The 576716-nt window shown below is 41.5% G+C and overlaps 1 protein-coding gene across 2 annotated transcripts; it reads right to left on the bottom strand.

Annotated features, from left to right (window-relative positions):
• Window positions 1–93407: 93407 nt before the first annotated feature.
• On the bottom strand, window positions 93408–488275 carry LOC124723114 (membrane-associated guanylate kinase, WW and PDZ domain-containing protein 1). Of its 2 annotated transcripts, none has more exons than XM_047248296.1 (17): window positions 487612–488275; window positions 216566–216799; window positions 216122–216346; window positions 213819–213969; window positions 206183–206394; window positions 186014–186130; window positions 183139–183330; window positions 182452–182640; window positions 167794–169294; window positions 165368–165524; window positions 158050–158242; window positions 153285–153407; window positions 142374–142541; window positions 132275–132309; window positions 118974–119144; window positions 104939–105086; window positions 93408–96051 (listed from the first exon to the last, which is right to left on the bottom strand). In XM_047248296.1, the coding sequence occupies exons 1-17, from the start codon at window positions 487967–487969 to the stop codon at window positions 95810–95812; spliced, it is 4416 nt and encodes a 1471-aa protein (XP_047104252.1). In that variant the 5' UTR covers window positions 487970–488275; the 3' UTR covers window positions 93408–95809. The 2 variants fall into 2 exon arrangements, with proteins under 2 accessions (XP_047104252.1, XP_047104254.1); XM_047248298.1 differs by lacking the exon at window positions 487612–488275 and adding an exon at window positions 336904–337072.
• Between the last annotated feature and the right edge of the window lie 88441 nt (window positions 488276–576716).

Below are 576716 nucleotides of genomic sequence, written 5' to 3'. Positions count from 1 at the left end.
AGAGGAATCTCTAGTAGCTGTAGATGTAGGAAGTATGCAGCAGACGTCAGCAGCTACGGTGGCTAGGACAGTTCCAAAGTCTAAGAGAAAGAAGAAGGTTCTGCTGTTAGGTAGTTCTCATGGTAGAGGTGTAGGCCAGCAGTTGCAGGAAGTTTTGGGGAGTGAGTACCAGGTCACCAGCATTGTGAAGCTTAATGCAGGATTGGCTCAGGTGACTTTTAAGATAGGGGGGTTATGTAGGGATTTTACTAAAGAGGATCAGGTAGTGATTGTGGGTGGGGCTGGTAATAGTATTGATAGGGATGGAGAGTATGACATAGATGTTGACCTGGAAAAGATAGCCACTCAGACTGGCAACACGAATGTGCATTTCGTGGAACTGTTTCAGCGTCACGATCGGCCTCATCTTAATACAGCCGTCAGGCGTAATAACATGAGACTTGGGGGTGCGCTGATGACAGAAGGCATGAGTCACATTTCAGTGGTGTCGGTGGAGTCTATCAGTAGGATGGGTTTCACTAGACATGGCCTGCACCTCAACAGGTATGGGAAGGGGAGGTTGGCAAAACTTATAGGTGAAAGCATAGGTGGGGGTGGTGGGATCACTCATGGGAAAATTCCGGTAGTTGTGGGTGTTAGAGCTGTACCTTTTTTAGATTGAAGTCAGCTGATAGGTATTCCTGCTTAAGGGAAGTCTCTCTAACAAAGAAACCACTTTCTACAAAGCTTGGGTATCCGATTAATGAGGGAATTAGTATATTTCATCAAAATATACAAGGTATTAGAGATAAAGTTAGTGAACTGCTTATAGATGTTGACTCTGAAATTATTGGTATATCTGAACACTTCTTAAATAAGGAGATAATTCAGAGGCTTCCTTTACCAGGATACAGGTTGGCTGGCAGCTTTTCTAGGAGCTCTTTGCGGTGTGGGGGAGTAGCCATGTATGTGAAAAACGGTATCCCATTTGAGTCAACTGATGTTTCAAAGTACTGCACTGAAAAGGTGTTTGAATGTTGTGCAGGTGTGGTTAAATTTAGTGGAGCTAAACTTCTTACTGTTGTTATTTATAGATCCCCAGACTCCGATTTCACAACATTTTTGCTAAAGCTAGAGGAGGTTCTTGGTTCACTTTATAGGAAATACAAAAAGTTAGTTATATGTGGTGACTTCAATATTAATTGTATAAGTGATTGTGCAAGGAAAAGGATGCTGGTAGACCTCCTTAATTCATATAATCTTATGCAAACCGTATTCTTTCCAACGAGAGTGCAAGGGAACAGTAGAACAACCATAGACAATATTTTTGTTCATTCGTCATTATTAGAAGGGCATTCTGTTAGCAAAAAGGTGAATGGCCTTTCAGATCATGGTGCACAAATTTTAATTCTAAAAGATTTTTGTGCTGCAACACATGTTAAATATAGTTACCAACTTTTTAGGAAAGCTGATCCAGTTGCTGTACAGACTTTTGTAAACCTTATCAAGGAACAAGAGTGGCAAGATGTTTATAGTGCTGATACAGTAGACGATAAATATAATGCCTTCCTCAAGACTTTTCTCGTGCTCTTTGAAAGTTGCTTTCCGTTAGAACGTTCAAAACAGGGTACTAGCACAAACAGGCAGCCTGGGTGGCTGACTAAAGGGATAAGAATATCTTGTAGAACAAAGTGGCAATTATATCAAAACGTTAGAAACAGTCAAAATCTAAATGCAGCAGCCCATTACAAACAGTATTGTAAGGTGCTTAAAAAAGTTATTAGGAAGGCAAAAAGTATGTGGTATGCAGATAGAATAGCTAAGTCTCAGGATAAAATTAAAACCATATGGTCAGTCGTAAAGGAAGTGGCTGGTCTGCAGAGACGGGTCAAGAATATAGAATCAGTGCGTAGTGGGGATGTCCGTGTTACTGATAAGTCGCATATATGTACAGTACTTAATAATCACTTTCTGAATATAGCAGGTAAACTAAATAGAAACCTAGTCCCAACAGGGAATCATATAGCGCTCTTAGAAAAAAGTGTTCCGAGACTGTTACCTGAAATGCTCCTCCATGATACTGACAAGAGGGGGATTGAGTTAATAATTAAATCACTAAAGACCAAGAACTCTCATGGATATGATGGGGTATCTAGCAGAATACTGAAGTATTGTTCCACGTATGTTAGCTCAGTACTTAGCCATATCTGTAACTTTTCCTTTAGGAGTGGTCTGTTTCCTGACCGATTAAAGTACTCGGTAGTGAAGCCACTTTATAAAAAGGGAGACAGGGATAATGTTGACAATTATAGACCTATTTCTATGCCATTGGTGTTTGTTAAAGTTATCGAGAGGGTTGTATATACAAGGTTACTGCACCATTTAAATTCACATAATTTGCTGTCAAATGTACAGTTTGGTTTTAGAAATGGCTTAACAACTGAAAATGCTATAGTCTCTTTTCTCTGTGAGGTTTTGGACAGATTAAATAAAAGGTTGCGAACGTTAGGTGTTTTCTTTGATTTAACGAAGGCTTTTGACTGTGTTGACCACAAAATATTACTGCAGAAGTTGGAACATTATGGAGTAAGGGGAGTAGCTTACAATTGGTTCGCCTCCTACTTTAAGAACAGAAAGCAGAAGGTAATCCTCCGCAATATTGAGAGTGGTAATGATGTTCAGTCCCAATGGGGCACTGTTAAATGGGGCGTTCCCCAAGGGTCGGTGCTGGGGCCACTGCTGTTTCTTATTTATGTAAATGATATGCCTTCTAGTATTACAGGTGATTCAAAAATATTTCTGTTTGCTGATGACACCACCTTGGTAGTGAAGGATCTTGTGTGTAAAATTGAAACATTATCAAATAATGTAGTTCATGATATAAGTTCGTGGTTTGTGGAAAATAATTTGATGCTAAATCACAGTAAGACTCAGTTTTTACAGTTTCTAACCCACAATTCAACAAGAACTGACATTTTAATCAGACAGAATGGGCATGTTATAAGCGAGACGGAACAGTTCAAGTTCCTAGGCGTACGGATAGATAGTAAGCTGTTGTGGAAAGCTCATGTTCAGGATCTTGTTCAGAAACTAAATGCCGCTTTATTTACCACTGGAACAGTATCTGAAATAAGTGACATTTCAACACGAAAAGTAGTATACTTCGCATATTTTCATACGCTTATGTCATATGGTATTATTTTTTGGGGTAATTCTTCTGATTCAAAAAGGGTATTTTTGGCTCAAAAACGGGCCGTTCGAGCTATGTATGGTGTAAGTTCGAAAACCTCTTGTCGACCCCTATTCAATAGTCTGGGAATTTTGACATTGCCCTCACAGTACGTATTTTCTTTAATGTCGTTTGTTGTTAGCAATATTAGCTTATTCCCAAGAGTTAGCAGCTTTCACTCAGTTAATACTAGGCAGAAATCAAATCTGCATGTGGAATGCACTTCCTTGACTCTTGTGCAGAAAGGAGTGCAGTATTCTGCTGCATCCATTTTTAATAAGCTACCACAAGAACTCAAAAATCTTAGCAGTAGCCCAAAGACTTTTAAGTCTAAACTGAAGAGTTTCCTCATGGCTCACTCCTTCTATTCTGTCGAGGAGCTCCTGGAAGAGCTGAAAAATTAAGCAAATTCCAGTGTTACATTCTTGATTTTCTTTATTTAAACTAACGACTTGTCGCCTGAATATGTTTCTTATATTTTATTTTATCTGTTTCTATAATCTTGTTATAATTTCATGTATTGACTCGTTCCATGACCATGGAGACTTCTCCTAAATGTGGTCCCACGGAACAATAATAAAAAAAAATAAAAAATAAAAAAAATAAAAGAGTAGATGAGGTACCAATAACACTAGTAAAGAAAACAGCAAATCAAATAGCGAAACCATTGGCACACATATCCAACTTGTCAATGGCTGAGGGTGTGTTTCCACAGAAACTGAAAATTTCTAAAGTCGTACCCCTGTTGAAAAAGGGTGATAAGCTTAAAATAGAAAACTACAGAACTGTCTTACTTCTCCCAACATTCTCTGAGATTTTAGAGATACTAATGAAATACAGAGTGACACATTATCTTAATATCCACAATCTGATAAACAGTAATCAGCATGGATTTCAAGCTGGGAGAAGTATCAAAACAGCTGTACTGGAATACACAAAAGAAATAATCAGTAAATTGGAAGTGGGAAAAAGTGTATTGGGGGTAAATCTAGATCTGTCAAAAGCCTTTTACACTGTTGACCACAGCATACTTTTGCAAAAGCTTGAAGCTATAGGTATCAGAGGACCGGTAAAAAAGTGGCTTGAGTCATATCTGGAAAAGAGGATGCAGGTGGTTGTAATTACAGCACTAAATATTAACTGAAAAGTAAAACGAAGATCAGATCCAAGGGAGGTCACAGTAGGAGTACCCCAAGGAAGTGTATTAGGCCCCTTGCTGTTCCTCATTTACATTAATGATATTCAGGTGTCAGAGAGAAAAGCTAGAATCACGCTATTTGCTGATGATACTAGTTTAATAGTTATTGATATGAAGCAGTCATTGCACAGTACTGTGGACCATGTCCTACAAGATATACAAAAATCGTTTAGTGCAAACAAGCTAACACTGAATGCAAAAAAAAAAAAACTAATTATGTGCAATATGGAAAAATAAGTGAACATGACGATCTAAATCCCACCATGGAGGGCAAACAACTTTAAAGAGTACAGTGTGCAAAATTCCTGGGTATGCACATTGATGAGAAGATAAACTGGAAGGACCATGTGGTGAGCTTAGCACTAAAACTAAATTCAGCATGTTTTGTACTTAGAATAATTTAAAGAGTTTGTAGTAATGACTGTATCAGATTAGTATATTTTGGCCATTTTCAGTCCATTGCATCCTATGGAATAGTATTCTGGGGAAAAACAAATTGTTGTCTAAATGAGATTTTCAAATTACAAAAACGAGCTATTCGGCTAATGACCCAGAGCCCACCTCAAACACATTGTAGGCCCCTTTTTAAAGCATTGAAAATTTTAAAAATTCCATCATTATACATTCTGAAATGTCTGTTGGTGATCAAAAGAAATCAGCACAAAATGAAAACCAATACAGACTACCATAATTACGATACATGGCAATGTAAAGATCTCCACTTAGAAGCTTTAACAAGCACCTGAAGTCAGAAACACGTAAGTAATCAAGGCATCAAACTTTTTAATGCACAACAAAAACATATAAAAGAGCTGGAAAATGAGGATAAATTTAAAACTGTTATAAAGAATCACATGCTTGATAAATGTTATTAGTGTGTAAGTGAATTTCTATGTTCAATTGTATTAGAATATGAAGAACCAGATGCTTGACAAATGTTATTACAGCATAAGTGAATATCTCTGCGCAACTGTAGAAGAATGTATGTTTAAATTAATGTAACAAATGAAATTACATCAATGAATATGTCTGTCAAGCACATAAGAAGATTAAGAACCACACGCTTAACAAATGTCACTACAGTATAAGTGAATAGCTCTGCACAAATGTATAAGAATATATGATATCACAAATGTGACAAATGAAATCACAACATCAAGGAATAGGTCTCTCAAGCACATAAGAAAATATGTTATAAAAACACTTATTAAGATGTGATCATTTGGATGATAATAAATAAATAAAACTGCAAGGAATACCTGGCAAAAGGACACCTCCACCTGTCAGATGCATCCACCTTCAAACCTTGGCACAATGATCCCATTCAAGAAGTCCAGGAGGATCTTCTCCAGTCACTCCTCAAATCCTTAGGCTCATCCCAGAAACTCTCACCAGAATCCGTCTCTCTGCTCACCCCTACCATTCTCCGCACTCCTACCTTCTACATGCTTTCTTAAGTCCATAAACCCAACCACCCAGGATGTCCCTTGTGGCTGGGTACTGTACCCCCACTGAGACAATCTCTGTCCTCAAAGACCAACACCTTCAAACTATTACCTGGAACCTACCCCCCTATATAAAAGATAACAACCATTTCTTCCACCTTTGCAACTTCTTAGTCCATTAAATTTCAGGCATGCAGCTGTGCAAATATAATTTCCCCCACTGATATTTCAGCTGTGCATTGCCTGACCATCCTCAGAGTGAGTCACAAGAGCCTTGTGACTCACTCGGAGGATGGCCGGATGATACGCGGGTGAAATATCAGTGAAGGAAATTTTATTTGCGCAGCTGCATGCACGAAATTTAATGGACTATTTCCTCCAACGACCCTCCACAATTCCTGTCCCTTTACCACACCATGCCCTGCTCATCACTACTGAAGCCACCTGCCTTTACACTAACATCCCTAATACCCATGGCCTTACCACTAATGAACACTACCTTTCCCAATGCCTGATGGATTCCAAACCAACAACCTCCTTCCTAGTCACCATGACCAACTATATCCTCACCCACAATTACTTCTCCTTTGAAGGCATTACCTACAAACAAATTCAGGGTACTGCTATGGGCACCTGTATGGCACCGTCCTGTACCAACCTCAAGGACCATCTAGAGGAATCCTTCCTAAACACTCAGAATCCTATATCCCTCACCTGGTTCAGATTCACTGATGACATCTTTGCAATCTGGATCGAGGTTGAGGACACGCTACCCACATTCCTCCAGAACCTCAACAGCTTCTCCCCCATTTGCTGCACATGGTCCTACTCAACCCAACGAGCCACCTTCCTAGATGTTGGCCTCCACCTCAAAGATGGCTACATCAGTACCTCTGTCCATATCAAACCTACTAACGACCAGCACTACCTCTAATCAACAGCTGTCACCGGTTCCATACCAAGAAGTCTCCCCTCATATCTCAGTACCACCCAGGACTGGAGCACTGAATTAAATTCTCCACCATGATTTTCATTACCTGTCGTTGTGCCCTGAAATGAGAACTATCCTCCCCACTATCCTTCCCACCCCTCCCGCAGTGGTATTCCGCCATCCACTGAACCTACAAAATATACTCGTCCATCCCTACACAACCCCTGTTCCCGACCCCTTACCTTGTGGCTCATATCCCTGTAAGACCTAGATGCAAGATCTGTCCCATACATCCTCCCACCACCACCTACTACAGCCTGGTCACAAACATCGCCTATTCCATCAAAGGCATGACTACCTGTGAAACCAGTTATGTGATCTACGAGCTAAGCTGCAACCATTGAGTTGCATTGTATGTGGGCATGACAACCAACAAGCTGTCTGTCCGCATGAATGGCCTCCGACAAGCTATGGCCAAGAAACAAGTGGACCACCCTGTTGCCCAACATGACAGCTTCCATTTCAATGACTGCTTCACAAACTGTGGCATGTGGATCCTTCCCACCAACACCAGCATTCCTGAATTGCGCAGGTGGGAACTTTCCCTGCAGTATATCCTACATTACCATAACCCTCCTGACCTCAACCTACATTAGTCATTTTCCTCACCCATCCAGCCCTTTCCCTGTTCCCTCAGCCTTCATCCCACCATCACACCCAGTCTTTTTACTTCTCTCCTTTTCTGCTACCCCCCCCCCCCCCCCCCCATCTCCCCTCCACCGCCACCTTTCCCCTGCCCTCTATCTAACCTCCTGACTGCACATAGCTGCCCTACCCTCTCTCCACCTCATCCCTGCGTGCTCCCCAGCAGCACTTCACTGTCCCCCACCCCTACCCTACTATCCCTCCTCCTCCCCAACCAAGCCTCCTCCTTACCCCCACCCAGTCGCCACTTCCATCATCCACTGGTGCAGCTGCTCGCAGTGTGGCTTCAGTTGCCAGAGACTGCAGTCATGTGTGTGAGTTGTGTTTGCATGAGTTTGTGTGTCTGTCATCTATTTTTGACGAAGGACTTGCTGGACGAAAGCTTATTTGTGACAGTCTTTTTGTTGTGCCTATCTGCGACTCAGCATCTTCGCTATATGATGAGTAGCAAATTCCCTTTTCATAATATTTTTACATTCCATCCTGGATTTTTCTTATGTTTTTGTTTTATTTTTATGCTGGTAACTTGTTAATAGTTATCTCATCTAGTCAAGTTCAATTTCATAATCTCTAAGTGATTTCTGAGTTCCAGTAAGTCCCTCTAGACCATCTCAGTTTTGATATCACTTGAAATTTCTACATAGTTATCATAATGTAAACTTGATGTCTTTTTATAATAAAAAATACCTGCTCAGACATTTGTCATAACTAGCTTTTGAAGAGTACTGTTTTGGAAATCATTCTTCTTTTTTGTTTTAACTGATTTTGTGTTAGTGGTCACAAATGCTTGAACTTCTCCATTGAGAGGTTTTATTCTCAGTAATAGATGCCATGATGTTTCTGTGAGTGGTAAGACTGCTCAGATTTCATCTTAGAGAAAAGACTCTTCAGCTGCTCCTTGCTTATTGCTGGGTTTTTGGTTTGCATTGCTCCTGTAGCCTTAAAAAAATAATTTATCATTTGGAATTGATTATTAAGAAGTAGGAGTGACGTGATCATGATGGTTTCAGTATTTTTGTAGAACTACATATTCCAATTTTCAAAGTGCTCATATTTTGAATCCAATCGCACTTTGTGGAGGCAATCTATGACCTCATAAAAGGTAGCAGTTAGAGCCTATTTCCCTCCCTTTCTAGAAGGATTTTGAAGTTACTCAGCTTGAAATCCATAAGTCAAGTTAATCATGAGGGTATTAATTTGGCAACAGGTACTTTCCAAATGAGCCTTGGACCTGCCATTTATGTTAAATCACTGTGGCAGCAGATCCTCACAGAGCATCATATGTACAGAGTGATATCTTCACACAGGCACTGCACCATTTCTCGGTCAGCAAATGGGTGAAGTTTTGTAATTCATATATGAGCAATGAGGCCATTTTGAATATAGCTGAAGCAGAATATAATAAAATAGTATGATCTTGTCTTTTCTTGTGGTTTGAACTAATGCAAAGTTCCGGGGTTTCCATCATAGTGAGTCCACTGAAATGGTACAATGTTCCAAGGTGACCATTAATATACATTTTCATCTAAAAATGACCTGCATTGGTACTCTTGAGTTCTCAGCTGTCTTTCATGAATACCCCCGCAAAACATTTAACAAATATATCTACCATTGGTTAACCTAGATTTTTATTCTTTCTCAAAGCGCTGAAGAAAGGTAAGGAACATCAGTGTATGACATGCCACTGATATTGTAGTAACTTGAAATGAAGAACTAGCTTACCTAGAAAAGGATAGTTGAGGTGATGTCAAAGCCCTGCTTAAGGAATTAGCTTGGCATTTCCCAGAAATGATTTACACTACAGTGGGGTCCAAAAAAATGTATCCACTGTTTAAAAGTCCATAACTCGCAAACTAATTGACGGAGTTGTCTAAGTTTTGGTGAAAGTGTAGCTTAATGTCCAACTTAAAGACATCACTGTAGGTGTTTTAAATGGTCACCATTAACATCCACACACAAACGATGCAGCCGAACTGCAGCACGAACTACTGACTGCAATGTGTTCAGTTGGATATTTGCACATGAGTGTATGATGGGTTCTCGAAGTTCATCCAATGTGCGTGGCTTTTGTTGATAAACAATGTCCTTTAGTGTTCTCCACAGGTAAAAGTCCGGAGGAGTTAGGTATGGGGAATGTGGTGGATACTCCACAGCAACTCTATGGCCTATCCATCTTCCTGGTAGATTTTCGTCGAGATACGCCCTAACATGATTTTGGTAGTGGGCTGGGGCACCATCTTGTTGAAAGTAAACTATTCCATCTCCATACAAGTCTCAGATGGCAGGTAAAATGGATGTCTGAAGCTTCTGAAGGTAAACCTCACCGGTAACTGTGCTGTCAAAGAAGAATGGCCCAATCAAGCCCCGGTAAGACAACCCACACCACACATTTACTCCTGCCAAATTCATGACTTTGTCTACATGGACGTTTGGATTTTCAGCGGCCCAGTAGATGCAATTGTGGCTATTTACTGTACCACTCAGTTTGAACTGTGCCTCATCAGACCACACAATCATCTCTGCAAACTCTTCATTGTTGCGCACCATGTTAGTAAACCACTTGCAGTACTCCATTCAATGATCTGGGTCGTCCTCGTTCATTGCGTGTAGCAATCATGGGATGTAGCACATCCACTTTGCTGTCTGCAAAATTCGCTGAACAATTGAGCAACTCACTCAAGTTTCACAGGCACACTGTTTCACAGACTTCTGTGGTGAGCGAGTGAATTGTTGTAACACACGATGGGAATTAGCTGGACTTGTTCCTGTTACAGGTTGTCCAGATCATTGTTTGTGTACATCTATAACACAGCCTTCAGCTTCAAATTTGTCTCAGATGCAACAAATCTTTAAACGTGTCAGTGGCTGTGTTTGATACTCATTTCGCCATTGCTGTTGGACCTCATTAATGTTTTCTTACTTAAAATACCACTTCAAAACTGACTTCCTTTCATCAAATGTAAGCCTTGCGCCAGCCATGTGTACTCGAGTAACTAGGTGCAACCAAGAACAAAACACTATCTGGCGACTGTCATCTGACAAAACAAAACAACGCAATACAACGCTTGTGTGGCGATTGCCAGAACTATAAACTATTACACTACCAAAGATGAGACAACTCCGACAATTAGTTTGCCAGTTATGGACTTTTAAACAGTGGATACATTTTTTTGGACCCCTCTGTATATCAGGATGCTTGCAGTGAGTTTTTGAACACATTACTCCAGAGTATAACCCTATTGATTAAACTCTCCAGTTCTCCACTGTATTAAAAATGTAATGATACTGACAGTGCAAGGTACTGATGAGCCCATCGAAGAATAGGGAAGTCAGTAGTAGACTTGTCAGGGCAACCGGTATGGCATTCTGAGCCAGGAATATGGATTTTCTGGGGGGAACATGAGCAAATCCAGTCACACACAGGCTGGAAGCGATTGATTTATTTCTTACTTTCAGCCTACAATGGAGATCCAGTGCCCATGTCCAGTAAGCACACAGTGGGTGTTGAACCCACAGTCTTTCAGCAGAAATGTGTTCTTGTATTGTTGTCTGCACCCACCACAGCTCAGTGTGGCACAGGAGTGGAACAGCCTGGTGAGGTAGACACTCCCAGCTTGTGGCAAAGCTGCTTAATTCGTTGGTATTGCAGACTGGGACGCCTGTGCAGTAAGTAGGGCTTGCTGGTGACCTGCCCTAGAAGCAGTGGATAACAGAGGTGATGAGAGCTGGGGAGGGAACCCAGGGTCCATGGTGTCTAGCTGGCCCTCCCTTGCTCCTTGGCCCACACAGTGAGCAGTCCCACAGGATGATGAATGATGTTCACTGCACAAGTTATGTTATGGTTTTAGGGTGCAAAACTGCTACGGTCATTAGTGACTGCACTAGCACATGGTGGTAAAGCAACAATGCTGCTCACAGCAGTAACCCGCTCCACAGCAGTTGCTGATTAGTTGCCTCTTACCAGCTGGGTGACCTGGCCACCATTTATATGTACTAGAGTCAGAGACATAGGCATGCTGATGCCCAGGAATCATATAGCTCCACTGTCGCAACACTGCTGGAGTGCCGGATTTTGGTAACACTGCTGTTCACCTACTGAATGGTTGTACCAACAGACCAATGGCAGCCATGTAGACAGAATGCTGTTCCAGCTGTTTACAGTAAGCAGCGTGATTACAGCAACAACTGCTTGCACTAGCCAATGTCGCTACATTCTTTCCCTGTTTGAAGAATTTGGTCTCTCAAATTGCACATTGTGTTTGGACCTGTATCTGTCTGGACAATGACTGTTTACTTTACACACATTCCTATTGTCCGCACTTTCACTTTTTATCAAGTTTTTGGATCCATATTTACAATGAGCACAGTTCACATTCTAGTCTGCACAATCTCCTAGGTTTGAAAGTACTGGTGAATTAGTTATTGTCTGTATACTGGTCAAATTATTAAATAGTTGCAGAGACTCTGATGGCAGTTTTTTTTCAGTTATCATGTCATTTCTTCATGAGGGCGAACATTGTTGATACAAACCTGTAGGTTGAAGGGTAGTGAAGGTGGAATTTGGGTCACCCTATACTTGTGGTAGCAAGAGGCAACATCTATCACAATAAAGATTAAGAGAATGGCTGAAGTAGAAGTCCCTAACATAAGGAGTCCATGCTGATACTCCTTATTGCCTCACCTATTCTAGTAGCTATTGTGTTGAAATTCAATTATTTTGAGCTGCTGTCATTTAGTTGGGTAAATGGACATGGGGAGTGTTGAATCCAATGTGGAATTTAAGTATTTTAGGTTTTCATTGGCCATGATCTTGAAAGGGAGATTGGGTAGGTAAATCAGGGTAGTGTTCAGTGTTGTGGTTCCCAGTATGGCTTAAATTTACAGACAGTACCTTCCCACATCTATGATGGTCTACCTCATTAGCTCACTGCATATAGAAGAGCATGGGTAGCTGCAGGTGGAATTTGCACATCTTGCTGTGTCAAATTTTTCCTCTCTACTACTTTCCTCTTTACCTTTGAGGAAGCTGCTGGAAACTGGATTGGAGCTCTTGGCACATCTTGGAACAGATGGACTCACACCACATGCATGGTATTGCACATCAGGAGCTGTAATTTCACATTGATTGGGGATGTCATCTTTGAACACGTGATACCACATAATGATTTTTTTTTTGTTTTATCCTTAGGAATGTAAAGAGTGGGTAGCATCACCCATTATCTGATGTGGAATTTAGGCAGTTTGATTTTCCTTTTTGTGTGCTTTCTTGTTGTTCCTCAGCTTTGTTATTTGCCTTCTGTGCCTGATGCCACTGGCATTTTAACCTTTTTTGCAAAACTATGGACTGTTGACACATCTTCCGCAGGAATGATTTACATAAGTTGAAAGTGGAAAGCATTTACCATTTATAGACAACTCTCATGTAACTTACAGTAGCAAAATGTTGTGGGCACTATGGTGGCTGTTTACACAGTAACTTGCAAAGAAGCAAGATTGAGGCCAGTTAGGCAGAATGAATCAGCCAATACCACTTTTACTTCTGATGCCATTTCAGTCTTAAGATACATGATCCATGTTTTAAAGGAAGTCTGTTATACAATGGATCATTTTCTTCTTTTGTATTTTCCTCATTTGTTTGTGAGAATGTAAACATAAGATCCCACAAAGACCATTATCCTATCACTTTAAAACAGAGAAAAATAAATAGGAACATAATTCTGAAGAGAAATAGTATCTAAAAATACTGTAATTTGCCATCATTTGAGTCACTCAAATAATTATAAATACCACATGTACCTAACAAAAATCTTAAAATTTTATTTAACTTGTGCCAGACTGTAATTTACTTGTCAGTAGATAAATAGCCATAAAATAAATTACAAAATGTAGTTAACTTCACAAAAAGCAATTTCATTTGATACAAAATCATGATATTATATCCATAACTTAACATGTCTACTATTTACACTCAAAATACACCCACTTTCATTCTTATCATCTTACCTATTGTTTATTTCTACACAGAAAAGAAAAAGGGTATGTATACTTAATCAAGAACGTAGGACATATGGCACCCACAAGGGTCTAAGGTTCACACAAGCTTCTACTTGCTCACCAGGGCATTGGCATTGGTAATACCTCCACCAGTCCCACCACTGCTAACCAATGTAGTGGCCAGGTTACCTTTCTGGCATAAGATGGATATAGTGCAGTAAAACTCTTCATTACTCACCAAGTTAGAGCAAGAGCAGATACAGTTTCCCATCCCTCATCCAGCGGACACAGCCTAGCATCTATCCACAGTGTCTTCATATTGGTTCAGTGGAGGTGGACATCTGTGAGAAGAAATGTACTGTCAAGGTGTTGGGTATTACTGGCAGTGGCCCTAGGTAAAGGCTTTACTGGGTTGCACGGGCAGCTCAACAGTGTTGAACCTCAGACACGGAAGAGCAAGTTTGGCAATTGTCTGGAAGAGGCCATCTGACAGAGGTTCATTGTGCTTTGTTGCCAAACTCTCTGCCGACCCCTTCACTGATGGTAGGCAGCTGTTTGCAGAACCCTCTCGCCAAGGTAGTTTCCTGTCTGACATGCACAGATGATTGATGCAATGCTGCATCGACACGTCATAACTAGAGTCTGCCAATGCATCGACACAACATGTGTTTGTGGATTAGCTGTGTCATCAGCCATCAGGATGGTTGGTAAGTGTCCTGAAGTTTCTTAGCTTCATGGTCCACACTGTGACATAGGGCACAGAGGCTGAAGGGAAATGATCATGTAGTGTAATTGCTTTTCTACTCTGCCAGAGTCAGTCAAGCAGTTCAACATTTGTGTCCAGCAGAGATTTTTAGAACAGATCAACCAGGGCTCTGTTCTTCAGTTTACCATGCTATCACAGATGGCATACATAAACTACTAATGATATCCTGAAGAACTCAAAATTCGAATTAAATGTGAGATAATTTTTCATCTAGTGTATTAGGTTCTGATTAATTTCTAGTATATGAACAAAATTCAGCAATAGAAATGAAATTAGATAACTTTTGCAAAGAACCTCTGAGATGGTTTTGTCACAAAAATGGCTCTGAGCACTATGGGAGGTTTTGTCACATTACACATTAAACATTGAAATATTAAACAGGAATGCTGTCAATGTGTTACAGGTATATGCAGTATCTGTGCATAGGTTTCTGCAAGGATGAGAAGGGAGGAAGGGGCACTTGCCCCTTCCTCAATTCTGGGGTAGTTGTTGTTGTTGTTGTTGGTGTTGCTGTTGTGACCTTCAGTCCTAAGATTGTTTGATGCGCAAGCCTCTTTATCTCTGAATAACCACTGCAATTTACATCCACCTGAACCTGCTTGCAGTAGTCGAGCTTTGGTCTCCACATTTCTATTCAATACCTCCTTATTCGCTACATGATCTACCCAGCTAATCTTCAGTATTCTTTTGAAGCACCACTTTTCAAAATTTTATATTCTCTTCTTGTCCATGTTTCACTTCCATACGAGGCTACACTCCATACAAACACCTGCTGAAAAGTCTGTCTAACACATAAATTTATATTTAACGTTAGCAAATTTCTCTTTCTCAGAAACACTTTGCTTTCTTGCTACTGCCAGCCTGCATTTTACGAGGTGGAATCCAAAATTTTCGGGACTTGTGCTGGAAAATAGGAGTAGTAGATCTTTGCACTGTTAGGTGGCAAGAGCTGCATATCTTATGAGTCAGTGTGCGGAGTGGCATTCAGCTGGGAGGACATGTTGCGTGTCCACAGTGATTTATGTAATGCTCTGTGTTTGGTGTGTGGCGATTTTACAATGGATCCACGAACAGAGCAGCGCATGTGTATCAAATTCTGTGCAAATCCCGGGAAAAGTGGCGCGGAGACCCTTGCAATGATTCAGCAAATGTTTGGGGGACAGAGCATGAGCTGTATGGGTTTGTTTGAGTGGCATGCTGGGTTCAGGGCTGGCCGTACAAATGTTGAAGATGACGCTCACACTGGAAAGCCCGTTAACCGCACAAAACCAGACATTGTTACCAACTTCAACAACTGGTTCATGCGGATCGACGTCGAACCATTCAGGACTTTGCGAATGAAGTGGGTACTGGTTATGGGACATGACAACGAATGTTGACTGATGAATTGGGCATGCGTTGTGTCACTGCAAAATTTGTGCTAAAGATCTTGACTGCCGATCAGAAGGCACAGTGTGTTGAAGTGTGCACGGATCTTCGTCCGACCACATCTGATGATTCAACCTTCTTGCCATGTGTTATCACCAGCAACGAGAGCTGGATTTACAGTTATGATCCCGAGACAAAGCAACAATCATCCCAGTGGAAGAGTCCAGGCTGTCCAAGACCCAAAAAAGCGAGACAGGTGAAGAGCAAAGTGAAGAGAATGATCATCATTTCTTTAGTACCAAGGGAATTGTGCACAAAGAATTCATCCCACCCAACCAAACAGTGAGTTCTGTGTACTACTGTGACATTTTGTGATGGCTCCATGAAAACATGCAGTGACAACAGCCCAAACTTTGGCATCTAGCGAACTGGCTGCTGCGTCATGCCATATGCCTTGTCACACATCCTTGCTCACCAGGACCTTTTTGGCAAAAAAACAACATGGCGGTTGTACCCCACCCACCTTACTCACTAGATCTGGCACCTCGGAACTTCATAGTATTCCCAAAACTGAAACTCAAGTTGAAAGGCTGTCGGTTCGATACTATAGAGAGGATTCAAGAGGCATCAGTGGCGGTGATAAACCCCCTCAAAAAACAGGACTTCCAGAAAACGTTTGACCAGTGGCAGAAGCACTGGGACCAATGTGTATGTACGGATGGCAACTACTTCAAGGGTGATGGTGACCAGTAGTCCAAACCTAAGGTTTTCAACAGATGGCAGCACCAGGCCTGAAATTTTGGACAGCACCTCGTATATTCTCTCTACTACACCCATCACATTTCCTTTGCTGCCCAAATAGCAAAATTCATTGGCCGCATTTAGAGTTGCATTTCTAACCTAATTCTATCACCATTGCCAATTTAATTTGATGTCATTCCATTTCCCTTGTTTTACCTTTCCCAATCTTCATCTTATAACTTCTTTTCACCACATTATCCATGACATTCAACTGATGTTTCAAGTTCTTTGACATCTCTGACTGAATAACAGTGTCACTGGCAAACCTCAAGGTTTTTATTTCTTCTCCCTGAGCTTTAATCCAAAGTTCTCCTTGGTTTCCTTTACTTCTTGCTCAATGTACAGATTAAATAACAGTAGGGAGAGGCTACAATACTATCTCTCTCCCTTCTCATCTACTGCTTCCTTTTCACATCCACCAACTCTTATAACTGCAGTCTGGGTCCTATACATATTGAAGAGATCTTTGCTGTCTGTATTTTATTCCTGCTGTCTTCAGAATTTTAAAGAGTGTGTTCCACTCAACATTGTCAAAAGCTTGTTTCTAATCTACAAATGCCACAAATTTAGGTTTGCCTCTCTTCAGTCTATATTCTAAGATAAGCCATGAAATCAGTTTTGCCCCAAACGTCTCTACATTTCTTCACAACTCAAACTGAACTTCCCTGAGGTCAGCTTCTACGTCTTTCCATTCTTGATTCCTGAGTAGTGACTTTTAATTCACTGCAGAATTTCACATATTGTGAAAAATTATTTCTGCTATTCTAATAAACAGTAGATTTAGAGTATCCAGGTGCAACAGGAAGTCCTATGACTTAAGAAATCACAGAATAACTTGAGTTTGTTTGTTTGTTAAGCTGTCAACAAGAAAGTATGCTGTCATTTTGGCATCTCATCAGTTTCTGCAGTAAAGGCAGGTTTGTCTCTTTACAGGTGTTGAGATGGAACACCAATTCATTTCTATAATGTTTCCACATATCTGCCCTTACCCAGCTGCAGAAAGAGAATCAATCCAACACCCTGGCACTCAGATACTGTAGTAGTTTACCATTTCTGCAAGCACAAATAAGACCTGTTGTGGCTTGCTAAGAGAACATTCAGTTTTACACAGCAGAGCAGGCTCTGAAGAATATGGGCATGCTGTACTGTAGGTGTGTTCACTTATGGACCTAATATGAGGTAAAAAAACACATTTTCTGTGCTAAAGTAGGGGGGGGGGAGGGGGGTGAAACAGGTCAGATTTCAAGGATTAAAAATGCCCTTTCTTGACTGTGCCTTCTTCTCGATTATTACAGTGTGCAACATGTTGCACATTCAGTCATTTACTTATTAATTCTGCAACCCATTTAGCATGGCTGCACAATAAAGTGTCTGACTGTGGAGATGAGAATCATGCTGGTTTGTTCCATGGCTGCTGAGAGCTAGTTCTTCTGGCCAATTTGAGAGAATTTTTAGGGTTTTCCAGTTGCATAAGTAGTTGAATGCTGAGCCGAAACTTTTTAGGGTTTCGCACATGCATATGTAGTTGAGTGCTGCGCCTGTGTTTCACTCCACACCAAAATAAGTAACTTTCAAAATACACTCCTGGAAATTGAAATAAGAACACCGTGAATTCATTGTCCCAGGAAGGGGAAACTTTATTGACACATTCCCGGAGTCAGATACATCACATGATCACACTGACAGAACCACAGGCACATAGACACAGGCAACAGAGCATGCACAATGTCGGCACTAGTACAGTGTATATCCACCTTTCGCAGCAATGCAGGCTGCTATTCTCCCATGGAGACGATCGTAGAGATGCTGGATGTAGTCCTGTGGAACGGCTTGCCATGCCATTTCCACCTGGCGCCTCAGTTGAACCAGCGTTCGTGCTGGACGTGCAGACCGCGTGAGACGACGCTTCATCCAGTCCCAAACATGCTCAATGGGGGACAGATCCGGAGATCTTGCTGGCCAGGGTAGTTGACTTACACCTTCTAGAGCACGTTGGGTGGCACGGGATACATGCAGACGTGCATTGTCCTGTTGGAACAGCAAGTTCCCTTGCCGGTCTAGGAATGGTAGAACGATGGGTTCGATGACGGTTTGGATGTACCGTGCACTATTCAGTGTCCCCTCAACGATCACCAGTGGTGTACGGCCAGTATAGGAGATCGCTCCCCACACCATGATGCCGGGTGTTGGCCCTGTGTGCCTCGGTCGTATGCAGTCCTGATTGTGGCGCTCACCTGCACGGCGCCAAACACGCATACGACCATCATTGGCACCAAGGCAGAAGCGACTCTCATCGCTGAAGACGACACGTCTACATTCGTCCCTCCATTCACGCCTGTCGCGACACCACTGGAGGCGGGCTGTACGATGTTGGGGCGTGAGCGGAAGACGGCCTAACAGTGTGCGGGACCGTAGCCCAGCTTCATGGAGACGGTTGCGAATGGTCCTCGCCGATACCCCAGGAGCAACAGTGTCCCTAATTTGCTGGGAAGTGGCAGTGCGGTCCCCTACGGCACTGCGTAGGATCCTACGGTCTTGGCGTGCATCCGTGCGTCACTGCGGTCCGGTCCCAGGTCGACGGGCACGTGCACCTTCCGCCGACCACTGGCGACAACATCGATGTACTGTGGAGACCTCACGCCCCACGTGTTGAGCAATTCGGCGGTACGTCCACCCGGCCTCCCGCATGCCCACTATACGCCCTCGCTCAAAGTCCGTCAACTGCACATACGGTTCACGTCCACACTGTCGCGGCATGCTACCAGTGTTAAAGACTGCGATGGAGCTCCATATGCCACGGCAAACTGGCTGACACTGACGGCGGCGGTGCACAAATGCTGCGCAGCTAGCGCCATTCGACGGCCAACACCGCGGTTCCTGGTGTGTCCGCTGTGCCGTGCGTGTGATCATTGCTTGTACAGCCCTCTCGCAGTGTCCGGAGCAAGTATGGTGGGTCTGACACACCGGTGTCAATGTGTTCTTTTTTCCATTTCCAGGAGTGTATATTTGTGTAATCTTGATTGCTACAGTCCATGTTAAGAAACAGAAGAGATGAATATATAGTGTAACAACATTTAACATTATCAGATTTGAAGTTTAGTAAGTCAACAGAGTTTGGCAGGAGAGTCGAAAAAATGTTTCTTTAAATCTTACTTTATGTTTAATTGGCTTGTAGGAGTGTTAGTGAATGCAAGATTTCATTGACTCTTTTTGATATTATGTATCAGGATTTTCTCAGGTGTTTCTTATTTTCCCTACTTTTGAGAGCAATTTTGTGTATGAATAAAATTATCTTCAGGAATATTTCCAATTTTATTTCCTCACTTCTTCTGAATTTAAAATGTGAGGGTATAATTTCAGATCTCTAACTCAAGCAAGTGGCTTCCATAGTCATATTTATAATATAAAATAGCACTTTGGATAATTTAATGAATTATATTTTTCTTTGTTGTCATTTCAATGCCCTACTAAGGGAAGTCCTGGCTGTGGATAGAACCTCTCTTCAGCTAAAGGTTTTGCATATTTAGAAAACGTTTAATTTTATATAAAAAGCAAATGTATATAAATTATACTTTTGTGGGCAATTTTTATTATTTTTAAAACCTTTTAGACAATTTTATATTACTATTAGAATATAATCACTAATGACAATTATGCTGCTAAGGCATAATGGTGATGCTAGTGGTGCACGAAAATAATCACGTTCTTGTTGGAAGTAGAATGATGAGTATGGCCATAGGTCTTATGGAATTGCAGGTAGCAGCTGAAAGTCATTGAGGAGGAGGGAGGATAGTGGAAGGATGGTGTAAGGTGAGACATTGCGATTGGGGCTGGAATAAAGGGTATATCTTGGGGCAGGTTTTATTGTTGGGAACTGGGGGTTGACTGAAGCTCCGGAGGGACAGGATGGGTAAGGCATGAAGGTGCATAGAAAGTGATGTTTGGATATAGTGGTGCTGCAGGGTACCTAGATTGGAGACTAGTGGATGGATACTGGAACTGGGTTTTGGGATTAATTCATTGGATCTGAAGGTACTCCAAGAAGAGAAGAAGGTGTGAGAAGTGGATAACTTGGTACAGGATGCAAGTTGGGGAAGGTAGGCAAATTTGGAAAGTGAGGCAGAGTGCATGTCTTTTCAGAATTTTAAGGAATTTGTAGAACATATGGGAGCCAGCTATCCAGGAAATATAGGCATACGTTAGGATGGAACAGGTGAGGAATTTATAGCTAGTGATATTGATAGAAGGTTGTAAACCCTAGGTGTGGTCTGTTAGTGGAAGTCAATTTTGGGCTTTATGTTATATGGTAAGGAGGTATGCGTTCCATCTTAGTTTTCTTTCGAGGATTAGTCCTAAATACTTTACTACATTAGTCAGAAGGGAGGGTTGGTCATAGATAAAGAAGTGGAAATTTGGCTGATGGAAAAGCCAAGTTGTGTGAGTGAAGATGGTTTCTTGGATTTTCTTTGGATTTACTTCATGTTTTCATGTATTACAGAACTCTACCAGCAGATTCAAATGGCACTGGATGTAGGTGTGGGAGAGCTGGAGGGTGCAGTGGGTTAATGAAATGTTCTTACCTCTTAGCTGTTACAGTAATCTACCTTTGAAGATGTATCACTATCAGTCTGTTGAGATACAATACATTTTGTGTACCTCCTATCAAACTTAGTTCTTCCATCATGACACAGCCTCAAATTCACTGAATCGTTATAGGAAAAATGACCACTGCAGAATGTTGGCCCATCTTGAATAAATTTCTGTGGACACCCATGTACCTGTGGAGGTAATTAATAAATCTAATATGGCTGCTTCAATTAAAAGTTAATAGCAGTCAAGAAATCTGATTATTTAAATAGTGTAACATTGTTGCTACTTTGATACAACTCTCATTATATCTTTATTATGTAGAACTGGTTAAATATTTCTGTGGTACATTCTGATAATAACACTATTATGACTAAAGTGTACAAAGTGTCAAATGGCACTTCTCAGTACAGATATATTACATCTCACAATACATATTTTTATTACTGTACCATCATGCAAATAGAAATTATACAGGGTGAAGAAAAAATATCACACTTGGAAGTTGGCATACGATTCTTCATCCACATTCAAGACAAAAGTTTATTTAGCAAAAATGGGGTGCATTTTGGAAATACATCTATGAAAATGAGGAGCTGCCAACACTATCACATCATGCAGCACATCAGAATATACAGGGGAATGTGTATCACACTGCACTATCATAACACCCACCTTAGCTCACTGAGTAGACTGCTGGGACACCAAATCCACATTCAGCATGGAGCTATGGTTCAGGTTCATTTTGTATTTTTTAGATATCCATTTCATAGTTCTCAGCATTTATAAACAGGACATCATTTTGTCACACAGCAATAGTCTATCACATCGCAGTGGGATCCATGTGTCTATTAACAGTGCGGTGCACAACAATAACTAGTCCTGTCAAATTAATATAGGACCACTTCCTGCTGGAGCACACAAACAGTGAATATGTCAATATACGTTTGGTGCTGAGAACATCTGATTTCCAAGCTGCTGCTGCTGCTGTTTGTGTGTATGCTGCACAGTACCCTCAAAGGCACCATCCTGGTAAGAATTTTTTTGTCATCTGGAGCAGTGCCTTCAGGAAACCAATAATCTTTGCCCACAAATGATGGACAGAGATTGTCCAAGGACTAGATGTACTCCACAAACAGAGGACATGATTCTTGAAACGAGTCACCAATCACCTTGGCAAAGTACCCATGATATTGCAAGGCTGTTCCATATATCTCAAAGACTGGTTGTTGAAGTGTTGCATGATCAAGAACTGCAGCCATACCATCATATGTTAACTCAACATCAGCAGCCAGAAGACCACATTTGATGAGTATAGTTTTGTGAATAGCTTTTGGGCCAAGTGGAAGATAATGATCTTTTTTATAAATAATGTGATATGGACTGATGAATCTAGCTTCACTCTTGAAGATATTTTCAACCTTCACAACAGCGTTATTGGTCAGAACACAACCCACATGTCATCCATGAATGTGGCTTTCAGGCATGCTGTGGCATAAAGCTGTGGGCTGGAATAATGGGAGGAGTGCTCCTGGGCCCTTACCTATTGCTGAGCAAGTTGAATGTGCCTCTATTCCACACGTTTCTCTGCAATACTTTGCCTGATGCACTATAAAATGTTCCACTTGGTGTCCAGCATCAGCTACAGTATCAGCATGATGATACACCACCACACTTTGGAGTAAATGGAAATGAGCATTTGGCATCATTGGCCGGGAGGCCTCTGACGGGGCAGGTCCGGTCACCTGGGTGCAGGTCTTATTACATTCGACGCCACATTGGGCAACCTGCACGCTGGATGGGGATGAAATGATGATGAAGACAACACAACACCCAGTACCTGAGTGGAGAAAATCCCCAACCCAGCCGGAAGTCAAACCCGGGCCCCTTAGGATGGCGGGCTGTCACGCTGACCATTCAGCTATCAGGCTGGACACACTTTGGAGTGAATGTGTGTAACTTTTTAAATGAAGCATTTCTGGGGAAATGGATTGGTTGTGGATGTAAAATGTTCTGGCCTTCACCTTCCATGGATCTTAATCCACTAGCTTTTATTTGTCAGAACACTTAAAGGAACAAGTTTATAGTTCTCTGCCCATGGATGTACACAACCTAACAGCTCATGTGCCTTCTGCTTCATCAATGGTGGATGCAAGTGTGTTGTGTAGGATCCAGTGAATGGTGACGTGTTTTTAAATGCAAGGTGGTTGCTTTGAACATCTCTAAAGTGGATATTGCTCGTACATGTATGTAATGGCTCTGTGAAGATAAGCCTGGATGTCAGACTAACACAATGGAATTATTATGCACAGCATAATGTACAATCTAGTGTAGCCTATCTATTGCATTTTTTGTGAATTATTGGAGACAGATGATGTTACTGTACCCACTATTATTTTCTATTGGTTTTATTTGTGGCATGGACAAAACACAGTGGTTATTTACCTCTGTAAGAAGTTCATATTATACCTTAATCTTTAAATAAAGACAGCAGTAAGAGAAACAAACACACAAGATACTACATTCTTTAGTTGTAAATTGGATACAATTACCTGAAAAAAAAAACTGTGCAAATGTGAATCGCACATCAGTGAGTCTGCATATCCATTCCTCATAGCATTGGCTCATCTCACTGAGCTAATGGGACAACTCCAGCACAGCACAGACCCTTGCTACATGTGCTTTGCCCCACTGCACACAGTTACAGCATTGTCAGTCTTGTTTTTTAAATCATATTTCTATTAAACCTATTCACAGGATTAGGTTTCCCTAGATACACTTTTGTCTTTAATTGGGATGAGTAATTGCTAACCAGCAAGTGCACCTATTGTTTTCAGCCTTTATGTCAATATGTCCAAGGAACTGAAGTGTATGTGCAATCCTTTTCAGGTTAATATGGTAACCAGTCAGAGGACGTCTTGTTGAATGAAGATATCATCTTGCTGATGAGACAGTGGACTTGTTAAATGTCTACCTGTTTTTTAATTGACTTATAACTAATACCTTGAAGGCAAATTGCATGATCCTTTGGTATTACTACAGAATTTTCAGTGGATGCATTTTCATAATTGTATTTGAAAAATAGTTCACTAGTAAACAAGCACTCAGATTCAATTCTGCCACTTCCTTTGAATAGTGAAGTTGGTTTTATTACTGTCAGAATGTCTCTCATGGAATTTGCTATTATATATATTGTAACATTGTGTTATGCCCTCTTTGTATACTGGATTTCAACATTAGTTCGTCCCATCATGAACTTCTTTTCAAAACATTCTGAGCATTAAATAAACATAATTCCAGAAGTGTTTTAATTTTAGTACTGTCCTGAAAACAAATATTGTGGGAAGATTTGTAAGCAATGATTCATATAATAATTCATTTATTCAAAATCTGATGATCAGAATTTTGTAATAAAGCTGGTAAGAGATTTTGCCTGCACTTGATTATATATCATTTTGTCTGAAGTATCACACTGCATGTGAGAAACTCTGTACAAATATTTTAATACATGGTAAACAATATGTATCTTCATATTCTTAATCTGCAATTAAATAGGATACCAGCTTATATATTACAGTAGTATTTGAACAGAACATGAGACATTTACAAAGCAACTGTCCTTTTCAGTCAGTGACTACCCTAAGATTTAGCAGCATTTCTGAAAAATTATATACATGGATACTTTTCATTTCCTTTTGTGATTGACAAAACTTACAACATGTCTGCATATGACTGAGTTTTCTTCTCACCTTACAAAATTTTGTCGTATGATTCATGTGTGGTTTATTGAAATACAAGATAGAATTATTTTGTGTACTTTTCTCTAGATTCTGAGGGCGCCAACAAAATTTGTGAAATTACTCAAATGTAACGTGAAAATACTGTTTGTACTATTTCCTAGAATTGGAGTAAACCAATAAAATTTAAGAAACTACTGCAACAACTTCTTTTTTGTCCTTAATATTTTCTCAGTTGATGGGATATCGAATTCTAAATATTTTCTAGAATTGGAGGAAACTAATAAAATTCATCAAACTATTAAAACTATATCACTTTTATTGATATTATCTCACAGTTGCAAGGGTGTCAAATTCTGACCATAAGGGAGAGTATAAAAAATGTGGTTGAAATGACTGTGGCAGAAATTGCAAACAGTGGCAGAGAGTTGGAAGAATTTTGGTAGACATGACCTAGGTTTGTGGCTAAATATATGAAACAAATGAAGTATAATTGCAACTTCCTTTCTTTGATGATATTCACAGTTGCTCAGAACCACACACAATGACAGAAAACAGGTGGAGATGCTAGGGAGTTAAGAAAGTGTTATTGACTGAGAGAGTGGAGTCTGAAGCAGGGGACTGATAGTGATGGTGGTTATGCACCACTGCACTGAGAACTCAGTTTGATGAGTGTATAAAAAGGCAGTAAAAACCAGCACACTTACTAATCATACCACAAGACTTAAATTGCAGCAATCATGTACACTTGTTTTGGGGAGAATAAGTTTTTTTGCAACTCTCAGAGACACTGCGTCACTGAAAGGGTAACAGATTTGATCCCCAGAACTACCATCTTATATTGACCACCTCCATTTGTAGCACAATATGACAATCTTTCCTCATATTCTAGATTCAAGCATAATGACTTGCCTGGAAAAAATGAATTTGATATTTTTGACTTTCACAACACTTTTTATTCAGTACCATACAATTAGAGAAGATATATTCCTACAGATTGTCTAACCAGTTCTGTGATTAGACTGTACATTTCTTGACAGGCAGAAAGCAGCATATTATCCAAATGTGGAGTCGTCCTCTGTAATGGAAGTAATATCTGGTGCATCCTAAGGAAGTGTAATAGAGTGATAATGATCATGCTATATGTTAATGAGATAGCAGATAGTATTTACTGCAATCTTAGGCTTTCTGTAGATGATTTGGTGAACAATAAGGAATTATTATATGATAAAAACAATTCAGGGAATATCCAATAGGATCTACACTGGTCGTTGAACTAATGATATGTTGATTTTTGTATTTCATGAAACATAAAGTAATGTCATTCTTCTTGACTAGAAGAGTAATGGAATTAATAAACTTTATATAAGAAATTTTGTTTGGAACCTACATATGAAGATTTTGGGTTATACTTGGGTAAATGGAGAACCCATAGCTAGTCCACCAACTTGGCAGTATTTTATATTTCAGAAAAATAAGGAATTTTGCTTTGAATACAGCTTCACAGCATCTATAAAATTTACATGCTCATCTGGCTTAATATTCTGTTTTTTGGACATAATATTAGTGCATCACTTCAATATTTATCATGGATTCTAAGAAAAAGATTCCATTCATCAAATAAAAACCAACTTAACATTAGTGTTGTTGTTATACTGATCTGGTTTATGAACTAAAGCAATACTATTGTCAATACTAAATTAAGCTTTGAAGTAAAATTTCTTTTTGATCACAACTTATTTTTCCTTCCTATATTGTTCATTGGATCATCAACTGCCATATAAACCTTCAAAATTGAAAAATTATCTTTGTAGAGTTTAATTAGACTGTACAATGTGTGTACAATTACCTGTACATGGCACATGTGCTAGAAAATCCAGTTACAGTGTTCAGAATTTCTTCTCAGTAAGATATGAAAATGTTTCTGAGCTTCTGGATGTCACTCAGATCTAATAACAAAAACACACATACATATACGAAAAGATGTTCAACTTCAATAACTACTTCACAACAAGTTCCTTTTGAACCTGTATCTCGTCCTCATTCCAGCTTCTCTGAATTATGCAGATATGAATTGTCCTTACAATGGGTACTTAAGTCTTGTCCTGCAATCCTGGCCTCAATTTCTGTTAGTCCCTTTCCACTCCGACTTCCATCCCTGTCCCTATGCCTTCCACTTGGTTTCCTTTCTTTCTGTCGTTTTCTTGTTCCTTTGTTCTGTCTCCATCCTTGCCACCCTAATCTTTCACTTCATCACGTGCCACACACTACTTCCCTTGCCTGCACCAGAGATAGTTCACAGGTGTCAGTTCTACAAATTTGCTGGAGTTCTACAAATTTATGGCTACAAAGTATATGGTGTGATAAATTACTGTTTATCCAGGGTACCTTAATGACACAAATCAATATAATTAACAGATCCAGTAAACTCAAATAGCCTCCATTGTGTGATATAAATGATGTACTAGATTCAGGCAGAAAGCTGTCCTTAGGATCCTAGCCTGCAGCCCACATATTCACCATGTATCAAACATCATTTGCAGAACAAGCACCACATCTTGCTGTTAACAGTCGTGAATATCACTTAACAAAAGCTATTTAGTAGTTATAGGAATAATTATATGAAACTGAAACAAAAGTTCTTATATCTTTACAATATTTTTGTTCCTTTTTTTGCTTCTTTTTTACTGTCTATAGCAATACTTTCACAGCTTTTAGAATGCACACAAATACAGTGTCAACAAATGTGAAAATCACTAATGTGGAAAAACTTCAGAATGCAATGTCAGTTGTTTGTAGTCATATTGTGCGTAATCACTACAAGAAACTGTGAGTTATTTTGTTAATAACAGTCATATTAAAGATAATTACACCAACCTGCAGCTAATTTGTTTACATAAAATAATCTCAGTGAACAACGCATACAAACTGTGATGAAAATTTAGTTTAAGTACCCAAAGATGAGCCCTCCAGGTCTCAAACTGAAATATTCATTTTCCATAAATTCACAATTTGAGAGTGAATAAAGGCTTTTATTTGATATTTTACATGGTTCATAATTACAGTTTCAATATTAATTAAAGCACTCTGTCTTCAGGCCACAAGTGGCCCATTGGGACTGTATGACCACCGTGTCATCCTCAGATGAGGATGCAGATAGGAGGGGCGTGTGGTCATCACACTGCTCCCCTGGTTGTTACGATGGTTTTCTGTGACCGGAGCCACTATTATTCAGTTGAGTAGCTGCTCAATTGACATCACAAGGCTGAGTGCACCCCGAAAATATTGATTAGAATGGGTCAAAATCATGCTGAAAATAAAAGGCTTTATATTATATTACACACTTTGCACTCAAGCAGGTTAACTACATTTATGTGTAGAATCTATGAGACTTGAGACGTGCCATCAGATTTTTACAGAAATATCATCCACACAATTCCAAAAATAACATGGTCAGATTGGTATGAGAACTATCACACAGTCAGCTTGACAGCTCATGCACGCAAGTTGCTGACAAGAATAGTATACAGAAGAATGGAAAATAAAACTGAGGATCTGTTATATGATGATCAGTTTGGTTTTTGGAAAGGTAAAAGCAGTCAAAAAGCAGTTTTGATATTGTGCTTGATAATGGAAGCAAGTTTTAAGAAAAATCTAGATACATTTATATGATTTGTCAACCTAGATAAGGCATTTGACAATGTAGAATGGTGCAAGATGTTCAAAATACTTAGAGAAATTTGAGTAAACTATAGGGAAAGATGAGTGGCGTAACAAATGTACCAGAAGCAAGAGGGAACAATAAGAATGCTAGATCAAGAATGAAGTGCTCAGATTAGAGAGGATGTCAGACAGGAATGAAGTCTTTTACTCCTACTGTTCATTCCATACATGAAAAAAGCAATGATGGAAGTAAAAGAAAGATTCAAGTATGTGATTAAAATTCCAGGTGAAAGGATGTCAATGATAAGATTTGCTGAAGATATTGCCATTCTCAGTGAAAGTGAAAAAGAATTACAGGAACTGTTGAGTGGAATGAACAATGAAATGAGCATACACTATGGATTGAGAGTAAATTGAATAAAGACAAAAGTCTTGAGGATTAGCAGAAATAAGGTTAGCAATAACGTTAACATCAAACTTGGTGATCACAAAGTTAAGGAATTCTGCTACCTTAGAAGGAAAATAACACATGATGAACAAAGCAAGGGTGATATGAAAAGCAGTCTAGCACAAGCAAATAGGGAATTCTTGGTCAAAAGAAGTCTACTACTGTCAAGCATACACCGTAATTGAAGGAAATAATATCTGAGAATGTACATTTGGAGCACAGCATTGTATGGTAGCGAATGATGGATTGAAGGAATGAGTGGAAAACCCTGACAAGAAGAAGAGACAAAGTCAAGGTCATGTGTTAACACATTTTAGACTACCACAAGCTAATCTGTTAACACACAGTTGGGAAACAAACAACTTGTATATTTAGATTGTGTGAAACTCAACTTCCACCTGTGAACAGTTTTACGTTTACAACTCTGTGACGGAGAGTTCATGTGTATAAGATTGGGGACATGAAGACACCATGGAAAGCATGCTCTCCTTGCCCTCCAACCTCTCCACCAGTCAAACACACACACACACACACACACACACACACACACACACACACACACACACACACACACACACACACACACACATCAAAACCATGAAATATTTTGCTACTAAAATGCAAAATAAATAAACTAAGGATACAGTTCAAGAGGTAAAAAAATTATGTGAAATTCATTTGGCTGGTCATGGGCACCTCCTATCCAGACACAGATGCCTCCTGCACCTATGCGAGTTCCTGACTTGGGTGCCTCCGACTGAGGTGCAAGCAACTCCTGCGCCTTTGTGGACACCTCCAAGTGCCTCCAGCACCAATATGGGCTCTTCCTACCCTGCTGCAAGCGCCTCCTGCGCCAATGCAGGGACCTCTCACATTGATGTGGGCACCTCCTGCACTGGTGCAGGTGCCTCCAACAGTGATGCGGGCACCTCCTGCTGCTTCCTACAGGTGCTGCTTACCTTTCCACCAGAAACCACAGCTCCTCAGTTTACAGCACCTAGCGATGACTCAAATGTCAGCCAGTCCCTGTCTCCAGGGTGCCAGGGCCATCTGCTGGCCTTTCCTGGAGGGAGAGGAAGGGGCAAGACCGCATTCCCTCCATTGCCATCCCTGCTCACAGACCTGTGCAGACCTGGAAGTGTGCATGCCCAGGACAATTGCTTCTGACACTATGGGTGTGTCACCCTCCAGCACGGTTATCTGGCCACTCTTCCCTTCAAGGAAGGCGGGGTGTAGTAACCAGTATGTTACTACACCTTTTTAGCCCCTACCATGGTGTGCACCATGCTGTTTGGGTAGTGCACCATTTGGCTGCTCCAGGCCCCCACCAGAGGTCATTGATCATGGTCCAGTCTTGCCTGCAGTCAAGAGCCAGTAGCCCCTGGCAGGCAAATGCTCTTTATGTTGCCATGCCACAACGGTTGACAGTCTGTACTCTTCCTTAGTCTGCACACATCAACAAATCTGTACACATCACGAGTCGTGTACGTGTCACTAAACTGTATTGCATCACCTATGTTTATGCTGACACACCATGACCTAATAAATAGTTGTTGGTTCCTAACAACCATGACTTTTATCATGTCCTGCACAACACATAATGTGAATGCTGTTATTTCAACTTCTGTAACAGGGCTGGCTGGAGGTGAAAGTCTGTAAAGTGTTCCAATGTGCAAGACTGTCACCTATATGCCTGACTGACTGATTAACTAAATAACACTGGAATGCTACTGACATATGCTGAAATACAGCTCTTTGACTGATATAGATATAAGGGAATGCCTGATAGATTGTTAGCTGCCACTGTCAATAACCCACACTCACAAATGCTACCTCAAAGCCTGCTGTTGTTGCATCTAAATAGATCGGTACTAAACAAATTGCCTTCACTAAATCTACACATAGCTTAGTCTCACTTCTGCTCTTGCCATGACTCAATTCCACACACTCATACATGCAAGTACAAATACAAAACCACAATAACATGTATAGAACTATTTAGATGTATAGGTTACTTCAGCATTTTGACTGAATGAGGATGCCTCAGTGTAACTAAAGTGAATTTACTTGTCTCAAATTAAGAATGTGTAGCGTTTTATCTTATATTATGCCTCAGTTATGACCTGTATTGATGTACACCACACACTATCTGATCACTCTGCAGCACTGACCCCATACTTAGCTTGCATTTATCGTGAATCACTCACCTGGTGCAAAGTCCCAAGTGACTGGAAAAATGTGTAGGTGACTCCTATATATAACAAGGGTAAAAGAATGAAGCCACAAAATTGTGGACCAATATCTTTAAAATTGGCTTGCTGCAGAATCCTTGAAAGTATGCTCAGTTGAAATATAATAAATTTCCTTGAGAGGGAAATGCCTCTGTCCACATATCAGTAAAGTTTTAGAAAGCATCACTTGTGTGAAACTTAGCATGCCTTTTTTGACATAACGTCCTGCGAACCACAGATGAAGGGCAAAAGACAGATTCCATATTCCTAGATTTCCATAAAGCATTTAACACTGTGACACACTGCCAACTGTTACCAAAGGTACAAGCGTACAGAATAGGTTCTGAGATATGTGAGTGGCTCAAAGACTTCTCAAGTAACAAAACCCAGTATGTTGTCCTCAGTGGTGAGTGTTCATCAGTGACAAGGGTATTGTCACGATGTGGTAGGACTGCTGTTAGTTCCTGTATACATAAATGATCTGGTGGACAGTGTAAGCAGGAGTCTGCAGCTGTTTGCTGATGATGCTGTGGTGTATGGGAAGGTGTCATCTTTGAGTAACTTTAGAAGGATACAAGATGACTTAGACAAAATTTATACTTGATGTGATGAATGGCAACTAGCTCTAAATGTAGAAAAATGTAAGTTAATGGAGATTAGTTGGAAAAACAAACCAATAACATTTGACTACAGCATTATTAGTCTGCTGCTTGACAGAGTCATATCAAAAAAATATGAGGGACATTTCATAAATAATGCATAGGTTGGTATTACTGTGGATTGTTTGATGCAACAATAATGAAAATCTCATCAGTTGCAGTTGTGAGCTTGAGGAAGAAGCATGTGTTTTTGTGTTTTTGGTGTGTACTCTAACATAAAACTGATAAGAATTAAAAATGGACCCTGCAGGTGTCACAGGTACCGTGACTGTTGGTGACCAAAGGTCATACATCAAGATTAAAACTTTATGTGGCAAAAACTAGACAGAAATCCACAGTGCATTAACTGAAGTTTGTGATGAGTTTACAGTGGGCTATAGTACAGTTTCATGTTTGGTTAATCATATTTGTGATGGTCATATAAGCATACATGATAACCCAAGACCTGGAAGGCCACAAAGATCAACAGATGAATGAAGTGTGAAACTTGTGGCAGATGCTCTTGAGGAAAGTTGCAGCACAATTTGTGAGAAACTCTCTGAAGCCACAGGAATTCCTCCAACATCAGTATTCCATATTCTGACTAATGATTTGAAGAAGAGAAAAATTTCTGTGAGATGGATCGCACACTGTTTGACTCCTGAAGAGAAGCAGAAACGCCTGGACACTGCAACCCTGCTCAAACAATGATTTGACTGTAAAGGTCAAGCATTCTTGGGTAAAATTGTTGCTATTGATGAAACATAGGTTAGAGACTTTGAAGCAGATTTGAAATCATAGTCCAATAAGTGGAGAGCTTCAGATTCTCTATGTCCAAAAAAATTTTGACACACTCAACCAAAGCTGAAGCAGATGATGATTTTTGCTTATGATCACCAAGGAATAATCTTGGCAGATAGAGTCCCATATGGAACAAGTGTCAAAGCAATGTATTATTGTAACTTCATTCAAAACCTGCACATAAAAATGCACAAAGCCTGACCTAGGCCATTCATTCCCCATGACAATGCTCACCTGCATATAGGTAATATAATATAGCCCAACAACAGCCCAAATACAGATGGGAGATGTTGCCCCATCATCTCTAGAGCCAGGAAATGAGTCCACCGGACTTCAGCTTGTCCCGAAGCTGAAAAAGCTATTTGTGGACGTTACAATTTTTCTTTGGAAGAGTTTTCTATCACCATTATCTGAGCCATTCGACAGATAAACAAAAGTGGTGTCCTAGATGGAATGCTTCTGAGATGTTGGGATTCAGTGATAGAGAAGCAGGGAGACTATAATGAACAAATGTAAAGCAATATTAAAAAATCAATAAATAAATGTGTAAGTAAAAAAACTAGTGTGCATTATTTATGAAATGTCCCTTGTATCTATGTGTAGTGTTGCAAAGCTATATGAAATGAAATGAGCATGTAAAGATTGTAGTAGGGAAGGGGAATGGTCACTTTCAGTTTATTGGGAGAATTTAATTAAAATGAGCTTTATCTGTAACTTTTGAATACTGTTTGAGTGCACCGGGTCAGTTTAAGGAAGACATTTAAGCATTCAGAAGTGGGTTGCTAGATTTGTTATTGGTAGGTTTGAACAACATCCAAGTATTATGGTGATGTTTCAGAAACATGCACGGGTCTAGAATGAAGGCAATGTTCTAACTCCACCAAAATGTGTTCCACTGCATTCAGGTCAGGTCTCTGGACAGGCCAGACCATTTCAGGAATGTTACTGTCCACAAATCATTGCATCAAAGACGCTGTTTTATGACAGGATGCTTTGTCATGCTGACACAGACAATCATCATCTCCAAACTGTTCCTCTACTATACCACAATACATAATAGTGTAAAAATGTGTTTATCTCCTTATGCATTTAGCATTTTACTTAGCTCAATAAAGGGTCCACAAAAACACCCCATACCATAAAACCACCTCCTCCACACTTCACTGTTGGGACTACACACGATGGCAGGTAACGTTCTCCAGGCGTTCACCAAACCCAAACCCCTCCATCAGATTGAAGCAGGTATAGCAATATTCATCACTCCAAATCACTTGCTTCCCGTCATCTACTGTCCATTGACATTGCTCTTTACACACCTCTCGCATAGCATAATAGTGACTACAGAAATGTGTAGCTTATGAGGAGCCGCTTGACTGTTGTACCCCATTCTTTTTAGCTCCTTACTGTAACTATACCTATTCAATTGTACATATGCAGTGTCTTGGCCTCAGTCAGGACATTAGTCTTTATTGTGAAGTGAGAGGCATTAAAGGGCATATCCACTTACTAAAATATAAAGTTCGTACTTAGCTGATTGTCTTGATGTTGGCTTTGTTGTCCTCTTTAGAGACATGGTAATAGTCTGCAGGTTGGGCTAGTACATAGAAAATTAACTGATGAATTGATTGTGAATATCTGGTAAATCTCAAGTTATGTAATAATGTATAAAGTATCAGAACATTAAAATATTTGTATTTTGAAACTTTTCATATATTACAGTAACAAGCTGAACTAATAATTCAAACAATATGTCTCCTTGAAACTTCCTGGCAGATTAAAACTGTGTGCCCAACCGAGTTCGAGTCTCGGTCAGGCACACAGTTTTAATCTGCCAGGAAGTTTCATATCAGCACGCACTCCGCTGCAGAGTGAAAATCTCATTCTGGAATGTCTCCTTCCTGCAGCCTCACAAAATGACTTGACCACCATTCATGACCACTTCCCACCAGTTCTGTGCACAATGAAGAAGTTCAAAGATATCACACAAAGCAACGAGTTTATATCTTTGTCTGAGGCAATAGCTGGTACATACTTAACAAAATATTCAAGAATTGTATTTACAAAATTTCATGTGAAAACTTCAACATTGTTCTAAGGACATGGAATGAAAACTTAAGCATGAAATAATTAATTTTAACTGATACTGTTTTCATATGAACTTATCTTTTCCAAACGATAAGATCAATACCCACTGGTGTTACAGGGTTCACAATGTATCTTGGGACTGATTAAATTACACTACACATAGTCACTGTGCTAGCTGTACTGTTGATAGCACTTTGGAAATCACAAATGACTCTTTCTGCTGATTACACATGATTTTTTACAGTCAACCTCTGCAGTACATAAAGATCCATGTCCACCAGTACATGAGATCTACCTGGTATTGGTTTAGTGATGGTTGTTTCTTCTCATTTCCACTTCACAATCACATCATTAACAATTACTTTGGACAGCTTTAGAAAAGTTGAAATGTTCCTGATGTAGTTGTTATTCAGGTGACATCAATGTTCAAACTCACTGAACTCTCCTGACCTACCCATTCAGCTGTTACTGATTCTCAAACGACAACACAATGTTCTCTGGCTTCTTTTACACTAGCAGGTCCACCTCTCATGACATCTAGTGGTCAATTCCACATTACATAACAGTGTCTGAGTATTTTTCATCAGATGGTATACTTCCATGATGGAAAGTTTTCTGGTAGAGTGTCAGGGTTGTTCATTTTAAATTTGGAATAATTTACAACTCACATAAGTGTATATAAATGATTAGGGATTGCAGTAGAAATTGCACAATTAACGTATTATAATATTATAACAAACTGGTCTCAGCTTACGTGTGTACAGAGTGTACGCACTAGGAGTGTGGGCAATGGGATAGGCTGTGGATTTAGGAGTAATAAGATAAAGTCATAATTTACACCAAAGTGATTTATTGGAAAGAAGGGATACACAAGTCCTACACAGGCAGGGTTGCGGGTGGGAGGGGAGGCATGACGGAAAACATCAGTCTCTCCAAGATCGATCTGATGCATACCAAAGCCAGTAGCAGAGATAGTGAGCTACCTCCCATGTCCGCTGTAGCCAAAACTCACTTGATCTGTTTGGGGAAAGCTAATTGGTCACATGGGAAGTGCTGTACCATCAGCCTTGACATCACAGCATCAACACTTGTGGTACGGCATGTAGGCTGCCGCCTCCCTCCTACAGGAAAGAAGAATTGAACATTATGAGGCTGTTACAGTACTTAATAATAAATATTATACATTCATGCCCCTTCATGAAAGTCCATGTTATAGTTGCCCCCAACTTTAACATATTTCAAAAGGCTAATAAACATTGCTTATACTGGCTGATGCCTACATCTACACACACGAAAAAAAGTTTTGCATCACCCCAGTTCCCAGAACTCCTGAAGATAGGCGTTGACTGTGGATGTTGTATCACATACACATTCCCTTTGACTGTTCAGAGATGTCACTAAACCCGCCCAAAGATGTAAAAAACCATGCATGGGCAACGCCTATTAGATGGAGGGGGTCTGACAGCCCTTCAGTTCCTGTCATTCCACCAGGAAGGAGGTACATGGCTCATGTTGTCTGAAGTTCAACCATGTCTAGACAGTCAATACTGTGGACTGATTGTGTCTGCATTGTTACTTTGTGCCAGGAAGGGTTCTTAACAAGAGAAGCACCCAGGTGTCTCGGAATAAACCAAAGTGATGTTGTTCAGACATGGAGGAGATACAGAAAGACAAGAACCATCGATGACATGCCTCGCTCAGGCCTCAGGGCTATTACTGCAGTTGATGACCGCTACCTACAGATTATGGCTCGGAAGAACTCTAACAGCAACGTCACCATATTGAATAATGCTTTTCATGCAGCCACAGAACGTCATGTTATCACTCAAACTGTGCACAACTGGCTGCATGATGCGCAACTTCACTCCCAACGTCCATGGCTAGGTACGTCTTTGCAACCACGATACCATGCAGTGCAGTACAGATGGGTCGAACAACATGCCGTGGCAACCCAATCAGGCTGAACATCTTAGACACACTGTCCAGTGAGTGCAGCAAGGTGGATGTTCCCCAATGTTTTGGGGTAGTATTATGTGGGGCTGACGTAAGCTTCTGGTGGTCATGCAAGGTGCCGTAATGGCTGAACGATATGTGAATGCCATCCTCCGACCAATAGTGCTACCATATCCTCAGCATATTGGCAAGACATTTGTCATCATGGATGACAATTCACGCCCCATCATGCACGTCTTATTAATGACTTCCTTCAGGATAATTACATCGCTCAACTACAGTGGCCATCATGTTCTCCAGACATGAACCCTATCAAACATGCCTGGGATAGATTGAAAAGTGCTGTTTATGGACGACATGACCCATCAATCTGTGGGACAATCTGGACTAACAGTACCTTGATGAACTTTTGGGTAGTGTGCCATGATGAATACAGGCACGCATCAATGCAAAAGGACGTGCTACTGGGTATTAGAGGTACCAGTGTGTACAGCAATCTGGACCCCCACCTCTGAAGGTCTCTCTGTATGGTGGTACAACATGCAATGTGTGGTTTTCATGAGCAATGAAAAGGGCAGAAATGATGTTTATGTTGTTCTCTATTCCAATTTTCCGTACAGGTTCCTTAACTCTTGGAACCGAGGTGATGCAAAACTATTTTCGTTGTGTGTATAATGCCCTGCCTTTAATATTCCACAGTTTCACTGCTGATAAGTATTCTTCATAATGATGTTGCTAAGTAATGTTCATCATTATGTAAGCAGTGATTTCGTAGGTTAAAGACAGGCAACATTAAAAATCAACTTGGAAACTGTACTTAGCTTTTCAAGATGGCTTCAGCATGTGGGCACATATTACGACATAATATTCAATCCCAAAGTCCAGGGTCCTTTTAAATGAACAGGCTGAGAGATTAATAGCTTTTTTGTAACATCTGTGGTTTATTAATCCTTTCACATGACATTCACATGACGACATATCGATATAAAAACAATAAAAACATATTTACAGAAAGATTGTATCTCACAATCAGAAAACTCTGTGAACATTCACAGGTAATAAAATATATAATTTACGTATGAAAATCAGCTCAAGTCTGGCTAAATTTTATGTGCTATCATACAATTCATTAATTGAGCAGATGTTCCGATGGGGTTAGATTCACGTATGTAATTATATATTTATCTAGTAAATCTTAACTATTGTATAAATTATGTAATGATTATCTGTACTTAATTTAATTTTAAATGTATCCACAAATCTCAATTAGGCCTTGTTGACCTTAATTTTGAACATCTTGTGAATATGCTAGTACTATATCCTGTAGTCTATTACTATCATACAATTGTGTAGGTCTAGGTATATTTAATTTGGTGTTAAGTATTTTTTAAATGTTTAACAAGTATAATGACTTGTCCAATATCATGTAATACTCTCTGTACACAAAATGATTCAGCGGATCAATAAAGAATGAGTAAGTATCCCCCTCAAGCAATATTGGACACAGAATTTGTACAATATTTTGTGGCTTTAGGTATCGCATACAGAAGTTAGTTGTCCAAATAAATTCTTTTATGGAAGTTGAAGGTTCTTGAAGCCTTTGAAATACAAGAAGTTTTGTTATAGAACCAATGCTATGCTACTCAGAAATACATAAAGTGAAATTATAACAATGTTTCGAATGAGACTGTAAAACAAATTGTACAGAAAATCTATAGATCCCTCATAACTACATTTTGGTTAAGTTAATTATCTAAATAGCCATGAAATAGTAATAAAATTTACAAAACTCTGCCACGAGAAATGTGACAGAAGTGTGAATAAAAATAAAAGTATAGTAAAGGAAATTACAATAGTTTTAAATCTTGAAGGAAATTGTAAAGTTGCTTAAGTGTTTCATTGATAATGAGTACCTCTTTAGTGAACAAATATGATTATTCTTCAGAAAAGTCATGGTTACAAAAATTAAATTTTAAAAATGCATGAAAAGCTATAGAGTCAGTTTCACACAAATTACATAAATATAATATAATCTTAGTACTCATCACTACAATTTGTGTTTTGGTCTTTTCATGAGTGATGTGCATTACTTCATTTCTGACTTTTTCATACAGTTTTATTGGTGTTCTCATACATGTTGTCCTTATATCTGGGTTTTATACATAGATGGTTTTTCTCTGAAAGTCGATTACAGTTGGTCTAATTTGAAGACTGGAATGACTTTTCATGTACAGTATGCTTTTTTTTATTCTATCTACCATCTGGCATGGATATTCAAGTTAAGAAAGCATAGATAAAGTTACTAATATGTCACATTCAAAAAGATCAAAGTAAAATATGTAGCACATGTAACAAAGAACTTTACATAAGCATATGATAAAATATTACTAAAAGGTTTACATAGCAAAGTTTGTGTGGTTCAGTTTCTTTTACTGAACTGTGTACTGACCAGCGGCGCAAGTGTAGTTTCATATAAACACAAGGAAAACACATTATCAGTTGAATTCAAGAATAGTTGTAACAATTGATTTGATACCTCAGTTTACACTGGATACAAATGTTGCACAAAAAATAACAGAAGAACAGTCAGTTTCTTAAAGAACATTTCCATGAGAAATACAGTAAAATGTAATTAGGTTTTACTGGTGAGAACCTCGAATACTTACAAAGTTCGTAGAAAATATTTCAACCAAATATTTTCAGTAATTTTAATAAGACTTATTTGTGTTGATTTAAGAGCAGAACAACTAAAGAAAAATAAAGTTACCCAGCTAGGGTATGAACACAAAACCATAGTGATCTTTCTATCCATTTCACATAATGATAAATATTTTCTGAACTATCTAGGTCTTTTTTTAAAAAAGAAAAACAAAGAATTAAAAAAATTCATTATGCCCAGTATTGGTACTGAAAAATATGGATTTGTAAGACAAAGTTTCAGAAACTTGAGAAATCTTTAGATATAATGGAAAATATTTCAGATTTAAGCAACAAAAGAGTAAATATTTTAATAACAATACATGAGAATTCAGTTCTTTTCAATACTATTAGTGCAGTTTTGATATAATAGTTTTCTATAATCATGGAGGTAGAAACATCAAATTATTAAACCGGAGTGTAACATTAGATAAAGTAGTAAGAATAAAAGAATTAAGATCATTAAGCTCAAATAATTTTTTAATATTGCACACAGTAATAATTCTCAGGAATCATGAACATATCTATATTTTTTTCTCATACATGTTTGGACAAAATAATATCACACTTCAGTAAAATAAGTAATACACTGTACTTAGTTTCATTATTTATACTCTTTTTCACAATAATAATCCCACATTTTGTTTTATGCTTTACAGTTGCCCACTTTTTAAGTATTTGCCATTGTGTCCTTAAAATGTCACACAGTTTTAGAGATTTTCTTAAGATGTTAACACTTTATAGTCAGGAATAGTAATATATTTAGCACTTCATACAAGACATTTCATACAAATACCTACTCATCACAAACTTGTTAACTGCAATTCAGATGCTACCCATATGTCAGATCCATTTCACAAACTTCATAAAACTCATCAACAGCACCACAGCAGACCAAAACTATATATCAACATTTCTGCAGTAGGCAAACACAAGCAGTTATAAAGCCCACTCCTTTAATGATTGCAAACATGTACAATACTATTTCTCCACATAGTACAAATGGCACATTAGACAATACAAAGAAAACTATGTAAAAACATATCACACTTCACTGTTGTGGTCCCTTGTTGTTCATAAATCACTAGCTACTGTAAGTGCTATCAACAGGGAATCTCAAACTGATTCAATATTTCTAGATTTCCAGAAGAAGTTTGTCACAGTTCCCCACAAGAGGCTTTTAATCAAATTGCTTGCCTATGGAGGATCACTTCAATTGTGTGACTGGATTTGTGATTTCCTGTAGAAAGGCCACAGCACATAGTAACTGATAGAAAATCATAGAGTAAAACAAAAGTGATATCCAGCATTCCCCAAGAAAGTGTTAGAGACCCTCCGCCATTCCTAACTTATACAAATGATTTAGGGGACAATCTGAGGAGCCCTCTTAGTTTGTTTCCAGATGCTGCTATTTACCATCTAGTAAACTCATCAGAAGATCAAAACCAATTTTAAAATAGCATAGACATGATATATGTATGGTGCAAAAACTGGCAGTTGTCTCTGAATAAGGAAAACAATGAAGTTATCAACATCAGTACACAAATAAATCCATTAAATATCAGTTACACAATAAATCACACAAATTTTAAGACTGGCAATTCAGTTAAATACCTACAAATTACAGCTACAAATAACTTAAATTAGAACACTCACAGAGATAATGTTGTGGGGAAGGCAAACCAAAAACTTCATTTTATTGGCAGAGCACTCAGAAAATGCAAGTCTACTAAAGTGACTGTATATTCTATGCTTTTCTGTCATTTGCTATTTTTGATTGTGAAAATATTTTATTGTTACCAACCTACATAGGAAGAAATGATGATCACAATGCAATAAGAAAAATCAGAGCTTTTACAAAACGATTTAAGTATTCATTTTTCCAACACGCTGTTAGAAAGAGGTATGGTAGAGAAAGAGTCTGAAGGTGCTTCAAAGAGCCCTCTGCCAAGCACTTACAGGCCCATATCATTAACATCGATATGCGGCAGGATTTTGGAACATATATCGTCTGTGATCAGAATGAACTACCTCAAAGAGAACAGTCCATTGGTGCACAGTCTACACGGATTTAGAAAACATTTTTGTGAAAGGTAACTAGCTCTTTAATAACACAAAGTGCTGAATGCTGTTTACAAGGGGTTTCAAATTGATTCCACATTTTTGGATTTCCACAAGGCTTTTGACCCTGTGCCGCACAAGCAACTTGTAGTGAAACTGCATGCTTATGGAATAGTGTCTCAGTTACATGATTGGATTCATGATACTCTGTCTGAAAAGTCACCGTTCATAGTTCTTCAGTTTCACAGTAACTGACGGAGCGTCATCTAGTAAAACAGAAGTGTTATAGTCCCTCTGCTGTTCCTCATCTATGTATACAATTTAGGAGACAATCTGAGTAGCTGTCTTTGGTTGTTTGCAGATGATGCTGTCATATATCATCTACTAAAGTCATCAAAAGATGAAAAAAATGCAAAACAATTTAGAAAAGATATTTGAATGGTGTGAAAATTGGCAATTGACACTAAATAATGAAAAGTATGATATCATCCACATGAATGCTAAAAGGAATCCATTAAATCAGTCAAACCCAGAGGCCATAAATTCAACTAAATTTGTAGGAATTATAACTATGAACAACTAAAATCAGAAATAACACATAGAAAATGTTGTATGGAAGGCAAACCAAAGACTGCATTTTATAGGCAGAACACACAGAAAATGTAAAAAATCTACTAAAGAGACTGCCTACACTACAACTGTTCATCCTCTTTTGGAGTACTGCTGTACAGTCTGGGACCCTTACCAGATAGAATTAACAGAGTAATCAAGAAAGTCCTCTTTTGAAGTACTGCTGTGTCACCTGGGATCCTTACCAGATAGAATTAACAGAGTACACTCAGAAAGTTCAAAGAAGAGCAGCATGTTTTGTATTATCGAGAAATATGGGAGAGACTGTCACTGATATGATACAGGATTTGGGGTGGACATCATTAAAACAAAGGTGTTTTTCATTGTAGTGTAATCTTCTCACAAAATTTCAGTCACTAACTTTCTCCTCTGAGAGCAAGAATATTTTGTTGTTGCTGACATACATAGGGAGAAATAATCATCATAATAAAATTAGAGAAATCAGAGCTCACACAGAAAGATATAGGTGTTTGTTTTTTCTGCATACTGTTTGAGATTTGACTCATAGAGAATTATAGTGAAGGTGGTTTGATGAACCCTCTGCTAGTCACTTAAGTGTGATTTGCAGAGTATCCATGTGGATGTAGATTTATTGCAGAGTAATCATGGAGATGTATATGTATGATTATCTGTGTTAAGGAACAGATTGGGCTGCATTACCTTGATGTACACTGCATCGTTTCGCCGATGTACCCCTTTGAGAGATTGGTATACTTAAAACAACAGACATTGTACACAAGAAGTCTAAGCTAACATTATCTTCTATTTTCTCCCCATCTTCCCTCACTAATGAAAGTTATTGTGTTTCTTGTACAAACATGAAAAAAAGTTTTGCATCACTGTGGTTCTCAGAACTCTTGAAGATAGCCATTGACTGTGGATATTGTATCACAGACACAGTCCCTTTGACTGTTCAGATGCCACTAAACCCACCCATAGATGTAAACAATCATGCATGAGCAGCACCTATTACATGGAGGGGGTCCGAAAGCCCATCAGTTCGTCATTCCACCAGGAAGGTGGTACACGGCTTGTGTTGTCTGTAGTTCAGCCATGCCTAGATGGTCAATACCACAGTTCGATCACATCTGCATTGATACTTTGTGCCAGGAGGGACTCTCAACAAGGGAAGCATCCAGGCATCTCAGAGTGAACCAAAGTGATGTTTTTTGGACATGGAGGAGATACAGAGAGACAGGAACTATCAGTGACATTCCTCTCTTCACTGATGAGTGTTGCATATGCCTTCAACCAGACAATTGTCAGAGACATGTTTGGAGGCAACCTAGTCAGGCTGAACACCTTAGACACACTGTCCAGTGAGTACAGCAAGGTGGAGGTTCCATGATGTTTAAGGGTGACATTACGTGGGGCCGACGTATGCCGCTGGTGGTCATGGAAGGTACCCTAACAACTGTACAATACGTGAATGCCATCCTCCTACCAATAGTGCAACCATACCGGCCGCATATTGGTAAGGCATTCGTCTTCATAGATGACAATTCACACCCCCATCGTGCACATCTTGTGAATGCCTGCCTTCCGGATAATGACATCGCTTGACTAGAGTGGCCAGCATGTTCTCCAGACATGAACTCTATCAAACATGCCCGGGATAGATTGAAAAGTGCTGTTTATGGATGACGTGACCCACCAACCACTCTGAGGGATCTACGCTGAATCGCCATTGAGGAGAGGGACAGTCTGGACCTACAGTGCTTTGATGAACTTGTGGATAGTATGGCACGACAAATACAGGCATGCATCAATGCAAGAGGTCATGCTACTGGGTATTAGAGGTACCAGTGTGTACAGCTATCTGGACCCCCACCTCTGAATGTCTCCCCGTATGGTGGTACAACATGCAATGTGTGGTTTTCATGAGCAATAAAAAGGGCGGAAATGATGTTTATGTTGATCTCTATTTCAATTTTCTTTACAGGTTCCGGAACTCTTGGAACCGAGGTGATTCAAAACTTTTTTGATGTGTGTATATTAATTTACTTAATGGGATGTTAAGCGCAAGTAATACTTACATACAGGCGCCTGGGAATATTCGACTTTCATATTCATATTCATGTTAATATTGATCTAGCTGAAGACTTTATTTCTGCATCTGTATGCTTTTGTACAATGCCTCATTGCTGAAGAGATCCATTCTATGTAGCTCTCATTTTGTCTCATGACTGATTTTTGTTAGCATGAGTCACTGGAGGAGGATATTATGGCTGCTATGATATCTATAGTAGGAAACCTCTCACCTCTTTGTCAGTTAAATCCTGAAGATAAGATTCATCATTTTGCTATACTTAATTTATTCCATCCATTGCAAAAGAGGCCATTCTAATGCCCTCTTGTTTCCTTGGTCTAGTTTAAAGTAGTCAACTCAGAGTCTACTGAAGCACTTGGAATGTGTAGCTATTTAGGTGATTTAATTTGCCACATTATGATGAATCAAGAAGATGCAGCTTATGCCAGTTTTTCACATTTCACAATTCCCAAAGAGACATATGAAATACTTAACTTTGATTTCGAGATTGCTATTTGTAACACAATAATATGCTGTATTTTATTCTCAAAGCAAAAAAGTTAAATCCAGAGTAATCACTGCTAACTTCTAACATTTCCCAGTCACTATGCTCATATGAATTGCATGAGTTTCAGCTGATTTTCGTGTACCCACCAGCATGGGTATCACCACTGGGGAGAACGGGGAAGGGGGGGGGGGAGGGGGGGAAGAGAGGGAGGGGGCAATGTGTCCCTCCCTCCCCCCCCCCCCCAATACTTTTTTAAAAGCAATTAAGCAATTAGTTTTTTTTTAGTCTTAGTTGACAAAAAATGACACTGTTGAATGGACATACCCAAGCTTAACTAAGTACACATACTAAAAAGTAAGAATTAATGGTTTCAGGATTTGCTAATGTGCTGGTTAATCAAATCCACTAACATTTTCACTAAAAATACAATATTCTAAGTCTTATTGCATTGTGTTGGTACAGTTATGAGTGATGAAGGAGTGGTGTAGACAAGCACAAATCTGCTTGGTTTAGTTATAAACCTGTAGGAGAGGTGGCTAGGAGGCAGACAGCTAACAATTGAATGCCACATGACAATCACTTACAGTCTAGTGTTGTTATAATAATTAAGTAATAGTCAGTGTATGTGTCAAGAGGAATTTCTACGATGGGCATTCAAGACAGTTAATCAATATTGTCTTTTTTTAAGGCAAAGGAATGATGGTTAGTAAATGTTTCTTACAAAATGTATTCCAATTTACTCAGTTTTGCCACTACAATGTACTATAATGCCTAGGTTATAAGAATTTATGAACTGTTTTTTAAACTTCTCTAACTGTAGCATATAGCCTGTTATGTCTATACCTACAGAATCGTTTAGGACATTGAAATGGACACTCCATTAAAGTCTTTAGGCCATTTGAGCAGGTTGGTCAGGTGGCAGGATGCCTTTGGTGAATATTGCCGAACCATCTCTCAAGATATTAGATTTATTAACACAGCCTTTATTACAATAAAGCTTTCATTCCTTGGTACTTAAGATACAAATTAGTAAGACTTCAGTTTAGTAATGACATTCATTTAAAGAAAACACACTAAACCAAATCCCACTAATATCAACAATGATGTAAAAGGCAATAAAATAACCAAAGAAAACTATTAGCCTGCAGCTACCTTTTCCTCTTTTCTTAATAAAAAAAGGACAATTTCTTTTAATTGATTGTACATCATACCACATAAGACATGTTAACATTAAGCAACCATCATGGTACCTCTGATCATAATTTGAAATTACTGCTAGAAGTTCAAGCCATTCTCCTAAAATCTTTATCACCAACAAACATCCACAGACCATCTTGTGAGACAAGCATCAATCATCTTTTAAGTAATATCTTACTTAAGAGTTTAGAAAACACATAAATATCAGTCTAAAAAGTATATACTAGCATTAATCAAAACTTCTGATCACTAACAAATAGTTCAAATAACATTAAAGAAATATGAAGCAAAAAAAAGTCTTTCAAGAAATTTTAATGCTGGGGAATTTGGGCCCCCCATTATGGAACTGCAGCCAGAAAATGCACCATTCTATTGCCTGCACAAGAGTGATCAAATCCACCCCAGGCTGATCCAATGCACAGAGTATAATCAGGCTTCTACAACAAACAGAAAAGTGAAATTAGTTAACTGAAATGACATACACTTCCATACCTGCCCTTATTATCAACTGCAGTGTGCCCAGTGGACAATAACACAGGAAACAAGAACAGTCTTATAACTATTTTTACAAATTTAAACTTGGTAGCTAAATATATCCATGCTTCCACAACCCTTGACTACTTCAACCAGGCATGAGGTGAGATTAACACTAAATTCAAAATTCAATAGCTGCAGCAAAGGTACTGTATAAAATCTAAACTGAAGCACCAAAGAAGCTAGTATAGGAATGCATATGAATATACAGAGATACGTAAATAGGCAGAATACAGCACTACGGTCGGCAGTGCCTGTATATGACAACAAGTGTCTGGCACAGTTGTTGACTGGTTACTGCTGCTATAATGGCGGGTTATCAAGATTTAAGTGAGTTTGAATATGGTGTTACAGTTGGCTCACGAGTGATGGGACACAGCATCTCCAAGGTAGCAATGAAGTGGGGATTTTCCCGTACGTCCATTTTACAAGTGTACCGTGAATATCAGGAGTCCGGTAAAACATCAAATCTATGACACCGCTATAGCCAGAAAAAGATCCTACAAGAATGGGACCAATGACAACTGAAGAGAATCACTCAACATGACAGAAGCGCAACCCTTCTGCAAATTACTGCAGATTTCAATGCTCGGCCATCAACAAGTGTCAGTGTGCAAATGTTTCAACAAAACATCATCAATAATGGCTTGTAGAGCCCTTAATGACTGCACGACACAAAGCTTTACACCTTGCCTGGGCCTGTCAACACCGACACTGGACTGTTGATGACTGGAAACATGTTGCGGGGTCGGACGAGTCACGTTTCAAATTGTATCAAGTGGATGGGCATGTATGGGTAAAGAGATAGCCTTATGAATCCATGGACCCTGCATGTCAGCAGGGGACTGTTCAAGCTGGTGGAGGCTCTGAAATGGTGTGGGGTGTGACGTGTGACATGTACGTAAGCATCCTGTCTGATCACCTGCATCCATTCATGTCCATTGTTCATTATGATGGACTTGGGCAATTCCAGCAGGACAATGTGACACCTCACACATCCAGAATTGCTACAGAGTGGCTCAAGGAACATTTTTCTGCGTTCAAACACTTCTGCTAGCCACTAAACTCCCCAGACATCAACACAATTGAGCATATCTGGGATGCTTTGCAATGTGCTATTCAGAAGAGATCTCCAACCCCTCACACTATTACGGATTTATGGACAACCCTGCAAGGTTCATGGTGTCAGTTCCCTCCAGCATTACTTTAGACGTTTGTCAAGTCCATGCCATGTTGTGTTGTGGCACGTCTGTGCACTCGTGGGGGCCCTACATGATATTAGGCAGGTGTACCAGTTTCTTAGGCTCTCCAGTGCATTATGAGCTGCAACCCCAATACAGTCCCCCACAGTTCGGTGTTCTAACTCACCACATTAACTTTCATCCAAAGGTGTTGCCAAATGTCCCTCATCTCACATGCATGTCTGCACACTCCATTTCATTAAAATGAGGGTTCTCAATTGGTGCACATTGCTTGCTTAGTGGTTGTATGTTGCACTTACTCCACACTGCCGCAGAGAGGTTGTCAGCACCACAGTCTCCCGTGTCACCTAGCACCTCATTTGCCAACTTCTCCCACATTCTCTGTAGCACACTGCATAAGAAAACTCCACCATGGGGCATCTGTACTCAAGTCACTTACAGTAATGTCGCTGGAATCAATCATGGTCAAGGAAAATCAATTGGGATGCATCAGACATAATATAATATGCACACACTGTTGGTAAACTTAAATGTTAATATTATATAACTTTTTTCAACTTGGTAATCACAACATACATTTTAATTGGTGTGATGTAGAAGTGATATGTGCAATTGAAATACACATATCAAAAAAAGTTTTGCATCACCCCAGTTCCCAGAGCTCCTGAAGATTGATGTTGACTGTGGATATTTTATCACAGACACAGTCCCTTTGACGGTTCAGAGATGTCACTAAACCTGCTGAAAGATGTAAGCAACCATGTGTGACCAGCACCTATTAGACGGAGGGGGTCTGACAGCCCATCAGTTCCAGTCATTCCACCACGAAGGAGGTACACGGCCCATGTTTTCTGTAGTTCAACCATTCCTAGATGGTCAATACCACGATTCAATTGCGTGTGCATTGTTACTCTGTGCCAGGAAGGGCTCTTAACAAGGGAAGTATCCAGGTGTCTCGGAGTTAACCAAAGCGATGTTGTTCGTACACGGAGGAGATGCAGAGAGACAGGAACTGTTGATGACGTGCCTCGCTCAGGCCACACGAGGGCTACTACTGCAGTCGATGATTGCTACCTACGGATTATGCCTCAGAGGAGCCCTGACAGCAACGCCACCATGTTGAATAATGCTTTCCATGCAGCCACAGTACATCATGTTACAACTCAAACCGTGCACAATAGACTGCATGAAGCGCAACTTCACTCCCAACGTCCATGTTGAGCTCCGTCTTTGCAACCACAACACCATGCAGTGCAGTACAGCTGGGCCCAACAACATCCCGAATGGACCACTCAGGATTGCCATTACATTCTCTTCACATATGAGTGCCACATATACCTTCAACCAGACAATTGTCGGAGACATGTTTGGAGGCAACTCAGTCAGGCTAAACGACTTAGGCACACTGTCCAGCGAGTACAGCAAGGTGGAGGTTCCCTGATGTTTTGGGGTGGCATTATGTGGGGCCGAAGTATGCCGCATGAAGGCGCCGTAATGACTGAATGATACATGAATGCCATCCTCCAGCTGATAGTGCAACCATCAGCATATTGGTGAGGCATTCGTCTTTATGGATGACAATTCACACCCCCATTGTGCACATCTTGTGAATGACTTCCTGCAGGATAATAACATCGTTTGACTAGAGTGGCCAGCATGTTCTCCAGACATGAACCCTATCAAACATACCTGGGATAGATTGATTATGGATGACGTGACCCACCAACCACTCTGAGGGATGTACGTCAAATCGCCATTGAGGAGTAGGACAATCTGGACCAACAGTGCCTTGATGAGCTTGTGAATAGTACGCCATGATGAATACAGGCATGCATCAATGCAAGTGGATTTGCTACTGGGTATTAGAGGTACCATTGTGTACAGCAATCCGGACCCCCACCTCTGAAGGTCTCTCTGTATGGTGGTACAACATGCAATGTGCAGTTTCCATGAGCAATAAAAAGAGCAGAAATGATGTTTATGTTGATCTCTATTCCAATTTTCTGTACAGGTTCCGGAACTCTTGGAACCAAGGTGATGCAAAACTTTTTTTGATGTGTGTATGTGGTCTGAGATACCCAGAATCCTCCAAGTGATTTTAGCTCCTAATTTTTTTCAAGGTGATCTCCCATTTAGACCCGCCCCCCTCCTCCAATAATTTAGTGCTTGTGATGCTGGTGCATACCAGTACAGCCTAGCAGCTAGTCTATCATGTCTACTGCCTGTGTCGTATCAACACATCACAACCACTACTTGTCAGAAGGCCAGTCGCATAAATGATATTGTTATTGTTTTCATGACCTTCAAGAATATCATGAATGTAACACCATTAAAAAACTTTTCTTTTTCTTTAATCATCCCTCCATTAATAATAAGCCCAATCAGAGCAAACTCACCACGTCACATTGTAACGAATCTAGTCCCATCAGAACTTCTGTTCAGTTAATGAATTGTATGTTAGCATTTAAAATTTAGCCAGACTTGAGTTGATTTTCTTGTGAAAATTGTATATTTCTTATCTGTGGACATCATAGAGTTTTCTGATTGTCAGATACACTTTTTTGATAAACATATTTTTATTATTAATATATCGATATCCTGCATCAATTATACATCACAAAAATTAGTGGACATTATTAACAACACTTGCTCTGAAAGTAAATCTTTTTCATTTACAGTATTTTTGCTTTTCAGTTTTATACAAAAGCAAACTATCTGTTTCCACTTATATTTTTATTTATTTTAGTAGTGATATGAAATTGATATTTTTAAGTAACAGAAAGTGTGTAATTTTATATTTATAAATTTTGCAACCTTTGTCATTTGATATTACCACTAAAAATCTTTATATAAATATAAATGTAGAGAAAAAATGTGTAATTTAAATCTGTTTGACAGTCTAAAGAATGTAAGTTGTCTGAACAATATTTTGACTTACGGTATGTTGTCAAAGCTTCTGAAACATCTATACATTCTATATTATACTGCTTATGGCACCAAGTGCATCAGATTGTTTTGAGACTTACTTCAGTTCAGGTCAGTTTTGTGACAGATCGTTTACAGACCATTTCAATCAAGAAAATGTCTTTGGAATTCTCATTGGGTTTGGAAGTGTTATGTATGGTGCTTTGGAAAAACTGTGAATGTCCATGAAGGGATTAATAAACTGCAGATGTTACTACAAAGCTATTAATCTCTCAGCCTGTTCATTTAAAAGATGCCTGCACCCTGTAATTGAATGTTATAATGTAATATGTACCCAGACAATGAAGCCATCTTGGAAAGCTGATTACAGTTTCTAAGTTGATATGTAAAGTTGTCTGCCTTTAATGTAGGAAATCATTGCTTACATAATGATGAACATTATTTAACAGAGTTATTATATAGAATACTTATCAGCAGTGAAATCATGGAATATTAAAGACAGGGGCATTATAGCTGTGGTCATTAGCTGGGATAAGCAATATTTATTAGCCATGGGAAATGCATTAAAGGAGGGGCATTACATGTGAGGTCTGATGCTGGGATTAGAGATTGTGTTGGCGTGAGTATTAATAGTCTTTCTGTTACACAAAAGTGCCATGCAAAACCAAAATCCCAAAAATATTGACTCTGGACTATGAAGGAATATTGATTGGAATTTGAAAGAGGAAAAAGGAACCTCACATATTTGAAGGCCATGAAACGAAAATCAAGGAACAAGCACCAGGAATGAATGGTAATTGCATCAACCAATAATTAATTAGCAAGTTTGACTTACGTGTAAGGTCACATTGTGTTAGTCCAAGAACAACACTTATTTCCGAAATAACACTGTGGCAGGGAGGAGGAGGGGGGGGAGGGGGGGGGGGAATTCATAGATACAACTCAAGATACTATTTACTTAGGATATAATGGCAACCTTGGCTCTAACAATCTGTTAAGAATAACTTACAATCTATTATTAGAAGTGAAATCAAAAGTAAATGGTTCCAGACTAGACACTAAAAGTTCATTAGTATCACCAATTAATTCCAGTTGTGAGCATTTAAATGAACAAATTAGTGACACATTAACAGTAACAAAACATTGTTTTGTTAATATGGTAAAAAGAATCACTTCTAAAGTCCAACCAGTTGTTAATTAAGTGTCTTTAACTGAGACAGACAGTGAGTTCTCTGTGGTGTGGGAAACGCATGTGGAGCTAATTTGTGGTCTTACCTGCGGCAGTAAGCAACGCAAGTTTGAACATATTTACAGATATTTTAGAACTAAAAGCAGATGCTTTCATAGAAAGTGTGTACATGGAAAGCAATAGATATAACTTTATGTTGACAATCACCAATAACAACAAACTTGTGACTACAACAAGTCATTGGGAGAACTATGATCAATGAGTGTTCAAGGTATTTTGCAAACTGAAATGTGGGGAAACATGTGTTGGAAGAATTATTAGCAGCACATCATGGTACAGGGCACAAACAGTCCTCAGGGAAGGAAGCTTAAATGATGTTACAGTTGACGGGAACACTAGTCAGAGTGATGACAAAGTTAAATTTTGCAACTGACATCATCTGTGAAAAAACTGGAATCCAAAAAAGTAAACCATGATAATAGTGTTCTCATTGGGTCACAATTACATTTTGTGACATAGGCTTAGCTAACACAGAACCATGTGCTCTTGCAGTATTTCTTCTCAATTTCCAATTTGTGCACTACATGTTTTCTCCTTCCCACTTTTTTTATCTTTTTGTAACTAATTCTTACTATCAAAGTATCTTCTTCTTTTTACTAGTCCAATAAATATGATGCAGTCATATTATGTTCAAATGATCTCACTAAAGCCATTAAATACACTCTAAAGAGAAAGGAAAAAAGATGCACCATGAAGGAATTATACTAATGGGACAGAAATAAGTAAATGTGATGTACAAGTACAGACAAAAAAATGATCAGAATTTCATAAAAACTGGGTGATTTATTCAAGAGAAAGAGCTTCACAAATTGAGTAAGTCAGTAACACATTAGTCTACCCGTGGCCCTTATGCAAGCAGTTATTTAGCTTGTCATTGACTGATAGAGTTGATGTCCTCCTGAGGGATATCATGCCAATTTCTGTCCAATTGAAGTGTTAGATCATCAAAACACTGAGTTGGTTGGTGGGCCCTGCCCAGAATGCTCCAAACATTCTCAACTGGGGAGAGACCCGATGACCTTGCTGGCCTAGATAGGGTTTGGCAAACAAAGAGACAAGCAGCAGAAATTTTCGCCATATGGGGGCAGGTGTTATCTTTCAGAAATGTAAGTCCAGGATGGCTTACCATGATGGTCAACAAAATGGGATGTAGAATATAGTTGACATACTGCTGTGCTGTAATGGCTCCACAGATAACAACCAAAGGGATCCTCTTATGGAATGAAATGGCACATCAGACAATCACTCCTGGCTATTGGGCCATACGGTGTCTCCAGACAGATTTTCACTGGTTATCAGGGCTCAGTTTGAAGTGGAATTTATCACTGAAGAGAATTCTACTGCAGTCAATGAGACTCCAGGCTGAAGACATATCTGGAGATGGCCAGGACAGTGGTGGGATACCAACCTGACTGTCACCAGACATATGGCCTGCTGTTTTGTTGCCCTTTATGGCTTACTTTTCAGCAAGATAATGCCCACACAACATGGCAAGAGTTTCTACTGCTTCTCTCTGTGCTTGGCAAACCCTAACTTGGCCAGATAGGTTGGCAGATCTCTCTCCAATTCAGAACATTCGGAGCATCATGGGCAGAGCCCTACAACCAGTTCAGGATTTTGATGATCCAACACTGCAGTTGGACTGAATTTAGTATGATATCTCTCAGGAGGACATCCAACAACTCTGTCAGTCAATGACAAGCCAAATAATTGCTTGCGTAATGGGCAGAGGGGGACTAATGTGTTACTGACTTGCTCAATTTGTGAATCTCTTTCTCTTGAGTAAATTTTTATAAAAATGTAATCATTTGTTTCTGTACATGTACGTCACATGTACCAATTTCCATCCTGTTTGGATAATTCCCTCATGCTGCATCATTTTTTATGTCTTAGAGTGTATAATGAATGGAAAATGTATAAGAGGAATTGAAACAAATATTAGATTTATCAGGTTTACTGTTTACGTTAGGAAACTTCTTACATATGAAGAATTATTTGTGCTAAAAGTATCTTCAAAGAGAGAACAACATTACTTCCAAGTAATTTAAAAATATCTGTTGTATTTGATTTTCATTATGTTCATGTAAAAGTATGTTGGGAATATCTTAGCAGATTCGGATTCATTAATTTTACGATGATTTCTGGTCTTGAGAATGAACGGCATCGCAGAGAGGTAATACGATTTATCCATAACTCTGTTGTAGACCTCTGTGATATGAAATGTCCAATAAGCAATGATATCCTGGCTGTTAAAACTTTCTGGACATGGAACTTTATCGAGTTTTGGTCCATGGACGAGGGCCATGGTTATCCAGCCATTACCCTGCTGCAGGGTATCATTGTTGCTAATGGTAAAGTTAGGTACTCCACCACAGAAAACTGTTGGACCATGCAGAACGACTTGTGCACCTACATAGTTAGAAGTATTAATAGCAATATTGTCTATTGCTTTATGGACTGTAAGGCGGGTATGCCTTGTCCTCATATAATATCTTAGCATGTTCTGTGTGAGCGATCCAATGCTGTTACTCACGCGGCTGCACGAAGACTGACGCCTTCTTCCCAGATTCATTACTTATATAGACAAAGCTGTTGCCTCCTTGAGCCCCCGGTTCTCGATGTAAACTTAGCAGTTCTCAGCTGATGCTGTGAATGAGAAATTTTCTAAGTCCTTATCCTGTACGAATGGATCGGCGTTATCCCGTACGTGCACACTAATAGTTTTGTGTGTGCACGTTGCTGGCGCAGTTGCGTAATGAATAAGGTCAACGCTCACACAGAGTATCTCGCATGTGGCTAACACAATAGGCTAATTAATTATTTTTATTTGTTTAATGTCATATTTTTCTTAAGGATAAAGGAAAGGAAAGAATTTATTTACTTTCTATAATAGCGGGTGAGGTCGCCAATGAGTTTAATATCTTTATAATTGTCAGCACCTTTAACCCACACTAACAAGATTCGGATTCATTAATTTTACGATGATTTCTGGTCCTGAGAATGAATGGCATTGCAGAGAGGTAATATGATTTACCCATATCTCTGTTGTAGACCTCTGCAATATGAAATGTCCAATAAACAATGATGTCTGGGCTGTTAAAACTTTCTAGACCTCGAACTATATCGACTTTTGCTCCATAGACAAGGGCCACGGTTATCCAGCCATTATCCTGCTGCAGGGTATCATTGTTGCTATATTGCTTAATGCTTTAAGCACAATTTACTTTTGGTCTGGTTTACTTAAACCATGATATGCTTTATTGAATTACTGCTGTTTTGACTGTTTTGACTTAGTTGAAGATAAACAGATTGAAATTACTGTAATGTTGGACAACTTATGTGCATTTTGAAAAGAAATTTAAACGTCTACATAAAGGAAAGTCAGACTGAGAAAATTTTACTGTTTATTTGATTATAGTCAGATGGTATTAGTGACAACAAACCATCTAGTGTCTTAGATAGTTGAAAATTGTTTAAAAGAAATGAAAATGTTATACAACATGTCAGTTCAGTCATTACTGTGGTGTATTTGTGAGAGGAAGGTATAATGGAGATTGGCGTTTCTCAAACTAACGTAAAGTTAATGGTTATATGAAGTACATAAAAGATCACTTATAATGCAATATATTTTTTTCTTTGTTTCAAACATATGCTGTACTACACACATCAAAAAAAGTTTTGAATCACCTCGGTTCCAAGAGTTCTGGAACCTGTACAGAAAATTAGAATAGAGATCAACACGAACATCATTTCCGCCCTTTTTATTGCTCATGAAAACCACACATTGCATGTTGTACCACCATACAGAGAGACCTACAGAGGTGGTGGTTCAGATTGCTGAACACACAGGTACCTCTAATACCCAGTAGCATGTCCTCTTGCATTGATGCATGCCTCGATTCATCATGGCATACTACCCACAAGTTCATCACGGCACTGTTGGTCCAGATTGTCCCACTCCTCAACAGCAATTTGGCGTAGATCCCTCAGAGTGGTTGTTGGGTCACGTCATCCATAAGCAGCCCCTTTCAATCCATCCCAGGCATATTTGATAGGGTTCATGTCTGGAGAAATTACTGGCCACTCTGGTTGAGTGATGTCATTATCCTGAAGGAAGTCATTTACAAGATGTGCATGATGGGGGCGAGAATTGTCATCCATGAAGCCGAATGCTTCACCAATATGGTTGCACTATCGGTCAGAATATGGCATCCACATATCATACAGCCCTTACGGCACCTTCCATGACCACCAGTGGCATACGTCGGCCCCACATAATGCCACCGCAAAACAGCAGGGAATCTCCTCCTTGCTGCACTTGCTGGACAGTGTGTCTAAGGCATTCAGCCTGACCGGGTTGCCTCCAAACACGTTTCTGACAGTTGTCTGGTTGAAGGCATATGCTACAGTCATTGGTGAAGAGAATGTGATGCCAATCCTGAACAGTCCATTCAGCATGTTGTTGGGCCCAGATGTACCTCCCTGCATGGTGTCATGGTTGCAAAGATGGACCTCGCCCTGGAAGTTGGGAGTGAACTTGTGCATCATGCAGCCTATCGTGCAAAATTTCAGTTGTAACATAATTTCCTATGGATGCACGACAAGCATTATTCAACTTGGAGGCATTGCTGTCAGGGTTCCTCCGAGCCATAACCCATAGGTAGCAGTCATCCACTGCAGTAGCAGCGCTCGGGCGGCCTGAGTGAGGCATGCCATCAACAGTTCCTGTCTCTCTGGATCTCCTCCAGGCCCAAACAACATTGCTTTCATTCACTCCAAGACACCTGGGCACTTCCCTTGCTGAGAGCCCTTCTTGGCAGAAAGTAACAATGCAGGTGTGATTGAACTGTGGTATTGACCCTCTAGGCATGGTTGAACTACAGACAACATGGGCTGTGTACCTCCATCCTGGTGGAATGACTGGAACTGATCAGATGTTGGACCCCCTCCATCTAATAGGTGCTGCTCATGCATGGTTGTTTACATCTTTGAGTGGGTTTAGTGACATCTCTGAACAGTCAGAGGGACTGTGTCTGTAATACAATATCCAAAGTCAATGTCTATCTTCAGGAGTTCTGGGAACCAAGGTGAGGCAAACCTTTTTTTGATGTGTGTATTATGATTGGAATATAATGACTATATTCAGAGTATTTTTTTCCTTGGGGGTAAACTAGTGAGATTTATGACATTGTGATGATATTATGAAGATGTTTATGGAGATTCTGTGAGACCAATGAAGTTTATGTTGAGATGAAATTTTGTGAAGTATTTTTATCATCGTGTGTATGACAACGACGATGATGATGATGATGATGATGAAGTATCTGTAGTTATGATGATGTCAGGAAAATGATGTGTTAGGGACTTCTTATGCTCTGTTCTGTAAGTTATTGTACTCTTGTTTATGATGACATGATGTGCAAGACTCTGAGGAATAACTAAGGGAAATGACTACAAATGGATGCATAATTTTGGTCTGTTGTGTTGTAGTTGATGAGTTTTATGTAGTTTGCAAACTGGATCTCACATATGGGTAGTGCCTCAATTGCAGTAAACAAGTTTGTGATGAGATAGTCAGAGTATCAAATGACTTAATATGAAATACTACATATATTACTGTTGCTGACTATAAAATGATAATATATTATGAACATTTTTAAAATTCCAGAATGAGATTTTCACTCTGCAGCGGATGTGCACTGATATGAAACTTCCTGGCAGATTAAAACTGTGTGCCCGACCGAGACTCGAACTCGGGACCTTTGCCTTTCGCGGGCAAGTGCTCTACCATCTGAGCTACTGAAGCACAACTCATGCCCAGCACTCACAGCTTTACTTCTGCCAGTATCTCGACTCCTACCTTCCAAACTTTACAGAAGCTCTCCTGCGAACCTTGCAGAACTAGCACTCCTGAAAGAAAGGATATAGCGGAGACATGGCTTAGCCACAGCCTGGGGGATGTTTCCGGAATGAGATTTTCACTCTGCAGCTGGAAAATTTGGAAGGTAGGAGTCGAGATACTGGCAGAAGTAAAGCTGTGAGTACCGGGCGTGAGTTGTGCTTTGGTAGCTCAGATGGTAGAGCACTTGCCCGCGAAAGGCAAAGGTCCCGACTTCGAGTCTCAGTCGGGCACACAGTTTTAATCTGCCAGGAAGTTTCATATCAGCGCACACTCCGCTGCAGAGTGAAAATCTTATTCTGGAAACATCCCCCAGGCTGTGGCTAAGCCATGTCTCCGCTATATCCTTTCTTTCAGGAGTGCTAGTTCTGCAAGGTTCGCAGGAGAGCTTCTGTAAAGTTTGGAAGGTAGGAGTCGAGATAATACTGGCAGAAGTAAAGCTGTGAGTACCGGGCGTGAGTCGTGGTTAGGTAGCTCAGATGGTAGAGCACTTGCCCGCAAAAGGCAAAGGTCCCGAGTTCGAGTCTCGGTCGGGCACAAAGTTTTAATCTGCCAGGATGTTTCATTTTTAAAATTGTCTGATGTTTTAAGGGCATAGCTGCAAATAATTAAAATATGGGGGATTGTATTATGTAAGATAAAACTGTTGGATTACTATTGTGAATAAGGGTATAAATAATGTAACTAAGTCCTACATATTACTGAATTTACCGAAGTGTGAGTGTTTTCCAAGGAGCATTTCTACAGTGGTGACCAAGCTTTGAACAGAAAATGACTCCACAAAGCAACAGCTGGGTAAAACAGGAGAACAATGATAATGCTCAGCTCCAACTCTTAGCAGCTGGATCAGGTACATCCGACGGCCTAAAACTGCAACTACAACAGTCTAGAGCACAAGGTAGGATCGCACATCACATCAAATTGCTGTTTGGACATCCAGACCTCAACTTTGGTCCTTGTATGCAGAGAGCACTTTTCAACCAGTAGGACATTTACAGTGACATGGTACAGTTCCACTGCATCATAACACACCTCAGCAAATCAAAAATTATTCTCAGAGAGGAAGTTCTGAACTCTTGTAGTTACGTAGCACTTAATAGCTGCTTAATTAACCATTTCACCCCAACATCCAAAAACAGACTAAAGAGGTTATCACTTGGTGAAGATTTAAGTAGCAAACTACCCTGTCACCTTATGCTTTGGCTTAAAAGACTACCAGAAAATATGAGAAAAATTTTAGCTGCAGACAAAGACATTCCCCTTCAAGTGTTGGTAGAAAACACTGAGGTTATGGTGGCATTCTTAGAATTAAAAGATGGCAGCTCTGTCGAGTGCATCACTTCAGCTGATGGCCCTGAAATGAGCATTTCAGAGACAGACACATGCAACAGTCCCAGAGCAAGCATCAACATGGAAGCACCGGTTCCTACTACTGAGCAGCTACCAGAAACATTCATGTTCTGGCCGCACATGTGACAGTCCTGCAAAACAAGCAGTGTGCATCACATCCAAAATCCAGCAGTTGACAACAGAAAGGGAACAGACAGTATGACAACAGGCTTTTAAAGGATAAAAGTTACTGGTGCCACTTCCATCAAATGTTCAGACATATGGCATCAAATTGCATGGCTCCATGTTGGTACCCAATTTCGTCAATGACCTCTGAAGGGTGCAGCAGGATATTGGACAAGATTTCTCAGTTGTTCTCCAGTACTGTGGCTACTGTGCTGAATTCAAAGGTGTCATTTGCAAATGATATTTTCTGCAGTGCATGTCTGGACATGCAATGCAAGAAGATCCCCATAGCAGAGATGTCAAATCATCATTCTTCATTCACCCACAACTGTTCAAATGGGTATATGTCCTTGAAGTCAGTGACAATAACACCAGTGGAGAATACCGAATATTGGAGTACATTTAATATGCAGGCTACAACACACCGGCTGTGATTCTGTGGTCACAATCCAAAAAAGAATAACTTCAAGCCTGAGGAACAACATCTGAGAGTCAGATTGACAAACATCACAGACCATTCCAAATGACAGTTCATGAGAGATAGGCAGTCAGAAAAAAGGACTTTTTGGTCAACACAGTATTGGATATTAGTGTTTTACTGAGAGACTTAATTCAGTCAGGTGGTACGGCAGCAACAGAAGTGTATTGTAAAATGAAGAGCATGTTAGATCTCCATTTACAAGGGCACTTATCATGGAATTTTTTGGTTGTGAACATCACTGGGCCCAACCTGGGAGCAGATTTTTTGCGTTGTTTTGTCCTTGTCATGGACATCAGGAGAGGTCTACTACAAAAGGCAACAGTAGCGACAACTAGTCACAAAGAAGAATGGTATGACATTCTCAATGAATTCCTAGGCATTTCTTATATGGTAGAGTCTAAAGCAATTATTCAGCGTAACACGCAGCATATCATATGCACCACTCCAGGAACTCTGTTGGAAGCTAAGCTGTGCTGCCTCACCCCCAAGAAGTTTGCAACAGCAAAAAAGGCATAAACAGACAGATGAATGAGGGAGTGACTACGCCTTCACAAAGCCAGTGGGCTTCACCATTGCACATGATACAGAAATGCAACAGCACATGGAGAGTGTGTCAAGATCACTGGGTATTAAATTCAAGGATGACCACAGACTGGTATTCTATACAACATGTGATAGATGTAAAGAATTCAGTGGCAGGTGCTACAATCTTCTCTGTTACTGGTTGAACACATGCACACACTTAAATTCAGGTAGCAGCATATGATGTAGATAAGATGACAATCACCACATCCTTAGGGTTACTTAAATATTGTTACATGCCACTTGGTTTAAAAGCGTTGCCCAAAAATGCGGCATTTGATTCACCTGATTCACCTGCTTATTCTGTTATATGGATTGTGAATTGTGTTTTATTCATCTCATGACGTACATTTGCAATCCATTTGGTTTGTGTACAGGAGACATGTCAAAAATTTATAAAACAATTACAATGATTTTTACATGAATAAATAATAGCACTATAATAAATAATGACACTATAAGGAGAACGCATTGTACCCAGGTCAAATTTCCAGTTTGTCCCGCATGAATTCATCCACGGAGTAATAACACTTCAGTGCCAGTACCTCATATAGCTTTCTTTTAAGTGAACCTAAATTCATCTGCATCAACTTTTTCCCTTTTAATTTATTGCAAATTTTCATTCCCATGTATTGAGGTCCCTGGGCATACAGTCTGAGGCAGTGGGTGGAGAGCATAAAATTTCCTTTGTTGCTGGTATCATGTGAATGGACAAAATGGTTAAAATAATTCATGTCTGGTGTACAAAAATATAATAATCTCATATATGTATAAGGGTGGCAGAGTTAATATTCTAAGTTTTCTAAATAATGGTTGACATGGTTCTTTGAGATTTGCAGTGCACATATTTTGTATGATGGACAACATCATAGTCTCTTCGCTGTCAAGAGAACAGCACAAAAAACACCTTTGGGGAATTTTTACAAGCCATTGTCATGGTCATCAAAGACAAACTTGTTTTGCCAACGTGAAATTCCTAGCTTTTTAAGTGTCACCAGAAGGAATCACACCTCTTGTGGAATGAGTAAAAGACATTCAGAATGTTCCCAGGCCTAAAATATTCAAAGACCTGGGAAGATTCCTAGGTATGTTGAATTACTATTGCTGGCACTGACCCCAGGCTGCAATATTGTTGGCACTACCAACAAATCTGATCAAAGGTAAAGACACAGTGGGATCAAAAAAATGTACCTTTGAATCTGGAACAGGTGACAATGTTTGAGAAAGCGAAGGTATGTGCTGTGGGATCAGTTCTGCTGGCACATCTATGTTTCAGGCACTGTTGGCTGTTATAGTTGATGCATGTCAGGTGGCTGTGGGGGTGGTACTCCAGCACTTTTTTGAAGGCATCTGGCAACCTTTAGCCTTTTTTTTTCCACCTACTCATAGACATGCCGAGTTCTTGGAGTGCTACTGACAGGGAGCTGTAGGCAGCAGTTTGGCACTTCAGGGGTTCAATTGAAGGAACAGCCTTCATGATTTCTAAAGACCTCATGCTGATCACAGTTCTATTCAAGAAAGGATAGCCTAGCAGCTCATTCAGGGTGATTATAGATGTGATCTTCACATCAAAATCCACAACAGATGTGCATTACATAAGCAGCAGCAAGAACATAGCCACCGACTGCCTGTCAAGATGTCGCACAACCATGAAGACTGTACATGTCGCACACGACATGACACACGTTTTTGTACCCAAGTTTTTTCAGCATGGCGTTTTTGAAGCATTCCATAACCTGGCACAACCAAGAGTACGGGCTACCACACAGCTGCTGACTAAAAAGTTGGTGTAGCCCAGAATCAACAAGTATTCTGTAAATGGGCACAGCAGTACGACTGCTGCCAGAGATGCAAAGTGGGAAGGCACATGTCTGCTCCAGCAGGACCCACAATGCCAACAGTACAGTTCAGACACATCCACAGGGATCTGATCGGGCCGCTATCATATTCCAGCTGCTTCACAGGATGACCAGAGGCTTTCCCATTTGCTGACATCACCACTAAAATCATGGCGAGGACACCACTCAGTGGGTAGATCGCAAGGTTTGGCACACTCTAAGCAATAACTACCAACAAGGGCTGACAATCTGAGGCCCCATTATTCCAGGAGTTGCCTCAATTGTGCAGCTGCAACCACATTCATACAATGAGTTACCACCCATCCAGCAACAGGATAGTGGAAAGATACTACCACACCCTGAAGGTGGTGTTGATATATAAGGAAGTTACATGGACAGAGGCTTTACCAATGGTATCATTAGCAATGCTGTCAGTCTTCCAAGAAAACGTGGAGCATTCACTGGCACAGTTGGTTTATGGTAAAGCATTAGGCCTTCCTGCTGAATTAATCGCAGACAAGTCTGTAGATATCCCGTTGATGCAGTCAGTCTTGGGGTTTGGCAGACAGTTCTGCAATACTGTGGGCCTCCTTTGACCATCTGCTCCCAAACCTTGTGGAGACCAACCCATCTGCGTCAACAAGGGCCTGTTCAGCTCATTGTATGTGTGGTACTGGATGACTCTGTTCAACTCTCACTATCGTCTCCTTACATAGGACCATTGGACGTGGTGGAAAGGGGGCCACACACACATCTAAGATTCGCTGGAATGGACAAGAGGAAGTCGTGTCTATTGAGTGATTTAAACTGACTCGTCTGGATATGAAGACAGGGGACAGGGCGACTGCCAACCCTTCACCTCAGGTGTGAGTTCTTCTGGGGGTGAGCACACAGCCAAATGTCGATCCACCCGACAGCAGCACATCAGACTCGAGGCTCTGCAGCCAAATAAATAGGGATTTCCACCAATGAAAACATGAGCCAGATGCATGATCAAACATCAGTACCCTGACATTCCTAGAGCTCCAGGATTTTTGTTAAAGAAAAGGGGGGGGGGGGGTTCAGGTGTAGCGGCTATCGATCACCAAATGACAAGTGACTGCCAGTGGCGGATTTACATAAAGGCCCACTAGGCACGGGCCGAGGGGCGGCACCTTAAGGGGGGCGGGGCCGCATTTTTTGCTCTGTACTCGTTTTAACCTTTTACGTTTTAAAATAACTGCACTTACAGACGACAACCATTTTTAATATTGTTAAACAACTTGCTAGTTTAAATAAGCCTTAAGAACGAAATTCAACAATACAAGCTTGGAAATATACATAGTTTACTTGGTGACTGAATGGAAATTTAACATTGGGTTTCTGTCTGATATCATCTTCATGATAGTTCAAAATATTTTGAAGTAAACTGTCAGGACAGTAATCTACAGCACAATGTGTGAAACATTATTATTGCGAGAATGTTGTCGGTTTCTGCTTAACCCTACCGTATTTTCCCCGTGAAAATACCGGGACCCCTGAGAAGCTGTGATAAACTAATCAGCAGTTTCTTAAATACTGTAACATGTGTGGGCCTCAGTATGTAAAACCCGACTCTACTTCAATTTCCTGTACAAATTATGGGGAAGTATCAAGTCAACTCTACATGACAGTAATTAATGTGAAAGCTCTGTGGTCTTCAATATCTGAGCTTTGATTTAATGACACCTGTTTAACAAAACGTGTTGATACTGGGAATGTTTTACATTTTTAAACACATGTATATACGAAAAGAACATAAGCAGAATATGTAATAATATGTTAAATACACTTCACAACAGTCTAAAAATTTTATTTATTTATTTACTTAGTTACTTTTTTTTTTACGTAAAAAGAAGAAGAAACCAACTTTCGTTTGTCTCATTTGTGCTGCAGCCTGCACGATATCAAACTTCCCACTCTGTGCAGTCGATTAGTACGTGGCACTGCAAATTTTATATTAAACTTCTTAACTAAGCTTTTTTTCTTCGAGGAAAGCTTATTTTTATTTTATGTTGGAACAAAAGGTGGATTTGCGTGTAGACATAACAGCAGCGTTCACACAAATAACAACACAGCACATTAACTGCCAACAAGACTACTTAGGCTTGTAGTCTGTCTTCTCTGCCCACACAAACCGCTAAAATGTTATAAGAATAAGTGGGATAAGAGTCGATCCAGCACACCTCACTGCAAGAAATTGCAAAAATTATTTGATTTTGAAATTAGAAAGACAGTGACAAGAATATTCAGAACATATTTGCGCCCCAGCTAAAATTCCGGCGACACGGGAAACAAAAGCTAAAAAACAGACTGTCCTTTTCTTTACGAGACGAATTCTGGCAGGCAGATGTGCTTCTACTGTTCACTGACAACAGAGATAAAACCGACAATCAAATTAAATTATTCTGAATTGTCGTTCTTTCGTAGCACAGTTATGTCGAGTAATCCGAGTTGGTCAGTTCATCGCTCAGTGTTTAAAGGAAAAATCTTTGTGCTCGTGTGCCGTGTTTAAAGTAAAAAGATTTGTGCTCATGTGCGGTGTAGTACGACTGGAACTGGATGCAAGCTTTCTTTCTTTCCTTTTACATTTTTTCTTTTGTTTTGACTGTTGGTTGACAATTTTGTAAGTAAAATTGAAATCTGTGGTAAGGTCTTATGGGACCAAACTGCTGAGGTCATCGGACCCTAACCTTACGCACTACTTAATCTAACTTACGCTAAAGGCAACACACACATCCATGCCCGAGGGAGGACTCCTGTGACGGGTGGTGTCGCGCGGACCGTGCAAGGGGCCTGAGACGACGCGGCTACCGCGCGCGCCTTTTCAAGTGCCTTAACATGAATAACAGTGAAAAAAACAAACATGCAAAATTAAGTGGGGCGGTATTTCGGAAATTATCGAAGGAAAGGCGAGAACAAGAAGCCAACGTTTTAAAGACGCTTGACAGAGAAGATAAATTTCTCGCAAGAAATGTTGCTGGTTCGACTTCGAGTTCAAGTAGTACGGATGATATTTCTGGCACTGCAGCTGTTGTAAAAGAAGTAAATACAGACGAAACAAAAGTGAAAAACGATGAAAAGCAAATTATTCCTGATTTCGAGTTTCACAAAAAACTAAGTGTCGAGTCAGACATTACAAACAGAAATAACCTCGTTAGTGATGATCCTGCAGAATGGTGTGACAGTGATTCAACAATCGACATTCTCTTACAACGTGGCATTAATCAAAATGATTTTTCTAACTCAAGATCAACAGGCGATGAAACCAGATATTTGAACAAAAACGTATTTTACCGTAAACTTTTAAATGGTGAATCAACTTTGCGTGATTTTCTAGTATACTCCTGTAGCACCGATGGTGCTTTTTGTGCATCGTTTAAATTGTTCGGAGTTAACGACGCGATTGCTACTAACGGTATTGCAGATTGGAAAAATATCATCACGAGAATTCACTTGAACACAAAAATTCTGAGTTATCACTCTTACCAAGAAAAAAGTCACTTGGAACAATAGGTAGCCGTTTCGAGTCATATGTTGAGACAGAAAAAATGTACTGGCGCAGTTTGTTGAAAAGGGTGTTTGCAGTAGTGAAGAAGCTAACAAGTCGTGGACTTCCCCTACGTGTACACGTTGAAAGATTTCTTTCATTACATAATGGTCAATTTATGATGTCTCTTGAACTTATAGCCGAGTTTGATCCTTTTCTCGCAGAGCACATTGAACGATATGGAAATCCATGGCAGAGACACACAAGTTATCTTTCCTCAAAAATCTGTGATGGAATAATAGGGCTTCTTTCTGAACGAATAAAAAGAACTATCATAAGTGAAATAAAAGAGGCCAAGTATTTCTTCATAATAGTAGATTCTACTGTGGACATTTCACATATTGATCAATTATCTTTCATATTAAGATATGTTAACGAGATTGGTGAACCTGATAAACGTTTCCTTCTGTTTTTACCAAGCCCGGGAAACAAGTCGGAAAACTTAGCCGAGGCCGTACTTAAAGTCATGTCTACAAATTCCATTGATATTACTGACTGTAGAGGCCAGTTATATGAGAACGCAAGCAATATGTCAGGAACCTACATTGGTTTCCAGGCATGCATTGAAGGACGAAATCCGAAAGCGCATTATGTGCCTAGTGCAGCACATACTTTGAATTTAGTCGGCACTAGTGCTGCAAGCTGTTCTCGGGAAGCATGTTCATTTTTCAATGTAGTGCAAAACCTTTATAGTTTTTTCTCTGTTTATACAAAGCGCTGGGATAAACTTCTTTCTTTCTTTCATGAAACCAGGAAGCAAAACGGTAAAAAGTTTATCAAAAACACGTTGGTCAGAAAGAGAGGAAGCCTGTATAAGTGCTGGGAGGGCGTTATCAATTCCCTAACACATACTACCAATAATACGCTTGAAAAACCACTTGTGCGAAATGAGGCTTCAGGTTTATTGAATCAACTCAGCAGAGTAGAAACAGTATTCATGATGACGGTTTGGAAGGACATACTCCAGAGATTTAATAGTGTAAATCTGAAATTGAAAAGTGTAAATATTGATAGTACATGAATTATATGAATCACTTGTAGGATTTATTGCATCTATTTGTGGCATGCTCGACTGTTATGAAAATAAATTCATGGAGATTGCGGCTGATATAGACTATGAATGCATTTATAAAAGATCACGAAAAAGCAAACATCATGATGACGAAGAAGCGGACTCTGTAGACGTTTTTCTGACTGGGAGGGAAAAATTTAGAGTCGAAACATTTGTTGCAGTACTCGGCAACTTGTACGCTGAATTAGTGAGGAGGAAGGATAGCTATGGAACACTGTTGGACTCCTTCACAGTTTCCAGTAACCTTAAGAACAGTTCACCTGACGATATTTCTGAACGTGCAGCAAAACTCCAAGAGTCGTATGACACAGATTAAGAGCCTACCTCCCCTAGTGAATATGTACATTTTGTGGAACTTTTGAAATCTTCTGGGATTAGTGATATATCAGTAGAAATGAATTTTTACGAAAAGAGAGGTTACAGTCCGTGTTTCCGAGTGTTGACATTGCTCTTGGAATATTTCTATGTATGGCAATTACAAATTGTTCAGCAGAACGCTCGTTTTAGGCTCTTAAAAGACTGAAATCGTACCTACGTTCTACGTTGTCTGAGGAGAGATTGAACGCCTTGTCCATTCTTCACATCGAAGCTGACCTAACTGGTAACCGTCTGAACTATGAAGATATGATCAACGAGTTTTCTGCCGTCAAAGCCAGACGCAAACTTTGCTCACTGGTGAGTCTGTTTATTTATTCATACTAGTTTTAAAAATTTAAGATTATAATGTGATTTTCATTATAAATTAGAGCACATTCATTGGATTTAGGAACTGAGTATTAGGTACTGTAGTATATTACAACTGATGCTTATTCTTGGCGTCTGCGGAAATATACGTTGTCGGAGAGTATGCTCAGATGAAAAAGTGTTAATAAGTAACGTAGTTCAGTTCTGTCGATAAATACGTAAAAGCTTTTCGAATACGGTTAGAAAGAGCTAGAAAGAGCTACAGTGAGAGCAGTAGCTGCACTACAAAACCGTTTAGCCCTTACATGGATTAAAGGTATTGTGTAAACTTATTATGCAGCATCTAGCTACACAGACTCTAATGATTTACACGTAACTATTAGAGTATAAAACAAATTTGATTTTTCCACACTAGTCTGGAAAATGATGTAATAGCAAATCCAGTTCTGTGTTTGTTCGTCTGTATTTAGTTATTAGTTCGTGCACCGAAATCTCTGTTTCAATTTAATTTCTTACGCTTTCCTATTGATTCACGTATCAATACCGAATGTGTTTTTATAGCTGCTACACATTCAAGTTATTAGATCGGAAAACCGACAGTTTAATTTTAATTTTGAACGCATCTCTGTAAAGTACATAGGCCTATTAACTTAACTTCTAATGTATGATACGTTCGCTTCAATTTTTAGATCGTAAAAAAACTTTTTTATTTTAATTTTCAACGGTTTCGTGTAAAAAGGACATATTAAAAGTGAATGTATAACAAAAATCCGTTACCTCCTAGACGCTCTGCTGATTTTTTAGGCCGTAAAAGAAAAGTTATTTTCCTTGTGTTCGTTTCTGTTGTCCTTCGACAGACGAATGTGTTAACACAATTCAGTTTTAAGTTTGTTTTATACGCTGCCGTACACCAAGTACAGTGCAGGAACCATATTACACTTTGATTGAGAGCGACTAGACCGCTGACGCGTCGTTCAGAACGACGAATAGCAGAGTACGCAAACAGCTCACAGCGTTCCCACCCAAAACGGCAATTGCGAAGTGGTAATTATTTAAAACATGTCTTTTTTTGTGGAGGGGGGGGGGAGGAGGAGGGGGCAAAATTTTTAAATCCGCCACTGGTGACGGCAACAGTGGAATGTTTACATAGTTTTCTTTGTATTGTTTTGTTGCGCCTTTTGTACTGTGTGGTGGATTCATATTTTATGTGTCTGTGATCATTAAAAGAGTGTGCTTTATAACTGCTTGTGTGCGCCCACAGCATCTACATTCCCAGGGATCATGCCTCCAGCCGCGCGGAGTGGTCGCGTGGTTTTAGGCGCCATGTCATGGACTGCGCTGCCCCTCCCGCCGGAGGTTCGAGTCCTCCCTCGGGTATGTATGTGTGTGTGTGTGTGTGTGTGTGTGTGTGTGTGTGTTTTATTCTTAGCATAAGTTAGTTTAAGTAGTGCGTAAGTTCTAGGGCCCCATGACCTCAGCAGTTTGGGCCCTTAGGAATTTACACACACATTTGAGCATGCCTTCGACTCCCACTGTCGCTTCCTTAGACAGGACCACTTGAAGTGGTGTAAAGGAGGTCACACTCATTTAAGATTCACTGGAACGGAAGAGAGCAGGCAGTGTCTATCAAACGACTTAAACTGGCTCATCTGGACATGGAGACAGAAGACACAGCGACCGCCACTCCCTCATCTCGGGGACAAGTTCTTTCATAGGTATGCACAACGCCGAAAGTCGGCGTCTTGTGAATCAAGACCTAGACGTGTTTCACAAGAACGATATTTTTTTGAATCCACGTTGGGTAGTTGGCTATTTGTCAATAAATCGTTTCCTTCAAGGTAATTCATAATTTTCTAACACAGTATACCTTCCAAAATCCTACTGCACATTGATGTTAGTGATGCGGGACTGTAATTCAGAGGATTACTGATATTTTCTTTCTTAAATATTGGTGTGAGTTGTGTGACTTTCCGGTCTTTACGTTCAGGTCTTTCAACAAGCGAATGGTTGTATATGATTGCTGAGTATTGTATCAGCATACTCTGAAACGAACCTAACTAGTATGCAATCTGGAACAGAGACCTTGCCATTAGTAGGTGATTTCAGCTGCTTTGCTATATCGAGGATATCTACGTTTAAGTTACTCGCTGACGGTTGTTCTTGATTAAAATTCTGAAATATTTACTTCATCTTCTTTGGTCAAAGGATTTGGCAAAATGTGTTTAGCAATTCTGCTTTAGTGGGACTGTCATCAGTAATATTGCCATTGCTATCACAATGTGAGAGTATTGACTGCAGCCGGCCGAAGTGGCCGTGCGGTTAAAGGCGCTGCAGTCTGGAACCGCAAGACAGCTACGGTCGCAGGTTCGAATCCTGCCTCGGGCATGGATGTTTGTGATGTCCTTAGGTTAGTTAGGTTTAACTAGTTCTAAGTTCTAGGGGACTAATGACCTCAGCAGTTGAGTCCCATAGTGCTCAGAGCCATTTTTATTGACTGCATCTTGCCGCTTGTGTACTTTGCATATGATCAGAATCTCTTTGGATTCTCTGTTAGATTTCGAGGTAGATTTTTATTGTGGAAGCTATTAAAGGCACCTAGCATTCAAGTTTGTGTTAGGTTTCGAACTTCAGTAAAACATTGTCAGTCTTGGAGATTTTGTGTTCTTTTAAATTTGGCGTGCATTTTTCGTTGCTTCTGCAATACTTTTCTGGCCTGCTTTGTGTACAATGGGGAGTCAGTGCCATCTTTTATTAACCTATTGTTGCAGTGGCGAGTCTCCCTACAACGACAATGTGCTCACTAATCCCTGTATCCATCATGATGCTCCTTATTTACTAAGTATTATTTGTTGCTGAGAGGCCAAGTATTTTTTCACAACCACTTACACTTCGAGTGGACTCCTGATCTAATTGCTCAAAATAATTTGTGGAGAAGGCATTTAGTACCATTACTGATGATGTTTTATACCTATTACCGGCCTCAAATATGTACACTCCTGGAAATGGAAAAAAGAACACATTGACACCGGTGTGTCGGACCCACCATACTTGCTCCGGACACTGCAAGAGGGCTGTACAAGCAATGATCACACGCACGGCACAGCGGACACACCAGGAACCGCGGTGTTGGCCGTCGAATGGCGTTAGCTGCGCAGCATTTGTGCACCGCCGCTGTCAGTGTCAGCCAGTTTGCCGTGGCATACGGAGCTCCATCGCAGTCTTTAACACTGGTAGCATGCCGCGACAGCGTGGACGTGAGCCGTATGTGCAGTTGACGGACTTTGAGCGAGGGCATATAGTGGGCATGCGGGAGGCCGGGTGGACGTACCGCCGAATTGCTCAACACGTGGGGCGTGAGGTCTCCACAGTACATCGATGTTGTCGCCAGTGGTCGGCGGAAGGTGCACGTGCCCGTCGACCTGGGACCGGACCACAGCGACGCACGGATGCACGCCAAGACCGTAGGATCCTACGCAGTGCCGTAGGGGACCGCACCGCCACTTCCCAGCAAATTAGGGACACTGTTGCTCCTGGGGTATCGGCGAGGACCATTCGCAACCGTCTCCATGAAGCTGGGCTACGGTCCCGCACACCGTTAGGCCGTCTTCCGCTCACGCCCCAATGTCGTGCAGCCCGCCTCCAGTGGTGTTGCGACAGGCGTGAATGGAGGGACGAATGGAGACGTGTCGTCTTCAGCGATGAGAGTCGCTTCTGCCTTGGTGCCAATGATGGTCGTATGCGTGTTTGGCGCCGTGCAGGTGAGCGCCACAATCAGGACTGCATACGACCGAGGCACACAGGGCCAACACCCGGCATCATGGTGTGGGGAGCGATCTCCTACACTGGCCGTACACCACTGGTGATCGTCGAGGGGACACTGAATAGTGCACGGTACATCCAAACCATCATCGAACCCATCGTTCTACCATTCCTAGACCGGCAAGGGAACTTGCTGTTCCAACAGGACAATGCACGTCCGCATGTATCCCGTGCCACCCAATGTGCTCTAGAAGGTGTAAGTCAACTACCCTGGCCAGCAAGATCTCCGGATCTGTCCCCCATTGAGCATGTTTGGGACTGGATGAAGCGTCGTCTCACGCGGTCTGCACGTCCAGCACGAACGCTGGTCCAACTGAGGCGCCAGGTGGAAATGGCATGGCAAGCCATTCCACAGGACTACATCCAGCATCTCTACGATCGTCTCCATGGGAGAATAGCAGCCTGCATTGCTGCGAAAGGTGGATATACACTGTACTAGTGCCGACATTGTGCATGCTCTGTTGCCTGTGTCTATGTGCCTGTGGTTCTGTCAGTGTGATCATGTGATGTATCTGACCCCAGGAATGTGTCAATAAAGTTTCCCCTTCCTGGGACAATGAATTCACGGTGTTCTTATTTCAATTTCCAGGAGTGTATTTTCGCTGGCCGGGGTGGCCGAGCGGTTCTAGGTGCTTCAGTCCGGAACCGCGTTTCCTGTATGACCATTTCTTGAGTGTACCGTGAATATCAGGAATCCGGTAAAACTGACTGCACAATAAAAAACCTAACGCCTCGCCTGGGACCATCAACACAGACATGGGACTGTTGATGGCTGGAAACATGTTGCCTGGTCGGACGAGTCTCGTTTCAGATTGTACCGAGTGGATGGATGTGTACGAGTAAGGAGACAACATACTGAATCCATGGACCCTACACGTCAGCAGGGGCTGTTCAAGCTGGTGGAGGCTCTGTAATGGTGTGGGGCATGTGCAGTTGGTGTGATATGGGACCCCTAATACGTCTAGATAAGATTTGGACAAGTGACACGTATGTAAGCATCCTGTCTGGTCAGCAGCATCCATTCATGTCTATTGCGCATAACGATGGACTTAGGCAATTTCAGTAGGACAGTGCAACACCTCACTATAACTGCTCCAGAGTGGCTCCAGGAACATTCTTCTGAGTTTAAACACTTCCACTGGCCAACAAACTCCCCAGACATGAACATTATTGAGCACATCTAGGATGCCTTGCAATGTGCTGTTCAGAAAAGATATCCACCCCGCCGTACTCTGGGGGATTTACGGACAGCCCTGCAGGATTCATGGTGTCAATTCCCTCCAGCACTATTTCAGACATTAGTCGAGTCCATGCCACGTCATGTTGCAGCACTTCTACGTGCTCATAGGGGCCTTACACAGTATTAGGCAGGTGTACCAGTTTCTTTGGCTCTTCAGTGTATGACATGTTATACTGAGTGAAATTTCAGCATTTATCTTAAATAAATTTTCTGCACAAGTCTGGTGCATAACACTTCCTTCATTTATGTTTATCACAGCACTGGCATCCTCATACTTGGGTTGTATATTCTGCTTTGCAAGCAGGTCAATAAGAAATCATCAGACTGAATGTGAACCATAATAATGGGGAACAAAATCTGAAAACCACACACACACACACACACACACACACATTCAGCTGCCCTTTTTGGAATAACCTTCATGTTATTATGTGTACCACTTGATTAACAGGCATAAAATATTAGTATCTAAGACGCCATCAAACTCTGTCATGTGTCATTGTCCACTTGCCTTCATGCTGTTACGCAGTCTATGCCTCAACAGATGACACTGTGAAGCTAAAATAAATGTTATGGAGGCAACAGTATTGTAAGTTCATGCAGCCTTCAGTGTGTTTGAGAGAGGGGGAAGAGAGGAGAGTGAAATGTGTGATATATATTGTTAGTATTTGGGATGCATATGGCTTTGTAGCACATTTAACCAGTGATCCGATTTTTTTTTTTTTTTTAGTTCTACTTAGACTGTAATGTAGTGGGATTATTTACATGAAATGCACTTAATAAATACGTCAAAGTGTAACCAGTAAGCAAAACTGCTCCCTAGCCAACAGGAGTATTTTACTTTTTTTATTTGCATCCTGATATCTTTGAGGTACATATATTATACCCTAGATGTTGGCCAAAGTTGCACAAATGTAAATATTGTTGCAAGGAAAATAAACATAAAAAAGATGGAAAAAAAGAACAAGGAAGCTAGTGGTATAACCTCTAACGTGCGGCAAGTTCAGTATTTTTTGGGACACTTTCAAATGTGCTGGTTTTCTACTAAGCCGTTTTGAAATGCTGTCACAGGAAAAATTTTCCACAATAGACTTGGCAAAATGATAAAGTTCCGTATAAAATCCAAAGATAGCGGTGGCTGTCCCAGATATCAAAAAATTAGTACTTATTGGCTGTGAGACTTGCCGTAAAGAAGGAAAACTGATTCTTTATTTTCTCTTCAAAGATGAAGAGTCCGGTTTATTTGAGGTATATCAAATGCAAACGTTTATGATGTGTCTATACCAAATCCATGACACCTATGAACAGAATCTGAGTATACTAGCAATGTAATGACATTGTAAATGTACAAGGCACTTTACAGACAAAGCTATGGTGTCCCGAGATCAGGTCACCAGGGTGGCTTTGTATTCTGGCAACACAGAATCTGTTTTGTGCATCAGGGCACTGTGACAAAGACCGTGTAATAATTCTGCTGGCGACTTTCTGTCACGTGGCAACAAGGAGTAGGAGAAAAGAAAAATCTTTAAGGCTTGCTCCCGTGTGTGAGAAGAATGGCCTTTCTACATGTGCGTTTCGAACGAACCGTTCAGCTTCACTGTTAGATTGAGGATGAAAAGGAGCAGTAGTTACATGGTGTATGCCATTATCAGCATAAAACTGGTGAAAATTGGCTGATGTAAACCGTGGTTCATCGTCTGAGACAAGGACCTCAGGAAGACCTTTGACACAAAAAATAAAGGACAAAGCTGATATTGCACTAGTAGTAGTGGTGGATGTCATGGGGGCAAGAAATGGAAATTTACTGTATGCGTCTACCACTAACAACCGTTGTGTGTTCCAGAATGGAGCCACGAAATCAGTTTGTATGCGTTGAGACGGTCTGGACGGACAGAGTCGGGTGAGTTGCTTTGTTCGAACTACCCCCCAGTGACCTTGGAGCAATAAAGACAAAACTTCCTCAGATGATCAAGTGCTGTGGCCGTACCGTCTGCTTACCAAAACATCAAGTCAGCGTTTGAATGTTAAACGGTGAGCCTGTACAACATCTCGTACTGATAACTACTAACAGAGCCCAATGTTGCAATTTTTGCACTTTCCATGGAGGGACAGCTTCGAAGGATTGAACAAAGCCATTAATGGCTGATGATCTGTAATCATATAGAAATGTCTGTGTACAAGTATTGGTGGAACCTGGTAACACCATAGACAATGGCAAGCGCCTCTTTTTCAAGTTGGCTATAATTGCACTGTTGTTGAAAGATTACGGTGGAAATGCAATCGCCCAATCGGATGAGCCAATTCTATTGGAGAACGCAGCCCTAATCCCATAAGAAGATGCATCCACAGCTAACACAAGAGGCTTAGCTGGATCAAAATGAATCAGACAATGACAACGTTGACAACGCGTCCTTCAACTCCTGAAATCCCTCCTGACATTCTTAAGGCCACACAGAGGGTATAGGCCTACCTTTCTTGTGCATCCAATTCAGAGGAACAACTATTTGTGCAGCGTTAGCAATAAACTTAAATGTAAAAAGAAACAGCTTTGCAATTTATTGTAAATAAAACCAATGTATGTATATGACAATGGGAATATTTATAAAAATGACTTTGAAATTTACTGTAAATAGGTCATTAGAAAAAAATTTATTGTACATTACATTTGTAATTAAAGCCATAAAAATTGTTGATAGACAACAAGAAATTATTGTAATACAATTGTACTGCAAAAAATTGTTATTAATAGACCATACATAAATTTGTTATGTCATTGTTATTATTTCCTGATCCTTTCACTATTGAACCACAGAAAAAATTATTGCTGGTAACAATTTGTTTAAAACAAACCTGATTCTCTCCCTAGCATGCACAGACATTGAATGAGGAGCCCTATGCTGTTACTTAGTTATAAAGAATGGGGAGGAAGAGGGGCAGCTTGAATCTTATTGGACTAGGATGCGAGCTCCATTTTCCCAATTTCATGTCACACAAGTGCCCAGAGACCATATGACTGGTATCGGATTACATCATGACGTTTAATGTACTACATAGAGTAGGGTATTTGACTCTTCTCTAGAAATCATCTTAGATAGTTAATTACGTCATTTTATGCTCGTAACATGCTTTCTTCGTTCTTGAACATCAGTATTCTTTTATAAAAACGGAAATGAAATTCAAGTAATATGAAAGCCAGCTAAAATGCTCCATTCGAGTCATTTGATGCCTGTGACCTCAACGGCCAGATTACTCCTCCTATTGTCATAAGGCAAATTCACAGTGATGTCTTGTTTTGGAACTTACATCTCGTAAAATGGATTACAAATTGTGTGTAGTACCACACTGTACAAATACATCCACTAAAAACTCTTGAAAAATTGTTTTTGTGTGTTGCCGAGAAGGTGCGTAAAAATTGGCTGCACTGTACTGGCAAAATGCCACCACATCGATTTCCAAGTTCCCTTACTCACTTAATTAAAAATGTGTTCTACTATGAAGTTAACATTAATTTACCTCCAAGATACACTTTCCCACTGTTAAGCCCATTCTACATGGGATGTATGAGCTTGCAAGATGATGCACCATTTCCGCCAGCGCATACCTTGTAGATGAGGCCACTTGCACAATATTCACGTGTATGATCACTGGATGGTGGAACAGGAATGATCTTATTCCCACATGTATGTAGGCGCTTCATGCATATGCAGACGACCAATTGGGGAGCACACCTGACAAACATCATCAATTTCTACATGAACTGTGTACCTTGCTCCTGCTCAGCGAAACGCAATACAACAAGTTGTTCATCTCACAAAAGTTAACGTGTGAAATATCTGCAATTTTCAGTAGGTATTATTTGAAGCTTATATCAGTTACGCAATTCATCAAAAGTTGCTACTGTTCTAAACCATTCCTCTTCAGCTGTTGGAACCTGTATGAAAGTAGAAGTTCTCACTTTTTTTTATTCAGTAATACAGGAAACAAATACCTTCAAATACTTACACCTCAAAGAGTTACGGATTTCACACCATGCATCTAATATTGGTAATCTGTCATCATTTATTATAAATTTTAACAAAAGAAGTAACAAAAACAAACAATTTATAGCAAATAATGAACAACAATCAGCTGATATCAACCACAAAAACTACGATGAAACAAAATATGGAGATCTGCCCATGGCCGTGTATTGGGAGGAAATGAGCTTGTGGGTCATGTGATCAGCAATGGATGGATGGCATCGGCCATCAGAACTTTCCTCCAGAGAAACCTTGAAGTGATGTGATGTGGCGTGACGGGATGGGATGACCAGTGTGGATGTTGCCACTTGAAATGCATTGCAGAACGTTTTGACAGGATGGGGCATGACGTGACATGATGGCCATTGTGAATTGGCCTTAATTAGGGCTAAGGCTATGTTAACAATGGCATAGGCAATGTTTGTTAGATTCCATTGCTACAGGTCACCCAATGACACTGGACAATGGATTGGTCACAGTGCGTCTGATCTCATTAGCAAACTTTTGACGGAGCTGACCAGGTTAGGTTAGGTTAGGTTAGAATGTAGTCTGAAGTAGGTTGGATTTTAACCTCCATGCATGAGATGGATAATACCATGATGCCTCTGTGCTCGGAGACAAGTTCTGCAATGCAGCGTTTGCTATGAAATAGATGCCAAATGAGCTCGAAAAGAACTGATCAAATACTGCACAGACTGTCTTCAGTTATTGGAATTATCAGACAAGTTTTACAAAATACCCATGTATTATGAAAATATGTAGCTTCAGTGATACACTGCACTAAGGATCTCTCCAAAACACATTGTTCAGAGTATGGTTTATTACACTACATTGGTGACTATGGTGTATAAAGGTTTTGCAAGTAGTTATGAGCACATAACAGTTAATTTATGTGGTGAAAGTAGATGTTTCTATTATGTGATAAATGGATAAAATTTGTGTGGAGGAAGCAGGTATTATTTAATTAATGAAAAATATATTTGTGGTTTCACAACAGCTCACTTTATTCTAAAAATGGTGTATATGCATGCAATACTGGCAATAGGTATATTCAGATAATCAGATTCTAGTACTGAAAGCTTGACTGTTCTTTGTACACTTCCCCAAGTGGATTTGAGAAAGGATGTAACAAGATTTCTGGAGGCAGTACTATTTCAGATTCAGTGTAGCTCTTAACAAAGAAAATCAACTATTTTACAGTGTATTTTAGGACACTTTCACTAAGCATAGCTCCAAAATTCAACATAGAATAAATTAAAAATTTCATAGAACTTGTGGTGCAAGAGTGAAAATATTAGCTTTTAAATTATGCTGACACTATATCGTGGCAGTTTTTCATGGGGAGTGTTTAGAACTATGGTTGTGTAAGTTACCGGTAGAGGTCGGGCGTGAACTACTTCTGCTAACTGCAGTAAACAGTGTCGCTGTAGCCAATACTAAATGCTTTGTGTTCTCCAATTTGCATTGTGCATGCGACTCTCATCACATCAAAAGGAATCAACGATCCTGTTGACCATTATGTCAGTTTTGTTTCTGTGGAAGCACGGAATGCAGACATAGGATGGCAGCCCTTCCAGAGGGAGGCAAAGCTTATTCCCTCGCACCACTCCTGTACCCTCAGGCAGTTTGTTTATGTTTTGTTTATGGTTGCGGCCGACTGCCATGATACAGAGTCCACATTTAATAGTATTTAGGGCATGGTAAATAAAATCCAACATATCACACATAAACTTTTAAACCGTAATTTTCAGAACACGGTATAGGCCTAATCATTGGAAAGATGTCATCACTAGATGTCAAAGTGTCACTTCTCATTTTACTTGAGCCAGAATTGCATCTTTAAATGAGTACAGTATCAATTTTTTAACAGATCTCAAACCACGCCTCTAGACAAGCAGCAGAAATCTGTTTGGCTGAATTTATTTGAAGTTATGCAGACATATGTCAGTTAACCTTCAATTACTGTCATTCAGCATTCGTGTGAAAGACAAACACTTAGTCTGGAATAGGATACTCTGACAGCGAAAGTACTGTAAAGTGGAAAAGCATACATGCACCACATTTGCAAACCGCTTCATGGAACAGAATAACCATCCTAATAGCATAAAAATGCTAGTAAGCGGTAACAGAAATTTGTAGACAACTAATGTCCACCTACCACAACCCAAAAAGATCCACTACAGTAACTTTAATCGTGTGACTATAATCTACACCTAAAATTTTCAATAAAGATTTTGCTACTTGTGGTTTCCAATAAACCAGTGGTTTCAGTTCACAGATTCCGAGCTATATCCTGATTATATTTTTCATCCTCAGGATGCCACGAACTACTCCTTTGACTAAAGTTATCAGTTTCCCACAGTCCATATTTCTTGCCGTGTCGGCCACTATGACTGAAAAAAACTGATTTGAATTTCACCGACTGTCATCCCAAATCTGTCCGTTGGGGTATCAGCTACATTGTGACTGCACATGTAGTGGCGTACTAATTTGAAAAGACTGGATGATGTTGGTTGTTGGTGGAATTCACAGATACCTGTGCCACTGTGACCACTGCCTAGCCGGCCGTGGTGGTCAAGCGGTTCTAGGAGCTGCAGTCTGGAACCGCGCGACCGCTATGGTCGCAGGTTCGAATCCTGCCTCGGGCATGGATGTGTGTGATGTCCTTAGGTTAGTTCTAAGTTCTAGGGGACTGATGACCTCAGATGTTAAGTCCCATAGTGCTCAGAGCCATTTGAACCACTGCCTAAAGACAAATACTATCTGATGAAAGAAATGCACTAATTCCTTTTATATTTTTCAAAAAAAAAAAAAAATCTGTGTCATGCAATAAGTGCTTAATAGTCTGATAAATGGCTTTTACAGCCATTTACAGTAAGCGTTCAAAATAAGCATCTGACATCCGCGAAATTAAAAATAAACACAAAACCAAAGTATAGCACTTCCCTGCGCTATTTCTCATTGCTCCTCTTTTGAAGTTACTTATTTCTGCCATATATTTTTATAAACACATTAGTTTGTGCACCAAGAGAACATTGGTGGAGCTACTGTCTAAATCAGAACGACCACTGTACTTCACGATGCTCAGAAGCAATCTAATCATTTCAGTACCCTTCTCTACATCTACATCTACATTGATACTCCGCAAGCCACCCAACGGTGTGTGGCGGAGGGCACTTTACGTGCCACTGTCATTACCTCCCTTTCCTGTTCCAGTCGCGTATGGTTCGCGGGAAGAACGACTGTCTGAAAGCCTCCGTGCGCGCTCTAATCTCTCTAATTTTACATTCGTGATCTCCTCGGGAAGTATAAGTAGGGGGAAGCAATATATTCGATACCTCATCCAGAAACGCACCCTCTCGAAACCTGGCGAGCAAGCTACACCGCGATGCAGAGCGCCTCTCTCGCAGAGTCTGCCACTTGAGTTTATTAAACATCTCCGTAACGCTATCACGGTTACCAAATAACCCAGTGACGAAACGCGCCGCTCTTCTTTGGATCTTCTCTATCTCCTCCGTCAACCCGACCTGGTACGGATCCCACACTGATGAGCAATACTCAAGTATAGTCCCATTTGGGACTGCAGTGTTTCCAAAAGCATGGCAGTGGCTACACCAGTATGTTAGGTTAGTATTGCCAAAAACTAGGAGATAACTCACACTTTGACACAAGTACATTATTGCAACTGTAGTTAGCACATCTGCTCCGCAAAGGTCATCTCAGTGCAAACATATTCCCTCAAATCCATTGTGGGTAAAATACTCATTACGAAATTTTTGATTGGGTGCAACTACACACTATACTCATACTAACAGCTGCCCCTGCAAGCAGATACAACACTAACACCTTGAGGAGAAGACAATACTTCCTCCAGACACTTACGCATCCGACAGTATTGCAAGAGGCGAGGAGATGACCAGACTTAAAATTCTTTGGGGAGACCAGTTTTATTGGCACTTTAACTGAACAACTCTGGCTTAGCCTCTGCAGTGGCTAGGTTTTATGTCTCAAGCTGTGCCTCTCCAACTTCCAAACGCCTGTGTGTAAACGCATGTGTGTACACAAAAGATGTATAATTTAAATGGGCCTGATAAGTATTGTGCTAAAAGACGTTTTAAAGCAAGCCATTAATTCTTGACCAATTAACCTATGAAATAAAGTCCCTAGAAATTAAATTCATCTATCCCATGAAGTAATTATTTAAGATCTCATTGTCATAGAAAGTGACACATTCTTTGCTACCTCCGCTTACTTACAGGGATTCCATGGGTCCACGTACTTGTACTGTTTTACTCTTTGTAATAAAACTCAAATTTACGTATGTGTGTAAGAAATGCATAGGTTTCAAGGGTTTTATACAGTTTTCCATAGCAGTTACAGTGTTTCATATTATTAGAAGAGTTTTGGTGGTTACACCCAGGATGCACTATTTTAATTAATATTAATTTGTTAATTTATCAGTAGTGGGCAAGGCCCAGAACTACTTTTTGTAACCGTTGTAGATGTAATTGTAAGAAGAAAGACTCTACTAATGGTAAAAGTAAGGAATGAAGATTTTTCTCTTCTCATAACGGTGTTTTCCTGATCTCCAGGTGCACACAGGCACACAAATACCATAGGATTTATCAATGTCTTATTGTGGGGTGGCGGGTGGAAAATTATAATTATTATTTTCTTTTGTATTTCTGTTCTCAACACAGACTCTCTAACTACAATGCTGGCAACCAGAAAGTGATTAGCAAAATTGTGAAGCCTGCAATTAAAGTTCACTGTGCCCACTCTGATGGAGGATAAAAGTTACTGATTATTGAAGTTCATTACTCTCAGGATTTAGGATGATGTCTGGGATTCATAGAAAATGCAGTTTACTATAACAATTTTCGCTATATTCTAAAAACTATAAGCATAAAATTCCAGACAAATGATTACCCATATCAGCTACTGTGCTATCAGAGCTGTCCAGAGTCTATTGGGCAGATCCTGTTATCCCTAGATAACGAAACTGTTCAATAATCATTATCGATGTAAATGTTCAAAGTGAATGCTCGACAAAATTTGATGTTAATACTCATCAAACGGCATGCTAGTAATGGTAGAAAGTCTGTCCTGCAGCAACATGTGAAAATACGACATATGCAAACTGTGACTAAATCACTGGAGTCGTTCCATAATTAACACTTTACCCCAATGCGAACTCATTGTTAAGTGCATATCGAGTTACGTAATATGGCATCCAAGGCTGTTCCTGGCAACTGCTTAAACGTGATGTGGCTTCTGACACAGAGTGCACGCTGATATTAATCTAGAAGAGAACTGGGGCCTTACTCTAGCTCCCACGCTTCTATTTACGAGGGCAGTTCAATAAGTAATGCAACACATTTTTTTTCTCGGCCAATTTTGGTTGAAAAAACCTGAAATTTCTTGTGGAATATTTTCAAACATTCCCGCTTCGTCTCGTATAGTTTCATTGACTTCCGACAGGTGGCAGTGCTGTACGGAGCTGTTAAAATGGCGTCTGTAACGGATGTGCGTTGCAAACAACGGGCAGTGATCGAGTTTTTTTGGCGGAAAACCAGGGCATCTCAGATATTCATAGGCGCTTGCAGAATGTCTACGGTGATCTGGCAGTGGACAAAAGCACGGTGAGTCGTTGGGCAAAGCGTGTGTCATCATCGCCGCAAGGTCAAGCAAGACTGTCTGATCTCCCGCGTGCGGGCCGGCCGTGCACAGCTGTGACTCCTGCAATGGCGGAGCGTGCGAACACACTCGTTCGAGATGATCGACGGATCACCATCAAACAACTCAGTGCTCAACTTGACATCTCTCTTGGTAGTGCTGTCACAATTGTTCACCAGTTGGGATATTCAAAGGTTTGTTCCCGCTGGGTCCCTCGTTGTCTAACCATAAAGAGCAAAGGAGAACCATCTATGCGGAATTGCTTGCTCGTCATGTGGCTGAGGGTGACAATTTCTTGTCAAAGATTGTTACAGGCGATGAAACATGGGTTCATCACTTCGAACCTGAAACAAAACGGCAATCAATGGAGTGGCGCCACACCCACTCCCCTACCAAGAAAAAGTTTAAAGCCATACCCTCAGCCGGTAAAGTCATGGTTACAGTCTTCTGGGACGCTGAAGGGGTTATTCTGTTCGATGTCCTTCCCCATGGTCAAACGATCAACTCTGAAGTGTATTGTGCTACTCTTCAGAAATTGAAGAAACGACTTCAGCGTGTTCGTAGGCACAAAAATCAGAACAAACTTCTCCTTCTTCATGACAACGCAAGACCTCACACAAGTCTTCGCACCCGAGAGGAGCTCACAAAACTTCAGTGGACTGTTCTTCCTCATGCACCCTACAGCCTCGATCTCGCACCGTCGGATTTCCATATGTTTGGCCCTATGAAGGACGCAATCCGTGGGACGCACTACGCGGATGATGAAGAAGTTATTGATGCAGTACGACGTTGGCTCCGACATCGACCAGTGGAATGGTACCGTGCAGGCATACAGGCCCTCATTTCAAGGTGGCGTAAGGCCGTAGCATTGAATGGAGATTACGTTGAAAAATAGTGTTGTGTAGCTAAAAGATTGGGGAATAACCTGGTGTATTTCAATGCTGAATAAAACAACCCCTGTTTCAGAAAAAAACTGTGTTGCATTACTTATTGAACTGCCCTCGTATATAGCCACGGTGCGGACCACCGAAGCCGCTGGGGTAGCAAAGCACCACTTCAATTTACTATATAATTAATTGCTTCATTTGCTGAAGGCCAGTGAAGCTCTCAATTTAATTGTGCAATAATCACACAGGTAAGTATTTGTAATAAAATTCTAATGTGGGTGGGTTAAATACTTTTAGCGAGAGAATTATTTTAGTTGCACTGCATGCAATAGATGAGCTCTGAACTTGCCCTTTGGAGTGATGCTGCGGCTATAGTTTTATAGCTGCCTTTTTGAAACTTCTCACATCTTTGTTATTATAGTGTATCTCCATTCTACCTAAATCTAAACATCCTAGCTTTATCTAATCACTTACTTAATCTATCTTGCTTCTGAACTTTTAGGACACAAAAACAGATAATCATGAATTTCAACCAAAATATTACTTTGTGAGATCCAGCATGCTGTTCCCATTAAATTACAATGAAAAAGGAATCTGAATATAAATTTTGAAGTTTCTAGCTCCATTCTGTTGTGCCGATGATTTTTACATAAAATGTCCAAATTTTGAAAACTGTTGAAGTTACTAAACTGAAACTTAACACATCATCATTTTAGCATAACTCCTGACATGCTATTAACTTTTCAGATTATTTACTTTATTTTTAAGGTATTGCACAACATTCGTGATGTCATAGCTAGTTACAGCGGACTAGGCTAGCACACAATGGAAAGCATATGAATTTTATATGGCATGAGTAGGTTGCTTCCCTACATTTTGTAGCAAAAAAATCATTCACAAAATTAGGCAAGTTACAATGTGATATGTTGGCACTGTAACAGAATAAAATTTTAGATTAGACTACCCTCATCATTTTGATAATTCTTGCAATATATTTGACATTACAAAACATCTCTTCCTACTTTTAAGTCTCCAAAAGGGGTAACCCCTAATGAACATGGGACTCACAAAAGGGAAAGGTTTGTGCGGGATGACTAGCTATTCTGGGTTACTTATTTTAATAATTTATTGACGATCTAAAATTTTCTTTCAGATTTGAAGCTGTGACCAGCTATCAGCGTAAGTTCCCACAGTGCCTACTACATGCCTTGTAGAACTGTGGCATTAGTATCATACCACTTTCTCTGGTACTCTGCTGACAAAACCAGCTACATGCACCACAATGGCTAGTTAATAGGAGGCATGAAAAAGGAGTCACATGGCAATTTCTGGCTGCGTTTTGAACTGCGGAATACAAGGTGGTCGATTTCTTGTACTTCAGCTATGATACAGAGCAGGTGGGTTTATACCATCTGCCTCTGTCTCTCTTCTCCGTTAGCTTTTCTACTGAGTGGATTGCTTAGGACACCTGTCTCTGATTTTGTTCCTCTTGGCCAGCCAACAGTTAACTCAAAACTTTACAGCATTCTCTTCCTCTTCCTGTTACCCTATTCTACAACCACCTAGACTGGCTGACACCCTTACAGTCCAGCCTAGACATGCCCACAAGTATCCCGAATACCCAAAGTATATTCATACTGCGCTTTATTTCTCTCATTTCAAAAAACTCCATCCTGATGTTTATCCTCCTCCATGCAGATCAAGCTCCACTTCTGCACCTGTGAAAAACAACCCAGCTTTGTGGGAGCTATTGCATGGTGATATTCTCAAAATTCTCCATGAACAAATTAGCTATGGTTGACGATAAAGGGCACCCTGTCACAACATCACTCGTTTGATCAGAATTGTCTTATTTATTTGTATGGTGGAGACTATGTTAGGGTTTCATTGAACAGCTCCACCACTGTGTTATCCAAGAGTTGGGATAGAAGAGATGAGTGATTCACTGATGGGAACAGACGTAAGTAATAAGACCACATTAAAGGTGACCATCGTATTACTTTTTCCAAGATGCAGAGCCTCAGTTTGGCTGGCAAAGTCTTCCATATTACATGTGTGATGTGTGCAGCACTACACCTGCATAGCCATTCTCATTAGTAAGAAGACACATGCTGGATGTGATATTCATCATATGTGTTCCAGGTATTATGATGACAGACTGTGTCCAGATATAATGAATATAAGCACTTGATAATGGGGATATGAGCTTGAAACTGGCTGAGACTACATAAATAAATAAAATATAACTGTAGAACAGTTATTTTCAGAGACCCCACAACTTAGCTAAAACACCATTGACATTGTTTATATCAAATATGGAGCTGACCAGTGATAACAGTTATTTGTATCAGGAACAATAAGATATTCTCATGTAGCAAGCCAAATGGAAATGGTTTCAAGTTTGCAAGGATTTAACATTAAATTTATCCTCGTAAAAAAAAAAAAAAACTGAACAATACCTTTGAGCCATATCTGTGATAAATATGCTACTTTGATCGTGATTTGCTTGTGTGTGTGTGTGTGTGTGTGTGTGTGTGTGTGTGTGTGTGGTGAAAGGGGGGGGGGGGGGGGGGATATATTTATTGGTGGCATGGAAAATACTGTCGGGATAGATTAAATATCACTCCCAAATCATACACTAAACTGAAATGCTGCTTCAATCATTTCACATTGACGTTGCTATTGACTATCATAATTTGTGTGTAAGAATACTTATTATGGAGTTATTTAATAAGTTCACCACTCAATGAACTATGAACTGTTCAACATTAATAGCCACAAGTTTAAATACAGATCAATATTAAAAGGACTGTTGCCCTACTACACATGCTTGCTTAAATAATGATATTTTTATTCATCTGAAAAATGTAGATTTACGTAGTTCATTTATATGTACAGAGGAATTAACCTTTCATTTGCTCACAACACAAACATTACTACAACCTCTCCTATAATAAGAGAAAATGATACACAGGAGTAAAAATTCCAACAATGTCCTTTAAGAAATTCGTTGAAATTAGATGTATATTTCATGGATGATGTTAATGACAGTCACAATATAATTACATGTTGGTTAAGTTTATAGACTGTCTTATGGCTGACATTCATAAATATACAAATGATGAACAGTAAATATTATATATACTCTACAAACTTCCTTCTATGAAGTTGTAAAAGGTACATTCTGTTGTCAAGGAAAAATGACTTCAATCTGTTTCAAACTTTTTTTTCCTCTTAAGGCTGCATTCCCAAAGTACAAATACAACTGAATCTCAGTAGTGGTGTGCGTATAAACAGTCTTGTGGAAGAATTCTCGTCACACATCCTACAAATGATTTTATTTTTAAGTACTTTAAAATTTTGCATAAAACATTACTTACATCCACACATTAAATTTATACCTACACATATTTCTGTGGATCTACATTATTTTTTAAATGCAGGTATACTTAGAATAAAAAAAATCCTGTAATTTCTGAAATAATACAAAATCCAAGTCAACACCATGCCCCTGTGTGTGTGTTTCCAGACAGTCCGTTATTGCAGCTAATAAGTCAGCATGTCTAAAACCATACGGAGTATCTGTATTCTGTTCCTACTATTACTAAGTAATTTTCCTCACTAGGAGGAGTGGAACACAATTTACTCACAAAAACAATTGAGGAACTATCTGAAACAGAAACAGCATTTCTTGTGTCAAAAGCCGACATTAACAGCCAGAAGGATGGCACACTTAATACGTAAGTCTGAAATATTGTCATCAAGGAAAAAAGAGTAGGCCTTTTGAAAGAAATGTATAAAGCAGGGAAGAATTCTAGAAACCAACACTGTACGTGACTGCCAAAAAAATGTTGTTTCTATTATGTTCGTTATTGCCTTCTGTGGTATATCTATTATTTTACATGTATTTTGTGATTTTTCTTTCGAGAAATATGAGTACATAGCATACAAACTGCCATTGACTGAAACAATTTTCTTCCTCTTGTCGTCCATACTTTTTTACATATAAACTAATTTTGAAGTGCTAAAATGTACTAGAACAAATAAAATGTCTATAAAACAACACACTGTAGAATGTACTTGTGGTGAGACAGTCGCAATTCCTGATATCCATCGCCCATCACCTCTGGCCTGCTGAGGAGCACCACAGTCCTGAGTCCATGGATAAACCATGAAAATCCACTGCATTACGCTACACACAGACAGACCCACCTGCAGGCAGGTCGATGAAACTAGATCCGATGGGCAAGGCCTGCACTTTAGTGCCTGCTAGGCTAGTGGCAAAAAGTGGTGGCAGCACTGACTGCAAGCTGAGGAGAGTGGTAGGAAGGAGAGAAGCAGAAGTAATGAGTGAGTAAGGAAGCAGTCCATGTACTCAGCTGCATTTTTTTTTCCAAATTTCCCTGATGTGTTTGAAATTCCCTGATTTCCAGAACCTGTGGCAACCCTGTTCATGTTATGAAAGTGCAAGTACAACTTCTACCGACACAGAATACGATGTAGTTTCATAAATAACCAAACACTGAACCTATTGTTCTGAATGAAAGTCTATGCGAACTACATTTTATTAGGAGATTCTCCAGCACTGTTCTCTTTCCACCTTCGACATAACAAGAGTTATGTCTCATATGTACTCACAAAATGCGTGACTTCCAAATCTTCCCACATCATCAGCAGAACCTATTTGAAACTGATTTTGGTATGTGGCCAGACCAGAATTTTAAGACACATTGGTGGTATTCACCACTGATATTCTGTAGCTGAAAACATTCAGATGACATGGACAAATAACAGCACCAATGTTTCTAAACTTTATTCTGCAAGTCCATAATATAGCACTTCAAGTATTAACACAACAGGAAATACTGTTAGCTAGATGAGAGAAGTCTGTGACTCAGTAACAGACAACCACTGAATTCTTTGTGCATGCAGACAAAAAAAATTGTAAAACAAGTTTGGAAATACGGAACACATGGTGCATTTGACTTACTGCACACTGTTGTAGAATGGGGTTTGTAAAATTGCAAATGAGTGAAATAATCATTTAGTAATGAGAAGCATAAAAAATTAATGTTGATTATTCAAAATGAGGAACACAAAATATCGGATCTCTTCATCAAGAAACTTAACACAATGTATTCATACATTGCCGGGAGGACAGAGGAATAGTAGTACATCTGAAAAGACAAGGGCAATTTTGATACGTTGATGGCCTATAGCGTAGTGGCATAACTACCAGAGTGTCATCCGTGTCTACCCATTGATAGGGAATGCTCATAACCAGAAGGCTCAGTGTGGCGCAAACGTGTGAAGCAAGCACACAAACATGCTATGGAGATGCACTTGTGGTCACGTGAACATTCTCACACCTGCCGACGAACTTCTGGCTGTCGATACATCACAGATGCCCGCCCAGATTGGCATATTGTAAGGGCAGCAGTAGCGGATTGTACAGCTAACACAGCACAGATAAGAAGGCTTGTAAGCCCAGACACATCAACACAAACTGTTGCAAGCTGGTTATTAGCCATGGGACTAAAGGCATGCACATCTCTAGCCCCTCTTCCAGTCACGCCACAGCATCAAAATGCACAGTGCCGAAAGAGGCTCACCTGGAAGATGGAATGGTGCACTGCAGTTTTCAGTGATGAAACGACATATACCTGGTGAGCACTGTCTCGTAGAGTGCATTCGGCCAAGACACACTGGCCACACCTCAGGTAACCACTCTCATTCACCTTTGTGTGTTTCTGGGGGTGGAGGGAGGGTGAGGGGATACTAACCAGCACTCAGTACGTGCAGTATGTTGTTACACCTGTTCTTTTGTGATTCTTGCAACAGGAAGGGGATGTGTTGTTTCAACACGATATTGCTCACCGACACACTGCCCATGAAACTCAACATGTTCTGCAAGATGTGCAGCAACTTCCCTGGGCAGCGCAATCTGCAGACTTGTCTCTAATTGAGCATGTGTGGGATATGATAGGACGATGATGAAGATGTTTGGTTTGTGGGGTGCTCAACTGCGCGGTTATCAGTGCCCGTACAAATTCCCAACCTTTGCTCAGTCCAATCTTTCATGAATGATGATGAAATGATGAGGACAATACCCAGTCATCTCAAGGCAGGTGAAAATCCCCAACCCCACCAGAAATTGAACCCAGGAGCCCGTGCTCAGGAAGCGAGAATGCAACCACGAGCTGCGGACGTGACGGGACGAGAAATCACTCGTGCAACTTGTCAACCGACAACTCTTACAGAACTACGTGATCAGGTCGAGCAGGTGTGGCATAATGTATCCCCATCTGTATAGTTGACTGGACACCAGAGGCAGCACTTGAATTGCTGCCCATGAAGGCTACAACACATGCTAAACTAATATGGGTTTTTCAGAATCGGTCGACACCCGGTACCAGACTGCTTGTGCTATTGATCTGTATATGTAATCATTTCACATACTCCATCTGCACTGTTGCAACAATAAATCTTGAGTGAATTGGAAACCTCTACAATGATGTACTTATTTCTTTTCTGGTAGTGTATGTAATGGAGAAAACAATTAGTTATTAATGTTACAGTCTAGTTACCAGACACATTTGTAAAAGAATGTGTAGTAGTAAACTACTTTTTCTTCTAGACTGTGAAAGATGCCACCCTGACCTGCCATTATGGTTCACACGCTACAGTGAATACATTAGCAATGTTCTATAATGTATATGGCACACATCATTAATACAGGATGAAAAGTATTTAAACTGACAAACTCTGGGAGGCTGTAGGGTACATCAAAATAAATATTTTTCCCTAATGTTATTTTTTCCTATGAGGAGTATTTAAACCGGTAGAGGAAGATTTCTCTGGCAGCAAATTAATTAAACCAACAAACACTTTTCCATTTTTTATGAGCAATAGGCAACACATTAACACAACCCAATTTCAATTTTCAAAAATGCCTCCATTGACACGTAAACAAAGGTTACACCGTCGGATCATGTTCTGTCTGACACGGGCGAAAACCCCAGGAGTATCCTGAATTGCTCCTGCTGCTGCTACTATCCGGGCAACCAGATCCTCTTCTGATGCAACAGGAGTTGCTGAAATAAGGTTGCGCATCTCTCCCCACATAAAAAAGTCGAGAGGAGACACCTCTGGGGATCGAGCAAGCCATGGTACAGGACAACCTCTGCCAGTCCATGTTTCTGGGAACTGTCAGTCCAGGAATCGACGCACACGACGACTGAAATGTGCCAGCGTCCTGTCGTGTTGGAACCACATGCGTTGTCTTGTAGGGAGCAGGACATCTTCCAGCAATTCTGGCAATGCTGTGGCAAGAAAATTGTAATAGTGCCTGCCATTTAATGGCCTAGGTAGCAGATATGGCCCAATTAAACAGTCCCCACTAACACCGACCCACACATTAATGAAGAACTGCACTTGAGCGCTAGTAACTGTGGCATGGGTTATCCTCACTCCAAACATGCGAATTGTGCTTATTGAAAACTCCATCACACCCGAACGTTGCTTCATCGATAAACAACACAGAGGATGGAAATGTAGGATGCATTCCACACTGTTCCAGGTACCACTGCGAAAACTGTGCTCTGGATGGATAATCAACTGGTTCCAGGTCGTGGACACACTCTAAGTGAAATGGACATAACAATTCCTCTCAAAGGACTGTTCTTACATTTGTCTGATTCATCCCCATGTTACGTGCAATTGCACGAGTGCTGATTTAAGGATCCCGCTCCACATGCTGCAAGACAGCTTCCTCAAATTGCAGCGTTCTTACCATGCGACGGTGTCCCTGTCCAGATAATCTGCTACATGACCCGGTCTCACGCAGACGTTGGTACACAGCAGCAAAGGTCGTATCATGTGGGATACGGCGATTAGGATATTGTTGTTAATAAACCCGCTGTGCAGCTCGTCCGTTGTGGTGTGCTATGTAGTACGCACCAACCATATCAGTGTACTCACTCCAGATGTATCGTTCCATTAATAAACAGAGACAATGCACCTCTACGCTGGTGGACAGCAGTTGCCTACAATTGAAGAGCGTAATATGCCCTCTAACAATGAAGACCGTAATACGGCCTCCACTGGTTTAAATAATCCTCATAGGAAAAAATGACATTAGGGAAAAATATTTATTTTGATGTCACCTACAACCTCCCAGAGTTTGTCAGTTTAAATACTTTTCACCCTGTATATACAAACACCAGTAGAGCTTTTTCTCTGTGCAACCTAAAGTCACATATTGGATAGTTTCTTTTTAACAGACTAAATTAAAACATTGGTGTGTCTTTCATAGTTGTCACACACACACACACACACACACACACACACACACACACACTCTCTCTCTCTCTCTCTCTCTCTCTCTCTCTCTCTCTCTCTCTCTCTCTCTCTCTCTGCAATGTTTACTCTCTCTTGTCATCTGGTTTTTGTGTAAGTGCATGACTGAAGACATTTGCCAAACTGATAATTACTAAAATATAAAATAATTATCTGAAAATCTTACAATAACTCCTGATTATATGCTGAAATAAACTTTATTTTGCCTGAAAGAATACATAAATGGAGCAAATTTAAACAAAATAATGGCTCACTACAAACAGTTATCATTAACACACACAATATTCAGTGGCACTTACTTATTGTCTTTACTCATGTAACAAGATGAAATTAATGTGTCTTCACAACTAAGATGACTCCTTTATGATAGTGTGTGAGGTTATACTTCGTTTACTATACCTATACTATCCAATCTGCTTATTCAATTTTTTTAGTGTTTCTCGTTGTATAGTCCCTACATTTTGCAGGCAATAGCAGGATACTGTCTAAACAAATTGTAAGGTGAATCAGTACTTCACTGTATTTAAAAAATGGTAGAATGGTAATATACACTTTTAACTGCAATTCTCATTTGTTGTCTAAATGAAATGATTAAGATACACACAAACAATTTGATGATAATCATTAAGTTTCATGATGCACAGCTGAGTGTGGCTGTTGTTTAAAGAAAGAAATGCCAATGTGAAGTCTCCATGACACCACACAACAGAACACATCAGCATTTTCCTGAAAATGTCCAGTCATTCTTGTAATATCACGAAAGGACAAAATTCTAACAGCATAATTAACAGTATACCTATCTCGCAATGTTACAGGAGCTTACATTGAAATAGTATTACAGACGGGGATAACCAAACATATACTTTTTCGATTTCATTCACTATGTGAAAATTTCAAGAATTAGAAGGGAAAGATAAGCTTCATTGGAGATTTTTTTTATAATAATGTATTACCATAACTGACTGCAAAATTTACTTTTTTCCTTTTCTTTCTTTTTCTGACATTAAAATGTATCTGGCAAAAAAGAAAACTTTCAAGAGTAATAATATGGAATCCAAAGGGAACTACTACATATGCCATATTATTGAATAGAGAAGGCACATTTACTCAAGGATGTCTACAATTCACATTTTTTTTTAAAAATATAGCTCTCCATTTAATACTGGAGGATCTCTAACAATTTTAAAGGCACTTCAACTTACTCAAGAATTAATGAATTCTTTCATTTTATTTCAATGACTGAAAAAGACATTTTTAAACACACTTAGCTTCACAGCTCAACACCAACACAATCTCTAACAATGTCAAGTACATCATCAAATCAGTACATTTCAGAACTGCATTGTACCAGACATATGATACAAAACAAATATAAATTATACTTTCAAATTTTCATAGGCAACATCAGTACTGCAATGTCACAGCATCTTTTCTGAAATAAAGCACTCGTGCAAGAAACTTGGTGTTTTGTTTTGTATATTCTGTCAAAACTTAGTGTATCGAATAGCAGGATTTTCAAATTTCATGAGAACCGTATATAGAAATACTAAAAGCCTTTAGGGAAAAAAATCATGTGCCATGTTACACACAATTCACCCAAATATATTTATAAAAGCCTCCTCATCTGGAAGTCAAGTACTTTGAAATTAATGCCCCACGGACTTTAACTCTTATAGAAGATGGGCTTTAAAGAAGTAAACAATGTTTTGAATTTTGCTCAAGGAGCAAAATATGGTGTTTTAAATATGATAGGTGAAACATTCATTTTCATAATCAGAACTTTCATAAAGAGACAAACTCTTATGCAGTGCAAAAAAAGTTATGAAATAATTCTTTATGCAAGTATCTCCAATGAATGTTAAAGCACAGAAATATTTTAGGATTAAAAGAGACACTTCACCAAATAGCAGAACGCTGAGTTGTCAACAGGCACACGCAGAGGAGGAGGATGGGGAGGAAAAAAAAACTCACTAGCTTTCAGAACAAATCCCCATATTTTATTCCAAAAGCTAGCATGTTTTCTTTCTCTTTTGTGTGTGCCTGTCAATGAATCAACATTTCTGCTATTCTTCAAGAGGTTTCCTTTAGTCCTAAATTATTTATATTCTGCCATAACTTTCCTTATAACATTTAAAGCGTATAAATATTCACAGACACAGTACAAGTAGAAACAAAAAGTACACTTCATGTTTTATTTATTAATACCTGATGCTTGATTAACAGCCTCAAAGTGAGTCCGGCAAACATAGCCATAACATCATACTCAGTTATGCAATATTCACTCCACCTGTGAATTTAACAAACAATCTGGAGCTCAAATTATCTTTATCATCAGTAAAGGCTACAATACAATGATTGTTACAGTAGCTGTGGTAGCACATGTGCTCGCCTACAAAATGAATAGTAGTGGGAGGGTGCAGGGGTAACACCTCAAGCTTCCCATTCACTTCAGTGTTTCTGCTCCAAATCATACAGACAGATCCACTCCTCAAACTTTCATAAAATGTACTTATAGATGTAGAATGCAAGAGCATAACGCAAATATGCAGTTATTTGTTCCAAGTCATGGGAATGATTATTGCAATGTTTTTCTGCATTTAAAAAATTGTAACACGTCTACACAAAATACCATTTTAATCCATCATTGAAAACTGTGTGTCACAAACATAATTTGATGTTACCACTAATGTGATGCCTGAACATAAAATGATTCTCCAAATGGTTCCCCACAATGATTAAAGATCTAAGATTGGAAAATAACATAGAAATGCAATGTTCTCTCAGTCTTTCACATGACCCACTTGATTACAACAGAGTCTATAAAATGCAAATAAAGTACTATCCCACAATGTTTAATTTAGAAAATTCAGTATACAGCAGTTAGCACCTACATTATTTGGATTTTGCAGAATCAGATGAAGCAGTCTAGAGGTTTTTAACTGCAATCAAATAAAATTATTTTCACAAACTGGAAAGGAAATGTAGATACTAACAGCAAATCTTTGGAAAATATTTATATGAAAGAGGAGGGAAAATACTCTAAAAACAACTGTAATAATATTTTCTCATAGTGCTGAATTCAAAAATTTTTTGGAACTGTCAAGGGCCACTGTGTGCAAGTGTCATTAAATATCATGGTCCATGAATGACAATCTCAAAGTCCTGCGCAGACTTTGACTGATCTGTGTCAAAAAATACAATATTTTTTTAAATAACTAAGGATACATGAAGGAAAAACTAAGATTTTTTGTAATGACATTTCAACAGTATGTCTTCCCACAGCAAAAAACTAAAAATACAATGAATTGCTTTAACAAATGTGAATGATAAAAGACTAGAATATTCTCTCAGTTATGGCAGTCAGCAAACTAATTACTCGCATTTACCATCATTTAAAATGCTATAAAACTCAATAATAACAATGTCACTATGCACCAAACAAAAAATCTGAAGAACATAATGCAAAGATTTCACTGTATAAGAAGTAACCTGAACATTAACTAAGTACAACTTACATTTAATGGATTACAACAGACACAAATCACACAATATTTTCAGCATCATTCAGTATAAATTCATAATAATAAAAACCACACAACTTTCACTGGCACCCATCAACCATTCTGTGTACAAAAAGCAGGCAGGCAACTTTTCTGCCCATTGTACTGCAGCTAGTAACTCTATACATGATTGTACAACAAAGATATTAAATTAAAATTTTGAATGTTGGATATACATTAACAGTAGCAGTTTTAATATGTACACATATTTACAGATAACAGTCACAGAGAAATGAAATTGACATACACAGAATTCTCTACTAAATTTTTAAACACTCTGAATAAAAAATAAAAAAAAACAAAATCTACAGAAAGCATTTTTCTTACAAACAACAACTTGAGTAAAATTGTAACAAAGTTCACAGAACAAATATACTTAAATTTATTGTAAGTGCTCTTTGAAAAGCCTGGTTCTTTGCCTTACAGGACTTCTTATTCTTTATTACGGTATAATTAGAGTGTACAGCTAAGGCACAGATCTCTAAACAAAAAGAACTGAAATTCCTTTTGAACTTCAGGTACATCCTTTAACACACATCCTCTGCAGATTATTTGATATTTCACAGGCTGCTCTGCTCATTTCTGTAGTAGTCTTACAACCTTTTTACAGCTTCTCTCTTGGTGATATCAGCACAAACAGTACAGTCTGTTTCTTTTGACGCTGCCAGAGAGAGAGAGAGTAGCAAAGCACCGAAAGCAGCAGCAGCATGTTTATACAAACTACAGCTACAAAGGCAAACAGCAGATCCTGTCTGCGAACATTTTACGGGCAGAGTATGCTCCTGTTTATTTTAAGAGGAATCTTCTTCTCTCCACAGTCACATGTGAGATTCGACAGCATAAAAATGTGTCCCATCTTAGCATACATGAGATCAACGTGGACAAAAAAAAAAAGCATCCACAGCTAAGGAAAACATTCACATCTGTAGGTGATCCCTCTTTCAAGGACAAAGAGAAACATAAATGAACTGAATTAGGCACCAAAGCAAAGCAGCTGGCAGTGACATGATCGAATTACTGTCAGCTCTGGTTGTAACGGTGGTCCCAGTAAACTGGGTCCCCATTGCGGCCCCCATTTTGCTGTTGTTGTGGCTGCTGTTGCTGTTGCTGCTGCTGAGAAGGTGGCTGAGATGCTGGTTGTGCTGGTTGTTGTTGCTGCGCCAGTACACTACTTGGCCTCAGACCGGCAGGCTGCCCATGGGTGGGTGGGCATCCAGATGGGGGTGACGCAGCAGCTCCACTACCCAGACCACCTGAAGGCTCTGCACAACACATAAAAGGGCAAATTTGAGTCCTAAGACCACAAATATTTTGCAGCTTTCAGACAGGTAAAATGACTTCACAATGTGAAATTAAAATGCAGCTCTAGTTTATACATGAAAATTACATGTGTATATTACCAGAAATAACCCATCTGGTATCTGATTAAATTATCTCAATGTACAGGAAAACTGTTAAGATCAAATATACTACTTAGTTTCTACAATGTGCACAGATTTTTGGCCACACCTCATTAAATTAATGATATTGTTGATTTACATAAGCCATCTGTACATAAAGATACCTTTCTCCTTAAAGTGGAGGATATTCAAGCTCATGTGAGCTGTTTCTCTCACACTATGATGTAAACAATATCAGTAGCACCTGATGAAAAAGTCAAAAAATCTATATAAAAAGCTTTCAACTGAAAGGCATAGGCAATACTATACTGGACCTGATGAAAATGATTACATGAGCACATCCACACAGTAAATCGAAGTATAAATTACATTTTGTTAAAGTAAACAATGAGAGTTTTAGATCTGACACAACTTATTTGATTGTTCACAGAAACATTGCTGGGAAAACATCCAGAAATTCTAGAAATGTGAGGTTCCCTTCAAATAAACTGCTGTTTTCACAACAAACACACAAAATCAGTATGAATTTGTATGAAACTGAATCGCATCAAATACAGAATGCACATTCAACTGTTTCTTGACAGAAAAATTCAAGTCTATGTGCAAAATGAAGAGGCCATTAGAAAGTGCATAATGACAGCCACAAAATTTATGGGATATGAGAAACAGCTTGGTATCACATTATAAAATTTATTCTCAACACAAAGGAGGACAGCTAGAAGAAAAGGCAACCAAACATTTAATTGCACTGTATGGCAATAATGACATGGGTATTGGTTCATGTTTGTTACTGATATACAATTCCAAAAGCAAAACTTCATACAGACACACTAAAATTTTAGCAAATATGTATAGACATAAGTTATTTCAGGAATGATAATCTGGAACTGTAAACCTTTCTAGAGATCTTGAGAAACTGGTGCTCTGCAGTTTCCAAATACTATTTGTTAACTGACAACTTTGAAACACCATGGGCTGCACATAAAATGCTTAGTGTCTAAACTGGTATTTGGGTGTACAGCCCATCATCAGTGGCACATATGCAAAGGACAACAAATAACTGCATGACGTCAATCTCTACAACATAACAGTTGTATTCCTAACAGTAGAAATGTAAGTCTACTTAGATTATGCATCTCTATACTAATGAGATTTGTGTCAATTATAAATTATTTGTATGTACAGCTCTATGTTAATCTAGAAAGCAAAACACCAGGTGGATACCTAGAATACCTAGAATCCAATTATAACCATGTCTGTGTTAATATAATAAGGTATGAAATCTGTCCTACCTCACTGTATACAATTTTATGCATCTCTATACTAATGAGATTTGTGTCAATTATAAATTATTTGTATGTACAGCTCTATGTTCTTCTAGAAAGCAAAACACCACGTGGATACCTAGAATCCAATTATAACCATGTCTGTGTTAATATAATAAGGTATGAAATCTGTCCTACCTCACTGTATACAATTGTCACTTACGTTACAGCTGTCCAATATTAAACAATGACATTTCTTGGCCTCACTGGACACAACTGTTATAAAATGTAAATTCGGAACTGACAGATTGGCCAAAGAGTCTGTATTACACATCTCTTGTTACTTCTGAGATCATATAAATATGCACTGTGACACGCATTCATACATGTAAAATTACCATGTTTGGACAGTAAGTATAAAAATGCAAAATGCACTCTAAGACATAATGACGTGCACCACGGATGAATTATCCAAATGGCATGGAAATCCGTAGATGTGATGCATTATGTACAGATGAACAAATGATTACATTTCCAGAAAAAATTGATGATTTATTCAAGAGCAATCATCAAAATCTCAATCTGATTGGAAAGCCCTGCCCACAATGTACCAAACATTCTCGACTGGGGAGATATTGGGTGGCCTTCCTGGCCGAGGTAAGATTCGGCAAGCCTGAAGACGAGCAGTAGAAACTCTCACCATCTGCAGTCAGGCTCAGTTCACAGAGGGACTCACCACTGAACAGAATTCTACTCTGGTCAATAAGATTCCAGGGTGAAGATGTGTCTGGAGACATACTGGACAGTGGTGGGATTCGGAAGCTCACCATACAGCCCAACTAACCAGAAGTGATGTTCTGGAGTACCATTTCATTTCACAGCAGCAGCCCTTTTGTCATTCACGCCATCCTTACAGCACAGTGGTATGTCGACAGTATTCTTCATCCCATTTTGTTGCCTTTGATGACAAGCCATCTGGGGCTTACATTTCAGCAAAATAATGCCCCTACATGTCACAAGTTGCTACAGCTTGTCTTCAATGCTTGCCAAACCTTCTTGTGGCCAGCAAGGCTGCCAGATCTTTCCCCAATTGAGAATATCTGGAACGTTTATGGGAAAGGCCCTCAAAACCAGCTTGCAATTTTGATGATCAAATGCGCGAAATGGAAAGAATTTGGCATGATATCCCTCAGGAGGACATCTAATGACTATCAACCAGTGCCAAGCTGAATAAGTGCTTGTATAAAGGTCAGAGGTGGAGCAAGATATCACTGAATTGCTCAATTTGTGAAGCTCTTTCTCTTGAATAAGCCAGCCGTTGTGGCCGAGCGGTTCTAGGCATTTCAGTCCGGAACCACACTGCTGCTACGGTCGCAGGTCTGAATCCTGCCTCGGGCATGGATGTGTGTGATGTCTTTAGGTTAGTTAGGTTTAAGTAGTTCTAAGTCTAGGTGACTGATGACCTCAGATGTTAAGTCCCATAGTGCTCAGAGCAATTTGAACCATCTCTTGAATAACTCATCATATTTGTCTGAGATTGTAATCATTTGTTTGTCTGTACATGAGCATCAAATCTACCGATTCCCATCCCAGTTGGATAATTTATTCACGGTGCATTTTTTGTAGTACAGGCTCTTTGGCCCTTCTGTTGGCTCCATATATATATGTTAAATGACAATTGTGTCCAACGTGACCAAGAAATGGTACCATTTAAGATTTGACAGCTGCAACACACACAACTTGTGCACTGTGAGGTAGTATAGATTTCATATTCTATCATAAAACACAGATATGGTTGTAAATGGATTCTAGGTATCTACGTTGTTGTTTGCTTTCTAGGTGAACATTGAACTGAACTACACAAATAATTTACAATTGACATGAATATCACTGATATATGGTTTCATAATGTACATAGACTTATGTTTCAGCTGTTATGTGTACAACTGTTACATTGTAGAGACCGGTGTACAAACAACTGTTTGTTATCATTTGTATCAGTTGCTGCTGACAATGGGTTATATGCCTGAATGCCAGTTTAGCTAGTAAACATTTTAACTGAAGCTCTGGTGTATAGAAGATGCCCTTTAACAATTAGTCCTCTTTGATAGTACTCCACATGTGTATGAGCAGTAGAATAAATCTCACTGCCCCATTTCCATGGACATGTGAAACACACTGCTGACTTGGCAGTATTCACATGTACTATGTGACAGTGTTATGGAAATCTGAACTTTAGATATTAGGTAATGAGTATCTGCTTTCCCCTGTATATTCAATAGATAAAATGTTGCAAGAAAGTGGAATGTTGCACGTCAGTTAATGTCTTGTGAGCCACCTCTTGACATTGTATAACTTATCTAAAATGTTGCACAGAATTAAACTCAATGTTCAAAACCTCTTAATACTTTCCATTTCACTGCTGAAAATAATAATGTTTGGTGTTTTTGATGCTGTGACATTAGACAGTGTAAAAAGTAGCATATCATTTTACAGAAGTGAGAGATGATTACTCAACAAGAGATGCTCTGATCAATAAAGAAATTTAAATTAAGAATAACAGTTATCAATATTTTATCACAATGGATTTTTCGGCAGAGTCGGACAGCTGGGTCTTTAATAACGATATTGAAATGTGACAGACAAGGTTAAAATACATAAAACAGTTTGAGTAACCTTCCTCAATTCCACAGAGGCATTATCTTACTAAACAGTGACACGTCATTATGCAGGAGAATATCAAATTGTTTGGATCTGTAACCTAAGTAGGCCTTCTTAACTGCTGTAACAATTTGCTTCTTTACCTGAATTCCAACATACCCTTAATCCAGCAGCATGATACCTCTTTCCCCTTCATTTGTGCAAAACAAAGAATTCCTGTATGTTTCAAACCATTTTAACTACTAAGTATACTTCCTGAAGGGCTTTGTGAATAGCAGAAAAGAAACTTCTCAGTTACACCTCATCTGTTCCACTGGCTTCAGAACTGCATATACCTTTGAACTGAGAACTGTATATGCATTAAGAGAAGAATTCTGAAGACAATGTCAAAGGCAGTTAACTTTTTTTCGATCTCTTGGCACATACAAAGTTACACATGCAGATCTAAATGACTTATAAAACACTTATTTAAGAAGTGTACTATTCACTAAATTAGTTAATTACATTAATAATGGACATTCTTTGCCTGGAATGAATGGATGAAAAGGTCTTGTTGCTAACAGACTGTTGTTGAGAATTCATTCCATTTGAATGCAGGCAGCAGTATTGTATTCTGGTGTCTGAGGTACAGTATACATTTTGCATGCTTGTCACACCATGACCAGCTAATGTTTAATGTAATATGGTGGATAACTTGTCTCAGTACAAAGCTTACAAATAGTACCAGTCCTAAAAGCTGTCATGGTCAGCCTTGTTACCTCGTGCTGGAATGCATCCAGTACCTTCACATATGACAGTCTATTAGATTTGTGCACTGCCAATTTATAATGAAGGTGCTCAGGTACAAAGGCACACTACAGCTGGAAGTCAGCTCATCATCATTCACAGATGACAAATTTTAAAATGCTGAATACTTTTGAGTAAATGTCTTTTATGTCTTTCAGATGTGGCAAACACATATGTTCAAGATTGAAAATGAGGCCCATAAACCTCACGGACACCTTAAAATTGAGAACAGCAGACTTCATTCTAACTTCTGGAAAGCCAGAAGAAAGTTCTCAATGTTTTGAATACTTCCCAGGTATTCAGCTGGGTGGTGTCATCCAGAAGTTGCAATATTTTGTCAAGCCGACTACTTGCCATCTTCAGGCATTAATGATGTCTTGATTGTTTTCTGTTGGTGCCACCTCTATAACCAGTCCCCCACCTCCTCTCGCCGGCAGCCTCTGCACATGAACGTGGCAGACTGTGTGTGGTGGTGCAGGAGGTGCGACGTCAGGACTCGACCCAGGTTTCTAGTTGCCTCACGGCCAGCACCAGACACTGGCCTCTGTTGGCATGACAAAACACATTCTTGTCTTTTTCAGTTACCGTGAAGGGAGCAGATTTCCACATAGCTTGCCACTGTGCTTTGATCATGTTCAAGCCTCAGTCCCTGGCTTTGCTTACTTAAAAGCCATTACTTTACTTATTAGTTTGTCATGTAGTTGGATCTCTACAGTCTCATCGAGAATACACTTCCTGAAGGTTTTCAGTTGCTGTACCAACTTGGTGCCATTGTAATTCATGGCAAGTCCATAGAAGATGCAGTGTCTACTACAGAAGACTTTGTCAGTTGTTTGTTGTCTATGCAGTGTTAAAGCTCAAGTACATCTCTCGTGTCCTGTCTGGATACTTGGGCCTACATAAATTTTCCTGCACTGGAAGGGATGTGGCAGACTCCTTATATCTGAAGTCCTAGGTCATCCTCGACTGTTCCCAACAGTGCTTTCATCTTGAGTAGTGGGCGGCACAAGAACTTGACATTACTTTCCCGGAGTATCCTTCCGAATTTTGCTGATACGTTCCAGACATATGGGACGATTGCCGTCAGAACTGGTTTCTCTTCATCCTCAGCAGGCTGTGTTTTCGGCTTCTTACTGCATGCCTCCTGCTGTCATACCCATTCACAACAAGATGTCCTAAGCACACTAACCCACAGAGAACACAAAATTTCATAACATGGAAGTCTAGCAGCCAAATCGCAGCATCTAGAGGCCATGTTCCTTACAGCAGTCACCACCTACAACAAGCCTTAAGAGCAAAGAAGCCAATCGTCAAAAACAATAAACCAGTTCGCATTGCTGGGTACTCTCCTCACTACATGTCGTTTAATCTCGTGAGTGACAACTCTTAAGGTACCCACAAAGCAGGCTACACAGTAAACATGTGAAGCCTCGGAAATATCTGTGGCTGGATGACATCTGGCCCCTACTACTCCTCTATTTGAAATACCTATCACAAATTTATTTTAATCAAAATACACCCATTTTTACCATTTTAATTTTCTGTGTTATTTTTAACTTATTCTACAGAGAATTTGAAGGTTTCTGATGGTATGTAAGATTTCGAAAGATGCACACATTTTTGCATGTATATGAAAAGCGAGCCCAATTCGGTATGGAATAAAGCTGTTTATTGTTTGTAATGCTGTGATTTGGCATATACCCAGGAAGAAAATTTGTACATGACAATAGCCCCAAAAACCACATGTTACGAAATTTTTGAACAGATTTCTAGAAAATTATTCTGAAAGATGTTGCATGGTATACATGCATCACCATCGTGCATCACATTTTGTATTTGACTACTTATTGGAGTGCAAAATACCAACAATAGGTGTTTGCATGGCTAACAGAAAATATCTTCCTTAACGTACATTTGTCAAACTGAGAATGAGAAAAGAAAAGATGATTTTTGAGAGAAGGGAATATCTGGTCTACATGCTCTCAAAATATGTATTTTGGATTATAATAATCAAAAACTAGAAGTGTATAACTTGAGATCAAATGATTGCTTGCAACAGAAAGCAATTCAAATAGTGGAACAAATTTTACTTTCCATGTTTGTGATGCCTATTACTATTTGTACCTCATAAGGAAACATATTGATGGAAGAATCAAGTATGCCCCCTATGTGGTTTCTTATAGAATACGGGAACTCTTTTGTAACACAAAGGTATGAACATCAATAAATTATTTCTCCTCCATGTCATGGCTTGTTAACAGACTTAGTACCAGCAATTTTGATGGAAAGATACTACCTACTGAGAAAAAATTGCACTTGTCATACATCCAAAAAGTGTGTGCTGATGTATGAGGGTAATCCCAGAAGTAAGGCCTCCCATTTTTTTTTATAAGTACATAGACCTGTTTATTTCTACAATGGTTTACATCAGTTTACAGCTTGAGCATTTAACTATTTTTTGACATAATCACCATTTTCGTTGATGCATTTTTGTAGACGATGTGTCAGTTTTTGTGTGCCTATGTCATACCAGCTCACCGCCAGGCTGTTCAGAAAGTTATGAACCTCTTTTTTCACCTCGCCGTCGGAGCTGAATCGCTTTCCAACCAAATGTTCTTTTAACCTAGGGAACAGGTGATAGTTACTGTATGCCAAGTCAGGACTATAGGGCGGGTGGGTGATTATGTTCCACTGAAACTGTTGCAGGAGAGCAACGGTGTGCCGAGCAATGTGTGGGCGAGCATTTTCATGGAGAATGTGTACGTCCTTGCTCAACATTCCTCTTCTCCAGTTCTGAATTGCCCGTTTGAGTTTTTCAGAGTCTCATAGTACCTGTCAGCGTAAATTGTGGTCCCAGTGGGCATAAAGTCGACCAACAGTACCCCTTTCTGATCCCAAAAAACAGCTGTCATGACTTTACTGGCAGACTGTGTTTGTTTGAATTACCGTGGCTTTGGCAAATAAGGATGCCGCCACTGGCGTGATTGTTGAATGGTCTCAGGTGTAAAGTGGTATGCCCAGGTTTCGACACCTGTGACAATTGAGTCCAGAAAGTTGTCCTGTTCTGCTGAAAGGTGGTGAAGAAATGCGCGGGAAGCATCAACTCATTGCTGCATGTGGTCCTCAGTCCACATGCGTGGCAACCATCTTGCGCACACCTTCCGGTAGTTCAATGTTTCCGTTAAAATTCTGTGAGCAGTGGTTCGGGAAACCTCAGGAACCAACATGCAGAGATCATCCAGGGTGATCCGCTGATCTTCACACATGCTTTGCTCAACATGACAGTCTCCCACTCCTTTGTTCATTGTGAATTTCGGTCCAACCAGCTGCAAACTCTCTGCACCACTTACAAACATTTTTGACATCCATGCATGACTCACAATACACTTCCGTCAATTGGCAATGGATTTCAATCGGCGCAGTGCCCTTTGCGTTAAAGAACCGAATAACTGCACGCAATTCGCACTTGGCAGTAACATCCAACAGGAGCTCCATTCTCAATGGCTGCCAAGCCAAGACTGAGCACCTCAGCGCAGTGTGTGCATGTTTACAAACATCGCGTGAAGCACTCTTCACAACAGTGCGACCAACTGCCACACAGAGTTCTGTACTTATAATAAAATAGGAGACCTTACTTTTGGGATTATCCTCATATGTAAGAGTCTGAAAGGAAAAGTATTAAAAAATACACATCTTGGCAGTGTCTAAATTGTGAAGCTGTTTTTGTATGCTTGATTGTTTCAGTACATACCACACTAAAGCAAATTATGTACAAAAATAAATTGCACAAGACTTCCTTTCGAATTAAAACATGACTTGGTAAAACATATCTTTGTATGCCTGCTATTTTAACTTATTATTACAATACCCTGATGAACAAGTAGACAATATTTGCATCTTTCACAGGATATCACATACAAATTTACTGAATTCACTGTCACAAAGCTATCATTTTCAAAAAATATGATAAAATCAGCAGCCCAGGTGTATCTGTCCCAAGTGTTTCAGGTCAATGTTTTAATAGGATAGCAATTTACCTCCAACAGGTGGTGGCGGTGGCACCTTGCCACCACGCCTCACCAGCAGTCTCACTGAAGGTCCTCCATTTCGAATAATTTCTATAGCCTCAGCATGTGTCATATTCTTTGTGTTGATTCCATTGATTTCTATTATTTGATCTCCAATCTGAAACAGAACAAAACAAATATGAAATTTCATTTCACTTCTCCTCTCCATCCCCCCCCCCCCCCCCGCTCTCTCTCTCTCTCTCTCTCTCTCTCTCTCTCTCTCACACACACACACACACACACACACACACACACACACACACACACACACACACACACACATTCACTTTACTGAATACTCATACGGCCTCGTGCAATGCAGACAGAGGACTTAACTATGGGTACACTTTCTATATTAAATGAGGAATACTCAGCGGGTCTGAGCAGATAAAAATTTCACAATATGTATAAATCTGATAGATTTAGTCCCCTCGAGGATGCACACAGCCCTGCAGCAAATATAAATGATTTTAATACAAACAAAGTAGGTAGCTATTGTTCCAAAAGCTAGGAGTGCTCAACGTCATCTGTATGTGGTGAACAGTTGCCTTTCCACACACCAATCGTATATTTTCCATCACATTACTGTATCCACTAATATTTATAAACGTTGGTCTGGACCGGAAGAATAACTGTTAATAAACTGCCATATGAGCTCTAATTTCTTTGAATTCTCTGATTTTCTTGTAGACATTTCACAAGACATATGTAAGAGGAAGTAACATGTAGCCTGACTCTTCCCAGGATAACCACTCTCAGAACTTCAGCCGTAAACTTCTACATGATGCACAAAGCTTCTATTACAGCATTTGCCATTGGGGTTTGTCGAGAACCTCTGTAATGCTCCCCTCCTTATGAAACAGTACCAATATGAAATGTACCACTCTTCACTGCATCTCCTCTACATCTTCTATTAAAGAAACCTGGTAAAGATTCCAGACTGAGGAGCAATACTCAAGAATTGGTGTTGCAAGTGTCTTGTAAGCCACTTCTTTTATGGATTAATTACATCCCCTTACGATTCCTCCAATGAATCTCCACCTAGCATATGATTTTCCTGTGATTAGTTTTATGTGGTGATTGCACTTAGATAACTCCAGATCATTATTTATAGATACTTCACGGTTGTTAGTGCTTTCAGCAAATTATCATCAATAGTATTACCGAAAAGTAGTGGATCTCGTTCTCTATTTATGTGCAATACATTGCATATACATATGAGATGAACATCAACAACAGCAAAATGAAGATAATTGAATGTAGTTGAATTATATCAGGTGATGTTGAGGGAATCAGATTAGGTAATGAGACACTTAAAGTACTAGATGAGTTTTGCTATTTGGGCAGCAAAATAACTGATTATGGTTTAAATAGAGAGGATATAAAATGTAGACTGACAATGGCAAGAAAAGCATTACTAAAGAAGCGAAATTTGTTAACAGTAGTGCAGATTTAAGCATCAGAAAGTCTTTTCTGAAAGTATTTGAATGGAGTGTAGCTATGTATGGAAGTGAAACATGGACTATAAACAGTTTACACAAGAAGAGAACGGAAGATTCTGAAATGTGGTGCTACAGAAGAATGCTGAAGATTAGATGGGTATATCGTGTAACTAATGAAGAGGTACTTAATAGAATTCAGAAGAAAAGAAATTTGTGGCATAACCTGACTAGAAGAATGATTTTCGACTGTACAACAAAGCACGGAAGTTGACACACATGATGTATAGTGGGCCTGATATTATACCATTTTTAGGTTGAAGAAAAAATATGGAATTGTTTCTTATGTGTCTTATCAATCAATCTGAAAAGATCCGATATATTAATATACTGGACAAAATTAAATAGTTATATGGTGACTGCACTTAATGAACAATGGCTATGGAAGTGAAAGACATCCTAGTTTCACAACCAAATACTGAGAGATATATCTCTGTGAAGTATGAGGTTGTAACGCACTTGTTGCAGTCAGAAGTCAAAAGACTCCAAAAATTGCTTCACAATGAAGAATTTGTGACCACAAACTATCTCCATTACTTTATCTTTGCACAATGGCAGGTTATGAAATTAATGGCTATATTTCATGCAATATATGGCTGATATGGTTTCCTGAGGATGCACAGAAAATACATTTTGCACTGGTGACCTCAAAGCTCTCACTCAAACTGCTGACCAAATAGACAAGATGTATCCACATAAGGGTACCACAACCATTTCCATCAGGACAGAGAATCCTCTGGAAGTGCTGCAGATAAGTAGCTAAACTGTCTAAGCAATTTATGGCCTTAAAAATATGGCGCTCCACCTGTGTGTCACAACATGAATGCTTTTCCAGCAAAATCAAATGTCTGTCCAACAGGGAGAGTATCTGCTGGTATCAAAGAAAACTTTGAGCTGCAGCCGATCAGTATTAACCACTTTGCATCAAGAAAAATGCTGCCAGAAATCAAGTGGTGGTGGTGACCAATTTTAAACTGGGCAGTTACCGACTGTTCATAAGGGAGCACTCTACCAAGCTATAATTCCCTATTGGTACAGGTGCTGAAGTCTCAATTTACCCTTATTCTCATCTTCTCCATGAAACGCTGATGGTAGTTACCTGTACACTGCAAATGGATATTTCATAAAATCCAACAAACACATAAATTTTCATCTCAACTTCAATCTTCAACATGAATTCATGTGGAGGTTCACTGTAGCTGACATGTTATACCCAATTGGGGGGCAGATATGTTAACATTTTACCGCCTCTTGCCTCTTCCCAGATCTTCATCAATCATCACTGTCTGCTTGACTCTACAACATCTTTTTCTATTTGTGGACACCTAAGCCATGCCAACCATGCTGACATCACAGGGACTCCAGGTGATTCACTATATTATGGCTTACTTTGCTGGTTCCCTGAAGTCAAACATTCATCACCTACTCTAGCAGTAGTAAAAATCTCAACAGTATATCACACTGTCAGCAAACCAGAAACACCTGCCCATGCAAGGCCGCATCGTCTACCTCCATACAAACTCAAGATTGCAAAGCACGAGTTACCTTTCATGTTAGCACAGTGGATCTGTTGTGCTTCGGATGGTAGCTAGGCCTCGTAACTCCGTATTGTCCCTTATGAGATCAACAGGTGGCATCCTTGTGGCAAAAATCATCAGGTTAACACCAGAACAATACCCAGTCACTAGCCTTTGCCACAAATCAAAGTTTGCTACACACATTCATGGCAAGACAGTTTTCTCCACGATCAACATGTCATCTGTGCTTTCAGTCAGATACCCATTGCACTAGAAGATATACCCAAAACCACTGATTACATGCCTTACGGACTCTCAGAATTACAGCAAATGCCATTTGGATTGTGTAATGCTGGCCAGGCTTGCCAGCACTTCAAGGACGAAATAAGTAGAGACTTAAGAGTTCTGTTACATCTACACTGATGAAATGCTTGTCGTTCGGCAAGGCAAACCATCTAGCCCATCTACAACCATTACCACTAGATCACAAAAACACAGCTCAGTGATTAACCCCTCAAAATGTGTCATTTTTGGAGCAACACAGTAAAATTCTTAGGGCATCTTATCAATGCACAAGGAATCTGCCACCTCAAATCAAAATGGAAGCTACTTCTCAGTTTGCACAGATCACGACAACACGTGAATTACACTGTTTCTTGGACTGGACCAATTTTTATTAACATTTTGTACACAATGATGCATTGTCGGCAGCTCCTCTCTAGGAATTTCTAAAATATTCATTGAAACCTCGCGACATACTGCAGTACACTGATGAAAAGAAAGCATCCATTACCAAAGTGTAAACTGTATTAGCTCATCCTCAGCCTGATGTGCCTTTCGCTGCTATAGTGATGCATCAACAACTATCACTGGAGGTGTATTACAACATGAGTGGCAACTTCTAGCTTCCTTCAACACCAAATTACCACCACTACAAGCAAACTGATTAACTTACATCTGTACCCTCCACATCAATCAAAAAGTTTACGCACAAGCTTGAAGGTAAACCATGAACCACCTGCAGTCACTTTCTGAAAGAAGTCACACAATGCACTAACACACCAGTTGGAATATTTTGGCATTGTAGGACAATTTACTATGGGTATTCAACATTTTGGTGGTTAGCAGAAAGGATCAACAGATGCTCTCTCTCTGCACTGATGCCATTGTGAAGGAACTTGATTCCATAACACTTGTCAGTCCTATACTGCAACATATCAACATCACAAGTGCTAGTGTTTGTTAATGTGAGACAAGAGATAAAAAGCAATCTGAGATAAAATCACACTCACTCTCAGCCAGTGTCACCCATGATCACATGCACAATCACACTAGCCCATACCACAGAAAAAAGCGTTAAAATTGTTCAGATGTTGTGAAACTATTAAGTAAAACTAAGTAAGACAAGAGGGGAATGAAAATAAATTCATAGCAATGTGTGACTGGCTGATCAGTTGCCAAAAACCCCCTGATAAGACATTAAAAACGTAACCCTAAAATTTTAGGGAACAAGTTGGACACATCACTAAATTTTAAAAGTCATACCCAATTCATTTGATAGTCAATTAAAATTGAAGACAAATCTTTCAACAGACGAGCTGCTGCCCTTTGGTCTGAAAATAAAACATAGTCTAGTAAAATGTGGCGCAATGTGATCTGTATGCCACAAGCACCACAAACTGCAGGGTCCTCCTGCAAGAGCAAGAAGTCATGCATCATAGCACTGTGGCCTATACAAAGACAAATGAGGAGGACCTCGTCCTATCCGTGTGGCTGGGCGAAGGTATGTCACAGCTGTGTTTTAGACTTTACTAGACATAGCTTATTGTCTGTCACTTCCAGTCACTTTTCTACCCATCCGTGCATGACTTCATACCTCAACTGTGATGCGATAGCAGGCAGGGGGATGGCACAGTGAACGAACTGAGGATCGTAACATGTCTCCTTGGCTCTTACATCCACCCTTTCATTCCTCACAATACTCATGTCCCCTGGCATTCAGCACAATGACACCTCCTTCCCCAGCCTTTGTAGGTGGAGGTGGGCATCCTGGACAACTTTATCTACTGGGTACAGGCATTGTACGGAGTCAAGAGCACTCAGGGAATTGGGGAATACAAGGAATTTCGCATTTTAAACATGTCTCATCTGCTCCAATGTCCACTAGATTGCATATAATTCTGCGTCAAAGATGGTAAAGTCTTGAGGCAGGCAGATCTTGAGGACACAATCAGGGAGCACAACAGAGTAAACAGTGTTCCCCTGTTTACCTATAAATACAGCTAGAGTTGTGGTGCTTAGTTAAAATGTCATAAAATAATATATTAAAAATATAAGTATATGCAGGAGTGCAATCTCTCCTACACTGCACTAGTTCTAAAATTACTGGAGTAACCAAGGTGGCAGGCAGTTAAAACTGTGGATTTGGAATTGCACTTGCTCCATGGCAAGTGACTCTAGCACATGCAGCACACAGATCCCGAACAGCCTTGTTGCTCAGGGACGATTGGAGAAAAGGCATTCCAGAGACAGACAAGCAACAGTATGGCGTGCTGATAAATTTTGAGCAGCGAGGAACTTACACACCTGATGCACCATGAGGAACTGCTGCCAGATGGTGAGTGGCGGTTCCTCACCCTCAGCACAGAGACTAGGTATGGGGCTGGTCCTATATGCACCAGTGGCCAGCCTAACCCCTCGTGGTAGATAGTGTCAATCATCTTCAGATGAGAAGTTCTCATTGATGCATGCACTGTGCACCCATAGTCTAGCCGCGGTCCCACAAAATCCCTATAAAACTGAAGCAGACGTGCCCTGTCTGCTTTCCAAGACCTGTGGCTAATACACTTTAGGATGATTCAATGCCTTCTGGCATTCAGATCTCTCAGGTGTGGTAAGCACAATAGTTTGGAAAACAAAATGAGGCCCAGAAACCACAAAGTCTTTAAAATGTTGAATGGTGTCCCTCATATGCAAGTCAGGTAAATTGAAAATACGACAAATAAGAAGCACTGTATGGGACTTCTTACAACAGACTTAATATTGTTTATGGCTATGGCAAAGACATTAACACTTAAAACACTGCTGCTCAAAATGATCCAACAGCACATCATCAACTCGGGATAAAAAAAAGTGCTTGGGCAGGAAGGTCTGTATGATGATTAGGAGGAGGCTATGAAAGCCCCATTGGTTGAACAGCTCTAAAATACTGTAGTCTCCATGTAGTGTAATATGTCTTACTCATGTCAAAGAAAATTCTGATACAGTGATGCTTACATAGGAAATCCTGCTTAATACCCGCCTCCAGCAGGGTCAAGTTGTTGACAGTGGATCGAACTGTCCTGAATCCACACTGAGAGCAACTTAGGAGTCACCATTCATTTCAGTTCAAATGGCTCTGAGCACTATGGGACTCAACTTCTGAGGTCATTAGTCCCCTAGAACTTAGAACTAGTTAAACGTAACTAACCTAAGGACATCGCACACATCCATGCCCGAGGCAGGATTTGAACCTGCGACCGTAGCGGTCTTGCGGTTCCAGACTGCAGCACCTAGAACAGCACGGCCACTTCGGCAGGCTTCATTTCAGTCTTTTCTACACAACTTGTTAAGGTAACACTCCAATAACTACTGGGACATGTTTGGTCCTTTCCCGGTTTGAATTGTCACTCACCACAAATTGGGAAAGTAACCTGTCAGCTATATCAAATTAAGACATTTGAGGAGGACTTCCTTAGACAGCTGCTTGTAAATGCTGAAGCATATTGTGCTGGATTTGGTCATGACTGGGTGCAGTATCACGAGGTTCAGAAAGCACAGAATCTAGCTCCCACGTAGAAAATTGGCAGGAATTTTTGTATCTGAAACCCAGCTGGTCCTTCTCTGCAGTCTCATGGTAGTGGCAGAAATCCAGATTCTGACTTGCATTGGCACTAGAAACTGCAAAATGCTCTGCCATCACATGGGCGATGTCCCCAGGTTTTGTTTAAACATGTCCCTATTTTAGCACTGCTGCTATTGGTGAATGACAGTATTTACCAGAAATCATCCTGACAGTTTCCCATACTTTTGCAGAACAAGTGGAATGGTTGATTGAGTCCAAGAATGCTTGCCTTGACCTTTTCTTTTTCTCCTTACTTAATCATTGACCTTTGGCTCTCATGACTCAAAAGGCTGCCAGTTTATCTGCTGTTGGCCATCGTAGAGCTGCGCACCTGTACGGATTGCTGAGCTGCACTTATTGGTCCACCAAGGTACACAATGTCTCCTAAGATGACCAGAGGACTTTGGGATGGATATGTCAGCAACAAGGTGGATCACTCATGTGAAATGGTCCACCCATTCCTGAACACTGCCTCAGTGATCAAACACAGCCAGATGGTTCATGCAGTTCGCTCTGCTAACCATCCATTTCAGTGGCTTCCTATCTAGTAATGCTCCACAGTGAGAATTGGTCACTAGAATGAAGATCATTGGTCGCTTCCCTCTGAGCTGAGTCTGCAATGGCTGGAGAGCAGAAACAGAAGTTGATGGCTGAGGACACAACCCGTTAACAGTCAAGTAATGAGGGGGATTGCCTCTGTTGAAGGTACACATCTCTCGAGACATCACAAGGCTCTCCAAAACTTGACCCCTAGAGTTTGAGCCCCATAATAAATTACGAGACTGAAGTCACTAAATAGGAGAAATGGGTGGAAGAGTTGTTCTATAAGGCCTGTAAGAGCCTCAGAGGCTATCGCATCCTGTGGAGGCAAATACAGTGAGCAGACAGTGATCTTCTGACCCATATGAACTTCAATGGCTACTGCCTGTAGATCAGTAACCAAGGAGAGAGCAGAGGAGTGGTGTGTATCACTGACAAATACTGCAATCTTTCCATTGGCTCTTTTCCCAGTCAGGTCATCCTTGTGGTGGAGGGTATAGCCCCACAGCACAGGGATATCAGTGGCCTTAAAATGTGTTTCTTGTAAACAAAAGGACAAGGGGTGCACCTATGCTAGGAGTTTCAGTTCCTCAACAAGAGACCTAAACCCATTCATGATCCACTGTAGTATGGTCGCTATTTACTGTGGGATGTTGCACTTTCGCCCTGTCTCTCCACTGGGTGCGGAGCCTGAAATGGGTGGCAGTTAAGTCTTGGGGCGATATAATTGACCCTGGCAGACTTAGCATTCCACTGGCTCTGAAGCAGACTCACGATAACCATCAGGCCAAATGATGTCAACGTTATCTGACAGTTTGTTACCTCTTTTTGCCCGAGTTTGAAGCTTCTTGTTTGCTTTTTTTGGTAGGGAAGGCTTTGTAGAAACTTCCACAGCAGCAGTAGAGGCAGTGCTGGACAGTTTACTGGACTCTGCCCTGGCTCTGAAATTACTACAGCTTTACAAGTGCATTGACAAATGCAGGGAGTAGTGCTGACACTAGCAACTTTCATTTGTGTAGAGGTATCAGCTGTTGGAAGAGGCTTCTGAAGAGCTGAAGTGAAATATGTAGTGAATATGGGAGGCTGCATGGCCTTATACAAGTTTTTGGCATCACCATATGGGTGTGCTTTCTCACTTTAAGCTCCTGTATCTTCCTCTCTTTAAGGTAGATGCTGCAGTCTCAACTCCAGGCAGGGTGATGCCCAGAGCAATATACAGACTTGGGAGTAGATGAACAAATGACATCTTCGTTGGCAGCCTTACCACATTTGCCACAAGTGGTTTCTCCCTTACATCCTAGAATGGTGTCCTCAAAGTGCTGGCATTTAAAACAGAGCATTAGGTTGGGAACACAGGGCCGCATACTTACGCAAAGCAAACCTGCCTTGATATGCTCTGGGAGTTTTGTGCTATTAAAGGTAAGGGTAAAGGAGTTGAATTTTATCAGATCCCCATTTACACTTTTCACAATATTCTTCATGTTGACAGTACCTTCTTGAGCCCTTCATCTTTCAGTTCTTCTTTGAGAATATCATCAAGCTATCTACATGACACAATACCTTTGCTGTAGTTCATGGTATTGTGGAGGTCCATTTTGATAGCATATTCCACGAGACATTTAGCTTTCCAGAGGTTCGGCACTTGTTGGGAACTAGAAGTTTCAACCACCAGTGTTCCATTTCACAATCACTTGACTGATTTTAAATTGCCAGCAATGCCCTCTAAATCTTTATGAATATAGAAATGTTAAACTTTCACAACGCTGCCTTTCTTTCCTTTTAACAATCGAAAACACATTCTGACCAGAAGCATGCATTCTGTTATAATAAACTGAAGAACTCTGAATAATCCTTGAGTCAGGAAGACTGGCTACACGAGATCACTGGTCAAATTGAGTACTGACACCCACCAGTGGTACACTCATTCCTCTGGAAGTTACGAAGTTTAATTTAGAGGGTTCCATTTTGGTCCCACAAGCAGCTAGGAAAATAAGGGTCCACTCAGAGAGAGCCCCGTTTGCCTTAGTGAGCCTTATGCAAGTGAAGTGCTGTAGGTTTTTCAGAGGTTGCCCGCTAATGACTGTTCCACCTCAACAGCCATCTGTCCAACTGGCACAAACAGAGATTCTGATCATCTTCAAGATCCAGGAAGATAAGCCAAGATCCCCAGCCCCTGTGACACACAAAAGTCCCTGCTGCACCATATGGTGGTCTCTGAAGCATGCTTCAGAGCTTAATGAATGATTCAAGCATGTCTAGATTAACATCAATGGACTTTTACTACTGCCAAAATAATACCAATATTGCCAGACAGCAACTGACCATTTCTCTCATTGACCTGTAGCCAACCTAATGAAGGATGCAACAGATATGGGCCAACAAAGTTTGAATAGTTTGCACTGGAGATGGTCACACAGTGACTGACATCGATCTGTAAAATAAAGGATTTCAACCTTTATGACCAATGCTACCACAGCAGCAACTGTAGCAACAACCCTCTTTCGTGAGTGGATTCCCTGCTTCAGCATACCCCTATGCATTGCTGCTGACCAGGGCAAACAGTTCAAGTCATACTTCTTTCAGGTACTTTCAACATTGCTTGACACACCAAATTCATACTGCGACTACTAACCTGCCCCCAATAGCCTCGTAGAACGTCTCCGTCGACAATTTAATACCTCTCTCAGATGTCATGCCATAGAACACTGGACTGAGCTTTCCTATGTCCTACTAGGCCTCTAAATGGGTTTGAAAGAAGATCTCAATGTGACAATGGCTCAATTAGTGTATCAACAAAGACTATGTTTGGAGAATTCTTCACTGATACATCAAATAATATTACTGAAGCCTCAGAATTTGCACTAAATCTGCACTCACAAATCTGTAGGCTTCACATGGCTATTACAAAGTAATGTAATATGCTGTGGCTATTCATTTTCTACAAACTGCATTCCTGCAAACAGATTTTTATCTGAAACAATGCCACTCTAAAACCTCTCCAACCAGTGTATGACAGTCTATATATGCTACTGGCATACTGTGACAGAACAGTTGATGCTGTCATCAGTGGCTCTTCCATCACAATATCCATCAACAGATTTAAGCCAGTCTTTACCCTAGATGAGACTTGCAGCAGTTCAAAGTCAGCAGCTAACACCAAGATGCTACCTACATGTGATTTCAAGAGGTCACTGGATTACCCCACTCTTCTACTGCAACAGCCTGTGCCTCTGAGTGAAGTTCTAGTCATCATTCATTCTGTTACATTTTATGTACAGTGTAGAGTCTGAGTTTTTATGTTGTCTCTGGACTCAGAACAAACTAATGCTATATAGATGTTCTTTGCAGTTTACGATTATGCAATGTAATTAACTATTATATTTTGTGTTGAACAAACTGTATTTCCACATGACAGACACCAAGAGAATCCAGTGAGCCTCTATTGCCCAACTCCAGTATGTTACCTACAAGACGTGACCCTATTTATTTGTGGAATCCAGTTTATGGTTTGGTAACTTCCATAGAAAGCTAAGATGTGGAGATATTCCAAACACTTTCTACAAAACATCTAGAAGGACCACATAAGTCATCAACAGAAGGAATATCAAATAAACACTAAATGTCACAGTATTACTGCCTCTGATAAAAGATAATTTCACTCTACTCTCTACTCAAAAAGTGTAGAGGTGACAATTACACCAAGTCTAGATTCCCACAACACAAAGAAGCATAGCTGAAAGACAACAGCTTTAACATGATCTTAAGTAAGGTATCATCCGGAGTTCACAGTGCCAACCAAAGTTGGCAATGCAAACCAGTCCCACAGACATTGGCAAGTGCTAGCTACAATCTGCAAAAATCTATCAGGACCATCACAAATTTAAGAGGTAATATAACAGAGATATAATTGTTGAGATGGGGAAAGGATTCCTATGGAATAAAATTCTTAAATTTTTGATAAGTTTCTACTCAGACTTGACTCTTTACATTAGAGGAGGGGATGGGAAAATGTGACAGTGAAGTGAAGATTGCACAACAACCTTTGCAAAGTACTTCAACACACGAGGTAGAAGGAGCACAGGAAAAATTTCATTTCCACTCCAACAATGTCACTAACTTTGACTCTATCCCATGTGTCTAGTGCAATATCAAGCAAATCTTCTCCAGGTCAAGTCAGCAACACAGAATTGTGGAATATACATACGAGGGGCGTTTGAAAAGTCCGTGCAAAAATAAAAACTACTTACGTGTTTGGGGTAAACCTTTTTTATTTTTTGACATACTCTCCTTTTAGACTTATACACTTTGCCCAACGCTGTTCTAATTTGTTGATCCATTCTGAATAATAGGAATTGTCAAAGTCTGCAAAATAGCTATTAGTTGCTGCAATCACCTCCTCATTTGAATAAAATCTTTGTCCCGCCAGCCATTTCTTCAAATTGGGGAACAAATAGTAGTCTGAGGGGGCCAAGTCTGGAGAATAGGGGGGATGTGAAACAAGTTGGAATCCTATTTCCATTAATTTTGCGACCACAAGTGCTGAGGTGTGTGCTGGTGCACTGTCGTGATGGAAAAGGACTTTTTTACTGTCCAGTCGCCGGCATTTTTCTTGCAGCTCGGTTTTCAAATGGTCCAATAACGATGAATAATATTCATCCATAATAGTTTTACCCTTTTCCAGATAGTCGATGAGGATTATACCTTCAGAATCCCAAAAGACAGTTGCCATAACCTTTCCGACCAAAGGAATGGTCTTCGCCTATTTTGGTGCAGATTCTCCCTTGGTAACTCATTGTTTAGCTTGTTGTTTGGTCTCAAGAGTATAGCAATGTATCCATGTTTCATCCACAGTGACGAAACGATGCTTAAAGTCCTGCGGATTCTTCCTGAATAGCTGCAAACCATCCTTGCAATACTTCACACGATTCCATTTTTGGTCAAGCGTGAGCAATCGCGGAACCCATCTTGTGGATAGCTTCCATATGTCCCAATGTTTATACATATTATTTATACATTCATTTAAGATGCCCACAGCATTAGCAGTCATCCATAACTATACCATGGATTTTACCAATGATTTCTGGAGTCGTAACCTCTACAGCGTGTCCAGAACGTTCAGCATCACTTGCGCCCATATGGCTTCTCCGAAAATTTTGAAACCACTTATAAACTGTTCTAATCAAAGGTGTAGAGTCACCGTAATGTTTATCAAGCTTCTCTTTAATCTCCTGAGGCATTTTGCCTTTCATAAAGTGCTGTTTAATCACAACACGAAATTCTTTTTCGTCCATTTTTTGACAATCACTCACCTTCCTTGATATACACGAATGCCAAACACAAAGAAATAGACAAATATGGCTGAAACTTGGTGTGCGTTCTTTCCAAAGATGCTACTAACTAAACATGACCTCTATACGTGCTGGTGGTGCCATCTCTCGGACTTTGCACGGACTTTTCAAACGCCCCTTGTAAAAAGAGTTAATCTGCAAGATAATATCAAACAGCAGGTTGCAGAAACACTATAACATGATTAGCATGAGCTATCGTTAACACACTACACAACAAAGAAGAAAAATCAGCCCTTAACACCTAAAAAGATCTCCCTGCTATTGATAAGACACATGTTTTCTAAGGGATTACTCAAGAGAGTAGAAGCATAATAGGACCAATGCACAGGAGAATAGCAAACTGGATTTACGAAGTCAGGGTCGTACGCATAACAAACGGCAATGCTCAGAAGCATTCTTATGAAGGTAACCTTAACATTTCACTCTACATTGTAATTTTCATAGGCTTCCAGAACAGCTATGATTCTGTAAACAAGCAACCAGTTCTCAAGATACTCACTGAACTGGTACTTGATAACAAAACACTGAATCATGTGTGAAACCACTGTAAATAACACCATAGCCAGTACTAATTCCAGGAAGGACTGAAACAGAGCTTTTGGATTATAGCTGATGTTTGATGAGGGGACAGCTTGATTTATCTGGATCATTTTCTTTGCCCTCACATAAAGCAGAGTTTCTGCCAAAACGCCAGTAAATGAAGCATTTAATCTCACATATTTTGCAAGAAGCTGATAAAGCTGAATACTTTATGTTGTATGAAACTATTAAATCTTTCCCGAGAACTTGTAATTTGCATGGAGAAGCCAAAGTAGTAACACCCATTCTTCATTTTTTAAACTGTGTTTTAAACTGCCAAAGTTAAAAGTAACATTATTACTTTATTTACAAAACCATCCTCCATGCCTTACTAGATCCCTTTGGGAGGTGGGGGATAAGGGAAGGGGGTTTCTAACATGCATAAATGACAGAAATCTTAAGATAATCAGCACTCACTTCTAATTTTGCATGCAGTGGAAAAAAGTATCTAACAAGAAATCCAGCTAACGACAGAGATTTTAAAATACTACATCACTTTCCTGAAATTAGTACTGTGACAGGAAATGCAGGACATTACATAAATATGGTCACATTTTCATAACTCAATATTATGATAAAAATAATGCAATGGTAGATATCATGAACACTGTACCATTCACTATAACACTCACTACTTACTTTTAGTCTATTGTCCAATGCTGCAGGCCCATTTTCAGCAATCTGTAGTACAAACAATGGCATATTCTGGAATTCACGGCCACCTCTGATACTAAAGCCAAACCCTCTAGTTCCTCGGCTGAGCTCCACAGCATGATATTGTTCATCTTCGCCTCCTAGTACATCATCATCCTGCAGCAGTAATAGAACAATAAAAACTAAGTTATCCTTTAAATATTCTGGCAGTTTTGCATTACACAGGAATAAACCAAACAGAAATGAGAAAATGAGAACTGTGAATATTTCTATAAACAGCTGACCATTTTTCCTGGTCCTTACAATGTCCATGTATCATATATTGACTGTACCCATTATCCAAAGGCATGCAGAGGTCTGTAGCTCTCTAGTATACGAACGTCACCCGTGGTAAAGGGCTGAGGAGATTGGAACTTTCACTTACTTCTCACTCCAGTAGATTGAGGTATGTACACACCACTTTACTACCCATGAAAGAGGGTACTTTGTACCAATGTTCACAATATCTTGTATTATTTAAATCAGCTACAAAGGGCCAAAATTATGATTGTTGTTTATATGTAACAATATTCATCCTGATTTCTTCCATTATTCTCATTATTGCTATGTGAGATATGCGATAGGGCCAAAAGAATTGTCATCCAGACTTCCATGAACATCAGTTCTTCGAATTTACAAAGCAGAAACCTATAAAAATGACAGCACCTTTCTTTTAAGGATTCCCATTTACGAGTGTACTGAATATTACTGGTTTATTTCTGTGTTTTATGGTATTTGTGTTACATTTCTCCACTGAAGAACCAAAGAAACTGGTTCACTTGCCTAATATCTCGTAAGGCACCCGCGAGCATGCAGAAGTGCCACAACATGATGTGGCATGGACTTGAATAATCTCTGACGTAGTGCTGGAGGGAATTGACACCATGAATCCCCCCAGGGTTGTCCATAAATCCGTAAGAGTACGAGGGGGTGGAGATCTCTTCTGAAGAGCAAATTCCAAGGCATCCAGACATGCTCAATAATGTTCATGTCTGGAGAGTTTGGTGACCAATGGAAGTGTTTAAACTCAGAAGAGTGTTCCTGGAGCCGCACTGTAGCAATTCTGGACGTGTGGGGTGTCACATTGTCCTGCTGGAATTGCCCAAGTTCGTCGGAATGCACAATGGACATGAATGGATGCTGGTGATCAGACAGAATGCTTATGTTTGTGTCACCTGTCAGAATCATATCTAGATGTATCAGGGGTCCCATATCACTCCAACTGCACACCTCCCACACCATTACAGAGCCTCCACCAGCTTGGACCGTCCCCCGCTGGCATACAGGGTCCATGTATTCATGAGATTGTCTCCATACCCGCAAATGTCCATCCACTTGATACAATTTGAAACTAGACTCATCTGACTAGGCAACATGTTTCCAGCTATCAACAGTCCAACATCAGTGTTGACAGTCCCAGGCAAGGCATAATGCATTTTGTTGTGCAGTCATCAAGGGTACATGAGTGGGCCTTCAGCTCTGAAAGCCCATATTGATGATGTTTTGTTGAATGGTTCACACATTGACACTTGTTGAAAGCCCAGCATTGAACTCTGCAGCAATTTGTGGATGGGTGGCATTTCTGTCATGTTGAACGATTCTCTTTTCGTTGTTGATCCCGTTCTTGCAGTATCTTTTACTAGCCACAGTGTTGTCTGAGATCTGATGTTTTGCAGGATTCCTGATATTCATGGTACACTTGTCAAATGGTCTTACAAGAAAACCCCCACTTCATCACTACCTCGGAGATGTTGTGTCCCATTGTTTGTACACTGACTATAACACCACATTCAAACTCACCTAAATCTTGATAACCTGCCATTGTAGCAGTAATAATTGATCTAAACACTCCGTGAGACACTTGTTGTCTTATATAGGCACTGCTGACCGTGGTGCCGTATTCTGTTTGTTTACATATATCTGTATTTGAACACGCATGCCTATACCAGTTTCTTTGGTGCTCCAGTGCATACCTTTACAAAGAGTTACCATACATTACACAAAGGGGGAACTTTGTCAAAGTTATTCTGTATTTCCGTATCATCTAGCATGATTCTTTTCTAAAAATGAGAGCACTGTCAGGCAATCATTTGCTAACGTTATGGACCCAATTCAATGAATTAAACAGCTGCTCAAAAATTTTTGTTGCTATTGTTGTTGTTGTTGTTGTTGTTGTTGCTAGTGCTATTGGTTGTGGTCAGTGCTCTTGTTGAATATTAATGTATGCTTTTTGTGAACTGAATAACAAATTCTTTCACTGGAAGCCATGTTACTGTATGGTGTCACATGGAAATATAAGCACACCAGACAAGAGAAGATTAGTCACTTTAGAAGACATGAGGCTAATACCAGCTGCCACTGCCTTTAGCCTTGACAGTGGCCTGAATTTCCATACCCAGCTGAAGCCAGTTGTTGTTGACCAGATCCTGTACAGCTACCAGACTGTGGAGATGTTCATTGCTACATTTCATTTCACCAATTATTCCAAACTATCCGGGCATTTTTTACAAGCTTCACATCAGGTGATTCAGTGGACCAGTTGAGGTGCAACATAGCAGCTGAGTGTTCATCAAACTATAAATGTTCACATTCAGCCCTGTAAACATGACTGATGTAACATTGAAAGCCTGGAGTATCCGAGAGCATGTTTATCATAAAGATATAGAAAAAAGGGCAACACTTAGTCACTGAGAATTCTGAAATAAACATCTTGGTTCATGATTACAGTGACCTGAATGAGTGGATCCAAGTAATGGTAAAAAATACACCCCCAAAACATCAGTGAATCACCTCCACCCTGAAGTACACGTTCATTAACTGCAGGTTCATTGCCTCATAAAACCAGTGGTGCACTCAGAGCATTGCAGGATTTGGAATGAGGCACAATTTCTACTCGTCAGACCACATTAAAAGCCTCCAGCTAACTATGTCCAGTTTCTGTGTTGTTTGGCACACTGGAGAGGTGCAGCTTTATGTGCAGTTGCAAGCAACAGCATTTTGCAACCTACGTTCACTCAGAAACTGGTTGAAAGGGGCTTGAATTCAATGACAGCAACAATTTCAGTTAGGTTTGAAACTGCTTCCCATTGACAAGGCACGACACGTGTCTCTAGAATATACCAATTAAGACCTTTTCACAATCACTGTTCTTATGCTGTGTTACATAACTGCAAGTAGTACACCATTCCTTGTAGACATGCTGGATAGTATGTGATTATGCACCACAAAATTGTGTAATTTCATTCATAGTGTGGTCATGGCACATTCAAAACTGATAGTTACTTTCTGCCATTCTATCACATCTCCTGATGGTTTTAGCTTACTGTGCTGATGTCATACAACACATTGGTATGTTCTTAGTGTACCAGGCATTAGAAGTTTTCAAAAGTATTTACTGCAGATACTGGCAAAGTGCCTTTTTTCTGTGCAAGAAGCCTGAGCTCCTTCATGTAAAATCTGAATCTTTTTATGTTACATTAAACTGTGGGAGCCATTGATCAGTGAGTGTTTCCTTTTTTCCCCTTCCTTTCTGGATTCATGATGCGCAGCAAGTGATGAGGAAAACAGCATTTGGGTTACTTGACTCTTCCGAGGGGAGAATGGTGGACAAAGTATTGCCTTCACCATCAGACAGTGACAGTGCTCAATAAAGCAAAGGTCTTTATCTGATTTCCCCCTCCTTCATTTGGTGACTTTTGGCTGAACATTTGTCTCTTCTTCAGGGACAGCCAAGAACTCCAGAAGTATGTAGAGCTCTCACATGCATGCCGATCTCTCTTGCCTGACTCAACACTTCCTGCCCCCCTCCCACCACTATCACACCACACCGTGATACCTGGGCAGGTAGATGGGGAAACTATGAACATACTGCATAAGATGACAATGCAGTCACACACAAAACACTGAACAGCTTGTACAAGGGTTGTTTCCATATTTCTCAACAACAATGATCACAAATAAAACAGATTTTCAGCACTATTTAATTACTTTTGGCTCACTGAAGACATAATAAACTTGATACCTTGTACAAACTGTTGGCATAAGGACAGATGCAGACAGTTTTGCAGATTTTTGTCACTGAAGTTAGCACATAATCATGAGACTTATCTAGTTTTGTAATCAAGAAATGCCTTTCATACACATATGTTGATCGAAATATTGATATCACATTTGCTGTTACTGGGACATGGAAACTCTTCCTGAGGAAAACTTTATAGAACTCCTGGAGAGTTTACACTGGAATTACAATGCAGTGATCAATTCCATCTGAAAATCCATAGAGTCACTTAATGATGAAACAGCAAATGATCTCGAAACCACCTCAAAAACAGATGTGAGACTGGCAATATCATGAAAACATTTAGAAAACTGTTCTTATAGTTTATTCACCACTACAATGAAGTTTTCAAGATTGTCACTAATGAGTCATGTGAGATACTGAGAGTGAGCAGTCAGAATTGTTATGATGTACAATGTGCATGCACAGAAGGTCAACTTAATGTTAGCAGAGCCACTAAGGAGCAGGAGACTATGTGACTGGTTGCAGAGAAGCTCCTGGAAGAAACAGAGGTCAGGAAGACAGTCTGTGATTGCATGGGAGGCACACCAAATGAGCCTTTCTAACCAGCAGTGCCAGTGCTTCTAGAGATCCCAAACTCATGTCTCCCTCAGATGTTGGATCCACATTACTCAGACCCTAGGATGGGATGTAGTTTCTCATGGCACTTAGCTGCACATGTCACATACAGGATTGCACAATATAGGCAGTGTGTAAGAATCTTGTAGGATTCAATAGTAGTTTCCTACCCTACACACTCAATGAGTCTCAGTTATTTATCAGAGTTCCTTGTTCTTTTCCCTGTGAGTTTCCTTTCCTGAAAATATTTTCAAATTGTATTCTCAGGCACCACATCTATGAGTTAGATGAGCCACTTTACAACTGGAAATAGCATCAGCTCCTATCCTGATCCACTCGCAGAACACTACAAGGTTCACCTTGTCTTTAACTCCTATGAGCTTAGGAAAATGGATGACGCTCTATGTACATCATAAATTGTCCCTTCGACATTGTTATTTTCTCTTTAAATGCATCCACTTTCCCTATCAAATCAGAAGAAAGTTGGTTATCACCTTGCAACACCTTACTGAGGGCAATGTTCAGTCAAGATCACTTAAAATGAAAGGTCAGCAATTCCTTCCAGATCTTCTAATTTTGGTTCTAGCTTTTGTTTTTCCTTTGAAAATTCAATAATAGTGGGTCTTAAAGTAAAAAATAGTTCCAGGCAAACCTCTTCAGTTAACCAACGTACTTTGCAGAAATACATAATGATTCCATATTCTTCATGCAGTTCCATCAAAAACTAGAAACTGAAAGAGCAGCAATGCGTGCAACTTCAGAAAATTTGTATCACCAATTTCATCATGCTCCATGCCTGCGAATTTAGCACAATGTGCATTTTAATGTAGAGAACAAGGAATCCTCCACAAATCATTTGTTGATCATTGCAACTTTTTGCTCTTTCATTGTAAATATTTTGTGCATCATGTTTGCCTATAGCAGATCTGTAGCAATCATCGATTATTCAATTGCGTAATAGACTCTGAGAATTCTCACCCTTATCTTCGAAACAGAACTGTGGTTCCCATTAATTTTTAAAGGCTTGGGATGATAGATCATTAGACAGTCACTGGATCTGTGAACTTCCTTTATTCCAAGAGCAAATAGCAAAGGATAGACAGCACTGCCACTACGTTTCTGCCAAACAAAGTCATTCCAAATGAAAAATGCAGCATCAAATGACAGAAGAAACAGAGCTACATCAGATTGCTAAATGAAATGTCATGTTGGCCCGAGTGTTTCTGAAAATGACCAAGGAAATCAAAAACTTAGCAAATAACGGCACACACTGCACGTTGTGGTCGACTCTGCTTTACTTGAATTTGGTGGTGGTGGTGGCGACATTTTAAGAATGTCCTTATTTGAAGATCTACTGGCTTTGGAATATTTAAGGGTTCTGAGGAGTTGTTCTTTTGGAGGTACACCTGTAGCTGCAGGTACATGTACTCACATCTAACCAGTTTACATTGAGAAGCTGTATTTGACAACATGATTTTTATGTATTCTTGCAAAAGATTTAGCAAATGCTGGAAACTGCTTCACTCTGAAGGTGAATTAGCCTCAATATATGGGATTTTTCTTACCATCTCCAGTTCCTGAATCCACCTCATGGCATTAACATGGCAATCCCTGCTCTACAACTAATGACCACTTCAGTAATTTATGCACGTCCACAGAGGTGTGTGCGATTAATTTGCTTCATATGTCTCTGATGTACATCTGTCACACACAGCTTCATCGTTACAAGCAATACTCATATGTCCAAACTTGTAGCATTAAAAATGTCTTCTAGGGTTTTGTATATGGGGTTTAACTTTTGGGTCAGTGCAGCCATCTGTGTTGTATTTTGGTGATATGTCAAATATTAAAATAAATGACACAGTTTCTTCTACTGACCCATTTATGTTCTTCATAACACTCTTTATAGCTGTGATGTTCACACTTTTCAACTCTTCCTCTGGTTCTTCAGGGGGAATTTCAATCTTATTATGGCAGATAACTAGTCCCTAGCTGAAATTATGGGTGTTATATATTTAATTTACTACAGGGTGGTTGCCTGGACCCAAAAGCTCAGACAGGTGTTGTGACATAGTTATCTCTATCAGCAGAGTATTGTTTCAAAGTCAATTTACTCCTCTGTGAGGTCCAGCTACTGGTTCGAAACCCTTGTGACAATAGAATGGTGAAATTATCTTACAAGATCTCTCCTCTCTTTTGATTACCAAAAATGAATTTTGGCAAACTTATGTACAATCATTCCCTTTAATATAAATCTTACACTGTGCTTCATCAGAGTGACTATCCACCCAAGCTCTCTTTGCTGACTGGGTGTTTCTGCTCCCTGATGGTCCACCCTTTCCACTGGGAACTTGAGCAATTAGAACCATTCTGTTCACATCAGGCACTTGTACAAAAATGCCTAACCAGACAGAGCCCTCCTTACCTGGATAAATCTAATAAAAGTGGGGTGTGGTACGATCCCAAGTGATTGCGTACTCGAGTCTTTTTTTCCCCAACAGTCATCCACGCCACCAATACACAGCTAACTTAAAGCTCAGGGTTATATTATTTTCTATATCACAGTCTGGGCAGTTAAATGAAGAAAGGTGGTACAAAAGACAGCAAACTTGATATTTATTCAGGACACTGTTTCAGATTCCTGTCCATCTGTGTAGGCTTAGGTTTGCCATTGTTTCCCTAAATGTCAATCTGGGTATGATTCCTTCCAAAACAAACTGACTAGTTTCCTTCCTCACCGCTCCCCATTTGTTCTCTGACCAATGTACTTCCCCATCACTCCCCATTTGTTTTCTATCTCTGAAGACTTCATTGTCAATAGGACATTAAGTCTCAATTTTCCTTCCTTTCTCCCTTGTTCCCACTGGGCAATTAAATCAAGATCACCACTCTCCAGAACACACAATGTTCCACTGCCACAAATGAGGATGGCTGTTGGCATACACCCTGAGTTTCAATAAAGGAAAATTGGTGGTCATGATCAGCCCATGGCTCAGAACCTCTGGATCTGTTAACTTGTACTCCAAAACCTATGGCTTGGCTCCCATGTATGGAGGGGGAGGGGGAATATATAGCACAGGTAGAGGTTAGACTTGGAAAATGGATAGGATAATAGCACTGCAAAAGTTGTGGGGAGAGGGGGGGGCTGTGTGTAATAATTACATGCTCACAAAAAGTGTTGTGTGCCCAAGTAGTTGCACCAAAGTGTTTCACCAAGGCAGTAGCAGGTTTCAGCTGGACTGAGCTAGTTTTGTTTTAATCATGAAAGAGTCCAGTCCCTGCACACCTACACCTGCAACTATGTCTACATTTACATTTACATCTACATGGATACTCAGCAAATCACACTTAAGTGCCTAGCAGAGGCTTCATCGAAGCACCTTCATAATAATTCTCTGTTATTCCAATCTCAAACAGCACACAGAAAAAACCAACACCTATATCTTTCCACATGAGCTCTGATTTCCCTTATTTTATTACGATGATCATTTCTCCCCGTGTATTTTTGCATTCGGAGGAGAAAGTTCGTGATCGAAATTTTGTGAAAGGATTCCACCACAATGAAAAATGCCTGTTTTTTAATGATGTTCACCTGAAAGACTGTATCATGTCCATGACATTCTCTCCCCTATTTCAGGATAATACAAAACATGCTGCTCTTCTTTGAACTTTCTCAGTGTACCCCTATCTGGTAAGGATGCCAGACAATGTGGCAGAAGTCCAAAAGAGGAGTGTCCAGCATAGTGTAGGCAGCCTCTTTAGTAGATCTGTTACATTTTCAAAGTGTTCTGCCAATAAAATTCAATCTTGGGTTTGCCTTCCTTGCTACATCTTCAATGTGTTCTTTCCAATTTAACTTGTTCGTAATTGTAATTCCTAGATATTTAGTTGAATTTACGGCCTTTAGATTTGACTGATTTACCATGTAACCAAAGTTTAATGGATTCCTTTCAGCACACTGATGTGGATGACCTCACACTTTTCATTATTTAGTGTCAATTGCCAATGTTCACACCAAACAGATATCTTAACTAAACCATTTTGCAATTTCTTCTGATCTTCAGATGACTTTACTAGATGATAAACAATAGCATCATCTGCAAACAAGCTAAGACAGCTCTCAGATTGTCTCCTAAATCATTTATATAGATAAGAAACAGCAGAGGGACTATAATACTGCCTTGAGGAACACCACAAATCACTTCTGTTTTACTTGATGACTTTCTGTCAGTTACCACACACTGTGACCTCTCTGACAGGAAATCATGAATCCAGTCACATAACTGAGATGATATTCCATAGGCACGCAATTTCACTACAAGCTGCTTGAGTGGTACAGTGTCAAAAGCTTTTTGGAAATCTAGAAATATGGAATCAATTTGAAATCTCTTGTCAATAGCACTCAACATTTTGTATAAGTAAAGGGCTAGTTGTGTTTCACAAGAATTATGTTTTCTAAATTTGTGTTGACTAATTGTCAACATACTGTTCTCTTTGAGGTAATTCACAATATATATTAAAAAATCCTGCTGCACATTGACATTAACAATATGGGTCTGTAATTTAGTGGCTTAATCTTATTGCTTTTCTTGAATACTGTTGTGACCTGTGCAACTTCCCAGTGTTCGGGCACGGATCTTTCATTCAGTTATATGTGATTGTTAAGTAGGGAGCTATTGCATCAGCATATTCTGCAAGGAACCTAATTGGTATACAGTGTGGGCCAGAAGACTTGCTTTTATTAAGTGATTTAAGCTGCTTCACTACTCTGAGGATATCTACTTCTAAGTTACTCACATTGGCAGCTGTTCTCGATTCAAATTCTGGAATATTTACTTTGTCTTATTTGGTGAAGGATTTTTGGAAGGCTGTGTTTAGTAATTCTGCTTTAGCGGCACTGTCATCAATAGTATTTCCATTGCTATCGCAGAGAGAAAGCATTGATTGTGTCTTGCTGCTAGAATACCTTACATGTGATCAGAATCTCTTTGGATTTTATGCCAGGTTTACTGAAAGTTTCATTATGGAAACTACTACAAGCATCTCACATTGAAATCTGCATTAAATTTTGAGCTCCTGCAAAAGATCACCAACCTTTCACATTTCGTGTTCATATAAATCTGGCATGCTTTTACTGTTGTTTCTGCAACAGTGTTCTGACCCGTTTTGTGTACCAAGGGGGATCAGCTCAGTCATTTGTTAATTTATTTGGTGTACATATCTCTATTGCTGGTGATACTATTTCTTGAACTGAAGCAACAGCTGGTCCACACTTACATTGTTAATTTGGAAGGATGGAGATTGACTATCAGGTTGGCGTCAAGTGAATTTTTATCTGTTTTTTTTGAATAGGTGTATCTTTCATTTATTCTTGGATTCTGCAGTTTCCCTAAACAAATCTGTCACTGAGCAGTTCATTTCTGAACACGATACCATGTGATGTCTCTGGTACTAACAAATTCTGTTCCTTTATGCATTATTTCCTCACAGTATTTCCAAACGCAAAATTTAATTTGTGGGTCTGTAAATGGTCAAGAATTTTTCCATGGAAATAACAGTTCCACAGCTAAAATTTTTATTTCTTTGATTGCTACTATTTTCAGGGTCACAAGCCTGTTCTCACTCAAAACAGCCAAATGCTGCAACCTGGCATCAAAGCACTTTCATCCAAATAGATCACATTTGTGTAAGTGAAAATTCCAAAGGCATTACACTGACATGCTCTCCACCATCTGCATTATATCAGAGAGCTTTCTAGTTATGCTTATATGAACATTTTTATCTATATTTCTACCAATATTTCCTCTTCAGATTAACAACAACCAAAAGAATGCCCAACATTGCTGAAGATATACATGGTGCTTGCCCTTCATTATCAACAATTAAGAAATGGACAACTGCATTCAAATGTGACTATACCTCTCTGTAAGATGAGCCCCGCAAGAGATGCCCCAAACATGCAAGTACAGTTAAAACATCAAGAAAGTGAACAACATGGTATTGGGTAATCAGGGCTTAAAGATGTATGAAATAGCTAACACTACAGGAACATCAAAATATAAAGTACAGTACATATTACACAAAAAATTAACTATGAGGAAGCTTTGGGATGAATGGGTGCTGTGTTTGTTAAATTCTGAACAAAAGGAAATTTTAGAACTTATTTTTCAGCTATGTCTAGACCAGAAACACTGACCTAAGACAAAACTAATTTGAAAAGGAAGTGCATTTTTTGCCATAATGAGAAGTTTTCACTTTGTCCTAGGTTATCAATCAAAGACCTACCAAATCATGATAGAAAAAAATTGAGAACATTTAAGAACAACTATTGATTCCTGGTGTTTTACCTGTACATAAAAAGAACACTATAACGAGGCTCAACAAACTTCAGTAACAGGCTGTACAACAAAGGCATTACACATCACCTTATGAGTCATCTGTATAACTTCAAAATCCTGTGTTTACACACCTTGCCACTTGAAAAATTTATCTTCATGTGACACCTGTTAAACACACAATGAAGCTATGCCTTAAAGTTGTCTCTGATATCATGCACCAGAAATTGTCTTTTATTCCTCATATTTTACAATGCTGATACAGGAAGAAGTTATTCCTCATCTGAATAAGTCATTTCCATATATATTTCTACCTTACAATACTAAATAGCAATGAAATCACACTATAAGAAAATTAGCACATCCTTTATAGAAAAGCAACCAGACAGGATTGCTCCTACAAAGATACACACTCTATTTGATGTTGCCAAATCATATACTGCCATAACATTCACACTATGATCGTGTATTGCTACCGACTGTAGTTTTGGCCACTTTCACAGCTTTAACATTGTGACAGATAATAAAGCAACAGCACCCACTATCCCTTATAACTCATTTTATCAGTTCCTTATAACTCATTTTATCACATGTAATGAAAATACACTTCCTGAAGAAAAAAATGAAGTTTCCAGAAGACACTGTCGAAACTCTGTGTAATTTTGTACACATAAAGATTATGGGCTGGTATGTAAATCATCAGAGCTGCATTTCTCTGCGACAAGTAGAACGGCCACCAGAGTGCATTACTTTTGTTCATGTTTAGTTTTGTTAGAAAGCCTGGCAGGATATATAAGGAGTACGAACAGTGCCACAAACGGAGCAATCTCTGTGAAGGACACAGAAATGCTGAGTAATTGTGTGTGACAGCATTATCACCACTTGCAGAGATTGAAAGGGGCCCCATTGTGATTCTCCATTTGGCTGGCTGGTTGAATCATGCAAAATCCAGATGTGTGTGTAACTCTGGTCTGATGGTGGTCTGCACGACAATATGAGGGCAGAAGTAAAGCTGTGAGTACCGGGCGTGAGTCGTGCTTCGGTAGCTCAGATGGTAGAGCACTTGCCCGCGAAAGGCAAAGGTCCCAAGTTCGAGTCTCGGTCGGGCACACAGTTTTAATCTGCCAGGAAGTTTCAATATGAGGGCAGGTATATTTGTTGTTCTGGTCAACTACATCTGGCTGGCACACGGGAGGACCACTGTCTTGTGCATCGAGTACGATGTAGCCCCATCACAGCTGTGCCTGCTATGCGAGAAAAAGTAATAGACTCCTTGCAATGTTTTTTGTTATCCCTCACGATTCATCAGAGACCATCAGCAGCCAGACTAGGGAATTATCACACCATGTGTAGGCTGCCGTTAATACAAAACAAACAGCTGCATTTCGAGTGCTGCCATGACTAGGAAGCATGGACTGCTGACAAATGGCATATCATTGTCTTCAGCAACGAATCGTGATTCTATTCTACTCCTTATGACTATCGTCAGCAAATACGGTGGCAACCTGGGGAGGGGTCTCATTCTTCCAATGTTTTGGAGTGGCACAGCAAGCGTTACTCCTAGTGTCACAGTTTGTGAAGCCATCAGGTGTCACTTTGGGTCGTGACTGTAACTTCCATTCGAGAACAAGTAATGGACAGTACGCAACAATCGTGTCATCCCACACCATTGGCCCCTGATAGAACACGTGTGGCAGCAGTTGGACAGCAAATCCATCCCAGTACCTACATCCAGGATATCATGGACCATTTACAACAGTTGTAGGCCAGCTTGCCTCAGAAAAGGATAGAACAGCTCTATGAAAACCTTCTCAACTGAATCGCTGCATGCATCGTGGCCAGAGAGGGCACAACATCATAGCGATAAGTGGGCTCACACTGCCAAGTTCTTTTTAATTTTGACTCCATTTTGTAATCACTGAAATAAGATCACATACTGTCTCTCAAAACATTAAGTTTCATTTTGTTTCCTCCTCCCCTTCTGGGTGCTCTGCTGTTCTCTGTCAGGCAGTGTATCTGATTTAGGTAGTTTAAAATTACTATCCTGAAGTTACCTGTGCAAATGTAATTGTTGATGTATGGAAGGTCTATTTTGCTATTGTAGCTTAGATACAAAGTATTGTCATATCACCTATACAATATATTAACTTCATAAAAAGAGAAAATGACACAATTTAAACTGCAAATAACTTTACTTTCAAACACACTTTAATGCTTTTTCAAGTAGCTAAATGTTAAAACATTTCCATTATGTAATAATGAACATATTTACTTACTCTTTGTGAAACTGAGGCTGTGCTTGAGGTATCATCTGAAACAAACAAAATATCTACATAAATTCGGTTTTCCCAAAGTAAAAGATATTAACTGAATACTGTTCTCATTATAATTGACTCTGTGACTAAATAGAATAAAAATGTACTGTCTTCTGACTAATTTGGGAAACTTTTTATTACAGATTTCTAAGAAAGAGAAAGATTCAATACATATTTTAAGTCACAGTATTACACAGTATGAGAAGTACCAACAATATTGTTGGATACAGAAAATGTACCACCTTTTTTCAATATCTAAAAATTTGTTAAACAGTTAAAGGTTTAAAGATAATTTATATATAAGAAGTGATTTGCCACTCAGGTATAACTTAAACTGTGCCAAAAACCACAAACCAAGTGTTAAATATACACTTCACAGTCATAGATGAACAAGGGGTTGCATTAAAGATGTTACAAATGGTATTCACAAATCTACTCCCAATTCTTCTTGCAAAGCTAAGTAGATATATCACTGTGAAGTGGTTAAATTATTGGATTCACATTCAATAGGAATAAGATTCAAATTCCTGTCCAGACATCTGCATAATTTTACTAAAACAATTAAAGTAAGTGGCACGATGGTATCTTACAATCATCCAAGGGGTAATCCATCTGGAGTTAGTGACATCAGCCAGAAATTGATCAGAACTCCAATAGTATGTAGGAGTGATAAAACTGAAGCAATTTCTCAAAAAATAATTGGTATGTTGGATGTCTAGGAATCGTATGGAGATTGTGCAAGTGAGGAGGAGTTGGTACTATTGGAACTGAAGAGGTAAGATCCCCACTTCAGCGAGGAGACTGTCTACGAGGCTATTCCGAAAGTTGTCAGTGGCCTGCTTAACTCCACAATGATGTACTGGGTCCAATAATTTCAAAACTGAAGGTGCCAATGAGCCATAAACATGGCAACCATAATCCAATCGGGATGACATCAGGGCACGCTAAAGAGGGAGTAGAGTAGCGTGACCCACATCCCATGAGGTGTTGGGAAGCAGGGAGCATTTTTTGCATGTAGCTAGTCTTCAGTTGAGATATATGGGAAAACCATGTCAACTTTTTATCAGAACTGTCCCAAAAAATTGTGACTGTGCAACATGATCCAATAGCTATTAGGACAGTGCAACAATATCTAAGTACTGGGTAACTGATTAGAGTTCCGGGTCAGGATGGACAATGGTACAGTGACAGAAATGGACAAGTCGCACTCTTGCAGGAAAAAATTGGAAAACAAGAGAAGAGGCCCAACTGGAGGCCCTCTGTTTGTCTCCTTGGAGCTGGTGTTCAGCCAAGGGTACAAATCAGGAGCTATACTGCATGCAAAAGTTGTCAACATATAACATGGGCATATTCACTGGTCTGACAGAGGTCACCAGCTCATTGATAGTAGTGAAGAATACAATAACACTCAGCACAGAGCCCTGAGAGATGCTGTTCTATTGGATTTTCAGGGAGCTGTGCAGCTTGCCAACTAAGCCGACATGATTGGGAGGAGTGGGGAGGGGAGGGGTGAGGGTGGGGGTGGGGTGGGGAATAAAAACTGACAAAAATCGGTATGGAGCCTTGAAAGGCACCAAGTCATGGAGGGTAATTAAAATGTGATGGCACCAAATGAAACTGTATGCAGTATGTAGGTAAAAAATGGCTGCAATGAAATGTTGGCATTAGAAAAAGCACACTGCCATTTCCAACCTGAACAGATGGTCAGCTGTGGATCCTCCCTTCCAGAAACCACAATGATAGGGGGACAAAAGGTTCCATAATTTAAGAACTAAGCATAAGCACTGAATTACTATCCTTTCAAGCAGTTTGAAGAGCATGTTAGTGAGTCTAACTGGTTGGTAGCTGATGACGAATGTTGGGTTTTTGCCCAGTTTATGGACTGGAATGATGACACTACCTTTCCAATGTAAAGGAAAAACACCTTCTAGCCAAGTCCATTTGGAGACCCTGAGTAGATGGAGTTTACGAGCTGCTATCAGATCATTTGATCATGTAATTATGAATCAAATCAGCTCTTGGGGCCATACTGGGAGATAAGTCAAGAGCCCGAAGCAGTTCCCAGTCAATGAAAGGGTCATTATATAATTCATGGTTTGGAGGATAGGGGGATGAAATTAGCTTTTGTGTGTTCCAACAATCATGAGGTGTTCAGCAAGAACCAATGTACTGGTAAAAATATCAGCATGAAGGAGGAGATACTGATCTTTGGCAACCCAGTAGGTTATGGAGCTTACCTCACACCTACGATGAAGAGGTATATGTTCTCAAAGAGGACACATAGTACTCCCACTATTCCTTTCCTTGCATTTATTTAGGTAGTGAGCCTTTTCAAGGAGCCAATAACATTGATGAGGGCGGTCTGTGAAGGATGTCAGTTGAGGCACTGCATGGCCCTTCAACAGCCCTGAATAGCTGTTGCAATGTCATGAGTTAACTGAGATAGATTGTTTGAAATAAAAATGTGGAAAATGGTGTTATCAATGTCCAGTGAGCAAGCTAGATTGTCAATAGATATTCTGTCCTAGAGACCAAATCTGAAAAGAGATACAGTTGGAGAGTAAAACTGCATCACAGGAAAGGAAGACGTACTGCAATAGCTTAGATCCTCATGTTCGCCGTACAAGTACTCACAAAATAGTGGAGGCCTTTGCGAACACTGATTTGGGCGGACACCTCAGACCATTTCACTTAAGTGTTTTACATAGGGCAAATTCAGTTACCGAATATATCAAAGAAAGGCAATTAGTTTTACCGGAGTCTGTTGACTTTTCCATGGTGTCACTTAACATATCTTTGATTTTACGCCCATATAGCAGACAATGAAACACACTTGTGACTTCTGCACTTTTAAACCACAGAATGTGGCAATTGTCTATGGAGTATGAATGATGATAAAAATAGTTTCTCAGTATTAATGTACTGAAAATGGAGAACATTCTTCTTGCAGATACTTCATATGTTTTCCAAAACTCATGTAAAGGATGTAAAGGAAAATTTCTTACATATATTGAGGATGCATGATGAACTGAGGCAGTCAAGAGCATTATTGAGGGTCATTTGAATCTGTGGAAAGGTCATACTCTCCGAAAATGTGTTAAGCCAGCAGAGCAGACTCCACAGTGGAAATCATAAAATCAACCAATTGCCTCTTTGCATGTACTAAGAAACTAATATACCCTGCATTGAAGTTGAAAAAAATATATGATTTTATTTATTTATATTTTTTGTAATGCAACTGCTAGAAGAGAGCACGGCAAAGCTGTTGAAAGTTAAAATGCATTATACAAAGGGGTGAACCAGAAAAATAATAATATGGCACAAGGAAATAATTATATTAAAATACTGATTTGCTAAACAGATGCAAATATAGCACTGTCAGATATCTTACACAGAGAACAACTGTCATATGAAGTGAATTACTGATTGCTTGTGTGAGGAGAAAATCTACTAAATTTTTATGAAAATTTGCTTATGATTATAGTAAAATGGGTGTAGCTGATACAGTGATAAAATAAAGATATAGTACATTAATACAGATAAAAAACTTCTGTAGGTTTAAATAATTCATTACAATTGTTTATAACTTACTGTGATGTCTGAATATTTCAGTATGACGTATTAGGTGAACCATTGTTTTCGAGGTTGAAAATTATGTAGTAATTAGATGTCATGGAAATGTTGTGTATTACAGAAAAATTATGCAGTTTTCTGTAATAACACCCTTATATTTTCTTATTGATTTTACTGGAACTAAATTCATAAGGCAGATAAATTTAATAAGAGTTTGTGGACAGGACTTCAGTTAGGCAACTCTTCCTACAGAGACAGACACTGGTGTTGCAGTACACAGTGGCATCTGTGCGCTGGGGGAAAACAGGCACACAGTATGCGGAGAATCTGAAGTTTAATAGCCAAAATATTAGACTGTTGTTATGAAACATTAAGCACAAATAATAATGATCACTCACAATGAACAAAGGGAAAGTATAACATTCAATCACTCATGTTGTACTACAATGTAATTGCAGTAAACTTGTTTTTTGAACAACTGCCATTATATCATAACTCAATACCAAGAAACAGCTTCCAAGTGTGTGCAAATACAGACTAAATATTTTTCAGTGTGCCCCCAAGAGTCTGTCGGCACTAAAATCATTTTTAGGTTGAACAATAGAACAATAAGAGCTAACTGTATGATCAGAAATGATAATTCTTTGTTCAAGTATATAATATGGAAATATTTGGGTGATTTGTTTATTTCATCATTTTTTCCACCAGTTCCAGTGAAATTTGCTGCTTCAAATAAACAACATAATACGACATCCTAAATTACTTATTCCATAGTTAGCTATACCTGCACTCCATCAGAATGCCACCTATCTAAAACTAGTTAATTTGCACATTAATTATAAGATAACTAGACTCCGTATATTTGACTATCAAGAGATCTGTTATCATTACAAAGTGATCTGTTACAGTAAAACTGAGTGACAATTACACATCTGAAGATGGTCATATTGACTTAAACCAGTTATCTTGTAACTGACATGCAACTGTGATGACAAACTGTTGTCACTGTTGTTGTGGTCTTCAGTCCAGAGACTGGTTTGATGCAGCTCTCCATGCCACTCTATCCTGTGCAATTCTATTCAGTACCTCCTCATTAGTCACGTGATCTACCTATCTAATCTTCAGCATTCTTCTGTCACACCACATTTCGAAAGCTTCTGTTCTCTTCTTGTCTCAACTATTTATCGCCCATGTTTCACTTCCATACATGGCTATACTCCATACAAATACTTTCACATAAGTCTTCCTGACATTTAAATCTATACTCGATCTTAACAAATTCCTCTTCTTCAGAAACACTTTCCTTGCCATTTCCAGTCTACATTTTATATCCTCTCTACTTCGACCATCATCAGCTATTTTGTTCCCCAAATAGCAAAACTCATCTACTACTTTAAGTGTCGCTTCCCAATCTAATTCCCTCAGCATCATCTGATTTAATTCGACTACATTCAATTATACTCGTTTTGCTTTTGTTGGTGTTCATCTTATATCCTCCTTTCAAGACACTGTCCATTCTGTTCAACTGCTCTTCCAGGCCCTTTGCTGTCTCTGACAGAATTACAATGTCACTGGCAAACCTCAATGTTTTTATTTCTTATCCATGGATTTTAATTCCTACTCCATATTTTTCTTTTGTTTCCTTTACTGCTTGCTCAATACACAGATTGAATAACAACGGAGACAGGCTACAACCCTGTCTCACTCCCTTCTCAACCACTGCCTCCCTTTCATGCCCCTCGACTCTTATAACCACCATCTGGTTTCTGTACAAATTGTAAATAGCCTTTCGCTCCCTGTATTTGTCCCCTATCACCTTCAGAATTTGAAAGAGAGTATTCCAGTCAACATTTGTCAAAAGCTTTCTCTAAGTCTACAAATGCCGGAAACGAAGGTTTGTCTTTCCTTAATCCATCTTCTAAAAGAAGTTGTAGGGTCAGTATTGCCTCATGTGTTCCAACATTTCTACGAAATCCAAACTGATCTTCCCCGAGATCGGCTTCTACCAGTTTTTCCATTTGTCTATAAAAATTTGTGTTACTATTTTGCAGCCATGACTAATTAACTGATCATTTGGTCATTTTCACACCTGTCAACACTTGCTTTCTTTGGGATTGGAATTATTGTATTCTTCTTGAAGTCGGAGGGTATTTTGCCTGTCTCATACGTATTGCTCACCAGATGGTAGAGTTTTGTCAGGGCTGGCTCTCCCAAGGATATCAGTAGTTCTAATGGAATACTGTCTACTACCGGGGCCTTGTTTTGACTTAGGACTTTCAGTGCTCTGTCAAAATCTTCATGCAGTATCATATCTCCCATTTCATCTTCATCTACATCTTCTTCCATTTCCATAATATTGCCCTCAACTACATCACCCTTGTATAGACCCTCTATATATTCCTTCCACCTTTCTGCCTTCCCTTCTTTGCTTAGAACTTGTTTCCCATCTGAGCTCTTGATATTCATACAAGTGGTTCTCTTTCCTCCAAAGGTCTACTTAATTTTCCTGTAGACAGTAACTATCTGACCCCTAGTGATATACGCCTCTACATTGTTACATTTGTCATGTATGCATCCCTGCTTAGCCATTTTGCACTTCCAGTCAATCTCATTTTTGAGATGTTTGTATTCCTTTTTGCCTGCTTCATTTCTGCATTTATATATTTTCTCCTTTCATCAATTAAATTCAATATCTCTTCTTTTACCCAAGGATTTTTTTTTACCTATTTCATCCTCTGCTGCCTCCATTATTTCATCTCTCACAGCTACCCATTCTTCTTCTACTGTATTTCTTTCCCCCATTATTGTCAATTGTTCCCTAATGCTCTCTTTTAAACTCTCTACAACCTCTGGTTCTTTCAGTTTATCCAGGTCCCATCTCCTTAAATTCCCTCCTTTTTGCAGTTTCTTCAGTTTTAATTTACAGCTCATAACCAACAGATTGTGGTCAGAGTCGACATCTGCCCCTGGAAATATCTTACAATTTAAAACCTGGTACCTAAATCTTTGTCTTACCATTATATAATCTACCTGAAACCTTCCAGCGTCTCCAGGCCTCTTCCACATATATAACCTTCTTCCATGATTCTTGAACAAAGTGTTAGCTATGATTAAGTTATGCTCTGTGCAAAATTCTATCAGGCAGCTTCCTGTTTCATTCCTTACCTCCATTCCTTATTCACCTACTAATTTTCCTTCTCTTCCTTTTCCTACTATCAAATTCCAGTCCTGCATGACTATTAAATTATCATCTCCCTTCAATATCTGAATAATTTCTTTTATTTCATCATAAATTTCTTCAATCTCTTCGTCATCTGCAGAGCTAGTTGGCATATAAACTTGTACTACTGTGGTAAGCGTGGGCTCCATGTCTACCTTTGCTTCAATAATGCGTTCACTATGTTGAACATAGTAGCTTACCAATGCTCTTATTTTTTTTTGTTCATTATTAAACCTACTCCTGCATTACCCATATTTGAGTTCGTATTTATAACCCTGTATTCACCTGACCAAAAGTCTTGTTCCTCCTGCCACTGAACTTCACTAATCCCCACTGCATCTAGCTTTAACCTATCCATATCCCTTTTTAAATTTTCTAACCTACCTGCCTGATGAAGGGCTCTGACATTCCACATTCCGATCCCTAGAACACCAGCTTGCTTTCTCCTGATAACGACGTCCTCCTGAGCAGTTCTCACCTGGAGATCTGATTGGGCAGGGGGGGGGGGGGCTACTTTACCTCCAGAATATTTTGTCCAAGAGGATACCATGATCATTTAACCATACAGTAAAGCTGCATGCCCTCGGGAAAAATTACGGCTGCGGTTTCCCATTGCTTTCAGCCATTTGCAATACCAGCACAGCAAGGCCATTTTGGTTGATGTTACAAGGCCAGATCAGTCAATCATCCAGGCTGTTTCCCCTGCAACTACTGAAAAGGCTGCTGCCCCTCTTCAGGAACCACACGTGTGTCTGGCCTTTCAACAGATACCCCTCCATTGTGGTTGCACCTACGGTACGGCTATCTGTATCCCACCAATGGCAAGGTCCATGGTTCATGAGAGGAGGGACTAACTGTTACGGGACACAAAAGTATATGGCCACTCCGGACAATGTGTGTTCCTTAATAAAACCTACTTCCACCTTATACTTTGATCACTGCATCCATCTACAGGGACAGGAAAAGAAGAAAGTAATCATCAAGATCACCGAGTCCTGTTTAACACACATTTTAGTGTTGCACACAGCACCCCGTGATGCGTCAGTCACATACAAATTACAACAGTTTAAGCATGGCCTACAGGTATGTGATGGTGTCAAATTTATATCAGCATGGATGGAGTTAGAAAGTATAACTGGATGCTCTCAAACTTCAGCCTGTTATTCTCCCACTGACACATGGTCTTTCTGGTCCAGTTAGTGTATGCAGACAGAGCACTAGTTTGGACAGGGCAGGAAATCAGCCATCTTATTTTCAGAGAAACCATTGTGACATTTGCCACTGTATGGAAGAAATTAGCACAAAGTTGCAAATTATGTTTTCTACTCAATTTCTAGGCTGTCCAATCATTAAGATTGCAGCTTTGACTCCGGTTTATTGGATCCTCTTAACACAGATTTAGTGTTGTAGATATAATGAATCACTCCACCTGGCAGGTATGTTTCTTGGATGGCATTAAAGCATTGTATAATGTATGAAATTTTACAGCACAATGACATATGCACTATAGCACCCTCACATCATTTACAACTGTGCATTGAAAGCATTTGCAATACACATATGAAGATTAACAATTTGAAAAATAGATGGGGCAATAAATTGCCCCCCCCCCCCCCCCACCCACTCTAACACACGAAGAAGCAAACACTGAGAAAATGTAGTGTAAAGTTCATATTTGTTGATGTGGTTTAATGTCTTTGGCACAAATATTACCTGTAAAGCAAGTCTGGTGATACCATGTGGCAAATACATGAGGTGCTACTCAAAATGTCTGAGGATTTCATTCTACCGGTAAAACTAGTAGCAGTATGATGTTCCACTGCTAGATGCCTCGAGATACGCATCCAAGCTACTGTGGCACAAAGTTGTGTCATCTTTGGTGCACACAGTCAAGAGTTGTAATGGTGCAAGTCAGGTTTGTGAAACTGATAATGTGAAAGAGCAACACATTTGCATCAAATTCTATTTGAAGGTGAAGAGAGCTGCAGCTGAAACCCACCACATGCTGCCAGAGGCATTTGGTGAAAGTGCATTGAGTTATGCAAGAACTTCTGAGTGGTTCAAGCTCTTCAAGGAAGGCCAAAAATCTGTGAAAGATGACAATCAATCTCGTTGACCGTAAGTGTGTGACATGCTTCACAAAGACTGAAGGCAGACAACTAATGATGTTTGTACGAACTCAGGCCATTGTACGGTACATGTCAATGAATTCTAGCAGATGAACTGAACATGAGATGAATAGCAGTGAAGTTTCTCCCTTGCCTTCCCAGCATCGACCAATGCCACTTCAGCTTCAGACGTGCACTGATCTACAGCAAAGAGTTCAAGAGTGTCAAAAATTCTTATCTACAGTAATAACAAGTGATAAATCTTTTGGTTATGACCCTGAAATGAAGCAGCAATCATTACAATGGAAATCATCATCTTCTCTAGGGCCAAAAAAAGCTCGACAAGTTCGCTGCAGCACGAAGTCAATGCTGATAATTTTGTTTCACATTCGGGGAATAGTGCATATGGTGTTTGTTACATCTGGTCAGACTGTCAGCAAGTAGTTTTACTGCGAGGTTTTGATGTGACTGAGGGAAAATGTTCTGAGCAAATGCCCAGAGTTGTGAAAGAAGGAAGACTGGTTGGTGCCCATGACAAGGTACCTGTGCACACCTCACTTATTGTGAAGGAATTCCTGGCTGAAAACAGCATGGCAACAGTCCCGCACCCTCCCTACTCACAAAACCCATCTCTGTGCAACTTCTACCTGTTCCCAAAGATGAAAATCGTTTTGTAAGGGTGACATTTTGACTCAAATGAAGACAACAAGTGGAATGGCAATGGGTCCTGAACACCCTTCACCCTGCAGATTCCCAGGAGTGCTTCCAAAAATGGGAAAAACACTGGGATCGTACATGCCCCAAGTGACTACTCTGAAAGAGACAGAGAACATTGTGACGTAAGTATAGTTTTATGATTTTTACAGTGAAATTCTCAGATATTTTGGGTATCATGTCATGAGCTGAATTATAAATATGTCTCATCTTAATCAGTGTACAGCACAAATGGACACCACTAAAACTGTTTTGCTTAGTAATAGACTAAATGGCAGTGTAACAAGTAAATGAAGTTTCAGGAAACTACGTCACCAACATGTGCCCTAATGAGCATCCCACAAATATTTAATTTCTTCCTAAAAAATTCAAGACAAACTTGATATCATAAAATTCTACTTTTCTGTCAGTACTTGCAAAACAGTAACACACAAAAGTTGCTCACCAACTGGTGGTCCAATAGTTAAGGTGACAGTATAACCAGAATCCTTTATCAGATTTACAATGTCTCCATGATGCATATTCATTATATCAATATGATTCACAGCCAGAATACGATCACCAACGTGTAGTTGTCCACATCTCTCTGCTGGACTGCCTTCAATGATTCGACCTTTAAAGAAAACACACTTCTGTAAATACAACACTTTTACCACATGTTAGACTACAAGACAGTTACAACATAACAGTAAGCATAATAATAGAACAAACTTGACAAAAATTTATAAAGGTGCCAGAAAATGATGGAATTTTAGCAGCTGAGTGCGTATCACTAGCAATTAGCTTCTGCAGTCACAATCTGGGTGTTATAAATATGGTTTAAACTTGCAAATGCAGAAATGCATATGTGATTCCTGTTAGGAATTATCATTCATTTCATATAATGTGAGCAATTTATTTAATGTTAAGTTTTTGTTAGCAATGTAAGTAATTAAAATGTGCCAAGCCATTTACTGAAAGCTCACAGATTCAAACTGTTAATGCAGTCACAAATAAAAATATGAAGAAAAAAATTTAGAGAGGCTCAACACTATTTTGAGGATTTTGCTTTCTACATCAAACACCTTTTTCTTGCTGCAAGAGTAATATTTAATTTTAAGATGTGGTTTTTTCATGTTAAAGACATCTTGACTTTTCTGTAATAACAGACATTTTTGTTTTTACCCATGTTACTTCTAGATTTGAAACAGTCATCCGATAATTTTTACATCAATAAAAACAAATTGTTAGGCTGGTGACAAACCTGTAAACAAACGAGACAGGTTAAGAAAAGGTCCATTCAGAAGAAATTGTAATGGTTCTTGGGTTACCAGTCGGAAGTACTGCCAGATCATCAGTAAAAGTTTCACGTCATATAATGCATGCAAAACAAAGGTGAAAAACAAGAAATTGGAAAATGTTGACGCAAGCATGTAAATATTTTTTTATCCGAAGTGAAAATGCATCTGTTATCTTATGAACACATGAGAGAAAATACTGATACTCTCATGTCAATCCAAAAGTAACTGTAAGAAAGATTTTATATACATAAAAATTATTGAATGAACTGTTTTAAATGTAAAAGCAACATGTGTAAACAAAACTGTATACTATACCAGAAAAATCCATTGAAAATGGCCTTAATATAAAAGGCAGAACATGTCTGATAGTTATACAGGGTGATTCTTATTAACATTTAAAAATCCCCAAAGTGACATAGATGACACTGAGACAAGTAATTTAATACAAGACACATGGGAGTGAAAATGTTGAGAAATACCCCAAAAGCGGACGAGAAATGCTGAATACATGTCATCAAGCGACATACCTTGCCACAAGCGGAGCGATTAGGCTTGGACATGAAGGGATGATTCAGCGAAGCAATACTTGCATTCGAGCAAATGGTGCAAATTTTGAACACTTTTGCAATTGTTTTCTGTTGTAAACACAAAAGTTCCAAAATAATTGCCCTTACTGTAATCAAGGAAAAACTGTTATTATTTTATGTGTCTTTTCTTTTGTCCCTTTTTTTTGTTTATAGACATTATTTTGTAAAGAAAACATAGGTCATTTACTAGTAAAGACGCAATTAGGAAGCTTACACTCATTTACTTGTGATGCAATATGGCAGGTTTTTGCAATAAATCAGTGAAGACCGTGAGACCAGTGAATAAAATAATAAATCTTACCTCAATGTAAACACACAACTATCTAGCTGAATGGAAAAAAATACTGCCTGTCAGATACAAAACTCAAACCCTGAGCCCCATCCGCTGAAGTTGTGCATGTGGGGCTGGAGCCACAATGGCATTAATACTCGACTAGTGTCGAGATGATAAGGTGCGACATACCGATGGATCCAACACTTGCTGGTGCACTGAGGTACATTATCTGGTGACATCACATGTTTGATATTTCTCATCAATTTTTGGTATATTTCCCCTACATCTGTGGCCTCATGTGTCTTATATTGTCTCAGTGTCATCTATATTACTTTAAAGGTTTTTAAATGTTAATAGGAATCACCCCGTATATTACTGATACAGCAAGAAAAGACATGTAATTTATAAAACTAATATTTATACGACTGCTGCAGAAAATGGCCACACTGACAAACTTACCATACGAGGAATATATGGTCGATTGATCAGTTACTAATAAGCTGAGGTGGTCATATGACTTATACTACATTTCCCTTTGGAAATCAGTTTGCTGCCTTCTAGTCACAAAATGACACTCAGTTAAAATACAGCATCTAGATATTACAAGCAATTTACATTGGCGGGTCCTGAACCCACACCCTATCTGCAGATGTGAGATAAACTTTATATTATTTCAACTGTTAGAAGGCGAAATACTATGCTTGCATCATTGGCCTAAGTGAGCACTGTTTATTTCTCACAATCTTAACCAATTATTCTTCCCACTCGCATATTTTCCTATGCCTCAACAGTGAGGTGGTAACATTGAGGACAGTGAACTGTGTGACAGTGGATCTCATGGACACATCATTAACTGTTCCATCTGCAGCCTCACACCCTTAAATTTCCACATACTCTAGTGTACATCAGAATGACAAACTTTCTTGTTTCTGCAGGCAGAAAATGGAGCACTGCATGGTATAAAATTATCTGCAGCGTAGATGCCCTAGATAGTTTGGACACTTACAGAATCCAAATTAATGAGAGATTTCGTAGACTAAATTAGCCTTGTCTGCTCCACGGATCAGGATGCCATATAACTCTGCGTTCACTTTGTAAGCATTTCATTCACACCTCCTGTGTGCCTCTGTGTGAGCTGTTATTTGCCTGATTTTATTTACATGAACTCTGTAGCATGGTGTTCCAACTCCGTTAAATGGGAGCACAGGTGCTCACAGATCAGCCATTGGGCAGGGGCAGTTATTAAACACGGTCAAGTAATTTGTTTTCGAGAAGCGCTCATATGGCAGGTGGTGCAGGTGATTGTGTATCTGTCAAGTTGGCCTACCGCAAAGCATACACACCTTGTTATGTCACAAGCACACAGCCTCTCCCATTGGTATTATGAGACATTCAAATAACTTAAATATGACAATTCAACAGGACACTTCAAGTGAAGGGTCAACCATTCATTAACATGTTCAATAAACTAATGCATTGTATGACAAAATGTGTGTATTTAGACAGCAGCTACATATAGGAAACACAACTCTTTCACAATTCTTTCGTTGCTATAGTTGCCTCAGGACACACATTCCATGGTTTATTAGGACATGGTGCAACTTTGTCAGAATTGAGAGACAAAGATTTAGGATCTCCATAGTTTAGAAAATTAATTGAAATTATTTAGCACACTGTTTTCTGTTTCTCTATACAGGGGGTAGACAAAAATATGGAAACACCACAAGAAATGTGCGCTTGAACATACATGCCAATGATAGCCACATCCGCTGGTCCCAACGTTGTAGTTAACCACGAACAGCACCTGTGCAATGTCCTCAATAGGTTGCAAGTGTCAGTCATGGTCAGAAGAGTGTTCTGTGTAGTTGTGAGTGCATTATGTTGGAACTCAGAGCATATGAAAGTGGGTAAACTGTTGGCGCTCTTATGGTGAGTGCTTCCGTAACCAAGGGAGATGAAGTGTTATGTGTTTCAAAGAGGCATTGTATTGAAGATTTATATCGAGTACATGGAAAGCTGAAAAACATGATCCGCTAAATCACATTGCAGATGAAAGTGTATTTTGAGAGATCGTGGTGGGCAGACATTGAAAAGGATTGTGATGAAAAACAAGAGTACAATGGCTGCAAAAGTCACTGCAGAACTGAATGTCGCACTTGCAAACCCTGTCATTAACAAAAACACGAAAGGAACTCCAGAATCAGAAAACTGCCAAGTGAGCTGGAATTCCAAAACCACTCATCAGTGATGCAAATGCCCATAAACAGAAAACCTGATGTCAAAGCCATAACTTGGACTATGGAGCAATGGAAGAAAGTCACTTGGTCAGATGAGTCTTGTTTCACATTATTTCAAACTTCTGGTCATGTTTACATCCCAAGAATGAAATACAGCGGTGGTTCAGCGATGATCAGGGCAGCGGTAATGTGGTATTCCTTGGTTACTTTACAAGGTCATGTTGCTGCTAAGGATTATGGGACCTTTGGCTGATCAGATCCATCCCATGGTACAGTGTTTGCTCCCCAGTGGTGATGCTGTGTTCCAAGATGACATGGCCCTTGTTCACACTGCTCACATTGTCCAGGACTGGTTTTGTGAGCACAGGGATGAATTGTCACATCTCCCCTAGTCACCACAGTCACCAGATCTCAGTATTATTGAGTCTTTGTGATCTACTTTGGATAGGGGAGAGTGTGATAGGTATCCATCTCCATTACCTTTACCTGACCTTGCTACTATTTTGCACAAAGACTGGCGTAAGATTTGACTGAAAAACATACAGGACATATATTTTACCCTGAGAAATGTAATTACAAGTAATTTATCTACAACACTGCACCCTGCTAAAGTACAACATGAATTTTTTGAGACAGTATCATGATGTAGATTTAGAAGAATTTCTCAAGCTACACAGAAATGTATTGGACACAAAGTCTATGAGTCAACATTTTATTGTTAATAGATTTTTCTCTCATGAAAATTGTAAGAACTGCAGACTGCTCCTAACTTCACAGTCCAGCACTGACAAGTATTCTGTCTCCTGTGACAATACATGGTCTGAGATCAGAAATGTCAAACACCACATACTTAATAAAAGTTGTGGTCAACTGACTAGCTGGCTCTGATATGTGCAAGGTATTGACCAACTGCACGCAAGCCATTTGCCCACCTTTGCGCATGGATGCTCGTCTCTCTCTCATTGCTCACACATTAGCATTTTCCCCCAACCCTGCCCCCATCTTTCTCTTGGGTACCCAGTTGCCAGTGAGTAGTAACTCCAGCTTAAACAGCTTGCTTTGTGAGGTAGATACATAGGGAGCTGAAGCATAATATTACCATCTGCCCTGAAAGACAGTTCTTGAAGTTTTCTATGCAGGATCTTATAATATATCCATTTCTTTGTTTGAGAGTCAGAAATTTCAAATTTTTCACCATTTCTGTTTTACACTCTCTCTCTCTCTCTCTCTCTCTCTCTCTCTCTCTCTCTCAACAGTGAAACAAACTTGTGACCATTTAGACCGCCCTCCTTTGCATTTGCTCGATGACCCCTTTTCAGAACAACATGATATGGAACCCATATACTTGAACCATATTTAAGTATGGGCTGTACAACTTTCTCCATGCAACCTCTTTTGTAGACAAACTGAATTTTCTCAGTGACCTACCGACGAGTCATGGTCTTCTATTTGCTTTACCTACAATGTACCTATGTGTCCACTGCACTACATATATCTATACATTGCTACTCCCTAATATTTCTATGGCATGAATGACTAGTTGTGACTCACTAATCCTGTAGCCAAATGATACCACACTTTTACATTTTGTGAAGTGTGCAACTTTACATATCCCTATACTAAGAGCTAGTTTGTAGACCTTGAACCAGCCTGATACTTTGTCAGGTTCTAAATTGATTTTACTGCAGTTTTTACATAATAGAATTTTCTCATAAACAGCAGCATCTGTAAAAACCCTGAGGCTGCAACTAATATGATCTGCTGCATTAGCATGTAACGTGAACAGCTATAGTTCCTATTACACTCCCCTGAAGCACAACAGATGTAACTTCAGTGTCTATTGATGACTCACCATTTAGGATAATGTACTGTCCTGAATGTTACAAAATTTTCAGTCTAGTCACAAATCTGCATAGCTATGCAATGGCAACGTATTTTGTCTTTTTTTGGGGGGAAAATTATGTAGTACTGTACCAGACGCTTGTCAGGAGTCTAAGAACACAATATCACCGTGGTTTTGTCTCTCTAAGGCACAGAGAATATTGGTATGATGGCTGATCTGAGTCAATAGTTGAACATCCTCAAAGACATTGCATCTCTCTGTAGCTAGAAAGTTTAGAATATTTCTATCATAGGTAAGAAGCCAGACCACTTGTTCTACATTATTTTCTCAGAAATCTTTTATAATTATGTTATGGGAAGTTCTCACTTATCTGTTATTTATGAACTAATTTTCTAAATCAATAATGGAGTGATTAAAACCTTCTCTAACTATTATAACATGACTTGGAAACATCTTTAAGTTTCTGTTATTTTTGCAGCTCAGTAAGATGGCCAATAGAAGGATCCAAGTACAATTTTTATCCCATTCGTGATTGTTCGTGTTCAAATAACTTTGCATTTTATATCTCAGATGATTTAAGATTCTTGTTTGCTGATACAAAAGAATAAACTCGCATCACTTTCAGTAAATGTTCAAATTTCTTTTTGAAGACTTTGCTACTATCTGTTTCAGCCTTTAACTAACTCTTAGTGCCAAGTATTATGCCAGCCACACTAGTTGTTAATAGCCCTTTAAGCTTCAGCAGTTTTGCAAATACTTCAAAAACTTACCACTATCATCTTGATATTTAGATTATTTGGGGCATTTCTTAATGTCCAAGACAAGTTTTTGGACCCCTCTACAACAATGTTTACCTTCACTGAATGCAGAGTTGCCTTTTCTTAAAAACCGTTGTACGCATTTCACGCACAGGATCTAGATAGCTTTCTGATAATAAAAAATGTATTAAAGTTTCAGACAGAACTTCACATGCTTTTTGGTTAAGGGGGTTGAGAATTTTAGCTCAGAGTCTCTGATTGCACCATTTCACCTATATATAGAGTCTGACATGCCATTTACAGTCAAGTGGGACAGGCAAACTGAACACTTGTCTCTTCTTAAGAGGAAACAGCATCCGGAGGAAGCAGATATGGTCACAATAAGAGTGCTAAAGCCGCAAGCTACCTCCTAGATGGACGTGGGTGCACACGTCGAATGCTGCTGTGCTCAGTCATGTTGGAAACGAGAAATGGAGGCTTCAAAAGAAGAGATACCAGAAGGCGTGCATGGAATGGATTTTCATCAAAGAATGACACAAGCATACACAAAGCAACACATCTATTTCAAAGGTCAAGGCACGGCACAAGCGATTCAAGGAATGACGGCTGTCGCTGACCAATGACGCAATCTGCAATGCCAGACAGCATTACTGATACCCCTGTCTGGCACATGGGTGTTCTCATTATTGAAGAGCAGCAAGTTACGGTGGCAGCCATTTCCCCAGGGGTCTGATTGAGTGTTGGAACTGCAATAAACATTCAGTGCTCTCTGTGTGCTTGTGCCATTCTTTATAGAATTTCTGTTCCCTGTACATTTTGCTGTAAGGAAATGCACTACACTCAACTTCTCTGTTTCCAGCATTACTGAGTGCGTAGGACAGTCGGCGTGTGCACATGCTCACTCTGTTATCAAATTAGTGTACACCCATGTCTATCTAACAGTGAGTCTGGGGTCTCAGTGTCAGTGCTCCTATAGGGACCACACATTCTTCCATAGGCAATGGCATTATGATACACACACTTGTAGCAGCTTTCAGCTGTTCAATGGAAAACAAAGCAGCTTTCTACTGTGCATGAATTTCAACCAATTCATTCCAAACCTGGAAACAATATTCACAATGCAGTTTCCCCTCTAGTTTAGATCAACTAAGATATAGTCCATAGTTATACCCATAAAGGAGATTTAAGAGCACACACTGACAAGTGAAATTTTAGGTCTGTGACAACAGCAAATAAAAGTGAAACATTATGACACAAAGTATAATAAAATGCAGATTTTTTAAAGAATGCTTTAGCTATGGTTTATCCCATTAATAAAAATAAAAAAACTAAAAAGGAGCAAATCCTCAGTTAATATATAAATAATGCACTGATTTCAGAATGCAGTTTTGATTACAGAACTTTCTGTCACTCAGTGATTCACAATTATTCTGGGCCTCTTCAGAGGCCAGTGCAGCAAACTGCTTGCAAATCTGTGGTGAGGTGAACCACTAAGCTATGATTTCCATCACTAACAAATACAGCTATGCACCCTGTAAGGCTGGAGAGGTGGGAGGGCAGCATTCTGACTGTAGTGTCACAAAGTTGGGACACAAGTTAGAGATTTTCCTTCCAACAGATACATCTAATTGCAAGAAGATGACCTTCACAACAGATTCTGAGCAATGAACACCCAACACATAAGGTCTGTTCAAAAAATTCTGGAATTTTGTCCACATAATTTTTCTATGCCTTCCTTTTACTTATTGTGCATGGTCTCCTTAAAATACTCTTCTCCACAATTTATACACTGCTCCCAACACCGTTTTCATTTCACTGGCTGAAAATTTTCTTTTACCAAGACTATTGTTGCAAATTGTCATCTTTTCAATGGGCTTTTCAACTTTTGCAAATAAAAAAAAATCCGCAGGGGCTAGGTCTGGAGAGTACAGAGACTGAGGCAGCACAGTGATTTTGTTTTTCGTGCAATAGACATGCACCAACAGGGATGAATGTGCGGGTGCATTATCATGATGCAAGAGCCATGAACTGTCTCGCCACATTTCAAGCCATTTCCTTCTGACGTTTTCTCGCAGGCGTCGCAACACATCCCCAATAATACCATCGATTAACAGTTTGTCCCTGTGGCACAAATTCACAATGAACTAATCCCTCTCAGCCAAAGAAAATTATCAACATAGCTTTGACATTTGACCTGACCTGATGAGCTTTTTTTGCTCTTGAAGAACCTTTTCTGACCCACTGTGAAGACTGAAGCTTGGTCTCAACATCATAACAGTAGACACAAGTCTCATCAACAGTTATGATTTTCTTAAGGAACATTTCGTTCTCATTTGCATGATCCAAAAGCTCTTCACAAATTGTGAGGAGACAGTATTTCTGGTCTTGAATCATGAGCTGTGGGACGAACTTGGTAGCAAATACATGCATTCCAAGATGCTATGTCAGATTTTCATGACCTGATCCAACTGAAATGTTACTTTCTTCTGCAATCTCCTGGACAGACAGTCTTTGACTGGCACACACAATTTCGTTGACGTTCCTGACATGAGCATCATCAGTACACGTCGAAGGGCGTCCTGAACGAGGGTAATCTTTAACGTCCGTAGAGCAATTTTTAAACTGTGTTAACCATTCCTAACACTGAGTCGGCTTAAACACTCATCACTGTAGGCTTTCTGCATCATTTGTTGTGTCTCTGTAAAGTTCTTATTGAGTTTCACGTAAAATTTAATGCAGACATGTCGCTTCTCTAACTCTGCCATCTCAAAATTCACAAACTGTGAGACAACTTTCTACTCAACACAGCACTGAACAATAACTAATAGACATGCAACAATGAAACTTCTGGCAGTTACACATTAAACACAGCGAATGTTCTGGAATTTTCTGAACAGACCTCATATAATCCAAATCCAACTAATCCCTCTTGAAAGTCAAAGTGTTAAGACATCCGTGGTCACTTTCGCTTTACTATAACCCTACTGTAGTACACCATGACATGATATATTAATATGGATTGGTCTTAGGGGAAAATCAGTGAGTGCAGTGGAGAAAAATGGAACACTGTAAAGGTGAGGGCATAAAGACTGAAACTGAAGGATGCAAATGAGTATGTGTCATTTGTAAGGTGTACTCAAAAATTAAAAATGAAGATGCATGTAACAGTTTGTAATCCATTAGACAGAAAGAACTGCTATATCCTCCTTAAAAAAACTGATCATGATGCAAATTGGTACAACAAAGTCTCAGAGAAGTAAAAATAATATTATAATTAGTAGTTATTACTACAGATAGTTACAGGTCATTTATTTGAATACATAACGTATTGGTGTACAGTACTTTCACCTTTGCCTTATAGTGGTATCCCATATCTGGTCTGAACTGTTATATTGGCTATTCCATGGTTTCCCTAAGTCATTATGAGTGACTGCTGGCATGCCAACTTTGAAAAGGCAACAGCTCACTTCCTGTATCATATCTATTGAATCTTCACAGGGAGTCCCACAATCACAGGAAATGATTTTTACCAGGGTAAATAAGCAAAGGCTGCACACCAGGAAAAAATTAAGGTGGTGCAAGGAAGTGGCAGCAATTGCCAGGGCTCTTGTTTACAGTGTATAGTGCTGATCTAAACACATTTTGACCCTCCTGAAGATGGATGTTAAATACCCTTTAGTGGTAAAGGATAATAAAGTTGAATTTCATAACTCAAGTGATGACTGGTTGCTATAAATATTTATATCTGAAACTATCAGAAGTGAATTTCTTAGTTTATCTCTCTGGATGCCTTTCTGCCATCCTAATTTCACAAGCTGACAATACAGTCAAGTTGTACTGATATCTCAACCTGCCTGATGGGACTGAGCAATTTTTAGTAACAATTTCACAATGTGCTAATGAGCAATAACCATCCAGAATACCCAGACCAGTAACAGTGCTTTCTCTGTAAAATGCCAAATAATTCACAAAGACTGGCTGAAAAGCAGTTTTATACATGGACTCCCCCTGTCCCCAAGAGTATGATCACACATAGTAGGGTCTTTACAAAATGCATGTGGAATGTTAACAGCTATTTGTGTCCAGTCAGCTATCTGTTTTTGAGTGTTTGATGTTGCTATCTGTATCTCATGAAAACTAGCTTAGAAAACATGTACAGTAGTTCCTGAATTCATTCCTTGTAAACACACAAAAGGAATGAAGTTTAATAAAAGACAATAGACTTCTCCAACTGTAGAAGACCTGCCCTGAGTCATTAACAACTACACCATATGAGCAATATATCATACGGTGCTTCTCTCAGAAGTTAGAGGACTAATGAGCTGAAAAAGACAGAAAGCAGCAAAATAACTATTATATCATTTGCAAATGGTTTACCTATAGTTGAACCAGCTTTATTCACTGATGAAATTATAACAAAACCAAAGCCTTCATTTTCTCGTCTTGTAACAGTGACATCGTATGGGTACCCAGCTTCCGGCCTGGAATGAGCAGCAACATCTGAAATTGGAAATAAACTGAATCATGAGTACACTATGAAGAAGTAATCCATCAGACAGAGATTAACTGTTTACTAAATTAAAATGACAAAAAGAAAGGAGGAAAGAAGATTAGAGTTTAATGTCCCATTGACATTGAGGTCATTAAAGAAGAAGCACAAACTCAAACTGTGTCAAGACTGGGGAAGGAAATTGATCATGCCCTTTCAAAGGAACCATCTCCGCATTTGCCTGGAGCAACTTGCCTAAATAACGGAAAACATAAATCCACATGGCTGGACACAGATTTGAACTGTCATCCTCCTGAATGCAATTCCACTGTGCCACCTTGAGGTGTAGCGACTTGGAGGCAGTCAAGTGGGAGATGTGTCTCAGAGATGGATAGTGACAGATAGTGACGCGAGACTGGATGCGCACGTAGTTTATGTATCAGCCAATAGAGGACAGAATTGGATAGGAGACTGTGATTTAGTTTCAATTGTGCCCACTAGAGTGCACTAAAGTAATAGAATGTTTTTCATAAACTATTCTAATATCTTCATAAAGTGTTATTTTGTCTTTTTGTGTATGTAAAATGTTATAAATGTGTTTTAGCAGTATGAATGATGTGCGAGTGTGGTTTAAGATTAATATGAAGATAATTGTTTAACGAGTTATGTAGTGGGATTTAGTGTGGGAACATTTTGAAGAAGTATGGATGTGGACAAAGGGGATTTTTGTAGAACAGATTTGTCAAGTAAGTTTATGGTAAAGGGAAAGTTAATTCAGGTATAAATAACAACAGTAAATAACTTTATGGATAAACAAAACTTCAGCATATTAGGTAATTACGTCGGTAAAAAGTGCATTCATTAGGTTTACTATTTTGCGAATGCTTATTGATGAAAAGCGTGGACTGACGCGGGAGAATGTTGTTTTGCTATTGGCTGTTGAGTAAACTGACCAATGGTAAAGCAATATTCTTCGTGCGCCTTTCTCTGCTGGCAGAGAAGACTTAAAGTATTCTAGAGAAGAGTCGGAGCCTAACCATGAAACAGTTTGGACGTGTGTAGTAGTAGTTCCAATGGAAATGATAAGCTGCCAGATCTAGCAGTGTTTCATACATCAAAAGTGTTGTAAAGTGACGGCATAATTATTCCAATGAGTGTATAGAAATTTAAGAATTTTTAAGTGAATTTTGTGATGAGAAAAGACATAAATTCTGCATGACGTATAGAGCAGGTCGGTGACTAAAAACTGTGACTGCATTAGGTACTGACAGACTTAATATTTGGCGAGCATTCTCAATCAAAAACAATCCGTATTTTTGTAGCTATTACGTTTTCGGGAAATGCAACACCATAAACTTGCTAACGTGAGTGAAAGGGATTGTGAGTGACTGTGTTAAGACTAGCACGGGCTTGGCAGTGATACTTGTTCACCTAAGTTTCAGAGTATATTAATTAAGGACAAAATTTCCAACCTTTCATTTCGTGTGAAAACTTTCTCCCGAAATGTAGATTAGTGACTTTAATTGCAGCCTGGTTCATGTCAAAGTACAGTAGGTTTCACTCGGCTTCCCTACTGATGATCTGCTGAGACAATGTTCACAGGTAGGTGCAGGTTCGTCGTAAAGGAACAGAAGAAACCGCACCGCCGCAACCTCACTTGGTAAAATGACAAAAACACCTCATAACCAGTCACTAAGAGGTGACTGTTTTTGGAATGCTATTGCCACTTTAAGAGTTTAACATAGTCATGGACTTATCCATCAGACATTACTGATGTGTAAAATAAATTGTTTATAACAAAACTTTGAAACATGTTTTTAAAATTTACAATGATTTACAGTTTGTTTTAGTGTGTGAAACTCCATTAATCAATACTGAATATGTAGTAAATGAATATATAATATTAAAGAACAATTAAAGTACACACTTTGGAAATCCTCTAACACTTATATTTTTAGTTTTTGTGCAAAAAGGAAAACAATGGACTACTCTGAAGCTTCTTACACTGCATATTCCCACTCTCAAAAATGTACTTGTGTATAGCATATGTACAGTAGTATACAAATATTCTCCCATCATAACCACAAGCAAGTTCACATTCAACAGCAGGGTCTTCACTGAAGTACAAACCTTAGGAATGACAGCATTTCTATTATGGACACCAATGTACAGACATGTCTGTACCCTCCTGGATGGAGGGTCCTGCTATTTATAAGAATACTGAATATTCCAGAATATGCAAATATTACAAACACAAGAAGTTTGAGAACCTTCCAGAAATGATAAATATTAAATAAGAAATATTTGCTAGTGATTGGATTTGAACTGGGTACCCACAGTACAGCACCCAGCAACATTAACTGCTACTCTAACATTACATACAGCACAGCTCACAGCAAAATATTTTTTAATTTAAATTTAGTACATAATTCAGTCAGCTGTTTAAAAATATTGACATTCTAGTAATTCATTCTTAGAAGTAGAAAAATTTTTGGAGATTCTACTCTATTGAAGCATGTGTCAAAAGAGATTTGCTTGAAGATTGTAACAGCTTCCAGTCACACTGAAGGGGTGAAAAAATTAAAAACTTTGAAAAGCAGACTTTACTTCAAAAATCAAGACTTTCTGTTCACATTTTTGTTACTTTTTTGATGACAACACACACACACACACACACACACACACACACACACACACACACGATGACAACAGCAACTTACACTTCTAGGTGGAAATAGACACGTAGTCCACGATGAAACTCCTGTTAAAACTCCTGTTGGGTTTAATATTGAACACAATGCACATTCATGGGGAAACCTTTCATTTAGCAAACAATGGTTTGTGAATGAAGGGTAATTAGGGTTTAGGATGCCACCAGTGGCAGTAAATGCAGTCCTTACACACAGCTCAGTGATGTAAACATTGATTATTCGCATCTTAATGCGGCTTCAAAATTATGGATGTGATGTAAGAGACTACTTTGATGTATAATTTGGGTAACAACTGATTGGTTGATATGGTCCTGTTCCATGGACAGCTCAGTCACCTGATACAATACCAGTGGATTGCTACTTCTGTGACCATGTTAAGATTTTAGGTTGTGGGCCTAAAGTCAGCACTCACATGAAGGTAGTTTTTAGGACTGCAACAAGTGGTACACCAATCTACTGAGACACTAGAGTACCTGTGTCAGCCCATGATGTGTCACCCAACAGTTTGTTGCGATTATGGCAATCAACAATTTGAACAGGTACTTTAAAGTAGGCCTGTTCACCATGTGACCGTGCAAGCTGGCTCACGCTCACACTTTGGGAGAGAGTAACTGGCTGGCTCACAGTGAGTAATGGTAGTGGAAGGGCAGGGGAGAGGAGGGGAAAAGGAATTGGAACAAGGCAGCTCAACATGAGAAACTCTTTTCAAAATATCTACTCTAGGACTGCTAATGTTGGTTGAATAGAAATGTATTGCTGTACTGTGGCTAATTAATTACCTTTGTGGCAAATTGATTGCCTAAGACTGTTGCATTGATGAGAAATGACAATGGAATGAAACTTACATTTCTTTTAATTGATGAGCCAAAGAACATGGGGCAACTAAGTAAAAGACATGATACTTTGTACGACTGATGCAGCCTTAGCATGAACATAATTTTTAGACACAGTTTAATTGACTTCAACTCGTGTGACTATTTTACTCGCATGTTAAATATAAAAACACTGCATGTCAATGAATTCTACTTATTTTGCTTTGCACTAAAGCATTAGTATCTGGTACCACTTTGTGAGTACGGCTAATTCAAAGATGAGCTTTTAAGTTGTTGCCTATGAGTAAGCTTCTGTGGGTAGATTTCGTTCTCTTCATTGTTAAAAAAAGTTGCTCGCACAAGTATGTATGTCCAAACATCGACATAACTGTAGCTGCAGACTAAGTCATAGAAATTTATGAGAGTAAAATATTTATACAAGGCTACAGGACATGTTTTATTATGGAATTTATCATGCAACTTCCTGTCACATTGTAGGTCTTTAAGTTATAACTGTAGCTAGCCATCCTGCATTGACCTTCACGAAGTTCCTAACCCAGTCACAATGCAGATTTAGCTAAGGCTATGGCGGACATAACATATGATCATTCCTGTGAAAACAGGGCACAGTTTGAAACTTCCTGGCACATTAAAACTGTGTGCCAGACTGAGACTCAAACTTGGGACCTTTGCCTTTTGTGGGCAAGTGCTCTTGGAGAGCACATGCCCACAAAAGACAAAAGTCCTGAGTTCGAGTCTCGGTCCGGCATTCAATTTTAATCTGCCAGGAAGTTTCATATCAGTACACACTCCACTGCAGAGTGAAAATTTCATTCAGTACACAGTTTGCACTTCCCCTGCACTACATAGTGACAGTTGACCAGTGCATTACACCACGAGTGCTCACTACCCAAGCAGTAAGTGAGCATGAGCACTTGTACTCATCTAGCCACCTCTGGAACAGGTCTGCTTTAACGAAACTATGAGTTCTATGTTAGAAAAGTGATCAGACTGGCAACACTGTGCATGAATGACAATGCTGTTTGCCTCCCCACAAACAGGGCAGTTAAGTAAAATTGAACCTTTGACTCGGTACCAGTTTTAACATCCTTACTGCAAGCTTTACCCACCTTGTGAAGGTATTCTCCTGCGTATCCCCAAAACAACTCTGCCATTTGCAGCTGCCTTCCCCATAAGCTGTACAACATGATGATGTGATGTACTCAACACAGACTGTGAATCGACACTCACTATCTCATCTCCAGTACACAGCCGTCCGTCAAGATCAGCTGCACCACCAGGAACTATGTGGCCTATAGACACCTGCAAAATTGTCAAAAACTCTTGCAATTATTAATATACAGAATTTAACACATTTCTAATCAACACAAATATCAGAATTCAATCTAATATTTTTCATTGACAAACTGTTATTAAGATGTAATGATACCTTTCACTTTCAGTCTTCAGGAACTATTTTTTATCATTCGTATTATTTTTAAAGTAAAAAAACATAAAGAAGTAACAAACTCCTCAGAGGCCTTACTAGTATTAAGAATGCAGCCTGCCACATGAGTTACTAACATTCAATCAGTTCAGAAATAGAGATAACTGCAACTTTAACTTAAAATTTAAGAATATGATGAATTGCTGGGAGGGTATAACTAAAATTCCTCTATATAAAAACTTTTGCACATACATTGAAGAGCATCTGACCAAGATATTTCCCATGTTATAAAAACAGTGCTCGTTGCTTTGATGTTTGATAGTTTCATGTTCCATTGATCATTTGCACGATAACATCACAAGCTTTACCCACCTTGTGAAGGTATTCTCCTGCGTATCCCCAAAACAACTCTGCCATTTGCAGCTGCCTTCCCCATAAATTGTAAACATGGCTACATGCTGAACATTTATAAGGATTTTTTTCATTTTTAAAAAATTTATACAGATGTGAATAAGTAATTTCTGCCCACCACTTTTTACACATTATAATAATAGAAATTCTTCAACAGAATAGAAGGAATTGTCAAAGAGAAAATTTTTCACTTTTTTTTTTCAAATTTTGTTTTGCTGTCTGTTTTACTCTGGGCAGGTCAGTATATTTCAGGAACATTATTGCTCACAGAGCATTGCCTCATAACTGCTGCTGCTATGACAGGTGCACTGTCATACTGATATAATCAATAATCATCTCCAAACTGTTCCTCTACTGTGTACAGTACAAAACACTGTAAAATGTGTTTATATTCTTGCATACTTAGTGTTCTCTTAATTTCAATAGGAGGACCACACACTAATCACAAAAAACATCCCCTTACTGTAACACCACCCCTTCCATATTTCATCCCCTATTTCACTGTTGGCACTACACATGATGTCATGTAACATTCTGTAGCCATCTGGAAAATCCTAACCTTTCCATCGGATTGCCAGAGGGTATAGAGTGATTCATCACTCCAAATTACTCATTTCCAGTCATCCACTGTCCAGTGGTGTTGCTCTTTACATCACCTCAAATGTCGCTTAGCATACAGAAATGTGTGGTTTATGACGAAATGCTTGGCCACTGTAACTCATTCTTTTTAACATCCTACGCACAGTCAATGTGCTAGCTGGACTCCTGGTAGCACTTTGGAACTTATGAGTGATTACTGCAGCTGATTTCATGTGAATTTTTACAACCATCCTCCACATGCTTAACAGCTTCTGTCTGTCAGTACATGAGGTCTGATTGGTCTTAGTTTGGGTGTGGCTGTTCCTTCACACTTCCATTTCATGATCAGGTCACCAATAGTCAACCTGGGCAGTTTTGGAACTAAAATTACTTTGCGAGTGACATTTCGGTGCGCTGAGTGGTTGGGGCAAGGCATCAGCCAATCACAGCTGTTTCTCAAGTTCCAGGTGCTTGCTGTTTTGCCTCCTCTGTCTGCACAAGCCTTTCCAGGTGATGTGGACGTGCTTGCAAGTTTGGGAGAAGGCAAAGTATGGCTGGCAGCAAGGGTGAGAGGTGTGGGGAAGCAGTGCCCAGTATGCAGTGATATTCATGTTGTGCCACTATAAAAATATTTTTATGCAGATAAGGCAGAAGTATGTCTGCTGCTGAGGTTAGTCTTTGGTAAAGTTTTAGTTTCTGCACAAAACATTGAAAAGCACGATGTCAGGTCAACAAAACTTTATTACATGAACATGCATAAACTATTTGGTTATAACATTGGAGTCTTTCGCACCTTATAGTCTGACATTGTAGCTTTAGTGGACATAGTTGTTATGGTGTTTTGAAATTAAGAAACCTGCAGCACTTAAGTAAGAGAGGTTGCAGTAAGAAATGTGGTTGCTTTACATTCAGTATATTTTTAGGTCATATATTACTATATATGTAATGCAGTCATCAAACCGAAATTGTTTTCAACAGTGGAAGGAGAGCCATATCTCACTGCACTGTGGGGTAAATACAGTTTTTATACTCACTGTACACCACTGCACACCACATCAGAGTTGTCCCTGTACACTACGCTGAATTCATGTTTTGTGTTTCTATTTCTTATGCAATTTATAACATCAGTCACATTCAAAATCTAAGTTGACATTACAGCTTAAGTGTACTTTAACAAGATTAAACGAAACAAAATTGTCTATTTGACACATTAGTATAAAAGCAAAGGACTGGTCTATCAATGGAAATGTTTTGAGTTCAAAGACACAGTCAACCTTATTTTAAGCTTACTGTTATTTTTTGCTATGAAAACAATATTCTCATTGTTATGTGGTCATAAAATTAATAGCTCTTATTTTAGTTAGTACAGTACTTTTATCATTGTACTAAAATGTTTTGTTATTTTATTTTTACACCCATGAATGCAAAAAGTTGGGAATTTACATAAATCATAATTCCTAAGTTTTAGTTGTTGATCGATGCATTAGAATGCATGAAGATTTGTCTCGTACTAAATACATACAGAACTGGAATCTGTAAATTTTTCTGTACTTCCTTTTGACATCAAAAAACCATAAAAAACAACTTGAGCAAACCTTCAGTAATAGTCATCATTTAACTATCCTTGGGGGAGGGCAAACAAAAACATTACCATACCAGACGACAGTAGAAAGGGTGAATTAATGAACATTGTGGCTCAGAATAAACCCCTTTACATCATATCACTGCCATTTCAATTCCATTAAACTCATATGGGCTCAACTTAAGGGTAACGTAGCAAGGACCAACAAAAAATGGGTGCTGGTAAAAGTGGAAAGATTGACAAAGGATGTTACAAACCAAACTTTGTCATCAGATTGGCTTAATGTTGTGAGAGAGACGAAAAAAGTAATAATGAAAGCATGGGATAATGAATGCGTCATGGAAAGTAACATAGAACAACTCATTACTTCATTAAATTCTGACAGTAGCTGTAATGACTACACAGAAGATAGTGAAAGCAATTCAGGTATAACTAGAGTGCATCCGTTAGTAGTATGGCATGTTACCAAACATTCAATTGTGTTCAGCTCTTAAAATTTTCTCTGCTTTTTAGATAATTTGTTGCTTTGCAACAAGTGTGTGGCTGAATACTCATCTTATTGCTGTAACTCGACTATGGTTACAGTATCGTAGTGCATCGCTGTTCCTACAGAAGCAGTGGTCTCCACTACTGCCCTTCCTGCTATCCACCGAGAGGTTATAAGTTAAGTACAGCTACTCACGGAGGTGGACTGTAATTATCATATGGCAGCGACACTTGGTAGATATGCTAATGTATTAATGCAAACCAATTTACCCTGGAAAACAGTTTTGTCCCATAGGAACTTACCACCACCCCGGAAAAAATAAGTTCCAATTTTGGCCACCAGGTGCAAATCTGGTGCTGTACAGCATCTCGTCAACATCTCCAGAGTTCATATTGAACAAACTGTGTAAGCAGTGGTTTATAATAAAATCATTATGCCCTTCCCACTTGTTTGACCATTTCTGCCTATATATATATATATATATATATATATATATATATATATATATATATATATATTTCTTGGATTCACAGCACCAGATTTGCATCTAGTGGCCAAAATTGGAACTAATTTTTTTGAGCTTAAATTACTTACACATTAACACATTACAATATCTAACAAGTTATCCTGCCATACGTTAATCACAGCCGACACTGGACCTCTGTGAGTTGTTGCACTTTAATTATAACAATCCAGTAGAAAGACATACGCAACAGTCGATAAGACGGCAACTTGTTTCTTTTTTGGTGTGCACTCAGTTATTGACCACATGGGCATGTGGCATGTTGTGTACAAGACAGCAACTGTGCCCCACCTCTGCTGCCATCTGTCAATCACAAAGTAATTTTAATCAGAATATACCTTCTATGTGTGGACCGTAACATCAGACAGACAGAAGTGCAGCAGTCATTCAGAAATTCAATGGTGGGCAACGATAGCATATGACAGGCCATACTACTCACAACAGACACATGATAATGGAATGCTGAAGCCACAACCTTATGCTAGGTCTACTAATCCATATCAAGATAACCATCATCACTGGATGATCATGAAACACCAAGAGGATGCCTAAGAGGGTTAAATCACATTAAACGTTAATAAAAACCAAAACCAAAGATCAGATACACAAGGCTATATTTCTTCTTGTTAAAAGGAGACAATCCAGACTGGTGGTATTACAATGGATCAGTAACATTCTGTTACAAATCTGTATGTAATGCAGGACAATATTCCTCTCACAACCTTGCTTCCAAATTGTGTGACAGTAGAGCAGTTAAAACTCCACATTTCCTTGGCCTTCTATTTCACATGACCACAATGCTATGATGCATTTCTGGAAATATATCAAAAAGGATGCAAAAATTTTTGACCCACCTTCAATTTCCATGCCTTGTATGCAGTGACGGTGTGACCATGAATCAGCATAGCTTCCCAAAACACCTTTGATGTTATTCAAGTTGATGCCACAGTAGGGTCCACCATAAACATGCCAGATATTTTCAGACATACTGAACAATACAATTGTCAAACCTCTTTACACAGAAGGTAGTAAGACAGATGTTAATAATTACTGACCAATTTCCCTACTTATCTCCTTCTCAAAGGTACTGAAAAAACTATGTATGCAAGAACTGTAACAAACCTTTCTCAAAATAAAATGCTTAGTCAGTCTCACTTTGGATTTCAAAAGCATCTCTTCACAGAACATGCTATTTTTCAAGTCACATACCAGATTACACAAAATCTGAATGAAAAAATATTGTCAACTGGTGTCTTCTGAAACTTGTCAAAAGTACCAGACCGTGCAGTTCACAGTATTCACCTACAGATGCTCTTAAAAGATCTTGTTAGTAACAGGTTTTAATCATGTCTGACTAAACTGATGCAGAGTGCTACATTAAGAAGCTCAAAGACTTCACACAATGAAACATCATCTTCAAATGGGGAATAAGCAGTACCGGTTTAGCCTAGGGATTGATTAGGGTCAACTCTGGTTCTTATTATAATAAATCATCTACCATTGTGTATCCAAGATGCAGAAACAGTTCTCTTTGCTGATAATGTAAGTATTATAATGAAGCCTAAAACAGTAGTTTCAACACTTGAAAATCTATAGCACACTGGACTCGCATTCGGGAGGACGACGGTTCAATCCCGTCTCCAGCCATCCTGATTTCGGTTTTCCGTGATTTCCCTAAATCGTTTCAGGCAAATGCCAGAATGGTTCCTTTGAAAGGGCACGGCCGATTTCCTTCCCAATCCTTCCCTACCCCGAGCTTGCGCTCCATCTCTAATGACCTCATTGTCGACGGGACGTTAAACACTAACCTAACCTAACCTAACCTAACCTAACCTAACCTAACCTTGAAAATCTAAATAATATTGTTTCAAAAATGAATAACTGGTTCACTGCAAATTGACTGTCATGGAATTTAATTAAAACATAGAACATGTAATTCAGTACTGAACAAGGCCTGACCACACCATTATAAATAAAGCATGAGGGTAAATAAATAAATGAAACACAATATTCTGAATTATTGTGGATTTATATTGATAAAAACCGAACTGAGAGTCACATGTTACAGATCATTGTAAATGTTTTAGCTCTGCACGTTTTGTGTTACGGACAGTATCAGATTTTGTAGACGAAAATGTAAAATAGTTGATTTACTTTTCCTATTTTCATTCACTAATGTCTTACGGCATCATATTCTGGAGTAGCTTGTCATTGGGGAGAGAGTATTTCTTGCACAGAAGCATGCAATAAAAATAATGTGTAGTGTCCACTCTAAAACCTCTAGAACATAGCTCTTTGGACAGTTGGGCATACAGGCAATAGCCTCACAGAACATTTACTCCCTAGGGTCGAAAAATTTCTGCTACCAGTCACAATAAAAGATTATTTATTTGTCACACAACCGGTTTCGGGCTTGCGCCCATCCTCAGGCGTTTACACATTCATGTACACGTTTATATTGCTGGAGATCAATACAGACGAAGCATTATTATTGTAATTACACTGTGGTGGCATTTTTTCCATTTAGTTGCACACTTGTAATCATATTCACATTCATGTTCCAGTTTTATAAAATTTTGCAGCATATTTCACTCTTGCGACCTGCACTCATGACATACACTGCATATAAACACAGTGTATATCATGAGTGCACATTGCAACAGTGAAATATGCTGCTAAATTTTATAAAACTGGAACATGGATGTGAATATGATAACAAATCTGCAACTAAATGGAAAAAGTGTCGAAATTATAATAATAATGTTTCACCTTTATTGATCTCCAGCAATATAAACACGCACATGAATGTATAAACACCTGAGGATGGGCACAAGCCCGAAACCGGTCATGTGACGAATAAATAATCTTTTATTTAGACTGGTAGTGGAAATTTTTCCACACATTATAAAGGAACAGCTACAGAGTTCGACATCATCCACTATGGATAAAATCCACTTTATATTTACTCCCTTATTAAGTTTTCTGTCAACAATCAATCACAGTTTGAAAACAGTAGCATTCATAAATATAATTCTAGTTGAAGAGATGATTTACACTATCAATCACTCAGCCTTTGTGTGGCATAGGAAGGAGTAAGGTACTTGGCCATAAAAATCTTTGACCACCTAGCAGTGATACAAAAGACTTCATGGTCACTTAGTCGCTTAAGAAACCAGGGAAATGGTCAGTAAGTTGCTACATACTCCTTTAAGAACATGTGCTATAAGTGTAAAACTGATTCATTCCATATCAGGTAGTTAAAATTATCCATACAACACGAAAATAACTAATAGGGTGCTATAGCGTGTTACATGTTACTACAAAGGTATGGGTAATTCAGTTGCACACCAGCATATATTAGCAATATGGGAAAGCAGCCAACTTGCTTAACTGTTGCACATTACACTATATATTTATACCTGAGAGCCTTCTTCTGTACCACCAACAATTCTGAATCCAAAACCAGTTTCTTGGCGAACTAAAGTCACCAGTGTTTCCACCCATTCCATATCTGGACCAGCTGGATAGATTCGAACTCCTTGTCCTAAACCTACCCATCTTAAGTCTCTTGGGTATCTAAAGAAGAAAATAAAGAAAATTATCCTAATAACAGCACATGTGGCCTTTGAATGTAACAATGCATTTATGTTTACTGTCTAATGCAATTTTGCAAAATTTTAGTGAAAAATGTATAAAACATATGAAACACTTAAACAAGTCCAGGAACTGTGTTTGCTTTCTTTAAAAATTTAAAATAATTCTGAAAACACAACACTGAGTTTGGCAAGGTATACACACCAAAGATACATAAATAATATAATTATTTTAACATTCATAATCTTCCTCTTCAAATAAATTAAATGTATTCGTAGTTGCAAAATGAACAAATGTCAGCTGTAGAATAGAATGACGCCAATGAAAATTCATACTGGACCGGGACTTGAACCCGGATTTCCCGCTTATTGTGACTGGTGGCCTTACTATTTCGCTATCCATGCATGACTCGTGGCCAGATCCAAATTTCTGTATGTTGTCAATCATGCATCTACAACCTGTACTCCTACATTCATTGTGTATATTCCCACACAGGTGAGACATTTTACTTGAAAGTCACTTAACCTGTGCAGCAGATAAATACAATATTTCAGTGCCTGTGTTATTCTCAATTAGGATACAAAGTTCCTTTGGACATGTCATCATTCCATTCTACAGCTGAGGGTTTTTCATATTCGCAATTGCGAATACATTTAATATTTTTCATAAAGGCTATAGTCACCACCTTGCATCATAATTCAGAATAACATAGGCACTGCACATTCGTCTTCAGACTTATAGAAAAATAAAAAACCAGTAAATGTACAAAATTTAGATCAGAAATAGTGTCACTATAAATTTTAAATACCTACATAAACAGTGTAAGCTAGAGAAATGGTCATCTTTTCCATATTCTGTTACTCAAATCTCAGTCACACAGGTGGCTACAGCCATTCTATTGACCTATGTGCAAGCACCTCCACACTTGTCATGAAAACAAATCTGCTAATGATACAGTTCAAGAAAATGTTGTTGTGAGGAATACATTCAAAAGCAGCTACATGTAAAGATGTGAAAAAAGCAAGAGATGTCAACATTTTACTGTAAATTATATCTATGTTCTGGGTAAAGTGAATGTAGATGCTAAGACAAGTCCACGAATACTACCGAGCGAGGTGGCGCAGTGGTTAGACACTGGACTCTCATTCGGGAGTACGACGGTTCAATCCCGCGTCCGGCCATCCTGATTTAGGTTTTCCGTGATTTCCCTAAATCACTCCAGGCAAATGCCGGGATGGTTCCTCTGAAAGGACACGGCCGACTTCCTTCCCCATCCTTCCCTAATCCGATGAGACCGATGACCTCGCTGTCTGGTCTGCTTCCCCAAACAACCAAGCAACCAACCACGAATACTCTATAAATTAACATGCAGACACAAGGCCAGGGAAAAACTGTCTGGATCTCCCACATGGTAATATTCACCTTTCAGTAATGAATACTGCTGTAATTAACATTTATCAATATCTAGAAAAGCACATTCCCTGCCCACAAATTAAATACACTGTAATGGAAATCATAATAGTACTTGTAATTATGTTACGTCATTTAGAAAACTAAAAAATAACTAAGAAATTAAACACACACACAACATTTTACATTAAGTAAGATTATGTCGTGAGGGACGAGGTCTATTTTGGTGAAAGGGTTTAGGTTGGGCTTAGTGTCCTGACACTAAGTCTTGTAGGTCAAAGTACCAAGAAGCTGGTAGATACATGCTGCCAGAAAATCAGTTAAGTCACTGTGCTTCATTACAGCACTGTGGGAACTACAGCAGGAAGAAATGTCAGTTCTGAGACTGCAAACAGCTGTTTTTCATCCACCGTTAGATTGACACAATGTGAAAGGACCCAGGGAAGGAAAGCAACGTCAAGTTGGTTGCGCAGATAGGACATTGTGAATAAACAACGGCAGTACCTTGCTGAGCAGAGGTGGTCCACAGACCTTCTGTGCTACGATTATCTGTTTCTGAGAGACTTTGTTAGTGAACAGGGATTAGCAGAATTTGAAAACTTGAAAGTCTTTGTGCCAGCGACAGCAGTAAGAGCAACAGCAACAGTGTAAAAAATAAGATACAATTTACAAGTTTTTATTTACATGGCTATACAGCTTTCAGTGCCTTTCCTATATGGTATGCAGTTAACTTTACTTTTTAAACCAATGAAACAACACTTCTGCGTGCAGACATTTTGTTGGGAACATTATGAACTTTACACAACAAGAACATTAATTACAAAGACTAATTGTCAATTACCTTGTAACATTGCTAGGATGTGGCTGTTCATGCTCGAAACTGGTGCTCTCCTTTCTCTTGTTGGCAGGGTCAGATGTGTAAAATGCTGGATGGTGTATGGAAGTCCCAGGTATCAGATGCGACTGCGAACTGTAGCCAGACATTTGCTGAGAATATGCAAAGTCTTTGTGTTGAAGGTACGCACTTGTTGTCTGCACTTCCCCATAACCATAACTGTATCCCTGATCGTATTGTCCTCCACTGTACCCGTTGTAATATGGGTGTGAAACATAATGTCTCAAGTAGTCAGAAGAGGGCGAGCAGTCGTTCTGTACATCACCGACACTAGAACTAAATACCCCTGGAGAGTGAGGTGAATTCTCTGAATAAGAATCCCCACTGTTTTTGTAATCATAATGTCCATGCAGTTTAGCCCACACCTCTCTCTGCTGAATCTGATCAACATCAATTTCATTCCCAGGACTCCTACTTCGAGAATAATCTCCAGGACGAATTGATCCCGATTCCTGTAGTGTTGTTGAAATGAGGTGATCACTTAAGTTTGTTAAAGGACTCCTAGCAGCTTCATGACGTGGGTCATAATGTTCAGGATATGGGAAAGCAGTTTTATAGTTCTCCTGGAGATAAGGTGTGAGAGGAGATGATGGGCTTTGCACTGAACTGGATAAGTCCACACCATTTTCATCACACTTCCTTTCATTTGTAAACCTGGAATCGTCTACATTGTTGGCACTTGGGTCCACAGCACTTCCGTCAGTCTCTGATGGTGACCACGGTCTTCTATCAGTTGGAGTCTTAGGACGGTTCCTTGTGTCAACAAGAGGCGTTTTTGGTCTGTTTGGAATAACTTCTTTTTGCTGAGTACTGTATAATTCAGCTGTTGGAGTCTTGCTACGGTACATACCTCCTACCGTGTCTTTATATACATTTTTCCTGTTGCCTACAGCATCATCTTTTTTCCTGGACTTGTTTTTTGTTGGAGATCCAGGTCCCCCTCTCTGTACAGTCACTGTTGCCTCTTGATTACGAGCACAGTCTTTAAGAACCTGCACCACTTCTCCGTGGCTCATGTTGCGAAGATTAATACCATTAATATCCACTAAGATATCCCCTTCCATAAGATTTTTACATCTTTGCCTATCGAGAATCTTTTTCACTTTCTGACCATACGCACTATCTGCAATTGTAAAACCAAATCCCATAGCACCTTTTACAATCATTATAGTAATGTATTCTGGTTTTGTAGAGTTCTCATCAAAATCAGCAACACCATCACCAGACATATCACTCAGGAGCACATCTGTACTGCTTGGTCTCTGGATATTTTTTATTTTTTCAGAGGAACATAAATCTGGCACAGACTTCACAGAACTATTCACAAGGTCTTCAGAACCATTATGGGTATGAGTTATATCTGAAGAAACATCTAAAAAATTGTAACCTTCATTCTTCAAATTGCCATCTTGATCCATATACACACTGGCGTCAACAGCAAATGTATCTGTAAAATACAAAAACCACTCATATTCATTTAACAGCAACTTCCTTGCATGATCATAACATGAATGAAATCTCTCTTACTTTCCCTTCCCCTCAGCATTCTCTTAAACCCCTGTTTACTTAAAACAGAAATGAACTAAAAGTACACAGTATAACCAACTATAAAGTCACAACAAAAGACTTTTTTTCTCTTAGTATAATGACTAGTTTTTGAACATCATATGTATGAATTTTTTCCTTGTATCTGTCAACTTCAGGCACAGTTAGCTTTCACTGAAATCTTCATAATTGTTAAAGAGATACAACAGAAATAAAAACTGAATAATAACAGTAAAACCAGAGAGCAGAACAAGAGGTAGCATGAAAATTTTCTTCACTTTTTTATTATATAACAATACATCAATGTTTAAATTAGAATTCTCATTAATAGTGTCACAACAGATGTCATAATATTCATGTGTTATAGCAGCTCAAGGACTGTCAGTAGTACCTTTTGAGTAAATTAGGTGGTTCTTGTGGACAAGAACATTCTACATTCGATAACCTACTCTCTCACACACTAGTTCGAAGAACTGTTACTGCAAAGTAGTAGTGACATATTGGCTGAACGGAGTGAACAGAACAAGCTCCCTTGCAGAACTGCTACTGTTTGAAGCCTAAAATGTGGTATCTTTTTTGTGTATCTGTGCTGGTAATGACAAGAATTGCCTATAAAAAACAATCTTAATATGGAGAAAAAATGAACATAAAATTAATACATAAAATGATCCTTTATGTAACACTATGAACAAAAAATGAAGCAATATAAAATAAGAATAAAGAGGAAACAAGAATTTTTATAACTCTCATAAGTCACATGACACCACAGCTGTGGAACTACAATAAAACAAATATAACCACATCTCATACCTGTTCACAATAGCGAGACGAAGTAATGTAACACTGGAAAATATTGACCATCACCAATCATTTTGTACCAGTCAACACTAAAGGGGACAGGCTCAAAGTCAAAGCAACAAAGACATCACCAGGGGTATCTATGGTCCTATCACTCACAGTGCTTCTGGCTGGACAGGATCATGTGGTCCAATCAATAAGCAAACACCTAGGATAAGCCTGTCCACTTTGTAAAGCTCTAACACATACTTGCATTTACTGGCACGTACTTCGTGTCTATGCTACCTGGCAGATTTTTTATTATGGCTACTACTATTGAAGTGAACCTGATTGGATGTCATGGTTCAGTCCGTGTTAAACCAGTACACTGCAGCAGTTTTGCAAATCTTAATTGTATGCACTGCTTTTTGTGCTTGTGGTTGTCTTGTTATTCATAAATTCTCTTATGGTTACTGCTGTTTCTTCTGAACAGAAGCCTTTCACAACAATTGGTGACAAGATTCTACGAACTTGTATTTTCAGAGACTGCAGCAATACTTCCAAGCTTTCAAAGCAAAGTGTCCTTCCATGCAGCATGCATTATTTTTGTCATGGTCAACCCAGAAAGCAATACAATTGTATTGCATTCACCAGGGCTCTACCTCCAAGCAATACATGTATGTACTGGGGGCTGCCGCCTCTTGGCACTGGTTACACCATCACGAAAGATGCAGGAAACAGCCCGACAAAAACATAACCACTCCGAGTTGTCAACTGCACCTCCTGCAGCCATTATGGTTACTTATGGCATCAGCTTTGTGACTAGCAACTCAAGTAAGAACTCTACCAGTGCAATGTCAGTGACTGTTGGTGGACTGGAGCCCAGTAGTACTTGGTTATGTCCAAATTACTGTTTTGTTGCATCTGTTTATGAGAGTAAATGAAGTTAATTTATTCTTGCTGGGGAACATTAATTGGCAGAGTTCTCTCTTCCACAACACAAAAAATTGCTTACAAACTTGTGCCCACTAGAGAATCTGGATAAGCTGTGATTTTCATATATGGGTGAAGTGTTGGCTGAAAATTGAAGTCAGAAAATTATTTAGTAACATCTAGTTTAGAAACTGTCCAACATCAGAAGACACACAAGTAGGCCATCATTGGAAGAGATGCAAGAAATCATATCAATAATAGATTACTGATATTTCAAACTAAATTGTCATTGCTAATTTCAGTGGGAAAATCTGCAGGGCCAGCAATCCTATGCAGAATTTCTAATCTTGGATGTAATGATTAGATCAGTGCTGGAAAAAGAGGTTAGATCATAAGTGCTATGTCAACATGATTCTTCACAAGCAGATGTGTTAAGGATAGCTTATAGTTTTGCAGAAAAGCTTCTGGCGAACAGGAAGTATCCACACTGCACACACTGTCATGTCATGTGGGTAAACCCTGACTGCCAATGGGCACAGCAAAGCCAAATATACCGAAAAGTTTCGTCATATTAAGAGGCAGCTATTTTCACAAGACTAGAGTGATGAGCAGCAAGAAAACTTGGTGTTTACAAACTGGCAGCATTCAATAAAAGGAAAGTTGTCTGATTCTTCCTTCTCAGCCCACTTCACAAAGGAACGCAGCAAGATTATGCTCCTGTCCTCAATTTGTGCCAAATATCCACATTTACAAATACAATTTGTTTTCAATGTGAAGTACACAAATACGTCAAAATTTTTTGCATAGATAAAAAGGTAAAGACACAAAAAGGTAAAGACACAGAAGTGTCAGCATGTAAACAGAGTCAGAGCCTAGTAGAACTGAGTTGTAGGCTTTCCACAAAAGCTGTTATGACAGCAAATGACAGGTAAAAATTGAATGTCGTAAGGCAATGTTGGCTGGGATATCCCACAGGATAGGTTCTGCTGTCTGTCGGAAAGGGTGTTCTTCCCCCGTGCACATTGGCCCTTTTCCTTGTGGATATATGAGAGTTGTTTCACGTGTGTATTTGCTGAGTGTAGGTGAATGTAGTGGATGCACGTTTAGTGAGGTGTTACGTTTGTGTTGTATGGTGATGATAGAAGGGAGAGAGTGAAACCTGTTGATGGAACATAGCTTACTCCTGTAGAATAGCACTAAGGGGGCCATCGAGCTTAACATCGCCATCCAATGGATTTATCACTGTCAGCAGTGTCATGTATCCTCACTTCATGAGACACTGAAGGGGTCTGGAATTTAATCCAGGATAATGGTGGAAAGATTGTTGATCAGGAACTTTATGCCACCACCTCTTCTCCCCTTGTTCGTCAAATACTGACAGTGAAAGTTTCATCCACCACCACGATTCCCACAGGCTCCGCGTTGAGTGACACTACACAGGCATGCGTTAGTGACCTCGGCTGTGGTGGTGGGTAACTAATAGGTCATTGCAAGATGTTTTATGAAGTTGATATAGGTAACTCAGGATCATAGCTTAATTGGAATACATATCTGTCATTAGCATCACAGTCATTACCAGCAAATAACTGAGAAATTATGTTCTATGGTGGTAACACAATTCCAGAAGCAGGTCAGCTCAGAAATTACGTTTCTGAGAAATAATATTACCGGTTGTTGAGGCAGCAAGTCTAGAAAATACATTTGGGGCGTAAACGTTCAAGGCATTTGACTTCACCATACGAGAATCACTGAACACACTATCATCAGAAATCCATTACCAAGCTGAGGAAAATCTGTGGGACTCGTTAACAAAATTGTTTACTCTTAGGCGGCTTTTCCATTGGTTGGAGCAAAAAACTATTATCTATGGTTAAATTTAGAAGAAGACTCTCAAAAGTTTCTAATGCTTACCACTTCATTTGGACTTGGTCTCTACAAATATGTATGTCTACTTTTCAGTATAGCCTGCATTCCATTGGTGTCTAGAACAATTAATCAGTGTTATTCAATTATGTTGTAAGTATATTGACTCCATTACTACTAGGTGTGAAAATACTCAACACAATATTTAGAATCTGAAAAAGGTCAAATTGCAACCTCAAAAAGTACTAATTCTTTCAAGAATCAGCCCACGTACCTAGGGTTTGTTATAAACAAAAATAGAATACTCCCCACACAGTAGCATATCAAAGCAATCAATGAAATGTCACCCCCAAAATCTTAAATAAGTCCAAGTGTGAAACGTTAATTATAACAATCATCCCATTGTGAGTGTTGTCCAGATTTCAAAATCATTAAACACATTGTGAGAGAAAGGTGTGGCAATCATGTGGTCTGCAGTGTGTGACAAAGCTTTCATAGGGCTAAAACAGATGCTTTGTTAAGATCATTGCCTCAGCACATATTTCCCAGGGAAACCCTTGGTTTTTGCAATAGTTGCTTTCAATCATGGCGTTAGTGCAGTTCAGTCACATAAAGACCAAAATGGAGCAGAGAATCCCATTCTGAAGAATCAAACTCAGTCCAAGTTAACTACTCTTAAAGTGAGTAGGATGTGAATATAGAACAGTGATAAAAATGGTAGTGCGACCTCCAGACCAGGTGTGAGGAAACGCAGATCAGCAAATCGTAAGTAATTACATTTTTACAAAAAATCGCGAAGTGAACAGTTTGATAATCTATAACTAACAAAACTGTATCATTATAGATCCCACTGATGATGCCTTAGAAAAGGAGAAGACGAAATGCTATGGGATTAATAAAATAACTAGCAGCAGGAAAAGGCAGTTTGATTTGCAAAACAAGTATTTATATGCTTGCTGCGGAGGATGGCCACACAAACAAACTTGTTGAACAGGAGCCATTTAATGATTACATGTGCAGTGCACAAGTTCCATACATACTCGTATGGGGGTGAAATTTCTTAAAGCAGATGTGTTATCTGACTCTCCACGAGGTCCAGAAGTTGTGTTTGACAAGCAAATAGGTTGTGTGTTTTCAGTTAGATGAAGCAGCGAGTCATGCAGAGGCAGTTTTCCATATACACATGTAGCGCATACTATGGACCCTCTGCTGTCAGCTGTCCTGCAACTGTACTACCTAGGTTTTGGTAAGAAAATTAACTGTTAACAGTTTTCAATTACAAATTATAAAACTGTTTATTATTCTGGTAATATGATTGTGCAGTAGTTTTAAAGTGCTGGAAATAATGGATCACTCACACAAAATTGTGTGTATTTTTGAACAGTTGTTAAGACTACATTTGTTATAATTCCACTTTACTACATCACATTTTATGTATTAAAAATTGGAACAAGAGGCTTATTTACATGTCCTGTTCCACCCTCGTCTGTGGTACATTTTATGAATTTACACCATGATATTTTTAACAAAAATAGTTTACTGCAAATTATTAATACACTCAACTAAAAATCATATGTTGATACACTCTTGCACCAACTGACATAGGTTGCTTATACTACCAAAGTCTCACACCTAGAATTAATGTTAGTGATAATCTCCCTTGTGTAGTCCTGTTTCTGCAAACCTATTTTATGTTTTGTTCATTAATTTTAAATTGTCGCTCCTGGTTTGTCTGCTGTGTTTTAATGTAGTACAGTGAGGAGAGAACAAATTTTTTTTATCACTCTGCAACACAGTTGCATGCTGATATGAAACTTCTTGGCAGATTAAAACAATGTGAAGGTAGTAGATGAGGTACTGGTGGAAGTAAAGCTGTGAGGATGAGTTGTGAGTCATGCTTGAGTAGCACAGTCAGTAGAGCACTTGCCTACAAAAGGTAAAGATCTCAGGTACAGGTCCTAGTCTGGCACACAGTTTCAAGCTACCAGGACATTTTACACTTATGTGAATTTTCATGTGTGCTTCAAAGTTAATGATCTGTTGTCCAGGTTATTTTTTCCACTTAGATATATAATAATTATATGATAACTTGATTAATATTGGTTTAAATTTTCGACATTGATTTCAGTATAAGATTTGTTTTTGTGGTGGTGGAATATGGTATTTTATGAGGAAGAGCTAATTCCTTATGAGAGAGTTGAGATTGATGATACAAATTTCTGAGACACAGAGTCTGATGTAGTCATCTTTTTGTGCAAATCTCCTGAGGGTGTTTTATCTAAACAGAATGACTATGGTTACATCTTTGCATGGATACAAAGATGCTTAAATCTATATACATATTAGTGTTCTATTGAAATCATGTTCCCTCCCCCCTCCCCCATTGGAATAAAATGTCACTGTCCACCATTGCCTAAATGACTGGGATTAACCACCCGAAAACCATAAAGAGATTGCCCAGCTGAACAAACTTCCAACTTGCACTGACTTGGGGTGAAAGTGAGACTGCACTCATCTTAATGACATACTTCTATCCTTACCATTTGTGAAATAACTTTTGTTAAATAACTGTCTACATTTTTATAATCTTCATTTCCAATAATGATGAATTTCTTTCATAGATTGATATGGTGTATCTCCCTACTGTTCAAAAAATTCTCATAATACACAATTTTGACTTCCTGCCTGATCAGTTGTTTCTACCTATTTTTACTACACATCTTGTGAGCCTATGATAACTTGCCATTTGAAAGAGGTTTAGAATTCTAACTTTACATATGATTTCATTATTGTTTGATAAAATATACACTGCCTGATGAAAGAAGTGAAGCACACAGAAGGGAAGGAGTAACCAAAATCAAACATCAAGGGCTGAGAGGATATGAGATGTTATTTCAGTGTCTATAAAATTGAGTCAAACTGACAAAGAGCTTAGAAGGATGAGCCCACTTATCAGTATGACATTGTGCCCCTCTGGCATGAGTTCATACACTGATCTGGTTAGGAATTGTGTTGTAAAGTCATTGTATACTCTCCTAAGGCAAGCTGGCCCACAACTGTTGTACTGGGTCCTTGACATCCCAGATATTGGCACTGGGATGGAATTGACATCTGAGCTGGTCTCACACGTTCTATTGGTGACAGCTCAACCCCATGCAGACAGTTCACAGACACACGTGCCACGTATGGAGAAACATTGACCTACTGAAAAATGGCACCACAATGCTGTCGCATGAGAGGTAACATACGAGGATGCAGGATGTCGGTGATGCAATGTTGTCCCATCACAGTTCCCTCAATCACTACCATCCATGATATGGAGTGATATCTGATAGCTAACCATACCATGATGCTGGGAGTAACACTGTTGTGCCTCTCCAAAAGATGGTAACTCTACCCAGATGCCACCACACTCACCGGTGACGGTCATCTGGCACAGAAGAGTACCACTATTCGTTGCTGTACACAATGCGATGCCATTCATCGGCTGTCCACAATTTCCACTCATAGCACCACTTGAAGTGTAGCCACTTGCGTTGTGGTGTTAATGGTATTCTACACAAGGCAGTGATATCCTAGTGTGGCTGCTGCTAGTCTCTGACTAATGGTACAAGATGACACAGATTGTTGCAAGGAGTCCATTACTTCTTCTCAGACACCAGGTGCAGGTGTGGAAGAGTTACTACGTGATTGGTGCACAATACAAAGATCCTCACTAGTGGTGGTCAGACAGGCTTGACTGCAGCCTTCACGGTGAGTATACCTCCCCTCACGTTCCCATGCAGTCCACTGCCCCACCTGAATGCCCCACAAACCTAGATATTGCACAATTCGACCAGCCAGCCAAATAGAGACCCATAATGAGGCCCCTTTTAAACCCGGTCAGGTCCTGAGTTATCTCAACACGAGTGTGTGGCAACTCCGTGTCCTTCACTGTGATCATTCAACATCTGATTCTACTCACACCCCTTATATACTCCACCAGGCCTGGTAACAACACTAAGATTGAACAACACTAATGCACTCTGGTGGTCATTCTACCTACCTATCACAGAGAATTGCAACCTTAATCATTTATACATCCACTGACATTGTTCACATGCAGGAAGTTTACATTGACATCCTACCATGTCTTCCAGGTGCTTCACTTTTTTGTCAGGAAATGTACTTAATTTTATTTTTAGTTAATTTGGTCTTTTCCAAGTTCATTTTTGGTGTCATTTAGAAGAATGTGTGAATGTAATATCGTTTCCCATTTTTTTGTTTACAATATAGCCTACTGTTTAATTTCGTCTCTCTTCTGTTCCACTGTAATAAAACACGTGTCCTGTCTAATCCTATTTATGGCAGATCCGGTTTTTTTTAGTGGAATACAAACACTATACACGCTGAAGTGGCAAAAAAAACTGGTATAGGCATGTATAGTCAAGTACAGAGATATGTAAACAGGCAGAATACAGAGCTGCAGTCGGCAAAGCCTATGTAAGACAACAAGTGTCCGGCACAGTTGTTGGATCGGTTACTGCTGCTACAATGGCAAGTTATCAAGATTTAAATGAGTTGAACATGGTGTTATAGTTGGCACATGAGCGATGGAACACAGCATCTCTGAGGTGGTGATGAAGTGGGGATTTTCCCTTAATGGCCATTTCATGAGTGTACCACAAATATCAGGAATCTGGCAAAACATCAAATCTCCGACATCGCTGCAGCTGGATAAAGTTCTTGCAAGAATGGAACCAATGACGACTAAAGAGAACTGTTCAACGTGACAGTAGTGGAACCCTTCTGCAAACTGCTGTAGATTTCAATGCTGGGCCATCAACAAGTGTCAGTGTGCGAACCATTCAACGAAACATCATTGATATGGGCTTTTGGAGCCGAAGGCCCACTCGTGTACCCTTGACGACTGCACGACACAAACCTTTATGCCTTGCCTGTGTCCGTCAACACCGACAATGAACTGTTGATGACTAGGAAACATGTTGCCTGGTCGGACGAGTCTTGTTTCAAATTGTATTGAGCAGATGGGCGTGTACAGGTATGGAGACAACCTCATGAATCCATGGATCCTGCATGTCCGTAGGGAACTGTTCAAGCTGGTGGAGGCTCTGTAACGGCGTGGGGTGTGTGCAGCTCGAGTGATACGGGACCCCTGATATGTCTAGCTATGACTCTGACAGGTGACATGTACATCAGCATCCTGTCTGATCACCTGCATGCAGTCGTGTCCACTGCACGTTCCGACAGACTGAGGCAATTCCAGCAGGACAATGCGACACACCACACATCCAGAATAGCTACAGAGTGGCTACAGGAACACTCTTTTGAGTTAAAACACTTCTGCTGGCCACCAAACTCCCTAGACACAAACATCATTGAGCATATCTGGGATGCCTTGCAACATGCTGGTCAGAAGAGATTTCCACCTCCTCATACTCTTATGGATTTATGGACAGCCCTGCAGGATTCATGGTGTCAATTTCTTCTAGCACTACTTCAGACATTAGTTGAGTCCACGCCATGTCATGTTGTGGCACTTCTGTGTGTTCATGGGGGCCCTACACAATATTAGATCGGTGTACCTGTCTCTTTGGCTCTTCAGTGTATTTAAGGTATACACCACTAGTGAACACTGTACTTCACCTTTCAAAACAATATTCTTCAGAGAATGCAAACAACTTAAATTTAAATTCTGAGCTTCAATGTTCAAATTATTTTTAAGTGTTTATTGAATATGCAAACTGATTCCATATTTTTTACATTTCCAGAACACTTTTGACACCATTGCTCACAAGTGACTTCTAATCACATTGTGTGCCTACAGTGCCTCCCATCAGTTGTGTGACTGGATTCGTGATTCCCTTTCAGGAAGGTCACGGTTCATTGTAACTGATGGATAGTCATCAAGTAAAACAGAAGGAATATCTAGCATTCCACAAGAAAGTGTTATAGGCCCTCTGTCGTTCCCGATTTAAATAAACGATTTAGGAGACAATCGGAGCACTCCTCTTAGATTGTCTGCAGATGATGCTGTCATTTACTGTCTTGTAATGTCATCAGATAACCAAAACCAGCTGTAAAATAATTTGGACAAAATTTCTGCATAGTGAAAAATGTGGCAATTATCTCTGAATAACGAGAAGTGTGAGGTCCTGCACAATAACCTTGTCTGACGTCTTCTGCAGTGTAGCTCTGTGATGTGGGATCCACATCAGATATGATTGATGGAGGACATCAAAAAAGTTCAGAGAAGGGCAGCTTGTGTTTCATTATTGTAAAACAAAGAAGGGAGTGTCACAGATATGACATGTGAATTGGGGTTGGGGTGGTAATCATTAAAACGGAGTCTTTTTGTGTTGCGGCAGGCAGGATCTTCTCATAGAATTTCAATTACCAACTTTCTCCCCTGAATGTGAAAATATTTTGTTGGTAACCACCTACACAGGGAGAAATGTTAATGATAATAAAAAACAGAGAAGAGCACAGATGGAAAGATTTAGGTGATTGTTTTTCCCACATGCTGTTCGAAAGTGGAACAGTAGAGAAATAGCTTGAAGGTGATTTCATGAACCCTTTGCCAGGCACTTGACTGTGAACTGCAGAGTAATCATGTACAACATGTAGATGTAGATCCCAAGCCTCGAGCATACAGTGAATGTTTATCATCTATCCCCTAACAGACAGGCTGTAAGAAAGCAATAAAGTATACTTTTTGTGACAAATGACTAAAGAAATAACAAATCATAAACAGAGTACCTTTCAGAGTTCTGATTTAAATAGTAATCTAGGCAAACAATTATATGATTCTAGTTGACTATGAAACAAAACAAGATATAGGTAATTTTATATGTAAAGACAAAAAAATCTATCATAATTATTAAAAGTGCAATCAATACAACTGCCAAGGAAAAGACAATAGCCAAGAAAATTGATGAAACAAATATAAACAAGCACCTTGTTGCAATACCTTCAGAAGAAAACCATAGATAAAGGAATGAAAGATGACTTGAACATTCTGCTTCAAGATAAACTTGGTCCTTTCAAAGTGAAGGAACCACAACAATTAGTTGACACAGAGGACATGAAATCTGTTCATGCCTAACTTAATACTGTAAGAAGAAACTAATAATGATATGCAAAATATTCTGAAAACTTCAGCATAAAAAGTAGGAATTTCAATATATGAGGGAGATCAGAAAATGATGCACAATAATGTTATCATCAAAAAGTTTAATAGGTAACACACAAAAAAAAAAATCACAAATAAACTAACATCTTTTACCCACTTTTCCACATAGTCAATAATGTTCTCAACACATGCTTCCCACTGTGTTACCAGTTTCTACATGCTCTGTTTGTAGAAGTCTATTTGGTTGGAGCACAGCCATCTGTGGACTGCCGATTTCATTTCCACATTTGTCAGAAAACACTGACTAGCCAGAAATTTCTTCATGGGACCCAACATATGAAAGTCCAAAGGTGCAAGGTCTGGACTGTATAGTGGATGTTGGAGCACCTCCCACACAAATCCGGCAATTTCCTCACAAAAAGGAACAGGAACATGGGGATGAGATTGCCATGAAGAACTTCATCACTTCAGCATTAATGTTGTGGGTCTGTCATGAAGAGCACGATGCAGCTTAACCAAAGTTTTAATGTAGGCTGCAGCATTTACAGTGGTCCTGTGTTCTGCAAACTCCACCAATAACACACCATGTATATCCCAGAACATTGTCACAAACACTTTCCTAGCAGATTGAGTCACACAGGTTTTTTTTTTTTTTTTTTTTTTTTTTTTTTTTTTTTTGTGTGTGTGTGTGTGTGTGTGTGTGTGTGTGTGTGTGTGTGTGTGTGTGTGTGTGTTTTGGGGAACCAACATGTTTCCACTCTGCAGAGGCCTGCTTGGTTCTGGGTGTGTAGTGGTACGGCCACAACTCATCACCAGTGATGATTTCTTTCAGAAAGTCATGACCTTCTGTGGCGTAACGTGTTAAGTGATCCAAGCTTTTTGTCATTTGCTGGCCTTTGTGGTTGTCAAGTTCTTAGACACCCAGTGAGCACTAAATTTATGAAATTTCAACATGTTATGAACAATATCATACACCAGACCATACGAGATGTTGAACTGTACAATAAAGTTCACAGTTGCAAATGGTAATCTTTCAAAATTGCTTCCTCAGTGGCTCCGGCATTCCGCGAGGTTGCAGCTGTTACCGGCTGCCAGGTGCGTAGTGAATAACTAAAGGTCATACAGCTTTCTTGGAAGAATGTGCACCACCGGGAGACATTGCTATGGTCCACAGATTCGTCCCATACAGTCCCTGTGAATTTGACTCTGTTTATGCCCTTTTTCTCACAAATATCTTCACAAGACAACAACAATAAGATGCACACCATGTTTGTGTCGTAGTTCAGCTTTTCTCACTAGAACTGCACATGAAAACAAAATAACCTCTACAGTGTAAACTTCAAACTATATCGTCATGAGATTTCAATACTCAAGCTGCAATATCAGGGGAGAAAAAAAATTATTGTGCATTACTTTCCAATCCTCCCTTGTAGTTAGAGGAGAATCTTGTCTCACTAAGCATAAGACAAGAGTGAAATAGCATACTACAAATACGACATTTTTATACATCAGTACTGGATGCAAATGATATTAAAAAATAATATTAAGAAACATTTGGGTAAAAAATGATTTTGTATCATTTGCTGTCAATGACTGATGCATATCAACCAAAATAATTTTTTACTGAAATATAAGAATGTGGGAATAGCCATTTTTTATCGTTATTTGATGACCAGCTCTGTTTAAGAGTTACAGAATTGACCATTGTCTCAAAGATGTCTCAAAACAATTGTGAAAAAGTGGATATTTTTAAAGAGGTACTGCATGCCGAGGGACTGTACATTGCTCAGAAGTGAAAAGTGAATTTGGAAAGGCCGTAAGAAGCAACTGAAAGATATAGTTATCAATATAACACACAGCATACAAAAACAACTGCCACATACAATGAGCTGCTTGTAAAAGGGATTCCTCCAAAATAGACTACTGACAAATAAAAAAAATAAAATAAAAAATAAAAAAAACTTCCTTAATTACACAACAATGATTCTGAAGCATACTGTAACGGGACTTCAAAGTACATGGGTCAGCAATAACTGTCATATGTTACAGTTCATAAGGATACTACATGACACATTCTAGTATGAAATTAATTACACTTTTAAGTAAAATCATTTCAGAAAAAATAATTACTTAAAATAGCCAACCCACTTGATGATACTCTAGGTAAGATCCCCGGCACTAGTAAATATTGTGTAAGAATGGGCACACAGGATACAACAGAGGAAACTATTAGAATTAGTATTGAAGGTTTGGAACTTGTCTATCACAAAATGTGTACCAGTATCAAAAGAGTAACATGAAGATATATGATCCAAAGCCAAATTGCATGACATATCCAATATAAACAAACTTACCTGGAGCATTTACAGCAACAGTAGTAACAACTTCTGTGTTAGGATCATTCGGATCAAAAGGCAGAGGGTACCCTCTACAAACTTCCAATGTAACTGTCTCATTTGGAGCAATGGACTGGAAAACACTAACCATATCATGGTGTGTGAAGCCTAGTACACAGGTTTCATTTACATAGACCAGCACATCACCTGTAAGAAACCATTATTAACATAACTTAAGTAAATTTTTAAAAGCTCAAGATTCTAATTCCAATTCTTTCTTCTATATATGTACCAGCACTTGTGGGACAATAAAATAGTCTAAAATGAGTAAATGGCCAAAGTTGCCCCAACAAATAATAAAAAAAAAAGACTACAAAGGTATTAATAAATATTAATGTAAATGTAACATTATTTCATACTATTTTGTGATCTCCAAGCTCCATAAACTGATCTAACAAAATTAACATATTCACTTAACAGAAGCCGGCCGGAGTGGCCGAGCGGTTCTAGGTGCTACAGTCTGGAGCCGCACGACCGCTACGGTCGCAGGTTCGAATCCTGCCTCGGGCATGGATGTGTGTGATGTCCTTAGGTTAGTTAGGTTTAAGTAGTTCTAAGTTCTAGGGGACTGATGACCTCAGAAGTTATGTCCCATAGTGCTCAGAGCCTTTTTTTTTTTAACTTAACAGAAGCAGTACTCCTTACCTGTTTGTAATTTACCATCAAGCCATGCTGGTCCTTTTGGAACAACGGATTTAATCTGGAGAAATTCTTCTTCAGTGTCATCACCACCAACTATTGTGAAGCCCAGACCGCGAGAAGATTTAATAAGTGTAGTTGTTATCCTTTCTCCTTGAAGTTCATTAGGATTGCGAGTAAAAAATGCTCGTTCAAAATCTGCAAAGAGATACAGAAATTATATATATATATACTTACATATTTTTATGTTGCCATAAACAAAACTACACCAATATATGGAACAGAGGAAATTTAACTAAAGGAATGCTGAATATGATGTGTCAAATGAAAATCTATGCTTGTCTGGGATTCAAAACCAGATCTGCTCCCATGTCTCGAGTAGTCAGCTATCTGAGCACACCTCCAAGCTTACTAAAATTTTCATGTTTTTGTATGTCCATCCTTCTCACTGGAGGTTTGAGGGACTTCAGCCGTTTACTTATGTAATAAAATAGAACACCTACAGCTGTCCTTATGATGTTATTTATTGTATGGCTACCAGTTTCAATGCTTTAGTGCACCATCTTCAAGCCTTAACTGCTGATGGGGGGAGGGGGGCGGGGCGCTTAACTCCAACTGTAGACGTAATTCATCAGTGGTTTCCATAGTTGGAGACACAATATTGTTGTTACAGATAGTCTGTGAAAACCAGTTCATAGATGTTGGCCACTGATGAATTGTGTATGATTTAAGCCCCTCAGTGTCAGTTAAGGCCTGAAGATGGTGCCCTGAAGCACCAAAACTGATGGCCATATAATAAATAATGACATATGGATTGGTATAAGTCTTCCTCTTTATTAAAAAATTTTCAGTGTCATTGATGTTTACTTCTATTACTTCCAAACACTAGAATCAGAGGTTCTCCCTTAGGGTATGTGGCAGTTGCATCATTAGGGTGTGGAGAGGATTTGGGGGATGAAGAAGGCTGGCCCTGACGTTGATATTAAAGACAATAAAAAAGTAATTGTTCTGAATTATACAGGAACATCACATACAAGGCAGAGACCTATCTCCATGTTCCACAGTCCTGAGGGGAAGAAGGAAAAATTGGAATTTTATAACCTCACCTTCAAAAGGCAACAAATCTTCAAAAGTCAGCAAACCTTCAAACCCTCAGAAGTCAACAAACAAACCAACTATGCCTATACACTGACAGCATATTAAACACAAAAGTTACACAGTAGAAATGAAACCACAAACAAGATGAAAGGAATGTAAAGTACTCTCATAGATTACAAAACTAGGACAGAAGCATGCACGAATACTAATACATCAGGAAACTAGCAATTAAGCTATCAGAATTGTAAGAGATGCATTGATCACCTGAACTGTTGACACAATATACAAATAACACACCAGGACATGGGTGTAAAAAACTGTTCATTTGACTCTAATGGAACTTTTAATGTAAATATATCATCCACCAACAAGTAATATATAAGTAATAATCAGAGCTGATAATAGCACAGACACATCACTCTTCCGGAAAAATATCACACTTAAACAGCAATAGCACCAAGTGAAACCACACACACACCTCATTGTATATGGTGTGAATGAAGTAGGTACAGACACGATTTAAGGAAGCAGAAAAATTAGTACCCAATTATCTGCAGCTTCTTTTAGATTCTGTGTTTAAAGTACACCATTCTAAAATTTTTCTGTTTCCTCTTGTTTAATAACCTCTCCTAGTTGACTAGAACTTCATCTGATGATGAGCAACCAAAGTTGAAACTAGTAATCAATTCCATAAAATGCTTTATTACTATCGTACACAGAGTTTTCCAATAGACTCGATGTTGAAAGTTATTGGAACAAATAAATTGATTCAGTTTAGTTATTATAATGTTTCATCAAGTAATAACTAACTGAAATGGAAATTACTGTTCAACAAATGATGGAATAGGTCATCATCCATGATTGTGCAGTTACAGATTTGCAGTAAATAAACAGCATCCATATTGTGCTTTCTTATGGTAGGCTAGCTGTACCTGCAGCTGCTCTGGCACATCAGTAGTTTTGTTATGATGAGTGATGGCAGGTAAGTAAACTGTTGTATATGCAATCACATTAACGTTAGCTGCCCTCACATATTTGCCTGTTCAGGTAAGCACAGCTCATGATGTGCATCACGCTCCTCACTCCCCCCCCCCCTCCCCCCCCCCCCCCCAAGCTATCCCAATACACGATGAGGCGGCATGCACAGCATCGCTGATCCGTGCATCGTGCTATCAAAGTAGCTATACATTATACAACATATGCATTATGCAACAATTTTAATACTATTTTAACATAGTTTATGTCCACTGATGTAAAAATGATGTTCCATTCCTTACATTAACCTCTCAGGGATCCATTTTTCAATCTTTTTTAAGTAGATGTTCTTCTTCAGGGTTCAATCTATCTCTATATCAAATTTCATCAAAATCGGTTCAATGGTTTAGTCGTGAAAATACAACAGACAGAGTTACTTTCACATTTATAATATTAGTATGGATATGGGTGAAACTTTATGTTATGTTATATTTTCTCCATAATCTGATTTTCATGAAATAAAACCTACATGTTGCCCCACGTCATGCTCAAGTTACCTGTGAAACTCTCATGGAAATTCGTCTAGTACTTTTGAAGATTGTGTGTCCAAACAGAAGATAGTTTTACAGTTTTATTATTAGTGTAGATGGTGACTGTATGTTATGTCAGGTACTGTATGTTTCATAAATAAAAGTAATTGGAGAAAGAGAGAGGGGGGGGGGAAGGGGGAGGAGGGGGGGGGGGGAGAGAGAGACAGAGAGAGAGATTTTATTTTAATACATCAATTTTATTAAAATATTTCACTTACTATTTGATCTTTTTGATGTAGAACTGTGACCATTTCCACTTGTTCTAGATGACTGTGAATTCTGCGGCTTCCTATACTGTGAGTAACTGCCATCTTCAACCTCACTTGATCCAGTCACTAGAAAAGAACAATAAAATCATGTTAATCATCAAAGGTAGAAGCTAAACATGCTACAATTAAATGATGGTAAATTGATTGTTCACATCAAATGCTGTGTGTTTAAATACTAAATTATTCTTGGAACACACAGTATCTGATGAGATTCCATTAGGACTGCTGGAGTGTTCTCCATACGTAACAAAACTGAGCAGCAAATGCTGATGGCTGAAAACTGAACAAGCTGTATTGTCAAGAACACACAGCTGGCGTGCATGTGACCTGGATCATAGAGGGTTACTGACACAGTGAGTGTACACAGATTTTTCATAAAGATCTATGCACATAGTTCACAGCTTTGTTATAAGAGCATTCCTCTAGAATACTTTTAAAAATTTCCCATATACATGAGAAATGGTATGAATTAATTAAAAAGTAACTTAAATCTTTTATAACCATCTTTAACTTTTTAATAGAATAAAGTCGTAGGCAAATTGTATCAGATTCTATAATTAAAACCGTGTTATAAAAGTAACCTAGGTCAATCATGTAATTGGTCAGCATACAGTCATATTTTTCAGTGAGAAAGTGTACTTTAAAACTGACTCATTCCACATCATAGCAAGATATTGCAATTATGATGTATGGAACATGCAAAAAACTACCTAGTGACTAACTGTTGATGTGTTTGACGAAGAATATCTTCAGAAATTACTGACTGGGAGGAGGAAACTACACACTTTTCCTGTTTTCTTATACAACACAAGTTAAATCATGAATCATGAACAAGAAAAAAATGTGCACAGCTACTAAAACCTTTAAGAGAAAAGCAAACTACAGTACATGTTAAGACATAATTATGAACAAGAAATGCATATCGAATGCCCGTGGCAGTTGTATTCCACTGAACACATTTGGACTGACTGGCCCTTCACTCATAGTTGCTGTAGTCCTGTGTGATTCATTTGTGAGAGAACATCATTTGAAACATCTTTCATGTAGCATCAAACTATTACTCTATGTACTAAGTAATTGATATATTAGTCACTGATGTGTCAAAGTTGGGGTGCTTGAAGAAACAGGTTGGAAGTATACAGTGTAATGTCTTTATGACATTGGGGTCATTAATGATTAAGCATTACCTCGAGTGGACAAAAATGGGGAACAAAACTGATCATCTCATTGCTGAAAGAACATTCCCAGAATTTGTCTGAAGTGACTTAGGGAAAATACAGAAGTTCTAAACCTGTATAGTCAATCAAAGAATTAAGCCTACCCCCCCTCCCCCCCTCAATATGAGGCCAACACCTAATTCACTACTCACTCTTGTCTGGTGGAGCACCAGTTGTGACACAATACACCAACTGCATCCTTATGTAAGGACTACTTGTACCTGTACTTGATTGAGAGCTGGTCAGAAATTCCAGACTACAAAATATGTTGATGTCTACAAAGAGAACAAGAAACTATACTACTGGCCATTAAAACTGCTACACCAAGAAGAAATGCAGATGATAAACAATTATTCATTGGACAAATATATTATACTAGAACTGACATGCGATTACATTATCACGCAATTTGGGTGCATAGATCCTGAGAAATCAGTAGCCAGAAAAACCACCTCTGGCCGTAATAACGGCCTTGATATGCCTGGGCATTGAGTCAAACAGAGCTTGGATGGCGTGTACAGGTACAGCTGCCCATGCAGCTTCAACACGATACCACAGTTCAGCAAGAGTAGTGACTGGCATATTGTGACAAGCCAGTTGCTCGGCCAACCTTGACCAGACATTTTCAATTGGTGAGAGATCTGGAGAATGTGATGGCCAGGGCAGCAGCCGAACATTTTTTGTATCCAGAAAGGCCCGTACAGGACTTGCAACATGCGGTCGTGCCTTATCCTCCTGAAATGTAGGGTTTCGCAGGGATCGAATGAAGGGTAGAGCCACAGGTCGCAGCACATCTGAAATGTAACGTCCACTGTTCAGAGTGCTATCAATGCGAACAAGAGGTGACCGAGACATGTAACCAATGGCACCCCATACCATCACGCCGGGTGATACACCAGTATGGCGATGACGAATACACGCTTCCAATGTGCATTCACTGCGATGTCGCCAAACATGGATGCAACCATCATGATGCTGTAAACAGAACCTGGATTCACCCAAAAAAATGACATTTTGCCATTCGTGCACCCAAGTTCGTCATTGAGTACACCATTGCAGGCACTCCTGTCTGTGATGCAACGTGAAGGGTAACCTCAACCATGGTCTCCGAGCTGATAGTCCATGCTTCTGCAAACGTCGTCAAACTGTTCGTGCAGGTGGTTGTTGTCTTGCAAACGTCCCCATCTGTTGACTCGGGGATTGTGACGTGGCTGCACGATCCATTACAGCCATGCGCATAAGATGCCTGTCATCTCAACTGCTAGTGATATGAGGCCGTTGGGATCCAGCACGGCATTCCGTATTACCCTCCTGAACCCAGCGATTCCATATTCTGCTAACAGTCATTGGATCTCGACCAATGCGAACAGAAATGTCGCGATACGAGAAACTGCAATCACGATAGGCTACAATCCGACCTTTATGAAAGTCTGAAACATGATGGTATGCATTTCTCCTTACACGAGGCATCACAACAACGTTTCACTAGGCAACACCGGTCAACTGCTGTTTGTGTATGAGAAATCGGTTGGAAACTTTCCTCATGTCAGCATGTTGTAGGTGTCGCCACTGGCGCCAAACTTGTGTGAATGCTCTGAAAAGCTAATCATTTGCATATCACAGCTTTTTCTTCCTGTCAATTAAATTTCACGTTTGTAGCATGTCATCTTCGTGGTGTAGCAATTATAATGGCCAGTAGTGTACATTACGAAGAACAATCAGCTGATGTGACTTGGACCATAGAGGGTTACTGCAAGCAGTCTACTTTTAGCCCTATGCTGAACTAAGCAATTTACAGGTTCTAATGCTCATGTTGCACAGAAAGTTAGCATAATATGGTTTACTAATAGCAGTACTGATTATATGTATGTGATTTTTTTTTTAAGATTAATCTTTATTGATTGTATCATAAACCAAACATGTTTACAGACATTGTGAATTTAATCAGAAATAAAACTCCATTTTCCTGAGACAATGAGTTTTTAAATGTATTTATCTGCAAGGAATAAGAGACATGCCAATTATCCAGCCTATATCTAACAGCCCAACAAAATGATTAACATTAACCTTTCTTAGCTTGACATATGTCTTTCAGTATGCACTAACTTACATGTAGCCCTTGTTACATCCATCAGGAGACCCATGCAAAACTTTCAAAGTTTTATAGTTTTCAATAATGACAGCATTTGCAGCAAGTGTTGTTGCTGGGATAAGGATAGCCATGGGAATGAAGAGAAAACATTTTTAAAAATGAACCAAATGGTGTGAAATAATAATCATCCTTGTATAAACAACTCTATGTATCCAAAAATGTGTTTTGCATTCGGAATGTTTGGCCCAGCTAGTACAACAGGCAGATATCAGGGACTGTCAGTAGAGCCACATAACCTATAACTTTCACTCGACAATGAGTTTCAATTATATGTGTAGATATCAATCCCACAAGAAATCAATTTATCTAGGAGAATACTGTGATTAACACAGTCAAATCCTTTGGACATGTTCTGGGAAATACCAACTGGTGCTATTTTATAATTTAATGGTTGTAAAACTTGTTGAGTGAACATGTAATGTCATTCTCAGTACAGCTGTTCTTCTGAAGTCCAAACCGTGATTTGCTGAGAATATTATTGCTGCTTAAGTGAGATACTATTCTAGAATGTATCACCTTCTAACAAGCTTTGCAAAATGATGTCAGCAGCAAAACAGATTGATATAATTATTGTCATCTGTACTATCACCATTCTTAAGAGGCGTTTGACTACAGCATGTTTCAGTGTCTCTGGAAAAAATGCCTTGCATTAGCGACACATTTCATATTTCAGGTGAGACAGGACTTATTGCATCAGAATAAATCTTTAGTACTCTATTGGAAACACCATCAATACCAGATGAGTTTTTATTTTTTAGAGTATATATAATTTTCTTAATTTCAGAAGCAGAAAGTGGTGTACATTCATATGTCTGAGTGTTATGAGACCTGCTTTTTTGGCATACTGCTGTGATTTTCCTCTTGAACTGTTTGCCCCTATACTTCCTACTATACTTAAGAAACAATTATTAAATATCTTTGCTACCAGTGAATCATCACTTATACCTCTCCCATTCAGTTCAGTAGTGATATTATCCTGTTCCATAGCTGGTTGTCCAGTCTCTCATTTCACTACATTCCATACAGCTGTAGTCTGTAGTTGGAATTAATGCTTTCTGACATTATGGGTATGTTCCTTGGCTTTTAATAACTTTGCTAAGCAACTTTGAATAGTTTTGTAGTGTGCAACTACTTCAGGGTGTCTACTTGTTCTTGCCAACGTGTACATTTCCTTTTTCCTTTCATGAGGTACTTTAATCCCTCTAGTGATCTTTGGTTTTTTATATGGCTGTTTAATGTACTGTCTGTTTAGCTTCTGCAGACAGCTACGTTCAAATGATGACACTAATTTATCATGGAATAGATTAAATTTTATGTTAGCATTTGTTCTTTATAAATATTGTCCCAGGTCGTTTCTTGAAGACTATTCTTAAAAACATTTGTCCTGGAGTCATTAATATTATTCTAATTGATACCTACTGCGGAGTCTCCCTACTGTAATGCTCTATCTTATTTATACTAACTAAGTGTGCATCATGATCAGAGAGATCATTTGTTGCTGGATTAACAGTTATTTTCTTGGTCTAAGCTTCACTAAAGGAAACAGTATCAGTTAGGGTGCTACTGGTTTTATCCACCTGTATTGGAAAGTTAATTACCGAGATCAAATTGTAGGATCCAAATAAGGTTTCCAGATGATTTTTCCTATCAGAATCCTTAAGAAAATCTACAACAGTGTCACCACAGATTTTTAACTGCTTGCTGCTGTCTGGCAGTAACATATTAACGAAACCCAAATTATTCATAAACAGTTCAAAATTCCCAGTAGGGACCCATATATAGTTACAATTAAAAGTGAACTATTTTTCAGTATTAATTCAAAATCACACATTACTATGTGCTGATCACTACAAAATCTACTTGTCTCAATATTTTTGAACTAGTGAATTGCCTTAATATATGTAACAGCTCTTCCTTTTTCTGTATTAGTACTGGATGAGTAAGCTGTTAGAGCGTAATCTTTTACATGTAGCTTATCTAACCCCATGGTTATGTGGTGCTCAGGCAGGCAAAGGATGTCTACCTTTTCAGAGCTCTCTGAATTTTCAAAACAGACAAGGAACTCTTCTACCTTATAACTCAATCCTGTAATATTTTGATGAAGTAAGCAAACTCCAATTTTCTGTCAATTATTTAGCATTTCACGGAGCTCTTCTGTTATTTGATTTCTTTCAAAACAGGGTGCCTGAACCCTGATTCTAGCCTAAAAAAGGTACCTCTCTGACATACATAAACACAAGGATCTTGCTTTGGGTGACGGCAACCACCTGTACATTTTCTGCAAGAAGCTCAGCCAATCTATCATTCATTCTCCTATTCAGGTGCCAGCCATGCCTAGTATATCCCCACCTCCCAATTGTTACAACAGGAATTGCACTCATATAAGATATCATTTCAGTTAGCAGCAATCTGCTCAACTCGCCAAGTCACCCACAGTGCTGTAATTACTGTCCTTAGTCAGGTTGTTCCTTGCTCCTAGGTACTGCCCTTAGCCAGGCTGTTCCTTGCTCCATCTACTACAATATCCCGATCCTCTTTGACAAAAGCTTTGCACAAACTCCCTATGGCCTCTGTCACCTGCCTAAGGCCAGCAACACTTGACCTGGTACCCTGTTACTAATTTGTTCTGGACCATCTGGCCCTACACCCCTCCCAAGGCTACTACCTAGCAGCAAGACTCTTCTTCCTACTCTCTTTTGATACTGACCTACACTTAGCTTCTTTGAGGCAAGAACACTCTCTACATCATGAACAGCTTGGGACATACCATACTGGATTTTGTTGTTTCCAGCTGAAGCCCATACTTGGTGGGTTTCCTGTTATAACTTACGTCCTATGAATATATGGCATTTTCTGTCACCAGCACATTGAGGAACTCTTCAAAATGCATCATTATTGTTAGTTAGTTACATGTTCCATTGATCAATCTCATGGTAACCGTTATGATGCAGAATATGTCAAATGCATACAAAATGCCTGCATGAATCAAGGTTCCTTTTTTCTTTCTTAAGCTTAAAATTTTTATTACATAACCCTTTTCCTTAAATGGCACAAAATGGATATATTATACCTATAGATTTATTTATTCCTATTCAAGAATTCATCTATGGTACAGCACGAGTTGTCAAGGACATATGATTTCAATTTATTTTTGAAACTATTATTGAATCTGACAGACTTTTTATTACATCTGGTAATTTATCAAACAGTTTTACTACAGCATATTTTATTCCTTTCTGTTCAAAAGATAGGTTAAGTAGAGGATAGTAAGTATACTGTGAGGCTGTTGTAAGAATTCCAAACCCTTTAAACAGATGCCTAAAAGATGTGCAACTATGAGCCCCACACATTATTCTAAACATTTTCTTTTGAGCAGTGAATACTTTTTGCCTACGTGTTGAGTTACCCCAAAATATTATTCCATTTGACATCAGAGAGTGGAAGTATGCAAAGTGCAAAGTATGCTAGCTTGCCCACCCGGTTAGTCGTGCAGTCTAACGCACTGCTATACGGACGGGAAGGCATGCCTGTCCCCAGCAAAAATCCGCCCGGCAGATTAGTGTGAAGGTCCGGTGCGCCGGCCAGTCTGTGGATGGTTTTTGAGGTGGTCTTGCATCTGCCTCAGCGAATGCGGGCTGGTTCCCCTTATTCCACCTCAGTTACACTATACCAGCGATTTCTACGCAAACACTTTCTCCGCGTATGCATTCATAATTACGCTACCGTACAAACATTAGGGTTACACTCATCTGGTGTGAGACAATCCTGGGGGGTGTGGGGTCCACTGGGGGCTGAACCGCACACCAATAACCCTGGGTTCAGTGTGGGGCAGTGGTGGGGTGAGTGGACTGCTGTAGCCTGTTGTGGGGATGTGTACCACTGTGGGCTGTAGTGGGGACGAAGCCTCTCCATCATTTCTAGGTCCCCAGTTCAATACAATACAATACAATACAATACAGTACAATGCTAACTTACTAATTTCTATATCCTCAAAATTGGCAATTATTCTGATTGCAAAAGTTGCTGAACCTAGTCACTTGAGAAGATCCAAAATATGAATTTTCCAATTAACCCTTTAACTGCTCTGGACGTGCTAACATGCGTGCCTTTGTACCTGTCCCTGCATGCTCTGAACGTGTTTATGTGCCCCACCAGTCCTACCTGGTACTCTGAATGTGTGTACGTGTTGAGATTCTCATCTATCTGTATACCCAAAAACTTAGTATGCTCTACCATGGCTACTGACTTCTGTTGATATGTTATATTTACTGAAGGACCTGCACTCATTGTAGCAGAAAATTGGATGTACTGTTGACTTTTCAAAGTTAAGAGAAAGCCCATTCCCAGAAAACCAATTAAAAACTTTTCCAAAGACATTATTTGTATCATTTTCTATTGGAGTTTCTTTCATTGGCTTAATAATGATGCTTGTATCATCAGTAAACAGTGTCAGTTTAGCTTCTTATTTCAGATAAGAAGGGAAGTCATTCAAGTATATCAAGAACAGAATGGGACGCATGATGGAACCCTGTAGAGCACCTAATGTAATTTCACCCCTGTCAGATGAAGTGGCAAACTTCCTCAAATCACTTAAACCACATAAAGGAACTTTTTGCTTCCCTTTCTGTAGATATGACTTAAACCACTCATTTGCTGTTCCATTTATACCATAGAAATGTAATTTCTGTTATATAATGTCATGGTTCACACAATCAAATGCTTTGGATAAGTCACAGAAAATTCCTATTGGTGACATTTCACTATTTAAAGACTCTATTATGTGGGCAGTGGAATTGGATTTGCTGTCTCAGTGGAACAGCATTTTTGAAATCCTAACTGTGATTTAGTAAGTATCCCATTACTGTTGAGATGGCTAACCACTCTTGGGTACATTACTTTCTCGACGATTTTTGAAAATGCTGTAAGCAAGGATACTGGCTGGTAATTATCGGCATCTGTGGCACCCCTTTTTTGCGGAGAGGCTTGACAATGCATATTTTAACATATCTGGGAATATATCTTGAATTATTGATGCATTCCATATGTGACTCACAACATCAGTTGTAACTGCTCCACCTTGTTTTATTATCTTGTTAGAGATGTCATCTACCCCAATAGAACATTTATTTTCCAAACATTTAATGACTGTTAGGTGAAAATTAATCTGACTTAAGATTTCTCAAAACTGACTCTTCCATGTACTGCTTGGCTTTTTCTTTTGAACTATTCTCATCAATTTTTTCACCTACACTTAAGAAATTGTTGTTAAATACATTAGCCACTTGTGTACTGTTGGTTAAGATGGTCTCATTCCCTTTAAAAGTAACACTACCTACCCCATTGGTTACTTTTCCTGTCGCCCTTCTATCAACATTTGATTTTATTGCTTGGGTTGTTAATTTCATCTCTAACATACATATTTATTGATTTTGTAACAACTTTTCTCAGTAGGTTACAATAATTTTTATAGTGTAAAATTACTTATGGGTCTTTGTTAATTCTTGCTGTCTCATACAGTTTTCTTTTTATTTCTGAAGAAACTGTAATACCTGCTGTAACCCAAGGTTTCTGTGAAAACGGTTTTGTGTTGCATTTAGTAAATTTTTATAAATTTATTAAGAAATATGTTGCATTTATCATTAGCATTTGGCTCACTATATACATCTGCCCACTTAACATTTCTTAAACTTTCTCTGAAGTGCTCTGTAGATACCAGGTTGAGCGACCTTACACTTTTACTTAATGGTTTCTTAACTGTACACCCTGCTAGGTTTTGTAAGTTAATCAATTGTGCATCATGGTCTGATAATCCATTTATCACAAGGAAAGCACGTATTAGTTTTACATCCTCTTGCTGTACGAATACATTATCTATTAGAGTACTACAGTCTTGAGCTATACGTGTAGGGAAATTGATCACTGATTCTAAGTTATATGTCATTAATAACACTTCTAGTTCACTTTTCCTATCAGAATTGCTTAGGAAGTTTACACTGAAATCACCACAGGTTAATAACTTCTTTTTGTCTGACAGACAGCATAACAGGGAGTCAAACTTTTTTATGAATATCTCCCAATCTCCTAATGAGGACCTGCACACTGTTGCTAACGTCAACACTACATTATCTAGATGTAGTTCACATGCACAAAATTCAAAGTGCTGATTGACACAAAGTTTGCTTGCTTCTACAGTTTTGTATTTATACCCTTGTTTTGCATAGATGGAAACTACACCTTTATCCATGCTAGATCTGCAAGTGTAAGATGCTAAATTATACCCATTTATACTGACACTTTCCATCCCCACAGTTATCTGGTGTTCAGACAGACAAAGTATATCGATCTCATTCTTATTTTTGAGATCATCTAAACACACTAACAACTTATCTACTTTATTTTTTATTCCCCTGATATTTTGCTGAAGTAAGTTGATACTTATCCATCATTTTGATTTGCAACTCCTTGTATTGGCCGTGTTTGCAGTTAAAATTGTTGGATGTGAGGTCCGCCAGTTATGCAAAAACACAGTTTTTCTCAGTACCCAAACATGTTCACATTGCAGAATAAATAAAAACGAAAACTCACTGATGATGGCACAGTGGTGCCAAAACATGTTTGGGTACTGAGAAAAACGGTGTTTTGCATAACTGGCGGAGCTCACATCCAACAATTTTAATTTGATACTATCCTTAGCTTTATCCCTATTTACTGTACATGAAGCTTCTTTTATTCTATTCTTCTAGATTGTTGTCTGTCTGGACTTTGCCTTTAACCTAAAAAAACTGTCTGCCTTCTCCCATTAACCACAGGGATCATCCCTTGTGTGACTTTGGCCCCCCGTACAATGTCTCAGTATGATTTATTGAATAAAATGATGGGGAAACATTGTACTGGCCGTTAAAGAATTTTCTTATTTGGTTATTCTTGTATCATAAGTTGTGTGTTATGAAGGTATACTGTTTCAAGGAAATGATGCATTGAAGAATCATCAATAATGCATTGTTCTTGGCATGATTTATTATAATTAAATGACAGTTAATAACATTAAAGCCTCCAAAAGATCATAACATAAAAGATGTGGTTGTGTGTTCCTGAAGTTCAAGCATAGTGAAATGGATAAAGCCACGGAGTTACGAAGTTATGTGTAGTGGCTTGCTATGTCCAACACTTTTTTTATTTACCTTCAGATTTCCTAAAAGGTTCTGGAACTTTCGTATTAATTTAATATAAGTGTGTTCTGTATAATATTCAATGTTACATAAATATATGTGAAGTTACTCTCAGGAGGTCATTCACTTCTGTGAACATGCCAACGAACATGGAGCAACAAACCACGAGATTGCTTTCTCATCACTGCCCGATTCACTTGCAATTCAGCATTTATTTTTTCATCCAAAAATGTTAATGCTGCAGTGAATAAATAATGTTTTGTTTGTTTTTTGCTTTATCTACTATTTGCAGCAGGATATTTTGCACTTTGTTGTTTCAGGCCTTTCCATTTTGCAGCTTCTATAAATTCTGCTACTGAACAGAATCAGTTATCAAGTAAGAATGACCATCGGGTTTTATTAAAAAGCAAGAATGATAAAAATAATTTCTGCTTATGTGGAAGAGTATTTCAAATTTTATGGCGCTACTTGAAATGGAACTTTCGTTAGTTGATGTTTACTGACTCGACATAGAACTTTCCTTTTTGCCTTATAACATGTTCATGGGTATTGAAGTTTGGATTTGTGTATACTACAGTCAGAACAACACAAGTAGCTGATGGACAAGACAGGAAATGAGCATTTTAATAGGGTTAACACAGGAATTTTACACCAATCCATTTTTGTAAACAAACTACACGATTTGGTTCTGTGTCTCATGTGGTTGGTTTAGTGTCTGAAGCCACATCACCATTAGGTGTGTCATAAATTACAGCTTCCTGCACCTATGAACAGATTGTAACGTTCAATCATTTCAATATTCTGTATAGCTTCCTTTGGCTGCAATGTAGTATTGAACCATGTTTTAACACAATCAGAGGAGTATTGGATGTTGTTAGGAGGGGAACAGTTCTATGTTACTTCCATCTATTTTAAAATTTGTTACTGGATATTATTAGTGATGCTGGCAGAGACCAGATGCCACCCCATCATGTCCAGAACATGTTAAATGGGGAGACAGGCCTGCTGACCATGTTGGCAAGGGAGCTGACAAGACACCCTTCAGATTTTTGCAATGAATCTCAACCTTGCATCAACTTTTCTTACCACTAGTTTTATTCGGTGATTACTCTGTCGGTCACTCCAGGTGGTTACTCCCAAATATTTTAGGGTTTTTACCGTTTCCAGTGCTTTGTTGGCCATAGTATAATGGAAGAGTAATACTTATTTTGCTTATTTATCCAGAATATAACACATTTATTTATGTTGTAGGTTCACTGCCAGCCCCGGGACCAAATGTCGATCCTTCGCAAGTCTTCTCACATTTTGCAACAACCTTCTAATGTTGTCACTTTCTGTTTACAACAGCATCATCTGCCAATGGTCTCACAGGGATTCCAACAGTACCCACCTAGTTGTTTAAATATTGTAAGCAGTAACAGCTCTGTAACACCCCCTTGGAATACTTCAAATATTAGTGTTAAGAACATGCTGAATTCCACTTGCTAGGAAGTCATAATGCAGTCTTAAAGTTAGTCCATTATTCTATAAGCTTCTTTTTAACTAGGTGAATCACAAGTCTTTGAAAAGCCAATGAGCATGATATCAACCAGGGTGCTATTATCTATTGCTCTCTGCATCTCAAGGATGAACAGAGCAAGCACAGTTTGTAGAAATCGACATGGGTTCTGCAAACAGTGATATTATCAGAGGGAAATTTCATTCTCCAGAAAAGGTCATAACATGTGAACATTAAACATATTCCATAATTCTACAAAAATGATCTACATCATTCCTATGACCATTCTTAGCAATAAGAATGACCTGTTCCTTTTTCTAATAACTTGAAATGCTTTGCTGCTACAGTACTCTACTACAAATTGCTGCTTGAAGGGTGTCAAGTTCTTTCACATAATTTATAAAGAACTGACTTTATGTACGGCCAAAACTCCTACGGACTTTTTTTTTTGTCACACCAGTCAATACAATTATGAACTCTAATTTACTGAATGCTTCTTGGATTGCTCTTCTTACATCCATCCTGGTGCCTCTTGCTTTTGATTGTCGACAATTGTGACTTGTTTTAAATATGCAACAAATCATTCTGCTTACATAAAAATTTTCTGCAACTATGTGTCTTTCTATCACTAACAACCTTACTAATACATGTATTAAAAAGTGTACTGTACTATACTTTTCAACTTTATCCTGTGATACTTCAAATATTCATCAATCAAGATCAATGTTTGATGTTCAACTGCTAAGATAAATTACAATGTGTTTCTCGTCACTTGCCACACAAAAATATTGTTGTACTTAAACATTTCTTGTTACATCTGTAGTCATTCATGCTATAATAGATTTATAGTCACCAATGCCCTCCTCCATGGTCAATGAAATGAATACTTTAAGTATGTTAGTTACTATGATGTCTAAGACATTGCTCATCCAAAAGCAGTTCTCCAACTAGCAACTTGAAATCTCCCCTATAAATGTAGCATTATCAGGAACTTTAGCCATGTTCTTCCAGTTTTCTCTGACACATTCTATCACTGTAAAGTAGGTAGTCCACAAAGCATCTGATTAGCATACTTAACCCACAATTGCCACTAACCTATACACAGTTTATTTCAAACTCAGAATCTAATAATCTGACTACATATGATCAAATTCTTTATGGCAATAAACACTCCTCCACAATGGCATCCAACCTATTCTTGTGATACTATTTTCAGGGACCTTACCATCCACATTGCTGCAGTTAACTAATACTACATTAACGTTTTCTGATATGGAAGGATGGACGTTCACTGTTTACAATATGGATGACCTACTCCCTTGTCTGATAACAACACCTAGTTCATCAACAAGCCATCACTCTCCAGTTACACCCCCCCCCCCCACTTTCCCCAATGGACAAAACACACCTAATCTACTACTTTACTACTTGAGCAGCCAGCCACTTTCTGTAAGTAGTGTACACTAGACCCATTTAAAGGGCTTTAAGATTGTCCACTCCATAGTGAATGTTAAAAAAAAAACTGCATCCGGGGTTGACCACCAGCAGAACCTTGTCAACATCTAACACAAGACCTCCCAGCAAACAAACTGAGACAGCCTTTCATCCTGACCCACCAACTATTTTCCTGAGGTACTCCATCACCCACTCAACACTGGACTTCCCAATGACCAACATCTCCAAACTCTGTACTTGTTCAGAATTTGCAGGAAGATTGACCACGACCCCAGCAGACAAAGCATCCACTGTATCAAAAAAACAAAAGTGTACAATGCAGTATAATCACTGACAGTAAGATTGCTTGTCTACTTTTCTGCAACTTGATAGCAGCAAACCCAAAAGTAGCCTCAATTTTTATTAAACTAGTTGAGGTCGGATGCACAGTGATGAGGTGCGAGAGAAAGCATGGCAAAGAGCACCAATGCTCACTCCTGAGTTTCCAGGAAATGATTCCCAATGTTCCTGTTGACACTATGGATGTACAAGGGTGTGCTGAAAAGTAATGCCCTCGAATTTTTTATGTGAAGACTCTTAAAACTTTTTAAATAAAAAAATTTACCAACATTCCACATCTTTATTCTTCATGTCTACCTATTTGCAGCCCTCTGCTGCTACAGGGCTCCAATTGCAGTGCGTAACACGCGGTGCTGAGAAACAGCGTGCTGTAATAGAGTTTCAAATTCGAAGAATTAATCCACAGATGGAGCACCTTCTCCTTCAGCATAATGCCAGATCATATGTGAACGTTGTGACATCAGCAACAATCTGTCACCTCGGATTCACTGTCAACAATCACCCTCTATACAGTCATGATTTGGCCCCATCTGATTTTCATCTATTTCTGAAACTTAAACAACACCTTCGAGAACTTCACTTTGATAATGATGAAGCAGTGCAAGCAGAGGTGTGGTGGTTTCTCTGTCAACGAAGTCAAACATTCTACAGTGATGGTAACAACAAACTAGTCTCTTGTTGGGAGAAATGTGTTCATCACCAGGGAGACTGTGTTGAGAAATAAATATGTAAACATGAAGAATAAAGATATAGAACCTTAATAACCTTTGTTTTAGTTAAAAAGCTTGAAGAGTTTTCATGTACAAAATTCTGTGGCATTACCTTTCGACACACCCTTGTAACATCAAATTTAATGTCTGCTGAAACTACCATGTGATCAGAATGATCACTCGTGCAACATAACAGTCCAGGTGTGAATATGTATGTCGCTGTTGGCCAGAAACATGACATATTATATTAACTTTAGCATGTCTACAATGAATAACGGCGCGCTTTCTGGTGCTCGGCCATGTAGTTGGCTCCATTTCACTGCATGATATTTTGATGACTGACCCATCCATCTTCTACATATACTGCAAACAATGTTATTACACCTACTAGCTGCCTGCACTTCAACCAGACCATGAAGCATTGTTGGTGTTGTGCCACTATTTATAGCCAATTTCAACTCCTGGCACTGTGATAATGTGCCTGAAGAGATCTGTGCTACAGTCATTGACATTTCCCTCAATTTTTTTCCAAGGATTCAGAATGTGGAATTCTCCTATGGAAGGAGAGCAGATCAAAGTTCTCCATTATATACGTTTACCACAGCAACAAATGACTGAGGTGATGTACAAAGTGGGCAGAGTTGCGAATGTCGTGCTCAAACTTCCCAGCATATTTGCTGACAGTGTGTGTGTGGTGTTATGCTAACTAGTATGTTAATGCACCAATATTACTAACTATAAGTCTTAAAGAATGCCTTCCTTGTGCATCTCAGGAAGCCTGTAAAGGTTGTGGTGGAATAGTCGTTCATGTTCTAACACCCTTAATGATGTTACATGACAAGCCTGATGTAGGTAATTTCTTTCAGAAGACTGAAAATCTTTTTGTTGTAGTCCATGAGCAACATCAACATCAGCGTTGTTCTTGTCAGATAACAAAATTATGTTCACTTTCTTCCTGCAGATTTTCAAATGCTACTCATTTTTTCCTGGCATCTACATCTACATTTACATTTATACTCCTCAAGCCACCCAGTGGTGTATAGCGGAGGGCACTTTACGTGCCACTGTCATTACCTCCCTTTCCTGTTCCAATCGCGTACGGTTCACGGGAAGAATGACTGCCGGAAAGCCTCCATGCGCGCTCGAATCTCTCTAATTTTACATTCGTGATCTCCTCGGGAGGTATAAGTAGGGGGAAGCAATATATTTGATACATCATCCAGAAACGAACCCTCTAAAAACCTGGACAGCAAGCTACACCACTAAGCAGAGCGCCTCTCTTGCAGAGTCCACCACTTGAGCCTGCTAAACATCTCCATAACTCTATCACACTTACCAAAAAACCTTGTGACGCAACGTGCCGCTCTTCTTTGGATCTTCTCCATCTCCTCTGTCAACCCTACCTGGTACGGATCCCACACTGATGAGCAATACTCAAGTATAGATCGAACGAGTGTTTTGTAAGCCACCTCCTTTGTTGATGGACTACATTTTCTAAGGACTCTCCCAATGAATCTCAACCTGGCACCCGCCTTACCAACAATTAATTTTATAATTATCATTCCACTTCAAATCATTCCACATGCATACTCTCAGATATTTTACAGAAGTAACTGCTACCAGTTGTATGTTCCACTATAACCATACAATAAAGGATCCTTCTTTCTATGTATTCACAATACATTACATTTGACTATGTTAAGGGTCAGTTGCCACTCCCTGCACCAAGTGCCTATCCGCTGCAGATCTTCCTGCATTTCGCTGCAATTTTCTAATGCTGCAACTTCTCTGTATACTACAGCATCATCCGCGAAAAGCTGCATGGAACTTCCGACACTATCTACTGGGTCATTTATATATATTGTGAAAAGCAATGGTCCCATAACACTCCCCTGTGGCACGCCAGAGGTTACTTTAACGTCTGTAGACGTCTCTCCCTTTGAGAACAACATGCTGAGTTCTGTTTGCTAAAAACTCTTCAATCCAGCCACACAGCTGGTCTGATATTCTGTAGGCTCTTACTTTATCAGGTGACAGTGCAGAACTGTATCGAACGCCTTCCGGAAGTCAAGGAAAATGGCATCTACCCGAGAGCCTGTATCTAATATTTTCTGGGTCTCATAAACAAATAAAGCGAATTGGGTCTCACACGATCGCTGTTTCCGGAATCCGTGTTGATTCCTACAGAGTAGATTCTGGGTTTCCAAAAATGACATGATACGCGAGCAAAAAACATGTTCTAAAATTCTACAACAGATCGATGTCAGACATATAGGTCTACAGTTTTGCGCATCTGCTCGACAACCCTTCTTGAAGACTGGGACTACCTGTGCTCTTTTCCAATCATTTGGAACCTTCCATTCCTCTAGAGACTTGCAGTACATGGCTGTTAGAAGGGGGGCAAGTTCTTTCACGTACTCTGTGTAGAATCGAATTGGTATCCCGTCAGGTCCAGTGGACTTTCCTCTGTTGAGTGATTTCAGTTGCTTTTCTATTCCTTGGACACTTATTTTGATGTCAGCCATTTTTTCGTTTGTGCGAGGATTTAGAGAAGGAACTGCAGTGCGATCTTCCTCTGTGAAACAGCTTTGGAAAAAGGTGTTTAGTATTTCAGCTTTGCGTGTGTGTCATCCTCTGTTTCAATGCCATCATCATCCCAGAGTGTCTGGATATGCTGTTTCGAGTCACTTACTGATTTAACGTAAGACAAGAACTTCCTAGGATTTTCTGTCAAGTCGGTACATAGAATTTTACTTTCGTATTCACTGAACGCTTCTCGCATAGCCTTCCTTACGGTAACTTTGACATCGTTTAGCTTTTGTTTGTCCGAGAGATTTTGGCTGCGTTTAAACTTGCAGTGAAGCTCTCTCTGCTTTTGCAGTAGTTTCCTAACTTTGTTGTTGAACCATGGTGGGTTTTTCCCATCCCTCACAGTTTTACTCGGCACATACCTGTCTAAAACGCATTTTAAGATTGCCTTGAACTTTTTCCATAAACACTCAACATTGTCAGTGTCGGAACAGAAATTTTCGTTTTGATCTGTTAGGTAGTCTGAAATCTGCCTTCTATTGCTCTTGCTAAACAGATAAACCTTCATCCCCTTTTTTATATTCCTATTTACTTCCATATTAAGAGATGCTGCAACAGCCTTATGATCACTGATTCCCTGGCACTGTTGGATCTAAGCACTGGCACTTTGGTAAGCTTCCCACAGGTTCAACAGCAGGCCTCTTCTGCTGCTTCCAGTGGGAATCAACTCTCTCTTGTACCAGTGCCAGGCTTGACACACAATGCTATTAGCTACTGGTGTGTTAATATCATGTTTGTTTTGGCAAATGTATGAACAACTTTTCATCTTGACACCTCGTTTGGAAGATCAGTGCACTATCCCACTTTTATATCTCCTCGCCATAGAGTCAAGTGATATGATGTCATTTCTCAGGTTCTATTGTCCAATGGTGTGTTTTTGCTTGTTCAGCCAGTTTGTTGATTACATTTTTCTGCACAGTATTTCAATATTCAACCCAATTGTCCACTTCACGTGATGCATTATTATGCACAGTTGCCACCTGGATGCCATCCAGACTGTGAATGTTGGTGATGTGCCACTATTTGTAGCAGAGTTTGACTCCTGATGACTGCTATGTCCTTCGATGCCGATTTTTTTTTTTTGAGCCCATGCTGTTACTCTGTGAATGGACATTCTCTCAGCAATCTCTAGCCCTGATGAGATGGCTAGAAAGCTCTTAGTAAACTGAATGCCAGATGTGAAACCTTGTTTAAACTGAAAGCATCATACTGGCTTATTAGTTTTACCATCACCTTTATTTTGACAAAATACTTAATTACACTGTCCTAGAGATTCAGCAGTTGCGCCACAATACTGGCCTCCTCATGTTTTATCATTAACTTAAGGCAGTGCTTCGCACCAGTGATTTGCCTGATTATTTAAGTCATGTGTGTTGCTGATGTTCCTTGCAATTCCCTCAACTTTTCTAATAGTTTTCCTCATATAAGACACACCACATTTGCACAGGATGCGGTACACACCCAGCTTTCGGACACTTAGATCACCTTTAACATTACAAGGAAGACATTTTACTTTTGTTGACGGTATTGTACGGAACTGGGAACCTAGAAATGATGGAGAGGCTTCATCCCCGCTGTAACCCTCAGAGGTTCACAACCCCCACAACAGGCTACAACAGTCCCCTCACCCCACCACCGCCCAATACCGAACCCAGGGTTATTGTGTGGTTCGGCCTCCAGTGGACCCCCCCCCCCCCCCCACCTCCCTCCCCCAGGAACGTCTCACACCAGACGAGTGTAACCCCAATGTTTGCGAGGTAGAGTAATTATGGTGTATGCATATGTGGAGGAAGTGTTTGCGCAGCCATCGCTGACATAGTGTAACTGGGCGGAATAAGGGTAACCAGCCTGCATTCACTGAGGCAGATGGAAAACCGCCCAGACTGGCCGGCATACCGGACCTCGACATTAATCCATCGGGTGGATTCGTGCCAGGGTCCAGCATGCCTTCCCGCCCGGAAAGCAGTGTGTTAGACCGCATGGCTAACCAGGCGGGCTTAGTTGATGGTAGTGAAATATACTGGATGCCATCTTTCTGGAAGAGTCTACCAATCTTTCCAGAGACTGGGCCAGCATAAGACAGATAAGAGATTCTGGGCTTCTCTTTTTCTTCCTCAGTCTCAACCTTTTCCTCAGGTGTCATTTATTTTGACTGCAATGCTGGCTTAATTTTTCGACTAGAGTACATGTTGCTTCAGAACAGTATTCATAAGTGTTTTAATTCTTCAACAAGTTTCTCTTTGTCCGACAGCATCTAAGGTCTATAAATCAGACACTTTAGCATGGAATTTCTTTGTGACAGACGACGATGGCTTGAGGCGTGGAAATGGAGGTCAGTGTGTGTAGGTTTCCTATATACACTGTGACCCAAGGATTCAACCATTCATCCACTAACTAACACATCACAGAAACGTCATTTGCCCTCTTTTTCATGTTACATAATAAATTTAACAGTAAGATGGAGAAAGTTCAAATGAGCAACAGATGTGCATCAAGGGACATATGGAACACAAGGAGCCAAACTCGTCTGTAAATAGTAGCATGACAAAAACAATACGTAATAGCCTGGTTGGCATCCAAATAATGAGCACTCATAATAACCAGCTCACAATACCTGAGGGAGACAACCAGATCAGTCACCAAAATTGTATGCAAAAAAGTGGGGACAACAATTCAGCTCAACACCCAAAACACATCATCAATTATTCACACCAAGAAAACCTGAAAAATCATGCCTACAATCCTGTTACTCAGTAAAATAAAATTTAGAAAAAAAAATGGACCATTATCTCATCAAGTAAAATACAATTGTTACAAGTCCACTCTTGCTTACACTCTACTCACTCTACTGGCAACCTCAGCCAACAATGTTTCAACTTTACATCTTTAGATGTGTTCATTTCCCACCACTGAAACACCCTTAATAAATAGGAGAATTATCTGTAGAGCTGGAGTCCCCATGTTGAACAGAACTCTTTATTTCACTTACCTCCACTGTCTTGAGCTGCCCTTTTTGCTTGTATGACTGGATTCTCATACTGTGTTCTCCTATTCACATGATCTATGTAGTAGGTACCATAATGGGGATCATCAATTTTCTCCCACCCATATGGCAGCTCATCATCGAGGCATTCTTCAAGTGATTTCTTTTGAAATTTAGACAGGCGAGGATCTAGCCAATGTGAAGTACCAGAGTTATGGCTAGAAACAACAAAAAATTTCATGCAGTGAGTCACTCTTACTGATTCTATAAATTATTTTAAAGGCCTTTTTTATGGATATGCGGAGTAATTTTAGACATGCCAGAGACAAATGATGTTGACAGACAACCGTTTATGTTATTAATGGCGACAAACATTACCCTAAAAGCTTAATTATGGCCTTCCTTATACCTAGCTTAATTATTAATCAATTCATGAAATGCAAGAAAACAGAGGAGTGCAAAACACAATAAAAATATTTTTAAATGTATTCTAGAACTACAAACCTGGGTTGACATACACTGCCTCACAAAAAAGGTGAAGCACCCCGAAAGGGAACAGGAAACAAAATGAAACTTCATGGGTTGAGAGGGTATGTGACGTTATTCCATGATTAAAAAATCCAGTCAGATTTACAAAGAACTGGCAGTATGAGCCCACTTATCAATATGATGTTGCACCACCTTTGGCCACAACTGTTGTAGCTTGTCCTTGATATCCTGGATTCTGGAACCAGGATGGAGTTGATGTCCAAGCAGGTACTATACATTCTATTGGGGGACAGATCTTTCTCCCCATAGGAGTATCTCAACATCACACAAACAGCTCAAAGAGACATGTGCCAAGTATTGATGAGCACTGTCCAGCTGAAAAATGGCACCAAGATACTGTGACGTAAAAGCTAACAGATGAGGATGCAGGATGCCTGTGACATACCACTGTGCATTCAGAGTTCCCTCAATCATTACCAGCTGTCATTTGTAGTCATCTCCAATGGCTTCCCATACCATGATGCCAGTATTAGCACTAATGTGCCTTCCTAAAATATTGAAAGAATGGGACCTCTCTCTGTAGGTCACCACCATACTCGTTGACTAAGGTTATCTGGGGCAGTGGAGAACTGTGATTCACTGCTGAACACAGTGTGACACCATTCATCAACAGTCCATGCTTCCCTGTCACAGCACCCTCCCAAACACAGCTGTTTGTGTTGGGGCGTTTCTTTCGTTTTGTTTTGTTTTAGGGTGCTAAAGCAACTAAAGTCATACGTGTCCATGTCAGAACAGAACACTAAGATAAAAAAGGAGTTAAAAGTGACATGTTAAGCCCTACTGATGGAAGAAAAGACAACTAAAAACAAGGACTTCCTCTTGGAGAAAGGTCCACAAAATATGCTGTAGAGACAACAGAGGTCCTGAACTAAAGAGCAAACATCCATTGCCATATCGCTATGACAGATAAAAAGTAAAACATGGTCAACAGCCCATGCATTGTTCACCAAAACAGCCGGCAACGCAGACGTAAAACATACAGTAGAACGTAGGTGGTTAAAAAAGGGCATTCAGTCATGACATGGTGAACCGTCAAAGGTTGATGACAATGAGCAAAAAGTCATGGCAGATCAGCACTTAACAAATGGTGACAGCTTAAAAGATAATGCCCAATATACTGCTTAGCTAAAATGATCTCCTTGTGGCGAGAGGTGGTCAGCCAAGCAGCTGTGAGAGGTTTAATTCCCTGGAGCTTGTTTCCATGAAGGGAAGGCCTGTGGTGATGCCAAAGTGACACCATCTGCTGACAAATGGCAACTTGTATATCAGCAGAAGGAATGGAAGAACTAGTGGGCCTTTGCAGCAGTGTTAGCAGCCTCATTTCCTACCAGACCAACGTGACCAGGGCCCCACATAAACATCACAGTGGCTCTCTTAAAAGTGGGCAACCAGAAGCTTTCTTGGACCCATTGCACTAAGGTTGGTTGGTTGGTTGGTTGGGGGAAGGAGACCAAACAGCGAGGTCATCAGTCTCATCGGATTAGGGAAGGACGGGGAAGGAAGTCGGCCGTGCCCTTTCAGAGGAACCATCCCGGCATTTGCCTGGAGCGATTTAGGGAAATCACGGAAAACCTAAATCAGGATGACCGGACGCGGGATTGAACCGTCGTCCTCCCGAATGCGAGTCCAGTGTGCTAACCACTGCGCCACCTCGCTCGGTATTGCACTAAGGGATGGACTGTGTACAGTGCACAGAGGCTCTGAAGGGCACTGAGAGAATCAGAGCAAATGACACAATTGAAAAGCCTGTGTTGCAAGAGGGACATGCCCATACTGGCAGTCAAAGGAGTCATCGAAGAAGGAGGCATAGAATGGGTGGACGGGCACAGCAGACAAACAGCATGTGTATCTGTTGAGGAGAACATCACATCGGTATGACAGCAGTAGTTCGGCAGCTTCTGCATACAGACTCTCAACCGGGCTAGTGTAAAAGGCACCAGTAGTCAAATGGATGCTACAATGGCAGCCTGTATTTAGTCAGCATAAGATGTATGGATGTGCAGATGCATAAACGAAACACCCATAGTCTAGTTTCGAACAGACAAGAGAACAGTACAAATGAAGGAGCGTAGTACGATCTGCTTCCCAGGAAGTACCACCTAGGACAAGCAGGACACTGAGGGACCGGTACAGTGGGTGGCCAGGTAAGACATGTGGGAACACAAAGTAAGTTTCATATCAAGCATGAGCCCAAGGAATTTTGTAGCTTCACCAAACAGAAGAGCAACAGGCCCAAGATGTAAAGACAATGGAAGAAACCCATTGTGATACCAGAAATTCATACAAACACTTTTGTCAGTGGTAAAGCGAACGCCATTGTCAATGCTCCACAAGTAAAGACGATTGAAACATCACTGAAGACGCCACTCATGGAGACAAGTAGATGAAGAACTACAATAAATTGCAAAATTGTTACAAAAAAAGAAGCTGGAGATGCCCAGCAGGAGACAGGGCACAACAGGGTTAATGGCAATAGCAACGAGGATGACGCTCATGACAGAGCCCTGGGGCACCCCGATCTCCTGGATAAAAGTATCTGACAAAGTAGAAACCACACAGCCCTTGAAAACTCTGTCTTTTAAAAATTATTGAAGAAAACCAGGCAGGCGGCCTGGAAGGCTCCAGGTGTAGAGTGTACAGAGGATACCAGTCCTCCAGCAGGTGCCGTAGGCTTTCTCCAGATCAAAAAACATGGTCACAGTCTGGTATTTCTGCAGAAAAACCATTCATGACATGGTTTGACAAAGTGACGAGATGGTCAACTGCAGAACGGCGCACCCACAATCCACATTATGTAATGCTTAGTAAATTGCGAGACTTGAGCCACTGTACCAGCTGGGCACGAATCATACATTCCACCACCTTGCAAACACAGCTGGTGAGAGAAATGGGGCAGTAGCTAGAAGGAAGCAGTTTGTACTTAGCGGGCTTCACTACAGGGATGACAGTGGCTTCACCCCAGCATCTGGGAAATGTGCCATCTGTACATATGTGATTGTACGTATGAAGCAGGAAGTGCTTGCCCCAACAGAAAGGCACTGCAACATCTGAATATGAACATTGTCCGGACTTGGTGTGGAAGATTGGGATGAACTGAGAGCATGATCTAGCTCCCACATAGTAAAGGAGGCATTGTAGGATTCACGATTCTGAGAGGAGAAGGGTATCGCACAAGCCTCCTCCACTCATTTCTGATGGAGGAAGGCAAAGTGCCACTGGGTGGAGTTCGAAATCTCCGCAAAATAGTGGCCAAAATGTTGGAGACAGCAATGGGGTCCACTATGACATCATTTTCTATGATCAGACCAGAAACTGGGAAATGGACCTTGTTCCCAGAGAGCCGTCTGAGGTTGACCCACATAATGGAATAGGGAGTGGAACTGTTAAAGGAACTAGTAACTGAAATCCAGCTAGCTTTTTTGCTATTCCAAGGAATGCGACAACACTGTGCACGCAACTGTTTACAACAAAAGTAGTTGTCCATTGTAGGATGACAGTGAAAAACGCAGGGAGTACGTCCCTGCATGTGAAATGCGTCACAGCAGGCCTCAGTCCACCAAGGGATTTGTTGGAGCATTAACAAATGGTAATTCGCTAGTCCGACTACTACTAGTGTCCAACCTATGGTGCGGATTGACATGGAATGTTGCAAGCAGTCGATTTTATTCTTAGATGGCAGGTGCAGACAAGGTGGATTAACAATGTGTTTGGTGCACCATATGGCAACCCTCCCTTGTGATGTTCAGACGTGGTCAACAGAGCTTTGACACAAGTATGACTGCTCTCGCGTTCCCATGCAGTCCAACAGGATATTGCACTATTCGACCAGCTGACCAAATGGAGACTCACAATGTGAACCCATATGAAAACATGGCATCTACGTGTCCTTCACAGTTATCATGCAACACCTGATACTGTTCTTCATGCTCCTTATATAGCCTACCAGGCTTGGTAACATCAAACATGAGCAATACCAATGCATTGTGGTGGCTGTTCTATCTGTCACAGAGGATTGCAACTCTAATCTTTTATATATCTGTGTATGCAGTTACACTGACATCTGACCATGTCTTGTGGGTGCTTGCTTTCTCTGGAAGTCAGTGTACAACGTATGATTAAATACATCATCAGGGATACATAGTTTAATATAGCAATCAATTCTATTGTCTGTCAAATCTAGCATATGAAAACTGTTCAAAAACATATGCAGGTAAAGATTTACAGCTGAAGGTTTGAAAAGGAAATATGAAGACTAAGAAAAAGCCACTTTTATTTTGCTAACTGCACATAATAAGATTGCCGTTTATAATACAGTTGTTGAGAAATTAAAATGTGGAGCACATAATTTTGTAGCCATTTAATTGTCAGCTTTTGGATATGGTAAGGAAGTATATTAAAACCAGGTGGTATTAATCAGAACTAAAATCATATTTCTAGATAATGGTTTGAACTTCTTAAGCCTGCCATAAATAAAATTGATATCCAATGTAAATACACATGCTATAATTAATTCTGCAGTATTTTTACTGTCCACAGCAAGTCAATTGTAACCTAAACAATACCTATACAATGTACACAGGGTCTTAAAAAATTATTAAATATACGGAGTCTAATACTTCTGTGTGAGAGAGGTCACTCAGATACGGCTTCCAAAACTGCTGATAACCAGTTTTTCAGTACTCCATGACATGTGATCTATCATCATATTGATATTAATCCTCCTGTTATAAGTTACACGGTTCTGGGATAGCAGGCTTTGAATCAGTGAGCCTCATCATACACTATTATCAACTCATTTATGATTTCCACTGCTGGCATATATGTTCTACACATTTTTGTACCTAAAATATGAAAATGTAATACAAAACAATGAAGCAGTTTACTGATAAAATGTTGTGTGAATAATCTACTACAGTATAGATCTTTAACTAATACAAATGTTCCACCGGAAATTATCAAGGGGATATTTAAGAGGGAATGTACAATTTTCAGATGTACTCCATATGTTAAGTGGACAAATTTTCCTGCTACTACATGGCTGTGTGTGTTGTTCACCATGAAAATAACAGAGTGGCCAGTATAAATCACAAGCACACTGAAGATTCTATACTCCTAAACATGATGTTAAAGGCTCATCTCCCATGAAAGAGAAAACTTTTGCAATCAGTGATATGTCTGCACATTTAAGGTAAACAAGTACTACATTGGGGAGAGGAGAGTCCCTCAGGTAGATACAATATTACTTAGAAACTGAAAGAGAGTATGTATTTAAAAAAATAGAGTGGGCAACATCTGCATAAATAGAAGTTACAAAACTCCAACCGTTCTAATATTCGGAACAATTTTTGAAAGTCTCTTGAACTGTCATAGCTAACCAGAGTCAAATGTTTATCTACAATCAAGAACCTGATTAAGGTGGTGCAATAGCTTTTAAAAAAAGAACTTTATATCAATTCTGGAGAAGCAGGACTGAAATCCTCATCTGAATATTCACACTTAGGTTCACTTAACATGAATGCCAGGCTGGTTTACTGCCCAATTGTTGTCCAAACAATGCCTGTCCTCAGTCTCCAATGATCTCATCAACAATTGGACAGTAAAATCTATTCTTTTTCCCCTTAGTTTCAATAAATACTTGGCAGTCATCAATGTCTTTCTATTCAGGTGTGAGACCTTCCTTTTTTAATGACCTACATTTTTCTGCATTTTTTCACTATTATGCTTACTTTACAAATCACTATTTATTTCTCTGTAATACTATCAATTTTTTACTTCCCACCTCCTTGTACAGTCCACTCTGAATTTACCTGCGAACCCCATAACTGACTAATGGTTACTGTAGCAATTCCACACAGGAGTTTGGCATATAATGCAATGCAGCAGCAACCACATTTCTTAATCATTTAATCAGAAATTTCTTGCAACAGTACGCAATGCACAACTCATGTGCAATGAGGTTCGTTATAGATACTTAAAATGAATAGAGTAATTGATGGAAATCAATATGTAACATCAGAGGTTACACATGCATCTCAAGACATGTATTCCTAATGCAAAACAAATGATTAGAAAAATATATGCATAGATGCAAAATGAAACTAGAATTTACTTCATGGTTTGTACGGACAAGTTATTATGCCTCCATTACAGTACCAAACATTTATTCTAGATTCTAAAAGACATGAATGGAGAGCACTCTGCTCAGTCATTTGAAGACAAAATTTATGTACTGATTACAAATTTAAAACAAACGGGCTGTTTGCTGGTTCCCTTCAAGTTCAAATGAATCTTAATTCAAAAGTAAACTAACCTGACTTAGTCACACACGCATGTTTGCTGTAGCCTCTTAATATGTGTAAAAGCTTACGTGTCCAACAAGGAATAAAACATCCACCCAATCTTTAATCTTCACTGTTCAATAATATTTACAAATCATAAACAATAATTCAAAGTGCAGTTCAACATCAAATTAGCTAAAAGTAAATGAAGCGTCTGTAATTCTCTGTCTCATATGAATGTGCTATATAACACTATTGAATTTGAAATAGCATTATTTGGCTCAAATAATATCTATGAGAAAATGAGCACAATCCACAGCGCCACTATCTAAGATTTCAAATATCAGTAGCCACTGTGGAAAAGCAATTGAATGGTATCTTCAAAAAGTGCCCCAAGGCAATAAATATGTTACATAAAAAAAATCTAAATTATGCATAGCTAAGAACTGCGTACCACTGATAAAATTTAACGCAATTCCCAGCAGTGAACATTAGCTCAGTTTTGGAGTATTACTTCATGAGTTAGCTTCCCAAGTCTTGTAACCTTCAAAATCAGCAATTAACATAAATAAAATTTATGGCATACAAGTCAATAAGAAGAAATAACAACACACAACTGTCAAATTCCATTGGTGAGTAAATGAAAGATTCTGCACAATTATTATTATTACTATTTTCTGTCACTTATTACTCAAAGTACAAATCAAACAACAATCCAAAGTAACAACAAACTGCACATTTGTATCGGTAACACATTCTGTCCCTGTTTCATTAGTATGTGAAATTAAAATGAAACAATACTCAATTAAACTTACTCAATGAAATACACTTCACCCCTGTCAGTGTAGGCCTTCTCCCAGTTAGGTGGCAGAGGACCTAGATCTGCGTGAAGAGATTCAGGGCCTTCACCAGAATGGTAGTAACTTGGAGGGTCAGTTGGCACCTGGTCTCCACTACTGTTGTATCCTGGTAACAATTAAATACAAGTCTGTCAAAAAGTGTTGTGCGTATAAGAAATTAGCTTTTTACTGCCCACAATAGTGTAACAAAAAAATGCTGTTTCTCAAAATTTTCTCGCTCACTTATAAAACTTCACCGTCAATCTGTAAGGTTGCAGTATTTTTTGTTAAATATTTACTTGCTATCAGAATGTGGGGGTTCTTCTTTTGATGACAGAGAAATGAAAGATTTGGAACAATATACCGATGAAAGGAATTGGCAGGAAAAACCACATAGCATCAATAGAGAAACAACATAATAGAATGAGAGGAAAATTCAAAATCTGTCTGTTACCAGGCTTCTTTTTCTATAGTTATTTAACCGAACAGTCATTTTCAAATTCTGTTTTCTTGACAGATGAAATTTTTGTTACCCACCATGCAAAAGATTTGGAATAAAAAGGAGTTATCTATGCCCTCAACTTACAGTTGCTATGACTGTCTACATTCCTTCCCTGGATGTCTTAAATCTACAATAAAAATAATTAAAAATGGAATAAGCAGCATGGTATGAACATGAAACAAAAAACACTTCTCAGTCACATGTACTGAGAAAGTCTACTAATGCACTGTGAACTATTTTGAATATTAAATAATGCTCTTGAATCAAAACAAAATAATTTCAGCAGAGTAATTCAGTATGTTTAAGAGGCTGCAGCTCAGTTCTGTTTCACATATTACTGCTGGAGGTGATTCCTATCAATCAGAGAATTTTATAAATCCACAATAATGAGGTAATCCACAAACAGTTAAACGATGCTGTCATCGATTATTTTTAGGTTTCAACATCGATTTTACTATTCATTATCCATCAATGTGCTTCTAAATCCTCCTTCCTCTTTGCTGGATGTTCTCGATATTTGTAAGTAAATGTTTTTATTTTCGCAATAAATTTGGTAGTGACTTAAAGAAAAAAATAAGCTTTATGATTCCAGAGATTTAAAAAAAATTGGAGATAATCATTTGCTGTTTTGTGTTAATTTATTAATTTCTTTTACCATTGTGTAACTGCAAAAAAATCTTCAGTTCTTTTTACACTACACAAATACATTTTGTTAATGAATAGGAAATGGCATGGCATGTAACTGGTTGTCTGATCATCTTTAGTTAACAAATTACACACACTGTGCATTCATTCAATAACCGTTCTTCACCCAGGCTGATAGTGGATGCCTTTACCATCCATAAATAGTATTCTATAGGTGTCTTACAGATATTTGTGCTAACTTCACAATACTCCTAGCACAGAAATGAAGTTCTTACTGTTCAGCGCACTAGCAATAGTTTGATTTTGTCAAAGTTATGCCCTTGGTAAATATAAGTGGCGATCAAAAAGATTTTGTTTGAATGTTGTACAGTCCAGAATCAGTATGCCGATCAGGCAAAATCACCATGTGCAATAAGGCAAGAATTCCAGCAAGATACCAGGCTGATAATGCCTGTTAGTAAAACATCATATCCTGAAGCGTGAAGAAGTCCGTAATTAACTACTGCAAAACATCTCCTGACAGGAATCATTGTCCCTTCAAGGCCCCTTTTAAGGGACTGAAGGCATGGTCATTACATGGGGAGAGATCAAGACTATAGGGTGGGTGCTCGAGAGTCTCCCACTTGAGTTGGCACAACTTCTACACAATGACATTTGCGATATGGGCAATTGCATTAACATGAAGCAGCAGCACCCCTTGTCGCAGCTGGTTTTCGACAGACATGCTGCACCATACACATTCTTCATTCTGCAACATATCTCTACTGGTACTTGTTCTTTGGCAACCAAGAAAAGAATAACAACATTTTGGTCCCATTTGGAGGCATCCAGTAATATTGATGCTATAGTTCACTTTTCTGCATTGGAAACACACAAATACCACACTGATCCCTTGCCTACATATCAGTGGTTATATACCAGCATCCAAGTCATGCTACGTAGCATATATATTGCAGCACCACCCTCAATTAGAAACTTTTTGGTTGGCCCTTATACTTGGGACGGTACACTTTTTAGGCTCCCCGACCCCCCTGGAGATACGAAGTACTGTCTAAAACATGATATGTTGTGTATTGCATACTTTTGAGTGTGGTCACCTTCACTGTATGTAATAAAATATTATTTAAATTACCATCAAGTACATTTCCAGCAACAGGTTCAGGTTCCATGTTATTCTTGGCAGCCATTGCCTCCACGTTTGAACGATTTCGTTTGCGTTTTCCTTCAGAACTGGGATGTGCGCCTGGAAAAAGTGTCCCAAAAACTCCTACACTGTTGAGGTTCAAGTTGGAGCCACTGCTCTGTGGAGGCGAAACAGGTGCTTCTTTTGATGGTTTTGGAGTCCCATAGTGATTACCTACACATAAAATGTTATAAAAATAACTAATTTTGAAAATAAAATTTTCAGCAAAAGACAAAAGGCATGTGCATACTGCTTATTTTTTCCTTTGGCATCATTTATAGTTAAACTATTGTTATACAAATTAGAAATTGGGATCTCAGTTCATCATTACAATTGATTCTGCAGGAAGCAAATACAATGGTCTTTTACATGTAGAAAATTCTGCATCCTTACCTTCATAAATTCCACTTTCCAGGAGGTTTCCACTTCTCTCTAATTCCATGAACTCCTCAGCACTGAGAAATGTGTAGTCCACACCATTAACCTCTCCATCTCTTGGTACACGTGTTGTAACTGGGACAGTGCGCAAGTATAAGTTATCTCTAATTGTATTTTGGAGGTCATGATCCACTGACCCCTTCTGGAATCTTGTGTTCAAGAACTGTCTGAGGTCCTTAGTTATAGATGCTGAAAACAAGATATTGTAAAATTAAATGCCTTTCATAAAATTCCAAACAAAGTAAACACAATGAAATTAAATGCAAATAAAAACCTTTACATAAAATAAAACATTTACAGCTACTCAACATTTGCAATAGTGTTAAGTTTGTTGACTGAAGTATAGAATAAACACAGATTATGTGTAACAAACACACAGCAATTATAATAAATATTGTGACATCCAAATTTACACTATAAGCAGTAACAGAACATCCTAAGAACCAAAACACCAAGAAATTGAGGTATCACCTACATATCTCAACATGCATCATGACTTAAGTGAGTACAAAAAAGTGCAGTATAGATGAATTAATTAAAGCTAAGAAGCAAAATGACAACTGCTTCTCTGTAGTTCACTTGAAGCAATAGGTATACTTTGCAGACAAAACATTGTAAGTCATTCAAAACACGTGTCAGAAAGTGAACATTACTGATCACATATTATGCTAATAAATTCTAATAGCACTTGCTCCAATTTGGTGAAGTACCATACGTAATGTAGCCATAATATCTCTAAGATTCTCTGTGATCCAATAGTGTAGATGAAACGCATATTTAAAAAAATAATAATAATAATAAAAATAAAAAAAATAAAAAAAAGAATGAAAGAAAATATTAAGGGTTTTCAAGCCATTCCAACACAGAGTTAAAAAGTAATTTTGCTGCAATATGAATGTCACCTTTGTTAATTACTTTGCATTAACTGTAACTTCCTGTTTATACGAGAACCAAAGGCAGTTTAAGAAGCTGAAGTCATTTAGCGCAGTAGTAAGAACTGAAATGGACGTAGTCTGTAATTTAGAAACGGAATGGGGCACCATCAAACCTGTATCTTATGATTGCAAGACAGACATATGGGGTTATGGGTATGCTGGATAGATAATGAGGAAACCCTAGGATAATATGCATATGACAAGCACTTCATAAGGCTTCTTACTTTCATATACTTGCAGCTAATTGGTGTCTTATACAAGTACTTTATAATGGCTATTACTTCCAGATATTTGGAAGTGAAGTAGCGTGAGTTATATGTACCTCTTCAGGTACAGAAAGACAATTTATGGAATGTAGACAACTTTCAAAATGATTTCTCTGTCACTTTTCTCAGATCAACGGTTACTGTTGACAATGATTTTAATGGAGTTATCTCAGTCAGCACAGCAGAGTATAACTGAGATAACTGAGCTGCAATAGTTTCATTAACAGGCCATACTTCCCATCAACAGTTTGGTGGCTGTGCAGTTACTTAAGAATTACAAATCCTAAGGTCCACATTATGATCCCTCATCGGTCTTACATTTTCTATAGGTTTCCTACAATTAATCTCTGACATTGCTTTCTGAATGTGGTAAAAAGCAAACTGTTCTATGGTTGGGTCACCCAATAAACAGTAGGTTCAGTTATAAAAAGTTGGTTGACTTGATCCTCAGGTTCAAAGAAAGAAAGTGCATACAACATTCCACTGGCAACAGGAACATATCTAGTGAAGAACTGCTTTTTAAATCAACTTTTGTGTCGATTACTGCTTATTTTTTTGGAGACAAGATGATTTCTGCTATGGAATTTAATGTGCCTCATTCACAAAAATGACACCTGGGAGTAATAAATTCTACAAGTTCATTAAGAATCTTTTACAGTAAAGTAATACCTGACAGTACATCACAATTTGTCTTTGATCTACATAATGTAGTTGTTGGAGGTCACTCAACATTACTATTACAAACTAAACACAACACAGCTCCCTGAAATTTGCTTCAAAATTTACCAACAATTCCATGGGTAATTGACCTCACTTGATAGCTGTATCTTACATGTAAAGCCATTGTATATGAACTGTTAGTAGTCCATGGCCAAAAGTGGTAATTTTTAATAGAGCTATGACTGACTGCTTTTTTGTTGTTGTTGTTGTTGTTGTTGTTGTTGTTGTTGTGGTCTTCAGTCCTGAGACTGGTTTGATGCAGCTCTCCATGCTACTCTATCCTGTGCAAGCTTCTTCATCTCCCAGTACTTACTGCAACCTACATCCTTCTGAATCTGCTTACTGTATTCATCTCTTGGTCTCCCTCTACGATTTTTACCCTCCACGCTGCCCTCCAACGCTAAATTTGTGATTCCTTGATGCCTCAAAACATGTACTACCAACCGATCCCTTCTTCTAGTCAAGTTGTGCCACAAACTTCTCTTCTCCCCAATCCTATTCAATACCTCCTCATTAGTTACATGATCTACCCACCTTATCTTCAGCATTCTTCTGTAGCACCACATTTCGAAAGCTTCTATCCTCTTCTTGTCCAAACTAGTTATCGTCCATGTTTCACTTCCATACATGGCTACACTCCGTACAAATACTTTCAGAAACGACTTCTTGACACTTAAATCTATACTTGATGTTAACAAATTTCTCTTCTTCAGAAACGATTTCCTTGCCATTGCCAGTCTACATTTTATATCCTCTCTACTTTGACCATCATCAGTTATTTTACTCCCTAAATAGCAAAACTCCTTTACTACTTTAAGTGTCTCATTTCCTAATCTAATTCCCTCAGCATCACCCGATTTAATTTGACTACATTCCATTATCCGCATTTTGCTTTTGTCTATATTCATCTTATATCCTCCTTTGAAGACACTGTCCATTCCGTTCAACAGCTCTTCCAAGTCCTTTGCTGTCTCTGACAGAATTACAATGTCATCGGCGAACCTCAAAGTTTTTACTTCTTCTCCATGAATTTTAATACCTACTCCGAATTTTTCTTTTGTTTCCTTTACTGCTTGCTCAATATACAGATTGAATAACATCGGGGAGAGGCTACAACCCTGTCTCACTCCTTTCCCAACCACTGCTTCCCTTTCATGCCCCGCGACTCTTATAACTGCCATCTGGTTTCTGTACAAATTGTAAATAGCCTTTCGCTCCCTGTATTTTACCCCTGCCACCTTCAGAATTTGAAAGAGAGTATTCCAGTTAACATTGTGAAAAGCTTTCTCTAAGTCTACAAATGCTAGAAACTTAGGTTTGCCTTTTTTTAATCTTTCTTCTAAGATAAGTCGTAAGGTTAGTATTGCCTCACGTGTTCCAACATTTCTACGGAATCCAAACTGATCTTCCCCGAGGTCCGCTTCTACCAGTTTTTCCATTCGCCTGTAAAGAATTCGCGTTAGTATTTTGCAGCTGTGACTTAATAAACTGATAGTTCGGTAATTTTCACATCTGTCAACACCTGCTTTCTTTGGGATTGGAATTATTATATTCTTCTTGAAGTCTGAGGGTATTTCGCCTGTCTCATACATCTTGCTCACCAGATGGTAGAGTTTTGTCATGACTGGCTCTCCCAAGGCCATCAGTAGTTCTAATGGAATGTTGTCTACTCCCAGGGCCTTGTTTCGACTCAGGTCTTTCAGTGCTCTGTCAAACTCTTCACGCAGTATCTTATCTCGCATTTCGTCTTCATCTACATCCTCTTCCATTTCCATAATATTGTCCTCAAGTACATTGGCCTTGTATAAACCCTCTATATACTCCTTCCACTTTTCTGCCTTCCCTTCTTTGCTTAGAACTGGGTTGCCATCTGAGCTCTTGATATTCATACAAGTGGTTATCTTCTCTCCAAAGGTCTCTTTAATTTTCCTGTAGGCAGTATCTATCTTACCCCTAGTGAGACAAGCCTCTACATCCTTACATTTGTCCTCTAACCATCCCTGCTTAGCCATTTTGCACTTCCTGTCGATCTCATTGTTGAGACGTTTGTATTCCTTTTTGCCTGCTTCATTTACTGCATTTTTATATTTTCTCCTTTCATAAATCAAATTCAATATTTCTTCTGTTACCCAAGGATTTCTATTAGCCCTCGTCTTTTTACCTACTTGATCGTCTGCTGCCTTCACTACTTGATCCCTCAGAGCTACCCATTCTTCTTCTACTGTATTTCTTTCCCCCATTCCTGTCAATTGTTCCCTTATGCTCTCCCTGAAACTCTGTACAACCTCTGGTTCTTTCAGTTTATCCAGGTCCCATCTCCTTAAATTCCCACCTTTTTGCAGTTTCTTCAGTTTCAATCTGCAGTTCATAACCAATAGATTGTGGTCAGAATCCACATCTGCCCCTGGAAATGTCTTAAAATTTAAAACCTGGTTCCTAAATCTCTGTCTTACCATTATATAATCTATCTGATACCTTTTAGTATCTCCAGGATTCTTCCAGGTATATAACCTTCTTTTATGATTCTTGAACCAAGTGTTAGTTATGATTAAGTTATGCTCTGTGCAAAATTCTACAAGGCGGCTTCCTCTTTCATTTCTTCCCGCCAATCCATATTCACCTACTATGTTTCCTTCTCTCCCTTTTCCTACTGACGAATTCCAGTCACCAGTGACTATTAAATTTTCGTCTCCCTTCACTACCTGAATAATTTCTTTTATCTCGTCATACATTTCATCTATTTCTTCATCATCTGCAGAGCTATTTGGCATATAAACTTGTACTACTGTAGTAGGCATGGGCTTTGTGTCTATCTTGGCCACAATAATGCATTCACTATGCTGTTTGTAGTAGCTAATCCACACTCCTATTTTTTTATTCATTAAACCTACTCCTGCATTACCCGTATTTGATTTTGTATTTATAACCCTGTAGTCACCTGACCAGAAGTCTTGTTCCTCCTGCCACCGAACTTCACTAATTCCCACTATATCTAACTTTAACCTATCCATTTCCCTTTTTAAATTTTCTAACCTACCTGCCCGATTAAGGGATCTGACACTCCACGCTCCGATCCGTAGAACGCCAGTTTTCTTTCTCCTGATAACGACGTCCTCTTGAGTAGTCCCCGCCCGGAGATCCGAATGGGGGACTATTTTACCTCCGGAATATTTTACCCAAGCGGACGCCATCATCATTTAATCATACAGTAAAGCTGCATGTCCTCGGGAAAAAATACGGCTGTAGTTTCCCCTTGCTTTCAGCCGTTCGCAGTACCAGCACAGCAAGGCCGTTTTGGTTAATGTTACAAGGCCAGATCAGTCAATCATCCAGACTGCTGCCCCTGCAACTACTGAAAAGGCTGCTGCCCCTCTCCAGGAACCACATGTTTGTCTGGCCTCTCAACAGATACCCCTCCGTTGTGGTTGCACCTACGGTACGGCCATCTGTATCGCTGAGGCACGCAAGCCTCCCCACCAACGGCAAGGTCCATGGTTCATGGGGGGCTGACTGCTTTATAGTACTGTTTAATCACAGGCACAAACACATTAGTTGTTTTAAGTCTTCCAACTACTGCTAATAAGAACTTCTTCAGAGACATGAAATTAAAGAAACTTATGGCTCAATGCTGGATGTGAAGGCTCAGTCCCATAGAACAGAACCTGGCAAAGGGAGATAACTTTGTATCTTTTCAATTTTGAATAACAGGCATAAACTTCTAAATAATTAATATCAATTTTGTTCCACAATGGTCTCTTCTTATATGAATAAGAAATTTTATAGAAACAGTGGAAAAGGCTATGAAGAAGAGCAGAATATCCACAAAGAAACCAGCATCCAGTAGTAATAAGGAAAGTGGTGAAATGAAAAAAATTCTCTTGATAGCTCTTCATTGTTAGGTAACAGAAACAAGTATTAACAGAAAAGTGCTGCTTTAAGAGGAAGCTGGAGAAATACACACATTCTTTTTAACTGATTATTGTGCGAAATCTTCTATTTTACAGTCATCCAGACTTAAATAGTGTCTGCTTCTTATGTTGATGACACACACACATCATTAAGGATGTGCAGGTGAGGAAAGAGAAGCAAGTGACCAACATAACATGTACCACTGATTAACAAAATCATGCAGTTTCCCAATAATAATTTTCCCCTCAAACTTTGAAAATTAATTGATGAAAAATACAAAGAAAGTGACATACATAATACTGTCATTATTTTGTCATTGTGAAGATGAAATACAACCTGCATGTATGTGTACATTAGCTCAATTTATGGTAAAACACTCAGGTCACAATCCCATATTGCTAAGTACCTAAAAAACTTTAAAACATGGAATTAATGAAAACTGGCATAAATATTTTAGAAACTCTAAAATTACATGACAAAACCCACTGACTGTCCACAAAAAGTGTGTTTTATTTAAATACACACATTAGAAGCACAGCTAGGGGCTCGCTAACTGTACAGGTAACTTTACAGCCACATTAATGCCTTGGAGGTTCTGTCTGTGGATAGCTATGGTGAAATTAAACGGAGAAATGTGTAAAAATAATCTTGGAGGAGTGGGAATATTTTAAAGTCATATAAAGGGTAAATATGAATAAAACTGACACACTTCAGGGACGGATTCCTGACTGGAAATGGAGGAAAAAGGTCCAATGAACATATGTCCGAAAGTGCATTGTTGCCATGGTTGATGGCACTGATGAATGGAAGTTTCTCTGACGACATGCCATGTGTTCCTTGAGTGTTGTATGCTGTGCGATTGTTGCAGCACACTGTTAGCAGCAGAATGGTCTTGTATTGGTGTTGGGAACAAGTTAAGATGGTATTTGTGTACGACTAAGCAGACGGAAACAGTCGAGCGGCAGCACGGCGATACCAAAACAACTACCCTCACAGACACCAACTGCTCTCACACAACATTCCACGTCCATTTTGGGCGTTTGTGTGATCGTGGGTCCTTCCAGACAGATGAATGTTCAGGGAGGCAGCAGACTGCATGTACACCAGTTTCGGAGGACTGGGTTCTGCCTCTTACCATTTTCATCAGCTTGGCTGTACACAAACACAATCTCAGCTTGTTCCCAACACGAATATCAGCTATTCTGCTGGTTACATTACTTTGCATCAATCACACAGCCCGCAACATACAGTTAACACACGGCACACGGTCAGAGGACTTTTGTTCGTCAGCACCATCTACCGTGGCAACGGTACATTTCTGGACACATGTTCATAGGACCTTTTTTCCTCCATTTCGAGTCAGGAGTCTGTCCCTGCAGTTTTTCTGTTTTATTAATGTTCACCCTATATACCTGTGACGTTATTTTGTATATGACATCACATTACATCATGTTACTCACTTTTACTCACTGTAAATATACTATGTGCTTTATATACACATGTTGCAAAGATAAACTAAAATTTCGAATAACTTTAGGTTTTCACAATTTTTAAGAATTTTTCAATCAATGATTTGCTGCTTGGTTCGTGTTCTCAGGCAAAGTGTTACAGGAAAAGGCGAGGTTGCACCCTATATCCCACGGTTTGGCAAGCTTCGACGTGCTTCGTGGCATGAAGCGACTCAAAAGTAGCTACAGAAAAAGAGTTTCAGTCAATATACTTCAGTTTTTCTGAATTACTCTTACGCAACTGAACTAGATACAGCCATCTAGTACCGTGTACTGATAGCAGTGACAATGCATCCTGTCTCTGATTCCAAGAAATAACAAAGCCGTTGGGGAGGCATCTTGTTCCACAAAAGCTCTATCATAACTGACAACTCAGAGACACTCGTCGAAGATAGTGCACCAGGTGTGGTTAACAGACTTCAGGTGCCTGTGCAGTGCCCCTCAGACCAGCGTGACACTATTTAGGAGCCATGCGGTGCTCCGATGCCCGGCTAAATGAGTGCTGTAGGTGAAAAAATGAATGCACAAGTTTGGGCAGCTTCGTTCCGAAATCGTGCGCCGAGGAAAGACGATGGCAGATGTATCGTCCGGTATAAAATCCACCATTGGACAGTACATACCTCCACCGGCCGGCTGGAAGGGCGGAATGCATCACCTACTGTGGCTTCCGGCGTATTCGTAAACTGCCACCGGCGTTTACCGTGACTCACCAGCCCGGACTAACTTCTGTGGCCAGTGGCGTCCGCTAAGCAGAGCTACATGGTAACACTCTGCCGGCAGTGGTATCACACAAATCGAGTCACTAACCCTCGACACGGTGGCGCAATGCCTGCACATCGCAATGAAGACGTGTCCTTATTTACATCTATTTTAACATTTTACAAATGGCTCTGCTCCTTTCATAGATACACTTGGGCTTTCTCGAAGGCACCGATGGATGTTTCTGTTGTCATAGTCTCGCTATCCTAGTAGTCATTCTAGGAATCGAATTAAAGTAGCAACTCATTAGATCTTCATTCATTCGCGTATGGAGCCGAATAGTATGTTCTGACAACTGCGTCCCGCGAACCGAAGTTCGGTGTTTCCTTACCCGCACCGCGTAGGTCTTCGTTGTCTTATCAAAGAGAAGCGATATTAGTCCAAACGTGGCCGTGAACGACGCCGCAAGCATTCTTGGCGGAACAACCATTCGACAACCTGATTATTCGTTATGAATTTCACTGTCGTAGGAACATAATCAACATATTTATGGAACAAATGGTATCATTACATTCATCTTCATTTGTATTTCACGGAGTGTCCTTTTCTTTTATTGTTAATTTCTTTAATTTTTGAAATCATCATTCATCTTCTGATTTGGTTCAAATGGCTCTGAGCACTATGGGACTTAACTTCTGAGGTCATCAGTCCCCTAGAACTTAGAACTACTTAAACCTAACCAACCTAAGGACATCACACACATCCATGCCCGAGGCAGGATTCGAACCTGCGACCGTAGCAGTCACGCGGTTCCGGACTGAGCGCCTAGAACCGCGAGACCACCGCGGCCGGCCTTCTGATTTGATTTAGTTTTCTCATTACTTACGGTATTTACTTATACCTCTACATATACTCAACAAGACACTGTACAGTGCATGGTACCGATATAGCGACATACTGTCCTAGTCCACCCGGATACTAGTCGAGGAAAACAACAGTCTTTATCCCGCCGTGCGGTTTTCCGCAAACAGTGTCAAAAGAATTTATTCTTAAGAAACTAATAATTCAGCCCACACAACGTAAAACATATTTGAGTCAAGAAGTTTGTCTCCTTGCTAGTTAATCGCCAAGACCACGCACGTACTTACACGTCGAACCATCGCATGCGCTGCGGCTTATGACATGAATAAAATACATAAATTGGTAAGAAAACAACATGATTTTTATTTAACTTTCTTCCTCGTGCACACACTCACAGTTAACACGGACAATTCTCTGTCAGATTTCTCCTCTTGTAGCCAATCTTTGAACAATACACCAAACATTTTATTATACCAACATCCCCCTCCTCAAATGCAATTTTTGTTTTCAATAACTCTGTGGCATTGGTTTTACGTTCTTGGTGAATCATACAAAATTTAAATGTTTTTACACTTAAGTTTGCAGAGCATCAACTAAACTATTACATGAAAACGGTTATCACTTAATACATTTCTGAAACAGAATTCACCGAAACAGCATTTCTAAATTTCTCAAACTTTGACCTATGCAGAGCTTTGGTAAGTATGTCTGCCAATTGTTCTTCTGTACTATAATAGTTTATCTTAAACAAACCTATCGCTGACAGATTGGAATTTCAGATAAATGTGCTTATTTCGTTTAACTAACTGTTCTGACTTGGTCATTTGAATACCACTTTTAAGTCTTGGGCATAATCGGCATCACAATACACATTTAAACGAATAGTGTCATCGTCTTCATTTTCTTACAGAAAAAACTATAGTTATTGGAACCTTGAAGATACCGGTAAGTTGTTTCGACATTTTGATGGTCCCTTTTCTTTGGATTTTCTGCGAAGCGGCTCTAACAAATGACTGCGAATCAAAGATCTGGTATGGTTTCACATAACAAATAAAGGAGACTTCTTGCGGCTACACGATAAGGAAATCAGATATATTCATTCTCTTCGCTTCCTTCACTTGCCTTCCCCACTGAAACTAAAGGAGGCCTTACATTGCATCATTCATATTGACTTTTGCCAGTACTTTTTTTTTTTTTGCATAGTGTTCTTGATGTAGAAATATTCTCTTCTCTGTCCTCAATATCTGTATCCTTAGGTATATACCTAGATTTTCCACCGCAAATATTTCAAAATTCTTCCGACATTTCTTCAGCACGTTTTCAATTTTCTCTAAGTCTTTCCCTAGAATAATTCCTTCATCAAAGTGCATTGTCATACACATTTCTTCAGTTTCATTTTTAATTATGCACTACCCTGACTTCAACAGAATTAGCAGTCCTGTTTTTACGAAATCTGTCATACTTTTATTCCATTTGGATGTGGCTTGTCTAAGGCCATACACAGCTTCCTTCAAATCACAAAGTTTTCCGCCCTCTTGTTTCCTTCAGGTATCTTTATGAAAATCTTTTCATCAAGTTTTTCATAGAGATAGGCTGTTTTTACATCAAACTCTCTCGCATGGAAAATTTTCTCGGTTGCCAATGCAAACGACAATCTTAGTCAACAGACATCTATTACTGGGCTGAATGATTCTTGAAATCTAGGCTATATCCTTTCCTCGTTGAAAACCTTTGACAACCAGCCTGCCTTATGTCGACCATCCTCGTTGACTTTAAATATCCGTGCGCTTGTCGATATCTCTTCCTCTTTTGTCTCATTTTCTTTCACCAACTTCCATGTGTCATTCCGTTCAAGTGATTTCTGTGTCCTTCGTGCACTTTATTGTGTATCTGGACCATTAACTCGTCCTTCATATTATGAAAGTATTACGGTTTCGTTATTTCCATATCTCAAGGACTCTTTAGATTGCCTCTATCCCTAAAATTGTAGTTTCTTTTCTTTCCATTACAACCTCTTCCTTCTTTATTTCCTTGACCTTGAATTTTATCTATTTGATTGTTAGCGTCATTTGTTTCTTCATTAAAAACACGATTTTTCTTCGCCGTTTCTTTTTTCATTCTCTGTTCAAATTCAGCATGTCTTGACACAACAATATTTCTTATTGCTGTATCAGGGTCTGTAGCCAGTTCAAGCAAAGGAAAATGTATGAATTACTTTTTTATCTACGAGGGCAGATCAACAAAGACAAATTGATTTTTCCTTAAGCTTCCGTGGTAATTTCCTACCTGTACCATGAATGTTTGAAAAGTGCTGGTTTTTATATATAATGTCCATATGCGACAGCACTCTCAAATCGGTAGGTTGGTAGTAATGATCTATTTTATAGATGCTGTTCGCATTTCGCATACCAAACAATGGAAGTGTCGCGAGAGGAATACTACGGTGCAATAATAATCTGAGATCGTTTAAACCACACAGCCAATGTCACTTATAAAAAGCTACACAAAGTTTACGGTGAAGATGCACTACCTCGCGCAACTTGTTGAGGTGGTCTAAAGACTTCAAAGAAGGCCGGCTTGTCTGTGTTACGCAAAATGGGCCTGGTGTTTTCGACTTCGGCTGTAACTGAAATCTACATCAACACAGCTGCTCTGATTGTCTGTGAGGATCGGCGGACAACATTACGTCACCTCACTGAAGTGTTGAGAATTTCATACGGCACTGTCTTTACAATTATGCATGATCATCTCCACGTGAGCCGTGTTTGCACATATTGGGTGCCACGACTGTTGACTACCGAACAAAAGGCTGTGCGAATGGAGACAAGCCATGAGGTGCCGCGTTTCTTTGTTGATGGAGTGAATGCGTTTCTGGAATCGATTATCACCGGTTATGAGTCATGGCTGCATCATTGTGATCCTGAAGGAAAACGAGCCAGCACAGTGTGGAAAACACCAGGTTCTCCAACACGAGAAAAGGCGAACGTTGTTCCCTCTGCTGGGAAAGTCATGGTGATCACATTTTTTGACTATCAGGGAATGATTTACCAGCATGAAGTTCCCCCTCACATTACTGTTGTAGCAGCATACTACACCTCAATATTGGCTCAACTCAGAAAGCACATTGCAAGGAAACGACCAGAACTTTTTCGGACTGGGTGGAGACTACATTACGACAATGGGCGACCTCACGTCGCAAATCAAGTCGTCCAGTTTCTGGCTCAATGTAACATTACCTGTGTACCGCCCCGATCTTGCACCATGTGTTTTTTTTATTTTTTATTCCCATCACTAAAGGCAAAGCTTTGGGACATTCGACTTGAGAACTCCAAAGCACTGCTCAAGAGAAGTGAGGTGATTCTCAAGGACCTGACATAGAACGGCCTACACCCTGTGTTCGAGGACTGTCAGAGACGCTATGAAAAGTGCATTCAGGTAGGAGGGGACTCCTTTGAAAATGCCATGTTAACACTGAAATGGACTAATAAACATCAGTGAAAAAAAATAAAAAAAAGACTGAGGTCTTTGTTGATCATTCCTTGTAGTTTCTTTGTTTGGCCTTGATTTTTGATGATCCAAAAGTTTGAAGTCTTGGCACAACTTGTGTTCTCCCTAGCCACTTTTATTCAGTTTAACTATGTGATTAATCTGACTTTTACTTTCCAGTACACATTTTCTTACCAAGCTTGCAGCCTCTGACTTACATCGTAACCTATATAGGTTACACAGAGCGGAGCGAAATCATTTAACAATCACGTGGTATCAGTACCTACTACATTTTGGGAAAGCTAGCGCTCTCGCTCTCTCTCTCTCTCTCTCTCTCTCTCTCTCTCTCTCTCCACACACACACACACACACACAGAGTTCAGTATGAATTAATTCAAGTGCTCCTGTTGCCCACAGTGGAAAATGGTTTCCTTGTTACCTTAGCTTTCACATAAACTTCACATACACCCCCTTTTTTTTACTCCATACAATCCATTTTTTATTTTTGGTCATTCTAAAATGAGGATTTTATCTCTATAAATTTGAACAACATGTTTACTGCACACAACTGTGTAACCTCTCTCAGTGATAGCATTTAGATTGCTACTCTGTTCAGGAAGACATCCAACGTCCTTGAGAGTACAGTTTTCACCCACAGAGTTTCCTGTTGCTATTAATTTCACTATCCATATTGGCAGGCAACTTTTATAACAGTACCATAGTCTTTCCAAGTTTGTTAACTTTTCCACTTCATTATACATGTCCTGTACATGCAAAATCAATAGGCATGGCAATTTTTTTCTTTCTTGTTATCTTCTTCTGAAATAATTTTTTGGTTCCGTTCATATGCGACAAACGCAGTGTCTTCTTTGCTGTCTCCTTTCTTTTTTCCTTCAGTGATAGCGTCCCACGTGGCTTAAGCCCACGAAATTCTGAATTTTATTGAGATGTTTTTAAGTATTTTCTTCTTTTCAACGTTTCATACGTGCTAGGATATTTCTCAGTTTATTTCGCGATAATTTTACATTTCTCAGTTTATTTCGCAATAATTTTACGTTGTTCACATGCACTTCGTTTGTTTATTTTTTTCTCTGGGCCCATAATCCGTTGGGTTTTATTCGGTTGCATAGTTATTTTATTTATCGCACAGTTTTTTAAAATCACAATCTTAAATAAAATACAAACAGTAGCACATGCAATTTGCGGCAAAATATTTAATTTTTAAACATAATCAATTGCGCCGTTCGTTTCCATCGGGAAATGAAGAAAGTTCCACGATATGCCCAACTAGAACATTCTGTAACAGTGTGACGAACAGCTTCCCTGGCTGCTCGACAATCACATTTTGGAGATGGAACCCAACCCCACATGTAAAGATTGCCGTGATTGGTACGACTTCTGTTAATCGTTGTCCAGCTTCTGCGCGATTTGTCGAGGGCAGGAGGTTTCTTTCTTATGCAAAGCATGTTCTGACAACGCGGAGGACAAGACTCTGTCCAGTCCCGTCCCCAGGAGTCGATTAATTTGAACTGAGACTTATGCTGTTCAATGGCTGTTTTCATGGGTGGTTTTCTTGATCTAAGCCAGTTTCTTTTTAGGATAACAGCGTCTTGGAGGATAGGGAGTTGCAAGTTACCTTGTAGGCGTTCAAACTCACGGAAAAGAGCTGCTTTTCGTCGAAGACAGATGATGGAATGTGGCTCAATATGGGCAGCCATTCAATGGGGGCTGATCTTTGTGTACCAAGTTTTAATTCCTATTGTGTCGTTCAACAGTGCGTCGAGCATTTTTGTGTCAACGCGCTGCTGAACTATACAGGAGAGCCATATTCCGCAATAGACTAGTCCAAGTGCTGAAGTGCACAGTTTCAATATCGGAGGCCCAGGTACTTCCGCAAAGCTTATTTAGCATGTTATTCCTAGTTCGTATCCTCGTTGCGGTGTTTTCCACACGATTCTTGCAGGACAGTGTCAGATTCAATGTAATCCCCAGATATTTTGAGTGGTGATTGTGGTGACGTAGCTTGTCACCAAAGTAGACCTGGAGCTGCCTATTCGCCGCCCTATTGCTCAAATAGAAGCAGGCTGTCTCTGTCTTGGCGGGGTTTAGTTTCAGTCTCCATTTCTGAATGGATGTGAAACCTTTCTAAGACTAGTAATATCTTTATCTAAACATTATATGACTGTAATAAAGCAAACACTGATTAGAGGACAACAGGATTTTTATTTTCGTCCTCGCACGCACTCTCATAGTCACCAGAGGCAACTATCAGTAGGCTTTTTTCACTTGTTGTGAACCTATGAATCATTCACCAAAAATTATATTTTACCATCTGTTCCAAAATCAATCACAGCAGCTCTCTCTAATTCAGTTGCTAATGAGCGTACAATTGGGAGTTGCGTCGTCGTGTATTGTTACTGTGCACACGTAAACAACGTGTACCTGCCGACCACTTTCGATTCTCTGTGGAAACCACGTACTTTTTTCTGCTGGTGATCTTCTGCGGGGAAATGTTCAATCAATGATCAATGAAAGTTCATAAAACCATAAGGTTACTAAAACTGGCTTGTGGGGATAAGCAAATAAAGGAATTCTGTTCAAAAAGTTCCGTAAAAGGATGATAAACTTCGAAACAAAAACACAAATAATGTAATCTGCACCTAAAATAGCACACAAGTTGAAGAAATTCGTTGGCTCGCACGACGATCACCAGACCATCGCCCCGATCACAGTCGACAAGAACTCTATAGTGCTATGCTAGGCACGATCCTATTGTAGGTGGTACACCCATGCCTTCTTCCGACCATAACTTAACGAAAGAGTCATTGGGGGAAACAGTTTAACACGGACTCCGAACCACGGTCCAGCTTGAATTTTTAACATTTACAAATCACTGCCAGAGATGAAAGGAGAGCTAAGTGACAGGAAAAAAAATCCTAGAAGCAGCCGGGAATCGAACTCCAAATTTCGGTTTTTGTAACAACTGAGCCTCCATAAAATCCAATAAATACTGCCTCGTGATCTGTGACTGTTACGCGGGTTACTTTTGAGCGCCTTCCGCTATAAATGTCGATGGATTTACTTATTTAATTTTCCGTTCATTTGATTGTGCTATGTAGGAAGAAAAACCACTGCGACACGTTAATTTTACTTTTACGGTAGCCATAGAGAGCATTTCTCGTCGCAAGAGGCGCAAATAGTATAGTAGCGGCAAAGAAATGGCGGGGGAAACGAGATGCGGTTGTCGGTGTGAGGCGTGTCCTTGAAAGCCGGCTGCATACTTGGGACGCCGCTGCCGCTGCTCCTGCGGACCAAACCGGACGCTGCCGCCCACCACGCCTGCACTTGCGCCCTCCTTGTTTATTTACTTATCCTGCTCACGGGGCTCCGCGTACGCTCAAAACTCAAACGTTTTCACCATCAACGCTTAAAAATGCGCCTATTAACTGACCCGTACGCTCTAGGCACATCATCGAGGAAGAACGTTTTTCTTTTTGTTCTAGATTTCTACATCTACACGGCTACTCGTCCAATCACACTTCAGTGCCTAGCAGAGGGTTCATGGAACCACTTTTACAATAATTCTCAATTATTACACTCTCGAACAGCGCGCGGAAAAAACCGAACACCTATATCCTTCCGCGCGAGCTCCGATTTCCCGTATTTTATTACGATGGTCGTTTCCCCCTATGTGGATCGGTGATTTCCTCCCCAAATTCTGTATCACGTCCGTGCTTCTCTCTTCCCTACTTCTAGATAATTCAAACTGAGCGAAAATATCACTTAATGCATAAAATTCATCGAACTATACATGTTATGATATACTTACATCTAAATGTTCACAGTCCAACAAAACACTTGGGAATAATACACATTAATATTATACAGTCACAAATGAATGATTGCTGTGAACAACAGAACAACTTATATTTGTGGATTGTCGGTACATATGACAGACTTGGCGGTAATTGGTTGACAGATGTCCGTCTTCTTCAGCTTCTATATAGAAACGCTTCTACGAGTATGTGTACACAGTACTTCTTGCAACCAAAAATAATAAGATCGATATATATCGGCGAATTACTGTCGCAATCTCAGTTATGAGAATCTAACAAATGAATTCTGTGCAGATGGGCTGCGCAGCTACATGATCAAATCTCATCCCAATAATAATGCTGGCGATGCTGAAAGTGTTTAAAGAGACCAAGCAGCTAAGGTCATCAATCTCCTGTTCACCCTGCAGAAAAAAACTAGTGTACCCAATCTGTCTGCATATACAGTAAATTCTGCATATTGAGAAAGGCTGTGTGCAAATGTGAGAAAGCATTCTAAAAGTTTGCGTATCGCCTGAGGCGGAACATGGGAACCATCCCGATATTCGCCTAGTGGGATGTGGTAAACCACCTAAAAACCGCATCCAGGCTAGCAGACGCACCGACCCTCGCGTTAAGCCACCGGGCGGATTCGATCCAGGGCCGGCATACCACCCTCTTCCGGAAGCAATAGCGTTAACACGCCTGGACACCCATCGGGTCATTAATAGTGGATATTCTCTTTCTACGGCAATTAAAAGAAGCGAACCATGGTTGTGTTGGTACTTTAGGCTGGATATCCGCATAATGCTTACCCCTGAAGAAAGATGTAAAGATTATTTCTTCTTGACACACAGCACTGGTCTGTCCCTGATATTGAGATTAAATTCTATGAACGGTGGTTCAATACTCAGTAATAATCCTTTGCAATTAGCCTCCTTATCGAGTTCAACGGGTTCGTTCATTACCTTCGATATCAGACTGTGCTTTTACTCGAATGATCACGACTGTTTGGCCTCGCTTAACACATTCATAGTAGATTGTACGGATTTGTCATGTGTGTACCTTCCGTAGCTAATAAACAGAAAACATACGGCTGTTCTTATGTGTCAACCAGTTTAAATTCGTCAGGTCCGCTCTAAAATGATGGTTCCGGCTGGAATTCTGATTTAAGTACACTATTTTTCTTTACATACATCAATCACTTGTTAGTGAATATGGCAGACGATTAAATTTTTTCCCCTATTTCCTGATGAAACAGTGTGAAATACATGAGACGTAATGTACAGGATTTGTCAAATTAAGGAATTGAATAAAATAAGGTTATGGCTTACAGATTGACGCTTAACTGCAACAAACACAGTTCATACAATTTGACACAGAAATCCCGTAAATGCGACGTTGTATTTTCACAAGACGAGCTAATAAACAGGTGAATCAAGTATTTTTAATCACTTACATCAAAGTCCCGTCGACTACGAGATCATTAGAACTGCAACACAAGCGAGGATTGGAAAAGGGTTGACAAGGAAATTGGCTGTGTAACGTCGTCCCGAATGCAAATTAGTATCCTCACACTGTGGCACCTAATTCGGCCCACAGCACTGAAGCTCTTACACAGAAACTGAGCGCCGACACTAGCTATTCTCCACTGTCACAGACATCTCTGGTTGCAATTCGTGACCTTCACACAGACGGTTGCTCATCGTGACCTTCACACAGACGGTTGCTCAAGTATTAAAAAACAACTTTATTTGCAGCCAGAACTGTTAAAATCTGAAATGTTTCACTTGAATCTACTTGTTATGCCCCATAGACAACAAAGTGCGATAAAAATGGGATAATGACGGCTTACATACTGTATTTGTGTAGGACAGTTCTGCAATTAAACGGAAGCACTAAAAGAGGCTATTTCGTTAACTCACTTCACACTGTACAACCTGGTGATTTTCTATATATGTTTGCTACGTTATGGCATACTACTTTCATATTTATACACTCCTGGAAATGGAAAAAAGAACACATTGACACCGGTGTGTCAGACCCACCATACTTGCTCCGGTCACTGCGAGAGGGCTGTACAAGCAATGATCACACGCACGGCACAGCGGACACACCAGGAACCGCGGTGTTGGCCGTCGAATGGCGCTAGCTGCGCAGCATTTGTGCACCGCCGCCGTCAGTGTCAGCCAGTTTGCCGTGGCATACGGAGCTCCATCGCAGTCTTTAACACTGGTAGCATGCCGCGACAGCGTGGACGTGAACCGTATGTGCAGTTGACGGACTTTGAGCGAGGGCGTATAGTGGGCATGCGGGAGGCCGGGTGGACGTACCGCCGAATTGCTCAACACGTGGGGCGTGAGGTCTCCACAGTACATCGATGTTGTCGCCAGTGGTCGGCGGAAGGTGCACGTGCCCGTCGACCTGGGACCGGACCGCAGCGACGCACGGATGCACGCCAAGACCGTAGGATCCTACGCAGTGCCGTAGGGGACCGCACCGCCACTTCCCAGCAAATTAGGGACACTGTTGCTCCTGGGGTATCGGCGAGGACCATTCGCAACCGTCTCCATGAAGCTGGGCTACGGTCCCGCACACCGTTAGGCCGTCTTCCGCTCACGCCCCAACATCGTGCAGCCCGCCTCCAGTGGTGTCGCGACAGGCGTGAATGGAGGGACGAATGGAGACGTGTCGTCTTCAGCGATGAGAGTCGCTTCTGCCTTGGTGCCAATGATGGTCGTATGCGTGTTTGGCGCCGTGCAGGTGAGCGCCACAATCAGGACTGCATACGACCGAGGCACACAGGGCCAACACCCGGCATCATGGTGTGGGGAGCGATCTCCTACACTGGCCGTACACCACTGGTGATCGTCGAGGGGACACTGAATAGTGCACGGTACATCCAAACCGTCATCGAACCCATCGTTCTACCATTCCTAGACCGGCAAGGGAACTTGCTGTTCCAACAGGACAATGCACGTCCGCATGTATCCCGTGCCACCCAACGTGCTCTAGAAGGTGTAAGTCAACTACCCTGGCCAGAAAGATCTCCGGATCTGTCCCCCATTGAGCATGTTTGGGACTGGATGAAGCGTCGTCTCACGCGGTCTGCACGTCCAGCATGAACGCTGGTCCAACTGAGGCGCCAGGTGGAAATGGCATGGCAAGCCGTTCCACAGGACTACATCCAGCATCTCTACGATCGTCTCCATGGGAGAATAGCAGCCTGCATTGCTGCGAAAGGTGGATATACACTGTACTAGTGCCGACATTGTGCATGCTCTGTTGCCTGTGTCTATGTGCCTGTGGTTCTGTCAATGTGATCATGTGATGTATCTGACCCCAGGAATGTGTCAATAAAGTTTCCCCTTCCTGGGACAATGAATTCACGGTGTTCTTATTTCAATTTCCAGGAGTGTAGAAGAAACTGCGATGTGGTACCTACCGCAAATTACTCACTTGAGAATAATTCTGTAAATTTTTATTTAGTAAAACACGTTCATATAATTTATTGCTTGCCATTTCCAATTGCAGTAAATTCAACAATATTAAAATACTGGAATATATCTTTCACTCTATAGTACATTTTGCTGCTTCTATGAAACAAGAGACAGATTAAATCTGTTGTTTAAAAGGGATTCACGCGGGCAATGCTCCTTCGCGTGTAAGCTTGGGATGTCAGAGGTCAGCTGACTAGTACGCAGCGACAGAATGAAAGCATACCAATACTCGGCAGGTAAGAAAAACATCTGCCGCGTGGACATTAGGCGTCACACATCTAGTTTGTTTGGACGACAGTGCAGTTCTTTTATTGGCTCAGTATGAATGTAGTACTGGAATTTGTTAGTCGGTTGGTACGTACTGGTTAAAATAATTTAGTCAGACCATTCTGATTTTGGTTTTACGCTGCATTCCAAAATCAATCACGGCGAATTCCATTACGATTCCTTTAACGTAGCTACAAAGCTCTATCTCTAATAACCTCCAGCAGTAAAAGCCGTCTTAAAGGATTGCATACTCTTACTGAATCGCCGTGACTAGTATTCGAGCTCATCCAAGGACACTTGCAACACCAACCGTGTTTGGAATAGAAACATCTGCAGTCATATACGAGCATAGGTCTTCTTTCACGACGAGCATCACACCATCCTGATAGCGACCTAATCTCATGTGTCACATACGAGAGCTTTTTTCAACATCCGACAGCTCGCGAAATTAAAAACAAAGTAAAAATCCGATGAAACCTTGAGCAGATGTGTTGCTTAGTGTCTCTTAGTAAGTCTGTCTATTTCATCACGCGGCACTTTTCAGTTCCATACGTACAGTGAGCCTGTCAAGATGCCTAGAAAATAGTGTCTCCCGCCAAGTATCAAGTCCTGCTTAGAGGTTTCGCCTGATTTCATCAGCCCAAATAACGTAACTGTCATGCATTTCCTTCATGACAATTGTCGGCCGCATACTGCAGATGCGAAGAGGATGCTCCTGCAGTGTTTTCTGTGGGATGTGTTTCATGAGACACCAGGCATACAGCCTCGATCGGTTCCCTTATTTTCATCTCTTCGCTTACAAGAATCGCTGGCTATGAGGACACCATTTTGGCGCAGACAACGAGCTGCGCAGTAGCGTAGGAGACTGGCGGAAATCACAGGCGGCTGCCTTTTATGGCGAGGGCCCTCGTAATAAGTGTCAGTTTCCATAATGATCGCAACTAACCAACAATACAACTGAGAGGCGTTACAAACAAATGTAGTACCTTTCTTGCAATTTATCGTTAGCGATATTCCAGCAAGGAATAAGATGGTGCCAGAGTTGTCCAAATGCTTCTAAGGTTCTTTCTCGAACAACACACGACTCAATGTAATCACTTTGCTTGTTTCGTAAGATGTATTCCGCTGAACGAGACCTGAACGAGTATTGTTTCTTCCCACCAACAGTCACATATTTTCGCAATACACACCGCCCACATTTTACGCTGATAATAAACTTAATTACAATTGACTGATACGCACTATAAATTTCTTAACTCTATTACTCAATTAGGTTTCAGTTTTAATTGCATGGCACTCTAGGTGGCGCCAGGAGCACAGCACTTTCCGTACCTTAGCGGATTTCCTGTCGCCAGTACCTCTTTCAAAAGTAATCTTCCTTTTTCTTCTGCTTCTCCTGCTTTTAATTTGGCCCACAAACAATTACACAGCAGAATGATCAAGGAAAGGGTTAAATACTAGTATAAGCACAAATTACATATGAATTAGACGTGCAATCAGTAAAACTGTAGGCAAAGAAGTCTATGGTTTTTAACATAGTACGGTAACAAACGAGTTAATAACGTATTGCACATGACATTAGAAATAACATAGGTTGAGGAATATGTTAGGTAATTTGAATGCAAAAATTTCCCTTAGGAAGCTGTACATTTGGCTCGAGATGCGACGAGGTGCAAAGTCGTTTAGTCGGTTGACGCGAATAAGCCAAAACCGAAACCGTATGTAAAGGAAAAACACTACTCATATGCAAAGATTAATTGCGATGAACGCGAAATTTAGGACGCTTCAACAGGATGTGCGGATTACTCACGCGAGACTGCCTACACTACGCTAGTCCATCCTCTTCTGGAGTAGCTGCAGGGTATGGGAACCTTAACAGATAAGATTGACGGAGAGCATAGAAAAAGTTCAAATAAGGACAGCTTGATTTATATTATCAGAAATAGTGGATATCACAGTTAGAGTAGCAATCACTGACAAAAGGTGTCCTTCGCTGCGGCGAGATCTTGTTACGAAATTACAATCACCAACTTTTTCCTCCAAATCCCAAAACATTATTAAGTGAGCAATAACAATCGTGATAAAATAAGAGCTCAGAACTCACATTGAAAGATTTAGAAGTTTATTTTTTCCACATGTTATTAGAGGGCTGAATGCTAGGGAAACAGTCTAAAGGTGTTGCTATGAACCCTCTGTCAAACATGTAAGCGTGAGTTGCAGAGTTGGGGTTTGGTTGTTCGGGGGAGGAGACCACACAGCGAGGTCATCGGTCTCATCGGATTACGGAAGGATGGGGAAGGAAGTCGGCCGTGCCCTTTCATAAGAATCATTCCGGCATTTGCCCGGAGCGATTTAGGGAAATCACGAAAAACCTAAATCAGGATGGCCGGACGGGGGATTGAACCGTCGTCCTTCCGAATGAGTCCAGTGTGCTAACCACTGCGCCACCTCGCTCGGTAGTTGCAGAGTAACCGTGTACATGCAGAAATAGATAACTACACTGTATGAAGACACGGAAGAAAAACTTAAGACATACATTTGTAGACACATGTGGCTACGTAGTTTGTTTACGGAAAACGTACGCTAGTTAAAAATATGTTTAATCAAAATACAAGATACCTACTGCATGCAACTGCTTCATCCAGTCTGTTTTATCTACATCTACATGGACACCCTGCAAATTTCATTTAAGTTCCTGGCAGAGGGTTCATCGAACCACCTTCACAATTCTCTATTATTCCAATCTCGTGTAGCGCGCGGAAAGAATGAGCACCTATATCTTTCCGTACGAGCTCTGATTTCCCTTATTTTATCGTAGTGATCGTTCCTCCCTATGTAAGTCGGTGTCAACAAAATATTTTCGCATTCGGAGGAGAAAGTTGGTGACTGGAATTTCGTGAGAAGATTCCGTCGCAACGAAAAACGCCTTTCTTTTAATGATGTGCAGCCCAAATCCTGTAGGTCTGTTACATTTTCTAAGTGTCCTGCCAATAAAACGCAGTCTTTATTTAGCCCTCCCCACAACATTTTCTATATTTTCCTTCCAATTTAAGTTGTTCGTTATTGTAATACCTAGGTATTTAGTTGAATTTACGGCTGTTAGATTAGACTGATTTATCGTGTAACCGAAGTTTAATTGATTCCTTTTAGCATTCATGTGGATGACCTCACACTTTTCGTTATTTAGGGTCAACTGCCACTCTTCGCACCATTCAGATATCTTTTCTAAATCGTTTTGCAGTTTGTTTTGATCTTCTGATGACTTTATTAGTCGATAAACGACAGCATCACCTGCAAACAACCGAAGACGGCTGCTCAGATTGTCTTCCAAATCGTTTATATAGATAAGTAACAGCAAAGGGCCTATAACACTACCTTGAGGAACGTCAGAAATCACTTCTGTTTTACTCGATGACTTTCCGTCAATTACTACGAACTGTGACCTCTCTGACAGGAAATCACGAATCCAGTCACATAACTGAGACGATATTCCATAAGCGCACAATTTCACTACGAGTCGCTTGTGTGGTACAGAGTCAAAAGCCTTCCGGAATTCCAGAAATACGGAATCGATCTGAAATCCCTTGTCAATAGCACTCAACACTTCATGTGAGTAAAGAGCTAGTTGTGTTTCACACGAACTATGTTTTCTAAACCCATGTTGACTGTGTGTCAATAGACCGTTTTGTTCGAGGTAATTCGTAATGTTCGAACACAATATATGTTACAAAATCCTGCTGCATATCGACCTTAACTATACGGGCCTGTAATTTAGTGGATTACTCCTACTACCTTTCTTGAATATTGGTGTGACCTGTGCAACCTTCCTGTCATTGGGTACGGATCTTTCGTCGAGAGAACGGTTGCATACGATTGTTAAGTATGGTGCTAATGCATCAGCATACCCCGTAAGGAATCTAATTGGTATACAGTCTGGACCAGAAGACTTGCTTTTATTAAGTGATTTAAGTTGCTTCACTGCTCCGAGGATATTTGCTTCTACGTTACTGTGCAGACACTCAAACATACGGCGCATACGTGCCTTCATTAAAAATTCTTCATTGTACCAGATGGCTGCATCGGCAAACGCATACGTGACAAGAAGCAGTCACAAAGTACGTGCTGCAGACATCATTCAGTAACCTAAATGGAAAAATTAATCATCTGACACTCGCCCGCAATAGTAAATACGCATAACTGCAGATACTGTAAGACTGGGATGTTGAGGCGATGCTGCAGTTGGAATCGAATCTGTGGCTCACTCAGTGGGAAGGTAAGAAGCCAGTCCGCAGCTTCAGATCGATATAGGATGCAGCGCTTAGCCCGCACCCCCGGCGACCGCTACGGAGCAGACTCGGCCACTTACTTCACCCTGACACTGTTTAATTTGCATTACGAGAAATTTCGTATTTTCAGAGGTGCCCTACATTTTTATGGATAAATTTTTGGGACCGCATCGAACAGCGCAGGTGGATGTTGTCTTGGAAAGAGAGGATATTTGGGGATGGACTAGCCTGCCCTTTCCTCCGACTTAAATCCCATCGAGCACGTGTGAGGTGTTTTGGGGGGAAGTACTGGAGCCCGTCCACATGCACCAACAACAATCCAACAGTTATCAAGCGCGCTGGTGGAGGAATGGAACGCCCTAACCCAAGAACTCCGTACCAACCTTGCGGCCAGTATGAGAGCACGTTGCAACGAATGCGTTACCATCCGTGGTGATCACAAACGCTATTAAGAACCATGTCCTGCCTTCTGTAATGTCCACTGGACCATCATAAATCGTTGTGATTTCAGTGTAATTAATGCCTTTGAATGAGTCGTAACAGTTCGTCTCATTGCTTATTTCTGCCGTACCATACAGTAACAGTTATTTTTATGTGTGGGCAAGTTTCATCAAGCTATGTTACCTGGCAGTGACACACAAGGCGGAAATTACTGTAGTCATCAAATTTTACACACCAGTGTATATTTATCAGCGGGTACAAGAGCCTAACCACGGGACTGTCTGCTTTACAATACCGCTAGAGCTCCACGAATTGGCCTCCACGACACCAGTAAAAAACAAGTCTTTTCTGCATATATGTTTGTGTCCTTTTTAAAGCATAATCACCGGGCTGGCACTAGTCGACCTAAGTTCCGCCTATGATACAGTAGATCACCGGACACTACTGCATAAAACCTACGAGACCCTGAAAGACTACCACCTAGTCAAGATAATCGAATTCCTGCTCCAAAATAGACAGTTCTTCGTAATGCTTGAGGGGAAAAAGAGTCGATGGCGGAATCAGAAAAATGGGTTCGCCCAAGGGAGCGTGTTGGCGCCAATCCTATTCAACATATATACAAATGACCAACCAACTCCAGACAAAACCAAAACTTTTGTGTATGCAGACGACCTGGCAATAACAGTTCAAGGCAACAGCTTTGAAGCCATCGAGGAGAAACTAGAAACCGCCCTTTCTACAATGTCAACCTACTACAAAAAGAATTCTCTAAAACCCAATCCCTCCAAAACTCAAGTGAGTGCATTCCATCTGAACTCGAGGCAGGCAGAGTACATCAGGCTCAATGTTACCTGGGATGGGACACTATCAGAACACACAGATACTCCCACCTACCTTGGCGTCGTGCTGGACAGAATATTGACATACAAATATCATTGCGAAAAAACTCCCAAAATGTAGAAGCACGAAATTCCGTAATAAGAAAGCTGTCCAATAGCAAATGGGGTGCCAAACCTACCGTGGTCAGAACTTCAGCCCAAGCTTTGTGCTTCTCAACTGCCGAATATGCCTGCCCGGTATGGTGCAGATCCGCCCACGCAAAAAAGGTAGATATTAGCTTGAATGAAACATGCAGGATAGTGACAGGCTGCATGAAACCAACCCCCATAGAAAATCTTCACAGGGCCGCAGGTTCCACAAACCCTGACTCACGTAGGAAAGCCCACGAACATACCGAGAAGCTAAAACAAACCTTTGATGCCCGTCACTCAATATTTGGCCTAAGAGTGTGGCCCTAGCAGACTCAAATCCAGACGCCGTTTCCTAAGTTGCGCCTTAGATGAGCCTCCCATCTACTATCCACTAAGAGAGGACCCACCAAGCGGCGTTTCTGGTTATTGGAAAACCTGGAGAATGCTTAACAGCATCAGAACTGGGGTGGCTAGTGTGAAATCTAATCTGATCTGATCAAATGGGGTTTGTTGGACGAAAATGACGACAAATGCGACTGCGGCACTCGACAGGACATGGGACATCTCCTACAATGCCATGCCTGCCCCCACAGATGCACCCTCGACAATCTATGGCTGGCTGAAGAAGAAGCATTGAACATTGCCCAATACTGGGCAAACAAATTGTAGTTTCCGGACACGAAAAAGTAAAGTAAGTTTAAAGCATAAAAGGCACTGAGACATTTCTGTCCCTTGAGATCAAATGGAGGCCTGAAAGGCCAGTGTGTTCAAACAAGAGACCTCCATGGGCAGAGTATCTCGGTCATACACTGACGGAAAAAAAATCGCAACACTAGGAGGGAATTGTGCGACATAAACGAAAGTTGGTAGGCGTGTTCCTACAGCTGAAAGATGATGTCTTCAAGGTTCCAGCTAGTCGTATAGGAGTTGGCGCTAATGCCGCCACTATGAGGATGCAAATAAGGTTTGCTTTAAATGTACGCTACAACGGTACTGCGCGTTAGTCTCTTTTGAGATAGGACGTAATGAGTTGATGTTCGTCAAGAATGCCTTTAAGGCGACTAAGACACCATTATCAACACCGCACTGACTGTGAACGAGGTCGTTTAATAGGGCAACGAGAAGGTGATGTTACTCCCGTGTTACTGCAGAAAGACTTAGCACGAATGTAGTCACTGTATATGATTGTTGGCAGTGGTGGTCATGAGAATGTACGGTAGCAAGAAGGCCCGTCTCCGGACGGCCATGTGGCACTACCAAGAGGGAAGACCATTGTGTTTGGCGTATGACTCTGGCGCATCGTACAGCATCTCCAGCAGTAACGTGAGCAGTAGTTGGCTCCACAGTGCCACACTGAACTGTTACACATAGGACAGCTCCGAGCCAGACGCTCTGTTACATGCACTCCACTGACCCCAAACGACAGCCATTTGCGACTTTATTTGTGTAGAACGAGAGCTCATTGGAGGGCAGGGTGGAGGTCTGTTGTGTTTTATGATGAAAGTGGATTCTGCCTCGGTGCCAGGGATGGCCGTGTGTTGGCTAGATGGAGGCCAGTTGAGGGACTGCAACCAACCTGTGTTTGTGCTAGACACACTGGAAGTACACTTGGAGTTATGGTCTGGGATGTGATTTCGTAAGAGAGCAGGAGCACTCTCGTGGTTATGCCACGCACCATGACTGCAAATCTGAACGTCAACCAGGTGATTCGGCCTGTTGTGCTGCCATTCATGAAGAGCATTCCAGGCGGTGTTTTCCAACAGGATAATGCTCGCCCACATACCGTTGTTGTAACCTATGATGCTCTACGGAGAATCGACATGTTGCTTTGGCCTGCTCGATCACCTGATCTGTCTCCAATCGAGCAATCCGACTGGACACCATCGGACGACAACACAAGCGTCATCCTCAAACAGTTTTTAGTCCCTGTAATGACCGACCACGTGCAACAGGCACGGAACTCCGTCCCACTAACTGACGTCCGGCACCTGTCCAACACAATGCATGCACGTTTGCATGCTTGAATTCAATATTCTGGCGATTACACCGGTTATTAATGTAACACCCTTTCACATTTCCAATGACTTATCCAGCGCTTACATTAACCTGTGATCTTGCAATGTTTATCACTTAAATGTGTTACCTAGACAAATGTATTCCGAAATTTCATTACTCTGCATTAATTATTTTTTGGAGTTGCTACTTTTTCCGTCAGTGTAATTTGGACAGATTTTGGCGTCTGGAATCGGATATCTGCCAATTAGTGTTAGTATTTTCTCTCCACTCAGCATTCCTAAACATCATTTCCCCATACAAACCCCAGCGCCAGACACACTTGTATCAGAAGTACTTACCCGCGGCATCATTTGCAGCACCCACTGCTGAAAATTAGTGCACTCCATTTAGCTTGGTTTTGTGTGTGATTTTCTTTTAGGTTAAAAATACAACTTTTTCTGTCTGGGCGTAGCAGTACTTTTTAATTTCATAACACGTAGTTTCTGGAGCAACAACGTCGCGCGTCTGATCGCTTTGGGACGACGCTCCGTCACATACCATATGTGGAATGTAGACGTAGATGTTCGTAGTGCGCAGTAGCTCAGCCAGCTTTAGCCACAGTTGGTTCGAATGGTTCAAATGGCTCTGAGCACTATGGGACTTAACTTCTGAGGTCATCAGTCCCCTAGAACTTAGAACTACACTCCTGGAAACTGAAATAAGAACACCGTGAATTCATTGTCCCAGGAAGGGGAAACTTTATTGACACATTCCTGGGGTCAGATACGTCACATGATCACACTGACAGAACCACAGGCACATAGACACAGGCAACAGAGCATGCACAATGTCGGCACTAGTACAGTGTATATCCACCTTTCGCAGCAATGCAGGCTGCTATTCTCCCATGGAGACGATCGTAGAGATGCTGGCTGTAGTCCTGTGGAACGGCTTACCATGCCATTTCCACCTGGCGCCTCAGTTGGACCAGCGTTCGTGCTTGACGTGCAGACCGCGTGAGACGACGCTTCATCCAGTCCCAAACTTGCTCAATGGGGGACAGATCCGGAGATCTTGCTGGCCAGGGTAGTTGACTTACACCTTCTAGAGCACGTTGGGTGGCACGGGATACATGCGGACGTGCATTGTCCTGTTGGAACAGCAAGTTCCCTTGCCGGTCTAGGAATGGTAGAATGATGGGTTCGATAACGGTTTGGATGTACCGTGCACTATTCAGTGTCCCCTCGACGATCACCAGTGGTGTACGGCCAGTGTAAGAGATCGCTCCCCACACCATGATGCCGGGTGTTGGCCCTGTGTGCCTCGGTCGTATGCAGTCCTGATTGTGGCGCTCACCTGCACGGCGCCAAACACGCATACGACCATCATTGGCACCAAGGCAGAAGCGACTCTCATCGCTGAAGACGACACGTCTCCATTCGTCCCTCCATTCACGCCTGTCGCGACACCACTGGAGGCGGGCTGCACGATGTTGGGGCGTGAGCGGAAGACGGCCTAACGGTGTGCGGGACCGTAGCCCAGCTTCATGGAGACGGTTGCGAATGGTCCTCGCCGATACCCCAGGAGCAACAGTGTCCCTAATTTGCTGGGAAGTGGCGGTGCGGTCCCCTACGGCACTGCGTAGGATCCTACGGTCTTGGCGTGCATCCGTGCGTCGCTGCGGTCCGGTCCCAGGTCGACGGGCACGTGCACCTTCCGCCGACCACTGGCGACAACATCGATGTACTGTGGAGACCTCACGCCCCACGTGTTGAGCAATTCGGCGGTACGTCCACCCGGCCTCCCGCATGCCCACTATACGCCCTCGCTCAAAGTCCGTCAACTGCACATACGGTTCACGTCCACGCTGTCGCGGCATGCTACCAGTGTTAAAGACTGCGATGGAGCTCCGTATGCCACGGCAAACTGGCTGACACTGACGGCGGCGGTGCACAAATGCTCGCAGCTAACGCCATTCGACGGCCAACACCGCGGTTCCTGATGTGTCCGCTGTGCCGTGCGTGTGATCATTGCTTGTACAGCCCTCTCGCAGTGTCCGGAGCAAGTATGGTGGGTCTGACACACCGGTGCCAATGTGTTCTTTTTTCCATTTCCAGGAGTGTACTTAAACCTAACTAACCTAAGGACATCACACACATCCATGCCCGAGGCAGGATTCGAACCCGCGACCGTAGCGGTCACGTGGTTCCAGACTGTAGCGCCTAGAACCGCTCGGCCACTCCGGCCGGCCCACAGTTGGTGCCACGCGTATCTATACCATCAGATCAGACTGCTTTAGATCTTTTTAAGATACGTACTTGGTTAATTATGTCTACTAAAAGTGAAAGATTCTTAGGGATTGTGCCTTCTGTGTGCGCATGAAAAAGGAATTGGCCAAAGTCAGAAAAAACTACTGAAAGCTGCTTTGGCTTCAGGCTGCTGCCTTGCACTATGAGCTTAAGGAGCTGCCGCTGTGGCATCTCTCGTGGCGTTGGTGTCGGCTGTGCCCCTAACGTCCCTGCGCCTTCCGATACATTTTTCCTGGGTAATTAGTGCTCGTCCGGCCATGTATGGCGGATGGTGGGCGAGGGTTGATTGCTGTACCAGTCTTACGTATGCTGGTGTCCGTCTTAAAAACAGAAATGAGGCTTTGCCCGTTGCTGCAGGTACAACTGATGCTGCAACAGACCATACCTTCTGTTTTTACTGGTGGGCGTTCTTCCAGCTAAGTTCAAGCTTTCAAAGCTGAAAGGGTTGATCGTTATCAGGTTTTAAAATGCTAGGTTGGTGATAAGCCTTTCAGGAAAATAACTGCCAGATCGCGAAGGAATTTCAGTGTTGACTCGTTACTTGCCATGGAGTTCAGTCGACATGTGGAGGAGGCTCTACAAGAAACAACTTAACGGCTGTATACCGTGGCTCATGTCAGCACCAACGTCGCCTATCGCCTGGGTTCACAGGCCATTCACCGACCGTTTTGGAAATAGCTGAAGTGGCGAAGGCCGCTAACCATGCTCTCGGTGTGAAAGCATAGCTCTCGATTTGTAGCTTCGTTCCCACGACCGATTGTGATCCGTTGGTTTCGAGCTGGGTACAAGGCTTAAATCAGAGGCTCCGTCGATTCTGCGATGGTCTCGGGTGCAGATTCCTTGACCTTGGTATCGGGTGGAGAACTGTATTTGGTCAGGCGTGTACAACACTCCGGATGCGGCTATTCAGCAACCACACATGAGGAATTTATTTTAGTTTTATTCATTTTAGTTTAGTTTAGAGAAACCCCTCTGCGTATCGCTTGAGGAGATGTAGCTCGCCATGGGATCAGTAGCGGACGACCTGTCCATATCCATCAAAAGTCAATTGCAGAAGTGTTCAGGATAAGGTCGCAGCTTGACTTTTCCTTCTTTAACGACGACAACGCCCAAGTACTAACTGAAGCAGAAAGTTGCCTGAACCTAGAAAAATGGTGCAAATGGCTCTGAGCACTATGGGACTCAACTGCTGTGGTCATCAGTCCCCTAGAACTTAGAACTACTTAAACCTAACTAACCTAAGGACATCACACACACCCATGCCCGAGGCAGGATTCGAACCTGCGACCGTAGCAGCAGCGCGGCTCCGGACTGGAGCGCCTAGAACCGCACGGCCACCGCGGCCGGCCCTGAAGCTAGATACAAACAACAATGCAATACTGAATGCTGACTTGAACACACACCGCGAGGATGGGGCTGTACACTAATGGTGTCACCATGTTAAATCCCGTATAAAGCTTCGTAACGACTGGCGAGAGAAATATTGAGTCAGAATGGGAGAAAATTAGGTGACTATAAGCGTTAAAGGTGGGCCCGAAACAGTAATCGGTTGTTTCTATAGTCCACCCACATCATATATGAGATTGGTGAAACATCTCACACAAAACTTGAGTAACACTGCACATAAATACTCCTCTGCTATCTGCACTTAGAACGGAAGAGACGCGCTATTAATCTTGCGACTTTTTACTAAACGTTTTTCCGAAAAATACTTTGAGCTGTTGGTTAGAAAACCATTCTACGAGGGAAACGTGTACGATCTGCTACCAGCAAACATGCCCATACTTTTCGATTGAATGAACTCAGAGAAATAGATTAAAGAGCAAAAGGATATTACACCATAACTGATCACTTACGTTAAATGAAAAGGAAGGCAGAAACATTTCTGCTTCACTAGTTCGATAGTAAAATGTTTAGAAACTGTCTGAGAAGTCAGCATCAAACGTCCAGTCATGGTTAGGAGAGCGTAGAAGATCTCTGGCGCAAATTCAGGCTACCGGAGGCCATTGTGCAGTGGAATACAGTGGGGGACGGGAAGATCCCATTATTGATGTACACCAGATAGAGCTGAATGGCATATGAAACGGACCCTAATCCCTGTCGATTAGACGCGGAACGAAATCAAATCAAAGATAATGATAACAAGCGTAATGATAGCTAAGCAAGAGGCATTTTTTTGAATGTGAAAGTTTAATCTTGTCTACAGAGTTGTCCAAGAATCGAAAAGTGTTCTGGTCCTACGTAACCTTAAACAATGGAAGCAAGTCAAGTGTCCAGGTGAAGAGGATAAAACGAAGACTGAAATATTACACCCGAGCGAGGTGGGGATGTGTTAAGTCATTCGGCTCTCATTCAGGACAACGGTGGTTCAAATACATGTTCGGCCGTTCATATTTACATTTCACGAGATGTTCCTAAGTCGATTAAGGAAAATGCCCGTATGGTTCCTCTGAAAAGGTTACGGTTTCTCAGTTCTTAAATAATAGAACCCAGCATGTTGTCCTCGACGGCGAGTGTTCATCAGAGACAAGGGTATCGCCAGGAGTGCACCACGGGCGTGTGATAGGAGCGCTATTATTTTCTATATACATAAAGGGCCCGCCGACAGGGTGAGCGATTGTTTGCTGATGATGCAGTGATGTACGGGAGGGTGTAATAGTAAAGTGACTGTAAGGGGATACAAGATGACTTAGACAAAATTCATAGTTGGTGAGATGAATGGCAGCTAGCTCTAAACGTAGAAAAATGTAAGTTAATGCGGATAAGTAGGAAAAACAAACCCGTAATGTTCGGATATATCATTAGTAACGTCCTGCTTGACACAGTCACGTCGTTGGAATATCTGGGCGTTACTTTGTAAAGCTATATGAGATTGAACGAAAATGTGAGAATTGTGGTAGGGATGGCAAACCTCTGGTTACTGGGAGAATTTTGGAAAAGTGTGGTTCATCTATAAAGGAGACAGCATACAGGACGCTACTGGGACCTGTTCTTGAGTACTGCTCAAGTATTTGGGATCGGCACAAGGTCGGATTAAAGGAAAACATCGATGTAATTCAAGAGACAGGCCGCTAGATTTGTTACTAGTACAGACGAACAAAACGCAAGTGTTACGGAGACGCTTCCGGAACTCCAATGGAACTGCCTGGAGGGGCACTACTGAGAAAATTTAGGGAACCGGGCTTTGAAGCTGACTGCAGAGCAATTCACTGCTGTCAACATAAATTTCGCGTAAGGACCACGAACATAAGAGAGGAGAAATTAGGGAACGTACGGAGGCATACGGACAGTCGTTTTCCCTCGCTCTATTAGCAAGTGGAACAGGAAAGGAGATGACTAGTGGCGGTACAGGGTACCCTCCACCACGTACCCTACGGTGGCTTTTGGAGTATGTTCGTAGACAGATGTAGACTTCCAGAAAGCCTGCGACACATTTCCGCGCAGTCGGTCACTAAAGAAAATACGAGCACACGGAATATCCGAACAGCTATGTGACTGTCAGGGTTCAGCACGTTGTTCTTAGTGGGGAAATGTTGTCAAAGGCGAAAGTAGCATCCGGCGTACGGCGACAGAACCGCTACTGTTCACAACATGTATAAATAACTTGGAAGATAACCCCTGCAGCTCCCAGAGGCTGTTCGTAGACGACGCAGTTATGTACAGCGAGTCGACAGCATTAGGAAACTGTTACGAAACGCAGAGAGGCTTGAAGATAATCAGCATGTGGTGAAAAATTGATAGCTGACCTTCAGCATTAATAAATGTAATGTGGTAAAATACCTGTAAATAGACAAAATGTCCGTACATCGTTACACTACGCGACCGAAAATCAGTCACTGGAATTATTCACACGAGTAATGTATCTAGAAGTGTCTATTCGGGATGACTTCCAAATTGGAACGAATACATCCACTATCAGATCAAAAAGTATCCGAACATTAATACAAGTTGTGTTTATTTTGCCTGAACTTTCAATGACATGTCTGGATGTCTGTGGAGGAAAGGCAGCCCATTTTTTCTCAAGAGCCAAAGCCGGCGAAGGTAGTGATGTTAGATGCTGGGGTCTGGAGCGAAGTCGAAGTTCTAACTCACCCCAAAGTGGTTCCATTGGATTCAGGTCGGGACTATGCTCATCCAGGCCATTTCAGGAATGTTATCGCCCACAAAACATTGCCTCACAAATCCTACTGTATGACAGGGTGCACTGTCATGCTGAAAGATCATCGTCTCCGAACTGTTCCTCTACTGTTCGCAGTACACAATGCTGTAAAAAATCCTTCAGCATTAGCGTTTTCTTAATCACAATAAGGGGAACACGGCCTACCCACGACAAACATCCCCATAACGTAAAACCGCCTCCTCCGTACTTCCCTGTTGGCACTACACGTGATGGCAGGTAACGTTCTCCGGGCATTCGCCAAACCCAAAACCTTCCATCTGACTGCCACGGGGAATAACGAGATTCATCATATCACTCGTTTCCAGTCAGCCACTGGCGTCGTTCTTCACTCTATCCCAAACGAGCTTAGTAACGCATACAGAAATGTGATGTTTATGAGGAGCTGCTCGGCCATTCTAAACCACTCTTTTTAACTCCCTATGCACATTCATTTTGCTAGCTGGACTGCTGTATTTTACAACTCACGAGTACTTACTTCCGCTGATGTGATACAATTGTTTACAACCACGCTCGTCAACGATCTACGACCCCTGTCCTTCAGTGCATGAGGTCTACCTTGTCTTGGTTTAGCTGTGGTTGTTCCTTCGCGTTTCCACCGCATTACAGAGTCATCCCTAGATACTTTTCATCAGATAATGCAAATGTAGTCGATAGAAATACAGTGCCAGGCAGATATTTATAAGAAGAATATCGTTGTAATAGTAATAGATGATAATATTGTAGTCTTCAGTCCGGAGACCCAAAAATAGTTCCAATGGCTCTGAGCACTATGGGACTGAACATCTGAGGTCACCAGTCCCCTAGAACTTAGAACTACTTAAAACTAACTAACGTAAGGACATCACACACATCCAAGCCCGAGGCAGAATTCGAACCTGTGACCGTAGAGGTCACACGGTTCCAGACTGAAGCGCCTAGAAACGCTCGGCCACAGCGACCGGCACAGAGACCCAATTTTTTGCATCTCTCCACGTTAGTCTATCCTGTACAAGTCTCTTCATTTCTGTACCTGTAGCCATTTGATCCTGCTTACTTTAAGCAAGGCTTTGTCTCCCCCCCCCCCCCCCCCCACACACACACTTCCCTAAACTGGCAAATTTACGATTCCTTGATGGCTTAAGTTGTGTATTATCAACCGATCCATTCTATAAGTCACTTTGTGCCATAAATATTTTTTCTCCCCAATCCTATTCAGTACTTCATTATTTATCGATCTACCAATGCCATCTACGGCATTCTCATGCAACATCTTATTCCAGAAGCTTCTATTTTCTTTTTGCCTGAACTGTTTATCGTCCATGTTTCGCTTCCGTATAAGGCTGTACATTGAGCAAACACTAAAGGAAACAAAAAAAAAAAAAATGTAGTAGGGATTAAAATTCGGGGAGTAGAAATAAAAACTTTGAGGTTTGTCGATTACATTGTAATTCTGTCCGAGACATCAAAGGACTTGGAAGAGCAGTTGAATGGAATGGACAGTGTCTTGAAAGGAGGATATAAGACGAACACCGACAAAATCAAACCAAGGATAATGGAATATAGTCCAATTATGTCAGGTGATGTTGAGGGAATTAAATTAGTGAACGAGACTCCGAATTGTAGTAGATGAGATTTGCTATTTGGGTAGCAAAATAACTGATGATGCCTGAAATAGAGAGGATATAAAATGTAGACCTGCAATGGTAAGAAAAGCGTTTGTGAAGAAGAGAAATTTGTTAACACACAATATGGATTTAAGTGTTAATAAGTCTTTCCTGAAGGTACTTGTCTGGAGTGTAGCTGTCTATGGAAGACAAACACTGACGATGAACAGTTTAGATAAAAAAAAAAGAATAGAAGCTTTCATAATGTGGTGCTAAAGAAGAATGCTGAAGATTAGATGGATCGATTACGTAACTACTGAAGAAATACTGAATAGAATTAGGGAGACAACAAATTTGTGGTACAACCTGACTAGAAGAAGGGACTCATTTATAGGACACATTCTGAGAACATTAAGAGATCACGAATTTAGTGCTGGAGGGAGGTTTGGGGGGTAAGAATCGTAGAGAGAGAACAAGAGATGAATACAGTAAGCTGATTCAGAAGGGTGTAGGTTACAGTAATTATTCGGAGATGAAGAGGCATGCACAGGATAGAATGGCATGGAGAGTTGCATCAAACCAGTGTTTGGACTGAAGATCACAACATCTACAAGGCTAGACTGTTGTTGTTGTTGTTGTTGTCTTCAGTCCTGAGACTGGTTTGATGCAGCTCTCCATGCCACTCTATCCTGTGCAAGCTTTTTCATCTCCCAGTACCTACTGCAACCTACATCCTTCTGAATCTGCTTAGTGTATTCCTCTCTTGGTCTCTCTCTACGATTTTTACCCTCCACGCTGCCCTCCAATACTAAATTGGTGATCCCTTGATGCCTCAGAACATGTCCTACCAACCGATCCCTTCTTCTGGTCAAGTTGTGCCACAAACTTCTCTTCTCCCCAATCCTATTCAATACTTCCTCGTTAGTTATGTGATCTACCCATTTAATCTTCAGCATTCTTCTGTAGCACCACATTTCGAAAGCTTCTATTCTCTTCTTGTCCAAACTATTTATCGTCCATGTTTCACTTCCATACATGGCTACACTCCATACAAATACTTTCAGAAATGACTTCCTGACACTTAAATCAATACAGGATGTTAACAAATTTCTCTTCTTCAGAAACGCTTTCCTTGCCATTGCCAGCCTACATTTTGTATCCTCTCTACTTCGACCATCATCAGTTATTTTGCTCCCTAAATAGCAAAACTCCTTTACTACTTTAAGTGCCTCATTTCCTAATCTAATTCCCTCAGCATCACCCGACTTAATTAGACTACATTCCATTATCCTTGTTTTGCTTTTGTTGATGTTCATCTTATATCCTCCTTTCAAGACACTGTCCATTCCATTCAACTGCTCTTCCAAGTTCTTTGCTGTTTCTGACAGAATTACAATGTCATCAGCGAACCTCAAAGTTTTTATTTCTTCTCCATGAATTTCAATACCTACTCCGAATTTTTCTTTTGTTTCCTTTACTGCTTGCTCAATATACAGATTGAACAAAATCGGGGAGAGGCTACAACCCTGTCTTACTCCCTTCCCAACCCAATCTTAGAAGAAAGATTAAGGAAAGGCTAGACTACAGGTAAATAAATACCTTTAGTTAACACCTCCCGAGGACATGTAATTAACACACGAAAGAGATTGCTCACAAAACTCTCGTTCGGTAAGTTCTTGAGGGGTGTTTGACACTTTGGGAACCTTCGAAGTTGATTTTAATCGAAGAGATACAGAAGAAACAAACGAGATATTCGTTCTTCGTCACGAGTTTGTTTAGTCAGCGAAGGAGTGTCACAGGACTTGCGAACAAATTGCAATTACTCACAAAATTGCGAGTCAAGAAAGACATTACTTCCTCCAAAACGTATCTCGCATAATGATCACGACTATAAACTTAATGAAATTCAGGCTTATATAAAAGACAGGGGTGCTAACCATCTTCTTCCCCCATGCACCATGTGCAAACGGAATCGCAAGAAGGCGAAATGAATCTTGCACAGTATGTCCGCACGCACCGCATGGTGGCCTGCGAAGTACAGAAGGCGATTTAAATATTAAATAGTTCGGCTTATAGACTGTACCCTCAAATTATAAACAACCTATGACCTTTGTAGCTACGTGAAAGCGACGATGCAGCCTGAAGCGGCCTTTACCATTTGTTTCGTCCGAGCGGCGAGGACTTCGACCTCAGGTCCTTGCAGCGGCAGGCGCTGACCTTGGGAGTCGACTTAGGACGCTAAGCCACACGCGGTCGCGTCTTGCCGGGAAGCTGCCTACACGACCCCCACGCACACACACATGAGCTTCAATGGCTAGCTTCACGCGAGCGTGCAGCCAAATCATCTCCACGCATGCCGAGATTCGGATGTACTTCCGAAGAGGAAAGTCAACCGACAACAGTCGTGTTTACAAAATCGAAGAATCTGCGGATGGTAAGATATGGTTGCTTACGGTTCGACGACATGTGCCAGTTCGAGGGTTCGAGAATATTTTTCCACACAAGCGACGTATCATAACAGCGATGAATCCATTTTGGCTTACTCTGTGCCGGACCGTGACGTGAACCGGATTTCCCACTTTCTTCACATAAAATACCTGTTGTCCCTCCAAACGCCAGCTCCTTGTGTTCCTACGAACTGGGTTAAGCAAAGCAATCGTTTTTAATTTTTCATCCAAGGTTCAATCTCAGCCTAAATGAGTCTCTGATTTTCTTCATCAAACATTTGCCTAGACGCAAACGTTAGTGTAATATTCGCCATGATTAGTACGCATTTATATGGGCTGGGGGTTTTGTGTGTTGGTCCAGAACTTCGGATAGTGCTTTTTTCGGATAGTCTGAAAATGCTGGGGTATCTGCAAGCGAGAGTGTTTCAGCAATCAAATGTATTGAAGAAAGAAGAAAAACACAGAATAAATGAGCGACACATTGCGGATTTATCTAACGTTAGTCAATTTTCTTTCTTAGTTTGCTGGAGTAAATCTTCTACCTCTCTTATCGGGAGGAAAGTTAACATGAGGTATCTGGAAAATGCCTCTTCATACAAAATGTATTCGTATGTCAGTTATTTTATCTGGCCATTGTCCGTAGTCAGACGGTAAGTTACCAATGTGTGACGCAGGTGAACCTTCCTGCAATATAAAAGGCAATTTTTAAAACGTTAAGTAAAATGATAAGCAGTAAATTCCTCTAACAAGCAGGTGAAAAATTAATAATCTACGCACAACTTAAGAGAGAGAGAACATGAAAAATCAAGAAGTCAGTACTTTCTGATCGTTATACAGATGCCTACGCGACGGTGTGGCGTGGAAAAGGAATATATTATCGTATAAATGTATCTTTTTACTCAATACGTGTGCAAAATAATTCCAACAAGTTAATAAAAGTTAGTTTGTCCATCCACAGAATCTTAATATGCTGGCAATCACAAGGCACTGCGCGGAATAGTTCCTTCTGAAAATTTTCACTGGTTTAGCAGTCTCTCAATTTTAACCATTCCTTTGGCATAGAGCAAAGTATTCTTACCTTTAATAAGCTAGAGCCAATGCAAGTAGTACACTGAAGTACCGACAGGGATGTGGAGCGATATCGACTCCAGTGCCGTGACCAGCTGCGCTAGATTTCTCGGTTGAGGAGCCTTAGCGCGAACAGCCTGATCGAAGTTGTCCCACAGATTCTCGATTGGGTCTAAATCCGGGGAGGTGGGTAGTCAAAGGAGTACGCGAAACTCATTCTGTCGCTTTTCGAAACACGCATATACACTGCGAGCTGTCCGACACGTTGCATTGTTCTGGCGGTAGAAGCCACATCGCCGAGGAAAAACAAACTGCATGGAGGGGTGGACATAGTCCCCAAGGACGGATGCATACTTTTGTTGATCACTGTGCCTTCCAGAATGGCGAGATAACCCAGGAAATGGCACGGAAACATTCCCCAAACCATAACGCTCCCTCCTCCGGCCTGGACCCGGGGCCCGGTTTCAATGCCTGCCCGGGTAGGAGATTTTCTGCGCTCGGGGACTGGGTGTTATGTTGTCCTCAGTTTGTATCGTCATAACTGACATTCCATTATTCAGATGGCAGTGTGAGCACGTCCCGAAAACCTATAAATTAAAAAAGAAAAAAGATGTCCATGCTCTTTTGGACGTCAGATAAATCGCTCCGTTTCTGCATTACGACAACTGCACTGTTTTCTGCGTTCCCCTGGCGCGCTTTATGTACCCTGCACTGCTACTGCAACCACCCACCGTATGTGATCGGTTATTGCACGCTGGCGTCAAATATAGGCGGTGTCACACAAATGTGACGGAACCGTGTATGCATTCTGCATCAATAGGTACTTTCACTTGCGAAAAAAAGGTGGAAGGAAAGGGGGGGAGGGAGGGAGAGAGGGGGGAGAGGGGGGGGGGGAGAGGGAGAGAGAGAGAGAGAGAGAGAGAGAGAGAGAGAGAGAGAGAGAGAGAGAGAGACGGATAAAGCGATGTCACAGCATGAAGAGAACTGTTCATTTAATCGCGTAAGGACTCAGTAACTCAGATCGTAAGTTTGCGTGCTGTTAGCCAATACCCTCAACCAGTAACAGCAATATTGGCGAATAAGATTGATGGTTTGCAGATAATTTATTGCAGGTTGCTCTACGAGTTGCTCATAGGGCGTCAGAACTCGCGATAAATACGGCTTGTGCCCGGAGAAAGGGGTGAGAGACGATTCATCAAATTTCCTACTTTTATTGGTGTGTGATGGCTACATAACTGACAACTTTCGAAAACTTGATGCCGTTTCCATTGGAGATTTTCCTTTTGCTGACAAGCTTTGTACGTCACGAAATTCTCCACAGTACTAGGTGGTAGGCTAAAGTATAACATACAGGAGACTTGAAGTCTTGAAAAGGAAAATAAAACTAAGAAACAAGACGTGGATAATTTTATATTCATTACACATGTGATATATTTTCGCTCCTAGTTTTTGCTAATATTTACTTGGTTACTCTAGTTCTCTTATCGTTAAAGCACATTCAGGCAATTTTGCCTCTTCTCTGAAATACCGACATTGCTGTGCGAAAGATAGTCACTGACAATGGCGACAATTCAAACAGAAAACCGACAGGAGGGTGCCGTGTTATGTTGCCTTTTGACAATAGAGTCGCCACAGTGCTGTATAAACAGCCTAATAAGATGGTGCTAGCAAGTTTGTTCTGTCGGAGTAATCTGGATATTTTTTCGTCTAATGTGGATATAGTCTCTCAGGACAATTTACCATGTGGAGATTTAGCCTCTGAAAACCAAAGAAAGGATTACATGGTTTCCCACAGACTTCCTTTTTAATATTATCTATCCTCGTTGCGTGACGTATTAACACGGCTCACGATATGCAGCTGTGCCGGAACGTATGACTGTATACCGTTGAATCAGACAGCTCCCTGGAAAGGCCTTGCGGCATTGTTTTAAACACGATGTCTGACGTCAGATCACACAGTTATCACAGTTAGAAAAGACTACTGTCAACGAACACTGTACCATTTTTTTCACACGAAACATGTGTAAAGCACTATAAACCGTTATTTAGGAATAACGCTGTGCGGCCTGCGTACGTGTGCACGGTGATCATATCCCATATTGATATCGGGTTACATGCGCAGGAAACAGTGGCGTTTTCTCAACTTATCACCAATACCGTGCACTAACAAATCTGTGTCGTGTGTGTTCCCTATGTACCTATGCTATTGGCGCCTGTTGTGTGGCACCACATTCTGCAATTATCCTTAATGTATGAGCATGAGTGTAGTATGAAATCAGCGGAATGAATCACCTTCATATCGCAGCAGAAAATTTTGCCCCACGATTGAACAGTGCCGGCCGCGGTGGTCTCGCGGTTCTAGGCGCTCAGTCCGGAGCCGCGCGACTGCTACGGTCGCAGGTTCGAATCCTGCCTCGGGCATGGATGTGTGTGATGTCCTTAGGTTAGTTAGGTTTAAGTAGTTCTAAGTTCTAGGGGACTGATGACCACAGATGTTAAGTCCCAAAGTGCTCAGAGCCATTTTTGATTGAACAGTGTAACTGTGGCAAAATGAAGGCCTACAATCTTTGTTACACGGCTTGATGGAACAAACAGCTACGTGTGTCCATATACTGTAGGCCATATTGCGTAGACCTGAAATACTCCCTTCCTTTTTAATCAGAGACCAAAACGACTTCGGAGACTAGAAAAATGGTTCAAATGGCTCTAAGCACTATGGGACTTTACATCTGAGGTCATCAGTGACCTTTTGTGTACGACAGTCTCAGACGGTCTATACTGAAGGACTGAGCTGTTGTGCTTAATTGCTGTTTAGAAGATGGGTGTAGCCATTTTCAGTGTCCACCTTTGGTATTTGGTGAAAAATGTCGTGATTGATGTCTACAGAAGGCATCGGCCGAAGTAAGCAAGCTGTAATACCTAAATGCTCGCAAGATGACTGAATAACATCCACGCTTTAAACGTCTCAGGATAGTGACTTATTTCGTAAGTGGAAAATATTAAACGGCACGCGAAAATACAGGCTGTTGACTCAGATTTAGAAAAATGAAGCTGGATTGAACCGCATCTTTTTTCCATTACAGGTATCAATAAGGTATTTCCGCTTCTTCCAACTAAAACTTTGCGAAAGGGATTAACAGATCGCGAAGCTTCTCGAAAACGGTTAGGACAAAAGCAAGGCGTTCGGAGCTGCTACTTAAAGTAGTTTTCTGTCCAAGATAAAAATCACACAATCAGTATCTGACCATCATCCTTCCCCAAAAGACATACGGAAACATATAACAAATTGTATGAGCGGTAGTGAATAAGCGCCGAAGGAGACGGAAATAAGCCAAATAAGATGGTGAAGGGCGCTTCCTGTTGCTTTAGTTAACATGATAAACTGAAGATTCCTGTAACAGAAATAGCAACCGACCTACTTGCAAAGGCCAGAGAATAGGCGCGCAAAAACTGATGAACAGCAAGCCCCCTGCTTTGCGGAAACTAGCGACACCGTTACCCCGCGCAGCGCTGGGAGACGGCAAACAGCCGCAGCCGTTTCCGGCGGCGCCTCCTCCTTGTTGCTCAACCGTTGAAAGAAGGGCGAAAGACCGTTTATTTTCTTCCAGACCACAACTGAAGCAGTTCAGTTTCTTGTTACCGAAACCGATTCGGTCTTATGCGAAAATCAGTTATAAAGATACGACTAACAATATTGATCTACCGAATGGCGAAAACGTGCAGTTATATGTCCACATGTCTGCATTACTGTAACTGAATCGATAGTGACACTCGAGGACACAGGAAGAGGACAGGGCGGTTAAAGTTTGTTCATTCCGGCTTTCCCATAGACAGTCTATACTAGCCAAAGTTGTCAGGTTTCCTGCCGACTGAGTTGGCACAAGAGACGCGACATTTCGATGACATTCCCTATTACCAAATTCGACAGAAGATAATAGGAGAGAATCTCATTGAAACGTCGTGCCTTTTCAATCACCTCAGCTCGGATGTGAAGTCAAGAACTTTATATTAGATAGGAACTTTTTTCATACGCACAGTGGTCACTAGAGAAGGAGAATTACTTCTTACGTTGGATGAACGCGAATGAACCGTAGTGGCCTAGCTACAGGAATAATCACGATAATCTCATGATGTAATGTGTGCAAAACACGAAGAATTTATTTGAAAATATCTACACAGAAAGTTGCTATTAGTCCATCCCGAGTACGAAAAAATGGCTCTGAGCACTATGGGACTTAACATCTGTGGTCATCAGTCCCCTAGAACTTAGAACTACTTAAACCTAACTAACCTAAGGACATCACACACATCCATGCCCGAAGCAGGATTCGAACCTGCGACCGCAGCAGTCGCGCGGTTCCGGACTGAGCGCCTAGAACCGCGAGACCACCGCGGCCGGCCCGAGTACGAATCCAGAGCTTCAAACTCCCGAGTCGCCTCGTTTGCCAACAACGAGGGATTATATGTAGCGCACTGCGTCGGGCAGTAGAAGGCTACACTGAGTGATTTGTGAAGTAGTGTTCAACCGGTTAATCGGAAGGAAGATTAAGAGGTTTAACTTGACGTCGCCCGCCTCGGTAGCTGCGCGGCGGATTGCTAAGCGAAGGTGCCCGGGTTCGATTCCCGGCCGGGTCGCAGGTTTTCTCCGCTCGGGGACTGGGTGTTGTGTTGTCCTTACTTTAGTATCGTCACCGTTGACATTACTATTGAGATAGTTGAACGGGCATGGCCCGAAAGACAAAAACTAGAAAGAAAACTTTATGTAGGCAATGCCATTATAGAAGGATCGCACACTCGGGCTGGACAAAGACAGGCAGCGCCCTTTTTAAAGGAACAATATCGACACTTGCCGAAACTGATTTTTGGACATCATGGAAAACCAAAATATTGATGGAGGGACGGATACCTTAACGACTGCGCATCCAGTTCTGTTTGTGTAGTTATGGTTACAAAAACTAGTTTCAAGAAACGCAGTACAAATGTAGGCAGGTTGGCGATACTAGAGATGGTAACACCTAAACGAAAATGACCAGAACAACGTTAACAGATGGATTCAAGCAATTTCTGTGTGTGTGCCATAAACAAACAAGACCTGTTGCAGAAACCAAGATGAAGGACGTCTCAAATGGTTCAAATGGCTCTGAGCACTATGGGACTTAACTTCTGAGGTCATCAGTCTCCTAGAACTTAGAACTACTTAAACCTAACTAACCTAAGGACATCACACAAATCCATGCCCGAGGCAGGATTCGAACCTGCGACCGAAGCGGTCGCGCGGTTCCAGATTGTAGCGCCTAGAATCGCTCGGCCACTCCGGCCAGCAGGACGTCTCACCACATCGTATTTGTCAGTTATAATCTTAAGACCCATACTGCATGGTCTCTGTGCCATTTGAGTTGTACTAAGGATTTCTTGGTGTTAGCAGAAATTTGTAATTTACCACCCAGCTGCATATAATGAGTTTGTTCAGTTCGCGTCAGACTCTTGTATTTGAAATTGACTCAGTTGCTGACAAAGTTATGATACTACACCTATCGTACTAACTGTGCGACTTCTTGTGGAAATTTTCTTTCATGCTCAGTGACCGCGATCACAAGAGATTGTAATTCTTCATTACTGTTCGTCGTTGACGACGTCAACCCAAGAGTCGCTAAAAGGTGCAGCATCGAGAACAATATTTCTCTCGAAACTGCTGACGTACTGGACACCTTCCATATCCCTCCTGTAGCTTAACGTGCTACATGAAGCTTTCCTAGTGTCAAGTCAAGGTGGTCGCTTTTTTTTCTTCGTATACGATAAGGACATAGTCAGAGGGCATACACTCATGAGCAGCTGAATTTGAGATGCCAGATAATCGTCTCTAACAGCCCCCTTCGTCCTCGTCACGACGCGTCTTGGAATGGCCTCCAAGCGATAACGAATGCGCTGGGGAGGTCATTCTGACCTGCGCTCGCTCAACGGCAGCCTGCAGGTCACGAAGAATGGTTGCAGATGGAGCCATGGCGCCTGCATCCCACTCGAAAGTGTCGCAGATGTACTCACGGGTACGAAGGCAAGTGACCTGTGGAGGTCTCACAAGCACCCTCATGGTGTTGAGGGTTCTTCAATCCATTCGGACGCAATTCGAAAAAAAGACTGATTTGTGCATAGTGTTGCTGAAGTTTAAGGTTTTCTGTGAGATACTGTAGACGAGCAAATGGGTGCAGAAGAACACACACACACACACACACACACACACACACACACACACACACTGGAGAGAGAGAGAGAGAGAGAGAGAGAGAGAGAGAGAGAGAGAGAGAGAGAGAGAGACGGAGACGACTCCACTACCCTCCTGAACGCTGTCCTGTTCAGTGGTTTACGTCGCTTTTCGAAGTTCTCTATATCCGGCAGTGGTGTGTACCAACGTGCACTATAAATCAGCCAGGATTATCTTTCTCCACGCTTCGAACGCCCAACGGTGGGGCTCCTGCACCCATATTAATAATCTATGTAGTTTGTGACGTGCGTTAAGTAGACGGACACGTCATGCGAGTTGGGCGTTGGCTTGTCTAACACTCAGGCGGCGGCAGTTTCACCGGATCGAGATAACCATGGTACACCACCGACACAGTGGATCGCAGAAAGCCCAGTGCCTGTGCGACCCCAGAGATGAAGCACCCATGCGTCGGGCACCCCTGTTCCAAAGATGCTTATGTTGAGCGTCCTGCGCTCGAATGACACGCCGATAGTCAGTACTACTTCTGACGACATCCCAGACGAACCTAACTATTCATCGCTCAAGCATAGCGCGTATATTTAAATGAATTGATAACGAGACGAGGATATGACCTACCACATTGCGGACAAATTTTTTCACTGCTATAACAAACTACAATGGCTGCGCAGGAACGACCAGTGTTACCATTTCACAAACGTACTGTGATTTTTAGTTAATTCAATCTTGCACTCCCCAAATCCCTTATAGACTGTTCTTTTCTTAATGTCTGATAAAATCATACTTGTTTATCACAGTGTTAGGATTCAGTAACCTCTCATTTGCGTCATCTCATTTGTTTTTCCATCTATAAGTGTTTAGGAAAGAGAAAATTTGTGGATATATATTCTGGAATGCAACATCCAAACTGCCGTTCTGGCCTTGTCTTCTACAAGCCAAAATATGAACATTTTATCCAACTAAAAGTCAAAACAGTAGCAACTATCTGAGCGAAGTTTGTGGTTACAAGGTAGGTGTATCACAATATACGAAAAGCACGGAACGGAAACACACTGACGGAAAAAAAATCAGGACATCAAGTAGGAGTTGTGTGTCATAAGCGAAAGTTGGTAGGCGTGATTCTACATTTGAAAGATGATCTCTATTCAGACTTCAAGCAAGTCGCATAAGAGTGGAGCTAGTAGCGCCACAATGAGGACGCTAATCAGGTTTGCTTTAAATACACGCTATATCTGTCGTGAGCGTTACTTACCCTTGAGACTGGACGTCGTGAGTTTATGTTAGTCAAGAATGCCTTTAAGGCAACAAAGATGCCATTATGAACACCTCATTGAATTTGAACGAGGTCGTGTAATAGTGCTAGGAGAAGCTGGATGTTCCTTCTGCGATACTGCAGAAAGACTTTGCAAGAATGTAGCCACTGTACATGACTGCTGGCAGCGGTGGTCAAGAGATTGTACAGTCGCAAGAAGACCGGGCTCCAGACGACCGCGTGGTACTACCGAAAGGGAAGACCACCGTGTTTGGCGTATGGCACTGGCGTATTGTAGTGCATCTGCAGCAGCGATCTGAGCATCAGTTTGCACCACAGTGACACAACGAACTGTTACAAATCGGTTACTTCAAGGACACCTCCGAGCTACAGGCCCTGTAACGTGCATTCTGCTGACCCTAGATCACCGTTTTTTGTAGTTTTTCATGAAAGCTAGTTCCACCTCGGTGGTAGTTATGGCCTCGTGTTAGAAGGTCAGTCATGCGCCTGCGACCAACGTGTTTGCGTGCTAGCCAATCGACCTACACCTGGAGTTATGGTTTGTACACCTTTTGCCTCGCAACAACACGTCCAGTAGATGCTGCGAGGTCAGATGCCAGTTGCCGCGCAGTATGAAGGCGGTACTGTCGTGCCCTTACAGCCAAATAACGGTTCTCTCTTTCTGATGTTTCACGTGGTCGGTCCTGCCCTGGTTTTTGGGATACAGTTTCGATCTCTATGACCTGTCGCTACATCATAACAACGACAGAACGATTCACATTAAGCCAATGGGCCACATCAGCTTACGTCTGTCCTGCTCTCATTCTTCCCATGGCCCTCCACCGCAGAGAGCCTGGTAGGCGTCTCCTCTGTGTCAAACTGCACCGTCTGTAACTGTGCACACAGCGATTGTGGATGTGGAACTACCAGGCAAACACTATCCCGGTTGATAGGTGCCCTGACGTCATCGTTGGCGTGGTTGTCCGTTGATCACAATGCCATCTTCCGTGAAGGGCACGATCGTACGGACATATGTTGACAGTTTGTACGATTATATCGTGAATTCGACACAGGACGTGGAAATAATGGCTTTTTTGCTTCAGTTTTGGACACCAGTGCTCGAGAAAATATGTGAGACTCGGTTTTTAGCTGAAACGATCGTATTTAGCCGTGTTTTACGTTGATATATGGCCAGATTTGATTTTAAAAATGGCAATACCCGATCTGCTTGTACAGACACAAAGGTAAGACAGAAATGGACAGCTGTGTCGGATGTTGTACACATATGAGTTTCGGAGTGGTTTCTATATTATTCACCACATCCGTTCCACCAGATTATCACTGGATTCTCCCCATCCACCATTGACATAACGTATATCGTCCGAAAATGGAACTATACAGAGTAGACCACAGCCCCCCTCCCCTCCCCCCCCCCCCCCCCACACACACACACACTTCGAGAGAGGGAGGTGAACCAGCGCGCCGTGGAATTGAACACCAGCCTGCCTAAGTGTGCGTTTTAGGCGGTTTTCCACACTGGTTCAGGTGAGTACTGGACTGGTCCCCACAGTCACTCTCAGAGAATACCTTGTAAAATAATTAAATACGGTACCACACAGAATAAAGTTTACATGAGTCCCTCTGGTTACCTTGACGACTATGGCGCTAGGAAGAGCATCAAGCCACGCAGTTAAAGAATAAAATAAAATTTACCAAATCCTCAAAAAGCGGACCCCTTACTAGTCAGGATAAATGCTACAGACGAGTGGGAGGAGGAGGAGGAGGAGGAGAACAAGAAATGACTTCAGCCAATAATTACGACAAATGATACTGTGTCAAACTGACACTAGGCAACAGAAACACACGTGAAACTCCTTACGAATAAACGCTTCTTAGAAACAACACAGAAATGCAACCGAAGTGACATGCAAACACAAAGGAGTATCTCATACAGGTACAGAAACATGGTAATGACAGTCAACTTCTTTTTAATGAAACAAACGTGTGAAGAAATTAGGAAAAAAATCCATATATTTCGACAGATAAGGCGACCTTCGGATAAGACGAGGTACAAATTTTCGTCAAAGATATATAGTTTTACCGTATGCCCATCCTACAAGACGATCTCCAAACTATGAACGGCCTGTAAATTTATTTTAGAACAGTGATCATCTGGGTAATAATACGCGCACTGGTTCGAGTAATGACCTTTAGTACTTATAAAAGCGTCGTATTGGCTACTCAATTTTGCGGACATACCCACTCTGTACAACTAAGCAAATGGGACGGTTGCACACGCCATAAAGCAAAGACCTCCTTCAGCATGGTTTTGCCTGTAGAAGCACGTCACGAATAACGAACTCATATGTACAGCTAACAACTATTGTTGTAGGTTGTGTCGCGTGTTCAAACAGTTTGTAATGTAAGTACAATCGGCGTAAAATTTGTATAGTGTATGCCTAAGGATAGAAGCAACACCAAGAGGGGAAGAAGAAGCAACATTCAAGTAAAAGGTCATAAAACAGGCTAAGTAATCGAGCAACTGTGCTGCAGCAAGGGATTTCGATATAACAGATAAAATAGTAAGAGATTGGCGAAAGAATAAAGTTGCTATTTCAAAAATGCCAATGAAAAAGTATTCTATGAGGAGAGGAATAGCCTGCTGGCCAGATTTAGAAAATACCGTTGGAGAATGGGTACAAGAACAGAGGCAGAATTGTTATGTTGTTACAAGAAATATGATTAAGGCTTACGCACTTAAGTGGGCACGAGCATGGCAAAGAATTTAAAAAGTACGTTGGTGCAATCCTTTCAAGAACACAAAGAATCTGATAATACGACAGGAAACAAAAATTGCGCAGAAGTTACCGTAAGATCTTGGCATAAAGTTACTATACAGGTTGACTCTTACATGGAAGATAACAGCAACCAGCCATTTTTTACAATGCTATTTATTTATTTAAATAGCACCGTTACCGGTTTCGAACCGACAGGTTCATCTTCAGACGGCTAGTTCACATTGAGATACATTTTACATTAGCTTTCGCTTTTTGTTTTCCTAACTGATGAAACTTCCCTCGGGTGGAGGTGCCGATGAAAAATCCGCGATATTACGTTCCACTGCATACTGCTTATAAGCTTGCAGCAGCGCAAACCGTATGATGCACTTTTTATGTATATGTATGTACATAATCTAAAGCACCTATTACATACCAAGAAGTTTCACTACATGAGAATTTTATAATTTTGAGATTACTGAAGGCCGATCTCTTGTAATCGCTAAAAACCATCCAACAGCCAAGATCGCAATAAAATATTGCTTTATTTAGACTGCGCCCTTTCAAAGGAACCATCCCGGCATTTCCTGAAACGATTTAGGGAAATCACGCAAAAACTAAATCAGGATGGCCGGACGCGGGTTTGAACCGTCGTCCCCCGAATGCGAGTCCAGTGTGCTAACCACTGCGCCACGTCGCACGGTCTAAACACTGCAAATCCACTTTAAGAACGGCGTATATAGGTACAACTGACAGGTATTATTACAAAGATAACATTTGTATGATGTGTTGTAGCCACTAGACGGCTCTTCCATCGGAACCTCGTGACAGATCGAAAATGAGGATGTACTTGAAGAGCTGCTTCCTTAGATGATGACTGTAAGGATTTTGTAGCGTTTTAAATTCATTGCTGAGTGATTTTTATTTATTTTATTTTTTATATTTTTTATTTATTTATTTATTTATTTTTGTCGGTCGGAGTGGCCGTGCGGTTCTAGGCGCTACAGTCTGGAGCCGAGCGACCGCTACGGTCGCAGGTTCTAATCCTGCCTCGAGCATGGATGTGTGTGATGTCCTTAGGTTAGTTAGGTTTAATTAGTTCTAAGTTCTAGGCGACTGATGACCTCAGAAGTCGCATAGTGCTCAGAGCCATTTGAACCATTTGATTTTTATTTTAAAATGATTTTAATTTATATAAATTTTAATCTAAGTTTGATGTCTGTTGTATGAAACGAAACCGATTTTGAGTGCTTTTTTTATGCCTCAACTATCGTATTGACTGCCGAAATACACAGTACTCTAATAACAAAGGCTTTTGTCCTAATAGGTTGTACGATTCTGAACAGTTCTTCCTCCAGGAGACATAACCTGGAGCAATAACCTCCCATAAAGATAGGCTTGTGAGCTTAACCAGACAGCGGTACACCGTTAAGCGCGCTGGCGAAACAGAATAGCACTTGCATCAGTCACGCGGGCGGGCAGGAAGCGGGGGCGGTGACGCAACAGGTGAGCGGCCACACGGAGGCGGCCAGCGCCCACGGTCCTCGCCAGTCACTGGAAAACAAGCACCTCGGTCGCGTGCCGTCCGAGCCTCCAAGACGACAGCTGACTCGATACACGTTCCAACGTATACGCGGCGACTTCTACACTTTTGACGTTAGGAACGACTATTCCAGCACTGTGCCAAGATATGCACTGTATAGAAAATGCAAATGGGAAGAAGGAAAGTTAAGTTCAACGTCCTATCCATTGCATCTACATCTACGCTTACACTGTGCACATCATATGGTGTGTGGCGGAGGGTAAATACGACATCATTATCATTTTCCCCTTCTTCCGATTCAACTCGCGCATTGAACGCGTGAAGAACGATTGTCGGTACAATTATGCATGAGCCCGAATTTCTCTAATTTCAGCGCAGTAATTATTTCGCTAGATATCTGTTGCGTGAAGCAATATTATATTTCTTTGCTGATTTAGGAACGTGGGCTCTCGGAATTTAGTAAGCAAGACTCTCCAGGAAGCACAACGTTTTTCTTGTAACCTATTCCACCGAAGTTCGTTCAGCATTTCTGTGACATTACAAGACAGAGACGGATTCCTTTCCTGTTGTATCTGCAAAACACTACAACAAAGCTGCTGTACATATGGTCCTGTGCTGACCTGCTGTTGTTGCTCTCAATTTGTCTTAACGCTTCTCGGCTTAAAAATACAATGGAAACGCGAAAACAATTTAGATTCTACAACTGTGGTCAGATGCATTTCACTGGTGGTTCGCTGTCTACCTCACTGAACGAGGTGGTGCAGTGGAAAGACACTGACATCGCGGTGCAAAGCCCGTTCGATTATCAACATTGAAGTTTCCATGGTTTTCCTAAATCGCTTAAGGCAAATGATTGGCTTGTTTGTTACACAAGGATACGACTGTTTGCCTTTCGCAACCAGAGTTAGTGCCCTGAATCGAATGACCTCGTCATTCACGGAACATTAAACCCTGACCACCCCTCTCTCCCTCTATTTCTTTCTCCTGTCCACTTGAACTAGCACAATGCGGCATACTAGTACTGACTGATTAGCCACAACACAAATCTAGAAAAGTGCCTCCTAAAGCACTCTAGGTTCCGATCAAACCTTGCCCTAGACATAACGGCCTACCCCCCCCCCCCCCCACACACACACACGCATACAAAACACATAATATATTATACAACTGGCGTTTTCCTGTATAGCAGCACCATTTACGAACAGCTGCATGGAGCTTCCGACATTATCAAAATGGTTCAAATGGCTCTAAGCACTATGGGACTTAACTTCTGAGGGCATCAGTCCCCTAGAACTTAGAACTACTTAAACCTAACTAACCTAAGGACATCACACACATCCATGCCCGAGGCAGGATTCGAACCTGCGACCGTAGCGGTCGCGTGGTTCCAGACTGTAGCGCCTAGAACCGCTCGGTCACCCCGGCCGGCTCCGACATTATCCACCACACCATTTATATGTACCGTGAACAGTAATGGCTCTAGAACATTCCGTTGGAGTGCTTCAGAAATTACTTTCACATCCGACGATTTGGCCACGTAAGCAAGACATGTTGAATTCTTTTTGCTAGGTAGTCCTCTATACAGTCACAGAACTGATTCGATATTCCGCAAAGTTGTAAAGTTCACTATCCAACGTTGTAGAACTGTGCCGGATAATTTCGTAAAGTCAAAGAACAGGGTCATCCTGTGCACCGTTGCCTACTGTCCCTGTATGACATGGACGAACAGAACGAGAGAAGTTCCACATCACCACTATTTGTAAAATACCCACAGAAAATAATTCATTCTCGAAGGAGGTCACAATACTTGAGCGTAAAAAGGGTTCTGTAATTCTACAATAGATTGACCTAAGCGATACGGGCCTATAATAGTTTCAGACGACCACTTGACATGTAATAACCTACGACTTTTTTCAATAATTTGGAACGCTTCGTTTCTCCACCGACTTACGATACACCAGTGTTAGAAAGGGAACAGGTTCCTTTGCATTACTTGTAAATAATCGAGCCTATTGCCTCTACCTTTATTTGTCTCCTTTTTATTATTGTACGCTTTAATTACGCTCGTTCAAGATTTGTTCAGCTTTTGCTCGTAAAAATATTTTTCATTTCATTAAAAATCAGCTACTGAACCACAGCGGGTCTTTACAATTGCTCAAAGCATCGCACGTCGCCTAACATGTGTAAAGCGTATTGTATTCCAAATTTTATCCATTGATACTCTCCGTCTTCGCCCCAGCGATTACTATTTGATGCTGACAGCTCAGATAATTTGTAATCTGTTTCCTGTCACAACTGCTAAGAAAATATTTTTCTGCCTTCCTTAATTTCTATTAACACCCGTAATCATTAATGTTATTATCGTAGCAGTCGTATGGCGACTGATTTTCCCCCTCTACGGAAACTGAAACGTAAAGTTGGTGTTGTTGGCTCCTCGTAAGATGTTCTCACAAACTGGTTCTCTAAACGCTCCAAAATTTTTTAAAGACATTCAGAACTACCTACCATGAATCTCTGCCCCTGACAACTGTTTCAGTCGAGGCACTGTTCCATTCTGTAGCTGAATCCTTCCCTTATTACTGTAGCATTACCACGAAATGAATCCTCAGATGTTTTCGAAGTTTTTCTGATGCGTTCTGCCAAAGCAGCTGACACATGCCGTCTACAAAAGTGTCCAATACCATATTTAATAAATCTTTTGACGCTCATATTCACTGGGATCATATTACATTTAGAACCTGTGATAATCTCAACAGATGATAGCGAGTTCCTTACGGCAATGTCTGTCACTGCTATGCGACCTACCTCTGCAACACACATTTCAATCTAAATTTAAGATAGTTGTTATTCATTTCCAATTTCTGCCATCTTACTGTTCCCACAACTACGTGGGCGCTGTTATCTAGGTGAGCCCTTCGGATGAATGTCAGTGATTCTCAACCTCGTTACGCACTTAACATGTTTTCACTATCTAGCAAGCACTTTCTCGCACATTTACGTGACGTCAATAAGTGATGCGAAACAAACAGCATGCCTATTAATGCTGTGATACTTTCCCCTGGGGACGTATTTGCGATAGAATTCCAATAGAGGTACACTATTACTTGCTCTTAAACTCTGATTCGCACTGAAAATCGACACGGCATATCTTAAAATGCTCGGGGTTTTCGGCTATGTTTATGGAGAGAGGGATAGAAATGAGTCTGAAGCTTGCTGTCCGCCCCTGGTAGCTGAGTGGTCAGCGCGACGGAATGTCATATCTAACGGCCCGGGTGCGATTCCCGGCTAGGTCGGAGATTTTCTCCGATCAGGGACTGGGTGTTGTGTTGTCCTTATCATCGTCATTTCATCCTCATCGACACGCAAGTCGCCAAAGTGGCGTCAACTCGAAAGACTTGCACCAGGCGAACGGTCTACCCGACAAGAGGCCCTAGCCACATGGCATTTCCACTTTGAGCTTGCTGACTGAACTCTTGAATGTGTCTTTTAGGTCAGATATTATTGGTAAATATATGTTGGAATTTTTTATCACATTTCTGCAGGGAAGAAAAATGCTATTTTTTATTTTATTTTTTTAATTCGTGGTCCCCACATACGTAATTTCGTTCCAAATGCAATCACTTAATTCTACATAGTATTTATTAATCTATTTTTCTATTGGAGACCTACGTTTAGTTCGTTCAAGTGAACTGTTGAATCTACTTAAAAAGCAAAATCACACAATCCGTAGGATTGGACAAAAATATGGGGACACTGAGAACACAACACATTGCCGCACAATACGATGTACACTGAAGAGCCAACGAAACTGGTACACCTGCCTAATATCGTATAGGGCCCCCGCGACGTGGCATGGATTCGACTAATGTCTGAATTAGTGCTGGATGGAATTGACACCACGAATCCTGCAGGGCTGTCTATAAATCCGTAAGAGTACGTGGTGGTGGAGAACTCTTCTGCGCAGTACGTTGCAAGGCAGCCCACATATGCTCAATAATGTTCATGTCTGCGGAGTTTGGTGGCACGCGGAAGTTTTTTAAACTAAGAAGAGTGTTCCTGGAGCCACTCTGTAGCAATTCTGGACTTGTGGGATGTCGCATTGTCCTGCTGAAATTGCTCAGGTCCGGCGGAATGCACAACGGACATGAATGGATGCAGGTCATCAGACAGGATGCTTACGTTTGTGCCACCTGTCAGAATCATATCTAGACGTATCAGGGGGCCCATATCACTCCAACTGCACACGCCCCACACCATTACAGAGCCTTACCACCTTGAACAGTCCCCTGCTGACCTGCAGGGTACATGGATTTATGACGTTGTCTCCATACCCGTACACGTCCATCCGTTTGATACAACTTGAAACGAGACTCGTCCGACAAGGCAACATGTTTCTGGTCATCCAACAGTCCAGTGTCGGCGCTGACGGGCCCAGACGAGGCGTAAAGCTGTGTGTCGTGCAATCATCAAGTGGGTCTTCGGCTCCGAAAGGCCATATCGATGATGTTCCGTTGAACGGTCCGCACGCTGACACTTGCTGATGGCGCAGCATTAAAATCTGCAGCAATTTGCGGAAGGGTTGCACTCCAGTCGTCGTTGATCACCTTCTTGTAGGATCTTTTCTGGACGCAGTGAGTCGAAGATTTGGTGTTTTGTCGGATTCCTGACATTGAAGGTACACTCGAGAAATGATCGTACGGGAAAATCCCTACTTCACCACTACCTTGCAGATGCTGTATCCCATCACTCGTGCGCCGACTGTAAGACCACGTTCAAACTCACTATAATTTTGATAACCTGCCATTGTAGCAGCAATAACCGACCTATTAACTGCACCCGGCACTTTTTGTCTTATATAGGCGTTGCCGACCACAGCGCCGAATTCTGCTGTTTACATCTCTCTGTATTCGAATACGCATGCCTATACCAATTTCTTTGGTGCTTCAATGTACGTCGGCCCAACTCCACAATCTTAGGCACCGGTCTGATGACGTCACGAACCTATTGTTGCGTGGATAACAGTCCAGCTTGCTGTGTTTGTTTAATACTGTAAGAGCTTTCTGAGTAGTTGAAGCTTTTGATGCCCCCAGCATTGGAAGACGAAACTTTACCCAGAGAATTATGCCTAATGTCTAGAAAAGAAATATCACCAATCAAACTATCCGTCCCTTAACCCAATTAACACCGTGGTATCATCCACCAATTGTAGAATCTAAAGTTACATTAGAGTGAGAACACACACTACTTTTGCGTTCGCAGGCTACCGAGCATTCAACAACGAACTGAAATATTAAAGACCCAGCTACAGTAGTTGTACATGTCTATGATGTAGAACATCAGTGTTGGCTACATTTTCTTCCTTCACAATTTAAAGTTCCCAAACACTTGGGTTAGATGCAGTTTTGGATTGCACGAAAAATTTCCTTTATTACTTTTTACGTGCCCAAAAACGATCACGGATTGCAAAAGAGATAGACGAAGGCCGCATGGGGCCCTCAACTTCGACACTTTTGCTCTAATCTGGAAAACCCCAAAGTACATAAAACATTTCTACCAGAGCAGCCGCTTCACTTATGTAGTACGCCCCTGATCTATCTAGGACCACCCTAAATCCTCCGCCCAAAAACGGACGTCAAGAACTCTGCATGCGATAACGTCCAGAATAATCTGAGCGTCTTGAAGTTTTCTACTTGGCTCGGACCGTGATTAGTTCTCGGTGCAATATTGCAAATCGCAAACAGCACTTCCACCCCGCTTGAGGTGCTAGCTGTCAACACCTATTCACCTAGCGGTCTAAAGCAATAGCCTCTGAACCCAGGCGGTTGGCATCATTCGTGACGAAATTAAGATTTGCAGCCCGTTGCACCCAATGCGTTCAATAGTGTCGGCAGAACTTCCTTCACATCTTAAGTGAAACCTATAGGCAAACACACTGGCATTCCTTCTCGATCTGTCGCCTATTTCACTGAAGAATTCCAGTGGTGTTTTTCAAAAACGAGGAGAGTAAGTCTTTATTGGTATAAGCCAGTGTTATCTTGTACGTCGCCAAAGTATTTGCGGATGAGCCAGATTGTCGACTCGAATTTCTGTCCCAAGAAACAAGTGACTTTTTCACAAAGTAATACGAGATACTAAAAACATACACGAAAAAGAGAAAAATATATTAGGAACTAACTAGACAATCATTTATAGGAGAAATGGGGTCTCCCTACACTGACACTAAATTTGTTTCGTGAGGAAGTGAGAGAAGAGCCATTTTTAGGATTGTACGATCGACACTTATAACAGGTTCTGTCTGAAACTTTGTATTAAGCAGGGAATTTTCCATGTTTCCGGGAAACATTTTTCCATGCATGCATTCTTACTGCACACAATCTTTCTTTTTGTTTTTCTGGTATCAGAGTTTCAATTATATGACTAATCAGAATATCAATAAAGATGCAGAGCCTCTTCACAACAACAGTGAACAGTTTTGCACGTCGGCGCATTCTGTTACGAGTACCAGACGACACGACAAATTCACGAGGCCCGAGTCATATTCAGTCGCAAATGGAACACTTCTTAAAGAAGTAGTGTGTTAAAGCAATTGCATCTCGATAAAACGCGTCGTTAGTGTGAAGCTCTAAGGAACTTCATTAGGAGCAAACTTAACCTACTGCAAGATACTGTGTAGAAACTCTACCCCTAGCTCCGTCAAATAAACTATCTACTGCGAAAAAATGATCACCGGTCAAGCCCAGTTTGACATCTAATTGCCGCCCGGGGTGGCCGCTCGGTTTGAGGCGCCATGTCACGGACTGCACGGCCCCTCCCGCCGGAGTTTCGAGTCCTCCCTCGGGTACGAGTGAGGTGTGTTGTTCTTAGCGTAAGTTAGTTTAAGTAGTGTGTAAGTCTAGGGACCGATGACTTCAGCAGTTTGGTCGTTTAGGAATTCACACACATTTGAACATTCTGACATCTAATTTCTCAAATATTCTTCTCGTCGTGATCATATTGCGAGAGTTATGCGGGAGAATGTAATGTTACTTGACTTCTCTTGGAATATAAGTTCTTGAAATTTCAACAACAAACCTCTCAGTGATGCACAACGCCCCTCTCGTTGAGTCTGCTACTTGAGTTTGTGGAGTACCTCTCTCTCTCTCTCTCTCTCTCTCTCTCTCTCTCTCTATCCTATTAATCCCACTTGGTAAGGATCCAAGACTGATGGACAATACCCAAGAATCAATCGAACGAGTGTTATGTAAGTCACTGTCTTCGTGGGTAAATTACGTTTACTTAAGATTCTCCCTATGAATCCTAATCTGCCATCTGCTTTTCCTACATACTCTAGTAGGGTAGGCCGCTATCAGGTAGTAGGCGTTTTTAGGCGATAGACATTTTAGGTGTCTGCCAGACTCGAAGCGCCAAGGGCAAATTGACCAGGATGAATTGTTCCGAGGAAGGTAGCTAACCAACAACGGTAACATTTTTAGACGAGTTTGTTAATAGGGGCGTGCCAGAAAGTCAAATATAATGTCATTGTGTTTTCATTCGGTGCACATTTTTGGCGTGCAGACGGAATGCGGTATATAACATTTACGCAACGAGTGGCTTCGAATACTGAAATTTCCGGTTTAAAGCCAAGCCATTTGCTACAAGAGCACGTTTACATGCGATAAAGGAAATGTCAACCGGAAGACAGTACTTTCCCAAGAAAATTCCGCAGCCTACGGTGTTGACAGCTTGTGCAGATTGGTGGACTGAAATTTCTGATGTCTATCGTTCATGTAGTCTCGACTAGCAGGTAGGTCGGACTTAGTTACTGCATCGGCCACCCAATGCCCAGTTTTGGCGTGTGTCAAAGACTGTATATGCATTGCCAACAAACCTCCAGAAATACGGAGGGATGGGCAGCAGCGTGGACAGTTGGTGATGCGTGAGGAATAAGCGGCACTTCCGATGAGACGTGAATGCGCACGCGAAGCTTCACAGGTCACAGCACTGGCTTTACTGGCCGCTAGCCCCGCCCCAAGTCGATACGGTCGTAGCTGGGGCGTAAAAAACTCGTCATAACGCTCGCAATCACTCCCGCCCATCGGTGACTGTTCTGTCTGAGCTATTAACAGTACACATCATCAACAGATTGGCCTTCGAGTGCGTCAATAAATTCGTCCCCAGAGACTAACAAAAGAGGAACGGACACATTACAGTTTACGTCGGCAGATTAACAGCTAGGTGACAACGGATGGTATGAAAAGTTGCGAGTTACTTTTCGCAACATTTACAAGCCTCGGTGTGTACTATAAAAACAAAAAAGTCTGGTTAACTATCGAATATTGCTGAGATGCTGCACCAAAGACTGTTGTAACTGCTTTAAGAGCAAGCAGTCGACGAATAAAATCTGAAAACATCGTAATATTGGAAAGATGCTTCAGCTCTCTGTTTTGCTAGCAGTACTACCTGTTTTCAAGTGAAGAGATTATTCGACTCATTATCAAAAGGATTAACAATTTTAGAGACCTTGCTGAAGAGCAAATGTCTACAGTGCACAATGCTCGACCTCCGACACGTTTCTTCTTCAGTATCACTTCTGCTCTCCTATTCGAAAAAACTTGCTTTTTCACCATTCAAAACACAACAACCAATAATATAGTTCCCGCCTAACCACATTGTCTTTTACATTTAAATCAATAGCACGCATTATCATTTTATCTTGGCCTCCCAGTCTTTACACAGCACGGTTTTATACTGCTGTCGTCTTCCATAAACAATCGTTTAAATTCACATCCGGATTTACCTTGGGGCATACCCAATCCTCTTTTTCTTTGTTTTACACCCCCTTACAAAATAAGTGCGAGATGTTATTCCAGTGATCACAAAATCAAATCTAAAAGAACTTGTCAGTATAAGCCCATTTACCAGAACGACGTTGCACCACCTCTGGCATGGGTGCACGCACTGATTCGGCTCGGATGGGTGTCAAAAAGCAGTTACATTACCTCCTGAGGCAAGCTGTCCCACAAATGCTGTAACTGGTGTCTCACACCCTGGGTACTGTCACCAGGAGGGAGCTGCCGTCCGATCTGGCCCCACACGTTATATAGGAGACAGTTCTGGGGATCTTCCTGGGTACGGGAGTACATCAGTATCACGCAGACAGTTAATAGCAACAAATGCCACACGTGGACGAGCATAGCATTGCCCTGTTGAAAAATGCACTACGATACTAGTTGGTTGGTTGGTTGGTTGGGGGAGGCGACCAAACAGCGAGGTCATCGGTTCCATCGGATTAGGGAAGATGTGGAAGGAATTCGGTTGTGCCCTTTCAAAGGAACCATCCCGGCATTTGCCTGAAGCGATTTAGGAGAATTGCAGAAAATCTACATCAGGATGGCCGGACGCCGGTTTGAACCGTCGCCCTCCCGATTGCGAGTCGGGTGTGCTAACCAATACCCCACCACGTTTAGTACGATACTGTCGACAAGAAGTAACACATGAGGACGCATGATGTCCGTGACGTACCGTTGTTCCGTCTGATTTCTCCCAATCAGTACTAGCCGTGACTTGAAGTTACACCTGATGGCAGGTGTAACACCGCTGTTCCTCCCAAAAACATTCGAAGAATGGGGCCTCCCTCCATGCCACCGCCATACTCGCCGGCGACGCCCATCCGATGTAATGCAGAACCACGAATCATCTCTGAACACAAAGCAGTCCATGTTTCCCCGTCACGATGACCAGGTTTGTGTAGTGTTAACGGCGGCCCGTGCATGGGGCTGTTATCCCTTAGTCTGGCTGCTGCTATATAGTGTGCCGGCCGCGGTGGCCGTGCGGTTCTAGGCGCTGCAGTCCGGAACCGCGGGCCTGCTACGGTCGCAGGTTCGAATCCTACCTCGGGCATGGATGTGTGTGATGTCCTTAGGTTTAAGTAGTTCTAAGTTCCAGGGGACTGATGACCTAAGATGTTAAGTCCCATAGTGCTCAGAGCCATTTGAACCACTTGCTACATAGTGTCCGACCAATATGTTGCAGAGTCGATTACTTGTTCCCGGATGGCCGACACTAACGCGAAGGCGTTACGATGTCCTTGGTGCACAATATGGCCATCCTTACTTGTAGTGATCGGACCTCCACGGGAACCTTGAGGACGAATATGCCGGTCCTTAAGATCCCATGCAGTCCAACATCGGACCACTATCACATGCGAATTCCCCAAAAATCTGGTTATTGCGCGATTCGAACAGCCGGCCACATGGAGCCCCAAAATGAGGCCCCTTTCAAACTCTTCCATGTGCTGATAACGCTGTTTCAACCGAGTATGCGGCATCTCCGTGTCCTTCATAGTAATCATTTAGTATGTGATACTGTTCACGCCCCTTATAAACTCTACGAGGTCTGAGGACACTACCAAACACGAACAACGCTAATGCACTCCTGTGACCGTTCTACCTGCCAATGGTGTTTAAGACGTAACAGTGACATCCCACCACGTCCTCTGGGTGCTTCACTTTCTTTGACAGGTAGTGTACATGCTAAACACGTTTCTTTTATGAACCAGTCAATGTTCCTACGCTACTCTTTTTCTCAACCTTTTTCTGAAATAATGCCACTTACAGAAAGTACACAAGATGTTTTAGCCTCCCACGCCCTTAGCCGTTTCCATGCGCTCTAAATCAAACACATAAATATTTAGAGTTCCTTTAAAAGATATAATATTTGTTTGTTACATCATTCCCCTTTCAAAATAGAAGAATTGTATATCTTATTTACCTTTGCACAACGACCGCTCTTTATTTTTCTATTTTCTTCACTACTAAAAGGCAACCTGTGAGATCTATAATCTGACATGCAAATGTACTCCAACACGCAAGAGAGGCGTTTATGTTGTTCTCCACTCCAGCACAAGTCACGATCCAATACGAGTGGAAGTTATCACCAACTATGAACACTTATTTATTTATGCTCTCGCAATTACCGCATCTTACCTTGATAATTATAAAGGACCATACAATCCCACACATTTCCATAACAATTGTGTGTGTAGTAATTGTTACTACTTGCTACATACTAATACTGCGAAACATTAAAACAAAAAACAAATGTCTCCTGCTACAATACTGTTATGGACCACTTAATCCTGCGATACACAGACTGCTGCCAACCACTGATCTGATGGCGGCCCGCACCTCTTTCAATCCCTCCCGAAATGGGGAGAGCGGGTCCTTGTAGAACGTAGTTGTTTTGAGCCCAGTCTAGCTGGCGTTGGGGCAGGTGGATTCCAATTCGGCTCGATAGTTTTGAGCTTGCGGACATTACGTAGACACATTAAGGGGTTTGCGCCCAACGGCACTGACAAGTCTATACACCCCCGATTTAATCCAATACGCAACTACATGTACTACTAATACTACTATGACTACTACACATCTACACCACATCTCTCTTTAGATGTCATTACAAACATTGTTTTCATGTGGAACTAATATATTTAAACTAGTCAGCGGCCGGCGTGTGTGGCCGATCGGTTCTAGGCGCTACAGTCTGGAACCGCGCGACCGCTACGGTCGCAGGTTCGAATCCTGCCTTGTGCATGGATGTGTGTGGTGTCCTTAGGTTAGTTAGGTTTAAGTAGTTCTAAGTTCTAGGGGCTGATGACCTCAGCAGTTAAGTCCCATAGTGCTCAGAGCCATTTGAACCATTTTTTGAACTAGTCAGCGTTTTTTGTCGCCCATGAGTCAACTCTCAAACAACCCCTGTCAATAACCGTATTGATGACTGCGAATTATTTACGTTCATTTTCTGCATACCTCCTTAATGTCCGTGACGCTGCGGCGTCCATCTAGGTATACGGCTAGACGTTTCCCTACTACGATTCATCTAATCGTTACAACTTTTAATTTTCTCTTATATCTTGATAGGTTACCTTTCGGTAGGAGGAAAAAAGCACCAAGGGCTTTAGAGATGCTCAGTTTAACGCTTTGACACCCCCTCGGGATTATCATCGTCGCTAGAATTTGTGCTGATTGGATGCCCAGTGTTTTATTTATTACACATTCCGTTAAATTGTCTCGTGCTGGTGAGGGGTCGTGCCGTGCGGTAAGCGGCTACTCCATAGTCTCATAATCTTTTGCGTAACAGAATTACTTACTCAAAATGACCGTCGATAATTCGAATTTCAATGTGTATTTTTAGATATAGGCACCTTCGCCTGCTGGAGACTCGTTTTACTGTTCACTCAGGTTCATTCCATTTTTATCAGTTACATTACAATGATAATATCTGCAGTCATTCTTTATAAGTTGCCACTTCGGTTACATTGATTGTGTGTGCTAGCGAGCCTGGCAATGCTTCGCAATCGCTCAAATGTATGAGAATTGAATATACGTCGTAATCTCCTTCTTTGCGGATGACCAAGCTGTTTAGCACCCTGCACCATAAATCATCCATCATCATCATCTAATCTTCATCTTCCTCCCTGTACGTCAATTTCCTCCCCTGATCTCACTGTTTATCTCCCCTTCCCCTCCCCCCTTCTCTCCCCTCTTACTACAAATTCAGATTCCGTAGATGCATTCAAATCTGAAGCCAATAAGCCATAAACACAACTTTCGTGGTGGTGGTGGTGGTGGTGGTGGTGGTGGTGGAAAGTTCCTATGGGACCAAACTGCTGAGAGCATCGGTCCCTGGGCTTACACAGTACCTAACCTAACTTCAACTAACTTACGCCAAGGACAACACACCACCCGTGCCCGAGGGAGGACTCTAACCTCCGATGGGGGGAGCCGCGCGAACCGTGACAAGGCGCCCAAGACCTCAGGGCTAACCAACGCGGCAAAACTTTCCTGTTTTATGTGAAAATCGACTGCGACGAAGAAAATAAAACAGTACATAGTTGTGTAAACAATTCTTGTTTAAAAATATACATAATGAGAAAGAATACGTATGGGAAAAACAATTTGGCTAATGGTTTACATACTCTGCTGTCGTAAATAAAACGGATTGCGAGAAAGAAAACAAAACCGCACATTTTCACAGCACAGCACTTACTTTCTCGCAATCGGTTTTAACAGAAAATTTGTTCATGTTACTGTGTAAAATTTTGAAGTAAATTAGTCAAGAACTTTCCAAAATTTTTGGTAACAACGTTAAACAACAACTTGTATTTATATTTAGAATAGATAAATAAAATATTTCACTCTTGTCTACGTGGTTCAAAATGCCTCAAATGGCTCCAAGCACTATGGGACTTTAACATCTGAGGTCATCAGTCCCCTAGACTTAGAACTACTTAAACCTAACCAACCTAAGGACATCACACACATTCATGCCCGAGGCAGGATTCGAACCTGTGACCGTGGCAGCAGCGCGGTTCCGGACTGAAGCACCTAGAAGCGCTCGGCCACAGCGGCCGGCTTGTCTACATGACAAACATCACTGTTGAATTAAGGCTAGTATTACATTTGCAGGAACCCCACATGGTGCAAAATATTTTCTTTTTAACGCTTTAACCCATCAGTCTGTCAACGTTGTTTTGCGAAAGAAGTTTATTATTCCTAAAGTCGCTGCACACGCCCCTTCTTTTGAATCGCCAGGCAACAGTGTTCCCACCAACAGTGTAGCCGACTGTTCCCAGATTTCTGTTACTGCATCCTCATTTCGTTTGAGCGTAGACAGAACGGTCTCCAACTTTCGATTTTTGTTCTCCGTACCTCTTCTGAAAAGTGTTGCTCAGCGTATGTGATCAAAAGTATCCGGACACTCCCAAAAACATACGTTTCTCATGTTTTTCATATTAGGTGTAATGTGCTACCACCTACTGCCAGGTACTCCATATCAGCGACCTCAGTAGTCATTAGACATCGTGCAAGAGCAGAATGGAGCGCTTCCGCGGAACTCACAGACTTCGAACGTGGGCAAGTGATTGGGTGTCACTTGCATCATATGTCTGTACGCGAGATTTCCACACTCCTGAACATCCCTAGGTCCACTGTTTCCGCTGTGATAGTGAAGTGCAAACGTGAAGGGACACGTATAGCAGAAAAGTGTACAGGTCGACCTAGTCTGTTGACTGACAGAGACCGCCGACAGTTGAAGAGGGTCGTAATGTGTAATAGGCAGACATCTATCCAGACCGTCACACAGGATCCAATGCAAGTACTATGACAGTTATGCGGGAGGCGAGAAAACTTGGATTTCATGGTCGAGCGGCTGCTCATAAGCCACACATCACACCGGTAAATGCCAAACGTCGCCTCGCTTGGTGTAAGGAGCGTAAACATTGGACGATTGAACAGTGCAAAAACGTTGTGTGAGTGAAGAATCACAGTACACAATGTGGCGATCCGACGGCTGGGTGTGGGTATGGCGAATGCCCGGAGAACGTCATCTGCCACCATGTGTAGTGTCAACAGCAAAATTCGGAGGCGGTGGTGTTATGGTGTGGTGTGGTCGTGTTTTTATGGAGGGGGCTTGTACCTCTTGTTGTTTTGCGTGGCACTGTCACAGCACAGGCCTACATTGATGTTTTAAGCACCTTCTTCCTTCCCACTTTTGAAGAGCAATTTGGGGATGGCGATTGCATCTTTCAACACGATCGAGCACCTGTTCATAACGCACGGTCTGTGGCAGACTGGTTACAAGACAATAACATTACTGTAATGGACTGGCCTGCACAATGTCCTGGCCTGAATCCTACAGAACACCTTTGGGATGTTTTGGAACGCCGACTTTGTGCCAGGCCTCACCGACCGACATCGATACCTCTCCTCAATGCAGCACTCCGTGAAGAATGGGCTGCCACTCCCCACGAAACCTTCCAGCACCTGATTGAACGTATGTCTGCGAAAATGGAAGCCATCATCAAGGCTAAAGGTGGGTCAACACCATATTGAATTCCAGCATTACCGATGGAGGGCGCAACAAACTTATGTCATTTCAGCCAGGTGTCCGGATACTTTTGATCACATAGTGTATGTAGCTTTCGGATTCTTTCTTCTTAGGCCGGCCGAAGTGGCAGTGCGGTTAAAGGCGCTGCAGTCTGGAACCGCGAGACCGCTACGGTCGCAGGTTCGAATCCTGCCTCGGGCATGGATGTTTGTGATGTCATTAGGTTAGTTAGGTTTAACTAGTACTAAGGTCTAGGGGACTAATGACCTCAGCAGTTGAGTCCCATAGTGCTCAGAGCCATTTGAACCATTTGAACTTTCTTCTTACGTCACGGTAATATGGCGAAGTTTTCCGGCTCTCTGTTTAAAATTTTAATTTTTGCAGTGCTTCGGCTCAGCAGCGCTTCTCAAAATGGGTATCGATGCTTCTATCATTCTATGTATATCCTCTGTATATTCGTACACTTTGAAACCTACACTGTAGGGGAGCGATAGACTTTCCGCACATGAAACATTAATTTCATTTCATGTCAGTAACCTTCTATAAGTTTTATTTTTCCTTTGTGCAAACGTTTTCTGTCGTGTTTTCACGTTTCCTTGTCACCGACGGCATCGTATATATGATCTGATCATCCGTTCAGCATTCATCAGTAAGGTGGCGCCACTACAGCATAGATTTCCTGTCTGCATATATGGCACACATGAGGCTTAATTTGTCGTAGGTGATTAGCACCCTCAACCTTGTTTAAATACTATTCAATATCATTGCTGAATTGAAAGAACAGGGAAGTCGGAATGCAACTCTCATTTCTGAGTGTCAGTTCCACACAGATTACAATGCTCTGATACTGTTATCACGGTAATAGCTTTAGTAAATAATGCTACTGATGTCACTGGACCTTGGCCTTGGGCATACTTCGGACATTTCCTGCGTTAGAGCGTGGTTCTTGTACACACAAACAAAGTGAAGTTCTCCATCGAATACAATGTATCACGATGGCGCTTCTCATTGCCTGAAGCTGTCCTAATTTTAACTTTTTTCTTTCCTTTTTTAACATTAAGGGCAGTGGGTATATAGTGGTAACACACTTTGTGGAAAATAAACACTCCCAGCTGTGCCCGCACACCACACAACCTGTAATTCATAAAGCAAGCTGTGGAAGTATTTGTGAAACACCCCATAGTCGCTTTTTGTGGTGAAGAGTGGTAGAATGGGGAATTTCGCTGCTTTAAGTTTGGAAGGTAGGAGACGAGATACTGGCAGAAGTAAAGCTGTGAGGACCGGGCGTGAGTCGTGCTTCTGTAGCTCAGATGGTAGAGCACTAGCCCGCGAAAGGCAAAGGTCCCGAGTTCGAGTCTCGGTCGGGCACACAGTTTTAATCTGCCAGGAAGTTTCAGTGGGTATATATTAGCCATTCTGGCCTTGCCCATCAATAATTTGTACTTCTGATACATGTTTAGAATGAGTTAATTGAGTTAAATGAATCATACGCTGGCACGGTAGCTCAGCGTTTTCGGTCGGAGGGCTGCTCGCCCTTTGTAATAAAAAACTGAGTAAAGGAATCAACGATCAACGTGAATGGATGTCTCGTGACGTCCGCGCAGACCAAACGCAACGAACAATACCAGACAAAAAAAAAAAGACGGATAGTGCGTCTGCCATGTAAGCAGGAGATCCCGGGTTCGAGTCCCGGTCGGGTCACACATTTTCAACTGTCCCCGTTGCTGTATATCAACGCCCGTCAGTAGCTAATGGTATTGATTTAATTGTAATTTTATACGGTATAGGTTTGGTTCCCTCACACTAGGCATAAAGAAAGATTAGAGTTGACCGGATAGTCGGCGCCAAGATCACTAGAAATAAAGCTCAAGTGCGATCAGACATGAATGGAGGAAGGGCTCGAACGTGGTCTTCTACCGTCATTTGAAGTCATTCGAGAAAAATATTTGAGTCACTGCTGTCAGGTCTGAATTAAAAATCCAATATCTCCTAATTCCGAACTCAATGCACTGGTCGCTTGCACGTCCGACTGAATAAGGCTGCAACACTTTTTTTTTCCCGGGAAACCACTCTCAGAAAATCTTCGGTCGCATGTTAAATAAGAGGTACGCGCAGTTACTGGTCTTTTTTCTTTTTAACCATTACCAACAGTTCGGCACTTGTATACGTTTTTACGCCAAGATTCCATGTCCTGCAATAACGAGGAAAGAAAAGCGTACACCGACGCACTGCAAGTGCAGCGAGCTAAGTCGGCGGAGAAATCGGCAGCAGGAAACGGATCCGGCGGAAACTAGCAACAAGGTCAAAAGGCGCGGGCGCGCAGTCTCACGCTTTCTGGCGCAGCGCTGCTGCCACCGTTATACACGGTCCAGTCACATTAATGTTACCACTGCCTATGTTCGACGTCAAGGTGCAATAACCCCTAACAGACGACAGGTGGCAGCAGTAGCAGTGGAGGGTATGAAAACTGTGCAGTCATTGTCGTAATTCGGAAACGGAGCGATTTATCTAACGTTCAAAAGGGCACTATCATAAGCTTTCGGGCCAAGGGCGGAAGCATTTCCGAAACGGCTAAGTTTTTAAACTGTTCGTGCGCCGCCGTGATTGAAGTATTCCGTGGAAGGCAAAATGGCACTACCCGGCCCCGAGGCAATTGTGGTGCACTAAGGCCCATAGACGGCATTTACCACCAGGACAATGCAACGTGTCATATACACTCCTGGAAATTGAAATAAGAACACCGTGAATTCATTGTCCCAGGAATGGGAAACTTTATTGACACATTCCTGGGGTCAGATACATCACATGATCACACTGACAGAACCACAGGCACATAGACACAGGCAACAGAGCATGCACAATGTCGGCACTAGTACAGTGTATATCCACCTTTCGCAGCAATGCAGGCTGCTATTCTCCCATGGAGACGATCGTAGAGATGCTGGATGTAGTCCTGTGGAACGGCTTACCATGCCATTTCCACCTGGCGCCTCAGTTGGACCAGCGTTCGTGCTTGACGTGCAGACCGCGTGAGACGACGCTTCATCCAGTCCCAAACTTGCTCAATGGGGGACAGATCCGGAGATCTTGCTGGCCAGGGTAGTTGACTTACACCTTCTAGAGCACGTTGGGTGGCACGGGATACATGCGGACGTGCATTGTCCTGTTGGAACAGCAAGTTCCCTTGCCGGTCTAGGAATGGTAGAACGATGGGTTCGATGACGGTTTGGATGTACCGTGCACTATTCAGTGTCCCCTCGACGATCACCAGTGGTGTACGGCCAGTGTAGGAGATCGCTCCCCACACCATGATGCCGGGTGTTGGCCCTGTGTGCCTCGGTCGTATGCAGTCCTGATTGTGGCGCTCACCTGCACGGCGCCAAACACGCATACGACCATCATTGGCACCAAGGCAGAAGCGACTCTCATCGCTGAAGACGACACGTCTCCATTCGTCCCTCCATTCACGCCTGTCGCGACACCACTGGAGGCGGGCTGCACGATGTTGGGGCGTGAGCGGAAGACGGCCTAACGGTGTGCGGGACCGTAGCCCAGCTTCATGGAGACGGTTGCGAATGGTCCTCGCCGATACCCCAGGAGCAACAGTGTCCCTAATTTGCTGGGAAGTGGCGGTGCGGTCCCCTACGGCACTGCGTAGGATCCTACGGTCTTGGCGTGCATCCGTGCGTCGCTGCGGTCCGGTCCCAGGTCGACGGGCACGTGCACCTTCCGCCGACCACTGGCGACAACATCGATGTACTGTGGAGACCTCACGCCCCACGTGTTGAGCAATTCGGCGGTACGTCCACCCGGCCTCCCGCATGCCCACTATACGCCCTCGCTCAAAGTCCGTCAACTGCACATACGGTTCACGTCCACGCTGTCGCGTCATGCTACCAGTGTTAAAGACTGCGATGGAGCTCCGTATGCCACGGCAAACTGGCTGACACTGACGGCGGCGGTGCACAAATGCTGCGCAGCTAGCGCCATTCGACGGCCAACACCGCGGTTCCTGGTGTGTCCGCTGTGCCGTGCGTGTGATCATTGCTTGTACAGCCCTCTCGCAGTGTCCGGAGCAAGTATGGTGGGTCTGACACACCGGTGTCAATGTGTTCTTTTTTCCATTTCCAGGAGTGTAGATTGCAGTGTACATACGTGGTTCGAAGAGTTGACCGTACTACCCTGGCCACACAAAACCACGAATTTATACCCAATCGAGAAGGCTGTTCGCGTCCTCAGTGCTCAGCCGACAAATGTACCGCAGCTGGCCAGGGCAGTGAAGTCCGTATGGCTCCATATCCCTCTCGATACTTTCCAGAACCTCTCTCACCATCTTCCGGTACGTCTTGCAACGGTCAACGCTGCAATAGGTGGTTATTGACAGGAGGTCACATTAATGTAAATGGGCGGTATAGTTATATCAGGCATGCTACCGCATCTACTGACGACGCCTTTTTTCTTAGCAACAACTACTTGGACTCGCGTTTGAAATACAGCTCACAAAACGTTATTTCTCCTGTGATACAAGCAGTCGCAGTACCTATCACACGGAGTGGATAATCTGGTCAACTATAAAACTGTAAGCATATTTTTGGTTAGGTCTTTAATACTAGTTGCCGAGATGTAATATTCTGACAGCGTATTCGTGCAGTTCGTTCCGCCAACGCAACGTATTGCAGAAGTGGTCGTGAGGTAGAGGAAAGTCTGAAGTGCCTCTTTAGGAAATAGCTGAACACTTTAGATAAACAAAAAACAGCGCTCTTATACCTTCCAATAGTTACCTTTACAAATTGCGGTGATTTTTTTTACCGTGTACGAAATCTAGGGATTGATCGCTGAGAAGATACTGAACAAAAAAGGTCTAATGAATTAATGTCCGGAAATGCATGGTTTCCATGCTAGAGACCATTTATTCAGTCATACTTTGTTAGAGAGACTGCGGTGGAATATGCCCCGTATCATGCAGCCACATTTACATTTTACATGGTTTCCTCCTAGAGAATGGTACTGTTCCTCGTACGTCATGCCATAGCGCCCTCTCCTGTCATAATATTTGTTAATGTTGTGTAAGAGTCAGTTCTCTAGCTGACTCACCTTTTAGAGAATGTGATACAGCGCTGTACACAATGTTTCCGTATTCGAGCCGAGAGCTTGTCAACATGGTGTTTACTTACGGAAAGGCAAATGGCAGCAAGGTTGTATCAGGAGACCTATCCCCACCAACAACAACCACAGCATTAAATGGCTGCAACAGTGTTTTGCCGTTTGTCTGAGACAGAGTCGATTCAGGAAGCAGGAAATCATGGAGGACGCATTCGAAATGTTCGGACACCACACTTGAACGCAAATGTCATTAAACACTGTCGAAGGCGACCGCCGTGTCAGTACAGTGTAAGCCAGACGGCCGTGTGGAACATTCTCCATGACAATTGTTGCTACGCTTATCAATTACAGCGTGTACAAGGCTTACTAGCGACGGACTTTCCACATCGGGAGCGGTTTTGTCACTGGTTTCTTCACCAAGCAACCACGATTCCGGGATTTGTGTCATCCTTCCTATTCACAGATGAGGCCACCTTTACGCGGAGTGGTATCTTCAGCTTTCATAAAAGTCATCTGCGGGATAGTATGCGGAATCCTCATGGTATGTGACAGTGAATCATCAGCATCGGTGCAGCCGGAATGTGCGGGCCGGGATAATTGGCGACCGTATTTGGGACCAGTCTTCCTTCCACGTCGCCTAACAGGCCGGAACTATCGGCGTTTCTTGCGAATGACTTTGCCTCGCCTGCTAGAAGTAGTGTCATTGATAATTCGAAAGGTTATGTGGCTGCTGCTCCAGCCCACTTAGCCGTTAACGTCCGGACGCATCTCAATCGTGTCTCTCCAGGTCGATGGATCGGACGAGAGGGTCTACAGTCATGGCCTGCTCGTTCATCGGATGTGAACCCATGGGATTTCTGGTCAAAAGATGTGGAGACAATGGAGCAGCGTATTCATTCTGCCTCTGACACTGTTCGGATACAGCCTGGACGATGTGAACGTGTGGGACGCGTAGACGCATGCGTTGAGTCACATGGAAATCATTTTCAACATATACTGTAACTGTGGCTGCGTGGTACAGCGCGTATTAGACCGCGGTCCCTGTAATAACGTATGATTGAATGAATGGTCTGTAGCATGGGAACCATGCATTTCCGGACGTAAAGTCATTAGATCTTTTTTATTGCGTATCCTCTCATCGATCAAGCATTAACATCTGAGCCTGCGACAAGTATGACAATCACTGTGCAAAAGACGGCATCGTACAAAAGAATGTAATATGCAACACCATCGATTCAACGAAACACAACGTTTCCTTCTGTCAATAATCTGTTTCTTTTTTCCTCTTGAATTTGGTTATTGCTGTGCAACCATCCATCGCAACTAGGAAGAAACATTACTGATACATATTCTATTACATTTATTTTTATTATTATTATTATTATTATTATTATTATTTACTCCTGCTCGGCTGGAAAATAATGCGAGGAAACTGACCGTGCCCTACTCAAAGGCATCATCTCGGCCTGGTATGATTTAGTGAGACAACAAGAAACGTAAATCTGGCTGACTGCATGGAGATTTGGAATCTTATTCTCCCGAAAACGAGTCCAGTGTGTTAATCACCGAGTCAATTCTGTCGGTCTCCTGGGTAGTTTCTTAGGACTCACAATTCGACAGAATACCGTCTGCGACACGATTTTATTGTTAGGCCCAGTAGCGCAAAAACAAAACTTTAGGACAATATTTATTGTGTACTTTATGTATGTGTTCTTCGCTGCATTTAGTTACAGCAACTAAACATTAGCTTGAACCGTAAAGCTTCGTACGTAGTTATTAAGACTTGTTTCACGCACCAGTGACAGTCACAGACGAGAGCAGAAGTTCCCTAAGTTTCTGAGAAACAATTACCCCTGCACGAGAGTAGATACCTCCAAAACAGTTGGACACATAAGTGAACTGTGTATTGAAAACGAAACTGAGACCTATATAATTACAGTGACAAATGATAAGTAATACTTAATGTCCAAACAAATGAAACTCATATGTGGTTTTTATTAAACGAAAGAAAATGAATCAATGAAACAGTTGGTACTCTCATTTCTAACAATCCCCATTATCTTTGGCTTGGCATCCAATAATGTAAATTTCATGCTGAAATTTTATCAGATTCTTCCTTATCATTGCCACTGTAGCTCAGTGTCTACTTTCACACCTGTAAGTAGATATAAATTAAAGAAAGAGTTACTCTTAAGACTTTTTCCGGTGGTAATGGATACTAGCCGTCCACCATTCGCCATGACAGTTCTGTTTCATCAAAATCTGTTTTAGTGTGTTGTCTTCGAGGGGTCCAAGACCTGCACTTTAGTTGGAATATCATTATCTAAAAATATTCCTTTCTTCATTTAATATGGTCTTCGACTCCAGACATTTACTTATCGATTTACAAAAATCAGTAAAACAGCTTAGTTTACTACTGATGACAAGTAATGAAAACTTCGACTGGATTTTCAGCAAAAGAAATTAAAGTAAACATAAAATTTTCCTGGAGTGCTTTTAGTAAACTAAACTTTGTTTTGCAAAATGAAGTTTCCAATGTATCTGAAACTGAAAATTGACAGTCCATGTATATTAAGAGGTTTTACTAATACGAGTGAGACGAGAATTGTAATGGGGATTATTCGAAATCTGAGAGTTGTTTAGTGATCAGTGGGAAGGTGCATTACTAGGAGACACGGGGAATAAACTGGAGAAGAAATCATTATGATCATAATGAAAACGACATGAACTTGGGTAGGATAAACAGGCGGGCGAATGGAAAAAAGTTGAACCGAGGAAGTTTTTTGCTTGATTCCGAGATATAAGAGGCAACCGTGATGAAGACCTAATGGAAGGACGGTAGGTTATTGATAAGTACACAGCTGGCCACTGAAACCGCACCACCAAGAAGGATAGCAAGTAATTTAACTAAATTTCATTCTGAGTATACAGTATACTATGAACAACACATTGCTAAATTTGTAGGTAAGTTGGGGATATGGATGGTGCGAAGTTTAGAGCACAGAGCTGTCATCTGTGGCACCAACAACTGCACTAACAAGCTGGTTATCGAGACGATTTGAACATAGATGACAGCTACGGGTACGCCATTCCTTGCTGCTTCTGCTCTGTGTCAGAGTTTCCATCAATCGTAGTGGCGTGCGACTCTCTCACAGAGCCACGACCAAATGTTTTCAGTGGATAAGAGAGATACAGAACGTGCCGTCCAGGGCAACAGTCCAACATTCTTTGTATGAAGATACATACACTATTGGCAAGATGCGCTGCTATGTTGTCTTAATGAAAGGAAGATGGAAAACGCAATTAAACTTTTAAGTAACAATAGAAAGGAATTTTGTGAACGCTAATAATGGAAGCTTTGCGAAAGTTGATCGTTTATGTTCCACTTATTTAGAGCGGCGATATGTGCAACGAGGGACATTCTTTCCCTGCAACATCATTAAATTCGCTCAAAAATAAGGAATTGTAGGACTTTTGCAAATGGATTCGTATATTACGAGTAGATTGTCAACTATTAATCATGAGCCACGATCCAAAGAACAAAAAGTTATTCCTGAATGCTAATTTCGTGTGTACAAGACACTCAGCAGAGACAGTGCATTTGTCAGGCGTTCCGCGGCGCATACAACAGTAGCGCTAGAGGTCATGTGTTCGAATCCTGGAAGGGTCATATATTTTTTAAAAGTTTTACACGAAATGCGAAATAGCGTTAGCAAGAACTGATTGTAGCAGTTGTTTCCATTGTGGGATGTATTATATATAGCTTCACATTAGTTTTAGTCTGAGAAACGGACAACAGAGGATAAATGCATTTACTCTGCGAACAAAGAATTCAATTTTTTGGAAAGCATTGCTAGTAGTGAAGCTATAGCCACACCTCCACAGTACAACAAGATAAAGGACGATGAGGTTATACGAGGAGATATAAAGTGTGTACTACATGCAGGTGACACAAACGTAAGGGCTGTCATGTTTGTGAGTGTAAACTAACGTTAGCGTCTGATGAAGAATTATTTCACTTTTATATAAGATGATGAAACTGCAAAAATTTAAACAATAAGGATCCCAGCTATACAGTACAAAGACAAAAACATGGGTTTTAATAAAGTAAAAAGTGTGGGGTCACATAACTAGAAAATATATTTTTGAACGTGACGAGTGTGAACAGTGATTGCAAATGTAAGCGCATGTAAACAGCTAGAAAACACAATAATATTCTGTTTATGATCGGTGTGGTGAAGTTTTGTAATGTCGATTTGGTTTTCGTGTGAGAGAACTGTCGTTTTACAAATAAGTGAAAATGTTCTCCCAGGTTGGATTCGAACCAGCGATCTATGGACATCGTCTTACAAAATTCGACGGTCTACCACACCCGAATACTTAAGCTGTAGTTAGGAAAACGACAATTTTCACTAGGTGTTTAATTTCGTTGAATTACGCTATCCTTCGTTATAACAGTGGGAGAGCATATCTCGAAGATATGTTAGCTACACAGTGTAACACACTTTTAATTAAGTTAGTGAACTTGTGGGTCGACGTGGTGGCAATTTGCCGCTAAAGTGTAACCACATTTTACACATCTTCTCATTCTCTGGTACACTCAAAACCAAGTTTCAAGAGTTTTTGTGGAGATATTTGTACAGTATGGTACTAAACACCATTTGTAACCCATTTTCCGGAACGTAAATTCCAAAACAAGAAATAACTGTTGATTAGTATTATGACAGTAAGTTAGCAGCTCGTGGTCTACTGGCCAGCGTTGCTGCCTCCGGATCACAGAGTCCCGGGTTCGATTCCCGGGCGGGTTGGGGATTTTCTCTGCCCGGGGACTGGGTGTTAATGTCGTCGTCGTCGTCATCGTCATCGTCATCGTCATCTTGCTGACTCACCTTGCAGAGGATGTGATACAGCGCTGTACACAATGGTTCCGTATTCGAGCCGAGAGGTTGCAGACACATCCGAAAGTAAACACCATGTCTGAGACAGGGTCAATTCAGGAAGCAGGAAATCATGGAGGACGTATCCGAAATGTTCGGACACCACACTTGAACGCAAATGTCACTAAACACTGTCGAAGGCGACCGCCGTGTCAGTACAGTGTAAGCCAGACGGCCGTGTGGAACATTCTCCATGACAATTGTTGCTACGCTTATCACTTACAGCGTGTGCAAGGCTTACCAGCGACGGACTTTCCATATCGGGAGCGGTTTTGTCACTGGTTTCTTCACCAAGCAACCACGATTCCGGGATTTGAGTCATCCATCCTATTCACAGATGAGGCGGAGTGGTATCTTCAGCTTTCATAAAAGTCATCATCGGCCCATTTCTTTGAAGTACAAAATCATAGGTAACTCAATTTTGTCAACAGAAAAAAATGGACACGAGGGGTTTCTCAATATTCTCATTCAAATTTATCTGGCAGGCCGCTTGAATTTGCGCGCGCAACGGCCGCCTGATTGGCTAACTTCAACGCCAATAACTAGGAAACGGCGCAACGTATCGAATTTTTTCAACAATTATTTCTCAGCACTCCTCACCCTGAAACACCCTTGCAAGTTTTTCATACTTTTAAAACTATCCTGTATACAAAATGTAGATGGCGTTACGTCTACATACTTTGTCCGATTGCGCTAAAACGCTAATCATTTGCGTATCCAACCATATATTACACACCCTTCTTGCAATTCGACGTTTGTTGCATGGTGGTGCAATTTTAATGGTCAGTAGTGGACTTGATTCTAACAAAATAGTTGTAATAGAGATTTATTTTTACAGACTACTTACGAGTTGTTATTAAATCTTAATATAACACTTTCTTTTTATTCCTCAGAAAAATTCATTTCGTTCCCCAGGGGGTAATTAAGAGTGTGTAATGTTCTACTGCAAATGTCGATGATTTACGGTATTTGTTGCACTAAAGCAGTTGGAGAGCCGAACGCAGATAGGTCCGCGAGTCAGCAGTAAGGTGAGGAACAAGGAAAAACCGTTGTTCCACATTCTGGGATGTCATCGAGCGGCGCATTAGATTTGTTCGCTGGTTGCAGCGTAGGTACCAGACAGAGCCTCGACTATCACTTTGAAGCTCACGCTGGCGACTATAGGTGTTCAAAAATGGTTCAAATGGCTCTGAGCACTATGGGACTTAACTTCTGAGGTCATCAGTCCCCTTGAACTTAGCACTACTCAAACCTACCTAACCTAAGGACATCACACACATTCATGCCCGAGGCAGGATTCGAACCTGCGACCGTAGCGGTCGCGCGGTTCCAGACTGAAGCACCTAGAACCGCTCGGCCACACCGGCCGGCCACTATAGGTGTAATTTGTCTCTGGTTATTTATGTGCCAGCGAGGCGTTCAATACTAGGAATAAAATCGAAGACATTTTAACAACAGTAAGGAGACTGGTGTCAAAGACACACCCCGTTGAACAGTTACACAAATGAAATGTCTAGAGACGTTCTTGCAGTAGGGTTTCTGAACAAAAATCAACTTCGCTTTCGAGGAGAGGAGTTGCAGTTACTACCAGTCCAATTTGCAGAGACGAAACGGCGAGGCGTTGTGGTGTTTACGCTTAATGATACCAACGCATGTGTAAACACAATCACGTAACAACCACCCACAATTCAAAACTTGTGGTGCTCGGTCGGAGGAAAATCCAAGATGCGAACTGATGCCTCGCTTGCAGACGTGTTCAATGGCTGTCCGACACATGGGACACTATGCGTGCCATCTGCTTTCCAAGCGTCAACTTGTAAAGGGTGTACTATGAGTAGCTCGATTCAGGGAAATCCTCCGCCAGTCAGTTGAGGGCAGCAACGTGTTCCTAACCAGTGTCACCGTCAGTTATCACAGGCTGTTAACACAAGATGGAAAACGCACAGAGCAGTTGATATCCCCATCAGTTCAGTACTACACAACAGCAGCAAGTGATCAGCCACACCATCCTCGAGTCACAGCGCCCCCCTGTGCAGTTCTGTTCACCACACTTCACACAGAACAGAGATTAGCGTGGGTGTCGGAGCAACGCCATCAGACCCCCAATGCGTGGAAAAAATCACATGGGATGGAGTCGCGAATGTGTCTACTACCGTAACCAGCCACGAAAGATGTAGCAAACTGCTGTCGAGCACGTGTACGCGTTTGTTCGACCACAGTAATCGGTGAACAACCTATACCTTCAACGAGACAATGTGTATCCCTATCTCTGCGACTTGTTGGATCAGCATTTCTCCCCGACGCTTTTACGTCTTGTCCGATTCATGTAACGACACTTCTCCTCCGACATCACGGCCAAAGAACATGATACACGCTACTACACTGAGTCTCAGACTGAATTGTAAGTGTGTGGCGACTGATGTGCTTTCTCCACACTTTTCGTTAACTGCTGCCTTTGTCAAATGAAACGATTTACCGAAAGGGAGGAGGATTAAGACTTAACGTTTCGACAACGGTTAGCCCATTAGAGATGGAGCAAAAACTCTGAACGAAGGAACAGTCCGGAAGGTAGTTGGGCGTACGCTTTCGCAGGAACTATCCCACCATTTGTCTTAATCGATTTACGGAATTCACGGAAAACCTAACTCTGGATGACCGGATGGGGATTTGACCCTAATACGAGTCCACTGTATTAGTACTGCACCACTTCACATGGTCAGTGTTCCAAAAAGGGATAATCGACGACTTTTGGTAACAAGGGAGCAGTATTTCGCTGGTGAGTCTTAAAGGCACCACTGCAATCTACCGTTGTGATAGTTCCGAAACGTTACGCCCAATTTATGCCCGAAGTGAATGGAGCAACCAGGCTTGTGTTTGTCACAATAGTACAGCGAACTCTGCAGAGTATAGGACTACAGGGTGTACGGGCTGTACCTGCATGCGTACTAACAACTATGAAGTCACAGAAATCATGGGAAAGGCATTCTTTGTCCATTTGGTTAAGACTCTACCCTTAGGGATGTCGTTCATCCGTAGATAATTTTTCCTGTCTGTAGAAAGTGGCATCTTTTAACAAAATAGAGCAGCCCAGATCTTAAGCTATTTTATATGGTTGAAACATCTCGATCGTTGTGATTGATATGTCAATGATAGTGTGGTGACTAGGTAGCACGTTTAGTTACTGTGTTTGCTCAAATGATTGTTACTCTGGTCATTAGAAGAAAAGTATGTCCGGCCTAATCACACATGTGGCTCAGACGCAAATCGCTGTAGGATTATTGCGAAACAGTAGATCATTGTATTTAGAATTCAATCAGGCGAAGTACACTTCGCGAAAATGTTCAATATCACATTATAACTGAACACGTTACAATTTGAAACGAGATAGTACCACATGAACAATAGAATTCATTTCAACCAAACAAGTATGAGGACTCCGATATGGAAGCGACATAAGCCCTTTCGTTCGAAAATACTTTCGAAAGATCCATTTAAGTCTCCTTTTCTTGTCCTTCTTATCCACTGACAAACATTAGTACACGACGAAGAAAGCTAGAGCAAGCAACAGAAAACAACTGCCGTAAAAAAAAAAAAATACCAACAGACAGAAATATTCTGTGTGCTGTCACTGCATGGAAACGAGACGTAAATTTACCGCATTACGTTGTGCAGCTTGCACTAGATTTCCCAGTGTGTCAGATCGCTTCGTCTTTTCACAAGTTGTTTTGGGCCATGATGAGTTTGCCATCTGTCTGATGAATATGCAATTACATTCGTTCAACACCAGAGCGAGCCGGCCGGAGTGGCCGAGCGGTTCTAGGCGCTACAGTCTGGAACCGCGTGTCCACTACGGTCGCAAGTTCGAATCCTGCCTCGGGCATGGATGTGTGTGATGTCCTTAGGTTAGTTAGGTTTAAGTAGTTCTAAGTTCTAGGGAACTGATGACCTCAGATGTTAAGACCCATAGTGCTCAGAGCCATTTGAACACGAGAGCGCCTGTTACAGACGGTTTTATACACCAACTCAGGCAAATTCCAGGGGCATTTTCAATAATTGACTCAAATATACAAAATCAACTAGGTCGACAGAACGTCAAAATCACAGACTTTATTATCTTCAGAAACAATCTGAAACGCGTCACAAAACAGAGCCAGATTTAAATACTCAAACACTTATAGCGAGAACACAGCCTCTGATGTTCATAAAATTAAATCGACCGGTAATATAGTTATCTACAATCTACGAAAAACCATATTGCTTCGTTTAATGCTACACACACACACACACACACACACACACACACACACACACACACACACACACAGAGAGAGAGAGAGAGAGAGAGAGAGAGAGAGAGAGAGAGAGACTACGTTTTTTTGTCAGCAGTCGACACTGCTTGTTTCTTTCATCGATACTGCATATCTGTCTCGAATGTTCTGCATAAACGCTCTTATCCAAGACAGGAGTGACTTCTGTTCTACGCAGCCTTGAAAAGACCAGTATGACGCAGCAAACTGCAGCTGTCTAGCTGTATCGCCGCAGGTGAAAAAGCCGTGTCGAAAGAGGAAATGAATCACAATGATTGCAAATGTTACGTTGCTATTCCTCCTCCGACGTCGGCCGGTCTACTGAGAGCAAATAATACGGATGGCAAGCACTATTAATCTTCATGCTAATTACGGAATTGGCGAGTGTGTTTGCACACGAAAACTAAAGGGGTCTCAGTTTCGCCAAAACTGTAACAACAAGGCAATTTTCTTGACACAAAGCAAAACGGGAACAAGAATTATGCAGAGAGGTTAAATAACATTTGTTAGTAGTATTAGTAATCAACAATAAGGTCTGTTTGATGCAATTCTCCATTACTGTCATTTAGCAGTAGTTGTTTTTGTTCTTGGTCTTCAGTCCAAAGTCTGGTTTGAGGGAGGTCTCTATGCTAGCCTATACAATGCAACACTCTTTATCTCTGAATAAATACTGCAGCCTATATCCATATGAACCTACTTAATGTATTCTTGCCTACGCTCACTTCTACAATTTACCCCCGCACTCTATCCACTCACAACACCCGCACCCTATCCACTCACACTCTTCCTTCCATCAGCAAACTGACGGATCCTTGTTGCTCCACGATACGTAATATCAACTGATCACTCCTTTCAATCAAGTTGCGTCATAAATTTTTTTCTCTCCAATTTGATTCAGTGCCTCAATGTTTATTATACGGTCTCCGATGCAATCTTATCGGGATGGCGCGTCTGAGGGTATCGTGCAGCATACGTACGAGCAGTAGCAGTAGCAGCTTGGTTATCGGATGTACCCAGCACCAAATGCATTTCGACGTATTCATCGTTTGTGTAATCCATCAGGAAGATCCCTACATGAACGTGACAGGATCAGTTATTGTTGTGCACTGCGCGGGTAGTAGACACGTGCATGCAGTTTAATTGATGAAACTGTCATGTGATAGGCTACTGTCATGTGACGAAATGCTGTCCTGCTTATAAACGACTAGAACTAGGGACCGAGCGTCTAAAAAATAAAAAAAGGAACCTGAGAGGGATTCGAACCATAATTCCAAGGGGGATGTGAGTTTGATGTCCAAGCAGTCTACTCAGTGAGCTACGACGGCTGGTATGGTCGTGCAGGGTGGTACAAATTCCTCTGCACATTCTGATGCGCTGCACGATGTAACAGTGTTGCCAACTCCTCGATTTAATACATGTGTTTTCAAAATGCAGCCGATCTGATTTGGTTAGATTTGTCTTGAATCGCGATGAGGAATCGCATGCCGACCTCCAAGTGTGGTAAGTTTTCTTCGCCCTCTATTCCTTCCGTCTTTCAACTTTTCGTCCTCTGTTTAGCACTGGTTTGCCATCTGATGTGCTGATATCCATACAGCTGCTTCTCTTCTCTCTAAAGGTATCTCTAATTTTCCTATAGGCATCATCTATCCTTACCTAGTCACGTATGTGTTTACAGCTTTGTATCTGTCCTTTAGGCTTTCCTGCTTAGCTAGTTTACATTTCCCGTCAATCTCATTTTTAAGACATCTGTATTCCCTTTCACTACTTCACATGCTGCACTTTTATATTGGGTCCTTTCGTCAATTCAAATCAATGCCTACTCTGTTCCCCAAGGATTTCTACTGGCCTTGTCTTTTTACCTATCTAATCACTACTTCGTATCTAAAGCTACTCATGCGGTTTCTGTGGTATTCCGTTCCCTATTTCAGTCCACCGTTGCCTAATGCTCAATCTGGAACTTTCAAAAACCTCTGTTTTTTTTCGATTTATCTAGGGGCCATTTCCTTACATTCATATCTTTTCGCAGTTTCTTCTGTTCTAACCCATAGTTCAAAACTAATAAATTATGGTCAGAGTCCACATCTCCTCCTGGAAATGTCATACAGTTTAAAAATCTCGTTTCGAAATTTCTGTCTTATCATTATAAATCAATTTGGAACCTTCCCGTGTCCCCAGGTCTTTCTCACTTATACAAGCTTCTTAAACCAAATATCAGCAATGATTAAATTAGGGTCTATGCAAAATTCTTCCATGCTGTTTCTTCTTTCATTACTTTCCCCCCGTCCATGCTCTCCACGTTTTCCTTATCTTTTTTTTCCCCTACTATCGAAATCCAGTCACCTATCACAATGACATTTTCATCTAACTACCTGAACAATTTTCTTTATGTCACCATACATTCTTCCACTCTCATCATACGCGGAGTTAATTGGCATATAAACTTGTACTTCTGTGGCTGGTGTTCGCTTCGTGTCGACTTCGGCTACGATAATTCTTTCACTACGCTGCTCGTACTAGCTTACCCGCAAAATTATTTTCTTATTCATTACTAGGCCTACTTCTGTATGACCCTAACGCTATCTGATGAAAAGTATCTTGACACACCTGTTTAATGCGGAATTCCGTCGTAAAGGCGAAGATAGGACACACCTCATAGTAATGCCCACTAACATGCTAGGATACTTCTGATCAGATAGTGTATTTGATTTTGTGCTGACAACCCTGTAGTGGTCTAACCAGAAGGAATCTTCTAAATCATACATCATCTGACTTCCACGTATCCATTTCCCATTTTGAATTCTTTAATCTATTTACCCGATTAATGGACCTAACATTCCACGCTCCGACGCACAGAACGCCAGTTTTGTCTTTCCTGATGACGACAGTTCCCGTGTAGTAACCGTTCGAAGATCCGAATGTGGGACTATTTTACCTCCGAAATATTATACCGAAGACGATGCCATACAGTATAGCCGCATACCCTCAGAAAAAAATAAAGGCTGTAGTTTCTCCTTGCTTTCAGCCGCTCGCAGTACCAACACAGCAAAGTCATGCAGGTTAATGTTACAAGGCCAGATCAGTCAATCATCCAGACTGCTGCCCCTGCAACTGCTGAAAAGGCTATGCTTCCCCTCTTCAGGAACCAAACGCAGTCAACACCTTCACTACGGCTACCTGTTTCGTTAAGATAAACACGCCACTCCACGTCGGCAAAGTTCATGGGGGTAGGTGCCAGTTATCCTATTGATTTCTGCATCCCATATAACACCATTATTTTTCTGATCTTTGTTTTGGCTAACATCTAGCACACGTTCCACTTCGTTCTGCATTGGACTGAATTCCTACTCTCTTTCGGCATGTACTACTTTGTCATCATTGAACTACATCATCCTGTCCGCGACAGCTTCCATATGGAGATAGGCTTTTACTTCCCTAATTACCTCTTCAATATACGAAAATGAGCAATTCTCTGTTACATCATTTCCTGATTTCGTCCCTCTTATCGTTCAGTCAGACGTGGTTACAGCAGTCTGCTTCGCATAAAGACACTTGATTATCCTTATATGCATGTAGTTTGTGCCACACTACCGAAGCATATAAAACATTTCGTGCCATTCAACATTATTTTCTCCAAAAATACAAATGCTAAGTATGTTTCTATTTGCCACTGCTTCTTCTAAAGCTAAACTAATCCTCGCTGAAATTACTTTCAATTTTTATCTTTCTTTTTTCGATAAATTGCTCTTGCGAGTATTCTTTGTTGCTAGACTAACTATATAACAATTTTCACATCCAGCCACTCGTTTTCTTCGGATAAACACGCTATTTTCAAAAACACGCTCCGTAGCAGAGGTCACTAACGCACGGCTGTGTGATGGCGCTCGACTCGGAAGTTCGAATCCTGGTGGTGGGAGTAATTTTTACCAGCTTTATTTGGCCGCCAAGGAAAAGACAGCCGGTGGGAGTGCGTTCTTAATCGCTAGACTTTGCGTTCATGTGCTAGATTAAATTCTAGAACTCTATGCAGCGTCTACTGAAGTGAGGGCATGTGACACTGTCGATGGTGATCGGTCTGACGAATGGGGTCGTTAAGTACGGTGGTGCCACTGGTGCTACTATTTGAAAAGAGCAGACCATGTGCCTACACCATGTTTCATCATCTCTTTTCTGTCATCATCATCAAACACAAACATGCCATCACACCTATGAATGTCACCTACACTCAATAGGCGCACTTAAAACTCCCACACACTTTGTGGAAAGGGACCAGTATGCACGGGGAAAGACATCCTTTCCGATTAGGTAGCTGAACAACCCGTCGGTGTTTTTTCTTTTCAAAATCTGATGGGACTTCCCCAGTTACACTAATTTCATTCACGAGCGTGAATAGTTCTTACCCTACTCTTTGGCCTTATTCCCGGAAGAGTTGTGCTGGTATGTAATCAATATCTTGGCATTTATTCCTTCTGAGCTCATACAACTTTTTTCGAAATTTTCTTCAAAAGTAAGTAGTACTTCTCCCTTATCACCTTCTTGGCCCATATTCCCATTTATCATTTGGCCTTATTTCTTATGGCACACTATAAAGTTGCTCCCCCAAGTACAGTTTCCATATTTCCACCTTATTTTGTGCTACCATTACTCAATTACTCATTGCATCTCTAAATACTGTGCTAACTGAGTTGTGCTCTTTTGACTGATCGTTTATTATTTTGTGTCCAGTAAGTATGTTGCCCTACGTCTACCTCTACATCTACATGATGACTCTGCAATCCACACTTCAGTGTTTTGCAGTTTTCATAGAACCAGTTTCCGACTATTTCTACAGCGTTCTAGTCTTTAATAGAACGTGGAAAAAACGAACAACTAAATCTTTCTTGCGAGCTCTGATTTCTCTCATTTTATTACGGTGATAATGGAATGCGGGAAAAGTATTGGTTTATGACTGACATCCCAATTTGTGGTTTCTTGAAATCGTCGATGTCCTAACTTTTCTAGGTTCTTTCGCTTTGCCATTAGTACTAGGTTATAGTCACTACAGATGTCAGCATCTGCGTAACTCTTTTAGTACTTAACTTTAATCCTGTAGTTTAGTTTACCTAAATACAGTCAATCTGATATCTTCTTCGCTCCTTTGGTATTCTCCATGTATACGTCCCCTTCAGGGTTTTTTCGAAAAGCATATTCGCAACGACTAACTCATGTCCAGCATAAAATTCTATTGACCTTCCTCCCCCCTCATTTCCCTTACCAAAGCCCAACCTTCCCTTTATTTTATGTACCCTACCTTCACAGACGACTTCATTCCATTCTTCCATTATGGTTAAATTCTTATTCCTCTGAACATATTTTAAGAGTTCATAAATGTTACCATATATGGCTTCTGTTTCACTAATATTTGGTTGGCATGTCTTCATGGATATAAGATGTGCTCGATCCTATTCATTTTCATCATTACTGTTCTCTTCGTTGCAGATAACCCTTACATTATACATTGTCGGTGATCGCTTAGTCCCACTGGCCTCAAAGGCAGTTGTTGTCCTCACCGTAAATATGGCAAGATGTCCTGGCAACGTATTTTCAGTCGCACCAAAGCTATTTTTACGAGGTTCTATTCCTCATCACCCCTCGTTTGTCCTGGCTTGCAGCCACCACAGCCTGTCCTTGAAAAACAGGGATCAGGTTGGCGGATTTATTGAGTAATCAGGGACAGCAGAAATAAAACACGCTTATCAGCATAGATTTCTTTGGGGAAAGATTACAAGCATTCCTAATTTGCATTCGTAGGTGATATGTAAATGACATGTGTATAGCTTTGCCAACGCTTCCGCGCTAACCATTTGTTTATCTGTTTCCACACTAGACTAAAAATTTCATAGCCTGACACTTACAAATTCAAACACTTGTTTAATAAACTAAATATTAACCTTGAAGCGAGTTGGGTGTCACGAAGGGAACGGTAAATCTTGCCTCGACTGACAGCTGCTGAAGAATATCGAGAGTTCATCTGGACATGGATTTGTGTATATAGAGTATGAAAGGTTGAAGTATATCAGATTAAGTGTAAAATGAAATCAGTCGTTCCGAGAATGAACTGAGCATGTAATCATCACACTCTTGAGTACAGAGGTCTTGTACAATACAGGGTGTACATAAAGTCCGGGAACACTTTCTATTATTTATTGCACAAGAACCAGACATTGTACAGATATCATACACATGTCGTTTTGAAGAGAAACCCTGGAAGTTTTTTTTTATGTATACCGCCACAGCGTAGTTTGGTAATTTGCCGATAGTCAGTGCTAGTCGCAAACATGGCGAGTTCAGGTGCGAAGCGAGCTTCCCGTGTGTTGAAGTGCGACAAAAACACCAGATCTCACTCCGTGTGACTTTTTTTTGTGGGGCACATTAAATATCTGGTGTATGTACCGCCTCTACCACGTGATGTAACAGAGCTCCGGGAGAGAATATGGGAAGCGATTGCCACAGTCGATGATGCCAAGCTGGGACGGGTACGGCAAGAATTCGATTACCGTATTGACGTCTGTCAGGTTCGCATATCGAATGTTTGTAAAAAAACTTCCACACTGTCTCTTCAAAATGCAATCTGTATGACATCTGTACAATGTTTAGTTCTTGTACAATAAATAATTACTAGTGTTCCCGGACTTTATGTACTCCCTGTTTTTCGACCTCTTGTTTTCCACGCTCATAAAAAGCTGCTGCGTTTCGCCACTCTGGCTATTTACTTCACAAGCATCTTAATACAAATGGTTTCAGAGATATTTTCTAGTCTTAAACATCTACGATATGTACATGCTATCCTGGCTCAGTGGCTTTGCACAACTTCACGGACTGCACTAGCACCCCTCTCTCCTCAATCCAAATTCCTGTTCACGCTTCACTTGGTATTCACCCTAACTCTAAAAGCTTTGTAGAGCCTCCCCAGTTGTATTGGAATAGCACCTCAGCATCGAACTAAACGGGGGTCCTGCCTGAAACCCAGGTATAAGTGCTTTAATCAAATGAATCTAGTCGTAACTGCCTAGTGAGCAGGAAACTCAGGTTCGAATCCTGGCCTCGGTACGTATTTTCATTCGTCGTTTCAGTCCGCATACAAATCTTAATACAGATAAGTGTGATGTATTTTTTGTGACTTGCGAATATTATCAGTAATTTTGATGAGCTACTGAAAATGAAATACACGGTACCCTCTTCAGCATTACGTTTTTTTGCAGTAAGTAAGTCTGGGGAATAGATGAAAATACCGTAGAACGAAATGCGCACTATCCCCGTAATTTACAGTGTTGCCATGTTCAGTGATTTCTACACCACTCGAAAGCTCGAGTGTGCAAGATAACCTGTCTGCCAAGCGAAATGCGACGTGAAGATGTGGCACGACGCGGATCACGTCTTTTAATTTCCTAAAATCATTCTGACAATAATTCACTAGGACGCATTTATGGTCTAAAAACAGCGCGAGCTCTCCGCGGAGCCAGCTTCTCGGAAAATATCTAGGCAAATATTTACGATTCCTCACTGTTGGGATAAGAGCTACACATTCAAATAAACAGCGCTGCGCGACAAAAAGAGGCGGCCTGAGCTGTGCACAAAGCGCTTCCAGCCCGCTGCAGCAGATACGCAGCTCACATCCCACAAAACAGCCTGCACTCAGCTTTTATTCGCGAGGAAGATTTCTTTTATTCTGCAACACAAGTAGTCTTATGCACATTGCCCTGACGCTTTCTTCTGCATACACCACACCTCCCTTCCGATGCTTTTTTTTTTTGTCTCCACATCATCATGAAAACCGTTGCCAAACTTCAGCAAAAGAACATCGATTTACATCCAAGTCCAGTGAATGTAGCAGTTTTCTATAAAATTTTGTAGTGCCACAGCGGACGTTCTGTTACGACGCCCTTCTCAGATCACTGCTATGGTTGCTGAGACATGTGCTTGCATTTCATGTCTCGTTTCGACAGTTTAACGATACCGTTAGCATGTAGGTATGACGCCAGGAAACTACAGCTTCTCTAAGAAAGGAAGGAATCGACAACGAGGTCATGAGCCAGAGCACAAGCTCGGATTGTTTCACGGATGGGAAAGGACATCGGCCGTGCCCTTTCAAAGGAACCATCTCGGCATTTGCCTGGAGTGATTTATGGAAATCACGGAGAACCTAAATGTGGATTGCCGGCCGGGGATTTGAACTGTCGTCCCGAATGCGAGTGCGAGTGCTAAACACTGCGCCATCTCGCTTGGTCTCGTAAACAGATGTACCTTACAAAGCAATTACAGTTTATACTGGAAAAATGTTCAAGAGAATTTGCTGGTGAATTTTAACTCCCATTCAGGAGGACGAAGGTTCAAATTCCAGTCCAGTGATCGAGATTTAGGTTTCCCGTTGGTTTGCCCAGATCGATTTAGAAAATTACAGGGGCTTTAATGAAAAGACAAGATCGATTTCTCTCTCTATTGTCCAATCGGAGCTCGTCATGTCGACGAGACGCAAATCCCTACTCTTTCTCAATTTTACTGCTCCAGTGCGTGAGATTCGTATCAAGCCGGATTAACAAGAGACAATCGAATATGAAGAAGAGCAGTGCTTGTTTGATTGGGAAGCAACTGTCCAAGAATTTCTGAACAATCTGTAGACACACTAACAAAGAATCCCAGAAACTAACAATGAATTTCAAAGAACCAATTATCTGGACGCAATCTCGAATGCGTCACTCTGGAGAAAGCATAGAGATGAAATTAGGCACAGAACAGCCCTCACAGAGGGGTATAAACTTTAATTTGGCTCTAGTTTATCGAATCTGACAAAGAAATGGGAAGAAACAGTAATATATGGTACAATTAAACGTCCCACCAGCCATATATTTTATAGTGATTCGTGGAACACAGCTTTAGATAAACCGGTAGAAGTCACTAGGAAGAGTTAAACCGCACGAGGACTGGGAAGAAAACTGATCGCCATTTTACTTAAGGAACCATTGTGGCATTCCACCGATTTGATTTAGGGAAACCTAAATCAGCATGGCATGACGGCACGTGGAACACTCAAAAATGGTTCAAATGGCTCTGAGCACTATGGGACTGAACATCTGAGGTCATCAGTCCCCTAGAACTTAGAACTACTTAAACCTAACTAACCTAAGGACATCACACACATGACCGAGGCAGGATTCGAGCCTGCGACCGTAGCGGTCACGCGGTTCCAGACTGAAGCGCCTAGAACCGCACGGCCACACCGGCCGGCACGTGGAACACTGCTCCTGCCTACGACTAGTCCAATATTTTAATCACAGCCAACACCTGCCACATGAGCTCAGCTCACATTCGTGGTAGCAGAAATTTACACCGTCAACATTTGGCCGGCTACGGGAGGTGTGGTGGCTAAACGATCCTGATCACAAAACTATACGGCAATGGTCTTGGTTAAATTCCAAACCTTTGCGCGAGGCGTCAAGGAGTGAGGGGTCTGACACTCATAACGATGATCCTTTCGTCAGACTGTTAAGTTACGCTCAGCGGTCCTTTTGGCGCTATTCAACAGGCGTAGGGTATGTGCCGCAACCAAGTTTCATTCTCTTCCTTTTCTTTCAACGTAATCATAATGATCTTCGTCTTCGTCGTCAACACTAACAGCAGCAGCAGCAGCAGCAGCAACAACAACAACAACAACTACTACTACTTCCACCCGGACTCATTACAATCACCTGTAACTGTAATAAACACACAAGACTTAACACTCATGATTCGCAAACGAAAGCTGGCCAACAGGTGCGAATACAGTAAGACTTTGCGTCTTAGGTGGCTGACACCCGATGCGATATCCCAACCGACAATGTCACACATTCATTTACCACTGGGCCATCTAGTTCGGTTTCAGATTGGAGTTTAGGTACGATACGAAGATATTACTGGTGTCACAGGTCGAAGTTGTGTAACTGGGTGTAGCGTCAATGATAAGTAAAACAGCAAAAAATGGTTCGAATGGCTCTGAGCACTATGGGACTTAACTTCTGAGGTCATCAGTTCCCTAGAACTTAGAACTACTTAAACCTAACTAACCTAAGGACATCACACACATACATGCCCGAGGCAGGATTCGAACCTACGACCGTAGCGGTAGCGCGGTTCCAGACTGTAGCGCCTAGAACCGCTCGCCCACCCCGGCCGGCCGTAACACAGTAGCAGTGAAAATGGAAACAGCTAAGCGATATGGATATCATGGCAAAACGTGAGGAAAATACGTTCGAATGGTTGTTACAGAGATACTCTAAACAAATCGTTGGCTTTGATTCTAAGAAAGCAGCGCTCTACATGATATGTAACATGCAACTGGCAAGATTACCAATACAAGGTAATTGGCATATACTTTTTATTACCGACAGCTACAACACGGCAAAATTGATCCAGGCAGAAATACACAGAATTTTGAGTTGAAAACTGTCAGTTAATTTTACAGATAACTTGCAGCTCACCACACAACAGATACAGTTATTTATCCGACAAGTTTATAAATCGCCCCCGTATACATTAATCTTCAGATTCTTGGGTCTTCGCCCTCTGCAAAGTGAAGTTATACTGTGATAGGAATTAAATGCACTGAAACAAAATGAATCGATCGATGAAGATGAAATCAATGAAGGAGTGAAGACATGAATTGTCAGTGTAAAGTAATGAGTATGATGTGCCAGAGTGGGACACTCAGAAAGTCGCCTTAACCTTTAGGGTATCTGAGCACGCCTCCAGGCTTGATTCATACTGATTTTCCCAACTATGATTTAAGAAGTCCGTATTCGAGACCTGACGAAGCAAAAATGTTCAATTGCCACGATATATTCATGGGACTTATAGTCTCTTAATTTATTCCCCTTCACTCTCGTTCAGACGCCTCCTTCCAGTTTTTAAATAACGTTTCAAAGGTACAGATTTTTACTGGACAAACGACATAACTTACAAGAGAAACAACTGCCTCCGCATTCAGAAATGCGCAAGCAGCCAATTGCCAAATTAAGAGTTAGTTTCTTAGTTGAATCCCAAATCTGTCCCTCAAGATGTATGATCACGACTTTTAGAAATAACGTTGAGCACTTACCGACAAAAATTAATACGCTCTCTGGATAAATCGCCGATGGTCTGTCAGTTACTAGTATGTCGTTTTAAATCCATTTTAATGAACGCAAGGCAACTACCCCACGACCGTCTTGCAAACGTAAGATGTAACACAGAAAACAGTTCTTATCTAACTAAGACAGATGGTGCACACCGGCACATTATGAGACTCCTATCAGCCTCCTGTAAGCAGTCAAGGTCAAACCGCGCAAAAGAGATGCCTCAAACGTCCAACCCGTCACTGACAAGACAGGGATCAAAGAGAAATCGGTACACATTATTTCACAATAACCAAACGATATAACTATTACACTGAGCTAATTATCATAGCTTCTAAAATTATAACTTTTAGTAGTCTTTCTGGGCGAACACAAACTGGCAAAATGGACACACAAAAATTTGGCATTTAAACATAAAAGCAGGAAGCATGCTGAATATGTAAGGTATTGTACCCACTGAGTCAATACTGTGTGCTATTTGTTGTGACAAAAGAGAAGCACTGAATTCGAAGCACCGAAAAACTTGTTTTTGTGATGCTAATTAAGATTTCATCTTCGGCTTCTAAATTTTTCCCTATAAATACAGAAAGTTTAAAAAATGTTAAAAACTAGATTTTAGCTCATAATTTGAAAATTATGCATTTCTCGAGTTACAGTATTCGATATCAAATTAAAAATATTCCCCACAATTTTGATTCTACTTATTTCTTTCTGTCCATTGCACCATTTTGCGGCATATGCCCACATACATCAGAGTAGTACATTTGACGCCACACAGCACTGCTGAATAACTTCTGCGTTTTCTAGGTTCTTCTCTCATTTATACTTTGAGAGTATGCATGTTGTAGGGATGGGAAAAACCAATCGGTTAAAACAGATACCGGTATTTTAGTGTCGAATAACCGGTATTTTTCGGTATTTGTTTGGTCTCTGTTATAACAAGTGTTTTTTTTTATTTTTTACTAAATGAGTAAAAAAACAAAATACCAATTAGCTGTAGCAGGAGTGCTAAAATCACTCGTTTTTCAATAACTTATAAGGTACCTTCGCTGTCGTTGTCGGACATTCGTTGTACTGCAGAATGGCCTCAACCCTAGTTTGGAAATATGTTTAGGAAATGACGTAGCAATGGGGTAGAATGCTTCATTTGCATTAAAAATGGTTCAAATGGCTCTGAGCACTATGGGACTTAACATCGGAGGTCATTAGTCCCCTAGAACTTAGAACTACTTAAACCTAACTAACCTAAGGACATCACACACATCCATGCCCGAGGCAGGAATCGAACCTGCGACCGTAGCGGTCGCGCGGTTCCAAACTGAAGCGCCTAGAACCGCTCGGCCACTCCGGCCGGCTTGCATTAAAATATTAAAGATTTGTCTGCCATTTTTATGAAATAATAAAAGACGAAGGAAACCGTGGTAACAATAAAAAATTATAAACTTAAAAACAAGTAATTCATAGTATACAATATACACAGAAGTAGCTAATCTGCTATTTATATCCACATTATATGCCTTTATCCGCTTGTAGCACTTGGAAATGGGCAAATTAACATGAAAAACAGAGTTCTTCAACCTCAGTTTAAACCCTTTAGCACTGATTACTTGTAATGCGCAAACAGTGTTGTGATCCCTAACAACAACAATTTTTTTAACGGAGTTTCAAAAAATTAGAATCAATACGAGAATACTGATGATTTTTTTTAAATATCCAATCACTTACCACTTTTCGAGACAAGCAGCGAACAGTGGATGGACTAAGTTTTCTTTTATTTGCCTATTTAATATTTTGAGTCTGCGTATCTCTACACTGAGTCAAAGCTTTTCCGTCTTTGTTCGACTTCTATGTTTATTACAGGAAATAATGGGAATGAAGAATCGAAATTAAGTTGTATCAGAAACTGGTTATTTTGAGCGGTTTTAAGTCAGGTTTAACCGACGTGAAAAAAAAAAAAACGGTATAAGCGAAAACGCGTTGTTTCAGCGACAACCGCAATTCCTAGCACGCTGTCACATCGAACAGTGTACACCAGCCGCACTATTCCGTTCACGATTGGAGAGAGCACGCGCTCTATTGAACTGCACTGTGCACCAACAGTATAGACTTACCTCCATTACTCAGATGGCTGTACGTCGCTATTTCCTGTGGCCAAAATGAATTTAGAAAGTGATGTGAGAGGGTTTAGTTTTATGCCGTTTGAGTACCGTTGGAATATAGGTGCAAGCGTATGGCACACCTCGCGAATCAATCGCATAAACCCGTGTCTCCATAGCGAGACTGCAGCATCTGATGATCCTTTCAAGAAAAGTCGAAACACAGCTTTAATGCGTCACAAACGATGAAAAACGAGCAGTCAGATGAGGATAAAGCTGACTCTCATTCATATCCATATTATATTTCGCACACTTACTTGTGTTTTATGTCTTAACACAAAAGCAACGAAGATATCATATGTGGTTTATTACTTTCACTCACTACTACTACAATTATTCGTGATAATTCATGGATAACGGCAACACATTCATTCATTTGATCAAGATTCCTCCAGATGGGATAATACCTGAAATGATACTTAATATTATCAATCTTTCGTCATAAGACGAAAAGTGAAGGAAGACATTAATGCGCAAAGCTTGAGGACGAAAATAGCTTCCACCCTATGTGTCACTGCCCTGTAACGTAACTCGATGAAACTTGGACCACACAGAGAGAGAAATGCTACATTATAGAATACACGGTAACTGAAAGGAACAGGCAATGAGACGAACATACATGACATTTTCATTCGTCAATAATGACAATGAAATCACCGCGATTTGTGGTGGTCCGCTGCACATTGGTTCTTAATAGGGTGTGTGATCACCAGGGACAGCACTGTATGGAATGCAACATGCTCCCAAACTGGTCAAAAGGTTCAAAAAGAGTTCTTGTGGTAGGGCTATCCATTCCTCCAACAGCGCGGCTGAAGAGTGCTGGGTGGTCGTTGTTGCAATACGTCTCCCCATACACGCCACACGTGTTCGATGGGATTTAAGTCGGAGGAATGGGAAAGCCAGCCCATTCGCCGAATATCGTCTCGTTCCACGAACTCCTCCAACTGGTCTCTTAGATGCAGTCGCGCATCGTCATCCAAAAAAAATGGAATCAGGGACGAATTCTCCCCTGAAATGACGTACATGGTGAAGGAGTACAGCGTAAAGGTTTATTGGCAAGTGTACCGTGTTCAAAGTTTTGGAGGTCAGTAGCCCGCGTAACATTATGTCTTCCCATACCGGAACACCCGGGCCACCAAAAGGATCAATGACAATGTTCCTGGTTGGTTGGTTGGTTGGTTTGTGGGAGGGGAGCAAACAGCGAGGTCATCGGTCCCATCGGTGAAGAAAAGGACAGGGAAGGAAATCAGCCGTGCACTTTCAAAGGAACCATCCCGGCATTTGCCTGAAGCGACTTACGGAAATCACGGAAAACCTAAATCAGGACGGCCGGACGCGGGGTTTGTACCATTGTCCTCCCGAACGCGAATCCAGTGTGCTAGCCACCTCGATCGGTGACAATGTTCCTGGGTGCCATGCGTGTTCTTATCTCTCGCCGTATGACAGTTCGTCCAGAATCGTCATTAAAAAGAGTGAACCTGTTATGATCCGAGAAGAGCACGCGACCCCACTCCTCGTTGGTCCAGTCCCAAGCAGCACCTGAGCAAACGGTGCCGCCGATGACCGAGTGTCAACACAACGTGCTGGTCGTCAGCCAAAGAGACCACCACAACGAGGCCGCCGGGATTACGTACGTCCCTTGCAGTGCTGTTAAACTGCACCCGCTGTTTTTCGTTCTTGGCTTTTGCACAATGTAGCAGTCTTCTGCTGCCGTAGCTGGCCGTGGTCGACCACCTCTTCTTCGGGCAGTCCTGCCTGTGTTTCGTTCGGAACGCTCCAGACGAACGCGGAACAATGCTATGTGCAGTACCAAAACTCCTGAGTTACACTCGTCGCATTTCGTCCTCCGATTTTCCAGACGGTTCTTGCGCTCATGAAGTCCTACAGATATTGTCTCTAGACTATTTTGTAATGAAGAACACCACCACAATGCACCGCAACTGCTCGCTGATTGGCATCTATATCAAATCAAATCTGTGTGAAATCTTATGGGACTTAACCGCTAAGGTCATCAGTCCCTAAGCTTACACACTACTTAACCTAAATTATCCTAAGGACAAACACACACACACACACACCCATGCCCGAGGGAGGACTCGAACCTCCGCCGGGACCAGCCGCACAGTCTATGACTGCAGCGCCTTAAACCGCTCGGCTAATCCCACGCGGCAGCGTCTATATCATTACTCAATTGGCATCTATATCATTACTCTGCAATCCACAATTAAGTGTGTGGCAGAGGATTCATCGAACCACCCTTAAGCAACTACTCTACCGTTACAGCGGGAAAAGACGAACACTTAAATCTTTCCGAGCGAACTCTGATTTCTCTTATTTTATTATGATGATTACTTATCCCTCTGTAGGTGGACGCCAACAAAATATTTCACAAACGGAGGAGAAAGTTCGTAGTGGAAATTTCGTGAGAAGATCCAGCCGCGACGAAAAATGCCTTTGTTTTAATGACTGCCACCCCAATTAGTGTATCATATCCGTAGCACACACTCCCTTATTTCGCGATAATACAAAACGAGTTCCCCTTCTTTGAACTTTTTCAAAGTCATCCATCAGTCCCATCTGGAGCGGATCCCACATCGCAAGCAATACTCCAGAAGACGGTGGACAAGCGTAGTGTAAGCACTCTCTTTTGTAGACCTGTTACATTTTCTAAGTGTTCTACCAGTAAATCATAGTTTTCAGTTTGCTATTATTATGCGCATTGTCTTGTTCAGCTGGGTATCAACAAGCCTTGTATGATGACTGTTCGTCCCAAACAGGTGCACAATACTCAGCACTTGAGTACACCAAGCCCAGAGCTGAAGATCGCAGGGTGGTTGCTGAAGAACCCCAGGTAGTTCCACATAGCTTATGGAGGATGTTGTTTCGATTCCTCAACTTTTGAGCTAAGTTAAGAAGGTGTTGTTTGAAGCATAGTGTACGATCCCGGATGACATCAAGATATTTTGGGTTCCAATTATGACGAAGAATTCTGCCTGGTGCAATCAGATCTACTCCAGTTTATTGGCTTCCACTGTTAACCGGTATAATGCCTCCTGACCTACGCAGATGTACTGCCCTTATGAGAGAATTCCACAAGATCTCCAGGAATTCTAACCTACCCGTGCATAGCGACCTGCCACTTTTAAATCGTAAGAGACTGAAATCACGCAATCCAACTCTGTGCGATGCTGCTGACATGGTTGCTAAGGATTTCAAACCTCTTGAAGAATGGAAAGGTCGGTGGGAAGCAGTGACAGACTTGCACCTGCATACCATCTTCTCAGGAGCTAAACTTCCAAGTGGATTCGACCTACCACACAAGACCTGGACTACTCTCAACAGAATCCGTACCGGCCATGGCCGATGCAGGGATGCTCTCTTTAAGTGGAAGAAGCTGCCTGATCCAGCCTGTGACTGCGGGGCTCCATACCAGACTGTTCACCACATTGTCAGTGAATGCAGGATTCGAGCCTATCATGGCGCCGAAGAGGACTTCCTGCTAGCAACTCCATATGCAGTGCGCTGGATTGAAGGACTGGATATTCAGTCGTAAAGAAAAACTTAATTTTCTTGTGTGTCAATATGTACATATGTATATGTAATTTAATTCCATGACATGTCTGTATTAGCCATGTGCTAAATAAATAAAAATTTAGTTTGCTTTCCCCACAACATTATCTACGTCATCGTTCCAATTTAAGTTGTTCGTAATTGTAATCCCTTAGATTTTACTCGAGTTTACAGCCATTAGATTTGTGTGATTTATTGTGTAACTAAAATACAGCGGATTATTTTCAGTGTCATATGGATGACTTCACACCTTTCACGATTTAGAGTCAATTGTTACTTTTTGCCATACAGATACCTTGTCTAAATCATTTTGCAATTCGTTTTAATCGTCTGATGGTATGACGGCAAATGACAGCATCACCCGCAAATAATCTAAGAGGACTGCTGAAACTGTCTTCTAAGTAATTTATGTAGATCAGGAACGACAGACGGCCTGTAACACTTCCTTGTCGAACGCCAGATATTACTTCTGTTTTACTCGATGACTTTGTCATTTATTACGAGCTGTGTCCTTTCTGACAGGAAAACACGAATCCAGTCACACAACTGAGACGATATTTCATATGCAAACAATTTAAATAGAAGACGCTTGGAAAGAAATCCTTCTGGAAATCTAAAACTATGGAAACACTGAGATCCCCTGTCTACAACACTCATTACTTCGTGAGAATAAAGAGCTAGTTGTGTTTCACAAGAACGATATTGTCTGAATCCGTGCTGACTATTTGTCAATAAATCGTTTTCTTCGAAGTAATTCATAATGTTCGGACACAGAACATGTTCCAAAATCCTACTGTAAATCGACGTTAGCGAATGGGTCTGTAATTCAGCGGATTACTCCTGTTTCTTTTCTTAGATATTGGTCTGACTTGTGCAAATTTCCAATCCTGGTTACGGATCATTCTACGAGCGAACGGTTGTGTGATTGCTAGGTATGTAGCTATCGTATCAGCATACTCTGAAAAGGAACATGACTGGTATGCAATCTGGACCGGAAGCCTTGCCCTTCGTTAAGTGTTTTAAGCTGCTTCGCTACACCAATGATATCTACTTCTAAGTTACTCACGTTGGCAGTAGTTGTTGATTCGAATTTTGGAATATTTACTTCGTCTTCTTTCGTGATAATATCACCAATGTTATCGCACAGTGCACGTGTTGACTTCACCTTGCCATTGTCTACCCCGTTCCTTCAACTGCCTCGTATCGCAGGGCCAGTTACGCTGACCAGACGCCATGTGACGTCCAACTTTCTGCTCATGAATTGGAGATATCTGTGCGACATGCTCCCGCACTCCGATTCACTTCCACCGAGTATTTAACAAATTATATTACTTCAACCTGCTCGTCCTCGAAATTTGCACAGCAGTCTACATACAGTCTTTCGGAAATTTCGGATGAAACCGTCTAGCCGCTCACCTGAGTTTACGATTTGGTAAACGCAATCGATGACATACTGTACTTTGTAAACTGGACATCTCTTTTCAATTGTTAAAATGGGGGCAATATAGCACTAGCTATAGGACTTTCCTGGCTGTCGATAACAGCAGCCTACTGAATTTTTTCGATCACTCCCAGTTATTCGACATGTCCATATACTGTACTCAGTGGTGTTTTGTCACTCTCCAGTTTGTCTTCCATAAGCAAGTAGTGAAGATGCCGCAAACGCGGTTTGACCCGTGTGCTCTAAAAACTGAAGTAGTACAATACCCTTGAAGGAAACACTTTATCTTTTTAGCCCGGTAACCGCACAGGCCAGTGGCTGGGGACATCGGAGCGCAGCAGCGCTCCTCGGGGCTGGCGTCCCCACGTGGAACATCAACCCCCCACTGCCCGTCAAAGTTTCAAATACTGCAGTCATCCCGCGTCGTAACTTCTACGCTAGCCTCAGAATACGATGCTCGAATAAATAAGTCATAGCTAAGGTCAAGGGAGAGTTCGACTGCCAAGTGGACAGAACGACCCAGCATCCGGCTCAGTCTTTGGAGCACATTTTAACTCTTTTTATTCACAGTATCTACGGTTACGCGATAATATAACTGAGTAGCATATACTTCAAAAGAAAATGAATGTATTTCGTAAGGAAACCATGACACGATTCGTCCTCTAAATGACTGTATACGCTAATGAAAATCCGCGAATGAAATTAATAAATAATTTGTTTGGAGTACTATCTCTGTTATAGAGCAGTGAGGTTTTTTGTGCCGTACCACAGTTCCACTTCGTTGCCAATGCTCCGCAGTAAGTACGCCGGTACGGGAATAATGGGAACACATGAGCACTGTTTCAGTCTGTCGAGGAACTTTTACATCAGGCGTAAGTACTACCATCCACAAAAGACACGACGCGAAGGTAAGCATAAATTTGATCGCAAATCATATAAATTTGACCCTCGGAGAAGGTGCGCAGCTAGTGGTCTAGTGGCTAGCGTTGCTGCCTCTGGATCATGGGGTTCCAGCTTCGATTCTCGGCCGGGTTGGGGATTTTCTTTGCCCGGGGACTGGGTGCTTGTGTTGTCATCGTCATCATCATCATCATCATCATCATCATCATCATCATCATCATCATTCGTGACAGTGGCTAGATTAGACTGTGTAAAAAATTGGACTGTGAAAAAATTGGGACTTTGTACGGGCGCTGATGACCGCGCAGTTGAGCGCCCCACAAACCAATCATCACCACCACCTCTCGGAGAACCACCAATGAATCTAATAGAAATAAGAAAATTAACATTTGTGCAATGGTATCAGAGGCGGACTTCCTCTCATACATGAAAGAAAACTTTTCACATTCCTCCTCGCGCGAACGGGGTGCTTCAGTTAACACACTTCTAGATAAATATGGACTAGTCCACAACACCTCTCCGTAAACGGGGCATATCATAAACACTTCAACAGAACTTGTAGAAGGGGAAGTAACTAAGGCAAAATGGGCACAACAGATCATGCCATACGTAATTTCGAAGCAGCTGAAGACGTACCAAGTACCACGAACCATGTTTTTAGAGGAAAGCAGGTTTTAATAATAACTGTAGTAAGAGTATATTGATAGTTTTAATCTTCCAGCCGATGTTGTCTCAGAAAAAGGCGCAACTATAGTCGACAACACCCAAAGATAAGACGTGGAAGGCAAACAGCCGAGACATTTAGTACGAAAATTGTAAATTTAAAGCACGAAATAGAACGAACAACAACAAGTCACTCGATTTCAATTTTACTTCATTTACACGGTTTCTTGTCCGTACCGCGGCAACTCTAAGATACTGCTGGCAGGACCAATACTTGTACATGGGAAAAAAGGAGCGCGAGGTTTTTTTGCATTTGGTTATCCACTAATGGTAAGAATTTTGTACAGTTCCTCATTCTACGCCGATATTTTCGCGACTAAAATCGTTGTTAACAATATATGTAGGCAGACTGCATTATACTATAACCTTTGGTTTCACAAGGAAATATATTTAAGCCATTATCTACAAGTTTTACTCACTTAACGCGCAGCTGGAACTTTCTATGCGACCTAATCCAATCTCAGTTACCTATCTAACATAGATTCATGTACAACACGGACCGTAAATTCCTGGTGGGGGAGAAATATTTCTCGAGAGTTTATATACACTGACACAGATAGCCACACAATTTCTCTATAACGTGATGCACATCCATGTTCCCCATATGAAGACTAATCTGATGTTCTCGCCACGCCGTGAACTCCCTCGTGAAGTGTTACTCTGCACAAGAGCCAAATCAAGTGCTAACCTTAAGTGCCATCACAAATACGAATATGTGGCACCTTCAAAAATCAGCCTGTCTAAACGACTTTCCATTTTTATTTAATGTCATGAACCTGACCACAGTGCAAAGCTACTTGGGCTGCGGTGACGAGAACAGAACGTATACAAGGACAGCAGTCGGACGGCTACTGGGCTCATTATAGTGCACGGGATAGCTCGATGTGGCAGATGACATAGGGCGGAAAGTCTATTGAAACAGTGGCACGACGGCATGCTGAAAGTAATGTCTCCGATTTTTTATGTGAAAACTCTGAAAGCTTTTCACATAAAACAAACGTTATTAAATTCTACATCTTTATTCTTCATGTCTACGTGCAGTATCTTTCAACATAGTCATACAGGCAACGAACAAATTTCTTCCAACGAGAGACCAGTTTGTAGATACCGTCACTATAGAATGTTTGACTTTGTTGACGGAGCCACCACTTCGCCTCTGCTTGCACCGCCTCATTATTAGCAAAATGAAATCCTCGAAGCTGATCTATAAGTTCTGGAAACAGATGAAAATGTGATGGACTATATGGAGGATGATCGATGACAGTGAACCGAAGGCGTCAGATTGTTGCAGACGTCGCAGCGTTCGTGTGTGGTCTGGCATTGTCATGCTTAAGGAAATGGTGTTCCATTTGTGGACGAACTCGTAGAAGTCGAAACTCCATTACACCACGCAATTTCTCACGCACCGACGTAGCTACGTTACACACCGCCCTGTTACACGCTACAATTCGGAGCCCTCTCGCGGCAAAGAGCAGTAAATATGTAGACATTTTTTATGCCTTTTACAACGATCAGAATGCAAAATGGTACGATTAGTGAACCAATTACATTTCCTTCTGCGTACAAAGCAAAACGTAGAACTTAGTGAAAGATTAGTAGGCCTTCCCCTGGCAGTTTCTGGCTAGGCTGTGGCCAATACCTAAGGTGGAAGCGGCAGACGATGCGCGTGGGCGCGCCAACGGACACGTCGTTGGCAACCGTAACCCTCACCGGTCACACACGACACGACGCCCAGTTTTAACAGTGTAACGACCTCGCCGTCCACGGGACGTCAACCGCTAATAAAGATAACGCCCGCACACTCATCTATATGGAACCCCTTTCAAACAACCCAATACGCAGTTAAAATTGACGATTGTGTGTTCCCTTTAATTCGTCATTTCAAAGCTATATATACCCAAATAAGAACTAATTCGTACTTACAGAGAGACAAAAGACAATCTTTGAGAAATATAAGAATTAAAAGCCAGTCTATTCTGCGCTCCTTACGCGGCGAGTCCTGGAATAACTTTCACTCAGTTGTGTCCTGTACGTCAAATCGCTACGATCACTTGGTTTCAAGACCCATTCAGTGGAATGCATGTAGCGAATAACTCTAACAACTGGAAAACTATGGCTCCTAGCGATAATGTTGCCCAGTAGAAAATTAAACTGCATAAAATTTCCAACAAAAAAGGTCCTATTCATTTTTTCTGGATATAAAATGTAGACTGGCAATGGCAAGGAAAGCGTTTCTGAAGAAGAGAAACTTGTTAACATCGAGTATAGATTTAAGTGTCAGGAAGTCGTTTCTGAAAGTATTTGTATGGAGTGTAGCCATGCATGGAATTGAAACGTGGACGATAAATGGTTTAGACAAAAAAAGAATAGAAGCTTTCGAAATGTGGTGCTACAGAAGAATGCTGAAGGTTAGATGGGTAGATCACATAAATAATGAGGAGGTGTTGAATACAATTGGGGAGAAGAGAAATTTGTGGCACAACTTGACTACAAGGAGGGATCGGTTGGTAGGACATATTCTGAGGCATCAATGGATCACCAATTTAGTACTGGAGCGCAGAGTGGAGGGAGACCAAGAGATGAATACACTAAACAGATTCAGAAGGGTGTAGGTTGCAGTAGGTACTGGGAGATGAAGAAGCTTGCACAGGATAGAGTAGCATGGAGAGCTGCATCAAACCAGTCTCTGGACTGAAGACCACAACAACAACAACAACAACAACAACAACAACAACAACAACAGATATTAAGTAACAGGGTGAATGAGGGTGTATGTTGGGCAGAGTGTGAGGGGGAGGTAGGTCGCCGGATTGTGTTCACTTATTTCTCCTCCTTCATTGGTCTGCAAATTGAAGATGAATCAGGTGAGTTCAGACTCTTATCTACCCGACTACGTCACAATAAGCAACTACAGGATGTTTCACGAAGTTATAACACCCCTTCACAGCGCCTTATTGGCACTGGCGACACAGTACATGGACGTGGGGTGTTTATTTCCCACAAAATGCGTTAACACTACATGGAATGCAGATATGAGTTATTAACAATACTAAAGTAAGTAACGCATACGGACATAATCTGCGTAAATCTCTGCACACTCTTCTACATTGCCAGGGGGGAAATTGATTCACAGTCATATTCTCCCTGAAAAGTTGACTTCCCCCACCACCAGTGCTATTCGATTTTCAGTTTACAGACTATAATTCCCCAGCATTAAGCGAAATTTTATGTAAATACGTTCCTGTAAACAATGGCTGAGGTGTGTTTGATTTGTAAGTGTGATGTTGCCAGGGACCTATGTACTGTTGCAGGGAAAGGGAGCGGATTTGTAAATATGACACCTTTCTGCTGTCTATCGTTGACGGCACATTGGAAAGCCATTTAAATGTGTTGCAGTCACTTGGTGGTGAATTAGTAAATGATCAGAAATTTATTGCACTTCTCTCGCCATTAATTGCGGTAATGGTACGTAGCATAATTTTTTTTTTCAGTTCAAGAATTGGTGGCACTCAGAGTTGGCTGCACTGCGTGGAGCCATTTACCACACATCCACAGTATATCCTCCAAGATGTATGTGAATAAATCTGATGGAATGAGATTGACCATGTTCACGTCTAGAACAATAATCTGCTGTAATGCATTGCTTGACTTATGTTGAAGCATCTGAAGTTCTGTAACACCAAAGTAATCTACTTCTGTTGCAGAGGAATGCAGTTTAAGCCTCTGGGTGTCTTGAAGTGTAAAGAGAGGTGAGGCTGGGGTGATGCTTTGGATACCCTCTGCTGTGAAAAGTATTCCGGACAGTGGTAGTGGAGAGAATGAAATCAACAATGTTGAATACATACTGACAGAACGTCACACTCACGACAGACTCATCAGTGTGGTAGACAGTTGACAGCTCTGCCTGTTGCGTTTTTTTTTTTTTTTCCAGAATAGCTCACTTAACAACCGCAAATAAGTACTCATTCAATAAATTGAAAATAACTCTACTATATAACACGAGCTCGGCTAAGTTATCTTGTCTATTCACATATTCAGGAAATAGTGGGGAGGTGTAGTCTGTTAACTGAAAATCGAACAGCGCTCACAGTGGGGGAAGTTGCCTTTCCCGGAAGAACACTACAGTTGTCGTACAGGATAACTAAGAATCAGTTTCCCCTCTAGCAGTGTAGAACAGTGTGCAGATATTTACGTAGGCTTTCTCCATATGCATTCTTGTGTTAGTATTATTATTTTAACTCATAGTTGCATTCCATGTAGCGTTAACGTATTTTGTGGAAATACCATCCTCCGGGCATGTTGTTTACTGTGTTGCCGGTGGTTCGTAAGGCGCGCTGTGGTGGGCCAGTAAAACTTTGTGAGACACCCCATAGTTGCTTCTTGTGAGGTACTGGGGTTGATGGAGTGGAGAACCTTCTGCTCGCTATTCATTTTGCAGACCTATGAAGGGGGGAAGTGCATGAACACAATCCAGCTACCTATCTATCCCACACATCGCTCCCCTTCCCCCCTGTTGCATCCCTGGAGCACAATGCATCCCTTAATACTGCTCTACTGCAAATAGACGTGGTACACGCAGTTAATATTTGTTGTTATCCAACTTTATTTGAAGACAAACATTAATTTTATATCGTTAAAACCTTATTTTCACTAATATGAGATTTTTTAAAAAAGCCTGCAACACGCAAACTGTTACTCATTGAGAAAAAATTAATATAACTTCTTTTTGGAGGAAATTTAATGCAGTTTAATTACATACTGAGAAACATTTTCGCTAGAAGCTACTGTTTTCGAGTGATTCAAGACAACACATAAAAAATATGCTCACTCACCACCTGTCATGATTTTTAATATGCTGTTTAGGCCACTCCCTTCTAGCACCGTGCAGAAATTTGCAACTACACGCTTTTATCCCCTAATCGACCTTTTTTGGTCTTCGTTGACAAGATTCTTAATCTTGTCTCCTTGCTGATATCCCTTGAACCCTCCAGGTTGGTTATTTCTTCCCGTCCAGCTCTTTGTTGTCACTTTCCGCCACATCGGCACCTTCAACTCGATTCCTTTCCAATTTACTAAGAGTCCAACTTTCACTTCCAAAAAGCAGTGTATTCCATAGAAATGATTTTGGAAGGACTTTTGAACATCTATGTTAATATGTTTGCTGGTTAAAACGCTTTGCCAATGAAATCCTCTTCACTTCCATTAAGCATCTATTGTCCTCTGTGATTGTCTACAGAGGTGATAAAATTGTTTCACCTGATCAATTATGACCCTATCCATTTTTACATTGGCTTTAATTTCTGCCATGGTAGTTGATATTCAGTGATTATGATAAAGTTAATTTGGGAAAGGCAATAACAAAATACAAGGGTCTTTCCAAAAGAGTGTGACGCAGACTTCAATTGCGTCTGAGGCCTCAAACTTTCAACGTAACTAAAAAGTAGGTGTTATGTTACTGGTATGCATACGCGTTGTTTCTCGTAGTGCAGATCGAATAAGCATCGTAGGCGTAAGATTATTTCTTATTCTAATCAGTCGCAGGTGTCAGACTTCAGATGAGCTTAAAATTCACCAACTCCAGTCAATGTATTATAATGGGTCCCAGCGACAGATATCATTTAGTCGACGTTGCCACTGTTTATTAAAAAGCAAAGGTTTAATAGTCTGGCGACTGGTAATATAAACGAAAAGAAGAGACGTCACGGTTTAACCTCTCAACAGTGAGCTCCTTAGAGCAAAGGCACAAGCTCGAGTACCGAAACACCGAGTAGGAATTTGACTCTTTTAAGAATCCATCCTGGTGTCTGCCTTAAGGAATTTAAGGAAATCAGAGAACACACAAAAACCCTGAGGAGCAGACGGGATCTGAACCCAAATCCTTCGGAATAGGCGTCCAGTGCCTCGCTCGGTCAATCGGTTGCGGACAACTGATATGTATACGTAGAGACTCGTCACATGTTAATGTGCTTACCTCGCACTATCTATCGAAAGCAGATGAATTGCGGGTGAAACCATTGGGATAAGGTGCTGGATATGACAGTGCCATTGCCAGTGGCATGGACGTCGGGCATTCGGTTTGGTAAAACTTAGAGCAGAGAAGCGTGTACTCTGGGATGCAAATGACAATAGCGTAGAATGTCGAGAAAGGCGAAAGGTAACTGTTCAACACACACTCTTTAAAATTTGGCTCCTAGCACACAATCGTTAATAGTTTAGTCCGTAACCCAAAGACAGTTACAGTTAGGATAGCAGCATATCTTGAGTGGACCGTGAACCATGGAGTGAGTTAACGTGGACAGAAGCACAAACATGTGTTCCCTGCTTCACATGACGTTTCAAAGTCTACCACCTAAGGTCAGCGTTTTACTACAGTAGTTTGAAGATCATGACATAGAACGATACACGTTTGATTCACGATTTCGCCTGTTATCAACCTTATCAGTCATCATACATGAAAATGTAGGAAGGCTAAAATTTATCATCCCTTAGACGTTGAGGTCAATGCAGATTGTGCACCAATTCAGTTAAAAAAATGTGGTGGCCGTCAAGTGCTGTTTTTTTTAAAGCGCCATCTCCTATTTGTCTCAAGCGCTTTAGGAAAACCACACAATACCTATGTCAGAAGCAAGAATACGAGTCTAGCGTCTTCGTTTAACTCTGGTGCCTGAGCGAGTGACACAATAGACCTTACAATTCTCTCTTCGTAATTCAGACGAAATACGTGATTTGCACTCTGTTATCTGCCTCCCTCTACGTATTTGACTTCTGAAGCCATGCTTCCACCAAATACATTTGTTTTGCGTTCCACATATGGTGTAGTGCTATTTGTGCCATAGTTATACTCGGTCAGCTGATCGGAATATTTTCAATAAGATTCCTGTGCACTACGATCAGAAAAAAAACTGAGAAGGCAGTGTTGATCGAAAAGATATTCATGGTTCGATTACATGTCACCCCTGTCCCTTCACACGGACTTTACAGATCCTTGTACACTATTTCTTAGACAGTACGGCAAGTGGTGTTGCTTAAAACTCTACTATCCACCAACTGGCCTCATTTAGCTCTTCAAGAGACAGTGCGTGTATACCCCACGCTGCGAACTATGATCGATGTTAATTACCAGTACGGAAATAATCCTTTCTCTATATGTCACCCATATACCAGTTCTGTGTTCTCTGATTCTCAATTGCGTAAAATTTCATCTTGCTGCTGCTCTTTTCTTTCAGCAAACTATATGAGATCTAACAATGTAATGCAACATGAGATTTATGCTGCAACCTGAAGATCTAAGGCTTGAAACTGGTTATCACGAAATAAATCGTTATGCCAAAGAAATTATGACTGTTTACTGCATTTTGTCTTCATTCTATGTTCAAGTAGCTAAGGAATTGCAAAGCAATAATGGCATAAAAAACCTATAGCTAACCTTTAGTTGCGCCTTCTCTCTCTCGTGACGCATTAACTTCCACTAGGCAACGACGCGTGAGCTGGATATCAATCCACTATTTCACTGATCTGACTGAACTGCAATGCTGTGGAGGTGCTTTGACAATCAGTTACTGTCTACTGCATTTCAACATACATAGCTTTTAAACGAACATGAAAGCAGAATTGACAGTAAGCAAAACTGATTAACAATGTTTATAGCCAGAAGGAATACAGCATTTGTTGACTGGTTCCTAACAGCACTGTGAAATAAGTAATTAATGAACAATGGAACAGCGTAGACTTTGATGCCAGTGAGTCTCACACACACTGATTTAAAATACAACCACTCAACTGCTGCACTCTGTACAAATGAACGGGAAGTTAGCGTTAATGTTTCGTCGGGGTCGATGTCATTAGAGACTGAGAATTAGCTTAACTGAATAACGCTAGGCAGCAAATGAGACGCGGTCACTTTTACGCAACCATCCCGCCTTCGGCTGCAGGAAATAAATCTGGATGGCCACTCCTCTACAATACAGATCCAGTGTCTTAATTATTAGGCCACTCGCTCGGCCACAACGCCAATGCAGTGTCTTAGCTATCGAACAATGAATTGTGACGTTAGTACTACGAAATTTAAGCTACTCCAGTGGTAAAAATTCCTTCAGTAAGAAAAACTGTGTTTACAACCTGCTATTACGAACGTATATTCTTTTTGCCGGTAGGTAAGTTGGAAAAATATATTTTTACCACTATCACGCACGGGCGACTGGAAAGCTGTACGTGGATATGACTGTTGACTAGCTCTTCCTTTCCCAGCACACGGTAGCCCCAATGGTACTATAGGGCATCGTGCAGAAACTACATTACGGCAAGCAGCATTCTACTCCAATTAAGCGCCTCGAATAATATTACGTATTTATGCAACTGAAAAAAAGCTTAAGGTTTTTCTCCCCGTGCTCAATGATATGGGGGAGTTTAGCGATTAGTGTGTTGTGTTCATGGCACGCAACCGTCCCACCACTGTGTAGGCCGTCACTGAGGAGCCGTTACGGGTGAATGACTGTGCCGACCAACTAACGTGTGTGTTGCCCTTTAATTCGGTCACACTGGAGGCCAGCGACAAAATGGATGGCCCTATCGACCGATTGTTGAACATGTTAGTCGCAACGCAATGGAGCTTTCAGGGGTAGTGTGTGGAACATCTTCACGCCTACAGATATGATTCAGAACGGCTATGTTGTACTATACAGAGACACGCATTGTGTGAGCATCAATTGCCGCCCGAGCAGCATTCTAACATACGATATAGGCACTGGGAAGCAACTGCTTCGGTAGTAATACTGCCACCTTGTCTCTCACAACTAACCATCACCGAGCATGAGGTGACGGGTAATCGTCAGAGAGGATAAGGGAATAGCGCTCTATTGTCTTTAATTTCTGCGGCTTCTGCCTATGTGGTCGTGTCCGCCTAGATTCTGCAACGTTTTTGATGTACGCCAGTGGTGCTCAAACCCGTCGATCCCGATCGACAGATCGATCGCCATCACTATAGAAGTCGATATTTCAAAACCTTTGTCTGTTTCCATAAGCTGCTTTTGTAAAATAACAGTTTGTGGACAATGAGTGTTTCAAAGGGTATTTATAGGCAGTAAGTCTGTCAACTCTGTCTCCATCTATTTCGTCTGTATCTGCATTCCACCGCTTTTAGTGCTGTCGCCAAGCAACAATCATTCCTCCTGTGTTGTGATGTTACTAGTCGCGAATTGTAACTTGGTGCTTTGTGAGTGGGGACTACGGTGAACGGGCAGATCACTCAGGGTTTTACCGAGCGAAGTGGCGCAGTGGTTAGCACATTGGACTCGCATTCGGGAGGACGCCGGTTCAATACCGCGTCCGGCCATCCTGATTTAGGTTTTCCGTGATTTCTATAAATCGCTCCAGGCAAATGCCGGAATGGTTCCTCTGAAAGGGCACGGCCGACTTCCTTCCCTAATCCGATGAGACCGATGACCTCGCTGTTTGGTCTCCTACCCCAAACAACCCCGGCCCCCGCTGTTTAGCACCCAGCAATCTCTCTCTCACTCAAGGTTTGCTGTGGAACTTGACCACTGGATAGCACAGTTTCAGAAATTAAATGTGAAACACTTTCCTTAAATACAGTCAGAACTGTCAGATCAACAGGCATCACTGGATCAAGGAGCTGCAAAGACGTATATGGCAAACGTGACAACAACACTGAAGACAGAATTTGAAAATCGATTTTCAGATTTCAAGGCAATGGAACTTGCTCTAGCTTTCATAGCTCAATTTTTTCAGGAAATGGAGGTGGAAGATATTCAAGTAAAATCAGTGCTCTTTTAGGGAGACCGAACTTGAAAAGGAAATAATTCGATTTCAAAATTACATTTCCTTAAAGTCAAAACACAATGAAGATAACTTTCGGAAATTATTGAGTGTATAACCTACCAAAACATTGTAAAAGTAGCATCGTATGTTTTATCGTTTTTTGGATCAACTTATCTACGTGAAGCAGCGTTTTCACCGATGAACATACTGAAATCTAACTGTAAAAATAAAATGACTGATCCTCATCTTACACAATCTGAAAGGTCGACTGTGACAAATTTTTCGCCAGATTATAATAAACCTGACGGTGGTCTGCAAAGCCTCGTATATGAAAAAAAAAATTTCAACATTTATGAAGCCGTATATTTTTTCACATGCGTAATATCTTGAAAACTGAGCAGTAGGCCTAAAGCTTTTGATGGAGAGAAAATTACCTTTTATCTTTATTGTCTAATTAAAATGGTTAATTTTGGCTTCGGTCTTGTTTTGTGCTTAAGCCTTCACGAATTTTTAAGTTAGTAGGTCTCTAAAAGTAGTCCTGCATGTAGTAGATCTCAGGGCTGAAAAGTTTGAGCATCCATGGTGCACATTATCATCCACAGGGCATTAGCCAGCGATACAAACATACATCTATGTGCCTGTGAGGGTTGAGGGCATCATCAGTTAACACGCGCAAACTGCTTTAGTGTTCGTGGAATGGGGCAAGGTAACTGGGCGCGAGAAAAGTGCTCGTTAGGTTCATCATCCTTTTAGTCCAGTGCTGTACGTATTCCTGCGAGAGGTGGTTTGAGTTGTTTCAGCAGGGCAATGCACGTCTTCTTACGGCTGCTGCCAGGCAAATTCTTCTTCGTGGCGTACAGCTGCCCTGGCCAGTAAGATCTCTCCGATGTTCTGGCCATCGAACACGTTTGTGACAACCACTGACTCGTAGCCACGAGTCGTCGGAACCAGTGTTGAATTGAAAGAAAAGACGAAATAGGTTTCAGGCAATTTGTCCGCAGGATACCATTCGCCAGCTACACATTCGTCGGCATGCGTGAATAGAAGTCCGTATTTGGGCGCGAGACGTGGTGCACTGAAATGAAGTGATACCTCACATTGTGAAATGAATGTCTCCGTTATTTGCATGGGTCCCCCCCCCCCCCCCCACACACACACACACACACACGCGCGCGCGCGCTAACTTCACTAAACTAAAACGATCCTTGAATGTGTTGCAGTTTTTTCTGCTAGAGTACCGATATTGTCTATTTCTGTTGAAACGATTGTTTTGGATCGAAAGAGCAGAGCAGAGCAGAAACAACAAAAATGTTTCAACAGCGTCGTTAGGATTAACAAATGCGCACGAAGCAGCGCTGTAGTTGTTTTGGGACGACCAGGCGGACAGTGATAACTGTATCGCTGTGGCTGGGCGGTTGCCTTTTATCGGCCACACCGGAAGCGCCTCCGCTTGCGCAGTACGGGCTACCCACGCCTACTGCTCTTCAGCCCGACTGACGCGCCACCAACTTGAATTCACGCCCTGTTACTTCTGTCCGACGCTACTACTCGTGAAAGTGATTAGAGGTGCTCGTTGTCTCTCCAAACACTTCCCATAACCAACTCAATGATGTAACTGCTTAAATAATGCTTGGGCTGTTTACGAAAATGGCGAATTGTTCTGAAATGGTATTTTTCATGTGGCTCAATTTATCACACCATTCAGTTGATCTAACCAAGACGTGCAATACTGCTACCACACTACTGACTCAGCGTTGTTAAGTATACACACTGAGGTGACAGAAGTCATGGGATAGCGATTGCATACACAGATGACGGTAGTATCGCGTACACATGGTATAAAACGCAGTGCATTGGCGGAGCTGTCATTTGTACTCAGGTAATTCATGTGAAAAGGTTTCCGACGTGATCATGGCCGCATGACGGTAATTAACAGACTTCGAAAGCGGAAAGACAGTAGAAGCTAGACGCATGGGACATTCCATTTCGGAAATCGTTAGGGAATTCAATATTCCGAGATCCGCAATATCAAGTGTGTTACGAGGATATCACGAACAACGCACTAGCCGATAGCCTTCACTTAACGACCGAGAGCAGGGTCGTTTCCGTAGAGGTGTCAGTGCTAACAGACAAGCAACACTGCGTGAAATACTCGCCTAATCAGTGTGGGACGTAAGACAAACGTAACCGTTAGGACAGAGCGGCGAATCTGGCGTTAATGGGCTATGGCAGCAGACGATCGAAGCGAGTGCTTTGATAACAGCACGACATTACCAGCAGCGCCTCTCCTGGACTCGTGAACATACTGGTTGGACTCTAGACGACTGGAAAACCGTGGCCTGGTCAGATAATACCGGATTTCAGTTGGTAAGAGCTGATGGTAGGGTTCGAGTGTGGCGGAAAGCCACGTGGCCATAGACCCAAGTTGTCAACAAGCCACTGTGCAAGCTGGTGGTGGCTCCATAATGGTGTAGGCTGTCTTTACATGGAATGGACTGGATCCTCTGGTGCAGCTGAACCGATCATTGACTGGAAATGGTTATGTTCGGCTACTTGACGACCATTTGCAGCCATTCATGGGCTTCATATGCCCAAACAACGATGGAATTTTTATGGATGACGATGCGCCACGTCACCGAGCCACAACTGTTCGCAATAGGTTTGAAGAACACTGTGGACAATTCGAGCGAATGATTTGGCCACCCAGATTGCCCGACATGAATCCCATCGAACATTTATGCTACCAATATTAGGAGGGTTCAAAAAATGGTTCAAATGGCTCTGAGCACTATGGGACTTAACATCTATGGTCATCAGTCCCCTAGAACTTAGAACTACTTAAACCTAACTAACCTAAGGACATCACACAACACCCAGCCGTCACGAGGCAGAGAAAATCCCTGACCCCGCCGGGAATCGAACCCGGGAAAATATTAGGAGGGATCTCATGGACTTTGTAACCTCACTGTATTTCAACACGTTATCTATTTAGTAGCTGTCAAAGGTCTTATACGCGCGTATCGTGAGGAAGGTCAAGAATTGCACTGAGCACTCTATATTTTTTTGCACCATAAATGGTACGTACAGGATACACAAATAGAAGTATATCCTTCACATAGAAGCATCACAAAACGCAAAAACGTATTTCATAAGTTCACAATGGTGATACCTATCTACCTCCCGCTGAGTATTCTACTAAGTGAGCAATCTGATACTTGGAGGACACTACTGGTGGATCACTGAATGCCAAATGTGGCTGCCCGGATTCCAGCTCAGTTCCGAGACACAGTAGCAAATTGTCACACGTGACCCGCACATGGATAATCACATTCCTAAAATATTTATTGAAATTCTACACTGATTCCGAATCTAGTAAATACGTCTTTCGATCTATAGATCTGGCACTTGCTCTACAGGTTTTGAAAAAATTCAAAGTGGTTTTTTCCGATAGTCGACAGTCACTGCCGCACTATTTCTTAGATCGGATATAATCAGTAGGTAGAAAACACTAATCGTGCTGCTGAAGACTCTGTCAACAAAAGGACGGTATCTGCGTGTTTAACGTCCCGCGCACAATGCGGCCACAGACCACAGCTGTGCAAGACATTGGAAATGACGTGACCATAATGTAGTTAACAGAACTATTCTGGCATTCTCTTGAAGGTTTTTTTTTATGGAAACCACGGGATGTCTAAAGTCGGGATGGACAACTAGAGACTGATACCAGCTCAGTCAGAAAATTTGTAAATGATTTCACAGGCATGGTATTTATGGATAATAAGAGACGGAGAAACAACGCTCAAGCAATGGAAGCGCGCAATAACAGTATCAAAATGTTCGATATGACAGTGCATCCTCTGTTCGGCGTAATTAAGTAACTGTTCGAAAGGATTCCCTCTCCCATCACAGAATGTCCACAAAGAATTTTGTTTGTGAAACTGCGATCAACCCATTTCTATGCTGCTGTAACACATTTCGAGGAAAGCGGGCGAGACAAACACCACTTTTACATGGCTGCAAAAACGTGGTAGCTAGTGAACATTCGAGACTCGAGTTGGAAATGACATCTATGGAAACATACAGAAAATATATGAAAAATTTGCGTGATTAATTCTGTGGATCTCTTTAAGTACGCCAGGTACTACGCAGACTATACAAGCACGTCCTGAATGAAGAACTGAAACTGGCAAAGGGAAGAGACCCTACAACACAAGTCACTATATTAAAAACGAAATTTGAATGAAAGAAACGACGGCTGCGGGGGGAGTGCGTCAATGGCCGCAGGATATATTTACTCACTCGTCCCAAAATAGACGATTCCTCACAGAAAAGAATAACCACTCAACTTCGGATTTGCCAGACGGCAATAGTACTGCAACATTGCCAATCGCGTAATCGTAAATAAATCTTTATTATAGTACCGTTTTATTGTTTAGTCGTCACGATGTTACTCTCTGTTCTGGAAACTTAATTAAAATCTTAGTTTACCAGCTCAAACATGGAAGATAGTGCTGTTGGGAGAACAGGTAAGGCTTGCATATGTCCAGGGGTGTCTGTGTTTATATGAAGCTAATCAGAAATGCGGTTATTATTTACGATAAATATGAAAATACGGTACTGAAATATATATCAAAATAGAACCAACCAGTACGTTCGTGAATACGATGCTCTGTCAGGCACTCTTGCCAACAAAGCTGCTCCACTCCTACACGGTACACACATCTACCAACCGAAGGGAAATCTACGCAATTACATTTTCGTGAAATATTAATCAGCATTATTAGTTTCTACGGGGCAAAAATTTTATTCGATTAAATTACTAGCCATGTCATGTCTGATGAAAAGTTTGTTTCTTCTTGTGAGAACAAACTGTGTTAATTCGACACATAAGTAAATGTGAATTTAGGGCCCTTTATGTACACACCACTTGAAGCTTTCGACAACTCTTTTCTTGGACGCACTTCCGATGTATCTGAAGCAGCATTTTAATTGAACACATTTTTCCGTGAAAGAATGCGAAACCTCTTCAAACACGTGAGATAAAAGCGCTCAAACTGAAAATAAAAACTCCAAATATACTTAGGGCAAACAAAATATGGTTAACTGTACTGTGATGTCGAAATTCGGGAAATCTAAGTTTTCGATGATGAGTGTGCTGTTTTCTACATTAATATATATCATTGTAGAAAATATATCTTACTCTGACGATTAATTCTGAAACAAGGTGGTGAGCCACATCAAGAAGGATATCTAGCTCTGTCTTAACACTGGACCGTCTGGTACACTGATTTAGAAAACTCCTCGATAAACCACAGCATAGATTACATGATACTCGGACAAATGGTATATACGAACGTTCTTCCTGGCATGTGTTAACTAATGCAATGGCACAGCCACCGCAAGTCACTGCCACATTCTAAAAGTAACGTACACCTCATTAGCGACAAGGTTCAGGATGTAGGAAGAAAAACGGTGGGTACTGGACACTAGTGTGAAAAGAAATTACTATCAATAACGGTATAAACCGTTTTGTACGAACGAAAGTTTGACAGAAGTTTTGGAATATCCCGGCGATCCAAACTGCTCAAAAGAAAATAATAATATACTACGCAGCATTGATCGCCCACGCAGGTAGTCCACATACACTGTGCGCTACCATGTAGACGAGAAACAAATGAAGATTAGGATTTGATGCCCTATCAACGTAGCACATGCTCCGATAGGACACGGTTTAAGAATGAGATCGGTTGTGTTCTTTTCAGAGGAGTCGTACCAGTATATGAGTAATCCGATTTAGGGAAATGTTAGAAAATCTAAATCTAGACAGCCCGACGGGGATTTCAATCCCGCTCTTCTCGAATGTTAAGTCTAATGTCTCAACCGCTGGGTCACCTCTCTCTGTGAGGATGCAAAGGAAGATATTATGCTTTATAATTGGTTTTGTTTTGGACGACTTAATTCGATGCATTTTAAAGTCTGGGAGCTCGTCGTTTGACATTACCTGTATACAAAGCTCTAGCAGGTCGAGTAATGCTTAACCAACGTAGAAAAACGCTGTTCATCAAAAGTTTTAATAATATAGGACGCCATTACACTGCTGTCCTATTGCCTTGCGAATTTCTGACATCTATGAGGAGAAAATACTAAATATTCCACACGTTACACAATGGTGGTATCAATTTACCAGGTAACTGCAATGGCAGCGCCTAATTCCGTACGGAACAGTAACAATTAGAAGTATTTTATCTATTTGGTTTAAGCACAACTCAAGCTAATGAGTATGCAGCAACTAATGAAAATTAGTGCCAGACCGGATCCGACACAGGATTTCGTACTTATCGCTAGGAGTCACCTTTAGGCTACCCGGGTTCAGGTCCAAGCCTGCCACTGTCACTGATGTTTCCACCTAAGATTTCTGAACACAACAATAAGTTCTACAACGGAGTTTGTAGTAACAGTACAGTACTACTGGGGGAACGAATTGGGAGACATATATATAATCCACTGAATTAGAGTCACTGAGATGAATGGATCGATCTGATCGATATCTAAATCATATCAGCGAAAACCGATCAGAAATGTCGAGCCTGCAATGTAATGAGTACTGCGTGAGTAATTAAACTTATTGTCAGGTGTAAATGTCAGTGACAATGACAGGGGCCATAAGGTCTGCTCAGATCGCTTAACAATCAAGGTGATTGCTCGCAAGAAGCAAGAAACCCGGGCTCCCGTCTGGCACAAATTTACCTCCATAGCTTAGTGGTCAGAGTGTCTGACTGCCATGCGAATGACTCCCGGTACTGCCAGTGATTCTTTTTATTATTATTATTGGGCGGAAGAACGGACGGGTGTGCACTCAGCCTTGGTAAGGCAACTGACGAGTTGCTCGAGTGACAGCTACCCGGCTGCAAGGTGTGCGAACCGCAACGGCTAGGAGAGCGCTGTGGTCAACCCCAAACGCCTCCATATCGCATACAAATGATTTCGTTGGGTGTCACAGCGACCGTTCGGTACTGGATGGCCTGTTGGGACCAGTCTGCGGAGGTTTCCATTTTTTTCATATTCATTACAGTATTTCTCAACCGGTTTTCACTGCATTCGCTGCATCCCCAACGATTCATTCATTTCAATGGATCAAATTAAACTTATTACTCTAGCCGTTTAAAACTCTACACTTACGCAATGCCTTACGATGAGCTAAGATGAGCTTCCACAACCCTAAATGCATCGTAATTTAGTAAAAAAAAAAAAGGTTCAAATGGCTCTGAGCACTATGGGACTCAACAGCTGAGGTCATTAGTCCCCTAGAACTTAGAACTAGTTAAACCTAACTAACCTAAGGACATCACAAACATCCATGCCCGAGGCAGGATTCGAACCTGCGACCGTAGCGGTCTTGCGGTTCCAGACTGCAGCGCCTTTAACCGCACGGCCACTTCGGCCGGCGTAATTTATTAAATTATAAAAAAAAAACAGATTTGTTACTGCTAGCGGTTATGCGATTCAAAATATGTTTACAACATTTACAAACCCAGCTGGTTTGTTAACGGAGTGTAAAGTACTTTGTAACTGTCTACCACAGGCTGAACCTCATTATCTGCTAGCTAAGGGCGGAGACGGCAGCCGATTAACTTAGCGACATACTAGCTGTGGCAAGCTGTGAGCGCAGCTGGTCGCTGCTCGCGCTCCACTAAGTACTTTCTCGGCATTTCATCCGCGCCTTTGGCTGCCGTTCCGCTTTCATCTCTACCCAAGTTCCGCCTCCTGACACAGGTGAGGTCACTCACGTTCTGTTTCTCCCGTACCGAAACATCATAAAGCTGCACTGCCTCACAGACAATTAACACGTCAAATCAGCTCTTTACTCCTAGCATTGATTTTAAGAGCGTAACTACAATGAATTGCACAGTCGACGAAATTACACCGTATAATGCGCAAGTTCTCATGTCAATCACATAATGAAACACGGTACATCGAATTATTGGTGACATGAGTGACACGCTTCAGGAGAATTTGGAAAATAAATGCCAATGAATAGATCCTTAGCCTGCATCCGTTCCAAAAGAAATGTTTCAGCCACCAGCATCGCATTTGCTGAAATGAACCGGTGTCCGAATTTGAAAATGTGTTATTTGCGATTAGACCTCAATCTTTCTCCTTGCGGCGTAAGTCAAACGCCACCTTCACACTACTGCCTCCAAACTCTTACTATCTTACTATAATAGACACAGCACAAAATTACTTCATGATCTGGAGACGAAACAACTTAACTACTGTGGTCATCAGTCCCCTAGAACTTAGAACTACTTAAACCTAACTAACCTAAGGACATCACACGCATCCATGCCCGAGGCAGGATTCGAACCTGCGACCGTAGCAGTCGTGTGGTTCCGGACTGCGCGCCTAGAACCGCTAGACCACCGCGGCCGGCCTGACGTTGTACGGTTCATAAAATACAGTTTGACAGTCCGAAATATAGGCATCGTTCAAATGGACGAAAAACAAGAAAATAAAATACACAGACTCGACGGCGCTTGTATTTATCATCATGAAAACCAGAAGTGAACGGTTTTGAACTGAAAACCACAAAAATAATACCAGTGGAGGGATGCCTGACAAAGACCACAAAGTATGGAGTTATTTCGAAAGATCTCCATCAAAACTGACAACTCACCCAGTTATTTTCATATGTTTTTCTAAGAAACATGCACAATGCAGCCGTACACTCGTAGAGTTTAGCGGATAAAATAGTTTGTTTCGGCAGTACGCGCTAATTACTTTCTTGTACGAAGGAGTAATAAACAGAAATGAGCGATGACAAATATTATTACATTGCGGTGTGTTCGAGGTTCGGCACTGCTCGAAATCAGCACTAAAAGATTGTCGCATTATCGGAATACATTGGATGTTAAAAAAATATTCATCAGAAAATGAATATTAACACAAAGACAGACGGATGCAAAAATGTATTAACACTTCATAGCTGTTAACAGTCACTCTTCTATTAAAGTGCTCCTCCAATAACAAACTATTTTGATTGAATGCGCGAGCAGGATTCTAAGACTTTGTGTATGTAAACCAATATTAATTTACTACCACTATCAAGCCGACTAAATGGGTCAAAAAAATGTTGAAATCTTAGTCAAAAATCGTTCCGGTCTAAAGAATTAAACATTCAACAACCGGTAAACGAAACATTGTGCCCGATACCAAAATGATTAATCCATTTATAATTTTACTCAATCCCTGCTTAAAAAAGTAAGCTGGCTAAAAAAACTTGTGATTCACAATGCGTGTTTCGGAAGTACACTGCACATATCGAGATAGTCTCCCTGCAATATTCCTAAAAAATTATAATTTGATAAAAACTAGTATTCACGGCACGATCACCTGTAACACATGTGATTACAAGTGGTGTTCCCGTTTGTAAGCAAGACGACTGGGACACAATAACTTCTACCTACGAGTGCCACTTCGTGTTTTTTTTTCCCCCCTTCAGTGTCACTCTACAAAGCGACAAACTTTATCCACGAAACAACCCAAATGTATTATGCTGCATGCGCACAATATGCCGTAATAAAAGGAATCCAGCGTCTATTCAAATAATCTTCAGTCAGATGTCTTTACTGACCAACCACACCCACGCCACTGCAGATTTCGGACTTAAATGGTAAAAGTGATTACTTTTCTCGGTTGCAGTAGAGAATCAGAAGCAATTACAACTGCGCTAAATCAAATAACTAAGTCCAAAGGAAAAGAAGCAATGTTTACCAGATGATTCCGGTGACAAAAAGGTGAACGACCACTTGTTTCACGTATCACGAGCCAAATCTAACAGACGGGCGAGATCACCTGTGCTGCAAGACACTTCTACGGAAACACTCGAAATCTTAAAACTGTATGCACACATTAAACGTATCCGGTCCACGAGATTACGACGTCCTCGAGCAATGGGGGTAAGAATAACAGGTGTGAGTCCCAACGGCTGACGTCGCCGTCTCACTCACAATAAACTCGTTTAACCGAGAAGTATTTTAAACTCCACCGCAGTAACGACGAAAGAAAACGCTGGTGCCGTGCCAAGGTCAGTTCGAGCCTCAGCTACCGACGCCAACATCGGTGGACAGGTTCTTTTCCTCTGGATGCCCCCTCCATTCCTTCCTTCGAGCAAACAGCATTCGTGGGCGATTGTAACTCTCCTCTCAATCATCCACTCGTCTGCCTTTTACGTAGTTATCTTTTTCCTTTCACTGTACACACTCGTGCACACATAAACAGCCGTACACATGCGCGTCCCGTTAAAATGACAAACTGTGGCGATGCACGCATTAAAAAACAAACATCGGGGTCACTACGTACGTCTATTCAGCGAGGAGCTCGACGTCTCAGTGTCAGCGAGGAAGTCCGAGGAGGGATCGGCGGTGAAGTGCTTGAGGTGATCGCGCTTGGCGTTGCGCAGGTTGTCGGAAGCCTCCCAACCGGCAGCGGCGCCTGCGCGCTGGCCAGCACTGCACATGGCGCGCGGCGCGGCCGCCATGCTGCTGCAGACTGACTGCGCTCCCCACTCCAACCGTCACAGCAGATGCCACTATCCGGCGTTGCCGGTTGCTACACGAAAGCGGGTCACACCGTCGCCAGTACACATTTTTATGAGTCTGCCGCGTCACTGCGCCCCTCCCCCCGCAACGTCGTTGTTCTGACACCTCGGTAACACGCTTTCGAACATATTTGTCCAACTTTCGAAGACTCTACGATGAATTGAATAACCTCTCCCATCCTAAGCAGTCCACCGGGTTTTCCATGTCATGTGCAGAGTCGATCTCGGCGTAACGTAAACACTGGCCCGGACACACAATAGCAGTAGTCGACCAGAAGGTTGATTTGAACAACGAAGTGTTTCACTTGCGCTATCCAACTAGAGTAAAGCGATTACTGCAACAAACTTATTTAAAAAGGCAGCAAAAAAGTATCCGTTAAGCAACACATTTGTTGCAGAGACGGTTTCCTTAGATATCACAGAGTAGGGGTTTGGTCACAAATGTAACAAAAACAAATAATAATAAAATCTCTCTGTCGTTTCACACATCATTCCCGCACTACATACAATAGTTTCCTCTTTTTTTCCTTTTCTAGAAAACGGAACTCTCAAAGTTCTACGATAAAACTAACACCTTATCCTCTTTTGAACTCAACAGCTCACTCATTATAGAGGGTTGCGGACTCAATTTTTCATGTAAGCAAATGGGATGGTGCAGTACACAGAATGGAAACCAAGTTCCAACACTATGGTCTTGATGTCAGCTAACAGTCCGTGTGGAGTGTTACATACTGAAGAGGTAGACGGTATTGAGGAACACTAGTTTCTTAGATAATGAAATAATTTCTTTGCAAAACAGCAGTGTAAACTAAGAACAAACCGAATGAGGTTGCGCTGTTTGTAACAGACTACCTTTGGATTCCAGATGATGGAAGCTTCAACATTCATCCGGCCACCCTGCTTTCGATTTTTCGTGATTTCTCTAACTTACTACACTTGTCCATCCTCTTTTGGAGTACTGCTGCGCTATCTGGGATCAAAAATGGTTCAAATGGCTCTGAGCACTATGGGACTTAACATTTGTGGTCATCAGTCCCCTAGAACTTAGAAATAATTAAACCCAACTAACCTAAGGACATCACACACATCCATGCCCGAGGCAGGATTCGAATCTGCGACCGTAGCGGTCGCGCGGTTCCGGACACTCTGGGATCCTTACCATATACGATTAACGGAGAACATTGTGAAAGTTCAAAGAAGAGCAGTACGTTTTGTATTATCGCGAAATATGGGAGAGAGTGTCACGGACATTATACAGGATTTGGAATGGACATCATTAAAACAACGGCGTTTTTCGTTGGAGCGAAATCTTCTCGCGAAATTTCAGTCACCAAATTTCTCCCCCGAATGCGAAAATATTTTGTTGACGCCGACCCAGATAGAGATAAACGACAATAATAAAAGAAAGGGAAATCAAGAGCTCGCACAGAAAGATATAGATGTTCGTTTTTTCGGCGCGCTGTTCGAGACTGGAATAAAAGAGAATTACTGTGAAGGTGGTTCGATGAACCCTCTGCCATGCACTTAAGTGCGATTTGCGGAGTATCGATGTAGATGTACGCGAATGCCGGTATGTTTCCTCCTATAAAGGCACAGATCACTACCGATCCCATCCTTGTGAAACTAGACCTGCAAACGTGCAAATGCCTTTATATATGAATTAAGTTTTTTTAACTCTAATATCATGTCGTGTCCAACGTCATATCCAGCATCCTCGTAAAAGTGACCTATGGCTACTTGAAACTACTAACGCTATTGGTATGTCACTACTTTCCTCCGAGCTCAGTACTGCCAACGTAGAACACGAACAACGGTGCAGCTTGTCATTTTTCATAAATCCATACAACTGCCGGAGGTTAATTTCCTGCTCTGTACCAGAGGAAAAAAGTCAGTGCTACCAACGCTCGGACGCATACTGTCTACTTTTCTAGTCTTCCACCGGTAAATTCAAATCAAGTCACATTAACTTCCCTTCGATGCACTCGATAGCATTCTTAGCAATTTGAGACGATTGTGCTTGCTGGTCGACAACATTTGCGCAAGTGTCAACGAAAGTCGAAAAAGTAGTAAGTTCACAGACCAGACGGTACAATGCAGAATGCAGTATTACGCCGGCGACGCCTGGGATTCATATAATTTATTCCTTTAACAAAGGAAAAAATAAGGAAACCGGGGATCACTCTGAGGTTGTGTGTTAATTATGATAAAATAACTTGTGTAAAACACGTTATATGGCATAAAAAAGCAGAACTTAGTCCGCCCACGGTAGCTGAGTGGTCAGCGCGACAGACTGTCTATCCTAAGGGTCCGGGTTCGATTCCCTGCTGGGTCGGAAATTTTCTCCGCTCAGAGACTGGGTGTTGTGTTGTCCTAATCATCATCATTTCATCCCCATCGACGCGCAACTCGCCGAAGTGGCGTCAAATCGAAAGACTTGCACCAGACGAGCGGTCTACCCGACGGGAGGCCCTCGTCAAACGATATTTCATTTCAGCAGAACTTAGTAGATGACCTTGAATTTATATTCGAAATTAAAACACATTTTAACTGTACGAAATGAATTTGTTAGGTCAATATTCACGTAACGTCAACACGCACTGTGAGTACCGTAGGAATCAAAGCCATAATGTCATTAAAAATTGCGTGAACTAGCTCAATAGGAAGCAAATCTTGTTCTCCTTGCAAAGTCGCTCTTCGCACAGAAATGATATGGAGAAGGACTTTACATTAATGCACCTCCCGAGAACAATTCATTTTTATGGGGCTTTTCTCGCTAAAAATTACTGCCTTCAGTATCCACAGACAGAGGCAAGTATAGTAAAAACCGAAAATTCTTTCCACTACTGTAACCGTAAAAGCACATTTTTAAAAATTGCACCTTTATTGCTGAAAATAAAAGAGAAGAAAAATGCAATTGTAGATGGACGTGGCTGGCTAATCGCATATCAATGTATGGATGAGGTAGTCACTCTGTGATACACACAAAAAGCCTTCTGAAAGCTAACCCCGGAGTTCAGACAATGTCCAGAATTTTAGGTTTTACAAGTATCGTCTAATTACTAACTAACACGGTGGTCAAATCATGACTTAAGTTTACAGCTACCTGCTAAACAGAATGTAAAGCTTACCTCTAATGTGGCATACTGAAATCTGTACATTACAACTACGGGGTCTTTCTGGATGGAGATGAATACAACTACATCCCACCTCTGTTACTATAAAGAGGAACGAAACAATGGGGATTGTTTCTTTCAATGGCTGGAGTTTGCTATCCCTCACTTCCTGCCGCGCGGCTCTCATTGTTAACAGAGGCAGGCTTTTTGCACTAATCCTAAGAGCCTCATTGTTCGCAAATGGTTATTCAGTTGCTCCATGGTTGGACGAGCAACAGCGTGTTTCACAGGCTCCTATAGTTCCAAGTGTATTTTGTAAACTCGTAGTACCATTGCGAGCTGTCGTCAGATGTGAAATGGCTGGAAATAGAGCTGGTCGTACATCTAGTCTGTTCTCATAAAACATATAAACTTTGATCAACAGACACCTTTAAGTGGTAACCTCTCACGTGGGATCCTTCGCAAACAATTATCTAATCTTTTTGTGTAGTCCTTGAAACAAACACTGAAGGAAACATGCAGCTCCTGAGACAGGAGCGTGGAAGTCTAACAAGAGGACCGCACGAACTTCCAGCCACCAATTTGATTCATATTGACAGGATGTGTAGGAAACTGCTACGACTTGTCAATGTCTAAACAGGAAGACGAATCTCTCGACCGCTTTCGAAAAAGTCGAGTTCGAAAATTTTAGGCGCCCCAATACACCAGGGATGATGATGACGTTTGGTTTGTGGGGCGCTCAACTGCGCGGTCATCAGCGCCCGTACATATTCTCACTCTGTACACAGGCCAATCTAGCCACTTTCATGAACGCTGATGGAATGATGAGGACAATACAAACACCCAGTCCCCGGGCAGGGAAAATCCTTGACCCGGCCGCAAGTGAACTCTGCACACGTGCAGAGCTCTTACGTGCTTGTTTTGTCACCCAAGTACGCACTACACCCACTGCCAGGCCATACTGTCTGAGGGGGAAAGAGGTGGGGGGGGGGGGGGCAGGGGAACTGGCAAGCGCCGCAATTTTCGGTATTATTTTATTATTTTTGTTGCGCTGAAGACGTAATAAAAATTTATATCTGGTACCAACTGTCTCTATACTGACACATGCAGACGATTTCACACATTTTCGACACTACGGCTGCCACGTCATAGTCGAGTATTTAGTTTCACAATTAAAAAACTTTATGAACATATAACGATTGAAACCTTGAATCATGTTTGGAACCTCACTATGCAAACATGGAAACTCTTCCCGAAGAAAACAATGTAGAACCACTGACAGTTCTAACGTAAAAGAATTTGTCTTTTAAAAGAGACTTGGAAAGCATAACGATCAGTTCCATCTGCATAGACACTAATGTGCAGAAATAAGTTGTTTTTCATCTTGGAACATTTTACTGTGGGTGGTGTCAAGTGTACTTAAAGTGAGAGGTCTGTAATCCGTTCTCAATGTTTCTAATTTTCGTTCTCACTTTCCTTTTTCCTTCAGTAATTCAACAGTTTGTGGATCTTACGTCGAAAAGTCGTTCCTGGCATGACTCTTGACCAAAGCATCCTGCAGTTGTATGTAACGTCTCCATACTCTTCATTCAATTCGATCAAAAACTGTTATAACTGATGACATAATAATGCGAGTGACTTCACAAATTTTCTATTCATACCATCAATTTGACCACCAGCTCCATGGCAGCAAACGTAGCAGAAAGCGCATCTTGATGTAGAAAACAATGAATACCGTATAAATAGACTGTCGATCTTTCTAAGCTTCCGCTCTTTAACTGTCAACTAAATGTTCAATTTCTTTCTACATGGTATTGTAATATCGTCCCATAGCAAATGTACGGTATCTGTCGATTATGCGATTGCATAATAGACATGAGAATTCCCTCTCCTTCTGTTCTATGATACCTATTAATTTTTAATGACTTGCGACGACAGATCGCTAGCTGCCTCTTTTTGTGCAAACAGCCACTGGACCTGTGAAATTACTTTATACCACGAACAAACAGCGAAGGATAAACAGCGATGATACCACGATTCTTGCGAACCTAAGAAAGTTGTTCTGATCTAAAGATGCCGCAACAAATGCCGGAAGTTGCCCCTCAGTCTGCAAGATCCACGCGGTCGCAGAGGGTGGGCTTACTGGTAGTTGGGAGCTCCAACGTCAGGCGCGTAATGGGGCCCCTTAGGGATATGGCAGCAAGAGAGGGGAAGAAAACCAATGTGCACTCCGTGTGCAGACCGGGGGGAGTCATTCCAGATGTGGAAAGGGTCATTCCAGATGTGGAAAGGGTCCTTCCGGATGCCATGAAGGGTACAGGGTGCACCCATCTGCAGGTGGTCGCTCATGTCGGCACCAATGATGTGTCGCTATGGATCGGAGGAAATACTCTCTGGCTTCCGGCGGCTGTCTGATTTGGTGAAGACTGCCAGTGTCGCTAGCGGGATGAAAGCAGAGCTCACCATCTGCAGCATCGTCGACAGGACTGACTGCGGACCTTTGGTACAGAGCCGAGTGGAGGGTCTGAATCAGAGGCTGAGACGGTTCTGCGACCGTGTGGGCTGCAGATTCCTCGACTTGCGCCATAGGGTGGTGGGGTTTCGGGTTCCGCTGGATAGGACAGGAGTCCACTACACGCAGCAAGCGGCTACACGGGTAGCAGGTGTTGTGTGGCGTGGACTGGCCGGTTTTTTAGCTTAGATGGCCTCGGGAAAGTACAGAAAGGGCAACAGCCTCAGGGGGTGCGGGGCATAGTCAGGACATGCGGGGACCAAGCAGCAATCGGTATTGTAATTGTAAACTGTCGAAGCTGCATTGGTAAAGTACCGGAACTTCAAGCGCTGATAGAAAGCACCGAAGCTGAAATCGTTATAGGTACAGAAAGCTGGCTGAAGCCAGAGATAAATTCTGCCGAAATTTTTACAAAGGCACAGACGGTGTTTAGAAAGGATAGATTGCATGCAACCGGTGGTGGCGTGTTTGTCGCTGTTAGTAGTAGTTTATCCTGTAGTGAAGTAGAAGTGGATAGTTCCTGTGAATTATTATGGGTGGAGGTTACACTCAACAACCGAACTAGGTTAATAGTTGGCTCCTTTTACCGACCTCCCGACTCAGCAGCAATAGTGGCAGAACAACTGAGAGAAAATTTGGAATACATTTCACATAAATTTTTTCAGCATGTTGTAGTCTTAGGTGGAGATTTCAAATTACCAGATATAGTCTGGGACACTCAGATGTTTAGGACGGGTGGTAGGGACAGAGCATCGAGTGACATTATACTGAGTGCACTATCCGAAAATTACCTCGAGCAATTAAACAGAGAACCGACTCGTGGAGATAACATCTTGGACCTACTGATAACAGACAGACCCGAACTTATCGACTTTGTATGTACAGAACAGGGAATCAGTGATCATAAGGCCGTTGCAGCATCCCTGAATATGGAAGTAAATAGGAATACAAAAAAAGGGAGGAAGGTTTATCTGTTTAGCAAGAGCAATAGAAGGCAGATTTCAGACTACCTAACAGATCAAAACGAAAATTTCTGTTCCGACACTGACAATGTTGAGTGTTTATGGAAAAAGTTCAAGGCAATCGTAAAATGCGTTTTAGACAGGTACGTGCCGAGTAAAACTGTGAGGGACGGGAAAAACCCACCGTGGTTCAACAACAAAGTTAGGAAACTACTGCGAAAGCAAAGAGAGCTTCACTCCAAGTTTAAACGCAGCCAAAACCTCTCAGACAAACAAAAGCTAAACGATGTCAAAGTTAGCGTAAGGAGGGCTATGCGTGAAGCGTTCAGTGAATTCGAAAGTAAAATTCTATGTACCGACTTGACAGAAAATCCTAGGAAGTTCTGGTCTTACGTTAAATCAGTAAGTGGCTCGAAACAGCATATCCAGACACTCCGGGATGATGATGGCATTGAAACAGAGGATGACACGCGTAAAGCTGAAATACTAAACACCTTTTTCCAAAGCTGTTTCACAGAGGAAGATCGCACTGCAGTTCCTTCTCTAAATCCTCGCACAAACGAAAAAATGGCTGACATCGAAATAAGTGTCCAAGGAATAGAAAAGCAACTGGAATCACTCAACAGAGGAAAGTCCACTGGACCTGACGGGATACCAATTCGATTCTACACAGAGTACGCAAAAGAACTTGTCCCCCTTCTAACAGCCGTGTACCGCAAGTCTCTAGAGGAACGGAAGGTTCCAAATGATTGGAAAAGAGCACAGGTAGTCCCAGTCTTCAAGAAGGGTCGTCGAGCAGATGCGCGAAAACTATAGACCTATATCTCTGACGTCGATCTGTTGTAGAATTTTAGAACATGTTTTTTGCTCGCGTATCATGTCGTTTTTGGAAACCCAGAATCTACTCTGTAGGAATCAACATGGATTCCGGAAACAGCGATCGTGTGAGACCCAACTCGCTTTATTTGTTCATGAAACCCAGAAATTATTAGATACAGGCTCCCAGGTAGATGCTATTTTCCTTGACTTCCGGAAGGCATTCGATACAGTTCCGCACTGTCGCCTGATGAACAAAGTAAGAGCCTACGGAATATCAGACCAGCTGTGTGGCTGGATTGAAGAGTTTTTAGCAAACAGAACACAGCATGTTGTTATCAACGGAGAGACGTCTACAGACGTTAAGGTAACCTCTAGCGTGCCACAGGGGAGTGTTATGGGACCATTGCTTTTCACAATATATATAAATGACCTAGTAGATAGTGTCGGAAGTTCCATGCGGCTTTTCGCGGACGATGCTGTAGTATACAGAGAAGTTGCAGCATTAGAAAATTGTAGCGAAATGCAGGAAGATCTGCAGCGGATAGGCACTTGGTGCAGGGAGTGGCAACTGACCCTTAACATAGATAAATGTAATGTATTGCGAATACATAGAAAGAAAGATCCTTTATTGTATGATTATATGATAGCGGAACAAACACTGGTAGCAGTTACTTCTGTAAAATAACTGGGAGTATGCGTTCGGAACGATTTGAAGTGGAATGATTACTTAAAATTAATTGTTGGTAAGGCGGGTACCAGGTTGAGATTCATTGGGAGAGTCCTTAGAAAATGTAGTCCATTAACAAAGGAGGTGGCTTACAAAACACTCGTTCGACCTATACTTGAGTATTTCTCATCAGTGTGGGATCCGTACCAGATCGGGTTGACGGAGGAGATAGAGAAGATCCAAAGAAAAGCGGCACGTTTCGTCACAGGGTTATTTGGTAACCGTGATAGCGTTACGGAGATGTTTAGCAAACTCAAGTGGCAGACTCTGCTAGAGAGGCGCTCTGCATCGCGGTGTAGCTTGCTCGCCAGGTTTCGAGAGGGTGCGTTTCTGGATGAGGTATCGAATATAATGCTTCCCCCTACTTATACCTCCCGAGGAGATCACGAATGTAAAATTAGAGAGATTCGAGCGCGCACGGAGGCTTTCAGACAGTCGTTCTTCCCGCGAATCATACGCGACTGGAACAGAAAAGGGAGGTAATGACAGTGGCACGTAAAGTGCCCTCCGCCACACACCGTTGGGTGGCTTGCGGAGTATAAATGTAGATGTAGATGTAGAAGAAATAGCGTCGCATAGCACTGTTGAATAAATTGTCGCGCTGTACTAAGCAGTTCCGAGATGTGACGTGAGCGGTCGCTCTCTGGATCGCACGTGCGCAGCACATTGTGCACGCCGTGGCCGACGTTGATGTACCCTTTGTGCGGCCGCCAGCATCCAAGGGGTCCGCAGCTGAGCAAGTAAGTGCTTAGTTTCATATGCGTTATGTCTCTCGATCAGATCTCACTATCTGTACATTTTTTCGTTCCCACGTAATTCTAACAACAGATTTATTATGACTGTGTAAACTATCAATATTTAATTATTAATTTATTATTTTCATAATATTTATCCTGGAAAAGGGAGGAAAATTTTTTGTCGTAACGAGATTGGAAATTAAAAAATGATATATGAGAACTTTCAATTAAATCAGTATAGTGAACTTATTTACATTACTGTATCAACATTTGTGAGAAGTATATGGAACCTATGGAACACTGCATGAATCAGGATGATACCGTCTGTAGAAACATGGTAAACAATGATTACTGTGACAAACAGCACATGTAATGAACGCCGAATTTTTGCATGTGCATAGTTTTTAAAATGTGTATGTTGCAAAACTAACACGATTTACATTCATAAATGCTTCTCGGTGGTCATCAAGATTCCACGCCATACCACGCATACCGTAGTACATCACCGAAGATTGGTGCAGAAAACTAATGGTGTATGACTGACTGAATTTTTATGTAATCTTCTCTATAAGCTCCCTCTCTAATCTGTTCAGTGATGTAAGTGCAACTCTGTAGTCGTTTTATGAATTTCTTCACCAGCACGTAAAAAATAAACATCGCAAGGCTGCACCAGCAGAGTACATTTTTGATGGAATTATTCTAATACTGCTTACTGCACCTTGGCAGATACCTCCCCATCCTGAAATGTTTTGCCGTACGAACCCAGATTAGTTTGCTCTCCCCATGAATCGAGGAGCAAAAGAAACAGTTGTTCTCTCACGTATGGATATCGTAAAAATGGGCTCATGGTGAATGTATATCAAGGAATACGGTTGTAATAGTCAATTGCTTCCAAAATTTTAGAGAAAAATCAGATTTTTCAGGGTAAAGATTACGAAAGTAATAAATGATTCATTAGATATTGCTGACCTGCACTGTCGTAATAAATTTGTTATTAGGTCTGCGTGAGAATGAGCAGAAAGTAGCAGCAACGAAAAGTCGATCCAGAGGCCTCGCGCTTATGAAACTAAGCGTTTACTCGCTTGGTTCGGGATTCCTTGATTAATGATGGTTCAAATGGCTCTAAGCACTATGGGACTTAACATCTGAGGTCATCAGTCCCCTAGACTTAGAACTACGTAACTAACCTAAGGACATCACTCACACACCCATGCCCGAGGCAGGATTCGAACCTGCGACCGTAGCAGCAGTGCGGTTCCGGTCTGAAGCACCTAGAACCGCTCGGCCACAATTAAGCCGGCGCCTTGATTACTAGCAACCGGAGTATACAAGCGCGCATCAAGTTTTCAAACCCGAATTTCTTGAAAAAGTTTATATATGTTGAAGTTCTAGCCATGCCCTACACGCCATGTCAATATGATCGTGCGACCCCTTTGCACGTTAAACATCTCAGATAGCCGGCCGGAGAGGCCAAGCGGTTCTAGGCGCTACAGTCTGGAACCGCGCGACCGCTACGGTCGCAGGTTCGAATCCTGCCTCGGGCATGGATGTGTGTGATGTCCTTAGGTTAGTTAGGTTTAAGTAGTTCTAAGTTCTAGGGGACTGATGACCACAGCAGTTAAGTCCCATAGTGCTCAGAGCCATTTGAACCATTTGAGATACAAAGCTACTTTAAATGAAAAGTGCTATTCTTTTATTTCTTGATATGGACAGCGCTTTTTAAGTCTAATTTTTACTGGAAAATAAACAAAGTGTTAGAGAAATTACACCTGACAGCATAAAATACGGTCCACCAGTATTTACTTTAATTGCTGTGCAAGATCATGTGAGAAGTTTGGAAAAATTGCCACCCGGGCTGGATGGAACATTCTTTGTAGCAGCATTCAAACTACAGCCTCTTACTGTTGTCTCCCGGTATGGATTTTGCTCCTTCTTGTGAAAGGGCTTATGCTGCTACTATGTGTCAGTGTCGCTTGCCTATACGAGAAAGGATCGCAACGGCATTCAAGTATTAGTGATTTTGGAATCATAAATTTTCAATACAAATGCGGCGCGTTATGTCGGTGAGATGAGGGCTCACGTCTTATAAAATATCTCGACGCTGTTAATACAGTTATCTCGCATCGGTTAGAAAGTCACATATGTGCGCTATAGCATCGTCAGGTGTAAGCTGCGGAGAGTAACTAATGAGAATCTCAAATGAATTAAAATCTTCACGGTAAATGCCATGTTTGAAATTTTGAATTAGAATCACTGAAATGAAATGTGTGTATGATGGGAATGAAATCCATCAAGATGCAGGGCAGAAATTGGCAGCTAATAGCGGTCAGAAGTGCTAAAATCTAAATGGGATGAACATGTGGGGATAAATGCAAATCTGTACCATGCCTAGAACTCATAGGTGGTTACATTAGTGATATTGACTTTTAAGCTTGGAGACGTGTTTAGATAGTGTAATCGTTAAGGCAACTGCTAGTGAACAGGACGAAAGCCGTATTCGAGCCCCGGTCTGGCACACATTTTCATTTGTCTCGACATTTTTAGTTAGTTATTTCCATGTTCCAAAGTTCATCTGAACGGTTCTTTTATCGAAATAAGATTGAATGAGTCATTTCACAGGATACGTATACACTGTTAGTATTAACATTAATGAACACATTTTTCGTACCACTTAAAAACAAGTTTGGTGTCTTCCATTTTACAAGTACCAGTTTCTAAATAGAAATTCGTCCACAGAATAGAAGGAATTGTCCAGGAGAAATGACTTTGAGTTAGATTTAAAATGTGATTGGCTACTTGGCAGAAGTTTCATGTTCTTGGGCAAATGATAAAATATTTCTGATGCCGCACACTGAACTCCTTTCTGAGCCACAGCTTTAATAATGAGTAATAATAGCGATTTCTTCTTCTTCTTCTTCTTCTTCTTCTAGTGTTGTAGGTATGTACATGACTTCTTTTTAAACTGTGATGGATTATTTATGACGAATTTTACTAGCGAATATAAAGGAGCCTCGTAAGACGTAACACCCCTTTTATTTCGTGAACAGTTACACATATCGAAACTTGGTTTTCGGCAATGTTAGAACTTCGAGGGGCACGTATTTTTCTTTTTGGTTAACGTTTTTAGCGCTGGTATCAACGGAGATATTGAATTAAGTACTCTTTTTTTAATGAAACCGTGTACTTTTTATAACTGCACTCGATAGCTCTTGAGATGACAGTTACAGTGATATAGCGTTTGTTAGTGTTGCTGTTGAAACCAATCATAAAAAGAATTCGATAAATGTCCTACAATGTGAGAGCACAGTGACCGGAATCAGCATTAGCGGTGCAAACACCGCCAAGTCGAGCTCTCGTGTTACGCTGTGTCGGAATATCAACACATTTGCCTGTTTACTTGTCTGTACTGCTGGTCGCTCATTTCTGCTACAACATTCGTTGCGAGCAGACATGTATACCAATGAGGAGAGGTTGGATATACTACCTTATATGCTGAAAGTAAAAGAAATGCCGTAGAAACAGTACAACGACGTAGGGCGGTCTATCCGGATCGCCATCGTCCGACGCGCCAAGCAATTGCACGAATTATTAATACGCTAGTGCGAACAGTCGCTTGAACGTCAAAAAGAGAAGAAAGAAGACTGCAACTGACAGAGGACATGAAGAAGCTGTTCTGGCTACGACGCTAATTAACCCGCACAGTGCTACGAGACACACAGCCAAGGAATGTGGTATCAGGCAGACAAGTATCAATCGAATCCTGCATCGATAGGATTTCCATCCCTATCATGTCACTACATAAGATACTCGAAAACCGTGATTTCGAACGTCGTTAAGAATTCTGTCGGTCAGCCCTTCAGCAACTGAGAGACGACCCTACGTTTTTCCGGCGAGTGCTTTTTCCCACTGAAGCAACGTCTATTAACCACGCTAATGTAAATTTGCATTATATGCACTACTGGGCAACCGAAAATCCACACTGGCTTCGTCAGGTGCAACATCAACGTACCTGGAGCGTAAACGTATGGCGTGGCATAATAGGAAATTCCACTGTGGGACCTTACTTCATTATAGGCGTTCTAAATGGGCATTCGTACGCACACTCTGCCGGGTCTTCTAGAAGAGGTACTATTGGATATTCGACAGTGGCTGCAACACGACGGTTGTCCAGCTCATTCGTCCCGTGTTGCAACGCAAATACTGAATGAGAATTTTCCTGGACGCTGGAGGGGACGAAATTCTGTTGTCAAATGGCCTGTAAGGTCCCCCGATTTGACTCTTGATTTCTTTCTTTGGGGAGCACTCAAAAACACAATCTATGACGACGCCGCAACTACCCCACACAATATGTGTCGTCGAACCGCCAGTGCATGCTGTACCATATCGTCCATCCACTTCGAATGGCGATTGCAACTGTACCTTTCAGTCCAACGTCAACAGACTGAACACAGGCATAAATAAAGGATAAAGTTATTATATTTTTTATTATTCGGCACTGGGGTCCGAACCGCACAATAACCCTGGGTTCGGTGTGGGGCGTCGGTGGGGTGAGTGGACTGCTGTAGCCTGTTGTGTGGCTGTGTACCAATGAGGGCTACGGTGGGGACGAAGCCTCTCCGTTGTTCCTAGGTCCCCAGTTCAATACATACATACATACATACATACATACATCTCTACATACATACATGCTTCCTCAGTTCAAGCTTTCATTAATATGTACGTCCAAACATTCGGGGCATTCTACACTATTTACTGACTCCTGTTCATATGCTCCATCATGATAATTTTTTGTACAGAACTGAATAGTGGGTGTTTTTTCAAAATTTAGGTAGAGTCCATTTTCAAAAAACCACTCAATCATTCTTTGAAAAACATCATTAACAATCTCTTGTGTTGCTTTCACTCTAATAGGATTTACTATAAGTTAGTGCAAAGATCTCTCATATTTCAAATCATCATCATCACCAACGACGAAAGAGAGAATACACAACAGCGGTGCTGATAAACCGACGGACACAAAAGTCTGTTATCGTTTAAAAATGCACTAAGTCACGGAATAATGTAGGTCGACGGTAAAACTTGACACTCATGCCTTAGATGACATGGGATTTTACTGAAACAAAAAAACGAGTGCATAAAACGGCCAACAGATGGTGCTGGACAGCAACGTGTCACTGACGCCGCACACACTCACATCAGCAGAATTTGAGCTACTGAAAATTCTAGATCTGTCGTGGAAACCCCACTGCATCACGAGAAAGTTACGGTGTGGTGTGGATTTACCACGACATTTATGCAGGATGGCGCTGTACCCTGCACTGCTACAGGTTTGAAAAATATCTTGCGCACATCGTTTATGGAGGATCGCGTGCTGCGCCGCCACTTCCGTCATGCTTAACCTCTCAGGTTCTCAGACCTAACTGCGCGTGATTGTTGGTCGTAGGGCTACCAGACGTCGCAAGTCTACCGCGATTGTCCGATCTCACCAGTGGTGGTGAAAGACAGCATCCGGCGGCAATCTCTCATCATACCTACTGACATGCTGTACAGTGCTGTTCACAATATTGTGTCTCGACTACAAGTATTGCTGATGAATGACGGCCGACATGTTGAACATTTGTTATAAAGAATATCGTCTTTGCTAAAAGTCAATTGTTACGCTAATTATTGCTTTTGTATCATATGAAGCGCCATCTCTTGGTCATTTCGTGGACTTTTTTTCGATTTAATTAAAACTCCGTCACATATCAAGAATTTGCGTCAATTTTTACCTCTCTACCTACATTATTCCGTGAAATATTCAGTTTTCAGATGTTAATGGACTTTTGGGCCTCCCTGGACGCAATGGAGACACATATTTCCCGAAACTTCAATGAATGGGCAGTGTGTGACATCAGCATGCATATTAGAGGGTATGCAATTGCAAGCATAACGCACCAACATCATATTTTCTATCCGAATGAGTACACAGAGAGGCTCCAAATAGTTCGCCAGGGATGGTTATAGAGGTCAATCGGGTTAGTGACTTTCCTGGGAAACTTCACGTTCACACATGCCTAGGTTCACTTCATGTATTTTATTGTAACTCAAAACATCCAGATAATCCTACTCCCAATCAGCAGCCTAGCTAACAGGGATCGCTGATTTCCAAAGCCTACTTTATGAATCAGTCATCAGACTTGTTTGTCAGCTGTTAACAGAGGGCTGCCATTGCAGCTTGGGTACAGTGTCCAACGACTGGAACTCACAGAGCTCTAGTACCCAAAAGCCACTGACCACAGGAGTGAATTTTCGTCGTCGCGTGGCGTAGTGCAAGTAATGCTGTCATTGCTCTGTGGAGCAGTGAGAGACCATTTTATGACGTGATGGGTGACAAGACACTATTTGGCACTCAGATAGGTGCGTGTAAGCCTAGTGGACGCCTGTTGATTACTATTTAGCTGAATCTGTTTTGGTGAGAGCGCATCTCGATGGTGATATGACAGTTTGAGATTTTCCCAGTTCATTTTGATGTACGAAGAAATACACGCATAAATTCATGTTCAAAATGGCTCTGAGCACTATGGGACTTAACTTCTGAGGTCATCAGTCCCCTAGAACTTAAAACTATTTAAGCCTAACCAACCTAAGGACATCACACACACCCATGCCCGAGGCAGGATTCGAACCTGCGACCGTAGCGGTCCAGCTGTTCCAGACTGTAGCGCCTAGAACCGCTCGGCCACCCTGGCCGGCCCAGTGTATCGGTGTCCAGGGTCACCACTGTTAGCACCTTTGAATGTTCTACTCCTGGGCAATGGTACAGGAGAGTCAAAGTCAATTTTGTGTTATATTTTTACTTGGTTTTCATTTGTTTTCTGACAACTCCAGCAAGTGGACGAGTTTGTGATCCTGGGCTCAAAGTCAATGTTATGTTACGCAATTAATAACATTGTGTTTCAGTGAATGGTACACTGTGATATGTTTTTGAATAGATCTTTAGGAAAGGAAATGTATTATCGAATAAAAAATACAGGGCGCCATTTAAAAACGTCATACCGCTGTTCATATCTTTGTACAATACAAAACTACAACGAAGGCAATCATGCTGACTGATGTCCCTCTGACGGCTAAAGAACATTTGCTTGAAACATATTGTAAATTGCATCTGGACAAACAGTTATTTAGAGTGGTCAAGATAAATGGGACACCCTGTATATATGATTGTTAAAGGACATTTTGAAGTCTTCCACCTCGGCTGTTTTTTACAAGTATTCAGTTTATTATATCTTGCAATTCAATTTCGGCCTTACAGGCCATTTTCAAGCGCCAGTATGTGTCGATGTTTTGTACAACTATCCCTTTATTAAACGGGGGAATAGCCTATATGAAAGCGAGCACCCCCATCTTGAAAGTACTGCAGCCCTAAGCTATTTGGAATTTTAATTTTTTGCGATTTAGTTGTTGCGCAAACAGACGTACAGGGTGAGAAAAAGAAATCTGTGTCACTCGTTGCAGCAGAAGTCGCCACATCTATTGCCGCCACTACAATGAATGTTTATAAGCGTACTCGCAAGTGTGACACGGGGTAAATTGCGTATTAGTGTCATTTCCCCCTTTCTAGTCCAGTCGCGGACAGTGCTGACGAACAAAGAGTTCCGGTATTTGGAATACGTTGCGATCATTATGTTTGACTGTTGTGAATGTGAAACGAAGTAACGTATTTATGGAATCATTTCGAAATTTAATGAGGTCTTAAGGGATGGGAAAGATCCACCACGGTTTAATAGCCGTGTTAGAAAACTGCTACGTAAACAAAGAGAAGATCACTGATTCAAGAGAAGTAAAAACCTAGCTGACAAACAAAAGCCGAACGAAGCGAAAATGAGCGTAAGGAGAGCAATGAGAGGAGCGTTCAATGACTTTGAAAGTAAAACTTTGTCAACCGATCTGAGTAAAAACCGTTTCGGCCGTATGTAAAATCAGTGAGTCAAAATCATCTGTTCATTCACTCACTGACTATACAGGCACCGAAACGGAAGATTACAGTGAGAAGACCGAAATACTGAATTCGGTCTTTCGAAACTGTTTCACCGCGGAGGATCGTAAAACGGTCCCTCTTTTCCATCCTCGTCGAAATGCCAGATATTGAGACAATCGATCATGGAATAGAAAAACAACTGCAATCGCTTAGTAGAGGAAAGGCGTCAGGACCACATGAGATATCTATAAGATTCTACAAAGATTATGCAAAAGAACTTGCTCCCTTCTAGCAGTAATTTATCGTAGATCGCATGAGCAATGAAGGGTACCTAGCGCAGGTCATTCCCGTTTTTAAAATGGGCTGTAGGACAGATGCACACAGCTGTAGAGCTATATCGTTGACGTCAATCTCTTGTAGAATTATGGAACATGTTTTATGCTCAAGAATTTGGAGAATGAAAATCTCCTCTATAAAAAAATCACCATCGATTTCGCAAACAGAGATCCTGCGAAACTCAGTTAACTCTGTTCCTCCATGAGATCCACAGCGCCTTAGACAACGATGCTCCGGTTGATGCCGTGTTCCTCGACTTCGGGATGGCATTTGACACAGTCCCACGCTGCCATTTAGTGACAAAAAATCACGAGCTTATCGAGTTTCTGAGCAGACCTACGGCTGGATTCAAGACTTCCTTGCAGACAGACAGAACGCAACACGGCGCTCTTAACGGAACAAAATCGACGTGCAAAGATAATTTCCGGAGTAATCCAAGGAAGTGCGATAGGACCGTTACTGTTTACAATATATATAAACGATCTAGTAGAAAGCGTCGACTGCTCTTTAAGACTTTTTGCAGATGATGCGGTTGTCTATAAAAAGTAGCAACGCTACAAGATAGTAACAATTTGCAGAATGACGTCTAGAGATTTGATGAATGGTTGCAGGCTCTGGCAGTTGACTCTGAACGTAAATAAAATATAACATATTGCGCATACACAGGAAAAGAAATCCGCGACTGCACAGCTACTCTACTGATGATTGATGACAAACCGCGGTAAACAGTATCCACCGCAAAATATCTAGGAGTAACTACACAGAGCGACCTTGAGTGGAATGACCACGTAAAACAAATAATGGGAAAAGCACATGCCAGATCCACATTCATAGGAAGTATCTTAAGGAAACATAACTCATCCACGAAGGAAGTGGCTTATAAGGCGCTTGTTCTACTGATTCTTGAGTATTGTTCATGTATCTCGGATCTCTGCCAGACAGGACTGATAGAAGAGAGAGAGAAGATCTAACGTGTTTCGTCACGGGATCGTTTAGTCGGCGCAAGAGCGTTACGGAGATGCTCAACAAATTCCATTGGCAGACGTTACAAGAGAGGCGTTGTGCATCACGGAGATTTAATACTGAAAATTCGAGATAGCACTTTTCGGAAAGAGTCGGACAACATATTTATTCTCCCAACATACGTCTCGTATAATCACCAAGAGAAGAAAATTCTAGAAATTTGAGCCAAATACAGAGGCTCACCGACAATCATTCTTCCCATGCGCTATTCGCGAGAGGAACAGGAATGGAGGGCTCAGTTAGTGGTACAGAAGTATCCCTCGCCACACACCATCAGGCGGCTTGTAGAGTATGATGTACATGGATAACATTTTGGACACCGTGAAAGATGTAAAAGCTTTCTACGCCGAAATAAGGTTGAAGCAGCAAACATCAAAAGTAGAAATAACTGAATAAAACGAGGAGATAAAGAATTATATCATTTGATAAGCTTTTCGAGGATTTAAAGATTTATAATTCTTACCACCTACTTCTAGCTCGCCTGTCAGCTATACAATGAAATCACATCCGAGTGTGAGCCATATGACCCCAGTCTGTGTGACCAGGAGTCGGATCCCAGATCTTTGCACTGCTAGTCTGGCACTTAACCATTGAGGCTGCTTTGAATTTATGCCAAAGTACAAACGTCTTTCTCAGAGCAGAACACAGTTGATAAAAACATGTGCGACGTCACTGAAGGATTCCCCTCTACTGACTGACACAACAAGAGGAGAAATAATAAAAACAAGTAGTGGAACTGAATTTGAATGGTCACGAATGTTCTCCCCCGCACTGTGGTCTCCAAAATTTTGCTTTACCAGTTCACGCAGTAAAATCAGGAACACATTTTCATGGCAGACGAAAAAACTGAAAAATAAGTCAAGCTGTCGTTTACGGATATGTCTTCATCTTATCACAACAAACCAGACACCTGAAAAACATCGATTCAAAAAAATAAATGCTACTAAATAGAAGTGATACGAGTCATAAGCACTATCGAGCGGAGATGGTGAGGATGCTAGAGGGGTCAGGCCGCAGACTAGAGGCTACAGGCGGGGTCGCTAATCAGGCCGGAAGCAGCCGGCAGAGCATCCGGGCCTCTATTTCAGCGACGCCTGCCGACATCTGCTGTAAACTTGCTCGTCCCAAACTCTCCCCACTCGCATATACACAGTTCCTATGCTTCCACAGCGAGCACGCTCTAAATGGAAAAGACGTGGCAACTACTTCACGTTGCAAAGCGACACGAAATGGAACGAGCACCTAAGGTCGGTCGGCGGTAGGGAACATCAATGATCAATCTGTGTTTACTGGGAGAATTCTGGGAAAGTGGTGTTCATCTATAAAAGAGATCACGTACAGAACACTTAAGCGATCCATTCGCGAGTAGCGCTTGAGTGTTTGGAATCCCCACCACGTTGGATTAAAGGAAGGAGGAGGAGGTTAGTGTTTAACGTCCCGTCGACAACGAGGTCATTAGAGACGGAGCACAAGCTCGGATTAGGGAGGGATGGGGAAGGATATCGACCGTGCCCTTTCAAAGGAACCATCCCGGCATTTGTCTGAAGCGATTTAGGGAAATCTGGAACATCTAAATCAGGACGGCCAGGCGCGGGTTTGAACCATCGTCCTTCCGAATGTGAGTACAGTGTGCTAACCACTGCGCCACCTCGCTCGGTGGATTAAAGGGAGACATCAAAGTAATTCACAAACGTACTGTTAAATTTGTTACAGACAGGTTCGATCAACACGGAACCCCAGGAGGAAGGAGTTGTTTTTAGTTAACAAACTACGGTGTGCACACACTTTATTCATCATGTAAGCGTCACTACTGATATTCAGATTTAGGTTATGAAATATTCGATATGCCTGCCTCACTGGCGATGACGTGACGCAGACGAATAGCGAAATTCTGCACGAACCGCTGAAGTGTCGGAACATTGATGCTGTCGATGACATCCTGAATGACTCTCTTCAGCTCAGCAATGGTTTTGATGTTATTTCTGTACAACTTGTCTTTAATATAGCCCCACAAAAAGGAGTCGCATGTATTCAGATCTGGAGAATATGGCGGCCAATCGAGGCCATTGCCAGTGGCCTCTGGGTCCCCAAAATGCTCCTTCAGGACATGAAACAGTCTTCTGCTTCGATGGTGTCGAGCTCCATCTTGCATGAACCACATCTTGTCGAAATCAGTGTCACTTTGGATAATGGTGATGAAATCATCTTCCAAAACCTTACATACCGTTCGACAGTCACCGTGCCATCAAGAAATCACTGATTATTTTGTGACTGGAGGTTGCACACCACACAGTCGCCCGTTGAGCGTGAAGAGACTTCTCCATCGCTAAATGCGGATTCTTAGTCCCCCAAATGCGCCAAGTTTGCTTAGTGGCGAACCCATCCAAATCAAAGTGGGCTTCGTCGCTAAACTAAACAACAAGGCGCATACTAATTCCCATCATGCCGTTCAAAAGTTATGGCGTGTTATTTCATATAGTTCAATAATTGCCACCCTGTACATCTCGCGTATCGGGTGCAAAGACAAGACAAGAGAAATTAGGGCTCGTATGGGAGCTTATAGGCAGTCGTTTTCCCCTCGCTCCATCTGCGAGTGGGAAAGGAAAGGGAAGGACTTACAGTGGTACACTGTACCTTTTTTTTTTTACGCTATGCACCGTATGGTCGCTTGCGGACTATGTATGTAGGTGTATTACGATTGCGGGGATGGGGTGCATGGATTTATGTTTACAGATAAAGATATCTGGAAGCCAAAAGCAAGCAAGATTACACTATAACGACCCATCGACGATGATAACATCAGATATGAAGCAGAAGCTCGAAGAAGATGAGATCATGGAAGAAAAGAAGTCATGCCAGATTTCGAGGTACCATCACGACATTCACCTAAAGCGATTTATGGAGACAACGGATTCGATACTCCCGTATGAGAGTCCAGTGTCTTACCACAGCGAAATACAACTGGGTCGTTAGCGCCCACAATGTTCTCTCTGAGATACGTGTATTGTTAAGTAATATAAACTGATACGTATTTGTATATGCATATGTTAGAGAAATGAGTCTTGGTTTAACCTTTTATTTTAAAAAGTCGTAAATAAGAAGTGAGGAATCTTTGACGAGCGGAAGGCACCACGCTATCCTTAACTGTGAGTCATCCACGAACACTGAATTTAATTCGGGCGTCATCCTCTCCCATAGAGCCATGGAAGTGTGACAGCACCATGCTTTTTATAGGTAAAGTATAATTCACAAAATTAACGTAAACTCAAATAGTTATGCTGAATTATTTGTCACTCTGCAGCGGAATGCGCGCTGACACGAGACTTGCTGGCAGATTAAAACCGTGCCCCGCGGGGTAGCCGCGCTGTATAGGGCACCTTGTCATGGTTTGCGCGGCTCCCACCGTCGGTTTTTTAGGGATCGATGACCTCAGCAGTTCGGTCCTACAGGCTCTTACCACAAATTTCCAAATTTAAAACTGTGTGCCGAAACCAGGAGTCGAAGCTTGGACTTGAAATATTTATATGTTTAAGTACCCAGAGTGTAGAACGCCACCTTATAATAAATAGTCTGAATTGCATAAAATGGATGCGTCAGTCAGACAAAGCACAAGTACAGTGTAACACTGCACATATGACGCAGTAAATGGTGGTATCTATGAGCTCCGTAGGATGTAAATGAAATTATTCTGTACAATCTGCTCTCAGCGCTGCTTCCGGAGAGGACGACTGTGGCAATACCGAACGTGCTGTGTGTTGATCATATTAGAGGATAGAGTTGGCCACTACGAGAGCTGAAGTTTATGCTGGGAACCTGGGGAACGAGCGCTGTTGGCTAATAGGCATTGTTCCGTAAGGACTGAAGTAAGAATCAAGGACGTCATACCTATTGCTCGCTGTCACAGCTCTATCTGGCAAGGTTGGTTGGCTGATTCCAGGGAGGGGACCAAACGGCGAGGTCATCAGCCCCTTCGGATTAGGAAAGGATGGGAAGGATGGGGAAGAAAACCGGCCGTACATTTTCAGAGGAGCCATCCTGGCATTTACCTGAAGCGATTTAGGGAAACCACACAAAAACCTAAATCAGGATGGTCGGACGCGGGTCTGAACCGTCGTCCTCCCGAATGCGAGTCTTGTGTGCTAACCACTATACCACCTCGCTCGGCCTCTTCCTGGAAAGACGTGAATGTTTGTACACCCACTGAAAGATAATACCAGGCCACACACGTACATTGCCCCGTCCGACAAAACATACCTCTTACGAATGAATGAAGAATGATTAGGATTTGTGATAGTTACACGGTCTTACTTTTGGTAGTATAGCAGCAAATATAGGTTATCGGCGGACGTCGTAGTACTTGGCCGTTCTTATCCGACCTTTTGGATGCATAACCTGTAGTCAGAAACCGTTGCCGCAGTCTATTGACAGGAGAAGGAAGAATATACAATCATTTGACCAGTTTTGAGTTTGACATGCATCCAAACTGTCAAAGATCTCCCATCGAAGGGCTTTCAGCAAAATTAGCGTGATACCGGCAATATCAGTGTATCTACAAATAAGACTGACCTACCTGAATTGATACACTGATTGAGTGCACGGCATCCGTATCAGTTTCTATTACGAAGAGATATGAAATCCATACAAAAATGAGAGCGCAAATCGGCAATATCAGTTTATCTACAAATAAGACTGAGCTACCTCAACTGAAACATTGCTTGAGTGCAAGGCATCTACACACACACACACACACACACACACACACACACACACACACAGAGAGAGAGAGAGAGAGAGAGAGAGAGAGAGAGAGGGGGGGGGGGGGGGAAAGACGGGGAGGGTGGGAGAGGGGGGAGAGTGGGGGAGGAGGAATGCTTGACATGACGGAAAGAATGAGAGGAGTGTGTTGCGGGAGACTTCTGAAATAGAGAGCTAGTAAAGCTCTGAGAAAGACGCCTTTACTCGTCAATATTTACTTCGACTTTATCAATGTGAGATATTCAGGAATGAATTTCCTACATCGAGGTTCACGCTGTTACCTCGTTGACTAAGACACTATTTCAGTCTAAAATCATTTACTGAAATTTTTGACTTACAATTTCCAGTGGTGAGCTGGCATTTCGCACTCTTCCCAAATTACTTACAGAGTGTTACAAATGCTATTTTTCTAGAAGTGGTGAAAGACCTCGACACAGTCGCGCATCGTCGTTTGAACATCTGAAATACGTTGACATACCTGGTGACATACGGAGCGGCTGGGGTGGATTAAATTCAGATAACAGCTCTCGGGAATACATTAGAAACGCAAGCTAGAGCTGTCCAACCAGTGAGAGTACTTTGTTGGCACTGTTTCTCTCAGAAGTAAACGTAGATGACATGCCAAGCAACGTATATACGTTGCGCTCTTCACAGGAAACTCACGCCAAATTAAAAAGCGCCTAAATTAATAATTTCTTCCCTTTTCATTCTCACCATGACGTGAAACCTTCTCCAGAAAATCGGAATTAAGTTAGAAGTCACATCAGGTAGAGCAATGGGCATGATAAGCGGAACCCAGCAATTCAGAGGGACCACTGGAAAACTTAGGCGACTGTAAATAACACGTGCGACCGGCTCTAGAGTACTACTTGCGCGTGGGTCCCCTGCCACCGTTAATTGGAAATATCCATAAGTACTGGGAATAGCTGTGCAATAATTTAAAGGCATGTTTACTCACGACTAGAATAGAGGTTCAACGTCGGTGCCTTCACACAAGTTACCAGCAGCAGTCTCAATACACATCGATAATGAAAATTCCGAGATTTTTCAATAACTTCCCTCTATAACTGGAAGTTTACTTGAAAGATAACGATATAATTCAAACGAAAACACAAAAAGAAAAACCTCTGGAGCGGAAAGGTACACTCACATTGCACACTCAATCAATTAACGATATACAGACGATGGAGTGAAGCTTGGACCAGAAGACCCCTGCTACGCATTACAAAGCCACCTGGTGACTACAAACGTCTCAGTTGATTAAATGTATGTGCACTTTTTGAAAGCAACTGAACATCGATCCAAACAGTGGTGCAGTTACAAGCTGAATCATGGTGATCACAGCTACTATAAAAAGTTCCTGACATGGTAATTTACAGTGAATGTAAGAAAGCGTTTCAGAGTATTGCAAAGGTGCTCAGCCATGAAAAGAACTAACGAATAAAAAGGCTGGGAATTTCTGGCCTTTTTTGTGTTTACTGTTTACGATGGCAAGATGAGAATGTCCCATAAGGGAATAACGAAAACGAAGATACTAGTGAACTTCGTTTTCGATACGTTAGTATGGGAAAGCTTTAACAGCAATCTCGGAACGTAATGGTGATTTAGGCCTTCAGTGCTTTTTCTGAGCCACAGTTGGCGACCACCAAATAGTAGAAACTAATTCTTTTACATTTCTACCCGATATGGGTCCATGCGCAGTCCTTAGAGCATAATTCTAGTGCACGGAAAACATAATTACTAAAGTAATTGATCAGATTTAATAGTGACAAGCCAAGGCATACCAAAAGGGCGACAACAAAAAACCTCAAAAAGTCATACACCACACGTGCACCACTAAATATAATGCAGCTGCCATAAAACAGAAGCCAGACGTCTTTCATGCGCAGATCATAAGCGTCTTGCTGCATCTTGGACTCGTACAGGAAGAGCAGGCATGTTCTCCCACTTCAGGATAAAGAAATTGTGGCATCGTGCGCTATCGATACGACGCCGCACCAGTCCAAATTTAGAAGTTGGCAGCGACCATGCGATCGTGCAGCCAATCCGCGGTCGGCTCCGAGACACAAACTCCTCAGCCACCGCCACCTAAACTATTTAGGTGGTGTTGCCACAGCCGCCACGGAGACGACTTACCTGTGATCACTCGCGGTATGAACATTTTTCTCGCGGGAACTTTAAAAACACTCGGCATTTGTCTACAATGCCTACAGGGTTCTTGGTCGCTCAGTAGCTGAGTTTTATACGTCCCTCCACCCACACAAACAGTTGTAGATGTGCCAGTACGCGGGTGTCGCTCGCAGAGGTTAGCTGGTTAAGCCGGTCATCGCCGTGCAGCGTTTAGCTCACCACGTGAGTGTCAATGTATGAATATACACTGAAGAGCCAAAGAAACTAGTACACTTGTCTAATATCGTGTTGGGCCACCGCGAACACGCAGAAGTGCTGCAACATGACGTGGTACGGACTCGACTAATGTCTGAAGTAGTGCTGGAGGGAACTGACACCATGAATCCTGCAGGACTGTCCGTAAATCCGCAAGAGTACGACAGTTTGGAGATATCTTCTGAAGAGCACGTTGCAAGGCATCCCTGATACGCTCAATAATGTTCATGTCTCGGGAGTTTGTTGGCCAGCGGAAGTGTTTAAATTCAGAAAAGTGTTCCTGGAGCACCTCTGTACAATTCTGGACGTGAGGGGTGTCGCATTGTCCTGTTGGAATTGCCCAAGCCCATCGGAATGCACAATGGACATGAATGGATGCTGGTGATCAGACAGGATGGTTACGTGCGTGTTAACTGTCAGAGTCGTATCTAGACGTATCAGGGGTCCCATATCACTCCAACTGCACACGCCCCACACCATTACAGAGTGTCCACCACCTTGAACGGTCCTCTACTGACATGCAGGGTCCATGGATTCACGACGTTGTCTCCATACCCGCATGCGTCCATCCGCTCGATACAATCTGAAACGAGACTAGTCCGACCAGGCAACATGTTTACAGTCATCAACAGTCCAAAGTCGGTGTTGACGGGCTCAGGCGAGGCGTAAAGCTTTGTGTCGTGCAATCATCACGAGTCTACGAGTGGACCTTCGGCTCCGAAATCCCATGTCGATGATGTTTCGTTGAATTATCCGCAGGCTGACACTTGCTGATGGCCCAGCATTGAAATCTGCAGCTATCTGCCGAAGGGTTGCACTTCTGTCACGTTGAAAGATTCTCTTCAGTCGTCGTTGGTCCCGTTCTGGCAGGATCTTTTTTCGGCCGCTGCGATGTCGGAGATTTGATGTTTTACCAGATTCCTGATATTCACAATACACTCGTGAAATGGTCATCCAGGAAAATCCCCACTTCATCGCTACCTCGGAGATGCTGTGTCCCATCGCTCGTGCGCCGACTATAACACCATGTTCAAATTCACTTAAATCTTGATAACCTGTAGAAGCAGTAACCAATCTAACAACTGCGGCAAACACTTGTCTCATATAGGCGTGGCCGACCGTAGTGTGGTATTCTGCCTGTTTACGTATCTCTCCATTTGAATACCCATGCCTATACCAGTTTCTTTGGCGCTTCAGTGTATTTCGCCATTCGTATTTTGTAAAATGTCGTTTTCTGTGTATTACTCTTGGTTTATTGTGTTTGTTTATTATTTACCTTGGCTAAGCATATATGAAACGAGTAAACTAAAATTGTTTTGTATTTTTATAGATGGATCGCTAAGAAGACAGAATTTTGGTGTAGTTAGATCTTGTGCACAGAAGTACAATCCAAAACTTGACTTATTCTCTACAGCAAGTTATAAAACGCTCACCAATGAAACTGAAGTTTCAGATGCTGAAAAACCCCGTGGTAGATCTCAAGTCTGTCCAACACACAAAAATAGGAAGACAAAAAATGCGTATATTTATCGACAAAAACTTTTGTGTAATGAACATTCTGCAGCATTATGTGATGTGGGCAAAGCTCAGATACACACAATGATTAAGTCACAAAAGTTAAATAATAAGAAATACTTGTTTCGTTTTTCAAATTTTTTTATTAGTGCCTTAGAAGACGCGATTTTAATTGTCCTAAGATTATGGCCAACAATATATATATGTTTTGTACAGACAATAAATATTTTAAATTGTAAAATACGAGTGTTTTCTTATAGAATAACGAAAACCATAGTAATTTACACATATTAGGTACATTTTCAGAGTGCTTTCTGAATGTGAGCAAAATGCTTGAGGCGCGACCGAGCGCGTAACTTTGAAAGGCATGAGTTCTCACGGGTTAAAGGACGCCGCACCGACCTCAACTGTATTTGTTGGTCTGTCTAGTCGAAGCGTTGTCACTCACTCAGCCCTTGTTACTATAGTGGATATCGGACTCGGCCTATCTTACGAACTTCTATTGTACATTGTTATAGATCTGCATTTGGAAATCAAGTAAAGGAAGTTATTAAATTCTACGACAATAAAAAAATCACACCACGAAGGAATTATTCGAATGGGACGGAAATTGGTAGATGTAATGTACATGTACAGCCAAACAAATGATTACTATTTCAGAAAAAGTAGATGATTTATTCAAGAGAAAAAGCATCACAAATTAAGTCAATAAGGCGTTGGTCCACCTCTGTCACTTATGCGAGCAGTTATTCGCCTTGGCTTTGACAGAGTTCTTGGATGTCCTTCTGTGGGATATCGTGCCAAATTCTGTCCAACTAGCGCGTCAGCTCGTCAAAATCCCGAGATGATTGTGGGGTCCTTCCCATAATGCTCCAAATATTCTCAACTGGGGAAGGATCCCGCGACCTTGCTGCCAAGGTAGGGTTTAGCAAGCACGAAAACAAGCAGTATAAACTCTCGCCGTGTGCGGATGGGCATTATCTTGTTGAAACGTAAGCCCAGGATGACTTGCCATGAAGGGCACATATCGTTGTGCTGTAAGGATGCCGCGTATGACAACCAAAGGGGTTCTGCTATAAAATGCGATGGCATCCCAGACCATCACTCCTGGTTGTCGGACCGTATGGCGGGCTAGTCAGTTTGGTGTCCCATCGCTTTCTCCGGGCGTTTCCAGAAACGTCTTCGTTGATCATGGAGGCTCAGTTCGAAGCGGGGCTTGTCGCTGAAGACAATTCTACTCCAGTCAGTGACCCGGTAGGATACGAACCTGACTGTCGCCCGCCACACAGCTCGAAATCCAAGACTGTTGGTCTGAGGTGCCATTTCATTTAACAGCAGTACCTTTTTGGTTCTCATCCGCGGCATCCTTACAGCACAACGGTATGTCGACGATATTCCACGTCCGTTTTATTGCCCTTCTTGGCAAGCCAGCCTGATGTTACACTTCAGCGAGATAATGCCCAACCGCACACGGCGAGAGTTTCGACTGTTTGTCTTTCTGCTTGTCAGATCCTACCTTGGCAGCAAGGTCGCCGGATCCCTCCCAAATTGAGAACGTTTGGAGCATTATGGACAGGGCCCTCCACTCATCTCGAGATTTTGACGATCTACCGCGCCAGTCAGACAGAATTTGGAACGATATTCTGCAGGAGGACATCCAACAACTATCAATCAATGCCAAGGCGAATAACTGCTCGCTTAAGTGACACAGGTGGACCAACGCGTTATTGACTTAATTTGTGAAGCTCTCTCTCTTGAATAAATCATCCACTTTTTTTCTGAAATTGTAATCATTTGTCATTTGTTTGGCTGTGCGTGTAAATCCCATCTACCGACTTTCGCCTCATCCGGGAATTTCCTTCGCGGTGTTTTCTTTTTACTACCTTTTTTTTTTACTTTCGTCTGAGAGTGCACCCACCCAATCTTTACCATCCACCAGCGGGACGACCAAACAGAAATTCAATGCATTCGTTCAAATGGTTCAAATGGCTCTGAGCACTATGGGACTTAACTTCTGAGGTCATCAGTCCCCTAGAACTTAGAACTACTTAAACCTAACTAACCTAAGGACATCACACACATCCATGCCCGAGGCAGGATGATTCGAACCTGCGACCGTAGCGGTCACGCGGTTACAAACTGAAGCGCTTAGAACCGCACGGCCACACCGGCCGGCTGCATTCGTTCCGTGAAAAAATACTTAGCAGGTAAAAGTAGCTTTATTCCCACAAAATGTCACAAACACCTTCGGCTGAAATTTCTTGTGCAATACACCAGATGTGGCATCATTCTTCGGTTCATTACCAGACATCATAACACCACGAAAAAAATTGGAATTCTATCATCGGCCAGTAGTCCTGGAGATCATGAAAGACACAGCTTAAGCTCAGCAAGGCAAAAACGGCTGGCGTAGTCGGCATTAACCATCCAAATGAAAACATTCACCTGAAATGATTTAGGGAAAGCGCATGGAAGGAACATCACGGTGGTCAGGCGGGGATCTGAAGCATCCTCCTGCAGAAGATGATCTCCTTAACCACTCAGTCGCCTAGCATGGCGAGAAGGGGGAAGAAAGAGTGAAATAAAGGATACATGTATTACAGAAACACTTAACTTTGCGAAAGCAGACAAAAGAATGAGAACATTGCAATGTCAAAATTTAGTTTCTTAATGTTGCTTTAAAAAAAAAAAAAAAAAAAAAAAAAAAAAAAAAAAAAAAAAAAAAAAACATAAGCCGTCATACTTTGAGGTACCTGCAGTTGACAGATGGGTTACAGTGTAATATCCTGTCAACATCTATATCTACACACATACTCAGCACGCTACCATGTGGGGCATGATACGGGGTACCTTGTACCACGACGAGTCACATTCTTTCCCCTTCCACTCTTAAATCGACTATCTACATGCTTCCGTACGAGCCCTGATTTCTCTCGTCTTGTCTTCGCGAGATGTAGGTTGGTGACAGTAGGATTTTTCTGTAGCCAGCCGCAATAGTGGTTCTCATAATTTTCTTAATAGTGTTACTCGAAAACAACCTCTTCTTCCCTCCAGGGGCTCCCATTTGAGTTCACTCATTTGCGTAACATCGAATCTACCGGTAGCAAATCGAGCAGTATGCCTGTAAATTGCTTCGATGTCTTTTTTTAATCTGAGCAGCGGGAATCACAAACGCTCTAGCATTGCTCATGAATGGATCGCACAAATGTTTTATACGCGGTGTCCTTTACAGATACGCTACACGTTCCTAAACTCCGAATAAATCAAAGCCAACCATTTGGCTTCCCTGTTACCGCCCTTTCCTCTCGTTCTATTTCATATAGCTTTACAACTTTATACCTAGATATTTAACTGACGTAACTGTGTCAAGCAGCACACCACTAATGCTGTATTCAAACATTACAGGATTGTTTGTCATGCGCATTTGCATTTACTTGTATTTTTCCAAATTTGAAGTTAGCTACCATCCATTATACCAAAAAGAAATTCTGTCCACGTCGTCCCGTATCCTCCTACAGTCAATCAACGATGACACTTTCCAGTACACTACAGCTTCATTAGCAAACGTTCATCCAGCCCACCAGATCATTTATGTATATGGAGAACAAGAGCGATCCTATCACACTTCCCTGGAATACTCCTAAAGCGGTCATCGTAGGCCTAGCTTCTGCTCAATAGGGCACTGGTCTGAGAAGGTGTCGGTTGTGAAATCCTAAGCCAGGGCAGAGTGTGGATTGGAACATTACTGTCCTTCAACAGGAGTCCAGTGATTTAACACCACCTCGCTATGTGTCCAGTTCGGTAACAACTTTTAAAACGGTTTCCTCTGCGTCACAGAATGGGAAGAGCGCTGCAGTGAAAACAGGATTCGTAGTAGCATTCTAACGAGGAGAAAAACAGCTACAATTACTGCACTTTCTAAGAAGGCATCTGCACATCATTCTTTCCACGCTTTCTTGCTCTAAGTACAAAGTTCATGAAACACAATATCTGCGTAACTCTAACTAAACTAAAATGATGGCTGTTAAAAGTCAATGATGAACTTAGACTTGTTAATCTACGAGTGGGTTAAGAGAGGGAAACAACACGGAGCGACTCCGCTACAACGGAGGACACTGAAGTCCTTTACGCATCAAATTGGATTAGTAAGTTGTGGACCCAACCCGTCGTCACCTCGAACCGGTACCACAAGGAGAAGCGGCCAGCGCTGGCTGCTAACTACGTTGCGACCTCTAAGACGAATTTCCGCGGAACAGCCAGAACTTCCGAGCGAACTAGCAGGAAGTGGAGCGTGACTACACGGCTCCCAACGAATTAAGGTGCGCCCTTGCTAAGCAGTGAAACTCTCGCTCCCTTTAATGTTGGAATCGAACACACGGCTAGCGCCGCCAAACTACACATATAGATAAAGCTTTCAGGTTCAGCTCAATATCGACGTTCTATGCCATGTAGGAACGCACATACACAATCGTCTGACTGCGACCACTGCTGTTAAACACACACACACACACACACACACACACACACACACACACACACACACACACCTCCCTTCCTGGGGTATATCGTAGCGATGAGTAATATATAACTAACAATGTCGCCAGACGGCGGCAGCTGAGTCCCCACCAATTGGCGTAGCACTGTAAAAAAACCTTTAACGCTGTGGGCAACCGAAAAGTGGACCATTTGTCGTGTGCCAGACACCTTAGGGTGCGAGAAGAAATTAGGAGGATTACGCTCCACTGACAATAAGAAATTGGGAGAACCATATTGGTACTAACGTGCGAGAAAGACGACTGAGTAGCGAAACACTTTGGGAAGTAACGAAACGGTTCATCCGAGTCCCGTGGGATACTCGGTAGTCAGTAATGAACACGTACCATGTGCGACAGCCCTGCTCCACAGTGCTAGCTCGATGCTGGAGCAGTGCGCCGATTGTTCTATGCCGTATGCTGCGCGCTAGAGTCGGAGCAGGCATGCGATTCCCCTGAGTTCCGTAAAAAATCGCCCAACATAATAGTCAGGTCTTGCTCAGGGTGGGAGAGGAGGGAGGATGGATGGCAAACAACAAGGGTAGGACGTTGTGTGGGTAGGTGGGATACTTATTGAGTATTAGGCTGCCATCAGCGGAGGGCAATAAGCGCCGCCACTTGTAACATCACTTGGTATCCCGTTACTGAAGCCTCTATACGCCGTTTCTTAAATACCGCTACCTCGCTTTCTGGATCTGGACATCGACTTCAAACTCCGTGATACTCTTTTGCTGTGTAAGGCGATTCTGACTTTATTCTTCGGCAATCATTTGAAACCACGTTACTTAACCGTCGTAACGTTAGCTCTTACTGCGTTGGCAATGACGCACCTTGTGTAATATTATTTGGCCTCAAAATCGATGAAAACTCTGGAAATTATAAATATTTTACCAGACTGGGGAATGATGATGTTTGGTTTGTGGGGCGCTCAATTGCGCTGTCATCAGCACCCGTACAAAGTCACAATTTTTACATAGTTCAATTTTTTTTACACAGTCCAATCTAGCCACTATCACGAATGATGATGATGATGATGATGATGACAACACAAACATCCAGTCCCCAAGCAGAGAAAATCCCCAACCCTGCCGGGAATCGAACCCGGGACCCTGTGATCCAGAAGCAGCAACGCTAGGCAGTAGACCACGTACTGCGGACTCCAGAATGGGGAAGAAAACGGTAAATACAATAATGAAATCCTCCGCCGACCTCGTTCCCCCACTCCTCCCTTCCTGATGTATATCGTAGCGATGAGAAATTGTCTCGCTAGAGAAAAATAGCCAAATTCTCGATAAACTCGTAATGCATCTCTAGCCCTGGAATACTATCGTGGGGTACTGTATTCATCACTTATTTTTGTTTTAAATAGAGGGTAATTATTATAAAGCTTTCGCTACTTGACAGGGCGCCCGTGGATAACGAGTGATCGTAGAAAAATGAAACTGTGGAAAATTTGTAAGGACACGCAGGTGAGAAATAAAAAATAGATCATTGAAAGAAACATTTTAATTTCAAAAATGTTCAAATGTGTGTGAAATCTTATGGGACTTAACTGCTAAGGTCATCAGTCCCTAAGCTTACACACTACTTAACCTAAATTATCCTAAGAACACACACACACACACACACACACACACACACACACACACACACACACACAAGCCCGAGGGAGGACTCGAACCTCCGACGGGATCAACCGCACAGACCATGAGTGCAGCGCCCTAGACCGCTCGACTAATCCCGCGCGGCTTTTAATTTCCACATGAGAATGTAACATTTGTTAACTGTATACCATGTTTACGTTCCAGGTTACAAACGTTGCTCAGTGTGACGACCATCTGCATTCACGCCAACCTAAAAGTTTGTACGGATACCATTTCACAATTGTTCGCAGTCCTTTCGAACGGTGGACCATGGAATGTCCAGCTGTAGTGACACAGCTCTTGCACTGCTTGAAGATCGCACATTGCGTCCAGCATTCTCTGCCATGGTAACAGCTGCTTCAACTATTATTTGTGGCGCACTTGGCCGCGGGCTTACGAATCATGTTATTCAACCCCGGTACTGAAAGATTACCTCTCCGTATTCCTTTAATGCGCCGATGCTCGCGAAGAGCAGCTGCACTATTGCTGTTGTTTTGATAAAACAGCTTTACGAATAAAGCCCTGCTCATCTTGTCCAGATCTATGTTGACTGTCTGCAACTGTAATGCAGACTTATGCTTGTGTTTCACCCCTCCGTTGCAGTACCAGTTAACGGATCCTAATGGCAAGTCATGACACTAATGATACCAACAACGCAAATCCTGTAGCGCACAGTCTGAACATCATTTCTATGAAGTTGGGTACCCATATCTATACCAATAACAAAACTGTAAAACTGGCGTGTCTGTTTATTTGAATACATTAATCACCGAAACTGCTAGAAGAATTTTCATAGGCTTTCTCAAGTAACGTCAGCGTAGTTTGGGGTAACGTATAGGCTATATTTCATCAAAATTGGATTAAAAAAGATATCATAATTTGAAGTTTCAGGAGTCTGCTCAGTCTAGTTGTTCGTACGTTTATCTTAGTGACGGTATAATACAACAACGAATCAACTAGTAGTGCTGTTAGGTTTTTATCTCAGCGACAGAAATATTTACGGAAGTTAACGTCAGTGACAGATTTAACGGCCGCAATTCTTATATTTACGAAAACAAACTAACATAGAATTTATTTCGCAAGGATATACGTATTTTATTAATTTTGCTTTGAGTATTAAAAACTTAACGCAATTGCTTTGCTTCTTTCCTTAGGTTTCATTTATATTTGGCTTCTTGGTTAGAAAAAACGAATTTATTGACAAAGTGATCCTACATGGGTTCCGTTCTCACCCACTGAAGTAAGAAGCCCCAAAAAGCGACGGTATTCAAAGGCCATTCCTCAACTTCTGTTGCGAAAGACGGGCGTATAGCTAAGCTATACTAACATTAAGTAGCCAAACCGTGGTGTCTCTCTGCATGAACACGCTAATCGCCAAAATACTACACCAATTTTCATGGGGTTTCCACAGGTAACTTGAGCGTAGCTTGAGGCAAAGTATAGGCTTTATTTCATCAAAAGCGGATCACGGGAAAAACACCGTAATTTAAAGTATTAACGCGGGATGGGAAATCATATTTAGTCTTCGAAAAAGCTGTTTACCCTTTGACGTTTGAGCTGTACCATACTTGTGAAATGCTTTTATTGATTGTTCTACGTAGGCCGAATAGCATTCTGCATAATGAATGTAATGCTTATACAATCCTCAACGTGTTTAATCGATATTTCCACATTAATATCATTAAATACGAAAGTAAATGTCTGTTACGTTGTCACGACTAGCTGCAGAACCGATTTCGATGAAATTCGGTATAGGGATAACTCGACGTTGAGGAAGGAGGCTACTGTAGAAAGTAAGTAAATAAATAAAATCAACCCTTCAGAGCGTGAAGTACGGCATGGAACATCGTTTTTCACGTCAGTGAACATGAACTATGTTAAAAACCTCATCATAACAGTACTGTACGCGAGCGCAGCCGTGGGTAACAGGTAGTGGCAAATAGTGTTTCGTCTACACTGGCTCAGACAGCGAAAGTTTAGTTATAACCACCAAGTATTTCTACGAGATGGCAACTCTTTATTATCTGAGATTCGAGTTAATGTTTGGGTACGTAGAGACCTACCCAATAGCAGATCGAAACTTGGATGAAGTGGTTGCGTTTTTCACTAGCAGCAATGTTGGATCGCCCCGTACTCCAGTATTGTATCATTGCAAGTATTTCCTTCCACATATCTATCTTTATGAAGTTTATATAGGGATATAAAACTGAACTGTGTTAAGTGTTCCAGGAATAGTTGGCCCAATAATTATAAATAATACAAGTCCAATAGGCATCAGATTTTCTTTATTTATGAATGAGATTTGCTGCAAATGGCGAAGAAAAAACCATGGGACGAAGATAATCTCAGGATATTTTACTAATAATATGAAAATGATGCTAAAAGAGGTGACAAATATGGAAGCAGTGAAATAGATGAAGATGAGTGCAGTGACGATTATGTTGAAGAGGATGAGATTATATTGAAGAGGGTGTGATTTTTGGGAAAAGAACCTCATTCTATACCCCTATAAACCATCCCAAAAGAGAATAATACTAGAGCAGGACGCTTTTGTGTTTGTCCCGGTGAGTACGAGAGATAGCAACGATAAAGTTACAACAGATTTATCTGCAACACATATAAAGCGTCTTTATGTTCTGATTGTACAGTATCAACTATAAACTGATTTCACTCTTCACTGGATTGTTATCAATAACTTCATAGCAATAAAACATGGATTTCCACCATTGGAATAGTGAATTTAATTAAATCTGTGAGTTGGAAAAGGGGTCATCATGCCCCAGAAAGTAAATTTTTCATGAGAGACATGAAACTGCTTTACTACGAAACGGGTTTAAGCATGGTGTCGTGGGGTTGCAAAGATGCAGGGTGATCAATAATCCAATTTCAATGTCCTAGAGATGACCCTGTTTCGAACCTGATGACGTTGATTAGGCAGTTAGCGTTCTTTTTCAGCAGAAGCATTGTGATATGTGAGTTTACATTAATCAGATTCATTATAGCAACAAAAAACTGTTATGAGCATGCAGGTTTGTTCGTCATGTACTCAAAATACAACCACAATTAAATTATACTGTCCATCCTTAGCTGGCCACTGGCAGATTCTGTTACAAATGGTTTCTGCTCGTCACGTGTATGTGTTGTAGAATTTTCTTTACATCATCTAGTTTCTTCTTTTTCACGGGATGAAATCCACCACGCGCTTATTTATCTGGACATGGCTCCTCCTCTACCTCAATATCCCTTTAACGAGCACTTCTGTTGATGGAATATGACCCCTTGTTACAACAAACGATGCATACAGGTGCCAAGATCAGTTATCGCCGCTAAACGTAATTTGGGAAAAAAAAAGTGGACGTGACCCCTTTCCCAACTCACCGATTCAATAATTATTTTGATGTTGGGGTACACAGTTCCCCAGTGCGGAGTTCACGTGTAGTGCGCGTTAGTAATACAGCGATATAAGTGTTTTGCTGACTCTCTTTACCATGTATGCAAATCCAGAACTACTCTCTAGGATTCAGTTATCGAGTTAAGCAAGCCGCGTTCCGCGTGCAGAACAGTCACGCGTAGCAGTTGCGCGTATAGACTCGTGGCATGAAAAGGCTGCATTATCTATTCATAATCCAGAACATCTGCTCTAGATTAACACTCAAATAATTAATTTACAAAAAGAAATCACAATGAACTAAACCCACTTTGAATCGTATTCAGAAACAAACATTTTATTGTTTTTCTTCGAATAAAATGTATTTACTATTATACTGAATTAGTCTATTACGTGTACTTGTTCTAACCTTTACTCAAAAACTCATTAATCCCTAGTGGGAGATTTACAACGCAAAGATGAACAGAATTTTTTGCTCTATGGCCAGTAAGACCGAATAAAATAAAAGAACAGTTTACTCAGATTTTTGTAAACGACAATTTTTTTTCTGTGTCAGAGATGTTATTTAATTCGTTGATATCCCTTTTATTTCTAGCTTTACACTTGGCACATACAGAGCTGCATCACGAATATATACAGTATTTGCAGCCATAAAGTACACAGGTGAGTCACTGCGTAACAGGAGGGGAGCTGGATTCGGACACCTGCATTCCGCTGACGTAACGATGGGCAACATGAAATGTTATACTGAAGGTAATTATCCATGTGCGCGAAGAAATTAGGTTTGTATTTGAAACAGTGCCGAGTGAGTACCTCCAGCCACACACCGTATGGTGGGTTCTGGAGTACAGATGTGTCTGAAAAACAATTGTACCTTTCAGCGCGACACAGTGGTGCCACGCAACCGCCACAAACAGAATGTGGTTCCTGTACATCGCTCCTTTTGGGGCATGCACATGCAGACACTCCAGTCCCCAGATTTAAGTATGCTGAAAATTTGTCGAGCATCTTGCACCCACGCACTACAAGTAATGACACCGAAAATAAAAGCGACATGATGAAGTCACTCCCAGAAGCCTGGACCAAAATATCGGTAGCGAAGACATCGAAACTGGCGGAACAAATTAATAAATCCCTTCGCAGAGTACTTATGGAGAAGAAACAATACTAACACTTAGTGACTAGTGTGATACAATTTACGCTCTGCGTGTTTTTTCAAGTTTCCTCTCCTACTTCTGTAAATAATAGACAATTTGAAAATTTCTGCCTCGTCTGTATGCTCATACCATCGCAGTAATTCATCCCCAATGACTTCGTGTCACAACACATTTTATAAGTTTCCAGACGCATCCAATCGATGTTAATACAACAACTTGACCACACGAATTATTAAAAGAAAAAAAAAGAAACACGTACGTTTTCGAATACTTGTTCTGCTTCCAAAATGGGAGACCGATTACAGGTTTATTCCATTTTACGCAGTGTATCATTAATAGCGTATTTCATATGTAAAATATATACTACAGCATCTTCAATCTACGGCGCTTGCTCTTACTGACACTGCGATTCCTCCCCTTAAACAATCTGCAACGCCGAAGTATCTAGATATGTAAAAACGTTACTCCTGCACTAGTGACCTACAAAGAAGAGAAGCTTGATGCTTGACCACAGTGAATTATTGTATGGTTCTTCAAATGGCAAATCGTGTAACTCTTATTTGGGCCTTCTCAAATAGTATACTTGGAACAAATACGGCGTTGCACTTTTTTTCTGGAACTCACGTGATATAGCCTCAAGTACATTATTTCCTCTTCGGTACCACCAATATGCACTACAAGTATTGCGCTTAGTACAGCTGTTGCAGCAAACGAATGGTACATGTGAAGTGAAATGACCGATTTCTCTTGTGTTGTTTGGTGTTACAGGTCTACCAGATTGCACGAACGCTATTCGCTGTGAACAGAGGGCCACACCTCCGTTGACTAATAAGCCTTTCAGTCCATTCCGCGAGTGCCCAAGCCTATTGTCCTCATACTCAAAGAGTGCCAGCAATGGTGACGTCAGAACCGTGTTTACATTACCGAGTCTCATGAGGCATGCTTTACGAGAACTGCATCGATAAGTTGTGGAGTGTCTCTCGAGACGTTCACTCTCATTTCCCAGTTCTAGTATATGGCACACTGAAAACATCCTCTGGTACCTTTTACTGACCAGAATATGCAGCTGGTGTGAAGCTATGCAGTCCTGCAGAGGCCTACCTCGCTACGATGTGGACGATCGGTGCGGCTGTAGGAGGGACGGGCGCAGGTAGCTATGGAGTTTTCCGCAGCTGCCTCCCCCCCAACCCACAGATCCAAGTCCTAAGGACAAAGAGGATCTCTCAAGATAAGCACCGTGAGCCTACATCGCAGCTCTTCCTGGTTCACGTAGCATGCATTCCCTGTTTTAAACACGAAACAGTTCTAAACTACCGCACCTGCACAAGGTTTGTGTCGACAGATTCTTACTACAACTTTTTTTCCGTTTGCGTCACCTAAGGACCACGCGCCAATTTCAGTGCTTCCTCCTTTGTTGTTCTTTCTTCCTCCTCCAGTATTCTTTCATCTTCTCACTACGTATCCTTTTTCTCTCCACAGACCAATCTGACCCGGTCTTCTCCTTCCTGCTTCGGAATCGTTCCAGTCTCAACACTTTCTTCTTAAAAATCTCTCTTTCTGTTGCATTTTTTCACTTATGTTGTTTCTTTCCAAATCTTTCCTAACTTCTTGAATCCAGGCTATTGTTGATTTCTTTTCCCAAAGATATTTAAATATACGTTTGGTTAACCTGTCGCCGTTCATTCTGTATTAATGTTAAAAAATAGTACTCTTCTATAGCATTTCAGTTAGGTTTCCTATGTTACGATGTACTATTTAATTACTTCTTAGCTTCCATACCTCTGTATTTAGTAGCGGAGTATTTTTCGAATGATTCTTCTTTCTAGGACTTCAAGTTTGTGTAATTCGTAATTCAATACTAAATATTGACTCGCATAACGACATTCTGGTTTTACTACTGTGTTGTAGTGCTGTATTTTCAAATTTTTAGACAGAGAACCTTTTATTGTAAATTTTCCTGGTCATCCCACATGCTCTCTCCATTTAGCGCACTCTTTCTTCCGCAGCGAATTTTTCTAAGCCAGTGTCTTTAATTATGTCTCCAAAATATTTAAATTTATTACCCTCCTTATCTGTCCAATATCTGTTGCTAGAATTTCCGGAGCATTTTTTACGTTCGTCAATTTTTTTTCTTCAGAAAGTCTTTAACTTGCTTTGTTGCCTATTTCTTCTGAAAGACTGATTTGTATTTCTGAATTTGTTACCTTTTCAGAAAGAATGGCAATATCATCCGAAAATGCTAGACATCTCTTATTGATGACATCTTATGTTCTATTAGTTTTTGTTTCCATTCTCTTACGTTTTTCTCTAGGTCGCAGTTGAAGAGAAGTGGAGACAGGCCGTCACCTTGACTTACACCCGTTTTTATTTTGAATGCCTTAGATATTTCACCCCGAAACTTTACTTTTGATTTGGTGTCTGTGAGCCTTTTATGAATAAGGTTTGCTAGTTCATATTTAATGCCAAATTCTCCGATCACTTTACCTAGTGTTTCCGTATCAACCAAATCAAATGCCTTTTTACAATCTAAAAATGTTACAACTATGTCTTTATAGAGTTTGTAAGTCTGTGACGGATTATGGACTTTAGGTTGAAAATCTGTTCTGTGTAAAATGTGCCCTTTCTAAATCCACTCTGATATTCTCCTAAATGACTATGAAGTGTTGCTTCTACCTTGTTTCGCAGTATTGTTGAAAATATTTATGACCATCTGGTAACTGGCTACTTCGGATTTCAGAAAGTTCACTTTTCACAAGGTAGGCTCCGAACAAATAGTTGATTCCCGAATGCCATTTTCACTCTGCAGCAGAGTGTGCGCTGATACGAAACTTCCTGGCAGATTAAAACTGTGTGCCGGACCGAGACTCGAACTCAGGACCTTTGCCTTTCGCGGGCAAATGCTCTACCAACTGAGCTACCCAAGCACGAGTCACGCCCCGTCCTCACAGCTTTACTTCCGCCAGTACCTCGCCTTCCACCTTCCAAACTTTACAGAAGCTCTCCTGCGAACCTTGCAGAACTAGCACTCCTGAAAGAAAGGATATTGCGGAGACATGGCTTAGCCACAGCCTGGGGGGTGAGTTGATTGTCAGTCTGGCAGAGACTGTGTGATATAAAGTAAGAGCGACGGCTCTCAAAGTCATTTCCCCCTTACTGAACTAATTTCCAGTACAAAAATCTCAGCTTTGTTCCACTACTGTACTCTATTCGGCGTTAAGTTCTACTTTAATATGAATAAAAACATCCTCGATGATTGCACATCGGAAGCAGTCCTGATCCACTGGGCGTTGTACCATTACTAGAAGTACGCTCTGCTGATGTTTTATGTATGTAATGTGTTCCAAAAACGTTCAAGTGTGTGTGAAATCTTATGGGACTTAACTGCTAAGGTCATCAGTCCCTAAGCTTACACACTACTTAACCTAAATTATCCTTAGGACAAACACACACACCCATGCCTGAGGGAGGACTCAAACCTCCGCCGGGACCAGCCGCACAGTCCAGGACTGCAGCGCCCTAGACAGCTCGGCCAATCCCGCGCGGCTGTAATGTGTCTAACGCGAATGTCAGCGACACATACTACTATTTTGCAAGTGCTTGGGTTTTTTGTTACCCCTAGATGACTAAACCTTCGTAAAATTTATGTTTGCGGTTGGTATCTCTTCTCGGTTCCCGCCAATCCGGACACACGAGTGACGCGTGCTCTTTGAGTATCTTCATGGCAAACAATGTTGTTAAGAGCGGCTCAGTTATTTACTGTCTGACTCCCGCGGTTTGCTGACACTGGTGCTCTTGTCGTAACAGTTGCGATTGGTTAGTAACGGTGTGCGTGTTTTCTAATAGTCGGGATATTTGTTTGTCGCTTAGAATTTGTCTTAGTGTGGTGAATTAAGTGAATTATCAAGCAGTCACGGTTAGAAGAGTGTTAGTTTATACCACGAGTGCCTCTTCAGTGCTAATATCTTCTTCTGCTATTCAAATTAGAACTGTATGCATGGTGCTGAGTTTGATTTTGATACTAAAGTACTGGGTGATTTGCTCGAAGAAGCTGATAAAGACACAGACAGGGGAATATAGTAAAGAGGAAGTTTTCCTGAAGATCATGTTGTGTGTACAGAAGACAGTGATGTGGACTAACACTTCTAGGCGGCATTACGGAAACCGAGGAATCGGAAGAAGAATCCTTGGCTGACCGTAAAAGAAACGCTGAGCTAGGTCTTGCTTGGATTTTATTAGTTGTGTCTACAGCCGGCCGCGGTGGTCTAGTGGTTCTAGGCGCGCAGTCCGGAACCGCGGGACTGCTACGGTCGCAGGTTCGAATCCTGCCTCGGGCATGGATGTGTGTGATGTCCTTAGGTTAGTTAGGTTTAAGTAGTTCTAAGTTGTAGGGGACTGATGACCACAGAAGTTAAGTCCCATAGTGCTCAGAGCCATTTGAACCAGTTGTGTCTACAGCAGAAGACTATCCTTCTTTGTGTTAAATACTCTTGGAATTTTAACAATTATAATAATTTGTAGGTAGTGCACAACAGATTATGACCTCTTTTTCCACTATCATTTTGAGCAGGATTGAGCAGGAAAACTGTCATCATAGAGTACAAAACAGGACATTTTGTAGATCCCCCCCCCCCTCTCTCTCTCTCTCTCTCTCTCTCTCTCTCTCTCTCTCTCTCTCTCTCTCTCTCTCTGTGTGTGTGTGTGTGTGTGTGTGTGTGTGTGTGTGTGTGTGTCGTGTGGGGTGGGGTGGGCCCGTGGGTGGGGTGGGTGCGTGGGTGGGGTGGGTGCGTGGGTGGGGTGGGTCCGTGGGTGTGTCGGTCGCGTCCATGTGGTCCTTCGGAATATGGTGTCAAAATATCCGAACCTGCTTCATTTTCTGCAGTGAAATAAAGATATGTAAACCGGTTGAAAACGGTCGAGAAACAGATTAATGTTTTCGGGAAGTTTTGAGAAATCATCAGCACTACCGATAAGACGTACGATGAAACAGAAAAAGCGACAAAACAGATTACAGAAATAATATAACTTTTTGCCGATATTTCTATGTCGACAATAAAGCGTGTGAGGAAAGGAAAATAAACACAGGGTTATGAGACACCTGCAAGGGAAAGCAAGCTTGACGCCTGTGCGCCAACCGATGCCCTGAAGATTGTACATACTATTGAAACCTGTAGTCAGTACACAAAAGTGTGATTACAGATTAAAGAAATAATTTTTTTCTAATCCAAGGTATATATCATTTCGGAAATGGCTACGTCGAACTCGTGTCAAAGTCGACAACGCCGGAAACACTACTGAAATCGAAATAGATCAGTGTAGAAGTAGACGCTGAGTCATTAGACAGACACCTCAAGCTCAAAATGGACGAGGACGGGGAAGGAAACTGACCCTGTCCTTCTCAATGGGATCATGTAAGTATTCAACTCGATCGGTTTAGAGGAATTACGGAAAATCTACATCTGCATGACTGGACCGGTATTAGAACAGTGCTTCTCAAGACTGTGATTCCATTGCCTCATCTACTGCGCAACGCAGGTCGCCACAGGTAATTAATAAAAGCGAGTTGAGTACCTGGAGACCATCGTGGACAATTTAATTATGAAATTTTTTCCAACTGGATTTCGACGAAAAAATTCGAAATTTGTATCCCAAAAGTATGAGCCCCACTGATAAGAATAATGTTTCATACCACAACAAAGAGCAAAATAAAGTCTGATCCGTGAATAAACGCGAAATGACTGAGCGGCTGTTCTAAAACTAAGGTGAACGCTACCGCGTCAACTAGAAAACAACAGTGTTTGACTTATGTATTTACGTAAGACAAAAAGCCAAATGTTTAAAACTGATAACATAGTTGAAGCCATGGGCAGACTGTGTGGTGATTTTCAGCACACAGATGAGATATAAATCCGATTGAATAGACTTCGGCGAAGCTTAAAACGTTCGTCAAAGAAAGAAATATTCTTTGACGTATGACACTGTCAGTGCAGTTAGTGAAAGAAAGCACCGAGCAATATTCCGATTTTTTTTTAAAAATTAAAAACTAGTTTGCAACAATTGAAGAAAAAGTGTATATCGTAGTGATTCTAATTGTTTTATCATACCGTAACTCGATATGGCTGGAATGGATACTGCCTGTATGCTGAAAAACTATAGAGTACTAGCTTAAGGATGGCAAAATTGGAAACATAACACACACATTATTAATGTAGAACAATTCGACGAGACACAGCAACAGCAGCGTCTCACCTGAAGATAATGACCAGCTGGCCGGTCGAAATATTGTCAACTTGAGTTAAAGATCCACCTACAAATCAGAGAAGACTATCACAAGTTGTTTCGTCTTGTTAGCTTGCGAAGTCATATTTGCTGTTCATGCTTCGGCATCTATGTTTCCGATATCCGTTCCTACATTTCTGCCTTCGATTGAGTGACTGCTATACTAAACTTCTTAAGACTCAATAAAAGAGCGAATGGCAACAGTCCTGTCTAATGTGAGAAACCAGTTTTAGGACAATTCTGTTTTCAGTGACGTAGTGCGGCAATGTTCTCTATCTTATAGATAATCAAACAACACACAATAACGATGTATACTTGCCTCTGCATCTAACCACGAATATAAATATGGGATAATTTTATCTTTGAACTCTTCCATGGGTCCGTGTTTGCATACCTTGTTATTTACACTACCGATCATTAAAATTGCTGCGGCCACGAAGATAACGTGCTACAGACGCGAAATTTAACCGACAGGAAGACGATGCTGTGATATGCTAATGATTAGCTTTTCAGAGCATTCACACAAGGTTGGCGCCGGTGGCGACACCTACAACGTTCTCACATGAGGAAAGTTTCCAACCGATTTCTCATACACAAACAGCAGTTGACCGGCGTTGCCTGGTGAAACGTTGTTGTGATGCCTCGTGTAAGGAGGAGAAATGCGTACCATCACGTTTCCGACATTGATAAAGGTCGGATTGTAGCCTATCGCGATTGCGGTTTGTCGTATCGCGACATTGCTGCTCGCGTTGGTCGAGATCCAATGACTTTTAGCAGAATATGGAATCAGTGGGTTCAGGAGGGTAATACGGAACGCCGTGCTGGATCCAAACGGCCTCGTATCACTAGCAGTCGAGATGGCAGGAATCTTATCCGCATGGCTATAACGGATCGTGCAACCACGTCTCGATCCCTGAGTCAACACATGGGGACGTTTGCAAGACAACAACCATCTGCACGAACAGTTCGACGACGTTTTCAGCAGCATGGACTATCACCTCGGAGACCATAGCTGCGGTTCCCTTGACGCTGCATCACAGACAGGAGCGCCTGCGACGGTGTACTCAACGACGAACCTGGGTGCATTAATGGCAAAACGTCATTTTTTCGGATCAATCCAGGTTCTGTTTACAGCATCATGATGGTCGCATCCGTGTTTGGCGACATCGCGGTGAACGCACATTGGAAGCGTGTATTCGTCATCGCCATACTGGCGTATCACCCGGCGCGATGGTACGGGGTGCCATTGGTTACACGTCTCGGTCACCTCGCGTTCGCATTGACGGCACTTTGAACAGTGGACGTTACATTTCAGATGTGTTACGACCCGTGGCTCTACCCTTCATTTGATCCCTGCGAAACCCAACATTTCAGGAGGATAATGCAGGACGACCGCATGTTGCAGGTCCTGTACAGGCCTTTCTGGATACAGAAAATGTTCGACTGCTGCCCTGGCCAGCACGTTCTCCAGATGTCTCACCAACTGAAAACGTCTAGTCAACGGTGGCCGAGCAACTGGCTCGTCACAATACGCCAGTCACTACACTTGATGATCTGTGGTATCGTGTTGAAGCTGCATGGGCAGCTGTACCTGTACACGCCATCCAAGCTCTGTTTGGCTCAATACCCAGGCGTAGCAAGGCCGTTATTACGGCCAGAGGTGGTTGTTCTAGGTACTGATTTCTCAGGATCTATGCACCCAAATGGCGTGAAAATGTAATCACTAGACCGCGGATTTCAGGCAAAAACCTATTTTGTTCCCGAGTTCCTATTTGCATAAAAATTTGTACTTGTGCGTTTCATGACTATTTACACTTAATAGCGTTAATTCTATAGGACCTAAAAAAGCCTATTTCGACGTTAGTGCCTATTTTTGCCTATTTCGGCTTTAATATCCTAAAAAGTGCCTATGTCATCATATAAGACAGTGGCTCCAAGTTTTTCCACACTATACTACACATGAAAAAAAAATATTTTCTGCCCAGCGTCCAGCAAGATGGCTAGTTGATATGATCTCATGCTTCGTATTTGCCTAACACTTCGGTCTTTTTTTTATTTTTTTTATATCGCTATCCCTCTTAATACCAAATACTCTTTATAGGTGTTTTATTATTCATATATAAAAAATAGATCACTGATCTTTAGGTTAAAACCTATTTTTTTTCCTAAGCTCCAATTTGCATATAAGTTGGTACATATGCGTTTCATGACTGACTAAACTGAATACCGTTAGTTCCATAGGACCTAAAATTACGTATTTCGACGTTGACACCTAATTTTGCCTATTTCGGCACCAAAATCCTAAAAAGTACCTATTTCGTTAATCTTCTTGTGTTTTCAAAGATTAGAAAAAGGAAGTAAACTTAGGGCTTTACGTCTCGTCGAAGGCGAAGGTCGTTAGAGACTGTTTACAATTCCTTTGCTTGCCTTACTACCAACAGCACTAGGCACGGTTGAATGGTCATCTATCCATCCATCCATCCATCCAAGTACGCGCCGAGCGCGGCTGTGTTTAACTTCGGTGAGCGAATGGGAACCGGTCAAAGATTTGAGTTACACATTAGAATCGAACGTGGGAGTACTAAATGTTATATTTGAAAATATTTCGTTCGCAGGATTCTGGTCAGCTGTGTATTTTCGCAAAGAAAAGGTTTCATAGGCCTTAAGCTGAGCATGGATTAAAAAATCACAATCTTAGGCCTAATCGTAGACGCCCTCTATAGCTAAATTACTGTCCTTCGCTGCTGTCTACAGGCAGTCCTATCAAACTACTGTTTCGTGAAAGGTATTATACGTGAATTTTCCGGTTCGAAAATAATTTGCCAGTAGTGAGATGTTTTCATCAGAAGCATCGGTAGATTCCATTCGATTGTTCCTAAGGGGCGGCCACCTGTCAGGTGCCATATGTCCAGCAACGAGTACGGTACTTCCCCTACCGCTCCCCTGATCCCGAAAAAAAAAAAAAAAAAAAAAAAAAAAAAAAAAAAAAAAAAAAAAAAACCACAGGTCATCGTTCACTTTTTCCCCGCGAAAACAAATCAGTACATTGTGTAGCGACCGACGTGTTAAGTGTTACTGACGTTCTAAGTACAAAATAAATTCTAGTTTCTGTGTGAGAATACTACGCCATGCCGAAAACAGCTAGTTCAAAGTCTACAAGTCTACTCACATAAGGCAGTGGCTGCAAGATTTTACGCATTATACAACAGATGGGAAAATTATTTTCTGCCAAGCATGCAACAAGGAGGTTAGTTGATGTTTTTCTTAGACATCTTATTTTCCTGTCACTTAGGATTCTTTTTATCGCTATCCTTTAGTAATACGAAATACTCGTTATATGCGATTCTAAACTGCATTTCGCTTTTCTCTTGTATTAGGTTTCGAGTGTTAAGAAATCTCACTTAACTCAGCATGCAGATGCAATCGCACATAAAGCTGATGTTGAACGAAAGTCAAAATTGAAGCAAACTCTTTTAACCAATAAATCTGGTGAAACCTCCGAAAAAAAAACAAGTTCTGCAGTGATTTGTGTCATGCACTTGTGGCAGCAAACATCCCCTTTCGGAATCTAGAAAACCCTATTTTCAGAGGTTTTCTTGAGAAGTACTGCTATCAGTCTATTCCTGCAGAGTCAACTTTACGTAAGAATTATGTGGATTCAGCTTACAATGCTGCATTGCACACAATCCGAGAAGATGTTGGAGAATCTTGTATATGGATTTCTATGGATGAAACTACTGACAGTCTTGGCCGTTACATTGCAAACCTGATTATTGGCAAGCTAGATCCAGATGCTCCATCCAGGGCTCATTTGATTTACTCAAAACAGCATGCAAAAACTAACCAACAAACAACAGCACAGTTTGTGAACAATGGGCTTAAGGTGCTATACCCAAACGGAGTGGATGAGAATAAGGTGCTTCTGGCCGTCACTGATGGTGCTGCATATATGATAGCAGCGTTTCAACTATTAAAAGTATTCTACCCATTGATGCTGCACGTAACTTGTGTAGTGCATGGGATCAACCGCATAGCAGAGCAAGTAAGGCTACAATTTCCTGAAGTAAATAAAGTAATATCTATGCTGAAGAAAATTTTTGTTAAGGCACCATCAAGAATACAGGCATTCAAAGAACAGCTTCCAGATGTCCCATTGCCGCCAGAGCCTGTTGTCACCCGCTGGAGCACGTGGCTGATAGCAGCAGAATACTATAGTACGCATCTCTCAGCTGTCCAGAAGGTGGTTGAAAATATACCGGAGGATGCTGCACCCATAACTGCAGCAATGGAGTTACTCAAAGATTCTTCTTTAAAACGGGATTTATCTTACATTAGGGCCCGCTAAACATTTATGGCAAGAATAATTTCAGAATTAGAAGGCTCAGGGAAACCTATCTACGACAATATTTCTTTGCTTGAAGAAGTCAAAATGAAAATTAATCAAGCGCAAGGTGAAGTACGGGAAAAAGTACGGGCAAAAATGCAAACGGTTTTGCAGAAGAACAATGGCCTGAAGGAGTTGTGTGAAGCTGCCGACATACTTAGTGGGAAATCCAGCACTCCTGACTGCAGCATTCCTGTCCAACATGTGCCGAAAATGATGTACGCCCCTGTCACATCTGTTGATGTAGAACGTTCCTTTTCAGCGTATAAATTGATTCTGACTGACAAGCGCCACAGGTTTTCAATAGAAAACCTAGAAAAGATTTTGGTTATTTATTGTGAAGCCAACTATGGTCAGAATATGTGAAACTACGAATGTATTAATTAAACGATAGCCACATCTTTTTTACGGAGATCTTTTATCTTGCAGGAACTCAAAAATATTTGGAGTTATGCTCAACATTAATGTTGTAGATTGCTGTGCTCTGTAACTGTGTAAATATTCATTCCCCTTGTTTTAATGACTAATAAGATATTCATACTGTCAACACTGTGTATTTTAATTTATTTTTATTTTCTCTGCATCATTTTTATTAGAGCCTATTTTAGGTTTTATATAGCCTAAATGAACTACTGAAGGAGCCTATTTTAGACGCCTAAAACACACTTTTACGACCTAAAAATCCGTGGTCTAGTAATCACATGTCAGTTCTAGTATAATTTATTTGTCCAATGAATACCCGTTTATCATCTGCATTTCTTCTTGGTGTAGCAATTTTAATGGGCAGTAGTGTACTTATTTATTCCCCAAACTAGTTTCAGCGATAAATATCGCCATCATCAGTGGGTTCTTTAATTCTGAAACATGTAGAAATAGCATAGTTACAAAACATTGTAAACCATTATTACATATCTACTGTTTGTTTTTCACAAATGATGTTTTCTGTGAATATTTTCATAATACCTGAGTTACTATACGCCATAATATGGTTTGTGGCATATTTTCTGTGTTTTCCTGTTGCTGTTTTTCTGGGCATACATCATGTCATCTGCAACTATGTGAGCGGCTGTTAGTAAACAAATACAAAAACGTGAACTTACGTATGTCAGAGTTATACAACTGGGATTGCGGTAGTGTTGTGGATACAGTTTTCGTGTGTACTAGGTTGTTACGTAGTTTGTCGTGTACTCACGTTCGCTGGACTGCTTGCAGCTACGTTTATACACAAAAAAACATAACTTCCACTATAGCCTTTTGTACGCAATAATTTTCTTCTATTGTTAGCTGTCGGTATGAACTGTTGCTGTGTTTCAGGATGTGTAGATCACTTCCGATGTTAGTAGGGTTATGGTTTTTGTTCATTACGCGTTCTGCGAAAGTGGTATGTGTGATGTCACTCTTTAGAGCTTTCACTTGCTTTGTGTACCTCGTTTGGAAATTTATGCTTGTTTGTCCAATGTATTGGGCCCGACAGGCGGTACATGTGAGATGGTATATTCCAGCATTGCTGAATTTATCTGAGGTTCTCTGGGTTTTCAGATCCTTTGGATGTGCTCTTGAGTCGGTGGCCACTATTTTTGTCTTTCACTTTTACCTTGTTGTTGAGCTTGTTTACGATATCTGTTTTGTAGTCGTTTTCAACAGCAATTTGTTTGAGTATATTTAGTCCCTGTGTAAGGTTTTCTGGTTTAATAACACACTCTTTACCGCTCTGAGAGAACTGACACAGGCACAGGACACAGAACAGAAAACACACACACACACACACACACACACACACACACACACAAGAACCACGTTCCATCGCACACAGAAACACAAATAAGGAACACAAGAGGTCAGAACTCTCGCTATAATTTTCATAGCCTTCTCTCAACAGCCGGCCGGGGTGGCCGAGCGGTTCTAGGCGCTACAGTCTGGAACTGCGCGACCGCTACGGTCGCAGGTTCGAATCCTGCCTCGGGCATGGATGTGTGTGATGTCCTTAGGTTAGTTAGGTTTAAGTAGTTCTAAGTTCTAGGGGACTGATGACCTCAGATGTTAAGTCCCATAGTGCTCAGAGCCATTTAAACCATTTTTTCTCGCAACATGCGATACATTTCTCGCGGCACACGCGAACAGCAAGATGGAATTATGTTGTGGATTATGAACGAAGTGCGAAGTATATGTTTTTCTGTGTATAAAAGTAGCTGCAAGCCGACCAGCAAACGTGAGTACACGACAAGCTACGTAACAACGTCGTACACACCAAAGCTGTATCCACAACACTACCGCAATCCCAATTGTATAACTCTGACATAAATAAGTTCACGTTTTTGTATTTGTTTACAAACAGCCGCTCACTTAGTTGCAGATGACATGATATATGCCCAGTAAAACAGCAACAGAAAAACACGGAAAATAAGCTACAAACAGTGACAACAATCATAAAACCATATTGTGACGTATAGTAAATCACGTATTATGAAAGTATTCACAGAAAACAACATTTATAAAAAACAAACAATACATATGTAATAATCGTTTACAACGTTTTATAACAATGCCACTTCTCCATATTTTAGAATTGAAGAACCCCCTCCTGCCTCGGGCATGGATGTGTGTGATGTCCTTAGGTTAGTTAGGTTTAAGTAGTTCCAAGTTCTAGGGGACTGATGACCACAGCTGTTAAGTCCCATAGTGCTCAGAGCCATTTGAACCAAAGAACCCCCTGATGATGGCGATATTTGTCGCTGAAGCTAGTTTGAAGAATAAATAAGTAACAAAAGTGTTTTGCATCGAGGTGGACCCACAATTCCCGCAATGTTGTTATAAATCTCGGAGCTGTACAAAGAATTCACTCTCTCATTTACTGAGTATGATCTCTACATCTGTACTCCGCATTAAATCGACCAGCGGGTGGAGGAGTGCCGCGGGAACTATTCCTATTCCTGTTCCTGTTCCACTCGCGAATGTTGCGCGTGAAGAACGACTGTCTGCAAGCCTCTGTAAGATGTCAAATTTCTCTGTTTCACCGTCATGATCACTTCTTAACATGTTCTTTAGAGGAAATAGTATATTGTCTAACTTCTAAACACGAACCCTACTGGCATTTCAGGAATGAATCTCACCGTGATGGATACGCTTCTCTTGTAGCGTGTGCCATTGAAGCTGTGGGTGAACTTTCCACTTTAGATAGCGCCGGACGTACATTTCTATATATTCTACGGGTGATGCTGTTTAGAATGACTGATCGTCAATCGTATTCCGCCTATTTATGAGCATTAAGTTACATTTGTATTTAGGGCCAACTGTCAGTTTCTGAACCATGTTTCGATCCTCTACAAGTCTTCGCATATATCGTTGTAATTTTTTTTTTTCGTTACGAATTTCCTGTACATAGGAGCAGCGCCCGTGAAAAATCTCACGGATAACAACTTCGTACGACTGGTTTTCACAATCTCGCGAAATTTTGTAAAGGAAAACGTTTGGAAAATGAATCAAAATACTGTATTAATCTAAGGCAAACATGTTGTCATTCATACCATGTATCACGGATACTGCGAGATTATCCACCACATCTCACTTAGAGAGCGCGCTGAACAGAGATCCCAGAATATATAGTCTGCGCCAAGTCGATCTCTATTGTCAGTATTGGGATACTTATAGTCCACTTCCACACACTAAGGTATTCTGCAATCGACGCAGAGTATCTAAGGCGGAATAGTATTCCTTTAAAATTAACTGTTTCACGCTACGATATGCCGCTCTTTCACACTACCTGTTTCTGGAAAGGTCACACACTCTTCAGCATGTTACCAAGAGACAGGGCTACCTGCTACATGGAGCAAATTAAGCTCCAAGTCACACATGACCAGAGAACAATGTTGATCACGACCTTTTGTAGTTAAACGTCCACATCATGTTAGGTGTCGAAGAATTCACTCCATACGCTAACGTGATATTGGGGAACTTCAAAAATTCTAATTCACGATGTCCTGGTGAGTTTTGAGTTTTTGAAACCCATTCTTTCCGAATGGTATCGTTTGTGGCGGCATATACCAACAAAACTCTCAACACGAGTGGGTTATTTATTAACAACCGACTTTTGGCATATAGTCACAACTCGTTTAGTATGTCAATATTTATGTCGAATTTTAGCGATTAAGTAATTAACATTTGTTGCTGCACACGTCTGAATGACGGCTGATATCTGCATACCGCAGTTGCTTCCAAAGTGCTCCAACGACGCGAAAGCGTTACTGAGATGCTCATCCAACGTCAGCCTTATTCATCACGATGTGATTCACAATTAAATTTCCAAAAGCGTACGTTTCTAGAATAACCATCCAATATACAGGGAGGTTCAGTTACGCTGTTCACCAGATATTGTCTGAACTGTTTACGGTTCTGTAACTCTGTTGTCACCGAAATGAACTGCGTAAAACTTCTCAATAAATGTTGTACTACCTCCTTCCAGACTTATGCTAATTACAGAAATATCTGAAACAACTAAGAGCTTTCAAACCCGACTACAGTAATTTATGCTACTAATATCGTAGCTCTAAAAGAGAAGAATTCGACGACGTTTCACTCTTCAGAATCCGGTTAGTTGTTTTTGGAGAAAATACAACATTCATAACTGAGGATATGTTTTGTACACAAGGCCGACTGCTGTTTTATGCGAAAGTTCTTGTTGTTACTCGGAACAGTCACATCAGGCTGATGGGGTGCTCCATCTTGAGGCAGCTTACAGAGTCTTGAAAGAAACGTGCATATCAAAAACTGAATGGATATGTAAAACAGGGAATTAGGTATAGAGAATGTTAAATAATGACTTCGTATCATGAGTTTAATGTGAAGATACGTAGTAAAATTACGTCAGCAACAGCAACAAAAATGTTGTAGAATAATAGTGGCAATCCCTGCTGATCTTGACCTTGAGTATCAGGTTATAGTGATAAAGATATCCAGTGGCAGATTACCTACTTCATCACCTTGGTGCCCCACCCCCTCTCCCCTGGGGAAACACTGGGACTTGATCAAGGTCACCCAGGGGAACCCCCACACAGGAAATTGTGCCATATCACATAAAAATGGCGGTAACCCTGTTTCAGCTAATGGGAGCACAATTGTATTAGGAGTCCAGCAGCTTGAACCCCTCATCATTTGATGTCTGAATTTCAAGTGAAAGGATGATGAAGTGCCAGCAGCAGCACTGACCAGCCAGCTCCCCCATGAGCAAGAGCAACACGTCTGGAAGTAAGAATCTAACAACAATACAATTATTACTGTTATTAACAAATACATATTCTAATATATATGTATGTTTTGTTATTGTTCCAGCAGCGCTTTGCGCCCCTCAACCAGCACTAGCAGAACTACTGGATGAAGACACCCACATATTACTAGCCACAGTGCCGCAACATCAATGGCCCACAGATGGGCTTTCCAATGTATCGAACCTGGTGTCTTTCAGGTATACTGTACCACCATCGCAGCAGCCGCCTTCGTTCAACCATGCTGTGCCACAGCAGCGGGAGCTATCACCACTTCTGGAGCTGCCACAGATCGCAGAACCACAGGCAAGTCCCCCATCAAGAGTACGATTGTCCGCAAGCAAATTTAATGTAACTGCGTGCAGATCTAAACGAGTAAATGTGGGTCTGGATCCGGATAATGGCTTTGCCATGGTCACTGAAGCTGAAAGCATACAATGTGTTGATTCTGAAGTTCAATATTCATAGTACAACCGGGAATATATGAGCAGCATGATGGGTTATATAACGAATAAGGTGACAGACAGCATGATCCTTCTCATACTCCGATTGACATTCAAATGCTAGGCTGTGAAGTCTCCACAGTGGACATGCACAGCGAGGCCCCGTTAGAATTAATTTCCAGGTGCCCGCATAAGCACATAAAATAATCAAGTGCTGTGAAATTAGATGACATTTACTGTGCAATAACGATCGCTATGGAACGACTGTGTTGTTGGAGCTGAGGAACGACTGTGTCGGCAGCCGTATGTAAGAGCTGCTTACTACGAGTTCGTAGACTATTTGAGCAAAAATAGTATAACAACAGACCAAGTGGAGCAGCGTATAAATTCCTGTACAGCCCCTGTGCCAAAGGGTATAACTGTAGAATCTGCAAAGACTGCAGAGGGAGAGTTTTTAGATGAAATTCCTCTGTGGGTAATGCTGTCTACTGGCCAGAACGCCATACAGAAGGAATTTAAGGCCTATGGACGGCAGTTACTGGCAAAGTTTTGTTGCTGTCACTATGTAACGTACCTAAAAGTGAATAAAGAATGATGTATGTAAAGAGTTGTTTTTTCTACCCCCCCCCCCCCCTCAGGTCCACCCATGTCCTATATGACAACCTATTAAAAGAATATATAGTTTCCTCATACTGGCAGTCGGAATGCCACTCCCAGGCTCCTGCAGCCACCATTGCGCTGCCGTCCCCGGCCCACGGCCACCCATGGAGTTGTTAGTACCCCCCCCCCCCCCCCCAGAGGTGTTAGTACAGCCACCCGGGACGCCACCACCATCAACCGGCAAGACACTGCCATCAAATCGATACACACTCGAATGAGTGTCAGATATGAAGAGCAGGTACAGCAAGCTATTTATCGTGCCTGTGATAAGAAGCGCCCGCTGTGTGAATAGCTTATATGATTGCCCTTAACGGACAGAGCGAGCGGGCGACAACGAGTTGTGGCTTGGTAAACGTTTACAAAATAAGTAGACAATGAGGAAGAAAAAAGATTCATTTGCTGTTTTCGATTTTACAACCAACACAGGGCAGTCTGATGACTGGAGGCCCATCAGTCTAGAGTCAAGCATTTACATCACAATGTTTATAGCAGGGCTCCCGCAGAGAAAAAAAGTTCATCATTTTTAAACACTTGAGGTAGTAAAATATGTGTGAAATGTCACATAGCTGAGGTATAAGCTGTGTAGGAATCAGGTAATAGTCTGCTGTATTTAGTCCGTTACATCTTCCAGTGAGTTTCCTATAAATGCCTAGAAAGCACTTTTCAAATATTTCTTGAATTCAGCCACTCCAACATGGAACAGGCGGCACAGTAGCTCGTCCCCTTCCTCTTGAAACCCACAATCCTCCAGCTGAATCGTCATAACATATTTAGGAATATCCACAACGTCTAGTTTAAGTAGTGTTTTTGAATACACTAGAGATATAATGGTCGACACTACAGCAGATCTGACTTGCAGTTATACACACACTGCCCTCACTTAAGTTAACGGCGACCACAGTCGCTCCACAAATGACCATTACCGTGTTCGTTCTGGCTGTCAACTGGCTGTAGAGACCAGTGTATCAGTCATTTATACAGTATTTTTTTAAAAAAAAAGTTGATCACACTGTTGCAAAAAGGTATATAAACAGCAATCGATAAACAGCTCATCCAGTTGTGAGAGACCTCGCAAAGGGCTAAGATGTCAAGATGCATAGCAGCAGCAGGTGAGGAGAAGAGGCCCCATGACGTGGTCATCATGTTGTCTGACGTTAGCTTCAGTTTAAGCAATACAGGTTGTAATCAAGTCAGTGTCGGTATGATATCTGACCGAGAGTTCTATACAGTTGTATTTGAAAATCCGCTATTTACGTGATGCTAAAGTGACATTATCTGCAGATGAATTGTACTGACTATAAGGTACATCAATGTATATTTTCACAATGTTCCATGGCAACATTCATTCACTGTCACTAATGTTGGGTGATCACCCTGTCACAGTAGACTTCCCTGGATCAATTAAAATATTCAACAGGAACAGACGTTTACGAATCTAATGTACATAAGTCATATATGAAGTATGCTACAGTCTGCCGAAAAAGGTGTCAGTCATATATGCATCAATTCTACGAGACAACATTGTGCTGTAAGCTTTTGGAGTATGCTCGCTGAACTCTGCGTCCATCGGCACAAACCGTCTCTCAATTGCACGAATCATGTTGCGCCAGACTGGAGGTGGAGATGTACGAGCCAAGAATGCCAGATACAGGCATGGAAATGCGCTTGTAAGTAAGTGTGTACATATACCCTGCAACACGCACATGTTTACAAAAAAGTTTAGTGTATGGTCCCTACAAAATGCCCTCTATGCCAATGTGGTCATTTAGCTGTTGTCGCGGCGGAGCGGATGAAACATTTCCTTCACACGAGTCTTGTGGCAACCACCTGGTCCTGCAACGATGATGCTGGAAACTTGAGGGGGAAGAGTACTGAATCATTACTTCCCGATAACATTCGCGCTTTAATCGTGGGTTCTTCAGCGTGTGGAAAAACTAATTTAGTTCTGGCAGTGTTACCACATCCTGAAGAGGTCAACTTCGAGCATGTGTATATTTTTTCAAAAATCCTGTTTCAGCCAAAACATCAGCAACTGCAGATGATATTATAAGCTTTAAGGAGGTGACGTACCAGATGTTCAGCGAAAGCAGCGATATTCCAGCACCTGAAAAAGTTAAGCCAAACAGCATATTCATATTTGAAAATGTCGCGGTGGAAAACCAGAATAAAATCAAAAAAATTTCTGCTTTGGTCGTCATATGCAAATCATATTTAATTTGAGCCATGCATACTCAAGAATCCCGAAGCAGCTGAACAACGATATGTCATTCATCGAATTCGTCGCCATATGCTGGGATTGCTGGAGTAACTCTCAGTATGGTTTTCTACTTACCGATAAAATGAAGAAACTGAATGAGGAGCGATACAGACGAAATTTTGATAATATTCTGAATAATAGGAAGTGTACCAAAATATAACCATGTCAGTATGTTGTACGCTAAGGACAAATTGGAAATGAAGGAGTATGCTCATTCCGATTGGATTAAGCGTAAGCCAAGCATACGTTTACACGTCGACAGAAAAATCGAGACCATCAGTGCAAGATTAACGGAACTGGACAGCGGCGTCAAGGCAGCCGCTGCGAAAGGTGAATCTCAGCTGAATGATAGAATCCGCTCAAGTGAGCAAGCTGTCAACACAAGGTTAGCGAAATTGGAAAGCATTAGTAATGCAGCAGCTACGAAAAGTCGAAGAATTTAATGACAGAATCCAGTGACGTGAGGCATACATAGGTAGAGGGGAAAACTGAAACAACCAATTAACGTGTCAACGTACGATTAACGGAAATGGATGGGTTGATCAAGGAAATTGATACGCAAACTAAGTTGGAAGATACGAATGAAAGAAGCCATTGACATGAATCTGAGCTTGAACAGTTAAGAAGGCAAAGACCCGTCACTCCCAGAGTATATAAGATGTGTACTATCTCGAAGTGTGATCAGTATGCAACAGAATGTCGACAAAACGCAAGGTCATAGAGGCACAGAAAGCTATCTGTCGCAAATTGCTACTCTTAAAACTGAAACAGAGGGATTATGACAGTCTCTCTATGAAACGTTCAGACCTGTAACAAAGTATTAAACAGCTCTCATTGGCGGTACTAGATGGCAGTAGGAGGAGGATACTCTACCTCCGATTTCATCAAATGCCACAGTGCTAGCGAATTACATACTACATATGTGGTCAGTAGAGATCAGCTGCATGTGTTGGGAAAGCTACCTATAAGCTTAGTACTCCACGATGGAGACAAGGAGTTTATTGATTGGCGACTCCATGGAGTGTTCTGTGCACCACGACCAGATAATGGATATAATTGGAAGGAGAAACAGCCTTGTCGTATTTTTTTGTTTTATTATCCGCAAAATCGATTTTCGGTCACTTAGTGACCATCCTCAGTTCTGTAAGATACAATTAAAATTGTTAGGCACTGGTACTAACAAGCTTAGAGCGATCACATAAACTAGTTTATGTGATCGGTCTGTCATAAATCATCCAAACCACGTATTACGATTTGTCTGCACTGGAACAACCTGTGAGTGGATCTGTGAAGTTCACAGACCACCGTCTATACTACTTACTACTACTACTACTACTACTATTACTATTCACTAATGCAACTTTCTCGAAGGTCTGAGATGATTAATATTATTTCATTCGTGTGTGCTGTTTTCCCTGCTGCTGATCTCGACTGACCACATAAACTAGTTTATGTGATCGTTCTAAGCTTGTTGATACCAGTGCCTAACAATTTTAATTGTATCTTACAGCACTGAGGATGGTCACTAAGTGACCGAAAATCGATTTTGCGGATAATAAAACAAAAAAATACGACCCAGGCTGTTTCTCCTTCCGACAAGGAGTTTGGAGCTAATATTCCTAAAAACATAGAACCCTCAAAAGTATTTGCCTAAAGAGAAGTGGTCATATGCTGAAATACTACATACGACTAATGTACATAGGCGAGTCAGTACTCCAGAAGGACGAATAATAAACAGTAGGAAATACATTAACAGTATCAGATTGGTGTTGAGTGGTGAACTTAACTAAGGACACAGCATTGACATTCAACATAAAAAGCTGAACAGACTACCTCAATCCAAATGAAATCATAGACCAGGTAAGGCTACTGATCACCATCAGCAGCAGCAGCAGCAGGGAATACAGCGCACATGAATGAAATAATATTAATCATCTCAGAGCTTCGAGACAGTCGCATTAGTGAATAGTAATAGTAGTAGTAGTAGTAGTAGTATAGACGGTGGTCTGTGAGCTTCACAGATCCACTCACAGGTTGTTCCAGTGCAGACAAATCGTAATACGTGGTTTGGATGATTTATGACAGACCGATCTCAAGGATATGAGAGAATACTCATGACGGAATGAAGGGTTCAAATACATCTTAATGACCATAGATATATGTTCCAAAGTCATCTGGGCCCTTCCTGTGAAGGCAAAGACTGGAAGGGATGGGACACAGTCATTTGAACAACTGCTTCAGACTGATATGAATCAGTATCCTGACAACTTACAAGCTGAACACAGAGCCGAATTTTACATTGATTTCAAATCGGTAATGGGGCGATACAGAATAAAGCACTATTCAACATTCTCCCACATAAAAGAGAGTACTGTGGAGCATCTGAACGGAATTAAGAACCATATGTGGATGCAGTTTAATCTTTGTGGCTCACACACATGACTAGACATTCTTCCACAAATTATTGTGGAGTATCACTGAACTGAACATTGCATGATTAAAATGAGCTGAACATTGCATGATTAGGAGGAGACCTATTGTTGTATGTGACAATGGACTTCTGAATACAGGAGACTGTCATATTAAGATGGTCGATCCATACAAGCAGAAAGTAGGTCATTTGTTGTGTATTTAAGACGTTTTACCTTCCTCGCTGATCAGCAGACAATACAGAGGACAAACCTGAGAACATACGTCTTAAAGGACAGCGACGGTGAACAAATTGCAGGAAGCTTTACACAGAGGAATTACAGAAAAGTTATGAACCGAACGTGTTTCTCATGGAGCATGTCGCGTCGCAGTAACAAGCGAAATCGCTTGGCTTGGCAGAATCACAAACGGAGAGGAGAGGTAATCATGGCACGTATTCATTTGAAGCAGCAACATGGGATTAAGGTATAAAAACAACCGACATGCCATCCAGTACTTCACTCTGCAGCAGGAGGAGAAGGTGACAACGCATCAGAATTACGAGTTCCTCAAGTCGATTGGACTGAAACCTCGCAATGGCGTTGTTCAAATTAACACCACCAGTTCAATGTGACAAATGAATCGCTTGTCAGGAATTTGTATCAAACAAACCATTTGCTTCGATGGAATTCATTAATAATGGAGAGATAAGAGTACTGAATCAGTATCAAGATAAGTTAACAATTCCGAGCAGCGGTTTGCTGTACTTAGAAAGCTCATTTATGATGAATGATGGAAGCTCTCCAGCAGAAATTTCGAGATTCGCCGGTAATGCTTTTGTCTTCCTGTTTCAAGAAATACAATTTGAACTTACTGGTCGACAGAACAAGAAACATTGGAATTACATCAATGCTCAAAATGTACATATCCACATCAAATTCGGACCTGAATGTTCTACAAAGAGCAGGATGATTCATTGAAGGATGGATAAGTAATCACTTTAGCACGTGCATCCCTCTCAAAATGCTTATGGGGTTCTTTCAGAATAGTAAGAGTGCCTCCGAATGCTGAACAGGAACTCACTCTCATTCCAAGTGTACTAGGTAATAATGCGTACATTCACGAAGTGCAAGCAGTGGAAAATAAAATTGTTTTGGATATATTAGTATGGAAAGTATCGCACATTTCAGTTTCAGATGAAACCCACCTGAAACTTTTACGTATGCTGAACTCCGGAGCTAAACTACCATTAAGTTCCTGTTCGTGGGAAATCTACGAGTATACAGCTCTACCGATAACTTCAAAACATATCTGCTCAATTAAGATGGTTGTTCAAATAGAAACGCCTTGATTCATTATTCTGAGGCTGCAGAGAGACAAGAGAGGGAATATGACTAATGATTCCAACGTATTCGACAACTGTAGCCTAACCAATGCAAAAGTGTTCCTGGATTCGGTATATTACCCATACGATAATCGACAACTTAACTGGAGCAATGACAATATCACTCTACTGTATGATATGTATTCGAGATTTCCGTCTTCTTACTATGAGGGGAATTCAGATGTAACCACCCAAGCAGTTTAAAGAATTATCACTAATTGTTATGACTGATTGCTTGAAGCAAATGAGAGTATCACAGACATCCGCATTGAATATGAAACATCAGCCAATTTCCCATCAAACACAGCGGCATACTCATCATTGTCGCATGATCGTATTATTAATTACTCACCTCTCATAGAAATTGTGCAGTGAACAGTACAAAATGAGCAGTACTGCTTCACATCAGAGGCACTCCGCAATGGTACTTCAAGTGTGAGCATCTTTGTGGATGTACAGGGCTTTCACGACGAGTGTGGACAATGTGTGTTCAAAGATGTTGCCTTCCTTATATTTGAAAATTCTGGAAGAGTGTTGAAAATGTTCTCAACAATCAGTGCTTCACCCAAGCCATTTAGAACAGTGGAGAGTGCCAAGGTTCGCTGGGTAGCGACCTGGTTATTGTTCAGTCACCATGGGAGGCGGTGGGTTGGCAATGATTTACAGTATTTAGAAATAGTGATCACGCTTCACCTTTACAAGCATAAAGACAACATTGTTTACATAACAGGCCATGGAAAAGTTGTGTGGTTTCATAACATTTTCAGAAGTGAGTCAATAAGGGACGTTGAAGGTTGTAAATGCCCAGCTCTTCGAGGACTGAGAAAAAGGCATGGACACATTGGAGACATAAGTGACTATATTTGTGCTTCATAAAATGTATAAATACTTATAAGTTGGAGATCAATAAATGATACTATCTTTTTTATAAAACTTAGTTTTATTTATTCACATCGTCCTCCTCTTACAAGGTTCAGACAAGTGTTCATTATACGATGTCTTTGTGGCTCACTGGGTACTCGACTTATAATTCTTGAAACATCTTCAATACCTCTCTGGAAGTGCCACCTGTCAACAGCCGCATGCATCCAAGAAGCCACACAAGCCTCTCTGTATACGATAAGTGGCCTATCATCCAATACACGAACTGAGATGCACTCCTCTTGTGGAAAGTGTACCTTCTTCCAAAGCATCACTGCTACGCTGCGTGCGTCGCTTTGCGCTGCGGCCGGTCGCCAAGCAGCAGCAGACAGCAGTAGACAGAATCACAGTGGCTGCGGGCACTACTGTTCACACAGTAGCCTGCTCTCGGCCAAGGTCCACAGAAGGTCGGTACCAGTCGATGTTATCTGTTCACATGGGTAGGACTCTCCAGATAGCGGTGGCGACTCAGATGCTAACCGCTGTTGGCTCATGACCGCTGCACGTTTCTTCTTCTTCTACCGTTAATGGGGAAGTCCTGCGATCACTGAAAGCATTACAGACGCCACAGGATGGGTAGCAGCCCACATATGACCACTAATATAATATGCCACGCACCTTCACTGAAATATAACAGCAGGCTATGCACGCGGCATCTGCTTGATAGTGCTGCCGCAATGTGGCGGATGAATAAACTATTCTTTTGAGCACAATAACCTGTGGCCGGGTCCTGACTCGCCACATCTACGCGCACAGGAATCAACTTGGCTATGCTGCGATAAAAGTTCCTGGATTAGGCGGCGCTCGTCTATATAAAAGGGCGGTTCAGTGCAGCCACTTATTCAAGTCTGATTAGTGACAGGTGTGAGCTTTGAGCTAGTGTGTTAGACTTGCCAAAGCTACTCTTTAGTGCTTCTCTACACGCCTACCCATCACTCTCTACTTAGTAGCCTGGTTCTCAATATCCTTTCATTCATGCCCACTGCTGTTACCCCAATTCTTTTTTTCCCTGCACCTCTGTCGGCACTATCAAGTACCTGCTGACGACGATGGTGTCGCTAATGAACGCCCAGATTGACGTCTGACGTTCGCGTGCACTCCCCCCCCCCCCCGTCACTCTCTCTATCTCTCTCTCTCTCTCTCTCTCTCTCTCTGTTGCAGACGTGAGCATCGCATCACCTCTGCTGATCGCCAGTGCACTTGATCTGGTGAGGCGCTTGGCACTCCAGTGGATAGCTTCTGAATAAATCCTGACTCTTGTGAAAGTAGCAGTTTCTCTCCCTGTGTCTCCCTCTCCATATGTGTATGTGTTCATTTATCTAACGTTATGCTTTTGTTTATGACTCTTGTAGAACTATTCAATGATCTCGAGGATATGGGGATGGATCCAAGTCCAATAACAATAAGATCGATTCCAACTCTCACTACCATCATCATTAGTGATGTGAATGAACACTTACAAGTGATCCCAGATGAGCCAAAGCCACTCTCTGCAGCCAGTTAATGGGGGATTACATCACACATCAAGCAGCTCATACATGAGTAGTAGTTACTTCTTCTTTTAATACCCAGGATGCGTGCGTGCGTGCGTGCGTGCGTGCGCGCGCGCGCGCACGCACGCACGCACGCACGCACGCACGCACACGCACACACACTAGCTGATGGTCACTGAGGAGTAAATACATGAGTAATAGTTCTCCTTCCCCTCCTTCTTCTAACAAACAACAACTGCATGCATGGAGCACTACTGTGATGTGCTCTCTTGTTTGTTTCTAGATGCACTCGTTGCACAGGTCGAGCTCAACCAGCTTTTGCTAGGCATAGTGGCCAATAAGAACCCCTTGACTCATTCACAGGCAGTTAATTTTGATCATCAGAAAAACTACCTTTATTTTTAAAAAACATGCATGATACTTATTATAACTCCCTCTTCTGTCTGTGTAGGTATATGGAGGAGACGCTGGGTGGTAAACTTGCAATTGTAGCAGCCCTGTCGACAATGATGCAGCTGTGGTCAGACATGCAGCATCCCTGTGTGCCATGTATGTTTCTGTAGCCCGCTCCACTGTCCACGATGATGTGGCCTGGCCCACTGACTAATTTTGAATGTAAGTAAAAACATTACAGACTCCTACATACATCTTTACTTTTCTAAAATTATTCTGTTCCTCCTCCTGTCTCTGCAAGTGATATGGGGGAGATGCTGGGTGGCAGACATGTGCCTCTAGCAGCAAGTGGATACCTGTGACAATGCAGCCTGCTCCACAGATGATGATGATGCAGCCAGCTCTGTAAATTAATCCTAAGCTAGCAGTACATTAGCAGCCTGACAAATGGATGTATCCACTTTTGGTCATGCAGCAGCAGCCAGGTAAATGGATGCATCCACAGTCATTTATGCAGCAGCAGCACTTTGGCTCACGGCTATACCCACCACCATCCATGACATACCAGCAGCAACTAACCACACATCAGCAACCGCCCATGATGTACCCACCACTGTCCATCATGCAGCTCAGCTCGTTGACTTATTTTGAATTTAAGTAGAGTGACTATAGAGCCCTACACACACACACACACACACACACACACACACACACACACACACACACACACACACACACACACACACACACAAATATATATATATATATATATGTTTCTTAATAATATTCCTCCTTCCATCTGTGCACATGACAAGGTGAAGATACTGGGTAGTGAACTTATGCTTCCAGACAGTAGCAGAAGCAGCAGCAGGTCCTCCCATGGTGGTGACACAGCCTCCCATGTTCTATCCACCACTGACTGCAAAGCATCAGCTCCTTCTATGTCTATGACGATGTACTAGCGACCGACCACAAAACAGTAGCAGCAGCAGTGGGCTGCCCCATCAACAATTGTCGTGCATCCCTATCATTTGACATCCAAGGCAAGCCTGTGACATGGCAGCACGACACTGGTCTGTTTTCCATGGGCTGGGAAGGACTCTCCATGCCCTGGCCCATCTCTTGAGTGTCACCACCACTGTAGATCACCAAGACACTGCATTGGATCTAGCAGCAGCAGCACCCCCATCTGTTCTGTTAGGCGCATTTGGGGACAGGATCTCACTTGCTTGAATTGATAATTCGAATGCAAGCTACCGAGATCCTGCCACTTTCTTCAATGCTTGTGAAGCTGTTTTTCGGAAAGGGAGCTCCCTGGATTCATCAACGACCGGTGAGGCCAGCAGTATCACCCCCCCCCCCCCCATTAAGTACAATGTGGAGCTGTACTTTTAACTAACACACTCACCAAAAAGAGGGCAGTGGTGTTGAGGAGATGAGCATCATCAAAATTTGGAGGAGAACTTGTATAATAACAAAGGGGAGTCAATTGCACAGCAGTTCAGAACTTTTACAAAGAGTGTCATACTGGACCACTTTTCTGAGATGCACAAAAACAGGTCCAGTAATGTGTGTATTCCACCTTGATGTTTACTTGCACAATTCTGATCCACTTATTTGGGGGAAGGGGGGGGGGGGGCACGATCCAGTTTCATCCCACTTCTGGGAGATATACTGCGAAAGCAAGCAATCATTATGGCCAGAATATTCATATGGCTTCTGGCTAGTGAAAGAATTATCTTAAAAATTCATGCGATCTGAGCACATACCAAACAGCTGTTGTCTGTGGCCATTGTAATTTCCAAAGTATCGAATTCCCCGTAAAACTCCAAGGTATTCCAAAATTCGAGAGGCAGAACACCAATAACTCAATTCATGTGTAGAACCTGGATCTTGATAGTCCAATGACAATGTTCACACTGTGCAGAAAAAAGAAGTCAAGTAGAAATTAGTTGGACCCCACTATTTTTCCAAGTTAGCCGAAAAATGACCCAAACATGATGACCGCTTCCTGATCCATGAGGGCAATGAACAACACTACATGTGGCTCAAAAACATGTGCTACCATCTTTCCACCCAAATGTCCAATCATCACACTGCTCAGCATTTTTGCCATAAGTATCTCCGATCGTTTACCACAAATGACCATCTTGAAAGACAAAATGGCTCTGAGCACTATGCGACTTAACTTCTGCGGTCATCAGTCGCCTAGAACTTAAAACTAATTAAACCTAACTAACCTAAGGACATAACACACATCCATGCCCGAGGCAGGATTCTAACCTGCGACATAGCGGTCGCTCGGTTCCAGACTGTAGCGCCTAGAACCGCACGGCCACTCCGGCCGGCCTTGAAAGACACCTCATTGACTTCTCAAACCAGGAACTGGTACGTGTGTAAATGCCTACCAGGACAGAAAGTTCTTAAATTTTAAGAACGCCACAACCAAGAGCAATGCCCCTTCGTCGTTGATGCCGATTTTGAGTGCCTTCTGGCTCCTGTGGTGCATTGTGGAGACGACTCCTCTGCCTACCATACTACCTCCACAGAATGGCATGTACTGTACGCAGCTGCGTATCAAGTTGTGTGCATGTACACTTCCAGTTGAAACAAATTCGAATCTTAAGTCAGAGATAATCCTGCGAGACGGTTCCTTGCTGAGCTCACTCGAAAAACTTGCATGGGAAGTTGATAGTGTTTATAGTGACCAACTTGTTGGAGAATAACGCACTGTCCAAGCAGGTAGCTGACTGTCATAATTCTGGGACACTGGACAGAGTAGTGAAAACTCCCGATTGAGACCAATGTCATGTAACAGGGAAGTTCCGCAGTATAGCTAACAATGCATGCAACTCAAAGTACCAACTGCCATTGCACGTATCTACCTTTTTCCATAATTTGAGTGTGTATGACACTTACTTTCTAGTTCAGCACTTGGTGATTTCGGGTTAAGGTCAGGGTCATTCCTGACACCATTGAGAACTATCTCTCATTTCCAATGAGAATCACACCAAGAGTAACGCTCTGCTTACTAAATTCACTTCGCTTCATGCACACTTCTCTTCTGAAACCTGTTGAGACGATTTGTCCAGAAGATATGCAATCACCAACGCCGTATATTCCAAAGATGCAAAGTTTCAGCTTGAGATGAAGAAGCAGGTCTCTCCAAGCGAATACCTGTATTTGATGGAGACTCGAAACCATACTGCCCAACATTGCTGCATTCACGAGTAAACTAACAGGCACTGTCATAATGGATGCAGAGTATGAGCACACAGTGAATGTGTGGTAGGAGTTTGGTATCAGTGATTTAGTGAATATGCAAAATTATACATGAATACTGACGTCCACCTGCTTGCAGACACCTTCGAGAAGATCCAGAGCATATGTCTTGGCACATACATTCTGTATCCTGCCTTCTACTTCATTGCATCTGGGCTTTCACGGGATATAATGTTAAGAAAGAAACTTGTCAACATTGAACAGCTGGCCGATGTTGACATAGTGCTCTTCTTTGAATGTGGGAGTCATGGGGGACTTTGCCATACATGCACAGGTACGAGTAATGCGTGAATGAGTGAGGAGTAATAGTACAGGTCTTCTGATGATTTACGTTACATCCTTTACCTGGATGTAAACAACCTCTATGGGCAACCCATACAACAAAGTCTATCATTTGGAGGATTTCAACGGCTGTCCAACTACGAAATCGACAGACTGAAGGAAGAGATCCATGATGTGGCTGAGGATGATGGTGAGGGATGTGTTCAGGAGGTAGATCTGGAATATCCAAACCATCGGCACAATGAACACAGTGACTTACCGCTATGTCCGGAGCACCTAGTCCCGCAAAATGGTTCCAACCCGAAGCTGTTGACGAAACTGGGGAACAAATAACGTTGAATTATCCATGACAGAAACTCCAGTGGTTTCTCAGGTTTGGGATAAAACTTGTTAGTATCACCTGTGGGATCACATTCAAGCAGCGTCCCTGGTTGAAGGACCACATTGATATTAAACAGAGAGCTCTCACGACATGCAATATCGAAAAAGACTTTTATAAATTAATGAATTTTTGGAAAAAACCATGGAGAATGTTACAGACTACAACAAAGTTCATTTAGTTAATTGGTGGGATGGGCGTTTTGGTGCAAGAGATTATGTCGCCAGAGCAAATTTCAAATGGGTCACCATCTTCAGTGATGGACTAGTCACTGTGGAAATGGTCCAGGTTTCGGTAAAGTTCACGAAATCTATTTATACTGGTATGTGTGTTCTGGACATCTCCAAACGCCATAGGTACCGTTTCACTACAACTTTGCTACGCAAAACATCGCAGACCACAAGTGACTTAATATGGATACAGACAGTTTCATCTGCTGGGTGAAAAGCTGTAATCCATATGAAGCAATCAGGCACAATCACGAAGAATTTGACATGTCTGGATATGAAGCCGATAATCCTTTTGGTATAACACCTCAAAATAAAAAGGTTGTCGGCCTGATGATAGATGAGGCGAATGGTCACAAATTGTGGAGTTTGTGGGGCTCAGATCTGAGATGTACGCCTACCGTATAGATACAGGTGTCATCCAAATGTGGGCTGAGGATGTGAATCATACAGTCCCAAAAGCTCTTACAACTGAAGATGTCTTCTCAAGGGCACTGGCGCAGCTCCACACATGGCGTGCTAGCCAATCTTTGTATCAAGAGGCCATGAGGTACATACTGTACTGCAACTGAAAGTAGGGCTGTCCCGTCATGATGATGCATGCAAGAATGTAGCTATTGTACGTGACAGCTGGCAGCGGTGGTCAAGAGAATGTACGGTTGCAAGAAGACTGAGCTCCAGACAGCCATGTGGCAATACCACGAGAGAAGAACAGCATGTTTGGCGTATGGCTCTGGCATATTGTACTACATCTGCAGCATCAGATTGAGCACCAGTTGGCACCACAGTGACACAACGAACTGTTACAGATCAGTTACTTCAAAGACAGTTCCGATCCAGATGCCCTCTAACATTCATTTCACTGACCCCAAATCACCACTATTTGTGACTACAGTTTTGTCAATGGAGAGCTCATTGGAGGGCAGGATGGAGCTCTGTTTTTTTCTGATGAAAGTTGGTCCTGCCTCAGTGCCAGTGATACCTGTGTGTTGGTTAGGAGAAGACCAGTTGAAGGCATGCAACCAGCCTGTCTGCATGCTAGACACATTGGAGCTACATCTGGAGTTTCGTATGACAGCAGGAGCACTCTCGTGGTTATTTCATGCATCCTGACAGCAAACTGTACATCAGTCTAATAATTCTTCCCCTTTTGCTGCCAGTCATCAATAGGGAGTGTTTTCCAATACGCTAACGCTCGCCTAAATACCGCTGTTGTAACCCAATACACTCCATTGTCAAAATGTTGTCTTGGCTGGGTTGATCTCCAGATCTGCCTCCAATTGGACAGTTGGACAGCTATCGGACATCATTGTATGACAACTCTAGCGTCATCCACAAACAGGATTAACAGTCCCTGTACTGACTGACCCGGTGCAACATGATGATGATGATGATGATGATGATGGGTTTGTTGGGCGCTCAACTGCGCAGTTATCAGTGCCCGTACACAGTCCCAATCGTTACACAGTCCGGCCACTTTCTCGAATGATGATGAAATGATGAGAACAACACGAACACCCAGTTCCTGGGCAGAGAAAATACCCAACCCGGCCGGAAATCGAACCCGAGACCCCATGATCCAGAGGCAGCAATGCTAGCCACTAGACCACGAGCTGTGGACCCCAGGTGCAACAGGCATGAAACTGCATCCCACAAACTCGACATCCGGCAACTGTAAAACACATTGCATACACATTTGCATGCTTGCAATCAACATTCTGGCGCTTACGCTGGCTACTAATGTACCAGTATTTCACATCTGCAATGGCTTATTTTGTGCTTAGGTTAACCTGTGATCTTGTAATATTAATCAGTTAAATACCTTACCTTGACGAATGTATTTCGGAAATTTCTTTAGTCTACATTAATTATTTTTTAGTGCTGCCTTTGTTTCCATGAGTGTAGAAAGAAATCATCGACTGGGGATTAAGAAATGTAAATACTGTAATAGAATGATCAGAAAGAAAAATGTAAATATTAAATAATGATGAAATCAATCTGAAAACAAATGTAAATATTATATAAAAGTGTATATAGTAACAAAATGGGAAACATAATATTTAAGTTCTTACATGTTAGTGTAACTGATAGTTACGAGTCTTCAGAAAAAGTATTTTGTAAATAAAGCCAATGTGTGTGTGTGTGTGTGTGTGTGTGTATATATATAACTAAAACAAAAAAGGAAAATTATTCTACATAAGAAACAAAATTTTCGTAAAGAAACCCAGTGTATGTATAAATAGCTTTGTAAGAAATAAATTGCTAGTAAACTAGAACAAAAGACTGTAAATAATATATTGTTAATAAATAACAGATTAGTGTCAATAAAGAAAACGGTGTATAACAAATAGCATTGATAATAAAGGATTGTAAATAATATATTGCAAAAAGAAATTGTCGATAATAAACCATAAGTTATTTTATATCAGAGTTATTATATATAAACCCATTCACTACAGAGTCCAACTGACTAGGCTCATGCAGTTGAACTGTATAGACAAAATTGTTCCCGATAATTTGCTGTTATTTATAACAAACCTGCAACTCTCCCCCATGATGCTCATACCTCAGATGAAGTGGCTCCCACACAGTTGAGCTAGTTATAAAAGATGATAAGGGGAAGGAGTAGGGGGGGGGGTGCTTGATCGTGACTGGTTCCATTGGCGACCCCACCATTTTTTATGACATGTGATCAGCATAAAGTTCAATTGCATACCATATGGTGTGTGAGTAGGACCACGTGATCACTATCGAGTTATGTCATGACCTCGAGTATAAGTCGTACAATCGCCTGGATGATTCCCCTGGGGGACCTTGATCACTGCCTGGTGGTTCCCCAAGGAGGGAATGAGGATACCAAGGAGCCCAAGTTGGTAACCTGACACCAGATGTGCAACATGACACTGGCTTTGATAAGATCGTTAGCTCAGCCTGTATGCCCACTATTATCTACTAAAGAATGTGATCACATAAAGGTTCCCTAAAATTCCATTTATTTTATCAAGTCTTCGAAATGCCCATCGCCTACTGATAAACGTTTGTTATCGCTGGCCAACGATTTTTGGACTTTCGGTACCATTGTAGACGCTGCAAAAACGCAAGGTTTTACATAAGGCGGATGTGCATGTCAACCGGTAACGTCTTTCGTCCTTTCCAGTGAGCAGGAAATAGCTGGGTAAGCGCTTTCCCAGCCACAGGCTAATAGTGAGCTGGACACCATCGCGCTGGTACCACTTGCACCTACGTATTTCAAGCGGTACTTCCCCTAGGAGAGCTGGTAGCACAACGGTAAGAAGTTATCCGATAAGGTTATTTCAATGAGATAAAGATCAATCATTTAGTCTCCAATAACCCTGTACCAAACGTTCACACTCCAACGTCTCTGAACCTGCCTCAGTCAGTACGGATTCTCAGCGGCCCGATAATGCATATTTCTTACATTCAGCTTTCCATGCTCTGCAAAGGTAGCTCCATCGGTAAAGAGAATTCTTTAAAGAAAGACCCTATTGATCTGGCATTGTATCAGAACCGAGTGACAAAATTCCACGCGTCTTCTGCAGTCCCATTCGTTAATCTGCTAGAGATGTGACACATGGTGCGGATGGACGGTATTTGCGCGCAAAATGCGAACAACGCTGGGCTGACTTTTTACAAAGGCACTCGAAATTTCTCTGGAGCTGACAAGAATTATGAGTAACTGCCCGAACACTGTTTCGTTCCTTCTGCTTGTTGCTCGCTAGCTCCTTAACCTCTGCTTAGTATTCCAGGGCTCTCCCAGTAAAAATTTTTTGCACACTCACTGAATTGTCATTCTTGTTGGACAATGTCTGTGGGGATATCTTTGTCCGTACAGTTCAATTGTTCACGTTCCTTCTGCTTCAATATACAGGAGTACTATATCTAGTTTATCTTGGTTTGTGAAAGGCACTTCCTTTTTCTAACTAATCAGCACTTAATACACGTGAACGACACAGAATTGAAGTTACATTTCCTCTGTGCCCATTTTATGCCATCTCGGCAGTGCAATACACTGTTTTCTCCTTATCCGATATGAAGTATTTTCTTATTTGAGCATGAAATCACGAATTTATAAGTAAGGCAGCAATTGGTTTCAAATTCAAAACAAGTAAATTCGAAGTTATAAATATTCTAATTACTCCGAAACTATCAATCATATTTTAAACAGTGAAACGCCGTTGCTCTCCTCTCTTTATGAACCACGATACCAGCAGCACAAATTATAACAACTCCACTTGAAAAAGCAAAGTTTATACCCCCCCCCTCTCTCTCTCTCTCTCTCTCTCTCTCTCTCTCTCTCTCTCTGTCTGTCTGTCTGTCTGTGTGTGTGTGTGTGTGTGTGTGTGTGTGTGTGTGTAATAAAGTGTGATGAGAGGCGAAAAGTACTTCAGTAAGGACTTCCTCACAATTCATATCGATGAAAGCAGATTTACGACATATTAAAAGGTTCCGAAAATACACTGACGGAACGAAATCGCAACACCAAAAAACTATTAATGTGGGGTAATAAAATTTTGGGAAGACATTTGTCCAGGTATAATATTTAAGCGATTAACACTGAAAAATCACAGGGTAATATAAGCGCAAGACAATCCATTGCAAATGTGAAATGCTGGTACATTCATAACCAGTGTAAGCGCCACAATGCTGAATGCAAACATGCACAAGTGCCGGATGTCAGTTTGTGGGAAGCAGTTATGTGCCTGTTGCACTTCTCGGTTATACAGGGACGGTTAACGTTGTTTGTGGATGACGCTCGAATTGTAGTCTGCTGATATTCCATATGAGCTCGACTGAACACAGATCTGGTGATTAAGCACGCCAAGGCAACATTTAAACACTCTGTAGAACATGTTGGGTTACAACAGCGGTATTTAGGTGGGCACATTACTGCCGCTGCCAGTGTCACATCACGTCCTTTGCCGCTAAACGTAGAGGAAAGTTCAGATTTAAAAGCAGTTTCACGTTTGTTTTTAGTATATTATTATAGCTTCCAACGGTGGTGCTGTTTCACTCAGTGAACTTGGCGGTGTTTGCTCTTGTCTTAGTGCCCGGCCTGGACGCCCATCAACATAGTAAGCTGCTGTGCGGTTCTAAAATTACAGTAGGGTGAGTTCTGAATCATGTAAGCCGCTGTGGCGCGGTATTCAGCCCTTATCGACAACAGGACACTGACAAAATCTGCCCGCTTTCTGAACTGGCTAACTGGCCAGTTCAGACTTCTATCGTTTAGCTGAAAGTGGCTTGCTACACGGGACGAAGTGGCCCACTGGAGCATCTAGCAGTCAATTGCAAGTACAGCATGGGCAGTGTAACTGTCTGAGGCTCACGGCATAGGACTCAGTCTCTCGGCGGCAAAGGGCGTAAAGTGACACTAGCGACGGCAGAAATGTGCCTGGTCCAGCCTGCTCTTTATGGCGATTCGTGGCCGGCGGTGCGCCACATTAACTGCGGAAGCTCGTGATGGTGGTGATAGAGGTGGCGTGAGGCTCTTCCTCCAGCGAGACGCAATTGTTCCTGTCCTATTCCTGCTACACATGATGGTGACTCCAATACAGTTCTAAAGTTAGGACAAATCAGCTCCAAAACAATGTAGGGTGATAATTGTTTAAACTATGACGTTGAAGGGACAATTTGTTTCACTGACGACAAGGAGTTTGTGTGACATCAGGAATTCTGCACGTGACCTCTCAGTATAAAACAAGTGATCAGATGCAAACTGGACTTTTAACTTAGGAGGAGCAGTATCTGTGTGACGTCAGTAACCGTTCTGAATTCTACAAGTGACCTGACTGCTATAAATGGCCAAACACGTCAGAGTGAATAATAGCTTGTGGAAAAGGTCAGCAGACTGATTACTTCCCTTTCTCCTAGCATCTTAGATTCTGACATCACAGAGCCTGTTCCAGTATCCCATCCTTACTTCCTCAGTGACAACACAGCAGTGGGGGACAACCCTGTCTATTATTGAATACCCCACTAAGTTTGAATTTCCAGCCATTTTATACATTGGGAAACTGGTCTTTGTCAAGGGGTGGAGGGGGTGGGGTGGGGAAATCTGGTGACTCATCAGCACGCAAGACTGGGTTCTACATACCGAGGCACATGTCAGATTGCATTTTATACGAGGCTGTTTCTTATGTTCCTTCTCTCTAAAACCACGAAGCAGCGACATGAGACAATCTCCCTCGATATACTAGCTGTGTATAATGTTACGAATACAACATCTAGTTGGCTCGGTGGTTGATTTGGGGGCATATCCATGGATTCTGGGCCGTCAGTGTAAAAAATGATGACACCAGAAACTCCTCAAGACCTGAAACGACCAGACGCTGACGGTTCATAGGGGTGACTGAAACTGTAGGACCTTGAAATAGGTCGGTTATAATTTGTGGCCTGGGTGCAAACCAAGGGAGGGTGGGGGTTTTGGTGGGCGTGAAGGCACGGAAAAACAGCTAATTCCAACTGAGAGTGAGTGACAGGGGGATAAATGCCCCTCATATGCAAAAAAAATAGAATATGTTGTGTGATGAGGAAATGGTTGAATGACCAAGAGTTGGTACCAACTGAACAGCGGAACTAAAGAGGGAAAGATCCTCACTCTGGCAAAGAGACTATCTCCATGATAAAGTCTGGATGGCACCAGGGCCAGTCAAACTCCACACTGATGGAATGGGTCTACTGATTGCAAAGCTGAAGGCACCAGTGAACCATTAACCTAACAACCATAAACACACTTTAAGAAAATAAATACTGAGAGCCATAATTTAATGAATTATTTCATTTGACTACCAGTTTCAGTCTCATTGGCACCATCTTCAGGCCCCTACAGCCTGTGCTATCATGGTGATCACTAATTTCAACTGGCTACCGTAGATTTCTGAAACTTCTCCATAGATGTGGACTCACCACACTTCGTTAGAGGTGTTCTCTCCCGAAGCTCTGCTACGTCATGTGGTAGAGGCGGTACATACAACAGATCTTTAATGTGTCCCCACACAAAAAAGTCACACGAAGTGAGATTTGGTGATCGGGGAGGCCATTTCATGAACTCCAACACACAGGAAGCTCGCTCCGCACCTGAACTCGCCATGCTTGCAACTAGCACTGACTATCGGCAAATTACCAAACTACGCTGTGGTGGTATACACGGAAGGAAAAAAAAACAAAAAACAAAAAAAAAACACTTTCAGGGTTTCTCTTCAAAATGAGATATGTATGATATCTGTACAAAGTTTGGTTCTTGTGCAATAAATAATTGAAAGTGTTCCTGGACTTTATGTACACCCTGTACTAACTTCATTCCACACTTTAGGTCCACCGTGAAGTGGAATGGCATACGACCAAAGCATACGCACCGGAAACACCTAATGGATGGTGGGATGTAAGATTTTACATCACAACTACACACCATGTCTACCTTTCTCTAGGAGAACATTCCCTTCAATGGCTAAAATGAAAGCGTCTATACCTGTTCCACTGTCCTTAGGATCTTATTATACACGCTAAACAGAATATACACCTCACCATTCCAGGTCCATAGCTACTCATTTGTCTGGAGCACACTGTCTTGGGCCATATTCAAAGTATTATATGGGGCAATGGTCACTGATAGGTCAGCCATTCCTGTATGAATATTTGTAGATTGTGCAGAAGATGAAGTTATAATCAGTATTGATCCTTGGCACATTTTACCCTATGACTCCACGTCTCCAAATATTATTCTCAATGCGTTCCACAAAGAACAATGGTTTCGTTGCAATATAAGTATTTCCGTCTGTTCCAGTACATACCTGGTATTAAGTTGTTTCATTCCCAATCGTCTGGATTGTTCCTCTTACCACAGGGTAGCCAGGGTAGGGAAAGCAGTTACTTGCAACTCTCCATACTGAAATTCCTGATGAGATGGCTAGGTCAAAATGGCCATAGTTTTTGTTTAATTTGGTACATTTCGTGTGCAGAACGTCTCTCTTGATACAACTCACTCCGATCAATGGCTCCCCCACACGCGCCAGACAGCCTCAGCAAAGATCATCTGTTGTGGTCACTGCTGGGAGTCCTGATGCCCCAGGATGATGGCCATCTACTTCTTGGCGTGCATGGGGGTCTAGCAGCTTGGATATCAGCAGCGTGAGCCCTGTGTTGTCAGCAGCTCTACCGAAAGGATACATAACAACCCCTCTATGTCGGATTGCCGACCAAATTGGCTATTAAGCACGCATATGGTACTACGCAGTTGTGGCACTAAATAGCGCGTTCTCCCCAATTGGTCCACAGTACAGAAAAAAATCTTGATAATGATAGTCATACTCAAAAGGGGATGATGTAAAGTAAATGAACGAATATGTCGAGAAAGGAATGAAGACCCAAGGAAATAGCTGGGTCAACATCAAAGACTGGCATAATGAGAAAGTAAACAAGCGAAGGAACGAGAGCTGGAAATGAAAGATTTGCAGCACGAGAAAGGAAGCAGGTACTCCAATAGCTTGGGACGCGCATGTTCTCCATGCACGTACTCACCAAAGAGTCGCGAGCTCCCTGAGGGTTGCAGCCTTGAATAAAATAGGGTGCACCATCTACTACGCGAAGCGAAATGAAGCAGTAAAGACAAGGTGTTTCCTCAGAGTCTGGATAGTGATGCAGACTATTTTTCTATATATAAAGATATGAGCTGTGCTTAACTTCGTTGAAAATACAGGGTGACAATTGTTGAACTATATGTAAAAAAAAGCAAATTAGTAACAAACTATGGCGTGCACACACTTTATTCAACATGTGTCACTACAGATATTCGGATTTAGCTTATGACATATTTGATATGCCTACCATCACTGGCGATGATACGGCGCAGACGAATAGCGATATTCTGTATGATCCACTGAAGGGTCGGAACATCGATGCTGTCGATGAATTGCTGAATGGCTGTTATCAGCTCAGCAATGGTTTTAGGATTTTTGCTGTACACCTTATCTTTAATATAGCCCCACATAAAGGAGTCGCATGTGTTCAGATCCGGAGAATATGGCGGCTAATCGAGGCCCATGCCAGTAGCCTCTTGGTACCCCAGAGACAGAATGCGGTCCCCAAAGTGCTCCTCCAGTATATCAAACACTCTCCTGCTTCGCTGGGGTATAGCCCTGCATTGCATGAACCACAGCTTGTCGAAATCAGGGTCACTTTGGATAATGGGGATGAAATCATCTACCAAAACCTTCATGTACCATTAGGTAGTCACTGTGCCATCAAGGAATATCGAACCGATTATTGCTTGACTGGACACTGCACACCACACAGTCACATGTTGAGGGTAGAGAGACTTCTCGATCGCGAAATGCGGATTCTCAGTTCCCCAAATGCGCCAGTTCTGTTTATTGACGAACCCATCCAAATTAAAGTGGGCTTCATCGCTAAACCAAACAAAGCACATACTAATTCCCATCATACCCCGTGGCCAACCGTGCAGTTTGAACCTCCTAACGCAAACCGTTCAGATGTTATGACGATTTTATTTGACATAGTTCAATAATTTTCACTCGGTATTAACATACCATAGGAAAACCAGATTGAGTATATAATGATATTACATGCAACAACTACTATTTTCTACTACACAGAGGCAAACCATACTGATACACAGTCTGTGAGAGTTGGGAAATAATGTGTCTTGGGACATAGTCTCGGAAAGAAAATGATGGAAGGACTGCTAGTCTGATTGGACAGTGTTTCGTTCCTCCTTATCCAGTCAAGTTCCATCATATAGCATTCTTCCCGCCAAGCGACTGGACAAGGAAGAGTAATCCAACAGACCACCCAACCAGCCAACGGAAACCAAAGAGAACTTTATTTCGAGAAGTCAGGTTGGGTTTTGATGCAGTTCTCTCTGAATGCTTGTCAAGCATCTCTACATTTGCACCACCTCACTCAAGAGATGTAAGACGAGACTATTTCGGATCCCCTTTTTTGACCGTTCTCCCTGGCCTGTTATTTACACAATGTTCTTAGTTTATACTCGACAGCATGACAAATACTGGAGTTTTCTTCTACCTCGTGAAGCACACAGAAAAATTGTTCAAGTATGTTTTACAACAACGTTGACAAAAAGCTTTTTGTTGATAGCAGCTTTCCTCTCATAGCTCTGAACTTCATGCGCTCTGTCCAAAACGACCCTTTACTTTGCATCTTCGAGGGGTGTTCACCACATCAGAACTAGCAGTTTTCTTTTACAAGCATCACTCTCCATGCGTAGGCAGTTAGTTTCGTTAGTACGCTATTATTTGGCAGAACATTCACCAAAACCAATACCACGTGATAAACTCCATAATAAATTGTGGTTGGCGCAGTGCGCTAGACGTAACTGACATGAGTGTTCTACATAGTAAACGAGATGTCACTGGACAAAAGATCATCATAGTCAATGACATGTATACTGGCAACAACATTACAGTGAACCTGTTTATCATGTCATATTAGTGCACCGCTATTTTTAACACAATACTTGTGTCCTAACTCCGTGAGAAGTTTCACCTTAAATCGATCATCTCAAAGGCAGTGGACATGTTGTTTACTACAGCCATGTTCTTGTGTTCTGCTGGAACCCATGTTCGCAATAATATTTACATAGTCCACTCCTATCATGATGCCTCTGACTACAACCACAGGTCTTATGAAAGCCCAGCTGCTGTACTTCATGATAAAATACTGCCCCCACAAGCCAATATCCATGGCACGGTGCAGGTTTCAACCATCCGTTCGTCTGGATGATGGCATAGCTGGACACGACCGTCAACCTGATGAAACGAGAAATGTGAGTCATCAGACCTGGCGGCACGTTTTCACTGATTCACGATCCAATATTGCTGATCCCATATCCACTGAAATCGTAATTAACGATATTGGGTCAACATGGGAATACATAGGGCTCTTCTGCTGCGGAGTCCCGTGTACAATTTGCGCTGAACAGTGTGCTGCGAAACACTTGTGACTGCACCAGCACTGCATTATGTTGGCATATATATCACATATCACCACCTATTCCGCTTTACAGATCGTAGAAGCCTCTTATTTGACAGTCTGTGTCCGAAAACTTCTCGTCTACTTGTTTCACCGTCCTTCAACCACTTTTCATAGATGTTCACGACAGTAGCACGCGAACAATCGACCAGCTTCGCCATTTCCGAGATGCTTAAGGCAGGGCTATATCAATTTGCCCTTTGTCAAAGTCTCTTACGTCAGTGGACTTCCCCACTGGTGGCTAGAATGATTTTCTTAGCGAAGGTCATGTGGTGATTTTTCCACACAGCTGAGAACTGAAGACATAAAATGTGATGGCCAAACATTTCAGCACATCATCATTTGGTTAACTGAGAAAATACATACACTGACGTACAAAACATTATAACCATTGCCCACTGAGTGATTAAATTCCGCCTTGGGGCATTACGGGCACATGAAGCGGCAAGGAAAGTACAGGGTGATCAAAAAGACAGTATAAATTTGAAAACTGAGTAAATCACGGAATAATGTAGATAGAGAGGTACAAATTGACACACATGCTTGGAATGACATGGGGTTTTATTACAACCAAAAAAATACAAACGTTCAAAAAATGTCCGACAGATGGCGCTTCATCTGATCAGAAAAGCAATAATTAGCATAACAAAGTAAGACAAGGTAGAGATGATGATCTTTACTGGAAATGCTCAATATGTCCACCGTCATTCGTCAACAATATCTGTAGTCGAGGAATAATGTTGTGAACAGCACTGTAAAGCATGTCCGGAGTTATGGCGAGCCATTGGTGTCGGATGTTGTCTTTCAGCATCCCTAGAGATGTCGGTCGATCACGATACACTTGCGACTTCAGGTAACCCCAAAGCCAATAATCGCACGGACTGAAGTCTGGGGACTTGGAAGGCCAAGCACGACGAAAGTGGCGGCTGAGCACACGATCATCACCAAACGACGCGCGCAAGAGACGTTTCACGCGTCTAGCAATATGGGGTGGAGCACCATCCTGCATAAACATCGTACGGTCCAGCAAGTGTTTCTCAGCCAGGCTGGGGATGATGCGATTCTGCAACATATCGGCGTACCTCTCACCCGTCACGGTAGCAGTTTTGCTGTCCAGCGCCATCTGTCGGACATTTTGTGAACGTTTGTATTTTTTTTGTTCTAATAAAACCCCATGTCATCCCAAGCATGTGTGTCAATTTTTACCTCTCTATCTACATTATTCAGTGGTTTATTAAGTTTTCAAATTTATACTGACTTTTTGATCACCCTGTACTTTCCTCGCTGCGTCATGTGCCAGTAATGCTCCACGGCGGAATTTAATCACGCAGTGGGCAATGGTTATAATGTTTTCGTACGTCAGTGTATGTATTTTCTCAATTAACCAAATGATGATGTGCCGAAATGTTGGACTTCGCATTTTATGTCTTCAGTTCTCAGCCGTGTGGAAAAATCACCACATGAGCTTCGCTAAGAAAATCCGCTATTATCGATAGCGGCTTTAGTTATGTCCGTGGCGATTCATTTACCGCAATATCTGTGTAATTACGTACACGACAATTTTTTGTTATACTGTATTTCAAACTTTCACAATTCACTACTGGGCTAAAGCGAAGTGACGTTGTGTTGATGTTCCGCCTAATGTGAACACACCGCCATTTGACGATGACGTCCTCTTTCTCTGCGCTGACGTTCAGTTTGTATTGACCTTTAGTCACGTTTGTTTTTTGTTGCGTCTCGTGCATTCCATCCGCTGGCAGAGGGTAAACGGCTAAACAGTAATTCGCTCGTCCACTGCCACTGAACGGATCAATATTCACGGGACTTGCCAGCCTAACGACACAGTTCAAAGTCGGAAAATGGTCGGATACAAATATGCCACGGCATATTAGTTTGCAGATAAGCGAGCACATAATTTTTTGTAAAACCGCAGTTTTCCGATTGACACGGAAGGGCAACATATGAACACAAACTACCAAACTTTCTGTTTCTGAATATTGTAATATGAAAGTAATCGGAAACAGAACGAAGAAAACACACATTTGATATATTTGTCTAACACAGTATGTTACATAAAGACTACAAAGTAACCAAATACACATTTATGCGACAAAGTTGAATGTACACACACATTTGATGCAAAGTTATTCTACAATGAGCAATGGCGAACGACTATAAGCTGAGTCTGTTATCTACCAGAGCGAAAAAAATATCGGTTATTTGATCGACTAAATTTCTTGCGTGCAGCTGCAAACACTATTTCACTCACTGACACACTTAGGAGACAAGTCGTGGGATAGCGACACGAATATATACAGATGGCGGTAGTATCGCGCAAACACGGTACAAAAGGTCAGTGCATTGACTGTGCTGCCATTTGTACTCAGGTGGTTCATGTGAAAACGTATCCGACGTGATTACGATCACAAGACTGGGATTAAAGGACTCTGAACGCAGAATGGTAGTCGGAGCTAGACGCATATGACATTCCATCATTAGGAAATGCAATATTCCGAGATCCACAGTGTCAAGAGTGTGCCGAGTACACCAAATATCAGGCATTACCTCCCACCAGGGGCAACACAATGGCCGACGGCCTTCACGTTTGCGTAGAGTTGTCAGTGTTAGCAGACAAGCAACATTGCGCGAAACAACCGCAGAAGTCAATGTGGGACGTACAAAGAGCGTATCCGTTAGGACAGAGCGGCTAAATTTGCTGTTAATGGGCTATAGCAGCAGACGACCAACGCGAGTGTCTTTGCTAACAGCACGACATCGCCTGCAGCGCCTCTCCAGGATTTGTCACCACATCGGTTGAATTTTGGTGACTCGAAAACCGTGGCCAGGTCAGATGAGCCCCGATATCAGTTGGTAAGAGCTGACAGTAGGGTTTGGGTGTGGCGCAGACCCCACGAAACCGTGGACCCAGGTTATCAACAAGGCTAAGTACATCTGTTTAATGAAGCAGATAAAAATTCGCTTGACGCATTTCTAAGAGCCTGTTTCCACTACTTTCGATCTGACTATGCAAGCGTAGACAAGCTGTGGTATGAATTCGAAGAAATAGTATCCATGGCAATTGAGATACACATCACATAAATTAGTAAGAGATGATACTGATCCCACATGATACACAAAACGGATCAGAACACTGCTGCAGGTGCAACGGAGAAAGCATCCCAAGTTTAAAAGAACGCAAAATCCCTAAGACAGGTAAATTTTTACAGAAGCTCGAAATTTAGTGCGAACTTAATGCGAGATGATTTTTACAGTTTCCACAACGAAACTCTGTCTGCAAATCTGGCAGAAAACCCAAACAGATTCTGGTTATATGTGAAGTACACCAGTGACAAGTCGCAATCAATGCCTTCACTGCGCGATAACGGTGATGTAACGATGACAGCGCCACTACAGCAGGTTACTAAACGCTGTTTTCCAAAAGTAGGAAAGATCTGTACCTAGACTGAAAAGTTGTGCAAGTCACACCAATACCCAAGAAAAGAAACTGAGTTATCCGATGAATTACAGACCCATTCACTAAAGGCGATTTGCAGTAGGAGTTTGGAACAGATACTTTGTTCGAACCTTATGAATGACCTCGAAGAAAACGATTTAGTGACAAACAGTCAGCACGGATTCAGAGAATATCGTTCTAGTAAAACACAACTAGCTCTTTATTCTCACGAATGTCAAACTGATTCCATAGTTTTACCTTTCCATAAGACTATCGAAACCGTTTCTCACAAGCGCCTTCTAATCGAATTGCGTGCCTAAGGAGTATTGCGTCAGTTGTGCGAGTGGATTCGTGATTTTCTGTCAGAATGATCACAGTTCGTAGTAAGGGACGGAAAGTCATTTAAATAAACGACACAGAAGACAATCTGAGCAGCCTCTTACACTGTTTGCAGATGATGCAGGCATTTACCATATTGTAAAGTCATCAAACCATCAAAATCAATTGCAAAATTATTTAGACAATATATTTGTATGGTACGAAAAGTGGAAATGGACTCCAAATAATGAAAAGTGTGAAGTCATCCACATGAGCAGTAAAACAAATCCGTTTAATTTCGGTTACACGATAAGCCACACAAATGTAAAGGCTGTAAATTCAACTAAATACTTAGGCATTACAATTACGAATAACTTAAAATGGAACGATCACACAGATAATGTTGTGGGTAAAACAAACCAAAGACTGCGATTTATTGACAGCTCACTTAGCAAGTGCAACAGGTCTACTAAAGGGGCTGCTTACACAATGCTTTTCCGCCCTCTTTTGGAGTATCGCTGCGCGGTGTGGGATCCACATCAGTTGGGATTGACGGAGGACATCGAGGAAGTTCAAGGAAGGGATGCTCGTTTTGTACTGTCGCGAAATATGTGAGAAGAGCCACGGGCATGACGGCAATCATTAAAACAAAGGCGTTTTTCGTTGCGGCCGGGTCTTCTCGAGAAATTTCGATCACCAACTTTTTCATCCAATTTCGATAGGAAGAAATGATCATCAGGATAAAAAGACAAATCAAAGCCCGCACAGAAAAATTTAAGTGCTCGTTTTTCCCGCGCGCCGTTCGAGAGTGGGTCGATGAACCCTCCGCCAGGCACTTAATTATGAATGGAAGAGTAATCATGTAGACGTAGATGTAGGTACTGTGCAAGGTGGTGGTGGTTCCATAATGGTGTGGGCTGTGTTTACACTGATTGGAAAGGGTCCTCTGGTCCAATTGAGCCGATGTGTGGCTACTTTGAGACCATATACAACCATTGATGGACTTTCTGTTCCCAAACAACTATGGAATTTTTATGGATGACAATGCGCCATGTCACATTCTGGACAATTCGAGCGAATGATTTGACCACACAGATAGCCCGACATGAATCCCATCGAACATTTATTGAACATAACCGATATGTCTGTTCGTGAACGAAATCCTGAACTGGCAACACTTTCGCAATTATTGATGGCTGCAGAGGAAGCATGGCTCAATCAATATTTCTGCAGGGAACTTCCAGCGACTTGCTGAGTCCATGCACGTCGAGGTGCTACACTATGCCGGGGCAAAAGGAGGTCCGGCACGATATTAGGAGGTATCCCATGGCTTTTGCCACCTCAGCTTGTTTCAGCCGTATACCTTTCGGCGATCTTTCGACAGAGCCGGTTCGCTTGGGAGATGGCGAGAAAGTACACCGTCGAAATATCAGCGGAAGAACTGGAGTTTCTATAAATGGTCGGCCCGAAATTTAACGTTTCTTTCGCAGAAAACGTGCCGGGACAACATGAAGATGCATAGCGGCAATCTGTTGTAAAAATAATGCCCTTTACACACTGACCACAAACCCGCGACGAAAAGGACTTTCTCGTTGGTCATAGAATTCTGGTGTCAATATTCATCTGCGAAGTACAATTTCTTCATTTATTCCCCCTCGCGTGTTATCAGAGTGCCGATAAATTTTAAACCTATTAGACAGTCCAGTCACACCGCCTATGTTCAAAGTCAACCCGCAATAACCACTCACAGACAGCTGATGGCAGCAGTAGCAGTGAAGGGCATATGAAGCGTATTAAACTGATCAAGTACCGCCATGGTTAAATTACGGGGTGTTCAAGAAGTCTCTCCGCAGTGTCGTATGATTGTTAGCCGCGCGTGCCGTATGCCGCAGTGAATATACCGAAATGAAACTCAGTGAAATACAAGTTGTTAATTTATTGAATATTCATTTTTACTGAGATAAACGAAAGAGTGGAATGTTGGGAAGGTCCACTTGAAGGGAAGTAGCCCAGGCAGGCGAACAATCATACGGCACGCGCGGCTAACAGTCATACGGCACTGCGGAGAGACTTTCTGAACACCCTGTATATCGTGTATGACAAAAAGCAGATATCAAAAACCGGCTGCAGGCAACTGTGGTGCACCACGGGCCACAGATGACAGGGGTGAAAGATGGCTGCAGAGTTATGTACGGGCATACTGAAGTGCAGCTGTTGAGCAGATGACCGCCCAGATGAACCAAGCGGCGACCACAATATCTCCTCAACGGCTGTTCCGCGAACGTTACTGCTTGTGGGCCTCCGCCGCAGGCGCCTGGTTCATGCACCCACGCTGACTGCTACACGTCAGCGACGAAGGCTGGAATTTACGCCATACTGAAATGGGCGGCCACTGAGTGGCAAAACGTGGTCTCTTCAGACGAATCACGTTGTATGCTATATCGGACTGAAAGTAAACACCCTCCAACAATCGTTGGAAGGGTCCAGGGTAGACGAGGGAGCGTTATGATCTGGGGAATGTTTTCGTGACATTGCCTAGGTGATCTCGCCGTTCTCAAAGGCACACTGGATCAACGCAAGGTTGCGTCTACCCTCTGGGACCATGTCCACCCCTACGTACAGTTTGTTCTTCCTCAGCACAATGGCATCTAATAGTTGGACAATGCAACGTGTCACACAGCTCACAGTGTATGTGCGTAGTTTGAAGAGCTCCAGGGTGAGTTTACCGTACTCCCCGGATATAAAGTCAATCAAAAATCTGTGGGACCACCTCGATCGGACTGTTCGCGCCGTGGGATTTTCAACCAAGAAGCTTAGCGTAGCTGGCCGCGTCACTGGATGATGATGATTGGTTTGTAGGGCGCTCAACTGCGCGGCCATCAGCGCCTGGACAAAGTCCAATGTTTCCACAGTCCAATCTAGCCACTGCTACGAATGATGATGATGATGAGGAGGAGGAGGAGGAGGAGGAGGAGGAGGAGGAGGAGGACAACACATACACCCAGTCCCCGGACGGCACCGGAGTCGGCATAGCTCGAAATCCCTATCGATAACTTCCAGTACCTCACTGACTCTTCCTGCATGTCACGCAGCGGTCCGCGTTGCAAAAGACGGTTATTCAGGCTTCTGACATTAATGAGCCTGGACAGTGTATATCCAGCCTTTCGCCTGCCCCTACAGCTGCCGACGCCAACAGCCGCAACCAGCGGGTGGCCGCGTCTCAGTACCGCAATCATCTTCCACCAGTCAGCACACATGCCAGCAATCCAAAAACGAGCGCGCGTGCAGAGGCACACCGTGTGTACGGCAATATTACAGATGGCAACATAAGCACGCCTCTTGACAAGCCAATTTCTAGCAGGAGCCAACAGCAGCGCGTGCATCGACGACAGAGGCACAGCAATCGCGGGCGCCATATTGCATCGCCGAGCCACGTGCTTAACGATGGCTGCGGTGATATCCTTCTGCCTACTGTACATTTAAGACGCTGCCCGACCGCTAGCAGGTAGCTCATGGTCAGTTCACGTCGCCGCGCCCTGTGGCTCCGCCCAATCGAGCCCTACTTCTATATCTGCACCGCACCACGACGCCGCTCCTGCTGCCACCACGAATGATACTCCACAGTAGCAACACCGAGTAGCCAGCCATCACCCTCGGATCCTCCACCTCTTCAGACACTGGACTTCGCCGGACGCGGCGTCCCTGGGTTTGTATTTTTCTGTGTAACTAGACTGTGAACCTGTGCCTAGTAGCTATCGTCATGACATATGTCACGGCGGACTTTGTCTTTGTCACACTCTTATGATACACGGAGGATCTTTTAGTTTGTAACCGCGCGACCGCTACGGTTGCAAGTTTGAATCCTGCCTCGGGCATGGATGTGTGTGATGTCCTTAGGTTAGTGAAGTTTAAGTAGTTCTAAGTTCTAGGGGACTAATGACCTCAGATGTTAAGTCACATAGTGATCAGAGCCATTTGAACCATTTTTAGTTTGTGTGTATCAGAATCTACATTATGTTGAACCTTGCTCTTTATGTGTTATGGTAATAAAGTATTGATAGTCTACTACCTGGGAACCAATAATTATTGCATGTGTGCTACCTCTGCAGGATCCAAAACCTTGTTGCGGCTAACAAGGCACGATTATCCTAACCGTAAAATTGAACTTGGCTGCTTTTATTTTCAAAATCTTTATTTGTTTGCCGCACCCCCCCCCCCCCATTTTTACACTATTCACGGCAGTTTTGTGACGCTTCACGGAGAACTGTTTAGGCAAAGGCGAGAAATAATTCACGGAAATCATTACAGCTCTCACACTAGAATGATCGTTACTAGTCTCTTCTTTCGTTTGTTCAAACTCTGTTCTCTGTGGTTCTGACATGTACCAAAACACAGGAAGTTTACATTTCCAGCTGAAAATACGCGACATCAACATCCACGGGTATTCGCCGGCAGTTGTGCAAGGGACGGTGTGAGGAATAGGGATTTAGGGAACAATTGAAAGGGCTGTGTCTTAGCACAGAGCACAAGTTCGGATAAGACAGAGGCAGGGAATGAAATCGGCTGTGATCCGAGTCAAAAGAAGGTTCGCGTTGATCCACTACAGAAAGTACAATAAAACGTAGATAAGTATGGCTGCTCCTCCCAAATACGATTCCAGAGCCGTAACTACCATACCTCCTCAACCGGTTCCGGTATACGAATCAAAGGGAAAACTCTGGCATTGAAATATGTTTTTTGCACAAACAACGCGTAATATCTTCAACAGCGGCTCCTTTTAGGTTAATAAACTTCAGTGAGTAAACTCCATGCCTTTGTGCGATACTGCAAGTTCTGCACAGGGCCAATATAATGGCTGCCATTAAACTTTTTTACTGAACACAAAAGGTCTTCCAATCACCCATTTCTTTAGACGCGGAAATACCTGAATATTAAAGGGCATCAAATCTGCTAAATACGATCGATATTCTAACGCTTTGTACTCCAAATGCTTCAGTTTTCCAAGTGTCAAACACCAATCATTATCCAAATGAAAGCTGCTTTTCTCTCATATTTCAACATTTGCATCCAGTTTTACTCTTTTCAAGACAGCGGCAGCAACCACCACTCTGTAATCTTACTGGCTGATGAAATCACTGCATCAGCTTCCACACACAACTTTGTTGTTGTTTCGCTTCGTACCCACGTCTTACCCGCAGAAAAAAAAAGAAAAAATCGGATGGGTTGTCTTAAAGCAGTGAAACACCTGATGACGATCTTGTTCGGCATTTGCTTTTAGACAGCGTTCAAATAAATGAGGCACTCCTTTTGCACGAAATTTCCTTAGTCAGATCTTTACTTAAACACGCCATAAACTTCGAACGATCATCCAATACGATTAATAATTTTATCCGCATTAAGTTCTGGGACGTCTTTCGCGTAGAGGGAAGTACTGCTGCATTACATTCAACGCCCATTTCAGTGCAACACGAGCAGCGCCACTCGCTGAAAGCCTTTACCAACTGTGCTTAAATTTCCATTGGAGATGCACCATTATACACAAAGATTTTTATGACTGCATGGTATCCCAATTGATTGAATCCACTTGTAGCTGCTAATCCTCGTTTATTGTGGAATCAAGGTGCAACCGGTTTCGCGATAATGAATCGCATCGTCGGGTTAAATTTTGCTGGATTACATTAAGCCATTAACCCAATACGATCTCCCAACATTCTACAAGGCACACATCCTAGCATCAAATCCAAAAGGTATTGAAAGATACATCAATAATATTATATAATTACGGGTATCACTGAGGGACATACTCATTTGGATCAGTGTTGAATTCCTGATAATACTTAGAAAAACAGCTACCTCGGCTGCGGGGGCGAAATGATAACACTGTGTGGAGACGCAGCCGCTAGTAAGTCGTAGTGCCACGACCTGTTGGTGATTATGCTGCTTTTAGAATTCACTATCGGTCATTGTATCTTCCCCGTGCAACGTATCTGCACGTAACATGGCTGTTACATTTGCCGCATTTTTGAAATGTATCTGTGTCATCGTATCATTAGAAGATGCACTAGACTTCATCACAACCAAGCAGGTCAATGCGTCGATACTAGGTCTCTTCGGAGTCGTGGATTCTGAACGAGTTGCAGTATTAAGATTTATAACAATTTACTAGCAACCAGTCACTCAGTGATAAATAGTTCCATAGCGCAGTATTAATTTCTCACTTGTGATCACCGTCAGATAAAGTTACATGCAGGAATTATTACGCAAAAAGACAAACTATATTCTCGACAGTATGAGAACTCGGTTATGCTTCCGTACAGAGTAGTGTGTTTGTTGCCCCGTAATACAAGTACGGATATTTCACGGAAAATGTCTCCGCGGAGAGGTGCGACGACTTCTGAGGACCACTGGATTCTGTCAAATACTTCCAATATCACCTTAATTTAGAAGCGGCCTAGAACTTGTCACACCCGCTAACTGCTGCAACGACACAAATAAATACAAAGTATGTGAAACCTACTTAGAATGTATTAAGTAATGTATTCATTTGAATAAAGCTCAATCTGGTATGAAGAAGTACGAATGCACTGGTGAATTACCCTTATGAGGCTCCTCGTAGAATATACTCGGATTATCAAACAACTAGACTTTACTAACTGGCAAGAAGAACGGAATCTTACATTATCTTTCATGAATATGGAGTACGCTAATAATCATCATACAACCCCATCTAAGCCATGGCTCGTTCAATTAACGGCACCGGAAGCGACATCCATTGTATGAAATTCACCTATAGAGAATACCAAACCCATTTGTTCAGAATTAATTTATTCGATTACTCAAAGGCGACTGTGACGACGATCCTCCTGAAGAAATTACACTGTTTTTGTTTGCAGGAAGTGCAGTGGGCTCAGAATTATTTCTATGAAAACTGGCGGAGAGATTTATGTCCCTCAAGAGACGCCCGTTACGTGGTTCCTAGGCAGCAAATTCCTAAACAAACATTTTTTACACACACACACACACACACACACACAGTCTTACTACGAACATTAAGCTCTTACTGCGTCATTTTTATCCGCAAAATTGAATGTGTTTTATGTTCTAGAAGATACTGCGACTCACATTTACTTTATAAATACTGACGTATTGCATGTTGACGTTTGTCTCAGGATATCCAGTAGACGTTTATTAACTATTTTTCTGACGTTTCGCCAGGACGAGAGTCTGGTACTATCAACTCCTCCCCCCCCCCCCCCCGTCCCCTCACCCTAAAAGCCCCATTATACACTCAGTTGACAAGTCACGGGATAGCGATACGAACATACACAGATAGCGGTAGTATCGCGTACATAAGGTATGAAAGGACAGTGCATTGGCGGAGCTGTCATCTGTACTCAGAATGGGAATTAACAGACTTTCAACGGGGAACGGCAGTTAAACCTAGAAGCATCGGACATTCCATTTCGATAATCGTCAGGGAATTCAATATTCCGAGATCTACAGTGTCAAGAGTGTGCTGAGAATACCAAATTTCAGGCGTTATCTCTCACCACAGACAACGCAGTGGCCGACAGCCTCTACTTAACGACGAGAGCTGCGCCGATTGCGTAGACTTGTCAGTGACAACAGACAAGCAACGCTGCACGAAACAACCGCAGAAGTCAATGTGGGGCGTACGACGAACGTATCTGTTAGCACAGTACGACGAAATTTGGCGTTATGGGTTACGGCAGCAGATGACCGACGCGAGTGCCTTTGCTAACAGCACGACATCGCCTGCAGCGCCTCTCCTGGGCTAGTGACCATATCGACTGGACCCTAGATTACTGGAAAACCGTGGCCTGGTCAGATGAGTCCGTATTTCAGTTGGTAAGAGCTAATGATACAGTTCGTGTGTGGCGCAGACTCCACGAAGCCATGGAGCTGTCAACAAGCCACTGTGCAATCTGGTGATGGCTCCACAATGGTGTGGGCTGTGTTTACATGGAATCGGCTGGGTCCTCTGTTCCAACTGAACCGATCATTGACTGTAAATGGTTATGTTCGGCTACTTGGAAACCATCTGCAGCCATTCATGAACTTCGTGTTCCCAAATAAGAATGGAATTTTTATGGCTGACAAAGCACCATGCCACCAGGCCACAACTGTTCGTGATTGGTTTGAAAAACGCTCTGGACAATTCAAGCGAGTGGTTTGACCACCCAAATCGTTCAACATGAGTCACATTTAACGTATATGGGACATAACTGAGGGGTCAGTTCGTGCACAAAATTCTGCATCGTCAACACTCCCGCAATTATGGAAGGCTATAGAGGCAGCATGGCTCAATATTTTTGCAGGGGCTTCCAACGGTCTGAGTCCATGTCACATCGAGTTGCCAGGCAAAAGGAGGTCCGACATGATATTAGGAGGTAACCGCACTGTACATGTACATTTGACAGCTAAAAAGTGGTCCACTGCTGAGTGCAGCAAACATAACGTAGCTTTCTCGCAGGTCCTCTAAATGACGAAACCCTGTGGGGTACATTCTTTCGACTATACACAATTGTTACCACAAGAGAATGCTATATGTTATGGCAGTCAGTCCACATGTAAACTAATACCGCGATACAACAAATATTAGACAGCCCGGCCGGCTAGCCGCACGAGAGCAGCAGGGTTCAAAACCACGCCATAATTTGGGTTTGTTTACATCGCTGAATTCTGGGTTAGATCCTTTTGAAATACTCAACGCCCATTTCCTGTCACATTCTTCTCGAGTCCGAGTTTGTGTTCAGTCTCTTAATTTCTGTGGCCGGAGCGTTAACACTTACGAGCAGCTTTTATATTTATCGTGTCAGAAGCAAACTTTATATATATATATATATATATATATTAGATACATTACTACATACATACATACATACATACATTATGGTTTATAAATTAAACTACTCAAGAATGAAATAAATGATTAGACACAGATTGTGTTGTCAAACATAAGGTGATTTTAATCTATACAGTGGATGCCCAAAAATTTGCAACGTCCAGTGCACTTTGTGTAGCGTTTACGAGGTCCTCCATGGGGCACACAGTTGGAGGTAATGTGCATTGTAGTAGATGTGTTGATGTCTGCACGGCAGCTCCGCAGTCACACTGGAGAGAGTCCACCTGGAAGCCCCACCTCTCCAGATTACTCTTGGATATTGTGACAGAAGAACGCAGGCGGTTGAGTGATTTCCATGTGGACCATTTCTCTGTGTGGCCTGGGGGAAGAACTTCTTGCGCGATCAGCCACTCCTCCAGATGCTGGCATCTGACCTGCCATCTCTTCTCCCGGTGTTCACGTGGAGTGTCAGCGAGTGGTTCTGTACTGTGAAGGAAGCTCTTTCTAGACACAAGTCTTTGCTGTGCCGGTTGGTGGCCATGTAGTGGGTGGGCTTTGGATGTTAATGCCTTCTTCATTTCACTCCGTGCTGCTGTATCTCTTCGGATGTCCGGGGGGGGGGGGGGGCTATGCCGGATAAGCAGTACAGTTTTTCCACAGGTGCACCAGAAGCAAACAAACATACGAGCAGATGGTCTGTATGTTATACAAGAGGCAGTGTTTGTGCGCCTTACGGCAGTCCATACACGGAACGACTATTGCAAAGTCAACAACATCGATTTGGTGCGTGGGAGGGTGGGTGGGTGGATGGATGGATGGATGATGAAAAGAGAGTGTGATTTTCACAGATGAGTCCCGTTTCAGTCTGCAGAATGAAACGCGTCGCACATAAGTTTGGAGGGCATCTGGTAGCTGGTGAAATGAAATGTCGTGTGACTAGGGCCTCCCGTCGGGTAGACCGGTCGCCTGGAGCAAGACTTTTGAGTTGATGCCACTTCGGCGACTGGCGTGTCGATGCGGATTATATGACGACGATGAAGACAACACAACACCCAGGCCCTGAGCACAGAAAATCTCCAACCAGCTGGGAATCGAATCCGGGCCCCTTTGCATGGCATTCCGTCCCGCTGGCCACTCACCGATCGAAGCGGACACTGGTAGCTGGTCAGATCGCGTAAACTTCGTGCAAAGATACACACTTTGTGGTGTCTTGGGTCTAGTGCAGGTAGGATTAATGTTGAATGGACTTCTCCGACATGAGAGCCCAGAGGAACCTATGTGAATTTCTGCAACCACGTGCGCCACTTTTTGGACCCGCAATAACTCCAGATTTCCTCTTCATGAACGATAATGGTCATCCGCTTCTAGTTGATCGAGCATTTGGATACCTTACGCCTGACAAAATCCATCGCCACGGAGTGTTGCTACGAAGCACCCAGGAGACTGCCGCTATCAAAATATACTTCCACATTTCTGCACAGTTCCCTCTCAGGGATAGTACCGACTGTTAATAAAATTCTTGAACTACCTTACAGAGGGAAGGCCATGTCGCTGCTAAGCATTTGGGCCAGTGGGGGCAAACAAATCTCATATAAACTGTTATTATGCGTGGTACAGATTTTGTAAGTTTTACTGAAATATGTGCTTTATCACTTTTTTCTCAGTTACGTTCTGAAGACTTTGCAAATTTCTTCTGATTAAGCATTACCTAGTTCCGTAACCTCTTCCAGCATCTTGTGGTCAGCGGATATGCGTAACTTTATAACACAAATTTAGTGAATGGAAACAAGCCTTCATTTGTTGCGCGAGAAGGAGCGGAAAGGGGGGGGGGGGAGGACGACCAGTGGAGGGGCGGGTACGAGGAGGAGGAGGAGGAGGAGGAGGAAGAAGAGGTAGTAACATACTACCGACATTCAGATAATTTAGAAGCATGACGACTTCTGACAATGCAATCGAACAAGTAAGAGACTACGAGATTCGTAATAAGAACACACCATAAGTTGATTTCAATCACGAAACGCAAGCAGATTAGAATGCTCGAACGAGGAAAACAACCTTAGCTTTCTAATATCCAGTTTCTTCTGTACTGTTGCGAAGATGGGTACACAGATACTTGCAGTGTTCTTGCAAAGTTATCTACCTGTGGAGCCGCAGAGCTGGAGACGTGAGGTAAGAAAGCCGAGGGGAACCCGTACAAAGGCCTCTCCCTCCCTCCCCCGCGGGATTTGCTCGCGTCCATGGCAGCGGGCGGTGGTAATTCTGGTACCTTGCATTCGACAGGTCTCGCCAAGATATTCTCTTACAGCCGCGTGTCTTTTCAGTGCGGCCCCTACAATCATCATACAGACACAATGTGACCACACTGCAGGAGGGCTGTCACCATCCAGTAATCGCTAACATTACCTATTCGCGAGAGTGAATAATGCGCTCTCCACATAGTTTCAATTGTTTTTCCATCAATTTAGCTTCTCCATATGCTTTGTTGTTCGCGAAACCAAAAGATCTGAATCCTTATATCTACAGATGTTACCGAGCGTGTCGGAAGGTACTACTCTCCGTATATCCCCCACCCCCTTTTCTTCGTTCCATCACGATTATGTGTGCAGGAAGGAGCCAAACCTCCGTCTCGGCTCGAACTTTTCTGATTTCACCGACATCGTCATTTCACGAGATGCATACGGGGAATTAGGTCAACTGCGCCATAGTTTTTAAAACTGGTGTAAAGCATTATCTATATAACTAACCTGCATTAAATTTCATAGGAAGTCTAGGTTACATGTTTTCTTTACACTGACGTGTTCAAGGGCTCTGTATTACATTTAATTATAATTAAACCTGAACCAATTACGGTGACGCATTCGCAAAGTGACCATTTAACCTAACCGATAAGGTTAACTGAACCCGCAGGCGAAACCAGTGTAAATACGTTAAATAAATCGAATTCTAGCTTCAAAATACAGTAAAAGTGGACTGTAACAATATTTAGTTGTTAGTCTATGATTACCAAATGTAACTGATTAAAGTTTTAAATAAACTTAGCAAAGACTGTATTCATACAGATCTACAATGGTATGAATCACGTCCTCAAATACCCGACTTAAATATTTATGGGGAGAATGACGTCTTGTAATAATATCAGCAGTGGCAACAAAATCATTTCCACCGTAATGAAAAATCTATAGGAGAGAATGTGCCGCTTCCAGAAAGTCTCTTTAATGCCAGAACAAAGCGACTCTTTCACAACAGCTATAAAATGGCAATCTAAGTTTTTTTACCTCCACGCACTAATTATCATGAAGTCACTGGTTTCAGTTTCTGAAAAATTTTCAGGTTTTCAAATTCTTTATCTCAAGAACAATCAGAGTTTTTTAATACCAAGTTAATGCTTTCATCTGATAATGAATGCGTGTCTTGTACAACAAGTTGTTCTATTTTTCTTTGGTTCTCTGACAGAGGCTGCTTCTTCAAAGCAGGCCTTCACAGGTGAACTTTTAAGATACGAGATTCTCCTTTATTTCGGTCATGACTATTTCTTTTTCGAGAATCTCCTGACAGCACGGCTTCAGGATACAGAAATAATTCAACCTGGGTCTCTTGTTCAGGAAGACATGATGGAATGAGATTACTAATGGTGTTACTAGAAGTTGAAGGAACTGCATCAGTAGAAGATGCGGGAGGAAATGGACAAAGTGGACCCGAAACTGTAGTAGGAATATTATTTTCTACAACAACTCTTTCATTCTCAGTTGGCTGAAATGGCCGGTCTGTCTAAGATGAACAAAGAAAATCTGCTTCACCTAATGCTTGATCGTTATTACCCATAGCACGATTTTTTAAATTAAAAAGACCTGTAAATTACGAAGGTAAATAATTATGAAGTGTTTAACTGGGCCGATCTATATAACCTAACTTCAGGAAAAAAGGGCCATAATCAAAACAGTGGCTTCTTGCTTTTCAACTAACAGCTTAAGTTGTTAGACCTGAGGAGTTTCTTGAAACATCTGGTAGAGGACACTTGAAAGAACTCCTGCTAGAAATTAAAAGCAAGGTCCAGTTCATCTGCCCTGCCCTTTTCAGTTAACCTAACTCTCCCCTATTCGAGGGGGATATGTATTGCCCTGACTCTTTGCAGAATTTTAACAATAAACCTCTCGCCCTACGCACAACGTCTCTTTTGCAGCAATCGAGCGAGATGGCACAATGGTAAGGCACCGGATTGGCATACGGAACAACGACTGTTTCATATCCACGTCCGACCACACAGAGAGATTTTCCATGGTCTCCTTAAATCCCTGAAGGCAAATGTTGGCTGGTTCCTTTAAAAAAGAAACCCACCCGGTTTCCTCCCTAATGCGGACTTGATCTTCGTCCGGACTTTGAACTCCGTGTCCGGTGACTACGTCGTTGACGGGACGTTCCACTAAAATCTTCCCTCTCCCTTTATTTTATAGTGTCTGCTACTGGAGTTCGATGGACATCTCAGTAATGCGCTCTCTCTTATTAAACAAACCCGTGACGAACTGTGCCCCCTTCTCCGGAGGTTCTCAACGTTCTCGACTGATACTTATTTGTGTCACGTAACTGACGAACAACACTCAAGAATCGATAGAACGTGAGTGTACGGTTTGGGAGGTTTCTAGTCATTCGTCGCCTATCGTGTACTCGAACGATAATGCGTCTTTCTACTTATTTATGCGCAACATGTCACATTTGTTTAAGTTGTATCTCAACAGCCATTCCTGAATCAAGCATAGAGCCTTTGTAGGATCTCTACATTTCTGTACCATCTTCTGCCATTGCAACTTCCCTGTCTCACGGAGCTCCACGATGTTATTCAGCAGATGAATTATACAGTAAAGACCGCGTAATACTTCCTTGGGGGTAGGCCTACATCCGAAGCTGCTTTCTCATCTGGCTACTTCTTCAGACGCGCGTTTTATGTCAGTGTATGTCAGTGTATGTCAGAAGGGACCATTCAGTTCCAAGTTTTGGTAGTCCGCCAGATACATTTTGAAGATGTTTTCGTGTGCTGGTGTTCATTATTATCGATGTTACTGTAAAGTGGAAATGCCAGAAAAACACTAGTCAGTCTCCGTCCTAGAATATTTAAGAAATTAACGGACAGGCACGCGGAACTGTACTGACCTATCGTCCGACGCCATTTGAACCGTCTTCGTTGGCTAATCCGCCATCACTATCATCATTGTCTGCAGACGAACGAACGACCACAATTTCTTCGTTAGAAATAATACTGTAGCCAGCGTCATTGTGCAGCCGGTCACTTATATAAATAACATCTGTGTTTGAGTAGCGTGTGTGTCCATGGACACTACCACCGCCCTTCTATTCATGAGTATGTCCCTTATTTTCCGACTCCAATATTTTTGAGTCTTCACCATCCAGTATTGTCTGAATGTCTCTAAAACATATCTGTACAAATTTTTGTTGCTATAGAGGCACTGTAACCCTTGCCGACTTGAGCGCGAACTCGCATGAGGAATATGATCTTTCACTCCGCTCGCAGCTGTCGCGCTGACGTCACCTCAGCTTATCAGTGTGTGCACGTTCTATACAGTCATTTGTTTATATGTTACCGATCGTGCCGCACTATTTTCCATTCGCTATCTAAGATGTCACATCAATTACGCAGTGCCAAAGAAAATGTGTTTTTAATAGGAGATTACGAACCACCACATTATTGGGCGTAAATTACCATTAAGCAGACAAGTGTTGCAAGTTTTATTTTATAACACACGGGAAGTAAAATTAACCGTTAGCGAAATTGCTAAACTTGCGATTCGGAATGCATTATATTTTGAGAGGGAGCAAGAATTTCGACAAGAGCTGTTCAGTATTCTTCACACGAACTTAATAACTAGCATTTGGAGTACAGAAAATAAAAAAAATTAAAAAGCACAAACACGTGCAAAGCAGTGTTTAAGCGCCGTGAAGAGAAGTTTACAAATTTGGGCAGTTTATTTGATATCGCACATTCCAATGCTCTAGAAACAATCAACTGGGAAGAAGACAGGAGGTTTTCTTTCGGCAGAATGAGCTAGGCGTAATGGTTACCTTGCAGGATTTCACCGAATACTTGCGGATACAGAAGAAAGGGCGCGTCAGAGTAAACTGGAAGAAGAGAAAAAGCAAGACAGAAAAAAAAAACCCGCAGAGCATCTACTTCTACATCTTCTTTTGTATTTCCTTCATCATGATCTGCAGAATCAGATAAGGAATTTTCAAGTTGAGATGAAATTAACGTTTGGAGTGTACTTTGAGAGTAGTTCATTGGCGAATGCTACAAGGCGAGCTGCCAAAGATTTAATTAATGAAAAATTAGCGGAGGAGGAGGAGCTTACTGTTTAACGTCCCGTCGAAAACGAGGTCATTAGAGACGGAGCGCAAGCTCGGATTAGGGAAGGATGGGGAAGGAAATCGGCCGTGCCCTTTCTAAGGAACCATCCCGGCATTTGCACGAAGCGATTTAGGGAAATCACGGAAAACCTAAACCAGGATGGCCGGACGCGGGATTGAACCGTCGTCCTCCCGAATGCGAAAAATTAGCGGTTGCCTTGAATGGACGTCAGCTGAGTGTACGAGATTCTGTTTATATTCTTCAGGCGACACGAGAGGCACTGGGCCATAATCCTGAAGAGCTCCGTAGTAATAAATCATCTTCTCTTTATAGAATCTGATAGGAGAAGAGAAGAGAACGCTTTAAAACAATAAAATCCGCTTTGAAGAATGATATCCCCGCAGTTCTTACTGTTCATTGGGATGGTAAACCGCTGCCAGCATTAAATGTCAGGGACCCAAAAGAAGGATTAGTTCCCATCATTGTTACATTTGACGACAGTAACAGCTCATAGGCGTTCCAAAATTACAGAATGGTTCTGGTAAAGTAAGTTTGTAATGCTTTATCTTATTGTGGTACTGAAGACAATGTACAATTCTCTGCAGCGACACAGCTGCCTCAAACAATGACCACCTTCATCGGGAATGCATCTTAGTTGAACGCATCATGGACAGGGATTTGTATTTCCCATGCAGTCGTCACATATATGAACGTATTTTAAAAAGTTTATTTGAATGTAAAGTACGAGGGTGAGTTAATTGAAAACCTTAAATTTGTAATAACAAATCGAAATTTCGCGCCGTTATCCTGTAAGTTGGTAAGCGTGGTACAAACAGCGTGCAGAATGGCCTGTAGGTAGCAGCATAGTGCAGATGCACACATACCGTCACAGTATCAGTATACAGATGACCGCCTCACTTGCGACTTGCACCAGGGAAGGACAGCGTTCTGTTATTCGGTTTTTGCGTAGTGAAGCTGTGAAACCGATTGAAATTCATCGACGAATGAAGGTTCAGTACGGTGATGCATGTTTGTCACAGCAACAAGTCTACGAATGGAGTAGGAAGTTCGCAAATGATGTGACTTCAGTGGAAGGTGCTCCTCGTCCAGGTCAGGCACAACGAGTTATGACTCCACAGAACATTGCAGCAGTTGAAGCCATCGTGAAGGAAAACCGCCGAGTGACACTGAATGACATTGCAGCATGTTTACAGATTAGCCATGGGTCAGCACACCGCATTGTGCATGATGTGCTCCAGTTTCACAAAGTATCTGCAAGATGGGTGCCACGGCAGCTGAATCCTGAAATGAGAGCATGACTTGTTGATACTTGTGAAGAACTTCTTCGGCGCTTTGAACGAGAAGGTGATGGCTTCCTTGCAAGAACCGTTACTAGGGACGAAACCTGGGTTCACTTCCACCAACCGGAAACGTAGAGAGCGAGCAAGGAATGGCGCCATTCCTCATCACCGAAACCAAAGAAGTTTTAAACAGAACCATCAGCAGGGAAGGTTATGCTGGCTCTCTTTTGGGACGAAAAAGGCGTCATTTTGAAGCATTACATGCCTAGAGGGACCACTGTCACCAATGCAACATACACAGATCTCCTAAAAAATCATCTGCGGCCTGCAATGAAATCAAAGCGACGTGGATTGCTGTCAGCAGGTGTCCTTTTGCAAAATGACAATGCAAGTCCCCACACTGCCCGTACAACCGTTGCAACAATCACAGACCTGTATTTTGAGAGTCTTCCTCATCCTTCCTCATCCACCATACACACCAGACCTTGCCCCCAAGTGATTTCCATATGTTTGGACCACTCAAAGACCCAACGGGAGGAAAGAAGTTCCGTTCTGATGAAGAGGTACGTCACGCGGTGCATGAGTGGTTACGCGGACTACCAAAAGATTTTTTTTCTAAAGGAATTTATGTACTTTGTAAGCGCTGGAGGACGTGCATTGAGCGTGGGGGAGATTATGTTAAAAAGTGATACAGCTTTGTATCACTTCTGCACAATAAATAATATTTAAAAAAATATTTAAGGTTTTCATTTTACTCACCCTCATACATGGTGTAACAAGCAGTCCTGACACACCAGTTTTTGAACATTTGGGAGAAAACTGGAAAAGTATCAATGTCAGTAATTTTCACACTCAGCAAAAATATTGTGGCTTTGAAACTTCGTGGCAGATTAAAATTGTGTGACGTACCGAGACTCGAATTTGGGACCTTTTTCTTTCGGGGGCAAGTGCTCTACCAACAGAGCTATCCAAGCACGACTCACGACCCGTCCTCATAGCTACATCTCCGCCAATACCTAATCTCCTACCTTCTAAACTTCACAGAAGCTCCCCTGCGAAAACTTGAAAGACTAGCACTCTTGGAAGATAGGATATTTACGGACATATGGCGTAGCCATACCCAGGGGGTGTTTCCAGACTGAAATTTTCACTCTACAGCGGAGCGTACGCTGATATGAAACTTACTGGCAGGTTAAAACTCTACAATGCAAGTTTTCGCAGGAGAGCACTTGCCTGCGAAAGGCAAAGATCCCGAGTTCGAATCTCGGGCCGGAACACTGTTTTAATCTGCCAGGAAGTTTCGTATCAGCGCACACTCCACTGCACAGTGAAAATTGCATTCTAGATGGTGGCTTTGTTTTTACTGGGTCAGAAATTAAGAAGATATTAGAATTTTATGGAAGTGAATTATATAAACCGACAGTGAAAGGTGATTACGTGAAGGCTTAGAGCTCTGTATAATATTTCTAGAAGAAGACGTTGGTAAAAACTAAAAATATAGCCTCCTGGAGCAATGAATCAAGGAAGACGCATGGCAAGAACAATTCGGGGCTTAAAAATGTTTCTGCAAACATTATAACTTTGAACTATCGATTGAAAATAAAAATGCGTTGAGATATGTCTCTCATTTCATTGTGGGTGTACACTGTGATGCACAGGGAGACAGCTACAGTTGCAACTAAGATGGATGTTTATTTAGTCGCTGACCAGTTTCAGGCTACGCCCATTTCAAACCAACCTAAAGTCAAAATTACAATATATCCAAAACCATGTTTACATTAAATACGAGTGCAAAGCATAAATCGATAGTATATAATAACCAGTAAATACTAATGTTTGCGAAGTACAATGTCCGTCAAAATAGCGTAAACAAAGTGCGTACATATGCGTGTGGTCCCAACTAATTAAATGAACATACATTTTAATGGTAACCCTGGCTGTCTTTTTGCATCACAGTCTAAAAAATTAGTTGCTGCCCTACTATACCCAGCGCGCGAGAGTAACACAAGTAAGTGTATATGTCAAGCTGTGACTTCAGTGCAGAAGTATTGTAAAAGCTCCTTATCTGGATCTCTGCTTCTGGAAAGACCTGAACTAGTTGCCTCTCTTACCGTTCTTTGATGACAAAGTAGACACACAAACCACAATCAAAATTGTAACAAATTTGCACACAGAGTATCTAGAAATGGAAAAGAGATGTATTCCTTTTTGTGGAGAATTGGATGGATCTTTATAAGATTAGTACTATTCTAATTACCGTTTATTATTGGTTTTAATTCGTTTATTCACATCTCTTAAATCACTCTCACCATCACTCCAGAGAAATATATCCACGAACTTAATTGTGAATTGCAGAGTAATCATGTAGATGAAACCATTAGCCGACTCCATGTGAAGCAAGAGGACAGATCTCTTTCCTGAAGGTTATGGGCAGTATTTATATTCAAGAATACCCTTGGACATGAACGAACGGCACTTTATATTGAAACGCTGAGGAAATCAAAGCTGTTAATGACTCTAAGGGAAGATGTGTTACATTAATACAAGATTTTGAAGGGTTAATAGGCGTAGATGAGGGGGAAAGAGAATTTTTATGGCATTGTGTAGAACATCGTAGACTGTACCCGGACTTCAAGAAAGAAACACTGAAAAGAAAGTATTCTCAAGAATACTAAACTCGTCCTAAAAAGCAAGAAGGTATTTAATTTTGATTTTATACAGCCATCAATAACTTTTACACTGACTAAAAACTACAAAACCTACAACTCCAAATACTAAAATTTGTCGCTCTAGTCGGCACGGGTTAATTTTTTTTTCCCAAGCAAATCTAACCAAATAGAAACCACTTAAGAAGTGAGTGTTTAATTTTTCGGAAAAAATTGTGCAAAATAAGGCACTTCCTCATATACACTCCTGGAAATGGAAAAAAGAACACATTGACACCGGTGTGTCAGACCCACCATACTTGCTCCGGACACTGCGAGAGGGCTGTACAAGCAATGATCACACGCACGGCACAGCGGACACATCAGGAACCGCGGTGTTGGCCGTCGAATGGCGTTAGCTGCGAGCATTTGTGCACCGCCGCCGTCAGTGTCAGCCAGTTTGCCGTGGCATACGGAGCTCCATCGCAGTCTTAACACTGGTAGCATGCCGCGACAGCGTGGACGTGAACCGTATGTGCAGTTGACGGACTTTGAGAGAGGGCGTATAGTGGGCATGCGGGAGGCCGGGTGGACGTACCGCCGAATTGCTCAACACGTGGGGCGTGCGGTCTCCACAGTACATCGATGTTGTCGCCAGTGGTCGGCGGAAGGTGCACGTGCCCGTCGACCTGGGACCGGACCGCAGCGACGCACGGATGCACGCCAAGACCGTAGGATCCTACGCAGTGCCGTAGGGGACCGCACCGCCACTTCCCAGCAAATTAGGGACACTGTTGCTCCTGGGGTATCGGCGAGGACCATTCGCAACCGTCCCCATGAAGCTGGGCTACGGTCCCGCACACCGTTAGGCCGTCTTCCGCTCACGCCCCAACATCGTGCAGCCCGCCTCCAGTGGTGTCGCGACAGGCGTGAATGGAGGGACGAATGGAGACGTGTCGTCTTCAGCGATGAGAGTCGCTTCTGCCTTGGTGCCAATGATGGTCGTATGCGTGTTTGGCGCCGTGCAGGTGAGCGCCACAATCAGGACTGCATACGACCGAGGCACACAGGGCCAACACCCGGCATCATGGTGTGTGGGAGCGATCTCCTACACTGGCCGTACACCACTGGTGATCGTCGAGGGGACACTGAATAGTGCACGGTACATCCAAACCGTCATCGAACCCATCGTTCTACCATTCCTAGACCGGCAAGGGAACTTGCTGTTCCAACAGGACAATGCACGTCCGCATGTATCCCGTGCCACCCAACGTGCTCTAGAAGGTGTAAGTCAACTACCCTGGCCAGCAAGATCTCCGGATCTGTCCCCCATTGAGCATGTTTGGGACTGGATGAAGCGTCGTCTCACGCGGTCTGCACGTCCAGCACGAACGCTGGTCCAACTGAGGCGCCAGGTGGAAATGGCATGGCAAGCCGTTCCACAGGACTACATCCAGCATCTCTACGATCGTCTCCATGGGAGAATAGCAGCCTGCATTGCTGCGAAAGGTGGATATACACTGTACTAGTGCCGACATTGTGCATGCTCTGTTGCCTGTGTCTATGTGCCTGTGGTTCTGTCAGTGTGATCATGTGATATATCTGACCCCAGGAATGTGTCAATAAAGTTTCCCCTTCCTGGGACAATGAATTCACGGTGTTCTTATTTCAATTTCCAGGAGTGTATATATATAGGATATCCTAGGAGAAATAGCCAATATTCAGGTGTATGACAGGAACGACCATTTGAAGCAAAAAACTTGATATGGACGTATGCCCTATTCAGATTGGTTTCCGAGATAGAACACATTTCATGTGCAAGGGCGTGCTGAAAGGTAATGCCTTCGAATTTTTTATGTGAAAACTCATCAAGCTTTTTAAATAAAACAAACGTTATTAACATTCTACATCTTTATTCTTCATGTCTACATATTTACTTCTCAACGTAATCACCCTGGCGACGAACACCTTTCTCCCAACGAGAGACCTGTTTGTTGATACCGTCACTGCAGAGTGTGTGACTGTTGACCGAGCCACAACCTCACCTCTGCTTGCACCACTTCACCACTATCAAAATTATCGAAGGTGTTGTTCAAATTTCGGAAACAGGTGAAAATCAGACGAAGCCAAGTCTGGACTATAGCGAGGATGTTCGAAGACTGCGAACACAAGGACGTGAAATGCATTCGCAGGTACGAATTTGAACCACCTCCAACTATATACTCGAATGACGACAACGAAAATTTGTGCCGGACCGGGGCTTGAACCCAGACTTCCCACTTAACGCGAACTGTAGCCTTAACCGCTTCGAATATCCAAGCATGACTCACCGACAGACCCAAACTTCCATTTGTCGTCGTTCATGTGTCAGACCCGTCTCGTACATTTCATTAATGCTATTTTCGTACAGGGGGCACATTTTATTTGTAAGTCACTGGCCCAGTACAGGCCGATAAATACGAAATTGCAGTGGCCGTGTGAAGCGCAGCTGTAGCCGCCGCAGTGCCCACATGCATGTCCGAAGGAACATTGCGTCGTACTTCTTGACAACACAGGCACTGCAAGGCGTCGGATTGTTACTGATGCTGCAACGTTCTTGTGTGGTGATGCAGAGGGTGCTCCACGTGTGTGCGAACTCTTCGAATTCGAAACTCGATTATAGCACGCTGTTTCTCACGCACCGACGTAGCTGGTTTACACACCGTCATGCTACACGTTACAATTCAGAGCCCTCTGGCGACACAGGGCTGTAAATACGTAGATATGAAGAAGAGAGATGTGGAATGTTAATAACGTTTGTTTTATTTAAAAAGCTTTAAGAGTTTTCACATAAAAATCGGAGGCATTACTTTTCAGCACACCCTCATACATTAATTTGTTTTTGGGTTGGTGGTGCGCACTTGTAATATGTATCTTACCCACCCAATCCAGCCGAACCTACCTCGTTGCTTTCGGCCTCTTTGCTCGGGCTGTCTTTCTGCCATTAAACTAGCCCGTTGAGGGCTCAGTTGTCCATGATGTGTTGTGAGTGATGTAGTGCGAGGGACTGAGAGTGTATCGGAGAGAAGCTGTGTTTGTACACGCACTGCCTAAAATGTCAAACATCTACACTAACGAAGAATATGCAGATATGGTGTATGTTTACGGCTTCTGCGATGGTTGTGATTCTGCTGCTGTCGCACAATACCGTCGGCGCTTCCCGACATGTCGAATTCCTGATCGTAGAGTGTTTACCATCGTTTTAAGCACACTGTGTGAAACAGATATTCTTACAGGTTCCCATTTTTTTCTGAACGTGCAATGCAACAACTTGTTCAAGAACAGCAACACAGTGTCGAAATGGTGCAGCGTAGTCCTATTACCAGCGCACGGATACTTTTTGCACTTATCAATATCCTGCGAGCACGTGTATGGCAAACATTATATGCGGAAAACTTGTACCAATTCTACATAGAATGTGTCCATAGTCTTCAAATTAGCGATAATGCCACACGACTTGAATTTTGTCACGGGTTACATGACCACTGTCATTTGCTTCCATTAATACTATTCACTGATGAAGCCACGTTTACACGGAATGGACACAACACCACACGTGATAACCATCGCTGGTCGCAGGCAAATCTGTACCCTACAGTAGCAACCAATCTGCAAGTCAGTTTTGGGAAATTCGTTTGTACAACACTTCCAGAACGCTCCTTTGGCCACGCGGACTGCACTGTACTTCCAAGCACGACGGAGCCCCTCCACATGTTATGAGAAGTCTGCGGGAACATCTCAATCGCGCTTACTCTAAGCGTTGGATTGGTCACTAAGATCGTCAGGCTTTACACCATTAGATTTTTGTTTGCGGCTTGACATATACACTTACTTGCGTTACTCTCGCGCGCTGGGTATAGTAGGACAGCAACTAATTATTTAGACTGTGACGCAAAATGACAGCCAGGTTTGCCATTAAAATGTATGTCTGAGGTGTAGAAAGGTGAATACGCGATATGAACTGTTTGGTCGCAGCATGGACGCTGCCGCCCTCGTTAAGAAACGTGCAGAGGCACTCCGGCGAGCAACACATGTTCTCCCAAGTGAGCACAAATGCACTGAAGTTGACGCTGTTGTAGTCTTACATTTATTGTGAACTGTTCAACATCTGTAATGTGACGTGTATGACAATGCTTAGTGGTGAATGTGTTAAAAATACATATTTTTCAATTGATACTTTGTAAAATGCATGTTGTAATGTTTACTAGCTGTTGCACATGTGTAAACATGACAATTTATTGAAAAATACAGAAAATAAATAACATTCGTTAAACGTGTTTTATCTAGGAAAACATTCGTGATCGTTCCCTGTCACATCCCCGAATACTGACCATTCCTCCTGGGACACCCTATATAAAGAAACCGACCGGGGCGAACAAGGGATCCGGCTTAATGAAGGCCAGATAAACAAGTTTCCACTGTTATCTGAATGTATTTCTTTTATTTGTGGCATACGCTACAGGAATACGACGCTTGTTACCATTGCATAAAAGAACTGATCTAAGCCTTTTCCTCGAAGCGTGAATGTACAATGGCTTTTTATCAAGATTGCAGGTCATATTCAGTGCATCTATCACGCAAGTTGTGTCTTTGTAGTATTTGCGATCACCTTAAGTTCTTTAGAACTGCTCCAAATCTTTAGTTCTACTGCGGGACTTGCACGTAGTCTTGTAAATACTTCCACTGTTTTAAACTTGTAGCCAAAAGTACCGTTGTGTTCAGAAAGTCTGACATCACCCGCTCTGCCTGTGAGTGGACATGTGGCTGCTCCTTCAGCAAGGTCCGAGCAGGCACAGGGGGGGAGGGGTTTATTAGTTATTGGGAGCTCCAACGTTAGGCGGGTGATGGAGCCCCTTAGGGAAATAGCGGGAAGGTCGGGGAAGAAGGCCAGTGTTCACTCTGTCTGCTTGCCGGGGGGCCTCATCCGAGATGTGGAGGAGGCCCTACCGGCGGCGATAGAGAGCACTGGGTGCACCCGACTGCAAATTGTTGCTCATGTCGGCACCAATGACTCCTGCCGTCTGGGTTCAGAGGTCATCCTCAGTTCGTACAGGCGGTTGGCGGAATTGGTGAAGGCGGAAAGCCTCGCTCGCGGGGTGGAATCAGAGCTAACAATTTGTAGTATCGTTCCCAGAACCGATCGCGGTCCTCTGGTTTGGAGCCGAGTGGAAGGCTTAAACCAGAGGCTCAGACGATTCTGCGGAGATCTGGGGTGCAAATTTCTCGACCTCCGCTATCGGGTGGAGAAATGTAGGGTCCCCCTGAATAGGTCAGGCGTGCACTACACGCCGGAAGCGGCTACAAGGGTAGCGGAGTACGTGTGGAGTGCACATGGGGGTTTTTTAGGTTAGAGAATCCCCTCCCTAGGCCCGACAAGACGCCTCCTGAGACGCGGCAAGGTAGGAGTAGGCAAAATGCAACAGGGAATAACAATATTAATGTGCTAATAGTAAACTGCAGGAGCGTCTATAGAAAGGTCCCAGAACTGCTCTCATTAATAAACGGTCACAATGCCCATATAGTACTAGGGACAGAAAGTTGGCTGAAACCTGACGTAAACAGTAATGAAATCCTAAACTCAGATTGGAATGTATACCGTAGAGACAGGCTGAACAGTGAAGGGGGAGGCGTGTTTATAGCGATAAGAAGTGCAATAGTATCGAAGGAAATTAACGGAGATCCGAAATGTGAAATGATTTGGGTGAAGGTCACGGTTAAAGCAGGCTCAGACATGGTAATTGGATGTCTCTATAGGCCCCCTGGCTCAACAGCTGTTGTGGCTGAGCACCTGAAGGATAATTTGGAAAATATTTCGAGTAGATTTCCCCACCATGTTATAGTTCTGGGTGGAGATTTTAATTTGCCAGATACAGACTGGGAGACTCAAACGTTCATAACGGGTGGCAGGGACAAAGAATCCTGTGAAATTTTTTTAAGTGCTTTATCTGAAAACTACCTTGAGCAGTTAAACAAGAACCGACTCGTGGGGATAACATATTAGACCTTCTGGTGACAAACAGACCCGAACTATTTGAAAAAGTTAACGCAGAACAGGGAATCAGCGATCATAAAGCGGTTACGGCATCGATGATTTCAGCCGTAAATAGGAATATTAAAAAGGGTAGGAAGATTTTTCTGTTTAGAAAAAGTGACAAAATGCAGATTTCAGAGTACCTGTTGGCTCAACACAAAAGTTTTGTCTCAAGTACAGATAGTGTTGAGGATCAGTGGACGAAGTTCAAAACCGTCGTACATTATGCGTTAGATGAGTATGTGCCAAGCAAGATCGTAAGAGATGGGAAAGAGCCACCGTGGTACAACAACCGAGTTAGAAAACTGCTGCGGAAGCAAAGGGAACTTCACAGCAAACATAAACATAGCCAAAGCCTTGCAGACAAACAAAAATTACGCGAAGCGAAATGTAGTGTTAGGAGGGCTATGCGAGAGGCGTTCAATGAATTCGAAAGTAAAGTTCTATGTACTGACTTGGCAGAAAATCCTAAGAAATTTTGGTCTTATGTCAAAGCGGTAGGTGGATCAAAACAAAATGTCCAGACACTCTGTGACCAAAATGGTACTGAAACAGAGGATGACAGACTAAAGGCCGAAATACTAAATGTCTTTTTCCAAAGTTGTTTCACAGAGGAAGATTGCACTGTAGTTCCTTCTCTAGACTGTCGCACAGATGACAAAATGGTAGATATCGAAATAGACGACAGAGGGATAGAGAAACAATTAAAATCGCTCAAAAGAGGAAAGGCCTCTGGACCTGATGGGATACCAGTTCAATTTTACACAGAGTACGCGAAGGAACTTGCCCCCCTTCTTGCAGCGGTGTACCGTAGGTCTCTAGAAGAGCGTAGCGTTCCAAAGGATTGGAAAAGGGCACAGGTCATCCCCGTTTTCAAGAAGGGACGTCGAACAGATGTGCAGAACTATAGACCTATATCTCTAACGTCGATCAGTTGCAGAATTTTGGAACACGTATTGTGTTCGAGTATAATGACTTTTCTGGAGACTAGAAATCTACTCTGTAGGAATCAGCATGGGTTTCGAAAAAGACGGTCATGTGAAACCCAGCTCGCGCTATTCGTCCACGAGACTCAGAGGGCCATAGACACGGGTTCACAGGTAGATGCCGTGTTTCTTGACTTCCGCAAGGCGTTCGATACAGTTCCCCACAGTCGTTTAATGAACAAAGTAAGAGCATATGGACTATCAGACCAATTGTGTGATTGGATTGAGGAGTTCCTAGATAACAGGACGCAGCATGTTATTCTCAATGGAGAGAAGTCTTCCGAAGTAAGAGTGATTTCAGGTGTGCCGCAGGGGAGTGTCATAGGACCGTTGCTATTCACAATATACATAAATGACCTGGTGGATGACATCGGAAGTTCACTGAGGCTTTTTGCAGATGATGCTGTGGTGTACCGAGAGGTTGTAACAATGGAAAATTGTATTGAAATGCAGGAGGATCTGCAGCGAATTGACGCATGGTGCAGGGAATGGCAATTGAATCTCAATGTAGACAAGTGTAATGTGCTGCGAATATACAGAAAGATAGATCCTTTATCATTTAGCTACAAAATAGCAGGTCAGCAACTGGAAGCAGTTAATACCATAAATTATCTGGGAGTACGCATTAGGAGTGATTTAAAATGGAATGATCATATAATGTTGATCGTCGGTAAAGCAGATGCCAGACTGAGATTCATTGGAAGAATCCTAAGGAAATGCAATCCGAAAACAAAGGAAGTAGGTTACAGTACGCTTGTTCGCCCACTGCTTGAATACTGCTCAGCAGTGTGGGATCCGTACCAGATAGGGTTGATAGAAGAGAGAGAGAAGATCCAACGGAGAGCAGCGCGCTTCGTTACAGGATCATTTAGTAATCGCGAAAGCGTTACGGAGATGATAGATAAACTCCAGTGGAAGACTCCGCAGGAGAGACGCTCAGTAGCTCGGTACGGGCTTTTATTGAAGTTTCGAGAACATACCTTCACCGAAGAGTCAAGCAGTATATTGCTCCCTCCTACGTATATCTCGCGAAGAGACCATGAGGATAAAACCAGAGAGATTAGAGCCCACACAGAGGCATACCGACAGTCCTTCTTTCCACGAACAATACGAGACTGGAATAGAAGGGAGAACCGATAGAGGTACTGAAGGTACCCTCCGCCACACACCGTCAGGTGGCTTGCGGAGTATGGACGTAGATGGACGTAGATGTAGGTGACTGAGCTCCCCTGAGTAATCTTGTAAATCAATGAGAATGTGCTTGGAGCTAAGTTTGGATCTCTCGAACTGTAACGCTTTTCATTTTCAGCCAAGGATTCCTCAGAGCTCACATAAACCTTTCCTCGTGTCGTGTGTACAGAGCGCGTATTAGGGTAAATAATTGTTGAGCTTTTCTTCTTGGAGATTTCTTTGTTCTAGGGAGAACTAAACAGAAGTAACAATCGTTAACGTGGTTGATGGGGCGACTTCCAAATCATGAGATACGATATCCTTCTCCATTCATTCACGCATTTAGAGGCAAACACGTTGTACAGCATACGCGTGGTGCTCATTTTTTGTCTTAGTCTCCTACTTGCAGCTAAAATAGAAGAAACATGAATTTTTCCAGAAGGTGTAATTGAACAATTCCTCAAACAAAACGTCATTTCATCGCAAAAAAGGAGAATTACCTGCATTGGCTCTGAGTACTGTGGGACTTAACTTCTAAGGTCATCAGTCCCCTAGAGCTTAGAACTACTTAAACCTAACTAACCTAAGGACATCACACACATCCATGCCTGAGGCAGGATTCGAATTACCTGCATTATTAACACATTTACGAGACGTCGTTTAACAAGTCGGTTTAAAATAAAGTGCCAGCTAGAAGTACATCACAACACAATTCTCTCGGAAGAATTTCGAGAAGCAATAACACGACTACTTTATTAAGAACTGAAAGCTGTTATCTGGATACAACGCTACTGATCACGTGATGAACATGTGCAAGCATGGAATGATAGATAACGTGTAGTGAGGACTACATCACGGTCAGTATGTGCTGCCAACTGCTTACCGCCACAATATTTTTTGAAGAGAGATTAATTAACTTAATGGCTCCAATTTGAAAACTAGAGCTACTACGTGGATTTTAACGTGTTTCGAAATTAGTGGCACTGAATTAAAGTTCAGCTTATACCACTACCACCACATTATGTGAAGTGGACAGTGTTATCCTCTCTGCCGTCATACCAACTTGGTAAGTGTCGCAGATAGTCGAATATCATTCAAAAAATTGGTCTAACGAGGATTTTGTAAGCGACCTCTGTCGTATGTAAATGACAATTCCTTAGGATTGTTGCAATAAATCGGAGTCTAGCAACTGTCTTCCCACGGCTATATCTACGAGGTCGCTCCACCTTGATGGTTAAGACTGGATAGTAGTGACTGTTGGCCGATCTTGTAGTACAGTAAGGTGACAAAAGTCTTAGGATAGCGATTTGTACATATTCAGATGGCGGTGGTATCGTGTACACAGCGCATACAAGGGTAGTGAATGGCGGAGTTGTCATCTGTACTCAGGTGATTCATGTGAGAAGGTACCCGACGTGATTAAGACCGCACGACGGGAGTTAACGGAATGGTAGTTGCAGCTAGACGCATGGGACATTTCATTTCGAAAATCATTAGGGAATTCAATGTTCCGAAATTCAGAGTATCAAGATTGTGTCCAGAATACCAAATTTCAGGCATTGCGTCTCACCACATACAATGCAATCGCCGACGCACCGGCGTTTGCGTGGAGTTGTCAGTGCTAACAGACAAGCAACACTGCGTGAAATAACCGCAAAAATCAATGTGGGACATACGGCGAACGTATCTGTTAGGACAGTGCGGCGCAATCTGGCGTTAAGGGGTTACGGCAGCAGATGACCGACGCGTATGCCTTTGCTACCAGCACATCGTCCGCAGTGCCTCTCCTGGGCTCGTGACCATGTCGATTGGACCCTAGACGACTGGAAACCTTAGCCTGGTCTTTGTTTTTATTTCTTTTAGGGCGCAAAAACAACTAAGGTCATACGTGCCCATGTCAGAACCGTAGAACACGGAGACAAAGACAGGAGTTAAAAACGATTACACGTTAAGCTCAATCGACGGAAGGAAAGACAGCTAAAAACAGGGACGTGGAGAAAGGTCTATAAAATACGCCTGAACTAGAGACTGAATATCCATCGCCATATTCCTACGACGGATAAAAAGTAAAACGCAGTCGACAGATCGCGCGCCGTTCGCTATAACTTAACAAATGGCGATGGGTAAAAAGACAGTGCTCAATACGTAACGTAGCTAAAATGATCTCCTCGCGGCGAGAGGGCCGAGAGGAGGTCGTCCAAGCCGCTGGGAGCGGCTTAATTCCCCGGAGCTTGTTACCCTGAAGCGAGGATTAGTGGTTATGCCAAAGTCCTGGCCTGGTTAAATGAGTTCTGATATCAGTTGATAAGAGCTGATGGCAGGATTTGAGTGTGGCGCAGCCACCACGAGGCTATGGACCCAAGTAGTCAACGAGGCACTGTGCAAGCTGGTGATGGCTCCGCAATGGTGTGGGCTGTGTATACATGGAATGGACTAGATCCTCTGGTCCAACTGAACGAATCACTGAGTGGAAATGGTTATGTTCGACTACATGGAGACCATCTGCAGCCAAACAACGATAGAATTTTTACGGGTGACAGTGCACCATATCACTGGTCCACAACTGTTCGTGACTGGCTTCAAGAACGTTCTAGACAATTCGAGCGAATGATTTGGTAACCCGGATCGCCCGGTTTGAATCCCATAGAACATTTATGGGACATAATCGAGAGGTCAGTTCATGTACTACATCCTGCACCGAAAACACTTTCGCAAATATGGAAGTGTGTAGAGGCAGTCAAGGCTCAACATGTGTGCAGGGGACTTCCAACGACTCGTTGTGTCCAGGCCAGGTCGGGTTGCTGCACTACGCCGGGTAAAAGGCGATCCGACACGATACTGAGAAGTTTCCCTTGACTTTTGTCACCTCATTCTAAAACGGTATCGGGACTTTTGTCTTGACACTCATCACACTATATTTAATTATGTTGACGGTCAGCATGTTTCCCTTAACAGCTAGGCCCTCTGCATATCGTAACAATATCCTAAAGAATTCGACTCACTGCACACAACTGCGTGAGAAAGCTACAGACAAAATGTGTCAGGTCATATACAGGGTGTTACAAAAAGGTACGGCCAAACTTTCAGGAAACATTCCTCACAAACAAATAAAGAAAAGATGTTATGTGGACACGTGTCCGGAAACGCTTAATTTCCATGTTAGGGCTCATTTTAGTTTCGTCAGTATGTACTGTACTTCCTCGATTCACCGCCAGTTGGCCCAATTGAAGGAAGGTAATGTTGACTTCGGTGCCTGTGTTGACATGCGACTCATTGCTCTCATCAAGCACATCAGTACGTAACATCAACAGGTTAGTGTTCATTACGAACGTGGTTTTGCAGTCAGTGAAATGTTTACAAATGCGGAGTTGGCAGATGCCCATCTGATGCATGGATTAGCACGGGGCAATAGCCGTGGCGCGGTACGTTTGTATCGAGACAGATTTCCAGAACGAAGATGTCCCGACAGGAAGACGTTCGAAGCAATTGATCGGCGTCTCAGGGAGCACGGAACATTCCAGCCTATGACTCGCGACTGGGGAAGACCTAGAACGACGAGGACACCTGCAATGGACGAGGCAATTCTTCGTGCAGTTGACGATAACCCCAATGTCAGCGTCAGAGAAGTTGCTGCTGTACAAGGTAACGTTGACCACGTCACTGTATGGAGAGTGCTACGGGAGAACCAGTTGTTTCCGTACCATGTACAGCGTGTGCAGGCACTATCAGCAGCTGATTGGCCTCCACGGGTACACTTCTGCGAATGGTTCATCCAACAATGTGTCAATCCTCATTTCAGTGCAAATGTTCTCTTTACGGATGGGGCTTCATTCCAAGGTGTTCAAATTGTAAATTTTCACAATCGACATGTGTGGGCTGACGAGAATCCGCACGCAATTGTGCAATCACGTCATCAACACAGATTTTCTGTGAACGTTTGGGCAGGCATTGTTGGTGATGTCTTGTCTGGGCCCCATGTTCTTCCACCTACGCTCAATGGAGCACGTTATCATGATTTCATACGGGATACTCTACCTGTGCTGCTAGAACATGTGCCTTTACAAGTAAGACACAACATGTGGTTCATGCACGATAGAGCTCCTGCACATTTCAGTCGAAGTGTTCGTACGCTTCTCAACAACAGATTCGGTGACCGATGGATTGGTAGAGGCGGACCAATTCCCTGGCCTCCACGCTCTCCTGACCTCAACCCTCTTGACTTTCATTTATTGGGGCATTTGAAAGCTCTTGTCTACGCAACCCCGGTACCAAATGTAGAGACTCTTCGTGCTCGTATTGTGGACGGCTGTGATACAATACGCCAGTCTCCAGGGCTGCATCACCGCATCAGGGATTCCATGCGACGGAGGGTGGATGCATGTATCCTCGCTAACGGAGGACATTTTGAACATTTCCTGTAACAAAGTGTTTGAAGTCACGCTGGTACGTTTCTGTTGGCTCAAATGGTTCAAATGGCTCTGAGCACTATGGGACTCAACAGCTGTGGTCATAAGTCCCCTAGAACTTAGAACTACTTAAACCTAACTAACCTAAGGACAGCACACAACACCCAGCCATCACGAGGCAGAGAAAATCCCTGACCCCGCCGGGAATCGAACCCGGGAACCCGGGCGTGGGAAGCGAGAACGCTACCGCACGACCACGAGATGCGGGCTACGTTCTGTTGCTCTGTGTTTCCATTCCATGATTAATGTGATTTGAAGAGAAGTAATAAAATGATCTCTAACATGAAAAGTAAGCGTTTCCGGACACATGTCCACATAACATTTTTCTTTTTTTGTGTGTGAGGAATGTTTCCTGAAAGTTTGGCCGTACCTTTTTGTAACACCCTGTATACCACACTATCTGATCAGAGGTATCTGGAAAGCCCCCTATGTAGCGCCGAACTTAGCGCTGGATGTCGCGTGAGGCGGACCTGCCAGTATAAAGGGAGGCGGAGAATATTGTCAGTAGAGAAGCAGTAAGAGCACAACGGGTCGATCAGAAGAGCTGAGTGACTTCGAACGTGAACTACTCATTGGATGTCACCTGAGTAACAAGTCCGTCAGTGCCGTTTCAGCCCGTCTAAAGATGCCCAAGTCGATTGGTGAAAAATAAGGAAGATTACATTTTAACGTCCCGTCGACAGCGTGTCCACCGTTGCTAGTGTAAAGTAATATTCCTGAGCTTGTAGCCGGACGCTACGTACTTAATATGCTTTTCGACTATCACCGATTGTTTATATTAAGTCCAGAACCCTTGTCTGGCGAGCAGTTGGTTTTTAACTGAGATACATCAAACGTAAAATACTGGAAAAAAATAATACAAAGTAATAAGACTAGAAATTAATAATGTTGAAAAATATTTATCTACAGAAATGTTATTAAAAATGTTCATACTTTTATCTGTATCCGTCACAATCGGTAAACAACATTACTTTATTGCCTCTAAGGCCCTCTCCGGTGAAGGGATGTTAGATCCTAAAAGAAAAAAAAGTAGCTTTAACATTTTCTCAGGGGTACAGTCATTAAGTCAATGGGCATAAGTCAAAGAGTTTAAGCAGTTTATTCTCTATGTACAGGACGTTATGATAGGGATAAAAATACATTTCATAGTGTTGCAAAATGAACAATTCCGAAATCTAATAAAAGCAGAGTATGTACATGGTAGCTACACGCATTATATATTAGCATTGGTTGACAACCTGCGACGTTGAGAAATTAATAATGCCTCATGTAACATGGGAAATAAATAATAAATTTAGCCACGAATAATTCATAAATAACAGGTAGCTTCATAGAATATCTAAATAAATAGTTCTAGATGATGATGACAGTAAATATAAAGTAGCTCAACTATGTAGTTATTAGTCTGTTGATCCTCTCTTGGAAGCTGTAGGTACGAGCCTTTCTTTCCCTCTCTTGCTTTATTGGTGATGAAACTATCATTATTTCATCCGAGATACTTGAATGAGTAAGTAGTCCACTAAAATTCAATTGTCGAAAGTAAAACTAAGGTCATGCCGTGAATGTTAAAATGTCAGTCTAGTACATACAGTTAATACCCTATGTTCAGAGACAGAAAACAAGATGTTTCGTCGTCCATGGTGGGCTCAGGTGTGAAGAACGGATTGGGTGGCGCCTCAGGGCTAAACCGGCGGCGGGAGGCTCCACCCTCGCATCTCCGTCCCATAAGCCCACATATAGCGGGATTTTTTTAAAATCTTGATATGCCAACTCCTTGGTATGAAGTATGGCAAAAGCTTATAGCTGTTCAAGCATCCGCTAGAGAGTCTGATAGCGGTGTCCTAGGAGCATTCAGCGTCGCAGGTCTCGGGCAGCTGCTCAATCTTCGAGAATGTGCGAACTGTTGCTGTTTCTCTACAGACGCACTGCGGGGGTTCTTCTCTTCGTACTGGAAATTCATGAGTTATTTTGGTACGTCCAATTACGAGATAGTCTGCCAGAACTTGGAGGTGTGTCTAACGGTCCTTAGTTTACTGGACCGTGTACTATATTATCACAGCCTTTCCATTTCTTCAGAATGTGTGTCCTTACGTCTGAGCTTGGAATATCCAGCTCCAGTGTCTCTATCATCGTTGCTTCTTTGGGCGGTTAGTTAGCCATCTTATTAACTAGAATGCCGACGAGCCGTGGCGTCCAGAGCAAAACGGTGGACATCCTCGTACTGCAGAGGGCATACAGTTGGCCATAAACGGCAGACACCAAACAGTGCTTTAGATGCACATATCTATTGTTTACAATACACTAAAGGAGTCGCTGCATGTAATCAAACTCTGTCGAGGGAAATTATTATATTCTGTAGTGGTCTATGTACGGCTAATACCTCTGCAGTATAAATACTGCATTCTTTTGGTAGAGAACATTGTTCTCTATTCTGGTTGTTAATTATCTTTGGTGCCGTCTGTGTAAAGGAGATTAAAATGTGGATACTCTTGGATGACGGAGTATAATGCACAGTAATAAAAACTGGGAGTTATTTTGTCTTTGGTGTCATAGGTCCATCCTTACTAGTGGTTGTGGAACATACCATGGATGCATTCTCGACTGAGAGTGTTTCATACTGCTGCTAGTCGTCCTGTTCAAAGTCGGTTATGTATAACCGGGTCGTTGGATTGTGAAATAAAAGGGATGGCACGGGTGGTTTGGCATTCGATTAATCGAGATTGAACGGTGCTATTGATTCATAAATAACGCTTCTATAGTCCAAACGGAATGAAATGGGCGACTTATAAAAGTTAATAAAACTGGTCGATTCATACCCCACGAACTGTTACCGAGGAAACTATGGCTACTGAATTTCTTCATGCACGAAGTCTTGACTTGTATATGTGGTAAAAATGTAAGTTTATTGTAAAAAAAAAGAAGTCCTAGAAAACGGGACAGCTTCAATACTTCCAGAAGTTGGGTTTGGAGGTATAGATGTGTATGGGGTGGGCAGACCGTATTCTATGAAAGTGCATGACGCGTGATTCAGTTGGTGAGAAACAGTATCCATTGCTTTGGGCCCTTTTTGTATCTTCTATACGGCTGTTTGCAGTTGGCATTCTGCTTTACACGACGATACCGAAGACGTGCCTTGTGACGTCCCAGACAAACTGACTGTCGCTCACCATACGGCCCGGCAAGCAGATGATCTGAGGTGCCATTTCTTTTGGTAGCAGGACTCATTTGGTTGCCATTAGCGGCACCCTTACAGCATAGCAGTACGTCGAAGAAATTCTACGTCTCGTTTTGCTGCCCTTCATGGCAAGACATCCTGGGCTTACATTTCAGCAAGATAATGCCCGCCAGCACACGGCGAGAGTTTTCACTGCTTGTCCTCTTGCTTTACAAACCCAAACTTGGCAAGAAAGATCGACGGATCTCTCCCCAACTGAGAACGTTTGTATCGTTATGGACAGGGCACCCTAACCAGCTCGAGACTTCAACGATCTAACTCGCCAGCGGACAGAATTTGACAGGACGTCCTCAGGAGCACATCCAACAACTCTACCTACAACAACCAATGCCAACTCGAATAACTGCTTGCAGAAGGTCCAGAGGTGGACCAACGTGTTAGTGACTTCCTCAATTTGTGAATGTCTTTATCTTGAATAAATCACCAAATATTTCCGAACTTGTTAACACTCGTTTGTCTATACACGTACATCACATCTACTGATTTCCGCCCCATTCAGATAATTTCTTCGCGTTTTTTTTTTTTTTTTGGCTTTTTGTCTTGGAGAATATGTTGATCTGTAGAGTTTTCCAATGCCTCATGTATTGTTGGCGTGCTGTACACAGATTATTCTGCAGTCAAGGAGGGTTCTTGATAAAATTTTCTCGGGCTTCCAGCCGCGTCCAGTGGTTTAAAATTCACGAGCTTTCTGTCGAGTACTCCTCGGACATTGCCGAGGAGGGATCTTCTTCAGTCAAAATCAACGAATCAGTTCTTTGCTTTGTTCTTTCCTTGTCTTTTTTTCTCTTTTTGCTGTTTCCCTTCGTGTAATTTTTCAGGTTGCAGGTTCGGGTAAGAAGAAAATCAGATATCACTTCGGCCCATCATCTTAGTCTCTTCTAACCACTGACTAGTATTTGACGATACGTTGTTATACTATGGGAGGAAGAAGCTCAGGAGAGGATATTCTCTTATGTTGTCGGAGTGATATGAGGTGTCTCCTGTTGTATTCGCTGAGAGACCCCTATGGGTGGAGAGCTCTCTTGAACATAATTTCTCTTTTCGAATAAATATTCTTGGGTTATAGCAATTGGCAGATTTGGTTTTCAAGAAGTTGAGGTAGGTGAAATGATAGCTGCGACTTTTGCAAAATTTGCCACCATGCCGACTGAATTCATGCGTTCTTATTTTTTTCTTTTCTCGATATTTGAGAGGCGGTCCATCGTTTTATATTCTTGTATTTTCTTTCGAAAATACTGGGCAAACCGTTGAACACGAAGATGGTGTTCGGCACAATTTACTCTAAAGATGTCTTTTCACAAGGACGACCTCCGTGAAGTGACCTTCAAGATTTTCCGCATTTTGTGACTGCAGATAGTGGGTTGACATGTATCAAAAATGCAAGAATCAAAAGCATATCATGGGCAGTGGAACATAAGCTTTCATGTCACACCTATATACCATAACATCAACTTTTTGTGGGAAGACGTTACCTTCAAAAGATAAGATAAAAACACCTGTATCCAATTCGTTTATTTTTTCGAAATTTCTGTACCCGCTGGACAAAATATACAGCTCGCCGTACCACGTTAGGTCCTAGTTCCTCGTCTGACGTGTAAGATCCCTTCGAATGATAACTCCTACTACCATATTTAAAGTTTTCTGTGGATTAATAGCCACTGGTATGTCACCCAGTCTTTCACATGTCTAAAGTGCTTGAGATTGTGCACGAGACAAGGCTTTACTCACTAGTGACCCAAATCGCACTTTCTCCAGATCGTCTACTTCTTGAAATTTATCTTCTATTTGTTCCACGTTAAACAATGGTTTTGTTGCTGTGTAAGGATTTTCATCTCTTCCAGTTGTTTCGTTCCCAGTCTCCTGGCTTTTCCCTCTTCCTATGGGGTAGCCGGGATAGGGAAAGCAGTTGGATTGGAGATGTCTGCATTGAAATAGCTACACCTGTCCGTTGCAGTTGGATCAGTACAGCCATTATGTTAGTTCAGTTTGATTCGTTTCATGTGCAAAATGCTCGCCATGATACCCTCTACCCCAATGAAGGGCTCTAGCACAGGCGCCACCTAGCTACAGCAAAGGTCATCTGGCACAATGGCCGCTGCCTGGAGTCCTAGATGACGGGCATTTATTCCTCAGTATGAATGGGGAGTAGGCAGTTCAGGCATCAGAAGTATGATCCCTGTGTTTTCAGGGGTCTCCACCGAAAGGGTACACAACTATCCCACAACGTTGTTGTTATTGCGTTGTCTTTTAAGTGCATATGTAAATCTACGTAGTTACTGTATGGAGTCTTTCACGCGGTAGGCAGGTGACACTGCACTAAAGTGTCACTCCCCTATCAGTACACAATACAACAAAAAATTTGGGAAAAATGGAGGTCAAACCCAAAAAGGGAAAAGTTACTTCAGCTGAAAAACTTGATGAATAGTAAATGCAAACAGATTTTAAGAAAATAAAGTAGAACCTAGAGACATAGCTGGGTCAACATCAAAGACTGCCACCATGACTTAGAAAGTAACAGAAGTAAGTATATTCAGAGGTTGGAAAGTGTAACACATGAGAGGAACAAGGTGAGGCAAACTACTTGGTGCTCAGTACATGCCAAACATGGACTTATGAAAGAGTGAGGATTCCCCTGATCGGTAAACTGTTCAAAACAAAACATAAGCCACCATTATTTAATAATGATAGTAGGAGGGCAAAGCTGATACGAGCACAGTTTGCACTTTTGCCAAGTTTCCTCCCCCTCCCCCAGCCTGGTACAGGGTTGTAGTGGTAGATGGGACAATGTCAGAATTTAATTACACAAAATAACCAATTTCATTACGCAAATTAACACTGCCCCACCAGTTCTATTGGCAGGAAATTAAAAATTGGTGGCAATTTCAAAAATGGCGGGAATTTCTTTGTACCAAGGCTTTGCTGACCCCCCCGCCCCCCAGGGAACTGGATAGGCAGGAAATTCAAAATGGAGGTGCTCCTTCTGTGACTTGAACCCCAGTCCTTCTGGGTTGAAAGCCCTATATAGGGAAACAGTCTCTGTCCAGCTGCAAGAAAGGCACATTAGGTTAGTGTACTTTATTTATTTTGGGCAAGAAACTGAAGTAAAGATCTGTCCTAATTACGTAATTAACCATAAAGATTGGGCCTTATTGCACATTTATATGCATAGCGCTACAAAAGGAGCGCCTAAAGTCGCAAAACAGCTCAATAATTGACGATGTCATAGAGCTGGTGTTATCCTGCTGGGAAAAAAATTCACAATACCATTCGAAACTTGTGGCAAAAGTTAAAATAAATAGTAACTCTGCACAGGATGATCCCTTTACCTACAAGTTGAAATAAATCTCTCTGCTCCACTTGTGAACTGATGGGGAAGAGGCTGCGGTGGAAGGTACTATCTTTAGTTTTGCCGGGAAATGTGTTCAACTGACGGGATGTGGCTGTTGAACAGAGAGGAGTTTAATAAGTGTATTACACGAAAGCGTACAGCTTAGGACTGTGTCTATAGCTTCCCACACGAGGAATGGAAGGAGGTGACAATGGAAAGCTGTAGGAGGAATACTTTTCAGCAAATAACGGTGATGCAGCAGGATGGATTGAAGATGCATTTCGCAACTCAGAGACTCTTGCTTGCGCTGGAGTTGTTCGTGTTTCTAAAATGGCCGGTCAATCTACAATGCAAGAGACGACTTCGTGTGCCCACTGTCCATCCCCTTTTACCGACTGCGTGTGTGTCTTCCTGTCTGACGTTGGTTGGAGTTCACTACAGATGCCTCCTGCTGCTACATTTTCGACAATCACCCTGCAGCCCTGTCACTCGAAATTCAAACAAACGACGCTCACTTTATTTCTCGACAACTTCGTCCCCAAGAGGTCACCTTGGTATAGCTGCTGAGTAACTTGCACACTGATTCATAGTTAGAAAGAATAGGGCAGCAAACCATCACTGAAGTGTAGGAAGGCCTATACAAGCTACTATAACTAATCGAAAATGCTCCAATGTTTTAATTACACATCTAAACTGTTGTGAAAAAACCAGCACTCGTAAGCAACAGTTCATAATGCAACACGTGTACTGGGAATTGAGAAAAGTCATTGTAATAACACAACTACCACAAAAACCAACCCCAAAAGATCGCATCAGGAGAGAGGGGTGGCAGCTGCATGTTTGTTCTCCTCGATGTGCGGTCACGGACTAACCGGCTTACAGCCAGTGTTACCTCCCTTCGTACCGTTCCTCACCCCTCCGTCTCCTTACCGTAGGTGGGGATTCAGGCCTGTTCTATCCTGCCGCTGATGGTCCACAAAGAGATTCATCTGCTGGCAGTGATATACTGTCTCCAGTCTGCGTGAAAGATAGACAAAAGACTCAAGAACAGAATGCTTCCCGCAAGCCGTTAAGCGTATTTCTCAGAAAGACTGCCCCCTCCCCCAGAAAGACAACGAAATTCTGGAGAACTATCCAGAAAGCTTTTCCTGAAGTCAGCTGGTCGCGGGCAGTTGACACTTGCCTATGCTTGCCGCAACCCTTGCCATACCTCTGAGCAAAGTCTTCGGCCAGCCGCAGTCGGAGACAGCATGTCCGGCCGAGCAAGTGGCTGGGGGCGGCCAACACTATCGATGCCAACAAAAGCAACACATACACAATCGGCCGGACTCCAGCGGACCACAGAACAAAGCGAGATAAATTACGACTGTGCCGACCACATGTTGTTTGTCTAAAAGTGCAGCTGCGGTTGCCTAGGAGTTTTAAAATCTGTACAGTTTTTTTACGTTCGACTACAGAATACAGTTTACAAGCTCTAACTCACTCCCCCGCATCCCATTCTTCTGCGACATACAACAATATGGGGGAAAAAAAGCAGTGCCGCCAATTACAGATGAGCAAACGGCAGAGGTCGGAGCTCTACAGCGATACATCTGACAGATGTATCGCCACCATGTGTAAAATCGAAAAAAACTTCCACTATTTTTCTGTCAAAACTACCGATCAGTGCAGAGTGTCCTTGTTATTCCAAAATTTTCACCGGAGTAAAGAAACAGCGAGAATTTTAACTCCGAAGAAAAAAAATCGTACATTCCAACGAAACATCTATGTTAAGCGATTTCTATCAATTTGATGGACAAAATTAAATTGTTTCAAAGCGTCACTGGCATTCAAATCAGTGTCCGCAAATAAATTGTCAGGTATGCGTGTATTAAAAACATTACAGCCCTTCACGCTATCTGCTCACATATCGTAAAAAAAAACAATCATTTTACATTCGGCAACAAAAAGCTGTAATTCAAGAGGACGTTGTTGTTTTGTACACTATGGCAGGTCCCATTTTACCAATCTAATGGTATACTGTGCTGGCATTTCCGAAACATAAAAATACGTATTGTGAATTTTTCCCCCCAGCAGGATTGCACCAGTTCTATGACATCGTCGATTTTTGAGCTGTATTGCGGTTTTAGGCACTCCTTGTGTAGCGCTATGCGTATTGACGTGTAATTAAGCCCAATCTTTATGATTAATTACGTAATTAGGACGCCTATTTAGTTCGGTTTCCACCCAAAATAAAGTATACTAACCTGACCTTATCCTGCAGCTGGACAGAGACTGGCCATTTCCCTGTGTAATGGGGGCGGGGTACACTTGGGCTTTCTGCCCAGAAGGACTGGGGTTCAAGTCCCAGAAAGGGCACCCTCCATTTTGAATTTCCTACCTATTTCCAGGTGGGGGTGGGAAGTCCGCAAAGACTAGGTACAAAGAAATTCCTGCCATTTTCGAAATTCCCACCAGTTTTTGAATCTCCCGCAAAACTTTGGAATTCCCACCAGCACGGCCGGTTGGGGAGGGGCTAATCTGCAAAATTAAATTGCTTATTCTGCATAATTAAATTGCAACATTGCCACCACTAAAACCCTGTACCAAGCTAGGGGAGGGGAAGAAAATATGGTAGCAGTACAAACTGTACTAATATTGGCCTTGCCCTCCTACTAATCATAACTGGGAATAATTAACAGGTATAACAGTCTCAAGGTTTCAACCCGCTTTAGCTTCGCTAAGAACCAGACAGTTGTTTTTGCACTTCCACAATCCCTGACATGCAGTCTCTGACAATAAACTTGGTCTCCAGGCAGCGCAAAACTAAACCCGAGCTTTTACTTACGGTAAAAATACTCGGCCTTCCTCAGGAGCCATCTGCAGAAACTGGCAACACTGGTTAATATGAAATTATCTAGAGGAACTGTTGTCTTCCGATCGAGGTTTTATATTACTATTTCTGGTCATAGCCTAGTGGCCAGCAACTTAAATTGGAAAGAATACACAGAAAACGTTGTGGGGAAGGGGAACCAAAGACTGCATTCTGCTTGCAGAACACTTAGAAGATAAAAAAAATGTCGTGTGACTAGGGCCTCCTGTCGGGTAGACAATTCGCCGGTTGCAAATCTTTCGAATTGACGCCACTTCGGCGATTTGCGCGTCGATGGGGATGAAATGATGACGATTAGGACAACACAACACCCAGTCCCTGAGCGGAGAAAATCTCCGACCCAGCCGGGCTGCGCTGACCACTCAGCTACCGGGAGCGGACACTTAGAAGATGCAACAGATCTACTAAAGCCACTGTCTACACTAGGCTTGTCCTTCCCTTTTTGGAGTATTGCTGATGGTGTGGGATTCTTACCACGTAGGATTAACGGATTACATTGAGACAGTTCACAGAAGGGCAGCACGATTTGTATTATCAAGAAATAGGGGAGGTAGTGTCACCGACATAATACAGGATTTGGGATGGACATCACTTGAACTAGGGAGTTTCTCCTTGCGGCGGGATCTTCTCACGAAATTGCAATCGTCAATTTTCTCCTCGGAATGTGTAAATATTTTGCTGAGGCCGACCTACACAGGGAGAAACGATCATCATAATAAAGTCAGGGAAATCAGAGTTCACACGGAAAGATATACGTGTTCGTTTTTTCCGCGCTCTGTTCGAAAGTGGAGTAATAGAGAATTATTGTCAAGGTGGTTCGATGAACCCTCTGCCAGGCACTTAAATGTGATTTGCAGTGTGTCCATGTAGATGTTGATGTAGCGGCAAATAGCGCACAATGTAAATGCAAAACCGAACGTTCGATGTCACTGCTTACTTAATGTTTTTTGCCTTATATTAGTTCAATTGGCAGGTACATTTAACCTTAGAAAAGGTCCGACTTTAATGAAATTTTGGTATTTTGAATATACACTCCTGGAAATGGAAAAAAGAACACATTGACGCCGGTGTGTCAGACCCACCATACTTGCTCCGGACACTGCGAGAGGGCTGTACAAGCAATGATCACACGCACGGCACAGCGGACACACCAGGAACCACGGTGTTGGCCGTCGAATGGCGTTAGCTGCGCAGCATTTGTGCACCGCCGCCGTCAGTGTCAGCCAGTTTGCCGTGGCAACGGAGCTCCATCGCAGTCTTTAACACTGGTAGCATGCCGCGACAGCGTGGACGTGAACCGTATGTGCAGTTGACGGACTTTGAGCGAGGGCGTATAGTGGGCATGCGGGAGCCGGGTGGACGTACCGCCGAATTGCTCAACACGTGGGGCGTGAGGTCTCCACAGTACATCGATGTTGTCGCCAGTGGTCGGCGGAAGGTGCACGTGCCCGTCGCCCTGGGACCGGACCGCAGCGACGCACGGATGCACGACAAGACAGTAGGATCCTACGCAGTGCCGTAGGGGACCGCACCGCCACTTCCCAGCAAATTAGGGACACTGTTGCTCCTGGGGTATCGGCGAGGACCATTCGCAACCGTTTCCATGAAGCTGGGCTACGGTCCCGCACACCGTTAGGCCGTCTTCCGCTCACGCCCCAACATCGTGCAGCCCGCCTCCAGTGGTGTCGCGACAGGCGTGAATGGAGGGACGAATGGAGACGTGTCGTCTTCAGCGATGAGAGTCGCTTCTGCCTTGGTGCCAATGATGGTCGTATGCGTGTTTGGCGCCGTGCAGGTGAGCGCCACAATCAGGACTGCATACGACCGAGGCACACAGGGCCAACACCCGGCATCATGGTGTGGGGAGCGATCTCCTACACTGGCCGTACACCACTGGTGATCGTCGAGGGGACACTGAATAGTGCACGGTACATCCAAACCGTCATCAAACCCATCGTTCTACCATTCCTAGACCGGCAAGGGAACTCGCTGTTCCAACAGGACAATGCACGTCCGCATGTATCCCGTGCCACCCAACGTGCTCTAGAAGGTGTAAGTCAACTACCCTGGCCAGCAAGATCTCCGGATCTGTCCCCCATTGAGCATGTTTGGGACTGGATGAAGCGTCGTCTCACGCGGTCTGCACGTCCAGCACGAACGCTGGTCCAACTGAGGCGCCAGGTGGAAATGGCATGGCAAGCCGTTCCACAGGACTACATCCAGCATCTCTACGATCGTCTCCATGGGAGAATAGCAGCCTGCATTGCTGCGAAAGGTGGATATACACTGTACTAGTGCCGACATTGTGCATGCTCTGTTGCCTGTGTCTATGTGCCTGTGGTTCTGTCAGTGTGATCATGTGATGTATCTGACCCCAGGAATGTGTCAATAAAGTTTCCCCTTCCTGGGACAATGAATTCACGGTGTTCTTATTTCAATTTCCAGGAGTGTAGGTAGTAGGTAGCGTAGAATCCAACTTTTCAACCTGGAGAATCCCAACCCAATTTGGTGACAGACGAAAAACCGCGAAGTTTTGGTAATTTTTTCAGTGTTTTCTCTATAATTTTTTTCCTTCGAGTTCTACGCCAAAAAACACTTAGATCTTTCTTTTAGAGCATTAAAATTCCTGCAAGTTGCACTTTTTGGACGTGTTTTTACACAATATGCTTACCAAGATAACGAGATTGGAAGAAGCCTTGCCCGTCACGACGAGGCTGAGCACGCGTTTGTTTCGACACCTGAGTGTACCAATGCTGAACTGATCTCATGACCTAGCTGTTCTAATACGGAAGATGAGCTGCGTGGGTTTCTAGCGGAGTTCTTTATTTGGAACGCTACCTTAATTCAGCATAAGATACAGTACGTCAATAATTATTCTAGAATTCGCAGCGCCCCCTACTACAAGTACAAATCCAGCCTCATAGTTCTGATGGACCTATGTGAGAAGATAGCGACATTTCGAGTGGCACAAAACGATACAGTGTAAAGCTGAAACTTTTCGTCAACAGCTATTATCATTTTTCAAGTCCCTCAATTTGAAGAAGTTACTTACATTTGACTCTATTAATGTCTCTACATTCAAAACGCACTCTGCATTCAAGCCCTTCCGCAACCCCCAAAGAAGAAATATCAGGTGCGTCCCAAGTTACCTCCAGAGTTTCGCATTTCGACAAGAGCAAGATAGAGGAGTTACTGATTAATTATGTGAAACATTAAGGAGACATGGGCCTTACCGCCGCCACCTCTCTTGTATCTCTCTGGACGTAGCATCCAGGTTCTCCTCTATCAGGCATGTATCTAAATTAGGGGTGTCCAACCCGCGGCACGCATGCGTCCCACAGCAAGTGTCCAAGCGGTCCAAGAAGTGAGCATCTAACGCACGATCGGAAAAGGTCCATAAAATTCCGTTGATGTAAAGTTAGGATAAACTGAATATTTTCAATTTGAAACTCACACCACACGATGTTGTCCTCTCATTGGTCCATTCTTTTCTTCCCCTCAGCTGTTATTGTTAAGTGTTCAGTATATTGTACCGCCCAGAAATACTAGTCTTGTTCCAATGTGGCCCAGGAAAGCTAAAAGGCTGGAAACCAGTGATCCAAACAGTAGTCGTTTTCCATGGTGCCTGTTTAGTTTTGTGAGACGTGAGCTATGCCAGTTACAGCAGATATTTGACAAGAAATGCCTGAACGGAGATTATACATATTATACAAGCTTCCATCCTTTCTCGTCCCTATTCACAGAAAACTAAATTCACAGTAAATTTACGCTTGAGAATTACGAAAGACCAGTTCTCTGCGTGGCGTTTAATTTTTGTGTGTGTGTTTCCCTGGGTATTGTAAGGAAGGCCCATTGATAGAATTTGATGTAAACCCCCGTACAACTGGCCTGATCTATGCTTTCCGAGCCTCCGTAAATCACTCCAGGTATATTTTGCGATTGTTCCCCAACAAAGCCGTGTCCAATTTCTTTTCCGTTCTTTGTCAAAACGGAGCTAGTTCTCCAGCGCTAATTACCTCGCAGTCAGCATTTATTCTGTATCTGAGAAGAAAATTAGAAACAAAGCAAGAGTTTGCTGAATAAATGTTCACAATTAAAAAAAGAACAAAAAATAGAAGCCGGTTGGTGCAAAAACGGCCATGTATCCACCCTGTGGCATATACAGAGAAACCCCTCGTGCATTACGATGGTTGGTTAGAACAAGCTAACAGAGTTTCGCGGTGCCTGTGACAAAGTGTTGCTATCTAGTATGTTGCCGCTATTAGATTTATCTCAACGTTAAAATCAGTGTCGCGATCCTTACGCATGTCTATACCGGAAACTGAATATTCGACAAGTATGGCAGGTATCAGCTCCTCTCTTATTGGCGTCACCATGGAAGAGAAATTTATGGGCGCAAACCTGAAAACTTGCTAAGACCGATATACTTGTTTCTGTAAGGCGTACGCACGTCGCAGCAGTACGAATTACAAAGCTAAGCTTATTAAAATGTCTTCTTCATAGCAGGTACCACAGCAATGAATTTATTAAAAGAAGATAACATGTTCCAACATGTAATAATGGAAAATGCCACCTTCTTTTAACATTAAAAACATTTAAAATAAAAAGTAACACTACAATTTGTCGTTTACAACGAGACTAAACGATTTTAGTCAACTTTTAAGCAAACGTTAGTAGTTAGCAAAAGCCTTCATTTTGCTTGCCAATTAACAGCAAACCATTTCGGGAAATTTATGTGGTACACGTTTCCTATACGTGCAGACATTGATGTTCGATCAAAATCAAAATAAAAAAAGTACACAAGTCTGTGTCACCACAGGACACAAAAGCCATTTCTTACTGGAAAAAAAGCCGGCCGGTGTGGCCGTGCGGTTAAAGGCGCTTCAGTCTGGAACCGCGTGCCGCTCCGGTCGCAGGTTCGAATCCTGCCTCGGGCATGGATGTGTGTGATGTCCTTAGGTTAGTTAGGTTTAAGTAGTTCTAAGTTCTAGGGGACTGATGACCACAGATGTTAAGTCCCATAGTGCTCAGAGCCATTTGAACCATTTTTTACTGGAGAAAATATATGGTACTATGAAAAACCACAGCACTCCGTGATTGCAAAGTAACGAGAACTGACCACTGACTGCCATCTCAGTTACTACATTTTACTACCGACAATAATATGACGATATTAGCAATGTAATGCCACCAACAGGTGTCAGGTATTTCCATATATGTGCCTTTTCATGAACGGGAAGAAAAAGCATCACATGACAAACACACGTCACGATTGCTTAGTAAGTGAAATAGTGTCACAAATAGCAAATTTATATTTTATCTCATGTATAAATCAAGCCATGAACTAGTCAAAATTTCCATTCATGTCACGGAGAAAATATGAATAATGCATGGGTTATACAGGGCGATTCAGCTGGCCCTACCGCTGTCATTTTATGCAAAGCGCAATGTTGTATCTGGCGTTAAAAAACCACGCGCCAGTTTTTCATACGCTCTCGCTCACTAAGAGCGAACTGTTAGTCCGGCCGTAGATTTCGAGTTATTCAAGAAAAACGCACAAAAGTGATGTTCAAACGCATCCCCACTCCCACACTCAACCCACACCGATCACGATTTCTAGTATGTCTTTCATCACACTCCCTTCTACCACTGAACAAAAATTTGTGACTTCACGAATTATTTCCCAAATTCGACCGTTTTTAGTCTTCACTGACCTGCCTTATTACGTCACCGGTTTTAGTCGAGCACTTCCAAATTGTAAAATTTACATTGTAAATTTTACCTAACAATTTTGTGAATTTTAACAGCATAAAATAAACTATTACAGCGTTGTATTCGGCTGGCCTAACAACGACGAAACCGTGCTTGTAAGTGTTAATTTTGGACCGAATTGTCGTCATAATTACTTTTAGCGTAAGTTTACAAAAGTAGTTTCTCTCTAATTACTCTCATGGACACGTTTAAATTAATAAAGTTAACGAAATAGCCGACTATGTGGTGGCATAGTAGTCCAATCAATAGAGCCCAAAAAAGTTCAAATATCGGAAACAGTTGATGCAGTCGGAAATTTTGTACAGTGATAGGAGGGTGTGCCACGGACAACACACTAGAAATCCTCAATGGTGACGGATGAGTGTGGCGGTGGCGGTGCATTTGAAGGTCACTTTTGTCAGTTGTTCTTGGATAACTCGAAAACCGAGGCCTCCAGCAAAAACTTATCTCGGTACAGAATTTAACTACATGAAATGTCCTACAGAAAAGGCGCTGTTAATTTTTTCTGTAGAACTAATAGTTTGCGCATAGCGAGCGAGAGAACATGAAAATCTCGCGAGTGGTTTTCAAGGCCAGATAAAACATTGTGGGCTGCATAAAAGATAGCGGTAGCGACACCTGAATCACCCTGTACTGCACTAAAATGTCGACAAACTAATACCCAAATAACTATTGATTCGCCTAGTGGCTGCACTGGTGAAAGATGGTATACCACTAAATTTCGTATAATTGGAAATTTCTGTCTACATTTTCATCAGTGTTAGGAACAACAACGAATGTTAACCGTTGACAGCTTGCTGAGGTATCTATATAATGCCCAAACGTGCAAGCGAATGAGTCTTTTATAAGAGAAACGAGGAACCTTCAAGCTCGCCCTCCACAGAATGTACAGCGGTTACAAGCGTGAAGCGGTATCACTGCGTAATACTATCTACTATAACCTTAATCAGTCACTGTGAAACATAAAAATAAATCAAGTCACACCGATTTATAACATACTTTTGGAGAACAAACGTACAAGACGTATTTGTGTTTGTGACGGGAAGAGGGACACCAGGATAGAGAGTGGACATGAGACACCGGGGGCAAGGCGAGGCTGTGCTGGCACCGGTGACCAGCAACCAGGGCGGGGGCCAAGCCGCATTCCTCCGCTCCTCGCTTCTCGCTCCGATCGCGTTCGCCAAACAAACAATATAGCAAAAGTCTTCGTTTCTTCGACGCACATGTGAAACATGAAAAACAGCAACTGGCGTATTTCTTTCTATCTTGCCATAAGCGTTTCGTCTGTAGAAAGTATCGTAACCGTCAGCGTCACCTTGAAGAATAAATTGACCTATCCTGGACGCCATTCATGTAGTAAATTTTTTCAACAAAACACCTTGCCTTACCTGGTCCACTTAACACCGCTTCGTTTCATATTCTGCCTGTCTATTTTACTTTTAGTTTTCTTCGCCAACAACGCAATATTAATAATCTTGTCACACATTCTTATCTCTCATAGGACAAGCGCAAGCATAATAAATCCACATTTTACTCATTTGATAAGTATATGCTAACCAAAAAGTCTATCGAGAGTGACATCAAGCCGGCCGCTGTGGCCGAACGGTTTAAGCCGTTTCAGTCCGGAACCGCGCTGCTGCTACGGTCGCAGGTTCGAATTCTGCCTCGGGCATGGATGTGTGTGATGTCCCTGGGTTAGTTAGGTTTAAGTAGTTATAAGTTCTAGGGGACTGATGACCTCAGATGTCAAGTCCCATAGTGCTCAGAGCCATTTGACCATTTGAGTGACATCAAATAAAGGACTGTGGTGCACACTTAAGCTTCATTTGGAAGACAGGTGGCCCAATTTAAGTTATTAGACATAATATTATTCTAGGCATATGAGGTCATAGTTCCTCACCCAATATAAGGTTTGTTTCTTTCCTGAAGAAATGACAACCAGCGAACAAAAAACGAAGACATGTGGAGGTGGAGAGGAAAAGGAAATTTAAAATGGAAGATCAGATTAAAATTTGTGTGCTGCTAAATCACTGCGTAACCGATTTAAGGAAAATGACATGTACAAATGATGTCGTGATTAATACAAATGAGTATCGGTTGAGAGAAAAACACGGAAAATACATAAACAAGGAGTCCCAGGAGGAATGTTAAATATTCAGGGATATGGCAGAAGCAATCATTCGAAGCAAAAAAGCCTAGTAGACATGAGCTCGAAAGTGCATACAGTAACAGCTATGGACGACTGTTCATCTTCTACCGAGTAAGTGCTCGTAGATTTATGGTATGGGTTTTAGAGCCCATGTTTGCTAGACTTTTTTGCTTCGAATCATCGTTCGCGTTATCTCCCTGAATACTGACCATTCTTCCTGGGACACCATGTATAATCATGAATGAAAACCATAGATGATGTAGACAAAAATGGAAAGAAGAAAGAAAGTTACATCAGGGAAGAAAAGAAAGAGAAATCAAAACCAATGTTATCATCTGAAATTGACATATCTATTCGTATAGCTTCTGGTATCACTACGTTAACGTGAGGGCTACTGGAGATCGGGAAGTGGCTCATTTTGCAAAGATTGATGGAAGATATCAGGCGTGGCGTGTCTCTGGAAGTATCCCGGTATTCGAGTAACATTTTTTACAGTAAAAGTAAAATAGTATAACTATACGGGGATTTGAGCACAGTTTCTACCAAATACGAGCAAAATGACTTAATAGTTAAGGCAGCACACACAGTGCGCTGTCAACCTTCTAGATTATTTAATAAAAAGATCATAGCAAACGATGAAATTTTTTTTTGTTATTTACTGAAAATCGAGAGCGTACTGCACATACCAACAATGGATTTTCTTCCGTCCACAATACCACTGCTCATAATCAAACCGGTGAGAAGGATCGCGGGCAGCTGCTGTTCAAAATAACTCGGATATCTAAAAACTCAACATCAAATTTGAATCTCTACCATCGATCCAGATATTATAAATGCATATAATGTCTGACAGAACAGACACTACTCAAAGATATACATTCCTGTAAGAGGGCGAACTTTTGTTTCAGTGCGGATGCACTAATATCGTCCGAACTTCTCCGGGAATCAATAACTTGCGAGTAGGGGTTAATGGCCTAAGGACGCTGCATTGCAGCGTGCGATAAGTTGGAAATTTGAGTCGGTCAAGGACCATGTCCGGATGGGCGAAGTTGTTAAGGCAACCGCTCACGAGAAGCGGTAAATCCGGGTTCGAGTCCCGGTCTAATACAAATTTTCAACTTTCACTACTGATTACCATAACAGCCCGTGCGGCTGGAAGTCACGAATCCCACCCATCCCTTCACTTGCTTTCCTCATTCTCTACTTCATATAAATCGACATAATTGTTAATATTTACCGAAAAATATTGTTCACAATTTTACAGCCTAAGGTCTGACTAATTATGCACATTGTAACAAGTATCAAACACAATTGTATTACAGCTTTGCGTCCCTTCTCTGGAGTTCTACACGCCGATCCGAAGCTTTGGTGCATGTGGTGGTATTTCCTGAAGTTTGTACTGTATTTCCATTCAAGAGCAAGTTAGACACGGCGCTCGTTCATTGCGGTCCGATGGCGGCGGCGCGTCATGGCACGAATTCCACGCTTCATCTTGAATGCCGTCGACGACTAACTACTGACAACCCTTACCTAACCGCCCTCCGTACTTCGCATCGCGGAACTACAGTGCCCGTTTTCGTCGACGATGTAGCCTACAATTACATCCACGAGCAACTTCATTACTGCCTGAACCAGAACTCTACCAATCAAATTTCGGAGATTGTTCTGTGATATGTTTTGAGTATTTTGCTACAAGAGGGCCGTGGTTTGCGGTGGCTCGTTACAAAGAAATTGCATTTCGATTAATTTCTTGCTCCCAATTTATCTTTGTATCTTCATTGCATTGCAAAATTCTGCACTAAAGCGCAAAGGTGGACGGTATGCGCTGTGTGTTCCATTCACTCATTAAACACTAATGATCATAAAACAGTAATGCCGACTTTCCTCTGCGCCCAAAAGCCTGCACATTTACTATAGCTCATTTCTGTCTCTAGATTGTTTTTCCCGCAATGTTACTTGTAGGTTAACAGTAATACACAGCACTATGGATAGCTTTACTGTTAAACAATATCTGTAAGTGACCAGTTTTGCATTTCTTACCTATTGTACTGAATACTGACGCAACAGACTGAAAACGTACGTGTTTCGTTCGACCAATGCTGGATTACTCTGTTTTGTGTTGTAAGTTTTGGTAACAGCATATTACAGGCTTTTCACTGCTGCGGAGGAATTTTAAAAGAAACACACGTAACTGGAGTAACAAACGGAATTTAACTATAATTACAGTAGCACTCTGTAACGAGCCACCAGATGCTAAAATACTTAGAAAACACCTCCGAACAACAGGCGGAGTTCTGATTCACCATGTATAGCAGCGCGTAGCGCCGCCGTACGCCCCGATAATGACGGCGACGAGTAATGCCCAGTATTCCTCGAGACACCTGCAATGTCGGGGAGACATGCTCAACCGTTCGCAACAACTCGCGGTGTTCCTCACAGTCACTGCTTATGTTAAGATAGCCTGCAAGGAACTATAGGCGAAAACACGGATATACATGATCGAACAGGCCACTGCATCGTGCGCCCACGAGAATTTTATTTCATGCAAATATCCGCCACGTGACAGTAGCTCTTCCATCAGCCTCCACAGTGCGTTTTTACAGGCGGGACGCATCTATTCCTGTGATGTTCGACGTATCCTCGCCCTGTTATCGGCGTATACTCCTCAATCAACGCGACCTTTTTCCATATTTCAAGCATTGTTCTTGCGACCATGCTACTGTTTGTGCCCTGCGACGTGCGCTAAAGAGAGGTACACGAACGGGGTGACGATCTCTGCGCTCCGCAGTGAAAAGACAGTTCTGGCTGAAACTGCTGCTCATCAGTTGCTAACCAACACTGACCTGGTAGGTCGTTTACTGTTGAGAGGAAGGCAGATCAAATCATCATCTGGCCATCCAGATTTAGGTTTTCTGAGGTTTCCCTAAATAGCTTACACCAAATGCCAGGATGATTCCTTCGCGCAGGGCACGACCGATATCCTATCCCGTTCTACAACCAATCGATCTTGTGCTCCCTCTCTAATACTGTTGTCATCGGCGGGACGTTACAGCCTAATCTTCCTTCCTTCGTTTGCAGCACTGGCCTATATGCTCTTACAATCGATGATAGGCAACTGCCGATCTCTATCTTCAATGCGTTGGTGTCCAAGTCTGTCGACCCTGGCGGCAGCAAAATGGTTCAAATGGCTCTGAGCACTATGGGACTTAACTTCTGAGGTCATCAGTCGCCCAGAACTTAGAACTAATTAAACCTAACTAACCTAAGGACATCACACACACATCCATGCCCGAGGCAGGATTCGAACCTGCGACCGTAGCGGTCGCTCGGCTCCAGACTGTAGCGCCCAGAACCGCACGGCCACTCCGGCCGGCCAAATTTAATTCAGTTGCTCTGGAGCGCAGAAAGACCCCTATAATACACGTACAGGAAAACTGTCATAGACCAAGTATTCAAGACTAAATAACAATAGTAAAAGTGATCATTCCCAGAGTGTGCCTGAGACTCGTGAGAACATTTCCCTTGATGATCCAGTGCAATTCACTGACTGTAGTTTAGATACGTAAAGTAGTCCCGGTGATGTGGTTTCCTATTTCTATCACAGAATATTCTAAGAAAATTAAAAAGGACGCAAAGAAAATCCTCCATGCGGAAATTTACGAGCAGCATCTCATTTAATTTCACTTTGCATATGTGTCCTTAGCAACTTGATTAAACTGCTGAAACACGATAAGCTGTATACGTAGGTTATGTATCGGCACAAGTCAATAAGGTCAGAGACAATTGTGCCTTAATGGCCACATGATACCGTGAGGGCTCCGGTAGGTCATAGTTCCCACAGACAACAGGTAACATAACATACTAAACACACGAGCCACCGATTACATGCTCGACTTATCCACCATTTCTCTTGTAGAAAACATTGCGACATACTATCCCGGCGAATGGCTACTGTGCTTCCATAACTACGGCTGCCTAGATGCAGACGCTGTTAGGCTTTGATGATATTTTCGGATATCTTCTGTTGTCCCACAGGATTCGGTAAACAGAGAAAGGAGTTAGCTTGTTCTCTGGATGTATGAGTAACTAGATCCATCAATAGCACACAAAGAAAGTGATATGTCTCAGATTCTTATTAAGAACTACAGGCATAATATTTAGGTAACACCCTTTGCCATCCCAAAGTCTTTAGCTGCGGTGGCTGTCATCGGCACCACCGCTCTCCCAGTTTGCGTGTGTTATTATCGAAATACCACGTCGAAGGAGCGCAATGTGTCGAATTTATTGTGGGTGTTGTTCACGTCCATTCACTGATGACAAGCTGCGTGAGTCGAGGTCCCAGAAGAGATCGACTGCTGACTTACAGAATGCACCATCATGACATTCAGTGCAGTATTTAAGGGACACCACAGCAAATATTAAACCAGTGGTCTCGTCTTTACGATAAACAAGGCTCAACTCCCCTTCTGCTCACACTGATTTAGATGTTCCGTGGCTTTCTTAAATCATTTTAAAAGACCGGTATGTTTATTTCAAAATGCCAACTTTTCCTGTGTGTCGGAGCCAGATACTAATTCTGAGGACCTCTACGTCGACGAAAGGGAGACTTCTTTTAACATATCGAGAACATGATATGAATGAACAGCATAGTGCGCAAACAGCATTCTTCTGCTTTAGAACGTGACAAAATTATGCAACAGCGCATGACTGCTTCCCATCTGTCACAACATCGCGCTACTGACACACCTAGCTAGGCTGTATCAGAAACAGTGAAACTTCGTATCAGATCAGCCACACTATACATCCAATAGTAGCTGTAAATGTGCCTTGGTGGTTATCGTTGTTTTCGTTTGATACAGCTCTCCATGCTGGTGTCTCCTGCCCAAGGCTCTTCATCTCTGCGTAAGTACTGTAACATACATCCGGTTGAACTGCTTGCTGTTTTCATCCCTTGCCGTGTCTCAATTTTTTATCCTCCACACTCCCCTCCAGCATCAAACTGACGATTCCTTGATGCCTCAGCATGTGTCCCATCAACCGATGTCTTCTTTCATTCAAGTAATGCTATAAATTTCTTTTCTCCCCATTTCGATTTGGTACCTCCTCATTAATTACGCGACCTAACCACCTAATCTTCAGCAGTATTCTATAGCACCACATTTTAAACCTTTCTATTCTCTTATTGTCTGAATTGCTTATCGTCCACGTTCCACTTCCGTAGGCTACACTCCAGACAAATACTCTCTTAACACTTACATTTATATTCGGTGTCAACAACTTCCTCTCTTCCAGAATGCTTTCCTTGCTACAGCCAGTCTGCATTTTATATCCTTTCTACTTCGCGTCATGGTATGCGATATATAAAAATAAATAAATAAAAATAATATCTCATTCACCACGACGTAAATTACCACAAATTGTGAGAGTGAATAACGCCTTCGTCCTCCTATGGCCCTTACGCAAGTAGTTATTCGGCTTATCACTGATTGATAAGAGTTGTTGGATGTCCCCCTGAACATCACGCCACATTCTGTCCATTTGGCGCGACAGATCGTCAAAATCCCGAGCTAGTTGGAGGGCCTTGCCCGTAGTGCTTCAAACGTTCTCAATTAGCGAGAGATCCAGCGAACTTGCTGGCCAAAGCAGGGTTTAGCGACCATGAAGACAAGCAGTAGGATCTCTCGCCGTTTGTGGGCGGGCATTATTTTGCTAAAATGTAAGCCCCGGATGGCTTGCCATTAAGGGCAACAAAACGGGGCGTAGAATATCGCCGATGTACAGCTATGCTATAAGGGTGCCGCGGATACACCCAAAGGGGTCCTGGCATGAAAGAAATGGCAATCCAGAGCATTAAAACTCCTGGTTGTCGGGCCATATGGCTGGCGACAGTTCAGTTGGTATCCCACCGTTGTCCGGTGTTTTTACAGACATATCTTTCCTGGTCATCAGAGCTCAGTTCGAAGCGGAACTCACCATTGAAGACAAGTCTTCTCCAGCCAATGTGACTCCAGGCAGATGATGCTTCTGGGGACGCCCTCTTTTCATAGCAGGACCCCTTTGGTTGTCATCCGCAGCACCTTTGCAGTACAGCAGTACGTCGACACCCCGTTTTGCTGCCCTTCATGGCAACCCATTCTGGGCTTAGATTTCAACAAGATAATGCTCACACACACACACGGTTAGTTTGTATTGCTTGTCTTTGTGCTTCCCAAATCCTACTTTGGGCAGCAAGGTCACCGGATCTCTCCCCAATTAAGAACGTTTGGGGCATTATGGGCAGGGCCCTCCAAACCTCTCGGGATTTTGACGATCTAATGCGCCAATTGGACAAAATTTGGCACGACATCCCTCAAGATGGCCTCCAAATATGCTATCAATCGATGCCAAACCGAATAACTGCTTGCATAAGAATCGGAGGAGAGCGAATGAATTATTAACTTGCACAATTTGTGAAGTTTTTTCTCTCTAATAACTAATTCAATGTTTCTGAAATTGTAATCTTTTATATCACATCTATTGATTTCCGTCCCATTTGGGTAATTTCTTCGTGGTGTTTTTTTATGTATATTATCACAAGATATAGTGCTACAGTTCATACTTGTCATACCACTGATCATGATTGCATTACCGAGTATAAACAGGTCCGAAACGATGGAACACGCCTCGATATTCTTTATAGCATAATAATAATAATCATTATTATCATTATTTTGATATCACGTATGGTCTGCAAACAGTAACACGGTTTTAATGTTATCAATGTGTTACCCGAGGATTTTTCTTCACATTTCAAGTTAAGTGTTTGAGTGATGTTTGTCAGTTTAGAGTTAATAGACAAATACTTCATAATGATAATGTGGTCGAATCTGGCAATGGGTTATTCGTAATTTGTCTTCCGCATGTCCCTACAAATGTTTCCATCGCTCTATGATCACTCGCTTTCATGGGGGTCTTCTCAGGTAGACAAAGTTTAATTATAACCACCCTGCAGAACATGTTAGGCACAACAGGAATTAACAAAAAAATTCAAGTTTCAGATATTTGCTCCAAGTTTCATTGTTTCGGAAACTGAGCGAAATTATTTTCACTGATTTGAACTACATGCTTTTTATGAACTGGACCAAATTTAACTAAAAGGAAGGTCCTAATCAATGAATGACACACATATTGAAGACGATGATGATCAACACATGACTAGCGAAATTACTACCAAATTCTGTTGATTTTGCTGTAGCGCGAAAGTACCGTTCCCGTTTCGTACAGAACCACACTTCAATGCATTTGTGCAGAACAACAAAAACCTTGTACTTCTGACGAACGATTTATGATACTTCACACGATGTTAGGATCTGATGATTCGGAAACGGGTCTGCGAAGCATTTACTATGAATGAATTTATCCAGAAGTTGCTAGCGTGCCACACGCAAAGGTCATAGAACACGTGAAGCAACACTACGCCTCCACTGATACCAGAAGAACGGTAGAGCTTAAATTAACAACAACAACACCAGTAACGACGATGAAGCCTGACTGAGACACTAACGCCGCGTCATTTCGTGTCTTCCCGCGAAAACTGTATCGGATAGTAAACGTATAACTGGAAGGTCGTACACGTACTATAACAATTAAAGCTCCCCATTACAGTTTCAAAACACATCGAGAGAAAATCATTAATTATTATACAAAAAGTTTATTAAATTCTGAAAGACGAAAATTTAATCTATTGGCACGGGCAGCAACAACTTAATGCAATTTTTTCTTTATTTGTATTGAAATACACCAGATTGTTAAAATGTGTTTATTATTACCGGAACAGCAGATACAGGCAAAACAAGTGAAAAGCACAACAAAATAGTACAAAGACCTGCAAGTATTACGGAAAGGTTTCACTAAAATATCTCAGAATGTATCCGATAATAAACGATGGCGGTGAAGAGAAGAGGAACTAGAACAAAGTCTACTCAAAGCCAAATCAGAAGACCATCATTAGAAGACAGGGCATACCTGCTACCTGCGATACGTATGACCAAATACCTAATTTTTGCTGTGTAAAACCGAAGTGTACAAAGCCATACCCCATTTAATCTGGTGACTAAAATTGCTCAAAATTAAAGACATTGTATTAGCTTATGATATTAACACTGTATACACTATAAAGCACAATGAGTGTCCAAAAAAAGTTCATGTGCCATTACATTGTGCGCTAATACATCGTGAAGTGAAAAGTGACAGTGGTATTCACAGTGGTATTTACAATAGAGTTTTATATAGCAGTTTTATGGCAGCTCTGTCATTTACAAGCGGAAAACTGTGAGTTGTTTGAGTGGTTGTTAGCCAGTGAGAGCATCAGTTAAATACGAATGATATATGCTGTCAGGCACATCTATGGTGAAATAATTGACGATGTGATGTAGCAATTGTTAAAAGCTCTCTGTTAACTGACATCAGTAGTACTATAGCCAACAAATTATTTCAACACACTAAACTCCCAATTACGCCATGTGTACATAACCTGAAGAGTATCACATACTCAATTCCACACAAAATGTCCAATGCAGTGCATATTTCACAAAAAAGTAAAACCATTACAGCTCAGTAACAATGTAGAGGCAGTAGTCATGTCAAAGTTTTCTTTTAGTACCATTGTCCCTTGGAGTCTAATCCCACACTATGGAGTGAAAGCATTTGTGGAATTTAAAAGATTGAGGAACAATTAGTCATATGGTGAGGCTATGAATCTACCTGTGAGATGTACACAATGACTGAATTGGACAAAAACTACCCACAGAAATGCAAGGCTCCTGTTATGAGCTTTAACTATAAACAAATCTTGAAGGTAATTGTTTTTGTCATCATCTTTAATCTGAAGGCTGGTTTCATGCAGCTTGCCGTACTAGTCTATCCAGAGCAAGCCTCTTCATCTCTGCATATGTACTGCAGCCTACATCCATTAGAAACTGCTTACTGTATTCAATCCTTGGTATCCATCTACAATTTTTCAGCAGCAGCTACTTCCTTTCATTACCACATTAATAATACCTTGATGCCTTGGGATGTCTCTCATCAGCTGAGCCCTTCCTTTAGCAAGTTGTGGCAGAATTTTTTTTATTTTCCAATTCAGTACAGTACCTCCTCATTAATTATTCAGTCTATTCTCTTCTTGTCTCAACTGCTTATTGGCCATGTTTTACTCCCAGACAAGGGCTCCACTCCATACAAATACCTTCACATGGCTGAACGTATTTGTCTAAGTGTAGACTTGCACAGAAGTGGAAACGTGGACAATAAGTAGTTTAGAAGAAAATTTCTCTTTTTAAGAAATTCTTTCCTTGCTACTGCAGTCTAATCTAATTCCTTCAGAATCACTAAGGGGTGGAAATATATCTTCTTTGTCAAAGAATAAATAATATATTTATACAAAAGAATGAAGAGCATTGCAGAAGTTATTTGATGTAACTCTTATATTTGGATGATACTTTCTGCAAACATAAATAGCTATGGAATGTTGGAAGATATACCAATTACACAAGTAGGGATTGCATACAAACAGAAATCCATACCAAAGAAAGATGGCATTACATGAATATTATAATGGAAAATCCTGGGGTTAGTCAGAACAATTGGTATTTCATGAAGCCAACTTTGACAACTAATAACAGTGTACATGAGCTGTTGAACTGAACTGAACTGAAAAGTTCAATACAACAGGTCCACTTTTCCACACTGCAGACAAGTCTTTTGGTTACAGTGGGATGAAGTCTTTACTATAAGTGCAGACTAAGTTGACATTCGGTGCAGTGGCTGACGAGAGCAACTGTGAATGGGAAATGCCTTTACGGTTGCTCCCACCGGCCACTGCACAGAGTGTCTACTTTGTTCGCGCATATAATACTCATACTACTTCTTGACGAAGTATAATCAAATACATGGGACATGAGCTGCTGTTTCAGTACTTAGCCAGTCTTGTCTTCCATGTTTAATGGCATAATTCATTTCAGTTCAGGCTGGGAGGGGGATTACTGTTTCACTCATGATTTTAGGGGAAATTTTTAAAATGCTGTATCCCTGGAATGGTTCCAGATATTTTGTTGCTTTTCATTTGAAATACAATAACTTTATGATGAAAATAACATGCTTAGTTTGGAAATATGTCTCTTGCTGTAGCCTTCCGGAATTTTTGTTTTCAACAATGCCAATCTTAGATAATTTAATGTTTTACTGTTGATCAATAAAAGGAGATCTTCCACTTTTCAGTTTAATAGGTTTCATAAATAATGCTTGTTTATATTTTCATGACTAATTTCTTTCCGGCACGTGTTTATTGATAATTTCCTTGTTTCAGTGTTTATTGCTAATTTATTTTTTGCTACTTTTCATTGCTAATTTCTTTATCCCAGAGCTTTGAAGAAAATATGATAATCTAGATAATTATGTGTTTCGCCTAGCATCTAAAAGGAAAGACATTTAACTTGACAGTTCAGTCATCAACAAGCAAATGAAGAGAGCTGTTGACCAAATTTGTGGTCCAACAGTAACTATATGCTTTTGCGATGGTGAAGTGTACTGGCTATTCATATATCAATAAAAGGGTGATGGATAGGACTAGAAAAGAAATAGACTTTCTTCATGTTCAGAATAAGAGTGCTTATTTCAAAAGACTATTTCAAAGTCAATATGTTTCCAGTGATGACTTTCCCTGTTCTAAATGCTTTGACAGAATGTCAACAATGGGAATAAAATCACATTTCCTGAATCAGACAACTAAATATGTAGGTGTTAGTCGCACTAAGAAACCATATCAGTGAATTCGAGCCGTAACCCGTATGCGTCAAGAAAGCTCAGAGAAATTACTGAAGCTGTAGTGAGTACACCAAAGCAGCACTGACCATACTCTTCAAACAAGAAATTCCATCTTCAGAAGAAGATGAATCAAAGGAAACTTGCCCAACTTGCCAGTTCATGTAAAACATCAATTCAACTGTTGAACTGGGTGCATCCCACACTGAAAAGGTGCAAGTCCTATTAATTATCCCAGACTACTTTTCAAAGCAAAAGAATTTGCACCATATTACATCCACATTAAAATACATGGTGGACAACACAAAGTATGCAAGGTCTGTAAAAGGAGTGTTTGGAAGTCCAGGTGCTAATAAGCATACTGTGAATGAAGCACATGTTCATATTTCACAGTCATTTTATCTGGAAGATAATTGGGGCTGTCCTTGCCAGAGTTAAAAAAGCCACTATCACTGTAACAGCTAAAGGACAAAAAGCGTTGAAAGTGAAAAGATACATGACCCTCAGTATTAAAGAAACATTCGCCATATACAAAAAGGAATATACAATATTCACACTGCATGACAAAAATTTTATGTACCACATCGTAAGTGGGTGGTTCCAAACCCACATGAGACATCTGTTTGTATGTGTGGTACCTTTGAAGAACTTACTTCAACACATGACATATGACACCTTGGTTGGATGTGTCACATCATACGTCATCTGTTATATCAAGCGAGAGACCTATTTGTTACAGAAATATGGTGACTGCCCTGGAAAAGACTGACTCACTTTACTGACACTTGGTCTGGGAAACATAGAGAATAGCTCTTCAGTAGTTATACAGGGTGTTACAAAAAGGTATGGCCAAACCTTCAGGAAACATTCCTCACACACAAATAAAGAAAAGATGTTATGTGGACATGTGTCCGGAAACGCTTAATTTCCATGTTAGAGCTCATTTTAGTTTCGTCAGTATGTACTGTACTTCCTCGATTCACCGCCATGATTTCATACGGAATACTCCACCTGTGCTGCTTGAACATGTGCCTTTACAAGTACGACACAACATGTGGTTCAGCACATTTCTGTCAAAGTGTTCGTATGCTTCTCAACAACAGATTCAGTGACCGATGGATTGGTAGAGGCGGACCAATTCCATGGCCTATATGCTCTCCTGACGTCAACCCTCTTGACTTTCATTTATGGAGGCATTTGAAAGCTTTTGTCTACACAACCCCGGTACCAAATGTAGAGACTCTGCGTGCTCGTATTGTGGACGGCTGTGATACAATACGCCATTCTCCAGGGCTGCATCAGCGCATCAGGGATTACATGCGACGGAGGGTGGATGCATGTATCCTCACTAACGGAGGACATTTTGAACATTTCCTGTAACAAATTGTTTGAAGTCACGCTGGTACGTTCTGTTGCTGTGTGTTTCCATTCCATGATTAATGTGATTTGAAGAGAAGTATTAAAATGAGGTCTAACATGGAAAGTAAGCGTTTCCGGACACATGTCCACATAATATATTTTCTTTCTTTGTGTGTGAGGAATGTTTCCTGAAAGTTTGGCTGTACCTTTTTGTAACACTCTGTATAGCAACAAGGGAGGAAAACAAACTCATTAAGAAAACTGCTGTGACTGACAACTTCTTTGATGAATGAGGAAAATGGACAGTGAAAGCAATAACACACCAACATCTGATGAAATTGCAACAACACCAACAACTACAACGCACTGCAGAAGTGAAAGGACATGTACAAGTTGAATAACTATGATTAGTGTTTCACTGTAATTTTGCTGAGAATGGGCATTTGATTCTGCACAAGAAGTACAAGGGTATCATAGGAGGTAATGACTAAGTTTTACAGGAGCAATATATTTTCAAAACAAGATCAGAAGCATTCCAGTTATAAGTGATGGCAGAGGATATGATTCAGCAAATGCATTGTTGGCAATGTGCAAAATTTGTCAACACATGCAATCACAGGCAGAAAATACCATCCTAGGCACTTCAAGACCCCGTTACCAACTGTTTTAATCGACTGAATCGTTTGTGCCTGTGGAGTACATTTACACTGTTACTGGTCACAGGAAGGGCCTCCTGAAGGTGTAGACAGCCTGCTCAAGAACCACGCTATATAACAATATTTCCACCCCAAGGAAAACCGCAATTCAGAATGCAACGGATTGTACAAGAGTGGCAAAGTTGTCTGGAGATGAAGTTAAGAATTCCACCAGATGAAAAGAAAGAAAGAAGAAATTTAATTTGTTCACAACAAATCTCAGAAATGGCAGAACAAGCAGATTCACAACCAGGGATGTTTGTGGCCTGTGTATACCACTGTAACTGGAGAATTGCAGAGGTTGCAGACATCAGTTATGCATTAACTACTACCATTATAAACATTATGCTACCACATGGACCATTAACTGGATATAATTTTCCAGCTGCAAGGCAGCAACACAACCATTTGTGCTCAGTTCTGATTCCAATGTTTTAATGACTGTAGGTGCGACAGTTCTACTGATTCAATAGGAAGGGATCAAAGGAGGACACAGATGCAGCTGAACACATTTTTTAAAATATTGACTTGCAATTTTCAGTTCTAAGCAAAGAGCACAAGATGTTGTGTGCTTTGGAACCTGTCCACATATATTTTGGAATGATTTAATGTGTAAGAATGCAATGTCTATTCATAATCTTTGAGGAGAAATAAAACTCCATGTCAAATAAGACTAGCTTCTGATTTCATGAGGCCAATATGCCATAGGCTAATGTGGTAATGGAAACTGGTTTAATGTAAAGCAGAATTTTCAGTTGTTAATAAAAGCTGTTACACCAATGTGCAGAGGTTCTTCTTTTCATGGAATGTAGTACTACTGATTGATACCCACCAACAGATTATGATGATTGGCTTGTAGGGCGCTCAACTGCGCAGTCATCAGCGCCCGTACAAAGTACCAATTTTTTCGCAGTCCTGTTTTGACACAATCCAATTTAGCCACTGTCACAAATGATGATGATGAAATGATGAGGACAAAAAACACCAAGTCCCCGGGCAGAGAAAATCCCCAACCTGGCCAGCAATCGAACCCGAGACCCCGTGATCCAGAGGTATCAATGCTAGTCACCAGACCACAAGCTGTGGATCCCACCAACAGAACAGGGGGGAAAAGGGCATATAATAAATACAAATAATAATATAATTTTCAAAAATTCAGTAGGCTACAGCAAGAGAACGTAGAAACATATTTCCAAACTAAGGCTGCCATTGTAATTATGAAGTTATTATCTTTTAAATAATAATAAAAAGTATCTAGAACTGTTCTGCAAAGATAAAGATTTTTAAAACTTTTCCCAAAATCTGCACATGTGAAATGGCAACCAAGGTGTCATCTTTTACCACTCATACCTCGGGCCAGGAAATTCTTTGGAGAAAATGAAGAAATTGGGTTTCTTACTGGGACCTGAATTATAACATATGTTACATTCAACAACATCTGAAACAATGGAGGTAAGATTCGTTCTTAGCCTGCCTGAGTTGATATACACTATACCTAACACATATTACCAATAACTTTGTAAACACGAAATATGACACAAAGGGTTCCCATGTAGGTTAGATTCTGATAGTGTCCCCTGCTGATAACCTTAGCTGTGATGAACAAACTGCTCAAATTTGTAACCTGAGGTCTAAAGTGGATTCGAAGGAGACAATTTGGTTGAGTGCAGATGAAGCAAACAGATGTAAATACAAAATAAAGGTTGCGGCAACAGACAGATCTGTAGTGTAGCCAGAGGTCTACATTAATTTCACATTTAATGCACTTCTCATAATAAATATTAACTAAAAGTGAAAGATACATTCATAAAAGCTATAGCATGTAATAGATAAATCAGCAGTACTTTACTGCATACTAGGTATGGTCTATGTATATTGTACAACAACTATGAAAAATTCAAGTGGATGGGCTACTACATTACTTTCACTACATATGTTCATTAATCGTAATTCAAGGAACACAAATGATACTTACATTCCTTATAAGTTGCATTATGAAGTACAGATAAGCTTCCATATACACTAATTTTGGAGAGAACAACAATAAAACAACCTATGGAGAGAAGAACCTATCACGGAATACCAATTTGAGATGACGTATGTTAACAATAAAAAATACCATGTTATCTGCAACAGGGATTGCTACTTCAGACAAGATAGGCTATTTCCAGCTGCAGGAGGAGGAACAAGAGATCTTGAAAGACATCTAGTTTTGGAGACACAGACCAAGATAGGATTTGAAGGAGAGTCTAGAACTATTCACTCAACTCTGGCATGTGATTTCACTCCTCAGCTGTGAGCCATGTCATCATGTGTTTACAATGTGAAGGATGAAAGAAGCAGATTATTATATGTCATCTGTGCTTGTCTTTGTAACTGGTGCAAGAAGCTGTTCCAATTTACATTATCTGTGTATCAGTTGTATGCTTAAAAGGAAGCAACTGGATGAAAGAAGTCAGAATGAGTGAAAAATGTCTTCGCACGGCAGGATATGATAGGTGATGCTACAGGAAAAAAAAACCACGGCAGTGCGCGTTGGGTATCTGCGTGGTTTGTTGGGTGTCTGCATGGTAATGTTGTTTTCTGTTATGTGTTAGGCCTACTGTGTTCCACCATCAATCCACTATACATGAATTTTATATTACGAAGATGTGATAAAATAAAAAAATTACACATTCATATTAGCACGTTTCAGCATCACATTTGTAAAAAAAAAAAAAAAAGAAGAAGAAGAAGAAGAAGAGTAAATTTAAGCAAAACTTAACACACCTGGATTAAGTAACAGAAGAAAAACATAACAAATACAAAAAGCATCACAACAGCTATCACTTGAAATATAAACAGAGGAATTAACACAAAACCAGAAGTAAAAAATCATACACAACGGAAGACATTTGTGATACCAATTATCAATCTGAAAATGTCAATTCATAGACTGGTTTGTAAAAAAACAAAACAGTTTACTTGACATGGCTTCCTTGTCTCATCGGGCTGACCTACATTTTCATGTGTAAGCACAATGGTGTAATGTGGCATACAAAAAGCACTATAAAAGTGACATTCATATTAAGTGCCAAAAGATAAGACTAACGTTATTTTACTACAAAGTTGAGAGGATGTTACCTCTTAACAACTTGCACATAATAAAACAACACGAATGTAAACAACTTACAGGTGTTTATACATGACTTGTTTAATGTTTATAGCCCAATGAAATATTTTCTGTCACACAGATGTAGGTGCTATAATAAATGACAAACATTGTTGGAAGACATCAAACTGAAACACTCATAGGACTACTGGGAAATGACAGTAACCTAATGGCAGAAATACACGGCCAAAAACATACTGAACATTAATGAAGAAAAATCTACCTCTGAAAGAGATTTTTGACTAGAATCAAGTACGCTGGAAATTTCTTGCATATAACACTATTTTACTTCAAATACCAGTAGAAGTCTGAAAGGACTAAGCCATAATATTCCTTTGGATTCACTGCAAATTGCACAAGCGACTGGATATGAAAGCAAGAAAGAACAGAGTTTATGACAGTGGTGCTTCGAGCTTCCAACAGAGACGATTATGTTACATGCATATTTTTTTTAGGTATGTCCACAGTTTTTCACAGTGCTGATCATAAAATACTGCTAAATGAATTAATATGACTATGAATAAGAGGAATAGCTTATGAGTGGTTCCAGTCATACTTGAAAAATATGGTGTAAAAGTGGATCAATCATCAAATCCAGAACATTAACATGAAATACTGACTAAAAGTAGTAGTTGGTCTAGTTGCAAAGACATATTCAAAAAGTTGTGTTTTCATAATGTGCCAAATCAATTCATCTACCAATCCACTGCGGACATCAGGAAAAATATTAGTAAGGATGACACAAATAGCTCCAGACATGCTCATGGAACAAAAGCCAGTTTGAACTTGCATCTACCAAGGAATAACAAATAAAAGAATTAAATGAGGATTTTCTGTCAGGGATTAAAATAGTGCAATAATCTGCCCAAGGACAAAAAAAAGAGACAATTAGAATAAATTTATTTAAAGGCAGTTAAAGCATACTTCTATAAGTAATGCTCTCTACATGAAAATTTTACTTCCAAGATCGATAGTGTATCCTTTTCTCACAATTTTTCTGAGTTCAACATGTCAATCATGAGAGCGGATACAGGATTAGACAGGCAGAAAGGAAGATATGAAGATGTATGAGAGACTTTGTACTATAGTAATCTACAAGTGTCTGTGGTTGGTATAACGAGAAGATCACATGACAAAATTAACAGCATATAACAGTTTCTTACATTGCCAAGTTCACGTGTTCCAAGTATGTGCAAACATAAGAGAACTGTCCAGTAGGTACAGGCAAACAAGGTAGTGCATTTGTCACCACAGAGGCCTCAAATTTGTGCCAGACTGATTTAAGTTTTCCTTGGTTTTTCTAAACCACTGTAGGCAAATGCCATTGCTGAACACCTGTCTCCACTCCTTTAATACATGTGTATAATCTATGTCTGTCTGTATGGCTTATGTTTTCCATGTATTAAGCTGACACGGCCTACTTCATTATAAATGTTCTTTGGACAAATAAGTTACTAAGACTAGCTGCTATCTGAAATCAAAAGACCACAGATCAAATGTCTGAAAGCCTGAAAACATCCAGAACCATACCTGCAATTGTAGTTTTGAACAATTTTCAGTGAAACTGCTTTGGTCCTTCACAGGCCTGCAGGTACCACTTAGTCAAACTGGTAGCAATTTACGTCTGTAAAGTGAGTGAATGTATAAGAATTTGTTTTTATTGCAGAAGAGTGTAGATGGGAAAGTACAACAGGAAGGATTTATATGTTTACCAGTATGAAAAGTAAAGGGCCACACACCTACTTCTGCACAACAAGATTAACTCTACCTTCTAATTTAAAACACTGAAGTATCACATAGCATTAACATTTATGCAATCAAAGAAATGTGACAATATTTTTGAGTTGTTCACTGCTCCACCACAAAGCACAACTGCCACAGTTGTTTATCTCAAATAACATTACATTCCCAAAACATTTTAATGTGGAGAAAAACAACTTCATGTAATATAAAACAAAAACAATTACTGAAATCTGCACTGCTACACAACCTACAATCATTTCCTTCTGAAGGCAACAGAAGACAAATAACAAACATAGAACTTTGCCTGAATGAAATCAAACTGTTTTTATGGGGGAACACAGGAATCATGTATCTCAAATTAATTGTGGTTTTTTGGATGAAAACAAATAATCACAGAATAATTATCTTGGTATTACACTAAGCACAATAACAGTAATACCAACGTTTTAAGACTAAGGAGACCGACTTCTACTGTCCCTCTGTGCTCTGAACCTTGTTCGTTCATTAATTTCACAAGTGTAAGAATAACGTTAGTAATACCAGGGAAAAATCTTCTATATGTTCCCTCAACAGACTTGTGTGTCTTAACAACTGAAGCTACGAATATACTTATCAGTACTTCATTTTATATATTCCGAGAACTACAAGTACAAAACTTGAAAATATACAATATTCTGCTTTTATGAAACGTTTCTATCCCTTGTACACTGCTAGGATCAATCACTCGATACATTCTGTAAACAACGTACGGTGTACTTACAGCTGAATTTCCTATTGCAACAGGACGTGAAAGGTACATCCAACGTAGGTTAATGATATAACCAATGCAACGTAGCAATGTAGCTTCGCGACATTAATGAAGTAAACATGTACATGTGAAAATGATGCACAAAAGCCTGCTGGGAAAGAAGCTTTGTAGCAACCTCACATTTTAAAATCTACGTTTAACGTCTTACTACTGAAGCTACGAGAAGTGTATTTTTTAGATGGTTCCTGCCTTATATGCACTTGCCATGGGTGATACCACGTAATTTAACCTATACACTTCCACCAAGGGAACACCTATACGAGGGAACAGCTGCAATTTGTCACACTTACCAGCATCTATTGTCTTCAGTGTCACTGGATTTCCGTTTCTACAGCAGTGATTCAGCCACGCCACAACATCCCTTTGAGTGTAACCGGCAACTTTCTGTCCCTGAATCTCTAACACAACATCGCCTTCATTCAAATTTCCACTAACATAATTCACTTTATTTTGCACAATATCACTCACATAAGCAAATTCACCATTATCTGAACCGCCATGTATGGAAAAATTTAAACTACCATCGGGCCTGGCAGTAAGAACAGTTTCACGAACACCTTGTCTCCAGTGATCTGCAGATTCGGGAGAACCAATAGCTGATCTCGTCTTGTTCGGAGTTGTAGGCCTCTTCTGGCCAGATTTCAGCATTATGACATACTTTGCAACATCAGGTCAATTTGTCCAGTAAACTTTATAACACAGGTCACTGCCTACATTGCAATAACATCGATACGTTCTCATGCATTAGTCACAACTTTACAAGACAAGAAGCCATGTTGATTGTTTTTCTCTTCTGGCTGTTATTCACTCAAGTTGCTTCCATATCAACACCAAATTCCTTCATTATTATTAGTATTCGTTCACATATGCACACGTGCACATTATCCGTTACTGTAAACAAACATGTATTTGACACATATCACACCTGCTACCAACTCCAACGATATACATCTGTCAAACATTTCCTTTTGAATTGTGACCTAGTTACTGTTTCAAACACGCATGCGCAGATACCAGATATACTAAAGGTCGACATAACGTAACCGTTCACCTCATGAATGTCTACTTTATTGATAATATTGTAAATATTTACGAAAAAATTTGTTTTACCAAAGTTGACGAAAACCATTACGAATTTACTGATCAGTGGTTTCATGAACTTTTAACTTCGATATAATCGTCATAGATATTATTTTCAAATTTGTATTCTTCAAACGCATTTACACATTACGTTGATAAAGAGCGATATAGCCACGAAAGTAGGCCGCACCTTTTACTTTGAACAGAGAGAAAAGAAAGAAACTCAGAGGACGACAATTTATGTGACATTACCGATTTACAAAAACTGCTCACAATATAACCTCACCTAATAACTTCTTTATGTGTGTTTTCTAGTTTTTCTTTTTATTCTTCATTGTTTTTAGAGTCATCAGACCTCTAACTGGTTTGATGTGGCAGCTACGAATTCCTCTCCTGCACTATCCACTTCCTCTGAGAGTAGCACTTTTACCCTACGTCCTCAATTATTTGTCGGATGTATTTCAGTCTCTGTCTTCCCCAACAGTTTTTACTCTCTACAGATCCCTCTGTCCCATGGAGGTTATTCCCTGACGTCTTAACATGTTCTGTCATCCTATCTCTTCTTTTTGTCAGTCTTTTTCCATATGTTCCTTTCTTCAGTGAATATGCAGAGAACCTTGTCATTCCTTCTCCACATAATTTTCAGCGTTCTTCCGCAGCACTAGCACGTCTCAAAAGTTTCGATTCTCTTCTATTCCAGTTTTTCTATTTCGTTTATTATTTATTCGTATGGCTCAAATTCAGTTTAAAAATACAGGTATATAACAGTAGTATATGTATATAACATGAATATTCTTGTTATAACGCTAAATGAGCTAGCTAATCGGCAGCCAGACCGGATATTGGATTTCCTGGTTACAAACATCCAGACTAATCAAAATCAAAAAGCCTTAAGAACTCACCTTTTCAGGACCAACTGATTAAAAGATTTGGCCCTTCTATCCGAGTATGCCATCCAGACATAGAAGGCATTATCTGAGCTAAAACCGAGTTTTTCCATTGTCCATGATTCACTACCACACAATTCTGTGCTCCAAACGTATATTCCCAGAAATTTCTCCTTCAAATTAAAGCCATGTTTGATACTAGTGCTAGTCTGCTTTTTCTGTCCAGCTTTATCTGTTATTGGTTATTTCGCTTCCTGGGTACTACACTGATAGCAAATTATGCTGGAACATCCATACAGAAAAGCTTCTCAGTAAATTGGCAAGAATTTTATATCTCTTAAGGAAACTGAAGGATTGTGTGAATAAAGAGCTCATGTTTATGGCATACTATGCCTTTTTCCATACACACTTGCATTATGGGATACCTCTTTGGGGAAACTCTGCTGGGGCAAAAGAGTTGTTTGTCTGGCAGAAAAAAACCATCATATGTACACTGATCAGCCAGAACGTTATGACCACCTACCAACAGCTGGTATGTCCACCTTTTGCACGGATAACAGCGGCGAAGTGTCGTAGCATGGAAACAATAGGGCCTTGGCAAGTCTCTGGAGGGAGTTCACGACATCTGCACACACAAGTCACCTAATTCCCATAAATACCAGAAGTGTTCAATCGGGTTCCGATCTGTCAAGTTAGGGGCCAGCACACCAACTGGGTATTCCCACTGTGTTCCTTGAACCACTCCATCACACTCCTGGCCTTGTGACACAGAGCATGATCTTGTTGAAAAATGCCACTGCTGTCGGGAAACATGATGGTCATAAAGGGGTGTACGTGGTCTGCAACCAACGTATGATACCTCTTGGCCGTCATGGTGCCTTGCACAAGATCCACTGGACCCATGGATGCCCAAGTGAATGTTTCCCAGAGCATCTATATCTACATCTATACTCTGCAAACCAGTGTGAGGTGCATGGCAGAGAGTATGTCCCATTGTACCAGTTATTAGGGCTTCTTCTTGTTTCATTCATGTATGGAGCCCAGGAAGAATGACTGAATGGCTCTGTGCATGCAGCAGTTATTCTTATCTTCTCCGCATGGTACCTGTGTGAGCAATATGTAGGGGGTTGTAGTATATTCATAGAGTCATCACTTAAAGCTGGTTCTTGAAACTTTATTGATAGGCTTTCTTTGGATAGTTTACATCTATCTTCAAGAGTCTTCTACTTCAGTTCCCTCAGTCTCTCTGTGACATTCTCCCATGGATTAAACAAACCTTCTATGTATATGTTCAATATCCCCTGTTAGTCCTATCTGGCGCAGGTCCCACACACTTGAGCAATATTCTAGAACTGACAGCACAAGTGATTTGTAAGAAACCTCCTTTGTAGACTGATTGCATTTCCCCAGTATTCTACCAATAAACGGAAGTCTACTACCTATTATACCTACGACTGAACCTATGCCATCATTTCATTTCACATCCCTACAAAGTGTTACACCCAGGCCATACGATCATACTTTTGACAATAAGTGTAGGTGTGGTACTGAGTCAAATGCTGTTCAGCATTCAGGAAATACTGCATCTGCCTGTTTGCATTGATCCAAAGCTTTCAGTATGTCACGTGAGAAAAATGTGAGTTGGGTTTGACATTATCAAGGTTTTCGAAATCGGAGCTGGGTGGCGCTAAGGAGGTCATTCTGTTCAAGATACCTGATAATGTTTGAGCTCAGAATATGTTATAAGATTCTACAACAAATCGATGTCAATGATATTGGACGGTAGTTTTGTGGATCACTTCTATTACCCTTCTTGTAGACTGTAGACTAGTGTGACCTGTACCTTTTTGCAAGAACTGTGTACGGTAGTAGTGGGACAAGGGGGGTTCAGGCACACTCTGCATTGTTGCCAGATGTATCCAAGATGGCGGCGATGACGTCATCCAAGATGGCATTGTCTAGACTTGGCAACAGTCATGACGGAATCCAAGATGGCGGCGATAACCTCATTCAAGATGGCCGATTTTGGCGGTAAGTTTGCATTTTGGTGGGACATTGCCATGCCCCCTCATACAGAAAAATGGTGGGAACTTCAAATCCTAGCAGGATAATGCATCACACCCCAGTTAACTCTACACAGCAAAGAAAATCGCTGGAAGATAGCCCACTTGGCCTACCTCCACTAACCTAAGTCACCCGACCACCACCTCTGCCTACGAACTGGCACCAAGTTTAAATTTTGGCGGTAAGCAAAGGTCAATTCGCATATCTCTACTAATCTAAGAAAACGGCGAGAAAGAAAGAACGCTTGTACTAACCTCAGTCACCCGATTGCCACCTCCTCCTAAGGATTTGTGGGAAAAAAGGTTTTGGACGTAAGTATTTATTTGAACAATTTCATGTAGTTGTGTTCACCACAAGATCGAGAGCCCATCAGCCTTAGTACACATCGCCACCACCAGAAGGCGCTCTCATCTGTGACGTAATCCAATATGGCGTCATCCAATGTGTTCAACACAAGGTTTGGACTCCAACTGACTTAGTACATATCATCAAAGCCAGAGGGTGCTACCATGACATCAGGTGATGACGCAAGTACAGTTATCCAAGATGACATCAAACAGTGTGTTCACCACAAGGTTCAAATGGCTCTGAGCACTATGGGACTTAACATCTGAAGTCATCAGTCCCCTAGAACTTAGAACTACTTAAACCTAACTAACCTAAGGACATCACACACATCCATGCCCAAGGCAGGATTCGAACCTGAGACCATAACGGTCGCGCGGTTCCAGACTGTAGCACCTAGAAACGCTCAGCCACTCCGGCCAGCCTCACCACGAGGTCTGCAGCTAGTACTCAATACCACCAGCAGGGGGCACTGTTGTCCATCTCGTGACATAGTTCAGGATGGTGGGAAGGGGAAATGGCGGGAAAACGACTCTTGACACAAGTTTTTATTTTGAAGGCAGTGTCTCCACCACGAGACCTAGACTCCAACTAACCTAGTGCTCAATACTGCCACCAGAGGGTGCCATCATCCATCCTATGACATAATCCAAGATGGTGGGGGGGGGCAAATGGCAGGAAAACGACTCTGGACACAAGTCTTTATTTTGCAGGCAGCCTCTCCACCACTAGATCTTGAGTCCAGCTGACCTAGTGCACAGCACTGCCAACAGATGTTGCTGTCTTCTCTCATGTGACCTAAACCAAGGTGGTGGTCTGGAGGGGGAGAATGGCGCGAAAATTACTCAGCATTGTCTGGGCTGCTGTATAGAGTAAGGAAGGAGTGCACTCTACTCATTTTGAACAATTTATTTAGGGATGTAGTATATTTATCACACTGACACAAAACACATGCTCTGACATGCTTGGGGCCATCTCACACAAACCACAGACATGTGAACTACTACTAAACAATGATCTACAGACACGCAAACAGGTCCGCAGCTCGTGGTCGTGCAGTAGCGTTCTCACTTCCCACGCCCGGGTTCCCGGGTTCGATTCCCGGCGGGGTCAGGGATTTTCTCTGCTTCGTGATGACTGGATGTTGTGTGCTGTCCTTAGGTTAGTTAGGTTTAAGTAGTTCTAAGTTCTAGGGGACTGATGACCATAGCTGTTAAGTCCCATAGTGCTCAGAGCCATTTGAACCAACATGCAAACAGCTCCTAATTTACCGAAATAATTTCAGTACACATTTGCACACTCGTCCCAAATAATGCAGCACAGTGATGTGTAGACACGCTCAGTACTCGTAAACTTTCCAAATAACACATAGCACAGCTTACAGACCTGCTCACAAAATAATGCAATCACCGTATGCAAGCACCCTCCGCCACCCCCTGTCCAGTAGATTGCACAGGCAACCCCATCGAAGTGACTGTCAAACCACGCACAGGCCGCCACTTGGGTCCCGCAAGCATGTGGCAGCGACATCTCATTCATACTTGGTACCTGAGAAATTCCTATTTAAATACGTGTTCACCTAAACATTACGGCCGACGTGAACGTGTGGGAGTGCAGACGCTCCAGGGGGCACGCACAGCTGTGGTGCCACCGAACGCATGTGAAAGTTGCCTGCCTCTATTTTTGGGTATACAGTCACAGAATTCCAAGGTGCGCTCACACGAGACACCTCCGAGCAGCACATGTCTTTACCGCAGACGATAGAATAGCACAGGGCCCATTGCTTCTAGCATGACATGGTACACGCGTGACCATAACTATAGTCTGGGAGACGAGTCTTTGGTATTGACAGCTCGGTAGCGTCTTTCCGTTGCCTAGCGACCGCAGGCAGGCAGCCAATGACGGCCTGACTTTGAGCGGGTAGCAAGGGCCACGTTGCCGCTCTGAAACCCGGTCGCGCGCGCTTATGAAACTTACCAGTGTCTCGCGTGCAGGCGGTGCGGTCGTTCGTCGTTTGTCTGAAGTTGAATTCGCAGTTTATTTCGTTTTTGTTGTTTTTAGTGTTTCTTTGTTTATGTTTCGTTGTAAACAATGTCTAGTGCGGCGGGTAGTACCAGCCCAACACAAGAAGTGAAACGGAGGAAGAAAAGTGTGCTACACACCCAGGCCCGTGAATTCGTGTGCTCTGTGTGGGATTACTTTGAGAAAGAAAAGGACAAAGGTGGGCCCTTAATTCCTGTTGTTCAGGTTGTGATGAGAACTGCAGCAGCATTGAAAATAAGTAAGAACACTGTTGTAAAGATAGGGAAAGAACAGTATAGTGTAGATTGTGACGAGAGTGGTACAACAAAGCTGCACACACCAGGAAAGAAGCGACCGAGAAATAAACAGGTGACAGCTTTGGACGATTTTCAGAAAGACGCTATTCGTCGTCATATATACAGCTATTATAAGAGAAGGGAACATCCCACTCTATCTAAATTACAGGTGTCGCTTTAGAAAGACGATCTTTTTAAAGGGAGCAAATTTTCATTGCGTACAGTGTTGAAAGACATAGGCTTCAGCTATTCACTGTTTAACGGACGCAAAATATTAATGGAAAGGAAAGATGTAGTTGCATGGCGGTGCAGATTTCTGCGCAGGATCATGGGTGTGGAATTCGAAAGTATAGTGTGGTTAGATGAAACTTGGGTCAATGCCAGCCATTCTTTACGTAGAGGCTGGAATGATGGAACGCCCGAGGGGACAATGGCAGTGCCTGTTGGCAAAGGAAGGCGTATTATTGTCTTACATGCAGGAACATCGAAAGGTTTTGTGCCAAACTGCTTGAAAATGTTTCGGTCAAAAAAGACGGGAGATTACCATGAAGAAATGAACAGTGTAGTATTTCAAGAATGGTTCGAGACATCGCTTATGACGAATCTGACAAGTCCATCAGTGATTGTTATGGACAATGCGCCTTATCATTCCGTTTTTCACGATAAGGCACCAACCTTGGCAACAAAAAAAGACGATATCATTCAGTGGTTGAAACGGCGAAAAGTAGATTTCAGAGAAGATTTAAGGAAGGCGGAACTGCTCGAAATTGTGGCACAGAAGAAACCCCAATTTCCAACATATGTAATTGACGAGATTGCTAAAAGGCACGGGCCTGAAATCGTTCGGCTTCCTCCATACCACTGTCACTTCAATGCAATGGAAGGAGTGTGGGCGCAGATAAAAAATTACATTGCTGCAAACAATAAAAAATTCACGATCTCTGAAGTGGAAACTCTCCTTCCAGCAGCTATCAATAAAGTGACAAGCGAGACGTGGGCTAAAATTGTAAACAGCACTGCAAGTGCCATCAGAGAGGCGGCGAAAACCGAAGGGGTTGTGGAAGAATGCATCGAAAATTTAATTATACATCTGGGAGAGAGCAGTGATAGTTCGAGTAGTGCTGAGGAAGACAATGTCAAATCAGATTCTGACAGTGATGTGAGTGGTGTTTTTCCATTACAGTAACTACAACGCATTCAGGAATGTAAGGAGGGAGTTTGCTATCGATCTACAACCAGATCATCATATTGTGAGTACTTTCTTCAGATTATAACTCTTAATACACTGACCAATTATTCTGTAGCTTGTAGTAGAACAAATTAATAATGCTAATACTTAACAATGGAAACCAAAACTGCTAATGTTCAACAACTCGCGAAAATAGTTTTCATTTCAGTTGTGAAGTTTAACAAATAACTTTATTATGTTTCAGCATCTTAGATACTTGTACTAAATAGCTCTTATCAGTTTTCGAGTTAATATATTTCAAGCATCAACTTTAAATAAATTTACGCGTACCAATACGACTTGTATTTTGTCTCGCTTTTATTTCTGCTGCTAGAGAATGCGTGTAGCAGACAGGGCGCCGCGTGCTGTGAGCCACGTTCGGCAACAGCGCCGTCTGCCCGCCGGAACTGTCGGTACCAATCACTCGTCTCACGGACTATACCCAGCGTGACTCTAGCCTCACCGCGATATGTCTGCGTGGCGACTTGCAATCCAAAATGTTCTCAATGTTATTCTTACGTCACATGGGTTTGTAAAAAAAAATAAGACACGAGTTGACCTCTAGGGAATTGTAAAGTGTCCCAGAAATAGTTAATGCTCGCTTTCTAGATATCTCAGTTTGTATGCACGGAAATTCATGCCCTAACAGAACTTGGTTGTCAAAATAACATCAAATGCACTCATCCCAGCGCCCCTAACATGATACCGTTCCTGCTCTCAACATACGCAAGCGTTCCCTCCACTATGTAGAGGGTCCTATATCCCAGCACAAACGGTGTGAATGAATCGAGTATTCTGATTGACTCTTATCGAATTTGCCCGCCAAATTACTCATGCCGCCGGTATCGAAGCACCATCCACCTTTTCTTCCTGGGGCTTTCAGAGGTAAAATTATTTTCCACAGATCACTAAATTGCATTGACAGTTTGCGATATAGATCTCTGGAAAGCTGTATTGTACTCATTTCACACAGAGCCAATGTTTTAAGGAAGTAGTTTTCTCGTTTTACGGTTCAATAACATAGTTTATCATAGAGAAACCGGGAAGAAGGATGTATGTCCTGCACTTGAAATATATTTCTTACATTGGAATATTAACAGTACTACATTCCATACGCCTGATAGGTTGGAAATGCAAGCAATCTAACATTATAGCCCATTTTAAGTGCAGAACGTTGTAGCCTTAGGAGAGCATGTGTTTATGTTCTCTCTTACTAATACCTTCCAGGTACCGATCCTAGACTCTAGAACAATACTTTAGAGTTGATAGCTTGGTTGAATTACGTAAAAATGCGTCGAACTCCATCCGTTTGTAGCTCCATCGCACATAAAAATCATTCGTTTCTTATTCTTCTTAACCGTATGTTATTACGGTACATCACGAAACTTTGAAATCTGTTACTATACATGGATAGGGAGTGCTAACCTCCTCGAGATGGGTGCATCTCCAGAAATCTCGTATACTTGGATGGGTGATGGTTTGGAAAGCTCTATTCATTCACGAGACGTGGAGTGTATCGGTCTACTTCTGATCGGTTGCAGATTAATTCGGTAATGGTGCTGCAGGGCGGGTTGGTCAATGACAGTGTGAGGATGGTCTTTCACACTTTAATTTTACCCTAAGACAGCCTGAATGCTCTGTGACTCTCATACACAGAGAGATGGATCGTAAATTAAGCATTATGCTCGAGGTGTTAGAAATATGTAGAGCGCTGTCTGGTATACTTACGACATAATGATTGACTGACAACGCTTGTTTGAGTTGGGGAATGAGTTTTGTTTATGGGTGACAACTTCTGGGGGTTGCTAGCAGCAAAACAGTGATCGCGTACATGAGTACAATATGAGGAATCAGTCGAAAGGGAACGCAGAGCCATCAGCTATTCTGTCAGTGAGAGAGACGAGTCTAAATGTAGAACTCGTGAATCACCTTCGGACTGTAGTTTGGGAACCTATGCCAACGCCGTAAAACACTTCCAGTTTGCTTATGTTGTAAGTGTCTTTTATTTAAAATGAACCGATGTGTGGTGTGTTATGCTATCCGCCATAAGAATATGATTTACACCATGCACGGCCTAGTTTTCTGCGAAATCCCATGGATCAGAACTTCTTATATCAGTTTAGAACTTGACACAGGCCTCGAATTGGTGGCAGATAAAGGAAATGTTTGGCATTGTACAAAGGCGTGTTAGAAAACGGTGTTTAAAGTAACTAAACAGGAGCAGAGGGAGCGTCTCATGCGATTTAGTATACTCCGTGGGATGCAATTATTCGCTTAGTGTATAGGTGATCAAACTTTAAAGTGGCCTCCGTGGTGTTTGTATATTTAATAGGATCATGTTATACAGGCAACAGCAGTCTGATGTGTAAATTCGGTGACCGACGTTGTATACCATTAGGAATGCTTGGATGGCTGCATGCTATACTATTCTGGGAAGTATAGGGAAATCTCTTTCTCCGCACTAGAGGCCCAACCGCAGCTTTGCATCATTGCGCCCGCATTGGTGCCTAGGTGACTTCTAATTCGTATAAGCTTTTATAGTTCGTAATTATTCTCTGTTGGGGGGTAGAGAATAACGATGATAGCTTGTTGGGCTGATTGGTGTGAGTGTATCTAGTTTGGGGATGTACCACATTGCGTGCATTTCCGCCGAATGGTCAAAACACGGTGCTATTGCAGTAACTCAGGTCATTCTGTTTCTACTCGGGTTGCAGAAGGTGTTGGATGTGTCTTTCTCCGACTTCTACTTAGTTCTGACTTAAATTGGAACGATCACATGTGGAAAGCTGTAGAAATGGGATCAGTTGCAAGATGCGTAGGGGGTGAGTAAAACCACGTTGGAATTTTACTGTAGCAGCTAGGCTCGGGAAAGGTGACTCGTTTCGAGAAATGTGAGTGCGAGAAATATAATTCACTTGTGGGTGTGATCCGATGCAGGTATGTTCTTGAATGGAGAGATCTGATCCCAAATCACTGACATCATTTCTAGCGGATAGCGTAACATTAGAGACCTGAGAAGCTAGTGTATATTTTTCTTGTTACGACCTCAATCAACACATCATCTACTACTACTGTTTGTGTTCTTTCTCAATCAGTCATCGCCTATAACTCAGTCGATATATCACAGAACCTCTGAAATGGTATCGAAAGAGAATGGGCTACAAATATTACAGAATTAGCTAGTTGGGGCAGTGTGAGGGAGTCGCAAATACTGCTTACATAACACCTTCCTTAGCCAAATCACTTTCAAAGTTCAGTGATTTTATCACGAGGTTGCATGGTGGGCGGATAACCCGCATTCGTACGATCACCGTCACGGTATTTGTCCAGAAAAAACCAACCTCATTCAGGGGTCATGTTGTACCACGACTTGTAAACTGGGTATAGCTTTTAATATGGATACTTGTGTGCACCTATAGAACCAAGACCGCTTGTGACAGTAACATGCAGTAGTTGCTGCGATCGCTTTCTTCTTTAACATCTCGCTGATTACGTCTCTCTTTCTAGGAAAAGGTGGTAGGACTGGCAAACAAAACCTAAGAGGCATGCACACCCATCGTTGATTTTCGGTTAGTATTAATTCGTGTAATGGACAATCAGTTATTGACGGAGTATTATACTTAGCAGTAAGTGATGTGTCATATGTTCGCATTTGAGCATCAGGTTTTATAAAGTATGTGTTTGCGGAAAGGAAATGACTATGTCCTGTCTTACGGAGGGTATGGGTTTGACTTGGAGTACTGTGATACCAAAGGGACGAGTATATCAAGTGATAAGAAAGGTAGTGATATTTCTATTTCCAGAGCCACTGCCGACAACAGGGTGTATTTCCGATACTTCACTCATTGTCGAATGCCATTCAATTGAGAACGCAATCGTGACATTTAATGGTAAGTATAAAGATAAAACATATATGTGACTGGTTTTCTGGAATGATTCTGTGTCGGCGTTGCCTGTGGTGGGAATGATTCTCGTTTCTCGTCAACGACAGCAGCCATCCGAATGCATAGGCTTGTTGGAGTTTAGAGATGTATCTGAGTTAACTTTACCATCCTCTAGACGACCGAATAGCGAACTAATACTTAGTATGTGCTGGGTGACTTTCGTGATCAAGTGGCAATTTGAGAAGATTGTGTATAGAGGTGCGTTTCTGCTGGACTGTTGTTCCCTCCCATGTAAATTGTTCGGTTGACTGCTTCTGCACATTTCGAGCCGTTATTTAATTGAGAGAAGGTCGATTGTGGTGTGTGCATCTAGCATGTGGAAGACACGTTTGCCTGTTCTCTTGACATGGGAAAGACCTTAGTTGGCTTGTAAATTATAGGGATGATTTGGCATCTGTTGCATCAGTGATATCGGTATTCGAGAGTGGAAATATCCGTTTCCCCTATTTGTTTCTAGTTGCTCAGTGGTTTACAGCCTGCTGCACCACGCTAAATGTGGTGTCACCGCCAGACGCCACACTTGCTAGGTGGTAGCCTTTAAATCGGCCGCGGTCCGCTAGTATACGTCGGACCCGCGTGTCGCCACTATCAGTGATTGCAGACCGAGCGCCGCCACACGGCAGGTCTAGAGAGACTTCCTAGCACTCGCCCCAGTTGTACAGCCGACTTTACTAGCGATGGTTCACTGACAAATTACGTTCTCATTTGCCGAGACGATAGTTAGCATAGCCTTCAACTACGTCATTTGCTACGACCTAGCAAGGCGCCATTATCAATTGCTATTTATCTTGTGATGCATGTACCGTCACGAGCGATGTTCACCAATTGTGGATTAAAGTTAAGTATTCCAGCAGCTACGTACGTTATTGGCTGTATTAATTACCTTGTCCTGTTCCAGACCTCACACCAGCCTGCGTGAGCTTAAACGCGTGCCTTTCAGCTTCCTCATAATGGCTTGGCTGTCTTACCAAGCCACAACACCAAAGTTTGTAGTTTGTAGAGAAATAATTCCCATTCCATATCTTGGGAATTATGTTGCGCTAGCGATCGGTAGGATGCTGCATAGTGCTTGATGTCGATGAGAAGTACCGTGAAAATCGTATAATATTATGGCGTAAATACATGTGTCCTTGTAATCCCTGAGTCTGGAGATGTGCATAGAAAAGCGAGCAAGCAAGAAAGCAGAAACAGTAACACGTTTGTGCCTAGAGGAAACGATCCCGAATTAGAACAGTTCTGAGGTGCTGTGGGCACCTGTTGGGCGCAGATGCCCTGGTGCTGAGAAGAGTATGTATATGGTACTGTCCGTCTTTGCGGTATGTGTAGGAATGATGAAAAAGGGATGATTTTGTATGGCAGAGGATATGAATTGTATGTTTACTACATCGACATGGCAGGCGGTGATATATTCCCTGGTTCGAGATCAGTTTCGCAGACTAATATTCAAGTTCTTGTCCTCGGTATGATAACAGTGTAAATGAGTAAGAGTTTTCCCGTATTTGAAGATATGTATGGCATTTTGGGAGGTTTAGTTGTCGGTGTAATATGGCGATCAGTGTAGAAAGAAAGAAAAGGCTGACTCTGCTTCCCTAGGACTGGGGAGCATCGTGACGTATAGCCAGTGTGAGTGTAAGCATACCATACTTTTTTCGGTTGCCGTACAGATATAAAAGATGACTGCACTGTTTGTGTAAGATGAGTATATACTATATTGTAAAGTTATTGTGGCTTACATTGTGTAAAATGTGTATATATGGCATTGTGAAGTTAGTATTGTTTACGTTATGGCATGACTAGAGAGGATGACTGTGTGTCCTATCGTGAGGGACATATAGATTCAGCACATCGATAACCGCGAGGGTATGAGAGAGCTTTTTTATGTGGGAAATTATATGGACTATAGTTATTGAGGTTGGTTCCAGAAGCAGAGTCGTCAAGACGAGACATTACCTGTACATTTATCGGTGTCAGACTGTAGCAACAATCGTAATATTTAATTGTAGTTACACTGGTACATATCTTACTGGCTTCCATATTCTTGTGAATCTCGTATGTATTTGATAATATGTAGACAACTTTTCAGGTTTAACTGCCAATGCAATTAAACGATCTGTGCAAAATAATTTTACCTCCGGAATTAAGTGTTTCAGCATTTGCTTTGTTATCTTAAATTTCAGTTCGTGTCTCATTCGTTAGGGACTGGACACTAACTTTGGTTCCACTAACAGCCTTTACATATGACCAGGATTTCTTTGGGTTCTGTGAAAGATCACTTGACAATATTCTGCTACGGTAGTCACTGAAGGCATCATAAATTGCCCTCTTGACAGTCAAACGTGTTTCATTCAGCTTTCTCTCTATCTCTAGCCCTAGGCTTTGTTTTACACACATCATGCAGTAATCTCAATTTTTTTAGCAGTTTCTTTACAGTGACTGACTGTATATCATGGAGGTTCCCTCCCATTAAGAACTATTCTACTGGGTACGTATCTATCGAGTGCATGGTCAACTATTCTTTTAAACTTGAGCCAGAGTTCCTCTACATGCTCCTGCCCTGTGCTGGAAGTTTAAATTTCCTTACTGAGATATGACAGGACTGATTTTTTATTGAGTTTACTGAACATATACATCTTTCTTCTTGCTTTAGTTGTCCTTTGTACTTTGGTAATCGTTTTTGCCGCTACCGCGTCATGGTCACTGATATCAGTTTCGATGTGGACATCCTCAAAGAGGTCAGGGTTATTTCTTGCCATTATATCCAATATATTTCCATCATGGTGGGGTTCCTATCTGTTCCAGATAGTTTTCAGAGAAGGCATTTAGTAAAGTTTCATATGATGTCTTATCATTCCCGCCACTAACGAAACTGTAATTTTCCCTATTAACTTATTAATTGTTGGATGATTAAAGTCTCCATTGATGATTACTGTATGATTGGGAACTTACGTACAACTGAACTGAGGTTTTCTCTAAAGTTTTCAGTTACACCAGGAGATGAGTCTGGTGAGTGATAGAAGGATCCAATTATCATTTTATGCTCACCCCTGATGCTAAGTCTTACCCAAATAACCTCACATGCAAATTCAATTTCTACCTCGGTGGATTTGAGTTTCTTGTCCACTGCAACAAATACACCTCCTCCATTTCCCATTTGCCTAGCATTCCGATACACGCTTAAACTTTCCCCAAAAATCTCACTGCTATCAATTTCAGGTTTCAACCATCATTCTGTACCTAGTATTACGCGAGTTTCACTGCTTCTCATGAGCACTTCAAACTCTGGCACTTTGTTGCGAAAGCTTCGGCAATTTACCAATAGGATTTTAATTTTTCATCTGTGGGAGGCATTTTTTTCGATCTTACATTGTTACTTCTGGTTTTCCTACAGCTATCGTTATCTGGATTGGATGGAGATTCACCTAATCTAAAAATACCCCTTGTGTGCACCCCACACACAGACAGCTACCTGAGTAGCAGCTTCTGATGTGTAGTGCAAACCTGACCTATTTAGGGGGACCCTAAAGTTGTCAGCCCTATGGTACAAGTCCAGGAAGTAGCAACCTAGCTTGTCGCACAACCTTCGAAGTTTCTGGTTCAGTCCTTCCACTCAACTCAGAACCAAAGGGCCTCGATCAGTTCTGGGCACAATGTTGCAAATTGTGAACTTCGTTGAAACTCTACGCGCAAGACTAGTCCTTTCAATCTTTTCTGCCAGTCGCTGGAATGACTCAAGAATGACCTCAGAGCCCAGACGACACGCAGCATTTGTTCCAACATGCGCTACAAACTGCAGTCGGTTGCACCCTGGTCTCTCAATGGCTGCCGGAATAGCCTCTTCAGCATGCTGAATGAGGGCCTCAGGCATCTGGGGTTCAGGGCTGGCTGCCCAACCCCACCACATCTGGACGTGGTTTCTTCGCCACGTGCTGAAGACACTCACAACAGCACTCCTCGAACATCCAACAAGTCGTGCAGTTTCCTAAATGCTCGTGCCGAGTCTATGGGCTATCACAATCTGCACTGTGTCAAATTCAGATATATCGCACATCTTCCCATTCTACAAACGGCCAGTACACTAACTGATACCACATGGACCGTGCGTGTGACTGACTAGCAGTCATTCCTCTCCAGGTGACGCTGCTATCGCCTGGGCTGGTTTATATCGGTAGTAGGTCGGTGGTCGTATTGTTCTGCCTTGTAAACAATACTTTGTTGAAAGTAATCGGGGCACTTAATGTTTTAAACAGAACGTCCATGAGTATGAAAGTAGGTCAGATGTGCACTTATATGGTACCAGAAATAGGAATTTACAAGACATTCCTCGGACTCAATTAAGTAACGTCAAAAATAATATTTTTTTTCTGGCAAAACATATTACAACAGTATATCTTACAGCACAAATGAATTACGTGAACATAAATTTACAATGATGGCCGAAACATAACTGAAAGAAAAATCATTTAATAACACAAATGAATTTATATGTACTGAAAAAAGATGAACTTTTATTAAAGTGACTGTTAATACAACCTTATATGTAATACAACATGTGATAATCGGAATTTAATTACGTGATAATCAATATCATGTAGTGTTATTTATATATGTTAACATTTTTATAATTATGTATATAATGATGTTGCTTCATACAACATCACAGTTGTCCACAGCAAATAAATCGATTTCAATTTGCAGAATACCTTAACTTCGTCTAGTTCGTGATTACCAATTCTGACGTTAAGTTCCTCTCTGTTCTCATTTCTGTTACTTTTTATTACTTTTGTCTTTTCCCAGTTTACTCTTAATCCATTTATTCTGCATTCATTAGACCGTTCATTCTGTTCAAAGGATCCTGTAATTCTTCTTCACTTTCACTGAGGATAGCAATGTCATCAGCGAATGTTAGCATTGATATCTTTTCAGTCTGAATTTTAACCCAACTCTCGAAACTTTCTTTAATTTTAGTCATTGCTTTTTCGAAGTATAGATTGAAGAGTAGGGTCGAAAGACTACCATACATCCCTTTTATCTGAGCACTTCGTTTTTGGTCTTCCAATCTTTTTTCTTGCTTCTTGGTTCTTGAAGGTATTCTACTCGTATATTACTCGTATCTCTCTATAGCTTACTCTTATTTTCTTCAGAATTTCGAACATCTTACATCATTTTCCATTGGTGAACGCTTTTTCTAGGCCGACAATTCCTATGAGCGTGTGTCGATTTTTCTTCAGTCTTGTTTCCGGTATCAAGCACAATGTCAGAACTATCTCTCCCTTTATCTTCCCTGAAACCAAACTGATCGTTAGCTAAAGGATCCTCAGTTGTCTTTTCCATTTTTCTGTTTATGCTCTCGTCCGTAGGTTGGCCTCCAGAGTACGCTTTCCACCTTTCTGCACTCTCCTCTGCGTTTAACAGTGGAATTCCCATTGCACTCTTAACGTTACCACACTTGCTTTTAATTTTATCAAAGGTTGTTTTGACTTTTCTATAGGCTGAGCCAATGCTCCTGACGGTAATTTCTTTTTTCAAATTCTTCATGTCTTTCCTACAGCCATTTTGAGTTGGCTGACCTTCACTTGCTATTTCATTCCTAGGCGGTTTACCGAGCGGGGTGGCGCAGTGGTTAGCACACTGGACTCGCATTCGGGAGGACGACGGTTTAATCCCGCGTCCGGCCATCCTGATTTAGGTTTCCCGTGATTTCCCTAAATCGCTCCAGGAAAATAACCGGATGGTTCCTTTGGAAGGGCACGGCCGACTTCCTTCCCCGTCCTTCCCAATCCGATGAGACCGATGACCTCGCTCTTTGGTCTCTTCCCCCAAACAACCCAACCCAACCCTCCTAGGCGATTTATACTACTATATTCCTGTCTTTACCTGAACATTTTTGTACTTCTTTCGTCGATCAATTGAAGTATTTCACCATCTGTTATTGAAGGTTCGCAATTACGTTTCTTGTACCTATATTTGTCTGTACAACATCTGTGACTCCATTTTTTAGATATGTCAACTCCTCTTCAGCTGGACTGCCTACTCTGGTATTCATTATCGCAGTGTCCACATCCTTAGCGAACTTCAAATGCATCTCATCATTCCTCAGTACTTCACCATCCCACTTCCTTACATATTGATTCATCCAGGCGATTCTCTTGCGAAACCCCATGTACCGGGTGATCAAAAAGTCAGTATAAATTTGAAAACTTAATAAACCACGGAATAATGTAGACAGAGAGGTAAAAATTGATACACATGCTTGGAATGACATGGGGTTTTATTAGAACAAAAAAAAAAAAAAAACAAAGTTCACAAAATGTCCGACAGGTGGCACTGGACAGCAAAACTGCTACCGTGACGGGTGAGACGTACGCCGATATGTTACAGAATCGCATCATCCCGAGCCTGGCTGATAAACAGCTGTTGGAACGTACGACGTTAATGCAGGATGGCACTCCACCCCATATTGCTAGAAGCGTGAAAGATCTCTTGCGCGCGTCATTCGGTGATGATCGTGTGCTCAGTTTCCACTTTCGTCACGCTTTGCCTCCGAGGTCCCCAGACTTCAGTCCGTGCGATTATTGGCTTTGGGGTTACCCGAAGTCACAAGTGTATCGTGATCAACCGACATCTCTAGGGATGCTGAAAGACAACATCCGACGCCAATGCCTCACCATAACTACGGACATGCTTTACAGTGCTGTTCACAACATTATTCCTCGACTACAGCTACTGTTGAGGAATGATGGTGGAATATTGAGCATTTCCTGTAAAGAATATCATCTTTGCTTTGTCTTACTTTGTCATGCTAATCATTGGTATTCTGATTAGATGAAGCGCCATCTGTCGGACATTTTTTGAACTTTTGTATTTTTTTGGTTGTAATAAAACCCTATGTCATTCCAAGCATGTGTGTCTATTTGTACCTCTCTATCTACATTATTCCGTGATTTATTCAATTTTCAAATTTATACTGACTTTTTGATCAACTGGTATGTGTGAGTGAAGCTAACTGTATTAGAACTAGTCGTGATGCAGACACAGCCTTAAGACCCAATGCTGAAATAAAAGTACGCAACGGGTTGGTTAACATTATGAAAGATCATGACCCTAGCAGTGAAACGTAGGTTGGGAATACACATTTTATTATTGAAAAATGTTAAATATGATCACGGAGATCAACTGCAAAAACGTCATGAAATTTTGAAAATTGCAACCGTAGAATATTAACTGTGAGAAGTAGGTAAGTGAACTATCGGTTGGCAAAGTTACTTAGTGGGGGTCGGAATTAGCTCATGAGTATACACTTGGGTTTGTGAAGTGTTAACTTGACCTGTCTATACATCAGTTACAGTGATTATTTGTCTGACCGGAGAAGCGAAGAATCCCATGCAAATAAGAATACACTGAAGAACGCGGGAAAGTGAATTGGAACATTGTTCAGAATTTCTAGTTTACGATGATCCTAACATGCTGAAGCTGCAAGTTATGCTCACCATTGTTGTCAGTGCAGTGCGAGGACATCTGTGACACTGTGTCTGCTACCGCAAGTGTATCATTAGAACTACTCTGCCGAAGAATCGAACATTGGATCCCACTCGGATAATGGAGTCTGCTTATCCCCTTGAGAGAAACCTTGTGGTATGCCGATATGTTCAGCGCCATGTTCAGAAACAAAGTTCCTAATTTCTAGCCAGTAAAGAACTGACTGCACGCTTATTCCCACCAAGAATCTTGGCAACAAATCCTCTTAAAGTTATATCAGTCTGCCAATGGTGTCATTGTTTTCTTGTAACAAAATCACCCACCAGCAGAGGTGAAAGGTTAAAAACCAGTAATCTCAATTTCCTCCCCACTTTTGCTAAAATCTTTGCACTACGTGTTACGTACTCTTCACATCACATCGATTACACTAAATGGTGCCCTCTCACACAGTAGCTACCCTCATATCACAGACCTTGGGAAAAGCTGAAAAACTGTGCTCGAGGCACAGTATCTTCTGAACATGTAACGTGTCAGAGCTGTTTTGTAATGTTTTTTTGGACCACAGGGAAATTTTTATCAGCTGAATGTATTTTTTTTTAGCGTAGACTGCATGCCTACCTCCTACGAGCAGAGCCCCGTAGTCTGGAACGCATATTTTCAGTTCAGTTGTCCAAAGTGGATACGTGAAATAAGGACTGGGTGCCTGTATGATGCTAGCTGAGGTGACTTCACTTCGAGAAAACGCGAGGGCAGCTCCACCTATCGATCCCCCTGCTAGCAGTTCTGTAAAGGACGTGTTCCCTCAACCTACTGGAGGTCAGTTTCAGCATGCCACTCTTGTGACTCTCCTGTCTCCTATCCTCAGCGCACCTCAGTTCTAAAGCTCAGCGAGAAAAGCAAATGAAATAGCCAGTACTATTGTAATTACAGAATATGAAAAAGAGGAGATGAAATCGATACACACAACCACTGTAATCGCATTAATCAGTATCAAAATTTATATTACCAAACCTTGTCTAGCTCATTTCCTGTACGATCGAACTATTTATCAAATATGAATGAAAAGAGACTAGCCGAATAGCTTACCACTTTGCACTCTTAAGGTTCAGCCTATTCTTCACCATTACTAAACTATGATCTGAGTCTATACCTGCTCCTGGTTTTTGTGTTATAACGTAAATAAGTTGCACAGGAGTAGTAAATAGCCTTATAATCACAGTCTTCTTTTCACTTGTCTCACTGATAACCTCACTAACGTTATTTGTTTCATAACTGTCATTACTCTCTGCTCCAAAAGTACGTTGTCCAAGGAACTGGGCATGTAACACTTCTTGAACCTCTTGATAATAGTTGTTGTTGTGGTCTTCAGTTTGAAAACAGATTTTATGTAGCTCTTAACGCCAGTCTCTTCATCTCTGCATAGCCAGTGCGACTTACAACTGTTTCAATATAATTACTGTAGTCGAACGTTGGTCTCCTTCCACAGAAACACCCGTCCTCCCACCCCCAACACTCACACACACTTCCCTCCATTACCAAAGTGATGAACCTTAGATACCTCAGGATGTGCCCTATCAGTTGATACCTTCTTTTAGTTAGGTTGAGTAGTAAATTGCTATTCTCTTAAATTTGACCCATTCCCTCCTCATTAGCTATTCAGCATTCTTCCGTTGTACATTTTAAAACTTCCGTTTTTTTTTCTTTCTTGTATCAACTATTCATAGCCCACATGGCTCTTACAGCACTCTTCACTAATGCCTTCAGAAAAACTTTCTAACACTTAAATTTATGTTAGGTATTAACACCCCCCATGAACCATGGACCTTGCCGTTGGTGGGGAGTATTGCGTGCCTCAGCGATACACATAGCCGTACCGTAGGTGCGACCACAACGGAGGGGTATCTGTTGAGAGGCCAGACAAACGTGTGGTTCCTGAAGAGGGGCAGCAGCCTTTTCAGTAGTTGCAAGGGCAACAGTCTGGATGATTGACTGATCTGGCCTTGTAACAATAACCAAAACGGCCTTGCTGTGCTGGTACTGCGAACGGCTGAAAGCAAGGGGAAACTACAGCCGTAATTTTTCCCGAGGGCATGCAGCTTTACTGTATGATTAAATGATGATGGCGTCCTCTTGGGTAAAATATTCCGGAGGTAAAATAGTCCCCCATTCAGATCTCCGGGCGGGGACTACTCAAGAGGATGTCGTTATCATGAGAAAGAAAACTGGCGTTCTACGGATCGGAGCGTGGAATGTCAGATCCCTTAATCGGGCAGGTAGGTTAGAAAATTTAAAAAGGGAAACGGATAGGTTGAAGTTAGATATAGTGGGAATTAGTGAAGTTCGGTGACAGGATAAACAAGACTTCTGGTCAGGTGACTACAGGGTTGTTGTTGTTGTTGTGGTCCTCAGTCCTGAGACTGGTTTGATGTAGCTCTCCATGCTACACTATCCTGTGCAAGCTTTTTCATCTCCCAGTACCTACTGCAACCTACATCCTTCTGAATCTGCTTAGTGTATTCATCTCTTGGTCTCCCCCTACGATTTTTACCCTCCACGCTGCCCTCCAATACTAAATTGGTGATCCCTTGATGCCTCAGAACATGTCCTACCAACCGATCCCTTCTTCTGGTCAAGTTGTGCCACAAACTTCTCTTCTCCCCAATCCTATTCAATACTTCCTCATTAGTTATGTGATCTACCCATCTAATCTTCAGCATTCTTCTGTAGCACCACATTTCGAAAGCTTCTATTCACTTCTTGTCCAAACTATTTATCGTCCATGTTTCACTTCCATACATGGCTACACTCCATACGAATACTTTCAGAAATGACTTCCTGACACTTAAATCAATACTGGATGTTAACAAATTTCTCTTCTTCAGAAACGCTTTCCTTGCCATTGCCAGCCTACATTTTATATCCTCTCTACTTCGACCATCATCAGTTATTTTGCTCCCCAAATAGCAAAACTCCTTTACTACTTTAAGTGCCTATTTTCCTAATCTAATTCCCTCAGCATCACCCGACTTAATTAGACTACATTCCATTATCCTTGTTTTGCTTTTGTTGATGTTCATCTTATATCCTCCTTTCAAGACACTGTCCATTCCATTCAACTGCTCTTCCAAGTCCTTTGCTGTCTCTGACAGAATTACAATGTCATCGGCGAACCTCAAAGTTTTTATTTCTTCTCCATGAATTTTAATACCTACTCCGAATTTTTCTTTTGTTTCCTTTACTGCTTGCTCAATATACTGATTGAACAACATCCGGGACAGGCTACAACCCTGTCTTACTCCCTTCCCAACCACTGCTTCCCTTTCATGTCCCTCGACTCTTATAACTGCCATCTGGTTTCTGTACAAATTGTAAATAGCCTTTCGTTCCCTGTATTTTACCCCTGCCACCTTTAGAATTTGAAAGAGAGTATTCCAGTCAACATTGTCAAAAGCTTTCTCTAAGTCTACAAATGCTAGAAACGTAGGTTTGCCTTTCCTTAATCTGTCTTCTAAGATAAGTCGTAAGGTCAGTATTGCCTCACGTGTTCCAGTATTTCTACGGAATCCAAACTGATCTTCCCCGAGGTTGGCTTCTACTAGTTTTTCCATTCGTCTGTAAAGAATTCGTGTTAGTATTTTGCAGCTGTGACTTATTAAGCTGATAGTTCGGTAATTTTCACATCTGTCAACACCTGCTTTCTTTGGGATTGGAATTATTATATTCTTCTTGAAGTCTGAGGGTATTTCGCCTGTCTCATACATCTTGCTCACCAGATGGTAGAGTTTTGTCAGGACTGGCTCTCCCAAGGCCGTCAGTAGTTCCAATGGAATATTGTCTACTCCGGGGGCCTTGTTTCGACTCAGGTCTTTCAGTGCTCTGTCAAACTCTTCACGCAGTATCGTATCTCCCATTTCATCTTCATCTACATCCTCTTCCATTTCCATAATATTGTCCTCAAGTACATCGCCCTTGTATAGACCCTCTATATACTCCTTCCACCTTTCTGCTTTCCCTTCTTTGCTTATAACTGGGTTTCCATCTGAGCTCTTGATATTCATACAAGTCGTTCTCTTATCTCCAAAGGTCTTTTTAATTTTCCTGTAGGCGGTATCTATCTTACCCCTAGTGAGATAAGCATTTACATCCTTACATTTGTCCTCTAGCCATCCCTGCTTAGCCATTTTGCACTTCCTGTCGATCTCATTTTTGAGACGTTTGTATTCCTTTTTGCCTGTTTCACTTACTGCATTTTTATATTTTCTCCTTTCATCAATTAAATTCAATATTTCTTCTGTTACCCAAGGATTTCTACTAGCCCTCGTCTTTTTACCTATTTGATCCTCTGCTGCCTTCACTACTTCATCCCTCAAAGCTACCCATTCTTCTTCTACTGTATTTATTTCCCCCATTCCTGTCAATTGCGCCCTTATGCTCTCCCTGAATCTCTGTACAACCTCTGGTTCTTTTAGTTTATCCAGGTCCCATCTCCTTAAATTCCCACCATTTTGCAGTTTCTTCAGTTTTAATCTACAGGTCATAACCAATAGATTGTGGTCAGAGTTCACATCTGCCCCTGGAAATGTCTTAAAATTTAAAACCTCATTCCTAAATCTCTGTCTTACCATTATATAATCTATCTGATACCTTTTAGTATCTCCGGGATTCTTCCATGTATACAACCTTCTTTTATGATTTTTGAGCCAAGTGTTACCTATGATTGAGTTATGCTCTGTGCAAAATTCTACCAGACGGCTTCCTCTTTCATTTCTTAGCCCCAATCCATATTCACCTACTATGTTTCCTTCTCTCCCTTTTCCTACACTCGAATTCCAGTCACCCATGGCTATTAAATTTTCGTCTCCCTTCACAATCTGAATAATTTCTTTTATTTCATCATACATTTCTTCAATTTCTTCGTCATCTGCAGAGCTAGTTGGCATATAAACTTGTACTACTGTAGTAGGTGTGGGCTTCGTATCTATCTTGGCCACAATAATGCGTTCACTATGCTGTTTGTAGTAGCTTACCCGCATTCCTATTTTCCTATTCATTATTAAACCTACTCCTGCATTACCCCTATTTGATTTTGTGTTTATAACCCTGTAGTCACCTGACCAGAAGTCTTGTTCCTCCTGCCACCGAACTTCACTAATTCCCACTATATCTAACTTTAACCTATCCATTTCCCTTTTTAAATTTTCTAACCTACCTGCCCGATTAAGGGATCTGACATTCCACGCTCCGATCCGTAGAACGCCAGTTTTCTTTCTCCTGATAACGACATCCTCTTGAGTAGTCCCCGCCCGGAGATCCGAATGGGGGACTATTTTACCTCCGGAATATTTTACCCAAGAGGACGCCATCATCATGTAATCATACAGTAAAGCTGCATGCCCTCGGGAAAAAGCAAGGCCGTTTTGGTTATTGTTACAAGGCCAGATCAGTCAATCATCCAGACTGTTGCCCTTGCAACTACTGAAAAGGTTGCTGCCCCTCTTCAGGAACCACACGTTTGTCTGGCCTCTCAACAGATACCCCTCCGTTGTGGTTGCACCTACGGTACGGCTATCTGTATCGCTGAGGCACGCAAGCCTCCCCACCAACGGCAAGGTCCATGGTTCATGGGGGGGTTATAAACACAGGGTTATAAACACAAAATCAAATAGGGGTAATGCAGGAGTAGGTTTAATAATGAATAGGAAAATAGGAATGCGGGTAAGCTACTTCAAACAGCATAGTGAACGCATTATTGTGGCCAAGATAGATACGAAGCCCACACCTACTACAGTAGTACAAGTTTATATGCCAACTAGATCTGCAGATGACGAAGAAATTGAAGAAATGTATGATGAAATAAAAGAAATTATTCAGATTGTGAAGGGAGACGAAAATTTAATAGTCATGGGTGACTGGAATTCGAGTGTAGGAAAAGGGAGAGAAGGAAACATAGTAGGTGAATATGGATTGGGGCTAAGAAATGAAAGAGGAAGCCGCCTGGTAGAATTTTGCACAGAGCACAACATAATCATAGCTAACACTTGGTTTAAGAATCATGAAAGAAGGTTGTATACATGGAAGAACCCTGGAGATACTAAAAGGTATCAGATAGATTATATAATGGTAAGACAGAGAATTAGGAACCAGGTTTTAAACTGTAAGACATTTCCAGGGGCAGATGTGGACTCTGACCACAATCTATTGGTTATGACCTGTAGATTAAAACTGAAGAAACTGCAAAAAGGTGGGAATTTAAGGAGATGGGACCTGGATAGACTGAACGAACCAGAGGTTGTACAGAGTTTCAGGGAGAGCATAAGGGAACAATTGACAGGAATGGGGGAAAGAAATACAATAGAAGAAGAATGGGTAGCTTTGAGGGATCAAGTAGCGAAGGCAGCAGAGGATCAAGTTGGTAAAAAGACGAGGGTTAGTAGAAATCCTTGGGTAACAGAAGAAATATTGAATTTAATTGATGAAAGGAGAAAATATAAAAATGCAGTAAATGAAGCAGGCAAAAAGGAATACAAACGTCTCAAAAATGAGATCGACAGGAAGTTGCAAAATGGCTAAGCAGGGATGGCTAGAGGACAAATGTAAGGATGTAGAGGCCTATCTCACTAGGGGTAAGATAGATACTGCCTACAGGAAAATTAAAGAGACCTTTGGAGATAAGAGAACGACTTGTATGAATATCAAGAGCTCAGATGGAAACCCAGTTATAAGCAAAGAAGGGAAAGCGGAAAGGTGGAAGGAGTATATAGAGGGTCTATACAAGGGCGATGTACTTGAGGACAATATTATGGAAATGGAAGAGGATGTAGATGAAGATGAAATGGGAGATACCATACTGCGTGAAGAGTTTGACAGAGCACTGAAAGACCTGAGTCGAAACAAGGCCCCGGGAGTAGACAACATTCCATTGGAACTACTGACGGCCCTGGGAGAGCCAGTCCTGACAAAATTCTACCATCTGGTGAGCAAGATGTATGAAACGGGCGAAATACCCTCAGACTTCAAGAAGAATATAATAATTCCAAACCCAAAGAAAGCAAGTGTTGACAGATGTGAAAATTAGCAAACTATCAGTTTAATAAGTCACAGCTGCAAAATACTAACGCGAATTCTTTACAGACGAATGGAAAAACTAGTAGAAGCAGACCTCGGGGAAGATCAGTTTGGATTCCGTAGAAACACTGGAACACGTGAGGCAATACTGACCTTACGACTTATCTTAGAAGAAAGATTAAGGAAAGGCAAACCTACGTTTCTAGCATTTGTAGACTTAGAGAAAGCTTTTGACAATGTTAACTGGAATACTCTCTTTCAACTTCTAAAGGTGGCAGGGGTAAAATACAGGGAACGAAAGGCTATTTACAATTTGTACAGAAACCAGATGGCAGTTATAAGAGTCGAGGGACATGAAAGGGAAGCACTGGTTGGGAAGGAAGTAAGACAGGGTTGTAGCCTCTCCCCGATGTTGTTCAATCTGTATATTGAGCAAGCAGTAAAGGAAACAAATGAAAAATTCGGAGTAGGTATTAAAATTCATGGAGAAGAAATAAAAACATTGAGGTTCGCCGATGACATTGTAATTCTGCCAGAGACAGCAAAGGACTTGGAAGAGCAGTTGAATGGAATGGACAGTGTCTTGAAAGGAGGATATAAGATGAACATCAACAAAAGCAAAACAAGGATAATGGAATGTAGTCTAATTAAGTCGGGTGATGCTGAGGGAATTAGATTAGGAAATGAGACACTTAAGGTTGTAAAGGAGTTTTGCTATTTGGGGAGCAAAATAACTGATGACGGTCGAAGTAGAGAGAATATAAAATGTAGACTGGCAATGGCAAGGAAAGCGTTTCTGAAGAAGAGAAATTTGTTAACATCGAGTATAGATTTAAGTGTCAGGAAGTCATTTCTGAAAATACTTGTATGGAGTGTAGCCATCTATGGAAGTGAAACATGGACGATAAATAGTTTGGACAAGAAGAGAATAGAAGCTTTCGAAATGTGGTGCTACAGAAGAATGCTGAAGATTAGATGGGTAGATCACGTAACTAATGAGGAAGTATTGAATAGGATTGGGGAGAAGAGAAGTTTGTGGCACAACTTGACAAGAAGAAGGGATCGGTTGGTAGGACATGTTCTAAGACATCAAGGGATCACCAATTTAGTATTGGAGGGCAGCGTGGAGGGTAAAAATCGTAGAGGGAGTCCAAGAGATGAATACACTAAGCAGATTCAGAAGGATGTAGGTTGCAGTAGGTACTGGGAGATGAAAAAGCTTGCACAGGATAGAGTAGCATGGAGAGCTGCATCAAACCAGTCTCAGGACTGAAGACCACAACAACAACAACGCATATAGTTACTCTTTAAATTCCATAGCGGAGAATCTTGACTATACCCTCATAAGTATATTTCTGTCTTCTTCCTGCAGCTCAAGTGTTCGTTTCCTAACAAAGCAATCCTCTGTTGTAGGGGTGGGGGTGGGGGAGGAAGTATTTTAATATCAGTGTCATATTTACACCCTTTCCATCCCATTAAGATTGACTGTGTGAGCTCTATTTGAAATCCTAATTTCAGTGGTTCTATCTTCACGATTCTTCCCCAGTGTGTTGGCGTTGGGGATCAACACGCCCTTGTAAATATAGTTGAGCAGCTTTCCTATTTATATATGTAGCGATTTACGTTATGCACAACGCATTTCTCGTGTAAAGAACCCTGCCATAGTTTGAACATATCTGTAAAGATGTCGTTTGTTGTGCCAGCAATATCACCGCGGATCGCGGAGCTCCTGCGATACTAGACGTGTCCGTACTGCCGGTGCTGCCAAAGGTAGGAGACCACTGAACAATGGATACAAGGCTGCTCCCTAGTACCAATCGCGGCTTCACCTTCCTTAAGCAACTTTCAATAGATTCTTGAAGACAGCAGCATACGATTCGCTGTTCGCGAGAATCTCGTTCCCAGTCGCCGGCCCGCAGCAATCGACCGTTTATCAAAGTTGCTTATGTCAGCGGGTTACCTCATTGGACTCTGGTGCGATATTCAGTGGTTCTTTGGGCAATGCTCATGTTGTTTTCGCTAGTCAGTTCGTGGACTTACAGCTGCTGTATCCGCATAAGTGCAAAAGAAGTCCGGAATCCACCCAAACTGAAAAATCGTCAGTAGAATGAAAAACAAACAAATTTAATCAACATAAGACTACAGGGCGCTGCTTGGGACAGGCTTGCTTCTATACCTGCGCACACAACTTTCTACATTGTAAATGTTTTAATATTGATAGCGATCCCACATACGTGAGCACAATTCTAGTATAGCTCATCCTCGCAGTGTTGACAAATTGCAGTGGCCTCCTTTCGAATAAGAGCCCTCTGTTTTCTTTACTCTCATCCATTTTCTTTATTCAGAAGTACTTTCATTTCATTCCGCGTCCATTAAAAGGGGGAAACGAACACGATGTCAACGCCTAACCCAATTATGAACAAGGTACAAATGATGAAACTTTGTACTTAGTCTATCTGGTTTTCTCCGCTGTATATCTAAGTTCGCCAAAGGCTGCCAGTACACCTAGCGTTCAGAACAGTATTCGAAATCTCTTCCGTTGCAACCTGGAGAGACCGCTAATGCTTTTGTGCTGCTGTCTCACTATTCGCTCGGCTCCCGCAAGGAACGCTGTAAATAGAAGTACCCAGCTAAGCCCCACCCGCGCATTCAACCCACTGCCGCACTGTCCACGCCACCGGTGCCATGCAAGGATAACTAGGTTTCGTTTGGTAGTCGTGACCATAGCCAGCACAACTCTGAGACTTGGATGTGATCCAATATTTCCATGTGACTGTAGGCTCAGTTTATTCTAATTTTTAAGTATGCTGAAGATTAGATGGGTAGATCACATAACTAATGAGGAGGTATTGAATAGGATTGGGGAGAAGAGAAGTTTGTGGCACAACTTGACTAGAAGAAGGGACCGGTTGGTAGGACATGTTCTGAGGCATGAAGGGATCACAAATTTAGCATTGGAGGGCGCCGTGGAGGGTAAAAATTGCAGAGGGAAACCAAGAGATGAATACACTAAGCAGATTCAGAAGGATGTAGGTTGCAGTAGGTACTAGGAGATGAAGAAACTTGCACAGGATAGGGTAGCATTGAGAGCTGCATCAAACCAGTCTCAGGACTGAAGACCGCAACAACAACTTACTCAAGGGTCTCAGTTTTTCTGAGGAAATATAGTCGACTCCAGGGGTCTCGTCTCTACACAGATCTGTCAATACTCTGTTAAATTCTTCTCGCTGTATCATATCTTCCATCTTATCTTAATTTACTTCCTACTCCTTTTCTTTTATATTGTCTTCCAGACCATTTCCCTTGCATAACAATTGTATGTGTTAAGTCATTGTAAGTCCATATTTATACATTGTTGTTGCGGGACCTGGGCTGAGCAATATAAAATGTCGAATCAAAAACCCCTCCAGTTGTCTATATTTCCAATTTTAATTTATTTTTGCTACCAGTTTCGGCGTTACACTACGCCCAGACAGAAGTGTAGGAAGAATCCTACCTTTTGTACAATTGAAACAGGGGCCAGCATACAGTTAAAAAGACGAGATGAAATCGTATTCAAAATGGGTAAGCCAAGTTAGAAGGGATTTACAGGAAGCTGAAATTTTATTTGATGACATTCAGGATCGAGAAGTTTTCACAGAAAAAGTCAAAATTACTAAAAACCTTATTTTGCTTACTACGCCAGTCCCACGTCCTGCCTGCAAATGGTCAAAACAGAGGAAAGAAGCACTGTCAGCCAAAATGAAAATCTACTGGGAAAACTGGCAAAAGAGGGAAACACAATCAGGGAAGGGATAAAAATCATCGTGGTCCATAGCAGACCGAAACGATAGCAGTTTTCCCCCTTCTACAGTAGCTGCTAACATCACTGTAATCTTTTTTTATTTTGTTTCCATTTGTTCTTAATGGGATACGTTTTGTAGCTTTAGAGTTGACTGCAGTACTACTCAGCGTGTCCCAAAAGACTGGAGTCTCGATTTGTTGTAGAGTTTAAGAGTGCTACTGCCGTTTGTTGAACACGTTCCTCTGGAAGTTGAAGTATTCCGGCAGTCTCTGTGCTAGTGAAGTACTTCATCAGATAAAGACGTCACTTCTACTTGCGGCGCCAGTTGATACTTAACGGAATTCTATCTGTGGAGTGTGAATGTTCAAATGTGTGTGAAATCTTATGGGACTTAACTGCTAAGGTCATCAGTCCCTAAGCTTACACACTGCTTAACCTAAATTACCCTAAGGACAAACACACACACCCATGCCCGAGGGAGGACTCGAACCTTCGCCGGGACCAGCCACGCAGTCCATGACTGCAGCGCCTGAGACCGCTCGGCTAATCCCACGCGGCTGGAGTGTGAATGATCTTCACAGTTTCAACGGCTTTAAATTATTTATCTATCGGGAAATAGGTATCCCATATTGTATTTTGTGTTTTACAAAGGAAAGAACCCTAGCTTCAATTTGAAGATATTTTCCAGATTTTTGCTCTGTGCAGGATGTTCTTGATAAAACGGCAGTTTGCAACTTATTCTCAAGCGCAACTCAACGCTACCGGTTAAATTCGTCCATACCATACTTTTTGCCAGCTTCTCTATGAGATGTCCTCTTTATAACGAATAATTGCGAGTGTGAAATCTATACCATAACTGCGCCGAATTCTTATATTTGTTCATAGTTTTATTCCGACGATACCACTCACTGGTGAAAAATAACCTTACTCTTTAGTTTAAAAAAAACTGTGCTTGTCCTGTCGTGTAAAATAACTAAATTGTGAGCATGATAACAGTCACAACTGATGAAACGCCCAGACTCAGTGACGATTACATTGTAACCTCATATACTGTACAATGATTCATTTTCAAACCCTAGTGGTAGGAACTGTTGTTCAATTTCGTACTAAGGAATGAATACATTTGAAGTTTCCATGATGAGTAAGTATCCCTGTATTTGTAGGGTCGTGCATATACGAATTTTGGTATCCGTTTGGGATTATTCGTTCTACACCGTTTCTCTTAGTGCTACTACCAGTACTTACGTTGAAATAGGTTTATGTTAAAAGAAACCAATCGGATGGAAGGTAATTTGTTATATTCTAGCAGACAGGCGCAGAGAAAAAACATAATTTGTGACGAGTAGGTGCAGGTCATAACAAACGCACGATAAATTCCATCAACCTCACTCGAAGACATGCGATTTAGTTAAAAACGTAACGTCAGGGAATAGAGCACATTTTTTACAGTTTCACGGCAGTGACTTCTGTGATTTCGGAATTCTAATTCGCGAAGAAATTCCGTGAAGAATGAACATTAATATGTTTGTCTTAAGACAATGGACGGAACTCCTCAACGCTCTACGAGTCACGGTTCTGTTTGTTCGAGGTGGTATACTCTCTTCCTCGGCCTGGAGAACTTAACTCACCCAGACAGCTACAGGCAGACCTACAGTTTATTCGGCAAATCGAAGCAAGCAAGGTAAAGACTTGCATTTCCCACATCCAAGAAACATGACTAGAGATGAACGTTACGTTACAAACGACGAGGTTTGTACAATTCGTTCTTTTGGTTACAGTACACCTTAAGTTTACTTATTTGTTCATCCAAAAATCTATCAAGACTGTGGGATTTGTCATTCATTTGTAAATACTGTATGAATACACACACACTCACTCACACGCGCAAACGTGGGCACACGCATAAACATACACAGTTGCTGCTACAGAAAATTTAACAGTAATATCAGGTTGTTGTTGTTGTTCCTGAAGCTGCAAAAGTGTACCTGCAGGCTACTGTTTAGACTTTTATCCAGTAATAAAATGAAAATATATTGAAATAGGATGGAATACAGCAGCAATTATTCCACGATGATTACGAGGGAATGCTGATGTTTCGAAATACAGCTACCAGGGAACTGTCGAATTGTGCTATGCAATGGTGGGGGACTGCTAGTTGTGTCACGAGGCACAATAGAGTTGAAATTTTGTGGAATGACAAAAGTTGCCTCTCTTGAGTGATGCCACTGAAAACTATATGTACGCATACACGACTGTAGTACCACTGCAATATGCCACCAGCCGTGGCGTCACTTTACTTGCGTGTGCGGACATGGTTTTAAGGCATGCATTTAGAGCTCGTGTCCACTAGACATTTTTTTTCCCTTGTTGTGGCATACTACGCAGTCTGAAAATTTGTCGGTGGATTTCTGATGCACCAAATTTGTCCTATAGGACACGACTTCTGAATCGCCCTGTATAGCTGCTGTTGCTGTTGTAGTAGAATCGACCGAGAACAACCTTCCATATATGTCAACGATTTAAAATCCGCTGACAGTGGTTCTATAACAGGCAAGGCGGTAACTAGAATTGTATTTTAATAAATTTATAGCTGTCCTTGGCACCCGACATGAAACAAATTTGCTGTCTCTGGCATACATGTTAGAACAAGAATAATATTTTTTTTGTGTTATAATTACTAATTTTTGTGATTATTTAAGGTCATATTATCATTTACAGGATGCACCGTAGGTGTGGCTCCACCATTCTAAAACAAAAAGAGATGCAAAAACAGAAATTTAAAGCCATCTAGTATGAGATGGGAGAGGGATAAATCTTCGACGCTATACCATCTTATACGCAGCTCGTAATTTTCGAACGTAATGGGATCGTGTGATACATCAAGTAGCTATGATTTCAAATGAGCAGAACTTTTTTCGTTCTCGAGCTATGACTGATGTTTCCTCCTTAAAGTTGACGCGAAAGCTGACGACGCTAACACAATACGAATGGATTGAGATCGGCCTGATAACAGGACAGAGAAACGCCCGTGTTATCGTAGATGATTTCAGGCAATGCACCTAGACAGACCACACTGCAGTAATAAAGCTACTCGTAGACAAACAGAAAGTTGGACTATAGAAACCGGCAACTCATCAAACAACATTAACCGTTGTTCTGGCGCACTACATTACTTTAAGTGTCTCTTTATCTGCCTCTTGTTGTTTTAGAAGGATGGTTCCACAATTATGGAACACGCTTTACTCTTATAATTAAGGACATTATTATTCATTTTGAAAGGCCGTAGACTATTTGAACTAGTTTCATTAAAGAGTACGTATATTGTGGCCACAAAATTAAAAAGTGTAAGTTTTTAAAGAGACGTCTACGTGACTACCGTGGAGAAGCATTGCACGATATTTATATGAGACACTTTATTGCAGCAACAATTTTGATTTCAAGAGATGAAATTACCTAGACGTTATGTCATATGGTGTCACAGAATGAAAACAGGCAAAATATTTGTTGAACTGTCTTACCCCTAGACTTGCTACGATGTGAAGTGCAAACGTAAGTGAACATACTGATTTAAAAAGAGTCAGAATTCACTTATTTTTATTTTAACTGGCTTTAGGTGGTCTTTTGTTTCAAGGGTGTTCCTTTGGAGGAGGGAGGGAGGGGGGTTCGCTATGTTTTTAGAATTGTTTTGCGTTGACAATGCATTCCAAATTACCATGAGACGACCGCTTACTTCTTAATAATGTTTATAAAAAAAGGAGCTCCCATCAGCAGAGTCTTAAACCCATAACTCCAGTGAATACAATAGTCTTATGGTCGTTGGTTAGACTACTGGTTCTTTCTAGGTATTAGGTGATTATATATTTATAAATAAAAAACAAAAATTTTGCATAACATTTGTTTATTATTGCTGAATACAAAACGAAAACACAATATTCCATTACCCCCGGCGTTGTCAGTGTCGTCTCCATACTGTTTAATAGAATCGAATCATTAAAGTTGTAAGTAGGCTGTTTATGTTTTCTTATTGGCAACGTTACGTAGCGCTCTGTATGAAAATCACTGGCTGTGCTGTGTGCAGTCTGTGGCTAGTTTGCATTGTTGTCTGCCATTGTAGTGTTGGGCAGCTGGATGTGAACAGCGTGTAGCGTTGCGCAGTTGGAGGTGAGCCGCCAGCAGTGGTGGATGTGGGGCGAGAAATGGCGGAGTTTTGAAATTTGTAAGACTGGACGTCATGAACTGCTATGTATATTATGATTTTTCAACACTATTAAGGTAAATACGTTGTTTGTTCTCTATTAAAATCTTTCATTTGCTAACTATGCCTATCAGTAGTTAGGGCCTTCCGTAGTTCGAATCTTTTATTTAGCTGGCAGTAGTGGCGCTCGCTGTATTGCAGTAGTTCGAGTAACGAAGATTTTTGTGAGGTAAGTGATTTGTGAAAGGTATAGGTTAATGTTAGTCAGGGCCATTCTTTTGCAGCGATTATTGAAAGTCAGATTGCGTTGCGCTAAAAATATTGTGTGTCAGTTTAAGAACAGTCATGTATAATTTTTCTAAGGGGACGTTTCAAAGTAACAGGTCTAACGAACAGAACTAGCTGACCACTATCCAGAACTGTCTACAACTGCCCAACTTCAGCTGAGGCAACTTCTTTTCTTACGGTGGCATAACCCAGATGTTTTTTCTTTGTTACCGATACGAATCATCAACTAAACAGTGTTTTATTATGTAGACTAATGCTGTTGTTGTGCGCATATAGAATGATGATTCTGAGACCTTTACTGCAACTACAGAGGGTGCATAAGCATTGGACTAAAAACCTGATTCTAGAGCGTAGATATTATTTTATCAAATTTTTTACTAACTTATTATTATTTTATATTCGTATTTTTATATATTTCTATTGTATATTTTTTATATTTTTAAATTTATATTTCATATTAATTATTTTTATTATTGAAACTTCCTGGCAGATTAAATCTGTGTGCCCGACCGAGACTCGGGCTCGGGACCTTTGCCTTTCGCTGGCAAGTGCTCTATTTTTATTATTACTATTTTACTATTTATTATTTTATCAAAATACACATCTTAGTTCTACTGGAAATGATATCAAAGTCGTCCATGCTAGGGTGGCATTATCACATTCTTCCATGCAGTTGTCGGGTTCGGTCTGTGCTTTTCCCTTGCGACTAGCATCCCACGTTTTTTATAGACATCAGGGACGGTAACTTAACAATAAATATACAACACAAAGTATGCGTTTTTGGTGTGCAGAGCAGCACTATGCATAAAAGTGAAACACATGCATGTTGATTGTCGTATAGGCCCCATGCCCAATTCCATGGCCGTGAGGAATACTCGTCGCAGCATACACAAAATAGTGTAGCTGGATTGCAAGTCCAGTCACATTTAGAAGGTATGATAAAAAGATCACGTGACTGGTAGTGTTGTCATCATGATCTTTGCCCTAAGGTTTTTGCTATTAATATGAATAACTATCATCAGTGAAGAAAGCATTTGCTGCTGGTGGCCATCCTGATCATATTGCTATGCTAAGACGCAGTCCAGTTTTTGTGCCACGGATTTACAGTTGCTAAGACAGACTGACGTGGGATCCAAACCAGCATCTTCCGAAAAAAATTAAATAAAATACTATTGACTCGTGTGAATATACACACATTTTAGGAAATCAGGACCGATAATTGGCTATAAATCTATGCTCTGTATATGTATAGTTTTAATTATTTGACCTGGAAATTGATTACATGAACTAACAGCCAGTGAGGCTGACAGTTCTACTGTGGATTGGCTCTTGGTAGATGACTGTCTGTTCGTCGTAACCAAATGGGTATGGTTTGCAAATGCATTACAAGACAGCTGTTTTAATGGAGGTTTTGCTAATGGTGGAAGAGTGTGTAGAAAGAGACTAATCATTTGTCAGTCAAGTTATCGGTGTCGGATACACCCCATAGGATCAAGACTGGGAATCATGTTAGTTATTTGCGGTTACTTTGACTGACAAAAGCACCATCTTCTCCAGAGTTTTTTTTTGTTTTTGCTAATGTTTTAAGAATATAGAAAACACTACTGACAGTAATTCTGATATTGAAAATTATAGTCCTGACTCTCTAGCTGGTAACGATATACACTATAATGGTGAGATAGAGATTTCGGAACCGGATTTTAAATTGTAAGACATTTCCAGGGGCAAATGTGGACTCTGACCACAATTTATTGGTTATGAACTGTAGACTGAAACTGAAAAAATTTGCAAAAAGGTAGGAAATTGAGGAGATGGGCCTTGGATAAGCTGAAGAACGAATGGTTGTAGAGAGTTTCAGAGGAACGATTGACAAGAAAGGAGGGAAAGAATGCAGTAGAAGAAGCATGGGTAGCTTTGAAAGATGAAATAATGAAGGCAGCAGAGAAGCAAATAGGTAAAAAGACAAGTCCTAGAAGAAATTCTCGGATGACACAATATACAATGAATTTAATTGATGAAAGTGGGAAATACAAAAATGCAGCAAATGAAGCAGGCGAAAGGGAATACAGAAGTTTAAAAAATGAGATTGACAGGAAGTGCAAAATGGCTCAGTAGGGACGGCTAGATAACAAATGTAAGGATTTAGAAGCATGTTTCACTAGGGGAAAGTTAGATACTGACTACAGGAAAATTAGAGGCCTTTGGGGAAAACAGAAGCAGCTCTATGAATATCAATCAAGAGCTCAGGTGAAAAACCAGTTCTAACCAAAGAAGGGAGAGCTGAAAGGTGGAAGGAGTATAGAGAGGATTCATACAAGGGAGATGGACTTGAAGGCAATATTTTAGAAAGGGAAGTGGACGAAGATGAAGAAGAGATGAGAGATATGATACTGTGAGAAGAATTTGACAGAGCTCTGAAAGATCTAAGTCGAAACAAGGTCCCAGGAGTAGATGACATTGTCAGAACTATTGATAGCCTTGGGAGAGCCAGTCGTGACAAAACTCTTTCATCTGATATGCGAGGTGTATGAGATAGACGAAATACCCCCAGACTCCAAGAAGAACGTAATAATTCCAATTCCAAAGAAAGCAGTTTCTGATAGGTTTGAAAATTACCGAACTATCAGTTTAATAAGTCATAGCTGCAAAATACTAACACGAATTCTTCGTAGAGAAATGGGAAAATTGATAGAAGCCAAGCACAGGGAAGATTACTTTGGATTCCGGAGAAATGTAGGAACACGCGATGCAATACTGACCCTATGACTCATCTTAGAAGATAGGTTAAGGAAAGGCAAAACTACCTTTATACCTTTTGTTGGCCTAACGAAAGCTTTCGACAATGTTGACTGGAATACTCTCTTTCAAATTCTAGTGGTGGCAGGGATAAAATACAGTGAGCGAAAGGCTATTAACAATTTGTACAGGATCCAGACAGCAGTTATAGCAGTCGAGGGTCATGAAAGGGTAGCAGTGGTTGAGAAGGGAGTGAGACAGGGTTGTAGCCTATCCCCGATGTTATTCAGTCTGTACATTGAACAATCAGCAAAGAAAACAAAAGAAAAAATTGGAGTGGGAATTAAAGTCCAGAGAGAAGAAATAAAACCGTTGGGGTTTGCCGATGATATTGTAATTGTCTCAGAGACAGCAAAGGACTTGGAAGGGCAGTTGAACGGAATGGACAGTGGCGTGGAAGGAGGACGTAAGATGAACATCAACAAAAGCAAAAGAAGCATTGCATTGTATTGAACTGGGGACTTAGAATCGACGGAGAGGCGTCGTCCCCGCCGTAGCCCTCAGTGGTTCACAACCCCACAACAGGCTAAGGCAGTCCAATCATACCACCGCCGCCCCACAAGGAACCCAGAGTTATTTTGCAGTTAGGCCCCCAGTGGATCCCTCTGGGAACGTCTCACACCAGACGAGTGTAGCCCCAAATGTTTGCGCGGCAATCGCAGCCATAGTGTAACTAAGGCGGAATAAGGGGAACCAGCCCGCATTCACCGAAGCAGATGGAAGACCGCCTTAAAAACCATCCACAGACTGGTCGGCACACCGGACCTCGACACTAACCCGCCGAGAAGATTCGCGCCGGGGACCGGCACGCCTTCCCGCCCGGAACGCAGTGCGTTAGACTGCACAGCTAAACGGGCGGACAAAAGAAGCGTAATGGGATGTAGTCAAATTTAATCAAGTGATGTTGAGGGAATTAGATTAGGAAACTATACATGTAAAGTAGTAGGTGAGTTTTACTATTTGTGCAGCAAAATAACTGATGATGGTCGAAGTAGAGAGGATATAAAATGTAGAGTGGCAGTGGCAAGAAAGGAGTTCCTGAAGAAGAGAAATTTGTTAACATCGAGTGTAGGTTTATGTGTCAGGGAGCCTTCTCTGAAAATATTTGTATAGAGTGTAGCCATGTATGGAAGTGAAACATGGACGATAAACAGTTTAGAGAAGTGAATAGAAGGTTTTGAAATGTGGTGCTACAGAAGTATGTTGAAGATTAGATGGAGAGATCACGTAACTAATGACGGGACACTGAATAGAATGGGGAGAAAGAAATTTGTTGCACAACCTGACTAGAAAAAAGGATCCGTTGACAGGACCCATTCTGAGGCATCAAGGGATCGCCAATTCAGTACTAGACGGAAGGTTGAGGGGGTGTTGGTTGTGTGTGGGGGTAGGGGGAGGGGGGGGGGATTTCCACGTGAGTGGCATCAGAGGGCTGATGGCATCATGAATTAGTGCATTATGATCAAATTCGGTCGTGTGATGAATCCTCCACCACAATTAGGGCTGCCTTAGTTGAAGGAAACCATCGTCTTCATGTGGATAAGAAAAATTAAACCACAAAGAAAAAATTAATTATTGTTCCCTCAAATCAGAAATGATTTATTGACCCTCAAATGTTATAAGTTGAAAACTGTATTAAGCAACTATTTAAATACCTTCAGCGCATCAACTCGAAACTTAAAACTAGCCCTAGTTCTCCTGTGTTATCACATAACATCACTACAACTGCAAAAGCAGAACATGAAAAAGGAAGTAAGGCAATCTACAACTTTTTTTTACTACTCACAGCAGTACGGTACGTAACGAAATATTTAAAGTCTGTGGGAAAATACTGAACACGGCGATAGAGCATCAATAAGGGACTTTAGCAATGGAATGATGAAAGTTCAAACAATAATGAGTATCAGAACATCATCCAACAGACGTTAACTCCACAAATTGGAGTATGTCATGGAGTGAACCAACAGATGATAAAAATTCGTGTACAGATGTGGGCTCATGTAAATGAATCGGCATCTTTGGACAACTAATTGAGCAGTATACTTAACTGTATATCATACAGTTATGGTGACACCGGTTAACATTTGTTGTAATAGACTTCTACAAATGGTATATAATCGCATTATAACAGAGGATCCACGCCAACAGAAAGTCAGTGTAGGTAATAATGTGTGTATATTTAAATACGATATTGCATTCAAAAAATCATCTCAATGAAACTGGTCAACAGAAATATTCTCGACAAACAAAACGCAGCAGACTAATCCAAGAGCTTAAGGTCTAAAAGATAACAAAGACAATTAAGTCTTTAAAAGTTTCTATGCTGAAGAATTACAATATGGAAGTGGACCAGATGTATTTATCATTGAAAATGTTTTGATATGCTGTATGCCTAGATTTTTTATTGCCGTCAACAGATAGGTGGATACTAAGGACATCAATAGATATGCAATTCACAAGCTGTCCATCATAGCATGTGGAGCGTGAAAAATATCGTATGTGGTAATGGTTCAATAATACTCTACTAGTAGATCTACACATTTCGTCTTATAATGATTGTCGTTTGGAAATAAAATTAGAAGGAAAAGTCTGGCATGTGACGATACGGGAATTAATACGTTGGACAATACCTGAAAAGAGCAAAATATTAAGTAGACACCAAGTGCTTGCAGAACTTCACGCTGCTAACTGAACACTAGCTGACCAAGCAAAAAATATACACAGAAGAAGAGACGTAGACATAGGGCATGTATTACAGCGTTTGCTGCTGTTAAAATTATGTGTTACGAATTTTCGACAAGTTATAAATGCATCTATTTGGTCTTCGTAGTCAGCCACCAAGAGTGTTATGAAGCAGAAAAGAATAAGAAAAAAGTTGAAGATTGTGACATGTTTAAAATCTGACTTGGGAATATAATCTCTTGCACTATAACACTCACCCCAACTAGTGACTAAATGAACTTCGCTATGGTCGCCAACATTGTCCATAGTTTTGCCGAAAACTGCATTATTAATAAGTTTATAAAAGTCTTTCTCAAATACTTATCATGGAAGGTCTCTTTTTGGTATCTACATTCATGTTTTCCTCCAACCAGAGATGCTGCTTGAAGTAAATAGCGCAGGTGACTCTGTCTAGTTTCAACACCAACTTGAGACATTGATGGAGATTCTCACAATGCATAATGTACCTTGCTTTTGCCTCCAGCTTTGTCAATAGCTTGGAGTAGGAACAGTTTCATGGAACTTGGAGTTCTGGACATAACAGAAAATTGTTGCGCACATCATGCAAACTATCACCATACGTTAAATCTGTCTCCTAAACGTATCCCTTTTCAGAATCTGCTGCCACAGATCATCAATTATCCAATCCAACGATGTCTTCATTAGACAGCCATTGAAATTCTCCGATAGGTAGGGACTGTTGCATCGCACATCAAGTACAACCAAGCACATGATGTAACTGAAATCGTCGGATGTTTTGTCGAACTGTTCACCCCTTTGGCAGGTTATTTGCCTTGATGGACACAATGGTAAAGTCCCACGTGAAACTGTCTCTCGAAAAAAAAAAAAAAATCTGCGTGTCAACGTTGATTAAGAGGTTGAGGATGGTGTCCCACGAAAGTCCTGGCATGAGGTAGTAGACTGCAGCGTTTTACCATGTATACACTCTGGAACTGTTCGAAATTGTCTGGAGGTAAGCATGCATCAGTATCCGTAAGACTTGCATACCCCCCTAAATTAGATATGACAGACACCTGCCAGACACTCACTGCACGCCCATATTCTATACCCATTATGGCAGTGTCTCAAGTTTACTAAAGAATGCAGTTATGTCGAGCAACGTGGTTTTGTTGGACTTATTCATCGAATCCAGATAGCCATATGAGAAGATCCCCTTCTTCATTGAAAACAAACTTCATATCATCAGGACACGGAGCTTGAGTGAGACGCAAATCCTCCTGACTCATGGTTTCAGTAGTTTTCTGAAAAGGTGCCTGCATGATTCTTACCGAGTCCAGGAGCGCAGCATAATATTCTTCGGGATTCTATTTGAAAACGAAATATATTTCTCTGTTCTGTCAGATAGGACATTAACCTGATCTTTGCACAGAACGAAATCAGCCTAGGTCTCATTACCAATAGGGATGTGTAAACTTGAATGTCAAATTTGTGATGCAGTATACATAGGCATGACATGCAGGAAATTTAAAACACGGTAAAAGAACATATCAGGTGTTAGAAGTACGAAACAAACCATTTCACATTTGTGGAACATTTAAAAGACCGTAGCCACCATACTTCAAACATGGAACATGAAATGAAAATAATGAAAATAAGCAACCATGACAAATATCTTATACGAATGCAAGAAAAGTTCCACAGTCAAAAAGCATCGCTGAAAACAAACATGTGATAAATGAGCAAATATACATCAGTATAGGCTCCCTACTACACTTAATAAAAGAATGATAAGATAAAAATCGTCCCTGTCACACAAGCAGCAACAAAAAAAAAAGATTCCCCTCCCTTCGCCTTCTGGACACACACACACACACACACACACACACACACACACACACAAAATCTCACGAATATAAATATTACTTCACACCAAAACACACACATACACACACATGCATACACAAACTGATCAATGATACTCCAAAAATTGCACTCGAAAGTTGGCAATAACATTAGATCTTTGGCAGTAACATCCGACAGTCGGCAAACACAAACCAAAACATTGCATCAAAATAAGTGTTCAGTTCCTAGTGCTGTGAAATGTGGAAAAAACCCCAAGTGGCAATTGAGGAACGGCGCCAAAAATGGAACAGAAACGTAATATATAGAAAATCGTCCACGCAACCTGTAAGTAGAATTTAAAACATTACTACAATGTAGCAAAAACCAACCACGAGAACTATTTGGAACCTATAGGTATATTGTCCCAAAATGTAAACTAAATAGTAAAAATATGTACATATTCCAGGCTACTGAAGATGCCTTGCGGAGAATAAAGGCGAAACACGAATGGCACGAAAATAGTGTTTCATTCAGTTGCAGTCAGACGACCCAAAAAGTAAAAATTATCAGTATAACTACATACTTGCTGAACTACCTAATTTAATTGTAACAAATCAAAGTCGTGACTACTATACAAGAACCTGTACTTCTCTGCTGTTGCCACAAAATAGATACGCTAAAACTAACATTAGTCATAAGTGTATGGCAATATATAACAAATTGTCTAAGAATCCGTCAATCAAGCCTGACAAATTATTTAAAGAAAATGTACATAACTTCTTGTTAACTAATCCATTCTATTCATTAGAAGAATTTTTAGAAATGCCCAATATCAACTTAAATAGGTAAACATTTATTTCGTAAAACTGATAGGTTAAGTGAACTGACGAAGTCTATTGCATGTAATAATGCTGAATGACCAATAAAGAATCTGAATCTCTATACCATAGTATTACACGCAACTGAGGAAGACAGGACTACAAAAAGTCGAAAATGTTCAATGGTCAGATTTCCCTTGCTCGTCGTTTTTTCGTTGGGCAGAAAACAAGGGCTAGAACTCACTTAATATTTGCGGAACTTCAGGCGACATGGCACTCGGGAGCATGTAGACAATGTTAACTACTACACTTGTTCAACAGGAAGCTGGCAACTAAGAAAAGTTCCTGTTACAGGGCGAAAGTTTTATTCATCAAATAATGAACTGCCGATTTTTACATAGTCAGTAAACAGTGGGTGGCTTTTACTATGATTTACGTTATTTTTGTTGTCCTTAAATTGTGTTTTCAAGACATGTCCAACTTATTCGTAAAAGTAATCTGTTGTTTGTTGTTGTGGTCTTCAATCCAAAGACTGGTTTGATGCAACACTCCATGGTACTCTGTCCTGTGCAAGACTTCATGTCAGGGAGGACGACGGTTCATCTGAGTTGTTTCTGCCTTGACGCTACCGCAGGTCACTAGATCAGTAAGGAACGTGCTGAAATGACAGAAGATAACATAATCAGAAATAGATCTAGGAAATATTTGTCTGCATCTACAGCTACATCAATGCCTGAAAGACAATTGACGGTGTGTGCCAGGCAAGTTTCCCACACCGATGAACAGTAGTCAAGAATCGGTCGAAAAATCGCCCTGTAAGCCACTTATTTATGGACGAATTACATTTCCTTATGATGCTTCTTATGAATCTCATTCTCGCAATTGCTTTTCCTACTACTTGTTTTATGTGGTCTTTCCAGTTAAGGTAGCTCCTGATAGATAATCCCAAATATTTTACCGTCGTTACTGTTTCCAGCAATTTATCATCAATAGTGTTGTTCTACATTAGTGGATTTCTTTCCTATGTATGCGCAGTATGTTACACTTTTTTACGTTCGGGGTCAACAGCGAGTCCCTGCACCATTGATCAATCCTCTGTAGGCTCTTCTGCAAGTCGTTGCTATCTACTGGCGTTGCTACCTTCTTATAGACAACTGCATCATCTGCGAACAACTTTAAAGAGCTTTCGACGCATTCTACTAGATCATTTATATATACTGTAAACAGTAATCGTCCTGTCACACTTCCTTGGGCTACCCCCGAAATTACCGTTACATCTGCCGATTTTGTTCCGTTGAGAGCGACGTGTTGAGTTCCATCTGCAAGGAAGTCTTGAATCCAGCCGCAGATCTGGTTCAAATGGCTCTGAGCACTATGGGACTTAACTTCTGAGGTCATCAGTCCCCTAGAACTTAGAATTACTTAAACCTAACGAACCTAATGACATCACACACATCCATGCCCGACGCAGGATTCGAACCTGCGATCTTAGCGGTCGCGCAGCTCCAGACTGAAGCGCCTAGAACCGCTCGGCCACTCCTGCCGGCCGCAGATCTGGTCCACTACTTGGTAAGCTCATAATTTTTTCACTAAACAGCAGTGCGGTACAGTGTGAAATTTCATCCTGAAGTCGATGAATACGGCATCACTGAGTGCCGATGTCTGCAGCGCTGTGGGTCTCATGGATGAACAAAGAGAGCTCTGTGGGAGCCATGTTGATTTCTGTAGAGGAGGTTTTCATTCTCCAAGAAGGTGGTAATACACGAGCATAAAACATGTTCCATAATTCTACAACAGATACGTCAACAATATAGGCCTATAATTATGTGCATCTGTCCTAAGACTTTTCTTGAAAATGGGAATGAGCTTCCCTTTTTTCTAGTTGCTACGTGCCGTCCGTTGCTCAGCCACCTACGATAAACTGCTGCTAGAAGGAGAACGTTAAACCCCTGTAGAATCTTACAGGCATCCCCTATGGTTCTGATGCTTTTCCACTACAAAGCGAGTGTAGTTGTTTTTCTATTCCGCTATTAGCTATTTTGATACTTACCATTTCGATGTTAGTACGACGTTTGAAAAGAGGGACAGTGTAGCGATCTTCCGGGGTGAAACAGTTTCGGAAGACCGAATTCAGTATTTGGGCCTCCGGTCTGTTATTTTCCGTGTCGGCGGCATTATGATTAATGAGTGACTGAATAAATGCTTTCGAACCGCTTACTAATTTCATATAAGACTCAAACCTCTTATGGTTTTTACGAAGGCGTGCTGAAAAGTAATGCCTTCGAATTTTTTATGTGAAAACTCTCAAGGCTTTTTAAATAAAATAAACGTTATTAACATTCTGCATCTTTATTCTTCATGTCTACATAGTTATTTCTCAACGCCCTGGCAACGAACACATTTCTCTCAAGGAGAGACCAGTTTGTTGACACTGTCACTGGAGAACGTCTGACTTCATTGACGGAGCCACAACCTCACCTCTGCTTGCACCGCTTCATCACTATCAAAGAGAAGCCCTCGAAGGTGTTAAGTTTTGAAAACAGATGAAAATCGTGTGGCTCCAAGTCGGGACTGTACGGAGGATGCTCGATGAGAGTAAACCCAAGGTGTCGGATTGTTGCAGATGTCGCAACATTCGTATGTGGTCTAGCATTGTCATGCTGAAGGAGAGGGGACTCCATGTGTGGATGAACTCTTCGAATACGAAACTCGACTGCAGCATGTTGTTTCTTCGGCACTGACATAGTTACGTTACTCGCTGTTATGTTACGGCTATAATTCGGAGTCCTCTAGCGGCAGAGGACTGAAAATATGTAGATATCGAGAATAAAGATGTAAAATGTTATTAATGTTTGTTAATAAAATTTAGTGAGACAAACGTCATAGTTAGGACCTCACATTATTATACCCGCATGTATAGAGAAGCTATAGACATCTACAAGCACGAAAATAATTTTAATAAAAAAGGATTAAAACTAGACAAGATATGGCAGTCGACTCTGTGCCAACGAAGTGACTATCGATTACCTATAACCAAGAGAGATGGAACTAGCCAGAGTTAGTTTTTAAGTCGAAAGCACATGATGAGTGGCGGCGCCATCTAAGCGCTCTATATAAGCGGGACCTCCAGCGCCTAGCAGCCAGTCGCCGACTCACCCCAGAAGATATTGCCCGCAGTAGGCAACGAAACGTCAGGGAGGAGAAGCAGTTTTATATATGGACCACGGCAATTCAGCCCGGAAGTTTTAATTAATGAATGTTTGTTGTATTCAAAAAGCTTTAAGAGTTTTCACATAACAGTTCAAAGGCCTTACATTTCAACACGCCCTCGTAGAAAGATGGATTGACAAAATTTTAATTTTTATATAGCTGAGCGCTTCTCTCATTGCTCTCCTTAAACTCATTTTCATTTGGTTCGGCTTTTGTTTGTGAGCTAGGTTTTGACTTCCCTTGAATCTGTGATGAAGCTCTCTTTGTTAACGTAATAGTCTTATAACACGGCTGTTAAATCACGGTGGTTCTTTCCCATCCAGTAAGACGTTACTCGGAACATATTTGTCTAAAGTATACTGAACGATCTTTTGATTTTTTTCCATTTGTGCTCCATATCTTCGTCCTCAGAACTGAACATTCCATTTTGACTACTCAGATACTCTTCAACTTGTATCGTGTCACTCTCGCAAATCTGAAATACTTTCCTACCTTTCTTGACACTCCTTGTAATACACGTAATCGTAGTTGCTATAATAGCCTTATGATCTTTGATTATTACCTCTACGTTAACTGATACGTTAAGTTCAGCCTGCTGTTGGTAAAGGGCCTAAGATGCTATCTCCAAGACTTGGTTCTCTAACTAATTGCTCGAAGTAAATTGTGGACAAGACATTCAGAATATTGTCACACGAATCCCTGTGTGTAACACCAGTTTTGATAATGGGACTCTCCAAATCTATACCTGGCCAGTTGAAGTCAGCCCCTATTACAACAGCATAATCAGGTAAATTATTCATTAAATTCTGCAAGTTGTCCCTGAAGCACTCCTGACGCAGGTGGTCTGTAAAAGCATCTGATTACCAGTTTGACACACCTTTGATGCTTAACTTCACCCAAATTAATTTAAACTGGGAATCTGTGATAACCTCGCTAGACATTACTGAATTCTTTACTGCAATGAATACGTCGCCACCATTAGGATTTCGTTGCTGTTCACTTCTGGTTTCAGTCAACGTTCTGTTCCTAATACTATATAGCCATTATAGCGAAAGGCATTCTCTGAGAATAATGTGACTGATGTATCTTCGATTTCAGCAGGTATAGCATCTCTGATCCCAATGGAGGTTCCTCTAACATATAAAAACCCCATGTGCACGTCACAATTGCTCCGGTATCCCACTAGCCGCTTCATGCGTGTAGTGCACGCCTCATCTATTAAGGAGAACCCTAAACTCCCCACCTCATAGAGGAGGTCGAGGAATTCGAATCTGACATCGTCGCAGAATCATATGAGCCTCTGGTCTAGGCCTTCCACTATGCTCCAAACCTGGATACGGTGCTACAAACAGCGAGCTTAACTTCCACCCCGTGTTCGATGCTAGCTGTCTTCACTAAATCAGCAATCCACTTGTAGGAACCGAGAATGGCCTCAGGATCCGAGCGGTAGGCGTCATTCGTGCCGACATGGGGCACGATTGGTACTTAAAGAATAATTTGACTCAATCGCCATGTCGCGAACGAATGTAGCCTAATTGCAATTCAGCTCATATCGCATATTTTTGTTTTGCTACCAAAGAACAGACTTTGGAAACGTTGTACTGAATTTTGAAATCTTACATCAAAAAATTGGAAACGTTGTTATTGCGTCTTGCACAAACATTTGGAGGAAGAAACTGCTTGGAAGTACGTACAGTTTTATAAAGCATTTCATGTTATCTATTGCAGCAGATGGTTTGAAAGTAAAGGTGGAGAAGAGTAAGCGGGAGAGAAGATGTATGAAGTGTACTGAGTGATTCTGATTCTTTACTAGTAAGTACTGGATTGTTAATTTTCGCTTGTTCTTGTGAAAAGTATAGTGCACCAACACGTTCTCAGTGAGAAAGACTAGTACTAAGCAGTTTGTACTTTAGCAAGACTGTTGGCCGAAATTTCGCTCCCTCAGTTAAGGCTCCTAGCGGGGACGTTGCCATCAAGCCTAAGAAGCCCTGAGCGGATTACCAGCCTCTTCGCATTTCGGAAGTTTGTGCGCTTAGGAAGCCCCGCTGACGTGGAACTAGGGAGCATGCTCTGACACTCCTTATTATAGTAGTACGACACACTTTTCTATGCACTTCAAATGCGTTAAAATAGTTCTCCAGTTCCGCGTGACTACCCTTGATCATTATTAAGCAGTGACATGAAGAGAGTAACTTATTTCTTACTTGAGATTGCTCCTAGATGAAACTAATTGAACACGGCTCGAAGATAGAGGTCTCCAGGCTTTACCTGTGTTAACCCAATATTCACATGAGACATCTTAGTAAACACTAAATTATGACTTTTTTAGTTAGTCGCCATTAACGATCGTAATTATGCGAAACAGTACCGTACATTATTCGTATAACTTTTGGCTTACTTGATAATTTTCTGCGAGTTTAAACTGTTTTACGCTACGTGAAAAGAGTTTTTGGCTACATTCAGATGTAAACGTACTCAATAGTTGTTTTGCCCATGGTTCTGTACGGTTTTCATATGTTTTCTGCGATTGTAAATAATTCATCTCCACTGTACTGGGACAAAGATGAATGAGCGCGCTGCCGTAGTAGTGAATAAAGACTTTGTGTTGAATGTAATCTGTGGTGAGCTTGGTCGCCAGTCAGTTGTGCAGCGCTTGGGCATTCTTATTTGAGGCATAGTAACGAGCAGTTGAGATTTTAGAAAAGGAGATGTGATATTTGCGAGTCTGGGAGAAATTATCTGTATTACTTGGTTAAGGAGATGAAAACTTCTTTGTAATCATGTGTTACTGATCTTACTGACGGGGAAGATGTTTTGAAGGAATTTTTCAAGGTAACTAGTGCATGAGTAAGTATGAAATGTTTGTTTGTCAGAACTATTAATTGAAGGAAATCTATGTCCCTCAGATAACAGTTCGTAGTCAGAATTATCAGGTGTTGCGCTAAGCAAGCAGATTAATTTACCGTGAACAATATAGGTAATCTCAAACAGTTATTTTTCTTCTGAGTAGTGCAGTATTTTATTTTTGTGTGTATTTCGAGTCATAAGTTGCACTTCATGTCACGCACCTTTCGTAGTGTACTTCAGTATTGAGTTTCAGTTAAATAGTTTTCACAGAGTACTCAGTTACTTTGGCATCAATTAGATTAGTTTTCATTATTTCAAATTATGTGTTTCAATAAGTTTAAGATTTTATTTCACGACACTGTTCACATGCGCAACACAGGGTGAACCAACAGACAGTATTGCTCAGCAGTTGAATACGATACCTGAAACATATGTTATGTGAGGAGAAAATTTTTGAAAAAAGAATATTCAGTATTTTTATTGATACATAAATTTTTATAGAAAGCTTACAGTTTTCATGTGGCAATGATCGTATCCGCAACTGCCGAATTTTACCGTACTAACGGAACGGCACCAGTTGCTTGAAATGATTTATTAATGACTGGAAAGCCGTTTCAGTTAGAACACTAATCATCTATAGGTGACCTTGAACAGTATGAAAACATATCCAACAGCCAAAATAATAATCGAATAATTTTTTACCAAAGGTAATCTGCATAAATATTGAGACAATTTTCCCTATGAGCGACCTAATGGACGGTATTTTCATCGCCGAACTCTGTAACCATTAACGGAGAGACTATCGTGCACCGTCGCTTACGTAAAAACAGGTTAGCATAAAATCTCCCGTCGACACAAATAACATGAGCGATGGACTCGTCACTCATGCTGTGTACACCATACTGAAAGGTCGATCATCACGAAGTGTCAGCAGAGACACGTAACCTCCAGATACAATTAAGAAAAGAACTGACTTACACAGTTGAAGGTAAGTATTATTAACGTTTTATTCACTCATTTCCCATTATTATTATTATTATTATTATTAATATTATTCAATGTTTATATGTATTTTCATTTATTACTATTTCTCCCTCAGTGCAACGACTCCATGCTATATCAAAGCAGGACATACAACTGTTCCCAGACATAGATATCCACTGTCTACACTGCCGCTCGTTGACCCGTAACCAAGCCGTCAGCACACAGCCTTACATATTGGAACAAGACACACCAACCACTCCCTGACACAGTTTCAATCGTTTCCACCACCGAACAGTAGCTAACTGTAGTCAGTATATTGCTCTGCGCCACTACTTATCGGTTGACTGCCAGCAGATCTAAGTGTGTAAATGAAGGCATGGCACCGGATGGTAATGACTGGAACTGAGAATATTCAACGCAGTGCTAAAGTGCAGTTTACGTAGATGAAGTGTGACCATTTATGTAACATGATGGAGTACATCGAGAACCAGATGACTAACGAGTACGATCCGTCTCGTTTTCTTCAGACATCTACATCTTTACCAATAAATCATCGATCATTATCATATATCGAGCATCAACACGGATGTTAACATCAGGGAACTCTTTACAATGAATTTATTTAGCTCATTGGAGTGTTGTGAAATTGTCTGCTCTATACAGTGCATTATGGATTGTGAAAGCTGAGCCTGTGGCAGCCGTATGTCAAATTAGTACTTGATGACTTTGTGAGCAATGTGCATGAGAAAAGTGTACATGATAAGGACTTAGATCAGTGTATATATTTATGTATCCACACACTATCTATGTCTGCAACTATTACTCTCATAGATATTAAATCTGTGTAAATGGAATTTACAGATACAATACCTAAATATTTTGTTGCTCCTATCAGTTTGAACGTAATACAGCACGAATTTAACGCCTTTAAAACAAAATTATTTGCAAAATATTGCTGTGGGTGATTACTATGGACAAAAGAATTATATAAGAAGTATATAATAAAATAATAATATTTCTTCCGAAATTGTTTTGTTTCACGCCATCCTCTCATTTTTTATACTTCTAATATGATTTAAAAGTTTATAAAGATGCACAGTCATTGCTGCTCAGTCGGTAATGTAATTGCAGAGGTTTTGTACAGCAAAAAAATACAGTAATACCATTCCTATCATACTCCCAACTGGTTTAGCTTTAATGAGTATGCATTTTTGTAAAGTTTTCTGGCTCGTATAGCAAAATTTTTGTTTAAACATAATGTTATTTACTAACTCACTATCGAAGCATAAAGTAATATCTTTTTGGTACTGATTACAGGCTTTTTAACAATACATAAAGAATGTCCTGCGGAACCAGTAACACAACCTTAATTAATCACGTCTCAAAGAAGACAATTATAACACTGCCAGATTTATAATTTTACATTTCTAAACTGTATTGAATTTAGAACAATATTTTAACTTTAGAGTGAGGTCATATTCACATAATCCTACACGCTCTTTAGTCCTGTATAAGAAACAATTAATATCACCTCATCTACACAATGAAATAGCTGATTTCTAATAAAGTGCTTTGGATTTGTAAATTGTTTAAGTGTGACCAAAAACTGGATTATTTTTAAGGCCATCATATTATTTTGAAGTGATTGGTCGATAATTTTCCTAATCACTTTTCACACACACTGCAGTTATTACCTCAGTCATTAGTTTAATGACACCGAGACATCCACTAAACCACAGTGCTTGGATTCAGTACAATTAAACATTACATATGTCAAAACCATTAACTGATGCTGAATTTATTACTCCAAAAACTTTACACAAGCGAGCATTTTCAAAACTCCTTACAGCCACATAACGCTTTCAGGATGCCAACTTTCTTAGCATTCTGAAGATTTGATGGACGCTTACTATCGGTCACAGCCTGTGTAGTAGTTATTGCATCTTTGTTGTCATACACTATCTACAACATCTTTACTCTTCTATATGTGTTGTGTGGAGATGTGTTAAATTGTGTTCTGGGCTCTGTGAAACACAACGTATACTGTTGAATGTCGTTCCATACATATTACAAGAAGCCACATCCATTTTATTAATTACAGACCATTGCAACCATACCATTGATTCCTCTGCTTATAAAACCGGCGATGAATCAGTTTTTGAAGAAAGTGGGTGACGTCGATATATTTTTATAAAAGAATCCTGCATCTGCCAGTACTATGTAGTTTCCATGCGTCATACGGCGCTGATAACAATGCTGAGGAATAGGCAGAGATACTTCTACACTATAGAAACTTCCAACAATGTCCCATGCTGAGGTGCAACTTATTAGAATTACCTACGGCGTCTCATTCAAGCTGTGTTCCTGGTTGAAGGAGTGTATTGATGTTAATACCAAAAACAGGACTCACGTGATGTATAATTTTGTAAAAGATTTTTTAAATTAATGATTAGTTTACTTTTCGATGACACCATCGCGAAATTAATTTAAATTATCGTTGGAATGGGCGCTTTGGCGCAAGAGGGTACATCGTCATGCCAAATTTTAAGCAATATCACAAAATTCATTTAGTTTGCCGCAAGAGATTACATCACCGGGCCAAATTTTAAGAAGGCCGCAATCTTCAATGAAGGACTAGTCGCTGCAGAGTTGCATCAAATTTCAGTGGAGTTCACGAAGCCTGTCGATTTCGGTATGTGTATTCTGGACGTTTCCAAACATTACAAGTACCAATTCCACCGCGAGTTTGCAAAAAGAAACTTCACTGATCCCAAGTTTCTATATGAATACAGACAGTTTCATCTATTGGGTAAAAGGCTGCAATGCATTTGAAGTAATTCGGTACAGTGAAAGTCGAGGCAAAAAGCTCATAGATTATGGAGTTTGTGGGGCGTAGATAAAAAATTTATGGATACTGTATAGGTGCACATGCCGCCCAAAGGAGGGTGTCCATTGTGTGGCCTCGCAGACTCTTACAATCAAGAAGTATAAAGAATGCCTGTGCAGTGGTCATGCATCTCTGCATGTAGTGCACAAAGTAGTTTTTCGATCACGAGGTCATAATGTGCATAGTGCACTGCAACTGCAGCTTGGTCTGTTGTGCCACGAGGACGAATGTGTGGATGGGCTCCGGACCCTTCAATTTTCACACTATTCACTCGAGAATGATTGAGGTGTGTGTGCGTGTGTATAACAGATAGATGAAGCGTTTGTCATAGTTGTGTGTATGTGTGTGTGCATGTGAATCATGCACACTATGTGTGTGTGCAAATTGTATATGCCATTATTCTGTGTACTATATGTTGTGTGAATGCAAGTACGCGTGGCCTCTGCTTCTTCACCTGCAGCTCTTAGTTCCCATACAAAATAAATACTGTGTACAAAGAAATCCATTATAGTAGTATTAGTGTGATGTATTTTAGCAGTAAGTAGCTGTTGTGTAAATATTGTATATAAAAACACTCACCTGCTCTCTCAGTATTAGCATGATGTATTTTTGCGTACAAACAGTCACATGTATAAAAATGAATTGTGTTATTGTGACATATTTCTTCATATAACAATCTCTTTTTGAAAAAAAGAATAATTATTAAAATATCATTGTAAATAATTTTGAAAAAATTGTGTTGTTAATGATAACAAACCGTAAGTTAATTTGTTGTATCAGTGTTATCATTTATAAAAAAAAACAATCCTTTCACCATTAAATTTATTGTAGTGTGGTGTTACGTGACCAGTTTTCTTTGAAACTGTCCCCCGACATGAGATTCACTACCTGCAGTGACCGTTCTTTTATTCCTTTCTGCTTCCTTCTTTTTAGTGCAGTGGAGGAACTGCTGAGTTGGGAGCCTAAGTGCTGGCTAGCAATAGATAAGAATCGTTTTAAGAAGAGATGGCCACCATAAAAATGTTCCAAAGCCGAGGCGAATTCGCAGTCGCAGGTAAACGAACAAGCATTCAGTGTATTCACTCAACACCCTCCAGGCAGGATTTGGGAGAGTCGCCTATCGAAAAAACCATATTCTTGGCAGAACCCTTTTAGTAAGATAAGACAATCTCTAGCCAGGTGTTGCTTCCCAGAGGACCACGTGAATTTTCGTTGCGTTGCCTCGACTTAAAGTTCCGTTTAAACTTTGAGAATGGAGCGCCCTCTTTGGGTCTTATTTTGTTTTTTCATAGAGCATGCAGTTTCTCAGCCTTGCTGATATGTGAGGCTCCTTACATGCCACGTAGTGGGAGAGATTCTCTGCCTTCCTCCCTCACCTCAGAGCACTATTGGTTGAAATTATAAAAAATCCGAAAGAGTAGGAGATTGACATCTTTACTTGAGTCTGATTGGACGGAACTCGCAATCTTTGTTATTATTTGCCAGTGAGTTCCTGCTCTGGCGGAAGGCAGTAGCCGGTCGCTGTGGCCGAGCCATTCTAGGCGCTTCAGTCCGGAACCTCGCTGCTGCTACGGTCGCAGGTTCGAATCCTGTCTCGGGCATGGATGTGTGTGATGTCCTAGGGGACTGCTAACCTCAGATGTTAAGTCCCATAGTGCTTAGAGCCATTTGAACCATTTTTGAGCGGAAGGCAACCAAGTTACAGAGCACTGAGAAAGAGAACACTTCGCGCTAAGTGATGGAAGGGTGATGACTTCATGTTAGGAGTTTGAACAGTAATTCCAGAGGTTGATGTGTGACTGATGAGCTGAGCCTTGCAGCTGCAGAGAACGATGTCTTCGCCTGAGTACCGGGGCCCACAAGAAATACGGGCTCCGCAACGAACTTGTGATGTTACACTGGTCAGCTTGTCCGCCACACTTCACAGATGTTCGGCTCCGTGTAGGGCCTACGGGAATTGAACAGGCATCCACTGTAGGTCTTAACTTTGTCATCTGCTGTCTAGAGCCTGCATGCATTTAAACACGCAGCCAAGAATTATTAAACTCATCTGAAATCGTTACTCGCTCCCAAGCAGAGGCAACTGCTGGCACTCGAAAGACCTGCAGTGTACGTGATGATAGACGCGCCACGGGCTGTTTTCCTCGCGGGCCTTACTGAGCACTGAGGGCACAAAGAGAGCTGAACTGTGAACAGTTAGCTGCAACTGCCACTGTCTTCCGCATTACACTAGGAGTATGGAAAGATGCACCATTTTTGCAATCGTCAGTTCCAAAGGGACACGATATTAATTCACTCCTTTCAGAGCTAGTTCTTTCACTTTAATACTTTGCAAACAGCTAGTTTGCTTTTAATATGCAGTTTGGCGACCTCACCGTTGTTTGACCCTATTTTTCTGTGCTCTTCCCGTAATTTAGTAACCATGCTTACAGTCACTGGTCGTATTAGTGTATCATCACCATCACTTTGCATTTATCGTGTCCACACAGCTGTACCAAAATTGCAGTTAACCGTTAGAAACCCCTTGTCCAATTATTCAGTGTTCAGTTGTTTATACCCATGGGTAACTAATGTGTTTTACTTTACGATAATAAATGTGGTTCTTGTTCCTGTTATAGATTAGATGATAGTTCTCTCATTAATATATCTCTGTGCATGGTGGTGTATCCATGTTGCCAATCTGATTGAGCCACTCCCGTCAATTTCCATTCAGTAAGCCGTTCCCATTGTACGACATTATTTCCTTTAGTTAATTTGCATGGTAAAATAGAATGCTTTCTATCATTGTAGGTCACTCGAAATCGGACTTAAGCGTCATAGCGGTATGCAAAACAGCCCTCAAGTGGAAACAAATAAAAACAATTATTTTTGTAGAAAATATTTTATTTGCACACACACACACACACACACACACACACACACACACACACACACACACACACACACACACAGTCACTCACTTTTTCAGTACTGTACAAATTTATGTGTCTTGAATTCGGTCTGAATAGTATTCAGACTGAAGGTGCAATTACGTACATAGACCTACCATCAGCAAATTCAGGCTCCACAGATTTTATGCTTATAGGGCTTTCAGATACATATTTTGGTGTTGGATGAACACAGACATTTATACACTGTTCTAATTGATCTACACTTACACTATACCCACACAAGTAGTTAATAAAGTCACAGTATGCAGCCTAATGTAAGGACACCAGCAGCTTGGTCCGTCTGCCGGAATCAGTAAAACGTTATACAGTTTGTTCAAATTTTAATGTATATGACTGCACCTTCAGGTTTTAATTCAGGCACTGCTACTCCGTACGTATCGACACTAGACACCTCACCATTTAACATGCTAGTATTAGTAGGAATATGTAATGGGTTATATTCAGTCATAATCTTTCTATCTATGAACTCTATCGTACTACTCATGTAGTCCCATTTGCACCACGTGTACTTCACTCTGGTACCATGACGCTGAATGCTCTCAATCTCAATCATCACACTAAATTCGCTGTGGGGTGCTACGCCTACATTCACATGTTTAGATCAATTTGCACACAAATTGTATCTATTGGTGAATATCAGTATTCTGCTAGTACACTCAGGTTCTGGTAGCTGCAGCGGCTGTGCTACGCCATAGTCAAATGACACCAGGTTGGGAAGACATATTGTGGGCATTGACTGGTTGCTGCTGCTGCTGTGGCTCAGGCAGGAATGTCAGTGTGTCCTCATCTGCAACAATAATAACAAATCCATAAGTATAACAAAACACATACATAATAATAATAATCATAATTAAAGGTGGATGGACAAAACACCTACTGGTAGCCTTCTCGTTTCCAGCTGATAACTGCTGCTGGCGACTTTTCATACTGGACAAAGTACATACAGCAAATGATGATACTCTCGCAATCTAATTATAAAAATTGAAATCGCTTGAAGGATAGGTGTCCAAGCTTGCACACAACTGACAGACAGCACGATGACGTCAGTGAGCTGGGGCAGAGGTTGCAGAGGCAGGTTCGCGGTGGGCAGGGGGTGTGGGAAGCAGTGAGCGCAGTTTGGGGATGGCCTTCACAGGCTAATAACAGGATGATATCAAAATTCCAGGAGCCATGATGTCATGTCCTTGGCTCAATTGTCTGAATGCGATGTCAGAATTCCTGGAACGCTGTCAGTGCTTTGAGCCACAACCAGCAGTGATCCTCTACTGTTGCTGCATGTAGACGTTTCGCAACACATCTTCCCGACGCATCCCACACGAGCTCGAGGGCCTTTAAGCCAGTCGGACAGGCATGCCAGTCCATTTCGTTTAAAGAGCTCCTCCTGCTGCATAGTTCTATGACGTCGCGCATTGTCAAAATGAAGTCGGGTTCAATACTTTAGACAATGGCGCTCAGCTTGGGGCCATGTTCCTTGAATTCAGGAAGGTATTTGACACTGTCTCGCACTGATCTTTAGTGAAAAAAATACGAGCTTATCGAGTATCGCACCAGATTTCCAACTGGATTCAAGACTTCCTTGCAAATATAACTCAACTTGTTGCTCTTAATGTAACAAAATCTACAGATGTAAAGGTAATTTCCGGAGTACCCTAAGAAAGTGTGATAGCACCGTTACTGTTTACAATGTGTGTAAATGATCAAGTAGAAAGGGTCGGATGCCCTTTTAGACTGCTCGCAGACGATGCGGTTGCCCATAACAAAGTAACAACGCCAGATGACAATACTGATTTGCAGAACGACGTGCACAGGACTGATGAATGATGCAGGCTCTGGCAGTTGTCCCTGAAGGCAAATGAATGTAAAATATTCCGCCTACATGGGAAAAGAGAACCCACTACTGTACAACTACACTACTGATCAGAAACTCCTTGAAAAAGTATCTGCCGTAAAGTATCTGGGGGTAAATATCCAGAGCAACCTTGAGTGGAATGACTATATAAAACAAGCGATAGGAGAAGCAGGTGCCAGACTGCGAGCCATAGGAAGACTCGCAAGGAAATGTAACCCATCCGCGAAGGAAGTGGTTCATTAGGCGCTTTTTCGACCGATTCTTGAGTGCTGTTCATCAATGTGGGATTCTTACTGGGTAGGACTGATAGAAAAGATAGCGAAGATACAACGAAGAGCGGCGCGTTTCGTCACGGGATCATTTAGTCGGCGCGAGATCGTTACCGAGACACTGAATAAACTCCATTAGCAGATGCTACAAGAGAGGCGTTGCGCATCACGGAGAGGTTTACTATTGGAATTTCGAAAGAGCGCTTTCCAGGATGAGTTGGAAAACACATTCTTTCTGTCACATACATCTCGCGTAATGACCGCGACGAGAAAATTCGAGAAATTAGAGCCTGTACAGAGGCTTACTGACAATCATTCTACGCAGGTGCCATTCGCTAGTGAAAAAGGGTGTAGCGGGTATCAGTTAGTGGTACCAGAATTGCCCTCCACCATACACCATTAGGTAGCTTTCGGGGTACGTAATTTTTGAGAATATGTCTCTTGGAGAACAGCAGTTTTTTATTACTTAGGAAAGAACGTGAACAGTCACAACCGCAAATAACTTCTCTTTTTTATGAGGTTTACGTTTCGGGCCGGCCAGAGTGACCGAGCGGTTTTAGACGCTACAGTCTGGAACCGCACGACCGCTACGGTCGCAGGTTCGAATCCTGTCTCGGGCATGGATGTGTGTTATGTCCTTAGGTTAGTTAGGTTTAAGTAGTTCTAAGTTCTAGGGGACTGATGACCTCAGAAGTTAAGTCCCATAGTGCTCAGATCCATTTGAACCTTTTTTTACCGTTTCGGTCTGTTTTAGACCATCTTCAGACCTACCACCAAGATGTCTCCACGAACGCTAGCGTGAAGACATAGCGCCTGCTCCTTTCACCACCACCGTCTATCAACATGGTGGTAGGTCTAAAGATGGTCTAAAACAGACTGAAACGGCAACCTCATAAAAAAGAAATTTTTTGCGGTTGTGACTGTTCGTGTTCATTCTTTCGGGATATGATATAGAAAGATACATAGACACATAGATAGGATGCACCCCTGAAAAGACGTCTATGAGGAAGCAGTACAGCGTTACAATAACGTTGACCGGTGGGTATACCGTGTACATGGACTTGGTGGTCAATATTGCCAAGGCAACATTATGCCTCCCCACATCATAACATCTGGACAACCGAAACGATCATGTTCGTCGATGTTCTTGGGTGCATTACGGTTTCCTACCTCTCTCAGACGGAATCTGCTTTCATCCGAGAAGAGCACGTGAAGCCACTCCTTGTTGATCCAGTCCCTATGCTCTTGGCACCAACTCAAAAGATTCCGACGATGTGCAGGTGTCAACAGAAAGAGTATTGGTCGCCAGTCAAAGAAACCACCCCCTTGCAGTCGCTGTGCTACTGTGAGCGCGAGATTGCGTGCCTTGCAGTACAGTTAAATGTGGTTTGCAATCGCACCCGCTGTTTCACGTGGTTCCCGTTTTGCCTGTTGTACAATATCGCGATGATCTGCTGCTATAGTTGACTGTGGTCGATTGTCTTCTCTCCGTCGGGCAAAAGCGCCTGTGGTTCGGAAGGCTCCTTGTGCACATGAAACAATGCTGGGAGCAATACCAAACCCCTGGATTACGCTCGTCACACGTCATCCTTCATCAAGCTTTCCGATGATTCTTCTGCTTGTGAAGACATCGAATTGTTGCCTCCAGGCTACGTTGTAATGAAGAACACCACCACGATGCACCATAACTGTTCGATGATTGACACACACTTGTCTTTCGACACTATAGTCACGCTGACCTCACTCCATGTTACATCCAGCTCTCTGTGCACGACTGGGAGACCTGTAGCAGCATACTCTTGCACTTTCATTCATTCCCACCGAGTTATTAATATGTTATGTTACTTTATCTATCTCGACCTTAAATTATGCACACCAGCGTAGTCTGCACGCAAAATACCCGCGTATGTCGGCGATGCTGCTGCTTGTAACTGAAAATTCGCGCATCCAGAGATCGCACGCTGTCAGTCGCTTTGTCGTTCACGCAGGACGCGACTTCATCCATATTTTGCTGAGTTAAGGCAGAAGTTTTAGCTTCGTCAAAAGTCGAAGTTAGTCCCATATACGGGCAATGACAGCTGTTAGCAAAGCGAGAATCTAGCAAAGTTGCCCCGAGTAAGGTCGGAGGCAGTTTACAGCTGTCTCCGGTGATCTGTCTCTGAAATGTGTAGTTACCATCTCTATACTGTAGTGTGCTTGTGCTATTTACTCATGTGTTTTTGTCGTTATGGATGAGTATAGAATGAAAGGAAAGGGAGTGCGGCATACAGACCACTCGCTGGAATAACAGCGGAAGTGAAACTCTCCAGCCGGAGGACGGCTACCACAACATAGTCACACAGTCTCACGTCTACATCTACATACGTACTCCGTAAGCCACCGTACCATGTACCACTACTAGTCATTTCCTCTCCTGTTCCACTCGCAAATACACTGACCAAAAAAAAGCAACACCAAAAAATAATTAATGTATAGTAATGAAATTTCTGTTCAAATGGTGCAAATGGCTCTAAGCACTATGGTTCAAATGGTTCTGAGCACTATGGGACTTAAATCTGAGGTCATCAGTCTCCTAGAACTTAGAACTACTTAAACATAACCAACCTAAGGACATCACACACATTCATGCCCGAGGCAGGATTCGAACCTGCGACCGTAGCAGTCGCGCGGTTCCGGACTGAAGCGCCTAGAACCGCTCTGTCACAGCGGCCGGCTGAAATTTCCGGAGTAGATTTCTCTAGCTAACGCATTTAAGTGATTAACATTGCAAGACCATAGGTTAATGTAAGCCATTGGAAATGAAATGAGCGTTTGGCGTCATTGGCCGGGAGGCCCCTTGAGGGGCAGATCCGGCTCCATTGGTACAGGTCTTACTACGTTCGACGCCACGTTGGGCGACCTGCGCGCCAGATGGGGATGAAATGATGACGATAACACAACATCCAGTCACTGAGCGGAGAAAATCTTCGACCCAGTCGGGAATCGAACCCGGGCCCGTAGGACGGCAATTCGTCACTCTGACCACTAAGCTCTCGGGGCGGACATTTGAGTCCTTGCAAATGTGAAATGCCGGTATATTAATAACCGGTGTAACCGGCAGAATGTTGAATGCAAGCGTGCAAACGTGCTTGCATTGTGTCCTACAGGTGCAGGATGACAGTTTGTGGGATGGAGTTCGATGCCTGTTGCTCTTGTTCGGTCAATACAGGGATAGTTCATGCTGGATGTGGATGACGCTGGAGTTGTGATGGATGTTCCACATGTGCTCGATTGGAGGTAGATATGATGATCGAGCAGGCCAAGGCAACATGTCAGCACTCTGTAGACCATGTTGAGTTACAACTACAGTATGTGGGCGAACCTTTTTCTGTTGGAAAACACCCTCAGGAATACTATTCATGACTGGCAGCCCAACACGTCGAATCACCATATTGACGTACTGTTTTGCAGTCAGGGTACGTGGCATAACCACAAGAGTGCTTCTGCTCTAGTACGAAATCGCAATCCAGACCGTAACTGCAGTTGTAGGACCAGTGTATCTAGCACGCAGACAGATTGGCTGGAGGTCCTCAACTGGCCTCCTCCTAACCATACAGGGCCATCTTTGCACTGAGGCAGAAACATCTTTCATCAGAAATCACCACATACCTCTCACTTGCTGGACCCGCATACGGGAGGACGACGGTTCAAACCCGCGTCGGGCCTTCCTGATTTAGGTTTTCCGTGATTTACCTGGATCGCTTCAGGTAAAAACCAGGATGGTTCCTTTGGAAAGGCATTTGCCAATTTCCTTCCCTAATCCGCCGTCGCTAATGACGAGATGTTAAGCACTAATCTCCTCCCCTCCGCCCCTCAACTGGAATGTACGTCACAGACCGTCTGGCTCGGAGCTGTCCTTCAAGTAAACGATTTGTTACAGTTCTTTGTGTCACTGTGGCGCCAACTGCTTCTCAAGTTGCTGCTGAAGATGCAGTTCGATGCTCCTAAGCCATACACCAAGCACGATGGTCGTCCTCCCTCTCCATAGTGCCACGTGGCCGTCCGGAGCCCGGTCACCTTGGTACCGTACATTCTCGTGAACACCACTGCCAGCAGTCATGCACAGTGGCTACACTCCTGCCAAGTCTTTCTGTAGTATCGCAGAGCGGACATATAGCTTCTCGAAGCCCCAATTACACAACCTCGTTCAGACTCAGTGAGGTGTTGATCATGGCTTCTTTGTCGCCTTACAGGAATTCTTGACTAACATCAGCTCACCACGTCCGATTTCAAAGGTAACTAACACTCACGACGGTTATAGCGACTATTTAAAAACTACTTTTAAATAACAGATTTCAGCTGCCAGTCGTCCTTTTTCAACTTTATTGGCAGATCTAGATTTCAGCTAGAAACTAGCCATTCTCAATAAACTATCATTTTTGATCAGTACATGTAATGCCTGTTGATCCATCTTGATAGTGGCGCAACTCTTATGCGACCGGCGCGAAATTTGAATAGACTCATCTTCCCGTTGCAAAAACACGCCTACCAACTAACGTTTACTTTGCGATTTTTTTCCGTCAGTGTAGAACGACTGAAAAACCACTGTATGTATGCCTCCGTACGACCCTAAATTCTCTTATCTTATATTTTTGGACCTTACGCGAAATGTGCGTTGAGGGCAGCAGAATCATTCCCTAGTCAACTTCAAACGTCGATTCTCTAAATTTTCTGAGTAGTGTTCCTCGAAATGTGTTCTCCAAACATTTCCGTAAAACCTATCTGTTGTTCGAAACTAGCAACACCAAATCTAGCAGTCTACCTCTGAATTGCTTCATGTCTTCCTTCACTCCGACCTGGTGCGAATCCCAAGCACTCGAGCAGTATTCAAGTATAGGTCGCACTAGTTGCCTATATGCGGTCTCTTTTACGGTGAGCCACAGTTTCCTAAAATTCTGCCAATTCCGAAGTCGACTAATCGCCTTCCCTATTAAAATTCTAACATGCTCTTTCCATTTCGTATCTATTTGCTACGTTATACCTTGATATTTAATCGACGTGACTGCGTCAAACAGGATACTACTAATGCTGTATTCGAAAAGTACGGGTTTGTTTTCCCTACTCATCCTCATTAACTTACATTTTTCTACATTTAGATTGCCATTGATCTCACCAACTAGAAATTTTGTCTAAGTCATCTTGTATTCTCCTACAGCCACTCAACGACGGCACATTTCTGGTCGCTACAGCCTCATCAGGAAACATTCGGAGATTCCTGCTGTTCACCCTGTCCGCCAGACAATTTATGTAGACAGAAAATAACAGTGGTCCTATTACACTTCCCTGGGGCATTCCTGGCGATAGCTTTGTCTCTGATGAACACTCGCCGTCGAGGGCAACGTACTAGGTTCTGTTACTTATGAAGTCTTCGAACCACTCATATATCTTTGAACCTATTCCGTACGCTCATAACTGTCTGCAGTGGAACACCGAGTTCAGGTAGTGAAGGCAGCATATAGGTATATGGAGACGTCTTTAAAAATTCTGAAAACAGGAATGGCAATAAAATACATTAAAGAGTGGAAGGGGAGAAGTGTGTTGCCCAAGTTTGTGAAGGAATTCGTCAACTACAAACGGTCTTATGAGGCGTCTAACATAAGAACTAAAATGGAGAATTTGGTTCTAGAGAGTAGAATAGCTGAGTTACATATCGTTAAGGATCGTTTGAATGAAGCTTCATACCATTTGTATTTGTCACTAACGAAAGCTTTCAAGGAAGTGTATAATTTTCAAATTAATAGTTTCTGGCCTTTTGTTAATGAATGGCTGCAGAATCGTAAGGAGGAAATCGCGATTAGGCATGAGAAAAAACTGGCTCAGTTGGTTAGTAGAGAGAAACCTAGGAAGCCATGTAATGTACAGAGGAGTGAGATAAAGTTCTACGAAAGGGTTGTTAATAAAACAGAAATCACGTTTTCTTCCACAGAAAAGAACTTGTTAAACAATGGGCTTAAATATAATGTTACACCTAAGTTGATGACGATGCACATCAATGTTCAAAATTAATAGAAAAAGAACGTAAGAAGGTTAGCAAAAATAATGAAGAATATAGGATTATAAGGGATATTAATATGAAGTTGAAGCAACATGAGGCCATTATCACCAAGGCTGACAAGGGAAACTCAGTTATTGTATCGTATTTTAACGAGTATATTGACAAGACCATGAAATTTTTCAATGTGAATAAAATTGTACAACTCGAGGTAGACCCCACAAATAGTTTGCAAAAAGGCATCAGGGATGCTCTTAGTAAAACAAAATGCCTTATGGGCGCACACAAAAAGACATTAATGAACATGAATCCGAAGCCACCTAAGTTACGTAGCCAATTTAAGGTTCATAAAAAGGACCATCCGATTCGTCTGATTGTCGACAGTTCCCATAGTGCTCATCATAAATTAGCTGGTTTTCTGCAAAATAAGTTAAAGGAAGTGTGTGTGTTCGAACATGATTACTCGATAAAAAATTCCTGGGAGTTAGTAGAGAGCCTTAGAACTATCTCATGCTCTTCTATGACTAAGTGTCGTTCGACATAGTTAATTTATATTCCAATGTCCCAGTTGACATCACTCTCGATATCATAGAATGAAACCTACAGTATCATAAAAAAATAACAGCGCAGGAAACCACTGAGATGATGACGTTGCTACGTATAACGCTCAAGTACAATTATTTTGAAATTAATGGGAAGATTGATGAGCAACCGTATGGCCTGGCCCTGGGCTGCCCGCTTGCTGGGATTATGGCCGACATTTTTATTAATTCAAAAGAAACCAGTTTTTTCAACACCGTTATCGACGTTTAAGATAACATTAGATTCTATGCACGATATGTTGGTGATTTGTTGTTTGTGGTCCCATAAGGAACTAGAGCAGTTACATACTCATTTCAGTTCGAAAAAATGAAATTCACAATGGAACTAGAGAATAATAATAGAGAGATTAATTACTTGGATTTGACGTTATCGATTGTCAACGATGGGACAGAGTTTAATATTTATCGAAAGCCTACGTTTGCGGATTGCGTCATTCCCAACGGGTCGTCGCATCCGTGGGAGCAGAAAACGGCTTTTTTCAATTCGAGTGTACACAGGGCAGTAAATTTACCTCTTACCCAGGATAACTTTCGAAAAGAAATGTTTAACCTAAAAGAGATTGCCGGTAATAACGGTTATAGCCCCAACATAGTTGATCATATAATTGAGCGCAAAACGAGAAAGACAGTTTCCACGTTGAGGCGGTCCGTGAGCAACAGGGATGAACGTAAGTGATTTATAGCTATTCCGTTTCTATGTAACATATCGTATAAAATGTAACGTTTGCTCCAAAAACACGACTGTAGAGTAGCATTTTCCACCAACAATAGCTTGAAACGGAATTTTGTATGTTGTAGCAATAACAATTATAATAAGCTATTGCAGTCAGGAGTTTATAAATTGAAATGTAATGATTGCCCGGCGTATTACATAGGGCAGACGGGTAGATCTATAGCCATAAGATATAAAGAACATATGCCGTTGAGGATGGGTAGGAATAAATGGGTTAACATTTGCCGAACACATTACTGAAGAAAGACATACACCCCAACCTGTTAATGACACCGAGCTATTGTGTAAAGAAGCCAAGGCTATGAAATTAGATTCACTGGAGGAGGTGCAGATATATAAGCACAAAATGTGTGACAATAGGAATTTACTGAATGATCAGTGTTATTTGAAAAGTTCCAGCTTCCTTGAAGGTTTTCAGGCCATATTGGGCATAGCGGATAGGCACTAGTGGTGACTCGATTGTGCAATATTATTATATGATTATTTGAGATAAACTACTGTTTTAGGACAATGCTCCAATAAGAAATTGTCGTAAAGAGCCATGAGCTGTTATTATGTTAACAGTAGTTTGAGTCTTTCATTGCCTTATCCCATGTTACCGCACTTATGCACTAGACTGCTATTCGTAGAATTATCGTCATTCATTAGTAGTGTACCTATGTACAACGACTAAGGTCGGCTGGTAGAATTATCCCTATAAGCTGTTAGATTGTTGGTTGGTTGTTTTTGGGGAAGGAGACCAGACAGCGAGGTCATCGGTCTCATCGGATTAGGGAAGGACGGGGAAGGAAGTCGGCCGTGCCCTTTGAAAGGAACCATCCCGGCATTTGCCTGGAGCGATTTAGGGAAATCACGGAAAACCGAAATCAGGATGGCCGGACGCGGGATTGAACCGTCGTCCTCCCGAATGTGAGTCCAGTGTCTAACCACTGCGCCACCTCGCTCGGTTATAAGCTGTTAGAGCGTATAATGTAAGCTGGAGTTTTATTTGCATATAATAGCCCCGTTTTTGAATGATGCTTCAAATAGTGATGCAAACTTTGTTATATGAATTTGTCAATGACCACTTTAATGATCGTATGCAACAGCATTTTAACTGTTGGACAGTCATAAGTATATAGTCCTTCAGTTGCAAAAAAAATGTACAAATGTGTGTGAAATCTTATGGGACTTAACTACTAAGGTCATCAGTCCCTAAGCTTACACACTACTTAACCTAAATTATCCTAAGGACAAACACACACACCAATGCCCGAGGGAGCACTCGAACCTCCGCCGGGATCAGCCGCACAGTCCATGACTGCAGCGCCTTAGATCGCTCGGCTAACCTTCAGTTGCACTTGTAGGCTTGTTATTAATATTTTATCGTAGATATCAACTAGTTTCCTGATAAACGGTACGTTGTAGCTCAATGTGGGGAGCGCCACATATGGCGCGCAGGATGTAGCACATTTGACGACCGTGCGCCTAGTATAACAGATGTAGTGGCGGAGGACATACGGTGCCACATGTAATTTTACTCATGATGGAAACAGGCTTATGTCTGTTGAAGTTATTTTATTTTATTGATCTTGACGCAGCCGCTGGGCTAAGACATTTTTCATTTTTAAAAGGTTATGTAAGTAATATGTTATCTCATACGTAATTTTAGAGGTTTATGTGTAGATTGTATTACTGGTCTAGATGTTACACTACTGGCCATTAAAATTGCTACACCACGAAGATGACGTGCTACAGACGCGAAATTTAACCGACAAGAAGAAGATGCTGTGATATTCAAATGATTAGCTTTTCAAGTATTCACACAAGGTTGGGGCCGGTGGCGACACGTACAACGTGCTGACATGAGGAAAGTTTCCAACCGGTTTCTCATACACAAACAGCAGTTGACCGGCGTTGCCTGGTGAAACGTTATTGTGATGCCTCGTGTAAGGATGATAAATGCGTACCATCACGTTTCCGACTTTGATAAAGGCCGGATTGTAGCCTATCGCGGTTGCGGTTTATCGTAACGCGACATTGCTGCTCGCGTTGGTCAAGATCCAATGACTGTTAGCAGAATATGGAATCGGTGGGTTCAGGAGGGTAATACGGAACGCCGTGCTGGATCCCAACGGCATCGTATCGCTAGCAGTCGAGATGACAGGCATCTTATCCGCATGGCTGTAACGGATCGTGCAGCCACGTCTCCATCCCTAAGTCAACAGACGGGGACGTTTGCATAACAACAACCATCTGCACGAACAGTTCGACGACGTTTTCAGCAGCATGGACTATCACCTCGGAGACCATGGCTGCGGTCCCCTTGACGCTGCATCACAGACAGGAGCGCCTGCGACGGTGTACTCAACGACGAACCTGGGTGCATTAATGGCAAAACGTCATTTTTTCGGATCAATCCAGGTTCTGTTTACAGCATCATGATGGTCGCATCCGTGTTTGGCGACATCGCGGTGAACGCTCATTGGAAGCGTGTATTCGTCATCGCCATACTGGCGTATCACCCGGCGTGATGGTATGGGGTGCCATTGGTTACACGTCTCGGTCACCTCTTGTTCGCATTGACGGCACTTTGAACAGTGGACGTTACATTTCAGATGTGTTACGACCCGTGGCTCTACCCTTCATTCGATCCCTGCGAAACCCTACATTTCAGCAGAATAATGCACGACCGCATGTTGCAGGTCCTATACGGGTCTTTCTGGATACAGAAAATGTTCGACTGCTGCCCTGGCCAGCACATTCTCCAGATCTCTCACCAACTGAAAACATCTGGTCAATGGTGGCCGAGGAACTGGCTAGTCACAATACGCCGGTCACTACTCTTGATGAACTGTGGTGTCGTGTTGAAGCTGGATGGGCAGCTGTACCTGTACACACCATCCAAGTTCTGTTTGATTCAATGCCCAGGCGTATCAAGAACGTTATTACGGCCAGAGGTGGTTGCTCTGGGTACTGATTTCTCAGGATCTATGCACCCAAATGGCGTGAAAATGTTATCACATGTCAGTTCTAGTATAATATATTCTTGGTGTAGCAGTTTTAATGGCCAGTAGTGTATTTTGATCACTTTTTAGGATTTCTGAAGAAGGCTATATTATTTTAGCAGAAACCATGGTCAAGGTTTAGAATAAACATAATTAGTACAACTGTGGGCTGTTTTTCATTCGAGACAATTTCGTAACGGTTCCTGGTGTTGCTGCCATGATGAAAATAATAGCGAGTCAAATGCTTTTCAGAAATCTAGAAATATGGAATCTGCCTGTTGCCCTTCATCCATGGTTCGCAGGATATCACGCGACAAAAGGGAAAGTTGAAGCAAGCTGAGTTTCACACGAGCTATGCTTCCTATAACTGTGCAGATTCGTGGACAGAAGCTTTTGCGTCTCAAGTAAATTTATTAGATTTGAACTGAGAATATGTCCAAGAATTCTACAGCAAACCAATCTGGAGAATATTAGTTTGTAATTTTACGGATCCGTTATTTTATCCTTCTTATTTACAGGAGTCACCTGCGCTTTTTTCCAGTCGCTTGGGACTTTGCGCTGGGTGAGAGATTCGCGATAAAATCAATCTAAGGCAATGAGGAAAGGTTTACAATTTAGTTCATCATATTTGCGTAACTACATCTCAATGAAGTCTGTTGTTCATGAACTCCAGGGCATCACCTCTCTTTCCTTTCTTGTACAGCTTGCGTTGACGAAAATCTCTTGCTGTAGCAGACTTCAAACCGACTAACTCTAGGTCTATCACCAGCGTACTTGCGTCCGTTACCTGTATTGGCTACGATAGATTTTTAACTTAGTGCGATGCAGAGAGAAAGAAACTTCAAAATAGATTAGTTTCTATTGATTCAGTGAGGATAAAACGGTAATATACAATCCATTTGATTAGCTTCAAAGAGAGAGAAATATTAGCCGCGGAGGGGGAGGGGGGGGGGGTGAACATACATAGTCCCTTCGTAAACGTGTATGAAAAGAGAAGTGAGATGAATATAATGTACCGTAGCAATATTTGCTCTGGTCGGAATCGGTACACATGCAACAGCACACGCCACCAATATGATCCAAAACTCCATCCATAAAAAGTTTTTTTCTGGGACTCATACCTCGTGTTCTGCTGGGGATAGAAAAGTAGGTTCACGTGTTTTCAATAGCCCTTGGGCTAGAGACCATTTGTATATCTAACAGAAGGATCGTCATGCGGTAACTACCCTACAGTACAGTATTACATGCTTCTTCCAACTTAGGCAAATGGAGCCCATCTCTTTGTTCTTTTTGCATTAGACGCGGTCTACCATGCTCCTTAAGGAGTTTATGTAGGTACCACTTATTTCATGGGCGGTTCCTGAGAAAACGCGAAAGAAGCTTATGTAGGCACCACTTATTTCATGGGTGGTTCCTGAGAAAACGCGAAAGAAGCGTTTTTCAACATTTTTTTCGCCGTCAACAGCGGATAGCTTAACAACTAAAAGAAGCAAATTGATTAAATTTAAACGGTGTATTCTCTAGGCACTTATCTAGAAGTAACATCTTCCCGTTTTTAAAAATCTCTATCCGTTATCAATAAACACCCAAAAACTTGCTTTTGGGGTACTAAAATCTATCCGTGGACTTCAAGGCGGCTATGCACAGCAAATGGCTGTAATGTTTGCAATATATGCTTCAGATCCCGATCTTGAACATCCTCGAAACCTTTCTTGATGTTATCCGTTTCCAAAGTACAGATGTTCAAAGTTACACAATTTGTGCGCGTAAAATGCGGTGTGAAGCGAAAAACGTAGTTTATAAAGTGAAACATGCTGTAAAGTGTCTCCGTTACCATCATAAGGGCTCTGTTAACCCCATGTTGTAGTACTGAAGCAAATACAAAGTTTTTGTGCGGCCAAAATCCGATATGAGGTGTAAAATTAATTTTGCGTTTTTTCAATTTCACAGAAATAAACTATCAAAATTTTAGTTTCTCATGAAATTCTTTTCTTAAGTGACACGACCTGCTGTAACAGGGAAAAGAAGGGAATCAGCGGAAAAATGCTCCTATCGGAGCACAAAAGAGGCGAATATGCTTCTATTTAAAAGACTGACTGAAAAATAGGGTACCAGCTGCCTCATTCTACCTTCGTCAGCACCTTTAAAATTTTTCCCAAAAGTTTTGGCATGCGTACACATTCGCGCTTTTTTATGCTGAGAGAGAAGGAGTCAGGGGCAGTGGTAAAGGGGCGGTAAGGTCACGTTGCTCTACTCGAATCCTGGGAATGGCTTGTGTTAGCCTGACTGCTTATGTGGTGCTGGCTCCTGTTTTGTGGGCAGCGAGCTACTTCCAGCGGCAGGTGGATTCACGAAATGGAGTAGATGCGGCGAAGAAAGCTGCTTTCCCCGGCGGAGGCGCTATGTGTGTCAGTCACTTACCAAGCCAGACTCCCGCGTGTCGCGTGCTCCTTGTGGCCCCTGCCATCAGATACTTTACATAATTCATTCCGAGAGTGGAAAGAATTCGTCTTCTTTCTCAGCGCATCACAGCATCGAGCAAATTGTGCTGCAGTTTTCTTTCGCCGTAGCTGACAGCACGCAATCTGATTTTTTTTTTCCATGCAGTAGTTTAGATTGATCGGCGATGTTGTTATCTGTTAGGAGGGTGAGAAACAGTGTGATACAGCGTTCTCAACTGCACGGCCTCGAAACGTGCAGCGACTATACTACCTTCTGTCCAGACCGTGCCTAAAGCACCGAATTCATCTCCTACAACAGACGCGGTTTGAACTTGTCTTCTCAATTAAGGACGGAGAGAGATAGCACAATTTGCTACGGTCGCAGGTTCGAATCCTGCCTCGGGCATGGATGTGTGTGATGTCCTTAGGTTAGTTAGGTTTAAGTAGTTCTAAGTTCTAGGGGACTGATGACCACAGCAGTTAAGTCCCATAGTGCTCAGAGCCACAAAAGATAGCACAATTCTACGTACATGAAAGATCTCAGACTCAATTAAATATATGTAATTTCATAAAGATCCACAAACATATGAACAATGGAGCTCACGGATTGAACAGGTTAAAAAAAACACTGAAATAGTGACAAAAATGCCTGGATAGAAGAACGTTGTTACTGGGCCGGTAGGCAAAGCTCTGTCAATAAAAAAAACACAAATGTAATCAGAGGTCACAAACTGAAGAAACAAAACACGTAACTGAGGGCGAGCCGTCGAGATACAGTCTAATAATGGCACGTGGCAGTAGAATAAGGCAGATTACCTCAGCGGCAGCATAGATGAGTCTGGAAACGATCGTAATTATGAGTTACCATCGTGAATTAACGATGATCTGATTGTCGCAACCAGCGAGCATCAAGGTCCTTAACTGTTCTTCTCACTAACTGGTAATCTCTACTCGACACTTCTGGTGCCTGTAGAGCTCATTTGAACCGTTTCAACATGGCGCCTAAACGGTACGACTATGTGGTATGGAGATTCTTGACGGTAGAAGAACTGCAGTTCCATTGAGGCTTATTTCTTGCTGTGGGTGCTACTTAATACCTTGAGTTTTGAAGAAAACGGCCGCATGCGTAGAGGGAACTATTTGTCATAGTTTAGTTTTGGCAGGTTGATTAGTTTTTCTAACGGCCAGAATTCGCTTCTCTGTTGACTCTGGTGTTTTCTAGCGTGAAGGACAATTCAAACTTAGCATAAATTGCCCATTACAACGGAAAACACCATGTCTGCAAAAAATGGCTAACTTCTGAATTCATTGTTATTGCGACCAGCACAAATTATAGACAACTGCTATATACCGGGAATCATTACTACGTATTTGGTATCTCTCGTTCACCCTCACAACTCACATAAAATCACAAATCAATTGATAGTCAAAATTAATTAATATAATTGCTAGTCTTAAGGGCTTCTTAATCTCTAATTTCCCTAATTATGATGTGGCGATAACAGTTCGCCACTTCTGAAGAGTGTGGCATCCCAAGTGGTGGCGCTTGTGGGGATTGCAGAGTACCACTACTGGTCGTAGAAGCTTACTACAGTGCAAGTTTCATCTTCGCAGTCGACTTATCGGTCAACACGAGTGTTGTAACATTGTTACTATCGGCCAAGATGCTTGAGCGCATGTGCAAAGCAGCGTGCTCTCGCGACAAGATGGGGAGTTCGTAATCACTTCAATAAAGTTACTCTGGGATATTACTAGAGCATCAAGCCTCATCCTAATGCTTATGTGAGAAGGACCTTTTTCAGGTCATAGCAGTCACTGTCAGCATGTTAAAAAGAAAACAACTACACAACTGGCGTGGTTTCAACGGTACGGATATGTGTCGAAGAGTTTGTGATGTACTCACCAGTTTAAGGGAATGATTGAAGCATATCAGTTACAGTCGTTAGATAACGATCCTTATAACTCAGCTGCTGTCCGTGCTCACTGCATGATACCTCTAGAAAGACTGTGAGAAAGTTGTGATTGCGAGGAAATGCTCTCAACAGAAAATGTCATCTGTTGTCGTATATTTGAAATAATGAAGCCCCCTCACACGGATCTGCGAGTTGCCCCTCACAAATCATGCGTGTGCTTAATACACTTGCACGTACGGCACTAATAGTTTCCGATTCTGAGAGTTTGCCTAAGGAGATCGCTTATCTAAGAGCAGTCCTCAGGGAAAATCGATATTCCAACCGAGCAATCAACAAGGTATTATCAGTTAAAGGGGAGAAAAAAAGCCATCAGCCGGCAAGAAGGTAAGTACGCCGGCAAAACCAATAGCTTTTCTTTAGTTTATTGCAAAAGTCTCGTTCAAGACAGGAAGGATCCTTCGTAAAATTACAGTGGTTTACTGCTGAGATGGCAAGCATTCCTGGATAGATAAAGGATGGTTTATTACTGCGGAACGCTAGAGTATATAATATTAGTTGCCAACGTGGTATGGCTCATATACATTTATACATATATATGTATATATATTATATATACTGAACAAGTGTGCATAATTCTTAAAGTATATATTTTAGAGCCCAATTTATTGGACACTTTTTCTCTTGTTTTGGTCCATACAGCATCCTCCAAAAATATGGAAGCCAAAGAGCTTGCAGTGGGGAGATATGTTTTATAGTACTGAAGATGAACAAGTGCTCATATCTCTTAAGATGTGCATTTTAGAACCCATATTTACTACACATTTTTTACTTGTTTTGGTCCATACTACCACCTCTGAAAGTTGCCTACCCTACAGTCTTAGCAACATTACCAGTGTATCCAGAATGAGATTTTTATTCTGCAGTGGAATGTGCGCTGATACGAAACTTCCTGGCAGATTAAAACTGTGTGCCGGACCGAGACTCGAACTCGGGACCTTTGCCTTTCGCGGACGACAAGTGCTCTACCGACTGAGTAGAGCACGGGTAGAGCACTTGCCCGCGAAAGTTTTAATCTGCCGGGAAGTTTCATTACCGGTGTATGTATTCCACTGTCAGAGGTATCAGAACAGTTTTCTTTTATAACTTTCGACCCGGTCGTTTCCGGACCAGAGTCCCTCACCTCAAACTGATACATTTATACCTTTCTCCATCAACCCTGAAAGTTTGTGTCATGGATTCACCATGTAGGTCAGACTACACGCATCGTGGAAGAACTTTCCATAGGTTATCAACGCTGTACTCGCCTTTTGCAAAAAAAAAAATGGTTCAAACGGCTCTGAGCACTATGGGACTTAGCATCTATGGTCATCAGTCCCCTAGAACTTGGAACTACTTCAACCTAACTAACCTAAGGACATCACATAACACCCAGTCATTACGAGGCAGAGAAAATCCCTGACCCCGCCGGGAATCGAACCCGGGAACCCGGGCGTGGGATGCGAGAACGCTACCGCACGACCACGAGCTGCGGACCGCCTTTTGCAACCCACAAAATTTGCCATTGCTGAACATTGCTTAACCACCAGGCATATAGTGGAATACGACAAAACAACAATTTTGGTTACTGCCAATTCATATTGGGATTACATTATTAAATATTCCAGAATAGCGGTTATTATTTGGCAATGCATAGAATGCTATTATTTCCACGATTTGCGAAGATGTAAGAGTATGCCGAGGGCCACAACAAGCGAGAGCGCGCCAGACAGCAGAGTTACGCATTTCCGCCAACTACGGCGCTGTATGCTGGCAGTGTGGTCGATCGTGCAGTTACGATCATGAAAACAAGTGCGAAACGCATACAAGCGCGTTAATAAATTGCGCGACGTTACTAGCCGATATCCTGATCACGACGTAGGTACACTTCACATGTCGAGAAAGTCTTCAACTTTAATCTGAGTGCTCACGAACAAATACGATTTCACGTACACTAGGATTTCATTTTTTGCCTGTCATGATCTCACAGAATTAAATTAAAACTAGTTTCCACTCCCTGGCGGCTCGCCCGAACTCGGCAGCTTCTACCTGCTCGTGGCGGACCAACTGCACAAACTCCGCAAACTTTTCCAACTCTGAACGAAGCGCCGGCCGTGTGCCCGAGCGGTTCTAGGCGCTTCAGTCTGGAACCGCGCGACCGTTACGGTCGCAGGTTTGAGTCCTGTCTCGGTCCTGGATGTGTGTAATGTCCTTAGGTTAGTTAGGTCTAAGTAGTTCTAAGTTCTAGGGGACTGATGACTTCAGATGTTAAGTCCCATAATGCTCAGAGCCATTTGAACCATTTTTTTCTGAACGAACCAAGTGCACCATATCAGCCACCATCTACAATGCTCTCACAGAATATTGTAAATACTGGACCAATGAGTAACGTATAAAAGGAAGCAAATTCGACATAAACGCGAATATTGTATTAAAAATTTCATATACAAAAATATTTCCTGAAAACAACTGCATTTCTTTTATCTTATGTTCTGCTCACAGCCGCTTTGCATGAAACGCACTTTACAAAATCTAATGTGCCTTTTTCACCATCTGTGAGTAAATCTAATCTCTGTTGTAGGAAAATTGCCTGTTCCTTGTTTTTGAGTCCTTTTTGGTGATGTGGCCATTTTTCTCAAAGTTAATTCTTATTTAGATAACTGTTTGTTCATGCTTCACACTTTTAAAAAACTTGAAGTTGTTTGGGCGAGAAGATTACACAAAACACTGAAAGCTTTACAAGCGTTACTCGTTCTCCATAAGTAAGTGTAATCTGCTGTCCATCCGTGCGGAACAAATATCGCATCTTCTTCGTCATCACTGTAATTTTCAGTTACATAATCTGTGAATCTGCTGAGTTATTGGTCTTGTTGCTGTATGCTGACAAGGTCAGCAACAACATCTGGAACATTTAGTGGATTTAAATAACTGAGTTCAAAGATGTAATACAGCCAGTGGCCTTTTTCACTTTTCTGGTTTTTGTATATAGAAGCCAAACAAAGTGTCCGTATTTTTCGTCACCTGAAACATGTAGAAAAAATAATGTTTTCGGACATTTAAAAGGCAAAAGTTTCTTGAGGTCTGCGATTTAATCGATGTACGCAGTCCTTGGTAGCATGAATGATGTATGGCTAATTTTAGGAACAACGTCATTTCCGGAATAACTGTATTCTACTGTGTTTTAAAGAAGGTAAATAATATTCTGTACCAGTTATGGCTTTTTATCGTTCTACAGTAATACAGTTTTCTTAAAATAACGATTACAACTATATTTACCAAGGCTGAGCTAGATGAAAGCGAGAACAAGAAATCTCGACTGATGGGAAGGCAACCTTGATACTGTCATGGATGGACTGTACGAAGTCAGAAGTTTTTGGATTAAAACACTTCTTTTTCTATATTCATCTTGAATACACTGTACAATTTTCAAATATGTTCCCTTCTTGTTATCTATTATATGGCTGAACACTAATGATATGTAAGAACCTCTGGAGTAACTGAGAACAGTGAATAACTGGGGAAAGTCATTCGCTGCACACTGAAAAGTACCATCTGTCAATATAACTTCCTTCTGGTGTAGGTATCGTAAACTGGAGTCGGTTGAGAGAACAACATGACCATTTTCCATATCATTATTAAGAACAATAAAGGCTTCACTTTTTGTGGTTCTCACTTTCGTTTGCGATAAGGCAATCTGAATTTCCATCGAGGATTTTGGCAGTTTCGGTATATGAGTAATATTATTGCGAATATACCTGGCATCCTTCCTTATTTCTGAACTCACGGTGATCGGATTGTCATCTACTTCTTTGCCTATATCTTTCATTATCTTTGTCCAAAGCATCACCATTTGTTTTAACAGAACTCGATAACGTTCTCCTGTTTAAATAGTGTTCTGGAACCGGTACGTGGTCACGAGTGCGTTAGAAACGCGAAAAGAAGTTTTCGCTGCCTGCTGTAAATAATTTTAACAGAATGCCACAAATTTCTATCACAGTAGCGCCATCTATGTTCCTGAGTTGCAAGAAGTCTTCTATAAGGTTCGAATTTATAACCATCGCAGGTTAAATGTATATTACTATGATCACTAAAAGTAGGTTATAAAGCGTGACTTTCTGCTATATTTTTTGCTTCGATGGCTAACTTGAACTAAACAAAGAGACTCTATGTCATTCTGCTCAGATGTACCGAGTTGCTGTCGTTCACAGGACTAATGAGTTCGGTTATGGCGAGGAACAGCACCGCCTGTTGACTCATACCTAGGATCGGTCCCGCGTGCTACCTCCCTACGGAGTTGCCGAATTCGAATGTGGGATTAACTGACCCTTTCACAACGTCCTTCTTGTGGTCATTAAAAGTTGCTGAGTTCGAGTCTGATCCTCCCTGGTTCTGGCCAAAGTTTTGGGAGGTTTCCATTGGTTGTTAGGCCAATGGCGTGTAATAAATTCTTGGAGACGGCTTGGTCACAGACAGATTTATTCATTGTGACATTAATACCAAATATCGCTAAGCAATATTGTTTCAGTTTCTGCCAGTGTTTCGTGGTTATTTTATTGAAAGTAATGAATAGTTGCGTACCTTAAAAATGAGTGAAATCGTCATTCAAATGTATTTGCCCAGCGTGCCAGCCTACTCTACCTATCACAAAAAAAAAAAAAAAGCCCACCGGCTGTCAGCCTTCAACGGATCACCAAAAGATGTCTAGCAGGTGCTCAGATGAAATATCGTGTGTGGTCGTAAATGACGACCAACCGCATTCCTTGAACATCATTAACCCAAATTTTGGTTCGTTGTTGTGTCCCTAAATCACTTAAGATGAATTGCAAAGCTCTAAACATTCTGCGTGGTGTCTGTTTGTTCTATATCGTGTCTCCCTACCACTTTCGCGCAACGACGCTCTGAGCGTGTTTTTTAGGGAATTGATTGGTTTGAACCTGGTACCTGTTGCTGGTAAGGAGACGTCAGACCACACATGACATGTAGAATTCAGAAGAGTTCAGGACTAATGAGTCTAGCGATGATATAACCAAATACTTAATAATTTCAGCGTCAGCTCCACTGCACTCCCTGTAAAGGAATCTTAATACTAACTAAATTTAGTGGAAGGGGTTCAAGGCTTTCCTACTTTTAGTTAGCTGGTAAAATAACGTCGAAAAAGCAGTTAAGTTTACCATTGGAAATTTTATTCTACTCACAAAACATCGTTTATAAATTGCACTATTGATAAAAGGAAATGTTTTAATACAGGATGCTAAAAACCAACTGCGTTCAACAAAAATGTGAACGAATATTCCCTGAATGGGTTTCAAAGTTCTACAATGGATCGAAGGATGACCTATGCCATATCACATCTATAATCTAGGTTTAAATTAAGTTTCACAGGAGAGAAAACTATCAAAATGGTCTACAGTGACCCTCAATTATCTTTAATTACTTATCTAACTTGTCGTAAATTACAGTGGCTGATGTGGCTTCTCAATAACTATATAACAGAAAAATCATCGCGTTTCAGATTTTTACTTCAAGTGGCAAATGTGAACACCATGAGCTTCAATTGATGATCGACACTAGTATTACGTAAAGGGGATGTAACAGATGAGACTTCTGCAGTTCTGAGTGAAGCCTTATGCGCTCAAAAATGCGGCATCGCGTGCGTTCATTACCCTGTCGGTGTTCGTCAGGGGGCGGCGGTCAGCACAGCTCCGCTCACCTCGCTGTCTCGGAAGCAACTCAACTCTAACTTCTCCTTACTACAATTTACCGAAGTTGGTTTTAAAAAAAACTATCTGGCTGTGTTTTCATCTGACCAGTCAGGGTCTCAATGTTAACCTTAAGCTCCGCCTACAAAAATTCTGTCTATCCAATGATAAACGTTATACTTTTCGTGGTGGGGCAATGTTTTTAAAGTTTGCAACGTAACAGAGACGCGAAAAAGTCTCACGCTAAAACTTGCAGCTGGTGTGGTCCTTTTAGCGTTATCGTAAAATCTATACTGTTCTTCTGGAGGGCTCTATCTTTTAACATGGGCTGAGGGGTGGTCCTAACGTAACAGAGACGCGAAAAAGTCTCACGCTAAAACTTGCGGGTGGTGTAGCCCTTTTTGTGTTATCGTAAGATCTATACTGTTCTTCTTGAGGGCTCTAGCTTTTAACATTGGCTGGGGGGTGGTCTTGACGTAACAGAGACGCGAAAAAGTCTAACGCTAAAACTTGCGGGTGGTGCGGTCCTAGCAGTTAGCTGGCGACGTGGGCGTCCGTCCGTCCCTTATCGTAGGGCCTTCCAGCTTAACACGGTTCTGCTCTTGGCTTCTCGTTTCTCCCCTCGGAACTGCGTCTGTCTCATGGTGGGAAGGTATGACATGCATTTAGGCATTCTTGTGTTAGTCTGGGGTATTCCATTTGCTCACTCGTTACTCGTATTACTTTGGTTAATTTAATGTCACGATTTATTCGGAGCTATGTGACATACTACTGGATTTGCTTATCATGTCAGGTTTTTCATGGATTTGCCTGACACCTTACAAAGCAGTTTCTTAAACGTGGCCACAGCCCATTTCCCCCACTCCCTCATCCAGTCATCCAGTGTAATTGTAATTATTAAGCACATTTTAGGACTAGGTGTAGACATTAAAGGTGGAACATTAATTGTTATACATAGCAAGATACAGTTATGACATTACTGTCATACATCGCTAAACAATATTATTTCATTTTCTGCCACAATGTCATTGTTATTTTGTTGAGAGTACTGAATATGTAGGCTTGGGAAGAAGGCTGTGCGTTTTTCGGGCTGGGAAGGTGCACTTTCGATGTGGTCTATTGTCGGTAGAAGGCAGTCAGTGAGTCTCATAAAGAGAGGCGAGCCTTTCCATGGAGACGGGCAGTTTTGACGGAGCTGAGGCTGTAGCCTGCTTCGTGCATTTGTGGGCAGACCGCAGAAAGTGGTGTGCCGCCGCTGCTGTCCCCAGAGAATAATTGAGTATGACATTTTTGCCTTTTCTGCACGAACATCGAAAGTCGAGATATCGTGGCACCGCCAGCCCAGTGTGAGAGACATGGTAGCTTTCGCTAAGAAATTTTGGTCATACAATTGAATTGAGTCAGCCTGCCACTGTGCTTGGCCCGAAGAGGCCTGCCAATCGAGGAGACATTGCTGTCGGCCAATACCAGCCTCAAGTTTGTTAATCTGCGTTTTGGACGCTAAGAGTGTGAAATTCTACTTCGCTCCCAGTTTTTTCATGAAAAAAGCGATATTCTCGCCCATCACACTGGCAACAACATTGAGTCCTCTCCTCCATGTAGAGTTTTTTGAAAGCAGAGAGCTGAAGACGGAGAACTAAGTTTGTGCATTCGTGTTGTTGCCACCGTGTGGTTGGTCACCCGGCCGTTGTTTGGCGCTGATGGACGCATGCTTTGCTGATTTTGGAGAAAGGTAAGTTATGAAATTTAATACAGTGCGATCTTTACTCTGTGCAGTTCGTTACTTACTTGTTCCGACACGCAGCTTGAGTTGCCAATGAGATTTTAATTTGTGATTTCGTCTCACTGATATTGAATTCGCGAGCTGGCCAGATAAGGACAACTTGCTTCGTTTTGTCCACTCTGTCTTCCATACTTATAATTTGGTACCTCCCAACAGTGTTAGCCACATTTTGTGTGAGTTAAATCCAGGTTTTTAGAAAATTTTGTTCTTTGTTGACTACTTGTGAATGGCATTAAATGAATTCGCAACAGCGCATCAACTGTAGAATGGAATGACGAAAACGAAAATTCGTGCCGCAGCGAGACTAGAACCCAGATTTACCGCTTATCGCGAGCGGTCGCCTTACCCTTTGGTCATCCGTGCACGACTCACAGTCAGACCGAAGCTTCCATTTCTCGGCAGCCATGTATCTACAGCCTGTACTCGTACACCCATTATGTATATTCCCGTACAGGTCAGACGCTGTACTGGAAAATCGCTTGCCCGGTATCGCCAGATAAGTAAGATATCGCAGTGCCTGTGTTATTCTGATTACGATGCAAAGTTCCTTTGAACATGCATGTCAGGGCAAGCGACTTTCCAGTACAACGCCTGACCTGTACTGGAATATACATAAAGGATGTACGAGCACAGGTTGTAGACGCCTGCTTGACGACATCTGCAAGGTTGGTTGTGGTCGTCAGTCGTGTACGGATAGTCACATTGAAAGGTGACCGCTCGCGACTTGCGGGAAATCCGGGTTCGAGTCCCGGTCCGGCACAAGTTTTCATTATCGTCATTCCATTCTACGGCTGATGGTTTTCCATATTCGCAATTCCGAATTCATTTAATGTATTTCACAGCGGCTGTAGTCGCCGCAGAGCCTTTTCTTTTGTGCATGCATGCATGTCCAAAGGAACTTTGCATAGTAATCAGAATAACACAGACACTGCAATATCGTATATATCGTATCGCATCGTACTTGTGAATGATGTCCAATAATCAGAGCAAATAAAATATATTCACACTTGATTTAAATTACAAGATCCTTTAAACTGTTTTAAAAGTTTTCCATAGTTACGCGGCCCGCTAATAATAAATATAACCTGTTGCATACTTAAGGTTGTTGTCCTCACAGTGAAAGTGTTACCGCTGTGCACAGTGGCCAAACTCAACGAAAAATGGTTCAAATGGCTCTGAGCACTATGGGACTTAACATCTGAGGTCATCAGTCCCCTAGAACTTAGAACTTCTTAAACCTGACTAACCTAAGGACATCACACACATCCATGCCCGAAGCAGGATTCGAACCTGCGACGTAGCGGTCGCCCGGTTCCAGACTGTAGCGCCCAGAACCGCTCGGCCAGTCTGGCCGGCCGCCAAACTCAACGATTGTTCCCGTATTGTACAGTGAAGGTAACGAGCATTGCACTTTTCGTCTTGTTTGCTTGTAAGTCTGCTAATTGACTAGGGTTAAATGTTTGCTGTGTGTTGTTTCATGATTGGCTAACGACCTTGCAGTATTCAGACGTAATAAGCAACAACATTTTGAAGCAACCTTAAAGAATAACGCAGGTATAAGATTAATTACCTTACAAACAGGTCACACTTTCACGGTGTATTAACTACATGCCTTCATTCCACGACCTTTACAGGGAACAGCAGGATAGACACTCAAGGTTCACAAAACGAAATATGTGTCTGGGATCACGACAGCATTGTGCAGTCTCTGATTCGGTAAGAAACAAATTGAAAACCGTTCGTGTGCTCAGGGTGAATGAAAACTAGCAAAAAGTATTACATTTCTCACTGTCGTCATGTGTTGAAACGTAATGCAAAAAAACTAAAAGAATCGCCCTGGGCATCGTGTAACTGAAGAGATTTGAAATGGACAATGTTATTCAGGGCACAACCTTCGCTTCTGAGGGTTATATTCAGCCGAATGATGAATTATTGATGACGATCTGCTTCGCTTGTTAAGGTTTATCATATGACTCCCGTGGCCTCGTTGTATGATTGCTTAGTGTAATGGATACGTCCAGTTAGAGCACGTGCGACTCATATTTTCTTTTGAAATTTTAAACCTACTTCAACACTCGCTATAGGTTATAATTAGGTGCACTCTCACCAACGAAGAGATTGCCAAGCAAAGTTATGAGGGGTGGGAAAGACGGGACGTGGCTCGACAGCCGTATTAGAAAGGTGGTCCACAAGAAAAGAGAGTTTCATAGCAGATTTAAGCGTTGCCAAAGCCACGTAGACACACAGAAACTGAACGCAAACTAAAAGAACGTAAGGAAAGCTGTACCTGAAGTGTTCAACGAATTCGAAAGTAAAATTCTATCTTAAACTTCCTGGCAGGTTAAAACTGTATGCCGCACCGACACTCGAACTCGGGACCTTAGCCTTTCGCGGGCAAGTGCTCTACCATCTGAGCTACCAAAGCACGACGCACAACCGTTCCTTACAGCTTCAGTTCTGCCAGTACCTCGTCTCCTACCTTCCAAACTCCACATAAGCTGTTCTGCAGAAGTTTGGAAGGTAGGAGACGAGGTACTGGCAGAATTGAAACTGTAAGGAGCGGTCGTGAGTTGTGCTTTGGTAGCTCAGATGGTAGAGCACTTGCCCGTGAAAGGCAAAGGTCCCGAGTTCGAGTGTCGGTCCGTAACAGTTTTAATCCGCCAGGAAGTTTCATATCAACGCACACTCCACTGCAGAATGAAAATTTCATTCTGAAAATTCTATCTGTCACTCTGACAATAAACCATATGAAATTTTTGTCTTAATTAGTAAACTGGTCAAAGTACCTACCCAGAGACCATAATGAGATTAAAAAGAGAAGGCCAAATTACTAAATTCCTTTTTCCATCAGTTTTTCATTGAGAAAAATCGTACTGCGGTTCCTCCTTTTCAACCGTCGCACTAACGCAGAAATGACACACATCGCATTAACTAAACCTGGGATAGAAATGAAATAAAATTACTCAACAGAGGGACGACGACTGCGTCTAATAGGATATCTACATCTACGTCCATACTCCGCAAGCCACCTGACGGTGTGTGGCGGAGGGTACCTTCAGTACCTCTATCGGTTCTCCCTTCTATTCCAGTCTCGTATTGTTCGTGGAAAGAAGGACTGTCGGTATGCCTCTGTGTGGGCTCTAATCTCTCTGGTTTTATCCTCATGGTCTCTTCGCGAGATATACGTAGGAGGGAGCAATATACTGCTTGACTCTTCGGTGAAGGTATGTTCTCGAAACTTCAACAAAAGCCCGTACCGAGCTACTGAGCGTCTCTCCTGCAGAGTCTTCCACTGGAGTTTATCATCTCCGTAACGCTTTCGCGATTACTAAATGATCCTGTAACGAAGCGCGCTGCTCTCCGTTGGATCTTCTCTATCTCTTCTATCAACCCTATCTGGTACGGATCCCACACTGCTGAGCAGTATTCAAGCAGTGGGCGAACAAGCGTACTGTAACCTACTTCCTTTGTTTTCGGATTGCATTTCCTTAGGATTCTTCCAATGAATCTCAGTCTGGCATCTGCTTTACCGACGATCAACATTATATGATCATTCCATTTTAAATCACTCCTAATGCGTACTCCCAGATAATTTATGGTATTAACTGCTTCCAGTTGCTGACCTGCTATTTTGTAGCTAAATGATAAAGGATCTATCTTTCTGTATATTCGCAGCACATTACACTTGTCTACATTGAGATTCAATTGCCATTCCCTGCACCATGCGTCAATTCGCTGCAGATCCTCCTGCATTTCAATACAATTTTCCATTGTTACAACCTCTCGGTACACCACAGCATCATCTGCAAAAAGCCTCAGTGAACTTCCGATGTCATCCACCAGGTCATTTATGTATATTGTGAATAGCAACGGTCCTATGACACTCCCCTGCGGCACACCTGAAATCACTCTTACTTCGGAAGTCTTCTCTCCATTGAGAATAACATGCTGCGTCCTGTTATCTAGGAACTCCTCAATCCTATCACACAATTGGTCTGATAGTCCATATGCTCTTACTTTGTTCATTAAACGACTGTGGGGAACTGTATCGAACGCCTTGCGGAAGTCAAGAAACACGGCATCTACCTGTGAACCCGTGTCTATGGCCCTCTGAGTCTCGTGGACGAATAGCGCGAGCTGGGTTTCACATGACCGTCTTTTTCGAAACCCATGCTGATTCCTACAGAGTAGATTTCTAGTCTCCAGAAAAGTCATTATACTCGAACACAATACGTGTTCCAAAATTCTGCAACTGATCGACGTTAGAGATATAGGTCTATAGTTCTGCACATCTGTTCGACGTCCCTTCTTGAAAACGGGGATGACCTGTGCCCTTTTCCAATCCTTTGGAACGCTACGCTCTTCTAGAGACCTACGGTACACCGCTGCAAGAAGGGGGGCAAGTTCCTTCGCGTACTCTGTGTAAAATTGAACTGGTATCCCATCAGGTCCAGAGGCCTTTCCTCTTTTGAGCGATTTTAATTGTTTCTCTATCCCTCTGTCGTCTATTTCGATATCTACCATTTTGTCATCTGTGCGACAATCTAGAGAAGGAACTACAGTGCAATCTTCCTCTGTGAAACAACTTTGGAAAAAGACATTTAGTATTTCGGCCTTTAGTCTGTCATCCTCTGTTTCAGTACCATTTTGGTCACAGAGTGTCTGGACATTTTGTTTTGATCCACCTACCGCTTTGACATAAGACCATAATTTCTTAGGATTTTCTGCCAAGTCAGTACATAGAACTTTACTTTCGAATTCATTGAACGCCTCTCGCATAGCCCTCCTCACACTACATTTCGCTTCGCGTAATTTTTGTTTGTCTGCAAGGCTTTTGCTATGTTTATGTTTGCTGTGAAGTTCCCTTTGCTTCCGCAGCAGTTTTCTAACTCGGTTGTTGTACCACGGTGGCTCTTTCCCATCTCTTACGATCTTGCTTGGCACATACTCATCTAACGCATAATGTACGACGGTTTTGAACTTCGTCCACTGATCCTCAACACTATCTGTACTTGAGACAAAACTTTTGTGTTGAGCCAACAGGTACTCTGAAATCTGCTTTTTGTCACTTTTTCTAAACAGAAAAATCTTCCTACCCTTTTTAATATTCCTATTTACGGCTGAAATCATCGATGCCGTAACCGCTTTATGATCGCTGATTCCCTGTTCTGCGTTAACTTTTTCAAATAGTTCGGGTCTGTTTGTCACCAGAAGGTCTAATATGTTATCCCCACGAGTCGGTTCTCTGTTTAACTGCTCAAGGTAGTTTTCAGATAAAGCACTTAAAAAAATTTCACAGGATTCTTTGTCCCTGCCACCCGTTATGAACGTTTGAGTCTCCCAGTCTATATCTGGCAAATTAAAATCTCCACCCAGAACTATAACATGGTGGGGAAATCTACTCGAAATATTTTCCAAATTATCCTTCAGGTGCTCAGCCACAACAGCTGTTGAGCCAGGGGGCCTATAGAGACATCCAATTACCATGTCTGAGCCTGCTTTAACCGTGACCTTCACCCAAATCATTTCACATTTCGGATCTCCGTCAATTTCCTTCGATACTATTGCACTTCTTATCGCTATAAACACGCCTCCCCCTTCACTGTTCAGCCTGTCTCTACGGTATACATTCCAATCTGAGTTTAGGATTTCATTACTGTTTACGTCAGGTTTCAGCCAACTTTCTGTCCCTAGTACTATATGGGCATTGTGACCGTTTATTAATGAGAGCAGTTCTGGGACCTTTCTATAGACGCTCCTGCAATTTACTATTAGCACATTAATATTGTTATTCCCTGTTGCATTTTGCCTACTCCTACCTTGCCGCGTCTCAGGAGGCGTCTTGTCGGGCCTAGGGAGGGGATTCTCTAACCTAAAAAACCCCCATGTGCACTCCACACGTACTCCGCTACCCTTGTAGCCGCTTCCGGCGTGTAGTGCACGCCTGACCTATTCAGGGGGACCCTACATTTCTCCACCCGATAGCGGAGGTCGAGAAATTTGCACCCCAGATCTCCGCAGAATCGTCTGAGTCTCTGGTTTAAGCCTTCCACTCGGCTCCAAACCAGAGGACCGCGATCGGTTCTGGGAACGATACTACAAATTGTTAGCTCTGATTCCACCCCGCGAGCGAGGCTTTCCGCCTTCACCAATTCCGCCAACCGCCTGTACGAACTGAGGATGACCTCTGAACCCAGACGGCAGGAGTCATTGGTGCCGACATGAGCAACAATTTGCAGTCGGGTGCACCCAGTGCTCTCTATCGCCGCCGGTAGGGCCTCCTCCACATCTCGGATGAGGCCCCCCGGCAAGCAGACAGAGTGAACACTGGCCTTCTTCCCCGACCTTCCCGCTATTTCCCTAAGGGGCTCCATCACCCGCCTAACGTTGGAGCTCCCAATAACTAATAAACCCCTCCCCCCCTGTGCCTGCTCGGACCTTGCTGAAGGAGCAGCCACATGTCCACTCACAGGCAGAGCGGGTGATGCCACACGGCCAGCCTCCACATTGACCCTCCGCCTCGTGCGCCGCGAACGCCGCTGAACCCGCCACTTCCCTTGGGGAGAGGGTGGCCCAACCGCGCCCGGTACCGGGGAAGATGTCTCGACAGCAGGGACAGTGTGTGAAGCATGTAACACCTGGGGTGTACCCTGCGACGCACCAGACTCCCCACTGCCGCTACACTCCGAGGCAGCAGCCTGAAGACGGCTGACCGCGGCCATCAACACGCTCAGCTGTTCGCGAACAGTGGCCAGCTCCTCCTGCGTCCGTACACAGCAGTCACACATCCTATGGAATCAATTTACTGAAGAGAGTTGTTCAACCTTTAACTAGACTGCTAATTCACTAAAGGCGGCTGTTTATTCACTAAACTGGGGGTTGCTAGCCACTTCTTGTAGAAAACAATGAAAATTGCACTACCTGTCTCTGGACTGTATTGAAAACAAACACTAGCACTACTGGCACTATGGTTGACTAAAGGGACTCTCTCTGACTGTATTCAAAACAAACACGAAATCTATGGAACACTATTACTAGCACTCGACAATTAAAGCTTCCTAAAAGCAAATACACACGGAAGAAGTGACAAGTAAGAAAAATGCAGTTAATACTTAAATTAAGGTAGCTCGCTGCACAGCGGACGTGAAGCAGACGGCAGTTACGACGACACTGACTCTACTGGCACTAAGGCTGACTAAAGGGACTCTGACTGTATTCAAAACAAACACGAAATCTATGGAACACTATTAATAGCACCAGACAATTAAAGCTTCCTAAAAGCAAATACACACGGAAGAAGAAGTGACAAGTAAGAAAAATGCAGTTAATACTTAAATTAAGGTAGCTCGCTGCACAGCAGACGTGAAGCAGACGGCAGTTACGACGACACTGACTCTACTGGCACTATGGCTGACTAAAGGGACTCTCTCTGACTGTATTCAAAACAATCACGAAATCTATGGAACACTATTACTAGCACTCGACAATTAAAGCTTCCTAAAAGCAAAAACACACCGAAGAAGAAAGAAAAATACAGTTAATACTTAAATTAAGGTAGCTCGCTGCACAGCAGACGTGAAGCAGACGGCAGTTACGACGACACTGACTCTACTGGCACTATGGCTGACTAAAGGGACTCTCTCTGACTGTATTCAAAACAATCACGAAATCTATGGAACACTATTACTAGCACTCGACAATTAAAGCTTCCTAAAAGCAAAAACACACCGAAGAAGAAGTGACAAGTAAGAAAAATACAGTTAATACTTAAATTAAGGTAGCTCGCTGCACAGCAGACGTGAAGCAGACGGCAGTTACGACGACACTGACTCTACTGGCACTATGGCTGACTAAAGGGACTCTCTCTGACTGTATTCAAAACAATCACGAAATCTAGGTAGGAGACGAGGTACTGGCAGAATTGAAACTGTAAGGAGCGGTCGTGAGTTGTGCTTTGGTAGCTCAGATGGTAGAGCACTTGCCCGTGAAAGGCAAAGGTCCCGAGTTCGAGTGTCGGTCCGTAACAGTTTTAATCCGCCAGGAAGTTTCATATCAACGCACACTCCACTGCAGAATGAAAATTTCATTCTGAAAATTCTATCTGTCACTCTGACAATAAACCATATGAAATTTTTGTCTTAATTAGTAAACTGGTCAAAGTACCTACCCAGAGACCATAATGAGATTAAAAAGAGAAGGCCAAATTACTAAATTCCTTTTTCCATCAGTTTTTCATTGAGAAAAATCGTACTGCGGTTCCTCCTTTTCAACCGTCGCACTAACGCAGAAATGACACACATCGCATTAACTAAACCTGGGATAGAAATGAAATAAAATTACTCAACAGAGGGACGACGACTGCGTCTAATAGGATATCTACATCTACGTCCATACTCCGCAAGCCACCTGACGGTGTGTGGCGGAGGGTACCTTCAGTACCTCTATCGGTTCTCCCTTCTATTCCAGTCTCGTATTGTTCGTGGAAAGAAGGACTGTCGGTATGCCTCTGTGTGGGCTCTAATCTCTCTGGTTTTATCCTCATGGTCTCTTCGCGAGATATACGTAGGAGGGAGCAATATACTGCTTGACTCTTCGGTGAAGGTATGTTCTCGAAACTTCAACAAAAGCCCGTACCGAGCTACTGAGCGTCTCTCCTGCAGAGTCTTCCACTGGAGTTTATCATCTCCGTAACGCTTTCGCGATTACTAAATGATCCTGTAACGAAGCGCGCTGCTCTCCGTTGGATCTTCTCTATCTCTTCTATCAACCCTATCTGGTACGGATCCCACACTGCTGAGCAGTATTCAAGCAGTGGGCGAACAAGCGTACTGTAACCTACTTCCTTTGTTTTCGGATTGCATTTCCTTAGGATTCTTCCAATGAATCTCAGTCTGGCATCTGCTTTACCGACGATCAACATTATATGATCATTCCATTTTAAATCACTCCTAATGCGTACTCCCAGATAATTTATGGTATTAACTGCTTCCAGTTGCTGACCTGCTATTTTGTAGCTAAATGATAAAGGATCTATCTTTCTGTATATTCGCAGCACATTACACTTGTCTACATTGAGATTCAATTGCCATTCCCTGCACCATGCGTCAATTCGCTGCAGATCCTCCTGCATTTCAATACAATTTTCCATTGTTACAACCTCTCGGTACACCACAGCATCATCTGCAAAAAGCCTCAGTGAACTTCCGATGTCATCCACCAGGTCATTTATGTATATTGTGAATAGCAACGGTCCTATGACACTCCCCTGCGGCACACCTGAAATCACTCTTACTTCGGAAGTCTTCTCTCCATTGAGAATAACATGCTGCGTCCTGTTATCTAGGAACTCCTCAATCCTATC

This window comes from Schistocerca piceifrons, chromosome X (assembly GCF_021461385.2).
Source record: "Schistocerca piceifrons isolate TAMUIC-IGC-003096 chromosome X, iqSchPice1.1, whole genome shotgun sequence".
NCBI lineage: Eukaryota > Metazoa > Arthropoda > Insecta > Orthoptera > Acrididae > Schistocerca > Schistocerca piceifrons.
Note: the sequence above shows the minus strand (reverse complement) of the source record. Positions and strands in the feature narration are given on the sequence as shown.

Coding starts and splice junctions, on each gene's coding strand:
- LOC124723114 (XM_047248296.1), bottom strand. CDS start 487,969: ATGCTGAAATCTGGCCAGAAGAGGCCTACAACTCCGAACAAGACGAGA. Junction 216,347..216,565: donor GGAAAGTGGAATTTATGAAG/GTAAGGATGCAG, acceptor TTTTATGTGTAG/GTAATCACTATGGGACTCCA. Junction 183,331..186,013: donor TACATCAAAAAGATCAAATA/GTAAGTGAAATA, acceptor ATCTCTTTGCAG/ATTTTGAACGAGCATTTTTT.